Below are 576,716 nucleotides of genomic sequence, written 5' to 3'. Positions count from 1 at the left end.
GGTGGTAAATTCAACCACAACATAACTTGGGGAATCTGGACTGGAGGCTTTATCTCTGTTTTCCTCCATGAAACATTCTAAATGAACAAATTTTATCTGTCAAGGCTGGTTCATTTTACATTAATATCTATGGTTAGTGGGTTTTGTTATTTTGCATGTAACTGAGCAGTATTTTAGGTCTAAAACATAAAACCAAATCTGCTACAATGACAATTTAATATTCCCTGCCAAATCTAATTTGGAGCTTGGTTTGCAGATTCACGGTGTTCATTGTGATCCCCAATCTTGGAACTAGGAAGCTATAAAACACCATGAAGATTACCTCCAGAAAACCCCTAATAACATGTTTAGGAGACAGATGGAGACGTTTGTTTATTTACAGCATTAAAATGATTTTTAAATCTTAATTGTACTAGTCATACCTTGAGTTTTACTTCCTATTATTCAGAGTCTAAAACTGCTTCAGACACTGCCTAGAAGGCACTAAAATAAAGGCAAAGCTTTAACTAGATTTGTTATTTTCATCTCTGCGTTAGAATTCGGTCACTCAGTGGCTAATTAATATCAATAATGAAAATGAACAACATTTATCAAAAGCTTACCATGTATGTAGTAGTGTTATTCTAAGTGTTTAGCTTATTGTGATGGGCCAGGTACTATGTTTTCTCTAGTAGGTTACAGAGAAAGTGTGAGCAAGGAGGTTAGTTAATTTGTTTACCACCCTTGTGCTGGCCATCCCAGCCAGGGTCTGAATGCAGACTGATGGCCTGGAGACCCAGAAGGTTATAGATTATGGCATCATAGGTTTGGGGAGCTGCCTCTGAAAAGTTCAATGAGGGCTGAACACTCTTTTCTCAAATTGATTGTTGTGGTCAGATGCAGATCTTGCAAAAGTTTCCTTTTCACTCCATAAATCAATTATGCATTACATTTGTGATTTAAGTATATCTGAGGTTAAAATTAATTCATGAATTTAATAATATTTTTTGGCCAAGTATAGAATGACAAACTGACTCCCAACACTGAAGTGCTTATCTTGATGTCCTCATATATTTGCAGCCGGACTCAAATAATTTATTCATTTATGTATTAGTGTTAGGTGCTGGGGCTGTGACATAAACAGTTGCAAGTCATGAAGCATGTGGTTTAGGGGGATTTTTGGTGAGCAGATATGGAACCACCCGTCTATCCAGTAAGTGTTAAGACTTTGAGAAGCAGAGGTATAACCAAAACCAAGGTTTGACTGCCTGTCACCACAAAATCCAAACTCATGAGACAGGTGCTGGTGAAAAAGGAAAGAGGTTTATTCAAGTTTCAGAAGATGGAGACTCTTGTCACAAAGCTCATTTCAACATCTCAGTGCAGGCAGAGGTTTTCATAAGGAGGGAGAAGGAAAGCAGAACAAAGAGATCAAGGGGAGGGGGTTGAAAAGTTTCCTATGTGCAGCCAGCACAGTCCTTCCAAAAAGGATTGAAACTGGTCACGTGATGGTCTGGTGTGCAGCATCCTGGTTCTACGTTGAAGGTCAGCAAATCTCCCGGAACTGGGATGGCTGAAGGTCGGAGTCTGCATCTTCTGAAGTTAGTTCCTAGGATTCTTATACAAACATGCTCTTTATCTACAAGCTACATAACAGTCAGTTAGCCTTTATAGAAACAGTGTCAAAAGAATGGTGAGGTGGGTTACGGAGGGTTCCTAGGGCAGAAACACATTGGAGAACCTCCCACCCTATGTGTAGGGGAGCCATCATAGGGGGTGATGTTTAAGCTTCTGTGAAATACACAGGGATGGGTGTAGGATGTGGTCATCATGGTCTTGGTGGGGAGGAGGACTGGAGAAGACAAAGTAAGTTAGAAAAAAGTTCATGAGACATGAAGAAGAATTTTGAATTTAGCTTAAGGATACATTCTTTACAGTTTTAAGGATTAAAGGGCTATGGTCAAAATGAAATCACTTTAATGAGGCGGTTACAACATGAATATAAAAACTTAAAGAGAACAGGATTATGTTCTGTTGACATTTAACCTTTTCTACCTTTAAACATCTTCCCACAGTCCCTCGGAAAAATGCATTAAATGGTGTTATAAATGCATGTTGGTTAGTTGTGGGGTCATACAAGATGTGCCCAATGACAAGTCATCTGTTTCTAGTGTAACATAATGTCCCACCCACAGTCTGTGTCATTTTCAAAGAAAAAAATAACAATATTAAGAAAAATGCAAGTTTATTCTGACTTCAAAAGCAATGTGGAGGCTAATGCATAAGCTATAATGTTTTTTCCTAAACAAATTTGTGTGTTATATTTTTGGTGGGCATACAAATTGGTTTACATGTTTGATTTGAATTTTTTAATTCATAGAATATTTGAATATTTTTCTGTGTTTTTATTAAGACTAATTTACACAGTAAAACCCACCCTTTTCACTTGCAGTTCTGAGAGTTTTGACAAAGTTATATAGTTCAGCCACCACAATCAAGATATAGAATAGATTTAACTCCCCAAATTCCCACATGCCTCTATGGTAAACCTTCCTTCCATGCCCAGCCTCTAAACACCATCTCTTTGTAGCCTCATAGTTCTGTCTTCTCTAGAATATCACAGAAATGGAATCTGACAGCATGCAGTCTTTTGTGTCTGTTTTCTTTCATTTCACATAATGCACTCAAGATTTATTTACATATTTATGCATTCATTGGTTGATTCCTGCACGTGCCCTGACTAGGGATCAAACCTGCAACCTTGGTACATCCGGACAACCCTCTAACCAACAGAGCTACTTGGCCAGAACCTGTGTTCGTTCCTTTTAATTGCTCAATAATATTGTTTTTCAACAATAACAAATACAACCACTATAAACACTCACATACAGGTTCTGTTTGAATATAGGTTTTCCTTACTTTGGGGTGGGTACTGAGGAGTGTTTGCTGGGCCCTTGTTAAGGGTGTATAATCTATGTTATTAGTTATTACCTCACTGAGATGACACACTCAGGAAAGTTAGGTACTATGATATTGTTTCGCCAGGTGCCAGAGTATTAATATGCACTCTTCAATTTCAGAAAGGGCCTCACTGAGTTTGGGGGTGAAGAGAGATGAACTTAGCTGATGGAAATGGTTGGATGGGAAAGGAGGAAGGATGTATCCTTTGGGATCGATTCCTTCCCAGCCAATGAGGCAAACTCCTGTGTGTTTTTAGGAGTAGAAAGGAGATTCTAATGTCTCCTTCTGAGCAGCGTTTGAATGATTATGAGCAGGAAAAGGAAAGCTATTTCGGAGATGTCATGAAAAGAAAACCTGAAGAGAAGATAAGCCAAGCAGCTTCTGGAGAGAGGGAGAGAAAAGTTGTTCTGGAGGCACAACCTAGAGAAAGAATGAAGGGAAAAGCAAGTGAGTTATTTAGTAAGTGTGAGGTGGCAGGTGTGACTCTACACATACAGTGATAATGAGAGGAGATGAAAATAGCCAGGTGTGAGAGACCTTTCTGTGGAACCCTTGGTCAAGGGCAGCTAGTTAATTTCTAAATGACTGTTAGTGAGTCTCTGCCTCCGACTTGTATTAATACCGTGCTTTTCAGATGCTCATTGTGGCCGCTATGTTATCATTCTGGAAAAGTCCCCAAATTCCAGGCGTGGCACTGCAGACTGCCCTTCCCGCTGTTCTGAGAACGGGGCTTGTTACGTGGTGAATGAGCCAAAGATGGATTCCCTCTGCTGGCCTCCAGGTTTCTGTGCCTTCTCAGCAGGCTCATGCCTGTTAGCTCGAAAGTCTGAATGCTCTAAAGCCAATTTTTTACACATTTAATGATTTTCAAACTAGTCCAGTCAAGCAGGTTTTTGGCTATTCAGTGCCTGCCCGCTTTGCATATCCTGTAAAACTACACCTGGCATCTGGGGGCCATTGATGAACTAATGTGGTTTTAGGACCCAAAGCCTGCTGTCTGTTGCCCTCCAGAGCTCTCTGGCCAGGGACTCCCCACTGTGCTGGCCTCTGACCTCCTGGTCCAGGAATCCCCTTGCCTTCCACCCTCCTCTCACTCTGGATGGTGGCCCCTTGCCATCAGCCTCTGTACAGTCACATGCTATGAGGAGTGTCCCCTTTCATGGCACCCTGATCAAGTCCCACCCGCCAGCTCTTGTGTGTCGCTGTCTCCCTAGGTCATGTCTTTTCCCTTGATCAGCTGAAGGGCAGGAGTGACTCCCTGTGCCTCCTGGGCTTGGCTGAGCTGCTAACAAGCCTCCCAGTTAGGACAGATTTTCAAGATTTTCTTTACTTAAAAAATTTAATGAGAAAAGTTTCTTGGAGTAACTGGTAGACTAAGACCCACGAACGTTTCCTCTCCGGGCTGCTTGGTGAAAGTAAGCCCCCTCTTTTTTTAAACTGCTGTGGGTAAGACGGATGCTGGAGTGTGAGACAGTCTGCAGAAAGCCTCTGGCCGTGATGACAGATACGCAGGGCGACGCCCGGGCTGCCTGGTTCTCGCCCTGTCACATTGCCCTCCATCAGAATAATTCATAATGATTTCTAGAAGCGTTTAAGCCATCTACCCAACAGTAACCTCCGTGGATAGAAAAGGGTCTCTACAAAGCATTTCAATGAGTGCCAAAGACGTTCGCTGATAGTCCCACGTCTAACTCCAGACTGGGGAGCTGTGCTCTGTTTTGGGGTTCACGGTTAGCTGTTGCGCTAAAAGACAAATTCCTTGCACATACTCACCTGGCTGATCATGTCAATGAAGAGAACACAAAGAACCTTTGGATTTTAAACCTCCATTTCCTGCCTATTTAGAAGCAATTTGGAGTCAGAAACAGCTCGCAGAACAACGCAGAAGAAGATGTGCGTTAGATGGCGGGCGCGCAGGGCGCAGGCGGCCGCGAGCTCGGAGCATCTGACACCCGGGTCATTAGCTGCCTCGCGGGCTGTCTTCGGGCAGCCTGCACCGAACACCCTGGCTATTTTCTGCACCCTCCTCGGCAGCTGAGGATAATTTTAGCACCCGATGGGCCTAAAACACTCTCTTCCTCTTCTTGCTGCGTAAGAAAGCTGCCCTCCCTTTGTCCCATGCACTCAGCACTTAGGTAGGAAAGGCCCAGGATCACAAGGACGAATGACTCAGCTAATTAGGTGACATGTCACCAGGGCCCTGGGCTGTGCTTTTCCATTAAGAACGCTTCCTTTTTCTCACATGGCTTTACTTTTCTCCAGATCCGCACGGTGCAGGAGCAAACAATACGCTAACGACAAGAGTTGCAACTTATTTTGTGTGGATGGTATGCAGGACGTATATTCTCTCTATGGGTGGGATAGCATTTTATAGACTCAAATACACTTTTATGTATTAAGAGTCTGAAATTAATAAAAGACACGTGGATGAAACATATGACATCAAAGTACGCATCTGGACATCATCGATCTCAGTAACCCGTCATTGGCAGCTTGTATTAATAAGAGTACATAGAGAAACGTTGGGATCCTGAAAATATAGGCACCTTCATTTATGCAGTCAAACCTCGGTTCTCAAATGTCTCCCATCCCAAGCAATTTGCTTCTCAATTCGACAGCCCCTTCACACTGATGCCTGGAAGATCAGTCACGCATCTCTCAGGCTGCTTTCATTGCATGGTGTGTTTTTTTAATTTTTTTTTTTTAATATATATATCTTTATTGATTTCAGAGAGAGGGCAGCAGAAGGAGAGAGAGAGAGATAGAAACACCCATGATGAGAGAGTCACTGGGGATCGAGCCCGCAACCCGGGCATGTGCCCTGACCGGGAATCGAACCTCGATCTCCTGGATCCCAGGTCGACCCTCAACCGCTGAGCCACGCCGGCCGGGCTCATTGCATGGTTAACCTGCTCTCGGGGTACAGCCCAGGGGCAGGAGAGGGGGCAATGCGCCTGTTGTTAACAAAACGGCTTCCCACTCAGAAAACCTAATCCATACATTCAGGATAAATTAATTAAGATGCCTATTAAAAACCCACACATAACCGTTTATATATGAGTTTATTGGATAGTGTTGAATAAAGTCAGAATTTCAATACTTTTATGTTCAAGATTGTATTTTATCATGTTTCCCCAGGTGTTAAATATTTCCTAATAATAGATTTTTTTTTTATTAACTTCTCTTGAAAATGATACTGTTCGTGTCTTTAAGAAGTACATTCTGATAATAAAATCAAATTTAATATTGCATTTCTTTAATTCTTTCACATCATATCTGTGTATACACATCCATTTTTAATAACTTATTTCACTCAATTTTAAATCAAGGCATCCATTTTGAGTTAAAACAATACATTATAAATCAAGTCTTGATGTTTCTCCAGAGACACTACAGAAAATGTGAAGGTCCTTAGCCAAAGGTATTATCTAATTCACTGCAATTCCCATAACACATGCATTTTAATGGGTCATCATTTAAAATTTCCTACCCCAGAGTTTATAAATGTAGAGATTGTTCATGGGAATAATTTGATAACCAAAAAACTGTGGCCATGCTGTTTTACTGTATTTATTCTTTTATTGTATTTAAATATTAAAGTGTAAACTAATAGTTTACTTAGTGTTTTGCTTTAAACCAGTAATTTGGTTATTTGTTGAACAAACTCCTCTTCGCCTCAAGAGAGCATTAAGCTGCAATCAGCTTTAATTTTGGTTTTTATGTATAAAGAGTCCGTGAAGTTGCATTTGAGGAGACACTATTACTCCTGGTATAATGTAGATGACAAGACAATGTATTTAATTTTAGCCACCAATTCTTCAGTTATTAGACATAATATCTTACGTATGTCATAGAAAGGCGATGGACAGAGAGGGAAAGGAGACGAGAGGAAGCAACTGTTCATTAACCTCTTGGGTTATATTAGGCAAAAGGTGACATGCTTATTTCGGTGGATTCTACAGAGTGGGAAGTGCCGGGAAAGAAACGGGGAACAAAGTTACCCCAAAGGCGGGCTCCTGGGCGGTCACGCGCCAGGAGGCTGCACTCGCTCCCTTGTCTGAGCAGTTTGCTAGTGCGGTTTACACCTGCTGGCGGAGGGGCGAGGGGTGGCAGGGAGGGTTTGGGGTCCCCCGTCCCCGCCCACTGACCGCAGCCCGCGGCGAGGGGGCCGGCAGGACTCACACACCGGAGTGCTTCTCATGCCAAGGCTCTGCAAGAGGGAGGGCTGTGCGCTGGAGTGCCCTTAGTGGAAAGGCCTGCGGCTCTGCTGGTGGCTGCCGGGGCGGAGCCGGTCGCGCAGGGACACTCTCTGTCTTTTAAGACGCGCAGGAGAGAGTTAAGCCAAGTCTCCGGCCAGTGCCTGACGCGGCTGAGAAGCATCCTCAGCGGGTGTCCTGGTGACAGAGGCGTCAGTGCGAGTGGAGGTGAGGTGGTCACCCAAACTTTATCAGAACAGGGATCTCCTGTCCTTTCCCCCAAGTAAAACACCCCTATTTTAGGAGAGAAAAAAGAAAAGTGATGCTAACTTGGAACAACAGCCCTAAAGCATGGTGACTGTCCTGGCCTTACAGGGCCGCTGCATTTCCTCCCCCGGGGAAGGGACGGTGAGCTTCCTGGGAGTCTGAGCTCCGTGCTCGGAAGGCCTTCGAGGAGCAGGCAGAGCAACCAGCAGCAGCGCAAACGGGGCGGCCAGCGCGGGCCCAGGCAGGGTCGGCGCCCGGGAGCGGCCGCAGGAAACACCATCTGGTCCCTTCGCCGCTGAGCGGCCGCGGCAACTACCCTCTGCGGCGGCGCCTGGCTCGGGACCCAGTCGGAGAGAGAGGAGGAGATCGGGCGGGGGCAAGGAGGCCGAGCTGAGTCAAGGTTCCTTTCCAGGAAATCCACCTTTCACTCAACTCTATATAACCCGCTAAGATGTATTAGGCAGGGAATTCCTGAGAGTAAGCATGGCCTTTCCAAAAATTTGAGGAGAAAGCGAAATATGTATAAAACTTCCCACTACAAAAAACAGAAAAGGAAACAAACGCACATTCATTCGTCATTTAAATAGTGCACACGTCAGAAACAATACAGCCTGCCCCAGCCTGCAACTGCCTGTGAGGATTTTCGGCTGAATAACCGAGGGCATTAGGGAGTTTTCGGGCTCTTTGTGGGCTGCGTCTTCGAAGGACTGGCATGCGGTTAGCGTTTCAGAAGTTTAGAAAAGGAATTATATACCCCAAATGGTGAGGTGTGAGATAAATTGGTTGATTCCAGATGAATTGGGAAAATCCTGTCTGATTTCTTTATTACAGTGATAGACTAAGCACAGGGGTGAAAGTGTGGTCGGCAGTTAGACAGACTGAGCAGAGCAGGGACAATGGGTCAGGGACAGGGGGCCATCAGGGTGGGAAGGCCTGCGTGCCTAGCAGAGGCCCTCGGCCCCAGGGCAACTTTCCTCCCCTAGTACCTCGCTGGTCATGCAGTTTGGACACCTTGCACGTTCCTCCCTAAAGACAACATCTAGGCCTCAGTTGCATTTCAGCGCCAGGCCCAGAAAAGCAATAAAATCAGATGAGCAAGGGACTGCCGCCCTCAGGACCAGCTGCATTGACCAAGTAAGGGGAGTGCAGGAGGGAGCCAATCGACGTTTCTCTCTCTCTCCCTCTCCATTCCTCTTTCTCTGGAATCGGTAAAAATACTTTTGTAAAAGAGAAGTGGGACATCTATACAAAAGAATGAAATCTTGCCAATTGTGACAACATGGATGGGCCAAGAGGGTAGGTATTATGCTTAGTGAAATTAGTGAGACAGAGAAAGACAAATCCCAGATGATTCCACTCATGTTTGGAATCTAAAGAACAAAATAAAGGAACAAACAAAACAGAAACGGGCTCGTGGATGCAGAGAGCAGACGGATGGGTGCCCCAGGGAGGGGGATGGGAGGCCGGGTGACAAGTGTGGCGGGATTAAGGCGTACAAATTGGTATTTCCTAAGTAGCCAGGGGGCCGTGAGGACAGCGCAGGAGCCGCAGGCGCCAAGTCAATAATGTTGTAATAACTATGCGTGGAGCCAGGCGGCCACTTCAGTTACCGAGGGGATCCCTTTGTAAGTTATATAAATGTCTAAGCACTTTCTGTACACCTGGAACTAATGTAAAATAATATTGAATGTCAACTGTAATAAAAAAATGAAATTTTAAGAAGCAGAATGATTTTAAAAATTCACATCGTCAGTAAGCGATGAGTCCAGAATTTACTGAGATGTCTCCTTGCTGAGTTTCGAAGGTCTCTGAGTTCATGCCGCTGCTGGGGAACCAGGGGGCTTCCCACGCGTGCATCTCTAACAAAACTCAGTTGTACAATCTCTATGTAATCCTTTAAATTAATCTCCAAATCCTTAAATGCGCAATCCCGCACCTCTTCCGCTCCTTCGTAGACCTGATTTCTCTGCTTTCCTTACATCGAGCAAGTCCAAGTGGATTACTGTCCACCTTAGTCGAAAGCTCTCTGCACCTTTCTTTCTCTGGTGTTTGCTCTCACAGGGCGTCAGCGTATCTACTACTCGCTTCCCAACCCGTTTCCAACAGCAGCTTCTCCGGGAGATCCTTGCTTCTGATGGCACCTTCGTCCTCGACTTACTATTATTCATTCATGATTCTTTTTCTCGGTGACAGACTCACTCTTACAGATTCTGCCTCTGAACAGGTCCCTCATCCTCAGGAGTGACCCTTCAAGCTGCGATGTCATTAAAACCTGCTCCTTTCCTGGGGCCTTGACTTGTCATAGCACAAACCCAGTGTCTTCCCTGCAAGTGTGTGCCACTCATTCCATTCACCTGTGTCGGGAGGTGACACTCCTTCCCCCTGGGTGACTCCTTCCCACCGGGGAGCAGATTTGCTCAGCGTTGGATTACTTGGAGGGTCAAGCGCTGTACCCGAACCAAGTGAATTATGAATAAAACTTCTTGACGTAAATTTCCCATTTTGAGTTGATTTAATTATTTTGACGTTAAGCTTCAAAACATATTTTGGAGCATTGTACACAATATTTTAAAGGGAGTTCATAATAGGAGAAAACCTAGCCTGTGGAGCCTCAAGTTCATCCCCATCTCTAAGTACATATATAAAATTCCATTTTTCTGTGTGTGTGTGTGCGTGTGGCTGTCTCACTGTTTTGTTCTAGCTAGAAGTACAAGAATCGCCCATCCTTTAAACCTGTGACTTTGCAAACATGTTCCTAAGCGCTCTGCATGTTACAGAGTGCACCGGAGCTGCTGCAGCGTGCGATGGGCTGAGAATATTAATCGCCGCGTGGTCACTCTCAGCACAAAGCTGGAGCTCAGTGGAGTGGCTGGTATCACTGTTTTGGAAATAAGTTATGAATAAAGGAGATGAGAGGAGAATGTAGGTGGTGCTGATTGATGGCTCACTTCTTCAGTTATTAGAACAGCATTATATTTGGGGAAAAGAAATTCATAAACCCAGAACACAGAGCTGACATTCATCCACTATTTTCTCGATTTCTGATGAAATCTTATGGATCTGGGATACTGCTTCCATGACTCCCATTTTTATACATATTTGATTGCTTTATATTGTAATTTACAACTCAGATGTGCACAATTCAACAGCAGTAGCTGAGTTAAGATTGAGCAGGTTTATAGTTTTGTTTGGCCCTTGGCACATGTAATAAAATCCCAGATTTAAGTACCACTGGGGTTTATAGAATGAAGACATCTGCATTTTTATATTAAAACATTCCTCCGTGCAATAAATATAACTGACAGCAGTGCATGACGTTCGTTATGAAAAACATGTTGATAGCGGTTTAGTCTTAAATCCTGAAGAAACTGCCGATTAAAATTTTATGTGCCTAGTTACCATCTAAATGCTCAGCAGATGTCCACACGAACAGTTTACTGCCTGGTACGCCTAATAAAAGTGTTAGTTAAGATTATCATTAGAATGCCAATGAAAACACTGAATTAACCTGTCACTGATTTTAATAGTTGTTTCCTCTGTATTATTCTAATGTGTTCTTTGAGGTAGTGTGGGTGTTGGAATGGCTACAGCTTTGACAGGGTCTGTATGGCAATAGTCTAGGGCCTCTGGGGTTCAGTGTCATCTGAATAGTGCTGAAAGTTTATTCCTAATCTGTGCGAGCGTTTAGAAGAATTACAGACACACACTCAGACACTCAGCTCCGCACCCTAATATCAGGGGGACCAGTTGTCGGATTTGCCTGGGTCTCGTGGTCTTCCTGGCATTGGACACTATTTGGCTAAAAAACTGGGCACATCCCAGGGAACCAGAGTGTCTGTGTCCCTAGAGGTGGGGACACTGTGATAGATGAAGGCAGCGACCAACAGGAGCACCGTTTTCAACTAATATTTTGTTCACCAAGAGCTTCTCCAATCAATCTTACACAGGATCCACCTTCCCAAACTGGGCAGAACAGTGTGGAATTTCTACCACTGACCCTGCCCTGAAGGGTGAAAGTGATGCGAAGTTATAAATTGGTGCCGGCATCTCACTACCTGTCCTCAGCCACGGAAACATTAATAACCTACCAGATAAAAGGTACCATACCTGTAATTCGTTAATATTGGGCATTCGAAAGCGGTCCTTTGAATAATCACAGAGACATGGAAATAATCGGTGGTTATCACAAGCTTTTGCCATGGACTGTATATCATCATTACCAGCAGGAAGTTATTTGCCCACATTGCTATTATTACACAGTGCCCATTATTTACATTTTAAGTATATTGCTTTTGTTTTTCATCAAAAGCACTAGCAATATTGCTACCCACAAATCTTTTTTTTTTTAAATGACTGAGAGGTGTAGCATCTATCTTGAGGCCATTAAAATAAATGTTTGTACTTTTGATGGTGGTGATGTGATGACCATGATAAACTGTAATCAGACCTCAGAAGGAGGAGTCCATGCCATGACCATGGAAATCACAGTCTCTGTCAACAGAATTTTCAGGTCATTGGTGTCAAAGTAACATTTTTTTATTAATATAAAATTTTGAAAAAAGAAACAAAGTGAGTTACTAAACAGATAGCAAGGTTTAACTCATAATTAGAAGAAATAAACCCTTATAGATGTTTCTTCTATATTTAAATTCATTGAAAGAAAATGAAGGTATGTGTAATTAGTATCTCAGGACTGTTCCTCTATGATTAAAAAATGCAAGTCAAATCCATTTGCCTCTTATCTCAAAAATAGGAAACACAGTTTATCCAAGTGTAGTAATATTAATCACTTACTTGACATCAACAATCACTGACATAAGAAACAGAACATAAGACTTAAAAATTTTCTTACATTAGGTAATAAAAAGACTACAAATAGGTAATTCAAGCAGATAGTAAAAAGTCTTTGACCACTTTTTATTTAATCGTTCATAAAAGAATAAAATTAACCTTCCAAACCGTCCTTCCTCTGTGTTTTTAATGGTAGAAAGACCAAAGGCAATGGCCAGAAATCCACCAAACTGTGGCCGAAAATGATGGCTCTGATTCTCCATCTCATTACACAGGCTCCTCCATTAGCTCAAGAACCCAGTCACTCCTCAGGCTCCCGGCTCTTTTATTGGAGTTGGGCTAGTCAGCCCTCTACTAGTCACTTCTTAAAGCATTTTTCCTGGTCACTGGGACAAGGCGCTGCCTCTGGTCTCATCGGGTGTCGTCCAGTAACGCGCCATGTGGCCTTCCTGTCGCTTGGAGCGGGCCATGTGGGTGCTGCCAGAGCAGCAAACAGCAGCCCAGAACCCCCCCCCCCCCCCCCCGTGAGACAGGCTCTTACGCCACCTGTCGTCCTGAGATTCGCACCACTCAGGCTGGACGGGATCCCCGGATTTGCGCAAGAGGGGCCTAAATGATTCGCTCAACCCTATCAGCCTCGGGAGTGACTTTGATTTTAAAATCAAGTCAAACGCTTTTTTAACAAATATGTATTTATTGATTTTTAGAGAAAGGAAGGGAGATGGAGAAAGAGAATCATTGATCGACTGCCTCCTGCTCGCCCCCTACTGGGGATGGAGCCTGAAACCCTGGCGTGTGCCCCGACCGGGAATCCAACAGGTGACCGCTTGGTGCCTGGGTCAGCACCCAGCCAACTGAGCCACACTGGCCAGGGCTCAAGTCAAAGCTTTCACGCTGGAATCCAAAACCCTCGGAGGCCCAGGCACAGCTGTCCTTGGGATAGGACAGCGGCACCCGCTCACGGTTGTTGGCATTTTTCCTTGTGTAAGGGAGAGAAAGGTCCATGACTGACACGCTGCTCAGCTTCCCTGCGGCGTGTGTGTCCACGCATTAGACAGAGCCCTGGCTCCCAGGTCCTGATCCCAACCCGGCCTTCGAGAGATCACCCGGGTTCTCGCAAACATGCAAATTCTCATTTTCCGACCTAAGGAGCCACAACTAACACCTACATCCCCTCCTTTCTCTCTACCAACGCGCCGGCCTCCCGAAACACTCTTTACAGCCCAAACCAAAGTTCACTTGTGCGATGTGAGGAAACATACTTAAGAAACGACAAAGCACTGGGGTATTAATTACAGGTTACAGAGAAAATTGATGCCGTACCAGGTCTAAATATATCCTAATTACCTATCAAATGGATGATTAACTTCCCATCCCAGAGGTCACTCCAGCATCATTTTTCTCGTACTAATTGCAGATCCGGTACATTTTCCATCAACTTTAGAAACAGACTATCAATATGGTTCAATGACAACTCAGCGCCATGTTCTTTTTCAGACAGAAAGGTATCCGTCTAGCCATTCACGGCTGCCACCACTGGAACAAGGGCACAGGGACCCCGGCCCCTGGGGGGCAGGTGGGCACCACGTGGAGCGCGCTCCGGGCCGTTACCTGGTGTCCAGGCCCCAGCTCAGCCCCTGCTTCCCGGTGCAGAGTGTTGGTCTCTCCTGGCTCTTTCTCTTCATCGGTGGGGATCTGATCACACTCCTGCCACCAGTTCACCACAGGGTCGAAGGGTAGCCTGTGGAAAGTACCCAGATCAACGCCTTGTAGTTATTTAGCACTAGGCGAGTATTAAAATCAGGGCAACTGGCTAGATTTTCTAACTCCATTGATTCCAAAAACACATTTGTAAAGTACTTCAAAAGTTTACTTCAGAAACTAAAACTCATTTGTAGACAAGTTTTGTATCTCACAGACATCTGTACATGACCGTCCTAAAATATTCAAAGACTCTCAGGCCCTCATTTCATAAAGCTTTAGGAAAAAAGTGTATTGTGCCTCAAATTATGTTAACAAGTATAAAACAAATATTTAAGTTTTTAAGACTACGAGAGTTCTTTTGTGAGTCAAACCCGATTTCTGGTGTAGAAGTTACATGTATGCAAAGCATTAATATGTGAACACTACTTGTTGATCTCATCTAAAGAAAATCTTTGTCTTTTTGAGGTTGACTTTCTTATATTGGGTAATTGAAAATCATGTGACTGTCTTGATAAAGGCAAACGAAGGCACTTTTGCTGAGCCTGCTGGTAGAGCTGGGGCTGAAGCTGTAGCTGAAGTTTAACTTGGTGGCCACCCTGTTTATCTCTAGAGAGATGAATGTCACTGCCTATCACTCATGAGGACATGGGACAGGTCGGTTAGCAGCTGGGTCTTCCCATGGCTTTGCTGACACAACACATAAGCCGAATATATTAGGGAGTTTATTTCTGTCAGACACGTCCATGAGATGGTATAATGCTTGGCAGCTACCAGATCAACACGGATAACGCTCTCATTCACTTTTACGTCTCAACTACAGTAAACCCTCGATTTTTCACACCTCAATTTAATGGACTTCAGATTTAACAGACAAGATTTCTGGTCTCTATGTCATATGTTAGTTTTAAAATACTTTTAACCAAGATTTGCTTAAAATTGAATTAATAGGCTATTTTTTTGTTATTAATTTACTGTTATTTTTAACAAATTTTAACTAATAGACCATATGTTGGAAGAAACACTGTAATAATTTCTTTGACATAAATAAATATTACATATCTACAACTATAGTCTACATATTTAAATCCAAGAGTCACCAATGGTAAACAATGGTCCAGGAATGATTAGCAGGAGATCACATGCCAGGGTGACTCAGTCTCCAGGACAGCCTGGTGCCTTTGGCATTTGTTTCTTCGAAATGACTAAGCTTATGTGACTCAGTGGGTTTGGGGAGGAAAGAGAGTGTCCTGGAAGACATAAAATATGGGCAAGTTCCTAGGAGCCCTACAGGTGTCTCCTCGTGAGTGTCCTTCTCTGATTTCAAGACACGTTCCTGCAGGAAGCAATCCGTTGGAGCAGATGTTGTTGGTAGAAGTCCCGGTGGGTTCACCCTGATTCCTTCGCAAGGTGGTCTTCTTCCTTGCAAGCCAAGCACTCCAGACACAGGCCTGTAATTGCTGAGCTTAGAACAGAGCCCTGGGCTTTCTCTCTCCTTTGCCTCTGTTCACAGTGTTTTCTTCATCAGGAAACCCCCTGTGAGGTCAAATCTCTTCTTGTTGAGGCCACTCCCATCACTTCTCGTTGACAGCGACTGCCTTTGGTCCTCTTACCCATCCACTCTCTGGCTTTCAAATGGTGGTCTTATTTCCCTCTCTGGCATTACTTTTGGTTTCAGTATTTTTAATTTTAATATTTATGAGTATTTTTTCCTCCCCACATAGACTCTCAGTCTCTTGGATGCAGAAAGCACACAACATATTGATATGACACCACCACCACCTTCCGAATCCATCCCTCACTCCTGGTGTGGCTCCTCGTGTGTCCTGGGTGTCAATGCAAAGCACACACACAAATGCAGAGCAAGGGCAGAAGGCACACACGCACCTGCCGGGGAAGCCCTGAAACGGACAGAGCTGAGCTTAGTAACAGGCGCACTCATCCCCGGCACCCACTGGTCCTGGGACTAGTCAGAGTCCTAACGAGCAGGACATTGGATTCTGGGAGAGGAACCCCAACTCTTGGGCTGTGGGAATTTAAACCTCATGGATAGAGAAGCATGAATCCCTCACTGAGTGTGATCAGGCTTTGGGAGGCAATAGGGCTATAAAGTGGCACAGCCTCTGGGCCGCCCTCACCTGCTGGATCAGGCTTTGGGCACCCCAGACTCTTGCTCGCTGCGGTCAGGGACTGAGCTGTACTAACCCTCTCATCCTGGCTCAGTGTTGGTCTGTGCGGGCGATACAAGGTTGAGCGTTGGGGGCCAGCATCAGTGTGGATCATGACCGTTTACCTAAAACCCTAGGTTTGGGCCCTGGCTGGTGTGTCTCAGTTGGTTGAACGGCCCTTGTCCAGTGCACCAGAAGGTTGCAGGTTCAATTCCCTGTCAGGGCACATACCTAGGTTGGGGGTTCGATCCCTTGTTGGGGCATGTATGGGAAGCAACTGATCTATTTATCTCTCACATCAATGTCAACCTCTCTCTCTCTCCTTCCCTCTCTAAAATATATATAAATAAATAAAACACTAGGTTTTGGTCAATTTCTAGGGGCATTTCCAGATGTAAGCTCCTTTTCTCAGATGCCTACGTGCATATATAAAATCAATCCATTAGAAAATGGAGCTTCTCTTACAGTTATTATGTTAACCACAGGAAATTGCTAATGGTTGACTCTCTTTTTGACCTATAAAATTCAATGTTATAACATTAGACTTAATACATATAGGAAATTTGCACATTTATATATGCAGTGACAAATACCAGAAAGTTATATAATATAATAGGAAAATACCTGAAAAATAACTTAGTGAGTTATTTCAGATTTGAAACATAGTCTTTGGTGTACTTGGGACATTTCAAATACATTTTTCTGGACATCCCTGTCTTTTGATTAATTTTAACTTTAACATAATCTCTTTGAAGGTGTTTCCTTTGAATATGGAGGCTCCCTGAAATGTCCTCAGTTTCATCCTGAAGGACACAGACACGAGATTCCGGGAAATGCGGGGTCAGGCGCGGACTCCTCTTCTGTTTGCATGCCTAGAAAACCCACAGTCATTCCTTAATAAAATGCTGGTATTTGCTGTCTGTGCCTGAGCATTTCCCAACCAAGGTACATTAAAAACCACAGCTCTAGCTCTAAGCTAAGACACCTCGGAGACCGCCACTCAGGCGGGGTCCCGCTGCAGAGCTTGCTTTCAGCCCGGCAGCCCTTTGTATCCTTTGCTTAAAGGACACCCAGTCTTGAGGTGAGTTTTTTAAGGGACAATACTGAATAACTTACTGTTTCTCTGCCTACCCTTTTTCCAATTAGATTTGATTTCTAATAGTGAGGACTGGGGTTTCCCTTAAAGCCTTTAACATCTGAGGTTGAATGTGACATGCAAGGCTGGGGGTGAGGCAGCTGCTAATAAATATTGATCGCCCGAGTAAGTTTGGTATCTTGATTTTTGTGGCTCAGTGCATGGGCCTTGCACTATATAATTTGCTAAATATCGACTGGCCGAGATGTTTCCCATAACCAAATCTAAGGCTAGACGCAAAACCCAACACATTACACAAAACAATTGTAATTAGCCTTCTGACATAGTCAAACCAGGCTTTTTTGTGCCTATATGAACCATTCTGTATATTTACAGAACATGTTATGTAATTTCCATCAGTGTTTCTCCGAGCCCCGGGAATTCCCAGGTCCCCAAGTCCCCTGATCCCCGACTCTCAAGCATGTTTCTTAATAGCCGCACAAAAATTGCCTCCTTTATAGATACTATGACAATTTGAGTCACTGCAATTTTTCTCTTTTATAAGTAATGTGGTGATAAACTTAACTTGTGCAAAACCTTTTAATTTCTCAGAAAAAAAATCACATTCCTGTAAGCTGAATGATCAGGTTAAATGATATGGGCATAACATTAATTTATGTACAAAATGTACTTGGCCACAATGAAACTTCTAAAAAATAGAGATCTTTAAAGCCACATTCTGTAACCACAATGATACAAAATTAAAAATTAACAATAATAGCACAAGTAAAATTTTCTTAGTCATTTTTGAATTTAAGATGAAATCTAAAAAGATTGGAAACTAGAGGACACATGAGAGCACATTATGTAATGCCTATAAAATGGGATCTCAGCTATTTTATAATTTAGTAAATAATTTTATTACATAAAATATTTACAATAAGTCAAAGGTTTCATTTAAGAATTAGAAAAAATGAAAATATTAAGCTAATAAAGGAGGTAATTGATAACAATCACAACTAAAATCAATAAATTTAAAATTAAAAGTGGACTTGCTAAGTAAAACTAAAGGCTGGCTCTTTGAAAATAAAGTAGTGCTGGCTTTGGCGATGACTTTTAGATGCCAAAGTCATGATCCATGAAAGAATAATCGAGAAGCTGGATGTCATTGAAATAAGAAAATTCTGCACTGCAAGAGACACTGGCAATCCAATGAAAGGCAAGCCACGGCTGGGAGAAAATGTTTGCAAGGAGCATATCTAACAAAGGACGATTTTCCAAAATGAACTTTTAAAACTCACTGGTAGCAAGATAAAAAATTTGATTAAAAATGGGACAAAGACCCTAACAGACACCTGATCAAAGAAGAAAACAGATGGCAAGTAAGCACATGAAAAGATGCTCCGCATCAGGTGCCAGCAGGGAAATGCAGATTAAAGCAACAATGAGATGCCACGCACACCTGCTAGAATGGCCCAAATCCAGAACACTGACCGCGTCACATCACGCAGAGGGTGTGGAGCCACAGGAACCGTCCTTCACCCTGGTGGGATGCAAAGTGCTAGAGTGTGTCCGTTTCTTACAAAACTAAACACACCCTCACCATTCAATCTGCCACTGCTGCTTGTTGGGACGTATCCAAAGGAGTTGAAAATTTACGTTCATGCAAATACCTGCACACAGATGTTTCTAGTAGCTTCACTCGTAAAGCAACTGGGAAGCAACCAAGATGTCCTTCGGTGGTGAATGGATAAGTGGACCTCGGTACATTTTGCACAGTGCAATATCATTCAGGGCTGAAGAGAACTGTCAAGCCACAGAGAGACATGCAGGGACCTGAAATGCACACCGCTAAGTGAAAGAAGTCAGCCTGGAAAGGCTCCTACGGTGTGATTCCAGCTAATGACATTCTGCAAAAGGCAAAAAAAAATCGCGACAGTAAAAAGATCAGAGGTTACCAGGGGGTCGCGAATGGGGGTAAGAGATGGACAGATGGCACACAGAGGATTTTTGGGGTGTAAAGCTGTTCTGTGCTACCCATTTGTCTAAATGATAGAACAGACAAGAATAATGTAAACAGAATCGAGAACTTTCTCTTAAATTTTACTAAATAATAATGTGATCATTAATTTTATTCCTCAGCTGTTTGGATAGGACAATTTTATCTTCTGTTTATTTCCTTTTGTGTTGTCTGTGAAACCTCTCCATCAAATTTGCCGCAGGTGTTCTCAGAGTCACCCACAAGGACATTTTTGAAAAATAGCACATCATTATATTTTCATTTTATGCAGGCAAATGTCAGATACACCAAAATACAGTAATTAAAAATGTTCATTAAATAAAATTGAACACGAACACTCAGTGTCCTAATTTCTCACTGTTTCTGAGGTGGACTCAGGCTGAATAGTTTGCATAGCCTTAAAGGGCCTGATGGTTGTTCTCGCTATTTCTGGTTCGAAGCCTGTCTTGATTGTATAAATTCAGATAAGTTACAATTCTGCCATCCTTGAACCCAGTGGCTTTTCATTCTAAGAGCTCAACTAATGCTGACGATTCATATTTGTGGGCACAGAGTGGGAGACAGTGGAGATTTATTTGTATAAGCTGTTGAAAAGATATTTCTCGTATCCCATTACATGGTTCCTATTACATTTTTCTACCCTTTTCAGCCTGAAGTTCAATTTTATTCTGGCTTAGCCCCCAGGTCCATATTACCAGCTGAGGTGGACTCGGCCACAGGTGGTTTCCATTATCTTGAGGTGCCTAACCTCTGGTCCAGCCATCTCTGGTACAAAGACTTGGGGACAGTTCATTCAGGAGAGGGGTGCACTACCCTGGGACACTCAGGCCTCCGTGAGTCTCCCTTTCTCACCCAGGCTTTCCTCCCTACTCAAGGAGGCCTGGTGCTAAGTGATAACGCCGGAGATCCCCCAACGCAGGAACTCCCCAGGCCCACCTCACCCCCTTCTTCGGTTTGCCTCGGGAAAGACCGAGAATTAGAATGGTTATCACACAGGATGCGGTGACTAGCCGTGGCCAAGGAGTTCTGTGCATTATTTTATGGTACTTTATAACGATAGATACATACTTTATCACATAATGCAACTTTGGGGCTACTTAGTTATTTCTATAAATTAGTTAGAAACTTAGGAATACTTTTAACATGTTGTAAATGTAGCAAAAATAAGTATCTTGTTGATAAACATTTTGCTCCTCTCATAGGTTCTATGAGTTCCTTTAGGAGATCTTAGGTAATACAAAATATTCCTTTTCAAAACACAAGGGTATATTTCTTCAATATATATTGGAACCACTTCATTTAGTATCACATCCAATAGCTACAGTGTTGAAGTAGAAACACATGAGGACAAAGTCGATATAAAGGTTTGTTCCTTTTGATTTGACAGACGGTAAACCACAGGACACGAGGGCACAGCCAAAGAACAATTTAACTTCGTTACCTTCTTTCTTTTTTTACTTAATTGACTAAACTGATCTCTTTAACTCTGGACTTTATATTTTCTGGTGTCTGCCAAGTATTGAGATCACAGTATCCGTGTCACTCACTTTCCCTTACCTTGGTCACACGTGTGGTTGTGGCAATGAGATGGCCTTCGTCCCTGTGGCGGTTTCATAGCGTTACCGACCAAGTGACTTGGCTTGAGAGCAGTCTCTCTGGAGGTCAACCCTGTGTGATTAGAGTTTTCTCCTAGGGATGCTGTCAGTCATTATTACCAAGTAATTTGCCTGCCATGTAATATTAAATATTCTACAAATCAACTCCACGATTTCATGTTTAGGACTTAAGATAAAATCATAAAACTCAGGAGAGGTTGAAGAACACACTCACAGCCCTAATTTAAACTCTCTCGTGAGGGTCTTATTTTCAAGCCTAGACTCAGTTTTGCATCTGTTACAAAAGAAAACATGTGCTGTTCTTTATGAACAATATTTAAGTCCTAGGAGAGCCATTTGTAAAATCTAATAAATTCCAGTAAAATACTTGTAAATTAGCATAAACTTGACATCACTCCAAAAGACTGATATGACTTTATATAAGTTGAGGGATATTTAAATGAAGCCCTGCACATGATTTTGCATATAACTTCTATCTACATTTGCTACGGACATGTGATATTCAAATTACTAATGAACAGTAAGAAATTCATCTTTCCAGAATGTAGGAATATGAATTGCCTGTTTATTTACTATTAAAGCATTTATCCAGTATATCAGTTAAAGGAAAATCATCCTAATTCATGTTTTTGTCTTTTAATCATAAGTAATTAAACAAGTAATATTTGTGGTTTTATCGATCATTTTGTAATACAAGGCCGATATTTACTGTCAACTCAGAAATTTTGTTTCTGTAAGACTGCGTAATAATATTTTTAATGCTACCAGATTATCATAAATGGCAACTTATAAGGCATTCTCATGATATGATTAAATTCCTCCCAGTAGAGCAGACCTCTAGGGGATCCCTGACGGTGCCAAACCACAGGAGTTCTCAGCCTAATGTTGATGCCCTTTCATTAGTTTTAACTCCCTGTTAGGGCTTTGTGTGATGTCAAAGAGCAAGAGAGACTTCTTTAACTGAACATGCAAACAAACAGACTTAGCCTGAACAAACAAAATAATGTTACCATAAGCAAGTTATTTATTGGTCCAATTACAACATATTAGTAACTTGTGTTACTAATGTGAGCCCAGCCCACTCAGTCCTTCAAATGGCCCCATTTCCTCTCTTCTTCTTCAAAATCAGAGAGAAAGGGTGACACCTACCCAGCCCCCAGAGGACCAAAGTGGAGCCACTGACGCTTTGCCCAAAGAAAGGTCACAGGAGCCCAGTATTAAGGTCATGACAAGACCTTTTCTCTGTTTCAGTCATTCCAGGGGAGGGGGGGAAGCCTCCCATCTCCCACTAGCCCTTTAAAATAACCTCTTGGTCGAGGGAGAAACTAATTAAATTAAAATTTTATATAACTAGTTTTGCTATTTACTATAGTCATTAACTACGTTTGAAGGGGAAGGAGAAATCAGGAGTAAGGCCTTTGACGGCAGGATGGATGGACGTGATGCCTTTTGCTGGCAGGAGATTCAATCTTGGTGTCATTAGGGACAGTGGAGGAGCCACAGCCTGGAAGTGACAATGACAAACAAAGAGGCCCAGTGGTAGAAACGCTGTTTCAGGGAAAGAAATAACCAACAACTTCTACATAAAACTGTGGATGGAGAAGTGTATTCTCACGGGAGATACAGATATTGGCTCAGCAGGAACCTGCGGGAATGCTCCTATAAACAGAATCACACCATCTGCGGTCCTTTGTGACCGACTTTGTCACTCAGCACAGTGATTTCAAGGTCTGTCTACATCGTATGTATCAGCACTTACGTGTATCTGCCCATCAGGTGATGGACTTTGGGTTGTTTCTACATGTTGGCTATCAGGAGTAAGGCTGCTATGAACATGTGTGTACAAGCTATTGTATGGACATGTATGGTTGGGTTTTCCTGGGATATGTACTTAGAATTGAAAATGCTAAGTCCTAATGTAACTCTACGTTGATCATTTTAGGGAATTCTAAACTGTTTTCTGTAGTCACTGTGGCATTTTATATTCCCACCAGCAAAGTATGGGGAACACAGTTTCTCAAAATCTTGACAAACACATTTGTGATCGTCTGTATTTTAGGGTCTTCATATCTGTCCTGTGTCTGTTGTAGTGTGTAGGCAACTGATGGCATTTGTAGGCTCTGGTTTCAATATGAGCAGGGAGGTGGAGGGTCCTGTCATTGTCTGGACTTGCAGGATGGTGGCAGCAATCCCACTAATTCGCTTAGGTGGTCACCATATGTCCGACTGCAGAGGCGCACTTTCTCTCTGGTGACATGTTTACTGGTGAAATGAACATTTTATAATTGAAATTTCTGAACGGGGAAATCTGTTAGAGTTCTAGTTGCAGTTGGCAGATGAGTTACCTGGTGGATTCATCAGCACTGAATGAAACTAAAGAACTTGTGACTTTTTCCAAATATTACAATTATGAAGATTCTTTATGTTAGATTAGCTTGTTAGGGTAAAAATGTGAACATATATAACAGTATCGAAATGTTAGAAAAATAAATAATTTGAGGGCAGATGAGTCTTGCTCTCTCCCTTGCCTCTCCCATCACAGGCGACTAAGCCAGGTGGACGCCCGTCGGGGCAGAGCTCCGCGGAAGGCCGGCGGCGAAGCGCAGGGAGCTGATGGGCCCCGGCTTCCCGCCTCCCTTCCCGCCCCGGCAGAATCAGTTATGCCCTTGTCAGCTTAGCATCCAGCTGCGCTCCTGGAAATCAATACTGGCTGACGGCATTAATGAGGTGAGCTATTGATAGATATGCAACGGACCCGCAATGGCTGTCACTTTTCATCCCAACCTAGTACTTCATTAGCGCTATTATTTCCCAGCTATTGATTCGCTCCTCCATAAGTCTGTTTTTGGCAGAATCACTGTATATGATTTCGATTTTGAGTACTACTAGATATTCAATACGGCTGAGACCGCATAACACAGAGCCCGTTTCTCAGAGCCACCCTGGATTTAAGCAAAGTGGGAGATTCCAAAGTGTTCCCATTAGTTAGAGGGGCCGGATAGCCGCTGAAGGTTTTAGTATTATCTCCACAATGAATTACAGCTCGGAGTAATGAGTGATCATCCAGCAGAGCACATTTCGGGAGTGCCTACTGCATTCCAGGCATCCGCCTATGTCAACTCAACTGGACCTCCTAGCAGCCTCTGAGCTTGGAAGTTCTAGAAGGTTTAACCCTTGAAGAAACTTGCCCTAACTCATAGATAGTGGGTGGTGGAGTTGGAACTGAAGTTAAGTCTGTTTCCAAAGCACTTGACTCTAACACAGAAACTCTCCACTGCACATACCAAGCCTCCGATCCAATCGAATGTCCCCCCTAACATCTATTCTTCATCATCGCCACCACCACCATCATCATCACTTCTGTCGAGTGTACAGTCTATTTTAGCATTCTGCACACGATGCTTTGCATAGACTATCCATTTGCACAGTTACGCAAGGCTGTGCGTATGCTATTTTAATTTTCTGCACAATTCCAGAGGGAAACTTTTATTCAAAAAAACAAAAAAATAAAACAAAGCTATGTTTTAGGAGATGCCATTTTCTACCTTGTGGCAACCCAGCCCCAATAACAATATAGTGCAGTAAATATGACTCTCTCCATTTTAAAGCAAGGCTAACAGAGACACAGAACGTTTAAGTAATCATCTGAGGTTCACATACCTAGTAAACGGTAAACCTGAATTTTGAGCTCTACATTTTTAACCTGAAGGCCTTTTGGAGATAACTGTTTTGTATCAGCTTCCTTTCGCTGTTGTAACAAATTAGTACAAATACAGTGGCGCAATCCAAGACAAATTTATTATCTTAAATCCTGGAGTTTAGAAGTGTAACTTCTGGGAGGGCTGGGCTTCATTACTTCTGGCATCCTAAGGGAGAACCCGTGTTCTTGCCTTTTCCAGCTCCCAGCAGCTGCCCACGTCCCTTGTCTCCTGCCCCAGAGCATTTCCCCCGCACACCTCACCTCCCTCCCTGACTCGGATCCTCCTGCCTTCCTTTCCACTTATAAGATTCCCTGTGATCGGTGGGCCCACCTGGCAATCGGGTTAATCTCTCCATTTCAAGCTCACCTGATTAGTAACCATAATTTTATCTGCAACCTTAATTTCTCTTTGCCATAGAACATAAAATTTTCACAAGTTATGGAGATTAGGATGTGGAAATCCTCAATGGGGAGCATTGTTCTGCCTCCCAGTTTCCTAGTTACACTGAGATGTGCTTCATTTCATGATTAATTTACAATCGATGGGGCCGGACTGCCTAGGGTTGAATCCCAGCCCTACCTTTTAGTAGCTGTGCATCCCTGGACATATTTGCAAACCTCTCTGTGCCTCAGTCCCTCTCCTGTAAAACTGAGATGATAACAGCATCTTTCTCTTAGACTGAGGATTTGTAAAACATTGAAAACAATATCTGGTGCCTAGTAAGTATAACATAATTCTTAATCATAAAAATAAGAATATTTTCTCTATTGATGAGACATAAATGAAAGGCATCAGTATTCCATAAGCCTCATAAATATTTGATGGCGTTGCTCTAACACCAACACATGCCGATGAGACTTAGGTAATGATGAGACTGTGTATGACTCCTCAGTTCCCAATTTTAACCTGACAATAAAAAGGCAACACCTCCCCGTAAGTAGGAACTACTGTTTTCCAATTTAGGAAGGTGCACAAGCTGTCGGGAGACCAGCAGGCGTGGGAGGAATAGCAAGCTTTCCGCCCGAAGCAAGGCTTCTGTCCCCAGACCGGGAGCCGTCCCCCAGAGCAGAACGCAGCTCGGGCGATGACTCACTGGCTTCCGCTCCCCTTAACCAGCGAGCGACACCCCCACCCTCTCAGGGCCCAGCCCACGCCCCATTCACCTAGAAGGGTGGGGTTGGAGGGTGTGCGGATGGGAGCCGCGTGCCACTTTCAACATTGGTCCTAGCTACACACACACTCACACACTCACACACTCACATACACTCACACACACACGCTCACACACGCTCACACACGCTCACACACACTCACTCACACACACTCACACACTCACACACACACTCACACACTCACACACTCACACTCACACACTCACACTCACACACACACTCACACACACACGCTCACACACGCTCACACACGCTCACACACACTCACACACACACACACACTCACTCACACACACTCACACACACACTCACACACTCACACACTCACACTCACACACTCACACTCACACACACTCACACACACTCACACACACTTCATGGGTGCTGGAAGGAGGACACAGGCACCTGGCGAGGGAGCCAGCACTCCCGAGGCGACTCCGCGCTTCCCCAAGCTCCCGGCTCTGGAAGGAGGGAGGCAGCCTGCCTGGCGCGTAGAGAGCCGGGGTCCTGCCCTGCCCCGGTTCGGGCGCCCCAGGGGCCCAGTCCCCAAGCTCGGTCTGCGGCAGGTCAGCGGTGGATATAAGATTACGCGGGGCTGCTCCTCCCGCAGGCCTGCTCCCGCACACCTGCCGAGCGCCGCAGCAGTGAGGGGCCTTCCTTTGTCGTCTTGAACTTGAAACACATGGCGCGGGGGACAAGGAGAGACACGGGGTCAGCACGAGCCTGGCCACGAACCTGACTCTCGGTGTTGGGGTAACAGGGCGCCTGAGCGGGACGCGTGGGTCCAAATCCGTGAGCCCACGTTTCCTCTCTGTCCACAGGAGAAAACGACACCGAGGTGCAGGTTCATGATGGGGTTGGGGTTCCCCTAAAGGGAGCGCCTGCCACAGAGCATGCTGACAACCCCGCAACTGTGTCACCTACTTTTACAAGAGCGGAGAAGAAATTCTCAAGTTGAAGGTAGTCAATGGCCACTATTTTATTTTATTTTTTTAATATATCTTTATTGATTTCAGAGGGAGGAAGGGAGAGAGAGAGAGAAATAGAAGCGTCAATGATGAGAGTCATTGATTGGCTGGTCAATGGCCACTTTTTAACAATTATAACTGGAATAAGAGTGTGAGTGTGTGTATGTGTGTGTGTGTGTGTGTGCATAATTCTGTACATATATGTTGTCAGTCTAATAAATAGAAAATTTTTAATAGGCAGGTTCTGAGATTCTTGGAAGTGATATACAATCTATACAGAAAGTCTGAGGTACTTTGTCTTGATTTTTTTGTTTTCATAACTCCCTATATCTGTAGGAAACCCTAAAACTGTTATGCAAGGTTCTGTATGTATATGAATTTTCTGGGAAAGCATCTATAGCTTTTAGCAAATTCTTAATGATGTCTTTGGCTTGCTTACCAACTGCTAAGAACACTGGCCTAGGGCATTTTATATAACAAATAGAGTGACCTGATATCTTAAAAATAGGGGTGGGGGAACGTTCAGACCTAAATCTCGTGTTGAGTCAAAATTAGCCTTAGAATAAAATTCCAGAATCTCCCGGCCAGTGTGGCTCAGCAGTTGAGCATCGACCTATGATCCAGGAGATTGCGGTTGATTCCTTGTCAGGGTACAGGTCCGGGTTTTGGGCTTAATTCTCAGCAGGGGGTGTGCAGGAGGCAGGCTGTCCATGACTCTCTCATCATTGATGTTTCTATCTCTCTCTCCCTCTCCCTCCCTCTTTCTGAAATCAATAAAAATAAAATTCCAGAATCACACAACATCAGAGTTAAAAGGAACCATCAAGGGAGCAAATATCTTTAATGTACAGAGTGAACTGAAGTCTGTTGAACAGTGACTGATGTAAGTGGACAGCTAGCTCTGAGATCAGCCACCACCAGAATTTAGGTCTTCAAAACCCTGGCCCCAAAGTCTTCCCTCTGTGACTTCTTGTGTGTGTATATCTCCAAAGAGGGACCGAGATACCTGTGAAAAATGACTGTGGTCTCTAAAAACCATGTTAATTTGTTCTTAAAACAGGGCCTAAGGAAACAGCTACTATCGTACAGCAAACATAAGGAAAATTGTGACTGTCTAGCAAATTAACACTTGACAATTCAAAGTGCCAACAAGTGCTAATTTCATTTACTGTAGTATGGAAATGATGCAGGTATTGGCAGGCTCTGACTTAATACCATCTGGCCTGAGAAATTTGTGACTCATTTACACAACTAGACTGAAAAGTTGTATTTTGGTTTTGGTTAGAGAATGCAGTTGGCTGCTGGTTTGACGGACAGTCACTTGAGGCTTTTCAAATTAAGTCATGACACTTTTATATCCAGCAACTGGGTTTTCCTCTGGGAATATCTGTGAATATCATAGTTTTTAATGAGCATTGATATTTGCAACAGGGACAAATTATGCAATATTAATTTTTTGTCTTCTAGTTTTCCTTTCCTATATCACGTTTTCATTCAGCCCTCCACCCTGGGTCACAGAGAATGAGAGAATTATTCTATCCTCACCAGTGATTCTACTTATGGCCCCTAATTCTTAATGTTCAGTAGGCTTTTCAATAAGAGAATAATTCTGAAAGCCAGACTCTTTGGGCAAAAAGGAATTGCTCAAATATGAAGCTGTCCTTTTACTGATAGATCTGAAGGGTTAGATTACAGAGTGTGAGGTTAAGTCTTACTAGTCCTGAAAATTTAGGATGAAAAATACAGAAAGTGGGAAGTGACACATTTCAGCTGAAACCGAATTGGGTGGAACTAAAGAACCAAAAAGTGTGGAGCAAAGGCTCCCTTCCATGAGATCACCTAAGTTCTTACCCAGATGCCTTATTGGAAGGGAGCACCTACCTGAGAGGTGGCTCAAGGCTTAGGCATGTATGTAAGATAAATAAATAAATACCTAAACATAAATATATATTCTTCAATACTTCAAATAATTGGATAGGAACAAGATTACTGGGTTAGGCTAAATATAAATAGACAGAGGTAGGTATAGATAGACAATACATAGATTTGCCTTTCACTGTAACGAGATAAAAAATAACAAAAAATTAAATTTTAGAAAGAAAAATAAAGTTCATTTTTTTAGATACCTAGAGTAATGATAATAAATATTACAAAATAGCTATCATTTATTGAGAATTTATTGGGAAGCATGCTTTGAATTAGGTATCTTATATGCATTATTTTCTTTGAGCTCCACAATAACTTAGTGAAACTAATATTATCCTATATTAAAACAAAGTTGACTTCAAATATTTTTTAAAAAATTCCCAGGAGCAGTTATGTAGAATGTGTCCTCAGTAAAGAAGTGGCCTTTGTCTCTGCCGGTCTTCCCCTTGTGACATCACAAGTCCTTGACTTTGACCTCACTGCTCCAGGCAAGCAAGTAGTATCCTCCGATTACCCACAAGTGCCGGGTGACATCCTCCCTATTTTTCTGGCTGACATTAAATGCTTCTCTCTTCAATCACTTGCCTGGGAAAAGCTTTACTTAGTTTGAAAGATAAGTTTTTAAAAAATACTACTTATACCACATAATAAGTGTATTTTATTGCAATTTCTTTGAGTGATTCATTCAAAGAGAATTGGACGCAATGGTGGGGATTTCAGGCATTATGTCAGCATAGGAAGAAATGTTTGTACAAAGGGGATTTTCTCGCCCACTTGAAAACACTTCAGCTCAATCTCATCTGTCTGACTGCTTGCATTTTAACCCAAGACCAGTTCATGTTACACAGAGCAAGAGATAAGCTTCATTATTTAATGGATAAGACAACTTTATTGCTAGGAAATTGCTTAGACAAGGGCTCTATGAAGTGCTCATTGCAAATTATCTACTTATCTGTCATTCTAGGTCTGCTCAATTATTTTTAGAACAGAGCATTTCTCCTCAATCTCTTATCATTTAATCCATCAGGAAACCATTCTTAAGATCATCATCCGGTCCATTTGGCTGGAGCACATGTGTGTGACCATGCTGGTCCCCGTTAAGGGACCATCACGATTTTCCCAGGGAAGGAATCACTTAGGAAGTGCCATTCCAAATTAAGAGCAAAAGAGGGCATCATAAATTAATAAAAAATAATAAAAAAGTTCTAAATTTTGATCTTTAGTTAAAAGAAAGAATACGTACATAAGAACAGGCCGTAAACTATAAATTTACAAGCATATATGGACATGCGTATGTTCGGTTGGTGAAGGAGAGATTCCTGCCCTAGGGTGATAGGATGTACAGACACATGACAATGACCTTGGGCAGATGAGCCCAACAGCAGTTCATTGGTCACACATGTTCACAGCCAGGAGAAGTGGACACTCTGTGGCATGGGGGGTGGAACTACATCACATGAGACATGCATTCAGGAACAGGGTGATCAAGCTGAGGCCAAGGGAGGCAGGCTTGTTAGATCAAGAGGGTGAGGTGGCCTCTGAGGATGTGGCTGGCTTGTCTGAAGAACTGTCTGGGCTGTCGGGGAATTGAACCCCCCTTAGGGATACGTAGGCACTGTGATGGGTCTCCATGAGAGGGACTGGCTCGGGGGCCTCAGCCATGAGAGCGGAGGGGCAGTGGGAGCTGTGGCCAGCTACGCGAGGGCCCCTCAGGACTTCCCAGATGTCAGGGCACATGTGATGTCGGGCCTCGCGCCCGTGCCTCGTGGCCCCGCGCAGCACAGGGGCCCACAGACACATGCAGGCCTTGCTGCCCAGTCTCATAATCCTGTTTCCTCCTCTCTCCACCTCTGGCTACCAAAAATCACACCGAATTTTGTTAAACCTGGTTGCAAAAGAATTCATTAGCCTAGCTACTGCTAAAGCCTAGGAAGACCTTATTTTCACACTATTCTAACACTGGACGTTTAGTGACATCTCACTCTTTCAGCGATGACTTCCACCACCACGGCATGAAGTGCCAGGGAAAATAATTTGATTTTAAAATTTCATTACTTGACACATTTTTACAGTAAAATTTTGATCTGAGGGAATGTCTCAGGGAGGTTATAACTAGATCCCATGGTTTGTATGTAACATTCTTCTAGTCTCAAGAAACCTCTTTTGGAGGATATGTCTAAACGCTGATCCCACAGTTAGCCCCTGGTATACGTCAAAGGTAATGAACCCCATTTTCTAGCAGAGGGCCTGGCTGCAGGGCCAGTGCAGATCCAGGTCCAGATGTGCAAAGCCAGAGATTTTCAACACTGAGCCTTGAAAAAGACACGAGGTCCAACCAGCCACTTGGCTACTTCTAAAAGGTGTCAGGAGCAGGGTGGAGGGGGCACCTGGCTTCCAGAATCCAAAGCCACTCCCACTCACCGAAGTCCCCGCAGCGTGCGCAGGGTTAAATAAATGTCTCAGAAAGAATGTAAAACCATGCCGAAGCCTGACACATGGGAGTGTGGCGACAGGAAGGTTAGAGCAAGTACCCGGAGGGATTTTCTCAGCTACGGCTGCGAGGAAGCCTAAAATATTCCATCCGTCTCCAGCCTACAGGCAGCTGCAAGGGGAAAACCTCATCATCATTATAGAGAAGGTGAAGACTTTTTGTTTGTTTGTTTGTTTGTTTGTTTAAGAAGCGGAATGCAGTCCTTCCCTCTAGCTGTAGGCCTGCCGTGGAGACTCAGATCCTGGGGGTGACATCGGAGTGACTGTGTAACTGCAGTCCTAATTAATGACCGTCCTGTTCAATTCACCCTACAGCTCCAAGGCACAAACCTGATTAAAAAGAGCACCCCGAAGGCTCTGGGCTGGTTCGCTGTGGGACCAGGGAAGTACATTTCCAAAGCACAACTCCAGCTGGAAATTTGTGGAAACTTTGCTAGCTGCTCATGATTGAAATATGGAAATTGACCTCAAGGGGACAGGGCACTGCCTGACGACTGAGTGCAGCGGTTTTTCAATGAGAGAGCACCCATAGAATCTTCTAGACCAGAGGTGCCCTGGTGCCACCCCACCCCCCGGCCTTGCAGAACAATCTCCTTTCGAACCGACCTGATCCTAAGAGACCCTCAGGTAGGTGAGGAGAGTGACGATTCCTCTGAAACCCAGGCGGGTCCTGGCTCGTCAGGGTGTCATCTGCTCCTGACTAGCTAACTACCTGTGGAAGGCGGAGCGCTTGAGCACTAAGTAGAATATAAACGGGAAGAGGGGAGGAAATTAAGGCAGGTGTTTTATAGGCGCTGGCAGTGGGACAGCCAAGGCCCGCTGGATGGCTTCGGGTAGACATGGCACCAGAGCAGATGCTCGGAAAGCAACAAGGTGGGTTTTCATCCCTTCGTGGCTTTTTTCGATGGTGCCTTCTTAAGCCCTTGCTACAGCAATAACTTGCTGCTCTACAAGAGCGGGGGGGCTCCCGCCCACGGGCCGGATGCGGCCGTGAAATCATTTGGCCCGGCCCTGCCGAGCCCTCACCAAAGAGAAGCAGCTCCAGCCGTCACCCTCGGGGCGAGTTAATTAAATGTTTGACCAAATAGAGCAGGCTGATTTTTAGGTTGATAATTTTGTATGGCCTGAGAATGATGTTATAAAGATCCACATGGCCTTTGGCAGAAAAAAGTTTCCCGACCCCTGCAAGACATCTTTACACTAAAAATTTGATGGACACATTTCTTGACTGTGGTGAGGGTATCGTGGGTGTATGCACATGTCCAAACTTACCGCATTGTTTATGATAAATGTGTGCAGTTTTTATAGCACCTATACCTCAGTAAAACTATAAGAAAAGATTCCATGTATTTTGAAAAAGGAATGGTTTATTCTAGAATAATTATTCTGTTTTCTTTTCTGACTCACCGAGAGGGACACTTAGGTTAAGACTCTTAAATTTTGTATTTTGAAATTCAGGCTGAAAGAAAACTATAAACCTGTGTGTGGGCAGGTGAAGGACTGACAGACTCACATTTGCTAAAAGACTGATTCTCTAGAACAACAATGACCATGCCTTTCGATAACTAAGTTGCTGCTTCTATATAAAAATAATAACTGCTCTTCTGCTCACCTTAGGAGAGGTGGTGATGAGGCTTTCGAGGGGATGATTTATGTTAAAACAGTTCTGAAAATTAAAAATGCTAATATACACAAAATATTATAGTTAAAATTAGAAAGATGGAGTTCTTTAGATCTTACCTAAGCGTCTATTTCACTGACTATGGTTCCCACTGCTTTTCAGTCTCGCCTCTGAAACCACCACAAAGTTATATCAGAAAGAAAAGCAAGGCACTGGTCATAGAGAAAATGAAGCAGAGATAAAAGAGTGGAAGGAAAAGACGAGAAGGATCCGGAGCAGCCCATTCTGCTGCTGAGGGCACTGTGCCAGGATCGTTTCTGTTTTGGGGGAATCGCTTATAAAACTGCTGCTATAAATCCTTTGAAGGTGAAGGCAGCAATAGTGAGAGCAATTAGTATGCATGCAAGACCATGTTGTATTTTATTTCAGGAGACTAGTGATACATACAGAGCTGCCAACCACAGTATATTCAGAAGATGTTCATGCGCCTGAAACCCATTTTTAACATTCAGGTTTTGGAGGTCACTCTGCCCTTCGTTACTTGCAACCCCAGTGTTGGAAGCAGATGAAACACAGTATTTAATCTTGCTCCCAAAGTGAGGCAGGGGCTCCCCCTTCTCTGCATCGCCCAGTTCCTTCTTCGTTGGAGTGAGTTTTACAAGTTCTTTTAAGCGCCTGGCGTCTAAATGTCACGTCTTCATTCTCATTCCATTCCCTTTGCCGCCGAAAAAGCATCGCTGCAATCTATGGGTCCTCCCCAAAGAGTGTCCCTCTGCACATGGGGGGCAACAGCAACGAACAAAACTTCCCCATGTTCACTATGCGTGTTAGAGTGCGGACTGACCAAGGGAAAGGCTGATGTTGCCTGTGACTCCTGGGACTAATAACTCAAGTTTTAAAAATCATCATTCATCCACTCGCTTGCTCACGGATTCAGGACAGACATGAAATCCTCCCGTGAGCTGAGCACAAGGGATGAAGCCCGTGCTCTGGTGGCATCGACATTCCTCGTGGGAGAAGATGGGAAATAAACCCGCAGGCGAATCCAAGACCATGTGCCACCCTCAGTGACAGACCAAGGAAAGGGAGGCAGAGAAACGTAATAGACGGCGAGAGTGCAGAGGCCGGGACGGCTGTTTGAGTAAGGAGCCTGTGAGAGCCCTTCTGGAAGGACCCAGGCGATGCACACTGGCAAGCCACCTAAAGGGAATCACGCTTCCCCTGGCATGAGCGAGGACACTGCCACCGCCCTGCAGAAGCCACGCGGTCAGAAAGCCGCGGCCTTTGTCACGGGCGGTGCCTGCGCGATCTTCCTGCGGCTCCATTCTCGACCTGAGCCTGCGGAAGAGGATCTGCTTGGCAGACCTTAATTTTTATTGGGAAACCTGAATGTGAGGAAGTCTTGACAAATTGGTTTGTAGCTTCTAAGTCTCCTTAGTTCAGAAGAACATATTGAAAGGACTGCAGGAGATGCGAGGCAAGGCCACCCACAACGGGCAGGCGCTGAGCGATGCCTTTGATCACTGCGCACCTCAGCACACTTTCTTCGATTGAGTTTTGGAGAGAGTGGGAGGGAAAGAGGGGGGAGAGAGGGAGAGGGAGAGAGAAACATCTATTTGAGAGACACACTGATTGTTGCCTCCTGCATGTGCCCCACCTGGGGCCCAGGATCGAACCTGCAGCCCAGGTACGTGCCCTTGACCGGGACGCAGGCCCACAGCACTTCACGCGTGGGGCCCATGCCCTAAGCACCGGGCCACGCGGGCCGAGGGGAGCGGCGCCTCTTAGGCTGTTCCATAGAAGCTGCCTGCTCGACACCTGGGGACATAATGGGCCGCCGGCGGGAGGTAGGGCGCCTTGGACTCAGGGACGGGATCACCACCCAGGTATGAAAGTCGGCGTCATCAGCATGCCGTGGTTTGGAGAACTGTCACTCACCGAGCGCTGCCGGGGAAAGGACACGGGCAGGAAAGGGGCCGGGGGAGTGTCAGCCGGAGGGGAGCTGGGAGGAGGGGAGCGGGAGCGGAGGAAACCAAGAGAAGACGGCAGCCTGCAGACGGCAAGCACCTCAGGGAGGGGCCGTGACCACTCATGCCAGGGGACAGCAGCTGAAAGCCGAACGAGCCGACACCGGACCCTAAGAGGTGGCGAGAGCAGCAGTGTTTTGTTGGAATAGCAGGGACAGAAGTCTGGGGAGGTCGGTTAAGTAAAGAGGGGGGCGGGGACATGGGTGGACATAGTGGGTGCAAACAGCGCCCCAGGGGAACCTCACTACCTGCATCTGAGGGTGGGACATGGGACCAAAGGGACAACTTAAGAAAACCCGCAACCACAGTGTTGCACCATGTTCCGCTGCTGGCGCGAGTGCGGGCTCGGACCCTTGAGGTGCGGGTCATCTCCTCCCTGCTCAGTGTGCCTGCCTGAGCGCAACGTGCTAGGTTATTCTGCGCCGTGTCTCTCGATGCCTAGGGTCAATATAGGCCACGCTCATAAAAATAACTCATTTTTAAACATATGTGTTTCCAACACTATTTTATTGTTTATGCAGTTAATGAACTTCAACTACATAATGAAATTCGTTCTTTGTTTTGAAGAGCAGTTTTCCTAACCCGAGTTATGGCATTTCCATTGATGAAGCAAGGCTGTTTCTCTGAGCAAGAGAGATTCAAAAACTTTGGGAAGAAAATTATCATTAAAAGTGGAACAAACTATAGGTATTATCTCATTACAATGGCTATTTACTAGATTTTGTTGGTATGAAAGTATTTATTACAGGGTAAAAAAAAAATCACATTATAGGGAATATAATAAAGTCTAGTTATACTTTTTTCTACATAATTTGCTTTTTTTTTTAAGAAGTCACTGAGAACTTTATTTCTAGATGAACTTGCCAATGACTCAGGATTCCTTTGTCATCAAGCCCAATCATGGTCAACCCTTTAAGTTTTATTTCAAATCTGGCCTTGAATCTGCTAAGGACTAGTATAAGGACTTTACCCTCCCTAAGCTTTGACTTCCTGTTTTGTTAAATAGTAACATTTCCTCTCTGGCAGGGGGTTGGTGTAGATGGAATTAAAATATTAGAGTACCAAGGCCTGGTACAACAGAGCTGTAAATTCAATCTCGAGATTGCTGACCTCACCGCAGGTGGCGTGACCCGGCGCCGCTCATGCCTTACTCATGTTTAAGCCGAGTGACTTTTAAATATGAAGACAGTGGAAAAGTAACTTGAAATGATTGGTCATTTAAATCTAAGGCCATTTAATGTTTTCTATTTTGCTATGATTTTGCTGCTCAAAGGCAGATATGGAATGACAGTCATGCAGTGTAATTGTTATCAATTAATTCCAAGCAGGCGATCCTTCATACTTATAGGTGAGCCTATATAACCGGGTGATACACGCAGGCTGTTGCTTAATTTACCTGATAAAGGGTGCTCAACATTCTCCTCACTGAGGCTGTTTGAAGAATTGGATTCAAAATTAATTATATAGTTAAATACCCAGAGAAACTCAAAATAAAATGCAAATTGGCACAGTGATATTCCAGTTAGATCTAGCCACGGGAGATCAGATAAAAGAAACTGGTAAGCTCGGGTTTAGCAACATCATCGGTGCTTAATCATTTTAATCCCCCGATCTGCATGTGTGTAAGGCATCCCGAGATGGAGAAATGTAATTTGAACCATTAGAGGAGTATTAGAGTGTTGGTGTGCAGGGAAAATGGAAGCGCTGGTAAGGGGCAGCAGTGAGTTTCTTGACTTTGTTCCTTCCCTCGCATCTAACGTTTCCTTGGTGGTTTTTATGGCACAACCATTCCTGACAACCTACCTTTAAGTAAAGAGTAAACAGGAATAGCAAAGACGTGGATGGGATACTTTTCTGAAAGGTTTGCTAATAGTACAGGGTTATTCTGGGGTCTACAGACTTGAAGAAAGATATAGAGACTTATTTAAGCAAATAGTGGTTATTTTAAATCCTCACCCGAGGATATTTTTCATTGATTTTAGGGTGAGAGAGGGGGAGAGGGACAGAGAGAGAAACATCGATCGGTTGCCTCCTGCACGCACCCCGACCGGGGATGGAAGCCGCACCCTGAGTCTGTGCCCCGACTGGGAATCGAACCCGAGGCCTTTCCGTACACTGGGCAACGCTCCAGCCAACTGAGCCACACCGGCCAGCGCGCAGCAAATATTCTGATTTTCTGGCAACCGAGAGACAGGTAAGGGGATCGGAGCATTCTTTGCAATTATCGAAATAAAGGCCCCATTGAACATAGTAAAAATGGAGCATGTCTTATTTTATACTTTATACTTACTTATTTTAAATTTCCTTGTAACGTAAACCAGTTCATTTGCAACTACAGATACCATAGACCACAGAAGAATAGAACTAATCCATTATCTTTACCAAAAAAGGAACATTTAAGCCAATAGGAAGTTGAAGTTTTTCCCTCCTGTACATTTTGATCAACTTTGAGGCTGTGACTCTAGGGCTTTTCTCCTTGGAATCAAGTAGCGCTGTGTGGGCGGCACAGTGTTTGGGGCCATCACGGGTCGTAGGACATTATCATTACAATTTCTCAGGTGCCGCCACTAATCATGGCAAAGACAAAAGAGCTTCATGCAAGAAAAGCTGGGGGGAAAAGTAAAACGTATGGTATTAATGACTATTGTATTTCTAGACGAGATCGCGAGGCCACGGTGCGTGTGGACTGCAGGTTTGTTTAACATGGAACATACACCGCTCCCAGGCGGGGAGCCGTTTAGCACTCACATATCGTGTCCTCAATATTAATGTGTCATGGTTCGAGGTTTCCTGGGGAAAAAGCTGCATAAACCTTTTTTTGGATGTTTATAATATTGAGGAATTGAAGAGCAAGGAAGTATGATTAAAGAGTTATATTTTATGTTCCCACAGAAGCTCATAAAACCCTCTCAGCTAACCCTGACTGATCGCAGACCTTGACTGTTTGTTTTAGAGCCAATTATTCCTGGCTGGGCTCTGCCAGCTTTTATACAGGTGCCTTTGTCTCCTAGGTGTTCCTATAATAATGCTTTGAGTTAAGACAAATAATACAGGGGTGGGCAAAAGTAGGTTACAGTTGTGAGCACGCAAAACAAGTTTATTCTTGTATTATTAATATTTATTAATTATTGTATTATTTATTTGAATTACAACTGTAAACCTACTTTTGCCCACCCCTGTATCCAATGTTGTTCAATAAAAGATTTACATTTGGCTCAGGAGTTTATTGGCAAGAAGGCAAAAAGGGAAATTGGACATGGCCCATGGTCCTTATTATTCGTAAGGAAGATATAAACCCACTTTTTTTGGGGGGGGGTGTTAAGTTTTCTTGGCATGACTACACTGAATTGTTAGCTCTTTCTTTCCCCCTTGTGTATAAATATTTGTTTCTATAGCTCCATTTTTTTCTGGCTCATGATGGACTTAAACATAGTATTTGAATTTGTACCTTATATTATTTGTTTATCAGTTGCAAATTGCTATGCTAAATGGTAATGGCCAACAGAAGATTGATCAGGTTTTTCTGCTAATTTTTAAATTGAATTTATTGGGGTGGCATTGGTTAATGAAACCACACAGGTTTGAAGTGTACGACTCAATGAAACATCATCTGCACACGGCATCGTGTGCTCCTCGCCCAAAGTCGAGCCTCTTTTCCGCACCATTTCCCCCCCGTGGCTTCCTCCACCCACCCACCCCCCGCCCCCTGGCGAGGGCCACTCTATTGTCCGCACCTCTGTGTGTTTGTTTCTTCTCAGTCCTTCCTTCACCATTTTCACTCAGTCCCCCAATTCCCTCTGGCAGCTTTTTTTAAAACTTTGAGTTCTAAAACAATGAAAAAAGGGTAAACATAATTTTTCCTTTTTAATTTTGAGAATAAAATCCCCTGCCAAGCCTACCGTCCCTTTAAAATGTTTCCTCACCTGTCCCTGGCCATTACTTCTATTTTTATGAATGAATCCTTTGCTATACATCCCAAAGAGCGATGTTGCAGCAGTTTATGAATCTCTTTTCTCCAGCTTTGGAGTAGATAGATTCTGAATTTTTTTTTAGGTATAAAATAATTTGTACCAATGCACCCTAAAGGTAATCACTCATACCTTTTGTGAAATGTAACCTATTGTGAAATTTAACAGCAAATGTGTCAAGGTTTAAGTTGAGAATGTCACGTAAGTATGGGTGGGGCAAAAGTAATGTTACAGCTGTTTGTATGGAAAAAAGTACAATAATTAATAAATAATAATACAAGAATAAACTCTGTGTTTCACATTCTCAGATCGGTAACCCTACTTTTGCCCCACCCTGTATTACATATATTATCCCAATAACGGGTGTGTTTGGGAGCACTTGATTCCATTAGCTTGGAGCCATCTTTTTATATTATTATGGAGGGATAATTGACATAGAACATTAAGCTTGGTGCCATCTTAAAGGCCTAATCTTAATGGTATTTTTCGGCATATAATTCTTTCTTAGGAAATATTCATACATCATATTTGTTTAGGCAGAACACCGGTTAAATAAAAATTTTAAGGCTAAGAAATAAAAAAAAAAAGACATCCAATTTTGGAAAATAAATTTTCAAGTGAAGTTATAATGCTAATTACTTTATTTGGATGAAACCTTTCTGAAGGAAATGACAAGAAATGCTACCCACAAACCCCTGCTTCCCAGCAAATTATAGGAACAAATTCACTGGAAAAGCTACTATGTCAGAGAAATATGGTACAGATGTAAAGTACACGGTGCCTGTTGCTAACTCATTAACCTCACTTGTCTCTCCCTTCCACTGCCCAGCCTGCTGTAATTTAATTTAGAACATCTCAGAATTTTTTCCCTGTCACATTGTATGAATTCATTAAACTCCCATTTACCATTGGCTTTTATTATTTTAGTTCTTTGAGAATTTCAAGATTTATTTTTTTAAAAACTGAATTTGTTGGGGTGACACTGGTTAATAAGATTATATAAGTTTCACGTGTAGAACACCACAATACATCATCTGTATATTGTATTGTGTTTTCACCACCCCAAATCAAGTCTCCTGTTACTGTTGCAATTAGCTAGTTGTTAATATTAATAACAGGAAGAAAGCTAAAGGAATGCCAGGCATTATAAGCATGGTCGTCTGGGCAGCTTCACCAGGAAGCTGCAGTTTCACACTCCCCAGGGAACCATGGGTCCACTTTCTGCAAGTCACTGGGGGAAGGGGTCGAACAAAGGGGAAGATGGATCCATGTACAGTAAAGCGGGGGGGATGCAGGGAAGGTAGTTGCCTGTCAGTCTAACCTGGAAACAAAGATAATTGGCCAGAAGGTGTGGAACCACTGAAGCTTGCAAAATCTTAGAAGGTGAAAATCCCCCCAACAAAGGAGTTCCCTCCCTCTTGTTCCTCTTACATCGCTCCTCCTTCCCTGCACTTGCCCACGTTCCCTCCATAGCCGTGTGGCCCTAGAAGCCACCTGGTCCATGGCCATTCAGACCCCAGGGGCAATGGACTGCAGCTGGGAACACAAGCCAAGCCAGCCAGATGCTGGACCGGATTGTGCACATTGGAGCAGAAATTCTGGACCCTGGATTTAATCCTAGCTCTGCTGAAGATGAAATAGGATTTTTCCTTAACGGGATGGAGGGAGATGGGACCTTGGGAACTCAGGGGTTTAATTCCATGCAAATAAATGCCACTCATTCTCTGTGCGAGTCTCAGAAAATTCCTTTTCTCATGACACTGCGAGAGGCCCACTTCCACCATCAACTGGTTGGTGACACAGAAAGCAGCCCACTGATGATAACACTTCCATCTCCATTTATCCCTCCTTTACCTCTCAGGCCCCTTCCCTCTGGCCATCGCCATGCTGTTGTCTGTGTCCACGAGTTATTTTTATTTCTGCTGAATACTTTCACCTTTTTCCCTGGCCCCCCACCCCCTTCCCCTCTGACAGCTGTCCGTCTGTTCTCTGTATCCATGAGTCTGTTTCTATATTGTTAGCTTACTTTCTTCATGAGATTTCACATGTAAGTGAGATCATATGGTACTTGTCATATGGTACCACTGGCTTTTAGTTTTTTTTTGAAAAAAATTCTCATTTGTACTATTCTGGTAACTAACAATAACACCCATTTAGAAATGATGAAAACAGAATCTATTTTTCTATTTCTTTTGATAAACACTAACGTCTCCCCGAACGCATTCTTACTAACTGTTGCTGAGGTGGCCTCATTCAGTTTATCGACTCACAGCCTTTTTCGGTTCTGAGAAATCTTTTGTATTCCTGAAAAGTGCCCGCTAAAAAATTACCTGCGCTAAGATACACGCCAGATGCAGAGGGCACCTTGGGCTGAACGCATCGCAGACAAGGATCCGCCGCCGCCCGACGGCCCCTTTCTTCTGCTCAGCTGCCCACGCGGCCCGCACCGGGGGCACCTGCCCGCGCCAGCGAGCGGCTTGGGGGACGTCCAAGATGAAAGCCGCTGTTAGGTATTTCCCTTTCATAGAAGCCTTTTGATCCCCCCCCCCCCCACGATTACAGGCTGGATCCTAATCTCATTCCCTCCACTGCTTCTCCAGTATTCCTTAAAAAGTCTCCTGCAGGCTCGGAAGAGGGGACCAAGTGGAGCAGCGTGAACACCCGCTTCCCTCAGAGGATCCGCGTGGCCGTGGCATCGCCGCGCTCTCCGCCTGCAGCCCGGCCACTTGCCTGCGAGCACCCTGAAGCACTGTGCCAAGCACTGGCTGGGCTTGCCAGCACCTCCCCCCAGGCAAGGGGAACTGCAAGAAGGGCCGGGCCGGGTCCTGCTGAGGGCAAGCCTTTCTGGGGAGAGTGTCTCGGGAACACGAGGGCAGTTTACCGAGCCTTTGCTCAGTGTTTTCGCATGGAGTATTTGCTGTAAAGAATTCATCATCCACCCGAACGCACGCCCCAGTCCTACCTGGCGGAGTCCGGCGGAGTAGCAGGGCAGCGGGTACGGTCGCTGTCCTCGCAGGACGCTCAGCGGGCAGCCCGGCTCCCGAACGTCAGGCGGCACCCCCAGGGGAGCCTGTTACCTGTTACGGGCCGGCAGCTGGGTCTCCCTCGCAGCTTTTCTCACTTGGTGGGCTGGGAACTGGGTCCTGGGTTCGAGCTTCAGCTGATGCATAGGAAATGGGATCTCCTGGGGCGATTTAACATTTGAGTGCGTGGCCAAATAAAACGCAGATGTTGCTGTAAGGAGGGAAGGATGGGAATAAATATGAGCACATGAGCTCACATTAGAGCATGTTAAATTTATGGAGTGGCTTGGAAAATGGACAACCAGTGTGGAAACCCATCAGTTCACTAGGCCAACAACGTTCAAGAGGAGGAAAAGGCAGGGGATGGTGAAGTCACGCCGGGGCAGCCAGCTGTCAGGCTGCATGGAAGGCCAAGAGAAAAGTTGATTGAATAATGTAGGGCAATTTACAGGTATTATTGGCATTTAAAATTTAATTTAAGACCTACTAAATCTACAAATACTTGTTTTGACTCTGGGCTGACAAAGAAGGGCAGAGATGCAAACAGAGATCCGTATTTCACAATTTTGCCTTGGCCTAGTCTTTCGCTGAACACATGATTGCTACTTATCTTGCAAAATTTAATTACCTTTACAGTTGCATATTTCTCTTAAACAAGGATTTACTGAGAGGTGCTATGGTAAATGTTCAACAACTGGCACAGTTTGGGGGTGAAGAGGGGCTCTCTTTTATAGCATTTGCTCATAGGCAGCTTTAAGCTATCACTGTATTAAAATTCAGCTGTCACAAAATTCTTGAAAATTTAGCACTTAGCTCTCGTGACCCAACAGAAGCTGGCTCCAGATCAATTACTCTAAAAAATCAGGTTATTTACAGCAGCTTAGGTTTAGATATTTGAAAGCCTAGATGTGTTTATTGTAATCTTGTTGTTTTAATTTAATATTTAAAGAATATCTCTTCAATTATTAAAAATTTTAATAATTAAAATGTCACAAGCAAAGACATATGTGAAATTCGTGGTGGTTAGAATATTTTAAAGTATTCCCCTCAAAGGCATGCAAAATTATCTTAACTGAGTCTAATAATATTTCCATCTTATAGTTTTAGAACTTTATTTTTTTAATGTATTCATTGAACTGCAGAGGAAGAAAAATTATTTCACCTCTACCCTCCTAGGTTCTTGGCTGAGAACGAAGCCTCTGTAATAAAAGACAGATTAATGAGAGGAAAGCAAACAGAAGTTTAATAACATGTCTACGTCTGGTATACATGGGAGAGACCCAGGAAAACTAACTCCCTGAAAAGGTCCAAGCCACCGCCTTAAATACCATCTCCAGCTAAAGACAAAAGATATTAAGTTGGCAGGAGTCAGGCCAATTATTGACTTAAGCATAATGATGGACATTGAAGTACATATAAGGCTTTAGAAGATCACAGGAAAGAAGACACCTATTGGCAGGCGTAAGTCGCCATGGGCATAAGCAAGCTCACTGGCTGGGCGGACCTGTCGCTTGGGCTCCGTGGGCTGAGCTGTGACTGCCACCTGCTAGTCGTCAGCCTCTGGGGATGTTCCTGCTCAAGAAACTGCTCTTGGAATTTCAGTTACTCGGAGCCAGCGGATTATGGATCGAATCTTTCTTATTTCGTTTAACCACAGAATGTGAACACTTACCATTCTATTCCCACATATAGTTATACGTGTTCTTAATGTGGTTTGAAACAAAACTGAACAACGCAGAAAAGGAGGCGGAAACTCTGCATCCATTCGTCTCCTCCTCGAGCCCTGTATTTCAATCCCTTGGGGTGAAATGAATAAAGAACATGTAGCCAACGCTGAGTTCCCTTCTCTGCCCCTGCTCGAATCTAGGCCCGGCGGAACTGGGCAAATCCACACGGATTTCACTGAGGCTGCCATTACTTTCATTTATTTATTTACTTAACCCAGCCTCTTTCTCAACGGTGATTTATAAAACAGTCACCCATTTACATTTTTAAAAATGTAATGAAACAGACCAGCATCTTAAAGGAAAATAGATTGGACGGAGGGTCAAGAAATCTGTCATTTTTCACACTTTTGTTATCTTTATTACTTATTATTTTAGCTTTGAAGCACTTTCAGCTTTTAATAGGCTCCCTAATTTCAGGCACTTTTTCTAGAAAATAGGAGATTAAACAGATCCAAGTTTTAATTATGGAAAAATATTATTTTTAACAGGATGCCAATATAAATGTTTACCATGCCACTTAAAAGCCATTCAAAATTTTTATTTTTATAAAAGCTATATCTTCTTTCGACAGCTCCAGTAATGACACAAGATTTGTAAAAATTATTTCATTGTTGTAATGAAAAGGTTAAGTAAACAGAAGTAAGGAATAGTTAGCTCTTTTTTCTTAGCTTTCACCAGTGGTCACAAGAATATTATTTTTTTTATGTACAAAAGGAATGTCCACTAAACGCAAAATAAGTGAATTTACATATTCACTTATTTTAATTAAATTAAATTATGTAAATTCACTTATTTTGATTAAATTTTCTTTTCTTTCAGATTAGATAAGAAAAACAAATACTTCATACATAATCTCACAGTGAGTAACTGTTCTACCTAAGTAATTATGTCCAAGTTCCCAAATATTTATGTATTATTTTGAAATGAATGAGAAGCATTCAATTATATCTTTAAAAGCTGACCAACCCACAAGCAGACGCATTCCCCATAGAACTCAGACAGAATGAGCTGCTCCTTTATCTTCTCAGTCTGAAGTTTACAAAGGATTCTCATATTCTGAATTTGCATTTTAACAGAAATGCTTTTAAAATTCAGTATATTTATACATATATCATTATCTAGTTTGCTTTTCAAGTAATGGGGGAGTATGGCGGTATGGCTTATTTAAACAAAAGAAAAATGCTCCATCACTCAAGCAATAATTGTCACCACCTACATTATAGATTATAGGCTTTTTTTTTTTTTTACCTAGTGATTACTTATACATTTGGCCTAGCAGAAAACATGTTTTAAATTGCTGTCATTTTTCAGCTTAAATGTAATAACTTTTTAGCAAACACTATAGATTCAATGCTTTATTTAACTGTCGTAAGAATATATCTATAGCGTCTACATTTAAAATATAAGCAATATGTAAATTATACAAATAAAAAAAAATATTTCTGGTCCTAGTATTATTGTAAGTGTTTTTGTACTCTAATCAAGTACATAATTGTGATTTCTTTAATTCTGCCAAAAATTATTACAAATCCGTGTTTGATAGCTTTTGCTCTACTTTTCATTTCCTCTTAATGATGGCCAGCAGTCACTTGATTTATGGACACATACATGGTGAAAGCCTAGTGTATGTTTTAACAATGACTTTGCATAACACATGGATATAACTGCAGTAAAATAAAAGTTGTTAAAATTAGAAATCAATTTATAATAATTATTAAATCATGGACTAGATTAGCAATAAATGCCAAATGAATTTTTTCCTCTTGTGATATTTCAAAATAGATGTCATAGTACTTGTCTGGATATACATTTATTTTTCTAAGAAGTTGAGGCTGAACCAGAAAATTTTGTTAAGGCTATTTTTATTATCTTTACTTTTTTTAAAAGGACCATTTTTAACACCATCAAGATATTAAAACTAGTTCAAATTATTTTTCAACTCTGGAGAAAGCTGCTTGTTAGCTTTTATTATTGCCAGTTTATTAAATTCTGCACATTTAAAACTTGAATGTCCCCTTGATTTTGAAGTCTGCCTGCAGTTCTGTTTCCTGTGGAATCCACACGATTTTGTCAACATGTACTAGAGCCGTTCTTTGAAAACCCTGTGGATGTACACCTGGCGAACCATGCTCAGGTCTCTCGTCTGCTTGGTTTACGTGGCTCCTCTCAGTGCCCCACGGAGGTGCGGTAAGTTGTCCCACAGTTGGAGTCTGGTCACAGAGCTGCACCAAGCACACAGGCACGTTTTCACCCACGTCTCCATCTCAGATCAGAGTCAATGACTCATGCTGCTGTGTTGTCCCTAAGTCCATAGTCATTCACAAGGAAGTTATGTCAGGCAACCCCAAAAATGTACAAAACACCCATTAGTGATTATGAATGGAAGTGGATATACACCAACTATTTTAAACTTAAGGACAGCATTTAAAAATTTTTTAAAGACTTTTTTTTATTTTTTATCTTGACATTGTTTTAAGAGTTTTAAAAGAGATGACATGGGAGTTAAAAGACTTTAAAAATCCTGTAATGAACTGATAAAGTTGGTTGCTAAGTTACATTTAATAAAAACCTCAAGAGTCCACTGGAAACCATTTCTTACCTCTAACTCCATCTAAAAAAGGACGTTAAATTATAAGAGTCTGTTTCAATAAAGTTATAGTGGCAGGGGTGTTTCTCTTTGCCAATGCGAAGCCTGGTACTGACAACGTAAAACAGCTTAACTCAGTGATGTGCTGGTCAGTATTGCACAACCAGCTCTTGGAGGAGAGACGGAGCCCTGATGTGGAGCATTTGCTGATTCCCGTGGTGTAAATACTGCTGCTATGGCTGATTTTAAGGCACTGACTGTGGAAGATGCACAGCAGCGCACCATCGTACAGTATTTCTACCTTCAGATGACAGAGGCAAGCAACTTTGAGAGTAGAGTGAATAGTAAAATCTGGTAAAAATATTAAAAAGTGATGATTTTTTTTGCATAGCGCCTTTGTTTAGTATAATTTATTTAGCTGTAAATTTACCCAGTTTTCATAGCCTTTATGTTTGATAACTGGCACAGAAAATTCCTGCAAGTTCACCATCAGCCCTCATGACTGGTAGAAACCACCAACATCTCCACTAGCCATGGAGCTGCTCCTGGCACACACTTAGCGGGGGAGTTTAGTAAACCGAGGGTCTGTAAGGAACTGACGCCCCGATGTGCTTGGTGGACGCTCGGAGGGGTGTCCCTCTCATCCTCGGTGACCGTACACCTGCGGGGAGGCATGTGTGGAAACCGTCCGGGGCCCTCTAACGCAAGCAGCCCAGCTCCTGGAAGAACCCCATTCGGAACTCTCCAGAGCATGTCTTTCAGAGACGCCCACTTCTTCCTGCCTTTAACGTTTAGGAAACTGTCCTTCTGGGCTTGTTTTTGTCGGTTTTATGTCAAACTGCTTCCCCCACCTTCTGTGTTCTGGCCGCTCCCCTGCGCTCCCCCCGCCTGGGCCTGGCTGGCTGACTGCCTTTCCTCTGAAGGTTCTGCGCCGAGGCCAGTTATGAGTTTCTGTCCCAGCGGGTCACATGATGAAGTTGAAGCGCTGTCATCCTGAGCCCTGGAAGAGCGTCCGTCGGGGAACACAGAGTGCCACGGATTATTGATGGAGTCGTAGCTGCAGTGCTGCTGACAAATCTGATGTCTCCTTTGCTAGCTCTCCAATATTAAGAAATATTTCTGGTAGTGTGTCATCCCAAGGAGTCATTTGCAGTGAAGGCGGGGACTTAGATTTCTAGTCCTTTATTCTGATGATTCTGATCACATGCACAGGGACCAAATGACATAGGAAAAGCCAAGAATTAAACAGAAAGGTGGGTCCATATTAAATCTACAGAAAATCACAGTAGCAAAGACCCAGTGGGGCCAAAATCAACATTAATCATTCAGTGGATTAATCACTCAATGGAAAGGATTTTCTAGCTAAAATATTCCTCCTCTAACTAATCCTCAAAAGTTAACGATCATTTCCTAAGGACCTGAGGCAGAAATCAAAAGACGAGTAGTTAAAAGATTATATTGTTTTGTTTGGCTGACAAGTAGATTGATAGCTCAGAACACCTAAGTGGCGTAGTTACTATGCAAAAGTGTTTTCTAGCTTGGCATACATTTTTAATTTGCTTTTTAATGCCACTCTATGGCAAACTTACTGTGAAAAACACTCCTTTTGACATTATAAAATGCTATTGCAAAGACCTGGTCCTGACAGCTCTGGGCAAACTCTGAAAAATCATTCCATTTAGAACTTCCTGGTGTTGCATTTTCACTCACTCTTTATATTGCCATCATTATATCTTACTATAGATTAGAAATTACTGTGCTGTCACAGAGAAAAAAATCAAACCAAGCACAGGACGCAAGATAAATATGACGGTAGGAGTATGGCCAAGACTTTTGGCTAAGGGTTTTAACAAGGGGGTAGTTAATCATGTTTGTAATTTAGTAATAGCAGGCTTTCGTCACTCACGCCAACTGACTGAAGGGAAGACAAGACAGACAGACAGACAGACTGTTGAGCTTCCTGCCAACCCAGACGTCCTCCTACTTCGGTGTGTCAGCATGTGGCTCGGTGTCCCCCGGGAAAGGCGCACGGGGCCCGTGGTCAGCTGGGTGGGCGCCGCTAGGCCGCACCGCGCGTCCAGTTCCTGCCCCAGGGTCGCAGGCCACCAGAGCCTCAAGGGCAGTGTGACAGGGTCGGGGCGCAGACACAGAATTAGGGGAGAGAGTCTGCCTCGTCCCGCTCGGCCCCGGGACTGCAGGATGCCCTGAAGGGAACGGAACAGAGGAGACGATTTTCCAAACTGTGTCAGCTTGGGTCAAATGAGCATGAAAGGAAAGGAGAAGGGCCCATGCCAGCTCTGAGGGCGGCAGGAGGACTGAAAGGCCGATTGCTCGGAGTTTTATTTCTTCAGTTCTCTTTTTTTTCTGTGCTAATATAAAAATTAAAATCAATGCTTAAACCATTGTCTTTGACAAACAGTTTTAAAGTTTTTCAGTATCTTGGAAAAATAATAATGGAAATGGTGGGATCAAAGTTTGACATGTATTTTATTTTTGACTTAGAAATTCTTTGGTCAACTCTGCAATTTTGTCCTCAGGCGTCTTAAAGTAAGCATTAAGAATGTGTTAAGCTGTGCGAATCAGATTAATTTTTATATCCTATCATGCTACATAATCAAAGTGGAAAAGTAATCAGATTCCTACGCTTCTTCATGACCCTTCTATCTACCACCAAACACTGAATGGCAGAAGAAAAATAGAGAAAATGTTCCTTACTTGTAATTTTATGAGTAGATTTTTAAAGCATTATTTAACAGAGCTGTGAATACATAACTCATACGCATATGTGGGACGGTGTTTTAAATACCTTGGATCTATATTTTGTAAACTCAAATTACATATCGCAAATCCACCTAGCTCCTGAAGGTTTCTGAGAAGTCAAGGAAAACAGGTTTGTCTCGAGTTGATGGGAATTAATGGATTTACCTGTACGAATGATAGGTATCCCCAAGGTCTGTTTCTTGGTAGAGACTAGTTGTCCCCAAGGTCTATTTCTTGGTAGAGACTATAAATCTTTCCTTATGGGATTTGATTTGTAGGCCGTTCTTGACAAATAAGACATTCTTGACAATTTCATCATCCAAAATAAAAAAATATATGTAAAATACAATGTACAGAACAGGGCACACCCATGCGTGCTTCACACATGTATACATATAACCATACAGATATAAATTTAATTGAAACATTTTTAAATCAATGCTTTTCATTTGCATTGCCTATCAATTCCCCATTAAATCATGTGGGATTTTTTTCCCCATTTCTTTCTTAGCACCTTATATTTCTTCCCCTCTGCGTCTTTTTCACGTTCCCAGGCTTTCTCTACTGTAATACAGCCGACCATCAAGAGAGCAAGATCAGTGCGTTCGCAGCTCCTTCCCGCTGCCCAGGGTGCTGTAAACGGGCAAACTGGATGCCGCCGAGGCCCGCGTGCTCGCTCACCCTCTGCCGCGCCGGCGGAGCGCAAGCAGCTGCTAACGTGCGCTCTGTTGAAACTCCTAACTCGGGGGCTGAGAATTAGCTTGCGGTAGTAATTTGGTAAGCACCTGGGAAAATTGCAAGCTCCATTTCTTGCAACGCGGACTATGATTAAAAAGAGAATATATTATTATCATGGGCACCATTAAAAAATGTGTAGACAGCATTCTATGGTGTTAAAATGGAAATTGGAAGTTGTGCTCAAATGCTGAAGACGCTGCATGTTAATTACTGTCTACCGCAGTGCACTCCAAGTACATTTCAATTATTTGCTTTTCAAGCGATATTTTGATTAACCTGAAATTTAATTTTGTGCATTCTGTGTTTTTCATATTATGACTAAACAGTAGAGGGGCGCACCGCCCTGCCAAGAGCTCTCTGGAAGCCCCAGAAATGCTTTCGCTGCCACAGGAACCCGCATTGAAATCTAGATATAACACGTTTCTCAAATTTCGGCAATTTCTTTTTAAATATCAGACAGGGAGATTTTTTAAAAAAACCATTCTGCCCTGTAGCATTATTTCAGGTGCTTAGAATAACATTTGTTCCTCCCAGCAAATTTGGAATTGGTGGCGTGAGCCTACCTTGGTCACGTTTGATTAGGAGGGACCACGGCTGAGAGAGGACGGATGGGCTCAAGGTCACCGGTTCTTCGTGATGTCGAACTTTAGGCTGACGATTACCTTTGTCCCACATTTAAATTCTAGGAGAAACTAGCTCCCTGGGTTTTAAATCTTATTTGCTAAGTGGGATGTTAGAGGCAGGGTCTGACCACCTCCTGATTTTATTGTTTTACAGTATTTCCCCACCATTTAGGACAATGTAAGTAACGTATTGCAAAAGCACCGCTCATCTGCAGTTTGGGACTCACACCTGGATAATCATTTTAATGGTTAGTGAACAAATTACCTTTTCTTTGCTGAACCTTCAGTTTTATTTAAAGTCAGCAGCTACATCTGACAAAACAGTTGACTGCTTGGCTTCCGCTCCAGATCGGCTGCCAGGCCACTCTAGGGATCCGTCCTGCTTGGTCTGGTCAGTCGGTGCTGCCGGGGGAAGTGACGCAGCCACAGGCTTTCCAGCGTCGCCAGGATGAGGGGCCGAAGCCACTCACCCTCCCTTCGCCCTCTCAAGGAGACTCGTCCTGAGCACCCGCCAGTTCTCCCTCCGACGGCTGGCCGTGAGGGTAAGGCGATGACCCTGATTCTTTTTAAAAGTCAGTTCAGCTGCGTAAACCGACACAAAGTGGCCCGTCACGTAGAAATAGTATTAATGACACAAGATAGGACTGAACGAGACGCTCATTGACCACAGAGGCATCCCAGGCTTCGAGGGAGAGAGGGAGAGAGAGGGTGAGGGGGAAGGAGAGAGGGGGAAGGAGAGGGAGGGAGAGAGGGAGAGAGGGGAAGAGGGAGGGAGGGAGGGAGGGAGGGAGGGGGAGAGGGGGAGAGGGAGGGAGGGAGGGAGGGAGGGAGGGAGGGAGGGAGGGAGGGAGGGAGGGAGAGAGGGGGAGAGGGAAGGGAGGGAGGGAGGGAGGGAGGGGGAAGGAGAGGGAGGGAGGGAGGGAGAGAGGGGGAGAGGGAAGGGAGGGAGGGAGGGAGGGAGGGAGGGAGGGAGGGAGGGAGGGAGGGAGAGAGGGAGAGAGGGAGAGAGGGAGAGAGGGAGAGAGAGAGAGAAATCTGGTCTGCAGACTCCCACCGAATACGCGGCTCACGCAGACACAGGTGCGCACACACGGCGTCAGGAGGCTCTGCCTTGCTGCTCTCACCTGCCTCTGCCCGGCTGTGGGCCCGTCACAAAGCCAGGGCGTGTGCCTGAGACGCGGGCTCCTGTGAGCTTGTGTGCGCACGTTTACTTAAAGTCATGGGTGGTACTGATTCTTTAAAAGCTAAGCCTAGCCCGGCAGGTGTGGTCCAGTGGTTGAGCACCGACCCATGATCCAGGAGATCAGGGTTCAATTCCCGGTCAGGGCACATGCAGGGGTTGCGGGCTTGAACCTCAGTTAAACCTAATAAAATTGAATAAAACATAATATTTTAATTCTGGATTTTTAAAAACAGGATCCTTGGTATAGGATTCGTTTAAGATAAAAGAAATCTAGAATCTATCATTTTCTCCAATAGTGAAATCCAAATTGTCAAGGCTTTGGAGCAAAAGCATAATATTTTTTAAAAACCAAACAGGTATGGATTGGCTTAATTGAAAATTAACCAAGAAATGGATCAACTCTATTTTATTTGATGCAACTTTGATCCTAGTGTACTAATTTTATTAATGTAAAAGTATTTAGAGTAATGTAAACAACTAAAATTTCACTTATAGTGTAGGGATATCTATCTAATTTTTATTTATCTATCATACTCCTATTTCTGCCATTTTCTGATTTCCCCCAAATTATAATTATTCTGTTATTAAAAATATATTTGTATCTATTATTTTGAATTTATCATTAAAGTTTATTAATCAATCCAAGGGTAAAATTGAATAAGACTATCTAATAAATATTCTTCAGATGTCAAATAGTAAGTAATAATTATAGATTTCATAAAAATGCCAAAATGTTTTTCATTGATATAGTAATTTGGCATTAATGTGTTACAGTGCTTAGTCTAATAATCACAAACTTATCAACATCATACTTTGTAGATGCTCTGGTTTAATGGAAAACTGTTGTTTGCTCTGTTTTATTGAACAGTTAAATACTACCTTTTATTAAGAGTCTTTTTTCTTAAAGAAAAAGTAAGCTTTTAAATGTAGGATCTATATCCTGATATTAGTCCATTTTCTAGCATATAACATATATAATATTATAATATAATATATATGAGATATACAATGCCTATTGCTATATAATGGGCATTCAAATTAAACTAAATTGCAAATAATATTTTTATTTATATATATTTAAAGAGTGAACCAGAGATAATTATTAGAAAGTATTTTAACATATACATATTTACATGGATGTGTCAAAAATTCTGAGAATTCACCAGATCCAAATACATTATTATGAATATAATAGTAAAGTTATATCTCAAACACTACTCAAAAGAAGCTGAAGAGTGGTCCATCCCATCGCACTCTCTGCTTTATTCAATGAATCCTCCGTCTCTATGGATATGAACAATCTGACCTGTAGGACTGACCTGGATGCACCGTCTCAGCATGTTTGCCCTCTTTCTCATTAACTTTGCTGTCTGTTGAGCTCATAATGACCCCAGGTTGGGAGTGGTAATTAAGTGATTTGATTTTTAATAAAAGACTTTCCCTTTAGCTCTTGCTAACCAACTCTAGCTGAACAGCTCTCATAGGCTCATAAAATGTAAGAAATGATCCCACATTTGCAATGGAAATAAATTAAATCATTTCCCATGGTTACTCCTTCTAACTTCATTAATCCAAAGTGTATAATTAACACACTTATTATTATTTATTTATTAATTCATGTATTTATTCACAAGTATTGTGTCTCAGAGAGCTGGGAGGGTGGGGCCACCTTAATCAAAGACTGCTCAGGGGTGAGGGTGACGGGACCTTCTGGAGCCCAGAGGCAGAGGCTGATGGGGGCTTCATGGGCTCATCCGGCAGATTAAGCGAAGATACTTGTCAGGCCCTGAATCGGATGGAATTGCCCCGCTTGGTTTCAGACTTATGTTGGGTGTGTGACCCTTTTACTCCTGCACCTCTTCTCTTTTGCATTGAGAGTTTCCGTCCTATGCTTGCCCCACTGTTGTGTGTTGCAAGGAGATAAACTGTTCTCTAGCTTCACGGAGCCACAGGTGGAGAACCATGTTTGCTTAGGGTGGGCCATATCCAGAGTCTCTCCAATGCTTGATGTTAAATGACTGAGATGATAAGACTTGGGCACTCTGATCTGTTACTTAGATGTGTATTTTAGACTTCGACTTAATTCGGAATGGATTATGTGTTTTGGGAATATTGGGATGGACGTCAATTTTGAGGAGCCAGAGGCCACCCTCTGCTGCGCTGAATGGTACTCAAGTCCATGTCCGCTTGGGACCTCAGAACATGACCTTCTTTAGAAACAGGCTCTTTGCAGAGGCAAAAGGTACAGTGATACTGGATTGCAGGGCCCTGATTCCAATGGCAGTTGTCCTTACAGAAGGACACGTGAAGCACAGAGCACCACGTGATGATGGAGAGATAGTCCTACAAGCCCAGGAAAGCCAAGGATTACCTGAAACCTTCCAGGAGCTGGGAGAAAGGGCTGGAACAGCCTCCCTCCCAGCTCTCTGAAGGAGACATCTCAGTTTCAGACGTCTGGTTTTCAGAGTGTGAGTCAATTCCTGCTGTTCTAAAACCACCTAGTCTGTGGTAGTTTCTAACAGCAGCTCTGAAAAACAAGCCCACCAGCTTCCTACAGCCCAGAGCTCGGAGGACAGAGCCAGCAAGGTGCTCCCAGGTGGACAGTGGCAGTGACTCCAGGGTCCCGCTGCCTCCACATCCATTCGATTTGGACAAGCAGCCTGAGGGGCCTTCTCCTGCCAGGGGCCCTCACACAAGCGCAGGCCCCAGACAACAGCCTGCAGAGCACAAGCAAATATAAGCTCCCGATATGACTTCCCAACAGCCCTCTGGTCAGCAGTCTCTCCTGCCTCCCGGCGCCTTCCCCCAGTGCTCCCTTAGACAGGACCTTTGTGGGATTGACCCAAACCCTGCTCTTTTTGGCTCGAATTGACCAACCCAACTTTAGCCTGGGGACCCCAAAGCATCCTCCCATGGACTCTAATGAAAGCATGTGCCCCAGGTCCCCCCTCTCTCCCTGCCTGCACCCTGGCTTTACCTGCTCTTGTGGCCCCTCTACTCAAGACTGTATGTGTCTCCAGGGCTTGTGAGTAATAAACTTCCCTATTTTTGTTTCTTTTGTGATGTTTTATTGAACCATGTCTGAGCATCTGGCACCCTGGGCTCCACTTAACAAACTCTAACACAGTCCTGACATCACTGAACGATGACTTCTGAACTCCTAGATTAGGACTGGACCCCAGGTTCCCCCATGTCACTCCACCATTCAGATCCCCTGAAGGCTGTGTCCCTCTCTCTAATGTGTGGTCTCACCCTGGTCAATCAATGAACATTTTCCTAGAAAACACGAGTACCGGGGCCCTTTTCTTGAGAAGTGCTCTCCAGTGGGCTCGGTGTGGATACTCTCTTTCCTTTGCCATGTTTAGCTTGACAATAGATCCCAGGAATTAGAATATATATATATATATATAATTCCCTCATATCTTATGACTTCCCAATGTGCATAATTTTGTCTTTATTTGTCCTCTTATTTCAGCTAACAAACAATGTGACACCAATAAAAAACCCATTATTAAAACTGTTAGTTTTGGTAAATCATATGCCCTTGGTTAGGAAAGTGAAATAAATAAATAACCTCAAATGCCAATATGTATATATTCCCTAATTGTATGTTACCCCGTGCTATTTTTTCTAGTAAGTATTGTAGTGGATATTTTCCCCTCTGAGTTCCCTAATTATTTGTATGGCATGCCTTTGCCATTGCTGGTGAGGACATATCTACGACTTTGAGCACACACAGCAAAAATATTTTGCTGATTCTCTTGATTTTCCTCCTTGAGATAGCTTGGTCTATTTTTAGTACTTTTACTAGTTCTAGCTAGAAGATTTCCCCCCCGCAAGGACATACACATATTATGAAGCCATGAGGTTTTATTTGAGGGACATTTTTTATTTCCGAAACTACATCAGGGCTTCAGTCACTCAAAATTCTTGGTCTTGGGGAGATGGTGCCGAAGTCAGTGCGTCAGGCAAGAAGCTGGACGTGCAGGAATAGTTTGGGGATTCTTTTCACCATAAAAAAATGAAGTGACTACTTTTAATTGGATAAAGTTTGATATAATTTCCCGTTTCATGAATCAAATTAAAAATATTCATCATGCTTATATGTTCCACTCTCCACAGCCCTGCGCCGACGCGGCTTAGATCTTACGCTTTGATTTCAGGTTCCTAATGATAATGTGCATGTCTTATTTAAAGCCGCGCAGAAGTCGATACTTGGCTTTGAATTGGATAGGAGCTTCTCTCTTAGATCTGGCCCGTTGGGACCGGTGCAGCACGAGACCTATTCCCAGTAAATCTCCATTTCTTCTGCCATACCGTTTTCAAGCAGCTACTTGAAGTCTGGGCCCAACATAATCAAGAAAGCCGAGGCAGTATTCTTAGATGGAATTTGCATAGGATAAATAATATCACCATAATTACATCTCAATGCGTGAACCTTACATATTAGCTCATTTATAGAAAAGCTGTCCTGCGATAGGAAGTGGCAGATTTAGTAGCATTTATTAATGGAATTAGGAGCAGTGGGAGATATAGAGACACACCGGAACGTAGTGTAGTGCTTTTAATCTTTGTTTGTTCTGTTGGAAACAAAGGAAAGGCCATGAGAGTAAATGATAAAGATGGTGGGACACCTTTGTCATCTAAAAAGATCGCTCCTCTTTTGCGCTTTGCAGGCAGCTCAAGTTGAGCCAATGCTGAGGCTGGGGTGACACTTGGGTCCCAACACGTTGATCCGACTTAGGGAGTCGCCCTGGCTGCCCCGCCAGCGGCACCCAGTGAGACAGTCCGTCCTGTGGCTGTGAAGGAGAGGCCTGGCTCTGGTTTCAGGGGACACTCTCTGCCTTTCCACGCTCGCTCTCTCTGTTCCTGGCATCCCGCCCCCTTCAGCATTTCCTGCCTCTGCCTGTATCCACATGTCCCTTTAAGCTCAGCTCATTTGATTTCTGGTCAATATATTCAGACTCACTTTTACAGGCTATTGACCATATTAAGGGAACATAAAGGGAATTCTCCCTTCCTGCTGTAAGAAGATGCACCAACCATGTACCTGTTTTCTATGGGTGGGTAACAAACTCGGTGGCTTAAAACAGCACGAACCCATTATTTTTGGCCTTTAGTTTTTGAGCTCATTTATAAACTTTAACTTTTGACCTTCAATTTGGAAACGGAAGCCAATATAGTCTAGAATGAGAGGTACGGGATGATGACAAGGGTAGATGGTTCTGCCTAACTCATTACTAAATAGGATCCTACCATGTAGGATAGGTGGAAAGCTTTGCAGTGCATTAAATCAGGAAAGGCCAGGGCTATTATTTTTGTGTGAAATACAGATGAAATTCTGAAGATTATTTTTCAAGATTACATAAGATAAAATTGTACTTTCAAATCTTGCTTTGAACACATGTTAGCACAGTGTCAGTATGCAATGAGTAAAAATGAAATCAAAGATCAGATTATGAAAATAAAATGAACACTGAATGATTTATACCACAGATAACACATCTCAGTCTGCTCTATTAGAAGATGTAAATAGAAGTGACATCATCAACATGGCAGAATGAGTTTTCTACCAGCTTCTCCCAAAGAATACCAATTTAGATAATGACCCCCAGACGAGCGAGTCCAGGGGAGAAGTTCCAGCAAACCACGAGACAAACAAGGGATCTGATATTGGAAACATTGAAGAAAGTAAGGGAACTGTTCCATCTGACCCCCATCACCTCTTCCCCAAGGTGACAGCTCAGTGCCAGGAGAAATCTGGTGGCCCAAGAGTTTTCCCACAGGGGACAATGAGAGCAAGTGACTAAGTGCCTGGTTTCTCTGGGTCAGATGCCTCCAAAGAGACCCACTTCTTTCTCTCACTGCCCAGAAAACTGAAGAGTATGCAGACGGGGGTGTGTGTGTGTGCAGTGAGCGGCTGAGAGGACAGCACCAGGGCCCCTGGAGAGCATCCAAGGAGCAAGGACCCTACTGACCACCCCTGCACACTGTCTCAGGAAGCCTGCCCACGAGCACTGGGGACACCTTGTCTGTGGGTTCCCCACCGGAGCCACGGCCATCCCCAGTGCTCTGTGCACCCTCACACGCATGCCTCCCCCGGCTGTGGCCATGTCCCCGTGCACACTGCCGACAGGATAAGAGTTCGGCAGCGTGCTAGAGGGCACGTGCAGACATCCGACCCGGCTCTGCAGCCCTGGGAGGAAGCACGCGCATCTGCGCACTCAGCGCGCTCAGCGCCAGCGCGGGCAAAGCGAACAGGAGCCTGCCTGCGCCCGGCCTGGCCCTGCAGGGCTGAGGGAAGGCATGCGATCTTAAGGGCCCACCCAAGGAGGAGCGAGGAGCGGGGGGCGGACGTATCCACAGGAGGCCTGACATCGCCTCCGAGCCGCTAACAGGGTGGGCAGAAGGTATTTCTATCCTGAAGTTCATCAGTAGAGACTGGGGGGGGTGACTCTTCTTCAAGTGCAAGGGCAGGGATGCAAGGCCTCAGGGAACACGAAAAATCAACGAGACGTGACAACCCCAAAGGAACAGAACACTCTCCAGGAACCAGCCCCCGAAAATGGAGGGCTGTAAGAAAAACATCCAAAATAGCCGTTTCAGAAACACTCAGTGAGCTACGAAGAAAACACTGAAAGACAATTTAATAAGATCAGAAAAACAAAACACAAACAAATTGAGAAGTTTAACAGAGATGCAGAAATCATTTTACAAAAGAAAAGAGAAATTCTGGAGCTGAAGCGTACCATCAATGAAATGAAAAAATGCAATAGAAGCCCGGCCGGCGTGGCTCAGCCGTTGAGCGTCGACCTGGGATCCAGGTGATGAGGGTTCGATTCCCGGTCAGGGCACAGGCCCGGGCTGCGGGCTGCAGCTGATCAGTGATTCTCTCATCATTGGTGTTTCTGTCTCTCTCTCTCCCTCGCCCTTCCTCTCTCTGAAATCAATAAAGATATATTTTTTTAAAAAAATGCAATAGAAGTCACCGGTAACAGACTGGATCAATGAGCACAAAGAATCTGTGAGGTGGAAGACAGTCTCTTGAAGTTTCCAGGTCAAAGGAAAACACAGAGAAACAGGGAAAATTACTGAGGAAAGCCCCTGTGAACTCTGGGGAGCCACCTAAAGCAACGGCCCAGGTATTGGGATGGCAGAGGAGAAAAGGGGGAGAAAGCGGCACAAAGCTATTCAAAGATCCAGTGCCTGACAGCTCCCCAAGTGTTGGGAGAGCTTTGGATACCCAAGTTCACAAGGCTGATAGGTCTCCAAGCCATTTTCACCTCGAAAGATCTTCTCCAAGATTCATTGTAATAAAACTGTCTAAAATCAAAGCCAAAGAGAGAGAAAAATAATTCCCCCCATACAATGGGACCCCCAGAAGGCTACGAGCGAAATCCTCAGTGAAACCGAGAGGCCGTGATGATTTATTTCACGGACAATCTGCTCCGCAGTCCCGCTTTCACAGAGGCTGCGTGGGCGCATCGCGTGGGCTTCCCATCTCCAGAGTCAGTGTGGGCACCGCCAGGCCGAGGGCCACGCCGCCCACCGGAGGGACAGGCCAGAGGTCGGCGGGTGACTGCCCGACTCGCTCCATCGTGGGGACCCCGTGGTTCCTTCCCAGTGGAATGGACACTTACTCTGGAGTGGATTGAACTTCTCTCTCCACCACGAGCATGTTTTATTAGGCAATTAATTAGCCTATTGCCTTTTAAAGGAAGCCTACATCGAACATTAGTTTCCTATTGGCAAGGTCATGTACTTTGCAATCCACTCGACTCCTAGTGTCCACCCCAGCTCTTGGCCCATTAGTAGAAGATCAATAAATATTTGTTGAAGCAATAGATACATAAAATGCATTAAGCTGTCCTAGAATAGAAGTAGGTGGGAAAGAGAAGAGGAATACAAAGTTAGGGACTCATAAAATGGATCCCGAAATGAGGTTAATACAAAAATCAATTCCTTAAAACCGTCCACATTGGCTGCGACGGGCCGCAAGGGTGGCTTTCAGCTCCCAGCAAGACGGAGGAGGAAGTGGCGTCCATTACGCCGGTCGCTGTGTCCGTAACTCAGGCTCCGTAGCGATTCCTGATTTGGAAACATCTGGTTTTACAGCATCCCCTCATCGAGGCCTATTTCCATCCTAAGGCGAGACAGCATTTCTCTAAGGACCCTCATAAATTATACAATGTTCAGTGAGATTAAACATCTGTTTTTAGAACATCTCTCCACATAGGCTGTGGAATAAGTTCAGGGATACGGGTGAAGGGGACGTGTCAACATTTCCCAGTCATCACCTGCAACATTCTGGGGGGGATCCTTCAATTATCTCTGGCACAGTTCAAGGAGTAAGTAAAGCACACATATTTTAAACAATCTTCCTAATTATTGCCATCTCAGCTGAGTTACCGAGAGCTAATTGGCATCCGTGGGGCTGAGATGTTTACTATCTTTCAAGTTCTTGGGGTTTAGCTCTGAGATCCAAATTAAGTGTGAAAATACAATGAATAATAGTCATACCCATTTTTTGAAATACTTATAAATGCTGGGTACTGTGATGAATATTGTACATATATTGTTGGTTCCTTCACAACCGCTCTGTAGGATTAATTCTATGTTTTCAATTTCTGGCTGGAAAAACTGGTTCTCATACATATTATATTGACAGAGGTCATATGTCCAGAAAATGTAGGGTTAGAATGAAAGCCAGGCCTGTTTGACTCCAAACCTATGCTCTTCATGTGCACCCAGTTTTCTACAGGACGGTGAAACTGGTTACAAGAATAATCACCCCTGATGAAAATTAAGATGTAAGAATAAATCTGTAAGCCTGGCTAGAATTCTCTTTAGAAAATAATTCTGATCATCCTCATTTACAGATAATGGACTGTTGAGGCCCTAAACTTTTACAATTAAATGTTGACAGTGATCTTGGTATGGAAGCTAAAGTGCTTTTTGTTGAGCGTTTTAAAATTAAAGTTTTTTTAAACAATACAAACAGATATACACAATGACACGTTATTCAACTCTAGCGCCTCACCAGTGACTCAATTCCGAGGCACTAGAATTGCTTGTTCAGACGTTCAGAGTTTACAGACACACACACACACACACACACACACACACTACCTGTGACCTCGAGCCTCCTCTAGTTTGACTTTATTCTAAATACCATTGTATTGACGTCCATCATTTATTACTCAGTGTTCTGTTGATAGACGTCTAGTAGATTTGCTAATTGCTTTGATCACAAACAACGTCAAAAGCATACCTTGCATTTACAGTTTTGCACCATTGTATGAGTGCATCTTTAGACTAGATTTCTGGAAATAGAACCTGTTCATTGGGAATGTGTCACTGCAGTAATGTAGACACTGACATTGTCTTCAGGGAAGTTGTGCATCCTCAAGTCACCGAGGGCGAGAGTGCCTCTGCCCTCCTCCGAGGGTTACACACATTTTGATCCATGAAAACTTAAGCTGTGAAAAATGCCATGCGACTCTTTGGCTTTCCATTTATTAGTATAATTGGGCATCTTTTCACATGTGTATAAACCACTTTAGTATTTTTTTGCGGGGGTGAATGTCATTTTTACAACAATAGATTGGGTCTTTTACATATTGATTTATAAGAACTCTATATACTTAAAATAAATTTGTCATCAAATGTCTTGTGAATTTTATTTTACTTTTTTGGAGCTCATTTCTCCAGTTCGTAAGAAGCATTTTACAGTTCTCACGGTCCAGGTCGGTCTGTTTCATCTCACTTTATTCCTAGGTATTGCATCTTTTTCATCGCTGCTATAAACAGGAACTTCATGCTCTAACATCATCTAACCTTCTGTTTATGCTTCTTGATAAAGTTATTGATTTTATATATATTAAATTTGTAACCAGGCGTTGTACTGAAGTTTCAGTTCCAAATAGTTTTTAAGAGCTTTTCACAGATTTTTCCAGAAATAAAATCACTAATTTTCAATGTATACTTTGTAACTTTAAAGAAAGATTTGTCTTAATCCATAGTCTGTACATGAACACTTTACTGTAGTCACAGCTAAAACGTGAGAGACGAGCCTCGGGCAGAAGTCCCAGTACCGTGTCCTAGAGAAAATCGGTGCCTCCCCCGAGTATCTCCTAGTGTCTTCTCTGCTCTCAAAAACATGGATGCAACTCCGACGTACATCATTTGCTGTATGGAAACAACTAATAACATCACGTCGCCATTCTGCCCGATTGTCTTCCTGGCTCTGCGTGTGACGGGACCCAATTTAATTACATAAATACATGATTTAAAATGCCGCTTAGCACCCATACTTTGAGCGTGCTGCTTTTTACTAAATTTATTAATTTGCCAGGTTCCCACGGGTGGCTTTAGGTTGCTTTAACCTCGACGTTATAAACAACCTCAAGCGGTCATCTCGTGACATGCGTGTGATTCTAGTCCCCGCTCCACCGATCGAGACGAGACAAATATCCTTGGTTTGGGTGCCGGTTTACAATTTGAAGACCGACTGCCAGGTCGTCTTCTGGAACAGCTGGCTGCACGCAGAAAGCAGGGCGGCCTTCGTCACTCTCGGTGACACTTCCCGGTGGAAGATGGGCTCGTCCCCCCTGGGCTGGGGGTGCCGCTGCTGACGCCGTGAGGTGGCGGTTCAGGGACAGCCCAGCAAGTGAGAGCCGCGCCTGGAGGCTCCTGGCGGTAGAGACAGCCGCGGCGGCGAGGGACGGACGCGGCATTCTGCTCGGCGGGCCGAGTCCCCGCGCGGGCCACCGCTCAGCCGGCTCTCGGGCCTCCGATGAGCCTCAGTGAGACTAACCGGGTTCGGGCTCTGGGCTCGGTGCCCAAGGGCTCCCCTGCGGGACCACTGGCCCGTGACAAGGGCGAAAGGCGACGCCGGGACAGGAAGGGGCCGGCACCAAGCCCGGGAGACTCACCCGGCCTGGCTGAGTCTGTGTCACCGGCCGTACAAAACAGTGACTCTCCGTTTGTTCTTCACAAACGCTCACCGCGGGCGTCTCAGCGGGGCGCTTGCTGTCGGTGGGCTCCCTGGGCGCAGGAGCCGGAGGCGGGGACACTGTCAGGGGCCACACAGCAGAAGGGGCGCCGGGGGCCACAGGGGAAGGAGGGGAGGGCGGTGGGAAGGAAGGCGCCGGGCTCCCCAGGGCGTGCGGGGCCCTGAGGCCTCCCGAGGAGCACGGTGAAGACACTGTCACAATTCGCGACTCTGTCCAGGCGAAACCACCCGGCGGGATTTCAAAACGCGGAGTCAGGGCTGTAAGAGCGGCATGAAATTTGTTAGAAGCCTCCCGCAAGCACCCGGCATTTAGAGACCGATTCGAGCGCTCCCGCAGCTGTGCGGGCCTGAGCTCCTCGGCGGATGTGTCTCCTGTGTGGACCAGGCGGCCGCAGCGAGTCCGCTCAAAACTGGGCCACGTCACACGGGGATCCAGCGCCCGGCCGGGAGCCAGATGGGGCTCCTGGAAGGCACGACATGATTTACACTGTTACCTGCGATGCTCTTCGGTACCAGGTGAGCTTACTGTTCAGTGTAATGTAAAATAAGAATTTCTTCTAAGACGTGAAATAAGTTGGTAGCGAATCTCCTTTTAAAAAGCTGCCGTGAAATTAAATGAATATACTCCTGAATATCTTCTTGAATTATTTTATAAAAAGTTATAGACATTTCTAAATTCACGCCTTCTGTTTCATACAGGTGGATTTTATTAATTAAAATCTAGGAAGATTTACATGCCCACCTTGAATAATTTGATCACATTTATCGTCAAAACAAGATAAATATTAAATATCCAAGGAAGTAAAGTAGTTTAAAAAATTATGTTCCTTGGAATGGAGAATGGGAGAAATGTGGGAATCTGGGGAGCCGCACATGTTTCTGTGTCCGCACCCTCCTGCGGGGTGGTGCGGGGGCGTGTGGCCTGATCCCTGCCACAGGCACGCAAACCCGAACTGACGAGGCCCTGGCAGAACAGCACCCGGGCTCGCCGGCGCTGGGAAAGCTGCCCCCGAGCGCTCAGCCCGCTCCGGGGGCGGGTGACAGGCAGCTGCCCCTCGGCTCCGGGCAACGACACCCTCTCGGCACCCCCGGACCGGGTGGCGCGCAGAAGTCAGGCCTGGGTGACAGTGACTCCGTCCTCCAGGTGTGTCACACATGTTATTAATGCTCCCCAGGAAAGCCTGTGATTTCTGCACACTTTGGAACTGTAAAGATAAGCCGCCTAAAAGAACACACATCTCAGGTAAGAGCAATCAAGTCATTTATCTGCTTCCCGAGTCTGGAAAAAAAATCACCTTGCCCCTCGCAACCTATAAATTCTTAGTTGAAGTTCATTTTTATTGTTGAAAGATATTCTTTGTGAGCTACTTTCCTCATAAACTATTATGGGATATTTCAATTTCCTTAAAATATTCAATGAATCCATGACATATTATTAATATCCTAGGTTTACAGTATAATGCTGTTTTAGGATGATTTAATATATTTAGTGTTAAATACAAAGTGCTTAAATAAATAGAAAAGTTCCGTCTTTAATTCTTTCAATATGTTGTGGGTTTTCATACTTAAAATTATTATCATCTTTCTATCCAATTGTCTGTCTATCATCTATCTATCTATCTATATCTATCTATCTATCTATATCTATCTATCTATCTATCTATCATCTATCTATCTATCTATCTATCTATCTATCTATCTATCTATCATCTATCTATATCATCTATCTATCTATCTATCTATCTATCTATCTATCTATCTATCTATCATCTATCTATATCTATCTATCTATCTATCTATCTATCTATCTATCTATCTATCTATCTATCTATCTATCTATCATCTATCTATCTACCTATCTATCTATCATCTATCATCTATCTATCATCTATCTATCTATCTATCTATCTATCTATCTATCTATCTATCTATCTACTATCTATCATCTATCTATATCTATCTATCTATCTATCATCTATCTATATCTATCTATCTATCTATCATCTATCTATCATCTATCTATCTATCTATCTATCTATCTATCTATCTATCTATCTATCTATCATCATCTATCATCTATCTTCTATCTATCATCTATCTATCTATCTATCTATCTATCTATCTATCTATCTATCTATCATCTATCTATCTATCTATCTATCTATATATCTATCTATATATCTATCTATCTCTATCTATCTCTATCTATCTATCTATCTATCTATCTATCTATCTATCTATCTATCTATCTATCTATCTATCTATCATCTATCTATCTACTATCTATCTCTATCTATCTATCTATCTATCTATCTATCTATCTATCTATCTATCTATCTATCTATCTATCTATCATCTATCTATCTACTATCTATCTCTATCTATCTATCTATCTATCTATCTATCTATCTATCTATCTATCTATCTATCTATCATCTATCTATCTATCTATCTATCATCTATCTATCATCTATCTATATCTATCTATCTACCATCTATCTATCTACCATCTATCATTTATCTATCTATCTATCTATCTATCTATCTATCTATCTATCTATCTATCATCTATCTATCTATCTATCTATCTATCTATCTATCTATCATCTATCTATCTACTATCATCTATCTATCATCTATCTATCATCTATCATCTATCTCTCTGTCTACTATCTATCTATGTCTCTATGTCTCTATGTATCTATCTATCATCTGCTGTTTGTCACGTATTCGCGCACCTCTCAGTTACCTGTCTAATCCGCAGGTTGTCCTCTGGGACCCGGAGCCCAGCCGACATCGATACACCGCGTCATCTCCGAGTCTTGCCCAGCCTGGTTTTCTGCCCCTTTCCACGTGGATGGGGGCTTTCTTGTGTTTGTTCCGACAAGTAACATAAGCTCCCTCCATCTCAATTTCCCATATGTACATTTTCAAACATAAAGAAATGTTGAAAGAACACTACCATGTAGATGATAGAAAATTGTCAACATTTGGCCACATCTGCCCTTTCTCCGTCGCACACGCACGGTGCGCATTTGAAAGCTCCGTGTGCAAATCGTGCCACTTCACGTCCAAATGCACGGCATTCATCTGGGGCAGGGTGAGGACAACTGCCACCTTTTAGCAGCAGTTTCTGGAAGGAATTAGCACACGCAGAGCTGCAAAAGGTGGGGTTCTCACCACTCCTTCTACATTCATTAGAAAGCAGTTTTTTTGAGAGAAAATCTTTACTTTTTCCCCATTTTATTCTTTATCTCATGTAATGCTACAGATTCTTGAATTTTTAATAGCAATCAATAGCAGTACATTTATCAAGCTTAAAAACAGGAATTTTAATGTTGTCTACAAATTTACACGATTTCTATAAGAATACTTTTATGATTTTAAAAATTCAAATTAGGATCCAATCTAGTTTCAGCCTTTGTAACTGATTGCTCTATTTCATTAACTTATTTTTGTCTAGAGGAAGCCCAGACTTTGTTTATGATGTTGACTTTTTACAGAGTCTCATAGACAGTTTTTTGCTAGATTATTTCTTGCTCCGACTTTGTCTGTCTGATTTCTCAGGATGCTTCATTTCATTCTTTATTCCTGCATTTTCTAGAAACTGAGAAGAAGTCTGGAGTCTTGATTATATTTCCATTAAAATACTGGGCATTTTATAGATAACTTAGTGTGTGGCCTACTGCACCCCAACAGGGGGCTATGCTAGCAGATTTCCCACTATTAATAATGTTTAGTTTGATCAATTGGCTAAGGTGGTAATAAGGTGAATAAGTCATGCCAAGAAGTAACAAAACAAGAAACACTCATTAAAAATGTACACTAAGCCTATTTAATTAGAAATAAAACGCACTACCTACCCTGAGCTTCAAACACAATTATTTCTGCCTAAGCTGTCATCTGTCCATAGCATGGGTTTACCTAAAACCCCATGATCCATTCAGTGAAGAGCTGACTTATTCTAAAAACTGAAAACACATTAAAAAAAACACAGGGTCAGGAAGTTTTGTTACTTTAAATAGTTAATTTACTAATCTATGAGTCTCTCCAGAAAACAGAGAGGGAGTTAGGGTGACCTCTTGGGGGCCCAGCAGGGGACACTTATGCTGTGTGCCTAACTGTTAAGGAGGAACCCATATGTCCTAAGAGACAACCTAAGGAGGGATTAACAAAGAAGTAAAAATTATGGGGTAGATTTGTAAATGAAATAGAAAGATTTACGATAATTACTTTAGATAAAGAGAAGACAACCAGCAGATCTACAGAGTAGATATCCTTAAAGGCAAATGCCCTATGAAGGTAATTATAAAAGGCAATGCTTGTAAACGCATCATTAACTTTGTTCTTTTGTCAATTGGGTCTTTGATTGGTAATTACCACTCTTGTGGAAAAAGTGTAAATTATTTACAGTGTTCAGTAAACATACTCAATTTGCCACGTTTTAACTTTGCTGTTGTTTTTGTTGTTTGGCTTTATAGTTTCCTTAGATGTTAAAAATAGACCTAACTGACTTTGGCACATGGAAAATAGGCTTCAACGTATAAAAATCAGAATGTAATGGAAAAGAACTCTCTTGCTTACTCCAACTAACCCTGTCTCATAAAGAAATTATAAAGCAATGAATTTAAAATGGGTCAGATGAAAGCCATTTAAACTGTGATATACATAATCAATTCAAGTAAGTTAGTGCTACAGGCTTATTGAGACAAATCCTTTATCAAGATATAATGCCCTAATAAGAAGAGAATCTGCAGTTCTGCAGATACCGCCTTGAAGACAATGCGATTTTGCTTTATGACATTACCATAGTTAACACTTCCCCCGGTGCCCACTGGGCACCCGCCACTGCAGTAAAGAGCCCTTGGGAGGGAGGGAAGATCTCTCCTAAGTGTGGATACAACTTCCAAGGATTTGTAGTCTAGGGAGATGCAAATCATTTCCTTGAAATAAGAAGTGGCTTTCCATATGAATTAGGCTTCTCAATTTAATGAGGCGCCTGCAGCTTTCTCCTTTACAGATGAGACAATGGCTGTGGAGAGGGCTCTCCGGTCTGATCGTATGTTTTTTATTTGTTTCAAACATAGATACTAATATGAGAAATTCTAACATATGGTCTGTTTCATGCCTTAACATGTCATGAAATGGGACTGAATTGAAGATCTTAGGTGGAACAATGCACAGAAAGGAAACCTACAGCAGCCTGCTTTGGTTGAGTTTTGAACAACCCATGACAAGGCTGGGAAAACCCATCGTATAGAACAGTGAGGCGGAGGTGATGTGCAATGCAGTGTCAAAAGATTTGAGTACTGGTTTTTCTAGAAGCGTACGTAAAATAAATCCTTATTAATTTAACTGAAAAGAGAGTGTGCTCTGGACATGTAAACTACATGGGGCTTTGTAGCAAGGACCTGAATATCAGCGTGAACTATTATAATACCTTTTCTGTGATGGAAAATAGGACCCTCATGGTACTTGTAACTGCTGTAAGGGAAGCACACTAAGGGCGGCATTTGGCTTCTCACTTCAATTCAGAGGTTAAATTTTATCTCAATCTGTGATACGTGAAACATGAACTCAAAATATTTCCTGAGCCCAAAAATAACAGGCACTTTTCAGATCTTGGGATAGATCACTGAACCGAGTGGGAAAACGACTCCCGCTCTTTGAAGTAATATTCTAGCAGGTACACGGATCAATGTAACGTATGCCTAATAAATACATCTGTTATATGGTGTCTTGGCTCATTGTATCTGTTAGGGAATAATGATTGAGTAGAGTAGGCTAAGGAGGGCCAGAAACACCGGGGAGAGTAAAAGCAGTTGTATTATGTAACTTGCTTGGGGTGAGCTCAGTGAGAAAATGATATTTGACCAAAAAACTGAAAATGAGGATGTCTAGGGAAGGCTGTTTCAGACAGAGGGACACGTCGGCGCGGCCCATCCAGAAGGGGAGGGCGGTCTGTGTTTGAGGGGCGGCGGTGCGGGTGTGTCCAAAGAGAATGAGGGGGTCGTGGAAGGAGGTGGGATCAGACAGGTTCGGGGCTGGGCCTTGCAGGACTTATCAGGCCAGGCGGAGGGCCTGGGCGCTCTCTCAATTACAAAGGGAGGCTGGGAAGGTTGGGAAAGAGGAGCGCCTGGCTGAGCTGTGCTTTGGAAGGCGCCCCTGGCTCTGGGAGGAGCTGGCTGCAGGGGGAGAGGGGGAGCAGGGAGGGGGTGATTGAAGTAACCCCGGATAGAAGGCCGTGCGTCTCGGCGCAAAGCCAGGCCGCCACTGGAGCTAAAGGAGAGGGGAGTAAGATGAGGATGTGGGGCTCTGCTGACGACGCCCTTGGCCTGCAAGGTGCACGCTGCCAGGGGACGGAGGGATGGAGCAAGGTGCAGAACAGAGGTGCCCCGTGCCTAGCGGTGGTGATGGACCAGCCATGGCTCTGCAGTGAGCCTGGTCACTTAACCACATCAGCGCTTGTCTGTTTTCTGAGCCAGATTCTCCCTCCATGCCCTTCCCTCAGGATCACTCAATATCCTGAAATAACAAGATGGAAAGACGGCTAATAACATTATCCCGTGGCAGAGAAGAAGGCTTTCGTCGGCAAGGGCTTGGGAGGACTCACTGGGATCACTCTTTCCTCTCCCAGTGCACTGCCATCTTCCCTCACTCTGCTCCTGCCTGAAGGTGACCTTGAAGGACTGTACCAACAGGCCCCTTGGTCTTCGAGCTCTGGTTGCATTGCGCACACGGCAGAGGCACTGGCAGAAGCTTGGGCCTCAGCTGAGCGGGCTGTCCCCGTGCTCCTCCCTGCCGGCCTGCAGGATGCCACTGACCGTATTGCCCTACCAAGGGCACAGTTCTTGTCCGAGGGCCTCTCCTTTACCTGAAGCTGCCTCCTCCTCTGGCCCCAGGGGTGGTGATCTGTTTCCTAGGACACAAACGGCAGAAAACAATAGAGATTTATTCCCCCACGGTTCTGTGGAAAGTGAGAAACCATGTCAGCAAGAGTTGTTCCTTCTAGAGCGCTCTGAGGAGGAGGCTGTCCCACGCCTTTCTCTTGGCTTCTGCTGCGGCCAGCAGTCCTTGGTGCTCCTTGGTTTACAGACTCACCGCCCCAACTTTGCCTCTGTCATCACACAGCGTTCTGCCTTGGGTCTCTGTCTATGCGTCTCTTCTCCTCTTCTTAAAAGGACAGGAGCCACCTCCTGCAGTATGACTTCATCTTCACTAATTACATCCGCCGTGGCCCAATTTCCAAATAAATTCAGATTCCGAGCTTCTGGGAAAGGCATGGACTGGGGGAGGTCCCTATCTGACTCAGTACAGGTAATAACAGCTTTCCTGCTCTTGCTAGACTTGGGATGGAATGATTAATCCTGCTCGCAACTTATTAAATACTCCCATAATTAAACTTTCCTCTTTTGTCCCTTTTGAACATTACCTTTTCTGTTGGGTGGAGATGCCATATTTAACCAGAAGTAGGCAACTGAGGAAAGAAAGAATGAAACCCTCAAAGTCTGGAATTCCCAGTTCATGAATTAGACCAAAACCAAGGGCTTTTCTGTAACCATTGAAATGATTTCTTATCTCTTCCAGCTCTGTGGCAAAGTTACTTAAAAAACAAACTCAAATATTGATTTTGCAGGTGGCTGAGATGCAATATCAGTACAATCCACTGTCTGGCAAGGTCTCTTGTAAAAATTTAGTGCATTGATGATGAACACGTTGGAGCCTGAAGATTGAAAATGGTGAAATATAGGAGGGTAAGAGGGCTGGGAGAAATGAAACTCAGGACAATACGAGGCCTGCTGTGCTAGGACTTACATCAATGAGCAAAGAACATAATTCTAGAAAGGGGCTGAATTTTTTAGTGCAAGTACACTTCCTACAGATTCTAGATTCCATGTGGTAAGTGAAGTTATGAGGAGGGTTCTAATTATTTCCATGCTACTCAAAATTCCTGTTATGATGAAAAGGACCCAAGGACTCTGGGACTGGGACACTGGAATGGATTTATGATGTGCAATCAAAGCTTCACCACTAAGACCATTCCTTTTTTACATCTTTTACAAATATACTGATGCAGAATTTTTCAAGAAATCACTGCTGTGGCTGATCTCTCTAGGCTGGTAGCACACTCTGCATTCAAAAGGCCCCCTGAATTCATTGAGAATGGATGGGTCCTGGGTGGGACCACCAGAGACAAGACATGCGAATTTTTATATCTACCAAGACTGCTCGAATGGTGATCATAGTGATTTCACTCACCAGGCTTTGAGGTTATGGTTCGCTGCTGATTGGCTCACTGGAATAATAATTGTTTGGCAACCCACTAAAGTGCTATTACACTTACATAATTACTGAAAACCCTAGGTCTGGGAAATACATTAGGTCCACTGAAATAGAGACTATGTCTTCTGATTATTTTCACAATTCTGAGTTGAATGAAAAATGCTGAGCTCTTTGAATGAATGCTAGAGTTTAGAAACCTTGAGGCTGGATCTGGCAATGAGATTGTTGGGAATATTAATGGGGGACCTAATAAATGGCACCCAGTGTTTGCCAAAATTTGGAGCAACTGGAGGTTAGTTACGGAGCATAGGAGATGGGCAAAGGAAGTACCACTTTTATCCCTGAAAAAGGCATGGATTTTATCTGTGAGCAGTTGAGCTTTCTAATGCTGAGCTTCATAACTGGAGAGACTGCTTGCAAAGACATAGCCTTCCACCGTGCACGGATGTCAGTAGAGTCTTCACGTACAAACATATGACATGGATTTTCAGAAGAGAATGCTGCTTTATGCTTCCTGCTGGCAGCTCCAACACTGAAAGAAGGGGGGCGGAACCCCTACTACCATGATCAATTTATTCTTCTCAACTAAACATGCAGATACGTTCTGTATGATACTATAACGATGGATACATGTTAGTATACGTTGGTCAAAGCCATGGACTGTAAGTGAACCCTAATGCCAGCTATGGGCTCTGAGCAATAATGTGCCACGTGGTCCATCCGTTGTAACAAATGTACCATCTGGGGTGGGATGTCCATGGTGGGGGACACCATGCCTGAGGCAGGGGGCGTATGGGAGCTCTGTCCCATAACTTTGCTGTGAGCCTCTAACTTTGCTGTGAACCTCTAACTCCTCTGAAAAATAAGCCTAAAAAGAAAGGAAGAGGGGAGGGAGGGAGGGAGGGAGGGAGGGAGGGAGGGAGGGAGGGAGGAAGAAAGGGAGTTGCTATGGTGTCACAGCTTCCCATCAGGGTGCTGTGTGGTCCTACTGTGTGCCACACTCACCTTGCCAAATGCAGCCTCTGACACCAGGATCACCACGGGGCCCTCATGACAGCGTAGCTCTCCGAAGCTGCCTGAGGTTTATGTAAGAAATCCTCTTTCCTTTTTCCTTCTGTTCTCTTGGAGAGCTCCAGGAGAGTCATAAATGTAATATTATTAATGTTTTACAGAATTTAATTAAACACGTCAATTCCAGCTATCACCCTCCCTCTCTCTAAGGACTCAGATGCGCTTGCTCAGGAAGACGGTGCTTCTACTCTCCTGGATGGTGAGCTGAGCTCATGGACCTCAGTGTGTCTCCTGCCACTGTTTCTGGAAGCTTCTGACTTATGTGAGCACTCGTCTCGCCTAGAGGCTCCAACGGCGGGCATCAGACTTGGCCTTGTATTTGGCACGTTACTGACTCGCTTCATATTCCCCGGGTCACGGCGATGAATGCGGGGTGAGGCCCGGGAGCCTCCCAGGCCTGCAGACTGCCGTGACTGCCGCAGGCTGCGGTTCTTCCCCCGGAGCCGGCGCCTGGAAGGCGTGAGGTGGTGACGCCTCAGTGATCCTGTCACCACACGGGATCAGAAACACCGACGCCGTCCCAGGAGCTCGTGCACGCGGGAGCCAGCGAGTTAATTCCGTCCAAGCTACCGGCTTATTCCTCATAGCAGTTCCTCAGTGACGATTTCTAAGGTCACTTCTGATCTAAGTTATTTCATTCATACAGGTATCGAAATATTACATTTTCTGTGGGGCAAAATAACTTGAGGTTGAGGCACATTTGTTTCTCTCTCTCTAGGTAAAATAACTTCTATTTTATATTGAAAAGTGTCAGAAAACCAATTTTAAAATTATTGAATGTAAAAACCCTACTCATCGAAGATGTAAAAATACAGTAGATTTAAATATAAAAGTGTGAACCTCCAAAATTCTAGTTTTTGATGGCTTAGAACAGCAATTTTCAACCTTTTCATCTCATGGAACACATAAAATAAATTCCTAAAACTAATTACCAAAATTCTGCAGCACAACAAAAATATATTTTTTGCTGACTTGACCAAAAAATAGGTATAATTTTGATTCATTCTCAGAGGATGGCTGTTGCCGTGTTGCCTGTTGTCATTTTTGTATTTGACACTCTAAGGGGAAATAGGTCAGTGGCCCTGACTAAATAGTCGGATATCGCATGTTGTAAAAATTCCTGTGCACACGGGCTGGAAATTGCCGGTTTAGAACAATCTAATGTGTACAGCAGCTACTTTTGTTATCAGTTATGATTCAAGGATTTTTGCCAAACTAACCATCTGGAAATCAATGTGATATTTTTAGCAAAATGCATCCAAGCTTTCAATTAAGTCAGTGGTATTTTAAAATAATCTATCATTTTAAAGCTAATAAGCAATTCCTGTGTGTCCCATTCTGAGATTTTATACACCTTTATCTTAGAAATGGTTTTACAAATGTAGCTAGCACAGCTACAGTTTATAGTCTATAGAGTTTTATTTTTGAGAAATGGGGTTTCTGACTGTCCTAATAAACACTATTTATTAATCAAACTTACTCTTGAAAATGGGGAGGTACTTTTGGTTACTCATCTTAATTTTATACTTTATTTCTCCCCCATGAACCAACTTACTTGTTTACAAAGTCCCTTGAAGAGATTAATTTTGTTTAGCTTTGGGTTTACAGAAGCCTTGTAAATTCTGCGTATCAACTGTTTTTTTAATTAAAATCATGACTTTAATATTAAGGAAAATGCATTGGGTTCTCTTTGTTTTCTAGGGCTTTGCTATCCTCGGCACCTTGTTCTGGAAAAAGAGGCATTTTAGCACCTCCTGGGCAATTTAAAATTTATTTCTATATAATTGGTACAGTATAACTTTGTAACTCCAAGGAAAATCTAACAGTCTTGTAATTATGATTTTAAAAGGGCTCTTAAAAACCAAATCAGCCCGGCGGGTGTGGTTCGGTGGTTAAGCATCGACCTAGGATCCGGGAGATCGGGGTTCGATTCCTGGTCAGGGCACATGCCCCAGTTGCGGGCTCGATCCCCAGCTGGAGGTGTGCAGGAGGCAGCCGATCAGTGACTCTCTCTCATCATTGATGTTTCTATCTCTCTCTCTCCCTCTCCTTTCCTTTCTGAAATCAATAAAGATATATTTAAAAAACAACCAAATCAGACTTCTCTAAAATATTTCATATGAGTGAAGTAGAGACTGCAAAGAGTAATAGAGTTTTAATTTCTTCAAAGTAAAGATAAATAATAACAATTAAGTAGAAGTGCAGGTTTCTGAAAACCTTTGTAATATTTTTGAAGATCTGAAGTTATACTACCTAATACGGTAGCTACTAGGACCATGCGGCTGTTTAAATTTAAATTCTAAGTCATTAAGTCAAAATGAAATTAAAGTGAGCTCTCCTGCCTTATGGGCGACGTCTCGCGTGCTCGGTGGCCCCGAGGAGCCGATGGCCCCTGACACACGGGTCAGGTTCTGCGCGCTGCACCACCGCCGGAGGTGTCGCCGGACAGCGATAATCTAAAGTGGGATTTATTCAAATTTTTCCAAAAGTAGTTATGAGAAGTCATACTTAAGAAAGCATGCCATCAATGTTTTCCTGACAATTTATGTAAAAATCCTGAGCGAGTTCAGTAGAGCCCCCTGAGGGCCCCAGTAACTGTCTTCTAAAGAAGGGACGGCGGTGCCTCTGCGGGCGCTGAGGGCGCTGAGTGTCCCCGTGCCCAGCCCTGGCCCCGAGGCTGAGCAGCTTCGGGTCCCCTCTGCAGCCTGGGCCTGAGGGGTCGCAGTTAGGGCGTCTCTGGGCACCGCAACGGTCTCCTCGGGTTTCCTGGTGCGTTAATGAAATGCGGATGGCGACACACGTTTCATTCATAATTCTGCTTAACTCTTACCCAGGTGACGGGCCTAAATTAGGATCTCGGGGGAGCCCCTGTGAAATGACAGCTGCTGGGTGTGAACTGACGGTGACACGTGGAGCCCGGGGCTCCCCCGCTGCCTGGAGACGAAAGAGCCTGTAAGAGAAACGGAAGGAGAGGCGACCACGGTCTTCCCGTTAGACGGAGCTGGAGTGAAAGGCACGTCTGCTGGTGACGACGGCAACCGCGTGGAATCCAGTGAGGTGACCGGAGGAAGGCCGCGGGGTGAGGGGTGAAGGCAAAGACGCCTCGGCGAGGGAAGAGCTAACGCCAAGGCCCTGAGGCCGCCGAGTGCGCTCTGCTGCAGGCCGGGGCCGGGGGCGCGGAGAGGGCCCTGAGGTGCCACGGGGGGCGCGGGACGGAGCCGGGCCCTGGCTGGCGGCAGATACAGCGCAGTCAGTGTTGTAATGGGCGAGTGGGCCAATGAACACGGGCTCCTCTCTCTAAGCAGAGGCCTTCTACCGCCTTTATCTCTATTTTACACCCACATCTGCCTCTATATTTACATCATCTGCGTATGCCTGAACGTCCCTAAAATTCCAGATATTTAGCATCTAAACACCTATTTAACAGCAGCAGATGAACTCCTAATAGACATCTCAGATACTTAAAGAACAAATCAGTTTTAAATAATTGCCATTGCCCAATAGTCTCCCGTTCAAAATACGCCACTAAAATACTTGTATCTAATTCGAGGCATTATGCGTGATTTCTCCCTTTCTCTCAGACGTTTGCATCTAATCCATGAGCAAGTCATGTCACATCTACGATGGAAATATATTTCAGATTTATAATTTTCTACCCTCTCTCCTCTATGCTCTAGCCCAGGCCACTCTGATTCTCGCCCGTGAAACTGCCCCCGCCCCGTCCAGTGCCAGCCTCTCTGGCCTGTGCCGCGCTGGAGCAGACTTGTAGCTGGGGTCCCTGCTCGCGCCAGTCCCGCCTCTCACCCTTTCCCCCCACAGCAGCCTCCTGATTAAACTGGCCTGTGTCACTCTCCTGCTCTTGTGGGTCTTGGGCAAGGGAGTTTGGCAAATCCCTGAACTGGGACATAACTTGGCAGCTACTTATCCAGACGGTGGGGGAATTCCCAAATGTGGTGCAAAGCTCAGCCCGCTACACGAGAGAGTGAGTGCCTGGGGGAGAAGGGGGCGCGTCTCCCACCACAGCGGGCACGCGATGCCGGTGTGCACTCGCGCCGGGAGAGGGGCCCGGGGAGGCCAGGCCTGCCAGGACGCCTGCCTGCTCTCTCCTGCACCCCGACACCTCAGGGACAGGCGAGGCTTTCGGCAGCACCCACAGAAGGTCATACGAAGCTCAGTGGCTCTTCAGCAGGCATTGCGCATTGAATGCTTCCTTCAAATCCTTCCCGTGAGCGGGGCCACCCCAGACATCCTGACTCACTGCATTTGTGTGGGATTAAGTAGGGGGGTGTTTACACTCTCAGTAATTACGATGCTCACACCTAGGCTGGAAATAACTAACTTAGATGATCTTGCTTTTAATTATATCATCAGATATAATGATCTCACATTCCCACTTCACTTGCATCATTACCTGTATATGATATCGGATGGTGACACACTCCTTTACATAATCTAATCGTAATTAGCTGAAAATGAGCTGCCAGACATTCTTATTAGCTGTGTTTTTCAGATCTTTCCCTAAAAAAAAAAAAAACCCAATAAGCTTTAAGTGTGACATCTGAAGTCACCTAAGCTTTCAGGGTTAGCATGAGAATTCCAATCCAGGTGTGGCCTCTGCATACAGTGGTTAGTCAGCCTTAGAAAGGAAGAAAATTGTGACAGATGCTACAGCACAGAAGAATCTTGAGGACATGGTGCCGGGTGCAATGCGCCAGTCACACGAAAAACAAATACTGTATGATTCTTCTTATAGGAGGTTGTTAGAACAGTCCAATTCATAGAGACCAAAAGTGGAAGGGTGGTTGTCAGGGGAGAGGGGACAGAGGACCAGGGAGCTAGTGCTAATGGGTACGAAGTTCAGTTGGGGAATACAGAAAAGTCCCACAGGTGGATGGTGGTCCCGGGTGCACAACAACGCGAATGTACTTATTGTCACTGAATTGTACACTTAACAATGGTCAAAAAGGTAACGTTTATTTTACGTATATTTTACAACAATAAAAAAATGTTTTAAAAGGTCATTTTCACTCTGCCCCTTAAAATATCTGAATGCAATCATAATATCCCGCTATAGCTTATTAAATATCTATTGTATAAACTTAGTACTGTATTAATGGGTCAAAAAAGAATCAGGTTAGGTGTTTAGGTTGTCACTGTCGGAAGCTCTCTGATGTTAACGGACTGCAGCACATTCCTAATTAATTTTCAGAGTCTCACATTCTAGCTGCTGAAGGCGGCAAAGGGGAGGAGAGGGAAGGGCAGCTACAGCTGTCTGGACGCCTGATGCAATGAGAAGCCAACTCGGAGCGCAGAGATGGAGGGGAGGGAAAATTCTAAATTACTGCATTTCTGAGAGAAGCACGAGTGTGGGAAATAGGTATTCAAGGATTGAAACTTCTATAATGCTATCAAAAAAGATAAACGGCAAGTCCTTCCTTAATTACTCATACCAGGATACAGCGTCAAGACAAAACATGAAGATCGAGGTAATAAATTGTCAACACTTCTGAGTCTCAGGAACCGGGTTTGAATGAACGTGCATCGATTAAATGTTTGAAGACCTGGCAGAAACCACTCAACCTTCTCTTACCTTGAATACATATATGGTCAAGCATCATAAAGAGTATAATTGCGATGAATGCGGATTGTCTTAGTTTTTAAAAATATTTTTCTGATATTCAGGTTCCTTAACACAACAACTGAAAGTCTGATGTACTTAACCATCTGTGGCACTCATCGCTTCCTTTCATCCAAACTGTTCTTTACTGAGTGCTTTTCTCTCTGTGACCAGTGCTTTTAGTTGACACCGTTATCATTGCTTATCTGGAACACAGAGAGGCAATTTTTTTTTTTTTAATTCCTGATAAATCTCCATCTCTCATTTACTGTCCTCATTGGAACTAAAGTTGCCATTCTAAAAGAGAGATCTTAACCAATCTAAGGAAAAACTGCAATAGCATCCCATAAATACTAGGTAGAACCAATACACTTTAACCTGCTGAAAATATGCCCACTTTATGGTCTCATGTACTGAAACGTCCTTAATTTTACCCCATATTCTGGCCACATTAGGCTAACTGAGCTTATCATGAATTGCATGTCATGACTTTCGACTTGCTACGTTTTCATTCTTTATATGTTGTCTGCTTAGTCACTCTCTATTCAAGCATTAAGAGACTTAATATTCATCACAATATAATCTAACCACAGGAATACCTTTTGCTTTCATTAAGCCGTGATCCTTTATGCAACGAGTTTGTATGTCTGTATCTCATTGTCTCACATGATATTCAAATTATGGAAAGTGATAGTAAGTTATTTTTAATGCATCACTGCATGCCTAATTTAGCCATAGAGTTGACTCATTCACGATGGAACAGAATATTGAGGTTGCTCAGTAGAATATAACCCAAGCACATGCAGTAGACTTAACCCACAGGGGTGTTTGGTGGAATTCCAAAATACCAACTTAAGAATGTACATTCATCGCCGTGCTAGTTGGTTGCCGTTCTTCCTGGATTCCTAAAAACAAGTTTAAAGCTGTTCACTGATTCATTCATTAGACAAATATTTACTCACCAATTACTATGTTTTAAGTACATTTGATGACGCCGAGTTAAGAATGCCTTGCTCAACACAGAGGCTACTGCTTCCCACATGGAGGTTACAGTCTTAGACTAAGTACAACTGTAAGTCCTGAGATAGTGTAAGAGGAAATTAATTGTTAGAATGAAGGAGATGGAAACTGAAAAAAAATAAGAAAGAGATAAGAAGGTGAGATGCTTGAAATGCAAGTGTTGGGGGTACGTGATTATTTGTAAGAACTAGAGTTCTGCCTGAACAAGGAGATGTCAGAGAGCAGAAAGTAAGTGGGTAAAATAATTAAGGGGTCAGGATGTTCAATCCACAGTCTATATTCATGTGGGAATGACTATAAAGTGGTGCTGGAGGAGCAAAGAGTAGACCTGATTGAGGCCAAGATGACAGATTCGGAGGCAGAGCCATGGCTATGCCCTAGAAGAGCCATGTTTACCTCCGTTCTCTGAGTAACGTAACCACGGGGTCAGGCCTGTCCCGGGAGCATAACTGATGCACCACGCGAGGCTCCTAATTTTGCTGAATGTAGACTCTCTATATAATTCTGAAATGGATGCAATTAAAATTTTATTTGAAAGAAAAACTCTAATAACTTAATTAAATACAGGAAAACTAATGTTTAATCAGAAATTAAAACTTTGGATCATAATTTGGCTATTCCCTAGGTCTGGGAAATGGATGGGTAGCAGGCTTGTTCTCCTCACTAACCTGTCCTCTGTTGCAAAATATAAATGTTAGGGCATTAGCACACCAGGTGCCCAAGCAGAAATTAGGTATGCACACCCGGGACAGTCATTTCTAAAGTGATAATGAGCTCCCACGACTTCTTCGGAATAGCCACGCTTATTACCAGCACTGCCCATCTCCTGGCATTTCTCTCGTCTGTTTGCTCTCCGGCCATCTGAAGCTGCTCTCTCTATTTCTCTGCTCTTTATAATTTAAACACTCTGAGTTACCTGTTTTGTCCATACTTCATATTCGTTTTCATATTCTTTTGTCTCCGCCCGCTGTTTTCACATCTTGGAATAAGATTACTCTCCTTGCCTGTGTAGGTAATTAATCCTTTATCATACTTTATCATACATACCAAAGTGTTATTTTTCATTAGAACGTTTTTTTATTAAACTCTGAGATTTTTAAGACAGAGATTATGCTTCATCTATAGTTTAGCTCTAGAAACTAGTACAGTGCCTGATACGTAGTCATGGGAATCAAATAATAAAATAACCCATACATGAATGAATAATACTATTTTCGTAAAATAGTATTTAAATAATTTTCAAATACTATATTATGAAAAATAGTATTATTCATTCATGGATAATACTATTATACTATTATCTGTATAATACTATTATCCATGAATGAATACTTTTCTGGGATAATTTTTTTATACTAAAGTAATATCATTCAAACATTTGAAGAGCAGTTAGCAAAGCGTTTGCTATTTATAATGACAAGAACAGGAGGAAAAAGACAAGTAATAAAACACGAGTATGTGGAAGGACTTCATGTTTCCCAGGAAACAGAGTAATCATTCAGACTGGGTGCTACAAGCACTTCACTGCACCCCTTGATTATATTTCATCTCATTAAAAGCTTTTGAAAGGCAATTTATTATTTACTTGCTAACAGATGATAAAAAATTCATTTTCTTGCTAATGGCACAATCAGATTACATTTTATTGCTTAATTTTATTGGTCTTGATAAGAGGACAGTAGATTAATTACATATCTATTTCACCATCTCAGAAACAGAGAAAATTATACTTGTCGAAGTAGGACTTATACTAAGATCAAACATATTTTGCTGTATTTCAATGAAATTATTTCTAAGGCTGAAAAGCAGTGATGCAGCAACTCTAGTGCTTTATAATTCCCCTTGAATATCGTATTCCACTAGGCAATTCATATGGAAAACATAATTACGGCATCCTCAACACATGCAGTGGAACTGAAATACTCTTACTGTTAGAACAGTCAGTACACTAGATGCCGCTGGCAAAGCACTAGGGTGCTGACGGCCTTAGTGCATAAATGCAGACTCTTCAAAGGGTGGGCCCCGAAGGAAATGGGGACAAGCAACAGAAAGGGAGTTTCCTCGCATCTTCTGACGTTTGTTTCCCGAGAATGGCCCACGCATCACCCACACTGTGTCTACAACGCACTCAGGGAAAGCCTCGCTACTGGAATGCTCCAGCAAGCACTGGACACACTAGCCCTCCACTAATTCTCCTTAGTACCAAAGAAACCCAGCCAGAACCTATAAGGACATAGTTACTCAACAAAGAGATGCAAAGGATGCGGACTGTAACTAGCTCAGGTCTACATGTTTCACTGGACTGTCTCTTTGCCTATACCATAGAGGCCTTTGGGTAGCCAAAACCACCGTGGTAAGGAAAATCATCACCTCCAAAAGCATCTGCACCCAGGCCCCCATATTACATCTGGGAATGTGTGATATAGAATTAATTGCGTTCCCCCAAAAGATGATGAAGTCCTAACTCTCAGGACCCTGACTGTGGCCTCATTTGGAAATAGGTTCTTTGGAGATTATCTGTTTCCATGAGGACATTAGGTAGCTCCTCACTCAATATGACCAGTGTCCTTATTACAAGGGCACTTAGACTGAGACATAAGAGGCAAGGCGATGGCAGACACTAGAACACCACCTACAAGCTACATCGGAAGCTGGAGAAAGGCATGAAACATATTATCCTTCACGAGGAGTCTACCAGCTGACTCCTTGTTCTTGGACTTCTAGCCTCCAGAACTGTGAGACGAAAACATTTCCGTTGATGAATCTACCACATTTGTGGTACTTTGTTATGGCGATTTTAATAAACTCATACAATATGTTTCTGTTACATCACAATGGCAGATGCTGTTACTGACACAGTTAAGTTTGGTAATTAGCTTGCCTTAAAATAGGAAGATTATTCTGGATGATTTGGTTGAAGCAACCTAATCACGGGAGTTGCTAAAAATGGAAGAAAGTGAATGAAAGGCAGGTCAGAGAGACACAGAGATGGACCGGACCCTCCCTTTCTGGCCTTCAAGTGGAGCAAAGAAGGCCACAGACCACAGAATTCGGGCACCGATTTCAAATACTAGTGATAAAAATGATCCTTTCAACCTCACACATAACTCTCTCCAACAGCTAAATTTCTCCTAAATGCCAGGTATATTTTGGATAAAGTGCTAGACATACACCTTATTTTAATATGTGAACATATTGAATTGTAAACATGTAGACACATGTCATACACTTCATAAAAAGCATTTCCAACCTGATTTTCTCAAATATGATGCTTTTCACTCAAAATTACTTTTCTCATCTTGCATAGCTTGGATATGTGACAAAACAAGTGTGGTTTCAGTCCGTTTGGGGTGCAAAAGAACCCGCTATGGATGGTGTGGCTTAAACAGCAAGAAATTATTTTCTCACAGTTCCGAAGGCTGGCAGCTGAGATGGGGGTGTCGGCATGGCTGGGCTCAGGAGAGGGCTCTCCTCCTTGCTGCAGGGGCCGTCTTCCTACTGTGTGCTCGCCTGACCCTTCCTCCTTGGGCAGAGAGAAAGTGAACTCTCTCTTAGGTCTTCACTAACAAGGACAGTAATCCTATCGGGTCAGGGCCACAAATTTAAGAGTTCACTTAACGTTAATGACCTTCCCAAGGGCCCTACCATCAAATACAGTCACACTGAGGGGTAGGGCTTCAACACACAAATTTAGAAGGGGGACACAACAATTCGGTCCACAACAATTATTGAAGTTAATAGATAATTAAACAATTCTACATAATATATAAGCACAAAAGAAAGGCAGAGGAAAGGAAGGAAGGAAGGAAGCTCTTTAAAAATTTACACTGATTTTTGATTAGAAAACAGATATATTTAAGTTGTAAAATTTTGCTTAAATATGTCAAAATTACGTTAAAATGTGTATGGCCGTCCCAAGAGCTCTATGGGTAGATGTTACAGGGAAGGCGCATTTCCTCAGAGGAGACAGTGTCCTGGGGAGGTGGAGCTGGCCCGTTGTTACCTCTGAGCCCTACAGAAGGGGGGGTGGGAGCCCCACTCAGCTCCCCGGGGAACAGCAGAATCTGCGTTTGGGGCCAAGTCGTCAATGGACGATCCTCAGTAAGCAAACAAACTCCTGGCTCTGCGGCTGAGTGAGCGATTCGGTTCTGCACAGAAAAGGGCGTCGAGTGGACGGAACACGTGCTGCGAACTGGGTCTGATTCTGCGGAATCCGGCCCTTGGCTCCCCTCCGGGGGGCGATCGCCGGTCCCGGGAGCGAGGGCGGGACTTACGGCAAGGTTGGGGCAAGTCATGTCGAAGGGGGACAGAGGAAAACAAAAGTTTCAATCCACATTTCCTTTTAAAACCCTACTTCTAAACTCAATAAAATGTACTCATTGTTTTTTAATACATTTTCTCATTTTAAATTTCATAGAGGCTCACGAACATGCTCTATAAAATGTGGGTCAAGAGCTATTAAATATCCATCTTACAAATGGGTAATAAACAGGCATCCAGTGCTTTTCCTCCGGGGCCCAGGCTATAAATCCCTCACATTATTTTAGCTCATTCTCTCCGTGGTTACAATGCTGTCCCCTTACCGGGGCGGGACGTTACGGGACGCGCTCCACCGCGCACGCAACGAGCCAGGCGCAGTCTGCCAAAGGTGACAGGGGCAGGCGCCACCTGCCAGAGCACCACAGAAAACGTGCCAACGGCCCTGACCGCTTTCCCCTGGAGGGCGGACACGAGAAAGGGGGGCCTGCTTTTGTGGGTAACAATAGGCGCACGCTATCAAGTCTCCAAGGCTTGTTCAGTTGCCCTCCTGCGGGTACGGCCACAGCTCGGCGGTTCCTTTCAGCCGCCCGGACAGAAGTCACTCAGGGCATCACTTCAGCTAAAAGCAGGAGTGGTACCAGGCGTCTCCCCCCGGAGCCACAGAAACGCTTAAACAGCTTCAGGAATCTGAGCAACCCAAGTGTTGAGTGCCATCACTTTATTCTACGTTTTTCCTAAGATAAGAAAAAAAGGGCAGTCTATTTTTTAAATTAAACTATGCTGATATAATTGTAGATTTGCACGCCAATAAGAAATATTATGTGCATTTAACAGGGAGGAGCGAGGGGGAAGGCGGCCAATCTATTTTGTCCAGGCTGGAACTCCGTGCAATTTTATGAAGTTCTTCTGTTAAGGCCTTGCTGCAACATAATCACACATTGTACAGTGAAGAGCCAGTCTTAGCGTGTTTCCAGAAGGGATCTGTTTCCCCGTGAACTATCACAGACAGATCACTATGATTCTAAAATACAGTCATGAACCGAAAACTTCGGAGTCGATGCCAGGGAAGGTTTTGGAGTACATGCAAATGTTCGTTTTGCATTTGTGAAAATTATGTTTATTAACACATGTTCTTATATAACCGTTCTTTCAATTTTTACCACGTTGGATGATTCATCATTGTGACATATCACAGCACAGCTGGTTGCCAGCAGTGACATTATAGCAAAGATTTATATAAAATACCTAAAAGTTGTGTAGCTGTAATGCCTCCACTCCATAGGTAGCACCATCAATACACATTTTTAGGATAATGGCTCCGGAAGAAAAAAGTTCCACAATAAAACCCTCGTAATGAATCTACTCGTCTCCGACATTCTGGCCAATGGAACAGGGCTATAAAATTTGTGGCATAAAATATGCAGCACCCACGAGGAGTCAACATTTAAAAGTTGAAAGTCGATTATTCGTAAAAGTAGGTCTTATTTGGAAGCATAGAAAGTATATAAATTTTTTAGTAGCTTAGTAAATAAACTTTATTTTTAAATAGATTTAGATATAAAATGCAAAGATCGTATTTGTTAGTAATTTAAACTCTTAGGTTGTTGCAGTTTGTTCTGATAAAAATTATTTGTTTTGCATTGTGTTTCCAACTTGGTTGATGACTACAAATGATGAAATCTGTGCTGCCAATGGATATAATTAATCAATCTCGCATTTAGAATTATTGCAGAAATGAGTCAACATGGATTTTTCTTCCCATTATCTGCAAGTAAAATTTTGATCAGAAGGTTTTTTAAAAAGTACGATTGTATATATGCATAGTTACTCCCTGGTGTGTCCAAAGCCTACATAGTAAACCAGAAAGACTCAATAGATTTCTAGCTTTTAAGATTTTTCCTTTATGTTTCCCTAGTGAATAATATGTAAGATCTTATCAGAGAGAATTTTAGTCCAGAAATTCCATAAGAGTCTAAAGAAAAGCCGGCTGTTTGTATCTCTCGCGCCAACATACGAGAATCGAAAACCAAGTGGACAGTCGGAGTAAGGCACACATTATTTAGACAAAAAAATAGAACAAAATGTTAGTTCTGACTTTTTCGTATTGTTTATCATGCTAATAACTTGTGGTCTCTAACCTTTACTCTGAGGCGTCTTCAAATTAAACTATTCATCGTTAGATGGCTTTGATTTAGAAGAATTCTGTACTCACCGAATTAGCAGAGGGTATAGGAGGAAACCAAAACCAAAACAGATGAGCAAGTCGTTAGGTCGGGGGAAATGCACGTAATCAAAAGCAACACAAATGTATACTTAGATGTAAAACTGCACGCGAAGAGCAGAAGAGCCTGTCCCTAAATCTGAGAAGGAGACTCTGAGAAACTGTAAGGAGCATAGTATTTAATATATCACCTAATGGTGACACATTGAAAACCGTCTCCCTGAGACTGGGAACAACACAGACACTGACGTTTCTCATTTTTCGTTAACACCCTGCTAGCATGGCAGTGAGGCCAGAAAAAGACACAAAAGAGACAAAGAGTTGGAAAGAAAATAGAAAAGATCGTTATTTGCAGATGTTGTGCTTGTAGAAATCCAAAGGGATCTATGAAGAATTCCAAATAATAAGTGAATTCAGGAAGCTCATGAACACACGGTTAATTTAGAATTAAATGTTTCATACAACTTCCTCAGACATAAGGAAAATGAAAAGATTCAAGGGAGGCAATCTGCAGCAACGCTGAAAGTTACTGGCGGCCTTCAGCTCAGTTTCACACGTAGACGCTGCAGCAACCAGAGGGGCCACCGCAACAGTGACAGGAACTCTGACCACTTACACAATAACTCTTCCAGCCTGTCGGGGCCCTGAGATTCCCAGGCAAACAGGTGGACTGAATTTAGACAGGCCCTCCCCCCAAGAGAATGCTGGCAGTTTCCTCTTCGTCAGAGCACAGAGGTAGAGGTGACCGCTTTATGGGGGGTCAAGGCCACTAACATTTTAACGAATGGTCATTGGCCTTCTGTGGGCCCTGGTGCCAGCTTCAGGCTCCAGACACATGGGAAGTTCGCCATCACCTGCACGCTCTTTCCCAAGGGCCTCTGCCGGGGGCATGAGCAGTCCAGGGCCGGGCAGGTGACAGGGTGACCCACATTATTGGTGCCGGGGCCACAAGATTTCACCCTCTTTCCAGCCCTTCTCTCAGGACAAGCGCAGCCCACAGCCTGTGTGATGGGCAGGACACACCTTCCCTCAGGCTCAGGCAGACACCCCCAGCTTCTGGGGTTCGGGTGAAAGGAAGAGACGTCTGCCCCCGCGGGAGGGTCAGCCACCCCGGGTCCACACAGGTCTTCCATCCAGAAAAATACAATAGCGTCTTTGCAGGCAGATGTACCCCACCCGTGGGGACAGCAGAAACAAGGCCTCTTTAGCTGCAGAAGCTACAGGCAAGTTGCTCAGGTTCCATCCGGCCAGAAAGCAAAGCTTGGACGTGCAAACACCTACATCCATCCAAAAAGAGGCGGTCACGCCCCACTTTCTTAGACAAACGTGACCCCAGGAATTACTTGTCTTTCGTCGCCATGAAGTGAGCAAGCTGATGATTCGCCTTTCAGGAAATTTCTGAGAAGAATGATTCCCCTTTTATGAAAATTAGCAGGCTCTCCCCTGGGAAGGTGCGGCACTGGGGCTTCAGCAACACACACGGATGTGCCACGCCTCCATCATATCCTTTGGCGGGTTGAATTAAACGGGAGTTTCTTTGGTGAAAGATTGATTTTCAAACTCCCGAATGCATTTAGAAACTTGATACAAGCAATCGGGCCTTTTCCCCGACTTGGGCAGCCTGAGCTCTTCCGCAGGTGCAGCCGTCGATTTCCAGTGTGTCCCATGGAAATGGGGGGGGCTAACGGCGACACAGCTGTCCCAGGGCGCCGGGAGCTCTGCGCGTCCGAAGAATCAATGCGACCCCAGAACAGAGGTTGTCACGATCTACCTTTTCCTGGGGTCAGAGCCACTGGTGAGGAAATGGAGTAGGCTCTGCTCTCTAAATACAGGTAATAAGCCAAACAGAACTGAATGGGACTCTGGGACAGAGGCCAGCGAGGGAACAGCCACTGCTGTTAGGTCACAGTCTGCAGACTGTCCTCAGGTGTCTGCAAGTAAGACACTCGTGCTACATGTTTTATTCTAAAATTTAGTTTTCAGAAAAAAATTCCTTTTCCAATCTTACCTTACATTTGATCGGGGGTTTGTAAATTGTAGGATTTTTACATAACTTATCCAGTATCTCTCTGTTTTCATAGCTATGCTGGGAGGTGATCTGCACTAACAATGCAAACGTGAGTTGCCCGGATACAAATGATTAGTGTCACCTCACATGGTTCGTCAGTGGTGACGGTAGGGCCGGGGAAAACATATATCTAATACTTCTGAGGTTTGAACGGACCTGCAATGGGAGAAAACTGAGCAGCTGATTTGTGTCAGTTACGTGCCGTAAGGAAACCTCCCCGCCTTCCTGTCCTAGCGAACGTGACCCACCAACACAATTACTTTACCTCCTGATGGACTTGGGGTCTGGTTACCTAGGGCTAAACATGCGCACTTGTGTTCATGAAGACACGTGAGGATAACCCTTTGCCAGAACTTTGGCTGCCAAGACCCATCCGGTTCGCACTCTAGGCCAGGCCACCTTTCAGATACCATTTCCTACTAATGCATCCCCCCCATCGTTACACAAACAAAACCACATCAAGCGTGCAGCAATAAACAGACTTTCATCGAGGATCTGAATATCTCATGTTTGCAAAAAAAATGGGAGGACTTTCATGATTGTAGTCGGTGACAACCTCAGCTCTATAAAATGCTCTGCAGTATTTGCAGCTATGCTCCCCATGGGTTCAGGATAGCCAAGATTCACTTTCTCCTGGGTGGAAAATAAAAAAGTATGACATGTCTGTATTTTAACAACATTTTGTATCTTTAATACTAAGTATAAATATTCTCAAAGAATTTTTCTTGGCCCCATATTTGCTTGTTGCCCTTGACTATAGAGAATTGTTTTCTGGATTGGTGCTTACCAAGCCCGGGACTTGTGACTCACGTGGCCCCTTCCTTTGCCCTGAATGCTAATGAGTTTCTCTGGCAGGTCCAGAGCTGGAATATAATGTGCTTGTGTCCACCGGGTGGTAGTCGACTACTGGGACCCTGGGCCATGCTGGGCTGCTCTGGGCTCCGCTGGGTACCTAGCCTTAGGCAGCCCCTGACCACGTTGCCTCGGTGGTTTCCTGTTGTGTCAAGTGAGCTAAACTGGCACTTTCCCTCCAAATTTCCTCTCCTTTATGGCTCCAGCTTAGGTTTGAAATTAGCAGAAATCTGCACGAGACTCAGAAAACAGAAGTGCAGCTGCAGCCAGGGCTCTGAAGGCTGACCGAGGCTCCGGGGCTCTGCAGCCCAGCCACCCACCTGCGGGCTCTGCGTGTGGTGTGGGCTTGGGCAGCAGCAATGGCCTTGTGGCTCCTCCGATCCCCGTGCCTCATCTCCTTTGTTTCCCCAGTAACCTTGAAGCTGTTTTATTGCTCATTTTGAAGTGGAGTTTGTTTCCCTGAGCTTTTATTAGGTTCAGAATAGCTGTTTTTTTTTATGTAGTGTTGAAAGAGAAGTGGCTTCCTTTCCAAGGTTTCATGACTGTTCCTCTCCCCGACTTGCTCTCCCCTTCCTCTGACTGGCCCAAAATGCAAGATCAATTCTAACGTACGTTAATTGCCTCTTTTTAAAATGGGAGAGCAGGTTTGGTGCTAAATATTTTTAAGAAATTCGGAGTTAGACTTTTCATAACTTATTATTTGCTAATCTGTGTGGTTACTCTCCAAGACTGGTCTATGTCATATGATTTTTCTCAAAATTATGTGATCAAGTAACTCTTTTCCCACCAAATATCATTACAAAATAATGCTTTTATAAAAAACTTTTGGAAGTATTGATTTTCTAATCTAAAATATATAAATTTAATAAGTCTTTCAAGTAAAAAAGTAAATATCATATGACTTACTGTTGGTTATAATTAAGCAATAAATCAGGATCCATATTCAGTGATTCTTTACTTATATTTTTAATGCTTTGATGTCAGATATTTCAAGACTATTCTGGAATGATTAGGATGGAAATTAGGCAGATAGTCCGGTGACAATTTCAGGTTTTATGATTTACTATTCACTGTATTTCAGGATGGTTCCTTGTGTATTTCTGAAACCAGTAAAAACGTTGTCTATTTTCAGTCACTTGCCACCTCTTCAATGTCTTTTTTTTTTTTTTTGAAAAAAATTGATAGCTGGTAGGAATAGCAAGGAAAGAAAAACCTTCCTTTAGGTCCTTGGATTACCTCATGAAAGATGGCAGGCGAGTTCAGAAGATGTAAATTGCCAGCCTTAGTGTCACCTTGCGAGGCTGTAACACTTAATTATATGGTCTTCGATTCTTCATAACCAGGATCAGCTCAGTGGTTACATATATACATATGAGTATAAATATATTTATGCACAAGCATTTTATTTATCAGGAAATTCCCGTAAACAAACGTGTTGCATGTATGTAGGTTTTTGGGGGAAAGAAAACATTTTAAATTATCCAAAAATAATTGACCTCCTGCATGGTCCCAGTACAGAAATTAATGATGTTAGTGTCTGCTACCATCTGCTCTATAGATGCCCTAGTGATCCAGTTATAAAGAAACAGAAACACTCCTTGCCACTGCAAAATTACGATTTTAAAGTGGATGTTAAGAAATAATGTTCTGATTATTTTCTTCCCCAACGTCAAAAAGCCTAGGCTTACATCAGAAAAAGAACAGCAAAGAAAATAAAAAGCAGAACAAATACCCCAGCAAATGCTTTATGACATAAGCAGCACACTCTGCTTGATCCTATGACCTCTCAAGGACTAAAAATAAAACTTACATGGATAATTTACCTTTTGTGATCATTTTCTGTGAAATTGCAAATCACATGTGGATTGTTTTAAAAGTTATGTTTGTAAAATATACACCTGCGTGATGTTTTGTTAAGCAGCTAAAGTTCATGCTTAGAAGCACAGCCAATAGCTACAAAAGAAAAATAAGGTAATTAAGGGGCACCTCTCTCTTAACTAGGTCATTAAGAAAAAAAGAACGACAAATGAAAAACAAAAACAACCCTTTTTCCATTATATGGATAGATTTCAATAATTTATTTCAGCATTTCTTACCCATCAATACTCTGCTGCAGTTAAAGCAATGCATTTGGTACTCAGATGAATCAAAAATGGCTCATTAATTTCCTTGCTTAAAAGAGTTCCAGCTACTTTAGAGATTGTTTAGGTACAAAATTTTCCAGTAAGAGGATTAAAGCCTATTCACTGCTCTTTTGACATTGAGCCAATTAAATGGACACTAGTTTATACCAACAATGATCCTGTAATTATTCTCTGGTGCGAGCCTCAGTCGACTGAACATTGTGTGGCATGTGTAGAAGCTAAAGGAAATGTAGAGAGTCAAACTCTTCTTTCTTGCATATGATCCTTCACGACCTCATAATAATTACCTACTCTTTTTAGACAGAGCCTCCCGATACGTCCCCTTTGAGCTCCTCCCGTCTCAGCATCCACTCCGGGCTCTGGGCACCAGGCACGAGCCGGATCCTGTCCACTCCTCCTCTGCACCCTTGCTCACTTTGGACATAATGGCCCGTCTTTCTGGAATGTTTTCTGCGCATTCATCTACCCGCCGTAAAACCAGCATCTGTGTTAGGCCTTTCCTGATGATCCCAACTCATAGGATTTCTCTCTCCGCTGACCTCCTCGATTTGCTCGGATTGGTGATATTTATAATGTTATGGGTCAGGTTTATTAGTAGCTTGTCTACACAAGAGGAAGCAGGACTGTGCCTAGTTCATCTTTGTATTTCCTGTAACAATGAATGTGGCTCATTGAGTTTCTAGAAGGAGGTCCTTAGCTTTTAAGTACACACACTCCACACACAGATCTCAACAGTAGGCGTTTAAATTGCTGCCTGAAGCATCATCTGTTCTGTCAGGGGTACGGACGGGAAGCGTCTCTTACGAGAATATAATAAATGCGAAGCCGTCAGCGACGCGCTTGCTTCTGTTTAAGGGTCAGGGAGCGTGATTGCCCTCGCAGCCAGTGCTTTGAGTCCGCTCACTGTACTGGATTGGACCCTGGTGTCCTGGAAGAGTGTCATTTCTGAAAGAAAGAAGCTAATTATTATGGGCTTTGACATGTAATAAATAACCGATAAATGTAAAGTTTCTCAAATGGGTCAAAATCTGAAAGAGAAAACTCATGAAATAAACAACTAGCTCATTCTGTCATTTACCCGCAATGAACGTGTACACTTGGTCTCAATTCCTGCCCGTCTTTTCCTGAGCTGCAATGATGTAGAGGATGATGTCTGAGCACCTACCCCGACAACTAATATTTTAAATCTGGAATCAGGCTGCCCCAGGTCCCAAACTTGTGATATCCAGAAACTTAATCTCTTTTCCTTGACTTTGTGTGCATGTGTTTTAATCTACAAAATGGACCGTAATACCAATAACTATATGGCTCCAATTTCATAAAATACCCACTTCAGGCAAATCTATGGAGACAGAAAAATAATCTATGATTTTTAGGGTTGGATGTGATGGCAAATTGGGGTCGGGAGATAGATAAAGTTTATGTGATTTATTTTTGAGGTAGTAAATTTAGTCTAAAACTGACTGGGGTAATAGTACAGATATATGTGAACATAGCGAAAACATTGTGTTGACCACTTTACGTGATTTATTGAGATATAATGCATGTGCATTATATCTCAATAAATCCGTTAAAAATCTAACGTATTTGTGTGTTTCTTTTATTGTCCCTTTTATATCACTTTCTTTATAGGAAATACATTTGAGTGATATGTTAAGTTAGATGGAAATAATAGTTAAATGAGAAAAGATGATGCTAGAATACGTTAAGCTCAAAGAAACATGGTTTTAAAGGTGGTTAGGAGAATATTGACCAGGTGCTGTTTCTATAGATGTGCCACCTTGGTTCTAAATTGTCTTGTGCACCAGTAGCTATGGGGTCAATGGGGCTTCTTGTCCCTTCTCCAGAGATTACGGCAGCTTTGAGTCTGCTACATATGTAATCTTCAGATATTCAATTATAATTATTGTACTTTAATATATGAAAACAAAAAACTTAAAATGCATAAAATGATTCCTAAATTTTATTTTTGCTTGGTTTTCCAAGACTTCCTTTTAGAAAGGAAAATTCTAGAAGAGATTTTTTTTAACCACTGAAAAACATCCTCTTACCTACATTGTTTCCTGTTTAAGTATTTGTGATTTGGAATCAGTTGTGAAAACGCTGTTACACCAGAGCTGGGACTCCACCCTTCCATCCTTTATGACCTACCCAGCTCATACCTCACTCCTTGGGCCCTAGCGCGATGTCATCATCTTTGGCTCTCTGACATTCTGCTCCAGTCTGTGTTTCCTCCCCACCTCTGCCGTCATCCATCCCACCACACACGCCACCAGGGCTAAGCTTGATCACCAGGACTGGGTCTGACTAATGTTTCAATCTCGGCCTAGAAAAACTCAAGTCTTTATATTAATATTTTTTTTAAAAAAGAAAGAAAAAGAAAAACACATTTTGACATCACAGTATAGAGTTTTCCTAATCATTCTTTTTTGTTATTGTTAATCCTTACCTGAGGATATTTTTCCCATTGATTTTAGAGAGAGTGGAAAGGAGGGAGAGAGGAGGGGAGAGAGAGAGAGAAACATGGATGTGAGACACACACTGACCCGCTGCCTCCTGCACATGTCCCGACGGGCCGGGGATCAAACCTACTACCCTTGCCTGGGAATCAAACCCTCGGCCCTTTGGTGCTCAGGCCGACACTCTAACCACTGAGCCACACAAGCCAGGGCTGAATCATCCTTAAAATGAATGTGCATAATATTAAATCATTTCACTAAACTCTTAATAACAGTGGACTGGTGACTGGAACAATTGCTTTAGAAAATCAGATGCCACTGGAGATTTTAGAACATTATTTTACAAGAACATTTAAAGCTATTTTCTTCACAAATTGTACCTGCTATTACTATAAACATCATCTCTACTATATACGTACATATAAAACCATGTTTGCTAGCTCCTTGAGAGTGCGATCTTTCATCTATTATGTGATGAAAAACACAGGATTTTGTATTTACATTTTATACAGATTTATATTTTCTACGTTTAGAGATTTACACTCTATATGTAGGTATTACCTGCTCAAATATCCTTTCGCTTTAAGATCCAGTTCTCTCACAGGTATTTTTGGAGCTTTTTTTTTAGTATTAGGTGGAAACATTTATTTCACATGTGTAGCAGATCTGCCCTCCACATGTGAGATAAACATGAAACGTATGTATTCATTTCATTTTGGGAAGGGCCACGGCTCCTGCCCTGTTTAACTAACTGTAATGTGGCTTTAGAAACAGGATTTTCTTGCATCCATTCGTCTGTCAGTCTTGCTGTGCATTCAGCTAGCTCTTATCACCATGGCAACCGTGCATCTCCGGAGTGTGAATGACAACACACAGCTTCTCGTCAACTTTCTTCCCATTGCTTTACTCCTGCCAGTGTGCAGAAAGTTGGATATTTTAAAAATATGCTTCTTATACCTCTTGTTTGAATCACAGGGGAAAATTTGTGATGAGATAGTAATGTTAGCTGATAATAATGTTATACAAGAGACGTTTGTGTGAGCAAAATAATGCCTAACTCTTTCAACGCTGCCATGGTTTGAAATATCAACGTTCAGTAACTTGTCAATTCCTGAACATGCACCATTTCTTAAAACGGAAGAGCATTTGACATTTTACCCAACGTTCTCTCGAAGGGCAGACAGAGGCACACATTCTATTTCTCAGAAAGGAATCAATAGTTTTCTTTTAAACATCAAGGCTCCGGCTATGGGGGAATTTAATGTCAGCACTTACAGATCTGTAGATGTACCCTCGCCATCCTTAGAAAAGGGGGCCACAGGATCGCCCTTTGAGATGTCAACAGTAAATTTAGACAAAAGGTGATATCCAAGAGCTGCAACCCATCGCCTTCAAGGAGGGAGCCCAGGAGCAACAGGAACGCCAACCTGTTTTATCTTGCCAGCAAGATGTGAGGGTTACCCCACAGACTACAATCAACGCCTCTAGAACACGGACGCACCGGTCACCGGGTGGTGCTTGGTGATCTATGGAACTGTCCAGAAGGCGAGTCAAAGGGGCAACGCTGGCCATGGCCATGCGCAAAAGTTCAGGGTCCAAGGAATGCCCATCGGCCCTGTGCGTTTTGATCTTTTCCAGAAGAATGAAGGAATGTCTGTCTCAAGCCTGCTGACATTAGACATTTATCGTCTGCAAAGACATGTCATTGTTTCTCACCTGTCCTCCCTGAGATACCGTCACATCCTGGGGTGTTTCGGGGAGCGTTTGTGTCAGGAGTGCGCGGATCCCCTGGCTTTCGGAAGCCGCCCTGAGGGATTTCTCCTGGACCTGTGTCACGGACAAGGGTCACGCCGGGCGCAGAATCTTTAGCTGAAAAATGTGAAGTTTGGATGTGGGTGAACTCAGCCAGGGAAGTAAAACGCTGAGGGGACCAGCAGTCTGAGTTTCTTCTCTTTCTTTTTTCTAATTCCTCAGGCTCCTGCAGACGTAACGCTGGACAAATGGACATGGGCATTTGCGTCGGGTGGATTAGGAGGCCCAGGGCCTACGCTCCAGGGCGGTGAGCTCGGGGGGGACCCACAGCCCCCCACGGCCCCTCCCTGGGTCCCTGGCTCCATCTCCGGTGCGACCAGCTCACTCTGAGTCCGCACCCTGAGCGGCCCGGCGACACGCGTGTTCGTTGAGCATGGACACCGTGGGCTTTCCCCTGCTGCCTGCTGGCTGGTGCGAGGATGACCTGGCCGCACAGGGAACAGAAACCCCCAGGACACAGCTCCTCCCAGCCGCGGCGAAGGGAATGTCTACTCCGGAAAAAAGCAACTCCCACTAGGCTCCCTTCTCTGCGGCTGGTAAAACTTCTTCTAGGGGGAGCTAGTGTCGATATATAAGGCCCAGGGCTGGGCTGCCACACGCTTTTCTCTCCAGTGGAAAACTGTTTTCTGTACATCCAGGGCCAATACTGGACAACTGCGCTGTGGTTTTGCGCTGAAGTGTTCTCGCGTCTCCAGGGTGGGAGGTGGCTTCACAACCTGGGGGAAGGGCCCTCTCTGCCCTGGCCTCCCGAGAGGGGAGGACAGTTGTGACACCATCGGGGGGTCCTTAGGAAGATCTACATGCAAAGGAGAAGAGAAATGATTCGCAAGAGCAAGTTGTCTAAAGTAAATGTTCTAAGGCAAGGAGAGGACGGACGCCTGCGGGCAGGGCCCGTGGATTCCCTAAGGACCAGCGAGAGGAGGAGCGGGCCCGGGGCGGGAAGAGCCCGTCCGAGGCTTAGTCAAGCTGAGGGTGCCGGGAAGGCTATTTGCTCCATAAAAACACACGGGGGGTCTTCCTTTAAACGTCAAAGGGTAAATCCATGTGTCTGCTCCTGCCTCCCCGGCTCCCATGGTCAGACATTCGCGCTCACCAGCCTTGGGAAACATCGGGGCAATTCTCTGCTCGCCGAGGTGCCCCCGCCCTAGTCGAGGTTCTCCTGTGTGTTTAAAATGAACCACTACCCCACCCGGGGCAGAAGTGCAGTTTCCTGGAGTTTCCGTAGCCACAGCAATTAATGGCCTCAAAAACCTTTACTCGACGCCAGTTTTGTGCCTGCCGCCCGGGCCTGGGCCGCCCTGTGCACCCACCTCAGGGAGGGCCCTCTGCTCTGCTCCCTCCACCGGGCAAATGCCAGTCTCATCCTCAACCCCCGCCCCGGCGCCCTCAGAATAGCGTCTGAACGAGAATTTAGGCTCCACGTGGCCCGTCCAGCAACCCCATAAAATCAACCATCACAGCAGGGTCAGCTCTGTTTTCCAGCTGCAGAAACCGATTCCCAGCAAGTAACCCAGCTGAGCCAGAAAGTGGGCCCTGTTGGTCTGTTCCCAGGGTACACACTTTTAATTCCTGTGCCCTGGTCCTTCTCATAGAATCTCCTGGAGATTAATCTTGAAAACAAACGTTGCAAAATAGGTCTCTTCAGAAGAAAGAAAATAGGAATTGAATTTCAGTGGTCATCATGCACAGAGTCCCTTTATGTCGATGGACATCTGGAAAAATTAAGCTTCTGTGTCAAACCTGACCTGAATCTCAGGTGGTATTTCCCAGTGAGGCACCAGGGAGACGGGGGCACAGACATTGAAGATGAAACCACTACTATCAAGCTCACCCCGCACCTCCAGCAAGGGCTGGGGTCGGCAGAAAGGGCAGGAAGAAATGCCCCCAAACGGACCTTAATTAATGAAACAGCAACACCAAAAATAACTAGAAGAAAATTCCTCGTATTTGCCTAAAATGTTACCGTTCAAACTCTCACGGTAAGTTTCACTGAAACAGAAGCTAAACAGGACATTTCTACTGTTAAAAAATTTGCAATAACCCACTCTATTTTTAGCATGCATTCAAATTATTATTACACTAGACATCTTAGAAGAGGCTGAATGTTCTATATAATATACTGTTCTTACGACAATGAAACAATAACAGATTGTTTCAATGAGCATTCTATTCTGGGTTGTTTTCATATTGGAAAAGATGAAGGTCTAATATATATGATTTATAAAAGATCCTAGTTAAAACTAGAATAACTGTGTTGCCTGGGAGAAAAATTGTTTTCAGCAATGGGAGAGGAAAAGAAAAAAAAAAATCATCTACAAAATGCCACCCTCCCCAGGTGACACAGCTGGCAACAATGTTATATCTTCGAATATATCATATATATTTGATATATACAGTCTCTATCTTTTTGGCTTATGCAAGTGTTGATTTTCTTATGTATTACCTGCAGCTAAATGTATAAAATCAGAGTGCTTTGCTTATTAAATTTAGCTTCTCCTCATCATGTTCCATTTAATAGGAACTATAATAATATGTCAGTTCATATATAAATTTAGACAAACACTGAGCTTAAATGAATACGGGATATTAGCTTTCATTGCAGCCCGTTTCATTTCATTTCATTTATTCCATGATGATTTACACACATTTGGGTCTCTTTATTGAAAATATTGCGAGTTTACTTTTGTTTGGATGATTATTAGTTTGCTGCTCTTCTACTTTTAATGACTCTCTGCTTCTGCATGCGTGTCTGTGAGCCTCCAAACGGAAAATAAAGTAAAATATAAGCAGGCGATCGCCTGGGCCTCCCAGGACTGCTGCACACGGTGCCGTTGCCCAGAGCGCGCCTTCCGCGATCGCCGTCTCGCGCTTTTAAATAAACACATTTGATACGATCTCAAAAGTAGCAATGCCCTGACCCACAGCGTTGGCAAGATATTCGTTTAACGAGGCTGAGGATGCCGAGGGGCACGGAGAAGGGCCCTGGTCAAGGCCACTGAGAGGTGGGACACTGGGGACAGGGAGGGGGGGAGGTGATGCCCAGGCAGCCCCGCCCGTCAGCTCCTCAGCTGAAGGAGGAAGCCTGTCCCAGCCCCAGTGAGTGGGCATCGGTGTCACCGTCTCTGCTGTGGCTGTGGAGTCCACGGGGAGCCCCAGGGCCGCCCTGCTCAGCCCGCCCGCCCGCCCGCCCTCGCTCGCCAGGGTGCTAAAGCCATGGGGGCAGGTGGCCGCTTCCTTCTCCGCAGCCTCGGGTGGGGGCCGCCGGGGCCCAGGAAAACAGGGAGATGCGGCCCCGAGGCCCCGACTCCGGAGGGCTGCGGGGAGGAGGCGGCCTGAAGGGCCAGGGGCAGCAACAGCCGCGGGCAGAGCGTCCCCGCTCGGCACGGACGGCCTCCCGCGCCCACTTCATCACGCTGCTCTTGACACCTGGTTCTGTTGACACTTTCAGCAAATCTCAAGGTTACAAAACAGTCATCGAACCCGATGGGTTTGGGTGGGGTTTCCAAATCGGGTGGCACACGGGAGCAAGGCGTTGTATGTATTTCTGATTTGTCTTTATTACATTTGAAAAAGTTGCCAAAGAAAAACTGTGATTCTTATTTGAACATGAAGCATATGCTAACCATGAAAATAGGATCTGACTGATTCCCATCAATGACCTAGTTTCTACCAATAAAAATCACATCGCACGCCTTCTCTCTCTAAATGCTCACGGATGCCTGCAGCACCCTCACAAGACCCCAGTCCAGCCCGTGAACTGCGAGCAGCTACGAGGCCTGGGTTGGAACAGAGTCTGGATTTCCTGTACCCCTCTCATCACTGTGTCTAGCGTCCTGCTCCCCACAGAAAGCCACTTGTTAGGGACTCTGTCACAGACTCTCCTCACTGCCCACGTGCTTCGGTCCTGGTCTGGGGCGCGGCTGCTTCCTTCGCATACATCACGTCCTCTCAGCCTCAGAAAGGCCTTCCAACCAACTCGCCGAGGTCAGCCAAGCCCGCAACACAGGCCCTATGGCTCATCGCCCAGCTTGATTTTTACAGGACTCACCATTATCCGACTTACAATACGGATATTTTTGCTTATGCATTTACTGTCCTTTTCTCCCTCCTCACTGTAAGTACCACAGTGGCAATGCTTTGTGTCCCATGATCGCTGCAGCTGTAAGGGCATCCAGAACAGTTCTTGTTGTGGGAAAACCATAAATATGCATTAAGATCGATGCAGGAAATCAATGGATGTGTAACTCTCAGCATCCACACACATACCCAGGTATTAGGTATCGTGATAGGTGCTGCCAACAAATGCTCCAGATCCACTCCCTCCTTCCTTTCTTAAGTAATCAGTGAGGGTGGTCATAATCCTAAATAGGTAATGCTAATTTCCCAGAGGCCTTTAGTTAGGGGTGGTCATGTTCTAAAGTTCTGAGCAATGAGATACGAGTGGAAACTGTACAACTCCTTGGTTGCTCATCATGTGTGTGGTAACCGGGAAACGTCATTTCATGATAAAGGGCCGCCCATCTCTCACTGTTGATTTCTTTGATATCCTCTTATCTGATCCGTGCCTACGGGGTTGAATGATCTGATTAGCATAACATCTGTATAACTTCTCCCCTATGCTCACTGGCCGAGCGAGACCTAGAATCTGTCGCCGGCCTCCGATTTCACAGCTCAATGTGTGAACATATACATCTGGATTCAATATCACCACTTGGGATTTTCTCGGTTAACTATACTTGAATGAGATAAATCTGTCTAAAAATTGGAGTGGCATATTCTGCAGAGCAGGTAACAGAAGCCATTCAAAACCTTCCCCCTCACCTGGTAACAGTTGAGAAACAGTGTGAGTGCTGGATGCTTCACAGCATAATGCTCGGTTTTAACTTTCAGGCCTTTATACCAACCCCGGTGCATATGTTGGGAAGGCAAAAAGAAACAAATACTTTCAAAGGTGTTTAAATATAAAGGGAAGTAGAAGTAAAGCTCTGAGATTGCACAAATGCTAAAAACTGGATATCCACAGATGGCATCTAGTATTTATTTAGAAGACAAAGCAATTACTGAGCGGCTCCTAAATGTATATATGTTTATGTTTGCTGGCTGTCTCCAGAGATGGCCACTATCTATTTCTTCCCTTTTTGCCTAGGATGCAGCTACACATAGCAAGAGGTGGAGTCCACATCTCTTCCCCTTGAACTTGGACTGGCCTTCTGAGTTGCCTCCATCAACACAGTGCATTGGACATTAGGATCTGTGAGGTCTGGGTCCATCTGTTCAGAGGCCTAACTGCTTCCATCTGAAGAAAAGACAGCGAGGATGTGAAAAATCCAGATACCTGGAGACCGCCATGCTGTGAGGAAGCCCAAGTCATCCATGTGGAGGGATCATACATGGAGATAAACAGAAATCCAATTGATAGCCCAAACCAAGTCCTCAGAAATAAGACCCCAATTAAGCTCTCAGTTAGCTCCCAGCCATTTGAATCATCCAGCTGAGGCCCACGGTACACTGGAGCTAAGAGAACCAGGCCCTGTACAAACTGCTGACCCAAAGAACTGTCAGAAAATAAAATGGCTATTCTTTTAAGTCACTGAGCTTGAGGTAGCTTGTTAACGCAATAAGTAATTGTAACACCAGTGATCAGTTCTGTTTTAGTTTATCCATTGTTTCCTTTATATAAATAAAATCCGAGTGACAATCTGAGTGTTGATATTTCACCTCCTGGAGTCTAGTCTTAGCTTCCCTCATAGCCTTCGATAGTGTATCCAAGCCCTTGTGTATTATTTTAAATACATATTTATTCAGATACTTGAACCTCAAGTAAAAGTCACAAATCCCCTCTGCAAAACAAGTCTAGCAGGTTCTCATGATGTTACCTCGGCTGACATATTCTTCAGGGACAACACATTGCACTCATTCTAATTCATTGAGCATTTCTTGGTAACTGACTACAAGCTTGCTCTGGGCAAAGAAAGAATAAGCTATGATCCATACTTTTACTGAGCTCACAGTTTGTCAGGGGAAATACCTTATTTAAATGTAATGCACTAAGACCATAACAGCAACACTAACGAGGTGCAATGGAAATTTTCAATGCATTTGTTCCAAACAAGCTTTTTTAAAAGTTCAACTCCAACCATGTGGTTAAACATGTGTTGAGATCCACACCAACCGGTCAAAGCTTTTTTGACCAGTGTAGACACCTGACCCAGGTCTCATCGCCCAGATTCTCACTCTTGCAAAAATCGGTATTGGGACGCAGGACTTTTGCGAGTCTATAATGATCTCATAAATTAGAAGGTTGTAAATATCTGGGGAGGCTGCGTTTGGTCATGTGCTCAGAGGCCTACAGAAAACTTATTTTCAGAAAGGAAAAAACACACCCCAAATGACACAGTACCGTTCTTACAGACAGATACCATATGGATCCTGAGAAAGGTAGAGGGAGAGAGGGGAGCTAAAGATGTTTGCCATCCCGCTTCCAGGTCCCCTTGAGATGGGGCAAGAAATCCAGCTGCCAGCTTCCCAGGCCCTCTCCCTCTCTGACTTACAGCACCTAAGAGAAGTGCCCTTTTTGTACCCAAACTTGATGCAGAAAACACACACACACAGGTAAGAAAGAAAAGAAGTCTCTTCCTTTTGAATAGTAAGAATTAGGATAAACTTAACAAAGCCACTGGGGCCGTATTAGCCTAAGACGATGGAGACAACACTGCTGAATGAAGAAACGTGGGGGTAACCTTAACCCTGGCCCCCGAGAGTGTGCGTCCTTTGGGAAAAGCACTGGTTCTCAATAATTGGTTGCATCTGGGCGCAGAGAGACGGGAGGTGGGGGTGTAGAGGGAAACTGCGATAGATTTCTAAAGAGATTATATATCTCATCCTAATAAATTCAGCAAACCCTGCTTGGACTCGAGAAGTCAGGGAAGGCGTTAAAGGAATAAAATAGCAATGCATTTTCTATTTTCTGGTGAGTATAAAGTAAAGGCAGCTTCGTGTTTTTGTCACTCTAATTGGAAGATAGAACAGCACATGATATGATTATGCGTATATGTGCTTCTTGATGGCATTTTCATTCTGGGCACAGAATGGCTGATTTAGGATATAAATATTATGCAATTTCTCATGCAATATGTATAAGCAAGTAATATTGCATTTTCTACTCAAAGGCATGGTAGAAGGTCTTGTTTATTTGTCAAATGAGTAAAGGGAATGAAGGCCAGTCGCATCTCTGAGGAAGTCACTTGCGGTGCCAATATGCTGGCCTTCTCGAGACATGCCGATGGTTCCCGATGGTGCTTATATTCTGAACGCCTGTCATTTTTTTTCTCTTTTTTGAGAAGAAAGAAATAAAGAAGACCTGCAGTTTCCAGGACACCCCACCCGCCCCGATAATAATATGCAGGGAGGAGGGGGTTTGGCTGAAGCACTTATTCCCGATGGGTTAGAAGTTACCTGTCATGTCCTACAGCCAGGCACCGAGTCAGGGGCCTGCTTTCGCGTGGGGCCCACTACGCGCGACGGGAACCTTGTCGCGGAGGCAAGCCCGGCTAAAAGCCCCATCTGGCGTGCTCACCATAAAATGGCATTACCTCTTTCCCTCTTCCAGTTTCTAGCTTTGTAAAAGGAACAGCAACGTTTTTGGTAACTCTCAACATGAACCTCGACAGAATGTGTTCATTACGGGTGGAAAAAAAGGCGGCCTGGCCGAGTTCTTGCGTCAAACCCATAATCTAGGATTATGGACAATATTTCTTATATTCTGGCCAGAGCTTGACTCCTTTTCAACTCCGTACTCAGGTCAGCAAAACATCAGCAGAAGTAGACACATCAGAAAGTCAGATTTCTCTTAGGCCAATACAATATGATTATGATTAAGATCTATTTACACACAGAGAGAAAACTTTCGGCCCCTAAGATACCACAAAGCCATACTTGGTTCACAGAACCATTGAAAAAAGAAATGAAGTCCAATTTAGTGTTTCTTTTAACTTTGTTCTATGTTGTTTTGTCTCTTGGCTTTCTTATTGCTTACTTTACCCAATCTTAAAAATTCATGTTTTTTGTAGTTGAGTTTTTCTATAGTTCCGCATATTTTTCTTGTACAACGTAAAAGTAAACTCAGTGATGATTAACCCGTCTGTCCTCATTGATAAGAGGTTAGGACTATGGAAATAACATGCATTTTAAAACTTATGCAAATAAAAATTAGTTTCCATTTGTATGTGAGCGCAGAAGTATTTTGTCTCTTCTCAGAATTTTGCGATAATCACAGGCCCATATTTCTCACAGAGAAATTACGGTCTTTCCGCATTTATCTAGCACGATTTTAATGGGGGCATATTGTTGCTATCCCTTTAATAATATTATAATATATGATAAATGATATTTACTATAAGACTTTGAACTACAGGAAAATGTTAATACTAAGATTCAAAGTAGTATGCCTTTCTAAAGCTTGAAGATCACATTTTTTATGATGCTGTTTTGCATAATTATTTCAATCACATCTTTTTTCTACCACATCGATAATGCAAAAAGTTATCAGCCTTGATCGGATCTCTAGCTGATTAGGGCAAATTAGAAACTGTCTACAGAGGGGTGAGATAATATTAACATAAAAGCACTGTGCATAAAAACAGCAATAGTAAATCAAATTCGCAATATGCCTGAAAGTCTGAAGTCCAGTAAGTGAGAATCTATCCACACGCTCCCTTCCCCGACCTCTCAAGGGGCACAGTAAACACCCAGCAAAGCAAATCTAATACAATCCTTAGGACTTATTAAAATTCTCATTGAAATTCACTGATTATCTACAAAAGAATATATGCTATGAGGAAAGAGAGTGTGTTGTAGTTAAACATTATTTGTAAAATAATGCAGGCTCTGCTTTTAGCAGGGACGGCCAAGGAGCCCTGGGTATTTTAATTTCAGTGAAGAGAAAATGTGTTATTACTGAAGATATTTGAAACTCTAGTTATGTAAGTTTATTGCTCTGCCTTATATAACAATAATGCTGTGGCCGACACTGAGAAATATTACAATAATGCAAGAGGTTATTATAATATCACATTAATAAATGATAGCAATGGGTTGGGCAGTGCACAAAACAGAATTTATAAGCATGTTTTCTGATGAAGGAGTCTCTACCCTACCCCCAAACAGCTAAATATAGCCTGCACGGTCCTCTTCGATGCTTTACATGCTTTGCCTCGTTTGCTTCTCACAGCAACTCGTGTTACCTACGCAGAGTCCAGGGCTGAGATTAGGGTTCTGCCTTGAATTACAAGCCTAATAAGTGGCCTATAGCAGATGCCATCCCGGGTCAGTCTGGATTCATCCTAATTAGACAAAGAGGATGATTCTGCAGATGCTCAAAGGAAAGAAGAAAAGACAAAACAGTGTAAAACCAATAAGAATTTTATTTGATATCTGTTTTATTATCAATCAAATGTAAAGATTCTAAGTGTCTTAATGGAAAATACACCTGGGGAGCACCGAAGGAAAGAGCTCACTAGGTGAGAAGCTGATGTACATGTGCTGGGGGGACACTCTTGGGGACACAGACTAAAATGTGCTTATGGAGAGACAGATTCTAATCAGATGGGATAGAGGGTTTTAAAGAAAAAATAATCTTTAATAACATTTTTTTTTGGAATATTATAATGCTGCAATGAGCGTGGGGAGCGGATATCTCTTCAAGGCCCTGATTTTTAATTCCTTTGGCTATAGACACAGAAGCAGGATTGCTGGATCCCGTGTGGTTCTATATTTAACCTTCTGAGGAGCCTCCACGCTGTTTTCCATAGAGGCCGCACCAGCTGACGTTCCCACCAGCAGTGCACCAGGGCTCCCTTCTCTCCACATCCTCGCCAACACTGGTTATCTTTTGTCTCTTAGATAACAGCTATTCTGACAGATGTGAGGTGATAGCTCCTTGTGCTTTTGATTTGCATTTCCCTGATGGCTAGTGAAGTTGGGCATCTTTTCATATACCTGTTGTTGGCCAGGAACTGAATAGACATTTCTCCAAAATAGATATACCGTGGCCAACAAGTACATGAAAAGATCAATATCTTGTCTTTTTGAGTTCTACAGAACCTCACATAAATGAGTTCATGCCATTTCCTGCAGCTCCATATCCAGAGCTAAATCTGGTGCAAAATATCCTATTTCCTCCCCTCTTTTTCCATAAGTGCCACACCAGGAGCCTTCTCCAGAAAGGTCTCCCCATGCAAATTGTCTTACATCCATGCCTGTCTCCAACATGTCATTACACACGTCTGGACTGTCTGATCTTCAATTAGAACCTACTAACCAATGGCTTGCATATCTAAAGAGCTCTATTTGTTTTCCTTGTTTCTTTTTTTTTGCCTTTGGCTGCTCTGTTTTGTAGTTAAGAGCTCTATCGCCTGCTGTCTACTGTTAGCAGAGGGGACAAATCCCTCCTTGAGTAGCCTGACGTATACTGTACTTCTACTTGAGATATATTGCTTCACATCAAGATGTTTTCACTGGTGAAGTGAATATATACACATGATGCGTTATTGCTAATTAATACCTTAATGTAGTTTAGTTTATTGAGATTTTTGGGTCACCTGCCATAACAGATGCATTTTTATAGAATGTAGAAGAGGCAGATCTGTTATAAAATGTTCGCTTCCACTTATAGAACGTGGGCCAGCCCAGGGCGCTCTGCTGGACAGTCCTCCCCAGCCAAAGGCTCAGATTCACAGGACTTGGTCCTGCACATGGGAGGGCTGGTGACATCTGGGCCTTTTCCTGAATAAATTTTGGAAAAAAAAAAAAGTCATCATAGGTCTCCCTTTGAAATACTTTTTCATTTTATGTTGGTTGATAACTCTCAATTCATTCCATTTTGCTTTGAATAATGGCATTCAGAGAGCCTCACAATTCTAAAATGAAACACATCTGAGGGTGCCTAGTTTGGGGGTGAAACATAAAAAGGCCCCTGAAACTTTTGAAATGGAAAACGGAAAAAAATATGGGCAGATCAAAATGCATTTCATGTTCATAATTTTCCAAAGATACAGACTTCCTGAAACTACTTTTCATGAGTTAGTTTTCGGCTTCACTTGCTGGTATAGGATAATAGAATCCAACAACACAGTGTTGATCGCGGGTTTCAAACAGACACACGACTCTTTTCCAGGTAGTTTTAGAGACTGAAAATGTCTTTAATTTACCACAGCTCTGTTGTCTTGTATTTAATGTAAAAGTGCATTTTATTATTCATTGATTGGAAGTTAGCACTCATTGATTTGCCTTTTAAACAACTCTAGACACAAAGGTGACTAGTGATGCAAGTAGTAAAGTGAAGTGAAATGCTGAAACTCTGACACTGCACTATTGTCCTGGGTAATTTCATGTGTCCACTTGTCTGGGCCCTGATACCATGATGCCCAGATATGGTCAAACACTCCCATGGGTGCTTCTCTGAAGTTGCTTTTGGACAGATTAACATTTAAATGGGTGACCTTTAAGTAAAGCGGATGGACTAACTTAATGTAGGTGGGCCTCATTAAATCAGTGGAAGGTCTGAGTAGAACAGAAACCTGACTTTCCATGAGCAACACTGAATTATGCAAGCAGACCCACCCTTCAGACTGTAACAGGAGATTTTTGGATTTTGGGCTCCCCAGTCTCCATAACTGCATGAGCCAGTTCCTTAAAATAAATCGGGGTGTGTGTGTGTGTGTATTTTATTGGTTCCTTTTATCTGCAGAACCCTGACTAATAGTTATGTAGGTGGTTTTCATCTGTACAAGCAAAAGAGGAGTAATATTTATACTGACATTACTTCCCATGTAAATCAGAACTTAGTTGAACTCACTAGTATTTAAAGATACTTGAACTAAAATAACATGTTATATTTTGAATTACTGAATTTCTATGTTTCATAAGTATATAGGTCATGTATTCTTCTGGAGGGAATATAAGTTGATAAGACTTTTCCGGTGAGTTGCTTAGTAATATGTATCCATATACTCTATTAAAAAGTAAACCACTACACAGCTATTAAAATGTCCAAAATCCAAAACTGACACCACCAAGTGCTGGAGAGGATGCGGAGAGACAGAAACTCTCCTACTGCTGGAGGGAAGACAGAATGGTGCGGCCACTTTGGGAAAGCGTATGGCAGTTTCATACAAAACTAAACATGTTCTGACCATACGATCCAGCGATCATGCTCTTTGGTATTTACCCAAAGGAGCTGAAAGCTCATGTCCTCACAAAAACCTGCCCATGGATGTTTATAGCAGCTTTACTCACAATTGCCCAAACTTGGAAGCAACCAAGATATCCTTCAGCAGGTGATTAATAAGTAAACTATGGTTTACAAGTCTCACCATTTTCTCTTTCTTAAAACCTCACTTTGTTTGTCTTCTTTGGAGGCTGCTGTTCTGCACACTTCGTTCCATGTTTTCTACATGTTCTATCTCCCCTGTGCAGACCAGACCATAAGCACTAAAGATGCTAAGGTCCCCATTAGAGACACCTCTCCTTTCCTTCTGACTTCATTCTGTGTGATTGCATCTGTTCTCATATTTAAAACATGCCATTTAAACTCTGGGAGGTTCTCTCGGTGTAACTTCTCTGAGTTCCAGACTAGCATCCTCCATCGTCTCCTCCACTTTTACCCTGTGGGTTTGGTAAGTGTTGCAAATATAACACCCCCAATGCATCTGTTTTCAGTTCTCTCATCTCCAATGTGCCCCAGCTCAATAAAAGCCAATAAATATTGCTGATTTTACTTTTTAATTTAGTGTTTAAGTAAAAAACCTGAAAGTCATTCTTGATTTCATCTCTCTAAGCATACCCAAATGTATTGCTAGGCCTTGCCAAGTTCACTTTATAAATATTTATAAAAGTTTTCTGCTCTATTGCTGTTAACATCAGTTAGTGTCAAAATACCTGCTGTTATCGTGTAGTTTGTTAAGATAAACTATATCTTTCTTTTATCTCTTGCGACATTACTACCATGCTCCACGTCATGGTTCTTTAAAATTTTCCAACATTTACTGTTTCTAAATAAAATATATATATATGTGTGTGTATATATATATATGTGTGTATATGTGTGTGTGTGTCTGTACACACACACACACAACCAAATGAGTCAGAGAACCAAAAATTATAGAAAAAAAGTTAAGGTTCACATTTGGACTTTGATGATTTATGTGGTCATAAGGCCGACATCCCCCCTTAATAAATAAGACATATGGCAAGTTGTAAACATGCTGGAGATTTAATAGGAGAAGTTGTGTCCTAGGCGGGTTGTACAGCGCATGCTTTCCAGTGCGTCTCTAACGCGTGCAGCCGTGATACAAGGCCTGGGCCCTCGTTACCACGCGCTGGGACTCCGAGCAGGCGTGGCGCGGGGCAGAGCCGCCCATTCTTCCCAGTTTGCTCACGGCCCATCCCGCCTTGTGTTTCTCAGCCTCCGTCACACCTAGGCAGGGCCATTTCATAGCTAGGGACCAGTGCCAGGCAAGCGGAAACGCTGTGGCATCTCCTGGAAGGCCACAGGCCTGCCCGTCGCTTCCCATGTCTCCCCGCCCGGGGCGCGGGAAGTGGGGAGGGGGTCTCCGGCGGCCTGGCGGGGTGTCAGCGCGGGTGCCCCGCCTGCCCCTGAAGGCTCATCTCTGCTATTTACCGGGGTCCAGTCCTCATGATATCCAGAGGCGCGTGTGCACGGCTTGTGTAAGTCCAAATTCCTCCCCGAAAGCTCAAACTACTGCTCAACGTCAGACAAAGTAATGACTGCTTAATTTGGTTTCTAAATACAAATCCACCAGTGTACTGATTGATTTATAGTGTGAAGTATGAATGTTCAGTGCAAAGATGTTAGAAGTTTTTTGTTTTTTTTAAATTGAGGCTTTTAGAAAAGAATACGTGACATATTTTTATATGGACAGAAATATTTTTTTCCAGTTTTCTAACCACCTTATGCAATTTCTCTCCGATCCATAAGATTTGTTTCTTCAACACGTCATAAAAAAAGTATCCACCGAGAAGCTACTTAAATGATTTCGTGAATTCAGATTCTGTTTTAGTTTCACTCATGTATTCCCTGAAGAAATAACATTTCATCATATCCTTACACTCACAGAGAATCTTCGTGAATACACAAACAGAATAATAGATTTAGAAACATAGGTCATATATTCATGTAATATATTAAAAGTATCTAGTTTCTGTGCATTTTATGCCCTTAAATGTGTATAATACCCATTTATTGAATAGTTCCTTCAATCGTAGCCACTATGCTATTCTTAAGATTGATAATAATTAAAGAGATATGGATTCTTATATGGATCCTGAAAGTCTGGAACTGCAACTTCATGCTTTGTTGTTTGTATTTTTAGTTTATTGTACCACTCAAATGGATTTTATTCACTCATTTTTTTTCTCCCAAGAATGCTCCTTCTTTAAAGTAAAAGATACAGCTGGAGAAGTAACCGGTACCAACAAATTTAAGGGCCTCTATGTTAAAAATCCCAGTGGTCATTCTAAATTAACTGAGAAGATACAGTAAAATGTACTCTGATAAAGGGCCTGGTCAGATTTGTGCTGAAAGAGAAACTTACACTCACTGTCACATGGAGATAGAATTTGGAAATGGCAAAAAGGGGGTGCGGTCTGACCAAAACTATTACACTAACTGAGACAGGGATGGAGGGAGCTGAAAACCAGTGGTGAAGACACAGAAAATGATTAGATTGCGATACACCTAGGAGTGAAATCTGTGGGCATTAGGGCAATGGCATATGAGAGCCAAAGAGTCAGCTCTCCTGAGGACTCCGTTTCTTGCTCTTGCACTCAGATACCTGCCCCTGTCACGGGTTAAAATAGGGGCACCTCTCCAATGGAGGCACCAATGACCCCTTTAGTTTTAGGCAGGTTGAGTCTGAATTGCCTGTGAGATTTCTAAGGAAAGATCTGAATTAAGAGCTGAAAATAGGAATGTGAGAAGACAAGAAGTCACAGTTGAAGATATAAATGCAGGTGTCGTCAGCACAACCCTGTGTGACAAGCATTGCCTGGAGAGAAGGGGCAGGGGGAGAAAAGAGGTGAGTTAGAGCCTTGGAGTCCACTATAAAAATCAGCGAATGGCTCAGAAGGAAGAGCCTCCAGGGAAACCAAGGGAAGTTCCTTCGTGAAAGAAGGAGACCAAGAGAGCGCCCAATGCTGCGAAGAAGCCCGGGCGGGGGTCTCAGGGGAGAGCCCTGCTGAGGACTGAATATCGCTGGGGTAGCAAATCTCACAGAGGTCGTTAACGATCGTATGAAAAATATTTTGTTGAAATGATGTGCTTAATAGGTGGGAAACGATTGAGGAACAAATGGGAACTAACTCTGGGAGCTTAATCACCTCTCTTTGGAAATTTGCTTATTAACAGTATGAAAGAGATAGGACAGAAGAATGTAAGATACAGAATGAAGTAAGAATTTATTTTCCCGAGATGGGCAAGATTTAAACATATCTAAATGCCAAAGGGAAGGAGTGAGATGACAGGGTGAGGCTGCATCTAAATACTCACTCATTTATTCAATAATTACCGAACATCTACTATATTCCAAGCACTGTTCTAGCTCTTGGGATGCATCAGTAAACAAAACCCGGGAGGGGAAAAAAGCAGTAAAATAGATAATCACTAATGACACGGGAATAGAACATGAATCCTTAGAGGCAAAGTGGGTAGACAGCCAACAGAGATGCTGTTGGGCATCTGCCATCGGATTAAGATAAGAATGGAGGAGACGGAGGGCGGTCGCCTTCTTGGGAAGACACGATCTTTTGCTCAGTTCATGAATCTGAGCCAGTGTGGAGCCTTCTCACTGAAGAGTTGGCTCTGTCCTCGAAAGAAAGGACCTTGTAAAATCCAAGTATATACTGCAGAGGCTCCCTAATAGTTTCTGCAGAGAGTACGCTGTTTCATGGGAGAGTGTCAGGCTGCTTAGGCTCGAGGGTGGACACCCATCTGTAAGCGTACAGTTTAAACGTGGAACACACTAGGTCCCATGTGTACTCGGAACTGGCCAGGAAACCTTCACCAAAGGTTTGCCATGTGGGGTGGGCCTTAAGGAATAATTATGAGTTTCCTCTCTAAATATGAGGTGTGGTGAGATCTCTAGAGATACTGTGTGGGTGACATTTTGAATTTACGAATGGCTTCTGGAGAGGATTCTTTTTAGGAAATATTATTTGAGTTTTGCAGTAGGGCTCAAAATACATTTCGAATAAGGAAAGTGTAGTATACTTTGTGAACACAAAAACTTTATAAGATTTCTGGTCCTGGTCTCGGTTCTATTACCCTTTCATATACGAGGTAGCTCTCAGGCACGCTTCTTTTTCAAAAGCAGCTGTTTGTTCTCACTCAAGGGTATTGATGAAAAGTGCTCTTTATGTATAAAGGGAAGAGAGAGCGTCATATGAAATACATTTTCCATGAACTACAGAAGGTAAAGCAGAGTAAGCAGTTTAACCATTTGAAACTGAAGTGTTTCTTCCTTCTACCATTGAGTTATAGGATAAACTACTGTGCAAGTTCTGCTTAGGAGGAAGAAATTATATTACTGTGCAGTGTTGTTAATACATCATCAAAGATGCTGTTCTACATGTTTATCTACTGTCATCACAACCTCAGTAAAACTAGGCCCCATGGCATTTTCCCTGATAATGCCCAATGCATTTCCAAAGATAGTTTGCTAAGATCATAAATTTGAATTCTACCTTTAACAAAAATTTTTGAATCTTCAATAACCAAAAGCACCATTATCAATTATTTCCTCTTTGGTGGGTAATAGGGACTTTGCAGTAACATGTAAAATATTCTCCAATTCTATTAAGGAATCACTTAAAACAAAACTAAAACAACATATGTGAAAAAAACAACTGTTACACTTAACATAGAAAACAAACTGAGACTAACTATAAAAATTTCACTAAAACAAAATGTAGTAACATTTTATTGATGTTTTAATTTAAATTTCTACTTTGTGTATTTCTATTTATTCCATATTTCTAATTTTAGTTATAATTTATATCATACCTACCACTAACAGGGCTAGAATGCATATGAATAATGCATATATTCTGTGTGGAGGCTTCGATGTTAAAAAAACCCAGCTCAATGACAACAATACAAAAAGTAATCAATTGGATGACCAGAACGATTTCTAATATGATTTATTTGCCTCCTTGATGTCAATATCAAAGAGGAATGACCCTAGGTTATATAGATTTCATTGAAAGATATTCCATGTCCTGATGAAAAACAAACTTTACTTTCGGCAATAAATTCCAGAAAGGATTTATTACACATGTCCTTATAAAAAGGAAACTATGGCTACCCCATATTAAAGTCCCCATTTTGTAGGTATTGTAAACTCTTTTGTAGATATCGACCACCCGATTCTAAAATGTACATGGAAAGGCAAAGCCCCAGAATAGCCAATGCAGCTCTTCCGGTAAGCAAAGGTGGAGGCCCCAGGCTACCTGGTCTCAGGAGTCATTATAAAGCCGCAGCAGCGACACAGCGTGGTGTTGCTGAAGAATGGCCTGCAGATCAATGAGACAGCGCAGAGCCCAGAAATACAGCCACACAGAGGCAGTCAGCCGACTCTTAACAAAGGGCAGCCAATGGAGACAGGATCTTTCCAGCAAATAGCGCTGGAACCGTTCCACGTCCAAACGCAAGCAAATGAACCTACATGCAGACCTTGCACCCTCCACAAAAGGTGACCTGAAACAGGTCAGTATCGAAATGTGATATGCAAGGTGATAGCACTCTGAGGACAAAACACAGGAGAAAATCTACGTGACTTTGGGATGGGTGATGTTCTCAGATACAATACAAAAACATGGTATGTAAAAGAAAAAAATACTTAATTGGAAGGTATTAAAGTTTAAAACCTCTATTCTCTTAGAAATCCACTAAAGAAAATAAAAAGACAAGGCACAGACTGAGCGAGTACCATCAAAACACGTACCTGATAAAGTACTTGCACCAGAAATATACAAATAACACCTAAAGCTCAGCGATAAAACACAAATGGCCCGATTGAAAAATGTGCCGAAGACCTAGCCAGAGAAGATACAGAGATTACGGAGAGCACATATGTGAAAAGATGTTCAGTGTCACTTCTCATTAGGGGAAGGCAGGTGCCAACAGCGACATACCACCACACACCTACCCGAATGGCCCAAATCCAAAACCTGGGAACCCCAATGGCTGGTGAGATGCACAGACAGGAACGAAGGATCGGTCATCACCGGTGGGATGAGAATGGTTCAGCAACCTGGGAAGTGGTTTGGGGGGTTCAGTCTTAGCATCTTATCCAGGAGTCACTTCTCCTAAGTACTTAGGTAGCAGATGTGAAAACTCAGGTCCACACCCAAGCCTAGGTGCAAATGTTCACAGTAGTTTTACTCATAACTGACAAAAACTGGAAGCAACCAAGAGGCCCCTCCACAGGCGAATGGATAAACAGACTCGAGTGTGCCCATCATATGCAACCCTGGTCAGCAATAAGGAGGCAGGGGCTGCTGAGCCGTGTCCAGCCGCGGGCGATCTTAAATGCATAGTTAGGTGAAAGACGCCAGTCTGAAAAGGCCAAACCACAGACATGGTAAACAGGTCAGTGGGTAAGTGTCACAGATTCAGGGGTGGGGAGGGAAGTGCAGAGCAGGTAAAATTTGGAATTTTTATAGGGCAATGAAAGGAGTCTGGGATGATATATACATACACTGTGTGTGTGTGTCAAAACCCACAGAACTTTCTAAAAAAAAAATGAATGAACCTTAACACATACAAATAATAATATTAAAAATGCATTCAGGAGGTGAGAGGATCCCATGACAGAATGCAGAAAGTCTCAAAATGTATGAAACAACCTTACTGAAGGGAGCGGGAACAAAAGCTGCTCGCCTAAGTTCGTCAATGAGTGGAATCCGTAAGACTCAATGCAGAAGAAACCTCTCCACCACCATCCTACAGGCTGGAAAGTTGTTTCCCACAGGGCCCAGGGGACAGTTCTGGTACCTCTGTACTTGTTCACTGGGACCGAATGAAGCAGTAAGAGTGGGGCAGAGGGCCGGAGTCAGTGCTCTTACTGTTAGCGGGAGAGGTAAGCAAGGGGAGGCCTGTGTTTCGTTGTTAGCTACAAAGATTTTACAGCTTTCAAGGCTTAATTGAAAGGAGCAGTAGGATGAGGCTCTGTGGCCCACAAAACAAAAATTATTTATTATCTGGCCTTTAGCAGAACATGTTAGCAGACCCCTGACCTGAAAACTTGCTTTCACTTTCCTTATGTTATTAAATTGTGACAACTCTGCCTACGAAGAGAGGATTGTCATTTCAAGGAAATTAAAAATAAAACTGGGTATAACTGAAGGTGATAAATTAATGAGGAAAATACCTTAGAAAACCGCATGTTAAACGTACTAACAATGAAAAAGTCTTGTTTACAATGGGAGGGGGGTTACACTTGAGGCTTGGAAATTGTAAATTCATTAGACATCTAAAGAACCGTTTAAGGACATATTAAACATTAAGGAGTTATTTCCCTGAAATGTCCTAGAGGCATAAAGAGATTTTAAAACATCCTGCTTGCATTCAGGTAAAAGCCTTAGAATGAGTCATGAAACAATTTTTCTGGGAACTTTCCAGACGTTAGGTAGTCCCTCTTCTTTCCTCTCTGTGGGGGTTCCCTCACTGTTGTTAAGTTTCCTGTCATGGAAAAGCTTTCATCCCCAGAGGACAGCAGGGAAGGGCCAGAGAAAGGCAGAGCAGGGGAGAAAATTAATTTACCCCAACCCTCCTAGGTTCTTGGCTGAGACTCCCTGCATTAAAAGGCAGATTAATAGGAGAAAACAAACAGAAGTTTAATAACATGTCTACCTCTAGTATATATGGGAGAGAACCAGGAAAACAGTAACTCCCTGAAAATGGCCCAAGCTACCACCTTAAGTACTATCTCCAGCTAAAGACAAAAAGATTGGGGGGGGGGGGCAGTTATGGGAGGAGACCGGGAAAAGCACAGTAACCGAGGGTAAGGTTGCCTTGCAGGTTTAAGTCCCTGCCCTCTCCACTGATAAGAGTTTCTAGAGGTTTAGACAATCTCTTCTTACAGGAACACAGAGAGAGACAACTTTACAAAGAGAGATTTACCTTATAAATGCTCAGATCTCTTACGAAAGATTAATTTCTACTCATTTTTCTGAACTTTGGTGTCGCCTGTTTATTAAAAATAGTAAGTCTAGAATAATCCCACGCCAAAGAGGCAGATTTTGGGGTGGCAAATTCTGCTCCCCTTCAGACGGTTTTAGTAAACGGTATTTAAATGTGTAAACTTTGAAAAGAGCTGTAGTAATTTAAAACATTGTCAAGCACCCCAGATGAACTTGAAAATGATATTGTTAACACATTCTGAAGGTTTCATGTGTAAAACTGAGCTGAAAAATCTCAAGTGTTCTCTTGGTGCCGTTTTGAAATATATTTTACAAGGAAAGCCATTAAAAACATACCATACATTCTGAGGTAGTGCCAATTATCTAAGGCCGTGGGATGACCTATGACTAATACAAAGGAAAGAATGACAGTAATCAAATATTAGTTATGTCTCTCTGCCTGGCCATTGTCTTGTTTGGCTCAGGTTTGGAGCCTCTTGGACATCCCTGAGCTGGAGAGGAAATGATTTTTGCATGTTTCAGACACACTTGAGTAATGTACATTCCAGACCTAGAAATGAGCTTCAACTCCCAGGGGTCTGAGTTCCATTTACAGTTGGCAAAAAATGTATCTTTCAGAAAAAAGGCAGTGTGAGAAAAGCAAATTCCTACTACCTGAGCTGTTGAAAAATGTGATAACTGTTCTTTTGAAAGATCTTGAGCCTCCATAAACCACCTTTTATGCAGCCCTGAGAAATAGGGGGAAAGCAACATAGAGGATCGGAGGAGAGCTGAAAGCTTAAAACTCTCTGCAAATTGAAATCTGGATAAGAAGGAAGGAAGACAGTAGGCGAGATAAAACATTTTGCTTTTATAAGATCCAATCCCCAGTCCCAAATTACCTCATAATTTATTTAAGAGTTCCAAATCATCCTCTCAGTTTATTAGAAAACTTAGGTAGGAGACACAGTTTCTGAGCCACATAATAGACTTGTGAATATAGATATTAAAAGCTGGAGAAAGAAAAAATTGAATTTATTCAGCTTTCAAAAATGATCGCTTATTCTGGAACAAAGAGCCAGACACAATGGTGGATGTATCCTGACAACTTGGGACTTCGAAGATGAGCTCCTGAGGGGACAGCACTTCTGGGGGCTACTTGGCCAACGTGAGAGCGAAAAGTCATTGATTAAAGCACAGAAGAGAAACGCGTTAGGAACTCGTGTTCATGGTTCTGGGTGACTCGTGCTCATGATTCTGTGTGACCCATGTTCATGATTCTGGGTGACTCGTGCTCATGGTTCTGGGTACTCGTGTTCATGATTCTGTGTGACCCATGTTCATGGTTCTGGGTGACTCGTGCTCATGGTTCTGGGTACTCGTGTTCATGGTTCTGGGTACTCGTGTTCATGATTCTGGGTGACCCGTGTTCATGGTTCTGGGTGACTCGTGTTCATGGTTCTGGGTACTCGTGTTCATGGTTCTGGGTGACCCGTGTTCATGGTTCTGGGTGACGCCCCTTGGTCTGAGCTGGCCTGCGACGGGTCCTGCCGTGTGGCCTGCCGCCCGCTGCTGCCCACGGCCTGCTCTTCGCTGCCCGGCCTCACACTGTCCCAGCTGCTAACGATTCCAAGTGTGGCCTCTGCTCACTGGGACGTCCAGTACCACAGTCCAGATTAGAAATCCCTCGGCCGGCAAACATCTTACTTAAGAACGTAGGTTATAATCACTGAGGAATCCCTGTAATACTTTCCACCGACGCTTACATTTAGGTAACTGATGAACTGTTTCTAGAAAAAAAGTAACTCCCTGGCTCCTCTTATGTCCCTTCACTTGCTACCTGAGTACGTGTAAATGTAAAACAAGGTACCAACACTGCTCTTAAAACTTCCACTCAAAACCTGCTAAATGATATTTCACGGCACTTCCCACCTCCCCCTGCAGACGTGTCCCTGTCCCTGTAGTCCCGAGCCACAGGTGACGGTGTGCAGAAAGCTGCCCTTGCTGGCAAGAAACTTGGTGTGTTTTCCAGAGGCCATAGAAACGGAAACAGAGCAGCTTAGAAGGCTTTTGTTTGTTTGTTTGTTGTTTATTTTCTCCTTTGGAGAGAATGTTCACAGTGGGGGGGGTGAAAAGAAAACATGCAACGGGCGTGTCCCCAGAGCGCTGGAGACTCCTACTTAGCATTCTGGAAGCGCTCCAAGCAGAATGACTCCAAAATAAAAAGGTTTTATCTCGGAAAATGAGACCAAACACGGGGAATCACAGCCTTAGGAAAAAAAACTCTCCCCCTCGTGAACTGCAGGGGCCACCAGGGCCTCGAGCTGACCAAGGCGTCATTTACACCCCGAGATTTTTATATCAGTGCTCCCAGAAACCTCACTGGTGATAATCCCAAACTGGAAACAGCCCAAATGTCCATCCCTGTGAACGGAGAGAGTGTGGTGCACACACAGTGAGCTACTACTCGGCAACAAACAAGGAGCTAACTGCTCATTCCCACAGCGCTGCGGATTTCAAAATAATTATGATTTTCCATCAGCGTGAACTATGGCTGCCTTTGTTTTAGTGCCGTACCACAGGATGGCGGGTTGTCATTGTGTCATTCTTTCCTCCGCGGTCAAACCTACAGCCTCACTCCCGTGGTCCTGCTGTGAGGCTGTCGCCTGGCCACCGAATGCAGCTCTGTTGCCTTCCGCTGTGTCACCAGCGTGACACAGAAGCGCGGGTTCCCACGCGGTCGCGGGCACGGTGCGAAGGCGGGGGGCGCTAGATTCGCGCGTCAGCCGCGAGGCGCCGGGTGCGCGTCTCAGTCAGCCTTAGAGTCCAAACGAGACCTCCTCGGTGCATCTTACACTGACACACAGGCCTGTGTCCGTTATAACCCAACACAGCTGGAAAAAATGAGAGCGTAAAAACAGAATCTCAGTGAGAACCCTGAGCAACAGGAAGGCCGTTCTTAGGACCCAGTTTACGCTCAGGATTGCAGAGGAAGGAATGGGTCTGTGGTCAGAGACGCACGGCTCTCAGTCCAAGCTGCACAGCCAAGGGGCACCGCGGCCTTGGCCGGAGCGGCGACACGCTTCGAGAAGGATTGCCCGGTCTGTCAGTGAGCATGGGCTCCTGTGTGGATTATGCTACATAGCTGGCCCTGTCTGGGTTCAAGTACTCTCACAGTATGAAAACTGACAGTGAGCTATAGTTTCTTTTGTAAAATTATATATTTGTTTTAATAACAGGTTATAGTTTGAGGGACCTATAATGTGGCACTCTGGTTCGCCGAACACCGTGGCTTTTTTTGCTGGTTCCTTTTCTCCTATTTTATATTTAAGAAATAATGGAGAAATGAGCTGTAAACTTCAAAATCAGAAATAAGGATAGGTTGAATGAATTTTGGTCCTCTGTATGAAACAAGTTAACTTTTCCTTGGTTTGGGGCATTAGTGATATTCTTCAGTGTCAAATATATGTTTTACATTTTTTCTAATTTGATGTTACACAGTATATGCTTTTAATCTAGAAAGTACGGGTATTTTATTGAATATAATGGTAGTTGTTGTTTTTTGAAATTTGCATGAATAAACCTTTGTGTTTTTTCAAACACAAAGAAAGTGCATCCCTCTCTTGCGGGGATGGAAAACTGCTTAAAACAGGACAGGCGCACTGTAGAGAAAGGCAGCTTGTTTCCAGAAAATGGACTCGCTTCTGTCATTTGTTCCGTGGAGTTTCGTCCGTGAATGGTGGATCCGACTTTGACGTGGATATTGAACGTCAGAGGTCAGGGGGTTCGGTGGAGTTAGCGTCCCAGTGCTGCTTAGGCGGAGGAGGCACGTTGAATGAATTTATATTTACGATGCTTTGCCTTTTGGTGTTACTGCTCTTGGCAGTCCAATGTTTAATTGTTTGCTTAATAATATTGACTTATAAGACACTATGAAAATGTCCATTGGATAATTTTATCAATGAGGAAATATTACTTTTAATCATTATGCATTGAAATAAAACAGTCTTTATGATACTAAGCATATTCAAAGTATTAAGGAAAAAGAAGGTCCTATTACTTAGGATCTGTGTCAGGCAGAATGGAGGCCCCAACACAGGCTCCATGACTCTGTCCATCACTTTCCTTTGGGCAACGTCACCTTAATAACTTGGTGGTAGGGATGCTAGAAAGAACCTTTAAGGCTACAACGACACGGGGAGCTTTCTTCTCAGAGGTCATATGGACACCACCCGGCTTAAGGACACAATTTACCTTCTGCCCAGATCTGAAATAAAATGAAGGGTCAACTGCTATAGTTAGTCCTGGATTATCTCTATAACCACGAATACCTGGAAAATCTAGTCAGCCTCCCCTGGCTTTTTTTTCTTCTTGCATATGGGAAATGAAATGATCTCTAAAATAGCTTGTAGATCCAAACATTCTAAACTGCACTATACCAATTTTCATGAAGTTATTCAAAATGATAAATGCATCAGTCCAGGTCTTCCAGAAAGCATACTCCAAGATGGAATTAAACGTGCAAGATATTTTTTTGGGTATACACCCAGAGGTGAGGTGGCGGGGACTGGAAGGGACTGGAAGGGACTGGGAGAGCTGTCAGACTGTGATGTGGGTCAGGCCCATGTGCCAGAGGGAGGGGCTGCAAACTGCAGCGTGGTTCCGGCACAATCTTGCAAGGCCAAGGGACAGTCCTTGCGTCACAGGTCCCTGTCAGGGAGCCTACATGTACTAATGAAGGTAGAAAGAAGCAGAATAGATGCCATATGGATATTACCCTATAGCCGCTGTAAATCAGTCTTCTGTCGCTTACTAAAGTTGCTCATAAAGGCGATACTGGCCAGCACAGAGCTGCTCCTTTCACTAGCGCTCATTCAAGCGGAGAGGCAGGCAAGGCTGTGTGCTAATGGCAAATGCAGGCAACTGCAAACTCGGCCATTCATACTCAGGAAACACTGAGTGAACGGATAAGGCAGTTTTCTGAGAAATGTCCTCAGGTCATGAATTTCTAGTTAGATGCTTGTATATTTTACTAGGAAGGTACAGCGTCCTTGTCTTAATATACAAAGGTTTCCCCTCATGCCACTCTGTTTCATTGGGCGATTGCTAGGAAATCCTTGGGCATTTTTCAAGAAACTGCCAGCACGATTTACTTTGGCAAATATGTGATGTTGCATTTCCCTAAATAACTTGCTCAAATGATTTCAGTAAAAATGAGTTTAATTATCAGGATGAGACGATTTTCTTAAGTGAAGTCATAACTAGAACTTAATGCAATGCCATTTGTATTAACTTGACAAGTTTCCTAAATGCTATTTTATTGGCTTGCAACTACTGCTCCCAGACCTTCCAAGACATTTTGTTTTATTTTGCTCATTAAGCAGCTACCAAAAACTGTAATTAGACCTAGGTCAGACAGTCGCGGGACGGTGTCTTCATTTAGACGGATCCCCTTTGGAATAGCCACAGCCATAATAAAACGCAGGGGTTTTGTTTGTTTCGTTTTTACCACATTCTTCCAGAAAAATTGCTGTTTCTCAGAATACTCCAACAATGACAGGCGCCTCTCAAATCCTGTAACGTAGAATTAATTTCTGATCGTAGGCTTATATGACCAGGTAGACTAAGGTTGCTGAGGGTTTTGTCTTGTAGGTCATTGCAGAGTGGGCGCATATAAAATTAATTATGGAGCTTTTCCTTCCCTTCTTTTTTTATTTTTAGACAAGACGGCCTCTATTGATTATCCATCACACAAAAGAATATTCGCAGATTTTGAAGTTGGGAAGCTGGGAGGTGGCAGGAACAGAGGCGTGTCAGCCAGGGGCGGCCAGCGCCGCAAGCAGGTGACCAACAGCTACTTGCTGTCCCGGCTTCTCGTGGCCTTTTCCAAATGCAGGTCTGGTTAAGGCAAAGATCCCCCGTAATTCTCATGGCTGTTGGACTGAAGATCTAACTGGTCATGTGGCTGGAATGGCTGCCAGGTGTCCCTCCCTCCCGGGCCTCTCAGGCCACGTCCGCTCTACTCTCTGGGCCTCACCGGGCATTTTCTGGTGCTTGAGTTCCCTGCATTTCTCTTTCCCTGAAACAATTCACCTTCTCTTTTCCTAGTTACGTCCCACTCCTCTTTCCACTGGCCATCACTTTCTCAAAGAAATCTCCCCCCACCCCGCAAAAAAATCCTTTCTTACTTTTATTTCAAGTTATCGAATTACACCCTCTTACGACAGCTAACAGCCTGGAATCGTGCCTTCCCAGCTTACATTTTATAATTATCTGTAGCCTCCTCTGGCTCGTAGTCTTCTCCACTGACCTATGTTTCATAACTAAAGAGGCCACATGCATCTGTTTCTCTCTTCCGTTGAATCCCACATGGCGGTTTCACCACTGCCTAGGATAGGACTAGACTTCAGGAAATGTTTTGAATGAACAAATAACTAAGAATCTCAATGTACAGAATAAAAACTGACACAGGATAGTTGACATTTCCTGAAAAAAATCCTAAGAACAAATATCTTTCTCATCACTATTTATTCCAACCAACAACTAAAGTATACTTGATGGGACTTTGCTAAATTTTTCATATGCCATGAAGCACAATAATATCAAGATATAAATGTGCTACCTATTAAGCCAGCAAGCTCCAGTCATCCCAGCTGTGGGTGCAGAGCAGGATAAGCAATATATTTTGATTTCCTCTCTTTCAGAGTCAATGTATCCAGCTAAGAATTTTAATTGAAGCTGGTAGTTGGTCAAACAACATAAACAAAATAAGTGTTCCTTTCCTTTGACTTCTGAAAGAAAACATCAGACCACAGAGGTGATTTTTAATGAAACTATTATAAAGAGTCGGGTACTGTCATTGATTTTTCTGAGCAAAATACCAATATGCGAGCTGGTATAATTTGAAGCAGTTGTGCTGTATTGTATTCCCCATAAGAGCTTTTTCTCTGTCTAAATAGAAATTGAGTTTCAACAAGAAAATAATCTTTGAACAAATCATATTTGGAAAAAAATTCAAAAGAATAAAATTGATAATATTTTGGACTTAATACAGTTCATCTTGCTTTCAAGTACTCTTTTCTGTGCCTTTCCATATTTATAGCTGTATTTTCTTCCCCCAAATTGGCATTTAACTCACTTGAAATAACAATAGCTTGAAAAATAAACCCTTTTTAAAGAGTGTATTTCCTTCAGACAACTCTAAACATTTGGAAAAATTCATGACTACCCTCTGAAATAAATACAATAAAGAATAAACGCATTAACTATATTTCATGTGGTTAAAGAGTATGTGTTTGGAATTTCTATGAAGCCTCAGCTAGCCTCAGAATCACAAACTGACTAGTTAGGAGAGGCATTTCTTAACATCTTGCATTCACTTTCTTACTTAGCAGATTCATGAACATTTTAGAAATATTTTATTCTATATGAAATAGAATGATCCAATATTTTCAAAGTTCAGAGCCATTTTTTGAAATCAGTCACTTTATAGAAATACATTCTTTTGTGGAGTAGGGCATTAACACTCTGAATAGTATAAGAATTGAGGATAAATGTGATTATTTCTAATATCTTGTACTATTTAAAACCGGGGTTATGTAAGATATTCTTTCTCATTTTGTCTATCTTCTACATTTTGTTACAATCAGAAGCCAGTGTACTGCCTTAGTCTCATCTACTTTTTATTAAAAATATTATATTTAGGAACTAGAGAAAATCAGAAATACGATTTTTTTGCGATATGGATATGAAGATCGGTGCTGTTGGAAAGAGCACTGAGTGGCTCTGGTAACATGACCTTTCATTCTACGGGGAGCAGGCTCATCACTAATTTCAGGAATATGTGTATGGAAACATGGTAAGTACATGTCTGAGCACCTAGTAGCAGAATAGATTCTTGTATTGATCTAAAGGCGGATCTAAAGAGTGAAGCCTTAAATGATGTTTATCCTGCCATCTTTTCTATTGTTTCAAAATGCAAGCATGGTTTTATATTTTGGAAATCTTTATATAAAGCTATAATTTTAGCACACTTTTACTAATGGAAGTGTTTTTCAGAATACGCGCTCATTGCTGGCTTCTGTGCCTGTTTTCCTTGCCATGCGCAGTCCTCCAGGTACCCGATGCTCTTCCTGCTGGGTCACTGAGTGCGAGGCGGGCTCAGAGCGCATGCGTACAGGTGATCTTCCTCCGGCTCGGATGAGGGGCTTGTGCAGGGTGAGGCCAAGGGTTCGAGGGGGGGCACTCTCAGCTAGGCCTGTGCATGCCATCACATGATGGGGAAGGTGAGAACACGCACTTTCGCGGTGTCTGGCCAGGAGCAAGTACCTGCTTCCCTCCTGGGTGGGACTCGAGCAAGTGGAAATAGCTAAGAAAAGCAGGGCCCTCACCTGTAAACTGAAGATGATAATTCATCCCTCAGTGGACTGTTAGCGATCACATAAGAATGAAAAGAAACACGTAGAATATTGTCTGCCACAGAAAAATGGCCAAATGTGCGATTTTGAATTTGAAAAGAAGCCTCTCTAAGTGCCACCAAAATGAATTCTTGAGACACGTGCTCGCTCTATTGACTGGGCCCCAGGAGACCACAAGGAATGACGTCGTTAATGGAGGAACAAAACGGACTCCTCAGACCTTCAGATGCAAGTAGGAGTCGGGCGAGAACACACGAAGGCCTATGAAATATAAAGATGGACCTGCATATGGCATACATTTATATTCCATTAGTCTTTATAAATACATGTGTATTTCCCAGGCCACTGTTACGCACATACATGTGTAAATATTTGATTTACACATCTACAAATATCAATGTTTCCTGTTTTTATATTTAATATAGATAGGAGTATCTATTTCGCATTTAACATATAAATAAATATAAACACATATGCGTGTGTTTTTGTGCATTTATTAGGATGGTACAAGGACCACTAACATGGTCCATTCCCTCAGACCCGCATTTCAGGCGGCCTTCTGGTGATTTCCAAATTGCTGTTAGCAGTTTGTACCCAGTACTCGGACGTACAAGGACATTTGCGACAAGAAAATCACATCTCCCTCCCTGATGGAGCAGACGGCTTAGGCGAACTCATTTCCCAGTGTCAGAGGAGAGGTCACACTCCAGGTTCCCAGGCCTCTCACCCGTCAGCGACATTCATTGCTGTCCTAGGATGCTGACGGGTTGAGCAGAGGGATGCGGAGTTTGCTTCTCAACTCTCCTATTTTAGACGCCTCACTAACCACCGGCGGTCATTTTGCTCAGGCCCCGACCTCCTGGAGTCCCTGTCCCACCCCCAGGCACTGTCCCCTGCACTGGCTTCTGCAGCAGCCCAGGAATCGCTCCGCCCCAGGCCTCATCCCTGCTTCCCTGCTGCCTCCCGCAGGTCCGCGCGCCTTTACTCAGTGAAAACTGAGTAACGATTTTCCTCCATGGGCCTAACGCACACTATAGTCCATGCATTTACTTTTTATTTTATTATTGCGTCTCCTTCCAACCGTAATAAGATGGAGGCGGGGGTTTGTGTCCTTTGCTAACTGCTGCTTCCCCCAGACCTGGCGCCCTTGACTGATCGCTCGCAGGTGACAGGTAACGGGCCCCAGATAAATGCGTTCGTCCGGCAGGAGTAAGACAAATGATCGGGCACCTACTTAACAAGAGCAATCTAGTTAAAATAGGAGGACGGATGGCGAGTGCTGTGGATCACACTGACCCAGGGCCGCGGAATGAATGTAAAGCGGGGGAGAGGGTGTGAAACCCAGCAGGGCTCGTCCTGAACCCACGCGACAGATCTGCTGGGCCAGAACTGCCCTCCAAAGTGCCGTCGAAAGTGCCCTCAGTCCCTTACTCGCGCGCCTGACTCTGCCCACTTTTCCTCCCTGTCCCCCTCCTTCCCTGGCTTAAGGGTCGCCAGAAAGATTTCCCGTTAGAAATGAGCGATCCTCGCGGAACGTGAGCGATGCCGGCCCTCACCCGTGTCCCGTCCCGCGAGGATTCTGGCGCCTACCTTCCCGTCGCTAAAGCTCCCCGATCGCCTCTCTCATGTTTCACCTGAAGGGCTGCAATAAATGTCTTACTATCTATCGATAAGACACGGTTCAGCATATTCAATACTGAATATATTCTTCAAAACTGTTAATATATTAATATTGCTATATCGATATATTTCCTAATACTTAAGCATGGTTGAGGAATGACTGGCTTTGTTATTTTATTATTTTAATATAGTTCATGATGGTTTACTATATACAAAGTCATTAGACACCTGGCTAGCTCCTTATTAAAAATTGCATAAGAAAATATTACCCCTTTCAAAATATTCAACATAACAAAATTCATACAAAAAGTCAATCTAACATTTATCAGGAATAGGTACAGATAGTATGTCTATAATTTTTGGTTGGAGTATATTTAATAAGCACAATGACAAAGTGAGAATAACCTGACGGCCGTAACACTAATTCGCTATCATTAAGCAGTTCTACATGCCAAAACACATCACACGTTTTGAAAGTGAAGCTGAAAAATGGGGCAAGAGGAGTTCTAACACTGTCGCAGGCAAGGCAGTCATTCTTTTCAAAATTAGATAGGCAGAGAGCTGTGGGTAGAGATGTAGCTTAACGATCACACACACAAAAGTACACTAGAAGGGATGTCAGAATGACAAGAACAGGAATGCAAATTCCACTCTGCGTATGCAAGATTGTTCAAAATCTGTCAAGTCACTAGATGCAACTAAAAAGGAGATTTCCTTTACGATATCAGAAAACAAAAAAATTGGAATAGAATGCTGTTTACTGTTGGTTGGAATGCAAACCAGTACACGTGTTCTAGAGTCGTTTTCTCCCATGATTTACCTTAATATATGTTTTTAGTCTTTTTTTCAGTAAATCATCCCAAACTTGCTCTAAGATTTGGCTAAACATCTCTATTACTACGTTTTAGAGTAAACATTTACTACTTCTCAATTATAGCTCTAAGAACTTTACATGATTAACTAATTTAATTCCCAGAAGAAACCTAAGAACTGGGTTTTATTATTACTTTATTAAAAAGAAGCTATGGCTCAGAGAACTTATTTTCCCAAATTCTACTGCTAACAGGCAGAAGGCTGGTGATTCAAATCCCACGAGGCTGAATTAGAGTGGGTTCCACTATGAATTTGGGAAACAGGTTAAATCTTGATAATAGGATAATATCTTCACAAACATTTGTCTGATCACAGTTTTATGTAACTATTGTTTTGCATAAGAATATTTAGTAACCCAAGTAATATTTAAATAAATACTATTTAAATTCCATTACATTTACTGACTTCACTTATATTTAACTGAATTTAACTAAAATTATGTATGGATTATAAGACTAATTATTATTATTATATATTTTTTCATCTATTTTTGCTTTACTCTCTAATGTACAATGCCATAATTGGGGGAAATATTTATTTATTAAAGCCAGAACAAATTAATTGAAGTTTTTTTCTGGGTTGTATATTTATATTTTTCCTCTTTTTAAAAATATTTCATAAGTCACAGGTTGAGTTTGGAATTATAACTGACATCTCGCAAATAGACTAGTAAATGTGGTAATGATTGTTACAAATAGAAATGATCGAAACTCTGAAATCATTATTAATTTTGCCTATAATGTTGATTAATATATCTTTAGAAATCTCAAATTGAACTGAAATACTAAAACATTTCTATTTGTTTTTTAAAGAATCATGTGATAAAAATAATTATTGGGGGGAAAGTTTCCTATCTAACACACTGTGAGGAGAAATAAGGAATTTCAAAATAAAATTGGAAAGTTATCTGAAGTACTTACAGAGCTTCATTTAGACTAACATGATGCCTTCTACGTGGGAACGCATTTGGCATGCAAATCATTTTTGTTTAAACTCTATGACAATGGGTAAAATCACGCTGGGAATTTCAAACATCGCTTGTTCTGATTAAACCATAATCCTGATGAGCACAGAGAATGGGCCCACCGTACACTGGCAATATCGAAGTCACTCCTTTCACTTAAAAATGTGGGTTTTTTGCCAGCAATTAATGCACAGGGCTGACCGATGAGGGCACTGAAAATAATTGTCATGACTCACAGGATCACTTTAGAGATGTTTTTAGGGTTGAAAACCCAGTATTTAAATTTTTGTTTATCAAATAAGTTAAAACTGGAACAATGCACAGGAACATAATCATTTTGCTTGACTTGGTATTTCATAGTTTCTATTTATAGCAGGGCTTTTTATTTAAAAGTAAATAAGCAGGATTTATTATAAAATAAACATTTTTAATTACTACTTGGCAATATTTTATTTACATTCGCATTTGAATTTGAAAATGTAGAGAAATATTGTGTTTCACTTTTATAAATCTATATCTATTCTCAAAGCCCTGGGAAGAAAGAACCAAAAAAAATCCTCATAGGCAGACAATAGCCTGGTGATGGCCAGAGAGGAAGGCGGGGGGCAGGTAGAAGAGTGAAAGGGGCATAAACGGTGACTGAAGGAGACTTGACTTGGGGTGGCGAACGCCTAATACAATATACAGATGATGTACTATACAATTATATTTTTAAAACCAATATAATTTGCCCAGCTGACATGGCTCGGCGGTTGAGCATCGGCCTAGGATCCAGGAGATCGCAGTTCGATTCCCGTCAGGGCACAGGCCCGGGTTGCGGGCTCGATGCCCAGCAGGGGGCGCGCAGGAGGCAGCCGGTCAGTGACTCTCATCATTGATGTTTCTCTCTCTCCCTCTCCCTTCCTCTCTCTGAAGTCAATAAAATATATTTAAAAAATAAATAAAACCAATATAACTTTATTAACCAATGTCAGCCCGATAAATTCAATAAGATGAATAAATAAAGAATAACCACAGGAAAAGCGAGGCTTGATTTCCGGCTCCTCCTGAGCGTTACTGACGCTGGGCGTGCAGTGCGGGTGCACGGCGCTGCGGGGCCTCCTCCCGCCCTTTCTCCCGGCCCCTCGCTGGCTGTGCCTAGTGTGCTATTGGATTTTGTTGCAGTTTACGGCTGCTTTCTGGAGAGTGATTCTCATGACTCCCAGTTCTCTCATCCTCTCATTTTTGCAGACCTCTCACTTTAAAATGATCCTATCCACACCAAAAACGTTCAACAAATTCTCCATTTCCAAGTGTTCATAGAGAAAGGACTGGGGGCTCCCTCCTCATGCAGATCCTGGATACGGCTCTTCAATATTCAAGCTAATAGCGGCCTGTCTGAGGGACTAGCCCGCCATGCGACAAAGGAGGCGCCCTGATGGCAGGTAAATGATTTTAGTGTCACTATGGTTTTCTATGACCTGCAGAGTTTCCGCACTAAAATCTTTTATTACAAGTTATAAAGTGAGATGATCCAAAGAATATTCTAATGTACTGATTCTGTACCATTTATTCACATTTGCACGAGACATCACTTCAGGACAAGGGGGCGCACAGTTTTACACGCGTAGATTGTCACTTCAAAGTGCTTTGTTACCAAATAGTTAAATCACATGCCTTACTATGGTACGTTTATTGCTTAAACAATTTCGGCATTAAAAAAAATTATTCAATTAAAAAATTAGAGGAGATTTTAAATAACCCACCCTCTAGCTAATATGAATTTTAGCAAAGATGTTAATAATATTAGTAGCATCTACCAGTTATTAAATATTTACTAGATTTTAGCTTAGAGTCATTATTTTATTCCCAAATGAGATCACTGTCCAGAAAAACTATCATCTCTGTTTTTATGATTAAAAAAAAAGAAATTATACTAAGGAAAGCAGCATTTAGATAAAGTGGTATGGGAAATCTGACCTCGATAACCTCAAGGTCTAAGAATGCCCTCTAAATGCCTTGACCCGCTTCCATTCTTCCTCCAGTTATAAGCCAGTTTGGAAGTTCTGGGACAATTGATCAGAGTCTTCAGGGACATGCCCTTAACCCAGCCCTTCGTTTCCCTCTGCCCCAGGCCTCCCTTCAGGGCCACGCTGGACGCCCTGGGGCTCCACCTCCACCAGTGGGCCCTTCGGACTTGCCGGGGGACTGGGAATTTCTCTCCAGAAGAATTCAGGCCACGGAGCGAGCAATGAAATGAGAACAGAACATATTTCACATCTTGGGTCTTTTCCCTTCGTACACATCAAAAAGCTATCCCTTCCCATAGCCATGAAAGAGGTTAGTTCAACTCAGTTTCAAAATGTTTTCTTTCCTTTTGAAAGCGACTACTAATATCCCCGGCTCTTCGGGGACCCCAGATGAAAACTGTAATCTGTCCTTTCTTTGAGAATAGCACTTCGGGGGAGGGGAGAGCGTTCCCACTGACAGCTTACAAATGGTGATTGTTTCTCTTCACGTCTGTAGGTCCTCAGAAGGAACCCTGGAAACGGTAGCTTTACAGATTCAGAAAATAATGGGTAAGGGACCAAGAGAAGAGTCCCCTGGCTGATGTTAGCTCCTTCCAATGGTGACATTTGAGGGCAGTTTTTGTTAGCATGAGGTTCCCCTGGCAACTGTTTTATTGGAAAACTGGAAATGGCAAAAAAGCACAGAAATATGCATTTTTATTTTAATAAAACTGGTCATGTTTGTTTTTTTTGGTTTTTTTTTGCTCTTTTCTAATGCGATAAAATCATTTAATGGGATAGATCATTACTCTAATATTAATTTGTGCAAAGCACAGCTATATATATCTATATATGTATATGTATATATATATATATATTACTGTTCAAAATATTACAGATATCCCCTTTTTTCCCTCACTGACCCTTTCATATTTTTAAGGAGTGAAGGGTCCAGGAAGTGACTTGGCCTCCACAAATTTACTCTAATGTATATGACTCTCCTTTAGGGTCTGAGATGCCAGGATAAAGATGGGAGAATGTCGTATGGTGCTCGCTTCCAAGTACCTATTTGGATCATAGTACAGATTTCTTTTTTTCAATGACTGCATGCGTCTTGTAAAAAGTAACTAAGAGTTCACAGGTGTTATGAAGAACCCGATCTTTTCTTTGAACAGTGGACCACGCTGATGAATTAGTTTTTATGTTAGGAAGCAAAAAGTGAAAATGATTAATGAGCAATGAAAGCAATGTTTCATCATAAAAGCTTAGTCAAATTTTTAATGCTGGTATTAAGTGCATATTTAATGAGACTGCAAACCATAGTATAATAGAATATTTCTTAATTATAGTCTGTTTCAATTACCTGCTTGTTTTTCTTCAGTCTCTTTGTACAACGTGTTTATCGATGCCAAGGAAGGCAGACTTCTAATGGCAAGTGGGTGACTCCCTAGGAAGAGTCTGTACTCCTGAATGTGACACTTGAGTGACATGCTTGTAAGATTCAGCTGTGCTTGTTCAAAACCTGATTATGTCAGCTGACTTTCTTATTGCTACTATTAAATCAAGTTAAATATTTTATAAACTTATTAACTATGAATGCAAGAAGAGATCATTGTTTCCATGTAAACTAAGTAGAATGTATTGGGAAAAATCAGTTAATGTGAATTTCTCAAAATGAGATGCTCTTCTCAAACTGGACGCTGAAGGCAGAGCTTTGGTACAATTTTGGGTGAAACTACAGGATGATGCAACAGCTGGAAACCACCACAGGGACCTGTGCTGGGTAGAAAACCTGAACTGTCACTGATAAGTAGGTGCCGGCTCACCGTGAACAAGTGACTGTGGACAGTTGTCTGTGGACCCCAGTCACAGGGAGGCTCCCACCATATTTTGAGATTTACCTCCAAGACCTTGAGCAAATTCCAGTAGTTATCAGAGTAAAATCCCTTTGGGATTCTGTCGGGGGGGAAGAAAATATACCGCTTTGAAATAAAGCAGAGCACTCTCTTCTCAACAATGCCCTCACCTGGGAAAACTAGCCAACCAGAGCCTAACCTGGCAGGGGCGCTGCAAGATCCTAACTAACCTAGAGAAGAAAAAATACTGACTCCAGCTGACTCTGGCCATCCTGTCCCACCTGAGGAACACTACGAGGCTCACAGGCCAGAGGCACAGGCCTACTGAAAGACTAATCCTAGGACTACAGGATGCTTCCCTTCACCCCACACCTCACCCGCATCACCAAAGGCCCATTTACCGCAGTTCTTTTACCCGGTTCATGGTATCCAGCATCAATAAACACTATAGGACATACCAAAAGGCAAATGCATAATTTGAAGAGACAGAGCAAGAATCAGAACCTGGCATGGCAGGGGCGTTGGAATTATCAGAGAATTGATAACAACTATGATTCATGTGCAAATGGCTCTCATGGATACAGGCACGCAAGAACCGATGGGCAATGAAAGAAGAGATGGATGTTCCAATGAACCCAAAAGAAATGCTCCAGATCTACATCACGGTAACAGAAGTGATGTCGTCGAAGAGCTTATTAGTAGGCGGGCATGGCCGAGCAGAGAATCTCTGAGCTAGAGGATATATCTATAGTATCCTCAAAATCTAAAGACCAAAGAGAACACACTGAAAAATAAACAGAATACTCAAGGACTGTGGAAAAATATCAATAAAAGTGTACCATAGGCATAGCATGAAAACCAAAAAGAGAGAAAAGAGGAAAGAAGCAGAAGTAATGTTTGAAGCAATAATTGAGAATTTCTCCAACTTAATGTCAGACACCAAACCACAGATCCAGGAAGCTGAGAGAACAGCAAGCAGGGTAAGTGACAAACTACACCTAGGTGTGTCATTTCAAATCACAGGGAACCAGACAGAGAGAACAAATCTTGAGAGAAGCCAGAGGGAAGAAACACCTTCCTTAGAAAGGAACAAAGACAAGAATTACATCCAAGTTCTGCTCAGAAACCACGAAAATGCATCCTTCTGATGAGTGATGTTGGAATGGGGGAGGCTGCGCATGTGTGAGCACAGCGAACATATGGAAAATCTCTGTACCTTCCTCTCAATTTTGTTGTAAACCTTAAATTGCTATAAAAAATGAACTCTTTAAAAATGTATTGTGATGCACACAGAGCCTGTTTCTCTTGTTCTGATTTATAATAATTTTTAAACTTCATTGAGATACAATTAAGATACAATACGCTGTATATATTTAAGGTCTACGATTAGATCAGTTGTCACACACACGCACATTTACCAATGAAAGTATGAGCATAATCATGCAAATGGAAACCTTTGTCATCATGTATGTGTCCTCACGACCCTGTATGTAGTCCCTCCCTTTCCTCTCTCTCCACCTGTCTCAACAAATAAATCTGTATCAATAGATTACCTTCCATCTTAAAGGTGTTAATTGAATGGAGTCATAGACCTCTCACTCTTTTTGTCTTTCTTCTTTCATGGGACATCATTTCTTCGAGATTAATTCATGCTGGGCGTGACAAACATCCCTTCATTTTCAATTCTAGGTAGCATCTTGTCATATAGGCCTGCCACCATCTGTTTGCTCACTGACTCGGTGGTTATTTAGGCTGCTCCCAGGGCTTGGTTTTCACAAATAAAACTACACTGACGTTAGTGCACAGGTCTTTGTGTGGCAGATGCTTCCCTGGGTACATAGGAGTGGGGTGGTCGGATCATGGTAGGTGTGGGTTTAACTTCTTAAGAAAATGCCAAACCTTTCCAAAGAGGTCCTCACATTTCCCGTTGTTACTGGACGCCTGAGTGTCAGCTCCTCCACCCCCGCGGGGACGCCTGGAGTGGTCGGTCTTCAGTGCAGACGCGCGGCTAGCTCATTGCTTAATGATTAACGCCATTGAGAAATGTTTCATGTACTTATTTTCCATCCTGATGTAGTTGATAAGATATCCGTTCAACTTTCTTACTCATTTTTTTAATTGGATTGTTTGCTTTCTTCTTACTGAATTTTATACATCATGGATATAGGTGGTTGTTTTTTTAATCATATATATGGTTTGTAAATATGTCTTCCCATCTCTGGCAGGTGTTTTCATTTTGTTAATAGTGTCCTTTGAACAGCACAGATTTTTAGTTTTGAAGTCCAGTTTCCATTAACATCTTTTCCATTAAAGATCAGGTGTCTTACCTAAAATATATTTGCATAACCCAAGGTCCTATGTTTACTTTTTAAAATATTACTGTTTTAGGTTTTGCATTTGGGATTATGATTCTCTTTGGGTTAATTTCTGTAGGTATGATATATAGAGCAGTGTTCATTTTTTATGCATGCAGATGTCTAGTTTTTCAGCAACATCTGTTGTCTGAAGACAATGAAACCGTCTCTGTCCTGAAAGAGGCATCTGGATGGACATATGGTGGTGGCCACAAAGTGTAAATATCTTTGTATCTCCTGGTGAAGCCCACTAGAGAGCATCCAGGTGAAAGAGGTTGACAGAAATACGGCCCAGTCCATGTCATCACCCACCCTGGGACTTTTATTATGGCCTCAGGGAGGCAGAAATCACATCGGCAGTTATGGGACATACAGATGGGCCAACAACTTGTGTTCCCACTTACCGAGATTGATGAGTTACTGCCACAGGTGAATGTCCATATTGCCAGTAATTTAGTCCAGGGCTAAGCCCTGTGTGACACATTCCACGGGGAAGCCGCACTGCCACCTGGTGTCAAGTTCATAACATCAGGCCCCTTTCACCCTGGGAGGGACAATATTCACCGTGACGTGCATTTGAAACATGTTCCAGATGTGAACTTGCACTTTCCGCCGTCAGGGCCTCAGCCAGCGTGGCTGCGATGACTTACATGCGTCTGATCTGCTGATGTAGACTCCGGTACGCCATCGCCTTTGACCGTTGCCCCCACTGATAGCCCAGCAGGGGAATCAGCTCTCTCAGAAAAGACACCACAGAGAGACGGCAGCTTCTTACAGGAAAAAGGCAACCTTTAAAGCTGAAGCTGAGGCATCCGCTCGGAGAGAAACACCTGCCGTGAAGGATGCCCCGCGGGGAGGTGGTACACAGTGACCTTCGTCAGGGCTGCCATCAATTGCTCCATGAGAGCAACTGGCAAATTCAACAAGGCAAGCTTGCCAGCTGCCCATGGCAGAGGCGGCCGTGCCACCTGGCGCACTGAGGCTGCTCAAAGCCTTTTTTGTGATCTTAATGAAAGTGTTTATGTCAGTCTCTTTCTCAGACTCACTCACTTTGGGTAGACTCAAAGTGGGACTCCGCACAAAATTATATACCCTTAATTAAAGGGGAGCACTAGAAGGTGGGTAAGTCAACCCTTTTGTCCGTTAGTTACAGGATTAAATAAATGTTCGGTGGGTTGTTTCACATCGTGAACACATAGGTTTCAGTGGCTTACTGTACTATGTATGGATCATGATTTTCTTTTCTACCACTGTTTGAAGAATCTGATAAAGAACACCTAGCAAGAATTGGTTCTCTTATTGATTTTTAAATGCCCTTTGATTTTGGACAGATTCTGACTATCGGTCAAGTAATGTCAATATGACTTAGGTTCTCAGCTAATAATGCTTTTGGAAATTAAGCTTTTACTACCATCAAGAATCAATGAAAACAGGCCTGCTTTCTTGCCTACACAGATAGAGACAGCAATAGATAAAATAAATATTTGAAAGCATGTTATATATGGTTCCAAATTTGTACATTAAAGATTTAAATACCCTTTAGATGGGTTGGACATCTTTCCTTATAAAAGACAGATAAAATTTCCTTTTTCGAACTAATACCATCAATTTATTACGTTAAAGCCAGAATTGCAGCAAAAAAAAAAAAAAAAAAAAATGTCATTCTCAGTATTTATTTAAAAAGGCCAAAGATAAAAATAAAACTACCTGATATGACATACATAATTCAGAGCTTAACTGACGATAAGGTTTAATGGCACTCAGTTAATTAGTGTCGTCATGATACCTTTTCCAGCTACTTCCCTTGGCCAACAAACGGGAGGCCACGTGGCTGGAACAAGCCACAGGCGCACTGCTGTGCTGGCCCAGGCTGCAGTGTTACTGCCGACACCTGCTTGACGTGTTTCCAGGCCCAAGTCCTCTCTCCCTGCTATACTTTGGAGCGCTGGGGACTCAATCAAGTGTTTGTACAGGAACTGTTGCAGCTCAGGCAGCTACTGAGCTCAGGCCCTGCTGTGCCTGGAACCCCATGGCTACCCCCTCCCCACCGTGGAGATGGGCAGTCTTTCCATTTGGGAAGGAAAAAATAGTCACACTCCTCAAAATATTGTCATTCTCACCAACTATCTATTTGATTTCCCAAAGGTGAAAAATCTGTATTTATCAGTAAAATACCAGGAGATTATGTTCTTATCAGAAAAGCATTCAATCGTTAACTCTAAAGATACTGTTTTAAAATAAATCATTCAAAACAGAATGAGGCCCTGGTTTTTATATCTTACAATCAAAAAAGTCCTAAGCTATGAAGAATTTCATGATAAAAATCTATTCTACAAATAATCTACATTTTCTTGCACAGTGCCTACTATTCAAAATAAAATAAATGAGAATTTCACTTCAAGAAACAGTTGACCCAAAAGATGTCAGATATTCCCTGAAGAAGTGAAATGTCTTTTCCACGCATCTCCTTTGCTCCCACTTAGTCAACTGGATTCTTTCGGATAAGCAATAATTGAGGATCGTTGCCAGTTAATTAATCTTCCACCCAAATGATGAATAAAACAAAATGTTGAAGCTTTTAACCAAAAACCTCCAATGACCTAGGTTGAGCTCTTTTTAGAAACTGCAACTACAATTTTAAAAGAAATTTTTTCATTTAAAACAATTACTCAGAAAATGATGTGTTGTTAAAAAACACAGCTGAACTTCGCACATATGCACAAGTACAACGCCCTTTGGCTCTGAGCGTCAGTTCTATGCCTGCCTTACCCTTGATAAGGAGCAGGGGTAAAATAATGGTTTTAATTTGCATTGTTTCGCTGCTGGCACCTTGAGCTCTAAATATGCTCTCAGTCTCTGCTTTCAGTATTTTATAATGAATTATTTGCGCATATGTGCATTGGATAAAATGTTAGCTTTTTTCCAGGAAAATAATGTAGAAGTTAGGAGTATGCCCATCGTTAAGAGACCTGAAGGAGTGCTCTGGAAACCATGTGGCCCACGATGATAAATGGACCAGAGACACTATCAGCTCTTTTCCTTGCTCTTCTCAAGTGATCATTAACATAAAAGAAAGCATCAGAATTAGCATTTTATTGCCACCCCCCTGCTAGGCAAGCTTTGCCATTGGTAAAATTGTATATTGCCAGTCACATTTTTAAAAAGTTGGGTAATTTTTTAAACAGATTTAAAACCAAAGACTTAGGACTATAATTATATTTTTATATTAAAAAAGATATTTGATTTCTTATCTTTTCCCCTTATTAGCAATTTGGTTCTGAAGAGCCTGTTAACCTCTTCAAATCCGTTTCTTTGCCTGTGAAACAGTGAAAATAACAACTGATTCTTCCCTTTCAATAAATATGTGTTTAACATTCCCTGTGGGCCACTTTGTTAGCCACCAAATATCATGGAACAACCAAGGGCATCTCCCCGAGACCCCGAGGCTCAAAATCCGGGCATTTTGGTCATTAATACAGGGGTGGGCAAACGTAGGTTACAGTTGTAATACAACTAAGTAAAACAATAATTAACAAATAATAATAGAATAAACTATGTTTCATGTACTGACAACCGTAAACATATTTTGCCCGCCCCGTACATTAGGTAAGGGCAGGGAACATGCACAGAATGGAAGTTAACGTGACGGATACCTACGCTGAGCGACTCCGCGAACAGATAAGGCTGGAGTAGCCACTATGTGCTGGCGGTACATCTATAAACAAAACAAAAGCTACTGCCCTGTGGCTTACATCCTAGCAGAGAAAGGTAGATAGTAATCTAGCTCAATGGCATTTAAAAAATTTTTTATTATCTTTTTTTTATTGATTTCAGAGAGAGGAAGGGAGAGGGAGAGAGAGAGAGAAGCATCAATGATGAGAGTCATTGATCGGCTGCCTCCTACACGCCCCCCCTGGGGATCGAGCCCACAACCCGGGCATGTGCCTTGACCGGGAATCGAACTGAGATCTCCTGGACCACAGGTCTACGCTCAACCGCTGAGCCAGGCCTGCTGGGCAATAACAGTAGTATTTAAATAAATGATGCATTGTGCTGGAATGTGATGGATGTTATGGTTAAAGAAAAGGTAGAAACGGGAAGAAGAATTGGGCTGGCAGCTGATGGTGTTAAATAAAACGGGCAGGAAACAGTATCACTGAGAAGGGGGTATCTGAACAGAATGCTGGAAGGAGGTGAGGGAGTTGGAAGGAGGTTGCTGCAGGAAGGGGAGAGCCTGCAACAAACCCTCAGGCAAGAATCTTCCTGCTGTGTCCTGGGGACAAGCTGGGGGCCACTTAGCAAAGTTTTGAGCCATGGAGGCTGAGATGCAGAGAGGCAGAGCCAGATGACGCAGGGCCCGTAGGGCATGGCCAAGTCTTCCACTTCTCTCTGAACGCAAGTGGGGACCCAGTGCGGGAATTTGCACCGAGGAATAGGTCTGCCTTCCGTCTGGGGGCCTCTGCCTTCTGTACTGAGAATAGACTATAACAGGGCCCCAGGAGAAGCATGAACCACTTTACTAATCCATCTGCATTTGTTTGTTTATAGCCCACTGGCTTCCAAGAGGAGCTTGCGAAGGTCAGACCACTCACGCCACATCGGGCATCTAGGTTAGGGTCTCTGGAGAGGAAGTCAAAGGGACTTTTCTTGAATAACGACTTTTTTTAGGTTAGCTCCACTCAAATTATATCTTTTTAAAAACTGAATTTATTGGGGTGACATTGGTTAATAAAATTATATAGGTTTCAGGTGTACAATTCTATAATGCATCAGCTGTATATTATATTGTGTGTTCACCACCCTTTGTTAATAGGAAAAAATGATTAAAGTGGTAAATAATGTAAAATTATTTGGGAAGAGAGGAGAAAATTCACAAAAATGGAAAGTTTTAGATGAATGGGAAATTGTTCTAAACATGCACTTTATATATAATGTCAAAAACGAAAACTTACTAGTATGATTTAGGTACTGACTTTGATAAAAGTTTAGGGACACTTTCAATAGCTATCCTTTTAAGAAGCTAAAATACAGCACATTGAACAAACTAAGATACACGATGTGGATTCAATAAAGTTTATCTAAAAGTTACTTAAAACATATCTTGAAAATCAGTTAGATTCAAAGAGCACCCACCAAGTGCCCAGAGATGACTCACAGGATCGCAGGGGCATTTGGCCTCCAGGCCAACGCTAATGTTTGCAGGAGGTCTTTACAGAGCTGTAACTTACTCCAGCGCTTAGAGTCTTATATTTTCAATTTCCACGCTGCTTCTCCAAGGAGTCTTGCTTTCTAAGTAATTTTAAACAAAAAAATTAAGCTTTCACTTCAGGAAGGATGTATATTTTGTAGGAAAGAGACGATATTAAGCACCGTTTAGGCTGCTTTTCTGAGCACAAGAGCAAACTTCCCTGTGTTCCGTCTTGGAAGACATGGAATATTGGGATGGGGTAGCGACAGCGAGGCATTTTCTCTCGCTCTCTGGGGTTCCCGACACCCTAACGTTAATTCACCATTAAGGAAATGAATCCACGCAGACGTGTTTGTAGCCTTGAAAGCATGAGTAGAGCCAACTGTAATATTCGGAAAGGGCTCAGGACAATTTTAAGGGAAGAATCAGCTGAGAGTTACTTGTGAATCTGTTCGCTGGAAGCCAGTTAAAAACACAGGACAATCAAAAGGAAGACAATGCGGCAACTGGCTTCGGCCCGAGCGGCCTGCTCGTGCGGGAGGGAGCGGGAGCTTCTGGGTGACCCCCTGGGACGGGCACCTTCCTGCGTCCACCGCGTTCACAAAACGCCTCTGCTCCTTTGCTTCCCTTACCCAGCCTGAGGTCCTGGTACTTGCCCGCCTCCCACACTCCTGTCTCTTTTCTTTCTCTCTCTTGTTTAAACGTCCTTGTTAATAGTGTCCCGTCCGGTTTTCCTTTAGCTCAGGGCAGGAGGAAGGAGAGGGGCAGAGAAACTGAGTAACTGAGAGGGAAGACCAGCTGACTGATAAATCGAGAGTAGAAATTAAATATAATATTTCCTATTTCTACCATTTTCTTGAACGTTACAGTGTTACTGTCAAAATCTCTGGGAATCAGTATATCCTTGAAAACCACTTTGGTGTATTCGGACTGATCCGAAGAAAATTAGGCGTTGCTGTCTGGTGGGCACGCGTGGGGAGTGCGGGCCGGTCGGCGACCACCTGAGCTTCGGGGTGCGCTCCTGACCTGACAGTCTCCCCTCAGGCCTGCCTGCTTCAGGCCGTGAGGAAGCTGAAGGTGGGCTTTCCACAAGCAGCCCGAAAGCGCGGGGCATTGACCAGAAAGTGTCGGAGGCGCTCCCGCTCCGCCCGGGGCTCTGCAGCGTCACCGCGCTCCCTCCGAGCCCGCGTAGCCTGAGCGCCGAGGATGCAGCAGCCTTAAGAGAAGGCCGATGGGAACCCTGCGCAACACGGACAACGAAGGCCTAAGGGGAAGAAACGTCTGCACTTAGCCAGTCTCGAAATCGACCGTAATTTATGTTTGGAAAGAATTTTTAGGTGACAATCTTTTTTGTAATAACTATATCCCTAAATTCTATTGAGTAAAGCACTAAATAAATTAATCAGCATCTATTTAGAGGGAATAATTACTATATCTAATCATTCTGCAAAATGAAATAAAATCATTACTGTTCAAAATATTCTATATTGGAACTGACGATTGACAAAAAAATAATATTTTGACCAATAATTTACTTTCTTTCAAATTCACAGAGATTGTGGATTTTTAATTATTTTAAATTAGAATAAAAGTTTTAGAAAATTTTATTATGGAATGTAATACTCTGATAGCATAGTTTTTTCCACATGTTGCCTCGTTGCCTTTTTATTATAAATGAAAAAAAGTTATCTAAATAATATTCTTGATGTCTCATAAAATATACTTTTTTCTCCATGTAATTACTAAGGGGTATTGAAAGGTTTATAATAGCAGTAATATGTGGTGCATTATTACAATAAAGTTTCACTTATTTACATCTATTTATCAAAAAGAGGAAATGAAGTTTTTTAATATTCAATTAACTTTAAATTTCATTGGCGAAATTGAAGAAATCTAGAAATCAAAAATTTGACCAAAAGATATATCATATAATTTTAAAATACAGGAAAATACATTGAATAAGTATCCTAGGTTTATATATCTAGCTCAAAGTTACTTACAGTTTTAGAGACTAGACTGAAAAATGAGGTACACTTTATATTTACACAATAGGATCATCTACTTTACTTGTTAAACAGCTTTATTAAGATCTAATTACTGTGCCATGCAATGCACCATTGTTAAGTGTGAAAGTCAGTGGTTTTGCACCTAGTAGGTGCTCAATAAACGTGCAATGGATAATATAAATGCAAATACTACGTAGAAACAAAGTAAAACAACCACCAAAACTTAAAATTCACACTTGCTTTGTTTAAGTGCGCATATGTCTAGACCACATATTGCCAAAAATATCTTTGACATGTGGCTCGATTATTTCTTTCTTCCTTTGCACTGTTATCAATTAATTTAAAAAAAAAAACAAAAAACAGGGAAACAAAGATGGTAGGCTAGTGTTGAGTAACCAGCAAAGCCACATCGTGTTTTTTTCTTTTTAAAGAAAAAGATTTGTAAACCTTTGGTATAAGTCTGTCCCCTCCCTGTTGTGTGAACACAAGCCCTGCGCACTCTGTAAATAGGTCATTTCCTGCAATGTTACAGAAGTGTGTGTGTGTGTGTGTGCGCGCGCATGCGCCTGGTTTTAAGTGCTGGCATTACTGTAATTTTACAAAGGTTTCGGAGAAGGAGCCGGCCGTTTACAGCTCTGGGAAGGCCTCCTGATTTACTGCCGGGGCTGCAGAGGGCCCCGCGCTCCCATCGACGCGCGATCTGACAGCCTGCCCAGAAATGCCGTCACGGGCAGCCGCCCGCCCAGCTCCGGAGCTTTATCGGGCAGATCCCCACAGAGCCATTTTCTAAATTGTCTGAGAAGGGAGAGGGGGAATTACTGAAAGAAGACTAAATGCTGCTCTTACCCTGTGGTTGGCAAGAAGAAAGCACCCGGCGGTCAGGAGACGGGTCCGGGAGAGGAAAGAGAAGCCGCCTTCATCTATAACCTGCATTTTCCTAGGTGCCCTCAGAGGACTGACTGCACATTTGCCTTTTTCCAGATTTTCAAAGCACCTCATTTCTCTGTTCTCAGAGCTCTTGTTAGAGCTGGAATTATTATTTTTTAAGAGCAAAGACGCTTTTTTTTATATGTTTTGTTTTGTTAAAGCTTGAGACCTTACGCAATGTGAGATCTTGGTGTTGCTGATGGCTGTCAATGAAAGCTCAGGAAATACAGGTTCCTAGAAATAAAGGTTCATGGAAACCCTCATTCCGCGAGCTCTTCAAGACCCTGGTTCCATTTCCTGTACATATGTGCACAGAGGAGAGACCGCGGGATCACACTTAGCTCTGTTTTAACTTTCTGAGGCCCCTCCACACCGCTTCCCACAGAGGCTGCGCCAATTTACGCCCCACCAGCGGCGCACAGGCCTCCCTTCCCTCCGACCTGGCCGGCGCGCGCCTGGTTGGCGACAGGCGTCCTAACGGGCGTGGGCCGCATCTCCCGGCTGCGATCTGCATCTCCCCGCTGACTATGGTTTACTCTGCCGAGGCGCCCCCAGCCTCCTCCCGGAACCCTGGCGGCTTCAGGCATCTCCTTCCCCCAGACTGTCCATGTCCTCCTGCCTTTCAGGCCCCCCGAGGGCCCCGGGCAGCCGGCGCTCCCAGGACTGTCTCCACATGCAACTGCTTTAACTGACTCGCAACACATCTCTGAACAACACGTAAGGGATTATGTCCATTGTGGGGGAAATAAAACCAAAACCACCTAAATTAAAAGACTCTTTCACTAGAAAGTGCCAGCGTCTGAGAATGAAACCATATTCACTGTTCAGAGTCTTAAGCACCGCCCAAAAGAGACTCTTGGCTTTGTTTGATTAATTTTTTTTTTCAATCCTTACCTGAGGATATTTTTTCCATTGCTTTGCAGAGAGAGTGGAAGGGACAGAGAGAGAGAGAGAAACATCGATGTGAGAGAGACACATAGGCTGGTTGCCTTCTGCAAGCACCCCAGCCAGGGCTGGGGATTGAACCCGCAACCTGAGATCGAACCCAGGACCCTTCAGTCTGCAGGCTGACACTAACCACTGAGCCAAACTAGCTCATGCTCGATTAACTTCTTAGTAATGTATTTTAAAACATTATCTTAATGGATTTGAAGTTAAAATGAGAATTTAATTCCCTATTATCACAAGGTCAAATCGTTCATTTTTCTGAAAATAGTTCCGTTTTCTGATTTCCTTTCCCTCTGCGTGGACACACGGAGGCCCCCGGCCCACCCTGTCGCACGGGGTCTGCTTGCGGGCAGCCCTGGGGACAGCCCCCCGCCCCAGAAGGGGCTCGCAGCGGCCAGAGGCAGGCCTTGCGGAGGGGCTGGGCCCTCCCCCGCCTGTCCCTCTGCGCTCCGCTCATCAATCACGGGCGGCTGCCACTCCCGCCCCGCACCGCTAACCGCATTACCGGCTGGGAAACTTTCCCAAAGTTGGAAATGTGATAAACGTAATCAAATTGCTCTAGTCAGGTTCTAACAGCGCGGAATAGATGACACTAATTACCTTCCCTTATTATGCCACAAACGTGGTTTGCCCCATGTTTATTCATGAGGAAGTACCCACCGAGGGCCGCGGCCGAGCTCATAGCAGCTTATTTGTTTTCTCGCCTTTACTTCTCTCTTTCACCAGCTTCCCAGAGATGGAATTTTAAGCTGCACTATGTTTATAGGCAGCGCTTTTTTTTGCCCACTTTGGAAGATAATTGTTACTCACTGACAATATTCACAATTCTACGTAAATAAGTGCTTTCCAAGCGCCAGTAAAAGGATATATATATATATATATATATATATATATATTTATATATATTTTTTTTTTTCTCCCTGTGGTTCTTGAAGCTTGTTTTTGTTTTGGAGAGAGATTGTTTCAAAGCCGTTACCACCAAAAACAAATGCAGCAGATGCAAGGAAAATGCATCGAGATGGGAGAAATTGTACCAGTCTTTCCAGGAAAAAATGTAAATATTCCACTTTTCATAACATAGTCTACAGTTCTGCATGGGGAAACTTCTCAGTAATTCACCTTGAAAATCGTTTACAGGAAATAACTAGCCGAACTTGCTTACCTGTTCAGTAGCTTAAATAATTCACAAACCACCCAACCTGTGTGGCTCAGCGGTTGAGCGTGGACCTAGGATCCAGGAGATCTCGGTTCGATTCCCCGTCAGGGCACCTGCCCGGGTTGCTGCTCGATGCCCAGTGGGGGGCGTGCAGGAGGCCGCCAATCGATGACTCTCTCATCACTGATGTTTCTCTCTCTCTCTCCCCCTCTCCGTTCCTCTCTCTGAAATCAATAAACACATATCAAAAATAATTCACATACCTATTCCCAGTGGTCACAATAGAGGCAGTTTCCCAGGCCTGTCACCCAAGGATCACAGACTCAGTGTCCACCCCAGGCGTGGGACAGAGGAGACTTATCTGCACAAGCCAGCTTCTCTGTTTGTCAGACAGCCAACCTCAGCTATGTTTTTATTCTCCAAGGTGAAACCAACCTCAGTATTTCCTCTTGAGTCTCTAAAACTTACTTTAGGATATTCAAACAATAAACATAACAACAGGAAGACAAGAGAGTATTAATTAATAGGAGAATCCTGATATTTTTCACATGCCAATGAGAAGTTTATCTGAAGTTCCCTAAGAAGCTTGAAATACGAAGAGAAACTTGGACGTTATTAACACACATGTGGAAATTAAATTGGTGAGTAGTTTGGGATTCTGGCAGACATAATTCAGAGAGGGCTACGAGATGAGAGCCAAAAAGGAAATCAAGCTTATGAAGTAACTTGCAGAGCAGGGAAGCCTAAGCCCACGATGCTCAAGGTGATCTAGTTTTATGCCTGTTGTTCCAGCTTATCAACAACAATTCCTTTCAGTTTTAAAAGTGACTAGGTCCAGATGTTAAATTAGGCAGGGACGCTCTATTTATAGGCAATTATAATGGAATTATATTATATTCTCAAAGCAACCAAGCCTTAGTAGTGTTTTTAACAGGGGAGTTACTTCATGCAGTTCACACTGTGAAAGCACTTGACGTTGAGTGGATTAGTGACGGATGGGGCCAAACAACAGAGTGAGGGCAAGAGTGGCTGGGACATAGGGGACCAGAGGGACAGTGCTGTGGGACTATGTCAGGCCCAGGTTTTGTAATCCTTCACAAATGAGAAGTTTGCAATATTTCCCCCCGCTGTGTGATGGGAAGCTTTGCAAAGCATTAAGTCATTTAATTATAACATCAAATTTATATTTCTTTAAAGAATCATGTTGGCTATTGTACGGAGATGAACTGTGGTGCTACAATTGTGGACGCCAGGTCAGCAGTTGGAACGAACTGTGACACTCTAACCAAGGGGCACCGGACCTTAGATTGAGGCGGTAACAACGGAGAGACACGGGTGTGTTGGATACATGTTGGGGACAGAGAGCGCAGGAGGTGACACGCAGACCTGTGGGGAGAGTGGTGGCAGGGATGAATCCCGGATTTACTGGTTAGGCAATGAGATGGGTGTTGCTTGGGGGAGAGGTGTCAGTGTACAGGGTTTCGAGAGAAAAATGTTCCTGGTTGTGACGGGGGCGCTTATAATGTCCAAAGACTGAGCATGTGAATTAATCTGAAATATAATCATATTACTTATAAATTGTAGAACACATGTACTTATGTGAGCAGGAGTTTAAGTTTCTCTTTCCTTAAGTTTCTTTCTCCTAGGCCTTGGGGCCCGTACGCTCCCCTTGATCCTGGATGAAGCAGTTAAGGCGGTGACGCAGCTGTGGACAAAGTATCACTGAACAGGCCTGGTCAGGCCGACCCGGCCAGGAGTCAAGATATTACCTTATCGGGACATGGCCAGATGACCAAGATGCATGGTCAGGCCGACCCAACCCGGAGTCAAGACATCATCTTATGGAGACATCGCCAGCAGATCAAGAACAACAGCTGATGCCTGCGGACCCCTGGGGCTGCACACAGCTGCATTCCGTTCCCAGCCTCAGTTTACCCCATTTTCCTATATAACCCTATCCCTCAGGCCATTCCTTAAGACAGGTTTTGGATGCTCAGATCCTCCCTGTCTTTTTGGTTGGCCGGCCTTCTCAATAAACGCCTTATATGATTCAACTCTTCCTCTATTGAATTGGACACAGTGACAGGCAGCCCGAACCCCACCGGGGTTTCAGGGTAACAGTTGTAAATATTAAGTTTGGTCAGTCTCTGCTCAGACAGAGAGTAGGGATCTCCTGGAACCCACTCAAAAAAATTCACTGACAAGCTTAGAGTCTCAAAACTAATTTTCTTCAATCTTAATAAATAATAACAATAGGAAAGGTTGAAGCCTAGGCTTTCAACAACATGATTTTTTAAATGTCTTCAGCTTCTATTTAACATATTAAGGGTCGGTCTTGGCAAGAGGGTAGAAGGAGTTGGGAGAGAAAAGTACAGGGAAGTCACCAAGGAGAATGCTAGACAGAGAAGCCCGTGGTCCCTCCTAGCTCAGCACCTGGCAAGAGTCCTGCTGGGCACGGTTCTTGTGGGACTGCAAAGCTGGAAGACAGACAGACAGAGCCCTGGGCCAGGCTGAACACGCTGCTGTGGGGCTGGGGAGGCGAGGCAGTTATTCAGCCTGCTTCACATCACCCCAACCAGACAGACCTGGCAGAAGAGAAAAGCAAATATTGTGAGGACCCATGGACCCCAACGCTTTTCTGCCCAGGCCACCTGTAGGCGAGACGTGATGTTACCGTGAAGGAGCAAGGAGGAGGCACTCTAAAGAAACAAACCACCAAGCAGCATCACACGTGCAAAGCAAAATTCTGCTGCGGATATGTGGCTGTCTGCTCAGCCTGGAAAACTTAATCATGTCCCAAGATGAGTCCACTCTTTCCTCATGTCCCAAGATGAGTCCACTCTTTCATCTTCTCCACACCATACCAACAGCAAACATTTCCCCCCTCTTATATTTCCCAGATGCCATTTTCATTCACTTTGTAATACAACAAAGAAAAGAATTATCACAGACCAGTGACCCTCCCAATTGGGTTGGTCTCAAGTCCTTTATGGGTGGTCTCCTTGTCACCATCCCTACCTACAGCCAGCGCCTGGCCACCAGCTCATCAGCTCTTGAGTAAATGATTGCCAGTGAACCTTGAGAAGACTCTTTCATGTCATAACAAAGCCCTCTCTTGACAGCATTTGGAGTCACGTGAGACAGTTCTGCGCTACCAGTGAGCTGCATTGAGTCTCACAAGAATAGCCCATCACGGCTCCGAATGACAAAATAAGAAATATTCATCCTGTCTCTCTCAGTTCCAGGTTCTTCCATCCAAGCATACAAAGAAAAGCATAAAGAGAACAGAGGAAAATATTTGGCAAAAATGTGAAACTTTCAGTGAGTAATAAAGACTAAATATTGAGTTGCCTATATGCAATTTCATTTTGATAGAGAAGATGGTGGAGAGTTCTATATTATGCAATCACATGCTTATTGAGCAAATATACCTTGCTCCACTTTACAGTCTTTATAGAAAAAATATGGAAATATAAACAAAATAAATATGCCCTCTTCATGGACAATGAAGTTAATAAACAGAGTCATCTGGACCAAAAGAAAATTAGGTTTGCAAATACCATAAAAGCAACCACACTTTAAAAAACGCCAGTCTGCAAGAATTTAAATACTCTTCTGAACTTAGCCACAAATATTTAAAAGTTTCTCAACATATGAAGGTATTAACTTATCATTAATTCTGCTTTATTGAAAAAACAATTATGTTCTTATGAAAATGAGGAAAAAAGACTCTTGATTTTGAGTCTGAGACACAGTTCCTCCTATGAGTTTCTTTTATAACAACATCTGGCCTTGAGTAGGTGGGGGGGAGAGAAACCCATACGGGAGCCAAGTCTACTTTAATCAACTGTGACTACTTCTCAAGGCCATCTTTAAACACTTGTATTTCATTGCGAGACAGAGAAACAGTAATTAATAAAAGAGTCTCTCTAGAAAAGAAATCGGTCAGGAAGAATTCTCTGTTAAAATTGCTGGCAGTGATGATATCCCGCGTGACAGGTGTTGGCTGCCTCCATCTGCTGTGAGACTCACTCTCTGCCCCAGGACACTGCTCTGACTACTCCTTCCGTTCAAGTACATCAGCATAACAATGCCACAGGGTAAGTGGGCGCGTGCGTAGCATTAGGTAGGCATGAAGAAATGGGTAGTAAGGACCCTTCTTTGCACCTGCTCTTTTTCCCCTTTTTTTATATTTTGAGAATTTCCGTCTAAGGCTTAAAGGCAGTGCATTCACCAGTGACTGCTACATTGGATTGCAATTGCTCTTTCTATCTCATTAGAAGTGGGAAAATGTGTTCACACTTAATGACTATCTAATTCATTCATTTAGTTGGCTGTGACAGTGAAATCCTGTTCACTTTATTAATGAATTATTGCTTATCAGGAGTGGTAACATTTAAAGTCACATCAAATGTAATTTGCCTTGAGGTCCAAGAACAATGTGAGGTATAATGGTTCCGTGTGTCCTGAATTGGTTTTAAGTCTATTTCTATTGAAGAGTAGTTGGTCCTTCTAAAGTGGGCTTTAGGCTCTTCCTTTCTCCCTAAAACTATACTCTATTCAAGTGCTCTTTCAACATGTCTCACATACAAAAGAAAGGAAAAACACTAGATATGGCCCATGGATAAATTCAGTCCAAAAAGAATTTGAAGCATTTCAAAAAATGTAGAAGCCTTCAGAGACCTTACCATAAAAAATCTCCAAAGACACTGATGAGCTATAAGAAGGAAAGAAAGCATGCCAACCAGAGGTTTATATTTTATTTAAAAACCTCTCGAGGAAATCAATATGAAAATTAGGGTTCTGAAAAGCGATGAGCTTCAAATTTCAACATGGACCTTGACCCTCTGGGGTGGCCGCATGGTCAAGGGAAACGGCACTCACGGTGCAAAGCCATGAAATTATCCACAGAACAAGCAAGTTACCCAGCACCTAGCACTGTGTTGCCAGCCTCACATTCCACCTGGGCGTGACCTGACCCCCTCATGAGGGGTCTAGGATGGCTGAGGGAGAAGTGAGAAATCAGTGCGATGCTGGTCTGCAGGGAAGAAAGGGCTGGAGACAGGCCGTGCTGGTGTTTCCACACGCCGGCTGCAGGAGAGGCCGGTGGAGTCAAGTGCTGGTGCGCGTGCTTTGTGACTAATGTACAAGGACTTGCTTAACAGGCGAGCTCATGGGACCTGGAGGGTAAGAAAACCTAGAATGTTCAGTGGTAGGAGGTGGTCAAGTAACAGAGGCCCCTAATCGGACGGGTCATTCATATTGATAGTCACGTCACTAAGGGTCATTTACTAATGAATCGATTTGTGTGTTGCTGTTCTTTCTACTTTTTGAACATTTTAAACTGTTTTCTTGAGTGGGGAGTGAATATACCACTCCTTCCCTTTTCTCCCCCCACCGACTCTGACCTATTGGCTCAAATACTACATCGCTGGGGAAGCTCTCCTGACTGCCCCTAAGGGAGGGCCCTGGGCCTATTCCCTGCCCCTCGCCTTGGCTTGCTCTGTGGGCTCATTTCCACCATCCTCGGCGTCTACCATGGAAGATCACGAAGTCGGAGGCCTTGTTTTTCTTAATGGTGCTCCAAATTAGTAGTATTCAGCAGAGGGGCAAGCACTCATTTAGTGCCCAAAATTATTGATTTCATAAAAGAAAAAAAACCCAAACCCTATTAATCAAGAACAAATAGCAACATATTAGCTTTGTAATACATGCAAAGAATAAAGTTAAATTAGAAGAAAATGCTCAAGGATATATAGAAAACCCAAGCAGATCAAGATACGTGAAAAAAGTAGAACTCTTTCAAATAGATTTTCCGCAGAGACTCTCAATCAGATAGTTTTTTAGGTGAATTAGTGCAAACTTGGAGTAGATAACTCTGGTACTATTTCTACTTCTCAGGAGCATTCAAGAAAGGGATAGCTTCTCAATATGCTGACAAAAAGTGCTATGCTGACAAGGATGGCTCATGGAAACATTTTACTTATAAATATGGATTCTAAGCCATAAATAAAACATCAACACATAGAATCAAATAAAACATCATATGAATAATATACTCAAATAGAATCTATTTTGGCAAGGTAGGAGTAATTCAGAAGTAGGAAATTAACTAAATGTACTTCACATTGTTAACTGGTCAAAATAAGAAAAGTCTAAAGATATTTACTGATGCTGAGAAGGCATCCCTGAGGACGGTCCACTACAACGCGAGTAGAAGGAACGTTTTCTCAGCATGATGACAGGTGTAGACTGAAATGTAGAATGCTGAAAGGGGAGACATCAGGAGTGTGCTAATGAGGAAACAGGACAATGAAGCTTTCCTTATTTTTTAAAAAATTAACGGTGTTCTGAAATATGTAAACAATTCAAGCAGACAAAAAATGAGATAAAAGTATATATGTGAAAATGGTGAAAAATCAATACAATATTATAAAAGCATGAAAGAATTCAGCAAGTATTCTATTTATAAAATAATCTAGATCAATAGCTTTCTCATCTATTGTAAAATAGGTCAATGGGGATAATTCTATTTGCAATAATCTGCACAATATGAATGAAAGTAAACTTAGCACAATGTATACTCAATATACAGTCACGTAAAAATGAGCAAAGGGGTGAAAAAATTGCATAAATGGGTAAAAATATTTTTCTTTGCATGATGCAACATCTTAAGTGAAAATGTAAAAGGTGTAAATGGATAAATGATAACATCCAATAATAATCAAAATGTGGTTTAAAAGACTACAGTAAAAATGTAAATTAGCCTGAGTATTTTGTAGGAATGGACTGTTGGCAATCCACAAGTACATATTAAAAAACTGAAAATCTAGTTTATCTTTTAACCAATAAATATCTACTTTCCCAAAAGGAAATAATGATGCATGTATAAAAATTACAAAAAAATAATTTTATTAGAGAAAAGTATACCATTGTAGTAAATTAGTTTTCAACTTGCACAGTCAAAAATAAGGTTAAATTTTCTTATTTACCCATGAAATGAGGTTCATTGAGCTAATTAAAAATGATATAGTGGGAGAGTTTATGTATATATTAAAAGTACAGATATTTTAGAGAGACTTATTTTTGACATGTTTCCCTCCTAGTATTATTCATTCTAATATATCTCATCAGGATATGCTAGGAGAAAACACACTCCACGATACGTAGGTATATAGGTTCCGCCAACAGCTGCATGATTCTCAAAGACAAAGAGAGGCCTAATAACTAAAGTAGCTAAAATATACCTGCAATGATAGAGCATAACCACGGTATCGCTATTGCCTAATTTGCAAATTCAACCTAAATTGCTGCCAAAGGCAATTGGGTTGGTTGGGTCAGAGCTAGCGTTGGTTTCCGTCATTTTTTGTCACTTGCTTTTTTTACTGCCAGTTGGTTGACTCTTTGGTGAGACTGTTGCGTATTTCAAGGGAAAGAAACACGCTCAGGGGGCTCTGAGCCATGTTCCATCGCAGCGACCCCTGGGGAAGAAACGAGAAGCACTCCTGACTCTGCAGCTGCTGAACGTTTATATGGACACAACAGTAATTAAAATCGCCCTGGTGACCCAAACGCAGTCCCAACAACTGTGCTCCTGGAGCCCAGCCCATTGCCTCTTGAAGCGGAAGTTTGCGGCACTCAGGTTATTCCCGCAACAAGCGTGGCTGCCCTCCTCGGTCCCTGTCTGTCACACTCTTAAGCTCTCACTCTGTGGCACTTAGTCCCGCCTCTCCTACCCGCATTGTCTTCCCGCCTCACATCGGGCTGCTCTGCAGGGCGTGCTTAGTTCAACGACAGCCTCTTGCACAACGGGGGCATCAAATGCAGTCGCAAAGTGTGACGACATGTGCCAGGAGCCCCATTCAGTGATTTGCTAAGTGAGCTCTGACATACTGGTATAAAGACGAAGAGGGAGAGCCCGGCCCGGCGGGGCTCAGCGGTTGAGCATCAGCCTAGGATTCGGGAGATCCAGGTTCGATTCCCGGTCGGGGCACAGGCCCGGGTTGCCGGCACCATCCCCAGCGGGGGGCGCGCAGGAGGCAGCCGAGCAGACTCTCTCCTCATGGATGTTTCTCTCTCGCTCCCCCTCTCCCTTCCTCTCGTGGAAATGACATATTTTAAATAAATAAATAAACAATAAATATGAAGAGAGAAATAAGGAGCATCTCAGAAGATAATGGCACTGTTCATGTAGATACACCTATCAAGGACCCGATTAATTAATGAATCGAACTCTTGTTCAAGTTTCTATTTTGAAGGTGGCAATTATGTATGACTAATTGTGTGATTTTTTTCAAACTGAAAAACATATTTTACATCTCAAGGATATATTTCCTAAGTTAGAGTCTAAGTCAATATGCCATGAGAAATTTGAAAATAGACCAAGTGATCAAATCCTTCTGTTTTGAAATAGATCCTTTGTTGAACAATCGATGAAAAAGAGAGAGAGGGGCTTTTAGGAGACATCGTGAGGGTATCATAACCCGTGGGGAAGGGGCTCGGAGTCAGTGGATGTGGGGACTGACACGGAGGCAAGAGCACAGCTCTCCTCTCAGTCCCGGCAGGGACGCGCTTAGGGAGCCCTTGAGTGGCCACATGGACCAAATCACCTGGGTCCTCTCTCTTTTCTTTCTTTCTTTCTTTCTTTCTTTCTTTCTTTCTTTCTTTCTTTCTTTCTTTCTTTCTTTCTTTCTTTCTTTCTTTCTTTCTTTCTTTCTTTCTTTCTTTCTTTCTTTCTTTCTTCTCTCTCTCTCTCTCTCTCTCTCTCTCTCTCTCTCTCTCCCTCCCTCCCTCCCTCCCCTCCCCTCCCCTCCCCTCCCTCCCCCTCCCTTTCTTTCATGGACTCTAGAGACGGAGCGCCTCCCTCGGCAACCCTACGGGCCAGCATCAACGGGAGCCAAGGAGCCACCGGGAGAAGGCACTTGCAGGGCCTGTGTGAACACGGTGGCGCCCACACGCCAGGTGCCCTCCCGTGGGTCCCTCATCCTGTGTGGACGCCCTGTGTTCCTGCGAACCCCCGAATACACTGTGGAGATCGAGGGAGACCAACCACATGAGAAAAGAGTGTTTATTCTGAGCTGCCCGGAGCAGGGGAGTGAGCCGCAGGTGCCTGCGACCCGCAGGCCGGCAGAAGGCGGGAGGGCTTCCTAGCGGAGCAGGGAGACGCCGAGGCTGCGGGCCCGGGAAGCTTCCACCAGGCCCAGGAGGGCATGTGTCCCCCAAGCCCCACACCGAGATTCTCGTGATTCAGAAGCCTCCTCACCGGGGAGCATCCAACGCAAGCCTGATCCCTCGAATCACTCCAATCAGAGAAAGCTAAATGAAAATTAATTAATCCGAAAGAGTAAACGATTATTTTCTCACTGCCTTTTCTTTGTCCGTTAATGCCTGTGACCTCATCGGAACGCATGCTTTGCTTCATTTCCCAGAAGTTCAAGTACAGCCCATCACTGAGAGGGGGAGACCATCCTTGGGTGTGTCTAATCGATTTGAAACTCGGCAGGGTATTTGGTGGAGTTTGGACCTGGAATGGTAGTGAAATAAAGGACTTACTGAAAAGTATCTACGGCTGAATTTGGGGTATTGAGCGAGCCGCACAGGCAGGGAACCACAAAGTTTCCTTTCTCTCAGCCCGGCTTTGCGGGGCACCGTATTTTGCACATTCCGTTTCTTTTTATTTAAGGTCAGAGAGCTCCCGTGCATTGCTCCTTTCATTTTTTAGCACCTGACTCCGTTTTTCCTTCCTCTGTCCCTGCCTCCCTTTGCTGCGTTTGCGGGATTCTGGGTCGGAAAGCTTGAACAGCGCTGCAGGTGGAGGCAGAGCAGGAAGAAGGGCTGGGATCGCCCCTCTCCTCGCAGAAATCCCGGGGGCCTGGGCCCGGGCCGGCGCAGAGGGGCCGCTGGGAGCCCGGGGTTACTGCACAGCCAGGGGGCGAGGCCCCCTCCTGTCCCAACGCCCTGCGCTCCAGGGCGCGCGGTGGGGTCCGCCTTGAGGGCAACTTTGCAGTTGGAGAGCTCACCCCGCAGACACCACTCTAAAGGGAAATCCTGGGCAACGGCTTATCTGGAACATATTAATCACGTAATTCACTAAATAACATACTTTTTTTCCCCTTCCCTCTTCTTTCTATGTATTTTTATGCCTCTGGGTTAACAAACCGTAAAGCAAACGGACACAACCTTCTTTCCTATTCAGTGCGGCTGCTTCCCCTGAAAGAACTTTTCCTAAGTTCTAGGAATAGGCTACATCTAGCAGATGTTTGTCATTTCTTGTGATTTCACTTGTGATAATATGTGCTTTTGTTCTGTTCATTGTTTCAAAATCAAATAATCCATCAATATCTTATGTTTCAAAACTAAGCTGAAAGACATGTATTTAACCGTATATTAAGCCGGTACATAGCACAGAAAAGCGAGTTACTCTCGAGTTACTTTACAATATGGTATTTTTGTTGCAATTCCCTGTGGGGTTCTGAATACAAAGGAAAACAAAGAAAAAAATATGCTTTAAAGCTGGCTCAATAGATTTATTATTACTTTGAAATTATTGTTATATATGCAGTATAAAACAAATAAGTATGTTACTTATAACAGCACCAAGATTTCCTCTCTCTAAAAAAAAACTCACTAGTATAAGGTCAAGGAAGTTAAAAAGATACAATCTTAAACTTCAAATGGAAGATTGAATTTATAAACTCATGAAATATGTAATCCTTATTTTTTTTCCCTTTGGGAGCTGATTTTTATCTCAGTGCATGATTAACATAATAATTATAAAAGGAAAGAAAAAATCATCATTGAAACTAGTAAATAAACAGATCTTCTGAAAAAAATAATAAACAAAATAATAAAATAATCTCATATTAAAAGAAAAAATGTTAAGAGAGGGACAAAGAAAATATAAATACAAAAAATAAGAACTGGTAAGGGGGAAATAATCATAAAGAGACATTAAACAGTATATTGAATGAGGGTATATAAATACATATGAATAGCTAGATGAAATGGGACTAAGCTGTAATCTATCTACCTATCTATCTGTCTGTCTACTACTATAAACCCCAATAGGAAGTGAAAGTTTGAACAAAAATTTGATATAGAAATACCTACTGGCCCAGCCAGGCATGGCTCAGCGGTTGAGCGCCGACCTAGGATCCAGGCGATCGGGGTTCAATTCCCGGTCAGGGCACATGCCCAGCTTGCGGGCTCGATCAATGGCTCTCTCATCATTGATGTTTCTATCTCTCTCTCTCCCTCTCCTGTCCTCTCTCTGAAATCAATAAAGATATATTAAAAAAAGAAAAAAAAGAAATACCTACTGATTTTCTTGTCTCATAACCCAATAATTATCAAGGACACAATAATAAAATCCTATCATAAGAAAGAATAATGGGAGAGGGAGGACAGGACACTTAAGTGAAGGGCAGCATAGTGAAATTAATAAATTAGAAAATGAAAGAAGGAATAGTGGAGAGAGGAAAAATATATAATGAGGCAAATGGCAGCTGAGAGTTTCATTTGAAGGAAGCAGGTAATGCGCTGTGAGGAAATTCCCCGCAGTGAATGCAGTCTTTCCCTGCTAGATGCTCCAGTGCACAAATGAGTCGGTTCATTTTCACTTTACCAGTCTCTTTAACGACATTGGTAAATATTAACTCCTTGTAATTTCTTCTCAGACCCCATATTTTGAAAATAATGCTACTAACCTGAAATGTTAGCAACGAGAGCTGTTTACGTTTAAAAAGCTAAAAATGTAAGTATTCTTCAGTCAGAAGTATTCTTACAGTTTATTTTCTTCCAGTTTTTCATTTTCTTGTAATTAAGGAAATTAGACATTTAGCCTCTTCAATGGAGAGATTAGGAGGAAAGACTTATTAAATAGTGATGTTCAAATTTACATCTAGTACATTTTAACACACTTGGAATTTGCACCTTAAATAGGCCGACATGTGGCAAATTAAATTTAATGTTGACAAATGTAGAGTAATGCAAATTAGCCTCAGATATAATAAGCAACGGATAAAAAATTTTAGATAATTAAAGTGATATATGAAGACCTTGAAAAAGACCTTCCATTGTTTACAAACTTTCAGGAACCTTCTCAACTGAAAAGAAACTCTCTGGTCTTCCCGAAATGTCAGAGATTAAATGCAAAAGTCGAAATACCTCCGGCTACATACTAATTGGGCCACATGGTTCCAAACAGAAAAGAGTTCCATTCTTTTTCTAGCCAAGTCTACTGAGACAAGTAACATCCCTCTGTGATGCTTTCTAAAGTATTTCAGCATAGAGTAGAGGCATTTCTCTTACTGTCTATTAGCATCTGGAGAGCAATCGTAGGGGCCAAGACCAGAAAACATTACAAGGGTGCTCTGGCTAAGAAACCCAGCCCAGGCGGGCCCGTGAGGAAGGAACGGGCGCGTGGCGTTGCTTCGTCACGCTCCTAGGCTCAGCCAAGCTGCTGAGGCCTCTTGCTGTTTCAGCAGGTGAGGACCCGAGGGCCTTTTTCATTTCCGCTCACTGCCCCGGCCATAAACACGAGAATAATATCTGCTGTAACTCCTTTTAGGTGGTAAGATTCTTGAAGGAGCATTCAAAACCCACTGACCCACCATGAAAGAGCCGACCCGACATTGAAACATCAAATGCTTTCTCTCTTTTTTCCCCAGTTTCTTTAATCCTCAAAAACCTGGCAAGGGAGAGGCTATTTCTTTTCTTTTAGTTGTCTCTGGCCCTTAAGCTCAAAAACTTGGTCTGAAACTCTGTTCACAGAATATAGGTGTCACGATATAAGTGAATTAGAATTCCCTATTGATTTTTTTAAATTCTAAAATTAAACAAAATTGTGCACCCATATATATTTTCTGGATACGTGCACCTAACATATCGTGTGACCATCCACGTGCTAGACGCATTTCGTTGCTCCTAGGCACACGCAATTTAAAATGTTACACATACCCTCAAGCGCGTTGACTTCTTTGCCGCACTCTCGTATGTCCATAAAAGAAGGGGTTTGACAACAGACATGAATAAGCCTGCTGGTTTCCTGAGTCATAAGCAGTCTACAGAAGGAGAAGAAATTAAACTTAACGGTATAAGATTTTAAATGACTTTGGAAAGGAATTTAGATGAGAGAGTATTTAATGTCTTCAATCAATCCAACCATGACTGTGGAAGTCATAAGCCTGTGGTGGTCATCGGCTGTCCTACCGGTGTCGCCTCCATGGCACTTGGTACCCGGCTGTGCACATGAGCACACCTGAATGCCTTTGCTGAAGCTGGCCTGCTTTCCGGCAAAACTACAGTGTGTCGACAGAAACAAACATGGTAATCAGATATTTTAAGATTTTAGATTTTGTAATGCACGCACGCAGATATCTCACTCAGTCCTCATAGAACACATGGCAAAATTGAATATTTCTATTCTGTTTGTAGGACATAGCATGTGAGCATGAAGTATCTTCCATTTCAATCCAACTACAGTGACAATTTTATAATTAAACATATAACTCCCTCTGGGGGCTTCAAAAGAAGAGCCATTCATAATTCTTCATGAATCACGCATGTGTAAATAAATACGCGCCAGTGTTTACACTCATTCGAACTGAGAAATAAACACAAATAATATCAGGATGTATACAGATATTTTTGTCATTGTGACTGTAACTAAATTCTATTAGTAATTGAATAATTAAAATCATAACTGATATTTCAATCTTTTTCCCACATTATGAAAGCTGGAGGCGCTGATGAATATTCTATATCTGCTAATATACCTGAGAAAGCCACTCCCATATTGTATGCAGAAAGTTTAGTGCAAAACCTGCTTTATTTATTTATTTATTTATTTATTTATTTATTTATTTATTTATTTAATTTATTTAAAATACGTTTTTATCGATTTCAGAGAGAGGAAGGGAGAGGGAGAGAGGAAGATAGAAACATCAATGATGAGAGAGTCATTGATCAGCCGCCCCCTGCACGCCCCCAACTGGGGACTGAGCCCAGAACCCGGGGCATGTGCCCTGACCAGGCATCGAACCTCCATCTCCTCGGATCCTAGGCTGATGCTCAACCTCTGACCCACACCCGGCCCGGCTGCTTTTTCCTTTTAAAGCATTCATTTTATGTCCATTTACAGAATAAGGATCTTCCCACCAGAGCCCGACAGAGGGGTGCTAATTTTTGTTCATAACACTAATACTTTTGTTCAAAGGACACATCTGCTAACGGCTAAAATGACTGAGCAGGGGGACTGCCACTTTGTTTAGCTGGCTACCGACGGCTATTATAAAAGATTATGCACTTTTGGGTCACCGATAAAGGTCGTGCTACGGCAGGTAAAACACCTATACAACGCTTTCAGAGCTGGCTCTGCAATGGTGGCCAGGAGGGAAGCTCAACTATAAATAAACACACGCCACTGCTGCTCCGCAAGGGAAACGGTTCAAGTCTTATGCGAGTTCAGGCGTGATGGTTTTAGGGCAGTGAGCCAGCCTTTCCCAGTCTAGAGAGCTTTATTTTATTAGTAAAGCTTCTAATCATTTTCCTGCCTTCACTTCATGATGCTTTATTCTGAAAGACGTGGTCCCACCTCCTCGCAGGAATGCCGCAGGGGACCTGAGGAGCCACTGGCCGTCGGATGAGGCCTGTGTGTGAGCGAGGGGGGGAAGTGTCCTACTCACTTACTGTTCGTGACACGTTATATAAATTGTTTAGGTTTGGGTTTTTAGTCCATTGTTTATGAGTCTTGTGGCTGGCGTGATAGAACGTCTCCTTATGTCTTCACCCAAATATGTGAACAACTAACTCTCCCCTCCACATAATGTTTGTTTTGATTTTGGCCTTAGAAATTGGGGTTCTGTCATTAGCTATTAATTCGTGCATAATAACCTGAAGGATAGCAATATAAAATCGAGGTTTTCTTCTTTCTAGTATCTAATTCAAGTTTCACAGTGAAGTTATGAAAAGGCTTGGTTTATCAGTAAGTACAAATGCAAAAACCTAGCTCAAAGTCATATGTACTTGCTGGATTATCAACTGTTCATATATTTCCTTTATAACAGTTAATAAACAATATGCATTATTTTTGTCAAAACAAGGCAAACTGTGAAATGACATAGGGCGAGCAGGAATGGGTCCTCTGTGGCCTGCTCTCATGGTGTGGTTTCCGCTCATCTTTCTGTGAGTTGAAGGTGAACATGCCACCTCTTCACTCACACTTGCTCTCTCGGTTTTGAGGAATAACCACTTGTTTCTACAGACTGAACTTGTTTCGTAAGAACATGTCATCTTGAGTCATGGTGATGAAATTTCATCCCATTGTTTTTTTACGTCTAATTCAGGCTTCGATGAGATGTAAATGGGGAACCCCATCTATTCACTGATAACAAACTATCTTAGCTTCAGCTGAACTATTAAATTTTTTAAAATCCTGTTATATCCAGACCAAGAAAAGTGTGTGGAGGTTGAGATCACCATTAAATTATTTAACCCTTTTTTTTGTACTTTTGAAAAAAAAATAGTAATTCTCAGATGAATATTTTTAGAGCAGAGAAAAGAGGGCTAGAGGAAGGGGGAAAGGGAAAAGTGGAAGGAGGTGGGGAAGGAGGGAGCGAGGGAGGGGACTGGGAGCCTGCAGGGGAGGAGGCACCTTGCAGTGACTTTCCTTCCATTCACAAGAAAGAAAAGTTGGACACAGACTAAGCATACACACCATGTAATGCTCCTGGAACTGTGCTTTGTGATTTATAAAGCCTAAAAAAATACGACCACCTTACTGAGTATGAGATGCCAAAAAAATCCACTGGTGATTTGTATACTGGGACACTGCAAAGTGAATGACTCGGAAATCCTTCCACTGAAATAAGTGGCAGTTACGACGAGACATCTTATCTCATTTAGATGAGACCACGCTTTAGAACTTGACATGACTAACGGTGTGGGAGAGAGAGAGCAGAGAAAACTTAATTACTTTTACATTCTCACTCCTGTATGTCCCAGTTGAAAATGTCAGCCTTACAAGTCACCATTTCTTCCTGGGCTCTCACAAAGGGATAATCGCTCTAACTTTTATATACAGCAGTATCCCCCTGTCTGGAAACAATAGCTATTTATTCATATGCAACAATTTACCGAGCTTCCACCTTTCTAGGCACAGAGGGCCTAGCGGCCAATGGAATGAACAAAAACACCCATTCTCTTGGAATGTATGTTCCAATAGATATGCAATAAACAAATAATTTTAAAACTAAATTGGATGCTGCTAAGTGATAGGATAAAAATAAAGTCTAGAGGGTGATGGGAATTTTGAATGTGGATTGAGATTTTAGTCCATGATCATCAGGAGGACCTCGCTGAATGGGTAATATCTGAGCAAAGAGTGGCTCCCATGAGGTGTGGAGTCCTGGAACTACCCCATAGAAGATGAATTGAGCAGATGTATTAAACACAAAGCTTTGAAATGGGGAAATGTTGATTGAAGGCATAACCGGGATGCGTGGGGTGGCCAGAGCCCAGTGAGTGGAGGGGGTAGCAGAAGCGAGAGAGGTAGGGATTTGGGGGCCGATCGTGTAGGAACTCAGGGAGCATTGCATGGATTGTGACTTTGCTCCGAGTGAAAGTAGGAGGATTTGCAGGCATGACCTGATCTGGGCGGGGTGTGTGGGAGAATGAAAGGAGCCCAGGATGACCACAGGAGCTGTAGCTTGAGCAATGGACAGCGGGGATCACCCGTGAATGAGAAGGGGCACTATGGGCAATACCGGCGACACTGAATGGTCAAGTGAAAGGCTGAGTTGGATACATGAGTTGAGTTCCAGCTAGAGACCAAATTGGATGTGATGGACAAGGTCAATTTTTAAAGATATGTAATATCCATGGAAACATCTATGGCGTATTTCCATGACTCCACACCTCAAGTGAGCCACTCATGTCTTATTTACAAACATGTATTTTACCAGACACGTCATCTAATTTTCTCATTTCATTCCAATGCCATGCTGCTTCTAAAAACTAGAATTTTTAAATCTTTCATTTAAATAGTGAAGTGGATGCATTTGTTGCTGGAAGGGAACTTTAGGCATCAGTGACTATTTTCTCTCATATAGTAGGTTCCTTAGGAGCAGTGGAAATATAAAGCAACACATATTTAGAATCCTCTCTCCACTCACAAAATATGTTTGGGTGAGCACGACACTAAGGAAACACAACAGCTATTTTAACATAGTGCCCATGTCAAATCTCCATAGTTCTGCCTGTGAACCTTCCTGTTCCTATGAAAATGTAAACACTTTTAATGAGATATTTTAATAATTTTCACAAAGTTCCAGGTAATATTTTAACATTCAAAAATCTATTTCCTTTATATAGCAATCATAAAATATTATGTTTCATTCTCATATATTATCATTGCTAATGGTTTTTGAGTTTTGAGTAGTCACCATGACCCAGAGATGAGTCTAACTGCCTTATAACCTTTCTTACTGATTCTTTGATTACACCATAATGTTAGTACTAATTTACCAATGGGAAACCTGGCGTAGATAGTTTAGATAACTTGGTAGCTGGCCAACAATGAGCAACTGTTGAAGACCAATTTTAAACTAAGAAAGTAAGAATTCAGAGTATGTCCACTCAGCTTGAATCAATCTAGAACTTATATGAGGGGAAAGGGCCCTAAAATAAAGATTGCAGAAGGGCAACAAAGAGAAAGCACTTATTCACTGTGAGGAGCAGAAATAGTCTGAAAGGTAGCAGAGATTTTATATATTACACTCAAATTGGTCAGAAATAAAAAATGGAACAAAGAAATAGGATTGTGATGTAGGAAGGAGAGAAAATGTTTCATTATCAGTTCTTACGCGTGGACGACCTGAGGATAAGTAAGTCCAGAAAGTACTTTCTATTTGAATTTCACAAGAAAAAGGGAAAGTTTAAGCAAATCTGGAGCAGCACATCCATGGTTTCTGGTTTCAGGTTCAGAAAAAAAGGACAATAGACACAACTCTTAGTATAGAAGATGAAAAAAAAGTGAATCCTTTACCTGTATTATTCAGTTTGTTGCTATTCGATGATTAGCAAGGACAGTAAATACATTTGGCTTCCATTTGTATCTATGTCTAATTACTCAAGTCGTATGCAACAGCTGTGTGTGTTACGTGCTGTTGAGTCAGCTGTCTCCTGGTGACCCCATGTAGAGTGACATCCACCATGTGCCGTCCTCAGAATCTCTGCTCAGCTCCTGTAGCCTCACGACTGCAGCTTCCTTTATGGAGTCAATCCATCTTATACATGGTCTTCCTCTTTTCCTGCTGCTTTCTATTTTCCCCAACATTATTGTCTTTTTCCAAAGAACTCTGCCTTCTCAGGATGTGCCCAAATTAGGTCAGCTTCCATTCTGTCATTTTTGCCTCCAGGTTTGCTTCAGACTTGATTTTCTGAAGGGCCCACTTGTTTGTCTTTCTGGCAGTTCTAGGTATTCGTAGAGCTCTCCTCTGGCACCATATTTCAAATAAATAATTTTTTCACTATCAGCCTTCTCCGCTGTCCAACTTTCTCATCTGTGCTTAGTGCAGCTGACCCTTGAACAGTGGAGGTTAGTGGTGCTGAATCCTGCACAGTCGAAAGTCCAGGTATAACTTTTGACTCTACCTTCAGTCCTTCTCATTCATGGATTCAACTGACTGCAGACTGAAAGCAGTACTTTCGAGCCACAGTTGGGAATTGGAAAAACAGGGCTGGGAATGTGAAAATACTGTCTTCAATCTGTGGTTGGTTGAATCTATGGATCTAAAACCCACAGAAACAAAAGTCGGAGTATTTATTTCTTTTAAAATCCATGTATAAGTGGGCCCAGGCAGTTCAAGGGTCAACTGTAATTAGGGATAGGAGGGTGTGTATGATTGTAGCCTTGGTCTCTAATGACACATCTCTGCTCTTGGTGATCTTTCCTAATTCTCCCATTGCCACCCTTCTCAGTCTCAGCCTTTTCTTGATTTCTTGGCTGCAGTCTCCACTTGAATTGATGACTGAACCAAGATAAGCAAAACCTTTAACAATTTCAACGTCTTTATTGTGTGTGTTGAAGTCGTGTCTGCCCTGTGAACTCATGGTTTCTGTCCTCTTGATGTTCAAATGCCTCTCCTGCTTTGACACTTTCTTCTCTCACTTTCATCTGAAGTCATTTCAAATCATGGCTTTGATTTGAAAGCCAGGAAGATGGTGTCATCTGCAGATCTCAAGTTGCTGATATTTCTTTCACTAGTTTTTACTCCTCCGTCCTCTGAGTTTACCCCAGACCTTTGTATAATATGTTCTGCATACAGATTAAACAAATCAGGAGATAAAATGCACCCCTGTCTGACACGTTGCCTCTTGGAAACTTTTGCCTCTCCTGATAGTCGCTTCCTGCCCACAGTATGGGCTATACATCAGGCCATGTCTGTTTCTCCCAGAGTAACCCATAGCTTTCCATGATTCATGCAGTCAAAGGCTTTAGTCTATAAAACACAGACTATCCTTCGGAAGTTCTTTGGAGCCCTCCAGTACCCAGCTAGTGTTCAGAATTCACCTAGAGTCTTCTACCTCTTCTGAATCCAATTTGAACATCAGGCATTTCTTGCTCCATATAAAGTAGAAGACTTAGCAGCAGCTGAGCATGCAATAGTCATGGAAACTATATTGGAAGCTTTTAAAACATCTTGCCTCAGATGGTGAAATATCATTTTAGTTAAGGATATCCAGCTCTGGAGTAAGTTAATAACACTGTCAAACTAACCTCTTACATATAAGAGCAATATCTCCAAGTCCCTAAGACAGGATTTGACACAATATTGAGCAAAGACAAGATACTATTGATTTCATCTAGTTATCAATTTCAATTACCAATTTCAATATCCTTCTGTGTGTCAGTTTAATTCACTATCTCAAGGAAATTTGTTGAAATTTTATATAGAAAGTTTACTCTTTAATAAATAATGTTTTAAATTTTTTAGTAGTAATGACATATTTTATTCAAATCCTACAATAAGCATGCACTGATTACCTATTATTAAAAAATTAATTTTAGCCACTGTGTGGCACACTGGGATTAATTAGAAATATAAGCAGGAACGCAAATTGAGAAGCACAGAGTTTGTTTATGTTGACTAAGAGTAAATCCTGTTTTATCTATCACACAGCATAGACCCATAAACTCCATTTAGTCTGTGTAAACTTTTGAAGGTAAAAAACATCATTAATAGTGATTAGAAGAGATGAGTGAACATAAAAGGCACAGTTAAAATTTGTGGTCATAATTTGAGAGTTGGATCTTGTAATTTAACTTGATTGATCTCACTGACCACTGGTGGCCACACATTCAAACCATGAGCATGAATTCAAGATTGTCGCCTACCTACACTGAGCTTTGATATGGGCTACAGGGAAATTTAAGTCACCGTAGACACAACACTTTGCTAAGTAATAAGAAAATGTTTTCAGAAGAAGGAAGAAAAAGCCCTTCTTTAGGGCAGTGCTTTTCTGTAGCTTCTGGTAGATTCTATGTGGTGAATATTTTTAACACAGCCAGAGCTAGGTTCCACTTCTCATTTCTTGGAAGACAAGATTAAAATTCAAGTGAGATAAAGCATGAAGAGGGAAGTTTAGAGAAAGCCTGAATTAGGCTTTCCAGGAAAAGTGGCTTTCTTTGTGCATGCCTCTCTTAAGACTGGAGGGAGAAGACACAGGCATCCCACAGAGCCAAGAGGCTTCCCCACTGTTTTTCTTCAAAAGTGCAGGATAATTAGGCTGTAGAACAGATGCCTGATACTAAAATACTATGACAAATCTCTTGCCAAGTAAATTTATTCTGCATCTGAGACACACAAAAACAAACAAACAAACGAAAAACCCACATTATTAAGGTGTTATATCAAGAAGCTAATTTTTAAAAAATTGGGTCACCTTTATGCTGCTAAACTCTACCACAGGATTTCATGAAGGTGTAGACTCCTCCTATAATATGAAAAAGCATGACCCAAATTGCCCCATTTTTCTTTATACTTGATGCTGAAGTCTGTAGAAGAACATAAGCATGTCGTATTCCCTGTTACTGTATTTCATGGGTTACTCTTCACCCTCTGCCTTTATAATTGAGGGACATCTTGAACCTGCATTGCCATTTGGGGGCCACACTTTTCCTAGTAACTCTGAGCATTTTGCACCATTCTATCTGGCACTGAGGCTTGAGGTAGATAATTTTGAGGCCGCTTCCTACAATCCTCCCTCAGTTCATGATTTGTATTTGAACATCTGCTGAGGTTTATCATTTAAAGCAGTTGTTCCAACGGTCAGAGCCCAGGGCACGCCACCCCAAATATCAGAAAAAATGGTGCCCTGTTGTAAAGTTTCCTACTTGAGCTCGTTGGGTTTTCATTCATCTTCAGATTGGATTTGGTTTGCTGTCCACTTAGTTAAAGACCCCCCAGAAAAATAATTTGTTTGATTACTGAAATTCTACCATCGCTTTTTAATTGTGTGCTTCCCATTTTCAAGAGACTCTTCATTTCTTGCAATTATATTAAGGCAGGTAGCCCATGATACTATTTTGCAGTCCTTGACATCTTTTCAGCAACTTTCACTATTTTTTTTAACCCTCACTGGAGGATATTTTTTCCATTGCTTTTTAGAGAAAGTGGGAGAGAGAGAAATATCAATGTGAGAGAGACACATCCAATGGCTGCCTCCCGCACACACCCACCAGGGCCGGGGATCGCGTTTGCAACCAAGGTATGTGTTCTTGGCTGGAACTGAACCCAGGACCCTTCAGTAAGAGGGCTGATGCTCTAGCCACTGAGCAAAAAACCGGCCAGGGCTACTTTCACTTTATTTATCTTAGGTTTTCTTTCCCTAGACTCTTAGGTCAATTTAATAAAGCTGTGTGAGAGTTTTTTGTTTTTTTTTACAATACCTATCCCTTGACTTACATTTATTTATGTGTTTCTGTGCTTATGTTTCTTTTAGAACAATTATGATGAAAGAAATATCTTTAGAGATCTAGAGTCTCAACTTTATATAGAGAAATAAAGATTAGTTTCTATTTTGGAAAATTTAGAGTAAAACTATGATACTTGGGAAAATAACACATAAACACATGACATATTTAGAACTAAATATGATCAATAACTCAATAAGAAATGGCTTAAATACCCTAATTTATAGGCAGAGGTCATTCTATTAGGAAATAAAGCAACACTCAATAATATGCTGTCTATAAAAATGAAGTTTAAATATAAAATCCACGTAGATGAATGTTGTATTTATTTTCCTGTCTGGAAATCATCAAATATTAATGGTTTTAATATTATCATCGATTTTATGTAAAATTTAAGAATGACTGTTAATAATGTGGATATTATTGAATTTCGTATCAGGGGATAAAATAATATCATTAATTAAACAATTTAAAAATACGAAACAGCAAGGTTATTAATAGACGTTTTCTCTGGCCACTGAGATTTAGGAAAATCTATTTTTCTCTTTTGTTTATTGATTTTTTTTTAAATGTCTACAATTAGCCTATACAGTTTTTATAACCAAAAATAATGTTAAAGTTACTACACATAAATCATATGCATGCACGCGTATGTAGATCTAGACGGGGCCCGCACCCTGTTCGGGTGTCAGGCGCGGCGAGGGAGTTGAAAACATGACCCTTTACCCCTGCTCTTGGGCAGCTTAGAATTTAGTAGAATTTAGGAAACAGGCTCATCCTGGTTGATTATTGAATTTAATGACTAATAAGAGCCACAGATAAATATGCTTGGGGTTCATCTGAACCCCACGGGACATGGAACATTTGGTAGGACAGGCTCTGAGAGGCTTTGCGGAGGTGACAGTATCTGGTGGGAATCTCAGAGATTCCCTAAAATCCAGATGTGCAGTCCCGGGGTAAGAGCGTCCCCAGCAGCTGGAAGACGGGGACCAGGAACCGCATTAAAGGGGCCCTGGGGCGGGGCCATGTTCCCGGGGAAGCAGCAGGCCCTAAAGTGTTATTCAAAATCCGTGGGTGGCATTTTGTGGCTGACCTTAATTGCCAGAAAGGGAAAACTGTACTTACTTTGGTAGGAGATGGAGAGAGTTTAAATGCATTAGAACGGGCCAAAAGGAGTCGGCCGTTTGGGTCCCTGTCGTGTGTGTGTGTGTGTGTGTGTGTGTGTGTGTGTGTTCATTTGGGTTTCCCTGGAGGCAGAGGCTGAGACAGGGCCGGGGACAGGGCCGGGTGAATTGGGGAGGAGGCCTGGGGGAAGAGAGCCTGGGGGGGAGACGGGGGGGGGGCACCAGGAGGGTGGGGCATCGGCAGCTCGCCCTTAGGTGCTCCGACACCGTAGGCTGGTGGCATTCGCCCACCCACACTTTCCCACGAACGTGCCTGTGCGCAGTGCGCTCAGGGAGGGGCCTTTCCCTGGGGAGGGCGCACGGGGTGCCTGCAGGTCCTGCGTGGCTCTGAGGACCCGGGCCCTGCCCATCACCGCTGTGGGGAGAACGGAGGGGGCTGAGGGGTGGGTCTATGCTTCAGGCCTTAGGGAGCCCTACAACGACCTTGTGAAGAAAATATTATTATAGCTTTCCCAGTAAAATATATACGATTTCGATGGATATTATCTTCCCCTTAGCACTGAAAATGGCCTGGACAAAGTACACATTAAGTAAATGGCAAGTGGCAAAAATGACAAGAAGCTAGAGTCTAAGTGTGTGCCCAGTGATTGGGGTTTTGTTGGGGAATTAAGAGCCATATGTGTGTCCTTTTAGTGTCTTAAAAGCTCTGAAAAATATGTTATTTTCCTTAGAAAACTATCTGCAGGTTTTGCTTAACACAGGCTATACTTTCTCTTAGAAATAATAAAAAAAAAAGCCCCCTCAATTGTTGCATCGAATAATAAATTAGGGTGGCTAAGCCCGGTGGAGTTCCTGCACCGTAACAAACAAGCCTGAACGCGAGGCTTGCGCTTCCCTGGAAGAGCTGGAGTCAGCAGGAAAGCTATTCCCAGATGGTTTGTCCAGGGTGTTTCTCCACCAGTCGCATCAATTATTTTACAAGCTGAGAAAACAGAGAGACAACTGGCTCTCCCGAGCAGGCTGCACCATCTGAGGGAAACGGTCTGCTCTATGGGAGGGGACAGGGCTGGTGGCACACCCCAAATCCCAGCTCTGAGCGTGGGGAGAAGGCCGCGCGCTAAACTGTAAAAATGATTCATCGACGTGCCCTGTACCGTGTGGAAAGTGAACGTAGCTGTGTTTTCAGGAATGTCGGTGTTTGTATTTACGTTAGAAACAAATGGCTGAAGGTTGGTCTGCAACTCATCCCATCACGCAGAGCATTTTCACAACTGCTTGGCTAATGTAGGAATTATACCACTTTCCTGTGGGCTCTGTACTGCTTCCTAGAGCTGCCGTAACGAATTACCAAAAACTGGGCGGCTTAAAAGGACAGAAATGAATTCTCTCATAACTCTAGAGGTGGGAGTCCAAACTCCAGGTGTCACAGGGCGGAACCCCTTCCCGGGGGTCTCGGGGGCTCCTTTACTCTTCTTTTCCCAGCAGCTGAGCTCTGCTTCTATTTAGAACACGTTGATTTACTTAAAATGAAAAACATGAAATGGTCATCTCTTGTGCCCCCTTTTTTAGGTGTCAGATATAGTTTCATTTTCTGATTTTCCCCTTTAATGCAGAGATACATTTTAAAGGCCATATCATCAAGGTGGGCGTCATCGTGGTAGGGTCACTACATGTTCAAGGCTGTCCCCAGTGTCTGCGAGGGGGCGGAAAACGGGGTTGTGTCTCCCCGCAGTGTGTGCTCAGCGGGGGAATTTGAACACTGGTCTCTGTTTTAACACACATAGTAAGGTGTCTACTAGGAACAGCTGTCCCTTCTATTTATAGAATTGGAAGTTTCCAGCTATTCTTGAATTGCTCCAAAGATTTTCCATAAGCAAACGCCATAGGATATGGCCCTGTCTGTCGGAAGACTCAAAAAACACATTTTTCAGCTGGAAAACAAGCATGATGCCATTGCTGGGTATGTCGTAAGAAGGCTGTAATTGTAGATAGATTTGTTCTCCAAAATTAGAGACTTTCCCAGGTAGTTCTCTGCAGTGTGACTAATTAGTACAGATTAGTCAACGTCGTGGCTACCTAAGAGTGTGGCAGTTAAAATAGAACAAGCCTTCAGACTGAGTATAACTGAATATTCATAAAGGTGACACACAGGTGCTATTATATGCAAATAACCTGGAAAACACAGTGTAAGATTTTGTCATTTTCTAACTGCTGAACACTTTCCTGGTATCATTTCTGTGCAATTAAACATCTTCGTGGCTGAAGAGCCTCATTTAATTCATTTTCTGTCTTACATATGCTACATCTGAGGTCTGAGAATGCTATTTACTTGTTTCAGTATCTCTTTTGAAATAATTTTAAATGAAATAATTTTAAAGCAAGTATATTCTGAGTCCTATTGAGAATCTATTATCAATTGTTCAATCATTGGTAACAAAGTTAGTGTGTTGGCCATAATTTTAAACATATGAAGAGTTACAGAGTTAATGACACACTCAAGAGAACGCTGGCACATAAGACAGGGCGAAATAAAGGGAATCGTCGTATTACTTTTTGTTACCTGGACTCACTTCGAGATAGCATCTGATGTTTTGTGCAGTGTTGTCAAATCCAAACCTTCTAGAAACACTAATTTATTTCTAATTCCTGCGTCTAATATCCTTTTCTATAAAGATTAATTTCAAATAAATAAAATTTTAGTATTTAGTTAATGGGTCTACTCAGTGAATTAACTATATCTGACGCCTCACTTCATCGACCATTTTATCCACTGGCTGACAGGATTTGCAAATCATAAATGACTTATTTGACCTGGAAGGAAACGTAATATAACCGTGTGCAGCTTGGGCTCCATGCAGCGTCTCCAAGCCTTCACGTCCCTAGGAAGAGGCAGCCTGGAAATGACCAGGGGGCCGAGGTCGGAGGGCAGGTCTGAGGCTCCTACAGTTCTGACGCCCCCCACTTCTGCAGGATTAAGTGCTGGGCATGGCCCAGTGACCTCCAGCCAGCCCGCCCAGGCTCCCCACGCTCCTTAGGAGGATCCCTAACGGTACCGAGGCAGTGCCGGCCTGCCAGCCAGGAGGATTCCTTCCAAATGCGTCACTGTGTTCTGTGAGCCACCCCCGGCCAGCCCCGGTCACAGGCCGCCCGCAGCGTAGAGGGCGCTCAGGGGACACCGGGCATTCCCGCTGGGTTCCCCCGAGCCAGGTGAGGACTGTGGCGTGGAAATTAACCCGGAGAACCTTGGGGTCTGGGAAATGCCCCTTTAACATTAGAACGGGAATGATTCTCAAAGCTTCGCATATAAAACGACTTCCCCCCCGAAGAAGAAAACAAAAGAATAAAAAAGAATTTCCCCAGACCCTCAGAACTCATAACGGAAGCGCCCCATAACCGCTGGGCATGAGACTCAGCTCGGGGCTCTGCTCCGGGCCTCGTGGGGGGACAACCAAGAGAGGCAGACATTCCCGCGCCCTCTGTCTCCCGATTTGCGCATTTCCCTGGTCCCCATTTTACGATGCTCTCTTTTGGGGTGTATCACGTTTAACTTCAGGGCTGAAGGTGGGGAGCAGTAGGTAAGTCCTCCAAGTTTCATTATTTCCTCTGTTTCGCCGGTAGATTACACGTTTCTCCAAGGGAGCCCGGACTCGCCGCGGTCCGGGGTGAGACGCCAGCGCAGCGTGTCCCAGCACCCCGACAGCCTCCCCCAGGTGTGGCCCTCCCTGGGGTGCCCCTCCGGGAGGCGGCGAGGGGGACGCGCAGCAGGGAGGCTCAGCCGGGGGGGCTCTCGGGTGCTTTTCAGGAGAGTCCATCACCAACAGCCCGTCGGATGACCTGTTTCTTACATGACTCTCAAGGTCGAGAGTCAGCCCCCCCCCCCGACACCGCGTGTCACACAGAAGCCAAATGGTCAGGAGGGTCCCAAATCACCCATTGGGGCCTGAGAGCGAAAGCGCTCCTTCTTTTGAATACCCACAACTCTTCTAATAGGTGACACTGGATTTAATTTTAAATAATTATGGTTATCATTTGACCTCATGAGCCGTCGATGCCTGCGGATCCGGGGTATCAGGGAACTGCCCCGTGTTCACAGTTCAGGATTGGGGTTCCCGCGCCTCGTCTTTGACACCCAGCTGATCCGACGGGCCCTGAGTCTGGGCTCACGTTAAATTTTCCGTCTGCATTCGTGTTAAAAGGAGGGTTCAGTAACATTCGTCCTATGGTCCGTAAGTTGTTCACATGTAACACCCCGCTTTTCCTTCCTTCACATTTGATTTACGGGCGCTTTCGTCAGCCCTCCCTGGGGCGCAGAGCTGAGAGGTAAGGACTCTGCGAGCCCCCTGTCGCCGGATGGCCGCTACCCCAGCGACTAGCTCACCTTTCCGAGCCCCTGAGACCCTCCACCCCACACCACGGTGGAAGAGGTGCTAGGAGCACCCCGGGGTGCATGCCCGCGGGTACCCGGGGCGTGCTTTCCGCGGGAACATAGCTCCGCACCTGGCGCATCGCCCGGAGAAACCTGCCTGAGCGACAGCCAGAAAGATTTAATCAGGACATTTTAACAAACAGCTGAAAGTTTCTTTTAGTTTTTTTGGAACCAGCTTTGAGTAAAGAGACTGGATAATTTATTTAATAAAACAGGGAACAGCATTTCCACTGACAGGTCTGATCAGGAGACAGTGACCGTCCCGCGAGAGGCGGCCACACGCACGTGCCGATTCCTTAGTGTCCTTCCTCACGGGGCACACGCGAAGCTGTTTCTCCCGAGGTGGCAGAGCTGTGGAGCTGTGCCCACTGTCCCCACGGCAGGACGCGGGAGCCCAGGCCAGTATCCGCCCGCAGAGAGGCTCCGGAGGGGAAAGAAGTGTCACTCCCCTGACACGCTCCATCCCGAGCAGCATGTGCCGCTTTCAGGAGCCCGAGCGATAACTCTATCTAACTGTATTCTAATGCAGATCTTCAAAAATAAAATACAACTGGAGAAAAAAATATACGTATAAACTCCGAATGAACCGCGGGCTGTGCCAGGAGGCTCCCTGGGGCTATTTTAAATTGCAGGAGTCCTCGCCAGGAACGGCTCGGCCCAGGCGGCAGCAGGCGGGGGCGCATCTTGAGGCCTAATAAACACCAGGTTCCAAATGCTGACGTCAAAACCCGCGTCGCGTTTGAAGCAGCAAGAGATGGAGATGTCGCGTGCGAGATGCCCCCTCTTTTCTCTCCGAAGGTTAGAAATTGGATATGCTTCATAATCTCTCAGAAAAGACTTTGTGCCGACGGGGCGTATTCTAATATTCTCCTTAACGCGGCGCAGGGAGCTGTAACGTGAAGGGGCAGAGCCTGAGCCTTCTCGGGAATGCCGGCCTTCCCAGAAACGTCTCCGTGCGTTTAAAACTCCTAATATGACACGCGAGAACGCGAGTTTGTCAAATTTTATAAATGTGATATGCTTATCTAGTATGAGCCCCTTTTCTCTATTATCCTGAATGCATTTATTTTGAAAAGAATTTGGAGACAAATTCATGAGACGATTAAACGTAGCTGCCACCAGCCGAGTGAGAGGAAGGGCTGTTTCCGAGCCTGTGATGACACAAATCCACTGACAGACAGAGCCTGCTGCTTGGTAGGAGCCGGGAATGTATCCCGGCGGCGGGTCAGCGTTGCAGGCTCGTCACTAACACTTGCAGAGGAATCTAAAGGAGCGCCCGTCCTTCTCAACCGCAACAGTCACCGTTTTCAGGGAAACGTCAGGCAAATAGAAACGCCCATTTTATAACGTGCGGCCACTGGATTCAAAGGCTGCCGCTCAGGTGGCGTCTGCGGACCTCGCCGGCCTCATCTGTGAAATGGGCTGATGGAGAAGGTACCACAGGCATGACCAGTTACTGCGTCAGACCCACCCAGCCGCAAAGGCGTTTAGCACAGCGGGGGACGGTCATCACAAGCTCCGTGCAGGGGGGAGGCCGGGGACAGCCACCCTGGCTGTGCGCGGAGTCCCTCACGCCCTGAGCGGGGGACCGTGCCTCCCGGGTGTCATTAAACCCCTAAGGCAGCTCCGGGACATCAGGGCATCGGAGCAGAGAGCGCAGGCTCGCTCAGCAGGCACGCCCACTGCCCCTGCCCGCCGTGCCCAGGGCAGGCCACAGCCTTGCCTCCCTGCCTCGGGGGCAGCGTTTGACCAGGCATCCCTCGAGTCTTCCTTTCACAGAGCAGCCCAGGGCAGCTCATTGAGGAGAAGTGACAGCGGTCACCCTAGCCCCCCGGGGGGCCTGCGCAGGATCCGCAGAGAGACCGCCCCCCAGCTGAGCGGGGACCGGAGGGCCCATTACGAGGAAGCGGGAGCACAGCGCCTCTGAGATGCGAACAGGGCCAAAAACGCCTTAGTCACGTTCCGGAGCCAGAATTCATTCACTCGGTAAGGATTTTACTGAAATATTTTTAGAACAGAGGACTACAGTAACGCGATCCAAAAATACGCTTTCCGAGGAAATGGCTGTGATTAACATGCGCAGAGAAAGAGAAAGGAGAGTTAAACCAGGGCTTTTCTTCATATTGGACTCCTCCCTCCCTCCTTCCGTTCCTCCCTCCCCCCTTCCCTCCCCCTCCCTCTCTCCCTCGCCCCTCCCTCTCTCCTTCTCTCCCTCCCTTTTTAATGTTTTTATTGATTTCCGAGAGAGGAAGGGAGAGGGAGAGAGAGAAACATCAATGGTGAGAGAGTCACTGACCGGCTGCCTCGGGCATGTCCCCTGCTGGGGATCGGGCCCCCAGTCCGGGCATGTGCCCCGGCCGGGACTCGAACCCTGACCTCCAGTTCACGGGTCGATGCTCAACCACTGAGCCAAGCCAGCTGGGCTGGCCTCCTTCGAAAGCAGGTTTTATAACCCGTGACTACGTGGGGTTTCTAGTCTCTCAATTCCAACGCCGGTGCCCATGTTTAAACGTTTGTAACTTCCTTTCAGTCATGTCCTTTCTTATGGTTCCAAGTGTTAGGATGCGGATAGATTCCTGAGTATACACATTTATTTCTACAAGTGTCCACTTGTATGACTGTAATTACCATTGCGTCCCCTGATGAAGTATTAAAAAGCAGGCCACGGGAGGCACCAGAGTCTTTTCTGCGCTACACGGGGACAGAGGCCTGAAGTGAAACTCCATGAGGCAGGAGAATCCAGGCCCCAGCCGTCTGTGGGGCAAGTCGGACACGGCTAAAAATAATAGAAGGTGGTGCATTTTTTTAAAATGTTTTTGTTGATTTTAGAGAGAGAGGATAAGAGAGGGAGAGAGAGAGAGGAGGCAGAGAGAGAAAGGTCGCTGTGTGAACGACTGATCAGCTGCCTCCTGCATACGCCCCAAGCAGAGACTGAACCTGCACCCGGGCTTGTGCCCTGACTGGGAACTAACCGGCGACACGCAGGATGACACTCAGCCAACCGAGCCACACAGGCCAGGGCAGGAGGTGCATTTTGACAGCAAAGAAAGGACGCAGGGAGGTGACAGGTGAAATTGGCAGTTAATAGGATAAAGCGCGAGCATCAAGGGCGAGGACCACGGAATAACAGTCGGCGGTGACAGGGCCTGATCACAGCCTCTTTGAGATGCCCCAGGAGGAAACGGTACCTCCTGTCATCTGTGGACTCTATATCCTGCCTTGCGCTTGGCCTTCCAGGGTCCAGCGTGAGCACTGCCCACCGACGCCTCTGCCAGCAGATCTGCCGGGTTTCAGAGCCCACGTGCCCGCGTGCTCGCGTGAAGGGCGGGCGGGGATCTCCTACGGCCAGCGCGCGGTGTTCAGCTCATCTTAAATCAGCGGGTCCGACCAGAGGGAGCGGCTGGTTTTGATCAGAGGAGAGGACTGTGGGATGCCAGCGTCTGCCCTCGCCTACTGTTCTGCAAGGGGACTGCCAGAGCTCTCGCAGGAGGAAACAGAGGAAAAATCAAGCTGTTCCAATTTAAAATATAAGTATATATATGGTATCGAGAGCACAAAGAAACACTGATTTAGTGCCTGAGCCACATAGCGTGTAACAAGAGCAGATGGAACACACTTTGTCTACCCGTCGACTCTTTTGAAATATGTTGGAATATGGACTGCACAGGAATAGTGCACTTATTTATTTTTAAAATATGTTTTTTACTGATTTTTAGAGAGAGAAGAAGAGAGAGAGAGAGAGAGAAACATCGATGAGAGAGAAACATCATCGATCGGCTGCCTCCTGCACACCCCCAAATTGCAACTGAGCCTGCAACCCGGACATGTGCCCTGACCAGGAATCGAACTGGTGACCTCCCTGGGCATGGGTCCACGCTCAACCACGGAGCCACACCGACCGGGCAGTAATAGTGCATTTAATAAACAGCCTTGCAGGAGCTGGGGACACCCTGACTCGAATAATTAGCCAAACTAGTTTCCCTATGAAGCAGGAAAAGTCTACGTAAAACAGTCTATATCAGAATGTCACAGCAAAGCTAAGTGAGAGAGAGATAGAGACACGGGGGCCACTATGCAGCCAGGGGTGTTACGTTCACACGTCGAGATCTGAAGGGGACTGAGATGGTGGGATGCTTCTGGACTATGCAGGAGGTAACAAAAGGGAATTTACTGAATTCACTGGAGGAAGTCTTTGGGGAAAGAAGGGATGTAGTGAGAATTCCTCTAATGAGAAACAAAGCCAAAATTATGGGTTATTTCCCTTTCATTGTGAGATTATTTCACCTGCTGCCTGGTGCATACTCTGAGGCCACAAATTACACTTAAAACAATTCAGTCCCCAGAAGTCTAGTTACTTGAGCAGCATTATGTTTTGCACGTTTACTTGTAACTTCTGTTAGGAAATTATCCAAATGGGAACTCAGCCCAGGACACAGAGCATCTGGAGAGACACAGGGTCACTTTCTAATAACTGATGATCACGTGCAGTCGGTGACCAGGAGCAGGAACTGAGATGCCAAGTGCAAATCGGATAAGCAAAAGGAGACGTTTTGCTTCAGATCAGTATCTGCCCCGGTGTCCTTCGAATCTCTCCTGATTATAATTAGGGGCAGTCTTCAGTCAGGACGTCAGGCTGAGAACACACATTCGACCTTAGTTTTAAGAGACTGAACACAAGCACTGAATTCTAGGCTGAGGTTGACCAGCTAGAAAACTAACCCTGCAGTAGATGTTCTAGTAACCCTTTTCTGATGGAAATTAAAATACATAAGTGGTAGAACGTTAAAGACATTAAAAAAAAAAAAAGCCCAGCTAGTGTGGCTCAGTTGAGCATGGACCCATAAACCAGGAGGTCAGGGTTCGATTCCCAGTCAGGGCACATGCCCAGGTTGGGGGCTCGATGCCCAGTAGGGGGCGTGCAGGAGGCAGCCAATCAATCACTCTCTTATCATGGATGTTTCTCTCTCTCTCCCCCCTCCCTTCCTCTCTCTGAAATCAATAAAAATATATTTTTTTTAAAAAGAAATTTTTTCTGTGCACCAAATGGCAGTCTACTTTCTTATATTCATTTTATCCATCTATTTTTGGCAAATTTTTATTATTTGATTATTGCAAATATGTAGAGAATCCCCAATGTGTGTAGTTTGTAATTATTTTTAACAAAATGAGCACATATGTTTAACTATCATGAGAAATATAGAAAAAGGAAAATTACTTAATAACCTCCATCATGCCCTTTCCTTTACTACAGCATTTAAGTTTACTGTTATTCTAACTCTCTCTGCGTAGCTAAGTTTTCTTTTCCAAAACTGATATAAATGGAATCACATAGTGTGTATAATTTTGCATCTTGTTTCTTTCTTTGATACTAAAATTATTCCATGATTTTTCATGTGGCAAAACAAATTATCTGTTACCGAACAAACATATTACTGCCCATATTTAGTGGTTTAAATCAACTGTACTCACTTAAAATCTCCCATAGTTTTTGTGAAGGTGGGTCAGCAAAGCACCTCCTTTCTGTTCTACTCAGCACTGGCTTGTAGGCTGAGGGCTGGGATCAGATGAAAACTTACTAAGTCACATACTGATGCTCAAAGTGAAAACGTGTCTGGCACAGTTGGTCTTGGACATTGGTCTGTCTCTATGTCAGGGATTAGTAGAGTGGATTAAAAAATCTACGACTCAACCACATGCTGTCTAGAAGGGACTCACTTCAAATACAACATGGAGACTGTCAGAAAAAAAGGGAAGAAAATGAAATATCATGCATTCATCTATTTAAAAAAACAATAAAACTGGACTGACTATATGAAAAGCCAATTTTCCTGGAACAAGGAAAATTCCCAGAGATAAAGAGGGGCATTGACTATTGACAACATAATGGCCCTAAGTGTGCATGTGTCAAACAGCTGGGCTTCATAATAGAGAGGCAAACACTGAAAGAGCAAAGGGAGAAACAGACACGTCCACAGTTACAAATGCTGGGGCTTCTCCAACCCTCTTGGAAATCGGAAAGGAGACAGAGCACTTGAGTGGCACAGTCAACCAACAGAACCCAACTGACGTGCACATATAGTTAAGAGCTGTCAGCATGTATGACAGAGACCTTGGCTTAGGAATCAGGAGGGTCTGTGGGAGGGGCCCCCAACCCTGTGTCCCTGGGAGAGCCTGGGCTTCCCATTTCCTGTGTCAGCGTGAGCCTGTGGCTCACCCTGGCCGCACGTACCAGACGACAGTCCTTTCTTTCTGCCAAATAAATCATTGTTTTGGTGACAAAATACGTACTTGACTTTTGTTTACTGTTGACAGAGCAAAGACTTGTTTCCTAAGTACTAAAAACCACATACAGCCTATGTGATTACAACAGTCACCCCAAATAGCTATTGTATTTTTAGATTACAACTCAAAATTGTATGAATGATGCTTGCATTTTTGCAAGTGTGGAGTAAAATTGGTGCTGGCGATGTTTTTATTTTAACAAGTGCATTATAATTATCTCATCCATGAACTAAAATCTGCTAAGCCAGCACGTTTAAGGGTTCATTTAGATAACAGGACTAACTGAAATCATTCCCGCACATCCCACGCGATTTCAGTTTGTTCTTTCAAAACGCATGCTCTTGCTGATCCCACTGCTCGGTATTTGTCTCTCTCCCAGTGACCATGTGGCGTCCGTTCTATCATTTCCTAACTCTGTGCACTCTAACTGCACAGCAGTTCACTGCATTTCCAGAGGAAGGCCCGAATATACAGCTCTATGTGTTTATCACGCATTCCCTATAGAGATTCTTTACTGTGCCATCATGATGTTAATACAGAACATAAAATTGGCTTCCCAAACCTGACTGATACATAGAACTCTATTGTTCTTTGGAAGATCAATTGCTTATATAGTTGTACAGAACTGAGACATAGCTTCTCAGTTTGTAAAAAGAGCAACCCTGAATCAATAGCTGATGTGATAGACACGTCAGATTCCAATAAAAACACTGTAACTTGACAAGAGGGTGTGATTAGATGTTTAAATTCTTCTGTTTCTTCTCATCTCTGTTTCTTATGCTACTTTAACACTATCTACATACATATATATACACGTATATACACACAGATACACTCACACACACATACTTGCACACATACATACAAGAGATGAATCCTTAAGATTTTCCTCAGCATAAAATGCAATTTTGTAATTCCAAATGGTATCCATTCTTATTTTTAAGTACTTCTGACCTTCAAGAGGGCAATGATGTTAACCATTTCTGTGCCTACCTCAATGTTCAAGGACAGGATGAAGCCAATTCCATGAAATATAGCAGACATAGAAAATCAACAACTAATATTTTAAGACAACTGCTCGACATTTCAATAAACCTGTAATATTTCAAAAAATATGTTGAATGTTAAAAATTCAGAAAACAACATATTCAGTTGATGATTATGGAGTAGTCACTTTAATTTGTATAATAAATACATTATAAAATATCTATAATGAATAATATAAAACAACAAAGCTCATGGTCATCATAATTTTCTTGAAGGTGTTAAAACATTCATATTAAAATAACATTCTGATAAGATTGAGGCATTTTTACAAAAATGCTGCTTATAAACCTCAATGAGAGTCAGTGAGCCCGTCAATGGCAACCTCATAGCTGAAGTCAATAAACCAAAAATCTAAAAGCAAAAGGCACAGTCCTAGCGTCAACTGTAAATACCTTATAATTTATAGCACTCATGCTATAGGTCCAGCCCTTTAAATAGTTTTTGATAGTGATTTCTACAAATAAAAAACACATGCTGAATGTGCTATTTAAAACCACAATAAAATGATTGCACGTTAGCGTCAAACCGCTCAGTGTTTCTCCACAAGAAGCAAACATGCTCTCCCTCCACGCCCAGTAACACGTGTTTTCTGTAGGCAGGATGTCAGAAAACATGCAGGCAAAATTTTGCATTTAAATTTTTATAGCTATTTTCATAGCCCAGAATGACCAACAGTGATGTTCTAGCGATGAGACGCACAGTCCTTCCTTGTGCCTGGCGCCGTGCTCACTGCCCAAGTGTGACCTGAGAGCGAGGTTGTCCCCCCGCCTCACCCTCCTTGCAGCAAACCCCAGACCTGCTCCTGAGCATTTTCTGCATTTTCTGCAGGAGCTGCAGTGGAGCTGCCGTCCAGGCTCAGGCTCCTGGCCTTCCGCTAGGAAGTGCCATCCAAGCACCTAAAGGACAGTCTAGAGAATGAAAATATTTAATCCACCACACCGTTTCCATGACATTATTTCAACAAAATAAATCTTCTTCTATTCTCTTTGGGGGAGAAAAAAAAAAGAATATGTTCTCCATTTAATTTAAGTGGAACTGAAAATGCAATCGCCGCATTTAGGGTGCGCTCTGCCACAGGCGGGCTGGTGATGAATCTGAGCGCTGGCTAATGAGACTCTCAGGCCGCCCTGCCTCCTGCGACGTGGCGCAGGACACTCACCGGACACACGCTGGCAAATTCCGAGGAGCAAAGCAGGGGCCCGCCGCGCCGTCCTCTGCGGGGCTGCCCCAGGACACGACGTGAGGGGACACAGCGCCCCGCTTGCGTGGGCTGAGGCTGGAGCTCCAGGGTGTCTGAGCCATGACCTGAGTGTGTCCCCCCGAGAGAGTGGACATATTCCCACGGCCACTGTGCTTGAAATGCTTCGGGATAACAAGGAGGCAAAGATTTGTCACCCTCTGCCTGTGGGGAGCAGGACCTATACTAACCGCCCAGGGAAAGCCCGACTGTCCCAACAGGCCACCCGAATTCCCTATGTGACGCCACTTCCCGGGGCAGGGCAGGGATTACAACCCTGCCCCCCACCGCCAGGAGGATGGCGAGGGAGAAGTGTAAATAGATTTACCCGAATGCTCAAACGGACAGGCTTCAAGCTTTCATATGTATGTGCTCGTATGTGTAATGAGTGTATTACATTTATTACGTGACTATTATACATACAGTTGGCAGCGCATTCGTACCTCAGAAAGCCATCTGAGCTCCTAAAGGCAAATTCGCTGAGTGACTTTAATTCATAAGTGACTGACATGCTCGGTTTGGTTTCTACAAAAGCGAAATTCAGTTGTGTGCAGACATACTTTTTTAATTTTTGGATCCAGGACTCAACCGCCCAGCTTTATTCCAGCATTTCGCTTTCCTGGCATCTCCCTGCCTGATAAACCTAAAACAAGATTGGCTGCAGCGCCATTCATCTTTCTCTGGCAAACCCATTTTATCTGTCACGGTGTCTCCGGGGACAGCAGGGGGGAGGCCCGGGGCCAGCGTGAGTCTCACCCGCCCCCTCAGCGCCTCTGCTCCCCGGGCCTCTGGATCTTACATCCCTGTTATCGGTTATGCTCCCGAGCAGGTGAAAAACGCCCCGACTCGTCCTAGCTCACAACCCACGGAACAGTCAGACGCACCGGCTCATTGTTTGTGACTCAAAGGCAAGGAAAGGAAGAGCTGGAAGCGCTCAAAGGGCAAGGAAAGGAAGCGCAGGAAGCGCTGCGGCCCAGGCACTTGGCGCGGGAGAGCGGCGCCGTCCTGCCCCAGGATTCCGGCACCGTTTACCCTTAAAGCTTTTACTTGCTCTCATTTTTTCCTGTGAACTTGTGTAGCTGCCCATTTCCCCTTCTCATCCCCCCACATCTTGCTGCTCTTAGAAACACCAAAGCTTTTCTTAAATTACTGTGCACGTGAGCCTAGGCCAACTGGGCATCTCCATTCCCTAAACAGAACAACTAATAATCTGATGTGCTCAAAAAGAGGAAATTTACTCCCTAAAAATCGCTGATACTCTGCTTTTCCACCCCTGGTTCATGTATGATCGTGACTCTGTCAAGATCATGAGAAGGAACATGCAGAAGCTCACATCCCCGCCAGGGAAGCCAGGAGCATCGTGCCACGTCTGAGGAACCCGTCATAAGGGCAGAGCGTGGACTCAGTGGCAGCCAGGGCCGGGGTCCTACCCGGTCCCTCCTGTACACCTGCCTCCTCCCCCACCCCCACCCCTGTGCTCCAGCCACACTCACCTCTGTCACCTCCTCAGTGAGGCCGCGCTCTTATCGCTCAGGCTTTTACAGTCCCTCCCCTCCCCAGTTGTCCTCCTCCTGGATTTGTCTTTCCAGTTTCAGACCCAGAATGCAGACGTTTTCAATAACTGCAATGATCTGCTGCTTGTGCAGGACAATGGAATAAGAGTACCACCCCAAAAGGTTGTCATCAGCATTAAATGATGCCTTAGAAGCTTATTAAAATGCCTTATCAAAACTAAACGCTAAATAAATTTTAATGAAGACGACTGCTAGTACTAGTGGTTTTCATTGTCTGCAATACTGAAAGAGCTTGCCACTTTTTTATACATAGAGGTTGACTTTTCCGTGTCCCAGATCTATTGTTTCAAAAAGCAGGAAATTACGTCTGGAAAGCCAGTGGAGTGCAGTGGAAAGCTTCATAGCTGATGGTTTATTCCTAGCTCTGCCGAAAGCTTCCAGGGAAACCCCTTCCTGCGCAGGTTTCATGCTTCTCCAGTGTGGAAGGAAGTCTTTAGCTTAGACGCAGTAGCTGCACAGTACCGTCAACAGTACATGGAGCCCGGCTGGCGTGGCTCAGCGGTTGAACATCAGCCTAGGACCCAGGAGATCGAGTTCGATTCCTGGTCAGGGCACAGGCCCGGGTTGTGGGCTCCATCCCCAATGGGGGTGTGCAGGAGGCAGCCGATCAATGATGTTTCTATCTTTCTCCCCCTCTCCCTTCCTCTCTCTGAAATCAATAAGGATGTAGTTTTTAAAAAGTAGTACATGTACATTTCTATTTTGCTTTGATATTTTTTTTTAAGGGCAGGATTTTTATCAATGATTATTTACTGATCTAGAAATACTAGGGGTGGAAAACCAAGAGAACTGGAAGCATTTCCCAGTCACCATGATTGAATACCGTTGGTGTGAATTTGGGCTGAAACTAGGGATGAATCCAACTCCAGGTGGAGATGTCATCCTGAAGCTCCAAGAATTATGACTTGGAAGGAGGCCTGGTTTGGGGAAGTTCTCTACCTGAGCTAAAACTCCGGACGTTTGTGCGCAGTGTCCTGGCCAGTTGCTCCCGAGCTGTGATTCCACGGCGTGGAGATGGGTTTGGGGCCCTCCATAAATCTGAATTATTCCCACTCTGACAGCCTAATTGGAGTTTTGTTGCAGCTGCTGTTCCTATTTGTTATTACACCCAGCAGTTAATTATAAATGATGTTAAAACATTCAGGCATTCTGATTGCTAATTTGGCTAAATATTACCTGTCTTATAAATCTAAGTAATAGGTGTCATGTGGACTCACATGGGCCCTAAAACAGATGGTTACACTAAAGCACACCTAGACATCCTGCAGCAGAAGGGCAGGAGAGAAAATGAGCGTTGTACTAAAATGCTTACCTTTCTCTTAGCAGTGGCAAATGAATCGAACCATTTTTTTAAATTTTTTTTAGATTTTCTCTTTTACTTGGCCCTGGATTACATGGATCTAAATTAACACCATTCACTTCTTATAAAATCTACACAAGCTATAGTTATAAACAACTTACTCTTATTTTGAAACTACAGGAAGGTAATTATTAAACAATAAAAAACCCACATTTGATTAAAATAGAAGGTAGATAGTCAAGATCATTCGCCAAATATATGGCAGTGAAATCTGGATTAATTTGAGCGAAGATTTTCAGTGTGGATACACCTCCCTCTGGGTCTTGGGCTCCATGCATCGTCTGAAGAGGTGTCTGAAAGGTTTCTGAAGAACCTGCCCAGTTAGGGATTTTCACCCCGGAACACAACCGAGTACACGGGGAGGCCAAGGAATAACAGCCAGACTATCTAAGGTCCATTTAGACGACACATAGCAGCCCTAGGCCCTAAGAACCTCCTCATGGAGGCCAAGTCTACTACATTTTCTATGGAATTTAGGCTTAGAAATTAATCCCTGGAAACGTGCAGCCACCTGGATCTGAAGACAGGGACACACAAAGCGCAAGGCAGGGCTAAGCAGAAGAAGGAAGGAGTCACGAAGGAGCAGAAAGGGAATTACTTGCGCGGCGACACACCCCGTCCCTAACCGCCACTGGGCGTGTTTTCATATGAAATTACAGATTTTCCTTATGCAGTTGTCCAGTTTCAGACAGGTGTATGCTTACTTGCAGATAAACTTCTAGTTGGTACAAATTGATATGCTCTCTCTTTTCACCAAGAAATAATATATTCGTTTTAGGGGGAAAAAACAATTATTTTATCCAGCCGCCTCTAAAAGTTAAATTTAACAAAATGTTGGACGTATTCTTGATTTCCCTCAGAAGTACTTCTGTCTCTATGTCAGTGTAACGTTACAATTAATTAAAATAAAATGAGGGGAAAGTAAGATATATTCCCTCCATTGCCCAAACTTATTTATACAATTTCTGTTTACCTGGAAAGCGTCCTAACGCTCGCCCTTGTTACCGCCTTTGGGCTTCCACGTGGCAGCTGCAGAGCGGGCGGAGCTGCCGGCTTCACCCAGCGCTTTCCTGGGAGCAGCGGCCGGGCCTAAGCGAGGGCCGCCGGGCGGTCAGAGGGCCGCGACTTAACCGGAGTCACAGTCGCAGCGCCTTCTTTCCTGCACGGTGACAAGCCGCTCTTCCTTTCGATATTTTCTTCTCGGACCAGTACAGTGAGACACTGCCAGTTGAAAAATGCCTCTCTCTCTCTTTCTTTCTATCTCTCTCTCTTTCTGTCTCTCTTTCTCTCTCTCTCTTCTGTTACACAGCTGATGTCTACTCTTATATAGGAAGCAACTACTTCTGTATCTCCTCAGCCCCATATTATGATTAATAAACACACACACATATATATATATGCATGTGTGTGTGTATGTGTGTGTGTGTATATATATATATAATGTCCTAATATCATTTAATTATGAAGCCAGAGCTGAGAGTCTCAGTGCTAGGCTTGTAAACTTAGACTTTAAAATTACCAAAAACTCGCCCAGCCGGTCGGGGTTCGATTCCCGGTCAGGGCACATGCCCGGGTTGTGGGCTCGACCAATGACTCTCTCATCATTGATGTTTCTTTATCTCTCCCTCTCCTTCCCTCTCTCTGAAATCAGTAAAGATATATATATATAAGCTTAAAAAATAAATAAAATTACCAAAAACTTAAACATTCTTCAAGTGGCAGCATCAGTTTGAGTTTTAAGTCTCATCTGAGGCTCTTAGGATTTCCCTTTCTTAGTAGTTAATTGGCAGCTTCAGCGGCAGAAATCTGTTTTCAAGCCCTTTGCATTTCTTAAGTAAAAGTAAATGACAGAGATGATGAGGGCATTATGTCCTTAGCTTACTCAGATTGCCGTGGGATCAGCTCAGGACACGGGCGAGCACAAGCTCCAACTCTGACTCCGCCTTGCCTCCGTCTCGTGCTGCGACCTGGGATGAGATATTTAACTTCCCTTTGCCCCAATTTCCTCATTGGCAAGTGGGGGTCCAAATGAAAATGAACCTCAAGGTATTACGCTGCATGAGAGAGTCGTGGAAAACAGGCCACTCCTTCTCCAATGTTAAACCTTTTTTGACCTCTGGGTGATACCCCCCACTGCAGACTGGTCAACATGTTTCGGCTCATAAGGAGAATATGTATTTGCAAAGCCACAGTGAGTTCCTGGCAAAAGGCTGACCCATTGGCCAGGACTATTTAGAAGGGAGTCTAAGGAGAATTTTGTGGAAAACAACTGATTATAACCTTATAGGTCTATGGGTTTTTGTGTGTGTGTTTTCCTTTCTTTTAATCACAGCAAGAACACTTAACGTGAGATATACCCTCTTAATATGTTTAAGCACACAATACAGTATTATCAGTTATAAGCACTATGTTATATGGTAGGTTTCTAGAACTTACTTAGTTTATACGTGTTGAACAGCAGCTTCCCAGCCCCGACCCCTTCTCCCCAGCTTCTGGGGACTATCACTCTATTCTCTGCACACGTCTTCACTGGTGTTTCTAAGGTATTTTGGTATATATTCCATTACCTAGAATATTGAGAGCTGGGAAATGAGTTGTTCCTAACTTGACTTAAAAAAAACTAGATAAACTACAAGATAATAACTTGTCTTGAACCCATCAGAGCACTGAGGCTGCAACACTACCAATCAGTTGGACATATCAAGAAAGACAGGCCTGCTTCATGGAGAGATGGGGCATGGACGCTGGGTCACCCGTGGCGGAGCAGCTGAGGCGCTGTGAAGTGCCAATCCCAACACCGCACCCCCTGCTCCTAGCAGGACGCAGTGCTCCAGCCACTGGGGACGGTCAGTGAGCCTGTCATCCCCGGGCGGAGGGGAGGCCCCAGCAGGCTGGGAGAAAAGAGTAGAAGAACAGCATCTACCACCAGAGGAAAGACAGGGGATACTGAGTCCACACTAGGGCGACGACCATGGGGGGCGGGGCAGGGCATGTTGTCCCACACGGGGTTCACCGAATGGACATGACAGAGCTTGGTCCTCATGGGGACAAAGAACAGAAGGGCCAAACAAGCCACGCCATATCGTACCGGGCACCCCTGAGCCCACATAACATTGACATTAGACTAGAACCACGGAGAGTAACCTTGCCTCTCCCACCAAATTTGCAAACACGGGGCAGTGAGCAATGCAGTTTGTCACACAGGGGGATAAAAGAGTGTGTGTGTGTGTGTGTGTGGGAACCACATCTGGGAATGGTACACGGGGAAGGTAGGAGCAGGAATATACCAAAAAATATCTTTTCCACATCCATGTCTGTTCCAAGTATAAGATAAAACTGGAGGAATTTGAACCCAGACCCACAACAAACATAGAAAGGACTTCATAAATATGATCGAAAGAAATGATTGCAAAATATCTGAAAGTATTTTCCAAGAATTCCCTATTGTTGCAAAGTTTCAGAAATAAAATGAGCTATAACAAATCATTAAAATACTAAAATCAGTTTTACTATGAAACGTTCAAAAGGTAATATAATTTTTTCACTGAAAACCATGAGCTTTGCACCGGACAATAAAATATATGCTTTCTTTTTATTAAAAATGAGGCTATACAACCCGTTATTTCCATTTTATTGCCTTCGACTACCATGGAGTTCAAGTTACATATTCTCATTTGCAATAATTATCTTTAGCCTGGGTTTTTAAAAATAATTGTACAGTTCTTATCATATTTTAATGTTTTAATAACATTATGGAATTGGTATTTTTAATTAAAAAGCCTCCCATAGTGTCTTTGTAAGTATACACTTAACCACAGTTCTGTGATATAGAGAGATACTATTATGTACTTAATACCTTACAGGCCACGAGATTTAGTGTTGACTTTCAGAGCATTTCTATGGAAATGCTCCAAGAGATCAAAGATCACACCAGGGCAGAAATGTATGCATATCTCCGCCTAGGGCAAACGCAGGGCTGTTACAATGCATGGCTGCCTACGAATCCCACAGTTGCATTGCCATTGATGGTTTTCAAGATTAATTGAAAACAAAAACAGAATAAAGTGCGAAAGTCCTCTCTCAAATGTTTTCCGGACTCCGGAGTTTAACTTGTTTGTTACTCTCTGAAGCAGAACAGGTTAGATGTCTACAGGCGCGGCATGGCTGTTTGGATGGTTCAGTCAGCTTTTATTTTCATGCCCATAAAAGAAAAGGTAAATTATTATTTTAATATATATATTTTAATCCTCACCTGAGGATATTTTTTCCATTGCTATTCCGAGAGAGTGGAAGAGAGAGAGGGAGAGGGAGAGGAACATCGATGTGAGAGAGATACATCCATTGGTTGCCTCCCACACATGCCCCACCGGAGCCAGGGATGGAGCCTGCAACCCAGGTATGTGCCCTTGGCTGCCATCCAACCTGGGGCCCTTCAGTCCCTGGGCCGACGCTCTAACCACTGAGCAAAACTGACCAGGGCAAGGTGAATTATTTTTGACAAATGAACACCTTAAGGTATCTTTTGACCTAATCTGATCCCAAAGAAACACATATATAACCATAGAGTCAAACAAACTAGTTCAAACATACAGTTGCCATGAATTTACACAAATGCCTCTGGCTACACTATGATTGAATTTTTAATCCAACAGAAAAGAGAAAAATCTTTTTCTCTCCAGTGCTTCTCAGGTATTTCAATGAAGGCCTTGACCAATACTTTTATAATCAAGATTTTATTGTTCAGCGATTTTTGTTCTCGTTTTACTATGTTTTAAAAAATTTTGCATTACTAGGTAGTTAGTTCTCAGCACTGGTGTATTAGTTTTATTTTGCTGCATAACAGTCCCAAACTTTGTGGCCTGAACGACGCACATTTATTATCTCAGAGATTCTGCAGGTCACGGCTTAGCCGGGTCCTACGTTCAAGATGTCAGGAGACTTTACGTGAGCATATGTCCCCGAGTTCCTTCCTGCAGCTCTAGGCTCTCTTCCAAGCTCCCAGTGACAGTGGCAGAATTCAGATCCTTGCCTTTGTAGAACTGCGGTCCTCCTCTTATTGCTGGCAGTTAACTGGGGTATTTTCTACAATTCCTGCAGGCCACCCCCAGTTCCCTGCCATGTGGCCCCCTCAAGTATGATAGTCATGGTAGCAGCAAACCATTCCCTTTGCATGAAACGTAATCTAATCAAGCAAGTGACTTGCTATCATTTTTGTGCTAAAACTCAGTCTAATCGGGGTCCTGGCTGCCCGTCATCTTTGCCTTACACTAGTGATTACAACCGCAGGCGTGACTTGCTGGAGGTCGCCATGGTGCGTGTAAACTCTAGGACCGACTATTCTCGGCCTGGACTTTCCCCTATAAGAACTCTTAACTTTTCTTTCTCCTGTGGAGCTCTTCTAGGGTCCTTCCCATTGCTAGCAGTGGTAAGAGAAGCATTTTGGGGACCCGTGAATGGGAGGCTGAGATGCAGCGGTAGGGCTTACTGGACAGGAATGAAAGACCGCCCCAGGTTCCCGGTGGCTCGCCTCCACCTGTCCCCTGTGGAAGAAGTCCAGCCTGTCTTCCAGGCCACAGCAAGGACCGGCGTCCGGAGGCTCTGTGCCACCAGGGGAGTCCATGCCCGGGCTCAGCGCAGGTCACTCTGCCCCCGGCTGGCTGGCACAGCCCCTGCTCCCGGCTGCCCTGCAGCGGTGCTGTTTCCGTCCTGGGTCCCCAGGCTCATGCCTGGAGCCCGCCTGGAGCTGGCGCCCCCACCTGGCCTGCACCGGCGCCTGCGTGGCAGCTGGTCCCTCGTGGCAGCTTCACACACACGCGTGAACCTGCGTCCCAGGGCCAGCGGCCTTGTTAGGCTGCGGTTATAGTGCCTGGGACCTGGGAGGGAGCCCAGCAGAGGACTTTCTCCTTGCTGTGTTCTCTCCCTTGATAAGCCCAGATAGTGGCCCACCAGGGTCCCTCCTGTCCACTCCCTGGGTGAAGGGCAGCCCGAGGTCAGGGGACGCTGCACCTTCCTAGCGAAGCAGCTTCTTGTCTCCTGCAGCCTCCACGTGGATTAGGCTTGATAAAGTCTCACTCGCTTTGCTCCCTTCTCTCTTATTAATATCTAGCTACCTACACGAACACCTTTACCGAGCTGTGCTCCAAGTTTGCAAACTCCAAGACTCTTGAATAAATAGCATTTATTTGTAGCCAAAGCCTTAGAATCTTTTGGAGTTCATTTGACAACTGAAATGCACGATATATATATATATATATATATATATATTTTAAAACCACTGGCAACTGATTATGTTTACCTGGGGAAAAAATATCTTCAGATGGAACGAGCTGCATGGTAATAGTCCCCTAGAACCTTGGTCTGAAGGGCAAAACAGGAAGACGCAAGTCATAAGTTAACATGAAAAGAAATTAAAAGTAGGCAATCCAGAATAAGATTGGTCATCAGTTGTTGTGCCTGGGTGGGTGAAAATAGAAATGATCTTTGGTGGATGTTGCACAATCTTCTCAAATCAGGTTGAGGAGCCGTGTGTGTGTGAGTTTCAAAACTCTGCATATTCATATACAAAGTGTCACTGAGACATATTTTGAGTCAAGTCAAATCCTGGGAGATGTGGCTTAAACGGGAAAGAAAAAGGTGAATCCACTGCTTACAGGTGGTGCAAAATGGGAGTGAAAGGGCAGAAATGAGAGGAAGAAAAGAGAAAAAAATAGGAGCAGCGGTGGTGGGAGAAGGTGGACAATCATGGGCTGGAGAAAGTTGGAAAGAACTGTAGACACAAAGAGGAGGCACGAGAGGAAAGCAAAAGGATCCACAGTGGACACATTTCTCTTTGTCCCTGAATCTCCACCTGGAGGAAGAGGAAGGAGACAAGCAGAACAACTGTCTTAGCGTCGTGAAAAGGCAGCCGCCACATTGCAGAAAAGCACCCCCAAGGCGGCCAAAAGGGCTCCAGGAGAAAGGGTGGGACACAGGGATACAGAGTCCACAGCAACGTGCAGCCCACGGGGTGCAAACGAAGCACTGCTTCTTAGGAGCTGGGCTCTTTGGCAGCCAGATGGAGATCACCTAGTAGTTTGTTTAAATATTTGGAATTTTATGCCCAGCTCCAGACCCACTGAATCAGTTTTTGCATTTTAACAAGATCTCCACTTGATTTGTATGCACGCTGAAGTGTGAGAAATATTGCACTATTCTCTATGGATCCCTGGGGCAACATTAACATTGGTTTACATTCAAATAAATGAAGAGCTGGCCACAGGGGTGCTTTAAAAGCGACCTGATATCTAAGTCAAGTGACATTCCAGGGAAGGTGGTAATTCTTGAGAATCCCCTAAGAAATGTCGGTCTCTCATACTATACATACCCATGGGGTTACATTGCCTAGGAAAATAAATGCTTGTTTTTGGAAGTGGTAGTGAGAGTCTATCAGCAATGGTAATGATTGCATTATTTTTTTTTCGTATATACACTGCAATCTTAATATGGTTTTATTAACAAGCTACTTTTTCAATTGATTCACCTTTGTGTACCAAGAAAATATTTTCAAGAGAGCTGAATGAATATTAGAACATCAGTCTGTGACTAAGGACAAAAGTATAGTGCTATTGACCTTATATATGGCATGTTACCTTCCCATTTGTCTGATGATTAAATGAGAAGGAAACTGCCCTAGAGTATAGTATGTTATTAGTGCAATCAGATTTACACACCAGAAGCTAAGACCTGTCATCAAACAACACAATGATCACTTATACATATTTTATATTTTATTGTATATTACATATAATATACAATAAAATTAATAAATTCAAGCCTTCATTTTACTAAGCAATTCGTATAATAATAAATTCACAAACACAGGACTGCATGTTTACCTGCATATAGATCATAGTAACCCAATTATTTGATGATGCTCCTCTATTCTCTAACTTGAATGGGAGCAGAATAGGTTATATGCCTCTTTGCCATAAGGATTATTGTGAGCTGACTGTTTTTAAGAAACTGCAAACACTGCAGAAACGGAAAACCTACTAGAAACTAGCCTTTTGTAAGAGACATCTCCACTCATTAGGGAAATCTCCATTTGTAAGGGTGTCTTTCTCTCTGTGCCAAGAAGAAGATGATAACTAAGCCTCTAGAAACTCCAATCAATGTGTTACTGTAGTAATTAGCTAGTTATCAATATCAATAATAGAAAGAAAGCAAAGGGGAAGCCAGACATTAAGAGCATGGCCCTCTGGGCAGCTTCACCTGGAAGCTGCAGTTTCACACTCCCCAGGGAGCCACTGGTCCATTCCCTGGAGATCCCTGGGGGAAGGGACTGGACAGAGGGGAAGATGGACACCTGCACAGTGAAGTCAGGGTGACAGAGGGAAGATTCTTGCCTGTCAGTCTAACCTGGGAAAATGATAGTTGGCTAAAGGGGGCAGAGCAACTGCAAACACAAAATTCTGAAGGATTCATTGGATAAGCTCCTAGTCAAAATCCCCCCAAAAGCAGGAATTCTCTCTCTTGTTCCGCTTGCTTGCTCTTACACTTCTGTTTCTCACTTGCTCCGGAACCCACACTCATCCCATCCCATGTGGCCCTAGAACCCGCATGGCCCATGGCCATGTGGATCCCACATGCAATGGACTACAGCTAGGAACACAAGCTAACCTAGCCAGACGCTGGACCTCACTGTGCAAATATGGAGCGGGAACTCTGGGCAGTGGCTTTAATCCTAACTCTGCTGAAGATAGAATAGGACTTTTTCCTTGACAGGATGGAGGGAGAAAACCCAGGTGTTTAATTCTACAGACTTAAAGCTTTCCAGAATGCCTCATCCCCCCGGGGGCCTCAGGAAATTCTTGTTTCTGCGGCACCCAAGAATCCCACTTCCACCAGCAACATGCGGGTATGCAGAGGACGCCCCACTGGTGACCAATGGAGAAGTCAGGGACTTAAATCTGCATAACGACCTTACCCTTATTTACTGTGCTTTTCTTCATCACCTCCCATAACTGGCCCCACCAGGCCCAACATTTTTGTTTTTCCTTTAGCTGTAGGTAGTGTTTAAGGTGGTGGCTCCGGCCATTTCGGGCAGTTACTCAGTTTTCCTGGGTGTCTCCCATGTGTACAGAGGGCAGACATGTTATTAAACTGTTTGCTTTCCTCCTGTTAATCTGTGTTTAATTACAGTGGAACCTCAGCCACACAATTAGAAAGGTAGAGGGAAATTATTTTTTTATCTCTTATAGGATACTCATTTAAATTTCACTTAATGCCATTTTCTATTTATTTATATATTTTTTAACTAGACAACTTAGGTGAGTGGGTTATACGTGAAGGATCACAGAGACTATTTCTAAATTTTTGAAGCAACTTATAAAAATTTGAAATAAATACCAATGGATTTTTTTTCATAATAAAGATTTCTATCTCCATGACTTGAAACAAAGGTATTGTAGGTCATATTTTTAGGTATCCATCTGGATTTAAAATATTAATTATCACTTAACAATAAGGGTGGCAAAGGAAAATTTCATTCTGAGGTAACAATTTTCACCTGCTGACTGGAGACTGAACATTTTATGTCATGTGCTAGAAAATAAAATCAGAATGTGGCAAATTATTACCTGACAAAAATTTTTACACTTACTCATCTGTTTTCCTAATTTTTTTGTTTCTTTTTTGGTTCAGACAGTAGTATTTTTAATAAACATCCTTTTTTTTTTTTTTTCAACTGAAGCAGCCATTCTTCACATGGAACATTATTTGTACTTGAAAGAAAGACTGACAGGCAATCCGGGGTCCGTCAGAGTTGGGTGCGTGCTGGGCCTCTTATAAAAAATGAATGGAGTGAGTGGGTCACTTCACGGTAAACAACCCACAGTACTTTTTGCCAATGATAAAATCTATGCTTCCAAGGAGAACAGCATTTTGGAAAACTTGTGTCCACCATCAAGAACTTGACAACTCCTCAATACTTACAAACTTTTCTGATGGATCCATAGTAACAATAACAAATGTGACCATATGTGAAACCAGTTCATCCTAACACCAAATGTCTTGAAACTATGTTATCAGCCAAAAGATGGGACTATAATGTGAAAAGTTCTTTCCCACTGTGGGTATCGATAGTTCTTTCACCATCGAATATTTATTGGACACCTACTCTGTATTAGGTTCTGGGTTAGAGTAGTGGTAACACATAGACGAGATCCCAGACACTGTCTTAAGAGTTTTCATATATTGATGAAATGCTCGTAATAATGTTATGAGAAAAGTAGTATAATAACCTCATTTTACAGTTGAGAAAATTGAGCCACAGGGAGACTGAGTAACTTGATTAGGTGGAAAGCTTGTAAGTAATGAAACCAAGCCCTTATTAAGTCCATCCATCATGGTTCACGGGGCAGGGACAATATGATATAGTTGAATCTCCTCAGATACACTTTAAATTACCTTCTTTCTCCAGAACAATAAGGATATCTGACATTTAGAGCATCCTTACTCAGGGCCAGGCACCCTCCAAAGAGCAACATGGAAATGAATCCTCACACTGATCCTCTGAGGTAGGTAGAGATAACGTGCCCTTTTTACAGATGAGGACACCGAGGTGCAAGTATTTTATGTTATTTGTCAGTGTCAGATGTTTAAGAAGAGTCTAGGGGTCAAGCTCAGGCCTTCTGCACCTTGAGATCTTTTTCTTAACTTTTGGGCCGTAATTTCTCACAAATCACAAATGTGCCTGACTTCACCTTCTCAAGGAAAGAAATAAACTAATCACTAGGCATTAAGATTCGAGAAGCTCGATGTGAAAACAGAGGAATCAGCTCCACAGGAAAGCAAAAAACTCCTTTTCTTCAAGTGACTTTTCTTTTTATTGAAATATATAAATTGCCTAAGTCATGTAAAAATCATGCCACATTTCAGTTTCCCTCATATTTGTGCTAAGACTTTATTACACATTTTCTGTTTTTCCCTGGAGTTTCTATTTGCTTTTGCTGTTTTCTAAAAAACAACAAAAAATGTATACTTTGCCACATCCCTGAATTTTAACAAGCTTCTTAAACAAATGATATTTCATAGAATCCACTTTGTTTTTTCTTTAACTACTTTAGTTCAAAACTCAAATAATCCCTTAAGTGCTTCTGTATACCACAGAAGTAACTTCTGCATATTTCCCATTTTGCCTTACAGAATATTTAAAAAAAAAAAAAAATCATTCTCTTAAGAGTCAAGGTTTACTAAGATTGATGTTTGTTACTGCTTTAAAAAAGATATCCTTTTTAAAATTGATTTTTAGAAAGAGAGGAAGAGCTAAGGAAAGAGAGAAGGCGAGAAAGAGAAACATGGATGTGAGAGTGAACCATCAACTAGCTGCCTCCTGCTCAGCCCGTCCCGGGACGGAGGCTGGGCCTGCACCTGTGCCCCGGCCGGGACCTGAACCAGCCCCCTTCGGGTGCACGGGGCGATGCCCAGCCCGCTCAGGGCAGGAAGAGCATTCGTGAGTGAGGGTGTGAGAATGAAGAACCCAGTGCCGTCTGCCACGCTGCAGGTTTGGAGCCATCATCTTGACGTGTGTGAGGGTCCCAGCAGTTCTGCCCGTCATTGCTTCTGTAGAAAGTGCTAATGGTAACACAGCGAAAAGAGGAATAACCTCTCAATGTTACTATGAAATCCTTTGGACCTTGGGGAAGCTCTGAAAGGGTCTTAGAGAAGCCCAGTGACCGTGGAGCACCCTCTGAGAACCACTGAACTATAGAAACACTCGGCAGGAAAACCGGCAGCCTCTGCTCTTAATGAATGAAGGGGTGAAAGGTATACCAGCGTCCAGGATAACTTCGTTTTCCATTGTGGGGCAGGGGGACTAGCAAAGGAGTCAGTTTGGGGTTGAAAATGTTATTTTCGTCTGGAGGCACAAAGTAGCTGGAAGGGATTCTACCTGGGTTCATCTCAGGATGTCTTGGGCAATTGTTCAATCCAGAGAGATTTATAGAGCACCCGCCGTGTAGCGGGGCACAATAAGAGTGTCTTATTCCAAACTTTTTTTCATGCAGAAGTCGTTTTCTGGGGGAAACTGTAAGCTTCTTTACAAGGTAACCTAAATACTATATTTAGAAGGAAAGTTTTTATGCACCTAGGACAGTGCAAGGCCATGGCAAGATCCCCAGTTTACCAGAGATGGCATCTCCTTCCTGCCTCCCCACAATGACACACAGTTTTCTTCCAGCTTTTATCCCTGGTCAGATTAATAGACACACACATTCTAACCTTCATCGTAGTAAATCAGGGAAATGCAAACATTGCAGCGAAATGTTGAATACTCAATAGACTGGTGAAAATTAAAATGTTAGACAAGACCAAGGGTTGAATATAGGGTGCGTTATCAAGAGTGCCTGTCATCTGCCAGTTGGGAGAGTACATCGGTATTGCCATTTGGGAAACAATTTCATGCTATTTTGCGTTAATTGAATATTACATTCCCTACAATTCAGAAAATTCACTTGTAGGGATATACTCTGCCAAAAATCTAGCACTGGCATACCAAAATAACTGCAAGAAAATAGATAGTAGTGCATGTTAAAAAATAATACATAAATATGCTTTTTTTCAATTATCCTGCCATATACTGTATCTAGTACTTACCTACGTTTCATGTTTAGTTTTGTGGAAACAAAGAGAACAGAGACTATTCAGAGCTTGCTATAGTCCCTTATTACAGACTGAATGTTTGTGTATCCCTTCCCCAAATTCATGTTAAAACCTAATTCCAATGTAATGATATTTGGAGGTGGGGTCTTTGGGAGGTGATCAGGTCATGAGGGTGAAGCCCTCATGAATGAGGTCAGTGCCCTTATATGAGTCTACAACCACTAACTGTTTGTCACCTTCATTAGATAATGTCACAGCTTTTTATTTTTATATGTGTAGCTCAAAGTAGGCCGTAGTGTAGCGGCCAATGAATGTTTTTCAATGACTGCGTAGACAAATAACTGAGAAAACCAGGAATCCTTTCCTTCCCCAGTCTTTATTTTGACTGTCCACAAACTTCCAAAAGCAAACCACCAATCCTACTGATATAGAACTTTAGTCGCCTAGCTGGGCGTGGCTCAGTGGTTGAGCATCGACCTAGGACCCAGGAGATTGGGGTTCGATTCCCGGTCAGGGCACAGGCCCAGGATGCAGGCTGCAGCCAATCAATGGCTCTCCTCATTGATGTTTCTATCTCTCTCCCTCCCTCTCTCTGAAGTCAATAAAAATATATTTTAAAAAAGAACTTTCGTCTTTCTTTTTAAACTTCCTAGTAACTGATTCTTTTCAACAACAAAATTGATTCCTTTATTTTGATCTTTTAAATATGTCTACAGTTCTCTCAGGCAAGGCAATAGCAAAACCTGGGATAAAAAGGAATTAAAAAGGAAACGGGAAAGATAAAGGATGGGCATATCGTTAACGAAACCATCAATGTTTGCTCAAGAGGGAATTTACTTACACTCCTGAAAATGTTATGAAGATTTATCAATTTCTTACCTCCCTCAAAATGAGATTTTTTAAACAAAATATATCTTTATTGATTTCAGAGAGAGGAAGGGAGAGGGAGAGAGAGAGATGGAAACATCAATGATGAGAGTCATTGATCCGCTGCCTCCTGCGCGCCCCCCGCTGAGGATCGAGCCCCAACCCGGGCCTGTGCCCCAAGCGGGACTCGAACCGCGATCTCCCGGATCCTTTGTCGATGCTCAACCGCTGAGCCACGCCAGGCCGGCTCAAAATGAGATTTTTAAATTGTAAACTAAATTGGATATGCTTTGTACCTGTGAATTTATTTTGATGAAGCCATGAGTTTTAGATGGCAAAATCAATTTTTCTTTCCAGTTGTTTATATAACATTTTATCAATATTCGGGCATTCTTTTTTTTCTAATTTTGCGACTTTCTGAATTTTTTTGACACAGTCATTGATAAATATGAAATGGATAATGAGGAAAGATGAAAGTGCAACAGCTCTCGGCACACCTTTCCCTGCCTGGCTCTGCTCCCGCACCCGGCCGACAGGGAGCGGTGTGCCAGGAGTGTCACACGAGCACGCACTCCACTCCCTGCAAGAGCAGCCCCGCCAGCCAGCATCTGTCACTGAGTGTCATTAAATGGCATCTAGTCACTGACTGTAATTTGATAATAAACTGCTCAGGAGTTAACAGCAGCTTAATAGTTTGGTTTCCTTATTGCATAAAAGTTCTAAACTTACATGATTAAATATAAAATATCTTTCAAAGTACAGACACACCTCTCTTTGATTCAAACCAATTGAAATACATTTTTTTGTTTAATTTTTAATGCTTTGTTTTCTTCTCATTTTGAAAAAGGGTAAAGTTAAGTTGAAAATTTAAATAAATTAACTATGTACTTGAAACAATAATTTTCTTTATAATTCTAAGGGATCCTATAGTATCCTACTCTATCTATTTATTCACCTATCCATCTACCTATCTGTCTATACTAAAAGAGGTTTAATATTAGATATTTCATTGGCCTCACAAGACATAGAGTAGAACTCTTGCTAACGTCCCATTAAGAGACAACATCTTTATTTAAATTAATTCCATTTAAAAACATCTGGACCTTCAGGCAAATTTCACATATGGCATTGAACGTATGACTAATCTTTCATTTCTAAAATACCACTGTTTTATCAAGACCATATGATTCAAGAAAGTGAAATAAATGGACTTCTTATGAAAACATTTAATTCAGTTTATGCTCAGACTTTGCAGTGGAGCTGTACTTTTCAAATCTACAAACTCTGTGATATGAAAGACATGAAGAAAGATGGGTGTGGTTTTATCAGTCCTGACATAACCAATCCCTACGAATATAAATGAGAGATGAAAATTACACATGTGAAGACCTTACGATTGTCTCCCACTTCCCTAGAAGGTAGCATTCCTAGTTTCTGATGTGCCAACTGATGATGACAAGGGCTGTTTTTGAGATGACATAGTATTTGGTGAAAACCATTCATCCGAATGTTAACGCCTTGAGCCGGGCACGGGATGGCTAAACCTCAGTGGCCTTACGGACGCACTGCTGGGGCTACTTTCCATGTGACATGACACCTGCAGCTTTGGTGGGTCTGTAACCCCGCTGACCAGTCCACGGTTGGGAGGCCTGGTCGGAGCCTGGAGAGTCACGCCCAAACCAATGCAACCGAGGCGTGACCGGAGAAGGGACTTGGAGGTTTGTCTGCGGCGCTGAGCACCCTTCCTCCGTTCCTCTCGGTGCCCCTCTCTGGCTCTTCCTCGCCCGGGACACTCGAAGCAGAGCAGCAGTTTAGGGGACAGGAAAGCTGTCTCCAGATAAATAATACACCAAAACTTTTATGACCCATTTTATGCCACAACTTAAATATTCACTGAAAGAGGGCCGTGCTTCATCTTGATGGCAGGAGAGTTTGACATTTTCTCTCTCTTTTTATTGATTTCCTTCTACAGCGTCCGGAAAGAGTGCGGCTGGGATGTTTGTGTGCACTTGATAACAAGAGAGACGGTTTCCTGTTTTTGTGCATTCAATGAGAAATAATGGAAATGCGCCTTTGAAGTAGAAAATCCATTTCGGAAAATAATTCCAAGTCTTTATAGTCCCTAAATCACCCCATTTTATAACACTAAACAGTCAATTTCCTTACCCAGCAGATTACAGTTAACATGGAAAAATAGGGAAGCAAAATAAACCATGATCAACTGAGTTAACAAAAATGAATGCTCCTAGGCAGGCCTCAGTGCAGTTGGCCACTGCTGGTTCTCATCCGGCTTTCCCCCCAAATCGCAGTTGGTACCATTTGTTATCATCTGGTCTGTTGCTTAGCTGGGACCCAGGAGCAGTTTTCAGTATCTGCAAACCACGTGATGAGAATCTCCCAGGATGCCTCTTTAAAAATGCACCAATTAAATAAAGATATACCTAGAAAGTCAATTTTAATTTTTTCTAAATGCAGAGAGCTATAGAAACAGATTGCAAATTTCCATGTTTCTGTGTCAGATATTATAACTTAACACTTGGAAGGATTTTATTCCCTGGACACAGCATGGTGCACGTAACAGAGTTTGAAATGCAGTGTAAACACGCACAACTGGGCACCCATGCAGAAGAATCCATCACAGCAGAACTGTTCCGTAGACGCTTCCTATGGTAATTCCTACATCATCGCCCACAATATCCGTACGTACAAGGATAAGTGCTATTAGTAGGTGTATATTTGACCAGTTTTTTAACCTGCCCGAGCACCAGGGGCACTTATAGGAGATAATATGTCATAATCATGAATTAATTAGTGTCCCAAATGTCAAGGAAAAATGAGAGAGTGGCAACAAATGCAAAATATAGAACAGTAACTATATGATAAGTGGGCCATTCAATGTTTTTATTAAATTAGATACACTCATGACAAAATCTAACACTGCAATATTGACTGAAGAATTTAATCTTGTCATTTTATGGAGTGGGTTGCAAAATAATAAATTGTTCAAGCTGAGTAAGCTATTGAAGACTTTTAGCCTCAGGAGAGTTGTGGGTTTAAAACAGACTCCTGCTTCCTCATTGCTCAGAGCTGACAGATATTAGAGCATTTATAATAAACCTGCCATTAGGTTGTTGATTTTTTTATTTCACTGACAGAAATATATCCATTTAGGGCTGAAATATTATCTTTCAAGAGGCCTAATTTATGAGTAACAAAATAACTCATCCTAAAAGGTCTCCTTAGACTTTATTTATTGGGAAATATTAAGACTTTGATGACATTCCTTAAATCCTGCTAACTAACCTAATGATTCTGACTAAATGGTAAATAATTCAACACTGATTGTCGAAGGGCCGAGTAAAGAGAGTATAGTTCAATGATCATAAGTATCCAGCTAGGAGTAAGGTTTAAAACAATGTTTTGTTTAGCTAAGCTGGTGGTTCAGTGTCATCTATTAGCAATCAAACTTTTGTTGTTTTCTTCAAAGAAAGAAAACACAACCTTGAATCATCTGGGGCAGGAATGAGGCCTGAAACATGACCATCAGCAGAGAGTAAAAACAAACCTATAACTATAATTTCCACTGTTTAATATGCTCCCTTCCACCCTCCCGAACATCGCAACATATGCGAGCACTGAAAATAGGTGGGCAACGTTCAGGGAGCCAAAATGCTGGACTCTCTAGCTGTTCATTTTATTCCTTCATGAGAAATGTTTTCTCTCTTAGAGGTGAGATTAGAGCGGAGGAAAGGTTATATAAATAGAAATATGCATTAGGTCCTATGGGGGACCTGGCTTCTCTCACTGAAGCCAAATGCACTTAGGACTCTTTCAAGTTGTTCTGTGAATCTGTACGTCACGCGTTTCAATTCCGAGCATTATTTCACTGCACGGATGCACCACAGTTTGTTCATCCACTCACCTGCCGACAGACATCTGGATTAGGTCCAGATTTTGGTAATTACAGAGTTGCAATAAACATTCTCATGAGTCTTTGTGGAAAAATATATTTTCCACACATTTGGGTAGATACCTAGAAGTGAGATTGCGGGTTCATTGGTAAGTGCATTAACTCTGTGCAACTGGTCCTCACACTTCTGTAGCGTCTGCCTTCCTACCAGTACCATATAAAAGTTCCAGATGCTCTATAATATTGTCAGCATTTTGCATTGGCAGATTTTTTTTTAAACCACTATCTTCGGTGTCTACTGATACCTCACTGTGGTTTCCATGTGCATTTAGCTAATGTTTATTGATGCTGTACATCATCTCATATGTTTGTATGATATATGCGTATGTTTTTTAATGAAGAGTCTGTCATAATATGTGATTGACTTCTGTATATTGACCTTGTATCCCACCTACGTATTCTCTCAAGCAGTGAGAGAAAACTACTAGAATCTTTAAGTAGAAATTATGTATTTGTCAGTGCTCCTTTCAGATGTACCAGTTTTGCCTTACGTATTTTGAGCTCTGTTGCTAGGTGCATACACATCCAATGGCATATGCCTTCATGGAAAACGATCCCTCTATTATTATATAATATTGCTTTTATTCCTGATAATACTCTTGGTTCTGAAGTCTAACTTGTCTGAACTTTATATGTCTACAGTGATTTTCTTTAGTGTTTACATGATATATCTCCCTCTATTCCTATAGTTTCATCCTGTGTTTTTGTTTACGTGAGTTTTTTGGGGACAGAAATATAGTTGTCCTTACAGTTTATAAGACTGAAAATCTCCTTTAAATGTTGTCTTGAGAACAATTACATTTAATGCGACTATTGACACGGTTGGAACGCCTTTCTCATTTTGCCAGCTGCCTTCCCTCTGTTCTTTATCTTCTGTATGTTTCTTCTTCCATATCGTTAACTAAGTAGTTTTAGGGCTCACATGTATCTCCTCTACTATCGATTGTTTATATCATTTTAAAACATGCTATTTCCCTATGGTTAAAGTGTATATTGTTAATCATTTGGAGTCTATAGTCAAATACGATCATACTACTTCACAGTAGAACATGACCTCACAAGAGTGTGTTTCCATTTCCTCCCTCCATCCTTTTGTATTATTGTGACATAGTTCAGTATGACATATGCTATATGTATATATAAATATATATATAAAATAGATGGTTCGGGGTTTTTTATTTAGACGGTAATAAAGTAATTTTTAAAAATGAATTTCATGTCCCTTCGCATTTTCCATTTCCCACGTCGTCGTGGTTTCTGCATCCCCCTTTCCGGTGGACGTGACGTCCCATCTGCCGCGGGCCCGGCGTTGCCGACGAGGCCTCGGCTCCGCGCGGCTCTGAGCAGCCACTTCCCCTCGGCCTGGAAGGCGCGGCCGCTGTGCCAGAATCCTGGCCGGCAGCTTGTTTCGTTTTGCTTGTTTCCTCCAGAGGATGCGGGTTTCTACCCATGTCCTCGGGTGTCACATTTGGTCCTGTTCCCCCTGAGAGTTAAATACTTGCTGCCACTGGGGCGATGGGCAGTGGTTCCGATGGAGCCCAGGTGCCTGTGTCCCTCGAGCTGTACAGAACCATTAAAAAGAGGCTTCAGGATTCTCTCCCATCTTCCTGCGGGCGCGTGGTGCGGGTGGGGGGCCCCCAAGCACACAGAGGCCCTCAGCCCCCCATGTGTGACCCCCAGGAGTCTTCCTCTCTTGAGCCCCCCACGGAGCCTTCAGCAATTCCTTTCAAACGCTCGGCTTGATCTTTTCCCTGGCTGATCAGCACCTGCCGGCCCCCTGCCTTCATGGCCTCAGGACCGAAAAGTCACTGGAGCCCCTTCCTGACCTTGGGACCTGAGCGGTCACTGGAGCCAATTCCTGACCTTGGGACCTGAGCGGTCCCTGGAGCCCCTTCCTGACCTTGGGACCTGAGCGGTCACTGGAGCCCCTTCTTGACCTTGGGACCTGAGCGGTCCCTGGAGCCCCTTCCTGACCTTGGGACCTGAGCGGTCCCTGGAGCCCCTTCCTGACCTTGGGACCTGAGCGGTCCCTGGAGCCCCTGTTTAGAGAGGCCCGGGCCTGGTTTCATTGTCTGCAGGCGCTGCCCTGAAATTCTCAATACTTCGCACACAAAGGTCCTGCATTTTCATTTTGCCCGGCCCGGGAAGTCGGATCCACATCTAATGTTGCTGTAGGTTAGTCCGCACAGGTGCCCTCTCTCCCCGGTTTCAGGCGTCTTCACGGCCTGCATTCGCAGGTCTCCCAGGGGCTTCAGGAAGCTGTTACCTTGCCATTTGTTCAGAATCTTTCTGTCTGCATATAAATGGAAGGAGCAAAACTCTTCCCAGCTTTCTACATTTTTAACCTGAGAGTCCAAATACTCTTTAATCCCCTGAACACTTAGAATATTGCTTTGACTTGTAACACATGCCCTGAGCTACTTCAGTAGTTTTTATTCATTTTACTCATTAGATAGCTGTTAAAACACAAGCTTGAAGAAATCACTTGACTAAACAGGTCACATTTTATTTTATCACAGGAACCAAATTTTAACTAATACAATGAAGTAGCTTTCAGTGAAAATAAAATAAACCTTGTCAGTCATTTTGGCCTTTCATTTAAAACAGGTCTCATCGATGGAGGCTCTTCTTTTTGTGTTTTGGAAGACAGTGTCTTAGCTCAGGTTGCTAAAAGTCAATGCCACAGACTGGGTGGCTTAAACAGCAGACATGGTTCTGGAGGCTGGAAGTTCAAGATCAAGGTGCTGAAGGTTTGGTTCTTGGTGAGAGAGCTCTTTCTGGCTTGTGGATGGCCTCCATTTCACTGCGTCCTCATAGGATCTTTCCTTTATGCACATATGAGATGTGTGTGTGTGTGTGTGAGAGAAAGAGAGAGAGTGGGAGAGGGAGAGGGAGAGAGAGATCACAGGTGGCCACTCTGGTCTCTTCCTTTTCTCATTAAGTACACTAATCTCATCATGGGACCCCACTCCTCATGACCTCATCAGAACATAATCACCTCCCAAATATCCCACCTGCTAATACCATCACACTGGGGTTAGGTCATCAACAGATAAATTTGGGGGCACACAAACACTCAGTATATGGCAGATGCATTTCTGTACATGTTCATACACATTCAAGTTGACTATTTAAAGGACTCAATACACTGACTTAAACTGAAAGAGTGAATCAGCCCCTGTGAGTAGCCTCAGGACACAGGCAGAACAAACTCTAATGAGCAAAGTTATATAACATTACACTCCTCCAGGAAATCAAGGACTAAAGTACATAACCAACTAATAAAATTGCACCTATAAATAATATATATTGGTAAACAATGGATGCATATAAATTGCTATCTTTATAAACAGTCCTCTAACTCATGGTTTTATTATCAACATGATACTAAACACAAAAAAACACAATGTTTTAACTATCTCCAGTCCTATAATTCTCTCTGTGCTACTTTGAGCACCTCAGAAGCTGATTCCAAGCTGGAAGTTGGTTATCTACTCAAGTATCATTATTGAGAGCTAACCCAATTCTCATCATTTCCATCTTTGCTGTTTCTTCTCATAGGGTTGTTGGATTTGGTTAAAATATTATTAAAATTGTTCTTACTATAGCAAATTTTATATTAGTTAAATCAACAAGTCAAATCACATGGGAATGGGTGAAGGATAATCCAAGGTGTTCGTAGCATCAACACGGGGTCTCCAGTTGATACGGTTCCCTTATTTCCAATGGCCCTCCCAAGTTAGTTCCCAGGGAGGCTTGCAAAGATCTATTTTTATGCTTCCATTAAGAAAAGCGTCCAGTGAAATAAAAGTAATCACCCTGGTTTTTACATGTGGATTATACTGATCCATTCAATGTAATCAGTTTTTAGACCTTAAATTAAGTATGGCATACGCTTGGAAAAATGCACAAATATGAATGAACTTTCACAAACTATGACTCCCTCCTCTGGGTTCAAAGGCTGGGCTCCACTTGAATCCATTCCCCAAACAACAGCAGGCAGAAAAGAGCAAGTCACAGAAACATTTCTGCTCAGATCCCAAGGGACAAAATTGGTGATTTGGCCACATCTAACCTCAAAGGAGGCTAGAAATGGTGGTTTCTAACTGGGCATCCATGTGCACCCATGAAACCTGGGTTAGATCAGGAGAGAATGGACACTGGGACATCAGGTAGCAGTGAGTGTCTCAGCGTCCACCAGTGTGACTGCATGTTGTCTATGAGCGTGATTCCTGCAGAAATGGCCAATTAAAATCTCAAGCTCATAGGACCGCTTGAGTGTTAAACAAGAGGAAATCTGTTTATAGCTCAGCAGAGTGGAATATTTTTATTCAGCAGTACTTACTGTTATTTTATTAATAAAATAAAATCTATGAATAGTAAGATAAAATATTAATAAATTTAATTATATTTGATCATTTAAGGAATTGGTTCATTATATTATTTAATAAAGATCTATGTGATATTTTATTTTATTTAAAATATTTAAAAGTTATTTTAAGAATAATATAATATTGGTTCTAAAATAAAGTAAAATCATGTTGTTAATAGGTATTTTGGTTAATAAAGTACTTTATTTTTCAGTATGCTGAGTTCACTAGTACCGGCCAGTGATGTATTTGAGTTTTCTTATTTGTGGCACCTGAAGCCCTGTCCACCCCCCACCACAGCTGTCACCCCAGGGATTGCTGATAAGTGCCACACAGTCTGATTGTCCACTGGCTGTCAGTATTGCCCTGGGTCCTGGAAGCTTTATAAGCCTGCTTTCAATCACATCCTAAATCTCCATTTTCCTGTATTGCTGGAGGAATACAGAAAATATGCTTAAAATAAATAGTTTTATAAGTGATCTGCAATGTTTTACTTTTATGGGAAAATACTGCTTTCTCACTGAGAGATACAGAACATAAAGATTCAACATTTATGAAACGTGGGTGCGAGATGAGAAAGTGTTGTAAACTCTCTGACATAAAATCAGCAACACAAATTCTCACGCGTGTCTGGGATCGCCGGGCAGCCGCCGCGGGCGAATCCCTGCTCTGCAGAAGGCAGCCTGGGCTCCATCACACAAGGTGGGTCTCAAAGGAGCCTGGAAGGGGAGGCCCCCCTGGGGCGATGCGCTGGTGGGGAGAAGAGGAAGGTACATAAACTGTACCTTAATGGGAAGGTGCACTTTATGATAATACTTAATGTAACTGAAAGTTATATAAAGCAATTGTAAAATCATTTAGGAGTAAATGAGTAATAGTATTAAATCGAGGACTGTGGCAAGGTATTAGGATGGTGAGCTCAGTTGCTTTTCGGTCTGATATATACTAAGTTGAGATGGATTTTAATTTTAATGTAGCCTAGTCATTTTCTGGAATACTACAGCATTCTTTCCTATGGAACAAATGAACACAGCACATGCAGGCACAAGAAGCCAAAGAGAAGCGATTACATGAGTGGGTATAAGGCTGGACGGCTTATTCTGACCGAGAGAGAAGGTTCTGAAAAGCCTCAAGCTCTCAGTTCACCAGCACTCTCTCAAGTCACTGGGTGCTCACAAAGTATTTAGAGTTTTCAGAAGTATGGACAGTTCCTAAAGGCAGGGCAATACATCAAACTGCCTTTCATAATAACCCTTTCCTTTTAAAGACAAAGTTGTTTAAAATAAACAAACAAACAAAGAAGAAACAGTGTATCCAGCCAGGTAGAAAATATAGGCAGACTCATGATCCTGAGTCAGAATAGAATCAGTGTTATATTTTGGTCCCTCATATAATCCCTAAATGATTTAAATCCTTAGACAGATTAATAAACAAACAACTAAGGAAATTAGACAGTGGGAACACTGGATAGAAAAAGAGCTTTAATTCAGCTTTTCAATTATTTAGTTGCATTCCGTTGATAAAAATATACAAATTAGGTACCCAAATAAGATTTCCTGATGAAGACTATTAGACTTCTAAACGCTTTTCACAATAAGATGCGAGATATAAATTTTTAGTTTAATTATATACATTGAATCATATCAGACAAGGTAAGACAATTTAGATTTGGGGTGTTTTTCCTATATTTTGAAATTTTAAAATATTAAAATTTATATGTAATTCTGTCAAATAGTAAATATTTATGATACATATTTAATGTTTCCCAAAGGATGCGCCTTTCCTTAATAAATCTAATGTTACTTAAACTAGTATCTGAATTAAAAAAAAATTGCAAGGGCTTGTCGAATTTACATGGTTTCATTGATGTTGTAGGTTAACAGACAAGATAGTTCTGTTTTCTAGAATGTTACACACACACCTAGCTAGCACTCTAACTATGTAGTACTAAGGGGTCCTGAGTGGGAGAGTGACAAAGTCATACAAAGGCTTCTGGACAAGTCACACGGCTATAGTCTAATGCACAGTATCTTGAAATCCTGGAGAAAACGAAATGAATTATGAACTTGGTCATTGTAAGGCTGGGGCCAGGACATCATGGAAGCTGGTGTTGGGAGACAGTCCTCCACGGCCCCTTGCACTCCCCCAGACCTCGCTGGGCAAGCCAAGGACTCCAGAATGTGACTTCCTTCGTTTAGGCTATTGCCCAAAGCTCTTTTCAGAGACCACCCTCAGGGGATGCGGCCTCCCCCACCGCAGGGCAGGCCTGCAGGATCCAGTGAGGCTCCCGCGCTCGCCTGCTGCAATGCCGCCCCTATTGCCCGGGGGTCACTGGGGCACTGGAAACTCACGTGCCCCCCTGCCCCCCGGCGACTGCTCCTCCTGTAACTGTCTTGCATCTCTAGCCCAGAAGCCGCCTGTCTTCTCCCCGCATCTATAAAACCACCGCAGCCTTGTTAGCACGCAGCAAGGTGGAATCTTGGACCCTTCATAGTTCTTAACTGGAAACAGATGTAGAACAATATCTATCGCTGCAGTGAATTCTGCAAATATGATCCATTAGTGAGACGCTGAGTGAGAGGCAGAGGGGATCTGCCAAGGTTTAAGAGCGGAAATACAGGGATTAATGGAAACACTTATGTCAGGAGGAGCCTGTCTGAAAAATGAACAGCTTTAGAAGTATACAAGTTATGGCTTCAGAATGCAAGGATTCACAATTCATTTCAATCATGTCCTATATGACAACTCGGTGACTATCAATGAGCAGCAAAAGGCTCAAAATTGTGAAAACTATATAAAATTCACTGACGGCAAGCATGCGATGAGAGCCCGCCCATGTTCTAGTTCATCTGCCTGGACAGCCCGTCATTGATGACGCATCTATGATTTTCCTTGTCATGTGTTGAGAGAGGTTGAAATGTACCGTGAACTGACATTTTTTCCCCTATGACCTCATCTGGTGAGCGATGTTTTTATCTGTATTTCCTCCCTTTGACCATCATTTAATTTCTCAATATGCAGAAATGAATCGTCTGCATTAGACTCCATTGCCGTCATTTAGCTGACAGAAAACCCCCTTGGCCACTGTCAGGTGCTGAGTGCACACCCCGGAGTTTGTTCTCTTGGGTGTAGAAGAAAATGGACCGTGAGTAGCTTCCCCGGTCTCTACCTGGAGAGGAAAATTCTGAGTAATTTATGTGCCTTGGAGATCAGTGTTCCATGTGCTGATGCCTGAATCTTGATGAAATCTGGCAGGGGACCTATGTCACTGATGACCAGTTAACCGGGGGCCTTGAGCAGCCCCGGAAGGAGAGAGAGCTGGAGTATGTGATGTCATTAGGCTGAAATGTAATTCCCAAACTTTATTAAATTGCTCTCGTCTTTTCCACCAGCCTCTGGTATGTGTGGTTTTAATTAACACCCAGCATGTGTTTAGGACACCAAACAGGGTTGAAAAATGCAGTCTATCCCAGGCGGCGGCAGGCAGCGGAGCTACTGAAAATTCCGCTTGTGTCTTTCTTGTCAATTTAAAACTAGAGTGACTAAAATTCTAAAATAAGTCACTAAAACTAGTGATGTCACAGGATAGATGGTGATGGCCTAATTGGTATTTTCTACCCCAAATTTCAAGTACAAATGCTCAGCATTTCCGCGCAGGCTAATCACGGCGCACCCGTCGGGAGCGTCCTCCGGCCTTTCAGTGGGAGCCACTCTGAGCACATACGAAGCTGCCTCTCTCGTGGGGGGCTGCAGGTCTGTGGGTGACCGTGACTCCACAGTCCTCCGAAGGCAAAGTCTCTGACTCTAATATTTAACTCGGCGGCTTAGCCCCACAGCAGTGCTGATAGGAGGCCCTAGGAGGGGCGCGTGGACCAGGTCGGAAAGGCCAAGCGTTTTCGTTTGTGTATCGACTCAGTACACAGAGAAAATGGGGGGACACAGTGGGAAGGAACTGAAGGCATTACTGATAGCCCTCGATGAACGTGATTTAGGTTTCCTTTCCAGGTGTATTTATGTGACTTGAGGTTCAAAGAGAGAGAAAACGAGAAAGGATGTTTATGGTTCAAATACAGTCTTTTGAAGCGTCTGGACATTTCCTACATAAGTGATAGAGTTAAATAGAATCGTGAAGGTTATACTTGCTTTAAGCACTCATGAGTAGCAGCCAATCCTTTTTTGAAGGAGAATTAACTCGTGTTATTGACCGTGTCAACTATATTCTTTCTAAAGCTCTGTCACAAATATAATAACAGCACATAATTAAAGTGGCCCAAAGGAAGACACGGAATGTCGATCTGTTTGTGTTACTCTTCAAATTTTAACTTTACGGGGAGACTCCAAGCGAGTATTCTGCTGGCTGAGAGCTTTGTGAGCTTCAGGAAACGTTAAATATTCTCACAAACTTTCTGGGAAGTCGGCTTTGGCGAGAAGGCCGACCTGTTCTCCTCCAGCTCCATGGGGGCTGAGTAGGGAAAAGAATTGTACTAAACTGGGGGACGGATTCAAATGCACCCTTAAGTATGTTCAGCAGGTATTTGCTATAGGTGGTGACTGCATTTGCTCTTTTCTTGAACTTAAACCTCTGTAGCCTTGGTTCTCTTTGGTTTTTCGGCTCTGTGGTGGTGGGAAGTTGAAGGCACACGTCAGTTTTTCATGGAATCAGGACTGAAAATATGCTCCCACCTTGGAATAACACTATGATAATTCATAAGTAACAATAAAGTCACAAAACAAGATTGATGCTTGAAAGTATTACACTGTTGTACATCCTTCGAGATGCAGATGCCAAGACACAACGGGACATGGAAGATTTGTGTGTGTGTGTGTGTGTGTGTGTGTGTGTGTGGTGAACGTGCGGGAGGGAAAGAAAAGAGGTGGGCCCGGGATATAAGGAGGAAAGTCTTCAGACCACAGTGGCATCTGAGCCCCGAGAAGGAGGGTGGGAAAGAAGGAAAGTTGCTTTGATGAAACAGCAGGATGTCAGTTCCAGGAGACTTCTCGTCAACCCAGCACCCTGTGATGGGGCCTAACTCGCCCGTCACAGGGGTCCCTCGTACTGCAGGAGGGAGCCCCCTTAGAACCGCTGCCCCGAGTCACCTGAGCAGCCTGGGCGCCCACAGGGCGGCAGGCCCCCGGAAAGCACTTGGAGCTGTCTCTCAACCATGCTGCATGGAGCAGGTCCGAGTGGTGCATTTCCCACAGTACCAACGCCCCCCTCCTCCTACATGTAACATACCTGCTTCTCACAGGTTCAGGGAGCAGCGCCCCCTGGCGGGCACTTAGAAGAGGGAGGTTAGAGGCACATGCTTAGTATAGTCACCACCTTGGAGTTGACCTTGGGGCCACAACTGGTTGTCATCTTCTCTTTCCTCCACTATTTATTCACAGTGTCCCCTTACCCTCAGCTATTGACTGGTGACACTAACTTCCACCCTCCCAGCTAGAATATAATATTTGCTGTTCCTTTACTACCTTGACCTGAGTGCAATTTCAGAGCTCCCTCACACTGATGGGTCTTACCCACAGGACAAGAAACCAAAATGGTCTTATTGCAACTGCTAAATACACCATCCCAAATATACGCTTGGGCACCAGAGCAATGGCCAGTGAGTAGCTCTGTGCACACGCGGAACCACTGAGCCACAGTCTAGTGAGGACTCCACCTGCACCCACTGAAATGGGGTGGCCACGGTGACACTTTGTGTCTCCATCAACCAATGCCAATGCTTTAGCATCGGGGCCACAGTTCTTCATTTTCCTCAGTTACACGAAAGACCATTTTAAGAACCAAATTGTAATACGTTTAAACGCATTGATTCTTTCCATGTAAAATTCGCATCACAGTGAAAATGTCACGCTCTCTCACGTCAAGACCGCTTACTATAATCCATGTTTCAATCTGATACGATCCACTCTGCTTTAAAGTTCTTTGACTGTTTTAAAGCAGCGGTGTCTCGAATTTGGTGATGGCGGTAGCCATGGCAACCACAGACCTCAAAGGCCACCTCGGTGGAAAGTCCAGCTGCTAGAGCCTGGAGGCCTCCGCTCCCATGTCACCACCCGCGCCTGCCGCAGAGAGAAGGACATCGGATGCGGCCTCCAGCGGAGGGGAGACTGGAGGCCCTGCCTGGGCTCCTGCAGACACGGGGGCCCAGGAACTTTGCTCGAGACACAAGCCCAGCATCGAGCAGATTATTTTTATTTTACGGTCAATGGAAAGAGCCAAACCTAAGTTACAGGTAAGAAAAGCATAATGAAGATGGGAAACTTCTAAGAATGAGACAATTAATGAAACAATTCCAAAACACTTTTCCTGACTCAGGAAAGTGAACTTAATGATTTTCTGAATGTCTGTAAGAGTATGGTTCTACATTTCTCTATAGTAAAATTTTAACTCAGTTTTAATGAGATTAAATTTACAAACAGTAAAATTAACTCATTTGAATGTGAAGCTTGAGGAGTTTTGAAAAATATAAGAAAGATCACCACCACCACGACTGAGATACAGAGCATTTCTACAAGTCCAGAAACATCACTCCTGCCTCTCAGTCACCCCCACACCCCAGGCTCTGGCAACTACCGGTCTGTTTCCTGCAGCTCCAGTTTTGCCTTTTCCAGAATGTTTTATAAATGACATGGCTTCTTTCACAAACAAAATATCCTTTGGATTAATCCATTTTGTCTCATATATCAGTCCATTCCATTTTACAGCTCAGCACATATCCCTTTAATATCATATGTGCCAATTTCTTTATCCCTTCAGAAATCAGTGGATATTTGTTTCTAGTTTTGCTTATTATGAAAAAAGCTGTAGTAAACATTCATTTACAGGCTTCTGTATGGACATATTTTACATTTTTCTTGGATTAATATCCAAGTATCTTCAGAGTGAGTGCACCATTGCATCCCATCAACAATGTGTGAGTTCCAGTTGCTCTGCATGCTGTGAAGCACTTGGAATTGTCAATTTTTGTTTGATTGATTTTAGTCATGTTAGTAGCTATGTAGTGGCATCTTATGGTGATTTTAATATGAATTTTCCTAATGGACACTGATGGAGAGCATCTTGCTTGTTTGAATTCTTTTGATTATTCATCTGTTCAAATATTTTAATGTTTTTTAGTTCTTTACATATTATTAACACAAAACTTTCATCAGGTGTGTGTTTACAAGCATCTTCTCACACTCTCTGGATTGTCTTAAGAAACTGAAAATAAAATAAAGTTTTAATGCTGATGAAGTCTAATTACCCAATTTTTAGGGGCTCTGCTTTTTATGTAAACTCTTTGCCTGTCCTAAGTTCACAATTTTCTATCTATATTTTCTTATAAAATATCACATTAGGTTTTAATTTTCTTCTATGACCCATTGCAAGTTGATTTTTAATAATATAAAGTATAAATGTAGTTTTATTTATTTGCACATGACAGCCTATCTGTTCTAGTATATGTTGTCAAAAATATATTTTTAACGTTGAAGCGCATTTTTTGAAAACAAATTAATTCCATTCATGTAGGTCTGTTTTCTGTTTATTTTCTATTTATCAATATGACTAACCTTATCCAAATACCAACAATAGTGATTTCTATAACTTCACTCTACTCTTAAAACTAAGTAGTGATTGTCTTAAGAATATCAAGTCTTGAAATCTTGAACACAGTATACCTCTCCATGTATTTAGGTCATGGAGTTATTTTATTATATTTTTTAAAATTTTAAGAGTACATGTATTTTACATATTTTGTAGATTTATCCCTAAGTATTTCATATTTTTGTTCTGACTGTAAATGGCACTCCCTTTGTAAATTTCAACTGTCAACTGTGTTACTTGTATACAGAAATTCAAAATTCTCATACGGCTGATATATACTGAAACATTGCTCAGCTCACGCGTCATCTGTATTAGCTTTGCTGTAGATTAATGGCCATTTTCTACCTACACCTACATGTCGGCTACAAAGAAGAACAATCTTTACTATTTAAACGTTTCAACAGGCATGCCGCTTATTTTTTAATCCCCTGTCATGTTTAACTGGCTCCTTCCTTCACCATGGTGTTAACAGAAATGACGGGAGCTGGCATCTTTAGCTTGTTACTCATCTTAGGGAGGAAACATTCAGACTCTCACTGTTAAATAGAACATTAGCTGCAGGCCCTTCTCTGCGGGTCTGTGCGACGGGACGGAGGCGGGCCCTGTGTCGCTTGCTAACACGTGTCCCTGAAACTGTGAGTGGACCATCTGTACGTATCGCGAACAAATTACCTTCATCTGCGTTGTGTATGGACACTGCTCCCCCACCGCTTTACTCATTTCACTTATTCCTCCGCATTTTCCGTGACTAAGTTGAGTTTTGCCTCTCTTACTGCGTTTTTCTGTTTTTTGAATTACTAATGGAATAAGGTTATTTAGGAACTTGCTTGATTTCTTTAGGTTTGTAACCTTTCTTTTTATGTCATCTTGCAATGGGAATAATGCATTTTTTTATGCCTCAATTTACTGAGACCATGTTGTTTTACAGCGTAAAGAATTTATGGCACACTTCCTGTTCTTTAACTTGTTTCAGGGCAGGGAATTAAAATGCAAGCTCGTTTTTATTATTCTGATGCTAAAATTGCAGCTAGCTACTGAATGTTGCATTAAAATTGTACATTGGGAACAAAAAGTGGATATTTAGAGATATTTAGATATTTGCAGTCAGAGAGATTGAATAAGTGCCAGACATGACTGGAAATGAAGATGTCAGGTAACAAAAGTTTTTTGTACAAGCACCTGTGTCCCTATTTTTATGAAGCTTCTTTACATGGTTTTTATGTAAGTTCTATTTTTCTGTTTCACACATTTTTCTATACTGTGTTTATATTTTAAAATGTGTATAGAATCAAAAAATATGTATTTCTTTTCTTGTGTTACTTTGGCACATAAAGAACTTTATTTTCTTCTTTAATCCTGCTTTTTCCTATTCATAAGAACTATATTTTCATGAAGAAAATATCTCTTAATGAATAGAAAATATTCTTAAAAGAATTGATTTACTACTCCTTCATAATGAGAAAAAACGAATGCGTCCTTCCAGCCCTCACTTATCTTTACTCACCACGGAATCTCCACCACAGCCGAGCTTACCAGGCTTAATTGGTATAAATACACCATGAAAACAATTTGGAAGACTTTGGGGGCCACTTACTTGTATTTTCTAAATTAATTTTCTCCTAACTAGAGCCGAGCAAAGAGAAAAGTGAAACGTACAATAAAAATAAAAATGATTTTTAAAAAGATCTTCATAAAACCTTAAAATTGTTCCCTGGAGTCCTGTTTAAGATTGCAAAGTATGGTTTTAAGGCAGAAATTTTCTTTTCAACAAAATTTTAATTTAAAAAGTTCAGGCAACCACCCACAGGCAGATAAGCAGGGAAGCCCGGGGGGACGCTGCGCGGTTACGCGGCCTGAGCGGCTCCCTCGCCGGGCCCGGGCCCAGGGTGCCCGGAGTGTCCCCCGCACCTGCCCGCCCAGGTAGGCGTCCCTGTGACGCGACTCTCCCCGCGTCTCTTTCGCACGCAACCCCAGCCCGCTGTCAGAAACATCTTGTTTCTGATGTGCTGTCCGCTGCCAGCCAACACCCCCAGCACCGGCAAGAGCGGTGTCGAGATCCCGAGAAACCTCGGCGCCCTGCCCCAAGCTCTCCTTGCCTTCCTGCCAGCTGCTTTTCTTTTCAAGTGACGAACGTGGAAATCTTGTCTTTTCTCTGCTCTCTCCTGTGCCCTCTCTTTTCTTTGCTCCTCCTGCAATTGCAAACTCCACCTCACGCACGTTACACAAATATAGGTGAAGATTGTGGCTGTGCAATGAAGACGCAGTGAGATGAAGCCGTTAGCATCTCCCAGTGACTCACTGAAGACACACAGCAACTTCTAAAGTTGTGCTGAAAAGTCGCCTGAACACCCTCCCTCGTGGGTCGGCGGATCGGCTCTTCCAGCAGATGCAGGGGCGTTGTGAACCCAGCGTGAAGCGTTTTCTCAATCTTGAACAGAGGAAAAGCTGTCGGTAGTCAATGCAAACACGTTCATCATTCTGGTTATAATCGCATTTTCATTCTGCTCTAAAGGACTGTTGTTCTATCCACCCCAGCTCCACAGGTGAGATAGGCGGGAAAGAGCTGGGCCCCCGCGAGTTACTGACCCGCAGGAAACCTGTGATCACGGAGCCACGAGCGAGGGATACAGAGGGTGGAAAGAGGCCCGAGGCAGGAGAATCAAGAGAGTCTCGTGTGGACTTAACAAGCATTAGCCGCTCTGCCATCAATTTATCACATATTTTAACGAGGGTCTCTATTTAAAACCTTATTTTAAAACTGTTAATTACTTATTATTTAAAAATGTTTTTATTGATTTTTTAGAGAGAGAGAGAGAGAGGAAGGGCAAGGGGGAGAAAGAGAAACATTGAAGAGAGAGAAACATGGATCAGCGCCTCCTGCAGGCGCCCTACAGGCACTGAGCCTGCAGCCGGGGCGTGGGCCCGGCCTGGGGGTAGAAGCAGCAGCCTCTCGGTGCCCGGAGCCACACTCAACCGACTGGGCCTTGGGGGCCGGGTCAGTTACTTCTTAATGCAGCTATATTCTGAGAGTGAATTCCCTAGAAATAACAAATTGTTCAGCCTAGATTTCTCATCCTAAATAAAAAAGTCATTGCTTTTCCGGATCAAAAGGAGGTTTATCGAAAGGACGCACAGATAAGACAAGATACACTGACATGAAACTAAGACATGAAGTAATTACATCTATACTTTCATTTGTTGTCTCCATTAGCCCTTGGACTTTGGAAGGACAGCCTATAATTGCTAATGTCTTTGAACTTATTGAGTAAAGCTTGAGAGTAAGAGAGGTCCCTGATTCATATCACATTAATCTGACCTGATGTGCTCCTTCAGAAACATGTATTTTCTTGGTTTCTTACTCATTGGCGTATAGGCATTAATTCACACACGATCTTATTGTACCTTGTTCTGAATATGTAAATTAATACATTAAAATATTGCTAACATTATTAAGCATCTTAAATTTTCCTGTTTCATGGGTGTTTGACAGAATGTTGCTTATCAACATTATAGAAATATCGATCTCCATCACTTGCATTATGTGTGTCTTCTCTCACACAAAGTTGTTGGGGAGAGAAATGGGCGTAGAGGCTAACGATGCTGAACATCCTTTCATGGGTTTACTTGCCATCTGCATGTCCTCTCTGATGAAATGTCTCATGTCTTTGGCTCATTTGCTAATCTGACTGCGTTTTTGCTGTTGAGTTTTGAGAGTTCTTTGTATTTTCTAGATACTAGTAGGTTGTTGGCTTTGTGGGTTCAAATAGCTATTCTGAAGCTTTTCTTTTCATCTTCTTATAAAGGTTTTGTGCTGAGCAATTAAAAAAAAATGTTTAATGATGTCAATACATCAGTTGTTTCTTGTATAAATCATGCTTTTAGTGTCAAGTCTAAGAACTTCTGGCCTAGACCTAAATTCCAAGGTTGTCTCCCTTTTTCCTAAAGATTTTACATTTTTATATTTAGCTCCGTGATCCATTTGTGTTAATTTTTGTACAAGATGCACAACTTAGGTCGAAGTTTATTATTTTGGCTATGGATATTCAATTTTCCAGTACCATTGGTTAAAAAGGCTATCTTTTCTACATTAAATTGCTTTTTCAACTTTGTAAAAAATCAATTGGGCATATTTTTGTGGTTCTATTTCTGAGTTCTCTATTCTGCTGCATTGATCTATGTGTCTATCCCTTCTGGAAATTCTTTCAATTACTTTGGCTATAAAATAAGGTTTGAAATCAGGTAGACTGATTCCTCCCACTTAATAACTTTTTTTCTTCAAGGTTGCTTTAGCTGCTCTAGTTACTTTGACACTACATATAAATTTTAGAATAATCTTTTACATCTTGATAGAAAAAATTCTTTGTGGATGACTAGGTTTCTTAATAAACTTTTAAAGAATATTCTTTGTTTTAAAGAAAAATTCTAAAGCTAGTAGAGGATTCCCATGCACCCAACACCCAATCCCCTTATTATTAATATGTTACAGCAGTATGGTACATTTGTCACAAAAAATGAATAAATATTAATATATTGCCATCTCCTAAGGTCCATGCTTTATCCAGATTTCCCTACTTTTTCACATATGGACCTTTTTCTGCTCCAGGAGCTCCTGCAGAAACTCATCACATTGAGTTGTCATGTCTACCTAGGCCCCTCTTGCTTCAACAGTTTTACCGATTTTCTTTATTTTTGATGAACTTGACAGTTTTGAAGAGAACTGGTCAAGTATTGAGTAGGATGCCCTTCAGTTGGGATTTTCCAGATGATTTTTCTTAATTAGGCAGGGGATATGGGTTTTGGGGAGAAGGACCACAGAGGTTGTCATTGTCATCACTTCATGTCAAAACTACATCCAATCAACATGAATTATCATGGCATATTGTTCTGGTTGGATCAGACAGATGAGTATTTTATCCTCAATGCCAGAATTTATAAGCTATTGTGATCTTGATTAATTTATTTAACCCTAGATTTGGTTTTCACATCTGAAAAATGGGGAGAAACAGTATCTACCTCAGGCAGTTATTATGAAGATTAGTAATGATATTTTAGTTTTGTGCATGACTACTATAATATTGAATGATAATTAGGCCAAATAATTTGTTCTAAACTTCCTACTTGTGTCAGGATTCAATACCAAGCTCTGACAATGGGCCCATTTATTACAAATATTGAACAAAGAATCTCACTTTTCTTTTGTTCCTCCTGCAGATATTGACTGGATGACAGACTAACACTGTAAAACAGTCAAAGGAAATGAAATCACCCTCTATTTTTAGATACTTATATTTGGACGGAGAGTTTAAATGACATGCGGATGTGACATTATTACAGAATCTGGACTACATTTCAGGGTGTCCAGCTCTGCTTCACAAGTGTTTCTTTCCGCTGAATGATTTTTGGAATATCTGTATTAATCATCTCCGTGAAAATCTCACACTGACCTTCCAGTTGTGATGTCATTAAATTTGGCATCTGTAGAATCATGCTTACCAGATTTAGGATTCACTTATCTGTTTTTAGTGAAATAAAGATATCCCACTGGGTTCTTTGTTCCAGTTTTTTGCCAACCTGTCAACCAGTGTTTCACAATTTACTCACACAAAATTAGTCAGGAGGGCCCCTTTGTGTTTCCCTTGAACTCAGAGTGACCGTGTGGGTGCCTGGAAGCAGGGGGACAGGGTTCAGCATGTATGTGCTGTGTATCGACAGACGAGAAGGGCCTCAGGATGGCTTCCTTGGCGTTTACTGTTTGAAGGCACACTCACATTCACGCTGACAGCTTCTTTCCAAACTTAATGCACTCAAGTGGGTGCCAGCAAAATAAATGCCCTGAAAGCTGCCATAAATCTTATAATAGTCGATAAGATTTTTGGCAATGTGTGCATCCAAATAAAGGGCTTTGTTTTATGTTAAAGGTGTTGTTTATTGGTTGATAAATGGCATGTGTATCAAAACCCATTTTTGTGTCACTCTTATGCAAAATTAGCTTTTAGCAAAGAAGGAGATGGCGTGTTGTTGCCAAGTTTTAAATAAGAATCAAAATTTATGCTCATAGGTTTTTTCCTGCTTAGAAATAGGGTGGAAATCTCTCCCTGCCCTTCGTATTGACAAGGGTAGCAAAGCAACACACATGAGGTAGAGGTTCAATACATACATGGTGAATGAGCGACTGATTAAATAAATGAATGGTGATCAACTCTACCTAAATATTATGGCCCAAACATGATATTTCTACCAATGCTCAGATATTAAACCTGTCAGCAGTGCAGTGAATGTCACTGTAGGAGGAATATCTTCCTAGTAGAAAGGAGTCACAGCTAACATTTCAGTTAGTTCTGAAGCAGAATTGAACTCTGGGTCAATGTGAATTCAGCTGCCATCTCCCACAAAAGTCCTTTTTCATTTTTCTGGGTAGATCTAATCCGTTATTGACATACTCTCAGGGTGGCTGGGGTTCTAACCACCTTCCCCAGTTCATGCAACGATCCCCTGAGCAGGTAACCCAGTTTATAGTTCTGCTCACATCATCTCCCAAAGCTAAACCTGAGGGTGACAACTGCTGCCATTTAAAACATCTGACAGTTCTCTCACATCCCAATTTTCTGGTTATACACACTAACTTTGTTTTTGCTAGATTTTTGTAGATGTGGTCATTTAAGTTGGTCCACAAGAGATCCATGTTACCTTCAAGGCATATTTCAGATTCATGACAATAATGTGAGATTAGTTAACACAGTTTTCATTTTTTTCCAACAAAGCTCAACTGCACAAGTGCAAACCAACATAAGCTGAGAGTTGTTTAACCCCAATTATAGTTAACCAAGCGAAGATTTAAAGTTCTCTTCAAGGGAGTAAGTAAAACAAAGAATCATGAAATGTCTATTCAGAGGTAAAGATATCAAATGCATGAAGCCAGTAAAAATGAGATAAAACCAATGGAAAGTGGGTCTTGGTATGGTCCAAGTATTGTAACAGATGGAACTATATCAGGAGGAGAGAGAGTAGGATATTGGAAATGGAAATATGGAGGCATTACTATCATAGGGAACAAACTGTTCTATTACAGGACAATGAGAATTACTGGCTGAGCTATACTGTAATCAGAAGATAATTTAGAATAGAAATTAGAGAGATAAATAAAAGAGAAATCTGAGGACCTGAGAGGTTGGCTATTGCAAAGATCATCAGTAAAGATATTGATATCACACAAAAAGTTGACACAAGAGTGTTAGTCATTAATTTACAATGATCAGGAATACAGAAGAGTGCCCTGAGAGCAGCAAGAGAGGAGGGAATGGAAGAGTTCATCGGCTGGCTGGTTAACCTGGGTCCCCTGACAATCAGGTGTCGGGGTGCAATTGAGCATGCAAGGATGGTATTTGGGGTTGAGTGCTCTCAGATGGCCACTCCAGTCTGACCCCAAGTGCCAGAAAGAAGGGGGGAATCTCATGTGGAAACGCCGTGCATCACAGTGTAGTCTAAGATATAGGGAAGTGTGGGAGCCGAAGTCCCCCATTAGAGGAACAGGCGCATCTTCCAAGACTGGGTCCCCTTTAGTCCACTGACAAATGACCCTCGGTTATGAGCTGGAAGCAGCGCCCACGGAAAGACTGGGGCTGGCGAACATGCAGCGTTGCTTTTCAGCGGGCAGTCACTGAGGCCTCCGGTCAGTCACGCCCGATTTCAGAGGTCTCTGAGACCCATCCGCATGGCCACTACCAATCAACTTAATCCCCCAGGTTAAGGAAACGGATCTTATATGGTCCCCATGGCCCTTCCTTGCTTGAGGGGACATTCAGCACAAAAGTTAGTCTGAACTGTAGAAGCACGGTTCCCAGGGACCTTGGAGCCAGTTCCCATTCTCCCCTTCCTCAGTGTCCCCCTAAAATGCCCCTGTCCTTGGCTGTCAGCTCAGCAGGCCTGGGGGGTTACCTGGGATCCTGACCAAACCCTTTTCTAGGGAGGGATCTTAACCCTGATGGCCTTGCTGTTTGTAGCCTGCTGTTGGGTGTGGGACTGTTCGCTCTCAGGATGGGGCAAGGACCACGAGCTCTCAGCCCCATGGAGGCCGAGTTCTGTGTCTATCCCTCCCTGCTGCTACAGCCCAAACAACACTCCTAACATCGGGTCGGGGTCGGTTACCCCGATCGGTGTGGTCAGTCCTGGTTTTGGCCTGCTGGCCTCAGGGAACAGGGAGTCAACAGCCTCCTGGAAGTAGATGTAATCTTTAGTTTAATGGGATCCTTACAGTGGCCACCAGCAAAAATGTGCCCCTTTGGGAGCAGGACCTCAAACCCTGCAGAGCCCACTGTGTGGCAGTTCTAGAAGTAACCCTCTGACTCCTGTGTCCACTCCCAGAGGCCCAGTTTGAAGGATCACTGCTCACACACAAGGGAAAATGCCTCCTGGGGACATGAATGCTGACAAGCAAACTGTTAGCCACCGGCCCAAGTTGTATCTGTCTCTATATTGAATCATTTTTCATGATGCTCTCAGAAATGAAATTATTGAAAATAATTATGATTAGTAACTATAATAACTATCTCTTGAAGAATGATTTTCTCATTTTTGTGTGTGTGGTTTTTTTTTTTTACCTTGAGGAAAAGCAAATCTCTTGTCTTTAATTTTCTATAAAGCTCATAGACACTATGCTGAAATGCTGTGCAGAGTAACATAAGCTGGCCAGTTAAAGTGATAATATATTAACAAGACGAATTCACAAAATTGAGAGTTTGTTTACTATATCCTGCAGAATCATTTTTCTAAATTGCTTTCAGGATATTAATGCTTTCTTAACAAGTACGGATGATAAATACGTTCATTTAAAACAGTCTGTTTAATGAAACAAGACCAAATTAATTCTTAATTCCAAGAATTAATATGTATATTGAAAGAAATAATGAATAAAAATAACTGGAAAAGAGGGGAAGAAGAGTTCGCTTACAACAAGCTCTAAATACATATTACTTAAGTGTTGATTTCTTTTATTTTTGAGAATTCTGAAAACTTGTTTTATATCAGATTGAATCTCAAAATTACAAACTTTGACAATTTCTCATTTAAAACTTGCAAGTTATTAAAATAAAACAGGAAATAATATTTTACTCAATTATAAGGATACAAATTTGCCAAGTGATCAATCTATCATAACTACTATAGAGTTATATCAAAGTTACTGTCTTGGGTTAGTCATCAATACATGGAAATGTATCATTAAATTTCTGCAGCTAAATGAAAATTAAGTATGCCAAGAAAATAGGGCACATAATAGGATATTATTGCAAAATGATTATTAATTATTAGCTAACATAACACATCATTTTAACATCACTTTGAATGTATCTAGTGCTCACTACTCAAAGCCTGGATCACACCCCCTGGGGTCCCTCCTTTAAGCCCAGTAACACAGAGTTATCACCCGCTGGGAGCCAGATGAGAGCACATCTGCGTGGAAGGGATGGCCTGGCTTGTGATGCGGGATGGAGAAGGCGGGGGCCCAGGTAAGCTGCCTCGTGTTGGGATCAGAGCCTGAGCCCTGAGGGTGCGGGGCTCGCGTGTAAGGGTGCGGCCAAAGCTGGCAGAGAGGACTGGAGTGAGGGGTCGGCCAACGGGGGCGAGCTTTCCTGCAGGCGCAGAGCTGGGCAGGTGAACGGGGCATTTTTAAGGGTGTTTAGAATTAAGTGGCAAATGTGTCCATCTGTGTGGACTGGGGAGGGCTTCTGACACAGGGGAACGTACAAGTCCACGCCCCCCACACAAGGTGTCGCGAGAGGAATTTGAAGCCTTTGACATGCTGATGTACCCAAAGCAGTGAGGAACCTCCAGGACAACGCAAGTCCTTCTGCATGAACGCAAACCCCTGTTCCAAAGAGGCGAAGCGGGCACGTACATTCGCCAGCGTATGAAACACTACCTCCGGGTATCTCTCTCCAAAGACATCTGCTTTCCGCCAAAGATGACGAGGCATGCGAAAATAAAAGGAAAAATAGAAAGAGACAAAGCAGGTTTCAGGACCAGACTCAGATACGACACGAACGTTGCCTCAATGATCGAATAGGAAATTTAAATAGCGATCGCTTACACGTCAGAAGTTCAGATGGAAAGGGTATGCTGCATGCATGATAATCTCTACAATAAACTAAAGAATCAAAAGTCAGTGACACAAACAAACCGCACACATGCACACACACATACAAATACACACGCACAAACAAGATGAATGAACTTTTAAATTTGTAACATAAGTAAAAATAAAATATATGACAACAATAGAACAAAAGACAGAAAAGAGACACTGGGAATGGGGTCTATTATAGATTTTTTTTTAGTTTAGCTCAAATAACGTAATAGTATTTAGAGATAGACTGGCATTAATTAAAAATGTATATTGTAAGCCAGATATAACTGAATTTAAAAGTCTAGAATGCTAAGGCATCTGCGATGTCACCACACCTGTAGGCCAGTAAGTTGGCGGGCACAGTGTCAGGGGCCTGGAAGAGGGCAGAGGCAAAGGACAAGTTATGACTCAGGGAGTCCGTAACACACAGAGTCCGCTCTTCTCCCCCAGTCTGCAAGCTGGGAAGTGCAAGGTCAAGGCGCTGGCTTAGCAGGTGTGTGGAGAGCGCCTGCCTGGCTCACGGACGGTCAGCCACCCCCGCACTGTGTCCCCACACGGTGGAGAGAGCGCTCCGGTATCTCCTGTTACGGGGACACTAATCGCATCAGAAGGGCTCTGCCCCCATGACTTTATTACCTACCAAGGGCGCCATCTGCAAAGGCCAGCACCCTGGGGGTTAGCGCCGCGACACGTAGATTCGGGGGGAGGCACACACTGTGCTGGGGAAGGAAGCATCTGTGTTGTCCCAGAGAGTGTGCCACGGGGGGACACTCACACTCGTCCTTCTAAACTAGTCCCGCACAGACGTGTTGGCGAGGGCAGCTTCACGCGCTTGGCTCATAAGAGATCCAGGAAAGCAAGAGGCACAGGGAGAATGTTCTCGTCACGACAAACAACAAAATGCTCAATCAACCATGAGAAATAGACAAAAAAAGAAAGTAGAAACGAAGAACAATTCGAAAAATATAAAATAACTAACGACGCCGTAAATTTGAAAGTGCTATCTCTAAGAAACGCGCTTCAAAGATGAGGAGGGACTGAAAGTAAATGGAGGCAGAAAGGTGTAACCCAAACTCTAACCCAAGGAAAGCTGAGGTGTCTACATTAATGTCGGATGAAAAAGACCCGGGGACAAGCAATATTATTAGTGAGAAAGGCCCGTGATGTCCCATGAGAAGCTGGCAGTTCTCAAAGGAGACCTAGCAGCCCTCACTGTGCATGCATCCAACAGAGACTTAAAGAAAAAAACAAATGCCGGCGGAAAGGAGAAATCGGAAAATCCACAATTGCAGTCCTAGTTTACAATATGCTACTTTCAACAACTGGTAGAGCTGTTAGCCCCAAAATGTGTAAGTATGTGGTGACCTAAATATGCTATCAGCCAACTTGACATCACTCCCAGTGACAGGCTGAGCCGACCAACAACAGAGAACACACATGCTGTTCGAGTACCGCTGAATATCTACCAAGATAAAACATAGTTCTGGCCAACAAAAAAGAGAGACAAACTTAAGAGAAGAGAAAGCATGCAAGTTTGTTGTCAGAGCATAATGAAATTTAACTAAAAATTACTCACAGTGAGATAACTAAAAAAGCTCCAAATATATGGAAATTAAATTACATACTTTTAAAAAATGTATGTCTTTATTGATTTCAGCGAGAAGAAGGGAGGGAGAGAGAGAGAGAAACATCAATGATGAGAGAGTCATTGATCGGCTGCCTCCTGCACGCCCCCGACTGGGGATCGAGCCTGTAACCTGGGCCTGGGCCCTGACCAGGAATTGAACCACCATCTCCTGGATCCCAGGTCGATGCTCAACCGCTGAGCCACACAGGCCGGGCTAAATTACACACTTTTAAATAACTCAGAGATCAAAGAAGAAGTTTAAAGCCAGGTTATGAAAACATTTTGCGTGAATGAAAATGAAGCATAACGTTGAGGGATTTCACGCCTAGTTCTTTTTCCAGGAAGATGAAAGCAAGTCATGTACTAGGCAACCTGGATGCCACACAAAAGCCCCTCAATGTGTGAGTGGTAATAAGTACACTATGTTGCGTCTGTACATTCATTACTACTTAAAAAGAATGAAGTATTTGTCAGGCTGAAACATAAATGAAAGTAAATATGGTTAGAGAAAGAAACCAGGCAAATAGATTCCGCTGCATAATATTAATTTTATAAAATTATAGGAAATATAATGTGTTGACTCAGGCAGTAAGCAGATCAATTCCACATTTTCTCCATTGATTCTTGACCATTTTTGTATATATATACATACACAAATACATATCTACTCTTCAATGATCATTTAAATTATACTTATTTAATAATTTTATGACATGCTAAATTCTCTCTGTGAAGTAATTGCTGTGGTTTCTGTTTTTTTCCCAGGACCCGGATTTATATCATATTTTAATTAGTGTCATATTTTTGTTCTTGCTTTGAACACAAAATTATGTATCTTCAATTAATAGCAACTCAAGTTTCATGAAATAGAGTACTTAACATAGTAATATTAATTCTATTTTGCACAGTCAATTGCTGACAGGAGGGCTATTTTAAAATGATATTGGAACACATTTATTTAGAACTATTTTGGCAGGGATGTGATTATATAGCTATTTAAATAGGAAAACATGAAAGGCAAAAGGAGATACATCTAAATTTTAAATTGAGAAATTATTTAATTTTTTTCAATGTGTGACTTTTTGAATTTTTTTAACAAAAGCTAAAAATATAACACAGATTTTTTCATTGAAATTGGCCAGAAATGAAACAAAAACCCTTGAAGTTATATAAATTATTGATTAACTATTATTATTTATATTTAAGGAACAAAATTTTCATAATTTCACTTGCAATCATACTTCTGTTTGGTATAATTGCTTCAGCAATGAGAAAAACACCGAGGAAATGGTCTATGTAGAAGAGTTTATATCTACTGAAGACTTATTTTATAAATGAGATTTAGTAGTAGGCAGTTGTTCTCTGTGATGCAAATATTCCTCAGTATTGGTTTGTGTTAAATTCAGTATTAAATTAATTGTTAGAGAATGCACAGGTCTCTAAGCAGGCCCACTGCCCATCTCCGCCACCTACGTATAAATTTTACCTGGTGGAATGAAAAGTGCTCCCGTAATCAATAGCACAAGCCCGAAATCTGCTTTTCTTAATGAAATATAACATAAAAAATGGCCATGCCTTAGGAAAAGCAAACCTTTGTTAATAGCATTGTGTGTATTTAAATTACAAATTTATCTTGAATGGCCTGTTAATAGATTATTCATTGAAAATTAAAACATCAGCCATGAAGATCATAAAGTAAGTGGCTGTTCTCACAGGAACAGATGCGAATAACTTAAAGGGGCATTTTTGCTCTACTTTTTTTCAACGCTGCGCTGGCCCGTGCCCAGCGGCCCGAGCGCCGCGCTGAGCGCTGTGGCATCGCCCGTTACGCCCGAGCGGCGACTGCGGGGACCGCCACCGAGCAGTTGATTTGCAGGGACCTCGGCTTCTCTAATGCAGCTTGTTAATGGAGCCGAATCCCGTTCGGGAACGTTGCTCAGTGTCACACGGCTTTGTATTATGCTAAATTATTGTCACACATAAAACAGGCAACAGCTTCTACTGGGTCTTAAATTAATCGAAACTATGTTGCAAACTTTTTGATTTGAGATTCAATACACTTTGGAGAAAATAAAATTGAGAGCGACACGACGTAATGTATGGACATCTGTATAAGCTGGCAAGCGCGCTGACGGATTGCAGTCCACAGGAAATTAAAATATGCAAATCGGAAAACATCTTCATCTCGCACAGCACTTTAAATATTTTAAAATAAAATTAAATGGCTTGTTTTGTGAAGGTTCTTTTCCGAAGATTTTCTCAAATCTAATGCATTTAACAGGACAGAGTTGACTCACCTCTTTCATATTCCCTTTCAAACAGATATTTATTTTATTTTAATACTTAACAAAAGCGGCATCTATACATAAGAACATTATTGGAGATGTCCAAACCCTTGAGCATAAAATGCACCGTGGGTTATTTTTCAATATTGTTTGGGTCGATGCTTTTTTTTTCTTTCTATTAGGCCTTATATTCTTGCTCATATTCTCATTTTCAGTTCTCTATTGAAGAACGCCACTTTTTTGTCTACCATGGATTTCATTTTAGGGTTTCCACGTCAGCTCCCTTCCATTTTAAAACCTTTGATTTTAATGCTCGTGGTTATCTTAAGGCTTCCAATCAATTATTCAAAGGTTTGTTTTTATTAAATTGAAACATATATGCAGAAAGCGGCCCATATCATAAGCATACAACTCAGTGGTTCATCATAAACTGAACACACCTGTATAACCTTAAATTCAGTAAATAAATAGGAAATGACAATGACAACAAAGGCCCTGTTCGGAACACCCCAGGTGCCACCGCTTTCGTTCACCTCAAAGGCGACAGTGACCCATCCGCGGGGGATAGATTTGCTAGGCCCCCTGCATTCGTTTCTATTGCTGCCAGGACAGACTAACACAGGTTTAGCGGCTTCAGACAGCACAGATGTATAACCTAGAGTTCTGTGAATCACGAGACTGGGGCAGTTCCACTGGGCTAAAAGGACGGAGCTGTCTGGCCACGTTCCTTCCCGGAGGTCCCAGGAGACCATCTGTTTCCTCGACTTCTCCAGACCCTCGAAGCTGCCCCAGTCCTTGGCTCCTGGCCTGGCAGGCATTGGGGTTCTCCAGAGAAAGGGAACCGATGGGACATATGCCTCCGGATGCCGCTCACCCCTGGTGACCTGGAAGGCTGTGGGCGTGCCGAAGGCTGCCTCCTCGGAGAAGGGACCAGAGAGAGGACCTCCCGGGTGCCGGTGCCCGGCTGAAGGCGGGTAAACTGCGAAACTCTGACCTGTGAACACAGCCCCCCCTTTCCACACATCCAGTGTGAGAGTGAAAATCGAGCTGGCCGAGGCGGCCTAACCATTTCCCCCGACCCAGAGGGACTTCTGTTCACCCAGGAAGGATGTCTAAGCAGCCAGGATAGAAGATGAAAGTATGGAAACACCTCTGAGCGGAGACTTCAGAAAGTACAAGCTGTAAGGCAAGCAGATTCCACAGACAACTGACTAGACAAGAAGTCAGCTGACCAAATGAGCAGAACAGACAAGAACAGGACCCAGAACTGAGCAGAGTGCACCTGATGATGCAGAAATTTGAATGTTGGATGGAGCTTCAGAGCTTGACAATACCCAGTCCCTGCTCAGGGGCTGACCTCGGGGTCAGGCTCAGGAACATGCATGTCCAGGTGCTGCTGAAACAACAGGTCATGGGGATGACAGTCCCTGGAAGCTAACAGCTGGTGTGATGCCAGTGGACTCAGACCCTCAGAAGCTCATGGCAGGGACCAGAGAAAAGACCTTCAGAGAGTGCAGCTGAAGCCACCGTCACCCTAAAGGTCCTGAAGACTGCGCATTCCTGCGCTGCGTCCTCTGAGGACAGAGCTCTGGTCCCTGCATCTCTGCCTGACTCAGGGCAACTCATCCACTCTCTGAACTGAAAAGGTCTCAGGCCGCACAGAGATCTGATGCTACAGGCAGAACCTTCTGGCGAAGGGGACTTCAGCACAATGGATGGCCCACCCCTAAGTGTTCCCAGGGTGTCCCAGGGGTGTAACTGGATCAAGGGCATCAGAGATGGTGCTGGACTTGTCCAATCACTAAAGCAAACAAACAGAATCACTGAAGTCAAAGACAGAAATAGTTTGTAAGTTAAAGGAAAAAACTGATCTACTATATAAGCGGCCACCATGAGAGCCGGGGAGTGGTTATGCTAATACCACACTAAACAGACTTTAAGACAAAAGCTGTCCTTACACATAAAGTCACACTTGCCACCTCTGCCCCGAGGCCTCCTGTCTGACCTCGGACCCTGACCTCCCTGTTTTCAATGTTTCCTTCTCAGTTCCCACCACTGGGTGGTTTTCCTTCATCCCACTCCACACATCATCTCACGGAAACACGCAGTTGCCAATCCCACTTTTTCAGGAAGTCTGTTTGTAATACATTTAAACACCCTCCTGGGTTGGACTCGTGGAAAGAATTTTTATCTAATTTTATGCTCTCAGAAAGCTTAAGATTCTTCTCTGAGCTGTAGACCCGGCCTTTGCAAAAGTCGTGTTGAAATACTACAAAGACTTAGCATAACTTCTGGAACAATAGGATGCATTTAAAAGCGTCAAAATAAAATGCATCCGACCCACCTAGTTGAGTCCCACTCTGTGCCCGTCAACACCTTACGTGCGGCCACGGTGCGGCGGCGAGGAGATGGCCTGATAGGCACATTGTCGCTGCAAAGGTCACGGAGCCGTCGGATAAGCGCGAGGATCCAGAGATACGTTAGAGCCCCGCCGCCCGCAGCGTCTGAGGCCGCGGGCGGGACAAAGGGAAAACCCAGGGGACCGAGTATGATAAAAGCAGGGATGTGTCAACTGGCATTTGTATGTTTCTTCAAAATTCAGTGTCGGATTTTTCTTCGTCAAATCGTAAACAAGGGTCTTTCATATCTGTGTGCCCCTTGAGGGGAGGGGGAACTGAGGCAGCATCCGGTTCACGGACAAACATCCAACACACTACAGGGCAGCTGATGCCCTGGGCGGTTTCCCCTGGACCGAGAGCACCGTATTCTAAGAATCATATTAGTCCAGAGTAGTCGAAAATAGTAAATTCTCAGAACATTGTATTAAAATAGGATCATGCCCATCAGAATTGGTAGAAATAGATTTATGGGGAAAATTTCCTTAAATGATTAAAGAAAAATGCCCGGCCGGGTGTGGCTCAGCGGTTGAGCATCAACCTGGGATCCAGGCGATCAGGGTTCGATTCCCGGTCAGGGCACATGCCCGGTTGTGGGCTTGATAATGACTCTCTCATCATTGATGTTTCTGTCTCTCTCTCCCTCTCCTTTTCTCTCTCTGAAATCAATAAAAATGTATTTTTAAAAAAAGAAATAAAAGAAACAAAGCCTCAGACCTGGTTTTCTGCTGCCCCCCCAGGTTGCATAGAAAATAAATAGATGACATCACTCAAGTGAAAGGAAAAAATCACTTTCAACCAGAAATGAAGAAGAGAAACAGGATTGTTTCCTATGCTGATGAAGTAACCTGGCGATTTTGTTTGAAAGTATTGCTCAATCAGCCATCATCTTTTACCCTGAAATAGCTGATTATATATAACACAGGTATTTCTAAATAACTAAAGTTAAATCTGGATAAAGAAACACCAGACGTTCAATTAATGACATTTTCAAATATTATTTCATTCCAGGTAGGATGTAAATATTTAAGGACAGACTGCACCTATAAATGACATTGTTTTTACTGACTCATAAAGATAGTTTCATGTCAATAGAAATATTTAAACTGGACCAAATTTTCTCTCCTCCCTGAAATCTTCAGTTTATACCCGCCCATTTGAAACACATTTTTAAACAGCACTCACTTGTAGTATTTGGGTTTTTTGTCACGTATATACCTTATCTCTGTAAATTTATGACGATTTTTTGGAATATAAATTTCATCAGTTATATATTTTTAGATCCCCCCTCAGGAGTTGATACAAATGACTTGCTTACAAGCTTCTGTCTAAATTACCTGCCCCAGATGCAGGGCTGCTGTAGGCTGGGAGCCAGCTGTCACAGCCGAATCCCCAGGTCCCCAAGCCTGTCTTTTCTCCCCGGGAAGCTGCGTTCAATCTCTCCTCTGGTGCGAGAGAGTGAAATTCTCCCGTCTAACTGCATTCACCGCAACCCGCGGTGTACAACATCTATCCAGTGGTAGGTATGCGGGGGCTCAGATACAGGCACACGGCACTCAGGTAACGGCAGGAGCAGCGTCTTGGACAGGGGCCCTCGGTGGCTGTCGGGTGGCTGGTGGCACAGCTGTCACTCAGCATCACGTGGTCGGAACAAGATGCACAAGTTCCTTAAACTTCTGGCTCCTCACACAGAAGTCAGGCTTGTCACTGACTTTCTGTTAGCATGGCCTAGAGCACAGGCTCAGGGTGGAACGCTCTGCTCAATATTCTGAATGTGACTCATTCCCCAAAACAGGATTCACTTTTCCAGGCTTAACTGAATAATTGATTTTATTTTTTTCTATTATGAAATATGGTCATTCTTCTAAATATATCATGCTTCATGCCTAACTACAGACCTTTAAAAGCGTGATTTAATGCTATGGAGTCCCTCAATTAGTAAGCAAATTTTTAGTTCAATTTTCATTGAAATAGAGATACAGATGTTAACATTCATTTTATTTTATGTTAAGTAAATATGTGTCGCCCTGAAATTTATAATGTTTTTGAATTTAATTTTATTCTTATTATAATTAAATTTATTGGGGTGACATTGGTTAATAACATTATATACACACACACATATATATAGGTTTCAGGCATATAATTCTGTAATACATCATCTGCATATTGCTTTTTGTGCTCACTACCTAAAGTCTGGCCTCCTTTAATCACCATTTATTTGACCCCTTTACCCTCTTAATCAATCCCTTTTCTGCTGTACTCATGAAAATTTTGAAAACACTTATTCATAAAGATATAGTAGCTCTAGGATCATTGCAGCATCATTCATAGTAGCCAAAATAGCCACAGCATGGAAAAAACCTGTGTCTTTCAACTGATGATTCGATAAAGAAGATGTGAATATATATATAATTTATAACTTTTGATGCGATCAGCATAGCAATCAAATATGTCAATACCTAGGAGAGTTAAAGAAACAATCCAATTTTTATTGGTAGGCTTGTCCAAATTTAGAAACTACTGAGTCATGAAAATCCCAAGTTCAATCTTGAGAATAAAACTGTAGGACATTGTTACATAGATATCTCTCTCTCTCTCTCTCTCTCTCTCTCACACACACACACACACACACACACACACACACACACGATTTACTAATATCATTTTGGGGGTAAAAAGCAAATTAAAACTCTCCCATAAATTAAGACATCTTTCCAAGAAGGTTATGTGTTGACTGGGGAAAATAACTTCTGAGATAAGTGATTTGTTTGTTTCTCAAAGGCCACTTGTCTGACGGCAGATGACAAGGTAAGCAGAAATAATTTTTTTCTGCATTGAGAACTTCACTATTTAAACGAATAATTTTTATAAATAGTCTCCATCATTATACTAGTGTCACTCTGATATACAGGAAATATCTCGCATGTGAGCATCACAGGATCTAATTTTATAATTGCTAACATGGTAGTTATTTGCTAGAATAGTTGATTGACTAACTTTGTACAACAAGAAATTATCAAAAAAGCCTTAAAGGTAGGATAAAGGAGTTTCTTTGACCAGCTTCTGTATTTATAGATGCAGTGACTTGCTTACCAATCAGGCACTTGTTATCAAACTAATGTAACGTTTTAAAGCCTTTTATTTGAAGAGAGATTCAGCTCTTGTGTTAAGAGAAGTGATACAGAGGCTAGTTTCCAGCCTTAATAGTTGAAGCCAGAGTTTTAATCAATAGCTTAACTGCAACCTCTTCAGCATTTAGTGTCTAAGTGAGAGCTGGCATTTGGCTAATTTAATCTGCCCAGAACATTTAGATCTATGGAGTCAGAACCATTACATTTATTAGAAGACAGGGCACAGAGCTAGAACAAGAGACACATTCGTCACTCAGAACCACCCATCACCCTGCAGACTGAAATTTTACAATCGAGTTATAACCTGCCTTATCATACTTAAGGTTAAATAAATAAAAATTGTAAACTAGAGTGAATTTTGTCTGTCAAATATACCCGATGTGTCACAGGTTTAATTCAAAAACCATGTGAATTGTCAGAATTTCTTCTGGAATGCAGATGAGATATAAAAATAACCTAAAGCTATGCTAAAATTTACAGGCATAATTTCTAACTACCACAAGTCTTAGGTTCCAACATATTCTTTGCTGTGAACTATTGTTAATTTAAAGAAACACTGAAGATACTATCTGAGGTTTTTATAAACAATTAAACATAGTCACATTTATCAATAATGCTTTTCCTATGCTGTTTAGTCTGCATGGAAGTTACATGAAACCAGCATTTACATATTTGAACTTATTTGAAATTACTTTATGATAGTGATTTTGGAAATGTTGAGCTTTCTTAAATTAACTCTCTGATTTTTCTCCTGACTTTTAGAAAAAATAAAGTAAAAGAAGACTTGCTGTTTGGGAAGTAGTCACTGTTAGCAGAGAAAACTATGGATTACTGGGAGAATTTTTATGAATGGATCCTTACACTCTTATTTGGTTGAGTGGTCGTGATGTGAAATAGAGTAAATAGAGGTATTGCTGGTATCTTATACGTAGCACGGATTAGTTCACATAACTTGGTCCTAACTGGAAAATAGTCCCCCACTTTAAAGTAACCAGCCTCCATATAGGGTGGAGCGACACGGCGGCTTAGGGAACGGGCCACGGGTGGCATTTGTCGCCTCTCGCTGCTCAGTCCCCTCTACTTGCTCCTTGCCTCACGCTTTGTTTCTGGCACACGTGGGATACCCTCCCGTTCTGTGCTTGGCCCACCCAGGGGAAGTGAACCCGGGTCTCAGCTGTCCAGGAGGCCCCAGTGGACTTTACTTCATTCCGCTGGAAGACTTTCAAGATCAATCCAATTTAGCATCTAAAGTGATACTAAAGTGTCCTGCCTACCCTGATGTTGTGCATCTTGGGCGAAGTCTCCACCACTTTCTAAGCCTCTCTTCATAGGGTCAAACAATATAAATAAAACGTATTTCCAGAGCAGCATCTACACACCACCCACAGGTCCTGTACCGGACACTCTGCAGCTAGAGAGTATAGGGTCCAATGTACCACGTTTTCATCCCGGGGCAGCGGAAGGATGGACAGCACCGTCTCTGCTACTCGCCGGTTTCATGTGGTTAGAGACTCTCGCGTGATTTGCATTTTTATTAATTCACTTATTTATTTTTGCTACAGAAAACTTGCTACTTCATTTCAGTATATCTCTTGACATGGAATCTAAACTTTCAAGATATTGAAAGAGGTAAAATAAAATTTCCACCAACGACTTTTGAGCAGGACATTTAAGTGAAATGCTTAGAGTTTTAAATGCTAACAAAAACCTGGTAGACAAAATACGGTGCTGTAACTTGCTGCCCTGTGTTGGGATCTAATGTGGGATTCTTTCTTTCTTTCTTCATTACGCCAGTCCTTTGCTTCACTGTCGGGGTCTTTCACTCAACTTCAAAAACCCCATCCTCTTGGCATTTGCCGCCAGTCCATTTTGGACTGCCATCTGGATTTTTAAAGTTAAAGGACCCCCTGCCACGCTGACAAGCACCGGGATGCCTTCCTTGCCTGGGCCAGTAATCGCTCCATCATCTCTGCTTCATTCAAGAAGTTCTCTGGCTCTTCGGGGTATATCCTGGATTCTATCCTACCTTGTCCTGTCCTATCCTATCCTATCCTATCCTATCCTATCCTATCCTATCCTATCCTATCCTATCCTATCCTATCCTATCCTATCCTATCCTACTCTACTCCTAGCCTATTCCATTCTTCCATCTCTTCTGAAAATTAGCATTCCAGGTATTCGAACTAGTATTTTCTGGTTTATTTTCTAAGCACATTGTTAAAAGTAAGCAGAAAAGCGCCCGAGGATCTGACCCTGCTGTTAGTGGCTACCTTTAAAAGTGACCGTCGAGAAACTCCCAGGCTGGGCTGGAAGAGATAACAGGCGGGTGTGGGTCTGGCTTCCCCACTTTTGCAGACCGTTGGTCTTAGCTTCCTATCTTGTTAAAAGATTGGACCAGATGAATTCTAAGGTGACTCAGATGAAGGGGAAAATCTGATTATTGAGGCCCTAAAAGTGTACAAGGAATTTAAAAAAAGAATGAGAAGGGTTTCAATAGGAAAACCAAACCAAACAAAGCGAGAGCTGCGGCCGGGGCTCGGGGTGCCAAGCGCCTGGGCCTTTACTCGCATCGTGCCGAAGGCCGCCGCTATCTGTGACCCGACGGCTTATTTCTGCCTGGAGAGCTGTTGATTTTGCGTTTCGGGCAGCGTTTCTCCCAGAGGCAGAGTTCAATTGCACCTTATTTTCCTCAGTGATTTTCTAACTCACCTCCTCACGGGTAATTACCATTGTTCCCCTGGCCGCGGCCACATAAGGACGCATTTCCAACACGGCGCTGAACACACTGCTCTTTAACTGGCCCTTTGGGGGGGGCTGGGAAATTCTTGTGCCTGTTTTCTTGGCCCTTTCTTTAGAAGAGTAAATCGCATAAGCTAGAACAGCTTTCACTGAGAGTTTTATAATATCAAAAGGACTCGAGGCATTTAGTTCAAGCAGTTCCAAGGCAAACAGTCTGTTTTATTTACCCATGACTATTTATTTTCTAATTAAACTATTTTACTGAAAGAAAATAAAACATCCATATTTATGTGCAAGAAAACTCTTACGACTAACAATTATTTTACTTTAATTACTCCTTTAACGGAGTGAATGTTATTTGTTTCACTTTTCGTGTCAATCCCTTTTGTTTTTAAAGTTCAAAGGATAACTGTTAATAACATTTTATCCTCAAGACGAGGCTTCGGTAAGAGAATGAACAACTGTGGCCCTGGACCAGAAGCTGAGGCCTCACGCAGGCCTCCGACGGGCAGAAGTGACTTACTATGAAGCGTTCACTCTGAAGTCGTCACACACGGTCACGGGAGGCCCACGCTGGAAAAATGTGGAGCCTCTCGGGGACCAACGCTGGAGAAGCTGACGAAAGGTAGGAAAGGGCCGGCTTAGCCTGGAGAAGAAAACCCCCAAAACCCCCCGAGGACGCTGCCGCCAACGAGCAAGGCCAGGAGAGGGGTCGGGGCCAGAACGGTCGGTGCCAGGAAAGGAAGAAAGTGGCCCAGCGTCAGAAGCTGTCGCTACACAGGGAAACTGTCCCCAAAGCTGTCACTACACAGGGAAACTGTCCCCAAAGCTGTCACTACACAGGGAAACTGTCCCCAAAGCTGTCACTACACAGGGAAACTGTCCCCAAAGCTGTCACTACACAGGGAAACTGTCCCCAAAGCTGTCACTACACAGGGAAACTGTCCCCAAAGCCTTGGCGCAGCTCCCCATTTGGGACGGGGGCCCAGCAAGGGCCACTGCCTCAGGCCGGGAAGGCGGGTGCAGAGAAGAGTTTCGGGGAAAGAGACTCACAGCCCCGGCTGCTGGCAGTAAACAGGACAGAAAGCACCGACCTGAGAAAACTCGCCTCTCACACGGACAGACACATCCTCCCTGCCCGTCGCGGACGGATGGGCGGCCAGCTGCCCGCGGCCCTCCCCGGGGCGCGGCCTTTCACAGCTTCCAGGGGCGCTAGGGAATACCCGGGGGACGCTGGCAACGAAGCCAGCCCACTTCCGCTCTTCAGCGACACGGTGGGAAGCCTCACCTTTTGCAGGCTGTCTGCTTCCTCCCTTCAGAACTGGGTTTTTCACTAGTTCGTGGTGAAAGAGTGTAAGCTGTTCCAACTGACTATTCCCAAGCGGATCACTAACAAAAGTTAGGTTTCATTATCACGGGATAAAAAGGTACAGAATTACCGGGAGAAGAAAACCTGTGGGGATCCAACGCCACATCAAACGCTTCATAAACTTTCAAAAAATAAAAAGAAATAATCTAAACATTTAAAACTTAATCCCCTAAGGATCCACTATTTTTTGTATTTCTTTAGAAACTTTTGTACACCTTTATATTTCCCATAGAGAAATGACTGTTAAGTTTCTTAAGTAAAGTTACTTAGTTACTTTATTTTTAATCCTCTCCTGATGATATGGTTATTGATTTTCGGGGGAGGGGAGGAGAGAAAGAGGGAGAGGGGATCGATTGGTTGCCTTCCCCATGTGACCTGACCAGGAATCGAACCCACAACCTTTTGGTGTTTTGGTGCACAGGACAATGCCCAATTGACTGAGCCATACCGGCCAGGGCAAAGTTAGTTACTTTTAATGAATTCATATAAAGATTATAAATTCTGTGTGTGGGGGTGTGTGTGTGCATGTGAGTGTGAGTGTGTGTGCGTGTGAATGTGTGTGCATGTGAATGTGAGTGTGTATGTGGCGGGAGGCCCTGGCTGTTTCCCTGGATAGAATTAACATTCCTTGAGGATACAGACTTTGTCACAATGATCTATGTGTAAGTCAGATTTGCCTCACCCTGGTTTTGCCAAACTATCTGCTGTCCAGAAAGTCAACATTTGATGAATTATTGTTACAAAGTGATTTTGAACCACAAGAGCGGGAACTGTGCTCCTCCATTTGTTGATTTTAACAATTTGTAGCTGGATGCTGGGGGACACATGTCCTTTATAGACACTGGATGTGAGTTTGATTTTTCCTCTATTCAAAAAAACATCCAGTGCGAATTCTGCCAAACAAATCAAAACTGCCTATTGATGACGGATGAGATATGTACGCCTCCTCTTATACCAAAATGCATTGATTTGATAAAAGGCTCTCTCTCCATGGAGTAACTTTATAGGCACCAGGAGTTAAAATGATCACCCCTCTGCTGACACCTTTTGAAATATTAGGATATATGTCATATGTATATGAATGATAGGTATGGATATATATTCCTTAAGATGGTCTCCTATGAGGATTTTACCCCAAAGCCCCTCAATTCTCTGACCATTGGTGTGCTTCGCAGTCTCTGTCTGCAGAATTCCCTCTGTCTTTCCATGGAAACTCCAGACTTTATCGTAGAATCGCTTTCTTGAGAGTCTCTCCTGTCCCCCCTCCAGCTTTATCAGCACGACCACTAATAGCAAGGCCCTCGCCGAGTGGTACTGACGGGCACACTTATGCCCATATGCTCCCGTTTAATCAGCCGGCTCCCGACGGCGCTAACATTAGGCAGGGGGGTGATATTATTATAATGCATTATCCGATCTCTTTCTGTCCTTCAACTTACACGTCCTTTACGCCATTAGAAGCAGACCTTAAAGCTGAAGATCAAGATCACTGCTCCCGAGAAAAGAGGGAATAGAGATTAGAACGGCGGTGCTAAGCAGAAAAGTCGCCTAAAAGTCAGATTCCTGGAGCTCCCATGTGTGAAGAGTTTCAAAGGCATCACTCCTGTAATGACAGTAAGAAAAAGCCAGATGAACTGCAAATCAGTAACTTCGCCTGGACCCGGCAGAGAGCTGAGTTTGAATCCCGCGGCCGGCAAGGGAGGGCGCCCGCAGGCTGGCGGTTCTACTTGTCCCGACGTGGGCACGAAGGGAGGGAGGGGGCCGGGGGCTCAACATCTCCCAGCAGCCAAGCTTCAGGCGGCGCAAGGAGGCCTTTCATTCCACTGCGAGGCCCTTGCAAGTGTGGAAAGAAATTAATCGTGGAAAGAAAGTGGAAGGAGGGAGGGAGGGAGGGAGGGAGGGAGGGAGGGAGGGAGGGAGGGAGGGAGGGAGGGAGGGAAACATTAAGTTTAAGTTATTATCTCACATAATTGGCTTCTTCCTCCTGCCTTTTCTTTGTCTCTCAGTCCCACGGCCCTTACTTTTCAGCCCTGGCTCTCCACTCTGCTGCAAATAAAAAATGATGTTCTGAGCAATGAATCATCTTTAAGTTGCTCTCAGTTTTCGCCAGCTTAGGGGGGATTTTCAGGTTTACTTAGCGCAGCCTTTCATCACAGCCCTCGAGGTGAGTGTGCGGCTGGGGTGGGGGGAGGGACCGGTGAATGACAGTTTCTATAGCTGGTGCACGGAAACTCATAAGCCAGGAAGGCATTATTTGCCAGCGCCTGGCCAGAGACTCAAGCGTTGCTTTTTTTTTTTATTTCGCTAAACCTAGTGCCCTTTGGGTAATGCCTGCGTTGGATAAAAGGAAATGCTCTGAGCTACGCCACTGCAAAACAATTCATCAATCATCTTTTAATAGATCTCCTATGGTATTTTCAACTGCATGCATTTTGATAAATGCATTTTGAGGAAATGCAAAACACTGGTAACAGAAGGAAACAGCTCTTTTTTGTTTCCAACCTTGGCATGAAGGTTGTATTGTATTAAAGTTTTCATCTCCTGTGCCTATGGAGACTCAAGCTCACTTGATGGGTTTCTGAGTATGTGTACAGAGGGGTAAAGGGAGACAGGGTTTTAAGAATTATATAGAGAGGGGAGAATTTAAATGGATTTTTATGAACAGACCCCCTGTCCCAAGGGACGGCTGAGTGGATCGATACGTAGGTTGGATAGTGGTCATGTTTCAAGGAGACTACTAGTTGTATTACTCCCTTACCCACTCTTAGAGGGCGCTGGGTGTTGACTTACTTATTTATGTGAGAGGGGCGGCCTAATTGCACTGAATCCGCTTGGTGGTTCCTGTTGCTTCCACCCAGAATCTCATTCTGTCTGGTATTTCAGCATGTGAAACAGAAACTGCATTTCTGTCATTTGTGAGATGAGCAGTTCATTGTTTTATATGCTGATGTGATGGAAAAGAATGGACTTGGGAGACATGAGGCACACTGTATGCCTAGGAGATATTTTCAATGTATTGGAAATTTATTAAAATCATTTCTTACGCCTGAGGGAGCTTGTGGACTTTGAACCTAATTTTTGTTTTAATTGCAGTGTGTTATAAGTAACCTCAAACTTGTTCTAATTGCAATGTGTTATTAATAACCTCAAACTCCCTTTTCCCCCCCGTTTCTATTGATGTATTTTTTGCATAGTACCCAAAAGTAAGGGGGGAAATGAGGAAATGAGAAGCTCCACAAGTAGGGATGTAGAGCATGTTCTCCCTTCTGATGTCCTTGGTGACCTTCAACCTAAGAAAATAATTACTGCACACACAAGCCTTAATGAGAACAGAAAAATAAAGGCCTCCCTGTTTAGACGTGAAGGGGAGCAGAGCTTGTCACCGAAATTATGGCTCTTTGGGATATTGATTATTTTAAGCTGGTGATTTTTAAGAAACAAAAGACACAGTAAGAAACTGTGACTTTCCCTCTACCTGCCTAAAAGAATTTAGGTAGAGAACCTGCTCCAGGAAGGCAGCTATCGTCATAGATCACTACAGTTTAATGTACTGGAAACTAGGAGGATTTGGCCAGTGCTCTCAGTGTCCCTGGGTTAATGATGGTCCAGCAAACATTTATTTACCAAACCTTTGCTTTTCCATCCCTCTGTGAATTCCCTTCCTCCCTTTTGAAGTCCCAAACCACAGCCCCCACCCTGTGGTTAGATCAAGATAAGCCTAAACTGTCTGATTTTCCCTGGGGCCCCACATTTTCATGGAACCCTCGTATGTACATATAGAATTAAATTATGGTTTCCTTTAATCTGCCCCACCCCCAGACCAGTACACAAAGCGAAATAAGACAAAAATCCCTCATTTTTGGGTCTCTTAGGCTACATTCTATTCAGTGCCTGTTAACCTGAAGGGGAAAACTGAGCAAGGAATCCTGACTCTTCACCACCCTGTGTTCCCATCTCGAGTATTATTAGTCATCCACTGTAATCCCCTCAAAACCAATTCGATTACTGGAGTCTTAAAAGTCAAAGAGCTTGCCGACAGACAAGAGAGTGAAAAATACACTGGGTCCTGGAAAATGATTGGATATGATTGATTAAAAAAAAAAATTACTTGATTTTAGAATTTATTTTGGCACACAATATTTCTTTTTATATAGATCCTGCACACATATTATCTTAAGTCCTAATAGGAAAGTAATTCAATTCCTTATATCTAAGATTTTATATATATATATATATATATATATATATACACATACACACACACACACATATATATAAAATTTAATTTTTAATATTTACAAAGATGTTTTAGAGTTGTGTACATTCAAAGTATTCACTTTTTGTTCTGAAAATCACTGAAGTTTTAAGTAACCAGATGTGCACTATGCTTATTTATTAAAACCGAACAGCAGTTAAATATTTTTATATGCATTAAGATAGTGCTCACGGTCTCGTGAGTCCACTAACTGGCTCAAATGCTGCCAGTCTGCCCTTAAAGGCCCTTACCTTACTGTGCAGTATAGGTTTCTGTTTATAAAACACTGGATTGAAGCATATGCCACTCACACAAGTGAAGGCCTATTATTTTCATGTTAATAATATTAGTGTTCTGAAAGTGTTCAGAAACCTAATTCCTAGGTTCCCTGAGACAAGGAATTCAGCGTTTGATCTCTGTGAGGAGAGCGGAAGGGGCGTCTCAAGCCACATACAACGCCAAAGGCTGGGAAGCAACGACCAGCGCCGACATGTCGACATGCTCGGGTACAAGGCCTCCCACCACTCGAAGCTTCCTTGTCGTCCCTCACTCGACCAGCGCTGGCTAGGAGCCGGCCGGGTGAGAGCTCGGCCACGCAGCGGGGAATAAAATGATGCACAATCCCAAGGCTGCCCTCCGAGGGATGGCATCTGGGCAAGGGCAGGGACACCCACAGAGCGGCGGGGAGACAGGCTGTGACGTGTGACACACGGAGGCAGAAAGTGATGAGAGAGCGAGAAGCGCCCATCAGCGCACCCTGCAGGGCGCTGGCTGACAGATGCAGATGCAGATGCAGATCCAGGCCTCCGCACGTACTGATCAGCTGGGCGGGGCCCGCTGTCGCCTCAGCTGGGAGGTGGCAGGAGCAAGGGCTGTTCTCCCGCCTGTGGCCTGCTCCCCTTTCCTTTTGCTCTCTGCGGACGTTGGTGTGCCCATAACCCCATGCCCCATTTTCATGCCCACTTGATTTTTTTCTCACTTATTTGCATAATTTATATTAATATTGCATTCATTTTATTGTGCACGTAACAGAAAACGCCTTGATAGCGACTTTGCTGCTGTCAATAACCAACTCGCCAAGGCACCAGCTTAAAAAATCCTCGTTGTCAAATATGCATGTTTAATATTAACTACTAGGGTCAAAGAAAACCCACCTGGAACTGGATGCTCAACCACATGTGGTATTTTATTTTAATTTCAGATAAACCGTCCCCAAAAATAGACATTCAACGTTTATATTTCTACATTTATCATGTTTCCATCCTACCATTTCTGTACTTCGCTTTAGAAAACAGAAATAACATTTTCATAACGTCGAGAAATGTCAGATCATTAATCACGCCCCTCTGGTTTGATTTTCTCTAGGAAACATGCTCTGTCTGGGTATTTCACCCTCTCTCCAAGCATTCACACTAGGACGTGTCCTCCTTGGTTGGCCCTAATCTACAGCAGATCTCATGAAGCCCACGGCGGGGGATGTCCTCTCCACTGTGAGACGTTTAGCATCGATCCTGGCTGCCACCCACTAAATGTCAGTAGCAACACCTCTGTGTGACAGTCAAATATGTCTCCATACATTTCTGAATGTGCCCTGGGGATAAGCTTGTGCCCAGCTGAGAACCACCGGTCCAGAGAGATTACTTAATTATGCATCAGATTGTCTGTCATTTGATATACTGGCTTGAAAATACACTGGCTACTTGATTTTCTTCAACTATGAAAAATCTTATCACTGAATTTCCTAGCTTCTATGAGAAGGTAGTTAATGTTAATGTTATTTCAATCAAGGTTGTCCTACTGAATTTTTTGAAAAAAGAGTGCAAACATCAAACCAAAAGAAGAGCTTTGCTTTTCTGTTGTTTTACTTGTTTTTACCGTTCCAGGGTCATGCCTATTTTAAAGTTACAAAAGCAAACAAAACTCTAGGTAGTGGAAAATAATAAAGAAGTTGTCTTTTAAATTTGAAAAGGAGTTAAATTATTAAATTTACCTAATTGATTTATTAATAAATTATATGTTCTGACTCCATATGCTTTTTACTGCACCTGCTTTGAGACTGCAGATTTTAAGAAATACAACACCTTATTTTTTCCCAGTTTCTTTTAATTTGGTTAGACAATTTAATTGGAAATGGAAACACTAAAACATAAATTATGGAAATGTTATTAAAGAGAAGCGCCAGTTAGTTATTTAAGTGGATAAACACGGCTCATTTGGCATCAGCTCTCGCGCTCGGCTGATACCAGGCGGGCCCGTTTAGAATTTCATATCCCTAAGCAGAGGCTACGGGAGCGCTAATTCGGCCCATCAATCACCCCGATGAACACAGCCCAGTGTCAGCACTGAATCAGGCCATCAATTTATTGCTTTGTAAAAGCAATCAGCAAGCTATCAAGCAATAAAGTGTATGAGGTAAGTGCTTCTTCTAGACGGGCTGCCCTGACAGTGATGTACTGACGGCAGGGCCCTCCCGCCGGCGGGCACGCCTGTTACTCCCTAAAAGCCCTGGACCGCGCAACGGATGTGAAATATGCTTCGGTTGCTACGGGCCAAGCTAGTTCCTTAGGCGCTCTGGGTGCCCTCGGACTCGCTGCTAGGCACCGAGGTTACACGTGAGCTCCTTGGTTGCCGCGGGCCTGTCTGCAGATAAGTGTCTCAGGGAACAGGGAGGGGACCCGCTCCCTCTCTTACAAGGTCCTATCACACCAAGACCAACGTGTCTGGGACAAATGTGAGGCTCGCAAAGCAGTGTCGCTTCTGCCTCAAAGAGCAACTATTTTAGGTCAAGCGACCCAGGCGTGATGGGTCGTTCACACGCGGAGCAGGCGCCGGCTGCTTTCCCCAGGGCGGTCTTGTCCGCGGGTGATGAAGGGAGAGATGGCACAGCGCAGAGTCTGTCCCCTGGCCTGCGCCTGTCCCAGGCGGACTGGATTCCGTGGTGCAGTGAGCTCGCTGACCCTTATCTGCCATTTTCAGAAGCGCTGAAGCTAACAATCTTTTCAGATCACTTTTGCGCTGGAAAAGCGGGAGCCTTAGGGAGTGATAAGCTGCCATCAACACAGCATCACAAACACAGCTTTTTCTTTATTTAAAAGGACCAAAGTATCTTTTCAAAGGTCAGTGTCTCTTTCTTTCTAAGGACACATAATCCGTAGCGTTGGACACTGATAAGATCGATACAGTTCATTTTTACCACCTCATGTCATCAATAGATAGGTGACTTTTGTGCGTTTAAATTTCACTTTTATAGTTTTATTTCGAGTCCACAGAATAATATTTCAATGATACTTCTTACTTGCAGAGAAAAACTTAGCTATATGTTTGTGAATGTCCTATGGGAAGTATTTATTATTAGAGGATTTGCTATCGTAGACAGAGAGTGCACATTTGAATTAGCACGTGTCAGGTTAGTTATCAGTGCTATTATCATCCTTACTAATAACTTTATTATCGTTTTGATGTTTTCCTCAGCTTCTTCAAAACTGAAAACTCCGAGTTTACGGAACTCAAGGACCACCAGCTCCTGTTACGGTGTGGCTTCGTGCGTAAGTATAATTGCTGCGCACGGTAGAAGAACCACCCTTTCAAGAAGCAATTTGGTTGAAGAGAGGAGAGCGGCTCTAAATCAATGGCTTATGCAGAATGGTACTGATTGAATTTTAATCCATACACCAAGAAAGGGGGTATATACTAGACCTGCTACAGCAAAATATTTATGCAATATTTTTGAAACAATACATCCATGAAATACCTGATATATTAGTCACAATAGGCTGGGTTGTTCTGATATAACAGACAATTCCAAGATCTTGGTGGTTTAAAATAGGCGTGCATGCCATGTTTTGTCAATATAGATGCAAAGAAGTTGAATAAATTTAATATCAGTTCTTACTAAAAATTTTAAGGAAGTTAGAAATAGAAGGAATCTTCCTCAACCTGACAAAGGGCAGCCTCCAAACTCCTACAGGTAAGTCGTAGCTGATGGCTGAGGATTGCTGTTCATGGAAGTCAGGAACGAGGCTGGGTGTCCAGTCATCACTGCCATTCAGTGTAGTGCCAAACAATAAAACAGACACCTACCTCAAGGAGGAGAGAGTTTTTTGTTTACTGACAACCTGTGTATAAAAATAAAAAATGATAGGATTTACAATAAACCTACTATTCCTGATAAGTAAATTTAGCAAGATGGCAGTGAATATAGGACAGTAATCGGCTTTCTGTATATTAGCCAGAATCAACCCAAAATTGAAATTTCAGGATAGCATCAAAAATATGAAAATAGAGATAAATTTCACAAATTACTGAGAGATCTGTATGAGTTGTTGAGAGAAATTAAAGAACTAATAGGGTTTGGAAGACTCACTACATTACAAAGATGTCATTTTCCCCCCCACATTGATCTATACTTTCAATGTAATAAAAATCCTGTAGGCTCTTTTTTGTAGATGTTAACTAATTGATTATATAACCCATATGGAAATGTAAAGGACCAAGGTTAGCCAAAATAAGTTTTTGATTTAAAACAAAAAAGAAGTTTAAATATAAGTAAACAATGGAAGAGCGATGCCACCTGATTTCAAGACTTGGAACTCTGCAGTAATCAAGACAGTAAGAAACGAGTATTGAGATAAATGAACAGATCAATAGAACAAAATAGAAAATTCAGATGTAACTAACACTTTTTGGATCATTGATTTTGACTAAAGTTCAGTGGAGAAAGGGTATCTTGAACGATGCTGCTGGGACAACTGAGTATCCATGTGCATTAAAAAAAACAAAACAAAAAACCAGACCACCCATGACTTTAAACTTTGGCCCACGTCTTAACCATGTGGGCCACTATAACAAAATACCACAGACTGGGTGGCTTATAAACAGCAGAAATGTATTTCTCACAGTTCTAGAGGCTGAACCAGGGTTCCAGGATGTTCTGGTCAGGTGCACACCCTCTATGGTCATGGGCTACCTGGCAGAAGGGGCTGGGGAACCATGTGAGATCTCTTTTCTCAGAGCACTAAACCCATCCATGAGGGCTCCCCTCACATGACCTACTCACCTCCTGAAGACCCCCACTCTTACAACCGATGGACATTAGGGTTTCGGCACATGTATCTAGGAGGCGCACAAACAGTCACACTCCATCAGCCCATACACACATGTTCATTTGAAATGGATCACACACTTAAGAACTAAAACTGTACAACTTTAATTAGGAAAGTTGTATTTCTCAGCTCCCCAGTATCAGCTAAGGCCATGCGATTTCCTTCGACCTAGGAAATTCAAAGGGAGATAGATGCCAATTCTAGGAGGAAGCCTGAGTGTTTCTCCTCCCTTCCTCTCCAATTGCAAAAGCCATGTTGACTGTACCTACCGCATCCTACAGCCTGGGTTTTCCCACGTGTGCCTAGGGTTGTCCCACGTGTGCCCTGGGTTGTCCCACGTGTGCCCTGGGTTGTCCCACGTGTGGCCTGGGTTTTCCCACGTGTGCCCTGGGTTGTCCCACGTGTGGCCTGGGTTGTCCCACGTGTGCCCTGGGTTGTCCCACGTGTGGCCTGGGTTGTCCCATGTGTGCCCTTTGCCTGGAAGCGCCTCCCCTTGCTGTCTGTCTGGCTCTTCTGGTGGAACGTCATTCCCAGAGCTTCCATTTGGGGAGGCCATTCCTGGCGGCTCTTTTTCAAACACCTGCTGCCTCGCCCTATATCCGTCCCCTCAACACGACACCTTATGTCCACTCTGGTTTTCTTTCCCCTGCAGCACTGGCAGGAGGGGTCACACTCCCCATGTCAACGTTTTGCCCGTTTTCTCCTCTCCTGTTTGGACACAGGGGCTGTTTGTGCGTTTTGTTGACTCAGGGCCCACACTCGGGGTCCTCGGGGAGCCTTGTCAGCCCAGGCCCCAGAGAGAGGCCGCTCGTCCGTGGGCCCAGGCCCCCCACCCGGCCTGTCTCTACGCAAGGTCGCCTGTCTGCCTTTCACTGCTTCGGGGACGGACGTCTGAAACCACTCCTGCCTCATCAACGTGGCCGCCTTCTCCTTGTCATCAGTGTGGTTCCTTCCCGCGGGCCGAGTTACACGTCGGGGGGCCCTTCCTCTGAAGCGCACGCACTGTGCGGCGCCTGGAGGGGAAGCCTCAGACCTGTGATTGTCGGTCATGTGGGTCATGTGTGGAAGGTCCCCAACTATGTCGAGTCCAAGGGTGACTCCTGTGTAGCTCCGCACCCAGCACTGCGGAGGGCGACAGGCACCGTTGCGGGCGGTGCCCGAAGTTTCTTCGTCACTGAACGCAGGCAGCGCGGCCCCTCCACGCCCGCACCGATGATACCACGCGGGGGTCCAATCCCGGCCCGACCGTCGGTGGGGAGCGAACTCCAGGGGGAGGGACTGCCCGGCCGGGAGGCAGCCTCCTTCGCCCCCCTCCCCAGCCCCCGTCTAGCATCCTGGCGGCACACGGCCTGCTCGCAGGTCCTTTCCTGTCAAGCCAAAGCTCGGCTGCAGCCAGGGCTATATATTGAACTCGGTGTTGAACTTCCAAGAAGAGTGTTCATCACTTGTTTTCAATCTGCCTCTCAGGTCAAGGGATCAGTGAAATTAACTCCGGGCTCCTTTTAAAACAGGAATCCAGAGCTGGGTGATCCCAGCTCAGCCAGGAAATCGTCTGACAAAAAGGCTTTGGAATAAGTGCAAAGTTTTAACCATAAGATAGTCAATTTACATGTAAGACACCTGTTCGTTGAATCTCTGTGTTGTGCCTCAACGCGTGGGCCTCGAATGGTCTTTTGCATTAATTCAGAAAAAAAACAAAAGTCTCTCTGAATATATATCAACCAGCCCTTTAAAAAGCAAACATTTTTATCAAATGCTTAAGAATTTCATGTCTTGTAAACTATTTGCAAACAGCTTTACATCCAGAGTTCAAGGATTCAAGAACTGGTGTGTAGGGTAGGTGATCATGGTGACTCATTTTCCCAAAAGCAATAGGTTAGCCCAGGACAGTCCCAATCTTATGTCTTGGATATGGTGAAACTACTAAATAACGCTCCCACCGAATCCCGGGTGAAGGTCCGTCGAGTCCAGTGAAGAGCACGCACCCTGCGTTCCAGGGAGAGACGCGCCCCTGAAAGAGCGGACACGCTTCCTCCCTCCGTAAGGAGCTTGCTTCGGGGGCAGGTACAGGCCTGGGGCCACGAGTAGAACATGACAATGAAAAGATGAGCGGATGTCAGGGGGTCGGACGTGGTGGGAAAAGAACAGTTCCACAAAAACGGGGTCCTGGGTGGCGAAATGAGTAACAGGAGAGCTGGGACAAACTTTTCACCTGAGAGGGAACAAGAGAGTCCTGGAAAGAAGATGCCACCTGGGCGGGACAGGAACTTCACCAGAGTCCCCGAGGAGCACTCTGCCGCCTGCGGTGGGGACGAGCGCCCGGTGCCTCCGTCCTGCCAACTCAGCTCCCCGCGGCCTTGCCACGGTCACTCCTTTCTTCCAGGAGGCTTTTTCTCAATGCTTTTTTCTTTCATATGTTATCACATCATGACAGTCACGTCGTCTGTGCCAAAGACAGTCTTATTTCTTCCTTCCCAATCTTCACAGCTTTACTTCCTTTCATTTTCTTAGTGTCACTTCCAGCATGACGCCAAAAAGGAGTGGTGAGAAGGGACACCCCCGCCTGGTTCCTGAGCTCAGAGGGAAAGCTCAGACTTTCTCACAATTAAGTATGATTTTAACTGGTGTGTGTGTGTGTTTTTTTTTAATAGATGTCCTTTATCAAGTTAAGGATGACCCTGTGTTCCTGGTTAGTTGCTAGTTTTTACTGTGCATCGCTGTTGGAGTTTGTCCAGCGCTTTCTCAGCACCTGTAATTATGGTCATGTTGATGGGATAAATTATATTAATTGGTTTTCAAATGTTGAACTAGTCTTGCCTAAGTAGGACAGATCCCACTTGGTCACGGTGTATTTTTCTTAGTATAGACTGTTGGGTTTCATTTGCTGATATTTTGATAGGAACTTGAACTATTTTATAAAGGAAATTGAAGTATAACACGTGGACTAGTGCTTTAAGATTTCCTTTTTCTCAGGATGTTGGTGCTTATGTCTCCATTTCTTGAAGAAAGGATACTGCTGTGTAGGGCTCTGGTTGGCATCCCCACACTGCTCTCATTTCCTTCAGGTTTATTTCCTTTCCTTTCTTTTATCTTTTTTGAAAACAGGTAACATACAATCATGGAAATAAAGAATATGATAAGAGAAACTGCTGATAAGATACATTTACAGATATATCTCAAGGTCCTTTTAACATTTAAAATTGTGTTTCCTTATATTTGTAGTTTATCATTATAAAGTTAACGAATGTCTAGGTTTAATCATTTGCTTGAAATTTTTTCTGTAACAGAATATTGATATGCTGACTCAGAATATTATACTAGAAAACAAATTCTATCATTTAATTTTTGTGGAATTTTTTCTTTCAGGCACGTTATATTTTACTGTATTATATGCTACCCCCAATAGCTATTAATTTCTATCAGCTTTCAACTTTTTAATGATTTTATTCATTGTTAGTACCTGCTAATAAATGTCAAAGTTTATCTTTTAATTGGCCTATTAAGTGCCTTGATCCGTCTAAGATCTTGATTGCATACCTATTTCTTTCTTGCTTCTCAAGATGTATCATTATCGGAGCTTATGATATGCTGTCAGCCGCCTGGTCCTTGACGCTCACTTCCCTGCCGTTGTGTTGACGCTGATTTATTACAGTGAGTGAGTCATTCCGGGAAGGGTTTCCTTTATTTTGCGATGAAACACGGCCACTGCGCCTCATACCTGTTTGTTCGTCGTATCTGTTGCTGAACATCTATGCCATCTTCTTCTCTTCATGGGTTACGTTCTTAATATGACTTTAGGAAAAGTTTCCCAAGACTTTTCTACCCTTATATCACTCTTGGTTTCCCGCTCCATTTATCTGGGAATATCTTTTAACCTTTCTTTTAATGCTTTGTCTGAAGGCCTCTGCTGTCGGATAGTCTCCTGGCCGTGAATGGAAGGTGCGTACAAGATGTGGCTTCCTGGCCTCGACCGCCTTCCTATGGATTTAAAAAGCATCTTCCGTCAAGCAGGCCTCCTGTTCAAGGAACACGTGTTTGCTTCTTTGTTTTGTGTTCTTCCCATTCAGGCTCCATTTTTGTTTCCACGTGTCATGTCATTTTAAAAATGTTTTTATTGATTCATTTTTAATTTTTTTTTTACAGGAAAGGAGAGGGAGAGAGAAACATGGATTGGCTGCCCCCCACAAGCACCCCAACTGGGGACCGAGCCCGCCACCTGGGCATGTGCCCTGACCGGGAATGGAACCGGCGACCAGCCTCAGCGCACAGGACAGCACTCAGCCAACCGAGCGCAACGGCCAGGGCCCAACCCCGTATTTACAGACGGTCATCCCCAACATTCGGCCACACAGTGGGAGATGTCACATCCTCTGGAACACGTCAAAGGGTGGAAAGACGTAAATTACGCAAATACTTGGCCACGTTGTTACTAGTTCTAAATGTAAAAGGGCAGAAATACAACTGGAATGTGCTGGAAAATCTCCCCCACGGAGAGTTAGCGCCTGCGGAGGGTTTCATCTTATTTATTATCCCTCTATCTGCACCCCAGTTAATCTCTATTTAAGTCCAAAGAGAATTAGCTCTTCGTAATTATGTTTATCTGATCTTCCCTTTCATGCTTTATTTCCAGCTGAGAAAAAAATAGAACAAAAATGAAATACTAAATTCAGTGGAATTTCCCTGTTTCAATTGTGGCTTAATTATAGAGTCAAGTCCTTCTTTAAGCGGGTTTTTAAGTCTTGTTCTGCCACGTTCGGGGAGGAATGAGGGCCAGTTATTAGTGCAATTTTACCTCGGTACACCCCACTCCTTCCACCATAACATTCGATAATTTGAAACAGCAAAAGAAACTATTTTTCCCTCTTGATCCCACATCACTTCTCAGAGTTTGGGGTGTAGCAGTGTGCTCTCCCTTCCTCTGATAGGTACTGGAATATATTTTTATTGGTTTTTTTGGTTATATCATTCATTACGTGTGAGGGAGAAAAATCTGGAGCTGCCACAACACGGCCATTTTACAGTCGCAGTCTCCTTCAGTTGATTTTAAAAAAAATAAGTTTCTAGCAAATATTTCTACCTAAAGTAATTCTGAAGTTGATTTGTACAAAAAAGGGCTACAAAAATCCTAGTGTGAGTTAAACCTTTGGAAACTGCATTAGCTACATTAAGCCATTAGGGTATAGTGATTAAATAACAAATGAAAAGCCTGAGAAATTATGAAGGTTTAAATTAAACCCTAAATTTAATTAACTTAAGCTAAGTATTTTCATAGGCATTAAATAGTTTGATTATCTATTAATCATTTTGTAATAGATTGTTCGGTGCATAAGGAAACAGTAGACTTGGCGATCAGTGGCCAACGCACCCTTTGTGAAGACTTGGGTTTGGGGCAGTTCCCTGTTCCTTTGGTCCTCACACAGAGCAGGGGTGCAGGGGAGGGCCTGCCTTTGGGGGGGGAACCTCTGATTACTGACAGTTTTAAGGACCGCTACGTAATAGACAATGTTTAGCAGGAAAATGCTTGCGACAAGGGGATTTAGCAGGTTTCATTGATTTTAGTTTTATAGAATTGAGCGCCTCTAAAGTTTTAGGGTAATTGGACATCATGAAATAGAAATGATTAATAAGGTCAGTAAAGTGACTTTCATGCTCAGCCATAAGCGTGCAGCTAATGAAATTTAGTAAGTGGGAGCCTCTTTCCTTGGGCTTCAAGAGCCAGGGCAGGAGAGCGAAGGGCTGAGGCCGGCACGGAGGCCGCCTTCCCCCATCCCGTCCTCCCTCCCGCCTCCGGTACATGAGCATTTAAAATAAGTGCCCACACCAAGGCCCGTCTAAGGGGCGCATGAGAAGAGTGAGTCCGGCATCGCACCTCTGCAAGTGGGTCTTCGAGCTTAATACAGTGGCAGGCGGCTGAAGAGAAATGGAAAGACCGTGGCCTTTCCCCGCAGTGACGTGGCCCCAGTCCCCAGTGCTGGGCTCATGCTTGCTCCTGTGTGTGCGAGTCGCTGCCTGGTCCCCTCCTTTCAGCCTGAACAACTTCTTTTATTATTTCTTATAAGACAGGTCTGCTAGCAGTGATTTCTCTCAGTTTTATTTTTCTTGGAAGGTCTTTATTCCAACTTCTTTTCTGAAAGATAGCCTTGCTGGCGCTAACTGCCACTGTCCTCGCCGGCTTCCGATGAGAAGGCGGCCATTCATCTTAGCGGGCTTTCCTTCTACGTGGAGCGTGATTTTTCTCTTATTGCCTTCGATGTTCCTTCTTTGCCTCTGGCTCTGAACAGTTTTACTCTGATGAAGCTGGTGGTGAATCTCTATCCTCCTTGGAGTTGGTTGAGTTACTCAGATATGTAGATTAGTGTATTTTATCAAATGCAGCCCCAGGAAAGGAGGCAGCGTTGCCGACAGGCCTGATGGGAAGGACAAATCCTAGCGTCCGCAGGAAGAGCACCGGGTAGCAGGTGGCTTGTGCCTGGGAGCAATGACCGGACCGTGGGCAGCAGGCAACGCCCCGAGGCAGCGTGATGAGAGCCCCGGCAGTCGGCCACGGAGCACTTAGTCAAAGCCAGTCAGTCCAGGAGACACCGGGCAGAGCGGTGGCTCTCCCCCCCCACATCACCTCCCCACTGGCTTCCTACCACCGCCCCTCGCGCTGGGGCCATCACACATCGAAAGGAGAGGGCAACGGATACAAACAACTCAGTTATTTACCAGAGACACATGGACTTATCCAAAAGCATGTAGACAGGGGAGTGGGTAGGCAGGTAGACAGGTAAATAGGTAGAGATAAAGATAAGCTTATATAAACGAAGTACATACGATGATATGATATATTCATCATCAAAGGCGATGATTTTAAAGAGAAAATATGGTGGGCAACTGAGGCTCTCTCAGTGCAGGGAGCGTGAGCTGATGAGCAAGGGTCAGTCACCAGAAGGTAGGCGGCTGTATTTCCTCTGCAGATCTGAATGGTAAAGTGTAACTACTGATGGTCACAAATGTGCACGTGCTAGTGAGGGACTCTGTAAAGGTGTATTGAGGAAGACAATGAAAAAGGGAAAAATGATAGAAACACTTTGTAACGTCCATACGCTAAAATACTCAAACTTTAGAGAAATTAATTCTTCCCCAAACAATTTATAAAGACCTTTCAAGCCTGACTTAAATTTCAATACAGTGGCTTTACATTTAACCTGAAAAATAAACAGTTCATCATTGTTAAGAATATATTGAAAAACTGTACAGAGAGCAAAAAAGGAATATTTGAAAATAAATTATATTGCATTTTAACATTTGAACATAACTTATAAATAAATTATAAATTAATTTCAAGCTTGACGTGGAGATTGGAAAGTAAATTATAATATGTAAGAAATCAAAAGTAGGCAACAAACCAGAGGTCCAAACTCCTGTGATCCCATCGCTAACAGTCCCAGCCCACAGCGACCCTTCTACAGCTCTTACAGGTCTCTGGAGATCTACATACTAGCTTGGAATCTGAGGTACTCCTAGGTTTTCCCTATACTCTTAGGTATTCTGTCCTTAAATTGCATTTTTTTAATTTTGTTCTGTTTTTTCAGATTTCATCTCCCTTCCCCCTCCACAGAATGCTAGGCACCCCCAAAGGACTTATTTACTAGTCCATTATATGATTTGCAAATTGCTATTATACCAATGAGCAATGACTTAAAGATATTATAGAGCAATCTTAATATTTTAAAAGATGTTTGACGTTTTTAAAGGGCTGGGGAAATGAACGGAAGCGTCCCCACGTGCCATGCTTGCCCCTGTGGCATCGTCAGCAGTGCAGGGGAGAGCACTTCCCTTCCCGCTTCCACGGAAGCATCAGGCTGCACCCGCGGGCCACGGACGTCACCGGGCCTCCTAAGACACTGAACTAGCATCAGGGGCTGACTCCGGCAACTTACCACGTGGCACCTTCAGTGGAACTAAACCAGGCGTGGGCGCTGAGGCCATCGCTGCGAGAGGAAAGCTTTCTGAGGCTCCCACGGAAGACATGGGTAACGCTTAACTCGCCAGCGCCACGCCCTGCACTTACCCAGCGGGGGGAACAAGGAGCCCCGCCTAATTTTCTCCCTTCCTGGCTCAGTAGCCAACTCTACAAACCGATGCCCTCACAACAATGCAGCTTTACATTGGGGGGATTTTAATTGATTTTAATATTGCAAGTGCCTTACGCGGTTGAGGGCTCCCCGGGGCCCCGCAGAGGTACCTCTCGGCGAGCGCTGCGAGATCAGATCGGTATATCAGCGTGCCCGCCTTGAGAGGCCAGGGCCTGGGAGAGCCTCTGAATCGGAAGGGAGGGAAGGGCTGCTGTTTTCTAGTCCCTAAACCAAGCACATTAGTGAGAAACCATCCGAGAAGCTCTCCTTGGTGCTGAGGAGCAGATAAAGCAAAAGTGCCGAGCATGATGAATATTCCCTCCCGAGTATTGATATCAAGCAGGAAAATGCTTTCTTGGGGCAGAAAAATCAAAGGGTTACATCAACATAATGCATAAGCTGTGCGGATTAAAAAAAAAAGGCAGTGACCTTGTTTATGACAGTCATTTCCTCTGGAATGGAAAAGTACCTGGAGTGTCCACCTCCCCGCAGGGATACGGCAGCTCCTGCCCGTGACCAGCTAAGGCTCCAGCCTGGTGCGTGGCCAAGCCTGTGGGCCTCTGCATGTCCTCCTGCAAGTCAGAGGTGCTGGCTGGGGAACCGCGCCCCAAAGACAATTTATTCATGACAGTGTTAAGTATGATACATGCTGCATTGCACTATCTTGAATATCAGGGTTTTTACTGGAAAATGTTTATTGAAAAAAAAAAAAGGAAAGATGACTATATAAAATAACACGAGCTATTAATTGCTCTCCACCTGCTGTGACTTGATAACGGCAGCGATAAGAGATTTAATGTCGGTTCCCAGAGCCGACGGAACGTCTTGGGCATTTCCCCCGACAATGTTCACTCGTATTGTTATGATTTCTACTCATGGCTGAGAAAATTACAGAACAATTAATTAACATGCTCAGCGACAAAGGGGTGGGGCTGTGTCCCTGTCCAGAGCCTCACTTTATTATGTTTTTTTTCTGTGCAAACGAGGGGACTGGCCTCTCTCCACAGGGTCAATTCTGCTGACAGAAAATGAGGTTCCAGAGGAATTAAGAAAGTGTTCCCATGGAAAAGACATATTTCTAAGGGTTTCCTTTTACCGCGGCTTACGGGATCCTACTGGGAAGGAGGAATTATTAAAATAGGGTGAGTATAAAGAAAACATAGCAAAGCATACCCAGGACTGGGTCAAGATCCCACGCCCGAGGAAGCTAAGGGTGTGACTATTGTCTCATCAGGGGGAAATGCACAGAGGCGGGAGAAGCAATGCTTATGGGGGAAAAACAAAATGAAATTTTAAAAATACAACAAATAAATAAAAATAACAAACTGGATGAGACCCCAGGTCAACACCGACAGTGGATCAAAAGGGGAGTGGCCTGAGGAAGTTCGGGACGTTCCTGTCACCTGCAGTGGAAGGAACCTTGGTTAGGCTGGACTGGCTGTCACTGAGCCTCTCGGGGGCACATTTAACGTGTCTCAGCACTTTATGTTTATTAGAGATTCTACTCTAAGCCTGAAAACGATATATCTGGGCAATGGCATGGGAAAGGGGAGTGATGGGAAACCCGTTGGTTACCCGATATCCTGTCACCAAGGCTGTTTTGTGCTCTATTTTAAAGATAACCTCCCACTAGACAGCTGATGACATGAGCGACGGATAACAAACCTGTGTTTAATTTTTCCAATGGAGGCAGGAGCCCTTTATGACTCAATTAAAAACAAGAGGAAGTATTCTCACTGTATATCCTCGAATAGGCTGGACAGGTTTTCACAGTAACGACAAAGAGGAAGCTACTTTCTTTTACTCTTACGTACGTGTGGTCTCGGACCTGGCAGGGGGCCACCCCTGCACTGTTCGTTCACTTTGAGAAGCTTGGTTTCAAGGGCTTTGTTTTAACACGTCTCTATTCCGACACTCAGGTGAAAATAAGAAAACACCTTTTTTCCCCTGTCTGCATATCTTTTCAGGGACACCAAGTTGTCCCCCTGTGAGTCTGTGACACCCTACGGGTGTAACCAAGCTTCCTTTTTGTGCCCTCAGTTAAATCCAGCAACAAAACACAACAGAGTCACTCATGGAAACAGAAGGGCCACTAGTGAAGGGACAGACTTTCTCCATTTTTAAGGTGGCCATAGGGGCCTGTGCTGGCAGAACTGACACATATTATTAGATTGATGGTTTTTAAAGAAAGGCGACACCTTCATGCCTCCATGTGGAGTGACTCGCTGTCACAGGAAAGAAATTCTCCTTTAAAACATGAAAATTAAGGACAGGTGTTGACGACGATGGGTCACTGAGAAATTAAAAGCATCACATGTTTGAAACCTGTGATTAATATCATATTTCATTGCAAAGCTCAGTTAACAAGGCCCCTTGGAAGAAGCTCTGCATCTTATATTGGGCTTGAGAAAAAGCTGGTTGAAACTTGCATAGCACTCGGATTATACTCTCAGTTAGGGTCAGGGATGTGCTATTGATTAGTCGGCCTCTCAGACCTTAAGTCAGGGATAGCGTTTCCCCAAAGGGAGGAATTTTAGACACTTACAGAAATAAGCCTGGGGTAATTTTCACCAACTTTGGTGAAGAGGCCTTTTTTTTCCCAATTCTGTCCTATAAAAGTGATAATATATTTTAGGGGCCAATGTCTGTATAATTGAGAGTTGAAGTTAAAAAACGGGATAAAAATCGGGCTTAAAATTTTGAAACCTGTATTTTCTAAGCTCTAAGGCAAGGGATTTATTCTTTCTGAGCCCCAGGTGCTTGACGTGTGATGTGTAAATAATAATAATAAAAATCCTACGGTATTATCTTGAAAATCAAAAAAAGTTACACGTGTAAAACTTCTATAAATAAAGCTCAGCATAAATCTTACTAATATCCAGAATGTGTTGTCCTGACTGCAGACTGATGAAGGAGCATTACTGGGTATAATTATGGAATTATATCTGCTTATAGGCATCAGACTCCGGCTTCTTGTTTGCAGAATGGTTACAGCTTTGTTGTTGAATGTTGTTAACTTTCCCTATTTCCTTAAGACGCCGAAATGCATTCTAATCAAAAAGGCATTAATTTTACTTATTTAGAAAAAGGATATTTGAGGAAAGATCCTCTCCTTTCTAATGGATTTCATGTTGACCTGGGAGGAAGATATTACAGGTTAATTGTCTGGCAAAGAAGGGGGGGGCAGCGGCAATTGATTTTGTCACAGGAGGAAAGTCACCCACGAGGAGCCCCTGGACAAGACTGCTAGTTTCTGGTGCTCATAGAAGGAGCTCCATGTCACCACTCTGTCCAGACAACAAGCAAAAAGCTGAACAGATGGACCAATGAGCAACTCTTTTGAATCCATAAGTGAAGGGGAAACAGGGCAAACAGCTGTTTAGAGAGTTTAGACAGACAGCAGGCAAATACCCAGAGCTGCGGATCCCGGGCAGAGCCCCCGACCTGACTCTGCCCAGGGCCCCAACACCAGGTGGGGAAACCAGAACCACCACTGACAAGTCACTGGAGGCTCAGCGTGGACAAGTCTGAGTCAACAACTCCAGGGGGACCTATTTTGATTTTCAAAATAATACTGGAAGGTTTTAATTATTATTATTTATAAAATATATTATTGTGAGATCTACCTCCCAGAGTTTGACCATGTTGTCACAGTGAACATCTGGGGACGGGAAAGGAAGGACTGAAATACACCGGAGGCCTCTGCTCTCAACACGTTTGCCCTCGGGAGACCATCAGCCAGGCTCTGCCCTGCTGCCATCGAATCGGAGCCCAGCTGACCTGGGGAAGGGGGTGCCCAGCTCCAGCCAGACCAGCTTCCCTGCCGCACCCGCGGGGAGAGGAAACACGGAGAAGCCCTTGCTAAGTGTCCTGTCCAGTGGCTCAGGCTCGCTGAAGACAGACCCCCCACAGGACCAGGACGAGAGAAGCCATCCCCACCCCGCCACCAGTGGCGGAAGGCCTACCAAGGGAAGGGCCCCTGCCCAGCACGTCGTATCCGGCTATCAAGAAAATGCCCAAGGCACGCAGGAGGCACAAAACACAATCTGAAGACACAGAAGGAGCAGCAGAGCCTGACGTGGCAGGGGCCTTGGAATTACGAGCCCGGGAATTTGAAACCACTGTGATGAACGTAATGGGGCCCACGGATGAAGTAAACAGCACGTAGGAACAGGGCTGATGTGAGCGGAGGGATGGCAATGCCAAGAAGGCCCCAGAAAGAAACGCTAGAGATGAAAGTCACTAACACGTGAGGAACGGCTCCTACAGACTTAGCAGCCTGGACGCGGCCGGGAAAGAGTCCCTGGACCAGAGGACACACCAGCAGAATCCCTGAAAACGCAAAGGGGAGGATGAACAGAACAGAATATTTGAGGACCGTGTGGCAACTACAAAAGCTGTTAAGTGGGCAGAATGGGATTTGCAAGTAATAATTTAAATGTATTCTTAGTTCTTGAAGTCTCTATTGCTCGCTATAGAATTCCAGGGTGATGATTAGCTTTGATTGTTCTGTGACTGTCAGTATTTACTCCATTGTCTTGTTTGCTTCGTTTCTGATAAGATATCTATCCTAATTCATAGCTGATTTTACACACGAAATTTTCCTGTTATTCGAAAATTGTGATTTCCTCTGATTTTATTTTTGCTGCTTGTCACCAATCGAATTAAATCACAATAATTTAACCAACGTATTTATATACCATCCAAAAATTAAAAATCTAATCATAAAGGTTAATATCAATACTCATTTAAATTATTTATTTCAACTGAAACATGGAGGGTATATTTAAATTCTAAAATTTAATACAAATTTAAAATTTATTTACTATTTTATTTAATATTTAATCTACGCTTTAATTAGCAACATCAATTTTTCTCTTTAATATGCTCTAACTGCTCATATCAGGACACTATTAGCTTTGTATACCTTTTTAGTCAAAGGCTGATAACGTAAGAAACATTATGAATGGAAGCTGTATTAGTTCACCTCTTCAGTCCTGTTCTGATAAAGGACTGTTCCCTTCGGGGTATCTTAAGTGTTCAGTTCACTCAGGGTTTAAATGATTCAGAGCACAAAATCTACATCTACTCCCTCAAGAACTCATTCTACTGTCTAATAAATTTCATAGTTAAAAGAACTGTGTCCAGCACTTAATCCATTTTTACAACTGAATTCATTGCATCTTTATTTTTCTACTTGTACACCTTTCTACCAACTTCTTTAGTTTTTAAACATCAGTGGGTTAACTATCTTTTCTTTCTCCCTTTTAATTATTGAGTAATTTGCTTTCAGACCTTAATAATTTATGTTACTTTTAGGAAGTCTTCCCCCAGTTTATGCCACAAAACTGGGCCATTTTATATGCATTGGTTTGATATTCCTTCAGTTCAATTTTTTAAAAAAATCCATCTTTACAAAACAATATAAGAAATATTTAGAAAGAAATATTGTCACAGCCTTGTAATTTTACACCAATTTTCAAAGAATTTTGAAAGTTGACAGTGTAGTCCTGAGACCACTCATAATTAGACTATTCACGGCTGAGTCTACCTTCCATGAGGCTCTTTGGTCAACTCACGCATCTCTTCAATAAGAATTAATTGAACAACTGCTGTATTATAACTATTGTTTTAGAAATTGAAGTTATTGTACTCAACAGGATGCTGGAGCATTTCAGCTTGAATCACTTACAGGGGCAGAAAACAAATCGCTAAATCAACGTGTGAACAACTGCATTTCAGAAGGTGAGAGGCTGAACAACCCCTGTGCCGCTGTGCGGGGCCTCCGCTCCCCTGGCCTGTCCCTGGCACGGGCCTGGACCCAGTCATCTGGGCTGTGCGGGGCTGCTTTTCTGTGGGATCTTCCACGCGGCCCTGAAATCCATTTCCCGTTTTCACCTCACGCGTGTCTCGGGGGCATTAGGTTTTCCGATCCAGCTTCCAATCTCGGTGCATTACGTGCGGCTCTTTGCTACTGATCATCATTATTTATTTAAAATATATTTCTATGGGAAATCTATAGGCTAATCTATGAAATCACAACCAACCGCAGGAGGTCAACATGCCAAACAAGCTTGGGCAGGAGCCTAGTCGGGGAGGGGGTGTGGCGTGACTGCCACGCTGCGGGGTCCGTGATGAGCTCAGTCCCCCTCGGTGTATATTTAAGACACGTCGTCACGGCTCTCACCCCTCTACGCAGCATCTACAGAACATTCCTCTCTCAGCTCAGGCACCCGCAAGATGACTTCCTAAGGTGAAGGCTTCGGGGGTGAATTTCTGTAACTCTCGGCTCCCATAGAGAACATTTGGGGTACCAAGTATCTTTCCCACGACCAGAGGAAGGCAGTTCTTCTCACAGGACAGGATTCCTGAAGGGATATTTTTTTCACGTGAGCATTTAGAAATAATCATAGCTGGATCTTGGGGAAGATCCCCCCAAGAATCTTGGTCAGCACCTACTCCAGCTTACCCGGCACCTCGGGATATTATCAGTGAGGCCCCTGTCCAGAGAACTTGAGACTAACAAGTGGGAAAGACGGTGCCCCCGTCTTCATTCTACAAACTTATTCACTGATGGCTTATTTTGGATAAAGTGTCCTGCAGTTTAACAACAAATAGTCCATGAAATTTTAACTCTACTATTTAGAAAACTTGGACTCAGATTAATTTTAAGCCAGTTTTTCTACCGCAAGTTCCTCCCCAGTATAAATGGGGAGAGACTCCACCTTAAATATTCATTTCTTAAACAGGTATTTACAGCCCACCTTAGAAAATAGCTGCTCGCTCGGCACTGGGGATAAAGCAGAGCATAAAGCACACAAAGTTAGCACTACGAAGAAAAATGCATTCTAGGGCAGAGAAGCAGGCAATTTTAGGAGCAATTAAAATAGAGGTTGTTTAACATATTTTAGCTTTGGCGGAATGTTTCAGTAACAACAATAGCAAGCAAAAACAACCAATAAAAAGAAGCTGAAGAAGAAATCTCAGTGGCTGGCGGTAATAAAACGCTATTTCTGTGCTCACACGCAGCTGCAGCGAGCCGGGGTGGTCCGCTTGGAGGGGAGACCTGTGCAGACGTGATGCTGACTATTGAAGGGACGGGCCCCGCTGAGCAGCTTGGAGCAGGGGCCTGACGACAGGACGGAGGGGACAGAGGGGACAGAGGGGAAGGCCACAGGGGCAGCCACTGAGGAGCCGGGGCCAGCTGCGCGAGGCCCAGTGACGGCCGTGATGGCGAGAAGACGGGTCAAGCCCGCGTCAGAGCGCAGCTGTGCGGCAGGGAGGGGCCCCGACATTCGTTTTAAGGAATCACAAGCGCGTTTTGTTCTTTCAGTCACTTTGGCTGCTTGGTGCGCGCAGTGTCATCATCAAGCTCAGGAGAGGACCGTGGGAGGTTATTTTTAAAAGCTAGGAAAGCGAGGATATTGGGCCGAGGCAGGGAGCTCCCGTGGCCAGGTTCGGGGTCCGATCCGAAGGCGGAGCGGACAAGCCCTGCTGCTGGCCGCAGGGCTGCAAGGCGGGGGCCCGGGGAACGGGACTGGGCAGGTGCCACGCGACGGGCCCAGCTGTGCGGGTCTGCAGCTCCCAGGGGGGGTCTGGGCCGCGAGGTAAATTTGGGGACAGCAATTTGCATAATTTGTAAATATAATTCTATTTCATTGTTGTCCCCTCTTAACGGTTATGAGAAATGTGACCAGGGTGATTATACCTTCAAATAATAAATATCTCCTTCAAAGAAGATACCTGACTCAAGCTGAATTCTATTAAAATGATTTTCAAAGGAAACTCGTCCTTTCAGAGAATCCTAACCACCAGCAAAATGCGTCTTCATGACCTTCCTGGGCAAAGAGGCAGAACCCCGTTACAGCCCCCGACAGACGCGTGGAGCGACGGGTCTGATTCCAGACCGTGGGCCACAGGGACAGGCACCCGTGCCAAACCACGAGGCCGCCAAACCCCTCGTGGGCCCTGGCCAGTGTGCTCAGTGGTTAGAGCCTCGGCCCAAGTTCCATTCTGGCCGAGGGCGCTTACCTCAGTTGCAGGACCGAAGCAACCGCTGTGTCTCACATCCATGTTTCTCTCTCTCCCCCCCCACTCTCTCTGGAAAGCAATGGAAAAATATCCTTGGATGAAGATTAAAAAAAAGTTAAAATCCCTCATGGTACAATCTCTCTCGCGCTCAGATGTTCTGGTGAAAAATAAAAAAATCAGGGAATCTAAGGAACAAAAAACCACGAAATGAAACCATCCGTCAGAGGGAAAAGAAGCCCACTGGTCATCCTCCTTGACACTGACGCAAAGAAAACAGACCTAAGATTTGTGGGTTTGTTTGGTAAGAACCAAGTGGTACATGCCCTGAGTAATAAGCCTTTTATATTACATTTTACTCTGAGTAGTTTATATATATATATTATATATACATATAATATATATTAATATACACACACACATTTCAGAAACAATCAAAATAATTGTTAAGTTTAAATTAATTTGCTTTGGGTAAAAAAATAGTTCTGATGTTACCTTTTCTTTCAACTTCCAAAAATAAAATCCATAGCAAGGTATGATAACTTGGAAACATAAAATAGGAAGAGCAAGAGAGACAAAAACCAAAATAACAGATTTCCTGGGAAGAAATTTGTTTATATTTGTGCAAATTGATGAATGTGGGACTAGAGCTCTGAATCCCACGCAGTGTAGCATTCATTGTAACTGATCTATTTGTGATGTGTACTTTATAATTTTCTTTCGGGTATGTAATTTTCCTTAAGCACAGATTTATGGATTCTTGAGTTACTAACATTGGAAGAGAGCTCTGACAGCCCAAAGATGCCCTCCTCTCTCCTGTCATTTTTGATAGTAAAGTGAAATGATTTCCAGTTTCCAGAGAATTCACTACTCTCTTAATTGCCCCCCGAGGAGCAAAGTGTCAGCAAGGATTCCTACCAAATCCTGCGTAATGATTAAAAATGGAGAAACCAAGGCAGCTAAAGAAAAGGTCACTGTATAATCTCCTCTCATCGAAACAAATAGACTTAATGGAAGTGCTCCATCTTTCGCGCATCTCAGGGAAGAACTGATTCCTTCCAATGTCATTACGCCGAATTAACTGGGATGTTTATGAGCTTTCTCTTGCCAACAGTAATGAGGTGAACGTCTCTAATTTTACTTTTCTAATCTCATGAAAATTAACTTTTAAATAAGGTTTAATTGCACTTTTTGTTGTCAAGGGCGAGAGAAATACGCATTTCTAGAGTAATGAGCATTTCCCCCCCTTTATTTGTTAGGATTTAAGGATAAAGCCTTCCCCGCTTCTGGAAAATAGCAGCTCACATTCTACTGTTAAGGATGTTAAATATCTGTACAAATGCTCTCTACTGCAAGAAATATAATTAACATGGAATTAAATTTTAGATAGTTTCATGTAAGAAAAGATGCACATTTCACAAAGGTATCAGTTTCGTCTGGAGGAAACGATTTCTCTCTGATTTTGTGCGGTTTGGGGGAACATTCGTTCCATTCGTCCGTCCACTATGAACCACAGGGACACAGGTCCTTCCTCTCCTCAGTTTCTGGGGCCCACAGGTGTGCCCCGCTCATGCTCCCTCCCAGGACTCTGCAGTTGGGACAAGTGCCTCCAGGACAGGGTGATTCAGGCCCGAGTCCCAGCCATGGCTCCGGCCCCAGCCTCCATGCCCTGGTCAGATAACCGCTGTCGCATTAATATTCACGCGCATCAAGGATCTCAACCAGCTTGTGCGCCCCTAGCCCCTGGGTGCATATGGCAATCTAGTTTATGGGAACAGTGCAGATTGTTAACACTATTAATTCCTGAAATGCTATAAAATATAATATTACTCAGTGCCCATTACACGCGATTTTGCCCACCAGCCACTCTGCACACATTACTCCGTAAGTCCAGTGCACACGCTGGAAGGAGTGTCTTCTCCCCAGGGCACACTTGCTTAACTCGGATCTCTGGATCCAGAGCTCCAGCTCTTAACCGCTTACTCTACTGTCGGCCACTTACAGTTTTTCTGTTATTTTCAACTCATCTAGTGGCTCTCCAGGGCTTCATTTCTATCAGACACGGAACCACGGCGTGGACTCACGGGGCTCACCCCGCCTCAGTTGCAGTTGAGTAAGGAGAAGCCAACATTTAAGCAGCCGAGTGACATCGAACATGTGAGAATCGTGATAGAATGTCGGGGGGGGGGGGCATTATTGAAAGACAAGCTCAGTCTCCATGGGTCGGGGCCAGGAAAGGACTTGCAGGGAAGTGACCTGCTAACACTGAGAAATGCAGGAGGTATTTTCTAGGCTGCAGAATAAGGGAGTGGTTGGAAGAAGAGTAGCACCTCGACATAATGTTTATAGCAAAGAAGCAAACTGACATATGTTGGATATGGAATTATATGATCAGGGATATAGGTCAGAAGCACAGAGAGCAAATACACTCACAGATACAGAAAACAGAGTGGTGGGTACCGGGGGGAAGGGGCGGGGAGAGGGGGAAGGGGGAGGGGGAAGGGGGGAAGAGGGTCAAGGACAGGGGGATAGGATGAGAGCAGCCTTCGGGCGGTGAGCACACAATGAAATTTATGTAATGTTATTAACCGATGCTACCCAAATAAATTTAATTTTAATAAAAGGTAGATGGACCTGCTTCGATAAGCAACCTAAAGTTAAAAAGAGGTTTTTTCTTTGTCGATTCATTTATTACAGATTTTATTTAATTTAGATGTGTTGTCATAGCTGTTTGTATTTTGACTTGCTCTACATAGGCCAAAGTTGTGCATATTTACAAAGAATCAATGTTATAAGAAAATCATCTGGACTCAAGCCTTGAATTAACTGCTCCAAATTTGCCAAAACATAAGACCCAACCATCCTCCTTTACATTTGAAGTTTTATTATCAGAAATATTTGGTTTAGAAAATAATCCACATTTGCAACTCCATTAGGTTGAAAACAAGATTTTGCTCTGCGCACGATTCCATGATACTGAGATCTCGAAAGCTAGGATCGCTTCTTGCATCAGTTTTAATTTTGTGTTAATGGGTTTTTCCTTTTAAAAAATGATTATTGTCTTGTGTTCTGCTAAGAAAGAGGAAGTTTTTTCAAGAGCAAGTCTGGGTCTAAACGATTGTTTTGTCCTTGACACTAGCAATGAATGGTGCGTAACAGGTGCCTTATTAATATTTTGTGGTTGAATAATACAGCCTTTACTTTCATTTACGTATGTATTCCAGAAATTCATTAAAAGCTCAAAAGCATTTTTTTCTAATGAGTGCATAAGACCATTACTTTAATTATTTGTATAACAAACTAAATCACCTTTAAAACCATTTCAATTATGTATCCATTAAAAATATGTGACATGTTTTAAATGACTGCTTATAATTCCACACATTATTAATTTAGTATATAGCAGGAGACTCCTTATATTGCTTTTTATTAACATTCATTTATTATCTGAAATGTAATAAATATTTATAAGCACAGTTCTCACTGATAGAAAAATACTGATAAATATTTGTAAGACTTTACTTTATTCAGTCTGTCATATTCAAGATTCAAATAACTTTTGTTCCAAGTATTTTGTTTCAAGACATACCTGCAAATAAAGTGTTCTTATCTGATCTTTATTTAGCTGCATTTCTTAGGATTCAGAATTGGAATATTCTGAGATTTCCTGTCTGAGCCACCGCTATTCTCTACCCTCTACCCTGACTCCCCTCAGAATTTACCTGGTCATAGACTTAATTCCCCTTTTCATATCCCCATCATTTCATTGCTCTGGTAGACTGACAGATTCACTTTATCCAGAAATATGTGAGTCTGGTGAATTGTAGCAACTGGACGGATCCGGGCTGATGGACTCGGCCATCAGGTAACCCCTAGGCCCAGGGCAGAACCCAACCCCATCAGCATTCAGTGTCGTGATTCATCCAGAGGTTGGCCATAAATGGGTGCAAATCAAAAGATGACAACACTTTTAACAATATTTCAAAGAAAAGAGTTGCTACCGGGAAGCACTGAAATCAGCGTCAGGAAGAGCCCAAGAGAAGATGCATCGGCGCGAAGCACGAGGAAAGCGCGTGGAGCTCCCGCGGCCTCGGGGACTCGCCACACTCCCAGTCCCTCCGCGTGTTCACCCACCTGGGTGCCCCCTGAACCCCACACTTCTGAGATTTTATGGAGTCTCCATCACATAGGCCTGGTTGACATGAACTCCATTCCCAGCACTTCTCTCGTCTCAAGAGAATGGGTGGCAGGGCTGAAAATTCCAATTTTCTCATCACAATTTGGTTTTTCCTCTGAGCAGCCCCCACCCAGGAGCCATCCAGAGCCCACGCAGAGCTGCCTCATTAGAACAGAAGACACTCCAGGAAACCACAAGGGTTTCAGGAGCTTTGTGTCAGGAGCTGGGGTCAAAGACCAACTGTTAGAACAAAAGCCAAGTAATTCAGATAGGAGAGCAAAACAATTTGCCCTTAGAAAACTGAGTTTCATTGTCGCCAAACTGAAAATGGAAGTGCAATCATATTTTAACCATCTGAGGAATTTTGTTTGTTGTAGTGTCTGATTAATGAGTAGTATCTATCTCATCTCATTGGTTGACTATACATTTAAAATGTAAACATTGCTGTTAATTTCCTTTGAAATTTGTAGAGTTTTATATTTATTTAAAAGAATAATTATTATGAAAGTGAAGATTTTGTGTCAAGAAATTTACCTTTGTGCTCATTTAATTTTAAAATTTATCTATTTATTTCCTTTTTCTAACGGTGTCTTGCTCGGGGCTTCACACACAGTGTTGCCTTTGCCTCGAACCGTTTCTCCAGACACACGCCCACCGCACCTGGCCCGCACGCTCCTCCTTCATGTTGCAGCTCCCGGGAGGTTCCTGACAAACCTGCCGGGCCCCCATGGAACTAACGCTCCCTGTACTTCTCTATATTGTAACCAAGCATTTGCTTTTACATTTTTATTTAATATAGTTCCCCTACTTGTATAAATTCCAAGAGAGCACTGTGTATTCAATTCTCACCACAGTGCCTGGAATTTCTTGTTATTTGTCAAATCCAATAATTAAAAGGCCACATATTAAAATATAAAAATATGACTTCTCTTTAAGAACTTAATTTTAAACCATTTTATAAAATTGAATGATGCATATTTGCAGGCTATAGGAATACACACTGAGTGACCACTTGACGCTTTCTACATATTCTTATTTACTATGCCGTGCGTGTGTCAACACTAATTATTATACTGTTTTCCATATGGTGCTACTCACGGCTGCAACTTATTTGACTTCAAACTTGGCTTGGTGAAATAAAATAGCATCTGATAAGATGACAAAATGATTATGTTTTTAATACTTGTATCCCATTATTGCAAAGTATTAGAGGGGAACTTCATCCTCAAATAAATACTTAGCTCTCTGAAAAATAAGGGTGGATGACAGAAATCTACCTACGGATGGTAGGGACCCACAATTAAACCTGCTGAATCTCCAGTGATCGTTAATTATACACCTGACATTCCTGAGGTCAATACAGATGGCTGACCATTGAACCATACTTGACAATCCATTTAGGTGGAGACGACAACACTTAAATTAAAATCTATACTTGAAATACCATATGACAAAGCCTCACTGGTAAGTGATGTAGCAGGTCTTTCCAGGTGACCAGAGACTCCTGGGCAGCACTGTATAAAAGAGCACCAGCCATCATCCGGAGACACTGCCGGCGATGGGTGGCCCCTGTGGAAAGTCATTAGCGTTGCTGGGTTCCCATTTCTTATGCATGAAAAGAAAATAAATTAACAGTTCTTACCACCTAGGCTGATTATGAGGCGTAAATTAGTTGTTGTTTATAAAGTCCTTAGAACCATGTTAAGTGCTTAGTGAGTATATGTTACACTAAATAATATGTACCGTATGTATCCTTTCAGGAGTAAGATGCTGAGATATTTCTAGACCAGGGTGAACCCATCAAAACAGAGGAATGATATACTAGTCAGAGGTTACCGGCCTCTCTGGACAACTTCATTTAGCTCATTCACATGGGAAACTGAGAAGTATTGGGGGGTCCTTTGCATAGGGCTCAGATCGAGTGTGGAAAGAGCCTGTATTTCCAGAGGTTATCATTTCCCATTTTCTCTCTCCCACCTCCCTAGAATACTCTTACTTTGCAGCCACGAGGTTGATTTTCGGACGGACATTAAGCATACCTGGAGGAATCCTGAAATGGCTAGAGGAGGCTCTCCAGGTGATTCGATTTAAGTTAAAGGAATATGCAGAAATGGAATGAGAGAGAAGGGGGATTGAAATACTCTTTAAATAATAATAGAATCCTTGTCCACCGAACCCCGTATGTTGTAAGTTAAAGCCAGAGCTCCACAGGGCACCGTGCATGGCAAGAGGAGCAGCGAGAGGTCGTCTTCCATTGGAAGCGATTCAGCGAGTGTCCTGCCAAAAGCCGGCTCCCATCTGAAGGAGGGGACCGAGATAATGTGATGAGGCACTAAATTCCTTATGTAATCACGTCTGACATGAAGAAAGTGATTTGGCCAGCTGCCTTTTGCAGTGCTAATTTCCTGAAAGAGGATTCCGATCATTTATATTTTATTTGGGCAAATACCTGCTTGAAACTGCCTCAGTGGGAAAGGGTTTACAAGCTGTGTTAAGTCTTAGAGACAATGTTCTTTGGGGCTCACGGGAGAGTATGTTTTAAAACTGCCTCTAACAAACCACACAAGTCATTGTAGCCAAAAGTACAAATCGATAGTCCAGAAATTGGCACTAAGGTTGTAGAGGGAAGAGATCAACTTTAAATTGAAAAGTAATCATAGCAGCCGGTCTGGGGAAGGCAGGGAGAATTAAGGAAGAGAAAGATGCTTGACATGTACTTGTTTCTACCAGGACAAGCAGTCAATGACCTTCAGCAACAGCAACAATGGCAGTAACAATGACATTTATCATTTATCTTTAATTAAAGATGAGAAAGCAGGGGCTCTGAGCAGTGACTATTACTTTATTAAGTAGCAGCACCAAGACGCAAACCCGTGCGAACTCCACAGCTTTCAAGCAATAATGCCCTCAAAAAGCAGGGGGAGCCCTGGCCGGTGCTGCTCAGTGGTTAGAGTGTCGGCCTGCACACCGAAGAGTCTCGGGTTCGATTCCCGGTCAAGGGTATGTACCCGGATTGTAGGTTCTGTCCCCGGTCCTGGTCGGGGCTCGAGCAGGAGGCAACCCATCGATGTGTCTCTCTCACATTGATGTTTCTCTCTCTCTCCCCCCTTCTCTCCCTCCCTCCCTTCAACTCTATATAAAATTAATGGAAAAATATCCTTGTGTGAGGATTAACACACACACACACACACAAAGCAGGTGGGGAGGCTCCCCACAGACGTGGGTCACCCAGGGGACAGGAGAGCTGTGGGCAGGAACAGACACTGTGCTGGGAAACTTCATGTGGGGCAGTGCAAGTTCCGAGGTTGACCTGTCAATGTGCCTGTTTCTAGTTTTCCCAATTCATCTGCTGAGAGTGAGGATGAGTGGAAACTCTGAGTCCGTAGTTGATAGATGCAGCCCACGTACATGATTTTTCTCAGCAGCACCTTGAAACCTTGTGGACATGGAAAGAGCAGACACTTGGACTTAATGTAGATGAGTCTTTGATCTCAGCAGCACGATCGAAGCGAAACGGAGAGGCAATTTGACAGAATCTGATTCCATGTTAGGCTAAAAAATGAAATCGCACGGCCAGGTGCAATAAAGAAAGAAGTGACTAATACGGAGAGAAATTAAAGTGCTCACTGGACTAGAAGTGTCAGTTTGTTTAGAGAACAGGTATCATGAGACTAGTAATCAAAGGGGACTGTGAAAATAAAGATATCGACAGAGACTAGGCATTGAGAACACTCCAGATGTTATGAGACCTACAAATTCCCAAGTGTGGCCCTGGCTCTGTGGATATGTTTGAGGTCAGGCACAGGACACAGGAGGCAAGGATGCCAAGAGATTGAGAGGCTAAACCTTTGTGTCAGGGCATGAATGCTAAATCTCCTGGAATAAAATAAAAAAAGAAAAACAACTGGGTAGAAAGAAAAATGAAGACATTGGCATTAACAGTATTTGTCAATGAGTGACAGGGAGAGACCTCAGGTTTGAGATATGACATTAAATTGGATAAGTAGACACTAGATTTCAATAAAGTGACAAAGAGAGGTGCAGGCAGTGGAGTTTGGGAGTTCATTAACTTTCACTGGATATACACAGAAGTAAGAGTCACAAAGTATTAGCAGTGTTTGAAAGCAGAACCGTTAAGACTTGGTAATCTCATATGAGGTATTAGGAGAGCAGAGTGCGACTCAGAGAGGAAAAGGAATGACGATTGTGTCAGAATAATTGAGCTCTCTGTATTTGTTTCTCCTCTGGGGCCATGGGAAAGGATTTGCCTACATATTAATAGCAAATGCGAGGCTGTCAAAACTGGGTTGAACATTTCTGAGTCAGGAATTCCTGGCTGCGGGGCTGTCACAGGCAGTCCCTGGCCTCAGATCTGAATAATTATCGGGTCTTCCCCAGCGGCCTTGCTAGCTCGTGAATAACAGATTTGGCGGTTTTCCTTCTTTCTTCTTTAAACAATAAACCCCGGCGCCTTGTTTGGCAAGGGGAGGGTTAAGTGATTTCTTTTAATTTTTGTTTTTGTTTTAGAGAGTCGAGAAAGGGGAGGGAGAGAGAGAGAAACATCGATGGTTGAAACATTGATGGGCTGCCTCCTGCAGGCCCTCACCTGGGGATCAGGCCGGAAACCCGGGCATGTGGCCTGGCCGGGGACCTCTCAGTGCACGGGAGGAGCTCAGCCCACTGAGCCACACTGGCCAGGGCTTAAGGAAATGTTCTGAGGAGTGAACAGGACGAGGCGAGTGAGTGGACGAATGAATGAACCAGGAGCTTGTGTTCCGTGCTCCCCCCATTTCATCAGTGGTGAGAAGGGAAGTGGTGACTGGATAAGCAAGTTTCCTTCAGTATGATATAAATTAAATTAAATAGTTAAATGTTTTATATCTAGTTCTTGTGGCCAAAATATTGACTTCAAATGAATTATTAGCACCACGCATATTGGGGGACGTCCATATAGCTCTTCTCCCGGCTTTTCAGAGAAGGGCCCTGCCCCGTGCCTGTGCCTTAGAGACAGGAGACCTCGCAGGGGGCACGGGGCCTGCCCTTGAAGTCAGCCCCAGATGGGCTCATTCTGTGCCCGGGCTTCTCAAAGCCTTTCTAGCCGCTAGAAACATATAAAAAACAACAAGAAAACACTGAAAAAGACAGAACTCTAATTTGTTATCAGTGTTAAGTACTTTGATATATCACCTTCCAATGAGATTTCCTTTTTAAGGCAGAGAAGTCAGAGGAAAATCAAACAGGCACCTTCTGCGAGGGGTTATTACGGAAAAACATAAAAGGGGGCGAGCTGCAGTTTACCAAGCCCGCTGCAGGGCGCCCCATCTGCATTCCCGCGGACTCCCCAAAGCAGCCTTTGCTAGCGGATGACTGACACAGATTTGCATTTAATTTCCTTGGAGGCAGAGAAAGTCCTCCACCATCAGTCATTCCGGGGCGCGGTGATTGATCAATTAATAGCTGAATTCACAAGGACAAGACATAATCTTAGTTCACTGGAATACCTGACAAACAGTCAAAATGTTTTTTTTTCCCCAGCTGATTTTTAAATGTTATTGTCAATTATCCCACTAGCGCGGGGCTAAAGGGCACTGGAGAGGATATTTCAGCGAGCAGTTGGCTGCCGGGGTGTGACAGCGGGAGCAACGATAATTCTCTCTTGACGAAAAGACACTGTGACATAAAGACATATTCTATATTAGCCGGGAAAGTGATGAGTTAACATAAGGACGCTGATGAACAGTAACTGGGGACGGCTGCGCGCAGGGACCTGGGGACCTCCGTTCTGTGCGCAGAGCTCTTCATCACCCTGGAGCACAAAGGGCGGGACCCTGGAGCCACGCCTCCCGCGCCTGGCAGCCTCTGGGCGAAGGGATCGATGGACGTCATTCCTGGGGGATGTTTACCGAGGGGGCCACTGCACAGCGCACAATCTCTTTTGGGCCATTTTTTCCCATTAGTTGCGTTCATTTCTATCTACATTCTATTCCTGTCTCCTCTTGTTTGGAATTATCTTTCCTTTTTGCTTTTCTCATTGTTTCTTAAAACATCTCAGAATTAAGTGGTAGCCTTTATTCCCCCTGTGACATTCAAGAATTCAACAGCTGCCTTTCTGACCAATTCCAACACTAAAGTGAAATCTGCAGGTTAGCGAAGGCGTTGTGTTGGAAGCAAGAAACCTGCCTAAACAGGGAACGTAGCGACATTTTGTAAGAGTTCTTCTGCGCTCAATGAGGCCTTCCCACCACCACCATCACCGCCATCACTGTCACCACAACCGTCACCATCACCGTCACCACCACCATCACCATCACCACCACCGTCACCATCACCACCATCACCACCACCATCACCACCACCACCATACCATCACCACCACCATCACCACCACCATCACCACCACCACCATCACCACCACCACCATACCATCACCACCACCACCATCACCACCACCACCATACCATCACCACCACCATCACCACCACCATAATGAATGGGTCATCTTCAAACTGTTCTACATGCCAGAGCTTGGCTGAGTGTACGAATGCTTTAACCTGATGTATGCTCTGAGGTTCAGTACATATTCGCTAAGCCACTTTTAAAAAACTGTGTAGAGCTGGACAGAAAACAAGAGTCACAGGTCCTCATTGAGCTTGCTTGCAGTGTGAGAGAGTGGCAAAAACCACATGATCAGAAGCGCAAAAATAAAGGCACATGTGATTCGCCATGAATGATTTCTTTAAAGGCCCAATAAACAACAGCAGAGGCTGCCGAGGCCTGCTCTGGGAGTTATAAAAACTCCACTCGGGAAAAAAATGGCATCAAAGCCAAGCTTTACCCTCTGATATTATGAATGTTTATGTCTAGAGCAGGATTTTTTTGAAAACCATCCAAGATCTAAATTACACAGTTTATAAGACGCTCTAGTAATCATCCGTGCCTCTGAGAAGACGGAATTTTTTTATGCTACTTTAACTTCATTATTAGAGCAAAAGAACTTGCAGTTGGGAATCACCTAATTAAGGTGCATATTTTTTATAACCATTCCTTCAATGAGTTACAGACTAACTTGCAGTGACAGAGAATTTATAATATACAACCTATCAAACCATTCAAGTGTAAATGAAAACATAATTTATAGCCCAGTATGCTGATGGACACTCATTTGGTATCACGCTACACTAAGATTTCTGTCAGGCCAGAGCCACCGATTTTTATGAATTCTTGTTTTTTTAATGGTTTCTTAAGGCTAGAAGAAAAAAAATTACAGGATGACATGAGAAATACCTATTTTTGAAGAAAGGCACAGATGCAAGTCTCCGATGTACATTATGAAAAATGTACATATAAAATTATTGCACAGAATGGTTATTTTGGAGACAGTTATTCCAATGCTGAAATAAAATGACGCGACGGAAGAAGGGGAAAATCCATCAGAGCGCCCCTCGGAGGACTTGAGGCCCAGGGAAAACCAAGCGGCCTGTCGCTCCCTTTCACCCGCAGGCGGGCCGGGGAGTGTCGCGGGTGGGCCGGGCGCCAGGCGAAAGCTGCGCGCTGGGGCCCTGCGCTCACCTCGCCTCCGAGACACGCGCAGCAAACGGGGGGCCTCGCCCCAGGCTGCACCCTCGCCGAGGTCCCCAGGCAAGACACGGAGGGCCACTCAAGGGCTGTCCTGCCCCTTGCAGCACCGGGAGGGCAATGAGACAAATGTCTCATTTCATTTACTGTTTTCCAAATTAATGTTCACTTATAAGTTGTGTATGAAAATAACCGTAATTTACTGAGCGGTCGTTTGCCGAGCACAGAGCTAAGGGCTTGTCGTATTTTCACTCATTTAATCTCCCACAGAACCCTGTGAGGTATTGGCACTTCCATCTCTTTCATGAGTGTGGAATTATGAATGTTTTAAATGAAGCCATGTGTTAGTTCCTTGACAAATCCTACAGGAGGCTGTGCGGTCGGGAGAGGAAAGTGCTGGATACATCAGTCTCCATACATTCAATCTTTAAACTGGATGAACTTTATACTTAAATACGGCCATGGAAATAATTTTCTCTCATTTACATTTCACTCCAAGTTCAGATTTGGGGTGTTCTGTTACAAATCCATGCTGCCCCAATATGGAATGATAAGAAATGAGCTTTTTTTTTTGGTTATGATTCTGTTCGATGGATCAGTGCATTCAAAAGGGGGGAAATGGAGATTATCAAAGTGAAAAACTGGACCACTCCTAATTTACTTTCTGTCTGGCATACTTTTAATTTAAGCAGCCTTATTCCTTAAATATCTGTGTTTTTAAAATGCCAATATGTTATAAGAAAATCAATTTTAAAATCTACGTCTAAATTACTTTCACCCTCTTTTTTTCCCCTCTTTGTTTAAATTCTGAAATTTGAGGAACTGTGTAGCTTTTCTTGTACAGAAAAACCCTCAGTCGTTTCCTGAGCAAATTGCCCTGATTTGCAAGTACAATTCTACCCACCTAATAGTCACTGATCAGATATGGAAGTGTACTTATAGGATATTTTCTGGCTGGTGCCAGATGAAATTTGCAAATTAGAAAACTAAGCACCTTTATTATTCTAGTGGTCATTGGAAAAGTAATGTTGGTGTGATTTCCCCAAAGAAAATAAAGGATAGAAATTAGAAAGGAAGGAAGGGAAACGGGAAAGAAGGGAAAAGAAATAATTTAAAAGTATACCAAGAAGAGTTTACTACTATCTGCTCAAGTTGTCTTCAAGAACACAATGCACAATTAATTCTAGTAGCCACATGGTATCTGCCTAATGCTAGGCTGCTCAGGAAAGCAAAAGCTAGAGTTACCAAAAGCAATCTGGAAACCAGTGTCTTACCGTTGAATGCTTTGTCATCTAGAGAGAATATATTGTCTGGCCATATAGAGAGTATATCCAGAGTGATGGTGATTAAAACTATCCCACACTCAGAAAATAACATCCTTTGAGAGATAAAAGGAAGATGCTCTATATCTGTAAGCAACCAATGCTTATGCAGAAGGAAAGCAAAGATTTTTATTTTATTACTGTGCAAAGACATAAGCTCAAGGCCCTTTTGAAGTCCTGGAGTTCTTTATTTTTAATCAATATCTAATCCAACAAAATAAAACACACCAGTTATCTAAAACATAAAATTGATGGATTAAGTCTACTTGCCTAATAACAAAGTGTACTGGACACATTATTTGACACTGCAATCAGAGCACGATATTGAGCTCACATTTGTGGATTATTATAAAATGTAATTATTTCTGCAGGTAAATGAACAATTCTCCCACTCAGTGACCTCACATGTAAAGAGGCAAAATGTTCGAGTAAACCGAGTCACGGTGCAGAATCAATCAAGTCACATGAGTCATAACTTGGTCATGTTGCGTATCCAATTCCCATTACCAATTCTTTTTTATCAAGTACACAGAAAATGATCTGGAAAAAAACCACATGACTAAAACTAAAACAGAAACACACGTGAAAGTTCACAAGGAAATGATTAGCTACCGTGCTAAATGGAAGTTTTTCTCAGTCTTTATCTTCCAAGGAACCACCAGACAGGTAAAGTCATGATTCTCTGGAAACTAGGCCGGCCGCACCAGCTCTGCTCCACGTCACCTCTCCAGGTTGGATACCAGGGAATTGTGTGTTGTTTTCCAAGACTACTGCTGTGGTTAACAGAATTCAGCTCATTTCTTAACTAAACCCTCTCAGGTTGTGACATACCTTCAATTAATTTTCAGAGTCTTCAAAAAGCTGATTCTGAAAAGTTTTGCCATTTATCGCTGCTTTTGTGGAGGGGTGAGTTTTCAGAGGTTCTTACTCCGCCTTTTTTCCTGGCATCACCCAAGTTGCTATGGTTGAAGTTATTAAAGTGGTATTTTGGCTAGGCCTTCTGTGGCTTCACCTTCACTCTGAGCTTTCAGTGAACCAGAACGTGTTTGTTAAATCTCTGCACCTCTGACGTTCTCCCACAGGGGTATCACGGCAACTTTCCATCTGACTTGGCCTACATTTTGTTTAAGTGGTGTATCATGTTTATTGATTTGCGGATATTGTACTAACATTGCATCCCCAGAATAAATCCCAGTTGATCATGGTGTTGATCTTTTTAATGCATTGCTGGATCCAGTTTGCAAATATTTTGTTGAGGATTTTAGTATTTATGTTCATCAGGGATATTGGCCTACAATTTTCTTTCTTTGTTGTGTCTTTATCTGGTTTTGAGATTAGGATAATGCTAGCCTGGTACAATGAGCTTGGGAGTCTTCCCTTCTCTTGATTTAAAAAAAAAAATAGTTTGAGAAGGGTAGGTGTTGGTTCTTCTTTGGATGTTTGGTAAAATTCACCTGTGAAGCCATCTGGTCCAGGAATTTTATTTGCTGGGAGTTTTTTGATGACTGTTTCAATTTCTCTAGCTGTAGTCTGTCTATTCAGGTTCTCTGATTCTTCCTGATTCAGTTTTGGAAGATGGTATGTTTCTAGGAATTTATCCATTTCTTCCATATTGTCCAAGTTTTTGGCATATAGTTGTTTGTAATATTTTCTTACAATCCTTTGTATTTCTTTTGTGTTGGTTGTTCCTTCTCTTCTTTCATTTCTTATTTATTTGGTTGCTGTTTTTTTCTTGATGAGTCTGGTTAAAGGCTTGTCAATCTTGTTTATCTTTTCAAAGAACCAGCTCTTGGTTTCATTGATCTTTTGTATTGTTGTTTTTAGACTATTTCATTTACTTCTGCTCTGATCTTTATTATTTCCTTCCTTTTACTCACTTTGGGCTTTGCTTGTTGTTCTTTTCCAAGTTCCTATATGTGTAAAGTTCGATTGTTTATTTTGTAGGGGACAGTAGCAAAATGTCTGGTATTTTCCATTGGTTATAGGCTTCTTAGTGACATCAGAAGGACGTGTAAATATTATTAACTTAAAATGTAGGTCATGTGTAAATAAACCTAACTGTGTTGAACACTGAATGAACCCTGATATCTTCTGACTTTTTCTGTCAAAGAAAATATTGGATTTTGTGAAAAGGAACAGAAATTAATGTTGTGTGTTGGGATAAAAGATAAAGACTTAGTCACTCCATTGATTTCCTCATTAGTTTCTTGTAACAATTGACTTATTTACCCATGTTTGAACCAGTGTAAATGATGCTATTTATAACCTCTGAGCTCAGAGCAATTCTAACTATAAAATGTTTTGAACTCATGGAAATAAAGGTATCATATAATTTTAAAGCATGATGTATTTATCACACAACAGAAAATAGCCATTCCACTCAAATTTTTGCTTATTTCTAACTTTTCTGCAACCACAGCAAAGTTTTAAATATAATTTTATATGTAATTCAGGTAGTTCACAATAGAAAATCACATCCCTCAATTGTGATAATATATACTTATTTATGTTTATATGTATAGAACCTTAATTTCTGAAAAACACAGTAAGTAGCAAACACATATTATTTTCCTCTGGTCAGCATTCATCTTTGAAATAATATTTTGAAAATTATACCAATGAATTATTAATGCACATGAAGAAAGAGATAATGTCTATTTGCAAAAATCAACTCTGCAGAGTGGGTTATGAGCTCATAATCAATAAAGAAAGGAGGTCTGAGAAAGAATCCTTAAAGTCTGCAGATAGAGGGTATCGATGGGGCATAAATGGTACAGTATCAACAGCAAACAGAAGGATCTTTCCTGGTGAACAAAAATCATCTTCTGGAAATAGCATCTGAGAGAAACTTCTCTGATTCCTTATTGAATCATAGGAATTACTTACTGGTGTGGCTTCTTTCCAAACCATAATAAAATAGCACAGGATGAACAACTTTTAATAACTCTCCCAGAGAGATGCAGAGTACATGCTGTTCTTCTACAGCCAAACCTGAGGTACTAAAGTGCAAAATAACATTCGAATCTATAAATGTATTTATGCAATGAGCAGGAAGTCTCTCTTTTCAGATTTTTCTTTCAATAAAATAATGTGAAATTAAAATTGGCTTCCACACAAGGCAATTTTAATTGTTAGCTTTATTTTTCAAGTATTTGATAATAAAAAATAATAGTCTATTAGAAATCTCCCTAGGTATTTTCTCTTCCTGCCTGTCCATACATCTCTCTCCGTGGATCCATATCATTTAACTTTCTCATTTACAAACATATACCGTTGTGTCCTGCCCCTGCCCTGCATGGTCTTCTCTTTCTCCCTCCTGAATCACATCTATCCTTCTATTAATACTTTTGTCCTGTCTGCTCCATGAAATGGCTTCATTCTGTCACACATTGCCCCTCCACCATCTGAACTTCTATACATGCTCATTATTTTCTAGGAGTCAACAGGGATCTCCAGGTCTCTCACTGACTAAAGCGAGAGTGTGTCCCTCTCCTCAAACACCAACCCCTCCTTTTCACCCATGTCATCTGTAGGTATCAAATCCTCTACTTAGCAAGGCAGTGGAAGCGTCCATAGACATTTAATTATGTGAGTCACCTCTTAGAACATAATTGCATATCACACACATCCTCAACTCCTTCAGTTGGTCTCAGAAAGTACTATTCTATGCAGTTCCAAACAAACAATCTGGAATCTTAATGCTAAGCCACTTACACAAGTAAATCAGCCGGCCACCATATTTAAGCTTTCATGACTCCAAACAAATTCTTCCAAGCCCAGCTTCCCTTCATCACCAATCTATTTCTCTCCTCTCCTTTAGTCCATATCTCTTGAAAGTGTTCTCTGTATTTACCAAATTCTCTTTGTAGACTATTTTTTACTCTACATCAATACAATTTTTTTTCCCAGTCAGAGCCCAACCATTATTACAAAGGCCACCATTGACATTTCAGATCTAATTCTAATCTATGCAGTGAATAGAACAGTATTAGGAAATTGTTTTTTGCTATATAACCAATGGTAAACAAATCAGAAATGTTTCCTCCAGCAATTTGGAAAGAGCAACTAATGAATTTGTTGATTGGCCTATGGATATCTCCTGGCAAAATGTAGAAAGTGTTGTTCACTTAGAGTGGTTCTATATTATAAGGTAAAAGAAGAGAGACATCAATTCAAAATGAACTGTTCCAGCCCTAGCTGGTTTGGCTTAGTGGTTAGAGCATTGGCCTGAGGTCTGAAGGGTCCTGGGCTCAACTCCGGTCAAGGTCATGTACCTCGGTTGTAGGCTCCTTCCCTTGCCCCGGTCAGGGTGCATGAGGGAGGCAACCAATCCGTGTGCGTTTCTCACATAGATGTCTCTCTCTCTCTTTTTCTCTCTCTCCTCGCCTCCCCTTCCCCTCTCTCTGAAAAGCAATGGGGGGAAAAATATCCTTGGGTGAAGATTTAAAAATAATAATAATAAAATAAACTGCTCCATTTGCAAACCAAATATAATGAAAACACAAAACTAATGAGATTTGTTCAGTTCCGGGATGAAACACTTTTCTCATCCTGTCTTTATACCAGCAAAAAATCATCAAAGTAAAGTACAACCTGGACATATCAATCAAATAAAATGTGTGATATGAGGCTCAAAGATTTTCTCTAAGATTCTTGAAACATTTAAGCAGAACCTGGTTGACCTTCTCAGCTAGGCAAAAGAACTGCTCAGGTTCTTCGGGGCCTTAGCTACAGACACCAGACATGACTACAGTGGTTATTACAGACCTACCGACCTTGAAAAGAATTATGAATGTGTGTTTGGGGGCATGAGTTGTGAATCAAATTAAACATGGGTTCATGCAATGCAGGAAAAGGATTTATGTTTGCTCTGCTGGCAAACAGACCACCACACTGAGCTAAGAAACTGAGAGACTCGAAATTTTAAATCTATGTTTTCAGGGTCCCCAAGATTTTCACGGGCATTGAGGAAGCTGAATTATTTATTCAGGTGTGAGCACTGATAATCATTTAGTATGTAATAAGATAGACCAGAGGTCTATGCCCTCTGAGATCTGTGCTCTAAGATCTCAGAGAGCAGAGCAAAGATCCGAGGAGGTGAGTGGCCACTTTTTGTAAAAAAGAATTATTTTGTACTTTTAAAAAGTTATAAAAACAGAGAAACATAAACTGTATGCAGTCCACACACATCCTGAAGACTCTGCCAAAAACTATTAGAACTAATAAATGAACCCAGTAAAGTTGTAGGATACAAAATCAATATACACAAATCTGTTGCATTTTTGTTCATCAATACCGAATAATCCAAAATCAATTAAGAAAGCAACCCTATTTATAATTGCATGTAAAAAATAAAATACCTAGGAATAAATTTAACCAAAAAGGTAAAAGTCATACTCAGAAAATTATGAGACATAGAAAAAAGAAAATGAAGAGAATACAAATAAATGTACCATGCTCATGGATTGGAAGGATTACTATTGTTAAAATGCCTTTACTACATAAAGCAATATATAGGTTCAATAAAATCCATATTAAAAGAACAATGGCATTCTTCTTAGAACTAGAACAAGTAATCCTAAAGTTTATATGGAAGCATAAAATACCTTGAGTAGCCAAAGAAAACCTTGAGAAAGAACAAAGTGGAAGGAATCATGACCCCCAATTTCAAACTTAGATCAATGAAATAGAATAGAAAGCCCAAAAATAAATCTCTGCTTATATAGTCAATTAATCTATGACAAAGGAGGCAAGCGTATATAATGAGGTAAAGACAGACTCTTCAATAAGTGGTGTTGAAAAAACTGGATAGGTACATGCAAAAATTGAAATTAGACCTTTTCCTTATACCACATGCAAAACAAACCTCATAATGAAAAAACTTAAATGTAAGGCCACATATTATAAAACTCCTAGAAGAAAACATATGCATTAAAGTCTTTGACATCACTCTTAACAATATATTTTTAATATTCTTCCTTGAGTAATGGCAACAACAAAAAATAAATAAATGCGACTAATCAAACTAAAAATGTTTTGCAAAGTAAAGGAGGCCATCAACAAAACAAAACAAAAAATCAACCTAATGAATGGAAGAATATATGTGCCAGTGACACATCAAATAAGGAGGTAAACACACATGAAACATACAGATGATGTGTTATAGAATTGTACACTTGAAATCTATAAAATTTTATTAACCAATGTCACCTCAATAGATTTAATAAAAATGGTTTTAAAGATAGCCAAATATATAAGGAACTCATATAACATAACACCAAGCAAACAAACAATCCAATCAAAAAATGGACAGAGGACAGGAATAGACATTTCTCCGAAGAGGACATCCAGATGCCAACAGACATGGAGAGATGTTCCACATCAGTAATCATCAGGGACATGCAAATCAAAACCACAATAAGGTACCATTGCACACCTGTCAGAATGACTATCATTAAAAAAATCAACCAATAATGGATGATGGTGAAAAAGGAACCTTCTGACAACGTTGGTGGGATTGCAAACTGGTACCACCACTATGGAGACAGTATGGAGATTCCTCAAAAAATTAAAAAGGAGCTGCCATACAATCCAGAAATTCCATTTCTGGGTATTTATCTTAACAAACCCAAAAACACTAATTCCAAGAAAATACCAATGCAGCCCTATATTTATTGCAGCATTATTTACAATAGCCAAGATATGGAAGCAACGTAGGTGTTTATCAATAGATGAATGGACAAAAAAGAGGTGATTTATATTACACAGCCATAAAAAAGAATGAAACTTTCCATTTGTGACAACATGAGTGAACGTAGAGGGTATTCTGCTAAATACAAGAAGTTAGACATAGAAAAATATTGAATAATATCACTTATATATGGAATCTAAAGAAACAACAAAACCAAACCGAGAGAAACCCATCGAGAAAGGGGAGGGGGTGGAGGATGGGTGATATTTTTAAAAAGCCTAAAGTATTTATTATCTGGACGTTTACAGAAAATGTTTGTAGAATCCTGACCTTGGATGCCATAATCATGCAGAAATAAATAACATCACGTTGGATTTACTCCCACAGAGAAGAATCATGCCCCTTAATAGAGACATGGCTCACATGGAAAATAAAACAATAATTAATAAATAATAACACAAGAATAAACTGTTTCATGTACTTACAACTGTAAACTTACTTTTGCCCCACCCTATACAAATACAACATACAAATTTCAAGTAAAAAACTTCCCCTGAAATTCTAAGTATTGTATGCCATTTACAAATTTCATGTACTTGTCCCGCTGTGTTTTAACTTACTTCTCAAGGCCATGAAAAGATTCAAAGAATGCTTGTCTTACATTTTACTTAATCTTGGTAGCAATCAAAAGCAGAATGTATTTAATGAAAATAAGAATTAAAATGAATAAAAATATAGGAGCAATGGGGGACGCTTTCCTCTGGGTCTTTATCTGCCACAGAGTGGACACAACTAAGTTTCAGGGCGCTCAGTGCTGTTTCCATCAAGGAGGCTGTAGGACACACTTTGTTTGGCCAATGAGATGTAGCATAAACGTGCTCTGAAGGTTTCTATGAAACGTTTTGCTTTTCAGATGTAAAGAGACTTGTCTTTATGGTCCCTCTGTTTCCTGCCGAGAAAGGACACAGAAGCCTGGAGATGCAGGGACCTACCTGCCACCCTAACGGTAAACACGAGGAGAAAGGCCAGCTCGGTAAGCCTGACAAAGCGCGGGAAGGACAGGCCCGTGTCCTAACGGCCCCCCAGCAGCTGAACCAGCCCCGAACCCCCGACCCTGGGCATTGAGATGCGGGGGAAAGAGACACCCACGCGTTCATTCTCCTTCTAGGCAGGTCCTTTTCTTAATAACTTGCAGTTAAACACATTTCTTACTTATACATATATTTAGAGAGAAAAATCATTGAGTATTGATTCTTTTTTCTATTCTTCAACCCAATGAAAGCGATGATTGCCTTGGGGAAAATATACAGCAGAAGCAACAGTCTTTCAGCCCTCGCTCCTTCTTCCTTATTTGCTTATTTATACCCCACAAATACAGGGCTGCACTGGATTAGCTTATTAATCGAGGCCCTCTGTCCTTGGTCAGCTCTCTTAATTTAAGTCTTCCCTCTGCTGAGACCCCGTGCTGCCCAAGTCAATAAATATCACTACGATTTGCCCCCCTTAAATCTTCTGCAGAACCTTAATTCACGTCACTGGTTTTCCTCCCCACGCCTGACCCCAGCACACGGCCCTGTGCCTGGCTGTTCAGGACACGCCGCCTGCGCCCGGCCCACCCATCGCCCCCGCTCCGTGACCGACCCGGGCGACTTTCGCTCCGTCTCTACCCGTTACTCGGGCGCGGGCGCTGAAGAGGACGATCCTTCAACAACACGAGTTGGGGAGCAGCCTGCTCTGGCCTTCGTGTGGCTTCCCCTGGGCACGGAGGCAGGCGGGGAAAAGGGGGGACACGGGGGGGCATGCCCCCAACGGGCACCTTCCTGTGGAACATGACGCCGAAGGAAAGGAGATCCCAAGACAAACCAGAGGGCTTTCAGGGTCATTGGTGCGGTAAATAGCACATTTTGTCTCATGACATGAGGCCCAGGAATAAAAGCTGTAAAATTTTAGAGTTAAAAGTGACTACCAACCGCATTAAACATGATAGCTCCAGGAAGTCTAGCCCTACCTGTTAAAATGTTTGTTAAACAGACTTTATTTTTAGAGCAGTTTATGTTTACAGGGAATTGAGCAGATAAAATGATGCTCCCATAAGCCCCTCTCTCCCCGGTCGCTGTTTCTCCTATTATTAAAATCTTGCATTAGTGTGGACATTTGTTATAATCGATGAACCGATACTGATGCCATATTATTAACTGAAGTCTGTAGTTGCAGCAGGATTCACTCTGTGCATCGCACAGTTCTACTGGTTTTGAGAAACGAATGATGTTATGATGTCAAGCCCCTAAAATCTCCCAGTTCCCCACCTACTCATCAGTTCTTCACCAGTTGTACCATGAGTCTGTTGTAAAATATTTAATGATTTCTCACATTTCACCCTCTGGCTCTTATACCCCAGGAGAGGAAGCATCACTTCACTTTGTGTTCAAGGGGCTAGTTGCATTCCTATCGCATGTTGGGTGCTCAGAAATATTAGATGACTCACAATCAGTAATTAACTGAGATGGCACTGTGAAAAGAAAGTCTAACCATACACTGTTTGCTTGGAGTTAATTCTCTTTAGGAGATAGAAATGCTCTACTTGCATAAATCCTGGTTTAAAAACCTTTAGGCATATGCAATTCTTTGCTCTCTGAATTCTCACAAAATCTACCGAAAAATTAGTGTAAGAATGGCTCTCAAAACCATAATGGTGTTGAGGAGTTAAATGTTCATCCTGCGCATGGTGGATTAAAACGTAATAGTGTTTTGGAATATAGAAATAAACTTATTAGATTAAGGCAGGGAAAAAGGATCATGGATGATCTTATTTTAATTATATAACGCTATTGAAAGTCTTCAGGAAGGCATTTCCCAAATATTAATTGAGGGATTGTTAATTAACTTACTTTACTTTCTTTGGCAGTAAAAAGATGAGCGAATTTTATCTTTACCTATTTATATTCTGGTTTATATTAAATGTATGCTTCGGGAAGTGATATTCTGAACCTCCAGGCCTGTCTACCATCAAGCACTGACTGCAGTGTTTTGTTATTGTTGCCACTGTTACAGATGTGCCCGTTTCTCCCCTGCCCCCGCGCCCTCTCCCTCCGGGCATCGCCACGCTGCTGCTGTGCCCATGGGTTGCGCGTGCGTGTCCGTGGCTGCCCCGCACCTTCTTTCAGCCAGTCCCCCGCCCCCTTCCTTCCGGCACCTGTCAGTCTGTTCCATGTAGCCAGGCCTCTGTTTCCATTGTGTTCATCAGTTTATTTTGTTCGTTAGATACCGCATGACTGCAGCATTTTAATTTAAAAATACCACAGAAATGATTGAATAAATTTAACGGTGAAATGCTAGGTTTAAGATTTGGGATCTACGTAAATAACAGTTTTGTTTCATTCACTTTTAAGGCTATCCTGGAGTTAATGCCAGAAGAAAAATCAGCAATTTTAATAAGCATGGGGATGTTCTTGACATGTCTGCACAGGCAATCATTAACACTGAGGTATGCTGTTTTTTAAATACTTTTTTAAAATTTATCTTTATTGTTGAAAGATAGCCTCTTTCCCCCCCCATTGATTTTAAGATTCTTGATTGGTAAAAGAATATGGAAAGCACTTTGTCATTTTAAGTTGTACTTTTTAACCTAACTTTGTTTTATATATTGGTAGTTATGAAGTTTATACTTCTTTTTGACCTATTTACAAAACTACTACCAATTAATTCTTCACACAGTGAAATGGGAACTTGGCTTCAGCCCTTAGCCTGAGGTGTGGTTATGTACTCAGCTGTCCCTAAAGCTACAGTTTTCAGCTCCCAAAAGGAAAGCTAGGGCTCCTTGTCCTATTTACCGGTGAGAAAAATATAAATTTATATATGGAATTGTCAATAGCACATTTGAGATACATTAACTTTAAAATATTACCTTTAGGGCTTTGCATTAAAAAAAAAAAAGTGCGAACAAAAGATATGTGTATGTTTATAAGTGGACACAAGGTGTGATTTTCTTCATAATTATTTTAGTATAAGATACAAAAAATAAAATTTAATTGATAAACATTAGTCAAAAGTATACTTTTCTGTCTCAAATACTGTGGTCAAAATGTACCTGGATATGTTGATGCCACATTCAGTGAACCCAGCTGCTCAAATCTGCTCATAATCCAGCATTTGTTAAAACTTCCTGGAATTCTTTACATTAGCAAATGATCATCTTTGTCTTTTTAATTTGTATTTTAATTCATGTATGAATTTACTGCCTCCTGAACAACCTATATATTAAATATGACATGATACCTAGAAGAAAGATGCATAAAACTAAAAAATGAACCAAATCTTCCTGGTGATAACTTTCCTTGCAAATAGTTGCCCTATCAAATAAAAGATGCTCAGTCTGGTAATGTAATGAAGCCCCTATTCAATAAATAGACTATGTAAGGATCATGATCAGAGTATAAAAATTGTACTCAAATAGAATGTTTTCCCCTCCATTTTACATATTAGTGATTCCATCATATCTCTAGCTCTACATTTTAATTTTCAGACAACTTGATATTAGAGTCATAACAAGTGATGTAATTAAACATTCTTTTATCTAACTTCCAATAACAACTTGTAAGGATGTTGGTTAATAGTAGAGTTTTTTAAATGTAATCAAATTTAAAATATTTTCTAAAAAGTAGAAGTAAACCAATATTATATAATACGAATAAGTAATGCATTTAAGATACAGTCCCTGGGTCTTTCCACAGACCCATACTGTTTGCCTTACAGGTGAAAACTTAGCTATGGTACAAATGAAATTTTTTCTTTTCGTTTCCCTTAAATGTCTAATATAGATCATAGAAGGTGGTTGTAAAATTGTAAAATTTGTAAAACTGTTATTATATAAGCCATTAGGTACAAAATTTTAAGAAGTATTGCTGATATATATATATTTTAACATTAGGCCAATGGGTCATCTTACTGCTGCAGCAGCCAAAGTGTAGACTTTGATTGACAAGCTGCAGGGAGAGAATTCTGAAAAGAATAATTGGAATTTCCGTGACATTGTCCTCTATGAACTCTTAGCTGTGTTGCATTTTCTTAGCTTGACATTTTGCAAAATCCTACTGTCTTCATTTGCAGGAAAGAACTGAAAGTTGGTGGGGAGTTGGGAAACTTTTCTATGAAATCTGCCAATTAAATAAACAATTGAGAAAGAAATTAGTGTGGTTTATGACACATTAAATAGAAAAAAATAGGAACAGAAGCATGAGCAGTTCTCCATCAGCTCCCAGAAAGCAAAGTATTCTGGGAATTTGGAATTTCCTTGGTGTGACCTCTATATTAAGGTTTTGCACTGAGTTCTATTTTTTTATACAATAAACTCCCTTCTATGGTCTGGTTGTATGATGTCACCAACTGTGAAATATAAATAAGGCCAGTGTATTATCAATGTGTTCAACAACCAACACTTTTAATTTCATATAAATCTGACTTCCACACTGTCCTTTCTTTGCGATTTAATTTAAAACCCAAGCCTGAAAAACACATTTATGCTGATTGGTGGAAATAAAAAGACCGCTATGACAGAAGACTTATCTCAAAATATCTCACATCTACTTGTGATGAAAGAGCTTTACAGTAAATACGCTGTGTGGTAAGTTCCACCTAGATTAAATGTTTGACTATCATGTCAGTACACACGTGGTAACTCCATTCTCATTCTGCCAAGGCCTACAATTGAAAAAGTTGTTTCCTTTGGTTCAGCTGATAGGATTCATGTAAAAATCCTGCATGGGAAGGGAAAAAAACACACACATAAGGCAAAGTCTAAGGAAAAGTGAATGAACCGGACCTTGGTTAATAATAAAATACCAATATGTTCCACTAGTTATAACACGTTTACCATGCTGACTTAAGATGTAGATAATAGAGGAAACAGTGTAAGATATACAGTAAATTTCCGTATTATTTTCCAATTTTTTCTGTAAAGCTAGAATTCCCTAAAATATAAAATTTATTATAAAAATGACTACATCATAAAGCCCTTCTTACTAATATCAGTAATGTATGTATTACCTATAAGTAAATATAACACGCACATATGTATATAGTATATCAGTAGTCTAAGAACAGCCTGATCTTCAAACCAGTAACAGCGGCCACCTATCCCTCTGGCTTTCCCCCACCGGAGTCTCAGTAAAGCTCAAAACACAGGATGGTATAATAACACTTAAGCAGGGAAAGGAGATTTGGGGGGATTGCCAACTCCAGTATTTGGGGATTGTCTGGCAGCCCAAGATATGATGATAGTTAAGGGCTTACTAAAGCTCGCCAATGTGAACATTACCAGGTAATAACAAACATAACAAGCTTAAAGTATTGTTCTTCAAATAACACATGTATATGTTGTGTTCAGAGCATACATTTAACACATTGGCATGCCATTCTCCAGAATCTTCAATACAAATGATCGCTGCACCCCGAAATTCCCTTCATGCTCACTCAAAATGTGGGCTCTACCTGATCATCGTCCCCCCCCATCAGAAGCTAGCACTGGATCACCCAGCTTGCCCTCTTTTTCCTGGCAACGATCTGGCGATTCCCCGCAATCACCTCCACTGCAGAGGGCCAAGTTTGCAAAGGCAAATGGTTTATACCGTTTTGCTTTGGCGGGGAACACACACTATGTTTTGAATGTAGGAGCAATTTCATATGCCTGGGTCAAAGTTCAGTGCAAAAATAGTCACTATGAACATCTGCAATCAGAAGGCTTGTGATGGGCGGTGTTCAGAGCTCAGGGTGGACCTCGCTTCAACGCAGTGCAGGGAGAACTGATAGTCAAAGGAAATAATATTACAGCTAGAACTAACATTTTTACTCTAATTCTGTCAAGTCTTGATTTTTTAGCATGAAGCCCGATGAGTCCTATCAGTATTTTTAGCATGTAATAAATTATAGAAACTCTCTTTCTTATGAAATTGCATTGACAGGAGCAGAACTATACAGCAGGACACAAGGTCAGCTGTGACCACCAACAAATATGACATTCATGGCCATTTGTAGTGTGTCACTATAGGATCAGATATAAGTGGGATCAAAACTGCTTCCTGGAACCTATCCTGTCCGTATTTAACAAAGTTCTTTTCTTTCAACACTGGTAATTTTGAACCTAAGGTGGTAAGCTTATTTCACTGCGGTCTGGTTTTATTTGAATGTCCCTGTTTACGATCTGCCAAGGTTGAATCTTACAGGCAGCCTCCTGATCCCAAGGTCAGTCTTCCTGGACTATCTGGAGCCTCTGCAAGAAGAGCTGGTCTATTCATGATCTCACTGTCACACTCAGAACGACTCCAGGGTCTCCCTAAAAGGCACACAGGAGGCTTCCGGTAAATGTTTATTTAGCTTATGTACCCATTTAGCTCTTTCTTTGTGGTTCTCAGCTCTGTCCTTTCCTCTATCTAGGAAAGGAAACACATCAAATAGAAATGACTGTACGACCAGGTGGTCCAGGGCTCACTGGTGGGCCACCTCTTTCTAAAACTGATGGCCAGCCAGTCTTTCCACCGGTGCCATAGGAGCCTCCATCACCTGGGTGATTATCAGAATTGTTATTTGTCCAGTCTTTGAGGGTTTTGATGAAATGGAGACACTAAGAACCCAATACGTAAACAGTGGTGATCTCTATAGAATACTGATCTATTTTCAGCACGAGCTTTGGAAATCGGGTTCCTTTGGGTGGCCCATCTGGAATAGAGCTTATTTTACTTGAATTACCGTAAGACCCACTAGGAAAATTGCATTTATTTTCACTCCCTGCTGTTCTGACCTCACAGAATTCCGGCCCTGCCTGCAGCACTACTGAACTCTGCCTCCCTGTGTCTCGCCTTCCAATTCAGCCAAATCAGGGGGGACAAATCAGAGGAACGACTTTAAGTTTCCTCTAATTTTCTGGAACCTGATAAACTAAAGTCTGTAGGACTATAGGAAACCACAATCATCCTATACTTAGAGAGCATGGTCACCTAACCCCTTTTAACGGGGGCGGGACACTGCAGTGTTTATTTAAGCGCAACTCCTCTGGTCTACTCTTCCCCGGAGATCCAAAAGGAAGGACCTTGTGGAGGCCTAGGGCACGGGTGGCTTGTGTTCTGGGGAGGACCTGAGAATAAGAGTTTTGTGCAGCAATCTCAGATTTTCTTTGCCTACAGTACACACCCTATTTGTTAAAATACCCGAAAAAGAAAAGGACCCATGTAACTTGAATGACCATCTCCTACCTTTCAGCCACAGTGTTTGTTTTTTCCATGTTGAGTCTCATTTAGCGCGCCCCTTTCCCCTACGTGTTAGAAATCATCATTTTGTCTTTCTTACGAGAAAAATTGAGGTTTAGAAAGGCTCTATAATTTGCTTAAGGTCACAGAGAGTAAGTATGGTCAATTGGGAATTTATATCTAAGTTTTTAAAATTATAAAACACATGTTATTTCTAATACCTCATCCCGCCTCTGATCTTCTCAAATGAGTAAAATTAAAATTATGCTAACATGTTAAATTTCTATAAAACTTAGTAAAATAAGAGAGGAATTGATTCATCTTGATCATTAGATAACAGAAATCAAGAGTTGGACATTCTTTTCTCAGATATTTGCTACTTATTAATCAGAGAAGAATTTCAACTTTTCAAGTCATTACAACACAGATAGTTGAAATATGTAAGGTCGCTCGTCTGTATTTGCTGAATAAAGCAGAGCTCTACCATAAATACCCCAAGTAGGGAGATGATGTAAAGAGACAGTGCCACAAAATAGATCAAGAGAATTTCAATTATGAACAAAAGGCTTAAGAAAAGGTAACTGCACCATGTCCTTTGCCTCTAGAGGACTGACTACCTGGAGAGTTGCACGTTAGAAGAATGAACTTGGTTGTCAGGAGCCTTGGCTAAGATATTGGTGAAAGAAGGAATAACAATGGTCCTAAGGCGGGTGAGATAGTGGAGACATGGAGACCACGCATTTTTCAGAGAAAGTGGGGATAAGTGGAAATGGCTCCCTGTTCATATTGGGATTTTCACACAGAAATCTCAGTTCGGAATTTCTGGAACCACGTGGCTCAGGCGTCTCAGTGGCAGTTGGAGATGGCGGTAGATCTTTGTGGTGGCAGCTCTGTCTTATTTTTATTTCTCTTCTTCACTGGGGAAGTCATGAAAATTGAAGAAATAACCAGGGTGGATTCATTTGTTTCTTTCCAACTCACCCAAATTTAGTAATCCTTGAAGTGTTCGCAAGTATTTCAGCTTTCTTCCTTTACCCCACATTCTGTCCTTGAGGTCCGGTGAGGCCACGGTGACCTTGGTCAATGAAATATGAGCAGAGTGGCAGGTGTCACAGGTAGGTGGAGGCCTTAAAGGGCCAACACAGACTCACCATCCCCTTCCCCTCGTAAATATGAAAGCTTTTGTAATACTGATTCATCATCGCCAGCACCTCGTAGACACGGAAGCTTCTGTGAAGATGGGAACCTCCAGTCCGGCCTGTGTGCCTCAGGGTGAGCATCTACCTGTGACCCAGGAGGCATGCCCGGGTCTCAGGCTCGATCCCAGTAGGGGGCGTGCAGGAGGGAGCTGGTCAGTGACTCTCATCATTGATCTTTATGTCCCTTCCTCTCTCTGAAATCAATAAAAATTTAATTTTTTTTTTTTAAAAAGATGGAAACCTCCACAGCTTAGTTCTCTGTGTCAAAAAAAAGAATACATGTGTGCATTAAACTACTGGGATTTTGGCACTATTTGGCTTTGTAGCACAGAGTAAACTATCTGCTTAATACAGTAATGCAATCAATACATGAAGACATCAAAGTAACAATGAAAGGAATGGTAACGCTTCGCATTGCATTTTTTCTTTTTTGATCATAAAGAAGAAATAAAAGAAAGAGAAATGGCCATCGTGTTAAAACTGCTATATTTTTCACTAATTATTTGTCTATCTATCTATATAAGGTATTTGCAAATTAAAATTGTGTTCAACTGGCCCCCCTTAAAACTCCTAAGTTCTAACAGTGTGAGACACGTAAGACGAGAGACAGACAGGTTTCCACCTGGCGATGGGTGCTGCTCACATCCGAGCGTGTTCCCAGAATAATAAAGCCGGCGTCTGGGGCTCCGGTTTATCATGCCAGGTGGATCTGATGTTCCTTTGTAGCGCATTTGTCTAATGTTTTCTAGTTATTTGAGCCTGTAAGTCTCTGGGAAAAGGGAATACTTTTAAAACTGTTTTCCCGTAAGGATTTCATCCTAAAAACTGTGAGCTTTAATCAAATCATGTGTGTAACAGAGTTATCCCATCACGCACAATCCACAATTCTATTATCTCTGATTTTCAGCCTCCAAACATTACTTACAAACCATGCCCTCAACATTCAAACTCGGGGCGAATGTTTGCTTTTAGCTTATCGCCTTCCCGAGGACAGTGAGTGAATGAAGCTCCAATGACCATTTTCCACAGGCCTTTCCCGGGGCATGTCCCGGGGAGCACAGGCTCGGGGGCCTCGGCCCGAGCGCCCAGGCGGACCCAGCACCAAGCCCATCGCCGGCTGAATGAAGCGCAAAATGAGCGGAGCTCTTGAGCCTGTTGCGGGACCAGCGTCCTAAGACCGCGGGCCCAGGAACAGCGGCCCCGGCCCAGCTCCGGCTCCGTGGGCGACAGGGAGGGAAACAAACAGAAGGGAAGGGCGCTGCCCTCACTGATTCACGCAAACGCCAAACCCGCCAGAGGGTGCGCACGGCCCCCAGGACGGCGCGGGGGCCCCGGGCCGCTGCCGCCCATCTCACCTGAGAAAGGGCGGAGAGCCCAGTGCGCAGGGAGAGGGCAGGTCAGAGAGGAAAGAGGAAGCCTAGTCGGCACCCGGAGGGGACGCTGACGGCGGCATTTCGGTGGGCAGAGAGGCTGTGCATAAATCTTTTGGGTGCCACAGTAGCGAGGGGAACGCCCCTGGAGGGTGACTGTATTCCTCAACCAGGGGAGGCCTGGGGAGGGCTTGGCGGTGGGACCGATGGCATCGGGATGGGACAAACCTCAAAGCACGGCCGCCCTCTTGGTCACGGAATGCTGGCAATGGCTTGCAGGTATTTCATTCAGTCTTGGGGTGGCCACCACACGCGTGGGTTCGCCTCCCTGAACACCCCCAGCTTCTCGCTGCCAAGCGCCAAGAATAACCTCATGGCTCTCACTGGGGGGTCTATCCCTAGGGGCGTGATGGAGAGCCAGGCGTCTCTGACCAAGATGTGTTTCACCCTTAGCAAACCAGACGAGGAAAAGCAACTGAGCCCTAAGGAAAGCACACAAAAATAATAAAAATTACAGTGGAATCAGTGTGCCTGAGAAAGTAGTAAAAAAGCCACCAAACCCAAGGCTTTTTCCTGAAAAGCTCAATGACACTGGTAGGCCTCGTCCAGGCTCACCAAGAAAAAGTAGAAAACAGGCAGAAATTACTACTATCAGGAATGAGAGAGGGGCCATTGCCACTGTTCTCAAGGACACTAAAAGGAAATAAAACAAAACAAAACCCCCAAACTATGAACCCTATGCTCACAATCTCGATAAATTCATGTTTAGCTCAGGACAGGTGTAAGCGGTTCCGCAGAAACACTTCAGTAGGCGAGTGTGGACGCGTCAGCACACAGCCCCTTACGGGGCAACAGCCCGGGGGCAACAGCCCGGGGGCAACGAGCTCACCTCACCCTCTCCAAGGAGAGGCCCGGCTCCGGGGAAAATGCTGATTCTAGGGCCTGGGCCGGGACTTAGGGGAAAAGCCTGGAACATGTGGTAGCGCCAGAAAGTGAGGAACTTCTGACACACACGCACACACAGGGGGCTATGTTACAGGGCCACAGACACTAAAAGGGCTTCCAGTGGCTAAATCGGGATGGACTGGAGCAACACGTTAAATAAAATAGCACTGGGTTATAACCCAAAGCATAAAGGGAATATTCCTATGAACATAGGGATTTAATACTGTCTAGTATATATTCTGAATTTATAATAAAATATTTAAAAAGAAAAAAGGTAATAGTTGACTCCTATAAGTATATAAAAAAAAAGTAATTATAAAGAGTGTAAGAGAATTTTTAATTCATCCCTTGGCTTGTAAGGGTACACAGGTTTTTGTTTGGTTTTTGTTTTTGTTTTTGTAATAAACACATTTGCCATTCAAATCCAAAAGGAAATTTATTTGAGCACAGTGTCCTAAAACTATGACTTGGAGGTCACATGCTTACCAGTTGAAAAAAACAACCACCTTGAACTATTAAAGGGACAGTGGGCAATAGACATTTGGGCAATGGGATTGCCAAAGTCAGATGTCTTCACGAAAATTTTCACTGAAATCAAGGCTGGGTTAAAGAACACAGCAGTTAAGAAGTGAACATTAAAGTTTAAGTTCTGCATCCATTTTAATAGGAAAAAAAATACATCCTGGAATAAAATATACAGCAATCAAGTTTCTGATATAGGTGATTCAACCTCTGTCACATGTTTTGGCATTGGCACTTGAAACACCATAAATTCTCACATGTTGTGCTTTGGAAGTGTAAAAAAAATGAAGAATTATCACAAAATAATTCTTTAATTTGGGGTTCACAGAGCAGGGGTCTAAATTTCATTTCAAACAGAGATTTTACCCCAATAGATTATACATCTATTTCCTATAAAATGTACTAGAAGATCTGCAAATTCCCCATTGACTCACACATGTTTATTACTCAGTGACTGTATTTCTGAAGCGTTTGGGAAATGAAAATAGGACAATTTATTAGAGTATTTCAAGCCAACGTCTTGCCAGGAAAACATAATGTATCGACTTGATTTGGAGTCAACAGAGCAAAGATGAATTAGTTTGAAAGTGTTGCTTCATTGCACAGAACAATTTATTTGTGGTACAAAGAACTATTTAAATGAATGAGTTTTTTAAATGACATTTGAATAACTATAATTTTAATAGTTTTTAAATGACAGTAAAATCATCCAGGGACCTACATATCTCATAATCCTCAGTAAAACTCCCCAAATAATACATGGGAAATGAATCTACTACACATTTCACTTACTTGTCACACATATTAAACTCATTTCACTTATTCCCAAAGCACCACACATTAATTCCTTAATAGAATACACATTAGTAATGGTCTGTACCCATGAAATTGCCTTTTTAAAGACCATCAAAATGTAAAAAACCTTTTTGAGTAAAATTTCCTTAAAAATAAAGTATATTTATTTATATACACATTTTCTTAGAGCAATGCAAAGCATTTTTCAAAAGCCATATTACTATTTTCCATTAAAGAATGAGTGCATATTTTGATAATTTTAGATGGTAAGATTTAGGAAGAATATGTGGTTTTATAAATTACAAATTATCTTCAAATTCATAATATTTCAATAATTCTGTGGAGTGATTTATAACCTCCATGTATATTCAAAAGGAGACCCAATTGGGAAGCGATATTTTGAAAAAGATTTCTAGTGTTTTTCCATTCCTGTCAGAAAAAGGAACCCAGATGAGCACAGAGGGTAGACCGCAGAGATTTTATGTTTGTATCAGACCATAAGTCATGCACCTGATTAAAAAGTAAGACATTATGTCCAAAGACAGGCTCGGGAAGGCAAACCCAGCCCCTCCATGTGGTCCTCTCAGTGGTCAGGAGAATGCAAGCGCAGGTGTGAAAGGGACACTTGATCAGCACCACAGCGGGACATTCTGAGCGTCTGTCTACTAACCTGGTCATTCCAGGGAGCCTCACAGGGCTCTGGTAACAGACAGATGCCCAGACAGGACCATCTCCAATTGTGATGCCAACTGCCATAGATTATCATCAGTATTAATTTCTTCTAAAAGGCAAAATTGATATTTTTGCAATGTGAGCATTTTTAGAAAAAACATTTCAGATAGGTAAGAGCAGAGATCCTAACGTGAGTTTGTGTCCACTGCAATATGCCTGTTGCACAAAATAATGTCCCCTTCTCTTTAAATACAGCTGCTGACGCTGCACCCAATGCCCCTTTCACCTCTCAGGGCCCCGTAACAGGAGAGCACGACATAAAGAGGGGGGAGGGCGACCGCATTCTCAGTTCACGCTAACTCGTTCAGGTTGGGTGGGAACGAGGAGAGACAAGACCAGAGTCTAGATCTCTAACGAATACACTAAAATAGATATTAGACCCTTTGAATTAGGGAAACTGTACTACCACCGAGTTATATTTGGGACTAAATTGGGCTTAATCAATATCAGCATATAGAAGATTTTACCTTAAAAAAGTGGCTCTGGGGAACTCCCCATTCAAAAAGAGTGGTGGATCTTCCAATTACTCATACTCTTGCAATTATTTCAATCTTCTTCTCAAAACTTGTCTAAATAATGACACATCGGCCTCGCTGACTTTGACATTGCTGGGCGTCCATGGATTCTCTTGCTTTCATTTCCATTGTGGAAACAGACAAAGACCACCCCACTGAGAAGCGGGGCTACGTACTCAACCTCCCGTGACAAGGGAGCCAGTGCCATCGCGGGCACGGGGCAGAGGCCCAACGCCCCATGGTGCAGTGGGAGAGCTCTAGGGTGGAGATCCAAGGGGAGGCTTCAGGAGTGCCCTGGGGAACCCAGAAATCGGAGCAGCGCTGCTTGTGCGCACGGGGAGCAGATCCTGAGACGGAGGGGACTGAGGCTCTGCACCCCACTGTCAGCCGGTCACCTGGGGCGCTGTGGGGGCGGCTGCTCCCCTTTGCTGAAGAGCCCACCGGGAGATGAGAGCTGTGATGTTATGAGTCCAGGAAAATAGAAAATAACTATACAAGAAGACTTGGACAAAACTGTGAAACGCATGTGCCCATTTGTGTTTTTATTTTACTTTTGTTTGTAAATATTTTTTTATTGATTTCAGAGAGAGGAAGGGAGAGAGGGAGACAGTAGAAACATCAATGATGAGAGTCATGGATGGGCTGCCTCCTGCACGCCCCCTACTGGGGATCGAGCCCACAACCCGGGCATGGGCCCTGACTACCAACTGAACCTTGACCTCCTGGTTCCTAGGTCAGCACTCAACCACTGAACCACACTGGCCGGGCCTCATTTGCGTTTTTATGATTTTACTGTTCAAAATGTTTTCCTGTTTAACGGTTTGCCTAAACCCTCTTACATACCTCTGAATTTACCAACATTTCATTCTTAAGATTTCAGAGGCAGAACCCATGAGAGATTAGATTATAAACTTCAGGAAAAACAAGGAGTGTATCACTTATGCTCAGTTCCTGGGACAGAGCAGGTGTCAATAAATATTTAAATTAATGAATCTATTTATCTGGGTGTAGAAAGTGCTTTCTCTCTAGGTAAATGTGGCACTTAATTTCTTCATCATTAATAAATATGCTGTTTGATGCTTCTAAACTTACTCTGCTGGAAAATTCTTTTTAATCTTGAATATGTAAATGAAAATGAATGTAAATTTTGATTGAATGAATTTCACAAGAACATGCCGTATGTACTTGAAGGAGGGTTCAGAATAAAAAATCATGAATAGGGTGGATGTTTTACTGATTGTTTTTTGTGAGCATTTCAAGGAGAAAAGATCTGAAACTGACAGGGAGCCATATGCCCGTCTTTGTTGAATGTAGACGGAGCTTTTCCGTTTGCTAGTCATGCGTGAGAGGAGAAACAAAAACGATACTTTAATATAATATTTTCAAAAACCTGCCACGGAAAAAACTACCAGTTAGTAGAATAATTTTTCTGTGGTGAAAATCTGATCATACAATAAAATGATTCTCTGTCTCTCAGCATCCCAATAAAAACTGCATTTTCATGCATTATATTCTACTTGGCAAGCTCGAAATTATATTGTTTAAGAACTCCTATAAGAGTATCCCACATGCTAATTTTTGCCACAGTAACCTGAGATTGCATGCCACTGTACTGTGAAAACTGCTCGGATACAAATTTCCAGCAAAATCAAAGTAGCAAAACTAACCCCCTGGAAATCACCTTGAGCAAAATTACTCCAAATTCTGTTCAGAAGGTTCACTTTATTCCAAACGTATAATGAACCTACAAATGGGACTCATCCTGTGTGTGTGTGCGTGTGATGGTGAGTGTGAGTGCGTGTGTGTGTGTGTGTGTGCGTGTGATGGTGAGTGTGAGTGCATGTGTGTGAGTGTGTGTGTGTGTGTGATGGTTCCCTTTCTCTGGAATTCCCCTCTGCACTCGAGTCTCTTGCATTTACCCCATTCCTAGATTAGAACGGAAAGGCAATACTCTGGGAAGGGAAGGAGCTTTAATAAATTATTATCTTACTAGTTAAATGTGCAATAAAATCACGGTTGTTTGGAGATGCTGCTGAGCCCTGGCCGCTCTGGCTCGGGGGTGGGAGTGTCGCTGGGCTGAAGGGCTCTGTCCCGGCCAAGAGCAGGGGCCTCAGCTACAGGACAACAGCCCATGTGTCCCCCTCCATCCATCTCCCTCTCCCTCGCCCTCCGCTCTCCCTGGAAAGCAATGGGAAAATATCCTCGGGTGAGAATTAAAAAGGAAACGACGCTGCAGAGAAAATAGCAGAGCGAGGCAGGCCGGAGGTGCGGGCGAGCATAGGGGCGCCCGCCCCGAGCATCTCCAGGGGCCTCCCCCCCCCCCCCCGCAGGGCTGCGTGTCGGCCCCGGCCAGACCCCGGAGGAACAGGCCGGACGCCGCACCCGCAGCAGGGCGGGCAAAGCAGGCAGGAAACCATGCACCTGGTATGCGGTGTGCAAGCCGTGTGCACTCTTGCTGGGCACACGCGCCCTGCTTGCAGAGGAAGAGCCGGCCGGAGGGCAGGCCCCCTGGACACATCCTGAGTGACTTTCCGCTGGGTGTCGAATCCCCGGGCCACTCGCAGCGTCTCATCTGGTGCCCGGGGATTCTCACCCGTGGATCGGTCAAATTTTATATGAACAGACTTAAAAAAACACACAAAAAGCTATCCTTTTCATACCGAGTTGCTTTATAAATATTACCAACTGTATACACGCAAGTAAAACTATAATCGATGCAATTTCCACTTCTGAGGAAAAACTTGACTACGGAATGAACCCCAAAATAAAGTAACTCATAACAGAACTGGGAGGGCCTCGGGAGACTGGTCCATCCACCGATTTGCCGGTGGCTTAGAATAGCTTATACTCATTTCCTTATTTCAACTCACACATAATAAAAGCACAAGGCTAGTGGTGAAGGTTCATTGAAGCACCCAGTGCCCTTTTCTGTTTTTCAAATCCCAACATCATTTAACATGGGCATTTGGGTAATGAATTCCCACTTTTGCTTAATTGTATAAATGATCACATCATCAAAAATGTGTGCAGGTTCAATAAAAACAATTGTAGAGTTAGGGTGCACAAGATTGATAATATAATATTTTCAAATACATCTGCCTCCCTTTCCATCAAGTCTCTTTTCTTCTCTTGCTGTGATATCCTCATGATGCCCTCAGCTTTCTAGTGAATTCACCGCAAGTGCCAGGGATGAGGTATGTGGAATATACGGTGAGACCTCTCTGGAGCTCTAGCATGTTACTTCTACTTCCAATATACTCAAGAACAAATCATGTGAAACTGTTTTCCATTTTAGCTCTGTGACTAGCTTAAGACAAGGGAATCATTCATCAATCGATGTAGCACAATTTACCTGTAATTTCTTAAAGAAATTGCTTTATAAAAAATACCTTTTTTTTTGGTCATTTTTTTGTCTAATGACTCATAGGAAAATGTGTGATATTCAGACATTTATTTGGAGTTTGGATTTTATCTTCTGATCTAATTCTGATTCTAACTGAAATTTAATTGCCGTGATATGTCTGTGTGTGGTATTTTTCTGTGTATTTTTATGGAGAATTATATAAAAAGAGAAAATAAAAGACAACTCAGAATATCACTGAATGGTCACTTGAACCCCAATAGGGAGAAATCGTTGACTAGGAGGTTTTCATCATGTTGGTTACTGGATCTGTGGCAAACAAGTGTCAAAACAAACATTTCCACTCTCAGAAAGCAGCGTCTGAAATAGCCCAGTCTTCTTGAAAATGAGCATTTCCCATGGTGACTTACTTTTTTCTTAGTGACCAATCTGCGTATTAAAAATCTCCTGTATCCATGTTCCCTTTTTATCCCTTATTTTTTGTGCCCTGGTGCTACGTTGAATGTTAGAACTGTGTCTACTCTGTCTCGATATGAGGACCTTCACTTCTGTTCCAGACTCAGCTCAACCTGAGTGGTTTATAATTTCTTTTAAAATATGTTTTTTATGACTTTTTTTAGAGAGAGTGGAAGGGAGAGGGAGAGAGAGAAACATTGGTTGGTTGCCTCTCGAATGTATAACAACCAGGGACTGAACCCGAAACCTGGACATGTGCCCTGACCTGGAATCCACCTGGTGACCTTTTGGTGCAAGGACCGATGCTCAGCCAACTGAGCCACACTGGCCAGGGCCAGGGCCTGAGTGGTTTCTATTGGCTCTGTGTCTCTCCAGCCTCACGAGGAACCAAGACTCATTTAATCTCTCAACGTAATGACTTGCTGTTCTCTTCGGGGGAACCCCGAGAGCCTGAGTCCTCTCCCGACCCCCACCCCTCGCCCGTGGACTTGGTCCTGGCCACCAGCTCCGTCTCGGGCGGAGAGTCTCAGTCAGGCATTTCTGACTGAGGGATGTGGCTCCAAATCCTGTGTCCTCGGAAGTCTCCAGGCCTAGAGTGTTCCTTCGCCCCTAAAACTTCTTAATTTCCTAAGACTTCAATCGCAGAAGCAGCCCCGCCCTGAAGCCTGGAGCCATCAGCAGTGAGTCCCGGCCCTGCTCCTCTGATGTTCCCTTTCCAGTCCCTCTCCTTCAATGTCAGGCTCGGCTGACCTCTGAAAGCCTAGAGCTGCTCACTGAATGGCTTCCTCTTTTTCCCTCCCACATGTAAGGATAAAACTGTCACCTCTGCTTTCATTTGTTTTCTGACACATCCTTCCAAAATTGAGCCTGGTGAAACTCCTGATGAACATTAATATTTATGATTCTGATAAAATGAATTAATTTTTTCCAAATAGGCTTTATTAAGGGCCCTTATTTAAGTAAGGTAATCTCTTCTATTGGTCTGTTACTGCATCCCGGCTCTCTTGTATGTCTCTCTATGGTTTTCCAAACAATTCTCCATTTCTCAGACAGGACACCCACTGGATGTCTGTAATTCAGTTAGATGACAACACTAATACGCAGAGTTAGTGCACATGAGTAGAACAGGGCTCGGTACTACAAGGCTGCCCTCTCTTCAGACGCCGGCTACAAATGGGGTTCTCAGGCTACCATACTTCTATCTGGATAACTATAAATTTGAAGGTTCCCATGACTCTCTCCTCAGGTTTAATTATTTGCTAGACTGACTCACAGAAGTCAGGAAACTCTAGATGCATCACTAGCAGAGGAGCCCTCTGTCCCCTGGGCATTGCAATGTGTCACCCACCTGGCTCATGGATGTGTTTTCCAACCCAGAAGCTTCCTTAGACTCACTGTCTCAGATGCTGTATCTAAGTTTTATTACACAGACATGATTAATGAAAGCATTGGTCCATGGCGACTGAGCTCAAACTCCAACCCCCAGAGGTTGGGGGTAGAGATGGAAGTTACAACCCACTACTCACAAGGTTGATTTCTCTAGTGACCAGCCCCCATCTTGAAGTCATCTAGGGCCCACCAAGGCTCAGTTCATTAGAATATACTCAGGGATGGTCAGAAGGGGCTCATTATGAATAATAAAATAAAAGACATTCCTATCAATCACAAAACTCCAAGAGTTTTAGAAGACCAAACCTACTTTTGTTGTTGTTACACAACAGTTCTTTACTTTTCCCACACATTTCCTGGGATAGACTACTCTATAATTTGGGGGTAACATGTCTTGATTCTGGAGGAAAAGTGATCAGATAAGGAGCCCTTGAGTTCTCTCCTCATGAAAGGATTAAATTAAAAAAAAAATACTGCATACATAAAACTCATCAATAAAGGCAACTAAGCTTTCAAATTTGGTAAATTATTCTATGGGGAAACATAAAAAATGAAACAAGCAGTATGCCTTTCTATCCCTTTCAGCATGAATAAAATTGCAGTCAATAATTTGATGCCCCAAAATAATGTATGTATGGCAAGAAGCACTTGTTAGAAAAAATACTGTAACAAGTCAGTTCTTCATGAATCCCCAAATATTAACATCTGCCTGCTCTGTTTCAGCTCTTCAGGCCTAACTAGCTCAGCTCGATAGGTAGGTTAGCTTATACAGGTGAGCCACCAACAGCAGCATTTTTTAAACCATAATCACTCCTTACATTTTGATGCTGTTACCCATATACAAGTTCTTTCTCAGCGCTGGCTTCTTGCCACCCTCCCTGATTATTCAGATGTATTTCTGGTAGCGGTTAAGTCCCTAAAGCCAACTGCTGTTTTGCTGCTGGGGTTCTGTTTGTGCAGATGTGCGGGATGGAGCATGGTCTAACCGATTCCTGAAGTGGCTCTAGGTTTCATTTACATCTCGGTTCTAACAACTTCCAATTCGCTCATTTGAGAAACTCCTCAGTGAATAAAATCCCAGTGGCCTAGCCAGGACATGAGTCTTCCTTCAATGAAGTCATAGGCATAAATCACCCAAAAACAGCATTTACATTAAATTGTGCTTATTTATTAATATAATTATTTTTTTTTTTTGCCATCAGCTAGAATCTCCTTGAAGTGACGGTCATATTGGGGTCATGTGAATCCACCGATCTCAGCACAGAGTGAGGTGCACGGTTGTTGGATAAACCAAAAGATGAACAAGTGTGGAGATTTCAAATGGGAGGCAGCACTACTGGGATACGCTGTTTATCTTCCGGTGAAGGAACAAACTGAAAGCTTCCTGGGCTGGAAAAAATACTCAGACTTCATTGTGGACAAGAAGACGATGATAGGTAAAGTCGAGAGAAATGAAATATATTAGCCTAGAAAATATTCATGCTGCTTGGGATCAAAAACAGGGTTACTAATAGATTTGAGTTTTCTGTTACCTAGGAGCATGTCCTTTTTTTGGTTTGGGGTTTTCTTTGTTGTTGTTAATCTTCACTCAAGGATATTTTTTTCCATTGATTTGTTAAAGAAAGTGGAAGGGAGGGAAGGAGGGAGAAAAAGAGAGAAACATTGATGTGAGAGAGACACATCGATTGGTTGCCTCCTGCACACACCCTGACCAAGGCCAGGGAACAAACCTGCAACTGAGGTACGTGCCCTTGACTGGGAATCGAACCCAAGACCCTTCAGTGCACGGGATGAGCCTCTAGCCACTTAGCCACACCAGCCTGAGCTAGGAGAAGGTTCTTTTAACCAGTGAAAGTGAACCTGAGGAATGAATAATATATTTTTTATAACGCAAATGCAAAGGTTAAAGATAGAAGTTACACACTCTCTCTCCAATTATCAGTTAAGTGAGTGAATCACTAAAAATTATAGCATACCACACGTTACTCGGAATTGTGAAGCATGATGATTCTTATTTTGGAGTAAATTTTAGGTTTGTCAGTATGAACTTAAAATCAATCTTCCTCTTTCCCTCTTTATATTGACTTTCAAATCATATTGCATTATCAGAAATAATTTCCATCGAAGGTAAAATTAATCTTTACTTTCCAGTTTAAAGTATTGCTGTAGATAAGTTATATCCCTTTAGATTAACTGCTAATTAGTTCACAAATAAAATTCAAGTTGTTACTGTCTGTGGACATACCATATAAATTAAATTATTCATTGCTTCTGAAAAACCGAAGTTATTAATGTGCTCATCTCAGCGTACTTGTTTATTTCCCTTCATTAGAAATGATTTATGCAATTCATTAGACTGGGGTAATTATCACTTAAGACTCGTAGGCGCGTAGATGTGCGAGCTCTGCTGGTGTTGATGAAGCGCACACTGATCTTCAAGACAGCTCTGAAAAGCCGTATATACAGGATACGGAAAGCACTCAGATTATCCTTAAAAGATAGCTAGGTGCAATGTATTTTACTGCTGGGGAGATCATTACAGGAAAAGATTTATAAAACAATTATTGTGGCTCAGCAGTTGAGCAGCTACCCATGAACCGGGAGATCTCGGTTTGATTCCCGGTCAGGGCACAGGCCTGGGTTGCGGGCTCCATCCCCAGCAGGGGGCGTGCAGGAGGCAGCCGATCAATGCCTCTCATCATTGATGTTTCTATCTCTCTCTCTCCCTCTCCCTTCCTCTCTCTGAAATCGATAAAAAACATTAAAAAAATAAAACAATCATTGTGTACTGGGTATACTGGGAAGCTAGAGAAACGGAGAAAGCCTGTGTCAGTCCAGGTAGGGAGGGTTTCCCAAACACAGAGCCTAAGTCACCTGAAATGACCCCTGCGGGCTGGATTTTCAAGGGCTGCGGCTACCTAATGAAAGCCTATTTCACACATAGGCTGAAAACCTCAGGCAGTTATAATACATAGATTTTTAAATAAGTCCTAAAAGGTAACATTATCTTTTCAATTCAACATTGAAAGTATTTTTCCTTTTGCTTTCAAATATATCCCTTTGTTTTTCCAGAGGTCACCTAGATGGCCAAGTAGAAGACCCAGCCTTTGTCCCCACAAAGAACAACAACTGGGCAGCTATCGGGGAACAAAAGCAGCTCAGGGGTTCATGTAAGAAAGATCACAACACAGCAGAACAAAAGCCCTGAGAACCACCATGTAAGCCGGGGGGAGGAAATGCTTCATTTCGCTGCACGGTCCATGTCCCAGGCCGGCGCTGCTCAGAGCACCTAGGGGGGCCACCCCAGCCAGAAAGGGGTCCCCTCCCAGGGAAAGGGAGAGCAGGTGAGGGGCCAGAGCCGGGTGAAGCTGAGGCACACAGAGATGGCTGGGAACAAGGAGGGGCTACCGAAAGCTGCACGGCCAGAGTGACCGCTGTCCCAGTGGCCTGCTGTGCAGAAAACCCCAGAAGCTTTTGCCACTGAAGGCACCAGGACTGCCACAGACCCCTGCAGCTTGCAGGTGTTTTTGCCTCCCAGGTACAAATGTTTGCCGATGCCAGTTACCGAGTGGCTCCCTGCTCTCTTCACCCTCTGCCCCCCAGCCAATGCCTAGGATCCGCACTAACAGCCCCCCAGGCCTCTGCAGCTACCCCCGTGCAAGGTGCCAGCCTGCACAGCCTGGGCTGACAGCCAGCCCCGTGCACCTGCTTGGGGCTCGCTCCCCCTGGGCGTGCACCTGACTCCAGCACCGTGATCATCCAGCCACAACGGTGCCGACTGACAGCCGCGGGTCACAGCTGCTGGGGGGCCTGGAGTCAGCCCCGTGTGCAGTAACTGGCCTGCATCTCAGGTTCACCTTCAGCCAGCCCCTCTGTGCACCCGAAGCCCCCACCCCCAGCCCACTGCCTGGACCGCCTCCATGCTGTGATCCATGGGGGTGCGCAGCGATGCACAGGGCTCCAGGGCTCCTTTGGGCCCAGCTCTGTCCTGCCTGCAGTCACTGGCTTGTACCATTGGGCTCACCTGCAAGTAGCCCCTCCAGCTATGCACCTGCACGCACCAGGCCCGACTCCTGTCGCTGGCTTCCCTGCTGTGCGCTTTAAATTAAGACCATTTCAAACCAGCTTCTGGCTATCGCATTTCAAATCTTGTTTCTGTTATCTGCCTGGGTACTGCCCTGCCTAGAGCTGGAAGGCAGCTAGTACATTAGCAGTGAGATGACAAAGTACCGCAGACGGGGGGCTTTCATACGAAGGCTTCCTGCAGCTCACACACACCTTACTAAGAAAAAGAGCCAACTAACTCAGTCCCCAAAAATGCATCCACGAATTATTCTCTTGCCATTGAAAGCATTTTGTGTTACTACAAATCACATTAAATTGTTTGGATAAAAATATTTGTATCCCTCTATCGCTCTGTCTACAAAGACACAGTCTATGTTAATGATTTGCTCTAACTCTCCTAAATTGAAAACCTATCACCCTTGATACTCTATGAAATATATTTAAAAACTACATTAAAAAAGATGTGCTTTAGATATATTACTATGTAACAAAATTCTAAATTATTATAAATAAAAAATAGCATGTGCGGATAAAACAGAATGTCCCTAGGCTAAATGACCAGTTCTAATATTTGGAAACTGTGTCACTGGAAGAATAGCTAGAATTGCATGCTCAGATTCCAACATATGAGTTTTTATTCCCCTGCAAAAATGCTCAGGATGCTGAGGAAAATGAGAGCCGAGTCCTAATTTGGCACTTAGAATGGTGAACGCGCTGTCATGAGAACTGTCAGAGCGAGCAATTAGAGACAAAAAAGCAAAAGAACCCCGTTTTAATGAATTTTTTTAAGGGATGAGCTTTACCATGAAAAGAAATCAATTCTGATTTTCTTTTATTTCACTCTTCTAAAATCTTAATACCCAGTTAAAAATAGAAAACAGGTTTTTAAGAACATATATGAATCCTAAGTTTCCATTCAATCAATGCCGATTAGATTACAGTTTAACTGCAGTTTTTATAGATTTTACTGGATCATTTTTTTCCTTCTATTTTGTTTCTGGGCAAATCTATTCCGTAGCAATTGTTTTAATCTCATTTTCTGACAGCCCGGGTGCTCTTGTGCAATTTAATTTTTCTCTCTCAAATACCAATATTTTTTATCTTCTTCAGATATGGCAAAAATCTAAGATTAGAACTAAATGGCACTAATTCTCAAGCATGGGTGTCTGGTAGGGAGTTTCCTTGTTTTACTCTCGTATTTGTCAGCTTCTGGACCGCCACACTTCCCTGTCTAACTGGATGTAGGGGACGAAATCGAGCCGTTCTGTGAACTTCAGACTCTGCATGTAGGCCTTTGCCTCGTCAACAGGCTCCGACAAGACTATTGGCCTTAGCTCCACAGATAAGTCAGATGCCATCAATCAGAAGGTCCTTTGCAGCAGTGCAGGGACAAGGTGGGAACTAAGGCCGAGTGCCACTCTGTAACACCCATGCCACAGGTCACAGGGGGTGACTTACCTGGCGTTTATAACCCTGCAGGTCTCGCTAAGGGAATCGGCCGTGTCCACGGTCTTCCAGGAGGTGTTTCTGAGAAATGGCTCACTATGGGAGTTGCTCACACACCTTGATTCTGGATATAAGATATATATCATACTTGCCTAAATACCAGTGCACAGCCTTAAAATGTACATTTAGATGCCTAAACCAGGGATAAAAAGGGCAAATACTTATTGTTTGGGGCAGGTCTCAATTTGCAAACAGGAGGACTATATACACATATTTTACTCTTTCCTAGTTTTATATTATTTTCCATCTTTCCCACTCTTTCCTTTGTTTACAATTCTTTTCTCCCTGGAAGACTATGATATCCCTGAAAGGAAAGCAACTGGTGTCTACTGACGTTTTCCCACAAGCCTTCAAACGTGCACCACACTCTCTGAACCCAAGAGTAAATTATTTTCTATTTTCCTCTGGGACACCGGTATGAGTATCCTGAGTCACACACAGACACTGTGTCAGGCAGCTTTAACTATTAGAGCTCTTAGTAACACACAGAATGGGGCCCATACCTACAAAACTGTATCCTGCAATATTTCTGCTTCAGGTCAGCAGCCTGGCCCGGGTGGGGAAATAGGAGTCAGCGCAGGGTGTGGGGTCCGCTCTCAAATGGCAATGTGTGCAGGCCACAGGGAATTTAAAACCACATCTTGGGGAAAAGTGGGCTCAGAGATCCTGAAAGGAAAAGACGGTCGCAGGCAAACTCTGAGCTCAAAGGGAGGCAGGCACAGAGAACAAACGGAAATGCCGAGTGTGCACAGCTGGGCGGAGCAAGAGGCGCTGGAGGCTGTGGGAACAAGGCGAGGGCTGCGCAGTCCCCTGAGCTGCAGGGACACAAGTGTGCCTACCCGCTCCGACGGAAGAGGCGACAAAGCGGGAGCTAGCTCGAGTAAAAATAATTCAGATAATACCAAAAATGGTACCAGCAAGAAACGAGTGTCTTACAAGTCTTCACAAATCAGTAACTTTTGAGTGAAAATATACCAAGCTGCAAGAGTATGACAAATGTCACAGGTATCATGAGCCACAGTGTCACAGAAGTTAGATGCTTATTCTGAGAACTTATTTACTGAGAGTTGTTAAGGGGAAATGCTGCCCTATTTCTACATGCACAGTTGTTTGTTTATCCCAAGCAGAGAGCTTTCACGTGAATTAATGCATTTCGTGCGGAGTAAATAAGTGGGATTCCTTTAGGTTTCAGAAAAATTTGTGTCCTCACAAAGAGAAAGTTGAAAATATTTGTTCTTACTGTTCAACCCATTTTATTTTTTCCAATATGAGACTCAGAACAACATGCTATGAAATGTATATCTACGGTATTCTTAATGTAGGCATTTTATTTTCAGTGACGATAGCTGCTTTTATGGGACAAAGAGTGCAGTGGAGAGAACTGACGTGAGCTGTGTTCAAGTCAGCGATGCTTCCTAACCATACATAACAATAATTCCTATGACTATTCCCTGGTTTTCTGACTTGAGGATGTGCACCGTAGTTTTTAAACTCTCATTTCCCTACCATCAGCCATTTTCCATTTTCCCAATCTCCAGGCTTTTTGTGTAGGTGTCTGGTTAGAAGAGACCCAGTGTAATTCCTGGCACATAAAAGAGTTTTTAAAAAGCTTTTAATTCTCCATTTATTACATAAAGTGCGTATTTTTATTACAAAAGTAAAATAATTGAGCATTAGTTTGACCTTAAATACAAGGCTTCCTAGTAATATAATCACTTTTAAAATGGTTTAAAAGTTTGCTAACATTATATCCTGAAAGGGATCATGCTGAAAGAAGCACAGTATTACAGGCTCCCTGTATGAGATCAGATCGTGTGCACATCCCACGCACACGCTCACTCAGGTGTCTATAGGTTGCCTGCACCTGCAGTAAGCTAAGCAGGAGTTCGCGCTGATGTTTCCAACCCCCGGGCATCACCACGGCCCTTCTGGCCTCGCCCCCTTGCTCATCAATCGCCAGCAGTGAGACACCTGCTCCCACTACTGCCCCCCGATGACTTAATTGGGGCAGGATTCACATCTAGCATTAGCCGGGTCTCCCGGGGGGGCTGTGCTGTCCACTGGAGTACGGGGCTTACGCACAGTGTATTTCCTCGTTCGCTTTCACACACACCACTCCTCCAAAGTACCTTAGGTCAGCACCTTACTCCCATCCCTGCCAGGGAGGTCTTTTTTTTTTTTTAATAGTTATTCATTTGTTACAAAGATAGATTTTTATATTTCACCCTCTACATCAATGTTCTGTGACCATCTAAATAAGTTTTAACTGCACATGTTAAGGTTCACTCTTTGTGCTGTGAAATTTGAATGTTGACAGGTTTTGGCAAACAGATAGTGTCATGGATTCACAAATAGGGTACCTCTTTTTAAAAAAAAAATACGTTTTTTTTATTGATTTCACAGAGAGGAAGGGAGAGGGAGAGAGAGAGAGAAACATCAATGATGAGAGAGTCATGGATCGGCTGCCTCCTGCACGCCCCTCACTGGGGATCAAGCCCGAAACCCAGGCACGTGCCCTTACCAGGAATCTAACCGTGACCTCCTGGATCCCAGGTCGATGCTCAACCACTGAGCCATGCTGGCTGGGCACAAATAGATATCTTATAGAATAGTTTCAGCACCCTAAATGTCTCCTTTTGAATCTTTGCCCCCAAGCTATATGGAAATATGAGTATTTTATTTTATTTATGGCAAGCATTTTAGTTTCAGATTCAGCCAGCAGAAAAATTTAGTTTTTAATTTTATATTTACATTAATATTTTCTTTATTCTTCATTCAGTCATAAATTTAGTAAAATATAATTATATTAAAGTTTTAAGGGGAGGCTTTTTAAATAATTTTGTTGGAAAAATGAAGATATAACACTGAATTGCAACAGACTATGATTTTATCTAGCCAGGATGTATAATAGATTTATTTCTGATAAAAATTATTACTTTGCTCAAAGAGTTAATGGAAATTGTTAACATGTAGATTATATATGTGAGCAGAATGTTTCTTTGACCAATTTTATTACTTTATTTCATTATTTTAATAAATAACAAATTATTTTATTATTTTAAAAGTAAATTTACTAGACTTTTCTGTACAAAATTTATAAATGCCATATAAGGGGATGGAGATAGTATTTTTTTTCTTTATTCATGTAAATCAGTGCATCTTTTGAACATTAATTTTTTTCCAAGTACTGTCTCAGGTGTTAAAGATCAAACAGAAAAGAGAACAATATTCCTTACCTTATAAAGTTACAAAAATAAAGAGTTTCTATAAGATTATTTCATTGGTGGTGAGAACCATAAAATTAAGACTGAGGCATACAGAGTGGGCAGCGGGCAAGGGCTCAGCTTGGCTGCACAGGGCAGATCTCTCTAAGGGTCGTCCCTCTTGATCTCCGACGACTCAATGGCACATGTAGCAAAACGAATCTGGGAGGAAGCAAATCTGGGCAAAGAAAAATCTGAAAAGACATGAGCCAAAGTTTGTGCGTTTGTGCTCGCACTTCACTCATGGCCACTGACACACGAACGGCTTTCTCCTCCCCGGGATTCTCAGGGTGTCACTGCACGTTTTGCTCGGGTGTTTTGAATAAGATTTTTTGAAAAGAAAAAACCTTTTGTGCATAGTTCATAATTGTAACAAAATGCATAAGCTTCTGTGAGCCTCCCCTCCACGGTGTCCAGGTGGAGCACCTGAGGTCCTGGCTCTGGGTGGCCCTTGCTGGGCTCCGCCCTGGGGCCCATGCGGAGGCAGGGAGAGGGTTTCTGCGCAGTTTTACTCTAGTAGAGGCAGAAGGCCCGTCAGGCCACAGATGACAAGTGCGTCGCAGGTCCCAGCCTGAGCAGGCGAGAGCGGCTGGCTCCTTGCTCATAAGGCAGCACTGCACTTGCACTGACTGCCCGGGGCTGTGTGTACATCACAGCAGCAGATTGGTGGGGAATTTAAAAATAGTTTAATTATTGGATAATTATTTTATTGCTAGCAACAGTCTTTATCTCCCCAACTACCTTACATAGTGCTTGCTCCTTAAAGAAAAAGGAAAGAATGGAATGTAAATTTATATTTTGGTCTATTTTGTTTAAGAAATAAAACAAACTTTGATGTATAGTTAATTATGTTTTCATTTTTATTTAAAAACATATCACGATAAAACATATCGATGTATTAGCTTTTTAAAATATAGATCTCAGGAAATGCCCCAGACCTACACAAACAACCTCCAGATGTGGTACTTTCTGAAAACTAACATTCTTTAAAGAAAAAAAAAAGTTTTTATTGATTTCAGACAGAGGAAGGGAGAGGGAGAGAGATAAATAGAAACATCAACAGACAGTCACTGATCGGCTGCCTCCTGCAAGCCCCCTACTGGGGATTGACCCAGCACCCCGGGCCTGTGCCCTGACCGGAATGGAACCGCAGTCTCCTGGATCCTAGGTCGATGCTCCACCAACCACTGAGCCACACCAGCTGGGCAAAAACTAACCTCCTCCCGGGTCTCCTAAGTGCTCCTAGCAGAAATGTCTTCAACCTGTATGTTCATACCCTTCCAGGTAAAAAGTCCACATGATCTACTAAGATATTGTTCATTAAACAACAAAATTATAATTAACCCTAAAGATGTGCAGTGTTTGAATGTAGGAAAGGCACGAACATGGTATTTCACTCAGGATTCCCTCTCCGCGCCTTCGTTCTGACACACGCTCAGTGAGGTACGTGAACAAGTGAACATGGGATTGTTTCTCCAGCAAAGGCGTTGGTCAAATGAATTGGTTTGTGATTTTTTTTTTAATGCTGAACCCAAAAGTATATAACTAAGGGGAGCTTTCCTAGCCAATGGGAACCACAAAAGATGCACGATTCTTTACATCTTTATTTCATCAATCATCGAGTTATAAGAATGCTGTAATTCAGAGCATTTCATTGTGATGTTGAGAAGGGTTGTTTAAATTTACACCTTTACCAAATATGCTACGAGGAGTGATATGTCGGAGTAGTTAACACGATGTACTGGGGAGCTGCTCTGTGAAGTGTTTGCCCTGCTGTCCTCCAGCCATGTGACAGAAGGCACAAGTCCCGATGTCCCACAGAGCACCCTGTTTGCCCCACGCAAACTGTGCGCAATGACAACCGTCACGCTGTAGAGGAAAATCAAGCTTAGGCATGTCTCCCATTAGCAATAACTAATAAATATTAGCCTCTAACATAATGATTAGAATGTATAAATTGATTGGAAAATGTAATCATGTACAGGATGGGGCAAATGTCGGTTTGCAGTTGTTCCTATGGAAATAATACAACCGTTAATAACTAATAACGCAAGAATAAACTCTGTTTCACACACACACAGCTGTAAACCTCTTTTGCCCCACCCTGTATGCTATGGAGAGACCTTGGTGTGATACTGTATACTACAGAAAAGATATGAGAATTTATTATTTAGCTAAAGGAAATGTACTACTGTGATATGTGTGTTGTGGGAAAAGGCCAGAAATTTTCATTTAAAAAAAAAAAAAAAGGAAACTGGAATTCAAGAATATAAGGATATAAAAATCTCAGAATATATGGTGAAAAAATTAAAACAATACCTTTGTAATTCCGTGGCTGGAAATAAGAAATAAGCTAATAATAGTGAGGGAAGAGTAGTTAAATTAATGATGAGCTCTGAGGACTAGAATTTAAAATAGTAATAACCACAGGAGAATTAAATAGTCTCTATATACAAAAATTTTTAATAAATATTTATATTTATGATACGATGATTAAAGACGTGCAAAAATCATTGCCTGGGTGATATTAAATCTCCCTCTTCCTGTGCCAACTACATAGTGTTACTATTAACTGCACTGGATTTATGTCAAACACCGGCGTATGGAAAGCCGATGGACAGATATGAAAGAGCAAATTGTCATTTTTTCCGACAATGTAATTCTTCATTTCATGAGGTCTGATTGAGACAAATGCCTAAAACCTCCCACTGCATTCGGAATAAAATACAAGTGATACTTCAGTCATTTAAAATTCACCGAAGCTTATTATTCCACCACCACACGATCTGTCTCGGTGACTATTCCAGGTGTACTTGAAAAGCAGGCATGTCCCGGTTTTCCTGGGTGTAGTTTTCCCCGGCTGTTGGTGCCATTTGTATTTTCTGTAACCTTATTCCAGCGTTTCCTGAGAGGACAGGTTAAAATATTTGACCGTGATTGTGGGTTTAACTCTTTTTCTCTAATTCCTCCAGGTGTTTGCTTCATGGATTTGGTGCCATGAGTCTGGTGTCCTCTGTTACCTGTATGTCCAATAGTGTTATTTATCCAGAGGGTATCGCTAACTTCGTTGTCACACAAGCCCCATTTTTCTCTTATAATGCCCTCTGTGGTGCAGCGGGCTTCGTCCAAGGTCATGACCACCACTCGGGCCTCCGCAGGGTCGCTGTGTGCCTCGGGCTCCTTCTCTCCCCGGTTCTTGGGAAACGTATTCACACCCCTCCGACGGGCGAGTCCGGCTCGGCTGTGCCCCCGCAGGGGCTGGGCAGCCGCCTCCTGGCTTGGGCGCCCGCCAGCTCAGGCTCGGCTGGCACCGACTGGGCCGCGCGGCTCTGTTTTCTACCTTTCTTGCGGGTCTCTGTCCCCCCCGCGCCTGCTGTCTTGCCCTCTCCTGGGTTCATTAAATAGTTCCGGTGCCCAGCTCTGTTTTCTCTGCGGCTTTGTCATCTATACCTCGCCTTCCAGCCACAGTGCTTGAGGCTGACAATGTGGGTCACTTGTTTACCAGCCTCTATTTTGAGAGATTTTTGTGTCTTGTCAGATTTCACATTAAATACTGTGAAATTCTTCCCCTTCACTCTTCGTCATGGGCATTTCTTATTTCCTACCTGAAAATTCCTAATTCTCTCTTGAACATTCCCACTTTCTAAGCATGATAACCTTAGTAAGATATAGATCTATTTATCTGCCCTCTTATATTTTGTAATGTTTTTTCATATTCTTTCCATCTACATATGCTATACATCTTATCTCACAATTTTATCATTTTTTTCACTGAACAAACTTTTACCTTTCTTGCAAATTTTAAAAAAAGAGCACACACGGACTTGAACAGATGCCCATCTGCTTCTTAACTCCTTTTGCAGGCCTGAGCGCTAGGCGCCTTCTCTCATCCCTGAGGACCAGTGATCCGCACCCCACGCGGGGGGCCCTGCGGTGGCCAGAGGCCTCGGGGCCCTCCCAGCGTAAGCAACACTCTCACGCACAGGCCTCCAGGTCACCGCTCATCTGCATTCGGTCCTTTTTGGCCAGGACACTCCTCCATCCCCCAGCTCCTGCTGCTCAGATTTACGCCTATTCATCTGCCTTTCAAGTCCGCTGCCTTTTTTCCTGGGCTGTGCACTCAGAGAAATTTAGTTTGAAGATTTTTAATTCATTTTGAGAGAGAGGGAAAGAGAGAGAGAAGTCACTGGGCGGCCTCCTGCCCGCCCCCATGGGGATGGAGCCCGGTCCTGGGCACGCGCCCCCGGGGAGCGAACCGCGGGGCAGCCTTGGGGTGCACAGGACGGTGCCCAACCAGCTGAGCCACAGCCGCAGGGCCACCCCCGGAAATTTTTATTTCAATCACTTCGCGCCCTAGTTCTAGGATTTCCATTTGATTTCCCTTTTCATTTTATTTTTATATTTATCTGGTTTCCCTATCTGTTCATTTATTAAAATCATTTCATTTTATTGATTTTTAAATAAATTTATAAAATTTTCAGTCCTTTAATATCTGAAGCGGGTGTGATTTCGGCTGCCCACGGAATTCGGATGAATTGCAGTTTTTAAATCTACATGCCTAATGATGCCAGATTAGATGCTGAGCCTTTTAGATGATGCTTTAAAAGTATTGCATGTTGTGTTCCGCCCTCAAAGAGAGATGCTTTCTGCTTTCCCGGAGCTCAGCTACAGTCTGAACAATGGGAGAGGTGCGTGGACGTGCGGGGTAGGCCGGGGAAGCCCTGAGCCCTCCCAAGCAGCTCGGCATGTCCCCTGCAGGTCCCGGGGGGCTGGGGGCCGCTTTGTTGGGGGGTAGAGTTGGTCTAATTTAGTGCAGCCATTCTCAAGAGGGGAACAGCATTTGGGGACTGAGCTTGAAGCTGAACCACTTTTTTTCCCACGGAACATTGTTATAACTTAAAGTGACTGAAAGACAAATTATATTTATTCAGACGGGTATTTCGCAGAGTTTCTCAGAAATGAACAAAGTGAGCCTGCGCTGTCACTCCAAAGGAAATAACTGACAGTGTTTGTTTTCACTGATACTATGGGAGACATTTGAAGCAAAAAAAGTAAGGACGGAGAAAGAGAATTTTGCTAAACTTTTGTCTTCAACCAGAAGTTTGACAACTTCCCAAAACTTATGTTTCTCATGAAAGCCGTAGAGATATTAGGAGTGTGAGTTTTTTACACCGTGTAACATTTGAAACATCTCCGTAACTCACTGAGCCAATATTTTGCTAACGGGCAATGCTTGCTTAGTGTCACAAAACTGTGTATGAGGAAAACAGTGATTTATGGACATGGTCCCAATTCCCCTTTACAGCTAGTCTCTAAGAAACAAGCACTTTTTATTTTAATTGGTGATGTAGAACCAAAAATGAATGTTCAAAATTATCAGAAAATTATAATATTCCTCCCCTCTAAAACCACACATCCGGGCGGAGCCGTGTTTTTCTTGCATATTTCTACCAAACATTATCTCAAATCACACTAAAGGAAGAAGGCCGATGTCAGAGCTCGGCTGGCTTCTCTTTCGTCATTCATTGAAGTCATGCACCAAAATGTAAAACAGTACCCTCTTCCCGTTACTCTTAGTTTTGTTTTGGAAAATAGAATTATTTTCCTAAAATTAAATCATTTCCATTTCTACGTAGTGTGCCATTTTAAATAGATTCTTAAGTCACCGTTCTTGAAATGCTTCGGTTTTAATTCTGAATAATGCAGCTCTTTATGTCTGGGGTGCATGCTGACGGTGTGTGAAGGCGTCTCCCTGGATGAAAGACATAAAACCAACACCCCCGACCTGGCGCTTCACGGCTCTGGGCAGTTCCAAGCGCCCCCCTCAAGCCTGTCTCAGGGGCTGCCAAGCCCTAGGGCGCCGAGCCTGCTCGTGCAGAACCCGCCTGTGCCCAGGGACACAGGGGCAGTCATCTCCCAGCCAGCGGCCCGTCTACACAGCTGACCCCTCTCGGCACCCACCGCCCAGGCTCCGAGCCCCGCCTGCTCCGCTCAGCAAGGCTCCTATGCTGGGCCCGCGTTCAGGTTTCCTGTTCTCTCCTCCCCTGGGCAGGACATTTCTCTGAAGCAGAGAACTGAGTGAAATCCGTCCAGCTATTACTGATATGTGTTAATAGCAGCCACCAGCTAAAGCCCATTTATTCATCTATTTCGCCCAGTGTTATAGTTGATTTTGCTGAGGAGAATCGCCTGATACCTCCAGCACCCTCTTCATGTAAAGGTGCCCAGGCTCTTTCTTGACACTTTATATTTTCAGAATCTATTATCAAATAATGCATGTCTATGCACAGAAACACAGAGCTAAACAGACAACAAGGAGCCCATAGTTATTAATGAGATGGTCTCCCCTGGTCTTTCTCTAACAACAAAGGAGCAATTGGAAGGGGATTGTCAAAGATGCTTTGCTGTGATTTATAGTTCTTAATTGAGGTAATAATTTAAATACTGTAAAATGCATTTTTTTAATGTCTAGTTGCCCAGGTTGTAAAAACCCATAGAGCCAGGTAACCTCCAAGGGTGAAGACACGGACCTCTTTCATAGCCCCACGGCCTCTTTCATAGCCCCACGGCCTCTTTCATAGCCCCACGGCCTCTTTCATAATCCCACGGCCTCTTTCATAATCCCTTTGCAGTCTTTGCCTCCTTCTGTCCCCCCATCCTGGCAAACGCTCATCTAGTTTCTGTCCACACAGATCCAGCTTTTCCAAAACGTGATGTGAGTGGCATCATGCACCTGTGGTCACTTTAATCTGTCACTTCTACTTAGCATATTCCATCGGGTGTTTACACTGTGTCAGCAGCTTGACCGTTTAATGGGTGAGTAGTATCCCACTGCAAAGATTAAGTTAACTTATCCACTCACAAGTGAAAGGACACTTGGGTTGCTTAAATTTGGGGGAGATTGCACATGGAGAATAAAAAAATAAATAAAAGTACAGCTGTTTGGGTGAGCATATGTTTTCACCCCTCCTTCAGGAACTACCCAGGAGTGAGGTTGCTGACTCACAGGGCCAGTGTATATTTAAATACTGAAGAAACTCCCAAACTGTGTTTCCCATTGGCTGTATCATCTGCATTCCCAGCAGCTTACTTTAAGGCCTCATTTACCCCATGGACTCTTCAGCACGTTTACTGTAAAACATTTCATTTTAGGCATTCAATTATTGTGAAGTGGTCTCTGGTTTGGGTATTAATTTGCATTGCCCTCATGGTTAATGATGTTGAAGATATTTTTTAAATAAACTATTTTAGTTGGGTTGATTTTTGTAGTTTTCCTGTTCCCCAGACTTCATTTCCTTCTGTTCTGATCTTTTTTATTTCTTACCTTCTGCAAACGTTGGGCCTCGCTGGTTCTTTCTCTGCTTCCTAGAAGTGTAAGGCTGGGTTGTTTGTTTGCAATCTTCCTTTGTCCCGCAGGCGCTTATCTCCACAACCTTCCCTCTTAGTTAAGGTCGCTTACGCTGCATCTCATAAGTTTGGGTTTGCTGTGTTTTCTTTTGCTGCCTAAGATATGTTCTAATTCCCCTTTTTGGTTGTTCCAGAGTGTGCCGCTTACTTTCTGCATTTTCCAATGTTTCTTATCTTACTGATTCCCAGTTTCATTCCACTGTGGTCAGAAAAGATATTTTATATGTTGTTAATCTTCTTAAAATTTGTTAAGGCTCGTTGAGTGGCCTACCGTGTGATTTATCTCAGAGAGTTCACCATGCACACTTGAGGAGACTGTGTGTTCCCTGCTCTTTGGTCGTGCGAGATGACTATGAAAAATTATACACTAAAAATTGGACAACCTAGAAGAAATGAACTAATTCCTAGAAACATGCAACCTACCAGCAGTGAATAATAAAGAAATAGAGAAAGCTGAACAAATAACAAATAAGGAGATTGACTCAGTAATCAAAATCCTCCAACAACAACAAAAACTAGAACCAAATGGTTTCACTGGTGAGCTCTAGCAAACATTTAAAAAGAGGAATTAACACCGATACTTCATTTATCTGATACCCCTGACTTGGGAGAGCATTTTGTGCCCTTTTCATGAAAGCCTTTGAATAATGTTGGCATAATATCTTGTTCCAGAATGGTATTCAGCACTTCTAAATAGTGAAAGTATTTATTAAACATTTTTAAATCCCCAACCACAGTGGGTCTTCTTTTGTGCCTTGGGAGTAACAGGAGTTGCTTCCCCTCTCCTTCCCTTTTCCAAAGGTTCAAGCCCTTCCTTCCCCAAAGAAGATGTGGAAGGACTCCGAGGTCTTCCAGCCTTGGCTGATGGTCTCCTTCGGGCTCCTGTCACTGAGGGAGGATTTCAGCCTCCTGCCCTCCCCCATTTCTCCTGGGAGTGCATCCCGCTAAGGTGGGGAAGACCATGGCTGTGTGCAAACTCCCGTCTGCTGATTCCAGAGTCTCCGTGTTCAAAACACACCACACTTAATCTTTAGCGATTTGTTTAAAAATTCGCTATAGAAATAGATTTTGAAAGGGCATGTGAAAGTTTTTAAATAGAATTAAGGACTGAAAAATTAAAAAATGCAGTATGTTCATGGATTAGGAAGTCTTGATGTCATTAGGATGCCTTTATTCGTACTATAGAATCAATACCATCCTTTTCAACTGCCAGCAGATTTATACATACAATTTGGAAAAAAAAAAGACTCTAAAATATATTTGGAAGTGTAACAGCTATGTAATAGAATCCCTTTTGAAATGGATGAGTCAAGTTGGAGGAAGTATCGTATAAAATTTCAAAACTTATTGAAACAGATCCAAACATTTATTGTTCTTTGGTTTTCAGAAAGAGGGCCCATGGATTACATTGGAAATTGAATATCATTTTAAAATATGGTGCAAAGACAAAGTTGTATCTATATGGGAGAAAAAAAAATGAACCTTTATTCGCACCTTAAGAAAAAAAATCAATTGGAGAAGATCCACAGACCTAAATGTAAAAACTGAAACTCCACGACTTAGAGGGGAAAATACAGAATATTTTAAATATCTTCAAATAATCCAATATTTCTTCCGACACAAAGCCACTAGTAAAAAAATAAGAGGAGGAATTTTATCAAGATGTATACTTAGGATTTGTGCCAGAACATGTACACAACCTTTACAAATCAGTAACTAACACACAAACAATGTAGTTTGGGGGAAAAAAAGAGCTAGAAACTTGAACAGGAATCTCAGCTATGAGCCTACCCAAAGGTATTTACATATGAAAATATGTTGAAGACCATTAATTATAAGGGAAATGTCAGTTAGAACTTCAAGTTCACCACAGCCACCAGAATGGTTAGAACTGCAAGTGCTGGAGGGGGGAGAAGCTACGGTCCTCCCGGGGGCTGGAGGAAGGCCAGCGGCAACCGTGCAGACCCGCTCAGCAGCTGGGAGCCCCGCAGACCGGTGCCTCCCCGCGTTTCACTCCTCCTAAGCACTATAAACAAGAGGAATTCTTTCCAAACGATTGTACGCAATATTCACAGCAGCTAAAAGCTAGAAAAAGTCCATAAATAAATATTTTATATATTCATAAAATGATCTAAAATGTTTTATAGTTAAATTTTAGGAAAGTGCAGATGAATGCATATCTTTGCTATAAAACTGTTGTAAAGTAGTGGGTTTGATACAAAGCATGAACAACAGGGATACAAATACACCCCTGAGCTATAAAGATGGGAAGCTTTTCCATGTGGAGAAGTCGTGCTCCTGGACCGTGAGCATTTGTTATGGTTGGTCGGGCAAAAGTAGAACCATTTGGGCTTAGTGGAGGAGACACAATTCTCTATTTACTGGACAAATGCAAAGGATGTAGCAAACGGATTCAGACTCGCCAGTTCAGGAAAACAAATCTGAGTTCATTTTATCCAAAGCTGATATAAGCAATATGCAAAGAGTGAGATTAAAGAACATCGAGCCTTATGTGGTTGTGAGAGTATGAAGTCGCTTTGTTTATAAATGGGACTCATTGGAATTAGCCCTGGGACTCGAAAGATAACAAGTATTGAAGGGTATTCACTTTAAATAATTCCTGTATCTTTTTATTTCATTAAATAGCTATCATGCTCATACCTGTGAAAGGTCTACTGTATTTTGAACTACAAGTCAGCTTTCTCTCTCCCTGACATAGGAATGACAGGACACTGCTGGAATGCACTGAAGCAATCTATATGGTAATTTATGATTTCCTGACATCCCAAGGAAAACCACCGGTAGTGTCCTATCATTACAAGGGAGCGACTACAACTTCATCACTAATCGAGGGAGAGGTTCAATGGAGCATCCACTCCCTTTATCAGCTGGCTAGAGGCATACATATAGCAAGGCCTTCGGACACTGTAAAGAAAACTTGCTACTCAAGTACCTGAATATTTAGAAGGTGCTCTTGCCAAAACCCTGACAGAATTGAGCCAGGATTTCATTTCTATTCACCAGGTTTTTAATTCCATCCTATAAGCACTTTGTCTTTGTGGTTTATCTTTCTCTAGGCTTCTGCAGGGTTTTTTTTTCTTTTTTGATTGTATGTCTTCTGCTTGTCTATCACAATGTTGCTCCCCCCCCCCCCCCATGTCTCATCTCATTTTCTCATATTTTCTCCATTCATTTTGGAATCGGTGCAACGTTATCCATGGGTCAATGTCAAACTGAAAAATGAAAAAGTGAGTTGACTGATTAATGGACACACACAGTATTTTTTTTTTTTTAAATCTACAAGAAAGACAAACATTGCCCGGCCAGCATGGCTCAGCGGTTGAGCATCGACCTAGGATCCAGGAGATCGCCGTTCGATTCCTGGTCAGGGCACAGGCCCGGGGTGCAGGCCCCTCAATTCCCAGCAGGGGGCGTTCGGGAGGCGGCCAATCAATGACTCTCATCACTGATGTTTCTATCTATCTCCCTCTCTTTTCCTCTCTCTGATATCAATAAAGACATATTAACAAAACAAAACAAAAAAAAGACAAATATTACTCTCGGAGAAAACTGGCCTTTTCAACCCTCTACTCTGACGCAAACAATACTATAGGGTAAAGGGTGGGCAGCAACGAAGAGGGAAGGGGAGAAGCAGAGCAGCCGGTGGTGAGTTTTCCGGTTTTCTAAACGACCGTGACTGTGGATTACCAATCACTTTCTTCATCCACAGTAACCCTTCCACTCCATGGAATACCAAGTCCCTCAAGAGTTAGCAGCTGTGGAAAAAATATAAATAAGTAAACTATCTTGGTAATAAATGAGATGACTGAGATGACGGTAAACGCTGTCAAGAAAGGCAAATACAGAGCTAGGGTCAGGGGCTTAGGGAAGGCTGTGGACTGGTCTCAATGGCAAGGCTGAAGAAGTCAGGATAGGTGTCCCTGAGGTGACAAGGGGACGTCCCCTGAAATATTTAGGGAGGAGCAAGTCAGGAAGAGGGGATGTTCCAAGCAAACAGAAAGGACACACCATTGTTATTCATCCTGGCCTATTTAGTAGCTAAAGGGATATAACTCCTTTAGCATTTATAAGACCAGATACCTTATGGTTTAGCAGGAATTTGGGGCGAGAAGAATTCTAAGATGACCCTTCAATTTGCGACCCTGCTGAGTGCTCCTGGTATAAGCACCTCTATGTGAGTAGAACTCTGCTGTCAAGAGGTTGGTCATAGGTTGGACGTGAAGGGATATTTTTAGATGTAGTGAGTGATCCAAATCAGTGGATTGTGAGTTAATCACAGGGAGATGATCCTGAGTGGGCCTGACTTAATTAGGTGAAATCTTTAAAACAGGAGCTGGGCCCTTCCTGAGTAAAGAGACTCTCTTTCTGACCTTGGAGAAGCTAAAGGTCCTAATGAAAAGTGGGGTGAATCGTAGGAGCTAAGGGTCAGCAAAGACCTGAGCTGTGCCTGAGGCAAGATTTCTCTCAGAATTTCTAATAAATGGCAACCATTTCATTAAAAGATGTAAATGGATATGTGCATATAAAAACACTAGAAAAACAGGAGGTGGCATCAAGGACAGGACCTTTAAGGGACAGAAATGTAGCCTGGAATTGGCCATTCTAAGTGTATCGGCCAGTTGTTTGCTTCCTCACTTTTTATTAATAGTCCAGTTTGCATCTCTCATTTAGGCTAATCAGGCTTAAACTCACATGCACATCGATACTCTTCATATATCTACTTATGCTTGGACTTTAAGCAATTTATCTGATTGTGATTCTTAGAGTAAAAATTAATCTTATGGCACACTGTTGTAATTTTTTAAAGACTGAAGCACACCATCTGATCCTGAACTTGCAAGGCCTGTGGTCTTAATTAACAGCGCGTCTGGGGGGAATTGAATATCTAGTTCAATGAATTGTACAGAGGTTGTAAGGAGTGAGCTAAACAAACATTTGAGCACATTGCAGTTTTAGTTTGACCCACCAACTGTTAAACTGCAGCTTCTCACTCGCTGACCCTCCACGGGACACTCCACCACGTCTCCAAACATTGCTCTCCTTAATATTTTAAGCTGCATGATTTAATTAATTTACACTATCTGAGTTCATAAAACCTTTCTAAGATAAAAGCATTGTGCCTTACTCTTGAAATAACTCATGCAGTTGGGTAGTATCACCATAGAAAAATAATTTCAAGATTGTTTTCCCTAATAAACTATACGTGATTATTTAGCATAAAGACTGAAACCCATTTCATTCCATTAGTATAAAATATATTGATTTATTTCTACATTTTATTTTTCAGAAAATTTGAGTCAGTCAAGCCACTGTTAAAACTGTGTACATGTCAGTAGTGTACCTGTTTATAAAAATACTGGATTTTTGTTCCTTCAGTAAGATATCAATGTGTAACGCAACTTCAGCAAGATGTCAGTAGGAAATCTGTCCTCTAAGAGCTTAGATTTCCTGATAACACTGAGAGGGATGAGCCCAATCCCAGAAGATAACTGCTGGGTAAACGAATGCGTGTAAAATGCTGGACACAACTCCTGTCACACAGCGAGCACGGGAGCATTCTCACCTTCCTCCTGCCCTGCTCTCTCCCTCTGCCCCCCCTTCCGTTCCCCTGGTGTCCCCGTCCGAAGAACAGGAGAACCGGTGGGCAGGTGCAAAGCCCGGCCCTGGGCCAAGCCCGGTGCTTCATGGTGATTCACTGTGTCAAATGTCAGCAATTTTGTAAAATTCCATAGAAAAGCTGCCCTACATTTCCAAAGGTTAATATTAAATCACCAGAGCTACAAAAATAATTTTATAATAAAGGTTATAACATCTGACTAGTAATTGAGGAAAAGTATATTATTATGCAAATTGTTACAAAACAGTGGCTGTCCCCTCATTGACTGTTTAGCAGCCTAAGTTGACCCAAGCTCAACAAGAAGACTGCATTGGTTTTATACATCAGTAGAGAGTCTGCTAGAAGGCTACACATTAATTTTGCAATCCCTCCACATTAATTCCTTGGGGCAGTGACCAGAGCTTTAGGTGGCAACATCCTGGCCCCTCTCTACTGCTTGAACCAGACTCCAGTCCTCCCAGTACAGCCCCACTCCGATCCCCGCAATGGGCCTATGTCCCCCTGGCTCATGGAGAGAGGCGTGGGCAGGGATCCTTGACTGAGCCCTGGAGAGCACAGAGAGAACCAACACACTGAGCCGGGACCTAAATTCCTTCTTTTAAGTCACATTTTAATGCAACCATCACACTCTTGAAAACTGTTGGCTCCCCAAGAAGAGCAGCAGAGAAACAGGAGCTCACCGGTCAAGAGAAGAAAGAAAGGAACAAGACAGCCATAGACCCATGGGTGGCCCTCCTTTTAAGAAAGCCACTGAGAATGTCCGGCCGGGCGTGGCTCAGTGGTTGAGCATTGACCTAGGATCCAGGCGATCGGGGTTCAAGTCCTGGTCAGGGCACATGCCCAGGTTGTGGGCTCGATCAATGACTCTCTCATCATTGATGTTTCTGTCTCTCTCTCTCCCTCTCCTTTCCTCTCTCTGAAATCAATAAAGATATATTTTTTAAAATAAAATTTAAAAAATAAATAAAAAGAAGAAAGCCACTGAGTGAGTCAGTGCACAGGGACAGGTGTCCTGAACTTGAGTTCGGAGGGAAGTAATGGGATGAGCTGAAACGCTATGGAAAAGAAAAGGGCAGGAATGTTTGTAGTGTGGCTCTGAGGAAATAATCACACCTTGGGCTGCCTCCAGGGTTTATAGGGCCAGTGATGTCTCAGACTCAGGCTTAGTTAATGCCTTTGTCTGTCCATCGCTGTTGCCCAGTCCCATGGGGACATGAGAAGGAGTTCAAGTTCAACATTGGAGGTGGCCTGAGGCAGGGCCTGGCGGGGGCTCCCATGACAGGTGAGACAGGAGGACACTAAGGACCAAGGTGAGGACAGAAGTCCCAGCCAGAATCACCCTTGAGAGCACAGGCCTCCTTGAGTGTGGAGGGATTATGAGAACGTGAGTCAGGAGGCTTGGGCTGGGTACATGTTTGAAGTACTTACTGTAGTGATTATAGACTATAAGACAGAGGTCCTTTGTATTGAACTCTTGGTAGCACTGTTTAAGCATCTTTTTAGTAGCAAGTTCACAAAGCACTTACTGAAGTTGCTCTTATGACAAAATCATTTACATTTAATATTTAATCAAAAAACTTGCTTGGCACAATTCCTGAAGGCTACTTTCAGGCCGATCAGTAAATAATGCCTTTTTAACTGCATACTGTGGTGGAAAGAATGTTGACAGACTTGCCTGTAAATAGGTCAGAGAATAATAAAAGATTAAATCTGTCAAAAGAAGTAATTATTCTTATTAGCTTACATTAGGATAAACTAATCTTGAACTTTTTACACTATACATTGTAAATTCTGGAATTGTTTTAAAGCAATTTTTCATGTTATTCAGAAATACATCCCTATATTATATTGTAATTCTAATCGCATTATATTACACTACGTTTCCAAACCCCAAACACATTTCAGTTCATGGAAGAGTAATGTGTATGTAACCTAAGGATTTTATTTTGTGATCATCCATATTACCATACAATACTCTAAAGTTTTTTTCCTTTTATTTTCAATTTTTTCCTCGACTTTTTTTTTTAAATATATATCTGTATTGATTTCAGAAAGAGGAAGGGAGAGAGAGAGAAACATCAATGATGAGAGTCACTGATCGGCTGCCTCCTGCACGCCCCCTGCTGGGGATCGAGGAGCCCGCAACCTGGGCCTGTGCCCTGACCGGGAATCGAGCCGCGATCTCCTGGGTCCCAGGTGGGTGCTCAGCTGCTGAGCCACGCCAGCCGGGCACAACTTTCATGTTTTGATACAATGAAGCTGTTCGATTTCTACAAATCCGATGGCCAGTTAAAGGATTCTTCTAATCTAATTATATAATAAATAGAGTATTTTGATTCCTTTCCGACTCGCCGTGAGCACACCCGAGGCCGACTCATTCACGGGGAGAACAGCTCTCACCGCGTGGCAGTGGGACCCCTTGTTGGGAGATATATTCGGTTATTAAGCTGAAATGATCCATCTCACGTTTGTGCATCGTCAATAGTTTTAACGGGAAGTCACCAGGGAGTTGATTTGTGGGTGATCTACGGCGGTTTGCTGTACTGTCCCTGGTCTCTATTGACATTAATCCTGCCAATTATATCAGAAAGTACGGAATGCAGGAGAGCTGGATTTTCAGAACTGTTAAATGAACGCAAGGATGTTTAAGGAGCAATTACAGGTGACATTTTGCGGTTTTTACTCCAAGGAAGTTTGCAGGATATGACCAGGGAGACAAATAAATTTTAAATGAAAAGAAGGAAGACAGTTTTTCAAGAACCATCAAAGAGACAGCATCTAGAAGCATTGTTAGGCAGTTTTAATAGTTTCTGTAAAAGGTCAAGCACCTTTTTTTAAAAACATAAAATGTGGTTCAGAGAGGATAACTAATTGATAGAAAAATAGACCATAGTAATAGGAGCTCTTATTTTAGAAATAAATATGCCACAATAGTTTGAAACGTTATCTTTTGAGAGCGCATAGCCAACTGTGTTAATTTGATGAACAGAAAATAAATCAACGTTTTGATATATGAGTATATAAATTATTGGATGTTACGTATTTTACCATGAAAAAAGATAAAGAGAAACATTGATTGCCTACTTTTTAATGAAGTGCTGATTTGGTCATATATTATGAATTCTTAGATTAAAAGACACTGTTGCAGAGTTAGATATTTGCATAGCCGTGGTTGGTCCACTTTATCTCAACTTGTATTAATAGGAGTGACACCTTAATCAAATAGCTGAGCAGGCCCCACGTGACTGTCCCACGGGGCTGCCTTGTCCAGCCACCGCTGCAGGGAAAAGAAGGAACCTGGTTTCAGTCTTGTCAGAAGGGTTTCTTGTGAGATTTATAAAATATGAAAAGTCTGACATTTCTCCCATGCATTTTGGCAAGGACACAAAATATTTCTTGAAAGCGACATTATCTTTTGTTCCTAAAGCATATACCCCCCCCCCCAAAAAAAGGAAGAGCAATTAGAAGGAGGGAAAAAGGTTTTGAAAAATAAATAAATACCAAATTTATTTGGTAACCTTGCTTCTGGTAACCTCGCTTGAAGGAAGCCACTGTTCAATTTATTCAAATTGTGATTTTAGGAAATGCTAAAATAAGACATATTTCCAATAACTGGAGGGTGCGAAGAGTAACGGGACAATGTTGATCCCTCCACCACACTAGAGAACAGGAGGCTCCCTCACACTAGTTCGCTGGGCAGCATTTTACAGTCTCACGCTCCCCCCGCCCAGGAGGATTCAGTATTTGTATTCCCTGTTTTGTATTCTCTTGCATTTCCCGATAGTTCGGACTTTGTGTGCTTCTTTATGCAGCCTGACTCTGCTCAGCTTTATGCTTTTTAACTTGAAGGGACTGTTACAGATCTTCTTCTTGATTTGCCTTTATCTCATATCAAGCAGGCTCTCATCAATATGTTTGAAAAGTTAACACAAACTGATTACACTTGCCCATATTTAGTAGGATCTGTACTGTGTTGGTTAATGAAAATGAACACCTGTTCAAATCTGCACTTGGTTTTTAAAACATTAGTTCCTTTTTATTCATTTTTTTGTTTGTGGGGGGTACTTCAGTGTCCCCCAAGAAGCTGATGTGGACTCTCCCCTCTTACATAAAGATGTTGGATTATTAAGATTTTGACATTGATATGCCTTGAAAACAGCTTTTTCAGCATCTTGGAAGAGTATTTTCATTAACAGAATTTCTTATTCTTAATGCAGTGAAAACTATCAAGCTTTTCATTTTCTTTTCTGTTTTGTGAGCTTGGTTTAACCTCTGTCTTCTTAAAATGGTAAAGGCCCACTCCCAGCTCTGCTCACCCACCTGCAGCTGGCTCCTGTGTAGGCCGGCAAGGAGCCCAAGTGTGGTGCTAGCAGCAGAAGTGAGGGCAGAGGTGTGCATGTGACAAGGTATAATCGGGTCATTCCACATGGGACTCATAGGACACAGGGACCAGGGTGAGTTCTGCCAGGTGTCCTAGGAGCCAGGGCACTGGGACCCTTGAGGACATGGCCTCCATCATAAAATCAATATGGTGCCAGGGTGTCATCTTTCTGGTGCCTGCAAGGGTGTGACTTCTGTCTCCTCTAGAGGGTCATCAGTGGCACCAAATAATACAAATAAACCACCGATTGATAAACCTGATCTGCTAAGTTATGATCAAACACGTGGAGCCCACAGACCCATTAGAGATTAAGGAACGAACCAGATTCCGGATCTAACATCATATATATATTTTTCGAAATGTGCTCTGTTCGAAATAGCTTACCCTTGGTACTTTAACTCACAAGTCTTAAGCGTGTTGGTATATTAGAGCTGGATTTGATGATAACACAACTGTTGGCTTTCCATAATGGAAATTTATATGTTTTTTGTACTCCTCAAAATAATATACTTGAAAAATGTTCTAAAGAATTCTGCTTGTTCAGTGAAGGCCCCCTCATCGCCACGTACAAATGATCTGCATCTTAATTCCTGCCCAATATTTTTGTCTCGCTAAGCCTCTCTCCAACTGTGCAGCACAACACCACTTCTTTTATAATTAAGTATTCTCCTGGAAACATCAGCTGAAGGGCATTAATATTTAATCACTTCATGCCCTATATTTTGTATGTTACAAAAGCACGACAGGAGTCCAAGAAGTTATTTTTCCTTTCCTGGAATCTGGACTGAACTTCCGAAGCTTCCTCTTTTTCTTGAAGCTTGGGCTAGCCAACTTCTTTCTGTTAAAACCCCTTATTTTGACATTTCCTTGTAAATCAGAACTAAATTTCACATCATAGATAAGCTCTTTATCAAGGGCCAACAAACTGTTCCACTTTCCTCATTTTTTACTCAACCCACCTGGTGACCTCACTTGTCTTCTTCAAACCAAATGATACCCTGGCCAGTGTGGCTCAGTGGTTAGAACGTTGGCCTGTGGGCTGAAGGGTCTCGGGTTTGATTCCAGTCAAGGACACATGCCCAGCTTGCGGACTCTACCCTGGCCCGGCCGGGCCCATGCAGGAGGCGACCAATCGCTGTCCCTCCCACACGGATGATATTCTCCCTCCCTCTCTCTCTCTCTCTTCCTTCCCCTCCCCTTCCACTCTCTCTGAAAAGCAACATCAAAAATATCCTCAGGTGAGGGTTAAAAACAAACAAACAAAACTGATTCCCCCCGATTAGTGCAATGACCAGGCCCGGCCCAAGTCCCGCCCGTGCCCTTGCGGCCGAGAGCGTCGCTCGGCGCCGGGGAGTGAGGCCCGCGCTGCTCTGGGATCACAGCCTGCACCCCGCGGAGCGCCTCAGAGCCCCTTCGATAGACTTCATTCAGCACGTGATGGCTGGGCGGCCACCGTGGGCGCAGCAAGTATCTTTTATGTCTCACTCGTGCCCACTTCTGGTGTTTGTGGCCCCAGGGGCACATCCAGCTGACTGCGTCTAATATCTCTGTAGCCCAGAGTGAGGGACAGGGGGACGCCTGCCAACCCCCCAGGTGCTGAGAGGGCCGTACCTGAGTATTAATTTAGGTAATTATAGTATCAAGAAGGGGAGGCCCCTCAACTTTCACTGCACAGGGAAAGCTGTACCAAAGGAAAATACAGTTGTAATGATACTTTCAAATTGAAAAGATAGAATTTTGTTAGTTAATATCAATTAGAATTGTCTCTTATTGATTTTTAAATAGTTTGGTGTATTTTTCCTGTTTATTTTTTTCTGAGGCTCAGTTTAATGGATTAAAAAAGGTTTTCAATATATTTTGTTGCTAAGGTATTTTATGTAAAGCTAAAATCAATTCAATTACTAATAAATTGTGACACAATTCAACTGGGTGTTTTAATTACTTTAAAGAATAATTTAGATTATTTTATCCACTATGTGCTGGATCTACATTGATTAGTGGGAACAGAGGTAGAAATATAATTTAGGAGAGAGGTAATCTTTCTGGTTATTATATATTGGAATAAAGAGCATATATTTGTTCAGAAATAACTCTAAATAAGAGATAAGAGCAAATTCACATTCAATAAAATCTGTTCATTAGTAACCTTGATTACTTATGAAAAGCTCCAACCGGAGTCATGGAGACTCAGTCAGAGGGTGAATGTCAGCAAGAAAAGACAATCACTGGGCCTCTCAAGCTAAGCATCCAAATCCATTTCTGGAAGAGCTGGCGGGACACCTCAGCCAAGCCCCCAAACTGAAGCCATGGTCTTGCTGAGATGGAAGACGTTCCTGGGCCTGCGCTGGGCACCACCTATGGTCGTGAACTAGACGATCACGCTCGGCTGATGGATAGAAAGTACAGTTTTTTACAGCATGCAGAACGCTTTCAGAAAACCACTAAGTGCCTTGGCGTTCTCACTGTGGGAAATGCTGTGGCCGCAGGCGTGTCTGGGCTGAGGGAGATGCCGATACAGTAACACACGGCCACCCCGTGGGTGCATTAGGTGCTTCGCCTTGACCCACAAGGATGCTACTCCCTGAGGACTCAGCTGTCCTCGTCTTCTCTCAGATAAAGACTTCATTATTTCAAAAACAAAGAAAAGGCCAAGTTGAAACCATGGAACTGTACAGTAAACCAGGCTCTGAAAGATAAGTGAAAAATTTACTGGACAAAATGTCAGAATCGTCAGACTCAAATTATGCCGTGTGCTCGAAGATCTTGGTGAAAGTGGCAACACGTCAGCATCAGACATAGAATATTTCTGTAAGACAAGGCAGAGCTGGGGTGTTGGCAGAGGTAGCAGGAGGGGCCTTGGTGGCGGGACCTATCCCCACGGGCAAGGGGGGGACCACGTAGCCATTTGTAAAAAATCCATTCATCTATGGGTGGGCTGAAAATTTCCCCAAGCTTTAAGTTCTGCTTCTTTTTTTTCATTACAATTCCATCTTTAAGTAATTTCTCTCTTCTTACATTTTACTGTAAGTAAGCAGGAGGAACCAAGCCTCACCTTCAACACTTTTCTAAAATTCCCTTTCGCTGTAAATATCCAATCCCATCACTCACAAGTTCTACCTTCTACAAAACATTAAGAGCATGAACATAGTTGAGCCCAGTTCCTTGCCATTTTGTTACAGGGAGCGCCTTCTCCCCGGTTTTAATAAGATGCTCCTCATTTCCACCTGAGAGCTCACCAGAAAGGCCTTCATCACCAGTAATTCTGCCAATATTCTGTGTATGATTCCTCAGGCGTTCCTTAAGAAGGGGAGGCTTGCTCTAGTGTTCCTCTTTTCTTTCTGATCTCTCACCAGAATCACCCTTAATATGCCAATTTCCACAATTTAGACTTCTAGCAAGTACCTCAAAACTCATCTTTCTTCTACCCGTTGCCCAGTTCTAAAGCCAATTTCACGTACTTGGGCATTTGTTACAGAGCCATCTCACTCAGAGCAATTTCTGTCACCAATTTCCGCCCATCTGGGCCGCTGTAACAACCTCCCGGAGGCTGGGTCTCAAACAGGAAACACCTAGTTTTACATTTCTGGAGGCCGGGGAGCCCGAGATCTGACTCGGTGTCTGGTCAGAGCCCACTTGCCGTTCACAGACACTGTCTTCTCACTGTGTCCTCACATGGCAGAGGGATGAGCGAGCTCTCTGGGGCCCCTTTTATAAGGTTATAAGGGCACGAACCCCTTTCATGAAGGTTTTATCCTCATGACCTAATCACCTTCCAGAGGGTTCTCTACCAGAAAACACCCCACTACGCGTTAGGACTTCAACATACGAAGTGCTGGGGGAGAAAAGTATTTAGTCTACAGCAATACCTCTTATCAGGTTGAGAAAGTTCCCAAGGAACTAAATCTAAAACTCATGTATAGGAATATTCTAGGCTCTCTGCTTGATACCAAAGGAACGCGTTACCACAAGACGGGGCTACGACAGACACTGCGTTTAAAGTACGTTGATCCTAAAAATACTCCATGTTTTACTGCTGCACTGATTACAGATTTGCACGCCTTTCAGAGTTGCCACCTATTCATCCCTCTCCATCGCCATCCACCCTCCAGTTTATTGAGTCTTACCCGTGGTAAAGGAAGGGCTCATAAGTAGTATTTTTCTGAACATTGCGCATGGAATAAAAGACAGGCTTCTAAATGCAGCAAGCCTGCGGACAGAAGGAAAAAAGAGACACTCGTGTGGGTCTGTAGTGAGCCCTCTCTTGATGTTCGCACTTAAACTGTTGAATTGCAAATGAAATTCCAGGCAAGATGTGATACCTCCATTTTTATTTAACAAGATTTCTTTAGTACTCATGAGATTCATAAGAGATTGGATGCTATTCGAACAGCAAGGATTTGTAATAATGGCCCAGGTATTATGAGGATTAGAAAAATCGGAATGAACAATCCCTGAGCTCATAAAGAAAATGAGAAAGGATCACAGGTAGCACTAAGAGCTCAGCGACAGGGGTGTTCACTGTACCTACAGCTGCCTCAAATTAAAAGCCACTCACTTGATTCGTGAGCTAAGTAAAATCGTTTTTGATTCTGTACCTACATAAACAATTTCCCGAGTCTCTAAGGGCCTATGTATCATAATAAAGTTTCTAATGTGCTGATAATTATCACTGAAAAATACTATTTAATATATTTTCTTGTTACTGCTCATTCTGTTTTAAAGAATTTCCCTTGAAACTCGGATGTGTGTTTATCTGGGAAAATGAAATCAAATGGGCCAGTTTTATTTGTGGGAATGTACTGGACAGGATTACTCTCCACTGTCAATGAAATAATGAGCACTTTGAGTAGCTCATCTTAAACGTTGTTAAATGTGTCAACTGTCCTTTTTAATATGTTTTTGTTAATTTCAGAGAGAGGAAGGGAGAGGGAGAGAGACAGAAACGTCAATGATGAGAGAGAAATATCCACCAGCTGCCTCCTGCATGCCCCTTACTGGGCATCGAGCCCGCAACCATGTGCCCTGACCAGGAATGGAACCAGAGACCTCCTGGTTCATGGGTCGAGGCTCAACCACTGAGCCGCCCCAGCCGGTCTGTCAACTGTCCTTTTAGGGAAATAGAGTTTCTGAATGGTAACCTAAGTTACCCAACATCCATGTACTTTGACCAATTCTTCTCTCTCCATTTGACACAGTAAAAAATTGTGGCCCATGCCGTGAATGTCTTCTCAAAGTCAAACCCTATTAAACGGCAGAGCAGGCTCATAGAGCAAGCGGAGGAATGGGCTATGGGCCGGCGCAGTCACCATGCCACGGCTGCCTCAAAGGCAATTACAGACAATTCTTCCATGCACGGATTCTCTGGGCCTACTTCATCCCAGTTTCACTGCAACAACAAGGAAAAGCAAGGTTCAGGAGAAATCAGAAAAAAAATGGTGTTTTCTTATACATTTTTAAGTTCTATCTTAGGTCTCACAACATATGTGAAGCAAACATTTAACTCTACTCTTACGTTCCATAACTTCACATTGTCCCAATAATTATTCATGTTGAAAATTCTCATTCATCCATTTAGAATTGGTTGAGGTTTAGGCTAAGTATCATTGGGTTTTTAGAATGCATTCACTCTACCCATTTAACTCAGATTCTAGGCTTCTATTTAAATTCCCAATTTTCAAGGTAATAGAATAAGAGATTAGAAATTCTAATGTACTCTGAAATGGTTTCCATCGCAGGAAGATCGAATCTGAAAGAAATTGTTCTTAATTTATTTTCCAAACCTATTTAGTGTAGGTAATAAAACTAGGAGCTAGTTTGCTAGATATCAGACGTCTGGAAAAGATGTTGAATGGTAGTACAGAATCCCAATTAAGATATGAAGAAGATAATAATTAACTACAAAACCACTCAGGAAGAAAGTATTCCCAGCAGTATCAAAGTGCTACCTAGGAACTGCGGCCCGTCGGGGGCCCAACAGGAGTCATGAGCATATATTAAAGAGAAATGTTTTCCCCTGTGTTCTTCTTAGCTTAATATCAGTTCATAAAGATTAAAAAAAATAGCTAAGTGCAGAAAAGCTACATTCTGCCCGAGACTGTGCATTTTCCTGTCTGTGAACATCTGAGCGTGTAATGAACCCGGGGATGGAGAAGCCGTAGCAGTGACACAGCGAGGCCAGCACCAGGCAAACACCTCCTCGGCTGAGCCAGGCAACGGCTGCTAGTTCACCCGAGGCCGCCCGAGGCCGGGGAGGCGCAGGCGCCCGGGCCCAGCACTGCGCAGCACGGCGACACTATGACAGTTCTTCCGACGGCCCGCGGTGCTCCCCACTCTCATGGACTGAGCTGACCGGTACTGGGGGGAGGCTCTTGGAAACGCAAGGAGGGAAAAATGTATTCATCTGGATTTATCAAATACATTATCTTTGCTGTGAGATCTCTCATTGATCCAGAGAAGGCCCTTCTAGAACCTCAACCAGGGAGGATTCCTGCGGGCGCTGTTCGTTGGCGAAATGATGGAAACCAAAAAGGCAGCTTACAGGGAACAAATCCTCTAGCAACTCCCGTTTTCCCTCCATTAGGACGTCTTCTTCAGCGATGCACTGGATAGAGTTTAAACAAGCTGTGGGATGCTGTCCACATCTTTCCTAATTCACAATCAAATAATAATATACAGGGCCTCAGGGTTCAGCGAGTCTGAAAACAACCCAGACCCACAGGAGGCCATGGCACTAACCACAGAAACGTGACAGCCTTTTTACAAACGCCCTCCACTCCGAAAGCTAAGCGTGCGGTAAATACACGCCAAGAACTTGGCTTTTAACCGCTGCGCGGCCATGAGATCGCTGAAGCAACCTGGCCTTCGGAAGAAAGTCCCGAGGGCCTGCTCCTCAGGCACTGTGACTGTGACTCTGCTCGGGCACGTTCACTTTAGGGGCTCGGCGCTCGCTTAACCTCGTGTGGGGTGCTGCCCAGTGGCTCTGAGGGGTCACAGCAGCACGGTGAGGCCTCTGTGCAGTGACATCAAGGTGACATCTGGCACTCTTCTCACCCATCCCAAGAAAGAAAAGTAACAGTAACGACGGAAATTAGTCTTTTTAAAAAGTTATTAATTCTGCTGACTGACATTCATGTAGCTGAAATGTGCAAGAAAACTGATCACGGAGCAATTATTCAAGGAAAGATTTGTTTCCATTTACTTTTAAAATAATTTAGTATATTTTTATCATGGTAAAATATATACCATGAATATAAAATTTACACTTAACTCATTTTTAAGTGTAGAATTCAGTGACATTAATTACATTCACAATTTAAGGGAGTCCAATATGGAATAGATATGAAAAACTTGTTAAAACAGAGTAAAAAAGAGACATCTGATACAAAAAATCATGCACAATATTAGACACTCTAAAAGCACACAAACACATGCATGATTCACTCATAATCAAGGCCAAATTACATTCAGAAAAAATATTTTATAGGATAGATTGTATGATTCATAATTCCTCATATGCCTGTCATTTTCACAAAGTAAGGAAATTATCAAAATTAAATTAATTTGGGATTTGAAGACAAAACTCCATGATATGGTGAAATAAGTCAGAGAGAGAAAGACAAATACCGTATGGTTTTTCTTACATGTGGACTCTAAAGAACAAAATAAATAAACAATAGAAACAGGCTCACAGACACAGAGAACAGACTGGCAGCTGCAAGAGGGGAGAGGACTGGGGCTGGGTGAAAAAGGGGAAGGGACTGAGAAGTGCAAATTGGCAGTCACAGAGATGTAAATTACAGCATAGGGGTGTAATCAGTAAGCGCCTAATAACTGCATATGGGGCCACGTGGGTGCTGGAAATATCGGGCGGACCCTCTATAAAGCACGTGACTGTCTATCCACTATGCTGTCCACCTGAAACTAATACAGAGTAATATTGAATGTAAACTGTAATTTAAAAATATAATAAAATAAAACAAGACACCTCTTAAAGGAAACAACTCAAGGCTATGGTAGGGGCTTACACCCCCATGATCACGGCTCACCAAAGAGGTGAGAGATCCAGGACTGTTCCTTCAACAGGACCACAGCGCAGATTTACAAGCTCCTCGGAAAATCTCCATTTTAGACCCTCTCAAATATACATATGTACACACAAAAATAGAATATCTATAAGTCTTTACATTTGTAAAATCTTTAGCCTTTGCTTCCAGGGTAATTTCACTGTAGATGACTGTCCCCTGTGACCACTCCAGCCATGGGGAGGGCTCCGTCTGGATCCGCTGTGCAGAAAACCACCCAGTCCCCGGCGCGCGGGGCCGGAGGCAATTCCCCGCCGCTTGACTGAACGTGTCCTTCAGGAGGCAGAGCTGATTAAATACATCATGTTTCCTGATGCTAGAAATGGCATCCTACCCAGCGGGCTGTGTAGGAGGGAAAAAATACCCAACCCTATTTCATACAAAGTCTTGATCTAAATAAGTGTCAAAAACGCAATAAAATCTTCCCCACCGCAAGACACGGGGGCTATAAATAGGGATTTCTTTTCTTTCTTTTCGGGTCAGGTCGATATTGAAACTGGCGAAAATAAAATATGGTGATTTTTCTCTGCCACGGGAGCTTTGCGGTTTGATGATATTGAAATTGGACCTTGCACTGTACGCAGCTGCCTTAGAAAATCTGTGTGAACCCTACACGCTCAACTCTCATCTGCAGAGCGTTGTCTTTTCATTTGAATTTTCTCACATCAGAAAATGCCACTGCTAACCCAGAAATGAGAGGAAAGTGTCCTCGATCTTCTGCTCTGATTAGTTTCTATATTCTCTTTTTAGGGAGTTGATTCTAACTTATGACTCCAGCAGTCACTGGATTCGAAATCAATGTTAACAGCCGTAATTTAGCTCATAAATTCATTTTCACCTGGGCTGCCTGGGACGATTCAGAGGCAACAACTCAAAGAACCATGCACGCTCCTTATCTTAATCCTCATTTTTCCCTGACTTCATGTGTTTGTACACTATTGTTTTCCATCAATGTTTCATAATCTTCGTTGGCAATATACAAATAGGCACAAATTCAGCCAACATTGCCTTATATATAAGCAAGAGATTCAAAATAGATGATTTTTGAAGCATCCCCTAATTCAAATGTATGACTCCTTGTCACTACTCTGAAATCATTTTCATCTCTCTCCCTATCCACTTATTTAGCCAAGGCTGGAGTCTTATCAATTGTTCTGTTATAAATACTCTATACTTCCTTCCCTACTCACTGATGCATTGATCACCCTGTGCTTATAATTTATCCATGTTATATCATAAAAACAATCTTCAAATAGCTTCACAGATTTCTATAGGACCGCTTTCAAAAATATATTCTGTGTCTCCATTTCCCATTCCCTGAGGATGCCCATATATAACCACATGCGTCCTCTAGAAGCAAGCTTGTCTCTGTGCATAACCTAAGATCCCACATCAGTCCTAATGCTTCCTCTGGCTTCTTCTCCCCAAAATGTTCTCCCGTGTAACTTTCCATTTCTCCTCTGCAAGACAACGCCTTTGGAATTTTATAGTATGAATTATATGACCCATTATTTTGGTGGTTACTCAGGTATCTTTTCACATAAAACTGTAGACTCCTTGGTATTAAAAACTATGTTTTTATAGCTCCAACAGTGTCTGAGACTGTGAGAGCTGTAAGTAATTAGCATGAACAGTTTGATAACTGAACATCTACTTAACTAGTTGATGTCTGTGTATCTAATCTACATGGTCAATAGTGACTAAAACCAAACACACCTGGAGAGGAAAAAGGCTGCCCTACTTTTTCTATAAAGTAAAATCATTCCTCTTTATATGAGAGTCGTTGTTGATTCTTAAAGTAGGCTTCCTGGCTGGCATGGGACATGCTTCCGTGGGAAGGCTTTCAGAATACTAAAAATAACACATTCATAATGTCCCTTCACGAATATCCTTGCCGTCTCAACAGACATTTCCGAGCCTCTTATTACATCTTCACACATGAAAGATTCACAAGCTGAGTGGAAACGCACCTGAAAATCTCCTGATATTAATGGTACTGCTCAGTATAGACTTTGGTGATCTAGTAAGAGCTGTATTATATTAGCTTAATGCAATAATAAGAAAATACAATGCTAATACAACTTGATGAATGGACAGGAAACTTCCCGTATTGCATTAACTGAGTATTAAGGACACAATAAAACAATAATTATGCAATGTGATGGATGAGGTCCAAGTTATGATTCACACAAACGTGTATAAAAAGGAAGGGCCTCCATGGATTTTACACTGTTGAATCTATTACACGTTGTCACCAAACCAAAATGCATCCGTAGTTGGTTTCCCTCCATACACTCAATACTTAGCAGGAAGCTACTGTAAAGGAACCTGCATTACCTGCTTCTTTTTTAGGATAGCATGGCCCTACTGCATGCCACAAAGATGTCCCTCTGAGACAGATTTTAGGGAGCACTTCAATCACAGGATTGCTTTCTTCCACTGTTGAGAACTCTCTGTCATTCTGATGTCTGGACTTAAGTGGTAAGAAGGTTCTTTGTAACCTTGAAGTCTCAAAGTCTGGGACAGTAAGTTCTAAGAGAAAACTTTCTTAGTAAATTCTGTTTTAGTCAGAATAAATGAAAATAAACATGGAGGAACCATTGATCTGTCCACCTCCAAATCAACTACTCCTTCTGACTTTCTATGAAAGTTGACAATATCCTCAGACACTTAATTTCAAAAGGCTCATGTCAATCTTTTGTTTAGTCCCTTTGCACATCTCCCATACCTAATCCATTGCTTTTATCCAGAATGTAAACTTGTAGTACTTCTCACATTTATTTCCCCCTTCTGGCCTCATTCCAAACCACTGTACTTATTTTTAGTCTGCCTTTATGTCCTTGAAAATGCATTTCTTACCTCCATTTCGTATCCAATCATTCATTCTTTCACCATATTAATATTGTTAAACAGCTTTACTGAGGTATAATTGATATAAAAAGAATTGTCAAGATCAAGGTCTAAAAGGACTCCCCCTGTGTTTTCTTCTAGTAGTGTTACACTTTCAGCATTCTCAATGGTAAAAAATTGAAACCCTTTCTGTTAGATCAGGAACAAGACAAGGATGCCCATTTAGGACACTTCTATTCAACATAGTACTGGAAGCCATACCCAGAAGAATTAGACAAGCAAAGAAAATAAAACATACAAATCAGGAAGGAAGAAGTGAAATCATCTCTGCAGCAGACATGACCCTATATGTAGAAAAGCCTAAAGACTCCACAAAAAGACTGTTAGAATAAACAAACTCAGAAATGTTGCAGGATATATAATAAACATACAAAAGTCTGTTGTGTTTCTACATTCCATATTCCACGTTGAATGTGTGTTTGTGCTCCAGTCATATTACTGCTCAAATACTTGGTGAATTCATTGGATCACCAAGTCACATACAAACTTCAGGTTCCAAGACTCAAACGCCCTCCATGAGACAGGGTAGCACCCCACCCTGTATTGCTCTGATGACTATTCAAGATTTGGTTCTTTTTACTCTCTTAATGCATTATTTAATTCTAAAAGCCTGTTTGCATATTTTACCTATTTTTCACAATATCTGGTATCTCCTGCCTTTTCAAAGACTTTCCCTAACAATTTTCACCTATGGGAATTCTACTTACACTTCATGTCATATTCAAATAATTCTAACAGAGTCTCCTTACTCGAAGCAGAGAAAACAACAACCACAACAAAATTTGGGTGGAAAGGGAGTCTCTTCTGAAATACCAGGTACCCGAAAGAGGGAATGTACCTTAAAATGGTATGGGGTGGCCCCAAGCCGATTTTGCTCAGTGGTTAGAGCATTGGTCTGTGGACTGAAGGGTACCCTGTTTAATTCCGGCCATGGGCAAATACCTCAGTTTCAGGCTCCATCCCCGGCCCCAGTCAGGGCGCATGTGGGAGGCAAGGAATTGATGTGTTTCTCTCACATGGATGTTTCTCTCTCTCTCTCCCTTCCACTCTCTCTGAAAAGCAATGGAAAAAATATCCTCAGGGGGATTTAAGAAAAGGTAAAAAAAAAGGTATAGGGTGCAGAATTATATCCCTTCCTGAGTTGACCCTGGAATAGTGGAGATGAAGAGATACAAAGATGAGGCTAGAAAGAATTCTAATTCATGATCATACCCATGACAATCAGGACCAATATATTCCTGTTTAACAGTTTCCATGGAAGATAAGGGGCAATAGCGTAAAAATGCATCAACCAGTTGCATGGAATGACGGAGGGATGCACCTAGCAAGTAAAATGCACACCCCTAATGCTAAAGACATGCCCAGCGCACAAGGCATTTCAGAAATAAGACAGCTTTTATATTTGACACAAGATTTTGGTCAAAATCAGACTATCCGAAAATATAACTTGATGATGAACAACGTAAGGAGTCAAGGGCTCCTTTACTCCTCACTGGGCAAAGTCAGGTTTAAAGTGAGGCTACAGTTTCATGTGAAAATCTGAAAGAAACCCCGCTGGAAAGGCAGGAGGGATGCAGGGTCTGGTCACTAAGAAAGAGGCTGGGAGGTGGTGCGGACGGAGAGCACTTACAGTAATGGCCCGAGGAGAATGGCCGCTCTCTGTCCAGGTGAGTGTCAGTCTCCCCTGGGATAGAGAATGAGCCTTTCAAAGACTGGTGAGTATCACAGGTCCGCCCACAGACGTATCAGAAAGTCACCCAGAAACAGTAAGAAAGCGCTTCAGTACGTGATGGGAAGCCCCCTTTTAATTTAAGCCCATTATATGTTGCAGTTTTCAATCTTTTTGGCAATTACCACAGTATGTATTTTGTAATGTTTTTATTGATTTCAGAGAGAGGAAGGGAGAGGGAGAGAGAGAGAAACATCAATGATGAGAGTCATTGATCGGCTGCCTCCTGCACGCCCCCTGCTGGGGATTGAACCTGCAGCCCTGGCACCTGCCCTGGCCGGGAATCAAACCACGATCTCCTGGTTCAGAGGTCAACACTCAACCCTGAGCCATGCTGGCCGGGCCACAGAATGTATTTTTATGGGCATTTCTATGTTGCCTAATTTCCACACTAGACTGTACCTTCTATGAGACTAGAAAATTTATTTCCTGTGTAACAAAAGGGACCTGTCAGGTCCTTAAAGAACCTCATTAAAAATGTGCAAATTTCCACATTCCTTCCTCCGGAAGGAGGGGAATCACATTCTATTTTTTATAGAACTTGTTCATAAAAAATAAAAATGATGGTCAGGATCAGGGTCCAGAGGAATATTTTATCTGACGATTGTCTGATTTTTTTCTAGTTTGGAAAAAGCTAAATGTTGCAAACATGGATTAATTAAAGTATCACCAAAATCCTAATGAAAAGGAAAAGCAGAGGACATTACTGAGTGAACCAGGGTGGCATCTAGCCAGCATAGTGTAATATAAAAATGAAAAATTTAGAGAGCATGGAGCTCCAGGAAAAAAGCAGAAATGTCTAAAATCAATAAGTACTTGCCACATTGTAACAAGGATATTGTATTGATTTTTCAAACTTTAGTCTTTGTTCATTTGGAAACTTGCTGTGCCAAATATATCTATAGACCCCTGTTAATGTATATGATATATAACATTCAACTGTCCAGCTGTTCATCTAAATGATCTGAATGTGTAATGATCAGATATATGTCAAACTTGTACTACAAGTAACAATGTTTTCTCAGCAAATTGCTATAAAATCTTCATATTACGATGTATTTTTTTACCAATAGAAACACACACACTAAAATTCTACTCAGAATTTTTAAATGATCCATTTTGTTTTCAGGGAAACTGACATAAGCATAGATCTTCATAAAATATCCCAGTTAAGAATCACTTAATACACTACTTGCTGTCCTGACTCCCTGTTCATGTTGAAGAGAGAATTTTGATAACTGAATGGCTCTGCTTACAGCTATCTAGAATTCAATAGCTTTAACACTCACATTTATTTTCCTTTTAATCTGATGTCATGTATTTATACTATAACAATCTGAAAAAAAATTAGAATAATGCCTTACATAAACCTTAGCTGAAGTCTTACAACCTAGAAATAGCACTATTAAGTCAATATGTTAATAGATATTTTTCTAGATATATGCACACATACATAAATTCATGTAAGTTAATGATAAAAATATGATTTTTGAGAATCAATTTATCTCTATATCACAGATGAGAAAGGACCTATAAACTGCTACTGCACAAACTGCCAAGGGAAATGTACTTCGATTTCACGCCTAGTCATTGCGTTCTCGCTAAAAGAACGTGGGTAATTCTTGTTAAAAGACCAGAAAAACATTAATAAAATTATCTGGCATCATTTATTATTGGCTTTTCCAATAATTATTTATCATTTACATTGTGGTGTATTTCAGCTAGCAGAACTACTCAAACTAATTTTAAGTCTTACTCATTCTGGACCCTTCAAGAATTGTATGACTCTCCCCATAAATTCCTTACTTGGACTAACCACTCAGAAGTCTGCAGCTACATCTTCAAGCTTAATGTTTAGTAAGCTTTGCTATCTGAGCACATCTGAGCTCAGTGAATAATAATAATTATTATAAATAATTATTATAAATATATTATATTTGGAAAGTTCCAGAGAAGCATTTTCCCTTATTTCCATTTTCCCCCAAATTGCACACCGTGGACTTGTCCCGTGCCTTCATCCTGCCCCGTGGCTGCTTCCAGAGGCCCGTCCGCCTGCTCTCTGCTCGCCTGCCTGGGACGCTGCCACTCTCTGAAGTCCGTGCCCCAAAGGGAAGCTTCTTTCTGTGTCCTTTCATCAGTTACCGTGCTTTATGTCTCGTCTGCAGAAGCAGGTACTAGTGGGGAGGCCCTAACGCTGTGACAGGAGAGTTGTCGCCTACATTAAGCAGCGTGAGTTCACACTGTGCCACATATCTAGCCCGCACCACGGTACCATCCTAACCCCTATTTCCCTCCACCTGCCGTAACCTCCCTCAGTGACAGTGAGACCCCCTGACTCTCGTCTCTGTCACCCACCTACCGGCTTTCCAGTTGCAGGAAATGAGCAAGGATCCCGAATAAAGGCGCGTTCCTACGGGAGCAACACTGCCTCTGGAGGACTGGGCTTCTGCTCTTCCCATCTCGCCTTGAATCTTACAAAACCCGCTCGTTTCCAGTGACTTAGGTCAGCAACTTCCCCGCCCCTACAGTAAGGTGCTTAATATATCTGTGAGGTAGCTTACGCTCTCACACTCCACACTGGTCTATGATCCCCCCAGGCTCCTAAACAGTCGTATGTGCATATTGTTAGATTTGCCCGGCCTGCTATAAACTTTTGTGCATTGTGAAATATTTCCCTATCTATTGGGAAATAATAACAAAAGTGAATCTGAAGTTTTAACTCTATTATCCAAACCATTGCTATATGAGGAAGATAAAACCACACAAATTATTTGCCTCGATATAACTATTCACCCAGAAACCCTGCTATGCATTTTATATCATAAGTATCGTAAAATAGAACCATAAAAATTAATTTTTACAAAGTTGTACAAGTGACATAAAATGTGTGCTCATTGAGAAAAAAATTCTAAAAAACCTTGGTTGACTGTGTTTTCTCTTGAGTCTGAAAAATAAAGGACTTTTAAGAAGTTGAGTGAGATACCCTAGCACTAAGTTTGCATGAATTGCCATGTTCCAGGTAAGTGAAAAATCCATATTTGAATTGATATCAGCTTTATAGACACATCTTGGTAATTATCTCAAGAGAAGCACCTTGTAGGGGAATGATGTTGTTTCTTCTAAAATATCCCAGATACAATAAAGTATTATATTTGTTAAAATAAATGTATATTTATAAATAAAAGTGATCATTTCACACTGTTCTATTTGTTCGAATAATTTTTCCGAAGTGAAACCGATCTTGGCATTTACATTCAGAGGAATCGGCATGTGTCAGGCATAATGCTGCCTTAGAAGATGGATCGGACACCGTTTTTCTGCCGTGCTTATTGATTACCCTTCAGCATATAAAGAGCTTGTAAGGTTAAAAAGCGTTTAAAGATTTATTACCAGTATTGATCGACTTTTTTGTGTGGTTTTGAAAGCAAACATAAATCCAGTTCCAGCAAAATATACAGTAAACACCACTGTTTAAAATACCAGAATTTAGCAGTTTAAGGAATATCTTCATGATGTAAGAAAATGTCCTTTTTGCTACTTGTCAGAAGCATAGATCCTTATTTCACTATCAAGATGCGCCTCTTTTTCTGGTGTTTAATGTATTATTGATTTAGCAAAAACTAAACCAACCTCACTGTCAGCCCATGGAAAGCATCCTTGATTACGGATGTGTTATTCTTAATTCAGCTCAACTCCCTCAAAACATGATCTGGAGAGTCTTTGAGAAAAAGTACGGATACTCTCCCTGTCTCATCTGTATCTGTGCCTTTCTCTGTGTTTCTGCTCTTCTCCCTCTCTTATCTGAATCTCTATTAATAACTGTACATGATTACTCAGTTAAAGTGCAGTATTAGATTATATGCATATCACATTTATTTATCATATTTTATTCTGCTTGTACTTGGATGTATATATATTACCTACATATATGTATTATATTTGAAATGTTTCCTGTATAACGCATGATGTCACATAATCGGCTGAAGTGCTATAAATTTTTAACAATACGGTGTTTTAAATATATCTTTATATTTTTAGGTGAACTTTATTAATTTTTTAAATTAATTGAATTTATTGAGGTGACATTGCTTAATAAAGTTACAGGTTTCAGGTGTACAATCCTATGGTATATCATCTGTATATTGTATTGTGTGTTCATCACCCCAAGGCAAGTCTCCCTCGTCACCATTTACCCCGTTCGCCCTTTTCTTCCTCCCCCACCCCCTTTCCCTCTGGTCATCGCCACACTGTTGTCTGTGTTCATAAGTCTGTCTCTTTTTTTTTTTTTTGCTTAATCCCTTCACCTCCTTTTTTACTAAGCCCCCTAACTCCCTCCTCTCTATCAGCTGTCAGTCTCTTTTCTGTATCTATGAATCTGTTTCTATTTTGGTTTTTTTGTTTATTTTATTCATTAGATTCCACATATGAGTGAGATCATGTGATGTTTGTCTTCCTCTGCCTGGCTTATTTCACTCAGCATAATTTTCTCCAGGGCCCTCCATGCAGTCCCAAAGGGTACGAGATCCTTCTTTACAGCTGCGTAGTATCCATGGTGTGAATGTCCCACAGCCTTTTACCCACTCATCTCCTGATGGGCACCTGGGCTGTTTCCAGATCTTAGCTGTTGTAAACTGCGCTGCTATGAACATAGGGGTGCATATATCCTTTCTGATGAGTGTTTCAGGATTCTCAGGCTATATTCCCAGAAGCGGGATCACTGGGTTAAAAGGCAGCTCCATTTTTAATTTTTTGAGGAATTTCCGTACTGTTTTCCATGGTGGCTGCGCCCGTCTGCATTCCCACCCAGACTGAACATTAAATGAGACCACAATCATAGCTTGAAATTAGCTGAGCTAAGAGAACCGACAGACAATTGCCCTGTTAACTCTCGGTAAAAGGCAAGTGAAAGACTGGCCTAGTCTGTCTATCACATCCGTGCATTTAAGGCAATGGGTACTCATCGAGCCTTTAGTTTCTCTTCTATTTTGAATATATACAGGTGTCAGCAAAAGTAGGTTTACAGTTGTAATACAAAAATAGTAAAATAATAAATAAATAATACAAGAATAAACTGTGATTCATATACTCGCAGCTGTAAACCCACATTTGCCCACCCTGTACAGCTCTTATACTGTATGTATGAAACAGGCCAGGCGCAGTGTTCTAATCAGGGAACAAAACATATTCACTAGATAATTTATAGTTGCTATTGTGTTATATATTCCGTAAGAAAACTTGTATAAGGACAAAAGCACACCTGTACCGACACAACTGGCAATTGTCCCACACACTGTAATATCTAATCTACTAGGTGTTAATAGTCTTCTATAAAATGCTTCCATATCTCTATTTAAGATGGTAATACAATTATGGATAAATAATGTTTACTATGCATTCACATAACTAATATTTAAAAAATAAATACAAAGAGCAAAAATGTTCAAAATTATATAAACTCACTAACTAAAAGGAACTGAGAAAATATTTCTGATTTCTTTATGTAAAGTTATACCCAATGGGAAAACTGGAATATTGCTAAAGAAATCAAGCAGACACCCATCTCGTCAGGAATTGACATGTGTGGAAAAGACAGACCAGTATCCTGCGATCATTTTTTAAGACGCCCTGCCTGATTAGAACGCTGCTTCTTCAACTCCGCAAACAGACCTCCCACCCCTGACATTTTTTATATTCTTTTAAAGGTCGAATAAATGCCATTTCGTGTTTCAGACTAAGTGCGGATACTAGTTGCACGGGCCATAAGATGTCACCGCTTTCCATCTGCCCAGCGCACCGTCCTCGGGCCCCTCACAGTCCCTCGCAGTCACAGGGTGGCCTGTGGGCCGCCCCCTGCGCCTCCAGTCCCCCACTTCCCCCCCCCGACGGCCCGGGCCACCTGGCACAGTGGGCAGGCCGCCCCCTCCGGCTTCTCCAGGCCTCCAGGGCAGGCGGGCGCCCAGGGCACCTGCCACGGTTTCACTGGCTCACCTCTCTGCCCTGTCTGAAGGGGAAGAAAAAGGGGGGAAGAAAATTGCATGTCACACTCACACTCACACACACGCACACACACAGGCACACGCGCGCCACTCCGATGCTCAGACGAGCTCCTGGGCGAGCGTTTCAGCCCCTCAGATGCTCCAAGCGGTCATCACTCCTCCCCTCTCTCACTTTGGTGGCTCCCTCTTTACTGGCTCCCTCCTTTGCGAATTCTCCTGGCTTCCCTCCAACACTGAAACGATAAAAACAAGTCTCACCCAAAGCTCAGGCGACCCCCTTCCCCGCTACCCTCAGGGCCTCACGGCCGCTTTGACTTCACTCTGCGGCTCTGGGCCAGTCTCCTGCTCACCACGTGGGTGTCACCAGGGTGGTCACTGCAAACTCAGATGCTTGCCGGCAGTCCTTTCATTGTAGCTTTTTTTCAACATGGAAAAACATTGGCTACTTCTTCCACCAAACAAGCCTCTTCCTTAGTGTTTGGGACATTAGACTCTGGGTTTTCTTAATGCATTTTTTAAAGATTTTTTTAAACTAATAACTTTTTCCCCTTCTCTTCCCATTCTTTCTCTCTAAGTGCAAATGCATCAAAAAGATCCATCTGTCTCTGCTGTTCAGAAGTCTCTAGCAATTTCCTCCTGATAAACCCCAGGATCACGTGCTTTAGAAGAAGCCAGGGGGTCCCATGCACCGGCAGGTCTCCCAGCTCTGACCCACGTCCACCAGATCAGAAGATCGGGGGCCAGAACCCAGATCCTCAGGTCCTAGCAAGCACTCCAACAATCACTCTTAGTAACTGAGAATTACTGCTGTGTACATCCATCATCCCCTTGGAAATGTCATTTAATTCCATAGTTTATTATGTCAGCTCTATGAGGATCTCTCTCAAATTTTATCCACAACTCTGACCTTATTTCTAAACTCTCGCTCTATATTTTCAGCTTCCCACTAGATATCATCACATATAGCACCTGCCAATAACCCCACAATATTATATATACTCGAATAAATTTCACCATTGGAGATTACTGTACAATCAATATAAATTTTATTTGTGATCAATGTAGAAATATTTCTAACAAACGTGGCTGAGACAGTTTGACAACTAGGCAGGAACTGTCCAGGTTAATTTGCTGTAATCTTGTCCTCAACATGAATCAAGGTTTTGGCTTTATGATCATAATCTCTTCCCATCTGCTTTAGTAGAATGTATCTACTTTTAATCTTTAAAATATATGATACTGGACGTCTCCAAATTTATTTCATATTCCAAGAACTAATGGAACCTCCAAAAGTCCTTGAGTGCCTATGGCATCTGCTTGTGTGTATATCAGTGCACATGAGATTTCCATTGGATTTATGGGATTGCACACTTTCTATGCTCATAAAATGGTTAACATATTTTGAAACAGTGAGTTATTCAGTTAAGCCCTTGATGACTTAAAGAAAAAATATCTTTACATGTTTCCGTGTTTAAATTTTCTAAATATAATACTCAAGCAACACAACAATTATTGTATATTAAACAAGCAACTCATCTCAGGGTGCACAGTGGTGGGTTCAAATATCCTCACATACTTTCACTAGATTTGCAGCGAAGTCAACATTTTTATAAACCTTCACTGTATACAACAAATGGCTTGATAGATAAAAAGTAATTTTAAATTACCATAACTGAAGATAGAGATACTTTGAACTTCACTATCCAAATTTGATAAAAAGATGTGACATTCATCTGCCCATTGTATTACAAAGAGAAGTTTAAATTTAAGGAAAGTTTGCATCTAAAATTATAACCTAAAAATGTGTATGATAAAAAATAACTTTAAATTTTTTTCATGATCTCGAAGACAAATTGTAATGTTCTATTACAAGGTCATTACACGGAAAATGCCTTAGAATTCAAAGGACAATGAATACACCTTTCCCTCCCAGGGTGCCAAACCTGATGAGAAAGCTTCAAAATTAATAAGAAGGGAGAGATTTGTATCTCATGTCCCTGTCCTTCAAGTCATTCAATGACAACTTATAAAGTAGGGAATTTATGCACCATTTCCATGAATAGACAAATTGTGCACAAACAATGGAGCTGTTATTTGTGCTGCAGTAAAATTACATATAATAAAAATGTGATCGATATGACACCATACCCTCTAGAGGAAAAGTTATATTTGAAGTTGTATGTCTCCCCAATGTACATACAGCCATTCTACAGTCCTTGTTACCTAAAGAATGTCTGTTCTCTATATGCATTAAGTTCAAATTACAATCCATTTGATTAAAGTGTTGCTACGTTCCACTGAAGAGTAATATAACTATTATTACAAAATGCCTATCCTGCATGCTATGTTGTCATACTGAGTGCAATAGCTTCATAAGTATTAGTGCGCTTTAATTAATTACATCAATTTAAACAGAGACACCTGCCAGACATAATCCAATATATCTACCTAAGAGGATATGTGCATAGTCTCTTCATTTCTGATGTACATAGGAAAATAGATCTGATAAAATTAGCACCTGAATGAAAGTGAGAAAAAGATTCCCTTTCCCTGGAGTTCCTAGGAGGAATGAATAAAAATAAATATGCCATTTAAAACCAAATACTATTGAGAAGTAATTTCATAAGATTGCAAATAACCATCTTTTGATGGCTCCTACATTATCAATCTGATGGTTTTGAATCCTAAATATATCAGAAAATTCATTTCTGTGTACCTGTGTGCAAACATAGGAATTTGAAGAAATTGTAGCAAGACCAGTAATTGATAAATGAATTGGCATCCCAACATCATCAAACACTAAACATAACAAAGCAGCAGCATCTCTCTGGTCCATTTTTTCTCTTCAAAAAAGAACCCTTGTCCACCAGTGGGAGACCATGTGGGCTAGACGACGCCTCCTTGGAAAGACGTCTGTCTGAGTCCCTGCAATGCGCTGCCTTCCATGGGCAAAGGGATCCTGTTCGAGAGATTATCCTGGATGGCTAGTCACCCAAAGTAATCACAGGGTGTTGTAAGAAGGAGGGTCTAGGATCATGAACTCAGAGGTCATGGTCAGCGAGACTGGTATTTGAAGATGCTACCCTGTCGGCCTGAAGGTGGAGGAAGATGCCAGGAGTCAAGGATGCGGGAGGTCTTCTCGGCCTTGGAAAGGGCAAGGAAGGAGGTTCCCCCAAGAGGAATGCAGCCCTGCTGAAACTTTGAGCTTAGCTCAGAGACTCCCTGTCAGAAATTTAGCCTCCAGAACTATAAGAGCATAACTTTCTGCTGTTGCAGCTACTGAATTTGTGGTAATTTGTTACAGCAACCATGGGAAACACATACAGAATTTCTCTCAGAAGACCATCACCTAAAAATTAAATTTGGTGTACAAAAAAGTAGCTCAGCTTCTTTTTAAATTTAATTCATATCAAACATACAGTCACTGAAGCCCTGGCCAGGTAGCTCAGTTGGTTAGAGCATCACCCCCACACACCAAGTTTGCTGGTTTAATTCCCAGTCAGGGCACATCCAAGGATCAACCAATAAATGTATAAATAAGTGGAACAACAAATCTCTCTCTCTTTCTCTCTCTCTGTCTCTGTCTCTTTCCCTTCCCCTTCCCCTCTAAAATCAATCAATCAATCAATCAATCAATCAATCAATAAAAACATGAGATGACCAAGTTACAAGGTACAGATGGAATCATGTCTTGATAAATGGGTAATCATCCCTGAGTTGGTAATTCACACTTCTTTCCATCATCAATGCTCATTTGTTCTCAGAGACACTAGTACCATCACTCTGCCAATGTCCCAGTGGCAACAATTTAGGGGAAGAAGGACCAGACTGACAGGCAATTAGCATTAAATTTTTAAAAATTTCCTTCAAACTTTAAGGAAAAAAATAAAACTATAATTCTATTTGATTGCTCTGAAAACATGTACATATATTTTGGAAATAGAAACTTTCAGGCCATATTAGTAAGAAATAATAGCAAGAAACAGTATTTTATCTTTTATAAAATTTTGTCATTACATTCAAAACTTATTTAATGATATATTTTTATATATTTAAAATAATTTTACTATGTGTTATAAAAGTGCTAGAAGGTTATGGCAGAGAAATTGGGTAATACAGAAACAGTATTATATGATCATATCTCCCAAAATTAATTTTCTTATTGTATATTTATTCCTTTGATGTTTTAATTCAAAACTGACTTCTGTATTTGAACTGAAAATTTTTAATCTGTAGAGTGCATTTTATTTTAAAAGGCATAGCCTATTATAACAATACATATATTTTTAGAGTTTTGAACATATGTATGCATGCATTGTGACTTCTCCAAACAATATAAAAGTATCAACATTTAATATTCTCAATATGGTCCATATTTAATCAAAGAATTACTCTCAAGAACTCTCAATAATATTATAAAATATAATTTTGAAAATCATATATTCTGAAAGTGATTTATTTATAATATTTATAAATAGGGTGCTTGGGAAGAGACTGAATCAAATGACTTGTCAAGACATTAACTGTTATTTTGAGCAAAGGTGTTGCTTCAGAAATGAAGATTAGAAAAAGAAGAAAACCCAGCATTTCCCTCTGCACAAGTCATCCCTCCAAACAAAGGGGAACTTCTTAAAAACCTATAACAAGAGGGATGAATATGTTTCCATTTTCTCTTAAATAAAAATAGAAAAATTTCTATATAAAGAATGTAGGAAAATTATTTTTTGTCTTTTTTAATCACACTTCTCTTAGGTTTCCATGAAACTCAGAGAGAATGAGAAAGTACAATTTTGTAAATTATACATTTGACTTTTTTTATCCTTAAAAGAACACACTTAAAATACCATTTATTGCTCATTAATAATATTCAGAAGTGACAGCTAAAGTGTGCATATATTCTCCAAAAGGATTTTGCCCTTTTGTGGTAAAGGTTCTAAGATGAATATTAGTGCAACGAAACTCCACAGGGCATCGTATTCTTTGGGAGAAAAGGACACTATGCTCGTGTAGCCATCATTTTTCAGAATGAATCCTGGTACATTTAACATTTTAATAAAGCTCAGCATTCTGTATCACGCTATCACAAAATTTTTATTCTATTACTCTAAAAATTCATTCACATCAGATATTTACTCTTGACACACTTAGTCCATGTACAGATGTAAATGTATTTATGGTTTACATGTAAGTATGAACACAGGTACTTGGCTTTTGACATGTATGTAAATGTGTATGTGAATGATTACAGATGTCGGGGCCCCTTCATTTCCCATGGACCTAGCAGCATGTCCCACAGACTTCCCACTGTCAGTCTCCATGTTTCTGTGACCATCATAAACACCACTGTGCCCAGGAGTGCGGGGGCCCAAATGCCAGAGGACTGACACATGCTGGGGACTATCCTCAAACAATAACTCTGCCAGACTCATCAAGAAACAAAAAGCGAGGATACGAATAAATAAAATCAGAAACAAAAGAGGTGAAGTAACAACTGACACCACAGAACTACAAAGGATTGTAAGAAAATATTACAAACAACTACATGCCAACAAATTAGACAACCCGGGTGAAACGGACAAATTCCTAGAAACATACAATCTTCCAAAACGGAATCAGGAAGAATCAGAACACTTGAATAGACCAATAACAAGTAATGAAATTGAAGTAGTAATAAAAAACTCAGAGCAAACAACAGTCCTGGACCGGACAGCTTCACAGGCAAACATTCAAGGAAGAACTAACACCTACCCTCTTCAAACTATTTCAAAATATTCAGGAGGAAGGAAAACTCCCAAGCTCTTTCTACGAGGTCAAACAGTAATTCTAGCACATTGGTGAGTCTGTTCCTCAGCCTCCTTGCCCCTTGAGTGAAATAATTCAGGCATCGTTTTTAGGCACATCTCAGAATCCCCCACAGCGAGTAAGTTCCAAACATCCCCATTGGTAACTGGCTTCAGAAACATCATTTAACATGTCATTCCCTGTGTCACTACCTACACCTCTGTCCGTGTCCCTGTCCCTCTCAGAGGAACTCCTTGATGGCTCAGTGTCAGCTGCTGGTGATGAAAATTAGCACCACATAATGTCGTTTTATTATGCTTCACAAATAAAAGGCACTCCCTAAATATAGGTAAATAACAATATACATATTGTTTCTATGTTAATCACAAGATATTTTATATGATATATAAATATATTTTTTTCTCTAGACTTCTAATTTAATGGCGTATTTCTCATTTATTTCCCATCTCCAAAGGTTGTCTCTCTAGCTGCCTGTGTTCTTTCCTTCCTTTCCTCACCCAGAGGAAAAGTTATATGTAATACCCCCGCATGTGGTATTCATTACTCGTAATGTGTGTGTATATGTGTGTGTGTGTGTGTGTGTATAATTTACAAATCTACATGAGTTGCAATATATACAAGTGTATATGTGTACATATCAGTATCTATTTATATTTAAATAGGTGAAAACAATCTATAGTCATCATGATGGGTCATGTAAGCTTTTAATGTTTTTAGATTTTTTTGTGTGTTTTTAATCCTCACATGAGGATATGTTTATTAATTTTTTTTAGAGAAAGAGAGAGAGAGAAACATGGATACATTGCCTCCCATACACAGCCCAGCCAGGGACTGAACCCGAAACCTAGGAATGTGGCCTGACTGGGAATTGAACCCGCCACCGTTAGTTGTGTGGGATGATGCCCACCTGGCCAGGCCTTAACGCTACCTTTCATGTCGTTCAAGCCTCAGGAAACGATCGTGAATTTCTTGTTTGAGCTCATGCTTGCTGAGGTACCCTGGTTACTCACAAAGCTCTGGGAAATAAGTTATAAAAACAGAAACGTCACAGCTCACCTGCCTCAAAGGAGATAATAGTTGATACAGCATGAAACCACCCATGGCTTATAAATAACTCTATCAGAGTGTTAATGTTAAACATAAAGGATCAGGTTTTTTCATCAGCAGCGTTATGGTCTTAGCTACACATACATTCCCTGGCATTCAAATATTCTCCAAAGAAAATGCATATTCTTATTTCTTTTGATAAATTAGTATGCTATACAACACCTTCACAGTTTCTGAAAGTGTATGCTTATTTTTAATTTTATAATTAACATGATTCATTATATAATGAAATCATTTCATCTTTATTTTCCCAGTATTCAAACATGAGCTTCTTTATACGTAAGTTAAATAAGAAAAAATAACCTGGGACTGAAAGACGTTCACTGGTTATAGCCAAACACTTGTTGGCTCTTTCTCAGGAACATGCTCTTTATATAGAGTTAACATGAGGTATTATTTAAACACTGACTTTATTTTTTGTTCTTTTAAATGGTGAAATGAATTCACACATAAAAGGCAGAGAGTTTGGCATACTGGGTAACTTACTGTCCCGGAACCTAGCAATTGTAAGATTTTAGGAAGCAGGAAGACTCGTGAGTGAATGTGACAGTTTTTATAAACTGCAGGGAGCGTCCATGTGTATAGCAGGTTTCATCTTTTATGACGATGTATCTTTACCATGTGCATTTCCCGGAAACGCGGTAATTGACATTCTCCTGTCCACTACCCATCATGGAGCTTCTTAAATTCTCTTGTTCGAAAGCAAACAGAAATAGATCAGCCCTAAAACGCCCCCGGATTATGAGGATGTGTGACAGGCGTGAGGAACGGGCGGCCAGGGGGCCCTGCCAGCCCCCTTCGCGACACGGGGAGGGTCAGCCCAGGACACGCTCGCTCCGTTTCTCAAACAGAAATTGCGGGGGACGCTGGGCTGTGCGGGGACGCCTGGGGGATCATATATCTCTGTCTCCGGAATCACATTCTCCCGGTTTAATATCATTTCACGTCATGCAAAATAATCTGAAAATGTTGAAAAATTGCTGGTTGGAAATGTTTCCTTGCCAGCTTTTTAAGCCCTTGGAAGTCCGTATATAAGCAGCTTCCAAATTTTGCAGGTTTCTTTAGATTAAGCACACTGCGAAGATCTGACACAAAAACAGGAAATGCGCATTCAAAGAAAATGAATCACTCTTTTCTAAACCTAGAGGAAATAGGCTATTTTGTGTTCCCTGGGGTTTAAAATGAGTACTGTCAATCTCAAATTATTTTAGCACATGATCGCCAACTCTGGCTTTATAAAATTATTAGGAAATGGTCAAAGGCAGTGATTTTCAACCGGTGTGCTGTAAGAATTTTTAAAACATGCTAACCCCGACTATTTAGTCAGGGGCGCTGACCTCTTTCCCTTAGATTGGCAAATAAGAAAATGACAACAGCCAGCACAACAATAGCTGTTTGGTGTGAATGAATCAAAATTATACCTATTTTTTGTCAGATCGGCAAAAAACGTATTTTTGCTGTGCTGCTGAATTTTAGTAGTTTATGTGCCATGAGATGGGAAAGGTTGAAAATCGCTGGTCTAAGGCAATTTATGTTCATTCAGAGTGTTGGTGATGGTTGGTGAGGTTGGCAAAGGTATTTTTCACCAAAAGCTGACTGAATGTGTTATTTTGCCTATCTCTAGAAAACATATGTCAATACCACATGGCTTTTAGTCAATGAGAATTGCAAGGGAGTCAACACGAGGGGAGTGAGATCTGTGGCTATCTGATCTCTCCCCTAGCCCTCTAGGGGTCGATTCTGACAGCCACTGTTCTACTGAAAGCCAGCTGGTGGCCCTGTCCCCACTGCAGCTCCCCATGAGTCCCCTGTATCCCCCGCCCTCGCCCCTCTGCCCAAGGCATGGCCAGGGCCTTCTTCTGTTGTTATTCCCCGAGTCCTTAGCTGAACTTCAATGCTTTCCTTACCCTTCTGCAAACTCTTAAAATAATCTCTTTTTAAAACTCTCTTCAGTTACTCCTTTAAGAAATTATCCACTCATCTCCTGCCAAGCACATCATAATACACATTACGTTCCAGGATTCGATTTACGGCGCCCGCCGCGGAAAATCACGTAAGCCTAGAAAATAAAAGAACCCTCTAGGCCAGGAATACTGGGTCCTTAATAAAATTCACATATATTTAATGGAACTAAAAGTCACCAATGATGTTAAACACTCAAACTCAGAATGTTGATTGACAAAGGCACAATTCAGTCATCTAACAACCATCCAATACCTTTCCAGTGCACTAGATGCAAAGAAAAGTAAAAAATAAAAGGTGGGAATATAAAAGGATATTTTCTAAAAAATACAGTGTTCATTTCTTGTAATATAACTTGAGATTTTGGAGTTGGGTGTCTTGATCTTCGGCTACCTACCCAAAGGACTGTTACTTTTACTGCTTCGGCTTTAAGAAAGTGTTATTGTTCTGTTTCTGTTGGATGTGGTCAGGCAGGGCTGCAGGTCAGTGCCCGGCACACACAGCAACACATTAGGAACCCGAGCTTCACCGCGAGGCCAACAGTGGCCGCCGCTAAACCAAACGTCCCAACAGGCACTTCGTTCATCGGCGCTGTCCCTGGCTGCCACACCACCATTCTGCCTGAAAAGCGTAAAGCTAAAGTCGAACAACAACTATGCAATGGACAGCGTCCACAAAATACTTGCTGAAAACTTAAATAATAAATTGTATCACAGTTCTTCCCCAGGGTATATCTTTCATAGTATTTTGCTCAACAGAATACAGGTACTAATTAGAATTTCAAGATTATGAGCAATAAAAGTCTGATTTTTTACGTGCTGATTAAACACACATATTTTGTTATTGAATTTTACAACTAAATTGGAATTAAACAGATGATATATAATTTTTATTGAAAACAAAGACTCATGAGATTCCTCTGAATTTATAGCTGAAATATTTAGCTAGAAATTTCAAATACATTTTAATGATCCTATCATGTTTCTGCCAGTACAGAGTGTGTATATAATTAAAGGTAATGTGATTGTCTTAATAAATTAATTGATTTGTTAGAGCACATGACAAATATATCTATTAATCAATCAAACAAATTGTTGGCATTGTGTAGAGGCAGTTTAATTTGCCTAGTCCAGGTAATCTAAGTGGAAAAATATAAAAATTACTGTGGGAATTCAATGCAAAGCCCACACTGGCCAATTGCTTAAAATTCTGGTACAATATGCCCATGTGTATGTCACTTTGTTCTGTTTTTAAGAGACAACCTTCCACAGGGGTTTAACAGTAGTTTAAATACATATTTTAGAAAATGTTTATAATAATTTCTTTATGTTATTTCATTCTGTTCACTATTTTTCCTATAGTTATTATAAATTAAAATGTCAGCTAATACTGAATCAGAAATGCTTGAACCTGGGAGACTCAAACGGCCATCTAGAGCTATCGACTTCAACTATTCTATTCTCTTAACCTTTAGTTTTATGAAAAATTATGTAAAGTCTCCAATATTTATATTAAAAACCTAAATATTTCATTCAAATAGGTGATATTATATCATTGCTGAATATAATAAATTTAAATAAAATAATGCAACATTCCTCTAATTATATCATTATATCATTGCTGAATATAATAAATTTAAATAAAATAAAATAATGCAACATTCCTCTAATTTTATCTAACTGGATTTTTCATATCCAGTAGCAACCTGATCACCACCACCATTCATATAGAGTCTCACACACACACATGTGTGAGGTTAAAGCTCAGACTACTACATGAATTCCTCTTCTGTTTCAACTTCTACTTGCCATTAGTGTTCCCCTCCAATATAGATTACAAATTTGAATAATTATGAAGCATAAAAGAGGAATTTTATTTGAAATGCATTTTTCAATGAGACAGATATGGTGTTTTTTGGCCTCAATTTGTTTATTACTGTGAGAATGAGATAAGTCTTGGCACCAATTATACCTCTAGTTTTGTATATTGGTTAGAATGTTGAGAAACATTATTAACATGAATAAGTATATCTAAATAGAAAGATTATTGTATAGCAATATAACTTTACTTTTAAATTCTTTTTTGTTTATATGACAAAATTGCCTTGTGTTACTGCACTGATGTTGAATTACTTAGATACTTCTTCAAATTATTGAAAGCAAAGTATATTAAAGCGTTAAATCTCCAACAAGATTTGCTATGTAGTCATTAGAATATTTTTCTTCAGATTCTGGGAAATATACCCAATAGATTTTACACAGAACTATCAAATTATTACTTATTTTACTTAGAAACACTCATTTATTCCAATATACTCAGAACTGACAAAGAAAATAGAAATATTGTTCATTTTCCATGATTGGTAAAATGTTTATATCCTTTCATGAGCTTTAAATACATTTTCTGTAAAACTTGGAGATTGAAGATTTTCCTCATTTAGTTTATGAATTAGTGGAGACTTTTAAGAGGATAGTATCTCCAGTTGTCCTCTGAGTCCCCGGAGGTTTTTAAACCCTAGGTGAATATACCATAATATGAGCCAGGATGCCTCATTCGAAGGGGGAGAAGATGCAGACAAAGGGGGAGAAGATATGGAGGGGCCTGGAAAAGCAGATGAAGCACAATGCCTGTGATGACAAGTCTATTCCCAGGCAGGGCAGTTTTTTAAGAAACTGTGCTAGCCGAACATGCTCATGGACCCTTGGAGAGTATCTGTGGAGAGCCAGAATTATGCACGGCCCAGTTTAAACTCTAAAATCCACTCCTTGTACAAATAAGCAGGAGCTAATTCACCGAATCTTCCTCAGCCGCCATGTACACAGTTGGCCTCCAGATTACAACATCCTAATCCTGCTCCTGCCCCATACCAACCGGGCATGCCAGTCATCACTGCTCATCCAGAATGAAGGAGCAGGCACACGGCTTGGATCTCTACCCAGCAGGATTTCCCCTCAGGGCTGGCTTTCAGGGGCGCCTCTGCGTGAGGCTGCGTTCCAATGGCAATTGTTGGTGTTGACTAACACATCGGGACAACGTCTCTGTGAACCATTACACTGGAACTTCTGTGAGATCGCTGGGTGTGTGTCCATTGTGAGACAGACTTGGGGACTCCATTTATCACTGAATCCTCATTTGCCTCTATTCATTTCGCCCCCAGTTGGGTGCGATGACTACTCTGTGTCTCTAGACATCAATGTCATCTCATGTCTTGCACACCAGCCCTCAAATATGTATTTTACCTTCCCCAGCATAGAGTTATATAGTCAAAATAAACTGATGAACCAAAGAGATCCAGAGACATAGAAGCATGGAACAGACTGAGGGATCTCAGGGCGGGGGTGGGGGGGAGGTTCACCCAAAGAATTTATATGCTTATATATGTAACCCATAGACATAGACGACAGTGTGGTGAAGGCCTGAGGTGGCGGGGGGGTGCAGGATAGCAGTGGTCAATGGGGAAAAAAGGGGACATCTGTAATAATTTCAACAATAAAGATAAATTTAAGAAAAAAAAGCAAAGTTCTCTCTCAGAAAAAAAAAAATATCATAGAGCTTGTTGGAGGAAGACTGGGGTCATCACTGCCACGCAAACTTGCTGTGTTGCGGTGAATCCACTTACGTCTCTCCACCCCCACCTGCTCTACTCACTATCAGATTTCTTCCCAACCCAGTAAATCCCTCCAAGCCCTTGCCCTGCCTCTTCTCCACTCTATCCCCCCATTTAGAAACTCATCTAAAACTCTGAATCATAAAATCTCCCACTGGCTTTCCATTACTCTGAAAAAATACTCAAGTTTCCTGGCACGCTAGAGCCTCGTGGCCATCTTTCTGGTGCATTGATCCTGACTCTGTTTACCCTCTGCTCTCCACATGGATTACATTTCTTCTGAGTTCCTAGCATATCGGGACTTTGAGTGTTGGCCGGTGCTCCTTCTACTCGAATTTCTCTTTTTCCACCTTTTTGGTTAATTCAGGGTTGGAAATCGTCTCGATAGCATACTATATACATAATCGCATAGTCGGATAATTTTTCTGTCCCTCATCTTATGCTGCAATTTGCATTTTGTTAATGTTCAAAGCAATGAGTCTACTCAGCAGTGGCCATTACTTAATTTCAGATTTGAAACTGTGAATCTATTCATCAGTATAATCATTTGTATTAGTCGTACGGCAGGGGAATTTCTCAGGTAGTTTTAGTTTTCACATCCATGACCCATGTGCATTTTTTCTTCTCGAAATTATTTACCATTTCTGTCTTACTTTTCAGCGACATAGTAATTCTGCTCTACAACTGGGAGGGAAACTACTCCAAATTACTTCCTTTAAGCGCACCCTAAAGTATTTACAGCTCTAAGCCATTTTAGCCATTTTAGCTCTAGCTTTCTAAGAATGTAGTTTATACTGCTACTCCGAGTATTTTTCCCCTGGAAAAACAGAAAATGGGAAATACAAAACATATGTTTCCCTTGGCTATAAACAAAAGATCATTTTCGGTAAACTTTTTGCCTTCTTTTACAATATTTTTCTATACATTTGTCAGGGTTCAATATTTTATAGCACCTTTGTACTTGAGAGACTGAGTAATAATAAATCATGGATTTTTTATGACTATAAATAAAGGAATGATTCAATGGACCGAGTACTCTAATAATTTTTTTTTTAATTTTCTCCATTTTACTCTAAATGTCACTAGATGCCAAAATAATTAGCACAACAAAACTGCAAAATATCCTTTGACTCTAATTTAGAAGAATAGTCAAATCCTGGTCCTAAAAATTACATCTTGGTGGTAATTGCTCAGCAGTAAATTGCTATTATTTACAGTAAAATGTATTTCACTTTATCATTTTCAAAGACTTTTAAATTCTACATGGTGGGTAATTTTGTTTATGTTTGGTCTTACCAGTTTACAGAGTTAGTAGATGACAAAATCTGGGGCGTAGCCAAGAGGGCATGGCAGATGCGATTCCCTTCAGACCCTGGGAAGGGGATTATCCGGGGAGGCACAAGCCAATCAGAGGGTCACTGTTAAAGGGAGACCAAGGGCCAGAGCCAGAATCTGATGTGCTGATGGGAGCAGAGCCGCAGTGATGCGGGTAGGGGCAGGAAGCAGGGCAGAGGCCGTCCTTAGAAGCTGAAGAGGGTGGGGAAGGAGATCGTTGCCCCTGAGACTCTAGGAGGTACCAGCCCTCAAACACCTTGGCTCATTCCATAAACCCATTTTCAACTTCTGACCAGCAGAACTCTAAGATAAATTTCTATCTTTAAAACCACCAAGGTTGTAGCAATTTGATATACAAGATATAGGAAACTAATACAGCGCTCGGGAAAGTTTGCAGAGTTGATTTCAACTTGACTCTACCCTTCCCTGACGCTCCCCGGCCCCTCTTCTGACAATAACCGTGTGTCCTAAGAAGATGGTCCTAAGATGATCATGTTAGAGTAATTTCCAACAGGAACCCAAACCACAAAACCAATGAAAACGAAGTATAGACAGTGTTTCTATGTGGAGTAAGACTCGGAAATCCTTTGGAGGCAGAGTCTGGCAATGACCTATGAATCTATAAATACTGAGCTATCAAAATCCTGAAAAGTTATGAATCTGTGACAGCTTAATGTTTATTTACTTTGCATTTTCCTGGGGAAAAAAATAAGTTCACTAAGGCGAATGTTCTGGAAGAAATCAAATGAGTCTCAAAGGTGAGTCACGAATCCATGGGAGGAAATGTCTATAAAATTTACTATCTATCACTTACCTACCTGTGTCTTCTAACCTCTGCAGAACTATTCAATCTCCTGCTACCCACATACAATCTCCATAGTACCTGGATGGCAATAAATACTGCTGGCAAATCTCTCTTCTCACCAACTCATTGAGCCCCTTTCTTGATTTATGTTCAACCTGGAGCCCACCAAGGAACGACTATAATAAAAATCTAGCCCAGAGTAATAGAGTTGCCGGGCCAGAGCTGCCTTCACTCTCCTTCCTGCGTGAAAAATACAAGGCTTGCTGGGGAAAATCTAGAATGGGATTTGTCTCTGAGTCTGCCCATTCCTCCAACCTTGACAGCTATGGAGCGACTCGGAGGATAACTCTCCCGGGAGATTCTTTTCCCAAAGCCATGGATCGGTTAATGATTTGGTAAATAGTATTTAAAGATGGTAATGGCACAATCTAAGGCTCTGCATGCTTCTGGGGCGGACCTGACACCTTGGAGCCACATTCCTGAGAGGCTCCTTAGTCCCGACACATTCACGGAGACCGCACATAACTATTACATTTTTACTGAAATGAGAACAAAAAGTGTCGCTTTAAATACATCCGGACCGGCGTGTGCTCCTTTTCCTGTGCAAACTCACACTTAATACAAATGTTCCCCAATTCCCTCCATTGCGCCGCCTTATTCTGATTTCTCCTGGCTGGGAGCATGGCCAGGCAAGGTAATTGCCGCAGATTCCGACACTGTCGCCTCCTCATGGGCCGCAGTTAACGCGAGGAGGGCGGGGAGGCCTCAGGGAAACGCTCAGGGCCTCCCCGTCTCACCCAGTGGGAAAGTCAAGGCAGCCTCTGTTAGGCCGAAACACGTGCAGGGAAACGCCCCGAGGTCCCCACAGGCCGATTTACAGGCTCTGCACACACAGCAAACCTTAAAGAGCTGAGCGCTTTACCAGTATAATTAGTTTTCGCCACTAGGGATGGGCGGTGGGCCCCACAGCCCGGCCTTCCATTTGGTATCTCACATGAGCTAAAGGAAAGCTTTGTATATCAATCAGCCCAGCGCGCTAAGCATCAGAAGATTTAGAAGGCCCGCGTCCACCACGTACGCTGTGGCGCGTCGCGCCTCACTGCTTGGAAACAGCCTCCGATGTCGAGCCTCCGAGACGGGTGTGCGTGCAGCTCCTCCAGTAGCCTGTCTGCGGCAGGCCCTTTGGGACTCTTCTGCACAGGAGATCTGCCCATTCCCCGCGTACTTACACGTTCAGTCATTGACCTATATCAGTGTGGACTCAAGGCCACTTACTGCAGACTCTGGGTTGTCTCCCAGCCTTTACTTTGTTGCTCAGATGACTCCAGCTTGGCCCACGGGAGATCTTTAGCTCTGGTATCCTTTTGACATTCCCCCATCATGAATCAGCCTTCATTTTAACAGCTTCTCAATTTGCATTAAAACTTTAAGTGTAAGAAAATGCCATTACTTCTTGTTTGTTTGATTTTGGTTTGTTTTACTTTTCTTATATTTAAAGGAAATTAATATCATGTGGTATAAAGAATACATCATTAAATTATATGCCCAAATGTGCACGATGGATTCATTCTAACCAAACTGTTATTTAATTTCAATGTTGGTAAAAAGTTTCCTTTGTAAAACATCTAAATTTTTATATAAAAACCAGCTAACAATAACCACTTTTTAAAAATATGCACTATAAAGACTTATAGAGATCAAACTGTGACACATACACTTTATAACCATGTAGCTTAATTTTTCTGATAGTCTAGTTTTATTGACATTTCAAGAAGTTTTTCTGATTCATCAATTTGACTGAAATTAAAGCAACAGGATGAGTGATGTTAAGGAAAAGCCTAATAAAGAAAAAGATATGCTTCTATATGGTAGGAAATTCCCAAATATCTCATTTTAAGTCAGTATCGGTGATTTATTCAAGGTGAAACCTACCCCAATTCAACATGAATCGGTACATTAATGAACTACTATGAATATATTTTTAATAAGAAGGCAAGGAAGTGCTTTATAAGCATAATTGAAATGATATATATGCTTCTTATTCCTGTTTAGAATCAGCAAGCATTCAGGAAAGGAAATAATAAGCCCATGCATAAATACCGTCTTCTCCAGGATATGTAATATAGTCTTGTAAACTCAAAGTAAACGCAAATTATCAGTTTACTGTAATTTGCATTAACTGTAAGGCGACCTCATTTTTTACCGTCTGTCTTATTACTATGATATTTGATGTTTATATTTGTAATTTTAATATACATTTATTTTATATATTACAAAGTTCCTTGCATTCGGAATTTAATTGCACAGAGGTTTCGTGACCTAACCACCACAGTGGTGGCTATTAGCTTGTTGGGGAAATTCCAGGGCTGATTCATTTATACTTTTCCAGGGGAAGGAGCCTCCTGCTGAGCAGAGAGGCATCGGATGGCTCACCATCCCTGCTGGAAGCTTCTGTCTTCCCTTAGCCTTGACTTTCATGACCTCAAAAAAAAAGTGCCAATATTTTACAACTAATAACACAAGAAAAGGGAAAGACTGGAAATGGAATCTCTGACTAAGGGGTTCATTTGAAAGCATAATTTCTTAATTCATTCAACTCTTTAGAATGGAGAGGTCAGTTTGGTGAACCACTGACAACGGAAAAGCTGGGCTCCTGTTATAGGATTATTGAGCTTAACATTAGTGATAATGTTTTAACGAAGGAAAATTCAATGTTGAGGAACCTTTAAATGTTAACTATGCCTTTTGCTTCAGGCTTTTATTACAGAGAATATGCATACAGCTTTATTTCAGTGAAGCCTAAGATTTGCAGTTATATTATTTATAATCAAGTGAAACATTGAAAAAATAGATTTCTAACAACTAAGGGAACATATTTCTATGCAATGCTTCCTTCATTGGCTATTGGAAATGTATTTTCTATTTCTATATTAATCATTTTAACTATATTATTTTTGTCTGCCTCCTTTGCAGACTGAGAGAGGAAGAGTAAAATAAGGAACTTCAAAGCCCAGACAAGAAGGAAAATATCACAAGTAACTATATAGACATAAATGTGTTGGTTAATTGATTATAATAAAATATCCAACTCATATATCTTAAATATTTTATTAAGGGACTTAAATATTTTCCCATTAAATAAAATGTTAACTGAGGAATTTATAGAGAGAGTATACATATTCCTAACAAAGAAATAATTCTGAAAATGGGACAAGGTACTTATTTTGGTCTCTGAATTTCCGGAACAGGGGTTCAGACTTGCTGGCCATTTATTAGCGTGTTAATTAAAGCAATAATTCCCACGCATTAGGCCTGCATCCTATTAGAAGACCTGGAATGCACTGACGCACTTACTAACTGTCCTGTTGGGTCCTCCGACCTCTTTAAAGACATGTATTCGATGCCCCTGAACCTTCTTTCCATGGCCCGCTGACTGTGCCCCCGGGAGACCCGCGGCTGGCACGCAGGAGGGTCGGCAAACGATGGCGTGGTTTCCCCTTTATTTCAACTGTTCGGAGTCAGGGGTAATAAATCAATCTAATACATATGTCAGGAAAAATCATTGAGAAGAAATATTAAATTACAATTTACAATGACTTTAAGTTGAAGGAAAGAGACGAAAAGACAAGAAAATGAAGGGAAGAAAGAATGGTTTTCTAGAGACAAAACTGACACCGATTTTGTCAGTGATGGGGGAAGGTGGGCTATTTAGGCTCTTACTTTCTTCCCAGTGCCATCTAATTACTCTAACTGACTCAAACTTATTAGTTTTCTCTTTTTGATTTGTTTAAGGCATGTTCTTTTTATTACGGAATGAATTTTAATATAACTACTAAATACTAATGTTTTTCTTTTCTACCTGATAACATTCCCAAGCTAATTCAAAAATCACTACTGAGGTTTTATTGGATTTCTGCTAAATTATTTCCTTTTCATAATTGCATTGTTTTGTCTGTCATAACTTGAATTTCCCCTGACTATATAACTTCATACCCTTCTCCTACATTTTGATATTTTCTCATTTTTGGAAGATTATTGACTGATACAGAGAGGAAATAAAGATAGATCTTGTGTCAGGCTGAACAAGAATGACTACTAGTACCTGGGTTACCTGCATGTTGAGGTTTCTTTGGGAAGGATTTGTAATATATTGATTTAAATAAGGTAATAGGCTTGAAGGACAAAGCCACTTTATTAAAATATTTAGTGTATCAGGTAAAACTAAATGCATATTAGCGAAATTCAATAAGTCCCCTGCAATAAGAAGCACCGCAACATTAGACACTGATCCTGGTGCTGCTGTATCTCTGGGAACCACTGGTTTAGCTTCCCGTCGGAACCTCGCTTCTAGCACAGGCCCCGGAAATACCAGAATTAAGCAATCAAGGAACTTTTCACCTAAGCAAGTACTGTTGTTACCCTGATATTTAGTAAACCTTATTTTATGACCAATTGTGTTGAAATATAGTAAAAACTCTTCTTTGAAGTATCAGCCTGCTTGAGGAGACACACACAGAGACAAGAGAAAAATAATAATAAAAGCGACGGTGAGTACCGGCCACCACGGGGATCCTAAGTGACGGTGCGTTAGAAATGAGATCTGCGCTGAGTCTGGATGTCGGGGGGGAACTTAAAAGGGGATCCAGGACTGAGACGAGGCTCTGGTGGTAGTTCTCACACAGATAAACGGATAAGGCTACTGAAGATAGTTGGTATCACGCAATCAACAGAGGGAAGAAATATTTTCTAACGATAATGAATGCACCAAGATGAATAGGTTGGTTGGTGGAAATACTGAATGCAATTCAACATGGGTTGTTCATGTTGAGCTAAGACAGTTGAACTTCGACTTGTGGTTAATAACCCAGGCATTTAGATCACGGGTTGTGGGGGATATATGTTCCATGATAGTCTTAGAATTGGAGTCTGTCAATATGGTCAAGAGCATGAGTAAAGGGAACAGAGGGTAAGGCGACCTACAATGAAGTTAATTCAATATCAAAATGTCACGTAAACTCTACAAAGGAAGGACATGTTTCACGTTCAGCCTCATATCCCTGGAACCAATAAAACTTTCTAGTGCTAAGTAAGTTTATGTTGAATAAATATTGTGTGTAAAAATAATGGAGGTTTACATTTCAGTTGTGTCACTCAGTGGCATGACCATTTTGACATGTTATTAATGTGTGTTTTGCCTTATGGGATAAAACACAAAACAGTTATATGGGTAATAAAATATCATATAAATTTAGTAACTCTGTTTATTATAATTATCATTTCCACATAGGTAAAGAACTGGCTTCCTGACACACTTTGATTGTAAAATAAAGCATCTCGGCCCAAATGTCCAGGAAGAAGCTAAACATATAAGAATATATAAGATGTGCCGATGAGAATGGAGATGAAGATTGGAAATCATCTTCATAAGAGCAAAAGTAGAAAGTACGGGAGTGATTGACATTTTCATTTCTGAGAAGTGTCAGCGAGACCAAGAAAATGGAGCCCTGCCTGTGATTCACGATTCCTATGCCCATCACCAGCTCCGCGGGCAGCTCACTTCCCCTAACTGGTGTCCCAGCCAAGAAAACTGACTGTGTTACATTAGGCCCCTGATAATGAATTACTGTAAAATTGTTTCTAGGATATTTGATGAATGCAAAACCTGTTTTAAATATCCCTGGGCGTGATTCAAGTCAATGGAAGTAAGCGATTATTGTGAAACACTGCGTTAGTGTATTTTCTTTCTAAAGAGCTATTAATTGGGTGCAGTGAATAAAGACAAAAAGATAGAAATGAGATTTGTTTTCCTTTTAATATACCACTTTTTGCCCCAGGGGAGAAAATACTTGTGATCCAAGCTTTCTTCTTCCCACAGACTGTGGTTGCTAACCAATGTGCTGTTCATCGTTTTGGATCAAGACTCAGATAAAGGTGCCGAAACACTAGGGGTTGATCGATTTGTTTTTATATGATTGCATATTTAGGGTTGGAACATTACCTACACCAGGGACCAGTGCATCTCAGCCCCGGGTCCCAGCCCTCTCATCACCACCATCTCCAGCTGCCCCATCTCACTGAAACTGCCTTCCTTTTGGTCCTTACCGCCCAAAGCCTTTAGGTCAAAAGAGATGAGAGGTTGCATGATTTTTCTTTTACTAGGCAATTGACCTTGTATAGTTGGGCATTTAGCAATACTGATAACATCACTGGATATTACAGAACCACCTTAAAACTGTGTATATTTTAAACCAACATATATTTAGTATCTGAATATTGCCATGGTCTGTGCTTTTTTTCCCCAATAAAATGAAGGGCGCCACACCTGCATGCACTATAGAAATGACCAGAAACACAAACCATTGCTACAGTTTTCCTTTTTTTCTGAGTCCAAGTGTTTGATAATGGCAGAGTCGTTTTAAAATATACTTTACATGGTTAATATCAGTGTGTTACTACTGTTTTCCTTGAAAGCATTATTTATTTCGCATACTTGAATTCAGTAAATTCACCATGTGAATTAGCCATCTGTGTGTTTATCATTGTGTCTGTGTGTCTGAGTGTCCGAATGTTCCCTACATTAAGTAGTGTCCTTAAGAGGGTGGTGACACGGGGAATATAGGTGGGGGCACTGTTCTCACCAACTTTAGCCACATGCATGGATGAACCAGGGTTTTAAGCTCTATTGTAAATGTTTCATATGGTCCCACAGTGAAGAAATATTTCCATTTGATCCTATGAATGATAAAAGTGTCTGGTTTTCCTGAAAGTTTAGGTGAAATCTAAGAATGTTTGCCAAGATGTGCCTTGTAAATAAACCAGTTCTTTGTACAATGCAAGCTCTTTAGACAGATGGTCATTTAGAATTTAGCGTTTCACTGGGAAAAGGAAAGGGCAATAGAGGGAGAGGAGAGTAAAATGACATGTTGGTGCATATTTTAAACCACAGGAAACTCGCTGTGAAAACACAGCCAGTCAGAACCTACAGTGGGATGGGAAACACACATCTCTTCTGTATGCGTAACTGGAAATATGAATGAATTTGCACTTAACATATTCAAACTAAAACTCATCTTTGTAATGTCGCACAATTACTCTGTGTTTATTGTAATATTTTACTACTGATAGAAAATGTCTCTAGAGAAAGCATATAGATAATTTGGGACATCCATTGAAATAAAGCGAGTCCACATTCATTAATTATCCAGCTTAACACAAATGTTTAATTCATTTTTAGGCTAATTTCATTTGTATGTGCTTGTATATACATGTATGATCGCTAACCAAAAATATTGTCGAATGACTTAGAAATTCTAGAGAGGTTTTAATTCTTGTGAAATTAAAATTTTTTAAGACTTACTTATTTTGGTGCAGTTTTAGGTTCATTGCAAAATCGAGGGGAAGGTGCAGAGGTTTCCATTATATCTCCTGGCCGTATATATGCACAGTCTCCCGGAATATAAACACCCCCCACCAGTCGGGACATCTGTTATTACTTATGAACCTGCGCAGACGCATCACCATCTCCCAGAGTCTACAGCTTTCCTTCGGGTTCCCTCCTGGTGTCGTACATTCCATGGCCTTGGACAATTGCATAATGCTGATCATCCATCATTAGGGTATCATCAGAGAATTTTTCCTACCCTAAAAGTCCTCTGTCCTGCTCATTTACTGTCCCAGCGTTCTGCCTTGTCGAGAGCGTCGTATTGTTGGACTCAGCGCGAGGAGCTGCCTCAGGCTGGCTCCTTCGCGTGGCGCTGTGCATCCAAACTCCTGCGTGTCTTTTCATGGGTTGGTAGCTTTCTTTTCAGCGCTGAACAATATTCCATGGTCTAGAGGTAGCAACGTTTATCCACTCACCTCCTGGAGGACTTTTTTGTTTCTTCCAAGTCTTGGCCATTAGGAACAGAGCTGCTATAAATATCAGGGTGCAGCTTTTTGTGTGGATATAACTTCTCAGCTCCTTTGGGTACACACCAAGGAGCATGACTGCGAGGTCTTACGGAGAGAGTGCGTTTAATTGTGTATGAAACTGCCTTCCAAGGGGGCTGCGCCACTTTGCAATCCCACCAGCAATGAGTGAAACGTTCTGCTTCTTTACAACCTCACTATCGTTTGGCGTTGTTAGTGCTCAGAGATGGGGTGTTCCAGTAGGAGTGCGGCGGTGTCTCATTGCGGCTATAATGAAATTCAATACTGAGATGAAGTAACTTTTCAACTGCCTATTTTCGGGGCATTTTCATGAACAGTTAGTTTATTTAATCACCACATATGTGAGATGCAGACAATCATGGAAATCTGTTTCAGAGAGAAGGGTATTGAGACTCCAGGAGAACAGAGTCCTGCGCGGCCACGCACCTAGTGAGGGACGCGCTGCGCTGGGCCGCAGGCCTGCGTTTCTTTCAAGCTCATTCTCTGAGCGGCTCCTTCTGCAACGCTGTGAACGTAAGTGGTGCATTATGCTGGGGACCTGAAAGAGCCAAACGAATGGACTCATAACTTAGATATATAATGTCACATAAATATAATTATGTGCGGAGGGTTTTGAACTGCAAATTCAACCATAACTTTCCTGGAATTGTGAAGGGAAAATTATTAATCCTCGCTGCTTCAAGCTCTATCCTTCTGACACCAGTTAAAACATAATCAATTATGAAATACGATGTAGAGATGTCTGATGCATAAGCTCGGATCTCTCTCCTGTTTTCTTGCTCCCTTCTTTACTTCTCAGATTTCCCCTCAACGCCCACAGTCTCAGCAAATTCAAACCTTGACTGAAAAATGTTGTTTTCTGTTATTTTTATTAATATAACTTCCTCAATACTGAAAGTCATACGGAGGAATTTCCAGAGAAATTGAGAATTAGTCTTAGTCCTAAACTATTAGCTTTATGGGATGAACCAGGGGATTTTTAACTGTGATGTTAGTGAGGGCGTGTGCTAATCTCTTTTCAGTCTGAATATGTTATCGGTGGACAGGTCAGCGGAGGTCATTGTGTCCCAACTCAGAAAAATAAAGATGAGTCCCTTTTATTTCTATAAAACCCAGGCAAATGACTTTGAATCCTGAACGAAAAATATGCTTTGTTTTCATTTTTTTAAACAACATTTTCTTAATTTAATAGACCCAAATTTCTTTGCACATTTCCTCATTACGCATGCTCAAATTATCACCCACACCGTCTTCCTACCGAATTGAAGTCTTCGGCCAGGGAAGGAACTAAAATTATTATTGCAACCACAGCTTTGGTGGCGTTTGCCAAAATACGCATCTTTTCATTGTTAATGAGGGAGAGAAGTTTCATTATTTTTTAAAACTCACTTGGTTAATCCGTTTCTTTTGTCAGCCGCACAGGCACACCTGGATGCACTCACGAGTTGTCAGCCACCCAAATGGGGAATTATAACCTCAATTTCACACCAGCTTCCCAGCCTCAGGTTCTTGGTACCACTCTAAATTTTATACCCAAATCATGAGCTTTGCTAAAGTGGTCGAGAGTCACAGGTCGTTGCTGTTGTTACAACAGGGATTTTATTACAGCATTTGTCTGACGTCCTAGAATCTGTGTCTTCCCCCTGCCCGGCACTGACACTGTCGCCGCAGACACCCTGTTGTAAAGAAGCTCAGTGTCCCACCGGACTATTTAGGTGTCGTCATCCTCCAATCATTAGTTTTTCTAAAAATAAGGCAGATGCTATGCTCTCAAGAAAACAGTGGATTCTGCATGCCCAGGCATCCCGACTAGAGAATGGGGACAAGTGGAGGGGGTGCTATTCATTTTAAATTCCACTTCTGAGGCTTAATTGTCTGATAAGGACGGGAAGGGGGAGAGCAGTGGACATGGCAGGTGCTCACCTGGAAATGTTCTCAATCAAGAGGACCAACCGCTTTATGAAATGCATGGAAATGAAAGTCACCGTGGACTCCCATCTCTGGACTGCGCATCTGATAGACTGAGAGGACATTTATTCACTTAACTGCGCGTGAAATATGTATTTGTGGCTACAGAGGCCATTTACTCCTGATCCGATTACTGTGTTCTGTGATTCCAGTTTTCTTGCGGGTTTGTTATAAAATCTGAATGTTTTAATATATGTAGTTTTTCATGCATCAAGACACTTTGAAGGTAGAGCAGTATGTAATAATGTCAGATTCTCCTGATCCATTTCACAAGAGGGGAGAAAAACTTCTTATTACAAAGTGCAGTAGGCAGACGAACACCCAGCACTGCCGCTCAAAGAAAGCCCAGCCCCAATCCCGATCCCGGGAAACGGTAAATGTGTTATACTGTCTACAAAAGTATACAAAAGAGGCTCTGCAGACACGGTTAAGGTTAAGCCACTGAGGTTAGCCTGGCCTATCGCAGGGGGGCCAATTTCATTGAATTTAAAGAACCAATTCCTTCTGAGGACAAGTCACAGGGAAATGTTACTGGAAGAACTCAGAAAAATTCAATTGAGTGAATGAAGGCACCTGAGTGAAGGAGTGTCAGACCCTCGAGAAGCTGGAAAAGTCAAGGAAACAGACCTTCCCCTGGAGACTCCAGGAGGGAACCGGCCTGACAACCAACCCAGGCTAACTCCTGACCGATGGAACTTACGACGGTGCGGACAGACCTGGACGATATTGGGCTAAGTAAATAAGCGTGTCAGAGAAAGACAAGTGCTACATGATCTCACTTGTGTGTGGAATCTAATGAATGCAGTAAACTAAGACACAGAGTGGAGACAGTCTCATGGACACAGAGAACAGACTGACAGCTGTCAGAGGGGAGGGGGTCGGGGCTAAATGAGAAGGGCGAAGGGATTAAGCAAAAACAAACAGACAAACAAAACAGAAAGACTCCTTGACACGGACAGGAGTCTGATGACAGCCAGAGGGAAAGGTGGGGAGGGTAAAGAGGGGTACATGGTGATAGAAGGAGATTTGACTTGGGGTGGTGAGCACACAATACAATACACACATGATGTGTTGTAGAATTGTACACCTGAAACCGGTATAATTTTATTAACCAATGTCACCCCAATAAATTCAATAAAAAGGGGAAAAGGGATATAGTCATTTAAACATTGGGACATGTGCAGGTGGGGGTGGCAACCTTGCTTTGATCTGGCACCACACTCCCCTGTTCTTGCAGTAGCAAGGGACGAGTGTAGGTTGACACAAATAGGACTAGAACTTGACCAAGCTAGTAAAATTTGGGCCTTGGGTTTCCCCATTTTTCCCGTGTCAGCTTCTTCCCTTAACCAGAGTTCTTGAAGCTCTCTTATATTGGATGCCAAGTTAACATTTTTGCTGTTGTCTATTTGGTTTTAGTTTTGGTTTTGCTTGTACACTGTCAGGGCAATTAGGTATGTGATAGGCATAGATCGTTGCTCATGTGAATGTAGCTTAGTAAGGCCTTTAGACTCAAGTAATACATATATTTTTAATAACAATTCCCATCACAAAGAATTGAATTTGAAATGAGTGCAAGGAAATGAAGGTGACATAGTTCAGTACAAAACAGCGGCGCTGTATAAATCTCCATAAAGCAGGGAAACATGAAAACAGTCGGCCATCAAAAGGATGTGATTACCCCTCTTACCCTATGAAGGGTCAAAATTAGAAACGACAAATGGTCTCTGGTTATATTGCAAATTCTATGGATTCTGTTATGATCTCATGAAATACAAATAAGATGCTCATGGGCTTTTAAAAAGAGAACTAGATTATTACCTAGGACATTATTAATTCTTATTCTTGGCTTTTTCATTGATGTAAATTATATAATGTTCGTTGATAGGAATTTAGAAAGGACCAATCATAAATTTATCTACATCTTGTTCCAGTCAAATGTACTCTCTTTAATGTTTCAGTGACTGGATATTTTTGAAATTTTTTAATAAAAAGGAAAACCAGTCACAAAAGCAAAGAGTAACAGCTACCCTCCTCGAGGTTATACCATTCTCCCAGGGACTCCCGGGGTTCGGGTCCATTCATCAACCGTGAGGGAGAGAAGACAGCTACCAGGGCAGCCGACCCATCTTTCTTCAGTGTCACTGGGGAGCTGTTCATCAAAAATAAATATTTTGAAAAAAGTCTACAATCAGCCTTGACTTAAGAGGATTTGATAAATGCAGGCTCAGTTAAGGATATTTAGAACTGTTTATAAGCTCATATATATACTTTCCCATATGTTGAAAGTAGGGAGAAATTCTACCATGGAATAATTACAAAGCCATTTAATTTAATGGGTTAATTCTCCATGCCTGGTATGGAAAGTTGAAAATGTTATATTTTTGAATTTTTAAAAACAAATTTGTATAACAATATGTGTATTATGCATCTATTTCTGTAAAATATATGTGCATATGTGTGTATATGTTATAAGTCTGGAAAGACTTGTATGTCTATTAACAGGGTTTATGCCTGGATTTTGTAACTGTACATACTTTATATTGTTCCAATTTTTTTTACAACAAATTTAAGCCATTTGTAAAATAAGTAAACAATGTAATTCAAAACAAAACTTTACTTTTATTTAAAATTTATATCTATATAACAATAAATTTTTTCTTCCCTCAACATTTAGGTAAGATGAGGAACACATGTAGTATTTATCAATCATTAAATCCCCTATCATGCTTCCTACGCATCATGTTTAGACTCCCTGAGAAAAGAGCAGTTTTTACGGCAATAGCAGGAGAATTCTCCGAGGGTAATGGTTTTGTCTAGGTCAGAAGGATGCAATCCTTGGAGACAGGAGAATAAACTACTCACGATACTGAAAGGAAATATTAGTTAATTAAATTCATCAGAATATATGGTCAGCATGGCAGAGCACAGGCAGAAGTAATTTACTATCAAATAATCCTAAAATGTTGAGAAATACTTACGTTTACACAGAGCTGGTCCCCCCATCGTGCTGGAGATCAAATTCCGCCGCCGAGGCAGGGCAAGGGCAGAGCAGAGAGGGGTCACGAGCAAGGCCCAGGAGAGAAGCAAATGTTCATTTAAACAGAATTTAACTGGCTGCGCCTTTAAATCGGAAAGAGCCGCAGGACAGGACAGTGTGCCTGGCCATGTGTCGCTGGAGACCACGCAGCAGGAAGGGCCCCGGTTGCTTTGGCGCCTGCTTTTCGCCCGCCTCCGGGAGGGAGCGGCCCGGCGCGGCCTCACCTCGGCCCAGCGAGCCGGGCGCGGCCTTTACCCCCTAAGCGGCGGGCCCCTCGGCTCCTCTGCAGCCCCCGGGGCCGAGGAATAGCCGCGAGCGTGCAGGGCGAAGGCAAGGCCACGACCCGGAGGGGAAACACCGCAAACTCTGCAACAAGAACCCCTAGAGCGCCCGCGAGCCTGCGGAATCGTGCCGAACCCGGGACCTCGAAGAAACAACGGGGGAAGCCTTTTGCCATGTGCTTTAAGACTGAAAGTTTCGTTTAAGATGCTACGCCCCCACTTAGCTCACAAATACACTTTCTCACCGTTTTTCTGTCCCGCTTGGAGCCCCGGTCCTCGCCTTCTGATCCTGAGGCATTGCCAACCCCGCGCTCAGCGGGCAGCAGGCAGGGAACCCCCGGCCCGCTGACCTTCTGCACGTCCCTACGGACTTACGGTGCCGAACAGGGTGTGCGCTCCATTTCCAACCCTTATGCTTCCTCCCCGAGCTCTGCTCAGTCCTTCCGTCTGTCTGTCTGCTGTACTCGCGTCAGTGCTACTCTTGGGACTATGGGCTGGTAACGTATCTCACCACTTGTCAGAGCAAATTTTCCCCCTTTATACTTATTTGTCAAAAGTGCTGACAGGTGCAGCGGCCCCTGGGGAGAGGGTGCCGGCTGAGCAGACAATGTAATAAGAAAGGGGGCGGCTGGATCTTCAAGAGCATCCCCCCTTTCCTGAGTGTCTGATCAATTCCCTAACCGAGGCTTTCGGGACCATAGGTTTCATATTATCCCTCATAGGGGCCAGAAAGTAACAGCAAATATGATTTCCTAGTGGTTTATAAATGTCAAAGGGAATTTTTTTAAACAAGAAGTAAAAAGTGGATTTTATGCACCACACACATTCAGCCTTTCACATCATGTATAATGTTAACTGTAGAATTTTCCTTAGGCACGACTTAGTCCACTGATAAAGTTCTCCTTTGTAGAGTTTTAATCCAAATAAAGCGTTCACTTTTTCAAATGCCTTTTCTGCACCAGTGATATAATAATGTGATTTTTCTCTCCGTAAGCTTGTTCATATGGCGTAGTACATGGATTTACCGTCAAATATTGAACCGGCCTTGCACTCTAATGACGCACCCCAATTAGCCCTGATGCATGATTATACTTATATATTGCTGAATTCTATTTACAAGCATCCTGCTAAGGGTTTCTGCATCTAGTCTCATGAAGCTCATTGGTCTCTGTAGTTTCATTATCTGCACTGTCCGTGCCAAGGCACATTTGTACACCGGCTATACTATACAATTACACACTGCACATGTCTCCTCACCTTCTCACTTCCCTCTGACCCCCAGCCCGCAGGTCTTGTCCCACAGGAAGCCTTCTCCTTTCTGGCCTTCCTCCCTAGCCTCCGACAATGTATTCATCGTGTTCCGTATCCTTCCTATCTCCTAAGCATGCTTCACAATTTCATCTTACACACAGATGGCTTTTCCTCTAAGAAACCTCTCCAACTAAATGTATTTCAAGAGAAAGCCCGATGTCTGCTGTCATGGCATCTTCAAAATTGTATTTTTGTCCTAATTTGTACTTTTACCCAGTTAATTATAAATGGATTAGTGATGCATACATATGAAAATATTTCAAATGTACCAAAGGGTGCACAAGTGACAATAAGAACTCCCTTCCCTCCCCATGTAACAGGTTTTCCTCCAAAAATTAAATACTTTCAAATTACCTATACCTACAGATCATTAGGCAGTTTCTATAGATATAAAACCTTGTGCTACAAATGACAGCATGTTCAACATTATGTTTTGATTAATGTATATTTCTCTATATTCACTCTAAGCTCATAAATGCTAAAAGTTTAATAACTACTTTTCCTCCCCAGTTTTAGCTTCACTGCCCATCACGGCAGCTGGCCCTTGGCAGACTATCAATGTTTGTTAAATAAACGACTAAAAAATTTGGAGCATATTTATGAGACTGTCCATGTGGACAGAATTCTATAAATGGGTATTCAACTATCATTCCATATATTATGAAGCACAGTGAACAGAATAGGGTTTAATAAAGCTAAGATTTTTTTTTTAAATAACTCATTTTTTCTCTACACATCACTTTGATTTATAAAACTATGGAGCTTCCCCTCGCCGATTTGTCCCATGTACTAACAAGTGAGGCTTAGAAAGCGCTGCGGCTGGCGGGTACTATTGCCCTAACAGTCATTTTCCATTACGGGGTTTTGAACAATAACAGAGAGAAAAATCTTTGCCCCATTTCTCCTTCCTCCAGGACCGTGCTGAGCACCGGGAGACTGCCAACCCTCTTGTTTTATTTAAAGCACGAAGCCACACAGACACACTGGTGCAGCACTAACTGCGAATTTTCATGACAGGAAATAGTCAAGAATTTCAGAAACTGCAGGGATTAAAAGAGACGGATAAATATTTATAAATGTGAACTCAAAAAAACCGCAGTCAACAGAATTCTCAAGAAGAATTTCTGCCCAGTGTGTTCTTCTCTGTGTGGTGAGGCTGCTCCTTGAACTTCTAGATCTAAGAATGAAAATTGCTTTCACTCCGCACACCTCCTAGTTCACCTGTGCTTTCTGGGAACAGACATTAAAATACTGCCAAATTGGAGTTCCAGTTGTCTTTTCCTTACTCGATGAGAGGCTCTTTCTTTCAAGTTCTAGTCTGTTTATATTTCCAGGCTTAGGTAATAAGTTCAAAGATTAAAAGTATAAATTGGCTTTCATTTAAGTGTTTATATCAGTGTGTCTGATAGAAGAGGCAATATACTAACGTTTCCTCATTTGAATCATAGTGTATGTATTTTCAATGACATATGCAACGTCCTGCATTGGCCACACGCCTCCCATTTCATGCTTTATAGTATTAACGAGCGTCCCCAACTAAAGTGCCGGTGTGTTTCAGACTCCGGGTGGATGCACCCAGCGACGTCGTTCTACCGGCTATCTGGACGGCTCAGCCCAGCCAAGCTGACACTCACAATTTACCATCACAATGGATAAGTCTTGCCACGTTTTCCCAGCGGGATCTCAGATTTGCCCCAGACCAGTGGCTGCTGTGTGCCTCCCACTTTTCATCTGTTGTCACGTCAGGGGATTATGTCAGTTGTCCTGTCCGTGTGACTGCTATATGTTGAGTGCACAGCAGACAGGGCTGCTCCTAACTGCATGACAGAGACTAAAAGGGCTTCATGTATTATACGCATACAAATATAAATGCATATATGATAGGCACACAGAGGTAAGTGTGTATATTATAGGCACACAGCACACAGATGTAAGTGTGTATATTATAGGCACACAGATGTAAACGTGTATATTATAGGCACACAGATGTAAATATGTATATTATAGGCACACAGATGTAAATAAAACTGAGAAATATCCATCAGGGCTAACTGGAGTGACCTCTCCCGTGGCTCTGTCTGCCTTCTAGACGGAGGCAACACAGCGCCACTGTGTTGTCTCCTCTGGGGGTCTAATATGTCACAACAGCGCTTTCCTCCTCTAGAGCCCTAGTTCGTTTTCCAAACAGCCTCAGGAAAGCGAAGCATCGTGTGCCTTAAGGACCCTAAGGGTGGAATGGGAACACAATCAATGAAGCCAAATTAGATTTCTGTTTGCAAACCACTTTCCTGGAGGAGAACCCTACCTTAGTTAACTGGGCGGCGGTCCTGCTGCCACTCGCGCTGTGTTCAAGTGTCTCTGAGCAAGGTCCGTATTTCACAACAGGCCTTCCCAGGACCTTTTCGCATAACAGTAAACCCTGATTAAACACTCTGTCATTAGCCAATGGTTTTTACCACAGACACTGGGAACACCCTTACTCCACTCGCATAGCTGTTCCGATGTCCTCCCCACCGCACCTGGGCCACGGAGGAGCTAACCGGCCTTCTGACGGTTCCGTGCTCTCTCCGTTTCTAAAAGGCCCCGTTTCCAGGCCCTCGCTTCATATTAGATGATGCTATTTCCCATCTAAGCAACTAATTAAGTTCTACCACTTTTACTGGCCCATTGATGTGCCTCAGGTGCTACAAAAACAATCACAACAACTAACCATGAAAACTTCCATGCTCCCACTGACTCAGCAAATAGAAGATTTGCTTATATTGTGCAATGACATAGTTTTACCTACCTAGGGTCATTGTCGTTTTACAAAACAACACTGCTTCAGTTCTGTGACTGTTAACAGACTTTCTTAGGGTCACATTTTACTAGAATTTTGTGATGAAGAAAATACTAGTCTCAGCAGACAAGCGTGCTGTGACCTAGATTTTGAAGAGCCTGCTTCCACCCTCAGATACTCCGATTCTGTTGGAATAGTCAGAATCTCTTCCTCAAGAATACCCACCCTTCACGAGACATACCTTCCCCTTCACCGTCAGACACTCCGAATGGAAAAACATGTATATTTTCTAATAAAATAGTGGAAAATAAATAGCATTAAAAATATTTAAATGTAATTATTTTACAAAATACTATAGGCATACAAAGTAAATAAACATATAGGAATCATAAATGACTTGAATATGTTGGATGATCACCATATTTCATATAACAAATGAATTCAATTACAGTGGATTCTCAGGTACATTCATTACAAGTGCATTTTCTTTGCCTGTATTAAATGCAAAACACTTTATCAACAACATGTAATATGCAAGATTAAATGAGCGCAAATCTGCCCCTCAGGGGGTTAGAGAGTAGAACAATCATGTCCGTAAACAAACACATCACACGGGAGAAAGTGGTTAATAAACATATGCATTTTGCCTAGAGACACAGAGATCCAGGTGTTTGTTCAGTAAATAATGTCATATATATATAATGTTATAATATAAATAAAGCTATATGTACAGGGTGGGGCAAAAGTAGACTTACAGTTGTGAGTACGTGAAACACAGAGTTTGTTGTTGTGTTATAGTTTATTAGTTAATGTATTATTTTCCTTATGAACAACTGTAAACCTACTTCTGTCCCATCCTGTATATATATGTGTGTGTATAAAAGAATCACAGTTCCCTCCATGCTGTCCCAAAGGGTACGAGATCCTTCTTTACAGCCGCGTAGTATCCATGGTGTGAATGTCCCACAGCTTTTTATCCACTCACCTACTGATGGGCACCTGGGCTGTTTCCAGATCTTAGCTGTTGTAAACTGTGCTGCTATGATCACAGGGGTGCAGATATCCCTTCTCATTAGTGTTTCAGGATTCTTAGGATATATTCCCAGAAGCGGGATCACTGGGTCAAATGGCAGCTCCGTTTCTTCGCACACAGGGGGTCCAAAGCAGCGGGGTTAGAGAAGGCAGAGCACTGGGTTCTCGTTTGGAATAAGTCACGGAGGCCCCTCAGTTGACCACCTTCATCCCTTTAGCAGCATTTCTTCCCAGCATCTGATCAGGAAAATATTATCTGCCGTTATGATTAATAGAAACAGTCTGCCAAGTCTTTGCCGTTGAAACGGGAAAACCATGAGCAGCACTGGGAAGGGAAACACTCCGGATAAACACGAGCTCTGCGACGTCCCAATTCATCCCGAGCCCGTGTCACCAGGGCAGGCAAACGGTCAGGAAAGGGCAATGAAAGCCATCGACAAACCCCCTCAGCTGAGAACTCTGCTGGCCCTAAAGCTAACCTCACTGAATGCCGCAGGCCCCCGGCCAGGGCCCCCAACAGTGAGGAAGACTAGGAAGCGGCGGTTGTGGACGGGGAAGAATTAGCTGCCGAGGAGTGCAGGTGGGGTTCGTGGTTCGTTCTGTCCTGTCTTACACTCGGGGGGGCGTCCCGTCACCTCTCTATTCTCCATCTTTTCCGCATCCTCGTGTGTGGTTACTCCGTACACACACCAGCCCACATCGATCCTTTGGGATTACGGTCCCTTATGCCGAAACGCCCTCCACACAAATCTCTGCGCGGACCGTTGTCTCACTTCAACCTTGTATGTGGTCAAGCACCCAGGTTATCTGCAAATGTCCAGTCCACGTGGTTAAAGTGGGACTGCTCTTCTCTAAACCTGCTCCATCAGAAGCCTTTCTCATGTCCTCAGATTTCCTCTGTTTTTCTCACACACTGTATACGTGCTTCAGGAAATCCTGTTAGCATTATTTTCAGAATATTTATCCAGGATTTAACTCCTTTCCCACTTGCACAGCTACCAGGCTAATATCAGTCACCATCCCTTTGTGTCTGCATTACTGCAATTATCTGCTAATACTTGTCCTTTTTTAAATTCTCACTCACTTATAGTCTACGTTAGAGAAATAGCTAAGGAATTCCTCAAAATAAATGTCAATCGTGTCCCTTTTCACCTCCAAACTCTGCAATGCCTCCCATTTTATGCAAAGTAAAAGCCAACATATCCCAATGTCCTGCGATGCCCATATGATCTGAAAACACGCACACACACCATAAAACACTGTCTTTCTAAATCACTGAGCTCTAGCTACACTGGCCTTCCTGATCTTTACTGTTTACACCTGTCACTCTCTTATATTATAAACTCCCACCAGCTATTGTGTTTATCTTCTTGGAAAGCTCATCTTCTCAATGCCCACACAGTAGATGCTTCAAGTCCGCTACTCAAATGTTCCCTTCTTAGTGAGGCTTACATGTGACTTTTATGAAATATTCTACAAACAGCTATATCTTTTTTTTAAAGATTTTGTTATTGATTTTCAGAGAGAGAGGAAAGGAGAGGGAGAGAGAGGTGAGAGAAACATCGATGTGAGGGTAAAACACTGATCAACCGGCTGCCTCCTGCACACCCTCCACGGGGGGTTGAGCTGGCAACCCAGGCATGTGCCCCAACAGGGAACCCAACTAGCAACCTCTAGGTGCATGGGATGACACCCAGCCAACTGAGCCATACGGGCAAATTCCTATTTTTTGTGCATTCACAAAAATCTCATGCACAATAATTCCCTCTCCTGTTCCTCATACTTAGGCAAACATAGTGAACTCAAAGGTCACACTTCCCAACCAAGAAAACAGAAGTAAAGACCTTTGCTTCTAAGATGTAAGAAAGGATCACCGTTTGCTGGCGTCAGTTCCACAAGCTGCCATGCACATTAGGGTGATGAAATGTTTTTAACTGAACCTCAGTGTTACCCATTGGCCGTGCAAGGGCTGTCATCATTTGGTGGGTTTTTTAAATGAGAAACAGAGTCTAAGTGACAGAACACGATGAACGTAAGCAAAGCTCAGACTGACCTGATGTTGCAAAAGAAGACCTATGTCCACTTCTGTTTTCCACTCTCCATAACATGCCCAGTGTTTGGTGCGTTTGATCAGAGTTGAAGGAGGCTTACAGGGAATACTGTCCAGGTACTTGACCAGGCCACTGTTCATAATTATCCACACTGCTGTGTTCTCATGAAATGATCCAGCTAGTTAGCATGGAATAATACCTTTAATTTGGGAATATTTATTGAATTATCTATAACCTCACAGAATGCTCACGCTAAACATTTTGTGGGTAATATTGTCATGATCATAACAGAAAGAAACTCAATTTTAAACAAACAGTGATTGTGAGACTAATTAATTATCTTGCCAATTGAAAGTAGCAGAGCTGAGATTTGAGCTCGGTTCTTGGGTGTCCAAGGTGAGTAGTATTAACCGCTGCAGTGCAGTGCCTTTTATAACCAAACCTCTTATTTACGGGGTGATGAAATTGGCTCAGAGCGCCTTGATGTTTAACAGCAGAACCTAAAGAGAGGCAACACATAAACATGGCCTCTCTCACCTCACTAGTATGATTCTTGCATTAGAGCCTCAGAGTTAAAGTAACCCATACTGTGAGGATAAACAAATAAACAAAACGTAAAATACCTATAACTTAATAGGAAGGCCATTTCTCCTCCAATAAGACTCCTCTTCCGAGATAAAATGGTTTCTGTAAGGAGACGACAGCCTTGCTCCAAGAAAATTGAGCTGTAAGTATGGATTTTCCATTTGGGAAATTTATATACCAATTAAAACCTGACTATTTTCATGTATTAAGCTTGGACACTAGCGTATCATTGTGATTTTCCAAACATCTGCATTATATATAAATGTCCTCGGGAAGAGATAAACTATTCGAGTTTTTGAACTGTAGCCATCTGTGGGATCATTAGTCTAACTGCCAAAAGAATTCTGCTGCCAATTTAAGGTTTTTATACACCATTTGGTACATTTATTTCACGTGAATGTAAGTATGACGTGCCACATTAAATTGAAATTGTCAGTTTGAAAGGGAATCTTCAATATAATTTATATCTTAAATATTTTAACAGATGGGTATTTGATTTGTACAGATATTAAAGTCACTCAATTGTTGTATATGTAGGAAAATATATAGTAACACACACACACACAGCTTTTGAAATTGTCCTGAGTCTACTTCTACTGTTTTAATACATCTTGTATGAAAAAAATAAGAACTGCAAAACAATTTGATAATGAGAATTAATAATTAAGTCGTTATCTATCTTTGTTTAGATACGAAGTAGAGCCAAGTCAAGCCTTACAAATGATTTACGTTAATTTCCCCACTTTATGAGAGTAGAAGAATCTCTAAGAATTATTCTCCTGCTTCCATGTGTCCTTGAAGCAGCCTAATAAAGAAGCAGTAATCTCCCAAAACTTGTATTAAATAGAAATAAATTATCGAGATCATTGAGTTATTTGGAGTATACCTAATTCTGACCTTCAAATAATGCTTTCTGAAAGAAATAATATAAAATGCAATCAGAAAATATATATTATACATCTTTCACTTTCTAGGATGGCAATTTCTCTTTATATAGACCACAAAAAAGAATTGTTTAAAAAATACTTACTGGTTATCACTGCACTCATGATTCCCCATCTCTAGTTTTAACTAGAAGAAAGCTAATAATTTCAAAAATGCCACAGTGTCATATAAACTAATCATTACTTTCTTTTAGTTTAAATCAAAGACAATATAAAATACAGTCTTGAATATATGAAATGCACATGTTAACACATGTGCATTAATATGATTGCATTTTACACACTTCATTTTCAGGCATTTTCATTATTGTGGTAAGGGCAATACTTCAAATTAAACGCTACTAAATGATAGCTCTTGTAACCCAAACCAGGCCCAACATAACTTAAGTTTCTGCTCTTTCTAGAAATATGATTTCCTGAGAATTTTTCCATCACAGAAAAGTTAATAATGCATATATTATTTTGCAATTGCAGGTTTAATAAAACAACGTTTATTTTACTTTAGCTTATAAATTTTGACAGACTAGGAAATTAATCCTGACATTATTTTCCACTGATCATGTATAGAAACCTAGACTTGGGATCCATCTTAGAGTATATTTTTAGGTAGTTACACCATCGTTGTCATACAAGGAGGAATTTGTCCATCCTGGTGACTGTCCCTTCAGGGAAGTTCTAACTAGCTCATGTCTCGGGAGAGACAGCGTGGTCTTTGTCTCACAAGCCTTCTCCATGTATTTTATCTTTCGGTCCACTGCAGTCTTTTACATGTGTGTTCCCTGGCTGAGACCTTCACGGGGATGTCTATGTGGAGATGTGGAGATGCTGTCTCAAGAGCCGTTAAAAAAAAAAAGAAGTCTGCAAAAGAAACACACACCCTAACTTCTTAAGAATACTCTGAGAAGACACAACATACAAAATGAGCTGAGAGCAGCCCGACCATGTAAGGATGTGTCAGATTTTAAGGGAACTTTTGCTGGGGATATATGGGAAAGATAAAGCATGGATTTTAAAATGTGAGTGTAAATTATCTATCTTTTTTTTTTTTTTAATTGGACTCCACTAAATTTACCTCATTGTCATCTCTCCCATCAGTTTTTTAAAAATCTATATTATTATGAAAACAATATTATATTTTTAAAAGTTCAGTTTAGACTTTTTTCTCATGTTATTCTGATAAATGTATTAATATACTGATTACATGATTGCATGATTCAAGCTGAGGCCAGAGAACTAAAAGTTGCAGGTGGTGCCCTGGCCGGTGTGGCTCAGTGGGTTGCCCATTGTCCTGTGCACCAGGGGGCGGCCAGTCCTGCTCCTGGTCAGGACACACACAGAAGAACGTCTCGGGTTCGATTCCGGCCAAGGGCACGCACCGCAGTTGCACACTCGATCCCCTGGCCTAGTCGGGGTGCGTGTGGGAGGCAACCAGTCGATGTGTCTCTCTCCCTTCCACTCTCTCTGAAAAGCAATGGAAAAAGATCCTCGGGTGAAGATTAAAAAATATATTTCTATATACCTACCATGATTGGGACAGAGGCATTATATTCATTCTGCTTGAATCTATTAGCTTTAGGTCGAGAGAATTTTAAATGCATATTTCTCTTCAAAACAGATTCAGATGCATGTGTGTTTAATGACTAAAATGTATTATGTATGATGACCCGGGTTTATTTTCTTTCCCTCTCTCTCCTCTGTTGCTTTGTACCGATGGCAACGCCAGCGGAGCCCCCTTCCCCTTCTCAGTGCCCCTTGGGACAAATGCTACGCTCTGCTGCGAAAACAAGGTGAGGTTCCAGAAAAAAAAGAATCGCATTAAGGACTACGTGGCATCCAGGTGGAGAACCGTGTCATTCCCAATGAGCCCCTGAAGTGGAGTTCAATCAGGAACCCCAAGGAAACAAACCAATAAACAGAGACCCCTTAAAGAGCCCGCAGGGGAGAGTCGGCTGCAAAGGGAACAGATCACTACGTGGGGCAGAGCGTTCAGAAGTCTCCTGGAGACAGACACATTCAGATGCGAAGACTGTGATGAAACCATATCTTGAGAGGGGGAAATATCATTCTTAAAAAATAGTTTTGGGGGGCATATATGAAAAGGCATAAATTAGTTCTGCATTATACATAGGAAAGGGAAAAAAACCTTTCCAGTAAATTTTAAAAACATTACAAACAGTAATGTTTATACAGTGACTTAAAGTCATGGAATGGAGATGATTACGGGGGTCTGAACACTATCTTCCTCTGCAGCCACCCTTATCTCTCATCTTGTCCCCTACAGCCACAGGACGAGCCCACGACTATCAAGGACAGACTGAGCCTAGAGCCTTGATTACCAGCTTCATGAGCACAGACTTTGACATTTTACTCAGAGCCCAGTGTGGGAGGAGAGCTTTCCAGGAAAATATCATCAGAGGAATGACAGGCATACGACTCTGGCCTGAACATAATTCCAACAAATTATGAATACGTCTATAATTTTAACATATTGCAGCAGAAAGTATTAATACCCACAATGAGAGATTTATTAAATTTCTGTCTTCCACTTATTTCTCCTAAGTCTCATATGTCCCCTCTACAGAGTGAACTTGATCCTCTGTAGATTTCTTGTTTTCAAGTCAACAAAAGAACCTCAGCAAATGCAAAACAGCAGAGAGAAAGGGAAAGTGTGAGAAGAGGGAGGAGAGGGGCTTCAGGAAAGAAAGGGGCACCTGGGAGCATCAGTCAGAAGAGCCCGGAGGGGAGGCTGTGGGTAAAAAGCGCTGCTGCAATAAATCATGACTTCTTCACTGGGCGGTCACGGTGGGGGCCCGCCCGGGCCTGCCACCTCTTCAGCGACAGGTTTGAAGCCAGCCCTGCCCGCTGTCTCTGTGCACCTGGCTTAACGCTCCTCTGAAGCAGCAGCAGGAGTGCCCCCGGGAGGCGTGACGACCCTCAAGAGAGCACGTCACCTTGACAACTATCCTGCCGAGCAATCCCCGCCTCACCTTCTCCCACCTCCAGCCACCTTCCTCACGTTTGCTCCTTAAGTTCAAATGCGTAAAAGAAACTGCAAAGCTGTTCTTCTGGGGGGGGGGAGTTCTTGAGATATTGCTCCCCAACATATGTAGTCAGTTTGGCTCAAATAAACTCTTATATAGAAATTCTCTACAGGTTTGGATGTTCCTTCCATTACCAAGGCTACAGAAAAGAGAGGCAGCTAAACCAGAGGTATAATTATTTACTTCCCATCAGCAAGGCGGGTGCTACCAGCCGAGCTTTGGCGAAGCAAGCTCTGGGAGGAATGATTACGTGCAGGCCTTTACAAAGCATGGAAAACCCTTTCCCCACTCCCATCATCGGGAGCAAAACAGAACAGACTTCCACCTACGAAGAGTTGGAAGCTACGTGGCTGAAAGGACAGAACTGGTCACCGTGACCTCCGCGTTTTCAAAACTTAATCAGACGTTCATATTTTGAAATAAAGAGGTGCAATAAGTCATTAGCCTGGAAGTAATAAAATGCAGGTATAAAAGCCAATTCAAATATTTCTTGAAACACTCTTATAAGCCAGGCACTGTTACAGGTGGGTGTGGGGACACAGCAGGAAACAAATCGATACGCCCTCCTTCGGACGGCGATCACACACCCGCGGAGGTACCCTACACGTATTAATGATAGAAATAATAAATGAACGGGAGGCAAAGCAGGAAGGGAGTGTAAACTACAGAGCTCCCTGAGAGAGGGGCTCGCAGAGACTGCTCTCCGTCTCACCGGGTGAAAACCTGTCCCCCTGACAGTCACTTAATGCCTCTATCCCGCCAAGAAGAGCTGTCCCGCTGCGAGATGGAGAAACTAAAAAAAATGTATTCCTGTAACAGTAGGATTAGGTGCATTAATTCATACTAAAAGGTCAGTAGATTACCTGATGTTCCGTCTTCGCAGGCGGGCGCTGGACTGTCCGTCTTTAACTTACCGGTCTGCCTTCAAAGGTGCACCGGACATACACAGTCATGAAAACATTTACAACAGACTCAGAACTCACCACCTACAACAGACTCGGCGCTTCCGTTAGTCCTGTCCCAGCCTTTATCCTACTGTTCTCACGTTTTATTTTCATGTGCGATAACGCCTCTACTACATTATTAACATTATTTTTTATTAAACAGTTAATTACGTTTAAAAAATTTAAATAATGAGAGCACGTAGTTCTATCTATGCATCGTTACTCATGGAAGGAGACTGAGGGCCGCCCAGTGAAACCTGGGCCCTGGTCACAGTGAGATTCCTCCGGGTGACCTGGCTGGGACCAGGGTAATGACAAGGTCCTCAGGAGAGAGGGTAAGGGCGACGCAGTGAGGGACTCGACCCCTGCGGCCGACTGTGAAGGTGGAAACCAGGGAGCACAAGCCAAGGATGTGGGAAGCTTCTAGTAGCTGCAAAAGGCAAGACACAAAACTCCTGTGTGTCCTCCAGGAAAACTGCTTCAGCTGACAGCTTGATTACAGCTCATTAAGGCCCATTTTGGCCTCTAACACCTCAGACAGTAACATAAGAAATTCGAGTTGTTTTAAGCCATTAATTCTGTGGTGACATGTTGTTGCTGCAGAAGCACAGCTATCCCTGAAAAGCAGAAAATGAATGCACCCTCTACCCAAACAAGGGGGTCCCTCTCAGGCCTGGGCTCCTCTGCCTCCTGCATCTCAGTGTAACGGTCCTTTGTGGCCTGATGTGCAGGGTAAATGGTGTTTCATTTACTTTCTACACTGTTTTTTTATTGCTTTAGGTTGTTCAAGCAGGAAAGTAAACCCAATCTCTGCTCCTTCATCTTGGCCAGAAGCAAAATTCACCAATATGTTTCTTAATGATAAAAAATATTAGTGAACTCAAAGCTGTTTGCTTTCTAGTGGAGCAATTAATTTATGAGATTAATCAAGTTAGGCGACCTCATTTCATTTTAATTACTCCCCCCCAATGATATGGGCTGCGGAGGCGTAGGTAATTTTAGCTGAACAACTTCTTTGGAAGAAATATTTGTTTCACGAGTGCCCCTCAGCCGTTAGTTCTTGAATGAAGACGAAGAAGAGGAGAGTCCTATCCTGGTGCCAGCGATTCCTCGGAGAGGCGAGGCCGAGCGAGGGCTGTCCCCGGGCCGCAGCGAGGCCCCTGCCGCGTCAGGCGTCAGTCACTGGGAGCTGCAGCGGCCTGGCCTCGGGCCCAGAGGCCTGGAACTGAGTCAGCCTCCACTGCGCGGCTCCCGCCTCCCACCCGGAGTCACAGCCAAGGCTCGGACACCCACTGGTGTCTCCCCAGGGACACCTCTCCCACTTACAGAGATAAGCAGGCCACACAGCAAGCCAGTCAGACTTATTCCAGCACATTCTCTCCATGACGCCTGCATGTGCAGACAAATGATCCGAGTTCTCTTTGGTGACTTTAGACGCGGAATGGGAGCAGGGGTCCTTCAAATATTTACAGGCATCAGGCTAAAGTACCCAAATGTATTTGCCTCCAAGAAAGATAAATTTATCTCTGCAACCAGACAGATCCCATCCGTATCCGTAAACACTGCCTCTGAGTGCGGCCAAGGTTGGCTGCTGTGAATTTTATTTTTCCTATAATTTGTTTTCAGAAAAAGTACCTCTTTGCATTTTTTCATCAGATATGGTAGTGTTTTCAATTAAATCTCAGCTAGATTCTCTGAGCTTATATTATGTCTTTTGAAGTTGGCTTTGAAATGTGTGTGTGTGTGTGTGAATGTGTCTGTGTGTGTGTGTGTGTGTGTGTGTGATTTTTCCCTTTAGGGATCAGGTGCACTGGCTGGTTATGTATCCATCCCTACCTTCATGTCCCCAGGAAGCAGGGTGTGGCCACTTCCAGTCATTTTATGTCTATAGCATGTCACCTGCACAGATGTTCTGACATATTTTAACGATGGGCTACCTAGTAAAATGAAGCTCTGTGTGCCCTCACTCCACTCTAAAAGGTTCAGTGATAGTGGTTCCTCTACATGTGTCCTGAAGTACGGGGGTGGGATACGCATGTCCCTGGCTGACATTTAAATGCAGCCTTTTACTCCAGAGTCTGTCATTTGCTCTTTGAACAAACCTTTGAAGGCATCCCTCCTTCTCCCTGGGGTGTAGGAAACGAAAATTGGATTCCACGTGGAAAGTTATTATTTTGTTTGTTGGAAACACTTTTCCTTTAGCGAGATATAAATATTTCTTAAGGACAATAAAATCTTGATAAGTCAGGGGAAAATTTCATTATAAACCTATTTATCATTTCCAGAATCACGTGTTGAGATGAGAGAGGCTGATGTGATGACGGTGTCGCGTGGGAAACATGGAGGGAGATTAAACATGCGTTGGCTGTTGTAGCGGGAACAGAAGCCATCGCAGGAGCTCAGCGAACCGTTCATGCCAAAGATGAAAATGCCGTTCCCAGTGTCCCTATTGAGGGGCGTCCCTCAAGCTTTTACTTAAGTCTTCTCTATCAGTCCGGCCCCAGGTCGGTGGGGCTCCACGCCCCACAGGAAACGTTCCCGAGTGTGTGTCTCATCGCACTGCCTGTCTGTCCCTCGTGGGGGCAGGCACACTGCCAGTGCCAGTTACCGGATGCTCAGCAGGTGCCACCTCATGTCTCTCCGTCTCTTCATGAAGACGCCCTAACCCATAACTCCACTGGGAAGTAGCTGAGCTCAGGCGCCAGTGCCTGTTTTCTTCTGTCGGATGCAGAGTGTGACCTTGAACGTGGTAGACGGCGCGGCATGAAGAAACAAGAGCAAGCGCTTTGCATCGGGCCAATCTGGACTTGGATTCCAACTCTGCCACTTCGGTTGTATGAACTTGAAAAAAATTATTTCATCACCCTGGTCTAGCGTCTCTCTCTACCTACATCACCAGGAAAGGATAGGATAGAAGATAAAATAGGTAAACCACTGCGTTCATGATCAATACATTATATCTCCTTTTTATAGCTGGAAACATACTACAGAACAGAGGTGGAAAAACTCTTAAAAAGCAGATTTGACCCAAGAGCAAAACCATGGTATTTTCAGGCTCCTGTGTGCTGTGTTTCATAACAAAACTTTTCTCACAGAAATCAATAGCTGGGAATACGTTGTACTGGATTCTACTAACTGTTTAGCAATACAGCATAAAAGTGTTGCATTCATAACGTTTTTAACATCAGCCTGCTACAAAAGTAGATGCTATTCATTCATATATTTGTGCAAATTACTTCTTTGCCTTAGAGCATCTAATTGCGAAGAAAGGGGGCAGGAGCCTTTCGGATTCTCAGCGTAGCCTTTCCTGCTTCAGAGTCTCTGGGAAGACACGGTCTTGCCTGCAGAAGGTGTGGTTTTAACGCTGCTTTGATGCCATATGTCAGATCTCGTCCCGGGCTGCGAGGGTGACATTTCTCCTGAGAGCCGGGGCAGTGGCAGAGGAGTCGCTGGTGAGCATCTCCCAGGATTCACGCGGATCCCGAGGCAGCCGGGCCAGCGTGGGGCCGGTGGCGCCTCCCCGCCTGGGAAGGATGGCCTCTGTTCCCAGGTGGGCGGGGACGTTTCCTCAGCAGCGCACTCACGGTGGGATGGCTGCTTTAACACCTGGCCACGTGTTCATTCCCTTTCCGTTTGCCTATTCTGCATATTTTTGCAAAGTGCTGTGTATGTGTATAAGATAACAGAACATATAAAGCTTAAACGATATTTCAGAAATTCAAACGTCCTAATTATACCTTGTTTCTGATACCAAAATATGCATTTCCCACATTTTAACTCATAAATTCTTTGGAAATCTCAGGCAATTAAAGTGAGATTAGTTTAAAATTCTATCTAGTTCAAAGCTCCACCTTTCATGGGTGATACAGAGAAAAATATTTGAGAAATATATTCTTTTTTTAGGTCTCTCAGGCAACTCTGCCAAAGCCCCCTGGAAGGCGGTTCAAGAGTTAGGTACTTTTTCCGCTTTTGCTGCCAAACGGGGTGGGACCCGAAATCCAGGGAATATTGTAGGAATCTGAGTCCCTAGGCAAGGACTTTTCTCCCGAATGCCCTTTTGGAAATTTGCTCAGAACAGCTGACTGCTGCGTGATTGAGCTGCATTTCTCTGTTTACACACAGAGTGCAGTTGTTTGGCATTAAGAACTCACCATACACGACAGGCCACCTTTTAATCCCTAAAGTGATCATGGGGGACCCCGGATCTTACTGGGGTTCTGAGCAGTTAGACACAATGCCAGGAGAGGAGGTCACAGAAAGTCAGTCGCTTGTGAGGATCAGGAAAACATATTGTCCCGGGCGTCAGATGTATATGAGGCAGCGGGTCGTTCATTCAGCACACATTTTGCTCCAAGATTTCCAACGTTTCATTATAAAACCCTGGAAATGCAAAGAAATGGCAGGAAGTGTGCAATGCTGGGGAGGATGGGCACCGCCCCACGTCCACGACGGTCGCTTCCCGCCGTTCGGTTTGCCGCCTGCCCGTCTCACCAGCCCTCCGCGCGTCCAGCAGCGCTTCTTGCTCCTAAGGCAGTCGCACCCGACGGCCTCCTGCCTGACCGCATGGTATAAACGCCGGTCCACTGTGTCTTACGCCCTGGCAACAGTTCATGAAGTTAGAATTCCTTGGGAAGGCTGAAACTTTAACGTGTTTTCATATAATTACAGTTCTTATATTAACAGCGACACAAAAATCATAAAGAGAATTATATATAGCAAATCGCATGCGACCATGTTCTCCTTTTTGAAGAACTCTACCGCTGGCTGAACACACTGCATCTCAGGTCGGTAAGGGTGGGGCGATACCAGGGAAACCAAGGGAGAGGTGGGAGCCATTGGTTTAGCTCCCCAGCCACAGAGATGGTCAACCATTTCTAGGCACCTTTGGAAATACACTAACAATAAGCCAAATATGATTCCATCTGACAAACGAGTGACACATTGGGGATATTTTTCCCCTCGGCCTCCTGGCTTCAGAGAAAAGCAAGATTCTGGGCGCTCTCTCCCCAGTCTCTGACGTGGGGAGGATGCCTTCCTCTCTTCTCCGTGAAAGGCCAGGGAAAATCGTGCAAACCCTGTGGATGAACATTCAGGGGGGAGGAGGAGTGACAGAGTCTTTCACCCTGTCCCAACCTTTCACCTCACCTATGATGCAAACTAGACCAAAATCTCAGGCCAATTTTTCTGCCAGAAACTTTTTTATAAATCGAGGCTGCCTGCCCCTGCATCCCTGCACTGCCCACGCCCCTCCCTACGTGGCCTTCCCCAACACACAGCCGTCCAAGCGCAAAGGAAACCTCTTCCCCTAAATCGATAAACGGGCAGCCATCGCGCCTCTGCCTGCTGCCCCCCCACCGTTCTTAGAACACCCTGCGGCTCTCCTTGTGGCCGCTCCTTCCCAGAGGCCAGTTTTCCTTCCCTGCCACACTTCAGCCAGCATTGATCATTAATCCATGGCCAGACCCCTCCTCAATGATTATCACCAGGTTTTGTGCTCAGCTTGGGCTATTGCTTCGTACAGTAGACAGTCAAGCTTTTAACAATCACCCAGCAGGAACCAAGAGCAAAGCACAGGCTGGCATTTCTAGCAGGTGAAGGACACCTGACTGGGCTGTGCCCCAGGCAGAACCCAGAGGAAGGGGGACAGCGCCCAGTCACCCCGCTCAACCCTGATGAATGAGCGAGCCATCAATAATTCAGACTGGCCTTCTCTACCAGCAGTATCCCTTTTGAGACAACGCTTTCTTTGCCTTCTTTGAAAACTATTCCTGGCATCCCTCTGAAAGGGAGGCGCACACCCGCCAACTACACGCACGAAAGCCAACAAACAGCCCCTGCGAAATGACAGATAAAGGCGAGCGCTCTTCTCATGAAGCACAAAAGAAATAGAAACACTGAAAAAGTTTCACCTTGCCATTTCAATTAAATCAGACATAAAACAAGAAAAAAACATCTCGTGGACACTGTGAAATACAGACTTTTTACTACGAAAAGCCAGCATAATTTTCACTTATCTTTTATGCATGCTTCAGGCCATAAATTGCACGGTTTTATCCATGATTTAAAAAATTCACGACTCGATTCTGAAGAAATTGAATAGCACGTATCTATCAAATGATACTTACTTACCCCTGTTCTAAGATATTTTTATCACACTTTGATATCAAAAAGTCTTCATCCTTAATTTCATAATTTTGGATGTCTCTGAAAAATGGATATTTATTCCTCTGTCAAAATCTTATGAAAATATATCTAAATGATTCTCAAAACAGTATGGAAGTCGTGCCGTGGCGTGTACAAGTCTAAATGGCATATGTATGGCAAGTGTGCACCATTAGAAAGTGTGAATGATAATTAGGCGAAGGCACGTGAGGCCGACTGGCTCCTCTCAGTCATGTCACAGGGCGGGGCCGTCAGCAAAACGGCACCAGCTCACCGACGGGTGTCTCTTCCTGCCATGCTGTGGCCGCATTTGTCCTGGTTGAGTCCCTACGCATGTGAGGCTCCTTCTGGAGCCCCTACCCTCGGTTCTTTCCCCTCTAACCTACATCGATGCCACGCTCTCTTAATCGCCGCGGGTTCACTGCAACTTTTGATCCTAAAAACAAGAGTCTTCCACTTCCTCTCTATGTCCTGTCCAAAGGTGGGTCCTTTCATGGCACGTAAATCCTATGTTCTACTTAGGAGAAAATAACCCTGTGGGATCTGTATTGGGTATTTGGTGTAACACTAAGTCTCTAGAGTGTTTTTTGGTTAAGAATCAATTGTTTAAAACATAGAGTCCTCCTACCAAGAATGTAATATATTCCTGTATTTATTTGTCTTTTTCTCCCTACACAATTGACTACTTTTCTGTGCAGAAGTCTCATACATATTTTATGGGTTAATTCCTAGAAATATGATTTTTGATGGTGCTGTAAATGGTACAATTTATCTCTAGTTAATAATACTATATGGGGTTGTTGCGGTCTTAGTCGTGTCATTCATTATTTCTTTTGGTTTTCAATTGCATTATGTGTGTGTATGTGTGTGTGTGTGTGACATACATGCATATATGCATGTGTGCATATATCATAAATTGTGTTAGACATAGATTCAGAAGCATAAATAGATACCAGAAATAAGAACAAAAATTTAAACATGATTTACAGTGACGGATGATACTATTTTTTCTCCATAGAGGATTTACATTTCCTCTGTGGGTTGCTGGGAGCTCTAGAAGATTCACTTGCTTTATCCAGTAATAGGAAAGGGGGTGACATTCAGCAGAGATTCCAACATCCGTCCCATACAAACAACAGACAATTTACAGTGCACGCTTGCCCTGGTTGTAAGGCTTAGGAGTTGCAATCCAAAGCTTGTATAAGACAATACCAGGTATTCAACCCTGCAAAAGACTCAAAATTCTCTGTCCCACTGAAATTTCTGCTCAGCTGTTCAACCGTCCCAGCCTCTTCTTGAATAGATACCCATGGAGGAAATGAAGGAACCATAGAAACCCAAACCCCCAAACATAAAGTTCTGCTTTCCCTTTGTCCCTTATATTTTACTTCTGCGATTTCTTCCTGCCTTGTTAGCTCTTAGAAGTTGTATGTGTTGTGTGTTATATATATTTATATTTTATATTTACACTTAAAAGCATCTCTAGTTGTCACTAGTGAGGGGGTTGCTCCAGGTTACTTCATATACCGTTAACAGGAGTGAAGTTCCAACACGTTCTACTGATATGAATTCTTGAGCGAATGGGTGACGTCACCGAATCCTGCAGTTATCCTCAAATTTCCTCACTATTATTAAAATCCATATTGGTTGATTTCTCTAAAGGATTTCTTGGTCAATTCAAAGTAACTCACAAGACAGTATATCCACTGGCCCCTGATAGTTCAGATTTCTCCTGTGTGTTTTTTTCTTTCTCCTACTATTCTTTCAAACTGCAGGTCAAATGCTCACACTTGTGTATCGATGCATCTACCTTAGTTTCTCCTTAAATGTTCTCTGAGAAGCTTGCAAAGGAAATGCCTGTCCTCCATTGTCATGGTTTGTGTTTGTTGGTTTGTTGCCTTTAGGAAAACCTTGATTTTCTGATTTTTCTCCCTAGGGTTCCTGATGGAAGCACGATTCTGCATTTGTTGGACTCCTTGCTGATCCACTGCACTGGTGTCACTGACAGTCCCAGGACTGCTCTGGAAACTGCTGCAGCTGAGACAGCAGACAGACAGTGGGGGGCCTGGCGGAGTCTAAAAGCTGTTTCCTAAAAATGAATTAAAAGTAGCTACTAAAGGCCAAAGGCGATTTTTCATTATAGAAAAATCCCAACTTCCTATCAAAATTAACTAAAATATTACAATTAGTTTATATCAGTGAAAAGTATCCTGTCACTAAATAAGATCTGTCATATGTTTAAATGCATACCTGCAATGCTGATATATTATCTTGTGGTAAGAATTCTAGCAAAAAAAAAAAACAAAAAATACACAGCCATGCATTTTTGACTTCGTGGAACTGTCCTTACACACTCAAATATTTTCTCTACTTCTATCAGGGCTTGGGTCTAGCAGTATCCACTGTGAAATATTCCAAACCAAAGGAACAATCCCCCAAGAGTATCGTGAATATGGTCTGGTCTTTGGTAGTTTAACTCCCTGTTGCAATTTTTTTTTTAAGTATACAAATTGACTACTTTAACCTTCCATTTAAAACTGAGTTCCTGTGTGTGTGTGTGTGTGTGTGTGTGTACTTTCAGCTGACTGCTGAGAAATTATTTTCAGACCATTAAGGCAAAGTCAACATTCTAAACTCCAGCCACTATTCCATATAAATTAACTCGATTCCCATTGTTCGAAATGCATTTCCCAATAACCCTTTTTTTTTATTTTTGTTATATATCAGTGTCTGAGAAGTTGCTGAACTTGCAAGAGCTGTAGCTTTTCTGCCTCAAAATCAATTCCGTTCAATTCAATTCGATATTTACTGAGTGCTTACTTGAGATCAGCTCATGTCATCTCTCTGTTCAAAACACGTCGATATTTCTCATTTCGCTCAGAGTAAAAACCAAAACCGCAATATGGGCTGTGAGGCCCTGAGTCGCTTGCTGCCTCTTCTGTCCCTGTGCCCTGTCACTAACTGGATCCAGGGCCACCAGAGTCCTTGGTATCATCCCAACACACATTCGCACCTAACGTGTGGGGTTTGCTTCCCACGGCCTCTGCTCAGATCTGCGCGACCAGCCCTGTTACTTCTCTCGAGTAACCTGCGGAATGTCACCTCCCAGGGAGGCTGCCCGAGCCTCGTGCCTGTGTCACTGTGCAGACTCCTCCGGGGCATTTACAGCACGCGAAGGAATAAAATAGTGAGGCCACCGCTTCCTGAGAACTCAGAGGGGGGGCGGCGATCGGGCAGACAACAAAGGGTGGACATCGCAAACGACATTGCACCGAACGTTAGAAAGGGAATATGCAACGGAGGGGACACGCAGCAGGAGGAGGTAAAGTCTTCATTTGGTCCAATAAATTTTAACTTAGTCTGAATTCAGATGCCAGAGACACAATTACTGTATTATTGCTGCTTCCTGTGGGTTTTACTTCTACTTCTACAGGCTCACTGATTTTTTCTTTTTAACTTGTGTTCTTGTAGATTAGAAATCACTTCTTTGGTTTTCATACTCGCGGCACGTTTCCGTTTGGTTTTGCCTGTCAATTCTGTATAAAGTGTTTGGCTTTGGAAAGATAATTTGTGTCTTTTCTGCTCTTCTCTTTAATCCTTGCTTTGGATGAAAATCATGTCGGTGGCTCCTGTCGTCCCACGGGGCACACGGCTTGGCATCAGCCCTCCTGAAAGAAGCACGGGGCCCGCCGGCCTGTTATCCGCGCATCGGGCACGTCGTAGGAGTTCAGCGGCCACTCGTGGGCACCAGGCCCCTGGAATGTTTCCCAGGCACAGCGGGGGCTTCGTAAGTGCTGGCCCTGCTCTGAGGCCGTCAGGGGCGCAGCCACGGGTCCCCCTCAGGATGGGCCGCGGCATCCTCTCCAGGAAGATGGGGACTGAGCACTTGCCACGCGACACTGCTGTTCCTTGGTGTTTGTCTGATCCTGCAGATCATCCTTGCTGATTGAAAAAGATTCTATTTTCCGATAGTTATTAAGAAGAAAATGAAGATCACCTGAAGCTTGACCATACTGAATGGATGGCGCCCTTTTCACAGATAGTATATATGCACATATGTGAGTGTGGACACACAACATAGATGACAGATACATACATACATAGATGATAGACAGAGAGACAGAAAATGTCCTTTCCACGTTCTATTTTTACCAGGCTCTGGGTTTATCTACCAGAGACCTTCGGGGCAGCTGAGGGTCAGTGACAATGTCTCTCCTCTGGTCTCATCGGTCCCCAGCTCTCCCCAACACGTCAGGCTCACCCGGCCCCTCTCTCAAGACCCAACACCTGACAATCACTGACCACGTGCCCCATGTACCCTCCCGGGTCCTTAAGTTCCCTCTGGGCAGAGGGGCCAGCTCTCAGGGCTGGTGACAGACGGGCACCACAGTGAGCATGGCCACGAGACCCTTACAGCGGGCGCGCCATCACGGGCCAGCGGTCCCTGGCGGTCCCTCGACTGGGTGCTTCACGGAAGCGGCCTCCGGCCTCCGAGGAGGCCCGAGGGAAGGGCAGCAGGCGCACCGTGGGTGCTGGCCAGCCTCCCGAGGCTGCCGAAGGGACCCGGAGGGTGCCTGCCCTATCAAAGCCCCTCCGCCACGGAGGAGAGGTCTGGGTGATTAAATCTACGTCTGGGTGATTAACACCAGACACAGTGTTAATATTAAGTGAATGTGGATCCAACCACTGTTCCGAGACAGCCCGGGCTGCAGTCACACGGTCTTCTCATCCATGTGAGGAATACAGCGCAGAGCTGTAGCTTGGCAAGAGTTTGGGCTTTTACGTTTCACCATGTATTTGCTTAAGGAATGATTTCTGCAGCTAAATGGACACTGCTAGTCCCTGCTTGTGAATAAGACTGGTAATGAACCTATTAAATAAATAAAAGTCACATCAAGAGTCAAACTGCTCAAATGCAATTGTTAATAAGATGAGAGAACCTTCACTGCTCTTAAGAAAAATGGTTTTCATAACTAATACCAACCAATTGGCTGTTCAATCATAAAAATAAAATGAGTACAGTTTCGCCTATCACACTGTAGTTCAATACGGGAATTATTTAATTAGGGACATTTGCCTCAAACAAATATCCAAACAAACAATTTTTTTTTAATCTATAAATAATTTAGAGATTATTATAATGATCTGATGAATAACTTGCACTGACATATTACTTGATAAGCAGTTTGTCGTAGTTTTTGTTTAATAAAAAGATTATATTTAATTTTGGCATATTTACATAAATTTACAGTCCTTACTTGTTTTTATATTTTGAATATCATCACTAGACATATCATCATTTATTCAGCTACTCCTCTATAATGGGAATTATTTTGACTTTATCTGCTACTGTACATAATGTTCTGAAAAACAGACCTTTAAGTACATACACAGATATGTATATGGAATAGGTTTCCCGGAATGGAATTGCTGGGTTGAAACAAAGACACTTTTAGTTGTAAAGTGTATTATTGAAGAGCTGTTTACAAAGGGTAACACTTTGCATCTCCAAGATAAGAATTCGAGTGCTACAATGCTGACATCCCTCTTGGCAATATTTTCAATTTTAAATCATTTCTAGTCAGGTAAGTGGGGAATAGTGTCTCATTATTTCCATTTATATATTCCTGACCACTTGGGAGTTCAAATATTATTCCAGTAATCCAAAGGGAGAGAATCTTTAGGAAGCTAAGAGGTCATGAGATAAATATGCCCAAACCAATAGCTTTCTTATGTGTACTTAATATTATTTAGAAAACGTCAAGGAATCAAGCGGCTTACTCACAAATTACCATATTAGATGTTCAGTTCTTAAAGTAGGCTGTAAATGTACTCAGCTTTAAAAATACCTATCAAAACGCTTCTGAAGTTCATTCATAAACCTCATTGGAAAATGTGTGTGAAAAAAAAAAAAAAGATCCAGCTCAGGCTCAGCCCTCCCTGCATCTCTGCAGCACCATCGATTTCCTATGGGGCTCCCTAGAATGAAGCTCCTCCCGGGATCCTTGGCCGGTTCTTTCCCACCTCTGTCGATGGGTAGCATTCCCCACCAACCCTGCAGCCACCAACCCCCGAGCCGGTCCTCTTACTCAGCTCAACCTTCCAGAAACCATCCAGGAAGAGCGTCGCCATGTGACGGTGCAACTCCCTTCACCTTCACCTCTCTCTCCTTCCCCCCCTCCAATTGCCTTATGGTGCCCAGTTCACAGTCCCCTGAAGATGTCTTTAAAATACAATATTTGGGAAACACTAAGTTTCCTATTTTTGAATTTTGAAGTTTATTGGAAAGCTGGGGTGGAAGAAACCAAAGGTGCATGATTTTCACAAGTGGCAGAACCTCTTAATTTCTACACATCAGCTACGCTTTAAAAGGAAAATATTCGTATGAAATCCTAGAGAAGCGACAATGCTACTGTACCTTTTATAGCCTAAGGCAGAGGTTAGGTATTAGGGACCATCAAGATCCAATCTTTTCCACTCTGGAAATTCTGCATAGTGCACTGTGACAGTGACAGATATGTAAAGAATAAATTGCTTGCATCTAGAATCCTGGCCATGTGACAAGTGCAGCGCCTCCCCCGGCCTGGCTCCGGGGAAGCAGCATCGCCGGTTCTTTCTCCCCGGGCACGCTCTACGGAGGTATCCCCGCTGCTCTCTTAGCCTCTCCAAATTCTTCAGTGAAGAGGCAGCTATGAACCCATTATCAGGAATAATTAATGCAGATAGGAGGTTATTTAGCTGCTTACAGGGGAAAACGCGTTCAGGCAAAGCTCATGATCTGGGCAATTTAGAAAGTTATCTTGGAGAAGATATAGCTGACTGCTCTGGTTTCTATCGGCATAGAAAGAGGTTAATTGCAAGTTTAAACTGTTACTGAACTGCTTCTGTTGAAGGATTTAATATTGATTTAGCCTGAAGTACCTGCTATTCTGAACAATATTTTATTGAAACAGAATGCTTTCTCTGTCAGACTCAATAATTTTAATAAAAACTGTTAGTCTCCCTAATCAGATGTGTGTGTACGCATGTATTTGAAGACTGGCCGTTCTGTCAAATACAATGGAGACCATCCTAGGAAACTCCCTCTGGTCAGAATAACATAAATAGGAGACATTAACATTAATAAAATATTATGTAAAACGTATTTTTTAAACAATTCATTTTACAACAAATGAGATTTTTTTCAAGTTAAATTAGATGATGGAATATTTTACTCTAAGAATCTTACAGAAATAACTGTTTTTCTATATTACAAAAAGAAAATAATTAAGTGGAATTAAGAACTATGGGGAGATATCTAGAAATGAAATATTATGACTTAATGAGCTGATGATTCTATATATTATTTATCCATATTATAATATGTCAAAGAATCAAGAAATAATAAAACTGGCAAGTGGGGCTTAAATGGTTGACATTAAAAAACATACGTGCAGGCGGTCCTAAATGAGCAGTAGTTTCTAGTTCAAAAAATCCTTCAATTGTTTATTAGTCACACTTTCTTCCAGAAATATTTTTTTACAAATGATAAACACATTCCCAGGCCAGCCAACTTAACCTATAAACCTATATATATATATATATATATATATATATATATATATATATATTTAATTTAATTTATTGATTTGAGAGAGAGAGAAAAAAAAATTGACTTGTTCCACTTAGTTGCTCATTCGTTGGTTGCTTCTTGTATGAGCCCCGACCTGGGCTTAAACCTGCAACCCTGGCGTATGGAGACAACACTCTAATCAACTGAGCTACCCAGCCGGGGCCTAGAATGTCGTTTTGGGTGTGAATTGTATTAGTCCGACTTTGCCCTGGAACAGGAGGCATATACAAGAGGGCAGTCCAGGCAGAAACAAGAGTATTAGAGCAGCTTCCTTTCTGACTTAACTTGATGTTTCCTTTCTATTCATAGTGCTGGCCCAAGGTCACACTTTGAAATCCACGCTTCCTTGGCCTCCTTTGTGTAAGTGTCACCTTCAACAGCACCTTTCGGCAACATGCTCAGGTGTGCCTCACCTTTCCACTGCACCCATCTGCCGAGCTGACGATCGCACCTACTGGGACCTCAAGGCATCAGGAAGGAGGGGACACTCGCTGAACACCTGACAGGTACGTGGGGAGTGTGCGTGCTTGTGTGTAGCTTCACAACAGTCCTTGAACACAGGTAATGTTGGTGTAGGTTTACTGAGCCTGTGTTCAAATTTAATAAGTTCTCTGCAAGGAGAGAATGTGATGGAAACTAGAAACAAAGAGACTTTATGACTATCGAGTCCCTGCTCCTTTAAGTATAAATATATCGTTGTAAATGTATATAAACATATGTACGTATATACATTTAAAACACTAACACATGTGCATGTGACATGGGTCCCAGTTACTAAAAGCAAAGGGGAGAGAAGACAAAGGCCACTGTGTCTACGGGGCAGCTTTCGTCACATCCTGCCTTCGGAAAGCATGAAGTCCCAGGCCTGCATCCCACATGATTCACAGCAGCAAACATGCGGATCAGGGTGACGAAGCTCATTATAAAAGCCCAGGCCAGTGGCCATCTCCTGAAAGCTCCCCTTCCCGGAGCTGCTCTCAGCAAAGCTGGACAACGTGTCCCTCGGCTTGTCTCAAACAATAAACACTAAGGCCTGTCACTGGGGTAGGTGGCCTCCGTGAGCTCCAAAACTTATTAGCACATTTTATTCACGCCCCATCAGAGTGCACCAAGTGGCAGTAAAAGCCTGGGGCACCCTTAGCAAGGGCTGTGCTTTTTGTTGAAAGCGGCTTCATTTCCAGAGAATTCCACGGGGCCATGGGCCGCGGCATCGAACCGGCTCCAGGCCCTCTGCTCCTGTGCCGTGTGCTCACCCCCCTTCTCCCGCACATAGTGCAGGAAGGGTGGACATTGGGGAGCCAGGAGCGTCCCTGCCTCCCTGCATACCCAGCAGAGTCTGGGGAGACAGTTTTCTTCATGTTCTGCACCTGACATGAGTAGGAAGCTCTTCAGGCCTTGAGTAAAACAGAGGCAAGCGTCGTCTGGGAGCCGCAGCAGAAAATCAGGGGGGGGGTACATTGTTCTGTGAGGAGCTGGTTCATTGGGACTCTGCCGAGCTAGTTTTTCAGGCTGCCATTCTGTTTCCACCACCTCATCTGTGACCTGCTGGACTCTTCCCCCATGTGACACTGTCAGCTGGGGGAGGAAGACCTCAACCCTCCCTGGAGCAAATGATTCACTGCAGGTGCATCTGGCAGCTCTTCCTGCAAATGCACCACCTCCCGCATGGACTCTATTCAACCCTCCGTGTGCAGAACATCCCAAGGCAAGTGTGGGAGAAAGTGAATGTCGGCCTCCTTCCCATCTGGGCGCTAAGATCCCAAACTCCTAGCTGAGATTTCAGCTGTCCAGAGGATTTTGTTTGTTTTTTTGCATCTATCAGCACATAACCTAAGCATTGTTTTATGTCTTGATTTTTGACTCCAGGAATATATCATGGCTGTCTCACTGAGCCTGACTGATAACTTTACCTTACTCTTTTGAATGTGGTATTTCATTATACTGATTTATTATAGGACCTAAGCATCTACCTGCCAAGCTACTGTGAGAATTTTACATTGTCTCCAGGCTTTTACTATGCCCACACTATCGGGACTGAGCTGTACATCCATATATACCTCAGTTGGAGAAATGCCCACCAACAGAATTTCTGGATCAGAATTTAAGTGCATTTCCAGTATTCTCTACAAACTATGTCAATTACAACCTATGATCCGTTTTCTCAATAGGACGAGATGTGTCGTGTTGGTGGTAACCACAGTCACAGCTGGTGAATGAAGGCGGCATAGGGTTGTTTAGTAACACTGGCTCCAGTTTCAGAATAACTTTACTTAAAATGCCACATATGCAATGTGATAGTTGATTAATTTGGAGTAAAATTTTTAAATTCCCTTGCCTTGGTCAAGATTTGTTAAATAGATGCTGGTAACAGTGTCTGTCTGATGTATTCTTTTACGTGTTTAATGAGATAGTCTTCACTGAAAATGTTCAGAATACTGTCTATTACAGGATGAGTGCTCAATAAATGTTAACAACTACCACTATCACCACCATCACCATCACCACCATCGCCTTTATCACCAACATCACAATCATCACCATCACCATCATTACCACCACCATCACCATCATCACTATCATCATCATCACCATCACCACTGCCTTTATCACCAACATCACAATCATCACCATCACCATCATTACCACCACCACCATCATCATCATCACCATCATCACCTCCATATAACATCATCACCATCACCACCATCACCGTCATCACCATCATCATAGCCTTCATCATGGCCATCATCATCACCATCACCATCATCACCCAGTTTTCATCTATACCCATACTTCAACTCTGTCTGCATAACAGCTTCATTGGGGTGATGAGACTACCCTTATCTTATTAAATAATATTTTTCATTTAGAGCCTGGGTTTTGAGCAGATTTTAAGTTGGGTATCCATGGTATGAAAACCATGAGAGCATATGGCTCCTAATTAGGCTCGATCATGATGAAGGATGACTGTTTAAGAGGTCAGCTAGCACCCCTCTAGAGGTCACACTCCCTCATAAAAAGAGCAAAAGCCTAACTCCCTATGACACTGCAATAGACGAAGCTCCATGTAGGAGGCACATCACTATTATAGTATTTAGGGTGCCGATGCTGCTACTTTGCTACAGTTGTAGAATTGCCACAAAGATTCCATCACTGACAACAGAGTGAAATATTGATACCATAATTAGTTTCTGCACCATATGTTCAGCTTTTTGCATATAGTTATTATGCAGCTCAGATTCCTGGGAAGGCTATTAGGAGAGCAGGAGTACCAGCAAGAAGTGAGGATTCTGCTGCATAGAACAATAGCTTTCCCCAACATGACCCGAGGAGCAGCAAGTTGCTTTCCCACTGCACCAGCCATCTTCAATTAGTAGAATAGACATTCAAAGACTGCCTGGACCTGGCAGGAAGGAAGCAAATGGGACAACCCTTTCTCTCCTTTTGCTTTCTTTCCTTCAACTCTGCCCTCCTTCTGAGCCACGTTGACAGCTGTTTTGTGACTGATAGTGGATAAAAGTGATCTACAACAAGGAAACCCATAGGTCACTTCTGTGGGTGTTTTACAGCAATGATTCTGGTGTTTATCAATGTTGGAAGACACAATTATGGAAAAGGTTGTTAGATATCTTGAATTACAAAGGGGTTGCTTTTAAAATGCCCTTCACCTGGAGCTCTTGGCTGACTGGCAGGCCACTGGGAACCAGACCATCCCGCTCACCCACCCTGAGTCTATGGGATGATAAAGAAACTGGACCAAGGAATCCAGTGGCAGCTCAGCACAGCAGGGGATATGGCATTTGAGGAAAGGGGCGGAAAACACTTTTTTTTTGCTTTCTCAAGAATCTCATATACTAAAACTTGCTATATAAATCAGTGTTAGGGACCCATTTAAAGCTTTATAATTTTTTGTTGAAAAGTACATGACAGAGTATAGTCTCTGAAGCTTGACTCTTTTCTCATTTTCTGAGAAATGTCAAATCACAAAGAGGCATCTCAAAACTGCAGTGTCAATGGCATTTCATTTATGGCATAAAGTCACCAGCGGCCTCCCCTCTTTCAGAGGTCAAGTTCAAAACACAGATCATAAGTTTATAACTACATGTTTGGGTTATTGTGTTTTCTAGATATTTACACTATAAAATGTTTATGCACTGTCATTATTACTAAGTAATTGTTCCTAAGCATCTACTGTCTCTTTAGAGGACAGACAGGAGCAGTTCCGGCCTCACAGCTGACCACCATGCTCAGGATCCTCTGGGGACTCAGGTTTTGCCCGGTTATGTCTTTCCCCAGAGGTCGGACAAGCATTTCTGTGACTTCTTCTCAGGAAGAACATATCTATGCAACTATAAATATTAGACAATTGCCACCCACTACAGTGAATGAAAGAATACGCCAACATACCACCCGGAAAGAGCAGCTTTCTGTCACTTGGAGACGATCAGAATTAAAGAGAAACAATTATTGTGACACAGGGTAAAAACGTTAGCCTGGGGTTGGGTGGAGATTTTTCTCTCTCTCTTTTTAAATCAACTTAGTAATTGTTTTCTTGTGTCTGCCGTCTAGCTGTATGGTGTTTCTTCTACTGAGAACGGGTATAATGAAATGTGTATGGACTCATCTTATATTGCTGTGTAAACATCACTACAAACTTAGCAGCTCAGAACAACCCACATTTCTTTTCTACAGGTTTCCATGGGTCAGGAATGGGGGCATGGCTTGGCTGGGTCCTCACCAGCTGCATCCAGGTGGCAGCTGGGCTGTGACTTGATAAGAGGCTCAACCGGGGAAGGGTTCCCATCCAAGTCCCTACAGGCTGTTGGCAGAAATCCGTTCCACCTGGCGGTAAGACTTGTGGCAGCTCGCTTCTTTAAAACCAGCCAGGGAGAGAAAGTGGGTCTGCTCACCACAGTCTCACACACATCCCATCACCTGTGCGCTATTCTAGCGATGAGAAGGGAGTCACAGTTTCTGCCACGCTGGAGAGGCGAGCATGGGCACCAAGAGGCATCCTGAGGGCAGCATGCAGGCCTGGCCTCCCACAGAGTGACCCATAAGCCCACCGGGATTGTGATGGGGATCTGGTAAGATGTTATGTTTGAAATAATGGTATAGTACAAAACTCTAAGCAGAGACTATGGGCACAGGGGGAAAAGATGGACTCAATCCTCTGTCTGGGGAGAGAAGAATTAGACTATGAACGCCATCGATATATAATTCAGAGCAGCCGAAGAAGTGAAATGACTGGGTTAGCTGACATTTGGTCCTGTCCAAATGTCCATGGAGACATTTGGTCCACACCTAGAGGTTCTGGATGATATACTATGACCAGCCAGGCTACTGAGGCAAGAAAGGTTAGTATTAACTTTAATACAGCCACAACACGATTATTGGACCAATAAAAAATAATAGTATTTTTATGTATTAATCCTGTAAACCAAAAGTATAAACACACATTAGGGGCTACTTACATTCGGGGACATTTTCTAAGCAGGGATGTTTTGGACAGGACCAAATATCAAGAACCTTTTGGTGTGGACCAAGTGTCTCTGCAGAGTGTTTGGACAGGACCTAATGCCCTACAAGCGATGGACTGACGTAGAAAATGTTAACAGCTTAATACAGGTCAAACATTTGTGTCTTCCTTCCCCATTCATATGTTATGTTGAAAGATATAACCGGGCAAAACCTGAGTCCCCAGTGGATCCTGAGCGTGGGGTCAGCTATGAGGCTGGAACTGCTTCTGTCTCTCCTCTAAAGAGATAGCAGATGCTTAGGAACAACTGCTTAGTAATAATGACAGTACATAAACATTTTATGGTTTAAATATCTAGAAAACACAATATATGTAATGTGGGGTTAGGGCCTTCGGGAAGTAATTAGGTTCAGATGAGGTCATGAGGGTGGGGACCCCAGGATGGGATTAGTGTCCTTGGAAGAGGGAGAGAGACCAGATCTCTCTGCATCTCTACTATGTGGGGACACATTAAGAAAGTTTTCTTCTCTGAGCCAGAAGGAGAATTCTCACTAGGAACCTAATCTACCAGCACCTTGATCTGGGACTTTCCAGCCTCCATAACTTTGCAAAATACATGTCAATTTTTTAAGTCACCCAGCCCTCCATATTTTGTTATGGCAGCTGAGCTAAGACACACCCTATGAGTTTTCTTGTATGTTAGTCAAATTTGCGATAATATGCCTTCACTGTTTAGACACACATTGCTGAACTAAATTTCAGCTATCACATAATAGAAAACAGTAGATTTAAACAATGAATCATTTTCCCCAAAACTTTTTAAAATTAAAAAAAATAACATGTTTTATAGGTCAGTTTTTTCAATGAATTTTACTCTGCACATATCAAGAATGTGACTATAAATGAGTGGGTTTAATTTCCCTCCCGAAAGCTGTGTGGAGTGCAATCTTGACAAGGCATGTGTGTGCCAAGTGTGACAACGTCTCATCTGCACAGTCCTGTCAGCTACAGCTTTAAAGAACAAAGAAGGTGCTGAGCAGGGCATGAGCCACTGGATTCCCAGAAAGAAGCAAGGCAGGGAGCCCACTGGACAGGAGCTAAAGCGCATTTCAGACAAGCACTCGGAGCATCTCATTTATTTTCAGGACATTTAACTCACGTGGAGTCAATACTTATTTAGGAAAACAGCTAGCTTTAAGGGATGGTTTATGTATGCAAGTGTAAAACAACAAGTGATTTATACTGCTACTGAGTAGGCTCAAGTCTGTGTGTGTCACCATTTATTAATTTTCTCTACTTACATTAAATGAATGCCCACTGCACTCAAGCTGCGCAAAGCGTTTAGAAGGGGGTATGGAAATGTGGCTCACTTTATGGTATCAAGGTGCTAAGACCTGTTATCTGTCCAACATTCATATGCAGGGTTATTGTTAACTCGATTTCTGGTAGAAAATGAGAGAGACTATCCACAACCGACAAACAGGGAGAGCGTTTGGATATTTCTGTGCATAGACCATCTTTTGCTTTCTTGATTATTTCAAGCCATCTGGGGAGATTAGTGGGCATGTGCTCTCATTTGTTCACTTGGAAGATTACCTGCTATAATTGGGAGTCTTGGCTGCATGAGGACTCAGGGTCCCAGAGGATAGCCAGAGGAGCCTAATAAAAGGTCCACTAAGGGAACACACACACGCACACACACATAGACTCATGTATACACACTCATGTATACACACATATACACACATACGCACACATATATACACATATACACATATGCACATATACATGCACACACATATACACGTGCGCATATACATACATACACAGATGTATGCACATACATGTACGCTCATACATATATATGCACATTCGCATGGATGAACATATGCACGTGTGTGTGTAAGTACCACACTCATATTCATACATTCATATATGTGTGTACACACATGCACATGCATGCACACATAACACATGCTTGTATAAACATAAACGTGCACACATATACACGTGTGCATGCTTATATGCACATGCATGTCTATGTACATGCACACACCTATGCACATGCTCATATACACATACATGCACACACACACATATAAACACACACTCTCTCAACACATGATATTTGTTTTGCCCGCCTTTGCCCAGCAACACCTTTTCCTTTCATGACACGTAGCACAAGCTTGCAAAGTTGCCTAAGGAAGACAGATAGTCGCTGCATCTCAGGAAAATAATATTCCCTCACTGGAGAGAAATTACCTTTCACCACCTCGGAGGCGGTGTGGTGAATGGGGGCCCTGGGCCAACCAGAGGCTGTGCTCCAAAGTCCTGCCTCTGCCTTTTACCAATTAAGGGGCTTTGTCTGGATCAGCTGTTCTTAAGTTTACTGGGTCAGAGTGCTTTGAGAATTTGATAAAAATATAGAAATTGTACTCAAAAGAGCCTAAGTGTAAATAATGGCTCATGCGTCTCAGACCGTACAGGCACCCTGGTCATCCATCCACAGAATACCAGAGGAGCCAGACGGTGAGGGTAAGAACGCAGGTGCCCTCGGGGCTGCAGCGCTCCTTCCTCTTGCAGCCCCGGCTGCCGAGCCCCTGCCCCGAAACACAGGGCAACCGGAAACAACTGGAACACAGAGACTCACACCCGTGTCTTGGCCACCGCTTGGCACTCAGGTGAAAATATTTCTGAAGCTGGTGAGTTTGGGGCAGCTTCATTCTCCCCAGGAGAAGCCCCAAGGTACGACCCATCCAGGACAAGGTGCAGTTAGAAAAACAGGGCCAGTGAAATGCCACTGTGGCAACTCTCCCTGGAAACTAAGAGGCAGTTGACAATGATGGTGTTTCCATGGTATAAAGCAGGGCAAAGAAAGAGCTTCAGGCTAAGTTTTCATTGAATAATAATTCGAATAAAAAGGGAAGTCATTTAAACTTTATACTAGATATATAAATTCTCAGAACAATCAATGACCTAAATGCCTAGACTCTTACTGGTTTGGTTTAAATTTAGAAAATACAAATAATGACTTTTCTTTTTAATCTAGAAAGTCTTAGTGTTCGGTGTCTTCAAATTTCCTGGATCCAAACCAAAATAGTTACTATGCTGAATGTTTAATACATCACCCCAAAGTGGGTGTAAATTAGAGTGAGATCTATAAGTGAAAAATAATGCATACTTTACAATGGCCACCTTATTTCATAGCTGATAGTTTTCTTAATCAAATACTCTTTTTCTAATGTTTCCTTAATCAGGTACATTTTCTCTGACATACTTTCAATAAATGTATGACATTTTCTAGGTATGCCATTATTTCTATATATATAACTCCAAGAAAAATAAATTGACTCCTATAATTTTCATAGGCATTTTAGCAGAAATGAAATCTCTAGATGCCAAATGACATCAGTTGATGCCCAAGCATCTTTGAGAATCTTCCACATCAGTGTTCCCCAGGATCGCAAGACAGCTGTCACCAATGCGTTAAACATGAAAGGACATCTCAACCCTTTCAGACACTGTGTCTGTAGTGAGTCACACTCTACAGATATTATAACAACGGAAGGAAAAACATGGGAAGATCAGAAAACTGGAATCCTCTCAAACCCCAGGCAATTATTAAGCCCCTTAATGCATTAAAGTTTTAGATCTCTTTAAAAATGGACCTGTCCTTTATAGTCATTCCAATCAATTATAATTATGTTTTTAAAATATAATGGCCTAGTGTATAAAACTAAATTTTGCCAGTTTTATGTTACTGGATGTAAAATACCAGGAGATGTTGAGATTTTTTTCTAATATAATAAGATTGTATTTTATAATTATGGAGAAAAGTCCTCCAGTTGCAACATGGATGAGACAATTAGAAGATGTTGTACTTTCTCAGGAGAGTGTAAACTAGGGGTAGGGTCAGCTATAAATTAGCTACATGTTGATAGGCTAGTCTTACTTCTGAGTAGAGAGAGGCCACCGAATTCTTTCCTTCCTGATGAGAACCTGGCAGATGCTGCTGACTGTCTACAGATGCCCATCCCCATCTTACCAACAGAGCCCTGGCTGGTTTGTTTGGGGGGAGAGGCAGCACTATCCCTAGAATAAAATGCTTCCAGGGTCACTCGCACCTGGAAGTGGATTATTACAGTTCTGGCTGCTAGGGAATCCCTAGCAGTCACTAGAAGGGCTTCTAGAGAAATATACCAACAAGTTTTTGTTTCTGGGTTTTTTTCTTGAATTCTTGCCTTTCCCCCTGGAAGTGCAGAACCGTCTTGAGACAGAGGGTGAAAGTCGCATGGCAATGACAGAAGAGGGAAAACACAGGAGGGTCCTGGGACAGTGGTAACAGCAGGCTGCTTGGGCTGACAGGCGCCCGTGGGAGAGACTGAGCTACTGTGCGCGGGCTTCTGTGACCTGCTGTTTCCTGGCAGATGCCACAGCGCCACCTAGAGCTTCCCCTGGCACTGGTTCACCGTCGCTGTGTCGGCGGCTTTGTGTGTCACCCCTCGATCCAGGCAGCCTCAGCCCCTCGCTGCTGACTGAGCATCGGCCAGAACGTGGGGACATGGGCAGAGTCTCCCTCCTGTCACTCACTGACGCGCCCATCTCCAAGTGTGCCCACAAGATTGCTCATGTCCTAGTCAGCCAGCCAGGCGGACACAGACTGCCACTGTCCCCCGGGGAGGTCCTGCCAAGAGCTAGGACAAAGCCCTGGACAGAAAGGGGGACCACAACCTCCACTCCCCGTGACCTGTCTTCTGCCCCAGGTGTGTTGTCCCCCTGGCCCACAACCTCGCAACACACATTTGAAACACTAGCGCTTCTGTTTTCAGAGGTTAACTAGACCCTGAGCGGCTCGACCAAGGTCTGCACGGGAGCAGTGTGTCTGTCTGCCTCCCGGGAACATCCACGAAGCCACAGAGCCCGAATCCCAAACAAAACTCCCGCAGGGCTTTACCGTACATGAGAACACGGGCAAGGGCCGGACTCCAGGCCGGGGAGTTACATCATCTCCACCTTCCGTATAAGATTCATCATGTCCCAGAAAAAAGAATTCACTTTGCAACCTCATAAAAGATTAATTCAACTGCCAGTAAACTTTTACTCTGCCTTCACTATGACATTTAAGAATTATAAATGTTTCATATTACGATTTTTGAAACCCTTGATATGCCCATAAAGATGAGAGGTTGTTTGTTTTGTTTTTAAAAACATAGAGTATATATAGATATGTACACAGCATACATATCTTCTATATGATTCTGTTTAATTTTCCAAATTATAAAATGTATAGGTGCCAATAAGGGGAAAGTGTTCCTCAGGGAATCCAGGTCATGGATTAAAGCCAGATCTATATGTATACATATGTATACATGTATATATACACACACACATAATTATATGAACTGTCCCTAAGAAAAGATATTAACAAATTGGTTTTCATACTATATACAGTTTAATTGTTGCTATGAAAATATACCTGATGAAGCTGGAAAACATGAACGCTGAGTAGAAATTCATTTTTTCTATAGCGTCAGCTAACAGAATTGTTTCAGACATAAGTGTTCTCTATATATTATTTACCTAATAAAAGAGGGCACAGGTTCCAGTGCAGGTGTGTCATTATGTCACATTCATTTCCTCAATTTCTCTGATCACTTTGCCTTTTTAAAAATAGCTATTGCCCATAATTAGAGTTATGCGTGATGCATATGTCTGGAAAGATACGCAGCACATCACTGGCATATTTCTTTCCTGTTTTTCATAAGGTGTGAGAGTCTTTAGAATACTGCTTATCAAAATACCAATAATAAACCACAGCATATTATGAGTTGGGGTTAATAATGATTTAAAAAAACAACACTGTAAAACCATGGGGTTACATAATGGAAACGTGGCTTACCTGCTGAATCCAATGTATGTGCTAGGAAAGGAGAATTTAAAATCTACACCTTAAATGCCACCCAGTATAAAATGCATTTTCCCAGGTAACTGAAGGACGCAGGACCAAGGAAAGTCCTGAGTTTGCAACCCAGGCTTCATGAGAATGTCTCCTTACGTTCAAATAATAAGTAGGAAAAAGTACCGGTGGGAGGATTTTTAAAAATACGCACTGTTAATATAACTGCTTAAAATAGCCTGTGCCCCAGTTGCTCTACCATCTCTGATATCAGAAATGGGTGTCACAGTGTTAATTAAGCCGGTAAGTGGTGGAGCCCACGGTGACACTGGGGAATGATTAAGCGTTGTCTCTGTAGCTTCATCTGTCAGCAGCAAAGCAGGGATGTGCTCATCCTGAAATCTGTGGCCTGAGGAGCTCCTTCTATACGAAGCTCACCAGGCCGTCAGTCTTTACAAACTGGGCATGGTGCACACCAAGCTTTCCATGATACAAATGCTTTTTCCTGAGTCACAACTTCATCTATCACAAAAGTCATCGTTTCCATGCAAAATAGACAGATAGCTCTTCAAACAGCAAACACAAACTTTGATTAAACAAGCGTTCTCAAAGGGAAAATTTGAGAACTTAAAATCTTTATAAAAACCCAAAATGTATCACTTCTTAAAGAACATACCACTATATAGTCTCTGTATAAATAAGAATTTATTCATGGGGGATCCCTTACCTAAAGCAAAAATTCATATTCTTTTGTTGTGAAAATAGGTGTTTATCAAGTTCTGTGTCTCAAAATTACTCTGTACATAGACCACTGCATCACCTAGACTTAAATGTCTGTCACAGACACCTGGGATGTAAACATATCAGGAAGGCTTTATTGGAAATAAATAAAAGCACGTCCATATATGCTCTTTGATGTTACCGCAGACGCCTCAGAATGAAATGTATCCGTTTGGATAAATTAGTGCTGCTTTCTGAAATTTTCCTGTTATATATAAAACTAGAATAGAAACTAATTATAAAGGAGTCACTTAGTGAAATCTGCATGTGACTCATGATGTCAGAATATGGACACCAAGGCAGGATGCAATCTACAGGCCAGGGAATTAGGGACTTGGCACCGGCACAAAGCAGGAGGTTTACATATGTTCACAGTGTCACCGTTGTTCCCTCCATCAACTCCTACAGCATCTCTCACCTTCTCCCCAAAGCAAAGACACACACACACACACACACACACACACCTTCATTCTCAAATGCACAGGATACTTTCCCCCTTTCACCATGTAACTGTTGCTGGTGACACCACAGCGTCAATACATTAGTCACTTGTCAGTGCTCTGCAGTCTCAAGGGAGTGGATTCCCTCCTCGCAGACGCAGCAGCTTAGTGTAATGAGTTTATCATACAGGCCGACTCTACGTTTAAACCAAATGTCTCCAATAAGAGCCTGGTTTTACAGAACAGAAACACAGCCTCTGTGAGAAACTCCCCCAGCACAGGTACTGAAAGTCTCCATCACTTCAGGGGCAGACCATGTATTAATTTACGCGCTTAACCCGTCTGGGCCGGCCGGCCCGCCACACGCCCAGGGTAGGAAAAGCTCCTGGAAGGCCCCGCTCCCCCCGCTCCCAGCAGGAAGGGGGCGCGGTGAGGGAGGCACGGCCGCTGCTCTGGGACCTGGGCTTTCTGCAGACTCCTCTGGGCACTCACAGAGGTGAAGGAAATTAAATGCTCCACATGTAGTAAGGATCTTACTTGCCATGGAAGTTTTCCGAGAAATGCATAAAAGAATAGATTAGCACAATTCCTGTTACACATTTAGTAATTTAGTGCTCCACGGTCTGAATTACAGCTAGAAACGCTCATTTTCCCTGCAGCCCCCCGCCCGAGACCACATCCCTGGGCCAGTGAGATTTGCACCCGAGGGCCAGGGTGCGTGTTTCTTTTCAGACTCCCAGAGCGTGGGCCTATTAAATGCAGAGGCCCAGAGGCTTTATCGCTAAAATTAATTACAGAATAGAGAATGAAACTAAGAATGTGCATATTGTGAATTATAAACGGTGTAATAAATTACACCAGAGCTGGTTAGAAACAAAAGAGGGCCCCTCTGTCAGTAGCGTCTATGGGAGAGAAGTCACACGTAGGTTCCTATCAACACATCAACAAACAGAAGGCAATGACCAACCGATCATGATGACGGGATTGTCACGGACTCGACTAACCCAAAAGAAAGCAAACAAGCAAAAATTAAAATTGATAGTAATGATTTTCTATGAACCATAATAGTGCTAATCACAGCCACGAGCACATGTACAAAGCTCGCCACGGGACTGCTACGTCCACATGCTCCCTCCCCAGAAAGACCTATGCAGCAGGTTCTATTTAACTTCCACTTTGACTACGACAGGCGGGGGTGAAGAGATGAAGCCCACTGCCCAGCATCACACTGTCCACGTGGAAACTGTAGCATTTCTGTCCTGGTGTCACAGGTCCCAAAGCCTCCACTGTATTCTGTTATAAATGGAAACACTAAAAGATTGAGCAAATGTCCAAGATCACATGGGTAATAAGTTGGTGGAAGTCGAACTTACAGAAATATAAAAATAAGGCGATTCCCAGGTTACCATGCTGAGCAGGAAAAGGTAATATGTGGTTAAATGTTTCTGCTCAAAGAATGGTATGTGGTTAAGTGTGTGAATTAGAGGTGATAAAGGTGCCCAACCTCTATGACCCACACTGCACTTCACCACCACAGGTAGGTCTGAAACGCCTGGAAATATCACGAGAAATACATAACCTCGGTGGTAATGAGTGAGTTAGCGTAAGATGCCGTGTTTCAATGTACTTAACACATGTACACACGCGAATACAAATTGTGTTTGCTTCACAAAAAGTTTTATGTTTTTTTTTTAGAGACAGGCTATTGCAGCAAAGACATGGGAAATTGGGTTCAGACAAGACGCTACAGACAGCTCCCCCTCTATATTCATGCTGCTAAATGCAACTACGCTCCCTAAAAATAACAGCCGAGGCCTCCAAGGAGGACCCCAAGAGGCTGGAAGAAGAATGCAAGTTGGTTTCGGACCCCAGGCCTGAGGAGACAACACAGTGGCAGGAGTCTCAGCACCCCGCCAATAGGAGACCAGACTGGAAGCCTGTGTCCAAAGCAGCCACAGCAGGCGGCCCACATAGGCCTGCTCCTCCTGGGTTAAATGAGAGTCTCTATGACAACCTCAGGACAGCGTGACACTACTGACAAAAAGATCAACAGGGAACTCACACCTCTCTCAAGTGGCCACAGGGCCTGAGACTCCCGGTGCCCACGCTGAGTCCCTGGCGCGGGCAGACTCAGCCACAACAAGCAGCCTGGCAAGACACGTGCCCATGCAGGACAGAAAATGTAGAATTAACCCCAAAGTTATGAACTGTCTACAACATGATATCTGCTAAAGGTGCATTTAAAATACACTTTAAGCCGGGCATGGCTCAGCGGTTGAGCGTCGACCTAAAATATACTTTAAAAATGCAAACTAATAGAGAAACTGACTATCCACCCTCCCATGCTCTGCACATTTTCATTCATATTTTATCTAGTCACATGGGCAGATATGGAAAGTTACAATATTTCAAAATTACTATTATTAATATTCACTAATTATAGCAATACAAATTCTAATAGCATGAGCTAGATAGATGATAACTAGATAAACAGATACTTGCTTCTTTACACCGAAGGAAAACACAAAGCCCACGTATGTGGATATAAACAATATATTTTATTCTTGGCATTATGTGAATGTAACATTTAGATAAATTAACAGCGAAAGAAGGATTATATGTACTGAAAATTATCAAGGGTGACTTGAGAAGACGATTTTTAATGTCAAACTGTCTTTACAATAACGGAAACAGTGAACTGGAAATCTAAATATCTAATGAAAACTTATTTCAGGTTTATTATTTCAACTTATTTCATGTGACTCAACTGTATATAGTCACTGCTACGATGAAAAGCCATCCATCCACCTTGTTTATCTTGGTCCCGTAAGGTGTATCTTCATATCACTAGATTAATTGCATAATTCTACAACTTAATTTATAATTAGATTTCTATGTCTCCAAACCCAAACAGATGTTATTCAATGGTGACCGTATATTCTGCATATTTTACTGGTTTTTAGATGTCTTATTGGTCTGAATGTATTTTTAACTATTCCTCTATCTAACATTTAGGCTTAAAGTGCTTATTTATGCTGTGGGACTAATAGCTGCCGTATTTCCAACCATTGTCCCTATGTTACACCTATTCTTTGTCACTTTATATTTCTTACCCTCTCCTTCTGGCTTCTTTAGTTTTAACTGAGCATCTTATGTAATTCATTTTTCCTGTTGTTCTTAGCATATCAATTATCCTTAAAAAACAAAACAAAGAAACAACAACAGTTTAACCACTACACTTAAATGACTGGAGAAGTGACAGACACATGTAATAAAGGATATTCTATGATTCATGGATATTATTTATCACCATCCAATTATTTCCCTGTGGTGTCACAGGGCATGGCATTGAATGCAGAAAAAATAATGCCTATAACTTTCCTTTACAAGAAATGATAAATCCCTTGAGCTTTCTGGATGCTGATTATGAAGACTATTCTGGTGTATAATTATGCATTTTATTATTTTAAATGAACCTTACAAGTGTTCAAATATACTTACAAATGTAAATATTTTACAGTTTATTTTGACTAATGGAAAAAGCGTAGCTCAACGTATTTAGTCAAAATACCCATAAATAAATACATAGTCTGCTAGTGAAAGGACTACGTTTTTGTCTTTTACTTTAAATCCCCTATTTCTTCCAGTCACTGAAACTCACACACTTCCACGAAAAGTAGACATGTAAGTACATGATTCGCCCAGCTTCCTAAACCAACGGGTAACCACAGGAGATTACAGGCCTAACTACCTAAGCAATCTTAGCCCTGGAGGAGATAAGCTTGACCAAGATGCCAGAGCAGGGCCGATGTTCACTGTAGGGTACAGGAAACTTTCAAATATAATTTAAGAAACAGACAGTAGGATGAACAAAGTCCCCACTTTCAATCTACCTGCGAACCTTGCGATGATAAACATGTTTCCTTACGAAAATCCTTCACTGGTGAAGATTTTAACTTTATCAAAAGAGAGAAATACTACCTCATGCTACAGATGAGGCGATTAAATTAGAACACGTATAGAAAATACCACGTGTGGCCATGATAAATGAGGGCAGGTAAAGGAGTGAAAATGGATGTAACCCTGAACAGCTCATCACACTGAGCCACAATTTCCACCTCGGACGAGGGTCTTGAGTGAAACATATGAACATCAGAAAATGGCAAAACCTGAATTACTGAGAGTTTGGGCACAAAAAACACTGAGGAGGGGGGTGTGCTAGTCCCTAAGAGAGCTGGGGTCAAAACCAGAAGCAACGTCACCCACAATAATCATAGTAGTTTTTAGACAGAAGTTAGGTCTGTATATACAGAGATATATATATGTGAATGAAGACATAAGATGACAATGTCTTTTTTCTTATGCTATAGATACAGTGACTTCCAATTTAAAAACACAACATTTTTAAAGACTATTCATGATTCATTTTTACTTTCATATTCTTATACTCACTACACTACGTTGCTATGAGTTTTTTGGTTTTGGACGATACTGTTTTTTTAGCACACAGAGTAGAGATTTACGCCTGTGATGAAAATTCCAAAATAAAGAAAAGGCCTTTAAATCATCTAGTCTCGCCTTCCCAGGTGCACCCCCAGCCCCCCCGCCAATGTCCGTGCCATCTTTCCTCGCAAACAACTTTTATCTGCAAAAAGCATCAAACTGTGAGTCATGCTTTTAATCTTGGATTTTCAAAAAGCACTTAACTTCCTGTCGTTTCAATCCCAGCCAGGACTTTACAGTGAAAATACTCTCTGCTATCATGGCCAGGACAAAAACAACCAAAATCTCAAAAAACAAAAATAAAAAATATACGGAACCCCAAATCTCCAAAGGGAACCATTTTCAGAGAGCTGTCCAACCAATGGGCATCGGGAAGGGTCAAGACGCGGAGAAACGGCATCATGGAAAGAGGGGGCGCACAGCATAAATTTTTGGTAAAAAGGTATTTAACTAGAAATAAGAGATGACAAGGACATTAAGCCATTTGTAAGAAATAGCTTAGAATTTTATAATTTGTTAAAATGTGGCACAGAAAGATGCTTGCTGGTAAATCGGGGACAGGTACATGTCGTTCAGGAGAGGAGACAGCCCCCCTCAGCATCAATCCTTCTGACTAATATCCGGGGGTTACTTTCATTTCCTGTGACCCGTATAGTTGCAAACTGATAAATCCTGAAGTTAGAGCTTCTACTGGTACTACATCGTGAGTTAGGCAGAGCTTTCCTTAGCTTCTCCTGAGCTGCTTTCTAGATTCCTCTGCTCCCCTACCCTGCGCGGTTCCGTGAAATACTGTGGTTTACCTGGTCACGCTCATTCTCACTTTTCTAGATCGAATGGCCCAATATTTGGTGGGTCTCTAAGTGTCCCCTGCTCCATCCCAGGGCAGCGGCACAGCCCAGGATTGGCCCGGATCTGCCACGCTGCTAAGTGACTCCCCAGCCGACAGGAAGGGTTAAACACGAGCCCCGTTCACCGCCCGCAGGGAGCACAGGCCACCGCAGGGAGCACAGGCCACCGCAGGGAGCACAGGCCACCGCGTGGCCAGTGCGGAGACTCGCTGTCCAGCCGTGGCGGTCGTGAGGTCGCTCTGACCGAAAGGAAAGTGCCCCGGACAGGGCCCAGGACAACGGCCCCGTGCGCCTGACCCTTCGGTGCCTGACGAATGTGAGCTGGGGGTCGGGGGGTGTGCTGGGCTAAACCGCGTCCCCCACACACTGCGCAGACTGAAGTCCTGACACCAGAGTCTCGGGGTGGGACTGCGTTTGGAGAGCCGGTCTTCACAGGCGGAATCAAGTTAAGTTGGGAGCTTTAATCCTGCGCGACTGGTGTCACAGAGGAGAAAATTTGGACCCAGACATCTGTAGACGGAAAGCAAAGCGAAGGGAGAGAGCACAGGGGCACCCATGAGGCATGAGCGCGGCCTGCCCCACGCCCCGGGGGACGGGCCTGCCTCTGGGCCGCGTGGCCACGGAGGGAGCCGGGGGGGGGCACCAGGGGACGGGCAGAGCCAGGGGCACGGAGGCAGCCTTGGCCCGGGCTTGAAGCTGCAGCACCTCGCCCTGAGGCCCGCCCTCCAGCCGGCCACGGGTCCCCAGGCTGGACGGCCGGCGAGTGGCCGCCCCAGGCGCCCCCACTTTACTGCGCCCGCAAAGCCGCTGGTACGCTGACGACAGGCCCAGGGTGCTTCGCCTTTGACAGGTCGGCGGCAGCGCGTTGGTAGATTAAAATAAAAAATACGGAACGAAGGACTGTCCTTTGAAAACCTGTGTGCATGTTTTTGATTTATGCTCCTTTCAACAGACTTTTCTCCGGTGACTAAATATTCCAATAGCGGATGCGCTCCCGAGACAGACCTCAGGCGGGGGTGCGACGGTCACCTGGCATCAAACAAAGGCCTCCGAGGGGAGAACAAACGGGTTTTTATTGTGTGAGAGGCGGTCCCCGAGCGAGCGCACCGACGACGGAACCAAGCCATTCCCATCGCTGCTCATTCCATAGAGGAGCGCGCAGCCCGGGAGGGGGAAGAAGCCCGCCCTCCAAGGTGTGGCCTTAATTCAATGACAAATGTCACGCCATTGTCTCTGTGGGTTGCCGTAACCTGGGTTACTCCATTGGCATTCTGCTATTCAATAGTCCTTAGCATTTGCTGGCCTGAATGTTATCCTGGTAAATCAATGCTATTGATGATTTTTACCTTTAAGTGTCCAGTCATGTTTGCTGACGGGCACTGTCAACAATGCAGCTTTCATTTGAGTCAAGGTCCTTTGCCAGGGGAAGTGTCAGATCTGGAGTTGTCACATCTGGGTTCTATGAGTCCGGCTACTAACACGTGCAAATGTGGTGAGAGAACCTCCTCGCTTCTTGGTTTGAGCAAGTGAACAGAGTTTTACCTCATGCAAGCACGGAAATATTAATGTCATCCCATAAATAAAGGTGCTTCAAATCTTCACTGTGTGGTATCATTACAGTCACTTAAGGGTACACAGAATGGCTGAAAAGTTGCGTATACACCTTGATAAACTGGAATCAAAGAATATGGGGCCAGACTGATGGGGAGCTGCTGACATCGAATGACTGGGGACCATCCCTCTCTAACAGGTCTCTCCAGCTGGCACTGCCCAGGTGATGGTCAGCCTTTTCTGTTAATCACTTGTACAAAGATTATTAGGCTTCATTTAGAAGGCGAACACTGAGGGACGTGACCTATAATTATCATAAAGCAGGCCTAAATTAGTTTGACTCTATGATCAGACTTGTAGGGCTTGAAAAGATAGAATTCTGGAAGGAAGAGACACTCCAAAGAGTAAGTTATAGTAATACCTGATTGTCACCGCTACCATCATCAGGACTAGGAAGGCGGAGGAAGGACTGGGGGTGGAGGAGAGAAAGGAGGTAAGGAGCCTGGGTCATTGAATGACTGAAGGCAGCAGAGCCCCCCTCAACTACAACATCCACTCTGCACCGTTATTTGAAAGAATCCACTCTGCGCTGTTGTTTGAGAGAATGCACCTATTTTGTGTTCAGACAGTCACACTGTTGAGATGGTTTATTTGAGCAGTTTTCTCAACTGTACAGCAGTTAATGCTCAATGAATAATTATTTTGTTTCAGGTGCTATGTTAAAACCTTAATACGCACGATCCCATTCCATTCTCATTACAAAATTATGTGTTTGGTGCTATTAAAATGCCCGTTTTACAGATGCACATCAGAGAGCTGGAATGTTGTTCCACGGTCGCATAGTTGTGGAAACTGAGCTGGGGATAGTGAACCTCCTAAGGCCAGGTAACTGTAGGACTACGTCCCATGCCGCCTGCCCCAGGCCAGCCCCGAAGCTAACTCACTGAGGGGAGAGACGCGCATCAGGACTGAGCTCTCTGAGGCAGAATTTCTGAAAAGGAACCTGAGGATCTACACAGTAAGGGTGCTTGGGTGCTGAAGACAGACTCTGCCTCCTACCCTTGGCGCCAGGGCTGCTTCTTAATCGTACTCTCTACCCAGATGTTTGCTCAAATACCCTTCAGCCTAATCAGAAATACTTGTCAACAAAGAGTGTTAATTACGTTTATTACAATTTACTTACCGGATGAAGTCTTCTAATGCCTGAAGGAGAGCTTCACGGGAAATCCAATGGGAACAATGAAAGTGAAATGACCCTTTTGAAGAATAATCACTTATCATAACTCAGTTTAACAAAATAGGCTCTATCAGCAAACATTTCCCTGGTAATGTTACTGATTGTTTGTCTTCTCTCAAATGCTTGTCTCATTATAATAGTGTATGAAATAGTCAGATATATGGACTGAATTTAAAGATTAGCAGTTAGATGTCTGACCTAGAAAATTATAGGTTATAAAATGTTCAAATTGTATTTTAATTTAGATAAAAAATGAAGTATTTGAGCTGCTTCTAAAGCCAGTCGTTTCTCACACACAATCTTAATATTCCAAAAAAGAATATAAATAAGTCTTTAATGAAAATGACATTCTCAGTCCTTAATATTCATAGGTATATATTACATATATAACAATTTATAGTAAATCAAATAAATTGTCTTGGTCCCTTAACTGGATGACACTAATAGCAAGGCATAAGGTATTAAAGGGAATGCCCTCAGAGAAAAAACATAGTAGAATAGGTATTGAAAATATTAGAGAAATTTATTTTCAGTTACAGGATACATCTTAAATGTGTCTTCTCATTTATGTGTACAATGGATCTTTTTTGTTGACTATGAAAATAAATGACTTTCTATTAAATAATATTTCATCACCTAGCAAATATAATTTTCTGTTTCCAATGTGCAATTATCATAATGCTCAAATACATAATGTAAACGAGATGACAGCCAAAAGTAAGATTTTCTAAATCCTTAAAATAGTATGAAAATAATCTTAAATGAAATGACATTTAACAGGGTCAAATACAAAGTCCTCATCGTCTCCTTCCTCACAATTTGTTCTAAAATTCTGCAATATCACACACCCTATGGCATTATCCCGACAGTGTTGCATGTACCAGGTGAATTTTGCCTCCTGTCATAGCTGATCATACCAATAATGGAATGAGGAGCCATAAAGAACCCACCAGAAGCTAAACCAACGTTTACAGACACCCATGTGATTAGTTGGTGGTGAGTGTTGGATCTGAAATCACAGCAGGGCTTTGGGTCAGTTTTGGTCATTTGCTTTGGATACCGCAGGCTCGCCAAGTATGGCAAGCATGTGAGTGTACAGAGAAAAGCTGACAAGGTTGCCCGACTCAAAATAATAAGCAGAGGAGTGATCATCAGGAGTAACTGTCTAGAAACTCACCAGTTCCTACGACACACCTCTCAACATCACTTACCTTTTAGATTCAAGCACTCAGGGTAGGTTTCTATTATTCCAACAAACTTCAAACGATTTAAGAAATTATTATTTAAAGACAGCAAAAAACCCACAAGTAAGAAATTAAATTTCATAGCATTCAAGGTGAACAAACTCTGAAAAATCCATGTAATACGTTTTGTGAGAAAACGTTTAAAATTTTAGAGCTAAGCTACCAGAGCATAAAGTAATTTAATATAAGTATAGATAATGAATATATAGTCCACCTCCAGAAGACAAGGCTAAGTCAATAATATATTTTATAGTCACTTAGAAATGGTAAATGTATTCATATATATGAAATTGGTATATTGGAAAATAGGAAAATAAAAAAATATCAATAGCAAGAAACACAAAGACATACAATACAAGAAACATAAAATCAGAACCAATAATATAACACTATTAATAATATGGACAATGTAGTCATATAATCTCGATGATTATTAAAATAATTTTAAAAACAGAGAGCACATATTTTTCAACAACATATGTAACTTTTTCCACAGTTGGCAATAGGTTGGTAAATAAAGCAAGTCTCAGTAAATTACAAGTGATTAATATCATTTGATGTACGCTTTCCAACATTCTTGAGAAAGGAGACGCACCAATTTTTAAAAAGCTCAGGCGAGGGGACATTAACAACTTGGAAATGAAGCAAATTATTTCTAAATAACCAATAGACCAAAATTGAAAAGCAGACGCAAATGAAATTAGAAAGTATTTTAACCTGAATGTTAATAAAATTGTGCTATATTGAAACTCACCGCATGCATCTAAAGAGTTGCTTAGAGGGAAATTTATAGCCTTAACATTAGAAAGTTTTAAAGTGATAACCTAAAATTTCATTTCAGGAAGCTTGAAAAAGAATAGGAAAGCAATATCCAAGCAACGAAGCAAAATAATAAAGAGCAGACATCAATAAAATTAAAATCATGAAATAGAAAACAAATTCTCGTCAAGAATCACTTTTATAAATATTCATTAATTTCAGAAAACCCAACTAATGCTGTTCAAATATGAAACAGAAAGAAAACCAAGGGTACTCAGCTCAATCAAAAAAGCACAAGACTCTTAAAATAGAAAAAACAATCTCCAAGAGACAGCATCACTAAAGATACTAAGAAAATAGTATAATCAACTTTAATTAACAAGTTTGAAGGTAAAAATGAAATAAATAAATGCCTTGAAAACCATAAGGTATAACTTGGCAAAAGAATAAATAAAATTCTAAATAATTTAGTATCTTGATAAAATTAAATTGGTTAAAGCCTCTTTACAGTGACAATTTCAAATCAGAACAACAACTCTAGCGAGTTCTACTACATATTTTAAAAAGCAAAAACACCTCTAATGTACAAATATTTGAACATGGGAGAGAAAGAGCGAAACATTTTCCAACTCACTTATATCACAGTTTTCACCTTAATAACAAACCCTGACAAAGACACTACGACACTAACAGCACAACCCAGATCCATCCTTGCTATAAATGCACATGGTAAAACCTTGACCAAAACCTAGCAACTCAAATCCAGTAAAGCAGAAAATCAAAATCCACCACAAGAAATTAGAATGTATTGCAGGCATGAAAAGGCACTTTAACATCTGAAAATCAATTGATATAATCCACTGCATAACCAGGAAAAAAGAAAAAACATTTAAAGCTTTACCTTAAGGAGTACCGCTGATAGTAGTCAGTGCGGGAAACTCACTTAACAGACAGGCATCTAAAAAAGAAAATAAAACATGGAGTCAGTGACTGTACATAATGAAGGACTGTTGAAACCCTTCTTTTAGGGAAAAAACAATGCGCACTATTAATATTTCTGTTCAGCATTTTATTGGATATCCTGGCAGTGAAATAATGTAAGAAAAAAAGAAATAGAAGAATAAACATAGGAAAGAAATACAGTTTTGTCATCCCTTAACTGAATACAGAGAGAATTTTAAAACTTATACAACAAAATAATAGTCATAATTAAAGAATTAACAAGATCTCAATGTATTAAATATGAGCCCGGCCGGGCGTGGCTCAGTGGTTGAGCATAGACCTAGGATCCAGGAGATCGGGGTTCGATTCCTGGTCAGGGCACATGCCCGGGTTGCGGGCTGCAGCCGATCAATGACTCTCTCATCATTGATGTTTCTCTCTTTCTCCCCCTCCTTTCCTCTCTCTGAAATCAATAAAGATATGTTTTAAAATATATCTATATATTAAATATGAATTATAAATGAATTCTCAAGTGCAGACAGTTTGTATGCAAATTTCATAACACACAAAAAAGATGAAGATAAAAGAATCAAACAATATCAATGAAAAGTAATAAAAGTATATCAAAAAAATAACCAAATCTGCTACATAAATGTCCCTCCAAATCGTATGTTGAATCTAACAGGCCCATAGACAAATGAGTGGGTATAGAAAATGTTATATATATTTATGTGTGTTCTTAAATGTTCTTGTTATTATTGTGATAATAATATACATATATATATAGTATATATGTAAGGAGTATAATATATAGACATGTGTGTATATATAGGAAGGAGGTCCCTGCTGTTTGCAACAACATGATGAACCTGGAAGACATTCTAATAAAGGAAATAAGCCAGACACAGAGGACAAATACCACATGACACCAGGTACGTGAGGGCTGTAAAATAGTCCAACTCACAGAAACAGAGTTACCGTGAAATTCGCATACAAGCTCTGTGCGTAAGAATTCATTCATAATTCATATTTCACATACCAAGGCCTTGTTAGTTCACTAATTATCACTATTATTTTGAAGTGCCCATAGTTAACAATGTATTGCACCCCTAACAATGTGCCAAAAACATATCTTAGGTTAAGTGTTCTTATCCCAAACTAACAATGATAATAACATTAGTGAAGGGGGGAGCAACAGGTGGAGGGCGGGGAAGCGGCTGGAGATGCGGCGCTTCAGGCCCCGCGTGGGAAACCCGGAGGCCGCTGAGCGAGGGAGTCGGTGGCCCTGAGAACGCGCCCACAGGGCAGGTGGCCCGTGCGGGGAGGGGGCCCGGCAGGGTCCGCAGGCAGGGACGGCAGCCCCGGTGACGAGGCGCCGGCCCGGGAAGGCGGCCTCTGCTGCGCGTGCAGCTTCGGACCCACGGGGGTCAATTCCGCCCCAGGCAGGCCGGGCCACGGAAGCCCGCACTGCGCTCCCCTGCGCGCCCTGTCCCGCTGGGGGGGGTCCCCGGGGAGGTTGGCGTGTCCTTCACCTGACCGAAGACAAGCGGAAGACCCTGGTTTCCTATTGTTATTTCCATCCCAGGTCTACCGAGGCACGGCTCACAGGGAAGCGGTGTGTCCGGAAGGCGTGGGACACAGGCTCTGTCACAGGCACAGGTGGGGGGCTCAGGCCAATCCACCTGCCCAGGGCCTCACGCGTCATTTATATTTGTCATTTATATTTGCTCTCCCGGCACTTTTCTACCACGCAACACATTTCATCAGCGACGGCCACCCCGCCGTACACGACAGACACCTCCAGGGTTTAGCCAACCTGTAAAGGGACGCTTGTGCCCTTCGCCCAGGGCGTCCCGTTTCCACCCCGCCCGACCTCTGGCCACCACGTCCCGCTCTGCCGCCGCCTTGGGCCTTGGGGCCCGCACACAGGCGCTCGTGCGGCGCCCGCCTCGCTGCCCCGCTTATTGCCCTCTGCCTGGTGTCCCCCCTGCTCACTCATGTTGGCACAAGGGCCGGAATCCCTCTCCCCCGGGAACAGCAGACTGTGCTGGCCCTGCCCCGGCCTCTGGGCTTTACCGTCCCCTACAAGCGGTTCTGTCGAGTCGGGTTTGCAGCCCCACGGAAACCGCCCCCGGCCAAACAGGCCACCAAGAGGCAAAGCAACCAGGACAAAGCTCCCCCCGCAGGGCCCTGCGGTGCCCCCCACGGCGGTCAGCCCGGAGGCCTGTCGGCCAGTGCCAGGGGCCAGGCACGGAAGTGGCATTTATTTCCTGCCCCTGGGGATGCCTGTGTTAGGGCCAGGGAGGCACTGAGTGACTGGGGGTGACTCCAGGGGTCCAGCTCTCAGCAGGAGAGTGAACCCCCATTTTCTGCTCTTTGGCATGCTCTTGGTGACCTTCGATAACAACTCTCCTTTCTTTTTTGCTCCCTCAGCTTTCCAACACATTTGAAACCAAGTCATATCTAAAAATTCCCTGGGTTAGAAATATCTAGATTAGTTTTCTTGCCCTGACTGGACTCCAATTGCCAGAAGAACCAGAGTGACATTGATTCCAATCTGGTATCGGGAACTCAGACACTGGACTAAAGTAGAATATGTGCATCTCATATGTGATACACATTCAATAAATATTATTACTGTTATTAGGGGTCCTTAGCCCTTTCAGCTAAGTTACAGAAAATAGTTTAAAATGACCATGTTTTAACTCAGAATTTTCTCAGTTTCTTTCTTCTACTTTCATTTTTATTAATAACTAATACTGTTGTACTTTTTTCAGATGATGTGTTCCTAAAGAGACTGCTTTCTGAAGACTTTTATAAGTTATAGATTTCTGAATACAGAGGTTTCCTAGAGCAGTGAAGAGATGAAAGAACTTTAATCTGAATCTTTCCTTAGATTTTCCCCAGCAGAAGTGGAAAGCAGAGCCTAGGTATTTCCTTATATGTTTACCTGAAACAATTTAAAAGTTCTCTGTAGTCAAAAATTTACATATCCAAGCATTAGCTCCTTCCTTCCAAGAAATATCAAGGGAAAGAACATGATTTATTGTTTTCCATGAATGTAAGAGAAATGTTTAAATTTCTGGAATGCCCCTAAAAATAATTAGCTTGAATTGACCAGTTATTTTCATATTTTTATAGACATAGATACAGAAAAAGGTACAGATATGTACTCTGATATAGTTTAAGTGATAAAACCTCAAATTTGCTAGGTTCCCTGGACAACAGAAATAATCAAGACGAAGTATGCTGAAGAAAACTCAGGCTGTTCATGAAAACAGTAATTAAATAACAAAGCTGGCACACTTCTCAAGGTACCACAAAATCAGGCTTTTATTCTATAGCCCAGACAGTATTCTTAAAATATATATATATATCCCTCTCACAGTTCAGACAATGATATTTGCTTCTGTAATATATGTTCAGACAAATGCTAAAATCGAGCCCAGTTCTCTTAAAAGTATTCCTTGTGCATTTTTTAACGGGCTGTCTCCAGGGCCCAGGCTCCTAGGAGGCATATCTGAGAGGGCAGCATTGTCAGAGCTGGGTTTTAACGAGAATGTTCAGGTGTCCAAAGAAAGAGAAGTTAAAACTATTGTTCCAGGTGGCAGGTTATGGTGAATGCCTGTTCCTCTCATAAAATACACGAGGCTGGAAGGCTGGAAAGCTAATAAAAATGGCCAGATGAACCTTCATAAATCTAAACACACATTTCTCTTGCTAGGATTTTTTTTTAGGGCAGGAGTAGCACAAATGAAACCCATTAAAACCTGGGGAACATTAACACCAGACCCCACACGCTGACGACAGGGCACAGAACGCGTGAGAAAGTCCTTCCACCCGTCTAACTGCCTCTCACGCCTGTGTAAACGTAGTATTACTGAGAATCACCCAACGTGGACATTTATTACCGCGAACGTAACGAATGGACTAGAAAATGCACTTACGGACAACTCGCTTAGTTCTCAAACCTAAGACATTTTAGGTTTCAAAAAAAAAATGAAGCGGACGCCAAGTGCAAATGCTGTGGAAGCCTTGGCAGAGGCAGTGAAGTTTATGGAGGGTGAAATAAGAGCTACTAAATGGCGCAACAAAGGCTTTCGGCGCCTAAATGAAATGCAAAGGGGCTCGGCGGGAACTCGAGAGTGAAAAAGTGCGGGGGCCAAAGGCTTTGGGGAGCGCGAGGCGAGGCGATGGTCTCAGTAATGTTTATCCAAGCCCGGCCGGTGTGGCTCAGCGGTGGAGCGTCGACCTAGGATCCAGGAGGTCTCCGTTCGATGCCCGGTCAGGGCACAGGCCCAGGTTGTGGGATCCATCCCCACGAGGGGCCGTGCAGGAGGCAGCTGATCAATGACTCTCATCACTGATGTTTCTGTCCCTCTCTCCCTCTCCTTTCCTCTCTCTGAAATCAATAAAGATATATTTAAAAATAATAACAGTAATGTTTATCCAAGTAGGTCAGGGCAGCCCATGAATCAAAATAAACTGATTCATCCCCTTTTCCATTTCAGTAAAGTGAAAGTAAGCGTTGGAACAAGATCCTGGACTCTCTATATGCTATACTCACAACATCAGCGTGGGAAGCTTTCTTGCTACACTATCTAAATCGAGCGTCACCCAGCTTCCTCATAGAATTTCCTTGATCAGCTCAGAGAGTTATCTGGCTCCATTTCTAAAACCAGGAGAATTTAAAGAGTTATAGGGGATATTCAAAGTACTGCTAAATGTATATATTTATATCAAATGATATAAAGTCTTTCTATTTACTGGAGTCAACGCTTTGTTTCCAGGTCTCCATCTGCTCTGTGGTCTTAAGACCTGCACCTACTGGCCGGCACCCGAATTGCTGAGCTGCTTCCACCAAGAAAGAGGCTCACCTCCCACAGGTGCCTCCCACCGAGAGCAGCACGTCTTCTTGCCCAAACGCCCTCCACGGTATAAATGATGCACCATTATTTCCATTCCCTTTACCCACTTTTCTATTATATCCATTTAGTTCCAGAAGCAGAACCTGTTTTTTTATTCTATAGCCTGACAATCACTCTCGATTTGGGCACTAACCTTGTTTGATTAGAATATTAACTGTAACAGACAAAATTATAATTTAAAAAATTGTTGGGCATGGAAATAAAGTAAAATTAATCTACGTATTTTGGCATAAAAGGAAAATATTTACTTTCAATTGGCTCCTCATAAAGCCTATACAAATAGGTTGGGGTTTAGAATTAACACTTATTTTATTACGGTATAATTTCATTTTCCTCAGTTTGATCTGCCAAATCAGATTTCCTTAGAAAGTACCTTTTCAGGGTAATGAGGAGTAGTAAGGATAGAGTCTCAGTTTGGAAAGATGGGAAAGTCCAGGAGGTGGACTGTGACGTGGCTGCCAAACAATGTTGGGACACTAACTGTCACTGCGCTGTGTGCACAGAGAAAGTTACAGTGGTAAGATTGTGTCACCACAGTGGTAATTATGTCATATATATATAATTACATTTATATATCGTTACTTTTTTTAAAAAAACAGGGAAATGTGCAACGTTTTACTAAAAAGAGTCTATCATAAAGCTCACCAATTTCTGAATGAATATTCTGCTCATATAAGTAGCTCTTCAACATCAAGGCCTCCTTCATTGAACACTAATGCTATCAAGACCTCTCATGTATTGCCTCAAGTTAGCTGTGAAGTGAGGATAATAGTTGTGTTTGCCTCACAGGGTTATTATGAAATTAAATAAGATAACCCATATAAATGTCTCATTGTCAGGCACAAATTTACAGTCAACAAAGATTAGCTGTGATTTTCTATATTAATAGCATTATTCAATACAGAATAGAATATCTATCAGTTTCCAGCAAGGACAGAATCATTAAACTTAATTTCCAGCCGAACTACAACACAAGAAAAATCAGCAGAAAATTTTGTGACACAGACATTCTCATTTTAGGTAAAGATATCTTTCAACAGTAATTACTGTTCAAGAGTATAAAGATTTAGAAAGAAACTAATAGCTAGAATTAGGCAGGTAAGGTTTCAAAGCAAATTACCATGCGCCAATCCAAATGCCTAGGACACGAGCAAAGTTACTTCCTAGAAAAGTCATTACAGAGAAATAAAAAAATCAAAAAGAAGATGAATTATTTCAGGATATTTTTGTCAATAAGATAGGAATATATAGGATAAACAGTGATTTGATTAATGAATTCATACCTAATTATACAGACATACCCTACAGATGAAGATTAATGAATTAATATTAACGACAGGAGCACGGCTAATGACTTGAGTCATCAGTCCATCCGTCTGTGTTTTTTCAACCCCGAGGTTAGTCACATCCTGCCATGTTATCTGTGCTGTTGTTGTTTTTTAAATCTGTGGGCTGTTTGATAATAAGCCATGGTTATTAAATTATTTAACTATACACAAAAGAAAACTCTAAAACCTGAAAGTAAATGATGATTTGCAGCTATGGAGCTCACCTAGCAAGATGATGTAGCTCGCAATGCAAATTGCTGGACCTGTGTCCACGTATTCAGAGGACATTGGAGGGTCCTGGGGAGGGAAAAATTCTTCTCCCATAGCCATTTCCATCCCTGTTGCTGCAACTGGAACCAGTAACCATTCCCTGCACTGGGCTATCTTGTGGAATAAACCAGATATTGTCTGTAAAACACTTCGGGAGGTGTATAGACAATATTAAGGAATTGTTCAATCTTTTAAACAGCAGAATGTGGACGGAAAGAGAGGATTGTTTTTAGTCATGTACAGGCTTAATGAAAGCCAACAATACAGACGAGCACCGCAAATAAATGTTCTTCTTTTAACTTCCCAAGTCACAAGGAGTGAGGTGACGGAGGGACAGTGTCTTCCATTAGCGCTCAGCCTACTCTGAGGGGCCCTGTTCTGAGGACAGGATTGAAAAATCGACAGGGATTTAGGAAAACATAATCAAAATGGTGATAAGTTGGAACCCCACGAATAAAGTAAAAGTTCAAAGATGCAAAGAACAAAGTTTGGAGAAGATAATATTTCCAAATAGAAGTATGATTTTTTAATACTTCTCTATGAAAAGTTTATTCATAGTCAGTAAGCTGTGTTTCATGTGTTTTTTCTAAATAAGTAACCAAATTAACTGTAGAAAATGTAGATAATAGTCTGGGACAGGTAACTTTTTAAACAGATAACAGTTGCTTCATTGACCTTATTTACAATGAGGTCAGTATCTTATCATGATCTAAAGTGTAGGAATGACTCAGCGCACTTGGGAGACACAGAGCCCACTGAGATACAGTGGAAGCTATGAAACTTTCCAAATCATGAAAAAGATAAATCCCTTAATCCAACATACAGATCGGGCAGTATATTCCACCCCCTAAAACTCTACAGCCTTCACAGAATCCAATTTAAGGATCTTTGAGCTAGGTGATCGTTAATGTTTTATTAATTCTAATTTTTTTAAAAAATTCCAATATGACCAAAGCATCATGCTGTGCAAATACCATTTTGTTTTGATTCCGAGTTTGAATCTGTTGCTGATTTTTCCATAAGATAAATCTAAGATCATAATAATGATGTACTATACTCCCAAATGTCTCCCAAATTCTGTATCTAGTGTAAATAGAAAAATATATCTGAGATCACAAAGTTTTCGTACACAGTCTGAAGAGACTGCTTGAAGACTGAAAAATTAATTTGAGACAGAGCAGGATACTGGAGCCAAGGAGTAAGTGGTACTAAGCTATTAGTATTAATAAAAAGAATACTCTCTTGGGCAACAGCTGTGCAGTGTAGCTGTATCTCCAAATCAGACATTTCTAATAAAACCAGTTAAAACAGTATGGCGGTTCCTCAAAAAATTAAAAATGGAGCTGCCTTTTGACCCAGTGAGCCCACTTCTAGGACTATATCCTGAGAATCCTGAAACACTCATCAGAAAGAATATATGCGCCCCTATGTTCATAGCAGCGCAATTTACAATAGCTAAGATCTGGAAGCAGCCCAGGTGCCCATCAGTAGCTGAGTGGATAAAAAGCTGTGGGAATTCACACACATGGAATACTATGCAGCTGTGAAGAGGAAGGATCTCGTACCCTTTGGGACAGTATAGAAGGACCTGGAGAATATTACGCTGAGTGAACTAAGCCAGGCAGAGAAAGACAAACAGCACATGATCTCACTTATATGTGGAATCTTAAGAACACAATAAACTGAACAAAATAGATTCAGTGACATGGAAGCATGGATCAGACTGATGAATCTCAGAGGGAAGGTGGGTGTGGGTGGGCGGGCAGAGATTAAACAAAGAACTGATATGCGTATCTGCGTAACCCATGGACACAGACAATAGTGTGGTGAAGGCCTGGGGTGGGGAGTGGGTGCAGGGTGGAGGGGTCAGTGGGGAAGGAAGGGGACCTCTGTAATACTTTCAACAATAAAGATTAATTTTTTAAAAAGTTAGGTTAGCATAAGCATGTTTTAACAATATGTATAAACTTTTTTGCCAAAAATAATTTATCAATTAAGAGGATATCAGAAACTCTATAAAAATTATTTCCTATTATTAAGTGAGTTAAAATAGTGGTTGGTTTGTAGCAAGAAGTGAAGAATTTAAATAAAAATAAATTTCACTCTTATGTAATTACTCTGCCAGGTGATGTTCTGGGATAACTTACCTAGATCCAAATAGAAACACCTGTTCTTTTAAAGTTTCACTCATTTATATATTTGTCAGCTCATTTCAATTAGCATCTGGTGACTCCTGCTGGCCTGTGGGTGTGCGCATGTGCAGTGGGGGGGTGGCAGTCACCACTTTTCCCTGTGTGCTCATGTAACAGTTTAAAAGACCAGTTCAGGACATGACCGCGTCTTACTCCCCAAAGGTCAGAAATTATCAGAAAGGCAAATTGTGCTGATTCGCGTGCTTATCTCCACCGTCTAAAACATACCAGGTGAAGCAGAAGGCACTAAGCAACGTGTGTGTCTATGGCTGACAACCGGAGTGATGACAGTGACAACCTCTTTCTGCCCGCTTCCAGCTCTAGCGCCTCTGCTGCCATATCAGCTAACGGAACCATACTCTGGGAGTTTGGATTTCAGTGTTTTCTTTTCCAATTCAGCTTTAAAAGGGGCTCACAGTGATTTGGGATTAAAATGTAGAAGCTGAACCAAATCATGATATTGTACACATGAAACTAATATAATGTTAATTGTCAATTATATCTCAATTTAATGGGGGAAAAGGGAACATCTGCAATATTCTGAACTTAAAAAATTAAATTTATAAGTTGAAATAGCATTGGTTATTTGCCTTATTTAGAAATACAAAGCTTATAAAAAGATGCAATGCCTTCAAATATCTGTTTCTTGTACCTGTGAGTGCATACATACCTATACCTTTATGTTAAAAAAGTATTTTTCCAGATCTTTCTAGCCATAAAAAAGTTTAGATAAAATTTTCTTCAGAACTCATTACTTTATTCCATTCAATCCATTTTTTTAAATTATATGTCTGAAATCTTGCATGGCCTCATCTCCAAATTCAAACCTATATTTTCGACTCGAGCACGGGGATTCTGGCAATTCCAGCAGAGAGCCTCTATTACCAGGACTTATCATTTACACTTTGACTTATAATGATGGTGTGCCAGCGCGAGCTGAAATCTTAATAGCCAACAGAAAGTCTTTGATTCAGGGAAAAAACAAAAGAATATAATTACATGGTCTGTATTCCAAGAAAACTAGATATTTTTAAACATAAGAAGCAAAATTAGCTTAAATAATTATATGTCATGATACAGAGCTTCCTAAAATTTTTGTTTTGCCTTTGGCTTCCGATTTCTCCGTCAGCATGTGATAGAATTTCTCTTAAATGCAAAACGCAGTAACGCCACCTGTTGACATTTCCCCCTTGGACGTATCTGCATTTCCCGTGAAACGGGTTTAAACGATCACAGGCAATATATTAAAAGTTGGTTTATTTTCAACTCCCCTTTCACAGGATTTTATATCGATACTTTCACTGATTCCACAGACACTGTGCCTGTTGATTCTGTCGCCAACCGAACGGCTGCTGGTAGAAGGGCCCTGTGCACCAGGCACCCTGACAGAGGGACGCGGGTGTCCTCTGGGGACCAATGCCTGTGCAGCCCAGGAAACACAGCGTCGCGGTGACACCTAAGGACCCCGTCACCTTTCGTCCAAGCTCATTTTTTCATTCCCAGCTTCCGTATCAATAACAGGAAATCAACATCAAACTCTCTGGGTGTTAAATCCATGAACCTCTCCGGAGACCGACCGACCGACACGCATGAGCCGCGCGATGGCCCCGGGCCCCGCTCCAGTTCCTTCCCGCCACCTGCCCCGCGCCGCCCCCCCTTTGCTCTGCTTGCCGAAGAGAGCGAAAAGCGGAAGATTTTTTTAAAAATATGTATTTTCGAGAAAAACAGAAGGTTATCAGAACTAAATGACCACGCGGCATCCTAGCGAATGCCTACTTTCCAAAAGCCTACGCCTAGAGGGTCCTCTCCCTGAGCACCGTCCGTAGAGCTGCGGCCTCTCCTTTCCCTCCTCCGCCCGCCTCTCCAGTTGTTTATCGTCATGGTTACCACTGAAACCATCGCCGCCACCAGATGAGCCACTGTCAGGAATGTTCTGAAGAGGTCTACGAGCCAAACTGTGTCCACGTGTCATTTTTCTGACAATTTTTTTTTTTTTTTTTTTTTTACCCAGATGACCATTTTTCCTGATTGGTTCCAGGTTTTTTAAGGACGTGTATACTTTTCTCGTAGGCCCTCACTGTAATTTATGAACTGTCAAGCGAATCCTTTCGCACTTTTTAAAAAGCGGTTGCCTTTTCTGGTTGTTTTATTGCAAAGGCAGCAAATTCAATCTTGCAGAAACGAAATAATTTCCATCTGTCTGACAAAAACTCAGCTATCTTCTTAGGTTTCACCAGGAGGTTTTCTGTACCTGCCTTTGCCCCTATACACAGGGATTTTTAAAAAACACATATCCTAAGTGGAAGATATATGCCTTATACATCACACACAGGTAGATGCTTTGATTTAGATATTGGGGATAAAAAGAAATACGGGCCCGGATGGCGTGGCTCAGGGGTTGAGCGTCGACCTGTGAACCAGGAGGTCAGGGTTCGATTCCCGGTCAGGGCACATGCCTGGGTTTCGGGCTCGGTCCCCAGTCGGGGGCGTGCAGGAGGCAGCCGATCAATGACTCTCATCAGTGTTTCTATCTCTCCCCCGCCCTCTCCCTTCCTCTCTCTGAAATCAATAAAGGCATATTTAAAAAAGAAAAAGAGAAGAAACGCGGTATACATTTTACACAAGTCTGTGTGTGCAATGTGTCCACATCAGTAAATACAAAATGTGTTCTCCATGCTCTCTCCCTGAATGACTGGAATATTAACAATGATTGTCTGGTTGTCTCTGCATTGTGAAGTAAGGAATTTTAATTTCTCCATTAAGCTTGTTACTGTGCTTTTGAGCCTTTTGACAACACATGTGCATTCCTTACATATTAATAAAATAGTATGTGCTAAACTAGTGGTATAACTGCATATTCTATACATTATTAATTAAAAATGAAGAATTTTTCTCAAAAGTAAAATGTCATAAGAACATATTTGCACATAAAGATTATGAAACATTAAATACATTATTGAGTTTTCACATCACAACAATTATTTCATTTTCGTGTTATATTTAACATGCATTGCAGTTTTACTTTCAAAGACTGCCACTGAGAAAGTTAATATTATTGAAATGTCTAGATTACCTAAAGCAATGTACAGATTCAATGATAGCCTCCTAAAATTCTCAGTGACGTTTCCTATATAGGTAAAAAAAAAAAAATCCTGAAATTCACATGGACCCACAAAGGATGTGCTTCTCGAAATTCTCAGTCCTAGGAAATGTGAAGTTTTAAGTATCAGACATGAACCACTGCACCCCATTTGTTTCCACCTCAAAAGTGCAATAATCAAAGTGAGCTGAGATCAGTGATCTCAACACCACTGAAAACAGGAGACAATGAAGACTCGCCTCTCATCTGGGTGAATTAAGTCCGAGAGAAAAGAAACTGACACAATCTATTTAAGAATATCAAAATAATATGAACTGTAATCCCATTAAAATGCTATAGCCTTGCTACGCTCTCCCCTCTTCTCTTTTTATGCATGAACCTATCATTTCCATTTCAGCGATAAATATGAGTGCGAGGAGTAAATTGAACATCTCGCTTTTGTTAGAGCATCTTTGTCACTGGGAAGGAAAATCAAGCGGGTCCTCATTCAAATCTACCGTGTCTCTGAAGCGAGGTCTAGTCACGCGCTCAAGGGAGGTTCAAACAGCATTAGGCCCGGAATTTCTTACATGTTAAACGCCGATAGTTTCCTTTCAATATGTTTATTGGCATAACGGTTCTGCAATAATAAAATCCAATAAAGTTTTATAATGCTTCATTCATACCAACGGCTCCCGCAGCACAGGCCTGCAAACGGGGGCATAAAACTCATACAGAGAAGGCGTGTGGGGGCGGCCCAGGCAGGACGCGCGGCTGGAGACAGGAGGCAACAGGGGCGACGCCCCATTCCTTTGGCGCAGCTGTAGTCCCAGGGCGTTAAGTGTAGCTGTGAAAAAACGAATTTTCAATCATTTGGAACCAGCCACGTGCTTGGTGAAACGCCAGTCTGGAGGAGAGAAAACGATAAACAGCCCAAACCAAGAACTCGAACTTCCCTTCCACGGAGAACAGAGAGAAGTTGCTTGAAGGCGCCGACGTGGCCCCCGCCTGTGTGCGCAGTGGGCTGGGGCTCGTCCTGCGCACCAAGAGGCTGCCTGTGGATTCCGGCTCAGGGCACACGCCTGGGTTTCGGGGCTCGGTCCCCAGTAGGGGACGTGCAGGAGGCAGCCGATCGATGTCTCTCCTCTCTCCCTTCCTCTCTAAAAATCATTAAAAATATGAAATACATGAGATGATTTGAAGGCCTGTCTTCCCAAATGCAAGTCCCTGAAGCGCGTACCCAAAAGTGAATTCCTACAGGCCTGGGCGGCTTTGGGGAATTTCAAGATCTCAAAGAGAGATTGAGCGGAGCTGATGGTCAATCAGAGAAGAGGAACGAATCCATAACGGGGTGAAGGCAAAGCCATTCCAGAGGGGCACACGCAGGGGGTGCCTGGGTGCGTCGTCGGCAGAGGCATCCACACCGGGACAAGGGGGGAGGCGGAGAGAGACGCTCGTCATGGGGGCGTGTCAGGGCTACGCTGGGCTCCAGGGCTTTGGAGTGACAGAGCTGCAGCTGTAACTACCAAACAACAACGTGTTTTGAAAAGCTCAACGTCCACTTTCTCCATCAGTAGTTCTATCACTGTGCTGTAACAGACTCTTCTTGCACAATTAACAGACCCACGGTTGCGCTGGTACCGTATGGCCCCTGGCCTGTCCCGAGGAAACACTATACACCAGACCCGATAATTGGCAAACCTTCTATTTTCAGATTTCCAGAGGGAACCGGGCTTTTCAAAAGCTTGAATATTTTCAGTCGCGAATAAGAAGTGTCGAATTCAATAACACTGTGGGAGGGGTGTTATTTTTACTGGGTTCCAGGAGCATCTGAATTCTCACACTCAGACCCCCGGTTCCTCTTCCCGAGCTTGTTTATCTGATGTAGAGTTTACGGCAGTTCGTTTGGAAAGAATAAAAAAAACAGTTACCGTGAAGCAGCCCAATGGCCCCCCGAGTCTACGCAGAGAAAAAGAGAAACACAATTTGCTAAACTGATCACCGCGTGATTTACCAGTCAATTAAAGAACGCTCGCCTGCCATGCAAGGGGATTCAAACACAGATGAACGCACCGAGGCTGTTTCCTTTATTTGCATTGCAGAAGGCAGGCAGATCGCCGTTTTACACAAAGACCTTCATAATTTCGTAATTTCCCACAGCCTGAAATTTTATTTGACACAAAGGCCACGCTCCTGGGAAGACAGCCGCTGGGGCGCGTGCCCAGGGGCCGCCGAGAAGCCGAGGTGAGGGTGAGACGCGGCAGACGCTGCCGTGGACGGAGCTTGCAAGAGCCGCTCTCGAGCTCCACTGTGAACACCTGTTAGGCGACATGTTGGAAATGAAATACTATGGAGACGTTTTAGCTCTGTAAGTGTGGCTTCTGATGTATGAGAACTCACAGCTACTGCACAGGGGAGCTCGCCACGGCAAACCCAAGGCGGTCGCTTCTGGATACTCCCTGAGTGCAGAGGGAGACTCCTGAGTTCCCGGTAACGTCGGATGGGTGATGGAACAGGTCCTTAGTCAAGCCCTTGTGTTGCATTTCTGCTCCAGAAATTAGATGCATGAGGATTTGGTTAGACATAATCCTTTAAAAAATATTTAATTTTAATATTGGAATATTTTAGTGTTTAATCCAAATCTCAAAAGGAGCAAGGACATTGGGATCTCCTACCAGTAACGTGCCATGTCACCTATGTGGGGGGAAATCTAGCTTGAGAAAAACTTGCAAAATCATAATTGTGTCATAAATTCTAACCTAAATGGAATGGTATGACTGTGTTATAAAACTATACACTTGTCTAATAATAGGAGAAAATGTATATTGTTAGTAAATATTTTAATAGCTGGCTATTATACTCTGTTTAGTATTTTAGAGAACAAAGAAAAATCTCCAATTTGAATAAAGTTTTATACCTATTTTTGAAGTATTTCTAGCATTGTACAACTTGCTCGCACCCATAGGTAATGTTAAGATGAAATGAATGAGGGCTGTAGGTCTCTGCGATGTATGAATGTACTAAAAGCCAAGGGGTATATTTTATTTTAAAATCTGTGTACTGGCTTTCATATGTCAACCCCTTGATAAATATTTTTAACAACCTAATGAAAAAGGGGGAAAAATAGTATGGAATTTTCTAACAAGGATCTACTATGAACACTATTCAGAGGCAACATAAGGTCTTTGAAGAAGCATGCAATATAGATTCAAAGAAAAATGTGAATTTTTCTATGCTGCCTAGAAGCCACTTTCATACCTAACGTTCACTGTCTCAAATACAAAAGCAACACCAAATTGGGAGTTCTTGCGATGACTAATGAGAAAATGGAATGAAGCTGGTCACAACAGGTTTTTCACAAATGCCTGCCATTCTCACGTGGATTCGTGGGAAACAGAACCCAGGTGCGTCCTAGGACGGCCCCTGGGCCACGACTCCGCTGCCTTCTCTTTGACCTTGGCTCCCAACGTGAGCCAGTGATTAGGGGACCTCATCATGTCCTCCTCCTCGACACCTCAACTTATTCCCCAAGGAGGATCATTCTATAACCAGATACGCTCAACGCCACGAAGGAGGAATCTTTGGCTCTTCTCTAACGAGGTGGCCAAGGGCTCCCAAGGCCATTTTGTTCGCACCAGGCTAACCTAAGTGCTGTAAGTTAAGAACCCGCAAGACTGGAGCCATTTCTTTCCCTGATGTCCCGGTTCAGAGCAGAGGCTCACAGTCTACACGGACAGCAATGTGCGTAATAAATAAATCTTTGTCTTGCTCTGTCACTGAGATTTTGTTTCTGTCGTTACAGAGATCAGCACTAAGTACTCCGGCTGATAGAGCTTTTAAGCTGTTCATTCATGCAGGACTAACATGAGATGAATTTTGCACAGGCAAAAATAACTCATTTCATTGTGATGACCATATTTGAGGTTCTTGTTCGGAAAACATCGCTGTGCTTTTAGACGCTGAAGTTGGAGAAACTCCATAGTTAATTGTAACTATTGTAAGAATGAAAACAAAAGTGATAACCACAAAGCTGCCAAGGTCAAGTATCGAAAAGATAGCTGTGAAGAGTGTACTTTTAATGAAGGTATTATCTGAATAAATTGACTTTTTCAAAGTGGGGGAAGAAAAAAAAAGCTTAAAATATAAATGTGTTGACATTTGTGTGGCTAAAAATCCAAAATACCAGATTCTGTGAACAAACAAACTTACCCACAAATTGCAAAGTAGGGAGAGAAGACACTAATTGCAGTAAGGACTCTTTAAACAACGGTGCGGGGACAGATCCGAGATGAGCCGTCAAAGACACTGCATTTAAGGTTTTTCACAAAAACAAAACGGGAAATGAAAAGCTCTTCTGAGGAAGATGTTGACTCGCCTAATTATTTTCAGGGTCCTGGCGGGTTATGGAAAGAAATGTGTTTATTTGTCTGGGAAACAGGTTAGGTTTGAACTACTTCAATGCTCACAGTTTAGTTTTTCTAACTCTAAAATTTCACACAAACGGGAATTTAAAGACAAGAATGACTGCAATTTGAGTTTCAAATGAGGACTCCTGGAAGTCGAGGGAACACCCAGAGCCGGCTCAGTCTCCCCACCGCACAGCCCCATCATTTCTCCATTTCAGAGGCATCCCGGCGGGCGCAGGGGAAACACGGGCCACAAGTAATTGACGCCTGCATGAAAGAAGAGTGACTAAGAGTGTCATTCAGGGCAGAGATTTTTAAGAATGGTGACAGAGTTACAAATGGGAAATGCCTTCCAATCCTGCAATGTGTGTCTAATTAAGAGCATGAGATGCGATATAGAAAAATCGCTAGATGCTGGGAAGTCTGCATTTTTCAGACTTTGATTTTACAGTGAAAACAACATACAGCTCTGCTTTCGATTAAGGTATGGAAGCCACAGGAGGCCGCATGCCCACCCCGAGGACAGGAATGAAAAGAGTAAGTTACAGAATCACGCAAGCTTCTTCTGCCCATTACAGAGCTGACGGTCTATATGCATCTAAAACGAAATTCCAGACAGTGTGAGGCTTTGCAGGAGAGAAGAGACCACACCTGCCTTCTTTGCTGCTAAAATGACAGGGGTGGGAAGGTAATCACAACACACAGAGGCAGCACTAAAGTAACATACATTTTAATAAACGACAATAGCCAGGTGTAGGCTGACCTGAGAGAACAGAGGCCCCAGGGGCCACGACAAAGACTGTGTCTGCACAACCCACCGCTTCCCAGATGGGGCCTCCATGAACCCACAACACAACCCTCCAAAGGCTGGGGCCGGGCAGAGAAACCTTCCCCTCCTCCCTGCCCCCGGTGCTCAGGCCTTTACTGAGGGTACATAAAGCAGAGGGAAATGGTGTCCCCAGTGCTCGGAGCCCATGACCTGACGAAAGGAAGTCCTGGAATCTTCAGGAAGACCAGGAATCAATTCAGTTGCACGTTAGAATGACGCCCCCCCACACTAAGGTTTTCAAGAATGTCCTCAGTAAAACTTAGATGCATGAGACACAGGAAGGAGCAGAAAAAGATGACCCACATTCAAAAGATGCATGTGTTTGTGGCAGATACATGAGTTGTACATTTCTCCCTCTTCTGGTCCCTCTTATGTCTAAATTTTATTCAGGACATTCTATGTAAAATATATGTGTGTTTTATACACACACATAAATACGTATATGGATTACTGGTGTTTAAAGCAAAAGAAGAGAATATATCATGAGGTTCCTTATATATGTAGAGGTAAAATATATGATCTTTAAAGTTAAATTAAAATAGAGTATTTTCAGATTTGATGAATAAATATTAGAAGTCTCCTCTCTGTTCAATTTTAGAGTTTGAATACATAATCAAATATAATATTCTATTTGAAAAGATGGTATTTATTTCATGGAAAATTTTTTGAAAAGCTCTTTTTTGATATTTAAAGGCAAAAGAGCCTCACTCATATCTTGTGCATTCACTTACACTTTAAAAATAACAAAGTCATTTGATTTAACTATTATCAGGCAGCCTTATTTTATGTAATTCCAAATGTTGCTCTAAAGCTTTATTATAACAATATATTTTATCTAATAACAGAGAGAACTGTCTGCATAAATGATACTTTGAGTACTGCATATATATGATCCCTTTATTCTTGTAAAAGCAGACACATATACCAGCATATATATTTTTTAAGCATTATATCAAAATTTAATTTTCCCTGAATACAATGCTAATATCAGACAAATGTGAGGGGAGATGCTCTGATTTAAGCAAAGATTCCTTAGCTAAGACATGAAAAGCCTGCAACATAACTATTGATAAACTGTACTTCATCGGTTTCAACTTCTACCATTCAAAAGACAACGTGATGAAAATAAAAAGCCACAGACCGAGAATAGTTGCAGCTCTGTGCCTGATGAAAGCCTTGTATTCAGAAGACAGAAGCAACTCCCCCAACATTTTTTGAAAGGACATTCACCAAAGAAGAGCTATGAGTAGCAAATACACATGAAAAAATGCCCACCATTATTGCTCACTAAGGAAAGAAAATTAAAACTGAGATATTAGATACTAGTGCGCATTTATTAGAATGGCTAGCTTTAATATAACCGGACAATGCCGAGCATGGACAACTCAAGCTCTCATATCATTGCCGTGGGGACTGAAAAATGGTACAGCCAGTTTAGAAAACAATTTGACAGTTTATTTTACAAGGAAACAAAAAATGGGATATGACTTCATGATCCAACACCTAGATATTTCCCCACCAGAAACACTAACTTATGTATACACCAAGACCTATGTGTGAATATTTATAGTACCCTATAGATAACAGCTGAAGACAGAAAACAACACACATGCTGCTAGTGAATGAACAACAACATTGTGGTACAGCTATGAAACGAGATGCTAAGTAGTAACCAATAGAAACGAACTACCAAGAGATACAGAAACACAGATTATTTTTAAAGGCATTATGGTAAGTGAAAGGAATCAGAAATAAAAAGTTACATAGTCTATGATCCCCATATTATAATCATCTGGGGAGAAAAAACTTTAGAGCCAGGAACTGGACCAGGGAAGGATACTCATATACAACACATATCATACGGTTGAGCTGAATAAATGGGGTGGGTTGCGTAGGTTGTTCAGTGTGATTTTGCTGATATGAAACTCATACCTCACACTGCTTTATTTACTCAGAAATGTCATGTTTGGGTAAATAGGTTTAATCCAGAAAACTTTCCATGGATTCTGGTATAATTCAAAATTGACTTCTGTTTAGATAGTAAGAGAAAGAAAAAAATTATTTTGCTTTAATTCAAGGAGGAAAAACATCACAAACCATTAACGTTACTATTTTGGTTAATGAGGAATGTGTGCATATTTGATATATCCGTTTAATAATGAATTTTCATCATAAATAAAAGATTAAGTGTACATTGATAGGCACGAGCAAAATCAGTTTGATTTTTAAATAAATTAAAAACAAATACTTTTTATGCCAATAATCTCTAGTGTTTGAAGGCATTTCCTTACCAGAAGACATGAAAAATAGATAAATTAAAGGATCAGATTCACTTTAGCACTTAAAAATCCATGACTTATTAGTGTGTTTTAAACAAAGAGTGGAATACTAGCTAATTATTAAAGCACCAGTGGTATCTATTAAGGGCATATACATTGAGGAGCATGCCGTACACTCTACAAGAACTCCTAAATGCCACATCATGTTCTTGCAGAATGCCGGGCCAGACTTTTAATAGCCCGGTGGTGACAGTGCATATGCGTCTAAGGGCAGAGCACATGCAGAAGAAGCTAATTAACATCAAACACTAATTAATCCCCCAGTATTTAGCAATGAAGCATCAGCAGCTGTCTTAGATGCCATATGCTAATTAGCATTAATAAACTTCAGAAATAATTGTCTCCATTGTTCTGTGTCATAATCCTCCCTCTAATTGTGCTTTGGAGAGCATTGCCTATAAATGGTAGCAAGCATTCCATAGCATTGCTGGAAGTTTAATGAGCAATTTACTGTGACTTGTGGCATTAGACTAGAATACATGCAGGAAAGAGGAGAGATTAATGCCAATTTTCTAAATCCATAATTAAGTTGTTGGCTGGAACTTGTGTCTCCAGCTATTCAAATATTCAGACAGGGGAGGTTGGTACTTTGGCTCCAGCTTGTCTTCAGGGAAATAAAATGTGAAGTTTAATAGAGATGAGCTGAGTCCCTGCCTCAGCCAGCACACCACCTCTGTTGTCAATGTCCAGTTCAGTCTTTCACTGGAAACTGTCTGCACCATCATATTTGAGATGCTTGAAATGCTTGGAGGGAGAAAGAGCATCTTTCTTTGGAGAGGAAACAGCTCCCATTGTCCTAATGTCAACAAAATCAGCAGGATTTATCTTTGATAGTATAATCTGAAGTAAATATAGGAGATAGCCATCAATTATCGTGGAAAAGGTTTAGCATTCCGAAAAGTTTCACTGTTTATTGTTCCCTGAAGGGCACAGCAAATTAAAATGGCATAAAGAGTGGAGTGGGTGCCTACAAATATGTTGATACCAAAGACTGGGGTAGGCTTCTTGACCTTAGAAAGTCTGCTGTGCAATTAGAGGACCTTACAGATGTGCAGAGATGCTCTATACAATTAGTCAACATAAAAGAATGCAGTTTGTGGCAGAAGCACACTTAAAACCAAGTCATCACAAAGCCCTGTACAGGGCAAGCCAACAATTAAGTCACAGCAGAACAATGGGGCCAGGACAACTCAGCCAAATCACTTTGTCCTTTCTACACAGGTAAGCCCAGCAAAAAGAACCAGCAGAAATAAGTATCCAAGATTCCAAGATGGTGGTGGATTGAGTGGAAGCTACACTAACACACTCCCAGGACCAAACTGGAATTACAACTAAAATATAGAAAAACAATTCTGAATAATCAACTGAAGACTAGCTGGGGAACACCCTCATAACCAAGGAGGGAAAGTGGAGATCACCTAGAGACTGGGAGGAAGTGTGGATGTGTGAGAGGGCTGGCTGGGCTCCCACAGGCAGCAGCTGAAGTTCCTGAGGGATATCTCAGTTGTGGGGGTTCCCACTGAGAACCTTGGGGCCTAAACCCCAAGCTGGGCTTCTCAGGCCAGAGCACCAGAACTGAGAAAGGTGCCCATATAACATCTGGCTGTGAAAAGCAGTGGGGATTTTGTCTGCCAGGGAGAGACTGCTGAAAATGCAGGCACCTTCTTAAAAGGCCAACACACAAAGTCTCGTGTGCAGCTACTCACCTTGGGCTCTGACAGAGGGAAGGTGGAGTGGACTGGAGCTGTGTGAGGAAAATCCAGGGATGCTGGCTCAGGGGATGGAGCTCAGAGGGCAGCCATCTAGACCCCAGGACTGAGTCATTCTCCCATAGGGCAGAGGGTATATTTATCAGGCAGACATTTACTGTCCAAGCAGCCTTTGCCTGGGGGAAGCAATTGCCTCACACTCTTGGAAAACCTCTTGCCCCACTCTGTGGAGTTTCTAACGCCTGAGGCTCATTAAGAGACTGAATAACAATCAGGCCCTGGGTGCTGTGAGTCTTTGCCTAATTTTCTTCTGGACCCAGGGCTTGAAAAAGCAGACCTTAGTGCACATCTTAGTCATTTCCAAATGCACTTGGCCCCAGCAGAGGGAACCACAAGCTGTGGAGCATGGAAAGCTTCAAACAGCATACTCAAGGCCAGTCTGACATTGGCCTGTACCCGAGACCATCCAAAAGGCTGGGAGTCCTAGAAGATCTACCTAATACATAGAAACAAATCCAAACAGGCAGCCAAAATGGGGAGACCAAAAAACAAGCCCCAAATGAAAGAACAAAAGAATTCTCCAGAAGAACAGCTAAATGAAATGTAGATAAGCAACCTATCAGATATAGAGTTCAGAATACTGATCATAAGGATGCTCAACAGCATGAGAAAAGATGTGGAAACTATGAAGGAAATTAAGAATGACATAGTAGAAATAAAAAATACATTGGAAGGAATAAACAGCAGATTAGGGGAAGCTGAGGATTGGATCAGCTAATTAGAAGATGGTAGAAAAAAATCAAAGAAACAAAATGGAAAAAAAAAATTAAAAAACAAGAGAGTTTAAGGGAGCTGTGGGACAACATGAAGAGTAACAACATTCACATCATAGAAATGCCAGAAATATAGAAAGTAAGCAAAGGTTAAAGAAACTGTTTGAAGAAATAATGACAGAAAACTTCCCTAACCTGGTCAAGGAAAAAGTCACACAAGTTCAGGAGGCACAGAGAGCCCCAAGCATAAGAGCCCAAAGAGCCCCATGCCCGGACACATCATAATTAAAATGCCAAAAATTTAAGACAAATAGAGAATCTTAAAGGTAGCAAGAGAAAAGCAACCTGTTACCTACAAGGAAACTCCCATAAGGCTGTCAGCTGATTTCTCACTAGAAACTCTATAGGCCGAAGGGAATACATGAAGTATTCAAGGTAATGCAAAACAAGGATCTGAAACCAAGACTACTCTACCCAGCAAGACTATCATTCAAAATAGACGGTGAAATAAAGAGCTTCCCAGACAAAAAAAAAAAAAAAAAGGCTAAAGGAGTTTATCACCATCAAACCAGCATTGCAGGAAATGTTAAAGGAACTGCTGTAAAAAGAAATTGAAATAGAAAGAGAAACACAGGCACAAAGAAATAAAACAGCAATAGATGAGTACCTATCAATAATAACCTTAAATATAAATGGGTTAAATGCTCCAATCAAAAGATATAGAGTAGCTGAATGGATAAGAAAATATGACCCAAATATATGCTGCCTACAAGAGACCCACCTCAGAGCAAAAGACTCACACAGGCTAGAAAAAAATTTTGGAGGACTTTAAGGGAGAGATGGACAGCAATACAGTCACAGTAGGGAATTTAACACCCCACTGACTTTACTGGATAGATCTTCCAGACAAAAAATCAACAAGGAAACAGTGATTCTAAATGATAGACTAGATCAGATGCATTTAATTGACGCTTACAGAACATTTCATCCCAAAGCTTCAGAATATACATTCTCCTCAGGTGCACGTGGGCCATTCTCAAAGACAGACCACATATTTGACACAAAACAAGTCTCTACAAGTTCAAGAAGATTGAAATCATATCAAGCATCTTCTCGGACATTTACACCACGGGATATTATGCAGCTGTAAAAACGAGGGATCCCTTACCCTTTGAGACAGCCTGGTGGGACCTGGAGAGTATTATGCTGAGCAAAATAAGCCAGTCAGAGAAAGACAAGTGTCACATGATCTTACTCATATGTGGAATCTAATGAACAAAATAACCTGATGAACAAAATAGATCTGGAGACATAGAAGCATGGAACAGACTGAGGGATCTCAGAGGGAAGGTGAAGGTGGATGGGTGGAGAGAGATTAACATAAGAATTTATATGCATAACCCATGGACACAGACTGTAGTGGAGTGAAGGCCTGGGGGGGGGGGGGGTTGCAGGATGAAGGGGATCAATGGGGGGGGAGTGGTCATTTGTAATACTTTCAATGGTAAAAGTAAATTTAAAAAATTTTTTAAAGCAGTTTGTAAATTGTAAAAACTACATATACCTGAAAAATTTTTATTAATTAATAAAACAATATAGTGTTATCAGTGGGGTACCCTCTGCATCCATATCTGCTACTAGTGGAAGTTGAGCTTTGCAATGTTGCAAGGAAAGGAATTTCCTGAGTTCCTGAGACTCATATGGGAGGGTGAATGATCCTTATTTCCATGGAATTAAACCCCTGGGTTTTCAATGTCCCATTTCCCTCCATTCCGCCATGAAAAAAGTCCAATCTTGTCTTCAACAGGACTAGAATTAAGGCCACTGCCCAGAATTTCTGCTCTATATGAAATCCCAGTCCAGACCAGCATCTGAATAGCTTAGCTTGTGTTCCCAGCTGCAGCCCACTGGGTGTGGGGTCCGCATGGCCACCAATGTCCTCAAGGCTGTGCAAATAGCATTAGCGTGGGCTCAGGATGAATTCAGAGAGCAGATTCATTAATCTCACTTGCAAACAACTTTCTATAAACTTACTTTGTCTCTTTTACTCTAATATTTCAGATAAGTATACATAGTGTATAAAATCCAGTCAGTCTGCAATGTCTGTCAACTACTTATTCTATCCTCTTACCCTAACTTGATTCAAGAATTAGCCAAAGTTAACTTCAGTTATAATGTAGTTATTAGGGCCTGTTCAATGAAAAACCCCTTCATATGTGTGTGTGTGTGTGTGTGTGTACACACACAGATGCTTTCACATAAATAATACATGCTAGGCTGTATCAATCTTCATTAGTAGTTGTTCTACATGGTTAGAAGTTACTATTAGGAAGCTTGTTGATATTTCTGCCCCAAAGTGCTTTATACTATTATCCACAAATTCATTTAAATGTATATATAAATGTACGGTAATTAATAAATACCAATAGCATTGAGAGTCCCCTTGTTGATTAAGTCTGAAAGAATGCAAACTAGCAGAAGTAGCAGCTGCCTGTCACTGTGAACTATAAAATTGCTTCCACCAGTTACCATCAGCTTCTCTCAAAATTAGTAAGGTTTGAGGGCATGGCTGTACCCTTCCTTTTTCATAAAATAAAAACTGGTGACTCAGAAGTGTGGACTCCAACGACCTCAGATCTTTCTGGGTAAACAGTGCTTATGACAGGAGGTTAATATTACATGTCAGTTTAACCCCATCCCACTCCATTTCCTGCACTATCTGCAGGCTGCTTCCGGGCAGGACCTGGGTTAGTTCAATCATTTTTAGCTCGGGGCTCAGCAGTCACCATCTCAGGGGACTCACAACATAATTGGGCCCTGAACTTAAAAGTGCCAAGTAGTAGAAAACATATAGTACCTCTTACTTAAGAAAACATACTTAGTTCCTTGAGAGAATACGCTGAAATTCCCAAGCACCAAGAAGTGCAATGACTACCAACACTCGTGGGGAGTTTATTTGGTAGAAGGAGCTTCTCAGTGGTGAAATGCTTAATCTCACGTAAGTAATGGAGGTCCTTTGAGTTTTATATGAATGTGGTCAAAAGGATTTTGGACCAGAATCTACTCGTTTTCTTAGAAATAATGATTTAAATCACATAAAAAATGAAGCAGTCAAGGGATTTTTTTCTTTACAAGAAGAACATTTTGTATTTAATAGTGGGAAATAACATTTTATTATACCTCACAAGAAAGCAAAATGTACAAATCATTTTCCCCAAAATACATCATTGATTCTCTCCAAATACCCTACTCTTCTAGCACCTAAATAAGAGCAGAGGTTTTCCAGGTTATTTATGCAGTTATTATTTATTTTATTTAAGAAAATGAAATAAAAGTGCGCTTGTTTGTAACTGCTACCATATACCCAGAGGTTCTCAGTAGATCGTTTAAATGCCAATTATTACGTTTTTTACACTGTTTAACTGAAGACTATTTTTCTTATTTGTATGTGTATGGATTTTAAATATATTATCAATCATGGATTTTAAATATATTATCAATTATGCAATGCTTTGCTTGATTTGAAACAAATAAAATAGAAGCAAATAAAGCTGTACATTTTCTGAACAGCCAGCATGTTAAATGCCAAAATAAACAAGCATCAACAGGGCTATTCTTTCGTAATATACCAGATCCACATTTATTATTTTCCCAGGCTTTTCCTTTTCCTGATATTAATAATTAGAATTAACAACTAGAAGTTCAAAAAATAAATATTTCATAGCCAAATAAACAACCTCAAGTTTTTTGGATTTCTTAGAGACTTTTTACATCGTGTTGTTATTGTTTTTACAGTGTATCTGTTATAAGTGTGGAGGAAGGCTGTGATGGTCGTCAGTGGTCAACACAATCATTTACACAAGACTGAGTTTCCCTTCATCATTTGCTCCCCTCGTGTCCTCTTGTTCCCTGAATCAGGTTTCAGGTGACCTCCAGTGTTCAGGAGTGTATCTGTTGGACTGATGCCTTCTTCCATTTTCTTTCTTTGTTTTCTGTTTTTTTGGCACTCGATTGGCAGCAACAAGAGTGGTTTGGAGTAGACAGAGGCCATTTCAAAATGTCATGGGCAAAGAGGCTGAATGGAGTGGAATTCTTTAGTGACAGAGTTAGGGGCTAAACTGTGACCCCCGCCCCCGATGTATATGCCGGAAGCTCAGAATGTGATGGTACCTGGAGAGGATCTTTAAAGTGGTCAGTTAAGTTGACCTCATTAGGATGCTCTCTAATCCAATATAACTGATGTCTTCAGAAGGGGAGGAAATTAGGGCCCAGGCAGGTGCAGGGGGAAACCATGTGAAGGCAGGAAGATCGGCATCTGCAGGCCAAGGGGAGAGGCCTCGCAGGAACCAACCCAGCCAAAGCTCAGTGCCGGGCTTCCCAACTACGGACTGAGAAAACAGGCTTCTGTCGTCGAGGCCGCCCAGCCTGCGGCCCTTTGTTACCGCGCTCTGGCAGACGAACACACGGACACCCTGCTAAATATTAGCCTTGGATCTTACTGCCACCTGACCCACAGGCTTCTGACTGGTGACTACAACTGTCCCAATCGGCCAATCAGATGCAAGAGTTACAGCCGCACGCTACCCCCATGGCCACCCAAAGGACCAATGTCAACACTGGCTGAGGCCTCTTGGTCCCAGCCGCGGTCTCTTTGTCACCCATTTATATCAAGATGCAGACTGGGAGATATAAATCATCATGGCAACAGCGGCAGCCAGAGCCCCTGCCTGAAACTGGCCAATGACTGTGTATTTAAAAAACACGTTTGCAGGGCTGTCTTCCATTCTTAATGAGCACTGGGAGTTTTCCAGAAGATAAAGTGTCCTCTGCACGTTAACGGAGCCACAGGTGCTGAGGATTCCGGGGAGCAAAGCTTGGGCCTAATTTTGAACCACGCCCGGGGCAGGAAGCACGGGCCTGCATGTAGGACCCGGGCCCACGGCGTGGGAATCGGGACACAAGGGGCCACCTGGGGGGGAAAAACGTAGGAAACGGTAATATTCTGACACTGGCGATTATTTCCACTGCCCTCCTGAGGGGTGTTATTTTTTATCTTCTTAATTAAAAGCTGCTTCTCAGGCGGCATTCCAATTCTTGGGAGAAATCAAGCGCTGTTCTACTGAAAAGGCACCGAAGCCTTTTACTTGCACGACTTGTATTTGGGGACGCAAACCTCGCTGTCCTTCCCAAGTCCTCCTGATGGTCTTCGGGATGGACGCCTGCCTGCCTGCAAGACGTGCTGGCCTTTTCTTTCCCTTTAGATTGTCTGCTCCTCGCAACAAGAGTTAGAAGTTAATAAACCCTGAACCCTAATGTTAAAGTTTGTATTGTCAGCCAACAAGACCCGGGCCTCCAGTCTCCCTACATTTCCTAGATGGCTGTTTTTCTGATGAAAGCCTCAAAAGAGAAGCCTCGGTTTCCAGAAAAGTAGTGACCTGTGTGCTACTTTCTATCATGGAGCATAATAAACAGTTTACAAGACAACACTGGCTCATTAATTGTTCGATGCAAATAAACATGTTCCAAAAGGCCTCGCAATCAGATCCTTGAGAAGCAGGAGGAAAATGAAGACGTTTTCTGTGACTTTAAAATCCCTACCCACTTCCAGCCTGGTTAAGGATCTGAAGGTAACGGAGCACCTGTGGCCAAGGTGTTCTCACCCACTCCACACTCTCCGTGCGCGTATCGCTTGGCAAAGGGTAGACTCCCGAGTGGAAGTGGTCCCCACGGTCACGCCTTCCAGACCCAAGCTTGAGTCAGCACCCGATCCAGAGAGGCCAGGCCTTCCCTGGGTCCTGGCCACGTGCGGATACCCTTCCCGAGGCAGCCGGGTCCCAAAGGTGCCCCAGCACGCAGCCCACGTTCTTTATCGCTTTGGCTTCCAATCCCATTTGCTGATTTTTCTGACACAACTAAATTGGCTGATATTAGTAAAGAGGTGGCCACCTGCCCATAAAAGAGCAAGTGAGATTCTATTCTGCCTTGGTCATCAATCAATTTGTCATTTCCATCCTGATGACGGATCCCTCAACCGACATAAGGCTGTAATGTGGGGAAAGGTTCCTTGTGTGACGGTGACATAGAGAAAGAGTCCCTCTGAGAGTCACAGGGCTTAAACTTGGTTCCTTGTCAAGGCAGGAAAGTTGCTGTAAATGCAAAGTGCCCACCTTAGGATATAAATGAAATCCGTCTAATAATGATTTCCTAGATGATAATTCCCTCTTTCCTCTGCCTGTTCCATCTCTGTGTGTGATACAGGAGCCAGTTCTTGCTAATCATTACCCTAATGATAAACATGATTTGAAGGCAGTGTAAATAGCCCCAGACACCAGATAATAATAGAGGTAAAGGTGAGAAAGGCACAGCTGCTTCCCTAACTCACACTAAATGAAAAAATACTGCACTTTCAACGTATATACACTGAGCGTCTCTAACATGCCAATATTAGTGTAAGTAAACATAGCGGCATTAAGAGGAAATGTGGGTTTAACCAGAGGCTAACAAATACTGGTTTCATTTGTTGACATTTTGAAGATCGAGTGTTTTAAGATAGAATGTACCCCGTTTGATCCCCAAAGTTGGTAAACCCAGCCGGCTTCCATCTTTAAGTAGATGGGGGCGTTTTTCAATTACACCATATGGAACATGCTAAGTTCAATTTAAGGAGAAGAAGCCAACCATGTAATAACTGCAGCAAAAATAACTACATATAAAGAAATAAAAATTAAAAATAAATCAGTAAAACAAAAAGATAACTATCACTAATATATAGGTTGAGATATTTCATGTATGTTTTTACTCTCATACACAATGCATGCACTTATCACACCTTGTACACACATTGTACAGTGCATGTCTGCCACATGCAAAGAATTGAATATTTTAGTAGGGAGACCAGAGCTACCAAAACTAAAGCAAGGTTCATTTGCAGTATGTCAAGAAAACAAAACAACTTAGTGTTCGGAGACAAGGTGACCTACAAATCAAGTCATACTCCAGTACTGCTGCGTTTCTTTAAGAAACATAATATGATTAAACTATTCCCTTAATTAAAAAATAACCAACCCAACATAAAGGATTTGAGGGTTGTACACACAATATATAACCTACACACACACACACGCACACGCCAATCGATTGCTCTTTTACCTAGAAGGATAATCTAATGTAATCAAGCTCCAATTTTTTTTTTCCTACCAGTGGGTTTTGGAATAGATGGTTGTTCTTGGTCTCAGACTGAATTCTGAAATTAAACAGCATTCTGCCTTGATTCCAGACTCCTGATCCAATCAAGATAAATAATAAATGATGAATTCATTGCCATATGAATATAACTGATTAGCTTACTTGCCGGCTGTAGGAATTTAGAAATACATTGAGATATTTTCAACCACCATTGAGCTAACACACGGGAACCTCTAATGTAAAGTAAAGGCTAGGAAAACATTGTGTTTGTTTGTTCTTTGAAAAAGATGTGCATGATTTGAGAATTTAAAGCTAGTCATCTCACTCTGTGAATTGATTGTAGTTTGTCATTTCCTTGAGATACAAAATGTAAAGAAGCGAGGGGTAGGGAGGAATGTTATTCCACAGGCAATGATAGACAGTCCCAATCCGGTTACCTGCTCCAATGAACTCACATGTTTTACATATATTATCTGAATTAATTTCCTCAAAAAACTTATTTTTATCTCCGATTTAAAAATAACCCACCAAGGTTCCCATGCTAGCTGGCCAAGGATCTACTAGTGAGTGGAGAGTCCGGAGTAATTTTTAACAGGCCTTTCAATGAACATTGTTTTTCTGCCCAACACTTTTGGCTCATCCCGTGAAACACGCTTCTATGGCTCTAGCCAGGCAATTCTACTCTGTGTCACACGTTCTGACATGATTCCTCACCAACAGGTCAGAAGTTATTTTCCCGAACTCGTTGCCATTCATGGAGCCATTCAAGCCATCTATCAAATTCCCGTTTTTTTATTTTTACTTTTATTTATTTATTTTTTTAGCCTAATGGATGTTGGCTAGGTTTCTGTCACTTGTGGTCAAACCATTTGTCTCATCCAGTACTTCACTGCACTGCCTTCCAACCATTCTTTGGGATGCTTTTTAGTTTACAAGAGATTTTACACTATTTTATTTAATGATCAGAGAAATAGTTGCATGTCATATACTTTGTCCACATGCTAGAGAGAAAGACACTGAAATCTGAAGATTCAATCCCCCCTTTCATTGCCCGTGCTACAGACAGGTAGGTAGGTAGATAGATAGGTATTGCTGAGAGTCGATATTATTTCTCAGTAGATTAACTGCAGGAGGACAGGGAGCATGTCATCATATCCTCTGCTATAAGCCCAGCAACTAATACTGACAATGGTCATACTGGTTTTGCAGGGCTGCCGTAATGAAGTACTAGAAACGGGGTGGCTTATGACAACAGAAATGGGCTCTTCCACAGTGTGAAGGCCGGAAGTCTGGCATCAAGTTGTCACAGGGCCACCTCCCTCTGAAACCTGGAGGGGACAGCTCTTCCTTGCCTGCTCCTAGGTCCTGGTGGTTGTCAGCAATCCCTGGAGAACCTTCACTGGCAGCTGACCCGCCCGCCCCACCCCCTACCTGCTCCAATCTCCACCTCTGAGGTCACATGGTTGACTCCTGGTGGGTCTATGTCTTTCTTCTTCTCAGGACACCAATCGTATTGAATTAAGGGCCCAGCCTAGTCAAGTATGACCTCATCTCAGTTTCACAAATTACATCCGCAATGACCCTATTGCCAGATCAGATCACATTCTGAGGTTCTGGGGGTTCGGACTTCAACATTATCTTCTGGGAGGATTCAATTAAACCCATCACGGATACGTAAATAATTAATACTTGCATAAATGATGCACGATATGTAAGGGCCTGTTTAAAATATTTAGGACAACAATACATGTAGACACAAGAAGTCTGCCATCTCCATTTTGAGCTCCTGAAAGGCAGATCCAGCCTATGCTATTTGTCAGGAGGAAGAGACCTTTACAAATAAAGACACACAACGCAGAGACAGTGGGGGTGTTGCATTAAAAAGTAAAGAGCTGAGATGTGTTGCCCCCTGGACTCCCCTGCTCTTCAGGTGGTATTGCAGAGACAATATCCTCAGCCCCAGGCTGTGGAGCGATCAGCTCGCCGAGGGCAGCAGCCGGTCCTGGGCTCTCCTTGGGGTCCGAGGCCAAGCCAGCTGCTGACTGCGCCATGCCTTCCTGGCTTGCTAATAAGCGAGGAGCAATTATATACAGAGGCAGGTTTCCTGGAAGTTAATGAAGATTAAGCTTCGGGGCCTTTCCAATTGCATGGGCTCCTTCCAGGGCCTTGTACCTAATTTAGTTTTAGTAATGTTGGGTGCGTTTTTAAGAGATTGTGCCCAGCTTGTATCAGCTTCAGGCCTCACGCAACCTGGATCTGCCTTGGAACAAATTCTAGGGATAGCCAATTAATTATCTCCCGTCTTGATTGGCAGACTTTTATTCCTCCAGAAATGGTAAAAACCGTTCAACAGAAACGGAAATGAGAGAAGCACACGTTTTGAGCTGGCGTAATCAGAACGCATTGTTCTGGATGGCGCACCCCAGCAGCGGGACAGGACACTAGCCGCTAAACTGTTTGTCCCTTTACTGTTGTTGGTGTGTGGCCAGGATTGTTACTTTCAGCGAACACGTAAAGAGGAAGGGGAGAGCGAGAGTTAAACAAAGAAACGTGGACCATGGGCAACTTCACCCCGTCAAAGAGCAGGTCAGGAGCGCCTGAGAGTTACTCTTGGGCCACAAGAGACACATATTGTTAAATGCTGTGTGTAAGGGAGCACAGGTGAGGAAACAGTTAACTAGTTAGCCTGGGGAGCTCATTAAATTTTTTTTTTAAATCTAAATCTTTTAGAAAGCAAAACAGCCCGGCCGGGTGTGGCTCAGCGGTTGAGCATCGACCTAGGATCCAGGCGATTGGGATTCGATTCCCGGTCAGGGCACATGCCCGGGTTGCGGGCTCAATCAATGACTCTCTCATCATTGATGTTTCTATCTCTCTCTCCCTCTCCTTTCCTCTCTCTGAAGATATATTAAAAATAAATAAATAAAAGAATCTTGATACCATTAAAAAAAAAAAAAAAAAAGAAAGCAAAACATTCAATGTTACACGGTCACACAAGAATCTGCTGCTTAGGGAAAAGGCGCTGTCGCCAGGAGAATGGGATGGGTGCTCCTTAGACCACAACCCACAGCGAGGTCAGACCTGCCACAGCCCTGGAGCTGAGAGCTTGCTCGTCCCATCGGAGCATCCATCCCACACCCTCCAGCTCCGACCTTCCCATTGCTTCTCTGGCATGTCCTCTCCTTCCTGCCGAAACGTCGACCCTGACCATTTATTTCTGGGTTGGTATTGTTTAAAATTCCGTTGGCATGTGTCCTCATTTGCACCAGGTCTTTGCTCCGATTCCAACTTCTTGCTGAGGTTCCTCGAGCCATAGTCTTTAATGCAGCTCATTTACCCCGGATCTATCTGCTCTTGAAAATGCCCTGTTCTCTGCTTAATATCCAAACTTCCTAACCCGCTGGAATGCCAGGAGAGCAGGTGGTTTGTTTAGCAACACGGAAAAGCAAAGCAAAAAAATAGAACTGGCTTACTTATCTGCCCTGTTTTTCTTTCAAACTTTAATGCCTTCTGGAGAATCTTTATTTTATGTGTTAAATAACTCCCATAAACCGTTGATGTTTTCCCAGCGGATAGCCATTTCACGAAAGACCCAGAGTAGAAACTGCTTATTCCAATAGGGACCGATATTCACAGCGCTGCTTAATTCAGCTTCCATGGGATGCAGAATTATACTTTGCAATGCAGTCTGCTCATTAGTAATTACATGAATTAAACTGCCGACCTAGCATCAGTATTATTACCTAGGAAACACAACTTTTACACTCACTTCTTTTCAGACAGCATCAACTACTTAAACGCGCCCCTTAGTTTTCATTCTGCTAAATATATTTTTGGAATCAATAATACTCACTTGGGCTCACTTCACCATTCACACCACATGTCCATATTGATACTGGGTAATAAAGTTTTTTAAAAACAAATTGCTAGTTTATAGTTGAACACTACCAAAACATATTTCTAATGGAAATGATTTCCTAAACCGCGCTTTTCATTTTGAACCTGCAATCTAATAAACTAGATGTAGTCACTTTTATATCGCCAGGTGCCACCAACACTGATAAAGCATTTTTCATCATGACTAGGTGACATTTTGGCCTCTGTGTTAGGAATACCAGGAGCATTACCTTGTCAGGTATATGAAATTTTATTTTGACTACTGTCTTTTAAATGTACAGAAAATTGGGAGTGATGACTATAAGGAAAACTCTGCATTTCTCTCTAAAATTACAGCCTGAGTGTTTGAGTTTCCTAAGCTGCATGGGGAAGACAATTTGTGTATGTTTTTTCCTAGATTCCAAAACAATGCCTGGTACATGGTAGGTGCTCAATGAATTTGCTGAATGACTGAAAATGAAAAGCGACTCCAAACAATTAGTGACACAAATGTTTCCAGAGAGAAGGCCTTTCGTTCCATCCTCAAAGGACCTGGTTGCCCAAGGACCCCATGTCCACCTTCAGTAGCAGCATTCTCGTACCAGGTGTCAACCCCACGTCCGCACTGTACCACATGTGGACACTATACATCTTTGCATTTCTGCAGATCAGGGGTGAACCACTGTCAGAAGGGAATTCTTCAAAAGGCTCCAAGAAAAGAGAACGATGTTCTGCTTACCAGGGTCCATGATATCAGTACTAAGGGATCAGCGCCAACCTCAAATATTTCCATCCGCTTCTTCCTATAGGGGGTGGTGTACTTCAGGGGAAGTAAAGTCTTGGAGTATTCCAGCTCATACAGACGCGCTGAGATTGAAAACACAGTTATGTAAAATCTAGACTATCTGTGGCACTGAGTACCCATGTGGCAGTGAAGTTATTTTCTACAAAATCAGGCAGGCCCCAAAGGGCTACACAGCAGAAAGCTACGGGGTTATGTGAAGCCGTAACTCCCCAAACAATGTTAGAATCAATTAGAGATTTCATTTCCAACAAAAACACTTGCCTTCTAAAAAAAAAGCCTACGGAAAATTGAAGTCTGCTCATTGAGATTCTTGAGTAACTTGGTGGTTTTTCTATGTTAATATAATTCAGCCTGAGTAGTTCTATGCTTTAAACTGGGGCACATGCCTCTTTACTTTGAGAGTAAAGTACAGGTGAAAGAGCAGTTGGGACAGGATGGGCTCTTCCCAACAGGTCGGGTGCTTTTGATGTCATCAGATTACAGAGAGGTGCTTCCAGGGAACGGAGCCTTGAAGAGTCCAGCAAGTGTAACCCGGGACCATGATGGCAGAATCCCTTGCGTCCCCCACTGGACAAAGACTAACACATTTGGAACCCCAACTCTACCTCGCTCCACAGCCTCAGAATGCAAATTCAAGGCATTGTCTTCCTTTTTGCTTTCCCTGAGATGAAAAAATATCAAAAAGATGGGAGCCGTCAGCTTATGCGTGAAGTTCCACTTGCAAACACCCAAGGGGGCATCACACTTGCACGTGCGTATGTGGTGACAGTGGACTTCCTACCAAAACAGAGCCTATGCAACAAGGTAAGTGTGTCTTCGGAATAGGGTTGTTCTGGTCCTTGAAGGGCCTGGGGTTAGTGCATTCAGTGTGACTTGGGAAAGTAATGCAAATTTCAGTCTCCTTTTGAAACAGGGAAGCTATGCTTCCAGCATCGTCAATGTCAACACACTATACAAATCCTTAGACTTGCTGCATGTGCTATTCATGTGTTTTTAAAATTAAAAGTAAAATCATTTTTGCTTAAGTATTTACTTAGACTACTCGTTTTTCATTCTCAGACCTCTCTTAGGACTCCTTTTCCTAGGACCACCAAAAGGGAATGTTCATAACACCTAATCCGACCTCATGCCAACTGCGCAAACCAGAAAACTGACAGGTGGTATCGGCCTACTTGACTGCTGTGAAATAAAAACCCACTCTGGAAAACACATACCCTCCTTCAGCCTGAAGCGTCTATTACCAATGCTGCCTCAGCATTAATCACCATTTCACTAGACCTATTTTCTCCCGCTTAATTCATCCTAAAATGGCCCATTTCTATCAGACATACGTCTTGATATGCCAACCTTGTTACACTATTTCCATAACTCTTTTATAAGGCCGCTCCTCAGAACAGTGTTCTTCCATTAATTACATAATATATAATATTATACACATAGACACACACAAGATTACTCTGTCTAAATTGTAAGTCAAGTGGCTATGACAAATATTTCTCAAATTCCATCAGTATGGAAGAATTACTTCATTATATAGACGGACAGAAGGACACCAGAATGAGTCAGAGAAATCATTTTTCCAGTAATACACTTACATCTTTTTTTGATAACTCAATGTATCGCAATAACAAGTGAGTGGAAAGAATGGGTTATAACCATTTTTAAGAAGCATAATCGATACAACTTGGCGTTTAATTTATACGGGAGGGTGCAGTGCGCTGGAGCCATGTGCTTGTTAATAGAAAGTGAATTTAAATGGAAATAAAAAGCGGATGAGAAGCTCAGGAGCGCACCCTCTGGAGGTTACAGCGGCAGGTGAGTCTGAGTTACACAGAAGGGCGTGGATCTCAGCAGACACATCTTGCTGTATTGATTGAGTTACCATTAGCCTGAAGTTGAGAGTTAAAATCTTAAGGATGATACTACCTAGGAAGAGGGGCTAGAAATTGAAAAGGCCTAGAGTAACATCCATTCACAGCAACCCTTATTTATAGCTTTCTCATTAAATAGTAAACATCAATTTCCTATCAGAAACCTATTCTTCCAAACACTGAGCCCATAACATTAGGTCAGACAGACCCCGCCCCATTCAGAAGTGGACTTTGATTGGTCTAAACCAGAAGCTCGCCAGCCGGGTGGGCATGGCTCTGTGGCTGAGAATCGACCTGGGATCCACACGATCGGGGTTCGATTCCCGGTCAGGGCACATGCCCGGGTTGTGGGCTCGATCAATGACTCTCTCATCATTGATGTTTCTCTCTCTCTGTCTCCCTCCCTCTCCTTTCCTCTCTCTGAAATCAATAAAGACATATTTTGAAAAATAAATAAACCAACCAGAAGCTCTCCATTCTGAGCAGCCGTCCTACTGATCCACTGGAGATCACTGGCAATGCGTGGAGTTGTTTAGAGGAGAGGATGCTGCTGGTATTTACTTCCCTAGGGTACAGGATGCCAAACACCCTGGACATTTCTGCAACGCCTGGACATTTCTGCACAAAGAACTGTCCTACTCAAAATGCACATTGCCAGTCGCTGACTTACGCTAGTCGACATACTCCGCTCATTGTCATGGTCTCCTGGGTAGAAATTGGAACCTTTAGAGATGACATGTCGCTCAGTATTTACACCGGGTCTTCACAGATAGTGACGGGTAAGTTTTCCCTTAGGTCTGCATTTGGAAGCTCACGGTTTGGCTCCGTCCCTGCCTGTTTTGCTAGCACGTTTTTCTGGAAACAAAGCCTACCCGTGGAGGGAGAGAGCAGAGTTGCACTGGGACAGGGAGCCCAACTGGACCTCGGTGACGTAGGCTGAGCCCCCACGGTGAGGCCCAGCCTGCACCTGTTACTTGAGCCAGCACCTTTTCTTTCCGCACCATCCAAAAGCTCTTTGCAGTGAAAGAAAATCTATCTGAAAAAGAGCCATGAATAAAGAATCCTGGGAAATGTAAGAGTGTAAAGTCCAGTCAGAATAGTAAGACAGAGACGGGGAGAGACCCAGGAACGGCCAGTAGGACGGAACCACCGGGACAGAGCGATTTTACAGAGCTCCGTGGAGAACCATTTTTAAAGAGGAATGGTCAACGGCGGCGACCGCTGAAGGACAGTGAAACTGCCGAAAAGCTTTACGTGTGGCAATAGAGAAACCCACGTCCAGGTCGGCCAGCTTCACTTCAGGTGCAGGAGCCAGATGGCAGCTTTACTACAATGGCCTTTTGGACCCATCCGGTTAGGCACCTATTTTATAAAAGACGTGACATGTTACATACATAAACCATGTTACTATTACTCACATTATAGTTCTCTGGAGGGTTAATGACGAACTATCCTTGTTAGGAAATTAATGGAGCCCTCAGTGGAGTCACCCTGGGAAAGGCCCTGACCTGCAGGGAGAACCTCCTCGTCTCTTTGTCAAACTCGGTCTCATTTATGGCTCCCCCGGGCGTCCCCGCCCCGCTGTGCGGCGTGGTGATCAGCGTCTAGTGGTCCCTTTCTTATACAACCTTGCCCTAAAGAAGGACTCGCTGCTGCCATATTCTGAAAGATGCAGAAAGAGTCAATCCTAGGAATCGGCTGAAGAAAAAAACGTTTCCATAGGAGGCTGGACGGATCCTTTGCTAGTGTTCAAGGGAGACTGGGAGACACCGGGTGCGGGGAAGAAAGGGCTCAGGGAAACAGGACGAAGACGGTGGGACTCTAAGTGATAAGAAATCTCTTCCTTCCCCCGCGACTGCCCTGAGCGCGAGCCGAGGTCTCTGAGCAAGCGCGTCCTGCCAGCCAACCGCTGAGGCAGCCGGCGGCGCTGCGGACGGATGCGGGCCAGGTCCCCAGGAGGCGGCAGGCGCGGGCAGGGGGGAGGGAAAGCAGGGCGCGGACAGGCCCCGCTCTTCATACCAAGCAACCGCAAACTGGGCCAAACCCCACAAGCCGGGAGCTCTGTAATAACAGGAGAAATATGCCGAATCTGCACACCGACCAGGGAGCGGGTGATGAATTATGTTAATTAAACGTATTAATATAATCCTGGGGTGTCTTCTTGGAAATTCGGTACCTGGAGGCAGTCGCGCAGGAACGCAGGGTCACTGCTGGAGCCCGACGCGACGCTCGGACACCCCAGCCGCGCTCCACGTGGCGCTCCACTGCGGTCAGTCACACTCCGGGCCCCTAAGCGAGCTCCTCCTCAGCGACAGGCTCGGGTGGCCCTCCTTCCCGCCAACGCTGTTGAAGCCGGGAACGCTGACCTTCCTTTCCACTGTCTGACCTGAGAAGTGTCCCTGTTGCACTTGCTTGTGAATCGTCCGGTTGGCGCAGTATTTCTACCCTGTGTCACGGTGGAGAGTATTGTGTGCACTCCCCAGGCTTTTGCTGACAAAGGATAACTTCTGACAAGTTTGTTACTTTGAAAAAATCAACAGAACACAAAGTCCCTGAAGTCTCTGATTATTTCCTGTGCTGCCCCATTTTCACTGGTCTCCTCACTGACGCCCACAGCGGAAAGATCTGTGTCACGCAGTTGGCTTGTTTCAGGCCCACGGCCGCTGTCCTGCCCAAGCTTCCCCGCACTACACCTGAGGATATTTTACCACGCCTCCCGAGCCCCTTTCCACAGCAGAAGTTTATTTTATTATAAAGTCTGTGGTATAGATGTTTACAGGACCCTTCCTTTGAACTGTGCACGCTCACATACACACATACACGCGCACACACAAACGTGGGTTAAATCTTTAATGAATAAAGTCTCCTCGATTGACCCCCATGTGTGTCCCCAGCAAAAATTTTGTTGACATTGGCATAGTAACAAGCACTGAAATAAACCATGAACAATGAAAATAAATAAGCGTTTATGGAAGTTAAAGGGGATTTTTCTTCCTTTTTGATTGTTAGTTAAATATCCAGAAACTCTGTCCCCTGTCATACCTGCCGCCCTGTTCCCAGAATGAACATAGTCCGTGATAACTAAGAGATCGCTCTCCTGAGCAGGCTCATGATATAGATTTTTGCCTGAATCCCATCGGCCGCGTGTTGAACCAGCAACACGTAAACCAGTGTGATCTGAACTCGGCTGTGCGCAGGGCGCCCCACCTTCATCTTCAGGCCGCGCTCACCGGCCAGGGGCAGTGATATTCATGCAAAGAAAGCCCTTTCCTAGCGAACTCTCAGATCTCACCTCCCCGCGTCCAATCCCCTTCGGATGCTTAAAATATTGTAAGAGTTGAAGAGTGGCTTTTAAGAATGGGAAAAGGGTTTGTGCTTTAACCTTGATCTGTCTAAACTAAGAACAATGATTTTTTTATAGTAACCCAAAAAATGCTACATGTTGAATAAATAAAACATTCCATCTTTATTTCCACTCCAGAAAGATTACACTCTACAAACAATAAGGAGTGATGGGCACCTGGGAGTGGCACACGGTCGCAGCAACAACTCCGGTGATCTATTTTGACGATTGCTCCTTATGTCTTCACAAAATGCTTTGCTCAAAATCTTAATAAGCGGTCGTTCAGATACGAAATTCATTTCCTCTCTCAGTGTAACTGGCAGCCACTTCTGATAGGGACGGCATTTTCGTTGCAAATACAAAGTTTAATCTCCTTTATTTTCTTTTTTTATCTTTATCTATGCCATGATCAGGTCATTCTGTCAATGTCCTAATGTGTTTATAAACATTTCAAATTATGTATATTCAAGTGTTGATTAAGTGGCTTGTCCGTGAACATCTTTTGTGATTAATTTTCTAAAAGAGCCCATTCTCCTAGTGAAAAAGCAGTAGACTGGCAAAAACGTTTCTGAGGGTTGTGTTGATAGATTTCACCCTCAGTCATGTCCGTGAAGGTAATTCAATATTTACCTGCTTCCCTACAGTTCTTACTCATCTATAAAGAATAAAAATGTTCTATAAACTAGCCTTGAGTACTTTATGAGAATTCATGTTGCAGGTATCTGAAGTACTTCAGAATAAATTCTATGGTTATCTGAAGCTAGATATAAGTCAAGTACAATGATTGAGAAAGTTTTTTATGTCATTAAGGGTTTCTTACATGATGTTTTTATGTGTTACTTTTGGTTCAGCTTTCTCTTTAATTTTCTGTGCCAATAAATATATTTTATATAAAGTAACATAATTCTCTGCTAAAATATAAAATTTCTAATAATGTCACAAATCAACGGAAGTAAATAAATAATGGAAGGTAAGGTCAGAATAATTAACCTTTAAGGAGTTTTACCACCTGGAAGGTATATGCTAGTAGAGTGGCCCAATGCTGACTTGTGACTGTATGTAAAGAGAGTACGTCCACTGAGCATATGTGAAACTTTGGGAAATTGCACAAGGTCTCTGGGCTTTAAATTTTTTATCTTCCAAGTCTAAACTTCTACAGTCTGCATCACAATCACATAAACAAGGGAATATTCAGAGTCAAGCATTTTCTACTCATATCAAAATGTATATAATCGCTGAGAGACTGGGGCACATCTGATATAAGATTCTGTAATAGTCATAGTAACACTATTATCACCAACTAAATATTATTTGGCCCAAACCTAAGAAATTTAAAAATAAACAGAAGCCAGAAGGAGACGGTCAGCCTCACTTTGAAATGCATTCTCTCATTGTACCAGAGCGGCAACCAGCCCTGGCACGGAAGGCAGGCAGGCGACCCAGCAGAGTGTCTTTCTACAAATCCTAATGATAGGCCGCCGGGGCCTTGAGTCAATGGTATTTACTTGTTGGGGAGCCCATACTGTAGGAACACGTGTAATAGGATATACCTAGTTTGTATTGGTTGCCGACAGTAATGAAATCTGGAAATTATGGATTTATTGGGGATGGCTCCCTGAAAAATGTTAGGTAAGCTATATAACTGCCTAAGTCAAAAAAGGTGTTGATTTATGATAAAATGCTTCCATTCAGTGTACCTGAAGTAACTACATACATTACCTGCAGACTTGAAACATGGATACGCTTATTAACCTCGTATGTTAACTATGAGGATTTAAGACAGGAGTGGCCGGGTGGGGTGGCCACAGTGCTGGTGGGTCTGGGCCTCGTCTGCTTTGGTGGGTCCCTGGTGGTCACCTGTGTGTATGAAATTATCAGGAAAGCCAATGCTCATTGGGACACCTGACTCCTGTGAGCCTTATTTGACAGCCTGGTCTTTCCTGGCATTTCAGGATGCCAACATAAAGGGAGTTTTCTATCTAAAATGCCTCATGCATTTTCTAAATTATTTTTTTATTGCTGCAAGGTATCAATCAAGACTGTTTTTGTTTCTTTCAGACATAAAAGCAGTTCGCAAATAAATAGGGATATGTCTGGAAAATAGTTTTCCTAATTAACAGTTCCATTAATAGTCATAGTTAAAAAATATTTTCCTGATTAATAGTTATTTATTTAAAAACTAATCCAGTGTAAGACTGAACACAGAAAAAATCGAATCTCAGAAAAGTGTGTCATTCATACTAACATTTGAACTAGAAAGTGTACATATTTTTCCCGAGCGATACAGAGGACAGCAACTCCGCAATCATGCAAATCATGGTGACCTTTGTCTTCTGGTCCATTTTACTATCCGCGTGATTCGGACAATGAGATCCTCAGCCATTGAAATGCATTTGTGAAAGGATGCCGGTGACGCTTCTTGTTTCCAACAGCTACATATTAAGTTGTTACTAATGATGGAATCAATTCGCACTCGACGATACCGTGGGGAGAGAGTTAAAGGGAGCAGGGCCCCCTCGGCTACAGGACTGACACCAGCCAGGACAGACTGGACCAAGTCCATTAGGACGGCCTCTGCCCAAGGAGGAAACGGGGAACGACAGGCTAAGAATGCCGCAAGGAGGACGCGACGCGAGGCGAAGCTTTAGGCACAGCAAATAAAATGCAAGTATTACTTCTGGAACTCTGCTACTTTAGACATTCACGGGTGGGAAAATCCAACTTTGTATGACAATGAACCAATCACAAGGTTTTATTTTATATTTATCTAGGCTCATCCACACAACCCATAAAGATTAGTTCTCATGTCTTTACCTCTTAGCTCTTAAAACAGTCATTTTAATCACAAGGGTGTTTATTATTTTTAGAAAATAAAAATATATGTCACTCTTGCAAATCTCATCCAAGTTCTTTACTCAGCACCAGCTTCAGTCACTCTATATAGAGGCTGGCTGGTTTTCTGCATCTGACAGGGCGATGATCTGATGAATGCCCATCTAGACAAACGTTTCATCATCTCGCTACAGTCATAGTTTGGAACCTTGAAAAATAACACGTGATATGGCCTTGAAAGTTATAGGTGTTTTATAAATTGTTATTTTATTCAGACACATGTCTTCTAACAGTTATATAAGGGGAGGCCCTAAAACATATATATATGTTTAGCATGTATGTTATAACATATATGTCATATATTTACATGCAAGTATATTTATACATTTTATAAGTATGTAATATAATTATATACATATAAATATACTTGTATATATATTTTATAAATTATCTCTTTTCTTCTCTGAAGGAAAAATATCCATTGCTCAGTTCAATGATTCCTTTATTCTCATTGCCACCGCAGTCCAAGTTGTCTTTTGTTAATAATAAAAATAAAAACTAAAATGCATTTACTTTTATTATTCACTAATTGCCCTTTATGTCCCTGAACTTGTAAGTGGGTTCAACACACTGAAGTCATAACATGATCATGGAGCCGAAAGCAAACCAAACGACAGAAAGATCTGGTCTAAGAAGCCTTGGTCCGGTTTTCTCCTGAGTGTCAGTAATTCTCAAGGATCCCTTTACACTCTTAAAAATGATGAAGACTCCTACGGGCACTTTTTTGTGGTGTATATGTATCAATATTTACTGTATTAAAATTAAAACAGGTATTTAAAATATTTATTAATGATTCTGAAATAACAATAAAAAGCCAGCGTGTTAACCAAAGTAATGTTTTATGGAAAACAGCCACATTTTCCAGAAATATACATTGAAGACTGTGTCACTATTTCACATTTTGGTATATCCCTTCAATATCACTTATATATTCACGTCAGCTTCTGCAACTGCTTTGTTGCAATATCACTCCTCATGTACTTTCTGCAAAATTTAATTACATACTCACAAGCGAGACAGAGAAAGCCAAATGTTTTATTATTATTATATGGAAAATAATGTTGATTTCCATGATACCCTAAAAGGATCTCAAGGACCCCAGTGTTCTCCAAATTTTACTTCGAGAACATTCTGTACTCTAACTGCACTTTAGCCCGAATCATGACCATTGGGGAATGGCTACTTCAAAGCCTCATCAATGTAAGAGCACCAGGGATGTTCCTTTACTGTCACGTCATCAGGGACGGGGGCATCTCCATAAGCCTGGTTCACACGAGCCCCCAGGGGCCCACTGGCCACGGACAAGTTCAGCGCCTTAAGGCAGGTTTGTGGACCCAAAGCAGACCAGGGAACCGAGCCCCGATCAGAAGTTCGTATGAGAAGCCAGGTTTCAGTGAGGTGACTGGTGAGATGTTCACACACTCACACTCACACTCACCCCTGGCCCGTGCGGGGGTGCATCATGCCTCGCCGCTGCTGATGGCCCCCCGAAAGCATGCTGAGCCCACCTAAGCGGCTGCACTGGAAACGGGTGAGCTTCCCGAGGCCCACTTGGCCGGACGACTGACAGCTCCTGGGAACACTGGCCTCGTGCCCCCCGCAGCCCACACTCTCCACGTGGGACGCCGGCCCCCAGAGCACGGACATCGTGAGAAGACCGGGGGGCCCGGGGCAGGACCGGGGGCGGAGGAGCTCTCCTCTCCCAGGAGACCGGGGTGGGCGTCACAGGCCCCGGGCGGCCACTCCAAAGGCCGAGCTGCCAACCCGCTCAGTGCGGTCTCCCGCGTGCGGCCAGTGTGCTCCTGGCAAATAAAATAGTCCTTTAAGGAGAGCTCGCTAGCGGTCCCGCGACAGAAACAGCAGCCACAGTGACTCCTTAGAATCACACAGGTATTCCTCAGGATGCTGTCAAGAAACTCGGCAACCTTGAGCTGAAGGGACACAGTCAATGACTTCCAAGCCCTCTCCTTTCAGGTGATACAGGACGCGCGGCGAAGGGACACGGTGTGGCCCTCGACACGGGGCTTGGGAACGCGCCGGGGCTGACCCCTCCTCGAATGCTCTGGCAGCAGACCAGCTGCCTGTGGGCAACCAGACCACCCTGCAGGGCCCGCGGGCGTCAGAAAGGCCTGCAACACGGTAAGTAAAAATTATGTTGGCATCTTTATCTAATCATTACAAAGACAGAGAGGATCTCCAACTCCCCCCCGAACACGATAAAGCTAGGACACAAAGTAGTGGAGGGTGGGAGTGGAGAGACAGAGACAGAGGGAGACAGAGAGAGACAGAGAGAGAGAGGGAGAGAGAGAGACAGAGGGAGACAGAGAGACAGAGAGAAACAGAGAGAGACAGAGGGAGACAGAGAGAGGGGGGGAGACAAAGAGACAGAGGGAGACAGAGGGAGAGAGAGACCGAGGGAGACAGAGAGACAGAGGGAGACAGAGGGAGACAGAGAGAGACAGAGAGAGAGAGGGAGAGAGAGAGACAGAGGGAGACAGAGAGAGACAGAGGGAGACAGAGAGACAGAGGGAGACAGAGGGAGAGAGAGGGAGACAGAGGGAGACAGAGAGAGAGAGAGGGAGACAGAGAGACAGAGGGAGACAGAGGGAGACAGAGGGAGAGAGAGGGAGACAGAGGGAGACAGAGAGAGAGAGAGGGAGACAAAGGGAGACAGAGAGAGAGAGAGGGAGAGAGAGAGACAGAGGGAGACGGGGGGGAGACAAAGAGACAGAGGGAGACAGAGAGACAGAGAGAGACAGAGGGAGACAGAGAGAAACAGAGAGAGACAGAGGGAGACAGAGAGACAGAGGGAGACAGAGGGAGACAGAGGGAGAGAGAGGGAGACAGAGGGAGACAGAGAGAGAGAGAGGGAGACAGAGAGACAGAGGGAGACAGAGGGAGACAGAGGGAAACAGAGGGAGACAGAGGGAGACAGAGAGAGAGAGAGGGAGACAGAGGGAGACAGAGAGAGAGAGAGGGAGACAGAGGGAGAGAGAGGGAGACAGAGAGACGGAGGGAGACAGAGGGAGAGAGAGAGACAGAGGGAGGCAGAGGGAGACAGAGGGAGAGATGAAGAGAGATGGAGAAAGAGGAAGGGACACAGAGAGAGAGACAGAGGGAGATGGAAGGAGACAGAGCCAGAGGGAGAAAGGAAGAGAGAGAGGAGTCAACTGAAAACTACTTGGTAAATAAATAAACTTTAAAATTATTAATCTCAAACAAAGCAAGTACTTCTGGGTTGCTTACATTTTACCAAAGAGTGACGAAAATTGTATCTCTTATTTCTTCAGATATTTCAAAAATGTGTTCATGTAAGTTAAAACAAAAAGGACACATGAGCATAAATGCGAAGGAAAAACATTTAAAATAGAAGAAAAAAATCTTACACTGTGAGAAAGTTGGCAAGTTTGCCAATATAGCAGAAGTTCCTCATCAGTGCAGAACACCTGGGTTCCGAAGGCGAGTCGTGCCAGTTACATAACTACTCCTAAAACCATCGTCTAGGTTCTATCTCAGGCCAAGTACACAAGGCTCAGAGCCTGGCGTCGCAACAGCGTAACGCTCGCAGTCCCGCAACCGCCGCGGCCTTTCAGAGTAGGGCGCATTCCCCGTTCTCGAAAACGCTTAACCGCAGGGCTGTGTCAGAAGAGAACAGGCATCTCTTCAGAGAACACGGTCATCTCATTGTTGCAAACAGGAAAATCATATTCGAAGATATAATTTTATTGAATATGTAAATAAAGACCACAGTACATTAATCAAAAGAAATAATTACCTGTGGGAACAACCCCAGGGTATGTTAGTGGACAATTTGCCTCATTTGTCGATAGAAAAACTCAGACTTATAATTGCACTTAACTTTGCTAAAATCCTCGATTGAATTAGTGGTAGAGCCATATACGAAATTCTAACCTACCAAGAGCCAGTCAAACCCAATTATATTTTGTAATGCCATCACTTGTTAGTTCCCGTATTTCGCCCTCAGTATTTTCTAAATATATGTTTAATGCCAATGCAAAAATTTCCAAAATGCATGTGTTACATATATTACAAATACACAGTTTTCAAAATGCAACTTCTATGCTAAAATGGATCCTGCATCCCACAGGACTATGGATCCGTGGAGAGCGGAAACACACAGGAGCACCTGTGCACACGGGAGAACCGTGGGTGCAGCTCCGCCTCCCTAAAAGTAAAAATCATTCTTAAAAATATCTTGCCCTGCAAACATATTTTTCCAACAGCTGAGCATTTTGTCACAGTGGATTTACAAACAACCATATGGATAAAAAAAAAAAAAAAATTTAAAAAAAGTGGAGCTGTCAAAATAAAATAAAGACTGATTTTTTATGCCCATAATGCATTCACTGGAGAGAATGGCGTGTGTGTGACACCTCAGTCCTCGCTAGCTTTCTCCACTGACAACCAGCGTGTTCCAGAAACAGAAAGCCGTACCGTACGTATCCCAGGAAAGTATTTTATTGCTGGCGGCAGTGTAGTTAAAAGTTTTGAAACTCTGCTCATTATGGGAAGAGAGATCTTAACAAGCCTGCATGAAATACTGTATCTCCTCTAACTAGCTCCTCTTTCTGGATTTGCCAAGTTTAATGAATCATTTAACAAAAACAGCCTAACTACCCTGGCATGGAGAGTCAGGTTCATTCGCCACCAGGGCGCCCTGACAGACGGCGGTGCCCGGCCGTCTCCGGCTGGAAGGGGAACGCGCCCGGCTCCGGGCCAAGCGGGGTTAGGGGTTACATAAGAAACGTCTCCCTGGTCCTTTCGTTTCCAGCCCCTTTTCTTCCAGTCTTCGTTTCATTTCAGAATAAAATCTTGTCATTTGGTGGCACATCTCCCTGAAACGGAGGGTGTCGCGTGACTAACTCCTAGCTGGGCTGGCAACGCTGGCACGGCCCAGCGAGAGTCAGGGCTCCACAGACCCATTCGAACGAGTGACTCAAGGCAGGGGTAGGAAACGGGGGCGTCAGCTCGAACGGGAGCTGGTTTCAAACGCTCGGAATCCCCCCGCCGCCGAGGGGACCTCAGGTGACACTGTTTATGAGTGGAGCTGTTCCCACGTTCCTCCCGTGACCAGCATCCTGCACCCACAGGCGTCGCTTGGTTTAGCTGAACTCCTCTGAGTGGAAGGGCAGAGAGCAAATCTTTCCTCTGAGGGCCCTTGGAGGCGTAACTGCAATGGGATGGAAACCCCTAGAAGGGCCTCGTGCATTTACACGGGAAAGGGCAGGTCAGAGAGGTCAAGCTTTCCCCCACCAGCGCTCATCTCGTAAAAGGCAAAGCCAAACAAGACAGGACTGGCCTTCCTTTCGCTCACGCGAGGCGTCGGAAAAGCTGAGCTGTCGCCCTACCCCGCCCCTGGCCTCCAGGAAACCCACGAAAAGGCGCTGAGTCTCTTCGGGCTTCAGTTCCTTTGTCTCTAAAATTGGGATATTAATCCTGACATCTAAGGGGTTGTTTGAGAATGAAATGAAATTTTATTTCCAAAATGGACTTGAAATCACTCACGTGCTATACAAATCTAAGTTAGTAAACTCTTTAAGATGTGAGAGGAGCTGGAACTGACAGCGGAAGGAGGTAGAAATAGGCATTGAATGTTTATGTTAGAGCCGGAGTTTCTGCAGCCAGAGGAGCAAGTCAGGTATCGTCCAGTTTGCTCATTCGTCAGGGTCTGAGGCTGCTCAAGGTGACACGTGTGTGGGACGGGACAGAGAACCCACCCCGCGACTCCCCAGGAAAGGGCCACCCTGGCCCCACCTCTAGGACATGACTGAAGGGTCAAAGAGGTAAAAGCATGGCAGAGACACAGCAACGACTGCACCCCTTCCGTTTCTCTCCCTAACTCACACAGGGTCTATAGCTGAGTCATTCGCCCCTTTTAGTCCATGAAAGTGACTGAACTTAGGCCCAGTCGGAGTTTCCCAACCCCCAGTTCATGCCCCCCCCCGCCTGTGCCCTCCCCACTAACAATCGCCGTCTTTCTACACAAAGACAAGTAGTTTGAAAAAAAGAAAACCTGGGGAAAGTGATTAGGGTTGAAGAGCAGAAACTTGGAGATTAGTGGAAACACAATCTGTTCAGTGCTCAGCATCCATGAGTAAGAAAATAAACCCGGGGTAGAAACAAACCGAGCTCTGGGAGCAGACACGCAGGTGAGCGGCTTGGTAAACGCACAACGTGAATAGAGACCTTCTGTCCTTCCTTCCTTCTGTCCCTCCTCTTGTCACTCTTTCCTTCCACTTTGAGATCCCGGATTGAGCCCGGGTCCCTCTCCAAGGCACCATGGGAGCTCCGTGAAATTATTAGTTATATGTTACATAAAATCCTCATACAGAGAAGTTGGGGTCCATCAGGTTAGGAGATAGCGTAACTCATATCTGGAATTTGAAAAATAAATAGAGGGAGATAATTGATGAAAGTCGTTGGAGAAAATACATCCCAGAGAACTCACAGAAAGGGCTGTGAATCGGAGAAGCCGAGGAATCAGAAAATGTTGGGTAGCAAGTTTCTATATTGGAGGGAGAAAGAAAAAATGTGTCTAAGAGTATACACCACTTCTCCAAAAAAATGAGTAACAACTAGACAAAGGCCACCCTGGGCAAGAATTGGAATATTCTTTTTTCAAGAAATAATGCTTAGGGAGAAATAGGCAAACATTTTCTACATGAGTAGACACCTGTAAACAGGCCTTTCTCCAGATCTTCACCCCAAAGGAAAGCCCGTAAGTCAGTGAGCCTGACATGGGTACTGAACCCACAGCCAACCTCACATTGCTTGGTTCTTAAATACGAGCGGGAAGAGCAGGATCTTGGGCCACTTGAGGGAAGCCTATCGCAGGAAAGAAACATGTGCCTTTTACCTCCAAAAACTGAGATTAAAAACTCAAAGGAAACACTAATGATCATGATTCAAGGAAAATAAGTTTAATAAAAAAACTAACACAAACAACAAAAATATCTAATTAGTATCTCAGAGAAGCTTAATGTATTATATCATGAGACAGGAGGCTGTGGGAAAAAGAAGCTCTTGGATATTAAAAATATAATTGCCATCATAAACTAAGAAGACACAGTTCCTGGGAACTGAAAATGTGACTGCTAAATAAAGAATTAAATTTAAGAGTAGGAAAAATGAAATCACAACGGTACCTCAGAAATGGGAATATAAAGGGGTATTGGGAAAATAAAACTAATAATCCCAAGAGGAAAACCAACTGTGCCTGGAGGGAAAGGTAACTGCCATGTAGTAGGTAGATGCACAATAAATGCTGTGCACCAGCAAGGTTCCTCCTCTTTATTGTGTGTCAACAGTTAAAACCCTGGACAAAGTACAAAAAAATAAATGAGATTTATGACATTGACATATCAACATTAAAAGAAATAAACTTACCAAGGAAAAAAATACATGAAAAGCAAAATTAAGACAAGAACTATCTAGGAAAAAGATACAGATATATAGATATAAATAAATTGGTAATTAACTATAGTGTGAAGTCAATAAGACAAAGACAGCTCATTAGGAAACAACATATAAAAGATCCGAAGAAGGAAATCACAGATGAGAAATTCCAAAGCTCAATAACAGACGGGAATGTCTCACTGCAGTGTAAGAGGTTGTGAGAGAAACCAGAGAATGTCTGGGTGCCTGTCGGATGACCAGCTCCTTCCAATGGGAAGGCCCAAGAAAAGAAGTCTAAGGCATCGGCAAGGTGCCCGGGCGGCAGCAGGAGTCAAGTACGTGCACGTGTGTCCTGCTCCTGTCCACCCTGACAGCCTCCATCCCTGCTGATCTTAGAAAAGGCGCCACAAATGTGCTCGCAGCTATGACAGGCGGACACATTTCAACAGGAAAAGGGGTGCGTGGAAATTAGGCCCAAATAGTGCCGTATCTAGGTTGCCATGAGGTCCTAATGAATATAAGTTGGAAAACATAATGACACGCTCGTTTTCTCAACCTAATGCTGTAGTTGCACGAACACAATTAAAGATAACTTCCTAGTCTCAACGAGGCTCCATGAAGGCACCAACTTAATACACAGAAAATACGATGAAGCAGGTGCTCGGACCACATGCGTCAGTCACAGAAATGATTTGTATGCACTTTTTACCAAGTTTCTAAATCCCTGGTAGTTACCCACAGATGTCCTTGGCAGTCTGCTCAGTTGTACAATAGGTGGCTACTTAGTCACTTTGCAACATGGTCTAGGTAAAACCAAGAAATTATGGAATCCTGAATTCTTAATCATTAGTCAGATAATCTTGTGCACATTAATTAACTCATCTGAACACCAGTTTTCTCCTCTGTAAAATGCTGCCTACTCATCTGGTTGTTTATATGTTTCTTCAATGTGAATTAGCATTTAAATTTAAATGCCTCGGGTACATTCTCAATTATTATTGTTATACTGGGTCACCATTTGCTAATGACAAATTCAGGAGTTTATCTACTATTGTTTCATGCTAGACATTCGATTATTAATTCAGAAAAAAATTTTAAAAAATAGGAATGTTTGGGGGGGTCATTTGAAGAAAATCAATATGCTGGATCTCAATGAGCAAAAGCTTAAATCAGTAACTGCTGAGGTTAGAGAAGTGTCCAGACCATGAGCAAAGGTAAAGTATTGAATTTAACGAGGTGGCGAACCACGGTGGGATTTTGAACAAGACATGACTGAGCTAACCCACATTTCCACAGGACTTCCCCAGCCACTTTATGGAGATTAAATTCTGGCCAGTTAGGAACAGTCCAAATAAGAAATGAGGGAGAGATGGATTTAAAGATAAAGGTGGGTGCATGAATTTTGAGGGCGCAGATGACGAGGTTCGCTCAGGTGTTGGACTTAGGCGGCAAGAGAACAACAAAGTCAAACGCCACGTCGAGATCACTGTTGTGTACAAAGGGAACACTGGATTCCCGTCAGCTGTGGTGGGGAAATCTGAGGACAGTGCCTTGTGGTGGCAATCAGGAGTTCACTTCGGGACCTGTGTCTTTGAAAGGTGCTTACAGATGGAGCAAAAGAAACTTCACTGACCCTTGTGTTATCTTTTACTCAACTCTGTCTCCCATGGCTTTTGCTAAATCCAGTTGACCGATCATGGCTCTCAGCGATGTCCCCCAGCCTTGCTGGCCCCCAAGCCTGTCCCATGACTAACAAATGCAGTGTCCCAAGCACAGAGCAGTTCTCAGAATGAAACTGAATATGGCCCTTTCCCACACTCTACAACATGAGACCTGCAAGTCTCTTCTCAGGCCGCCATGGATTTATTGAAGTTCGGAGCTAACGGCTTCAACTGCTCTGTCCCCTTCTTGGGTGATCTGGATTAAGTAAGCCCAGCGTCCCCAGCAACCGGTTAGGCCAGGATGCGTCAGTGAGGACAGAGCCTGGAAACAACACCACTCTTTCCCCTCTTGGGGACGTGCGCGGTCAGAGGAGCAGGAGAGTTCCCACTCTCCCTGGAAGTCCGGCCTTCGCGCTGGAGTGCCTCCTACACCCTGATAGTATGATTCCTGTCGCGGATGGGAGTGACTTGGATGTGTGAGACAGGGATGCATCAGTGGCTGTAATGGGGGTGGGTGGCTCTCGTATTGCTGATCCGCACTGCTGGAATGTTACAGGCAACAAAGCCAGCGGCCCCCTGACTACCGACCATTTGTATTGAACAACACTAACCGCTGGATACTGCGTGAATCTCACTGTACTAGCCTCCTAGGGGCCCCATAATGAAATTCCACAGCCGGGTTGCTTACACAACAGAAATGATTTTCTCACTGTTCCGGAGGCTGGGAAACCCAAGGTCGAGGTGCCAGCAGGTTAGGTTCCATTCTGCAGCCTCTTCTCGGCTTGCTGGCGGCCACCACCTCACAGCGCGCTCACTGCCTTCCTTGTGCATGAACTGGTTGGGAGCGAGAGCTAGAAAGGTCTCTGCTGTCTCTTCTTATAAAAACACAATTTTACAGATCAGGGCCCCACCCTTGGGACCTCATTTAACCTGATTCCTTCCTTGGAGGCCCCATATCCAAATACAGTCAGAGTGGGGTGAAGGTTTCAACATAAGAATTTTGGAAGGACACAGACATTCAGCTCATAACACTTCTCAAGGACAACTTAAAATTACAATGATCCTTTTAAAGAATTTTTGACACACACACACACAAAAAAGATTGTTCATTGAGAGGCGTACAAGAGAAAAGCCCTCATAAGGAGATTTTCTTTCCTGTCTAAAAGAGAGATCACCTTATTTCACCAGCTCTAACAAACCGTGTCAACCCCACATTTGTTTGTCTGAGTGTGTGTTTGTAGGTGTGAAAATAGGTTTCCTGCATCTGATCTCTCTCTCCTCCCTGCAGAGGGAATATAATTAGATTTTTCCAATGATAATTTAATATTTGTCTGAAGTCAGCTCCCACTTACTTCTGTTACTGACTGTTTTTCTCCATCTACCACTCTTTTCTGCTCTTAGGAAACTCTGGAGACCTCCTGATCAAATTTGTGTTTTCTGTCATTATGTTTAGACTCTAAGAATATCAAGCTCAGATAAGCAATCCCAGTTTCAAAAAAGTAAAGAAAAAAAAAACCAATAAACTGCAATTCCTTTGCTTAAAAAAATATGAGCTATGTAAAAACAAAACAAACTGCAACTGAGCAATGCAACCTAGTTATAACCTTGCTTACTGCTTACAAGAAGCTCTATAATCAAATAAACAGGAAAACATTTCTAAGGATAAATTTAAGTCATTAAAATCTATTTTATGAATTCATAGGTTTATAAATTGAATTGGAATATCATATGAATTCAGGTAATATTCCTGAAAAAAAATGCATGACTCCTTGGAGTAATGAGAATGAAAAAGTGAAGCTATTAAAGTATCTGGATTTCCAGCAAATAATAGAATGATTCACTCCTTTCCCTTAAAACTGGAAGGGTAATAAAAATAGAAATAGTTTGTTGGCATTCTCCAAATTTTTTTATCTATTTTTTAATCCTCCCACCCAAGGATATGTTTTTGTTGATTTTTAGAGACAGAAGAAGGGAGGAAAGGAGAGGGAGAGGGAGGGAGAGAAACACTGATGTGAGAGAAACATCGATCAGTTCCCTCACGGGGACTGAACCCGCCATCTGAGTGTGCGCCCTGGCCCTAAATCAAACCCACCACATTTTTGGTGTATGCGATGACATTCCAACAAACTGAGCCACCCAGTCAGGGCTCTCCAATTTTTAACTAATCCATAACTATCGTGACAACTCTTTGAATATCAAACCTAACAATGGGAAAAAGCCACCTGCCGAATCGAGAAATTTAGTTTTCATAGTTTCACTACATGTAAATAAAATATATTTGAATAAATGACTTCAGTGATTGTTTCTGTAAGTTATCTCTCAACTTAACCAAAAATACTCATGCCCAAGCACAAGGCTGGTACATAACTCTACCTATTAATACTTGTTCCTGGATTTCAACGCACATCTCTATCGGGACCATCAGTGGGAAGCAGAGTGCTCCCTGATACAAATCCAAAGGCCTTGGAGATTTATCAGTGTCTCACTGTTTACAAGGTGTTTTTATTTCTAATCATGAATGGCAACCTCATCAATCAATTCCGGGCCGCTACCCCATAGGGGAGGATTTCTCTCTTCCATTTTGCTAATGGTAATACCTTAGTTCACCAGCCAGAATGTTCAAAGAAAAGTTGGCTGCAAGCTTAAATCCACATCAGCAATTTTACTCAAAATTGTTGAGGATGTTTCTAGCATTTATTCTACCTGCCAAACTAATAACCCTAGCAAAACTGTAACGGAGGAAGATAGGCAGGAGTAAAATCCTCAGTGTACTCTGGAACATTTGGAGATGAATTTTATGGAGTGGTCACATTCAAATGTCCATAAATATCTTCTCACTACTCTCTGTTTCCTGGACAGCTAATAACTTTTCCTTGTTGAAAAACAGCTGCCTAATATTTCTTTAGACTATATATCTCCAACTTGGGACATAGTTTTAGAAACTGTAATTAAAGAATTTCGCAAGACACTGCTTATCACCCTCTATCATCAATGGAAATTAAGAGAACAAATATTACCCCAGAATTAAAGTTGGCATAATTAGCTGAGAGTTTGCATAATTTACTGTAGAGGTTTTTATGCAGTGTACCCAAGTCTATAATCAACAGCTGTAGTCAGCTTCTGCCCAGATGACTGGTTTGCTGAAAATAACACCAACGTCAGTGCTCTTGGATCCATCAAAGGAGACTTCCCCATGCACTCTTTTTTGTTCAACTTTATTTTTCAATCATAGTTGACGTTCAGTATTATTTTATATTAGTTCATGTGTACAGCTTAGTGGTTAGGCAATTATGTAATTTACAAAGTGATCCCCCCAGTATTTCAAGTACCATCTGACTTCATCATGATGACTACAATTATGAAAATTGCCAGGAATTGATCTTTATGTCCTGTCTCAGATAAAAGACATTATCCTTCCATTTCTTACACCTCCTTACTAATGGGCGATAGAAAACGGAATCGACAGGAGTCTTTAGAAGCAGACAAATCAGAAAGGAGACAGTTTTCCAAAGAACCGTGATGAAGCAACATGTGGAGTTTCTGCCCCAGGTTCCTGCCTAAGGCCCCTGGAGGCCTCTCACCACCACTCCTTCCCGGTCTCACTCCTGTGTTCTTATTCTAGTTCTCTTATCCCCCTGTTTAGGATAAAATTCTAGATTAGTACTTAGGAAGGATTAAAACCTTTAAAATGTCTCCTTTTCATCCCAATGCTTTCATTCGTCAGGGGCAATCTTGGCTAGTTTGAAGATGTCTCACTGAGAGGACACAGAATGGGACACGAGAGAGGAACCTTGACAACCGGGACCATCTACCACTTTCTGAGTCGCCTGCGCCGGGGAATCGGGTAGAGGCTGGGATGCATTTCTATGATCAGCACCAGGTGAAACAGCCGGACCAATGGACAGCCTTTCCCAGCCAAGGAGAGATTCTCTCCCTTGTGTTCCAAGGGTTCACACCCCACGTTGCACATACTGAGCCTGAGATGCTGCTTCTCAGCCATCCCTCGGACCGATGGCTACAGGGGTCAAAGAAACCCTAAATCACACGAAGAGCTGCTAAAGACGCTCACTCAAGATTCAGCAAACTCCGAAGGTCACCGGTGGCACTAATGGAAATCTCAGACAGGGGTGACGACCTGGACTTTGACAATTTGCCTGAGCACTTTTTCCCGTAAGCTAATGCTGGCCAAAAGGTAGAGCTAAAGAACTTAATGTGCTGCGCTGACCTTCCCAACACCTCAGCCTCAACTGCTCCTTTCCACACCTTTTGCTAAATCCACATTGGACCAAACAATAGCTGCTAAACTAGGGCTCCCATTGGCTGGCTCGGCCCCTTATCCCTGAAATGACACAACCCCTGTTTCCTCAGAGTTTCCAAGAATTTAAACAGTGAATTATTCTTGGAATAAAACTAAACCATGGCTAAATTCCCTCTATCCTATCTTATAAATCCTTTAATAGTCCTGCTCCCTCAAAACAGGCAACTTTACCTGTTCTCATGTTGCACTGTTCTGGTAATGGCTTCTACTTGGTCTTCTTGTACATTTAATTTGAGATACCTGACTGTTAAGTATTTCCCAGTAGAGGGGATATATGAGGTTCAAAGATTTGTTTTCAGCTGCCCCTAAGCTAGTGACAGTTCAATTACAGTGGCCACAGTTGTAAGACCTTCTACTACATGTTCAGTGAAGATGCAGACAAAAGCCTCTGGTCAGCCGCAAGGACAAAAGAGGCCAAAACTTCAGGGTAGGATCTGAGGAACGCATGAGTCCCCCCCACACACACAGAACTCAGAAGCTCATTTCCTGGGAGCCTGCAGCAGGGCTCTGCCCTCTTGCCCCTCTGACACCTCCTGCGAACTGATCTCTGTGGAGGGGCCAGTCTCACTGAGGCCACCCCGCCCCCAGCGGGATCTGCACCCAACAACATGATGACAGACTCCCAGGACCCAGACCGAGACCAGTCTTCTGTGCCCGTCGTTCTTGGCCTTCATTACCAATCTTGGTTACTATCCATAAAACTCATAAAAATGTCTGGAGTCTGTAACAGGGTCTTGGTGAGGGATCCAACTCTAAACAGCTTCTCTAGGTACCAATGGTCGTTTGGGAGATTTGGTCACAGCTCTTGCTTCATGCCACATCTCTGACATCCTCCCCACGCCCATCCATATATACTGGACTATGAAAAATAATAAATAATAATGAACTACCATGTATTTTAAGCAATTAACACTTTGGAGAGGTTTGGAAACAATGCCAATCTTGTAAAAGGGTCAGTGCCCCTAGCTGGCCTTATAATTCACCAGTCTCTGTGATTGTTAGATATCACAGAGACCCACTAATCGATATAAATCTGTACCGATAATACGAACAGCACTGTTGACGGCAGAGAGCCTCCCTAGTTGTGCAGCAGTAGAGTCCTGGGGAAAGCTGGCTGTCAGGGCTTGTCTCAATTTTTAATGTTTACAGAGGAAAAAAACAGATTTAACTGAAACCATATTTTGAATTCACTAAGATAAATGACCCAATTTTTCCCCCAAAATCAAATTAGGCAAATTTGCAACATCTGTCATATGTGTATGTTTTGCATATCATGTTGTGAAAATAAAGAGGCACTGGAAGATGCTGGTCTGCAATGGGATGGGCCAATAATGAAATCTGGGACTTATAAAAGATGCATAAATTTCAACAGGCAAACAAAATAATGCAGAAAAAGACAAAGTGGTGTCTCTACGATGACAACGTGCACTTAGTGCTTGAATAACTGAAGAGAAAAATCCAAGTTCACAAACATGAGGCATCTTGATAAGGAACCAGAAAAATTAACACGTTTTACAAAGGACATACGTAGCAGGAAAATAAAAATAAATGTTACCAAGAGGACTAATACAATATGAGTGGCTGAGGGCAGCGTTTATATTTTCCATTGGTCGTAGACAATAGAAATAGAGGCACCAGAGGAAAAAGTAAGAGCTGACTCGTGCCACAATAAATGTCCACGGATAGCCTGTAAGAGTAATAATCCTAATAACAGCGAAGAGGGTTGTATCAATGTTTGCTTTCAGAATTGAGTTCCTGAGGATGGCCAAGTCCCCTTAATAAACGTTTATTCTTTCTTTTTAAAATTCCAACAAGACTCAATAAATTGTAGCAATATCAGAGACAGAATTAAAATTGACATCACTCAGGTTAGTCACCACTTGTCCAAATGTGCACGTGTACACAGTCATGTTTCATTAAATCATGCTTAATATGAGTGTGAGATGCCAAATTTCAAAACCGTACCAGGTGCTAAGGATGGACTCCGAAAATGAACTATTAATAAACGCTTTCCTACAAATTGTGAAACTCCTTAACAGCTTAAATATGACTTGCTAGGTATATATTTATAATTATTTCCAGATTATTTTTTTCAAATTAAGGTAGAAACAAAAAAATTTCAAAATCATGTATTAGTGACTTAACTGCTTTATTAATGTATACTTGACATACAATAACCTGCACAAATTTAAAGTGTGTACGTGGATTTTGATATATGTATACAAACTAATTCATCAGTGCGATCAGATAAGAAAGATATAAATCAATCCCAAAATCTCCTAAACTCTTCTGGATCCCTCTTTCTGATCCTTTGTCACAGCCCCACACTACCCCTCTGTTGTTGATGACCTGCCATCTCATTACGGATGAGTTTTCATTTTCTAGAATTTTATGTAAATGGAATAAACTATATACTTATTTTTATCTAACTTTTTCACTCAGCATAATTATTTTGAGATTGATCCACGTTGCAGCATTTATCAATAGTTCATTCCACTTTGTGGCTGCCTCAGAGTCTATGATGGGGCTGTAACAGAGTTTATTAATTCACCCGCTAATGGGCACTGGGTGTTTCCAGCTTTTGTCTATTTCCTATAAAGCTCCTGTGAACATCTGTGCGTAGTAACTTATGTAGCAACAGCCATTGATTATGGGGGGGGGGGGGGTGACTGAAAATCCTTATTGTTACCTCATACCCCTGGTCCTGCGAACCCAGGACAGCACAAATCTCAAGACCGGTATTTGGCAGCCACTGACCGAGGGCAAACGGTTAATATGAATGAAGGGGTTTAACAAATATTTGTTGAATCATTAAGGAAAATTGTTCAACAATGGAAGAGAAAAAAGATACTATTTATTAATAATTAAAACAAAAACTAAGGCAGAAAAGACCAATAATGTGACTTCTCTTGCAAGATGGCTATTGTATTTTTATATTGGGTCAGTTATGCTACTAATTTAGAACATTCTCCGTCCCCTCCTCCACCGTAGCAAAAGTTGGCATCGACCGCAAGAGCCTGATGAGGACCCAGCGGACCGAACGGCAGCGAGGAAGCCGAAGCGAGCTGCGCAAACCCGGGCCGGTGACGCCACACGTCGGCCGAGACAGGAAACCAACTTGTTCAGATATTTGAATGTGACTTTTGATTCCACAGAGAATCGCTCATTTTCACTGCACAGGAATCCACAGAGTAAATCATTTTTATTATAAAAAACTGGATAATATTTTATATCCAAATTAAAATGTAAAGTCAAATGTCAAATAATGCCTAATGAGTGAAATAATCTGACAAGAAACAACCTTTAATCAGTTCATTGCGATAAATTCTTATATTTCATGATGGCAAAGCTATATATGTATTTAACACATAAAGCTGTAAACTTAGTATTTATGGAATTTATCAATAGGAGAGGTTAAGAAAAAGACACGACAAAAGTTGTAGCCTCGAAGGAATAGGCTAGGTGTTGCTAGGACGTTACAGTTCTTGACACATGGTAGGTATTTAATAATAAATATTTTATGAATAAAGGACTGGGTGTAGTGAATGAAAAAGGATAAATTAAATACCGATAATACCATCCTACTTGTTGAAATTATAAATTAGGACTCTGCATTTATTGAACATTTATCTCATTATTGCTAAGAGTTTTAGGCAGAAGTGCAAAGTTTCATAAAGTTAAATCTAATTTCTCTCTCTAAATTAAATTTTGACTCCCACAGTCAGAAGGATTAAATGGCAGAGTAAGTCACCGGGGAGGTGACGGGACCTGCAAGGCTGGAACAGCGAGCGCTGCCGGGCCCCTCCAGGGGAGCGCAGGCCTGTCCGGAGGTGGGAGGGTGGTCTCGGGGCCTCTGGCCTCCAGGGTTATATTAGTTTGCAGGCGGAGAGCACTGCCGGGGCGCGTTAACTTTCCAACATCACAGCTCTCGTTTTATTAGTCCACAGCTTGTCCGTCATGTGGATGTGCAATGATAAACATTCATTTTAATTAGGAAAAGATTACACATTGCCACAAGGATAAGAGGGGAAGTTTCCTGACTCTCCTTACTCATACCTCTCCCTGCCACACAGAAATGTGTCCCCAAAATACATATATGTCTCAATATTATGTCTAAATAAACAAAATATTACTGGTTCTATGTCTCCGGAGAACCCTGACCCATTCCGGTGATGTTTTGTCTGTTTTTTAACCCTTACCCAAAGATATGTTTTTACTGATTTTGAGAGAGAGAGGAAGGCGGGAGAAAGAGAATGTGTGTAACATGGATGGGAAAACATCACTCAGGTGCGTCCTGTACCCACCCCACCAGGTATCAAACCCACAACCTAGGCATGTGCTCCGACCTGGACTAGAACCCGCAGCCCTTTGGTGCAGGGGAAGATGCTCCAGCCAACTGAGCCACCCGGCCAGGGCAGGGGATGTTTAACTATAGCAATAGAAAACCATTTTCATGAAAATTCTCAAAAGATTCAGAGCAATGATTCCAGTGATTTTGCAAACTTCTTGAATTAAAGGCCTTGGCTTGACAATCTTTTTAAAACATCCGCAGTAGCTATATTGTTAAACACAATGAGATATTTTAAAAGCTTATCAACTATTTGAATTTGGCATGTGTTTGAATATTATCGCAGATGTGAAGAAGTATTTTATGGAAGAAACCACACACCTATCACTTAAAAATGGTTAATGTAACTTTTCTAAGTCAGCAATTTCACTTTTTTGACATGGTATCTTTTTGTGATAAGTGTGTGTTTTCTGCCATAATCCACTATGCTTTGAATCATGCTAAAGTAAAATATTTTGCTTATCTAAGCAACATATTTCATACAATTATCTCTGTTACCCCTTTACAATCTTAGTTTACAAATTGGTAAAATGAAGACACTAATATCAAATAAGTAACAAAATATTTTGAAAATTACTAAAATATATTTAACTATAGAATGGTTGCAAGAATTGAGATTCAGATAATTTCTAAAGAATAATTCATGTTCACTGGCAGTATCAGGTGATTTCTATTTTTGCCCATTTAGGTCCAACGTTTGAAAATTTTAAACTGTTCAATAATAACCCTTGAAATGTTTAATCTACTTTACACATCTTCCAAACCACTAGACATAATTTGGATTGGTCCATCCAAATGCAACACTAAGGAAAACAGTCCTAGCAGACTCTGTTGGAGACACACCTCAGAGCTGAGCCAATGTCAATAAAAAAAAATGCATCCCGTTGTACTACATACCAGTATCAATCTCAGAAAGCACCTTATTAAACCTGGAATTTGGAAGTGCCCGTGATTGTAAAATTACTCTCTCAACTTAATCTTATGAAACAAATTGACTCTGTGAATAGATTTTTTTTCCTTCTTTTACTCCCCTGGAAGTGTTATAATTAAGCTCATTCAATATTTAACTAGTAGTCTTTAACCTGAATTTTCAGGAGGGAAATACATTATAAGTCAAAAGACCTAATTATATTCAAGCTCTGCCAATACCTAAATATGTCCATGCAGAGAAGTTGCTGGACTTCCCTGGACCTGGGCTTCCTCTCATGTAACAGCAGATTCTGAAGGTTCTTCAGAGTAACAACCCCACTCTAAAAATCTGTGACTCTGTAGGACAGAGCTTCTAGGACAGCAACACTTCAGGACACTGGCTAACAACCCCATTTTCAATTAAAGGGTGGCCCTGGAGAGGTGAGTGGTAGGAAAGGAGAGAATTAGGGAGGTAGACTGAAAAAAGGCAGAGGGGTGGGTGGGTGGGTGAGTGGGTGGGTAGATAGATGCATAAATGGATGGATGGATGACAGACAGATAGATGGAGAAACAGGTTAGTGAGGGAGGGAGAGGGGGGAGGGAGAGATTACAATGTGTTAAGATCACATTTTGCAATAGGTTTAGTTTTCAATTCTTACTTTCAATGTGATGCAGATTTATTATTTTTCCTCCCTGAGTCTTAATTTTCTATTCTATAAAATGGAGGTAATATATCCCATGGAGTTAGTCTGAAAATTAAAGGTAATATATCTAAAGCAACCAACGTGATTCCTGGCAGCATATGTGTATTATTTTCACATAAATCAAGCCTTCTCTATTTTTCAGCTCTTCTGTGTTGTTTTTTTTTTCATTTGCATCAAAATAAAAATTCAGAATGAATTAACATTTAAGGCAAATATTTAAAAGCCAATTAATGCTTGATGCAATATATTCTTGATCGGCCAATTAACTGCTACATGAAATAAAGCAGCAAACGCTGAGCCGCTGGAAGGGAGCTCTCGTCTGGACGGCCGCCGCAGCTGGGATTCCGCAGCGAGAATCCAGCTCCAGCGCAATTAGCTGACATAAATTATCGATGCGAGCGGGACGGAGTTTAGGAAATGCGTGTCCTAATGAAGCACGGAGCACCATCCTAGTGAGCAGAGCAGGGTTATTCATATTTAAACACTGTGCTGTTGATTTTTTAATCAAGAAAACACTTGTCTTGAGCTTCATAAGTCATATTGTTGTTGTTTTCTAGGTGTCTCCTTGCTAGGAATTTTCATGAGCCCCTCCAGGAGCTGTAACCGTGAAGCCTCATTTCATTTATTTTACTGCTTTTCAGTCTGTGATCTGTGTGCCACCTGCCCCAGAATCTTTCAGGGCTCATGTTAAAAATGCCTTTTCATGGGCCACATCCAGACACTGAGTCAGACGTTCAGGGACGTATGATCTGAAAACTTGGAATTGTCAATAGCCCCTCAACGGGAATGTCATTCATAACCATGTGAAGTGGTGCTGACCTCACGGAGTCAGTACAACAGAAAGGGCAGAACACCAGACCCACAGGCAGAGCCCCAAATTTCACTTGCAGGTCTGTGCCCTGTGATTCTGCAAACAGCACCAGGCCTCTATTAGCAAGGTGAGCACGCTATGTCGTGCCCACTGGGACCCTCTAGATGTGAGTAATTAAGCTGCTTCAAAAGCCACCAACAGAAACTCTTCCAGGTACAACAAACATGGGCTGGTTAAGTTTGAATCTATTTTCTCACCTGTAAGGAAAGGCAGCCTCAGTGAACTCCAAGGTCATTTTCTGTACTGATATTCAATGGTTCTAGCACATTAATATAGTTAACTTGTGAATATCCACCGCCTTTCTATGACTAAAACAATTCAAATTACTGACAGCCAAGGGAGCGAGCTCCGACTCTGATGCAAAACCGTTCAACTCAACATCAAAAACGTGAGGCGGGCGCATCCATTCGGAGGCACGGCCCCCACGCCCACGCGAGGGGAATCGCTTCACGTGCGTGGCTCCCCAGTTGCCCACTGCAACGTGAGTTTGAGGTGGACAGTCCCCCCCAGGCCTTCCAGTGCTGAGAGTCTTTGGGGAAGGTGAGCAGGCATTTGGCTGACATTCTTGCCACGCTGATCTGTGCCGGCGAACAGTGAGGGCCTGTTTACCACGGACGACAACCCCACGGGCCTGATCCCCGGAAGAGAACACGCTCTGGGACCCCCGTGGCTGGGAGCACGGCAACGCGCGCTGCCCTGGAGAAGCGTACTCCGCTCCGGGTGGGGACGCTATCCTGGCGACCTCCCCCTCCTCTGTGCTCTCAGCCAGGTGAAGAGTGGCACAATCCCTGGGGAGGTGCTGTGTGGGGTTTCCCCCATTACATCCTCCTGTAGGATGCTGGGCCCCACAATCTAGCAGGGTAACCGAGAACAGACGCTGGAGTCGAGGCCGCCTGTAACCCTGGCCTCTTCTCAGGACGCGGGATGGTTTGTTAAATGGCTTTGTGAAGAAAATGCAGAGGATGTTTTAAAATAAACTATTACAGGGGGAACTTAGCTGTGATATGTCAGAGAAATAAAACAAAAAATAAGCATACTAACCCAGACTTTTTATCGTGCGACAGTCTACATGAGGAGCCAGGCAGCTCCGTGCGCTGCCGCTGACCTGCTCGCGCGCCGTTGGCGTGGGCAGCACCCGGGCCACGGCGCGGCCCACTCCCACTCCATCTCGCCACTGAGATTCTGAATCCTGGGCTGGGGAGGACACAGTTCCGTGGAGAGAGTCCCCGTATCGCTTATCAAATGGAAGTCAAATAATCGAGATGCAGCTCTGCACATCCTAAAGGCACAAGTCAGTTACATGAGCAAAGGGTTCAAATTGCCATGACCCCTGCCCCCGCTACCATCCGCCGGCGGACACCCTACGAACAGCTCACAGAAGAAAACCGCGCGTGCCGGCTTCACAGACGGCTCCACGTGCTCTGCGGACGGGGCCTGGGAGTGGGCAGCTCCTACAGCCCCGCTCCGGGCAGGGCTCGCGACAGGCGCGTGTGTGCAAAACACTTCCCTGGGGACACACCTTGAGCAGCGCCCCGGTCTTCATGCGCCTGCAGGAGGCGAGGTCAAAGGAGCCGCCTGTACGAATGCGTGGGGCTGGCTAACGGTTGGCAATGGATGGAAGGAGAGAGGGAATCGCTATTAGAGAATGAACGACCAGAAGGCCCAGGGAAGGCGGAGGGGCCCAGAGCTCCGGATCGGAAGAGACTGTGGATTCGGCTGGGTCCCTGTGCAAATGCTCACCAAAGAGAAGCCTTAGCCGAGAAGCAGGTAATAATCAGATGGGCCGGTGGACCCATTTTTATGCCATTTTTGTCCCTAGCAACCCCTATCTTTGCCTAATAGAGTGGTGACGAAAGTGGCCCTTGTGATAGGCGTAGAGGTTACGCGTGGACTCAGGCACGTGGACTTCCGCTCACGCAGCCTGTTGAGAGCCTAACTAGCCAGTAACAGTGATCAACTGTGAGCCATTTTTTAAACGTATCTGTATTGTTGGAAGTATTACAGATGTCACTCATTTTTCCCCATTGCCCCCACCACCCTGCTCCCGCCCCCCAGGACTTTTCTGAGGAAGATAATTACCATGCTTCTCAGCTGCATGAGAGACAGTGGCATCACCTTAGGTAGGAGTATGATTTTGTTTTTGCGTTTATTTGGAAATTACATAAGAGCTGTGCAGGATGCAAGCTACGAAGGTGGTTTTGTGCCCACAGTTTTGCAGCTGAAACTGCCTGCGCCAGAATCTCCTCCCTGTGCAATTTCAGACTGGGGTTGGTTCTAAGACAAGTATGTGCATTATTTTGAAGGCAAACTGAAGAAGAAGCCCTTTTCCTGCCCCAAATCCAGGGTAGGGGACTGGATCCCGGGACAGCCCAGACACACTTCTGCTGATCTGCTAGCTCACCTTGTCTGTAGGGGCGTCACCTAAGCCTGCAGCTCTTCCATCCCCCACAAAGTATTTTTTCACTTAGTGTCCTGAGCCAGGCACGTGTCACCCACATCACCCAGGTTGGAGATGGTGAGAAACAAATGTAGGTTCCAGTTTGTTTTTATAGGTTCCAATTTGCCTGTTTCAGCCCCACTACATATCCCAGCTCCCCACCTGGTTTACTGCAAGCAGCTCCAGGCCTTACATCAGATGCAAAGTCAAGAACTTTGAGTAGGCATGTTCCCCAGCCTACCATTGCTAAAGGTTTTATTTCTATGACAAATTGCTTATAGTGCATCGTTCATGAAATAATACCTCCCTGCCCAAAGCCTTAGAAAACTTACAATTTGTGTGTATATATAATTGAAATATATTTGTTCACTTTTCTAAATCAAATTAATTCTGATTGCAAGGCTCTGTTTTAGTGAAAAAAGCAGTCTCATTTATGTTTGAGCACTAAATCTACTCTAGATCTAAGGAAATGGGTCACTGTGGCTCGGGAGCTGGAGGAAGGACTTCCTCTCTTCAGCACATGGTGGGCTCTGTACAAGGTGTCCATCCCCCGGCCCCATGTGGTCCCGTACACAGAGGCGCTCCTGGGACTCCTCGGGCATGACTCCCAGGGCCGTGGCTGCTAAGGCCAAGAGTCCTTATGAGCTGGAGCTCTACTCTTACAAACCAAGCGATGGTGGGCTCACCAGCTCCCAGAGAAAATAAAAAAAAAAGCACCAATAGTTTTGGCTACTTATAAACCATATCCTGTCTTAATGTGAAGGTGACCTAGCCTCTTTATCTCCTCTAACAAAACTATATCACTTTTCTCTAAGACAAAATCCTCTTAATTGCTGCCTTAGGGACAAAGGATGGTCTGGCCCCAAAGCCATGCTTGGTAATTAGACAACAGAAGTCTGGAAAGCCATGTCTCACTATTTAGGATTATTCTACAACATGGAATGAGTCAAATCCCAATATACTATTCTGGACAGATAGATATGTAGCTGGGTTTTCTACTCTCGGGGATCTTACAGTCTCCATCTGCTTCCTCCATTTCTTTTACTGGAGAGTGAGAAAATGTCATTTTTTGTTCTGTCTTTAATTGGTGAGTGTCACTTGCTTCCAACTCTGCTTGAGTGGTGTTGGAATGTTCACTTGTTTTCCTAGAAAGATGCAAAAATGATGCAAACACTCCACCATCACAAATAAAGGGAATGATGGCAACTATTTGCTTTGGGGTGATGGAGATGAATATAGTAAAAAGCTACAATGGAATAAATTTCTTCACATACTTAGACTGTTTTATCTTTAAAGAAAAGCTACTAGCTATTGTAGAGATTTCAGAGGGGCAACCTCGGGGCAATGGTGCTGCTTACACTGAAGTTGGACTTTACAAGAAGAAATGTGTCTGAGAGTCTAAATTCCTGCCATATGCTCAAATACATCTATGTATTCTAAATCTTACAGAACTTTTACCCTTGGGTCGCTGCAATTAATATATATTAGAGAGCAGCTACACATAAAAATGCATGCTTGAATTGCTATAATTAAGAGCATAAACAGCAAGTCATTTAAACAGTTCAAGGAAGGTACACTATTCTCTACAGCCACACATGCTGGTAAGAAAACAGTCAAATGAATAAAGATTTAGAGAACATCCTCATAAGTGTTGATTAAGATGCTCCTAAATATAAAGTGTGTTTCAATCTCTGCCTATAAACTTACATCTCAATTTCAACTCTTCTTAGTTGCACAGCTCTTGAGCATATTGGATGCAGAAACCCCACATTTAAAATGTATTTTTAAAATCGCCAGACCCACCCCTCTTGTTTCATAACTAAGCAGCCACACCCATGACTCTGAACTTCCCATCACCTGTTCTGCACTGTCATTAATAAGACAAATAAAGCGAACAGCGAACGATAAAAACGACAACCCGCGCCCTGCTGGCGGTACCAGCATCCCCCCCGTCAGGCAGAACCCCTTCCCTGCACCCGCCAAGCCTGCCCGGCGCCTGGCACCGCCCCGTGCCTCGGGCCTGGACCAAGATTAACAGGAGGGTCTGCATGGAGCAACCTTCCTTGCCCTACCACAGCTGGGTTCACAGGGAGAGCAAAGCTCAGTGCATTACCTGTGTCCAATGAAGTATATTATCCACATGTGTGGAGGGTGTAGGAAAATCCCAAAACACACTAAAACAAGAAAGAAGTGCGTGCTTTCTGCTGTCCTGCTGGTGGCACGGGTGTACCGTAAAGTTCTTTGGGGGTAGAGGCGACAGAGAAGAAAGGAGGCGGAGACGTGAGGGAGGGAGACCCGAGCTGGCCCTGTCTGCTCTCAGATATCAGGTGTGGGCGGAAGATCGTGGGCAGGAATCCCTTCTGACAGAACTAGTTATTTTCAGACTATTCTGACAGGGCCTCCAAAAACAACGACAACAAAATGCTCGAAGTAAGGTTCTGTTACCATCTCTCATAACCAATGCTCATAACTGACTTAGAAGAACCAACTTATTTTTATCGAAAGAATGAAAAAAATTAAATTTATTTCAGCCAATCACTGGCTTTCTTCATGGATAGCAAATTTTGAAGATTTTTTTAAAGTACAGATTTTAAAAAAAACACACACAAAAAAAAACCACCTCTCTTTGAAAAATAACAGAACTAAGACTATCTACCTTTCTAAGATTCAGAAATAATTCCAGCTCTCAAGGTCACCTAAGAGCAGGAACATATTGACGTTTAATATGGTAGTCATTCCAAGCTCTCCAGTGATCCAATATCGAGAATTCAAATTTGAATTTAAATACCAGAATGTTAACATCAGTTGCATTCAAGGGCAAGCTCTGAAGTCAGGATTTGACACAGTGTCACAATTGTGCCTTTTGTGCTAACTGGCTGGGCTTTGGTTTGGGGTGAAACAGCCCTTCCCATCACTCACAGAACTGATCCATTCAATCAAACAATTCGTTTCATTCAAAGGCAGAAAGATAATGGACCTCTTTGGGGGGGGGGGGCAGAAGGTACTTTCATTAATTTTGATTTATCTTGCATATTATTTCAGAGAAGATTTCAGATACAATACAAAAGTATGTAAGCTATGATAGGTCGTGTAGGTTAAAAGTGTGATTAATAAAAAATAAAACAAAACAGAATGCAGAATTGGGACTATGGCTATCAATCCGTACCATAATGATCTATGCCCCTAACACAAGCAGGCAACTGTTTGGTGCCATAGTTACTTGACAGCCAATGGAAAAGTCCATGAAACAGAAATAAGCGAATAAGTTACACCTAGACTCAATGAACTTTCTCCATGATGCAGGGGAGGGGCACAAGAGCAATGTGGTGTGTTCTCAAGGTCACAGTGGAGGGTTTCTCACATAATCAGGGGATAAGAGATGTGGTCAAAGAGACAAGGTGGCCTACATGGTTACCCTTCCACTCTAAAGAGGACAAGAGGAATGATTTCCAAATAAGAAATGAGTTGTATGGAAATTAATTTTCAATAGTGGAACTCATCCCTACAACCAGAGAAATACCTCCATTAATAGAGTTTCTCTACACAATAAACTCAAAAAACAAAGTCACTGGTCCCAATAATATCACCTAAGAGTATAGAGTTGATCCAGTGAGAGTCCAGGACCCATCACTGCCCAGTATTCTATGTTGTTGCTCTCTAGCAAAAGATGATACAGAGATCACGACCAGAGATTAAGCAGGTCCCCTCTATCCTTGCCCATCTCTCTGCAATGCATTCCTGAATTGTTTAGTTAATACTGTACACGACTGCTTAATACCCCACTGATGGCCACTATCAGTCAATTCCCTACTCACCTTGATTAGACATGGAAGCTGGCCGCAACCAAACTGAGAGCAGTGCCAAAGTATGAGCTGAACTTGCACCAAAGAGAGGTGAACTAACCCTGTTACTCAGCAGAGGGTAAGGAGGTTAATTTAAGGTTATTTGTTGAAGTACAGCTACAACATCCCTTTTGTTCTACCACATGCCTCACTTCTTATAAAATTCGATTTGCACAATGACATTTCATCCACAGGGTGAGGTCTGATGACTTATCTGGAGAAATCATCCCCATAAGTGACCTCTATGAGATCTTCTCTCAAGTTCATAGAACGCATGATTTAGCAAAATCCAATGGCTTTGTTTTAGAGACCAGGCATTCTGAGACCCACCCAAAGTTTTAAGTCAAGAAAGAGCTGAGGGGTGAAATGTTAAACAACCCTCTCCTCAGAGGAGAGTTTTGAGAGGCATGCAGTGCGCTTCCTCTCTCCCCTTCCTCACCCTTCCTTCCTTTCACACATGCCCACCGTTTGTGTAAGTACCACACAGCAGCAGTCAGCTAAGCCCTCCTTTTCTGTTGCTACTACTGTCCCTCACGCTAGATGGGTGTTGAGTTCTGCCACACTGCAAATATGCAATGGTGGTTCTTTCACATGACACATTGGATGCAGGCTTCAGGCATTTAGCTGGTACCTCTCCAAAAGTTTTGTTGGGGGAGGTACAACTTGGTCACCCATCATCCTAACCCATGTCACTAGAGCTGGCACGTTGATCAGATTTGAGACATCTTAGAGTGACCATCCCACCCCTACTGCATTTATTTTCCTGGAGTCCAGTCCATACATGGCTGCTTTGCCTGCCTAGGAGTCACTGAAAAGAGCACTATTTGCCTGTCCTACCCACCACACCCGCTCTCAAGACCCCAGAGCTCTTTCCTCTTGAACTGATGGCTTCCATGCAGGGCTACAGGTATTGATGGTCAGCAAATGAAGATGCTGGACATTGCTTCCAGCAGACAACACAAGCTGTGCAGGAGATGGAGATTACTATCCCCTCCCTTCCCATCTAGGTGGGGTGGGAGAAATGGGTAAGGTCGTATTATTTTACAAATACTTTCTCCAATTTCGATCCCCATATGACCTCCTCTCTCTAGGTCCCTTTCTATCCCTTTCATGTGGCAAAGTCTACCGAGCCACTTAGGCATCACTGAAACTACTTGTCTATTGCGATCTTTTCCTCTAGGAAATGCTAGATGGCAAAAAAAAAAAAAAAAATCACAAGTCTGTAACACAACTACACAAAATCTGAGAATTACATTTTTTCCCCCTTAAAAATCATGTCCTTCTGAAACAAGTGGAAAATCTGCCTCTTTGTGGGGAAACGGGAGGGACCACATATCATTGTGGGCTTTTCTTTCTTCCAGATCTGCCCCTGGTGGGGAATAGGCTCATTAGTGTGGTACCAACCACCACTGTATGGAGCTGGCACCTCAGCAATGGCCACAGAAGCACAGTTTCTAGAAACGTCCTCAGATCACAACACTTCATCCAGCATCAGTGTCTCTGCCTTTTATACAAAGCAAATGGGCTTTCACTTTTCTTCAAAGACGTCATCACAGAGGGGCATGCCAGGTGGCATCATGCAAGCATAGAAAAACTGTCCATCCAGGAGGCTACTTGTGCCACCACAGTGAGAAATGCGAGATTCCAAAATAGAACCACGGCACAACAGAGATGTTTACAAGGTGGAATTAACAAAGCTTGGTGACCCCGATATGGGTTCACAGAGAGGGAGCCATTAAAGATGATTCTGAGATTCCTGGATTTTATTTTAGTGTGGTTATAAGAGACACAGACCAAGACCAATAAGAATGCAGTGGGTACAAGTCTAAAGGGATCAAGAAATGACGAGTTTGTTTGCGGATATGCTGAGTTTGGGGCCCTGTGGCATGTGAGGGGGGTGCCCAGCGGGCAGGTTAAATACGGTTCTGGGGTTCTCCCGACAGGTGCATTAGAGCTCATGACTGACAGCTGGCACCATCCTTGGGATGACTGAGAAAGGACAGAGTGGAGGCCCTTCCGCCCGAAAGCCAACATTTCGGGCAAGAGGAGAGAGGAAACACGAAATTGGTCTTGCCTAACGTGGCTTAATAATTAACATTTTGTAAATGTCTAACCCTACCGCTTGAATTATTAAAAACAGAAGTGAAATAAGGGTGAGAATGTACACGTCTCAGTAGTGGCAACGTTAGGCTTTAAATTGCTGGCTATGATAGGACGAAACCACCCGCAACCATTGAGCACCGTGGAGAAAGCAAGCAGAGCAGGACGACTCGTTAATGGCCCACTCGCGAAAACACAGCTGCCGCCCCCCCCCCCCCCCCCCGCGAAGAATTCACGAGTCGTGTGCAAATTACAGGAGAAACCAATGGGAATGAGCGCAGTGATATTTCTGGGGCAGTTCAGAGAAATGTTTCAAATTATTTTATGCTAGTTGCTGTCTCACTGTTTTTTAATGCGCTCCATAAAGAAAATGGTGAGATTACAGTCAGTCTCTTTATGTCTCTTGATGATACTGCTAGAAAATCTGATTAAAAACAGTAATCAAGGCAGATGTTTTAGGTCATTGTGGGCTTAACTTAATAGGGCCACACTGATTTTTTTTTTTTTAACTGGTCAAATTGTTTATATAAACTCTTTCAAAGATGCACATAGAAATAGCATATCATGGATTTTAACATACTAGGAAGAACCATAAATAAGTAAATGTTAACTACACTTAAAACCATAAGCAGGTATTTTAGGAAAAACACATTGTTTTTCATGATTATAATCTCGGAGTATGTGAATACCTTTAGTCTGCCATAGTATTTCATGAAATAGGTCCCTATGGTTAAGGATCTCAGCTCTTTATATAGCTTCTTTAGGTCCACACTTACCTCCATGTCGAGTAAAAAATTAAATTAGTAACTATACATCAAGCGCCTGATCATTCGCTTGAAATACATCTTATGAACTATTGTCACCTAACACTAATGGAAGCATTTCTTTAAGTTTCCTGGCCTGGTGAAACTTTGCATTATTTTAGTTTATTTCCTCACAACAGTTTTCTATCAGGAATCTGGAAAAGGTTAAGTCATATGTCACTAGCTTTTTACTACCGTAAATCATGAATTCTTCATGATGCTCTCAGATATCATGCTTTATGAACCTCCCTCAAAAATATTAAACAACATCCTTTTAGAACCTTAAGCTTTTGCCAAAAAAATAAAAGACTAACAATTTTTGTTTTTGTCTTTTATGTTCCTGAAATACATTGGCACTGCAAAATATCATTCCTTGTGCTGCCAAGAAGAAACCCCATACATAACTGTGAGATATCGCAATTTCCACGGGCCCCGAGCTCTCTCTGGAAGGAAGATCCTATGAAATAGACTAAAAGGTTTTAGGAAAGGGAGACTTCATTTAGTGAAACTGATGTTTCTTGAAAACAGAGCGGTGGGCACACGAAGTCCTGTTCACTGATCACTCTACCCCTGGGCCGCAGGAGGGGAACACGGCCCCGGGCCCCGCAGGCATCCTCCCGGCTCCGCCACAGGGGCAGGGCCGCCTTTCGGGCGGAGCTGAGTGAAGGGGCCGAGGGTGCTCCGGTCAATCCCGGCTGCTCCTCCTTTTTAAGGAGCTGGCTGCCTGCGTGGGGCACTCGCTCCGCTTCCTTAGTTTTCAGCAATGTCAGTGGCTAAGAGGCTGATGCGTTATTGTGGTTCCACACCCAAAACAAAGTCACCGAAATCATAAGGCCACCAACTTATCAATAATCAAGTTGATGTTTTGATAAGTGTTTATTGAGTATGTGATTATTTATGAACAAAACAGGAAATCATAGATCTAATAATGAATACATATTTTCCTCTAACTCACACAAGGTGATTTTAGAATGCTCACATGGGTGACAAACCTTTTCAATTTTAGTTACATAAAAGGAAACCATTAAAAGTAAATATCATTACCAATGGGACCATTTTTCCTCTTAATGTCTAGGAAACCTTGACTATATAAACTTTGCAGAGGAGCATGGATTCACGTAATTAATAATTAAATGTGTTGTTATACTTAAAATATAGGTACACGAAAATAAAATTATATAATAATTAGGTTGTGTTCCTTTCTCCCTGTGTCTGCAGTTTAGAAAGGGAGTGTGCATCTTTAGGATCTTTTCTGTTTAATAGCAAGCTATCAGGCAAATTCTAGAGATTAACGTTGGCTAAACAAATGATTATCATTTTAAATGAAACACTATATACCAATAATGCCACTCGGCATTATTTTTAAAATTACCTTTTATCTATTTCATTGTTTTAAGCTGTTATTAAAAGCAGTTTTTACAGCATAAGATGAAAACTGACATATTCCAAAGCAGGTAAATATGAGTCATAGGATTATTTAAATTTATTTTTAAGTATACTACCTGAAACTACGGAGAAAATCTAAATTTGAGGCACTAACTAGAGCTAGCCATATAGCCAGATAGGTGAAAGATTCAGATATAGGGTACTTTAAGCCCTATACACATCCAGCATTTATTATTATATTAACACATTTCAAATAAAAAAAAAATAGAGAGCATTTTACTCAGTGAGATGTCTAATGAGAATACATTGGCTATTTCAGAGCAAATTAGGGCATATAAACATGAGAACGGTTTGCTTTATTTGCATTTCTGTAAAGAATTTCCAGAAAAGTCGATGATCTGTTTCTGGCTGCAGTGGTGCCCTCGCCTTATTTACAATAAGCGTGCCCTGTCCATGCAGCAGACGTATCGACAGGCTGCACTGGTCCTATGAACAATGAACTGAGCATCACCGCGTGTCATCCATCACAGCAAGCCCCACATTTTCCAACTTTCACTGCATTCACAGGTGGAAGAAATTCAGCATCCTGCTCCAATAACTCTTTTCTGAATCTCCTTCAGCATCACTGCTTTTTTTTAAAGATTTTTTTTTTTATTGATTTTAGAGAGAGAGGAAGGGAGAGAAACATCAGTGTCAGAGTGAAATATAGATCAGCTGCCTCCTGCACACCCCCGACTGAGGATCTAGCCCGAAACCTGGGCTTGTGCCCTGACCAGCGACCTTTCAGTGCACAGGACCATGCCCAGCCTACTGAGCCACACCAGCCAGGGCCAGCATCGCTGCTTTTTATCCATCCGAGCTGGGCTGCATGGAGGGGACTTGACAAAGCCCTTCATGAAGGAGCCCCCTGAGCCAGGTACACCCCCTTTTCCAGCATGCAGCGTCCTGCTAGGTGTTTGCAGCAGCCCCATCATCTTTTACCCCGTTTTTATGAACCACCTGATCAGTTCTACCCGGCAGTTACTCCTCACGTTACGGGGTCTCCTCTTGGGGAAGGGCTCAGAGATTTTGCTCATCAGGGAAGCTTATATACGGCGGTTGTAAAAACAAGTAGGTTACAGTTTACGGCTTTCTGTCCCCCGAGCAGAAAGCTCAATGAAGTTCGCAAGCACCAAGGACTCCTGGTAGCGGGCGGGCTACGTGTTTCGGATCAGAGGCTCATCACCCGGGTTCCCGCCCACGCTCACCCCCCAGCAGAGTGGGGGCGCTCTCCTTTCGGGGGGAGCCGCCCGCGCTGTCCCCTGTCCTGACGCCCCAGGCCTTGCCCGCCATGCCCGCCCCCACTCCAAAAGGGGCAAGTTGCTTTAAGAAAAGCACCCCCGAGGATAAACAGGCACTGCTGCCCAGTGCTGCCCAGTGCTGCCCAGCGCTGCCCAGCGCTCAGTTCAGCCGTGGCTGCCCAGTTTTACAGCCCCGGTGGGTCGGCGGGAGAAGCGCACCGCCAGAGAGCACGGGAAGGGGAGCTTCCTCATCTTTAATATTCCTCGGCAAACGAATTAACATGCGCTTACAGTTTCATAACTTTTCACTTTCACTAAAAGTTACCTGAAATCCTCTAGTTTTTAAACTTTTTAAAATATCCTACCTTTTAGTTATTTTAATGCGTTCTATTTCAAAAATGCCCTCTAGAAATGATTGAGACGGATAAATTATATTTACACAAATACCTCTGAAATAATACACAATATTTAGAAGACTTTTCTAACTTGCCAGGAGAGACTTTCCTTCCTGAAATGCTTGCCCGAAACCCATTTTTCTGTGGATGATTCAGGACAAGTGGAACGCACAAGGCGGGGTGAGGGGTTGAACGACGGCTGTCGAGAACCAGGTCCCCGTGTGCAAAGCGGGTTTGAGCGGCTTCGTAGCCGCGAAATGTTCTGACTTAAAGAAATGCAGGCTGCGCTACACACGATAAAACACTTCCGAGTCGGAAGGCAACTGACTCAGTCGCATGCTCCTCACACTAAAAGTATAAAAAAAATCTAAGTGACAAAACGTATCCTTCGAGCTTTATAATTTTGGTCCTAAAAAATATCCTGCCAGAACGCAGGGCATCCTGAACTATCTTAAAGCAAAGTAACAACAGCATTGAAATCTTACATAAACTGTTTTTATTATTATTTCATGATGTGGTTAAGCTGATGAGGGCACACCAGTGAGCAAGGAAAAAAAAAAAACACAAAAAACAACCACCACAGGGCAGTTTTAAACTTGAGCACTGAGGCAGAACCAAGGGGAGGTCATGAGGCAGTGTCTGGAGATCGAACATCACTTCACGCCCTGAACCCTGTCCCTCCCTACAGCGTAAGGGCAGGTTTTGTTTCTGTTTCGAAGCGAAATTCTCTGAAATGAAGGGAGAATACAGGCTAGTGTTCTAACTGCAAAGAGCTGATCAGTTTAGACTATGAGGACATTTGGACCCTGCAGACGTGCTGGGGGAAGCTACAGAGGAACTAGCTTTCTTTTCCAAACTGGTTCCATAGTCTGAACACAGAATTTGTCTGACATAAAAAAATGAGGGGAGGGGGGAGGAAAGAGATGATATAGAACCAGAAGAATGTGTTTTTATTGAGCATGTTTATTCATAAGGCGAAGGGTGCACGGATGCCCTTGGTGACGTTAGGCCCTTTCAGATCTCTGCCTCTGGGAAGGGGATTCCTGGCCCAGCAGACTCTCGCCCCTGCCTCTGGCCCCTGCTGGTCCACCGCTCCCTTCCTTGGTGACAGACTCTTTTTTCTAATTCACTCCTTAGCACCCTGTAAGTACGCTTCAGGGTTTAATTGTGCCTTCACCCCCCCAAAATCATATGTTGGCATCTTTAAGTCAATACGTAATTTGCAATTAGAATATAAAAACTATGATTACCTTACAGTAAGTCAATATTGACTTAGAGGTGAGACCCTGAACATTTGTGGGAAGACAGTTAAACCATAAGTTAATGTATTAGAAAACTGTGTTCCAACACCATCTGCCTTCATTTATTTTTTATTACAGGTGAGCATTTTCTACAGAGTTAAGACACTTTCTATATCATTATCTTAGTCTGATTTTAAAATATATAGAGGTCATTCTCAATAGAGAGCTTTGACTTCTAAACGGGTGACACCAAATACTTGAGCGACTGCAGACATTTGCGAAAATTGTATATTATTTGTTTCTCTGAAATCACACCCTTGTTCCCCTGACACAATATTTCTAGGATGGCCCATTCATTTGCCTAATAATCCATCCACAAAACCTCAGAATGTTTGTTTCTTCTGTAAATTCAGCTAACTAGAAATTCCCACTTATTTTTCCTTTAGAACCTTCCTATACAATGTACCCCAAACCCTTCTTTTTAATCCCCCCAAAGGAGGAATTGCCTTGATTTCTTATGAATCTTTTAAACTCTTTTTTAAATGTATTACCTGCTCCCAGTCTTCTCAGAACACCGATTCTTTATTTTCTACCCAATTAAACTTCCTAAAACCAACCTTTGTCCATTTTCTCCTACTCAACAGTTTTCAGTAATTCCCTTAAATTTTCAGTATAAAATTTAAAAATCATGCCTTTGAATTTTAAGATTAATCACAAGTCTCCCAAATTACTATGATGGTTTCATTTCCTAAGAAGGAGCTATTTCAAAGAATCCAGCTCATCTACTCAGTGTTCCAAAAATAAGCATTACATTTCTAGCCTCTATAAAAATATGCCTAGCATCACCTAAAATACCCTTGGAAATTTCTATCAGTTCATTGCTTAAAATGAAAAATATGAGAGCAGGATAAATATTAACTAAAATGGAAAACATTAGAAAGTAAACCTACAACAGAGATTGGCTCATAGATGTAGTTTTATATATTTTTTTGTTAAAGAAATCTGTAAGAAAATAAATAAAACATGACACATCAGCAATTGCTAATTGATTCTGAACATACATGGTTATAGAATTAAGGATATTGGTAAACATTTATGAAAATGGCACATTATGATTAAATAAGAAAAAATAACAGAAAAATATATTATGTAGCTTTTAAGCTAAGTAATATTAAGAACAAAACTTGCCAATATATTAAAAGTTGTTTCTGTAGGAGGTAAAAAAATGAAAAATATAAAATTTATTTTAAAATATTTGTAAGTAAAATAAATTACTCTTATAATTTACAGGAAAACATTATTTAAATAATATTGTTGGCACTAACAAAGTATATTTCAGTTTATATTTCACAATGTATTCTAAATGTTACATAATTTATTAAAGGTAATAAAATAATTTTAGCACAGGCTGTAGAATTTAAAATCAATGCTAATTGTCTTTAAAACGTAAATGTCGTGCAGACTGCTGTGTTTTACAGAACATAGGGCTCACCAGCCTGTCCTGTGATTCCATTAGAAAAGGGTCTGTGGCAAAATAAATGAGATAATCCTGAACGTCTCATCCTAGTTTGGAGTTCCCTAGACATACTGGGTTAGGAGTTGTCTAGTGTGAGTAGCATGTTAGTGACTATAAAACTGAGGTGGTTCCCAATCAGAAAACCTTTGATGAGTCTGTATAATATCTGAACTAGACTAACAGGGAAATAATGAAATAGCTAATGTATGACTGCAGACATGGAAAACTGAAAGGATCATATCCTCCTATTGTCTAAGATCAAAAAAAATGTAGATACATTAAACTCGATGCCAAAGCAAGCTGTGTCCTATGTACACTGAAGAGTAATTTTAATATATATTCTCTCTTTCCCAGTTTCCATAGTTGCAAAACAAGGGCTGGTGCAAAAAAATCATGTTCAAAACACTTATTAGGACTTAAGTTTTGTCTAATTTGCATGATTATAAAATTCTATGGAAAAATCTGTCGGAATCTATTGAAAGGCTACTCAAAGATACAGAGCTGGGAATTTGTATGTAGAGAACTTTGAATCGTACGGCACCTATCTTTTCAATATTCGCTCTGTTTCAGCACTGACCCGATCAGAATCTTCAGTTATTCTCGTTTATCCATTTTTAGTCATCTGAGGAAGGAACGCTTCTGCGTGGTTGAGGATCATGCCTTTGGATAATTTATTGTGTTACTGAAGTGATGGCTATCAGACCAAAAAAAGGTTGTGGAACATTTTCAAAAAACAGAAAGTTCTGAAAATTAGCTCCATTCTTGATGATTTTATTTTGATAATTATTTCAGTATTCATGGTGATTATCAGAACATGGTACTATTATGTATTATTTGACTCACTCGGCTCTGTAAAGGCTATTTCCAGAAAATTATATTGTAGAATACGATAATCTACACAACAGACACAAATACCAAACTAGTTATTCAAGCTGCCTGATTCCTTCAGTGCAGTGGCCTAAAAAGGAAATACATACGCATAACATAAAATACACATAATATTATGTACACATACTATGGGAGATACAGAACTGAACTGGAGCAATGATTCTTAGGAAAGTAAATGCCCAATAATTTTCAAGAGGAATTATAAAGAAAGGAGAAAAAGAAATTGCTTCACCGCTTAAAGAACAGCACATAAGGAAATCCCAGCGTCAGGAGTAAATGTCTTACATTTATCAGCAGATCCTTATGGAGAGTATGTACCAATGAAATTTTAAAAATAAAAGGACAACTCCATTTAAAAAGCAAATGAAAAGGGAGAGGAAATTGGCTTCACACATTACGAAGCTATAAAGCAGTGTAGAAACGCGTGACCCAGGCTGAAGAGCCCAAGTCAGGCCACGTAAGGAAAGGCTGGCAAAATTCCAGGGCAAGGCCTCGGCCGCGTCACTGGAAAGCCATCGTGGACGTCCTGTCCAATGATGTCGGCTCCTAATATTAAGGTTCTGTCTCCTAACAACAGGTGCTAACAAGTGGGGCCCTGTGCTTCAACCGAAATGCCCAGCTTCGCTCCCCACAAGCCAGAGCCACGAGAGGGACGTGGCTGAGAGGCTGCAACACTGACTGCTCCCCGAACCGTGGCTCCGCCGCAGGGGCCGGTGCTTAAAAACGGGACATCAGCTGGGAAGGACAGAAAGAGAGGGGCTTGGGACAGGGCTGAGGCTTCACCCCCTCTCACGTGAAGGTTCTCCTCCGTGGACATCTCCTCTTTTGTCTTGTGCTACCTTTTATTTGCTGAATTTAGCTTGAGTGTGGGACAGAAAATGTGGCCACTGTGATTCCACAAGATGCACGAAAATCTGACTCGTGGACCGACGGTCCAGGGAGAGTGACCCTCTCTTAGGAAAATTGCATGCTATCGCTTTGCTCTAAGAGTCCAGCTTCAACGGAAGCTTTGTGCTTCTTTTTGTAGTTTAAGGAATGACTTGATTTTAAGATGCTACACGACATCCCGCTACGGTTCTCTTCCCGCCCTGAGTTCCAAAACTCGGCAAGGGTGACTGACTCAGCCGCCTCGCTGCCCACGACGGGGCCGACGGCATCCTCGCTGGGAGCGAAGAGTTTTCACCCAACCCCGGGGGAGGCGATATTTTGCTGCCTGTCACCTTCAATGTACTATATCCTGATACCAGCGTCCAGATCCGTGTTTCAGCTAATAGACGCCCAGTTAAACAAGCACCAACCAAGTGTTTAAGTTGACTGGCATCCACAGGCAGGGAGTCCAGAGGCAATTAAGCTGGACTCCTCCTCTTGTTTCCCAAATTTTAATCTCAGTAAAGAGTTCTGACTGGAGAAGTCTACAAAATGAGTTATGGTCAAGTGTCCACGTCATGAAAGACAAGGGAAGATGGGATTGGCCATGTTCTGGAGGAGACGGGAGAGAAGTAATTATATGCAATAGGGCATCTTCCATGGGCTTGTCAGACAGAAAGAACAAAATTGGGAAACAGTGAAATTAGAATGAAGTTATATTAAAGTTAATGAAAATGTACCAATGTTAAGCTTCTTTTCTTGATCATTGTACTACAGTTATGTTAAATAATATCATTGGGGGAGTAAGAGAAGGGATACACAGCAGCTTTCCATATTGTTTCTGTAACTTTTCTGTAAGTCTAACATCCGTTTCATAAGGTTTCTCTTTAGTTATGTGTCTACACACATGCACATTCATGTCAATCAGTTGCTTTTTTTTTTTAAATTGATTTGAGAGAGAAACATCTATTTGTAGTTCCACTTACTGATGCCATCACTGGCTGATTCTTGTATGTGCCCCGACCAGGGAGTGAACCCACAACCCTGGGGTATTGAGACAATGCTCTAACTGAGCTACCCGGCCGGGCCTCAGTCATATTTTTTTTCTCTCCTATAGTCTCTAGGCAGGGTTTGCAAGCTCCTGCAGAAGGAGAGGCCTCCTGGTCGCTATTTCCTGAATTACAACCACCACCCATGACAACCTCATACTATGCCTAATGACATAAGACTGCAGCATCATTTTACTCAGCAGCCTAATAAAAATACGTCTCACTTAGCGCAGTGGGACGAAGACCTCACGGCCGTACGTAGTGAAACAGCTTTTCCGCTGGACCAGCCCAGTCAGCAACGTGTCCCAGCTACAGCAGGCCTCCTCCCGCCATGGCTTTTTGGGTCACTGACACAGTTCTGAAAACTCGAAGGCTCTCAATTTTTATCTAGAAGGCTGACCAAGAAGGGAGCATATCGCCTACAAGCAACACGGTGTTTTAAAAGTACTTTACGTTGTGCTTTGTTATAGCGACATGTTGATACAGGCGTACCTGAGCAGATGCAGGTACGAGGCTAAACAGCGGCCTCTGCGTAACAGAAGACGAGAGACCGTCTGCAGGATCGCACTGGGTGACATTTGAAATCCCCCGTCCAGGACACCGCCCCTCCGCACATCTGCGTAACACTCTGCGGGGGCTTCAGCTCCTGGGTTTGGAGCGAGCTGTGTAATTTTAGGGCAGAAAACAGCAGCCTTACTCTGCGGAGGACAACGGGACCACCACACTCCTATGGCCTGAGTCACGCTTGCGCGAGCCTCCTATGTGACTGTTCTTACTCAGCCACAAACCAGTCCCAGTCGATTAAATCGGGAACCAAATGGCACGATTACATTGACTGATTATTTGACTGCCTTACAATCCTGATCTAATCAAATGAATTACACACTAATATGCTTTTTAAAAAACACATTTTAATATTATTTTGGGTACTCTAGAAGTAAATCTTCCCACAGATGCATTCATGGTCCCCAAAACTCAGTTCCTTTAGGTGTCGTTAGACACCCTCGTGATGTCCACGATTAAAGCCATAGTTTAGCCTTAGGGGTAAAATGACTCTGATTTTCCTTAAAACACTCTCTGAGAAGCAGCAGTGGGGAGAAGGGTGCTGATCACTGTTCAGTCTCCTCGACGGAGCAGCTCGAGGGTCTCGCACCTCTGCTCACTGCCTTGCCCCCGCTTTATCTGACGCCAGCCCTCATCTCACACTGAGGTCGCCACACGGCTCGAGGTGCCCCGGACAGAGGTTTGCCTCCGAGCTCCTTTGCAGCGGCTGCTCCCTCTGTCCGTTAGGAAGCAGCCCACTCAGGGAAATTCGCTCCGAGCTGCTCTTCCCTGGCAACTTCCAGGCCTTTGGACGCAGCCGCCCTGTGTGTCTCCAGAGCAGATCTCCCCAGGGCCGACCACGTTACGTGCAGATCCTGTTGGACGCCGGCTCCAGGCCGACAGGGTCAGAGCGCACCTGCGTCACCTTTCCCACGAGCGTCAAAGGCGGGATCCCGGGGCATTCGTTCCCATGCTCACCTGCGCCCAGGCTGCGCACCTGTCCCTCGGGCTGTCACAGCTCTGCTCCGGGGACCCCACTCGGTGGCCCCGACTGCGGGGGCAGTGACCACCTGGACAGCGCGCTCTTTAGGTCAGGAGCTTCCGAAAACATGAGTGGACATCCAGGCGCCCACGGAGTCCTGAAAAAGGGCACAGTGCCGTTTGTGCCCACATTTCATTGAACAGGGGCAGTCACAGGGCCAAGCTCGAAAAGCAACAGAGAAGACTAGGGCATCCGTCCCGTGGAGCTGCGGGGGGGGCCCGGGAGGGGCGTTTGCGTACAATTCATGATCTGTCACAGCCAACGTTGGGGATGATCTCTGGCTCATAGTTGGTGCTTTTCTGTGCTTAATTGTCCTTAACAAAATATCTCAGTGGTTTTCCGTGTTTATAAGCAGGTGACAAGCAGAGTGAGCTCCACGCAGTCGCCAGGTCTCCGTCGTGCTGCCTGCGAGGCCTTCGCCGGTTTATCCGTCTCCTTCACTCCCCCGTGACCCCCCGATGTCCTGCCTCATTAGTGTCCTCACCTCCCTAATGGGCTTGACGTCTGGGAGGTGAGCACTCACTGGATAAAGAACAGAGGAACAGGAGTTAGAAAGAAAAACACACGACCCAGAGGGATCAAGGCGGAGCTGCGAACAAACGAAGGGAGCTCCGGACGCGCCGAGAGCACCTCCTCCCTCCCGGGCTCTAATTGGGGCTGCAGCACTTGCTGAAATATTTGTTCTTTCCTTTGAAGGGATAGTCAAAACTTTTGCTGCAACTGGTTATTATTATAAATATAATTTACCAGAAGGCAAGCCTCTAAATTTGCTTTTGCTGGCTAATTGACCAGTCATGGGATATATGATAAAAATGCACACGAGCAAGATTAATTTAGGTTTAAAGTTCCTAGAATCGAAGAATAAAGACTCAGGAAATATTTACAGCTCAGTGAGCCCTGGACGTCATGGATCCTGCTCCTGGAATTAGGATACGAAAGAGCAAGTAGAAAATAACATTAAGAACTGAGACTTGATGCTGGAATTGCCCACCTGCCGATGACGGTGAGGGGTCCTGGGTCCTCTGTTTCGTTCCAGTGTTGTCTGCATTGCCCTCTGCCTCCCTGAGATGTTCAATTAATCTCACTACAAACGTATTATGATTATTAACATATTCGTATAATGTACAAAGGCTGACCTCCTTTACATGCAAGTCACAATTAGGACCTCGTACGTATGAAGAGAGTTATGCCAGGTCATGGATAGGCCCCACAAACCTAAAAGTGAGCAAAAGCAGCCAAAAAGAGAATGAAGACGTAACACACGGTTGCATTTACATGCGGCGGAAACGTAGGAGAATCACCGACGGGGCCAGAGGTCCAGGCCTGGCTCCTTTCGCTGAAGGGACGTGACCGGGAGGGACAGAGCTGGGCGGGGTAGAGGAGCCTTGGTGACGCTGGTCCTTTACGGCGCCTTCCTCTGGGTGGCTTTCGCCTGGCCCCGCCCTCTGCGTGGCCTGTTTTGCTGCGGCCTTGGCACTGCTGTCCCTCCCTGAACACGCCCAGAGTCCTTTCCAACATGACAGTGCTGCTCTTCCACCGCCCTCTTGGTGCGCGGGCCGACGCTCAACCCCTGGGCTGCACCGGCTGGGCACACAGCCAGCACTTTGGGACGCCGCGCTTGGTGGGGCCACCCGCTCCCACGCCCGAGGTCAGGCTCCACAGAGAGTTCCACCCCGTCTGGACCAGCGCTGGCTGCGCAGGGCTCCACCCGGCTCGCTTCCCTGGGTCTCGAGGGCATCAGTTCCTGCTGGGCTTGAACTGCGTGAAATACGTGGGGCCGAGTTCTGGGGATTCAGAACGGAATACAGTGCCTTCCGTATTTAATTTTCATCAATCATTGATGAAATGTACTCTTCTTATTGGCTGTGTAATTTATATCAATGAAAAACCGAACTCTGGTCTAAAATTCTAAGAATGCTGAAAGCACACAGCCTGTACTTAATGTACTTTACAGAGCTGTACCTCTTAGCTCCCAGACATATCGTGCCCCACACTGCTGGACTCTGCGGATATTCGAAGGTGCTTCAGACCTCTGCCAAACCCGGGGTGCCCAGGGATGCCGGAGGGCGCTGTCCCTCAGCACCTCAGCAGGAGAAGCGATAACTGCAAAGAGATTCCGGGTGTATGGCTTATATTTAATGCAGTAAAATCCAGTGTTGTTTTTTTTTTAACCCGCAGGCAAAGATATGTTCTTTTTTTTAATTACTGATTTTTAGAGAGAGAGGAAGAGAGCCGGAGAGAGAAAAACATTGATGTGAGAGTGAAACAGCAACTGCCCCCCCTCCCCGCACATCCTGACCAGGGACGGACGGGACCCACCACCTTTTAGTGTACGAGGACAACCCTTCCAACCGGCCGAGCCACGCCAGCCAGGGCAGCTCCTGAGGACCTGGTTTTAGCAAAGGCATCGCCACCGTGGGCTGAAAAGGGCAGAGACTGCAAACGGAAGAGAGGCCGCTGGCACCCTTGGCTCTGCGGGCAGGAGGCAGTGGGAACAGTGTTCAGCTGCAAATCCGTGTCCCCTCCCAGGACAGCAAGGAAGACCCCGAGGTTAGAACCCAGAGTCAGGTCCTCTGGGGAGACGAGCAGCCTAGATGGCAGACAATTCCTGAAATTATCCAATTACAGAGATGAGCGCCTGGCAGAAAGACGTCTGAACCCTCCTGAGATTCTCGGAAACACTCACAGCCCAGGGGGAAGAGCCGGAGGACGCTGGGTGGACTCTCTCACCAGCCGGGGCCAGAGCCAGGACGCAGCGTACCCGTCGGCAGGTTCCACGAAAGCACCTCATAGCAAACCCTCACGGTGCTCTGGGGTTTGAACCAAACAGGTCGTTTATCGCTGCTCGGTCACCTGTGGGTGGCTGGGGCCCGGCTGAGCTCACGGGCCATGGTGGGCAGCCCTCCTTCAAGTTCCCGTTGGCGAGGCTGGGCCCTTCCCAGCAGGCGCACCTAGGTCCGGGTCCGCGCCCATTTCCATTCTCCTAATCACAAGTATCCCAAAGGGTTCTCCCACAGGTCTGCTCCACTAAGTTCTTCCAAAAGAGCATCCGGGAAATGCACCTACAATAGCAGCTATTTTATCTACTTGCGAACAGTTATATACGCGCATGGGTGCAATGATAGTGCTCATTAGATATTGCAGATATCGATTCACACTTGTGTCACCCACTCATTACGGCATTCTGACCCTCTTTCTAAGTAAAACCTAGCTGGGGTAAGCACCCTCGAGTTCATCGCCTTAATTTCTAATGGGTACTCCCCAAGGCTGTCCCTCCGAGCGCTGTGACCTGCATGGTTTATTCCAGGTGTTCATTCCAGGGCCCAGGACACGGAGGAGAAGCTCCTTTCATCGCTCGGCAGACTCACAGGAGGACGGGCTGACACGCAAGGATGCGTCAGGCCTCCGCTCACGTTATATCTACTGCGTCGGCCAGAGCGGGTCTCACGGCCAAGCTCAACATTCCTGGAGCAGCAGGTCGGGCAAGGGAGGAATGTGGCCAGCGCGTTTCAATCTGCCAAGCCAGGGAATCTGACTGAGAGTATTTCCAGGTATCTGTATGGACTAGGATTTGCACACACGCCTAGTGTGGAGTGGGCCTAAAAAAAAAAAAAATAGACGGTTCTGATGCATACAATGTATTTTGCCAGAACAGAGAGACAGTCCTTGACCTCTGTTTCCGGACTTACAGTGTTATATGATTCAATACCCCTAGAAAGAAACAAATCTTAGAAGAGCTTAAAGGCGTGTCAACCATGCAGATCACAGAACCACGAAGGGCAGCCCTGGGAGTGTCCGCTAAAAATTAAGGCAATAAAATGGAAGGGACTCCCTCAGCTAAATTTTACTTTAAACAGAGCACAGGTAATGCAATAATGTGTGGACTATGTACAAGTATGAATCAAGATCTGTGGCTATCTCATGAGCACAATCGTCATATCCACGCATAGGTAGTTATGTTTGCAAGCAGATAAACACAGTTGCTGCCCTAAGTGCACTTCCAGGGTCTACTTCTCGAAAAACTCCAGGGGAGCATGTGAAAGGGGGACAGAAGTAAAATAGGAAACAGGGGGTAGGCGCTTGGGTAAAATATTCTTAGGAGTTTAATTGACAGTAATTATTATTGAAAATATTTGGAGACTTCTGTAAGAACAATAAAAAAAATTTAATTGCTGAAAAGAAGAACTTTTTAATAGGGTATTTTCATTACAAAGCAGCTTATATTTGCAAAAAAGATGTCACAGTTCCCACACTCCTTTGATGAAAACATTACAAATGTTGTCAAACTACTTACATTTCCCAGTACCTAACGTGTTTTACATCCAGAGAATGTTTAATTAATTTATGGATTAATTTTTTTAATGCTCTTGCTATTTAGCAGCTGTTTTGACATAAATGTCTTCCTCATTATAGAAATTCTACTTGCGAAGGGAAGCCAACCGTGGCAAATGGACTTATTGAATTATCCACCTCACCAATTATACAGTATAAAATTATTCATCCTCATATAATTTGATCAGGAAAAATCATTTATCTTTAGCAACTGTGTAAAATTAGATATTATGCTGGGGAAGGGCGGCAATTTAAAAGTGTCTGCAGTTAGAAAACTTTTAAAATGTATCTGAACACTGAGTTATTGCCTATTTTCGCAAACCGCTTCATTCTAAAGAAAGGTTAGTACCTAAGCGATTGCCCCTCTGAGCCCACTTCTCTCCCCACTTAAAAAGCATCACTTCGCTGTTGAAATGCACAATGTCGATGGGTTATTATGATCGGCTGGGCACTTACACCTCAGTGTGTATAAATTAATGAATTCAGCATCAAGTCATTTCCTAATAAAACCAACATAATTTAATTGGGAACCCTGTGTGTCACCATCATCAGGGCCGTGCGTGAGAAGCAGGGTAGCTCAGCGTTTGTAAAGGTCGAGCTGACACTTACCATTTGTTACTCGTGGTGCTACGCTCAGCATTAATAGTGCTTCCCATGCTATCTGTAGGTCTTCGCATCTTATCTTATTTAAAGACCACGGTTGATGCATCGGAAGATTACTTTTCAGCCACAGCTAACCGAGCGGATCTAAAGAGGCTTATCAACGGAAATGAACACGCCAATGAACTAGAATAAGCACAGCTATCATCTCAGGCTATGCAGATTATTTATCTGTCTATTTGGTCAGTCTTTCTAGAGAACTTCCAAGTAATATGTTACTCGGCTCAAAGTCAAGAAGAGTATCTAGCTTTACCTAGAATTCTTCTGTCTACATTTTGCTGTCTTTGTAACAACCAATATATTTATATTATCCATAATATATCGATAGATAATTTAGGGGCAAATATATTGACACATATCCCTGTACCACCTGCAATTTGGGGGGGTATTTGAAAATATAATGACAAAATATCGAAGAAAAAAATTCTCACAGCGATAATAACCAATGGACTGGGGCACCATAAAGGGAGTCACACGTAGCATGGTGTGCTTAGCTTTAATTCTGTTCTCTGGTTAGGAGTCACATGAATGGTTCTTTTTTGTCCCAGAAGAATGGCCATGTAATTTCCTAAAAATGGCCAGATGGGCGAAGTCATCTAATGTAAAATATGGGATTATACTATATAAAATATGCAAAAATGCTCTCAATAAAATATTTGGCTGTTTAGCAGCCCGCTCATCCCAAGAATTCTACAAAAATTTGTAAAAAATCATACATATTCAATCAACTAGTGACTCCAATATTATTTTAGTGCTCCCATGAATACTTGGTTCCTAATGAAAAGCTTCATTTATAAAAGATCTGTACATTTTGGCTATAAAAGATATTGTCAAATCATTATAGATATCAGTAATTTTCATAAAATTATTATATAATAATTATCATATTATTCTCTTTACAAATCCATTTCAAACAGTAAAAAACACCTGAAAGTTTAAAAAAATATACAAAATTAACTAAATATGTTACAGCTTTTGTAAAAACATAAAAAATTTGCTTTAAGAGTATTATATGCTATCTAACAAATAATATACCACTCAAATAACAATGATATAAAAATGTATTTTAAAAATTTAGTTACTTTCCCTTAAATTCATTATATATTAAAATTATGTTTTAAATATGACGTGTTGATTCACTGTTGGAGTGTTGCCCTCCCAGAAACGTATTTGATAAAATAAAGTCGACGTTATTTCTGTTCCAGGGTAGCACAAAAGCAGCAAAACACTCTGTTTACAGCGCAGTAAACACAGCTTATGAAACCTTTAAAATTTTCCTGTTTGATCACTGATGTACCTTCTCTTTAAAAAATAAACAGTGAGAGGCTTCCGTGTCAATTTATACGGGATAATTGATAGCCCCCCCCACCACCAAACCTTTCTACAGGTAAGTCAGCTTGATGACGTATGATAGGCTGACCTCATACGCAAATCAGGAAAACACGAAGGGAGGCGAGCAGGAGAAAGCAAGACAACCGGGCTGGGCCTGAACCTACTCCGCTGGGTGCCCCACGCCAGCGGGCGGGGCTGGGACAGTCTCAGGCCCGGGTCTCAGGAATGGGAGAGGGCACCTTGAGTTAGCACCTGGCCAGGTGTTGGAACCGAAGTTCATACATAAAGTAGGACGCTGAAAACCGGCCTCAAGTTTAGCAACAATAAAAAAAAACTTAAATAACAAGTTACAGAAAAGTGGTCGCCTTGTGCAAGCCTTGGACTCGGGCAGGGGCCAGACGCGCCTGCATTTTGGGAAGTTCCCACAACGCCGCTGCTCCAAGACGCTCTCGGGTAGGCCCTTCGCTCGTGGAAGCGCAGGCGCCAAAGCTCAGGGCCACATGAAAAATCAACAAGTGAGAACAGGGAGACAATCCCGTCCGCAAAGAGAAACGAATCCATGCGTCGTGACTACATCTCTGTGATACGATGGTTTAGAAGCACACACAGGAAGGAAAAACATCAAGTCCAGGGCCGTGTCCAGCTGTGTGGACAGTCGGGAGGGGCTGAGGGTAAGGGGGCAGAGGAAGGGCTTCAGCCGTAGCGGTGACGCTTCACCAGCTGGTGAAGTCGCCCGAGGGCCGGTTACCAGTGTTGGTCATACATTTCTGCACTTCCAAAAAAAGGAAATAGTAAATTAAAAAGAACAGTGCCACGTTATGAAACCAGTATAGTGTGATTAAGTGTGAATATATGATTTTGAGAAGCTTCTCCCAACTTGTACATGTCTTGGCTTAAGCAGAAGGAGATTCTATATGCGGCGCCCAGGAAGGCACCGGAGACGTGGCTCGCCGTCGACGCTCAGGCTGCCCAGGCGCAGCGACGAGCGGGGGACCTGCATCTCAGCTCCCGCTGCAACCCACCCGCCCTCCTCTGCTGGAAAGACGCTCTGACCTAGGAAACTGGCCGCCCTAACGGCTCCTACTGGAGCCGGTCACTACATCCAGAGACCGATGTTTGCACTGCAGACTTAGATATCTGATGGTAAACGCATCCGAGGACGCGGGTGACCTTGTGGACATAGAGGCAGTGACCGAAGTCACCAAGACTATCAGGGGAAAGTCAACACACCAATCGTCTTATCAGTTTCCAGATAAAGAGCTATTAAACATGATACACGCATGCCTTCCAATCAGCGCAGCCTCCGCCCGTGAGAAAATGTAGAAAGGAACCTAAATTATAATGAATTCTCTGAGAAGCATGAATCGGGGCATGCTGAGATGCTTGAAAAACGCCGTGGTCAAGAACGTTTCCTTTGCTAGCCTGACGGTCACAGTCAGGCTCTGGCTTCATTTGTCTCCCTGAGAAACCCTTTTCTTTGCTCCCAGTGCCAAGCAGACTCTCTCCTGATGGAATGAAACCCAGTAAGAAGCTGTGGGCGGACCCTCCCTCTGGGCCAAGCTCTCAAGGCTGCAGCACTAATGATTTTAAGGAAGAAAGAGCTGCTGTTTCTCCTTCCAAAAGTGACAAGAGAGGTTTCCAGTTTAATCTAAGAAAGCAACTGTTTTGTTGATAATTTCGTGGTATCAATGCCTCAGCTCTCTGTCCTTAAAAATAATAGGTATTGCCCAGCTGGGAGTGGCTCAGTGGTTGAGCATCGACGTAGGATCCAGGTGATCGGGGTTCGATTCCCGGTCAGGGCACAGGCCCGGGTTGCAGGCTCCATGCCCAGTCGGGGGCGTGCAGGAGGCAGCCAACCAATGACTCTCTCATCATTGATGTTTCTCTCTCTCTCTCCCTCTCCCTTCCTCTCTCTGAAATCAATAAAGATATATTTAAAATAATAATAATAATAATAATAGGTTTAATATAACTAATTGGGTTGACACATAGTGAATAGGTAACCCATAGTAACAACTGCAGGTTTTCCCACTACACTTAACAACACAGCTGCAGTTTGCTTTATTGGACAGTCCTAGCTGTGAATGTTATACCAAATAGTGTAATTAAATTATCTGTTACACACTATTATTCTAAAGGTGATCTAGTTTTCAAGAATAATATCTGATTTTACTTTTTGAGTCATTAAGAAATTTAAATGAGACATACACCCTCATCAAATGGCATTATACTTATATATCCACAATTATGTTTCATGCAATATTCAGTAGTTTCTTACAAAGAGCAATTACTACAATGATTATTCAGACATGTTATTTCTACCTGCTGCTAGAAAAACCCATGTAATATTATTAAGCATTCTGTAAACTCTAAGTTAATATAATTAATTTCTAGAAGGTGATAGTGCTGTGTGAAATAAACATTTTTCAGGAGCCGGGTGTCATAAAAACAGGTGACACTATTGGCCAAATCCAGCATGAGGGACGAGCTACAGAATAAATAACCAGATTTTTCCAATAACTCATTGGCATTGAAAAAAATCTTGTTATAGTAAGAAAGAGACTTAAAAGATATAACAACCAAATACAATGTGAGGACTCTGGATTCTGGTGAGGAGAGTGGGCACTTTGAAAAATAGGATAAACTTAAGTATGAGCTGGCTATTTGATACTTAAAGATCTTATGAGCAATTTTAGAATTCTGGGGTGCAAAAATGACATAGAGCTTATTTTTTAAGGACCTTACAACTTAGAGACACTTACAATGAAGTGGTTCGATGATGTGTTGTCTGGGATTTGTTTCAAAATACTACCAAATAAGATGAACATGCACAGATAAAATTTTATCAAAACATCAATATTTGGTGCAGCTGTGCGCTGGGTACATGGGAGTTCATTACAGAATTATCTCTAATTTTGCACATGTTTGAAAATTTTCATAATCAGACGTTAAAGATGTTATAATGACTGTGATTGTGTTCCTGGTTTTGAATATCTGCGGGTATTTATTTTGCATAAATTCCTAGAAATTGGACTGTGGATCAACAGGAAACTATTTCTTAAGGTCATTACATTTATGTTGCAATTAATCGGCTACACGTAGAAATGCCCATACTCCTTGGTATAGGCCTATCAGTCTTCACTGAACTTCTGAGTAAAACACAGCACACCGCTACCAGCTTAACCTATATTTCTTTACTTGCTCGTGGGATTTACTTTTCAAAAACATATGCTTATTGGCCTTTTGAATCTCATGTAAATAAATGGCCTGTTAAATTTCTAATCTCTATTACTCTTTACAAATCTACCTCTTTTGATTTGTAAAAGTGCTTCACTTATTAAGAACATTAACTTTGTGTATGCCCTTTAAATTACTAAAAAAAATGTTACATTCACATTAACATTTAGACTTTGTCCATACATTCTTCCCTGCAGATATTAGAAATATTTATGCAGTGGCCTTTATCTATGCTCTCCATGATAGCACCTGCCACCAGGATTGCAAGTCAAAGAGAGACACAGGGAGGCGCCTGGGTATGCAGGGCCTTGCCCGGTGCCATCAACGAGGCCTTGGTAGTTTCCGCTCATACTCCAACCAAAGGATCTAGTGTTTCACGATACAAAGGTAAGGTTTAATTGTCATTAAATCGTAATAAAAGAGCATTGCTTCGTGATTCTGTACCAGCCATGCAAAGATTCCTTTCTAAATGTGGGCATGAGGCCTTTTTACAGGGTGAGAACAACAACTGTGTGGCTGCAGGCATTTTCCAGAAGTGAGAAGACTTCAGTATCTAAGGGGGTGTGTGGAGGGGTGGGCGAGGCCCAGAGCTGGGATTTGCCCCAAACACCTGCCTTTCCCTCTGGGGTGCGCAGGGAGCAAGGCTGAGCCTGAGGCAGAGTCTAAGGCTTCTCTGCTGTGCCTCACTGACCCCCATAAACACTGCCGAACTTGTCAATAAATGACCTTTAAGCTCTGCCCAAGGTGTCTGGCCCCTAACCTTCCTCTCTGGAAGTTTTTCTCAGAGAAGAAGCTGTTTCATCCCCTGGCTTGCCTTAGGGCTCCTGCCAGCAGCTTTGGTTGTTGGTTTAGCCTTTAGAGAAACATTTTAGTTCTTTCACTGCTGGTACTATTCTGTAATTTATTGTATTGTAGCCATAATGTCTCATTTTCATTATATTTTACTAGACATGAAGGAGCATTTCTCTGGTGGTCCAGAATACAAACAAACACTCATCAAGTACTCTTTGGGGGGGTGAGGTTAGCTCTGAAAATACCAATTTATCTTTCCCATATGGGTCCCACACCTCACCTCAGGGTCTTTTCTTGACCTAAATGTCTATGCTCTAAGGAAGGTTCATAAACACACACCTTTTAGCCCTGCAGTTTCTAGAAAGACACTTCCGATGTTAGCAAATGGTCATTCATCGTGAGGCTGAAACTGAAAAATTCTGGAGTTTTTCTCAGTTGTTTGCTCCCTCAAGCATCCTGTCCTGACCCAATTCCTCTACCAAAAATCAAAGACACAACCTCCAAATCCCTACGGGAGAAGTCTCCAGGGGCCGCCCTTACTCCTAGCCGTGTGGACCACAGAGAGAACCTCATAGCTCATCTACTCATGTGTATCCACCATGCAATGGAAACAAGCTACAGCTGCTCTCTCTGCAGGTCCCCCATGGACATCTAACATCTCAATTAAGATTTGCAAGTACTACTTGGAAGCTAGGTCTCAACCAAATATGTAACAGGGAAAATACCAATTTAGTATCACTCATTTACCTAATCCTATGTGTCTCTGTTATTATGTGTCTGTGTGCTTGTGTATATATGTATGTATATGTATGTATGGGTGCACAAACATATATGTATATATGGATGTGTGTATACATATATATACAAACATACACTAGTGTATACATGCATATTTTAAAATGGTGACTTAAATGCAAATTCCTTAGAAATTCCATTAAATTAATTTTTTATTGTTTAAAACAAATTCGGTCTGATGTACCTGCTCTCTTTCTAAAATCATTGAAAACTGATTATTTAAATGAAATAATAGATCAATTCTTGCCTAAAAACTCAGAATTTTAAGTATTCCTATAATTTTAGCAAGAATAAAAAAAGTAAAATATTTTTAGGCTTGGAATTTATGATAATAATTAAGCCATATGTTTTGGGAGAATAAGAATGTTTTCTAAGAGAACACATCTTCAAGTGTTGATAGGCAGATGGGATAAGACCCATTGAAGCTGGACCATTCCACTGTTTCCTCCATGGGAGGCTCGTTGATCTATTTTGGCAACGAGACACATAATGATGTTGAGAAAGACTCAGAACTCAGGGCTTTGAAGCCTATGCAGCTGCATATTAATGACCGCATCTGCTATGTTCTGCCCAGGCTTTCCTATGTGTAGAAATCGCAGAGTCACTGTCGGGAGACTTAAAAGGCTTTCCTTGATTTGCAGTGGCAGCAATTAGCGGAGATGATGCTAAGCCCTGCTGGGTTTCAAGCTGTCAGGGTCTGGTCATTTATATGTGTGTTTTTGTTTTTGTTTTGTAAACTGGCATTATCATTTGATTAAATACATTTATATATGTGAAAAAAAATTTTGGTAAATATTTTTGAGATGCCTAAGAATATTTATAAACAGTATCTGAAGTCCCAGAATTGAACCTATGTGGTATATAATGACTCTGTAAAGCCAGGAAAAAGGGAATGTCCAATCACACCTTACAGGTATTTAAGAGGTAGAAAGAAAATACATTATGATTAACATCACTGAGGCCATGACATAGGAAGCCACTGTGTTAGAAAAATCCTGCAATGACATCACGGTGTGAACAGCAAGCAAAGCTGTGGTTGTCAGGAGGTCAGGGTTAGAGCCACTGTTCCATCAGAAAACGCATTACAAAAGGCAAGTCCCGTTGCCTACGGTCATCTAGTTTTCATCTGACACGTTTTTAAGTTGCATTAGAAATACTTTCACATAAGAGTGACACCCGCCATTAGATACAGTAAGAAACCCTGGGCCTTCCTTACTCCCCAAAACACAAGAACTCCCCAAAAATTCAAAGACAAATTCCCTCTGTGAAAAATCTGGAATCTCACTGAAAAGCTTCTGCATGTTGGAAATACACAAAGCAGACTCCCTGAGGCTGGCAGGAGGTTCAGGACCCCCTCTCCCTAGAGGCCCCGGCCCAGCAAAGGAAGAGATCCCCTAGCTGTGAGCTTTTCCCAGGGTGCAGGGGGAGAGGACTTGATCTGCACATCCAGGGCCCAACTTCTCTAAAGGAATGAGCTCGTGTCTCACCAGTTCTGGCCACGTCATATGTCTGGCACCATCTAGCCACCCAGGGGAAAGAGCACAGGAGCTCAGGCTGGAAGACACAGTGGCCCACCCCCATGCTCAACACAGAGCAAGAGGATTTTAAAAATCACAAAAATCTTTCCATATGTTTTCCCTACCTGCCACGCTTAAGTACTGAGAAAGGGTATTCAGAGTACAGGGTGTCAGGATGGCAGCAGGAGAGCTGCAAATAACTAAAATGCTAACACAGAGTAAGTAGAACACAGAGGTTCATGCTTCTCAGGTAACAGGACCCGGCGTCGGCTCAGTCTCTGAAGAGGAGCAGTGTCCAAGCCAGAGCCTAGGTCTTTAAATTCTCCCGCGGCAGCACCACCGAGAAGAAATAAATAAAAGACGGGGCTGGAGTCAGGAAAGCAAGGGCTTTCCCAGTAACCTCCAGACGGGATCACGGTCATTCACGGTGACAATGAAGACATTACTCTAAGATTTCAGTCATCTATAATCTGGCAATCAATCTAGTATAATCTGGCAAATGAGTTAAAAAGTGCGCCAATGCGCCCAGCCGGGTGTGGCTCAGTGGTTGAGCATCGACTTAGGACCCAGGAGATTGGGGTTCGATTCCTGGTCAGGGCACATGCCCGGGTTATGGGCTTGGCAGCCGATCAATGACTCTCATCATTGATGGTTCTGTCTCCCTCTCTCCCTCTCCCTTCCTCTCTCTGAAATCAATAAAGACATAATTTTTTAAAAAAAGAAAAAACTGTGTCAATGAGCTGCTCGTATCTGCTACAGTGGACGGTCTACGTCCGGCTGGTAGAGATGAAAATTAATTTACCGGAAGCACAGTGATATGTTTCAGTTCTGAAAGTACTGTTTAGGCAGCTCGAGGTCTACCAGATGTCCTGGATTTCTGTCTCCCACATTCCTACTTGTACTTCCTACAATAAACTTTCATTATTTGAAAAAAGTCAAGAAAATCTCTTACTTGAGTCCATAAAACCTTACTCATCAATGAGGAGTTCCAAGTTGAACTATTTTGTGCAAGAGGAAGGCACATATGGAGTCAGCATTAATGGGGATTTTGTTGATCGGATGAGTTTGCCCCCCCCCCCCGTCCTCCAGTTTATGTTCACTGCCTGTCGCCTCACAATAGAATGTAAGCATCCTGAGGAGAGAGGTTTCATCAGATTTGTTTGCCCCTGAATTTACAGAACCTAGAACAACAGTATTTGGCAAGTGTTTAGTACCCAATAAATAAATAATTTTTGAATGGATGAGTAGTAAGCCTCAATAAATGTTAGCTCATATTATCGTCACCACTACTTACTCAGACTAAATAAGAAACTAGTGGTTTCCCTGCACACCCTTCCTTTTATACCTGGAGATTGTATCTCATGTCACCTCAGATCTATACGACACTGCCCTGCCTGCTCACAATGGTGACGCAAGTGACTGCGGGCAGTGAAATCCTTTCAGAAAGTACATGGACTCTCTCTATAGGACAACCAAGCCACCACTGGGGCTTCTCCAGGACAATCATGTCTGAGCCCACTCTGCACATCGGAAGCGTCGTACGCTAGCAAACTGGAGCAGAGAGAAGGCTATAAGGCCACAGTCTAGAAGCACAACCGTCTGAGGCCTCAGCCCTCGACCCCTGTGGCCTTCTCTGCAGTACAAGGATTAACACCCACAATGATACACCTGAGCTAAAGTTCTGCTCACTAAGACCCTGTGAGATACTTTGGGAAGCTGGAGATTGTATTTTATGTCATCTCGGCTCTGGAACTTCTGCCTTCTCATTGACAAATAAGGTTTTATGGTCTTGAGTAAGAGATTTTCTTGACTTTTCTCAAATAATGGTGGTTTATTGTAAAAATATAGGTAGGAATGTGGGAGACAAAAATGAGGGACATCTGGTAGACCTAGAGCTGCGTAAACAGTACTTTCAGAACTGGAACATATCACTATGCTTCTGGTAAATTAATTTTCATCTCTACCAGCCAGACGTAGGCCCTTCATTGTGGCAAATACAAGCAGCTCATTGAAGCAGTTTTTAACTCCTTCTCATTTGCCAGATTATACTATAGATGATTGAAATCATAAAGAGTAAAGTTTATATCAAGCATAACCGGAGTAAGATACTGTTTGAAATTATGGCTCTGTTGCTGGGCATATCCACTTGTATATATCAAATTACTGCACACACACAACCTCAATTTCAGGATGCTGCTCTATATGAAGCTCAAGCTGGCATGGACTATTGCTGGATATGAAGTGAATTGTTTTATAATATAAATTTTGTTGACATCTGAACAGAAAATTGATCATGGCATCAAAGTATTTGTTCAGTTGGTCTCACATATGGAAAATCTAATTGTAGAGCTCTTGGACACAAAAACATGTCTTCACAGCAATGGTAATCAGGAGTTGATTTCATCCACTAAGATTACGTGGAGCATCTGTTATTCAGTATTCAGGGGATGCTTCCAGCAGGCCCAGATGGATAAACAAAGCACTTTTAAAAATTGCATCATTCTAATGAAGTGTATTTAATGTAGTGTGGCACTTTTCAAAACTCACGAAAACATTCATACCAGAAGAGTATTTGGTCAGCTTTTCTAAATGCTCTATCCAGGTTCTCCGTGTTTTTTAAAAATAGGAAAATCATTGCCTTCAGTAAATTATAGCTTACTCCTAACATCAGCAGAGAAGCTATCCACATTCCCACAGCTTATTCCTTCCCTGAGCTCCCCCCACTGCCTTCCCTCCTCCTAAGCAGCCATATTCAGAAGGAGACACGAACCTATGCACAGGGGATGTATCTGAGCTGTGTGTAGAAAACTGACTGAATGCAACGGGATCTTGCTATTTATTCATGAGATACCCCTGCAGACAGGAGAGCACTATTCTAGATTAATACTTTACTCTGCAGAAATAGTCATTCCCTTCCAGCTTTTCTACCTATTAACGTATCTATAAATGGATGTCAACTAGCCAGAAAGCATACTAACACCTGCTACAATTATTGCCCCCATTTATTTTCTATTCACACATTAAATTTCCACTTACTTTCCATTAAATTACTATTTTGATAATTATGCCACCTTGATCAAGACTGTTTCATGGGCAGACATGTTTTGTGCAATTTTTCCTTTGTAATAAAGATTCATATCTATATTGAAATAGAAAAAAGTAAATCTATGTTCCTCATCAAATCATTTATGTATTGTAAGACCACCAATGTTTAAGAGCATTTTCTTAATTTTTATGTATTGGTCCATTTTATTAATTTTCTACATATGAGCATTATCTGCTATGCATTAGTAATCACCACAACCTCCAAGACAGACATGCCATTAAGAATTTCACAAAATTGTATTCATTTCAATAAAAACTAAAGCAGTAACCACGAGAAAAAATACACGGTTTTCCCCGAAGGATACAGAAAGTAAATAAAATGCAGAAATATCGCTATGCTTCACCTATTACAGTGGGAAAAATATTTCATTGCGTGTCATGCTCTGATATTAGGACTATGTGTGCTACACATATATACACACAGATGATTGGTAGATATATAGATACAGATAGATGACAGAACATAGCTTAAAGAAGAGTAATGTCACAATAAATAATTTCAAACATGTTATAGATTTTAAAAGGAATGACAAAGAAAAATATCCAACTTGTACTCATTCGGGGATTGATTATAGTTGTCAGGTAAACGTCTTAGCCTTGTGCATTTCTTTTCTATTTTTATTGAATGAACCATATAGTTTACATGTTCCCTTTAGGAACCAATAGAGGAATCTTCAACACGTAACCATAAAATGGTATATTTTCCAACTTCGTCGATCTCTGACTCATGCTGCAGTCTTTGGTCTCATTTAGTTTATCTGCCCTTTCATTATCTAAAAACAAAACTGTGATATGGGACAATAAGTAGTTTCTCATATTTAAAATAGTTCCCTTATTGCCAGGCCGGGTGTGGCTCAGCGGTTGAGCGTCAACCTAGGATCCAGGCGATAGGGGTTCGATTCCCGGTCAGGGCACATGCCCGGGTTGCAGGCTCGATCAGTGACTCTCTATCATTGATGTTTCTATCTCTCTCCCTCTCCTTTCCTCTCTCTGAAATCAATAAAGATATATTAAAAAATAATAATAAAAAATAAAATATTTCCCTTATTTTTCAAACCATAGACAACAAACTAAAAGTACTTATGTATCAATTAATTCTATAAATAGAGTCTTCCTGTGGCCTGCCTGCCTCTGATGATACAACAAAGAGCAAACGTCAGCCCTTCCCTAACGCACGCAGCCTGCAATGCGGGGGGGAGGCCCAGGAATGTGACACGTGCGCCTGACACAGACGAGCACGCACGAGGATTACGAGGCTGTGCCTCTTCCTTTGCTACTGAAATACATCTTGTCACCTAGAAAAGGGCCAAAGGCACCAACTCGCTCGATTTACTGTGTCCCTGAGCCTCTGTGGTGAGCCAAGCACGCGTGAGAACATAAAAACGGATGCGGACTTCACGGGGACCTCCTGCGGCTGACAGTCCAGCAGGATGTCACCTCTATTGCAAAGAAGATTCCTTTCAATAATGGAACGACTTGTTGGGGACACATCATAACCATTCCTGTGTTGAAAATAATATGTATGAATATATATATTTTACGTAGGTCATACATCTCTTTCACAAGGATATGTAATAACGCTTTGCAGCGGCTGTGCCTATTTTGACAAATTGTTCGTAGGCCAACGTTGCTTTGTTTTAGAAACGGTGCCACTCCAGGTCAGACTGCTCATCCCTCCTCTCCTCCGTCCCTGCACCAACTCGCTCCTCAAGGGCCTGGCGAGCCCTGACGATCAGACCGCTCTCCTCAGAACCACCCCTATTTCCCTTTCAACCTTTTTTGTCTCCCTGCTCAGCAAAATACACCTGCCGAGGGCTCCATTCCCACAGAAGCATGAGGTGACAATATAATTAATCAGAGTCAATAAAGGGATGATTGGGTGACATATCACCATGGCAACAATCCCAACACTTCAATCAGAAAGGACCGTATTAAAATTCTAGCTCTCTCCTATTAACAATCAAAAATTTATTTAATGTCCTGAGTCTAAATGCACACATTTATACACTAGAGATGACACAGTCAGAATCACAGCATCGTGGATGAAACTCAATTAATAGGACAGACGACGTATCCAGTACAGCGCCTTACCCATGGTGGATTAGTGAGCTAATTTCTTTAGAAACCAGAAGGAACTTTAGCCAACGATTTCACTCCCTGAAGCTTGAGAAGATGGCAGATAGCCTCGGAACCTCCGCAACCAGAAGGTCATTTCCGAGTGAACTTGTCAGCGTATCATCAAAATGATCCCTTATATAATATTTACTCTGATCTTTACCTCTAAGCCTCTAAAGTGGAAAGCGGATCATTAGATGAGGCGGTGTGGGTAAAACTCGATAGCTGGTTTGTCACTCGGTAAATGGCCAGTCGTACGATTTGTCATCATAACTGTAAGATGAAGCCTTAAGTGGGTTTATGGTTTACATTTAATTGTGTTTAGTTTTCATTGAAAAATACAGTCATATACATCTTCTTCCACAGAGCCTGCAAGATTAAAAAAATTAATGTGGCCTCCGTATGATTTATGCCCCAATAGACAACGTTTCCTAAAAATCTCAATTAAGCTTCCTCCGGGTCTGGCGATCTTGAAAAAAAAAATACTGTCACCGTCCCTTGCCGCCTGTACTAGAAATCGTCCTAAAGTTAGCCGTCGCTTTTCCTTTGTAGTGCCATATAGGAATACAGAAGGGCCCAGATCTTGAGATGTGTCAGATTACTTGGGGAAATAATGACTTGTTGCCACGGCAACCGAGAACCTAACGAATCTATCACAAGATCTCAGCCCAGGTATGAAATGAACTGCGCCGCAGATTTTAAAATAGTGACTCAGTTGACTGAATCAGAAATGAGTTTCCTATTCCCTCTGCCCTCAAGTGCCGGGTAAGAGAGAGGCATGTCCCAAAGGAGCCCGGGAGCGGGACGGGATTATTTAATTCTCCCCCTCACCGTTCGGAACGCCTATGCGCAGAACGGATGCTAAAAATGGGGTGTTTGTAACACCTTCTAGGTAATCGCTATACACATGTCCTTTCTTATTGTATTATTTCTGACGTCTGCCATCAGGAGTTTCTTGCTCATATGCAGGTGAAGCGCAGCTGTGTTATCATGCTGGTGCCATTTTTAATTTCTTTTTAGATCGTGTTATGAACATTAATCAGGAGACACAACAGAGAATCGGGTGCACAGAGCGACATGTTGTTACATTTAGGTACCGGCACTGGGGCCTATCCTGCTGGCCGGGGGAAATCACTGACGACGTGTGCCTGTTGTGCGATATGATGGGGCCTCCAGATAAATCAGGCATTGGCAATTTATGTTGGAGAAAGCCACCGAGGATGGAAAAATGATATGTCCCCACTGAGGCACACTGAGAGGGATACCTTCGGCTGCTGCCTCCCCAGGACCCGACTCCGTGGGTTATTTCCTCTCCTCTCTACATGGACTCTCATCAACCTCGTTGGCAAAGCATCGTGCCGTGGCAGGAAAAGATTTAACAATCCAAAATCACTTCTGGGACTGAAGTCTAAATAGGTTATTCAAGTTTCTTTAATGACAACGTGTGAGGCTGAGACGAAAATGAAATGTGAAATCTTTTAAGAATAAATAATACAACAAGAACTCTGCTCCCAGAAAGGCTGTCAAATGTGTGTGTGTGGCGTGGTGGCCAGTGAATAAACTCTGACCCCGTGGCTCCCAGGAGACAGTTGTCAGGAGGGATCAGCCAGCACCCAGGTCAGCATCATCGGTGTGAAGCGCTGAGGCCGGTGTCCTGGGTGGGACTGGAGCTGGAGCCACGCGGCCGAGCGTGGGGCCCGCCTTCCACTGGTCTGAGGCAGTCAGAGCGGCTGCATCCAGCTCTGGGCTAGAAATGTGGGGGCGCTCGGCTGGAGGGACTCAGTAGTTGAACTGACCCATGAGCATGGAGGTCACGGTTTGATTCCCCATCAGGGCACATATCAGGGTTGCCAGCTTGATCCCCAGTAGGGGGTGCGCAGGAGGCAGCCGATTGATGATTCTCTCTCATCACTGATGTTTCTCTCTCTCTCCCTCTCCCTTCCTCTCTCTGAAATCAATACAAACATATTTAAAAAAAAAAAAGAAATATGGAAGCAAAAAAAAAATTAAGTTCCTTTGCCCAGATATGCCATTCTCTCTCTATTGCAATCTATAAACATTAAAAAAGTTGAAACTAAAAGAGCCCCAGATGAAAACCACTAAGCCCAGTGACTGCACTTTCATGAAGTCTAGTGAAAACAGCCTGTCATATTCTTTGGGGTAATAATGTCGGGACTCAGGAGAAACAATTGTCTCCATCTCTTTCTATCCATTCCAACTTCATGTTAAAAGAAAATAATCTGTTCAGATGCTGGAGATACAAACGTCACAGCTGCTTGACTGGAAGGGACGCACGGTCAGGAAAGGGACCAAGGTGCAGATGTTTTGAGCAGTGTGGCCTTGTGGTGACAGCGGGACAGATCTGGTGTCCTGATGGCTCTGGAGCAGCACTCACCTCAGCAGTGGAGCTTTGCAAAGTATTCCTGGAAGGAGATGAATCAGAAGAATGCTGGAGATTGACTGGGAGCCACCTAAGGACTTATTAGGAAGGAAATTTCTACTTTCAAAGGGTTAGGGTGTGGTAAGCAAGGGACGTAATACCAGTAAAGCTCAGGGGTGTTGGGCAGATGGCATGAAAAGACTGGCGTTTGTGGAAGGAAAAAAAAAGCTTAATATTTTAAGACTAGAGGATGGCAGATTTGAAATTTATGCAAGTGACAGAGAAAGAGGGAAAAAGCCCTTAACTGGAGCAATAATAATATGGGGTGTGGGTCAAAGATAAGCATTTTGAGGCATCTGATGGATGACTGTGTGTGGAGCAGCAGATGCACCCCGGAGTCCAGGGATATTCCAGGTTGCGTATCTGGAGAGACCAGTAACTGAGACATGGAAGATTTTAAGAAGAGATGCGGGGGACACAAGGAGCCCTGTTTTGAAACATAATGCACCTGTCGTGTTTTTGGAACATCCAAAAGGAGGGAAAGAACAGCCAGTCCGAGTACCGGAGAAGAAGACAAGAGAAAGATGTGAGAGGCACGAGGACCTGTGGCAACCAAGCCCATGTGTAGAAGGGCAGGATGCCTTAGCTTTGACGTATAAAGTCAGATCTAAGTTCCAGTTTTAGCCTGAAGCCACAGAGCACTACAAACATGCCCGTCACTCATGTAACAACAAAAAAGAGAAGCCAAAGCAAAATCCACCCATTTTCTTGACTGTGTGATAGACCTGAGGATACGGAGAACTGGTTATCCTGTAACATGAAGAGAGACCCGCACCACAGTGTGATCAGATCCTGCGCACGTATCAACGGAAACGCGCTAACCACGCAGAAGACGTGGGCAGGAGGGACTGGATGTTTTCGCTGCGTGTGAAGTGGCACACAAGGTTACAAAGGGGCTCTCGGATTAAAAATATAAATGCAAAAAGAGGTATAGAGAATAAATCAGCAGGAGAAATTACATGGAACCATTTGAAACCTCATTTAATAAGAGGGCAGCAGGAGAGGAGACAGGGTGCGATGGGTAGGAGTGGCTAGCAAGGTTTTAAGCCAACTTTATCAATAATCATTTTAAATAGAAGTGTTCTAAGCAAACAAGCTAAAACACAGAGATGCTGAGATCAGATACAAAAGCAAGACCCATCTATATTCTGTGTATAAGAAACCCACCGCGTATAGAAGGCTTTAGATGATTAGAAATAAATGAATGGAAACATAGACGCCAACACTAACCAGTGCCCACACCTTGCTCGCTAAGGCCATTCTCCAATACAGGGAATCCGAGCTCCTAGAAGAAACTAGGATCCCGGGGCTGGGGCGGGGAATGTACACCAGAGTCCAGGAAGATCTTGCAGTATCAGAAAGTCACGAGATCCTCAGACAGTGAAAAGATGGGGCTTTTTCAAAGTACACAGGAGCCAAGCCAAGGGAACCTCCATTGTATGTCACAGTTCCCTTGTCTTATTTTTGTGAACTTCCATAAAATATTTCATTTACAAATAGCCAAGCCCCGCATTGACGGAAACACACACACTGGCATTGAATTTGGGGAACGCTACCTATCGGGGATATGTTTGGGAGGAGGGGGAGATGGTGGGCGAAACCCAATTCATCCCATACATTTGTTTAAGTGAATGTCAGTGTTTTCAAGGAAACATCTGGAAAGAGAAAAGTAATTTGACATTACGGAAGCAACTGCAATGTGAAACCCAGGCCCTCCCATTCTGGAAAACGCCTTCTGATATCTTATCACCAAATAAACCCAGCCTAAGGGAGGACCCTCTATATGCCCTCACTTTGGCAGTCAGCACCGTGGAAAGCAGTTGACTCTCATGCACAAGAGGAGCGTTGACTGTCTCACTTTAAGGACTTACTTATTTAGGGACTAAAAAGAAAAAAGGGACATTTTGCTTTTTATGTCCACCCAGATCCCTTGAGGGCAGGGCATTTTTTTGTTTCTCCCCCAGCAGCTGTAATGGGCCTGGAAACCGTCTGACAGGCAGTAAGTACTCAGGGAGTAAATATGTCAATTTCTATCCTGTTTTCTCATCTAGATCATTCAAAGCAGGTCTATGACACCAGTGACATTTTGAGAAACACTGTCCCCAGGGTGGTAGCAATGTTGTCGGACGCATGGGCTTAACTTGATGGAAAAATCGCGGTGAGTGCAAACTACACCTAATTGGTTGAAGCGAATGTGCTTTCTTCAGTACCAGCCTCAACATGCAGATCTATAACCCCACACAGGTCTCTGGAACTCCCTTAATCACACCCAAACAAAGCAGGCACTACTCATCGTTTCCTGATCAATCAATAAAACTCCTCAATTTAACAAGCACTATTCAATCATTTGGCATTAATTGTTTCACTAAATGATCCAGTACCATGATATCCCCATTCGTGGCAAAGAAACATGAATTAAAGAGAATTTAAAATATATTTCAGCCTGGCCGGCATGGCTCAGCGGTTGAGCATCGACCTAGGATCCAGGAGATAGCGGTTCGATTCCTGGTCAGGGCACATGCCCGGGTTGCGGGCTCAATCCCCAGTGGGGGGCGTGCGGGAGGCAACTGATCAATGACTCTCTCTCATCACTGATGTTTCTACCTCTCTCTCCCTCTCCCTTCCTCTCTGTAAAATCAATAAAAATTCATATATATATATATATATATATATATATATATATATATATTTCAGAGAGTCAAGTCAAAAAACTTTAGACTTTTGGTTGACACTTTGTTGATCGAGACACACTGCATCTTGGGGTGGGGTGGGGAGAATGGCTTTGTAACTGGGGAAACCATTTTTTAAATTGCACAAAATTCATTAGAGTGGGACTCTAAACACCCACACAGTATATACTGTGCATATTAATGCTGGGACCAGACATTTATTCCTCCCATACCTGTGTTCTCTGAACTCTCCATGTACTAGTCACATTTGAGGGACCTGATTGAAATGGGGACTTTCAGAGTTGGCACAGACCACTTTGTTAATTGAATTTATTGGGGTGACCTTGCTTGATAAAACCATACAGGTTTCCAATATGCAACGCAATAAAACATCTTCTGCACCCTGCATCGCGCGCTCACCGCCCACGGTCAAGTCTCTTTCTACCCTCATTTAAGGAGACGTCCGGCAAAGTGCGTTTGCCCTGAAAAGTAAGGCTCCTGGCTCCTGTGTTCTTTTTATTTTAGCTAAAGCACATTTGTGTTTTTTTCTTTGACAGTTAAATAGTCATATTTAAAAATAAAACACTCAGACAGGTGTTAATGTGAAGAGAAAAACAATGCTATGTGAGGTGAGAAATATTTTCACTAATTTAATGCTTCTTCTCAAAACAAGGGGCCTTGAATGTTACATTTTGTGTTTATAATTCTCACTTTCAAAATGCTGATCTTATATAACTGAAAGAAAATTCATGGCCATAGCCTCTATTTTTTTTTAAATATTCATGTTTAGCTCTTTATTTTCCCTACCCTTTTTTCTCTCTACATGTGATCCAACATATACTTCTGACTCCCACCTTATACCTCTCTAATTACATTTTTTCTAGTAGATCTTCAGATGGAGTTCTTTGAGTCGGGGTCACTTAAAAAGAAACCCTGGCAATAGTTTTAATTAGGCAAGTCTGCAGTTTGCCTAGGAGCACAGCGGGTAGTGTTCATGGGTGTATTAATTAACAGGTTTCGTGCGCCCGGTCAAGGCACTTCCAACCTCGATTTGTGCAAATTTTAAAATGACATCTATTTCTCAAGACACTTATTTTTTCCCTCATAACACTGTCACAATATTGGGGCTCTGCTCTAACAAGATATGTTGTTGTCCTTTGTCTGAGTATGTGACAGACACACGAGTCTATTGGTGTGAAGACTCCCCCCTGGGTGGTGCATTTCAGGTGGGTCCCGAAATGTTGTCTTCCGATCTGCTGCTCACAATTCCACTTCCTAAACGACTTTAATCCAATCACTGGGTTTTCAATTATGCCAGTGTCTGGGTTTTTTCCAAGTCTATAAATTTAAGTAAACTCTAACATCTATTTTGTGTACCTTGGAATCTTGTGGTTATTTCTGTTTCTCTTCTTTCAGTGTGTTGAGCATACTTACCTTGTTGTCTCTTGTATTTATTACTTTTATTTTACAGATGCACTGTTCTTATGCAAGTACAATGTGCCGGGCCCCGTCCAGAATGTTTTTCAAATAACAACTCAGTGTCTGCGATGAACATCACCTGGCCACTCAGTCCCCGAGAGTGAAAGTCTCTGAGCGCGACTGACGGCCAAGACCGGACCGTCCATATGAGGCAGGCGGAGAGTGAGCCAGACAAAGTCCCTTCCCAAAAGGATCGGCCTCATTGCCTGTCCCCTACATCCCTCAAATTTGATTCTCTACATCTTAAAAGCCTTCTGCATTGAAAACAGAGATTGACCTTCTCATACAAAAGTCAAATTTCTGTTGGAAAAACAGAACCTTTCTTCTACAAATTCTATTGATTCTGTGACATTCTGACTGTTTATTTGAGGAATTAAAAATTATGTAAGAAATCATTTCTTCCCTCAAGGAACTTAGAAATTTTTTTCCATATTATACATTCTATGTCCCATAAAATGGTAACTTTATTACAATTTTAAAAGATAAATACACTTTAAAAATACTGCCTGTACATTAATTTTGCAGAGGCATGGTCTGCCAATCCTAAAACTGCCTCCCTGCGGATCCTGAGATTAAGCACGTAAGTAAATGTATTGTTCACACTGGGAGCAAGGTTCCCCCTCACTATCAGAAAGGGGAGTTACCAATATGGATGTGTGGATTCCATAATTAACTTCATTATCTTTGATTGGCATTAGAGATATCAGTATGAATTCATAGTTTTCAGTATCTATCAATATAATATTGTGATTGTATGAACAGATAAATACACAGTTAAATGTACATTTCTGTGTATGAATAAACATATCTATTTTCTGGATTTGCCAGCTTTTTAAAGGGCTTAGAAGCAGTTACACCCAAGTGGAAATGATCTACCCAGAGCCCAGGTTTTGGTTTCTTAATTCCATTCTCCACCGAAAGAACCTGAAGAAATGACCAATTTCAGCTGGGATGGGGAAATACACGGTGACTCGAGGACGCCTTGTGACAAACAGTACAGAGGTAACAGATTAATGGACACGCGTCCAATAGAGCAAGAGCCAGACTGAACGTGCTGCTACGAGCCACGTCTGAGACAGAGCATCACAAAAATGAGGACCCATTATTCCGCACACAATTAGTGACTTAATTTACTTAATAGGCAAGGGGCTGTCGTTTGAAGTACAGGGAATAGAAGCCTCTTCATTACAGTAAAAAAGCAACTAATAAATATGGAAGAAATAATATAACCAGAAAACCACAATCTGTCAGTCATCCCAAAAGCAATTAAAGTGAAAATCCTCAATGGATGGTAAAAAGACAGAGGAAAGTTTGAGGAGTGAAAGGACATATTAAATCACCCCCCAATTTACTTAGGATTTACAAAAGAAAAAACATGAACTTGTCAATGGGCACACCTGGGTCAAAGCTGACATCACCGGTGCAATGGAACATGTTGACCTCACATCTCATGAAATAATTCACTGAAGGGCACACAGTATCCCTTTTGCGTATTCTTGCCAAAAATGCAATTAAATTAAAAGGTTTTCTACAAATAGATAGTCATTATTCATAATATTTACAAGGACTGAAGAACTGTTTCTGATTTTAAAAGACAAGAAGGGCCTGAAGATTGAAGGCAAGAATGATCTGGAACTTTGCGAGGAAGGACACTCTTGGGACAGTTGGTGGAACCTGTGTGAGGTCCATAGATCAGCTAACGGTATTAAATACACAGCAATGTCCTGATTGATCAATATGCAGTGGATATTCTAAAAAAAATATTCTCATTTGTAGGAACATTCAGGTCTGTAAGGGTAATAATTCCTTGCAGATTCTACAACGCCTCCTCCAACAATGAGAAAATATATTCACATGGACTCGCGCGTGTGTGTGTGTGTGTGTCTATAGAAATACCTTCTGGGCTACACATCATAGTCATGTAATCCTTTAAATATTTTTATTGTTTTATTGTTTTGTTTTGAGTGAACAGGTTGTAATTTCATCATTGGAAAAATCAGGAGTGTCATTTACAATGAAAAAAGTACTATGACCAATATTAACTCGCCCCATCACCTTACTATCATTCCCCAAGTTCACTGCCCAGTGGAACAGGGGGACACACACAGCCAGTCACTACATGGCCAGGCACCAGGGTACAGCCCCTGGAGACAGCACCCTTCAGTCACCCACCTTGCAGGCTTCTCTCCTTCTGGCCAAGTAATTCATTTGTTTTAAGCAGAGGCTGAATTTAATTAATCTTTAAAGATTTCCACTCAACTGTTTGAACTTTGCATGACAGGGTTTTAGTATATTAATAATGCTCACACTTCAGGATTTTTAAAATTAAATATGTTGTGTGTGGTTGGTACCTACCAGGAGGAAAAAAAAATTGACTCAAAGAAATTAGGTAGAATAATTCATTAAATCACAGAAGTAAAGCCGCGTTTAATGCAAGTTGTGCTTTCTGGAAAGGGAAGCATTGAACAGAAAACTCTATCCTGTACACGAGATGGCATTGGTTGTGAGGTGCACTGTTAGTTTATGCCCTCAAAAAAAAAAAACCTCAAAAGTGACTTCTTGTCACACTTACTGTAATATACATCCTAACATCAGAGGTATTAAATACAAAAAAAATTAAGCCTACCCAGTTTTAGAAGAATGAATCACCAGATTTCCATAGAGGCTCTGTTTCTTAACGCTGTATTATGGATGTCACTACATCGCGTCCTACGAGATGCATTGAAATGAGAATTTCTTCTTGTTTTAATTATTGGCCATCAACACAAGCTGCATAAAATCGAATCAGTGTACAAGATGAGAAAGGTTAAGCCTCTAAGCAAAGTGTATCCCAGCGAGCCCCATCCATAATTAAAACGTGAAGGCCTCATAAAAAGTTGAAGCACAGTGGGCTTTGGGTTGGTTGGGGTTTTTTTTCCCCTTCCTGGATGAAGGCTAATAAAACAATAATCTCTGCACAAATATTTTTCTTTCCCCTTCCACATAAATCAGTGCTTAATGGACAGTCGATACCCTTATTATGGAAATTGATCTCAATCAATAGCACGCAGTGGTTGATGGTGCCAGGCAGTTGCTCAGATGCATTTAGGGACAGATAGCCTCCCTGTGGTCCTAGCGACTGGGAGCCCAGCCCTGGGAGCCCCCTGGGGATGCACAGAAGCCAGCCTCACACTCCATTCAATCACCTCCTGCTTGTGACCACTTGGCAGCTTGGGGGACGTTCTCCCCGGATCCCACTCTCTGAAGCCGGAGCTATTAGAGCGCTAATTAAAGAAAGCACATGGAAGACACGGGCTCTAGGAGCCTGGGGTAATTGGCAACAAAAAAGGCCAGGCTGAGCCACGTCACTCACTCTGCTTCCCCTGATTAGGCCCTAATTCGATACCGATATTTCACCGCACGCCGCGCGCTCGGGGACAGGCGGCCGCCTCTCTCCCGGTTGAATGGATGGCTCTTGTGTGAAAAGGGAAAAATCGCAATTTTACTTTATACTTAATCCTCTGACAGCCTGGGGACCCACAGGGGAGTCCACAGACCCTTGCCTGTGCATCTTGATGGGATTTATGAAGGATGCAGAGAAAAGAGGAAGGGAAAATACCTCTTTCTGATGAAACAGGCCGCTCTGCGCGCCGGGCGTTGGCGAGCAAGGCCCTGCGCGGGGGTCCTCGCCGGGGAGCAGGGCGTGTGCGCATCCAGGTCTCCTCTGCTTCCAGTCTCTTCAAAAACGACAGCCCCTGGGCGGAGGGCAAAGTGGGGGAGAGAGGAGACTGGGGGAGGCAGTGTGTGTGCAGAAGTTTCCAAGCACGAACCACGTTCTAGGCACTTCCCTGCGCGCCACTTATTTCATCCAAATAATCAATAACCCCGGGGAGATGTTGCCTGTCCTTCTTCATGGATGGAGCACTGGAGGGAAATTAGGTTCTGAATCCACCTAAGACTTTTAAACAGGAGGGAACCGAGGAGAAGGGAAGGAGGCATCTTGGCTAAGAGCGCACACAAGTCCATTTGGAGCCACACTGAGCCCAGAGAGCCTCACTGCCGAGTATCTATAAACTGCTCAAATTTGCACCTTGATTGCTATAAAATATAAGTAAATATGATACTATTAGATGGTGCAAATCCAGCTCTTCGTAATGCTTATTCTGTTTCCCCATCATATTTCAGTCACTTCAAACACAGCCCACAGTCCACGTTCCAGGGATGTGGAAATAACGACATCATCTCCACACAGGACATATTTGCTCAACCCCTTTCGGACCTGCAACCTTTTAAATACTAGCAAGTTCCTGCGTCAGAACTTTGGAAGAAAGCTGATTATAAGTTAATATTCAAAGCTGAAAATGTACCTCTGCATGTAGCTTATTTACCAGAATTTGTTGCCTTTGAGATAATTTCTTAATTTCAGCTCGCAATGAAGGATGTGTTTGTGAAAGCTGGGTTTCGAGCTAGCACACAGGCTTCGGGAGAGAGGGGGTGCTATTCTGCAAACAGGCACGAAGAACCGTTAACATTCTAGAGGGACTTCCTGGAGGAAGGGGCTAGAAAGCATCCATCCAGACTCATTGATAAGTAACATCATGTAAGTTTCAGGTGTACAACGTTATAATTCAGTATCTGTATACACTAGACTGTGCTCACCACCGAAAGTCTAGTTTCTATCCATCACCATGAATTTTACCCCCCTTACCCATTTATTATTATTTGCATCACCTACATGATGTCAAAGGCCTTCATAAATCATTTTTCAGGTTCAAAACCCTTTATATTTACTTACTAAGAACAAAACCCTGAGTGAGGAGACTGAGACAAGAAGGGAAACTGAGTTCTAGTGTATGCAAGGACCTGCAGTATCACAAAGCGATATACTGGCCAGAACCACCAGGTAGAACATAAGCGTCCCTCTCTAGCGTGTTCCCTCGATACTGGAGTGTTCCTTCGGGGCGGGGTAGAGTCGGTGAACAGATCTGAATTCTGATACCATCTCTGGAAGTCAGAATAGGCTATGGCTTAACCAGATGCTATTATAGGATGAGCAAAGCATTAAAATGCAGCGTGTACCTTACAAACAGGACTAAAAGTACATGGGCTTTAGAGAAACATTAAGAAGCATATCTGAAAATGATGTTCTAGATTAAGACTACTTTCAGAAGAGACGATGCAAAAGTGAAATTGTAAAAACAGTTTAACTAAAGAGAGAGAAAGAGAGGCAAGGTTACCAATGAGCCTAATTTAATCCAGCACCTCAGCACCGACTTGACCCATCCTAGAGTGTGTCCAACACAAGGGGCACCAGACATTTTTGCCAGGAAGAAAGAATCCAGGGGAAGTCAGTGTGACAGCTCGACTGCATCTGTGAAGATACTATGGACACCGCCCCGTTAGAAAGAGCACAGCCTCTACCGGTTGCTCCTGAGATGCTCTTCCTGTCCTTCAGCGTCTGTGCAGAATCCTCAGCTCTGCTGCACTAATACCTCCCCGGTCCTACCGAGGCAGCTCCAGCTTGCTTCCTTCTGAAACCCCTGAAGTTGTAAATATGCAAATATAAAACCACTCTATTTTCTAAGGAAAAGCGAAAACACTATTTTTGCAATTAAATGAGTCAAATTTATGTCAGGGATGATACTTAAAGGCCATGAGGTCATCTTTATTAGCTTAAGGGACTCGGTCTGAATAGAAGAGTTAATTAGCTGTTTGTGCCAGAAAAGAAGGCTCGTGGAAGAGCTAGTCGAAGAATTCATTCCTTGTGTGTGTGTCTCTATCTTGAAACTGTCGTCTGAAACCCTAGAAATAATTGGGCAAAACATGTCATCATAACTTTTGCCTACATCTCTGTAATTTTTAAAGCTGAAAAGCGTATCCCTAGTGGAAAGTGAAGGAAAGCATGCATTGAAAGTTAAGATAAAATGCCTTAAATGCTGCTGCTGCCTACAGAGCACTCGTATCCCCAAACAATTCCCAAAGGAAAATACCATATCTTGCTGCCTAAATGCTGAACCCAAGCATTTTAAAATCCTCTTAAATACATAGTGGGACCAAATCTATATGAGCACAAATAAAGGACAGGTTCTAATTATGTCTGTGAGGCACCCTTTCTTATGTACTTTTCAGATTTAAGGAAAACCGTATGTATTGTGTATTTTTTAGGAAACATCCAAAAAGAATTGATGTTTTCACCTTTTTCTTAACACTGAAAAGTGCAGTCTAATGTGGCTTAGTTATTATTTCAGTTGAGAGGTAAGGGGGAGGGGGAGGCCGACTGCATCTCGATACCCGCCAGGTATGAATGAATTCTTCCAATAGCTCTTTAGATATATCACTAGGCACTTCCCTCCATCACTGCTTAAAATGAAAGAAGCTTGTTCCTGAAAACCAAGTACTATTACTTAACACCATTTACAAGACCAAGTTTTTACTGTTTTTCTACAATTCAACCTTTCTCTAGAGATCCTGGTAAGAAAGGACAATCTACTTTCACGTCTTTTGTTTTCTACCCAGAAATTAAAAACCACACACGACAATGTTTTGGTCTAATGTGTTCCAGAGGCCTCACCTCTTTCGGTATCAGCTGCTAAGATAAAATCTGCAGGAGTGGAGAACAGGTGGTAACCTTCAGGATAACAGGTCGAGATGCTCTGAAGGACCAGAGAGAGGCCTGTTTTGGATAAATGGGCTACTGTTTGATATCTCTGGACCTGGATATAAAGAAATCACTGCAGCCCAGCCAGCGTGGCTCAGTGGTTGAGCGTTGACCCATGAACCAGGAGGTCACAGTTCGATTCCCAGTCAGGGCACATGCCTGGGTGGCGGGCTCGATCCCCAGCCAGGAGAGTGCAGGAGGCAGCCGATCAGTGACTCTCTCATCACTGATGTTTCTCTCTCTCTCTCCCTCTCCCTTCCTCTCTCTGAAATCAATAGAAACATATTTTTATAAAAGAAATCGCTGCAAACATTTTTGGTAAATGGAGTCATGAAAAACCATGATGTGCCCTTTACTCCTAGAGGTAACACTGGGATTTCCTTTACCCATCAGTGACGACCAACCCTCCTGAATGTCACTCGTCCTCTGTTCTTATTTAGGAGGCCTGCTCCAAGCTTCTGTGAGAAATTTCTGGAAAGGAATTTAGGACTCGCTTGGCTGTTCTCACCTATCATGACACCTACTGCACTCTCTAAGGTGTTCTTTCACCAGGCACACAAGTCACACTCTCCTGAACGGCATTTGGTTCAAAAAGACATTTTTTTCCATTGTTAACAGAAGCTGAATTTCATGCCAGACTCGTGATATTAACGGCAGAAATACCGTGTCCTCTATCACGAGCAGCATCGGCAGCGTGTTCAGGCCGCCGCGGACATTTTCAGGCTTCCCACGCTCCGCACAGCCGTTCACGGCACTCCCCGGAGAGGGCGGGGGCAGAGAAAGCGGGCTGTCCATTCTGTTAATGCCTTCGGAAGAAAACATACTAAATATGGACATCATGTAATCTGTTAATATACTAAGAGTCAGAAATAGGGAGTAGCCAGGATTCATGTGAAATATGAGCCAAAATTTGAAAGATATAATGTTCCTAAGATGCTTACAGCTTATTATAATATTGAAACTCTGAATAAAAATTACAATTAGGGGTGAACCCATCCATCCAAAATGCATTTTACTTTTCCTAGAAAACTCCTGGAAGGTCTCTGTATTCAAGAGAATGTCACGAACACTGTTGATGGTACATCTAACAAGTTCATGTGTCAACTTTGTTCAGCCAAGTGCTCTTTGAATAACTAGCATTTCTGTTCAAAGTATGGTCACATCAGTATTGGATTTGATTTTTTCCAGTGCAATTCCAAATGAGCAAATTCAATATGGTCACATTTCTCCCACTCCATGGGTTAAACTGATGGGTCATATTTTTCAAATATCAAAAAGTGAGAAAAATATTTTAAAAAGCAGGACTTAATATTTATTTCTAAGTTTCCATATATTTATGTACTGAATAGTGGTGAATGTATGCAAATAATTGCATATAGTCATTTGAATTTGCATTTAAAGTGGTTTCATATACTAAAGCTATAAGGCCATCCAATCAAATGATAGCAATTTATATTGAAAATAACAAAAGAATTTATACTTGCAATCTTTTGTGTGCAATTGTTTAAAGGAGTTTTAGGTTTTAATTAAAAACTTCCTTTGTAGAGAGCTATGACAGTTTCATAATTTAGTTTACTATGATAATTTGAAGAAAGGAGAAAAATATTACTAATTAACTTTAAAACTATTTCTATTGGTGTCTTTATTTATAGCCCCCTTTAGCTTAGAATTCAGAAATTATTTTTTCTAAGTTAGAGAAGAATTGGACAGAAAAAATAAAAAAAACCTGTTTGTTTTTTAATAAAACATATCCTACCCGATTCAATAGAACTCTATTATTTTAGGGAAACAGAAAATGTGACCCTGACTTATTAGATGTCTAAATGTTCATTTTCTTTGCATTGACCTAATCTTTGGAATTCAGTTCAACACCATGGGAGATTCCCCAGCAAAAACTGTAAATCATAAATTATAGGACTCAGTAAAGCTCTGTTAGTATTCTTGGTGGTGTAAACTACTTGCAAACTATTAAAATATCACTTAATATCCAAATCTGTCAGTTTAGATCAATTCCAGTGAAGTAACTTCATTCCACATCTGATAATTAAAATAAAAATTATAGATAAATCGAAAGTACATAACACCCAATGGCATAAGGTTCTTACTTTTAGAGTGGGTAAGTGAAATGTGTGTTTCAAAATATACAACATGAAAGTCCCAAGGGACCCATATTTTTAGTTCTAAAACCTTAATTATAAGTGTTATACTTTGGTAATTAAGTAGACATCTATTTCACTACAGTGAGCAAGTTAAACGCCCGACCTAAGAATACATAAATAGTTGTTTTAGAAAGAAAGATTGTTTTCCAATAGACCGCATATACAAAGAGCTGTAATTCAGTAACACTTAATCTAACTGACAGTCAAATTAAGTTGGAGGTAAAGTTGCATTTTAAAAATATGCATGTGCATACACTTTATATACATATATACATTTAAGTTGGAAGGTTCAATTAAATTACAAATGAAGACAAACACAGTATGAAGTGATAAGACTATATCAATAACCAGGGTTAAAAACACACTATTATTTCAAAAACAAGTACAGTATTTGGTTCATTAGGCCCTTTTTATGTTGGAAGCTCTATGAATATGTACAGATAGGACCCCAGTGCATCGTGCATTATTAGAGAGTCACTTTCTTTGCTATGTCTGTTTGGTAATTGTTAGAATTCTCAGTATGCAAGCACAGAAAGCAGCTCTGGCTAACCTGAGTGACAGCAAGTACACACTGAAGAATCCTCAGAGTGGGAAAATATAAGTGCTATTCTCTAGGAGTAAGGCCTGTTTACAGAGCCCCCTGCAAACCCTCAGGGTGATCAACAGCAGCAATAACACAGGGAATCAAAGTGGGAGGTGGGGAGGGTCCTGAGAAGGTGTTCGAGGAGCACCAGGTTATTTATTAGGTTTTCAACAAATAAAAAATAAATTTAAAAAAAAAAAAAAAAAAGAAGCTAAAAGAATTCAGGGAAAGCAGAGAAGCCTCACATCAGGACAGACTGGAAGCCGAGCGCCACAATGATCTAGGAACCGGGAACGCGTTCAGCTTATTCACGGCGCCCCTAAACTTCGGTGTCCCCATCATGATGCCAAAGATTTCTATTCCAGGGAGAAAGCAGAATGGACTTAGTGACCTGAGGAGCGTCTGCTGTCTGACAAAGATCTTCTTCCCGAGCTCACGGCTGCATTTCTCGGCTTCCTCTACCCGCCACGCGTGGCCGCCTGTGAGACCCTCCTGCAGGGGGAGCGACAGGGACCAACCCCCAGCCCGTCTTGCCCCCTAGGTGCCCGCTCCCGCCCCCCTCTCTCTAGCTGGACACAAGTGTGCCTGAAACTCCGATTTTTCCAGCTGACAAGGACAAGGCCCTGCCCACGGTGGGTAAACCAGAGGCAAATGCCCTGGGTCTCAGAGCAGCTTGGATTCTCATGTGGGGGAGGAATAAGCCTTTATGTTTTCAAACAGTTGAGTCATTGCAGGTCTAGCCTGATAGCCTAGCAGCTCTTCCTAGCTTGGGTCACATGCCCACAGCCTGGGGCATCAAATGGAAAGTATTTGTGTTGATCAGCCCACCAAGACCGCACACAATGCCGGGCCGGATGGGCGACGTCCCTGAGCGACACTGCCCTGAGGCGGACAGGACGGCAGCCGCCCCGAGGACTAGTGGAGGGCGGAGGGGTCCTGCCGAAGGGGCCCCTCTGCTCCCGGCCTTCCACAGGCCCAGGAGCTCAGCCCTGACACAGCATAAAGCGATGTGACCGCGTCGCACCTAAAGGCACAGAAGACAGTGCAAACAAGAGCCAAAGCCCGTATATCTCCTTCTCCCGGAAAGGAAAGCCTTGGTTTCTCTCTCTGGTCGTTTCAGTAACCCGAGCCCCCATGCGGCACACGCCAGGCTAGAACTGGTGCTGAGCTTGGCTTCTGTCCTTCCGTGGAACGTGTTTACGCTGCTGCTGTGTGTATGAGCCCCAAACGAGACCACAGGGTGTTACAGTTCTGGAGCGTTTCATGGTGTCTTGCTAAGAGGGTCATTCTGCAGTTTGCTCTACTTGTGTTTATAATGTTTTAAACTTTATCCATATTGATAAATGCGGTCACATAGCTCCTATGAATAATAAATTATAAATAATAGAAATAGAAACAGAAACAGAAATAGAAATAGAAATAAATAGAATAAGTGTAAATATAAATATAAGTATAAATATAAATATAAGTATAAATATAAATCCATTTCTCTCTAGTATGTTCATTTTAGGAACATAACACAGGTAATGCGTCATTTTCTTTTGAAGGGCATTTAATACAGGCACATGAATAGGTATATATGTACACATATATATGTGAATGTGCATATGTACACACATATATATACATAAATATGCACATGTGCACATAAATATAGATTCGTGTATGTGTATATGTACATTTTGTACATGTAAGCACAGCTATGTGCATTTTGGCCTCTCGTACATAATTTTTGTGCACATCTTTGAGGGTTTCATTTGTGGAGTGTTTAAAAATTGAGTACTAGTCACAGCTCTCATCACTCCTAGCAAATCTTCATGCGGGAGCTCTGCGAATCACACTGCCCTGTCTGCAAAGCTCCTAAGTGTGTGTTCATCTTTTAATCTTGTTTTTCCGTTTATTGTGTCTTTGCCTGTCCTCCTGTTCACCAATTTGCTTGTCTGCTGTGTGCACTGTCTAATCTGCTGGTTAATCCAGCCACTGCACTGGAAAGAATGTACCTTCCAAAGATTATAAATATACATAATTAATAACTGTACAATTATGTTAGATAATTCTTAATATGTAATTATAATGATATAATTAGTTTAGATAATTGTTACATAATAATTACATTTTATACACTCATTTATTTTTATTTTTAAAACACCCTGTTTGTTTTTGATCTGGTCTATCCCCGTGTGCTCAGTTCCATTTTGATTTTTTGATAATTTAATCACATGAACTAAATCTGTAGGTACTAATTCAACCACTGAGAACGTGGGGTGTTTTGCCATTTGTGTTTTGCTGGCCCTCCCCCGGCGCTTCCTTCCGGTGATTTGAATGAGACTGCGGAAGCATCTTAGGTTTGCTTCTCTGCATAATTTTACATTTGTTTTGCAAGGTGTCCTAGGATTATTTTAAACCCAGCGTCACGCATATTCATTTTTTAGCTTGAAGCTTCCTGCAACATACAGAAACTGCGTATTTCAACCTTAAATTGAAAGCAGGCCTGTTGTTACCAATTCTAAGGTGTGATTTTTCTCCTGTTCAGCAGAAAAGATTTCATACTGTCCAACCTTGACAGCGACCAGAATTATTTCCAAGTTGTTTTTTTGTTTTTTTCACTGAAGCTGTAGCCCGTCAATAGGACTGGCTGTGTGAGAGGATTTCGGTCCAACCTTGATGCTTTGCACAAGCTCTCAGCCTGTCCCTTGCCCCCCCACCCCATGAAGGTCACAGAGGCCCCTGTGATGCTGACACTGGGGGGCGCCAGGAGAGGGCAAGTCACAGAGATCTCCCATCCCAGCTTCCCAGCCCATCCCCGCTGCCGGCCCTGAGGAATCCTCCTGCTTTTCTGCTAGTTCATTTATATCTTTCAAATCATGTTTATCTTATATCATCCAGCATTTTTTATAAGTTGTATAGACTGAGTTTCCCCATGGTAGCACTTTAAGGGCTTTCTACTTTGAAATGTAGTTGAACACATGAGGATGGGAAAAAATAGTCATTAAAATCTATTTAATTTCTTATAGCATCATATACTAATTTTGATTTTTTAACTTTTTCAAAACAAACACATATTATGAACTAGTATTTTTTAAATCATTTTAGTTGTGAGTTGCCATAATTACAATAATCACATGACAGTGAAAATTAAAGAAAAATTTGTTACAATACTGAGACATTTACAAAATATTACTGACATTCTTGGCAATTAAATGAATATATGAAGAAAGGAATTTTGATTTAATGGGGGTGTGGGAGTAAGGTAATGAGATTCTATGCAAATAAAGAAAACTTGCAAAGAGTTTCTGAAGAACATATGAAAAACAAATCATTACCCAAAGCTAAATACTGTTTATTAAAGGTCCTGACTCCTAAATGCTATACCCAGAAGGACAGAAAGTAAATGATGGAATGATGAAGCATGGAAAAGCCAAATAATAAAGACAAACAAAAACTTGGTTCCAATGACTTTATCACCAAGTTGTAAACAACCCTGGAGCAAGTTACTAAATCATTTGGATAATCAGATTCCTTAACTGTCATATCCCATCTTAAATGCAAGGGCAACGTGTTATATACTTTCCTATGACAGCAAAGGAAGACATTGTCATGAACTAGACCTACGAGCAGGGGAAGAGTAGCAATTCCACGGGAGGGAGTGAGAGTATCACCCCACGTAAACATCAGATCACTGTCTCTGTAAACAACGTTTTAATTTAACATCACATGACTCTGTATTAATTTATAACTGCTAACTACTTAGAGTAATTTATCATTATTGACTTTCAAAGACATGCAAGTCAACATATTCTTAAATGATAAAGGTTAGATCTTCACTTATTTGTATAATGGTTACGACTCAGATTTTATCTGAAACCCCAACAGATCATCTCAAATTTGCGAGAAGGTGCAATGGGAATTGGATTCTGCTTCCCCGGGTACTCTGAACATAGCATTTACCTCAATTACACACTCTGTCCGCGTGCAGAGTAGATCAGTAGTTGACAGCCATAATAATGCTACCCGACCCGCCACGGACATGCAGCCACATGACACTCGGCAATAATTGCTCGTTGCTTCCTGGCCCGGGTGAAGGAATGGAAGCTGGACAGAGCTGTTCTCATTGTCTGCACTTGAGACAGGGCCAGCTCAGCTCTGCTCCGAATGTTTCTCGGCTACCTGGCATGTTCATAACAAAGACACGGGCGCCCATGTAAGCAAAGCCAGTTATACACACAAATGCTTTTTGAGAATGCTCTTGCAAAATTGAAGACTTGAGGTGATGGGGCTGAGAGTCCAGGGAGACCAAGAGGGCTCGAGGCTGCAGGCAGGGCAGCTTCCAGAGAGCTAGGAGAGAAGGCTAAGGACTCCCTGAGAATCCCTTCGAGGATTCGGCAAAGTAAGGGCCAGTGTGCGTATGAGGTCAGAGCTAGAACCGAGTGAGAGGATCAGGGTGACAGTGCTCAGTGCCCATGCAGAGACTGGAATAATGCCTGTTCCCACCAACCTTGTAGGAAATTGACCAGTCACAAGACATTTGGTACAGTACTAAGATAAGCCTTGCTTCAAGACTGGGGAATAATCAGTCCTAGGCTAAACACGTCTTAAAAACCAGACCCCCACAACCCAAACTGCTTCCAAGTCATTTAACTGTGTCTCAGAATAAATCTCAGGATCTTTATATGAATACAAACTTTCCAGCATCCAACAATACAAAATTCACAGTGTTTGGCATCCAGGCAAATATTACCAGACATGTAAAGAAGTAATAAAATATAAATCAAGGTGAGGAGGGAAACGCGATCAATCAAAACAGACCAAGAATGACCCAGGTGGTAGAATTAGCAAGTAAGATGTTAAAACGCTGACTGTATTTCAGATGTTTAACAAATTAGGTAGAGACATGAAAGACCTAAAATGACCCAAAATGGACTTCTAGAGATAAAAACTATAATATGTGAGATGAAAAACACACTGGATGGGTTTAAGGGCAAATCAGGCACGTAGAAGAAAAAATATATTGAACTTGAAGATATAGCAAAAAAAAAAAATCCGAATAAAACATAACAAAAATAGCTAGATGCTTTATAAAATGTTCTCTATAAGCTGTGGTAAGTGCGCTAAGTAATAAATTAATAATAAATTAATAATAATAATTAGACACACTTGCTGGCTGTCTCGTACCTTTGCTATTTTCATACGCATTGCCCTTAATGGCATCTTAGAGAAGAGCCGCCATAAAACAACTGTCATCGCCTCAGTTCCTGGTTACAGAGATCCAACAGGAGACTCACTATTCATATGAAGGTGAACTGAGGTCTGCGTGTGCGTGTTCGGCATCAGCCATCAAGTTGATCTAAGAATGTATTCCCTAACACTGCCCTCATTCACGTAATCTTTGGAAAATTTCAATCTACCCTCAGAGCTACAGGCACCTAAATTTCAAAAAATCTCTTTTTAAAAATCTGTCCATATCCTAAAATAACAATATCCGATATACAAAGAATTCCCGAGTATGAACAAATTCAATGGATTGACAGCATAGTATCGCTATTCTGTTTCGCACGTTGCACTATTCTAGCTGCCCTACGCTGTCCCATCCCCTGGAGGTGTCCACGTTAGCACCTCTTACCCAAACGCTCTGTTATGTTTGCATGAATTCTTGCACGACATCATTACTAGCAGATCTTTCAAGACGATTTGGGGGGAAACAGTCAAAGCAGTCAGTAACATAAATCTGTTGTGTGTGTGTTTTCTCAAGGTCAAAGTCCAGCATGTGAAAATGGTATTGTATTAATTCTCAAGGTCACGACTGGAGCATAAAGCCTGTGGGAAACAGCAACATTTGCATTCAGATGGAGTGTGACCCATGACAGGTGCATCTGTTCCATGGCTCACAATACTGGCAAGGACTGCTGAAGAGCTGCTACCCATTTGATCAAAATATATATAGATAGATAGATATAGATATTTACTGAAATGGAATATACAGTCATCCCATATCATCTTGCTAAACTAGGCGAGTGGCGACCATAAGTAAATAAACCCTCCAGGGAGAAGAGACAACATTTTAACACAGTTAATAGGGCGATAAGATCCCAGAGAAACCTGAAACCTGGTAAGGAACCTGGTGGCCAGGTCTCATTCTGGGGACCATGCTATCTATGGGGGTGATTTGAGGCCGCTTCCCAGAGTCGCACAGCTAGTCGGGGGCACAGCTCAAAAAAGATGCTCAGCCTTTCGAATTCTAATTCACTGTTCTTTCCACAAGGCTAATATTTGTTAGAAACTTGATTCTGAGGGTAAAGTGTGAAACCAAAACAAGAATAAAATCCTCCCACTCCCGGCCTTTGAGGTGAGGTCCTTGGTTGAATCCAAAGGGGGGGAAATCATTAGCCCGAGTTGGAAGAAGATAACCCTCCCCTTCCTGCTAACATTTCTTCGAATTTTGCTTTTGATCATTGCTAACAGACCTCATTTGTACTGTCTCCTTTAATGTTCCTCCGCCTCGCCCCATCTCTCCCCTAACGAAGGAAGGTTTTCGGGTTTGAAAATCAAGCCTTGAGCTAGTGAGGGCCACGGAGATCGAGAACCAAGCAGGAGGCCTTATTAGCACAGACGGAAAACATGAAACAAGCCGGCACCATCCCCGCCAAGATTTCAGGGTTCATTTCTTCTGCTAGTTAGAAAGTTACCTCTTACTTTGTGGCCGAAATTGCTCTCTTGCCAGCTGAAGGATCTGCTCATTAGCATGAAGCTATAAAATATTAACAGAGGAATTATTCTGTCTTTGGAACGAGACACCTTGAACAATTTGCTCGATATATTTCCGATTTATACTTCCTGGTTCATTGAAGAAACTGTCTGTCCAAAGAGCATTTGAAAGAAGGTGGGGACTCAGCCATGGCAACATGAAATAGCCCATCACCTATTGAAGAATAGGCTGTGTTTCATCGTGACACAGATTTTTAATCACGGCCTTCATTATGAACTAACGTGGGCACAGCTATTCCCAAAGCATTTGAAAGACTGCTGAAATGTTTACCAGGGTCACACAACAGTAACAAGTCTTGACAGATGTTTATTTTCTTCCTTCAATTGAGTTGTCCAAATATGTATTTGCATGTATAAATTATCACCAGCATTACAGGAATAAATAATATATATCACATCATTTGAAAGTATGACAGTGTTATCTACCAAAAAATGTCAAATTTATGAGGAAATGTTTTATGTATAACTAGACATGGGGTTTTTTTGTTCCCCCAATTTTTTGCAGCTCCTGACTTAAAACACGGTCAGGATGTGATGTTGGTCTCGGTGGATATAAAATGTACAAAACAGAATTTAAAATCCAGATCGAAGTTCACTGAAATATTCATTTGAATGTTCAAGCTCATCAGATTTCTAAAATGTTAACCAAATGTTCTGCTAAGGGGGCATCAATTATGGAAAAATAGACTCTTTAACCTTACATTTTTAACATGAAACCGAAGTCTATTCAGCCATGTATACAAAAGGCCAGCACTGCAGCCTCCTATGGGAAGATAGTATATACACCAAGGAGGTCACCAAGTGTGTTTTGGCAACAGACTGTATTTGAGACTCCGATATAATACATCAGGTTAGAAATTTTAATGAACATTTTCAGAAATTCAGGGTCTTTCATTTGTTTGGGTTTTTTTTAAAGAACTTTTATTGATTTTTGGAGAGAGAGAGAGGAAGGGAGAGGGAGAGAGAGAAACATTGATGTAAGAACAACAGATGATTGGCTGCCTCCTGTATTCCCCCTACCAGGGTTTGAGCCCACACCCCGGGCACATGCCCTGACCAGGAATCAAACTGGCAAACCAACTAAGCCACACCAGCCAGAGCTCATTTCTGTTTTAAATGTTTATGGTATTGCTATCAGAAAGTGCTAACCAGGTTTGTAAACATAGTTGGAGATGATCCTTCTTGAAAACCATAGGTGATCCTTCTATGAAAAGCTGGGCACATAAATTTGCGAGAGTATTTCACACTCTCATGACTGACACACACTCTGGTGATGAAAATGCACCCATCATTTATCGAGGCAGGTTAAATCCTCTCAATTTCAAGAAGATCACCACAGCTGCTGTGTACTAGTCCTGAGAGCCACTGCTGGACTTGGAACAGCCAAGGGAAGCAGCTAATCTAACAGTCGTTGTGCACGAAGACCACAACCATGACCAACACTTACTTGCGCTGCTTTCAACCCCAACAGAGCAAGACTTAATTCTTCCAAGTCCATTCATTGTAGTAAAATTAATTAAGCCATCATAACTCCTACAGGCCTCCACAAATTCCTTTCTTAAAGAACTAGTAGATGTGAAATAAATCATAATTATCTAACTTACCACATCGCTTTCAGGGATGACACCTGATGCCAAGGGCCACCACCTGCCATAGAGAGTCATCAGGTCCAGTTGAGAAGTCAGAATTCCGAAACACAAAACTTTTCACCTACAAAAACAAGTTCAAAGCATTTACAATTATTTCATATATATCGGGAATTGCTCTACAAATAATGGAAACGGAATGAAATTTAGTAACTGAACATTTTTATTAAATGTCTGGGCTTTCTTACACTATCCCAGTTGCCACAAAATGCATTAAAGCTTACTTTATCTAAGGAAAGAGACTGTTGTTTGAAATGCACTACTTAGGAATTTTTTGAGAACTCCATATGAGAGTATTCCCAAAATGAGACATTTTAAGAAAAACAAATAACATCGTTTAATGCTGCCTTCATGAGTAAGCACTCGGCTGCTCCCAGGGCACTGATTTCAAAGGATGGTAATGAAATTTGATAGAACAGGTCATGACTTTGGTGGTTCTCTTTTCAGTCCAGATTCAAAGCTTAGGAATCATCCTAACAAGGGGGGAGGGCCAAATACACCGTCATTTTATGTCAAGAGAGAACTCAAGTGGGCAGAGAACACACACACACATACAGGACAGGAAGAAATACTGGGAGAGAGAGAGCTGAAGGTAGGGGAACAGGCACATGTTCCCACATTTAAGGAGTTAAAACAAGTGACCAGCCCATTACTCAGCGTGTCAGACAGGAGTCAAGCCCCATGTGAAGTGAGCTTGGAGCAGTTCCAGTGACTGAGAACTCAGTAATAACTGGACTCAAGTGTAAGATACTCGATCGCAGCCTAGACCACCACAGGACGAGTCACAGAGGATCACACACCTGGCTAATTCTCAAAGTCGAAGGCTTCTGATTTAAATTAAAACAGACAGTCAACCACTGACAAAGTATTAGCCCAGCTTCTCAGCGAAGATCAAAGAGAAGTAGATATAGGAAGCTGATGACTGATGACAGTTAAGCCTATATTAACTGCAAACTAAATTTTGAGGAAAAAGTGCATTTCAGTGAGTTCAATTCTGTATAGAGTAAATCACTTTATCCTTAGAATGAGTTTTAAAATACTTCGCTCTCCCTTCCACATGGTATATCCACGACCACATGCTATTTCAGACTAGATTTTGCTGCTTACAATGTCCAACGAAAATAGGGATTTCTTTCATGGGACATCTATCTTATGGATGTCACACCCAGCTAGGTATATTAGGAGTCCCATTATTAAAGCCTGAGTATGTGAATTTGTTGGGGTGGCACCTTCTTGAAAGTGGGTGGTAAGGCTCACCCCACATTCTGGGAGTGCTGGCAGGGGATGTTGGCTGTGTGGGCTGCCCCCTCAGAAGTAGCTCAGCAGAGGCCACAAAGGACTCCATCTGCCTCCTCTGCCCTTGAGCTTGTTTATCCTGGATCTATGATTGAGGATAATCCCATTCTACAAAGCCTAGTTTTCACATTAGTGGTATTAAATATCTTTGCAGCAAGAGCAATGTCATCAATACCACTGAATTTTAAATGAGAAACCTACAAACCTTCATTCTCTCTGCCTCTACTTCTCTCTGTCATTCTCTAGCCTGATACCACTGACCTTATGCCTTAAGCAGAGGTTAATAACAAGGCCATAGTGCTGGCTGGTGTGGCTCAGTGGTTGAGCATCGACCCATGAACCAAGAGGTCACCGGTTCAATTCCCAGTCAGGGCACATGCGCAGGTTGTGGCTTGATCCCCAATACGAGGCATGTAGGAGGCAGCCAGTGGATGTTTCGATTTCTCTCTCTCACTACTGATGTATCTACCACTCTATCCCTCCCCTTTCTGCTCTCTCTAAAATCAAAACATAAACTTATATATGAAAAGAACAAGGCCATGGAGTCAGCCACGCCCTCTTCACACCCTCCACCACCAACTATCGGTGCAGCCTTGGTCCTTCATTTCAACCCTAAAAACCTGTCCCTTCTTTTCCTCAAACAAGCTCAGATTCTTACCTCATGGATTCGTTGCAAAGTTTAAATGCAAAACCCACATACTAAGCACAAACCCTTTCCTCAGTAAGGCGGCCTATTACTCCTCAAGTGACCAGAATAACCTGTGAGTCCGTAATTCTCCAACTTGATGCAAATTACACAACTTCCATAGCCTGGAAAAATCCCACGAAGGTGTGCAACTGTGAATAAAGATGCTGGGAGAATCCAGCACTTAGGTGTCCCCAGGAAGACATGAGAAGCCACAGTGGGGATCCATCCAAGCTCTGCTCTTTGGTCCTGTGTGCATCCAGGGACTTCAGTGTAGCCCTACTTTAGCTCATATGAGTCTAGATACAGCCACAGGGGCAACCTGCCCTCACCTCAAAGATGAAGAAACTTGGAACAGATTTTATTTTATTTATTTATTTATTTTAAATATATCTTTACTGATTTCATAGAGAGGGAGAGAGAGGGAGAGAGAGAGTTGAAACATCAATGATGAGAGTCTTTGATCAGCGGCCTCCTGCACGCCCCCAACTGGGGATCGAGCCTGCAACCCGGGCATGTGCCCTGATTGGGAATCGAACCTCGATTGCCTGGATCCTAGGTCGATGCTCAACTGCTTGAGCATCCTAGGACTTGGAGCATCCTAGGTCGATGCTCCACGCCCAGCCAGGCTTGGAACAGATTTTAAAAAGCATCTCAGGTCATTTGAAACTGAATTATTTTCTCCATTTGCTTAATAAAACGTACTCTCTTTTTAAATAAATCCATTGTCCTAAGACAGTTTTACAATTTGAGGGGAAATCTCCAAGATAAATATTCCAGTAGTGTGTATCCGCTGTATATCAAGAAGGATTATCTCCCTCGGCGACTGTGGAGATGAATGGTATTGTATTTCTTTTAGGCACTCTTTTTGCATTTATTAATGCTTAATAAAATATTAATCACAAGAAAAATAGAGGTTTGGGTCTGAAGTTTTGGTGCACCATACTGAGCAGACTGGGCTAACGATGCCAACAATTTGACTTCCCATTAATGAAGGCGCTACTGTTGTGAGCTGAATTCTTGTTTGAATGAACTAAGCAAGGGCTTAGTTCCAAAGAAATTTTGACTCTGGCGAGCCTATTTAAGCCCAGAGAAATCTGTTTCCATTAATGTTAGCAACATCTTTCAAAGTGCACACTATTGCCAATTATATGTACCCTTTATTTTAAGGCTAGAATTTTAAGAGTAAGCCCAATAGCAATATTTCTTCTTAATCATTAAGCCTGTTCAGATAGTTGGCATAAGGTCATGCGTTTTGATGTTATAGACTTTGTGAAGTGTGGATAATTGAAATAGCTCATTTAGTGTTTTCATTTGTATTTGCAATTTAGCCAGAGGCAGTTGCCTTGATGCAACCCTGGCTCTTCAGTGTATAAGTTATGTGACCTAGGACAAGATGCTTATCACTTTTCTACACTGATTATAGCTATAGATAAGGGTGATAATAGATTAGTATATAATTCTATTTTGAGGCTAAATATATGTTAAGTACATAGAACAGAACCTAGTACATAATGACCACTATGTGTGTTGTTATTATTATTCAGAATATTTATTGAGGACTACCTTTCTGCCAGGAATTTTTCCAGGTTGGATAAAGCATTAAACAGAATATGCATAATCTCCTGTCCCTGTGGAGTTCATATTTTAATAGGGCAGGTAAACAATAAACACAGAAAATATATAGTACTTAAAAGAGAACCACTAAAGGGAATAAAGCAGGACAGGAACTAGGAAATGATGGGATGTATTGCAATTTTAGAAGGGATGGCTGTATCCAGTATTAAGCGCCCTGTCTCCGTTTCCACCTCCCCTCATGCAGGGCACTTGATAATGCTGGGGCTGAACTTTGCAAACCACACTTCTGTGTAGCAGGCTCCTGGCCAGACCCTGCCAGTAGGGGGCGGTAGAAGGAAACTGAGGTAGGCGGAGGAAGAGGGGACTTGTACTTCCTGTCCATTCCTGCCTGCTTTCTGATTCCACCAGTGTCCTTCAGCCTCACTTTAATCCCCCAGACGTGCAGCATTCTAGCTGAACCCGGTTTTTCTTTTTTTCTCAACCCTTGGGGACACAATCTTATCATGTCCACAGAGAAGAACTTGAACCAAGGGGCTGGTGGCTCCTCCTCAGAGGTGCCCTAGCCCTTGCTCCATGGATCCCTTCCTCCAAGCTCGGGGACACCACCAGTTCAACAGCACCCTCCCCTTTACCATTTGGGACCAAGCTCCAGAAGGCCCATTTTCTAGTTTCTGCATTTTGACAAGCCCATCCCTTTATTTTCCAACCCCAGGGGAGGTAGACATTGCCTGCGGCTGCCACTTCTGTGATACTTTAATGTCACTGCACCTTTCTCAGTTACCTAGTTAACAAACTGTTATACGTCACCATTTTTCTATTAATTTTCTCACTAAAAGAGTTTCCTCTACTGAATAGTGTGACTGCGCAATGGACAACAAAGGCTCCACTGAGCAGAGACCTGAGGGGGTGACGGGCGAGCCATGCAAACAGAGAGGGAAGAGCATTCGGCACAGAGGAAGCTGCAAGTGCAAAGGCCCAGAGGCGGCTTGGTCCTGACCTGTGTGAGGAGTAGCAAGAAAGCCTGAGCTTCTGAAAAGGAATCAGCAAGGGTGGAGTAGTGGAGGCCGAGATCTGAGAGAGAGCCGGGGCCAGGGGATAAAAAGCTTACTGTGTCAATAGGACACGTCAGAACAGGGGTGGGAAACATCTGGCCCGAGGGCCGTACACAGCCCTAAAAATCATTTGGTCTGGCCCTGCCAAGGCAACCACAGGATGGACTCAAAATTCAATAAATCTAGGAGCTTTGTACATAGATCATTTTTAAGTGGATAATTTTGTATGGCCCGAGAATGATGTTATAAATATCCAAGTGGCCCTTGGCAGAGAAATGGTTCCCCACCCCTGCTTTAGAGAATGCAAGGAGTACTACTAACAATTATGCTGAAATAATGGGCATTAACAGGAATGCCTGGGACATACTGATTCGAATGGTCTTTCCATGCCTAAGTAATTGTCAGGACTTTGATTTTTACTTGAAATGAGAAACAAAGCTATTTGAGGGTACTGTGCAGAGAGATGACTTGCTCTAACTTACATTTTAACGGCTCCCAACAGGAGAGCAGATATGTATTTTCTATAAAATGCAATGTTTCTTAACTCAACATGAATTATTTAATTACAATCTATAATAAATGTGGTAAAACAGACATGGATCTTTGAAGCTGGTAGTAAAAGAAATGCACAGGCAAATCAGTATAGTCACGAAGAAATACAGCTATTATCAATAATTATTTAAGTATACATTGCCTTTTTAAAGAAAAATCCTTGAGATATATCAAACTTTGAAGTTTAATAAGTTAAAAATCAGTAGGCTTAGACTGTCCTAGATCTTTCCTTCTGTGTTTGACATAGTGTAAAGAATGAATTAGCCTACCTTCATTTCAGGCTAATGTTCGTCACAGGGAAAAGTAAAGGTTGGAAGGACAATCATAGCTAAGAATTAACAGATGGGGATTTGAGTCCTTGCCCGTCTGCAAAGTCAGGACTTGGTGCATCTCACCAGGCTACCTGTATTAAACATCTTTCTATTTTAAATGTTAAACACTAAATGCAAAGAAAGATGCATGCTATTTTGAACTGTTTTGCTAAAAAAATGAAACTTTTTTAAATGAGAAAAAGAATTCCTTGGAAAGTGAAAATTCAATCGTCCTAATTCTGTGACTCTGCCCAAGATTGCCTGTCTGTACTCACTACCCGTTCTTTAGTCTAACACCCCCTATGTGGAAGTCTGGCAGCTGCGTTACCAGGCTCCATGGCCAGTAGGGTTCCAATTTAGAGTCTGCCCCTGAGATGCACTCTCACAGCTGGTCCACTGCATGTGAATATCAGTTCTGTGCATTCTAGAGAAATAGTCACCCATTTTCTGGGTCATTCTCAGGCTTGAACGAACCTCAACTCTATAATGTTCTCTATATCACATGTATGGGGCGAAAGAGAGTTTTAACCTATCTACAGTAATAAAACAGAGAGAGTTCAATTCCTCTCTCATTTTATTCTTGGTGACTGTAAAAAATCAATTTCAAAGAAAAAAAATTCTTCAACTTCAGTCTAGGTTTTAAACAGTGGCCTTGAGTATCTCCCAGAAACAAGATCGGTGACAATAATACTGAGATAAGAAATAAGAAAATGAAGACTGAAAATAAAAATCGCCAGCTAGAATTTGGCTTCTGTGCTGATATATTCTACTGAGACATAGTTTAGGAATTAAATTTCATTTCTGTTCTCTAAATTATATATTATTTCTTTTGTAAAAGCCACATATTCTATTATATGGAACAAATACCTGTGCTAATTGAAAGAGCAAAAGAATAGTTGAATTTGGGGGAAGGGCTGCTTTCTGTTTTGTTATGTTTTTCCTTTTTACTGAATTTATTGGGCTACTTTCTTATTTTGAGGCAAGGTTTTAATAGTGAAGCCATTTTTCCCCCTAAAATCTATATAGAATTTAATGAAAACTATCTCTCTGAAAGACCTGGGAGTTGATATTTGTGTTGATAGTAGATGTAACGAGCAAATCAGGATCAGGTTCCAATCGTCCTCTTCATGATGAACATGTTGGCTGTCTCTCCACAGAGTTCTAACATCTCATGCGGTCACGCAGGGTCCTCCCACCGTGAGATCCAAACTCCTTGCCATCGCTCACTGTTCATCAATGTGAACACGTCTCTGTAACCGGAGTAGACTTCTTGCTGTTTTCTGCAGAGGTCCTCACACTCTGCATGTTTTATCAGGTTGATTTCTCCGTAGAGAACACGCTCCATTCTCTCCTGTTCTGGGACTATGGCCAGGAGCTCAGGCTCCACCAGTGACCAGAAGCATGAAAAGCTATTCCTCAAACAGAAAGTTACTCTGTCCCATGAAGGGTCTGGCTTTGCTTCAGCTCTCTCTCCCTCTCTCTCTCTGTCCCACTAAAACTTGAAGGCATCCACTAATCCAACAAAAGAACCACGGAAGTACTCTTTTTTTGCAGAGAAAGAGACTTTATATTAGCAGGCATTAATAGCGAAGTCATTGTTTCCTAAAATCTACATAGAATCATGCATCACACATGAGCCAATCCTTCGCATGTACAACCCAAGCCAAGCTGTAGTCAGATAAATCAGCAGAGTGAAATCTACTATTGTACACAAGGCAGAAATGGGATCACCCTGAACTTCAAACAGAAGACTACACATCACTTTACAAAAAAAGGAAATAAAAACAGCACCTGTTCTTGTATTTTAAGAAAGTGTCACCTCTTCATTGGCAGAGCGTCTAGAATATCAAAGGATCTGTCCAATTAGCTTTGTAATGCCTCAGTGTTTAAATGCTCATTCCCTGCCCTATGCTTTTTTTTAAAAGTGTGATTTAAGAGTTTCAGATTTCCATCTTTTGGGATACTTTTGTTTAAGATTTTCTTTCTCTAATATTTTTAATTTCTTAAACATGTCGGCTTAACATGTAGCCAGTCTTCATCATTTATAAGCAGTAAGACCAAAAACTTTCCCTTCTTGGGGTTGAAATCTGAGTCAAGGATGTCAAATGATAGTGAAGCCAATGCCCGTTTAGAAAAGCACTCACCATCTCAGACAGTTCTGCTTTGGTGAATGTTACCATTTTAACCAGTTAGCAAAATATTTAAGTTAACTGGCAAAACAAATGACGCCACTCTGATAGCTCCTCTGGATAAACTTCACACTTGATCAGGCCAATTTGAAAGACAGTTTGCAATAAAAACCCCTCCTGCTCAACACCAATGTAGGCTCAGGAAGATGAACATGGACCCCTGCACCTGCTGTGACATGGAACATAGATCGGGACTCAGGAAAGAGGCACAGAAAGAGCTACAGATGTGGGAAGTGGGATGTGAGAACGCGAGGAGGGGACAGGCTGGGATCACAGCAGGGTGAACAGGGAACACCAGCTGGGAAGGTCCGACTCCCAAACCCGAAGATGCCAACCAACCACCTACCTCTGTCTCAGCCGCAGGAGTCTGGACATGCAGAAAATGTCTCTTTCCCTTAGAGGGGGATGTCCCAGCATGACTGAGACCCTATCATGTTTACTATGAATTTTATTGGCATGGCCTTCTCCAGAAAGTTCATGGACTTTATCTCCCACTTCCTGGTACACATGGGATTTGATGGAACATTTAGGCTACTAGCAAGGTCCTGATTACCAGGTCTAATTAGCACAATGTCACCAGTGGAGTGGACCAGCATGACATTCTTTCGAATGTCGAGATTAGTGAGGTCCCTGTGTGCTACTATGAAAGACAGCGGGGGAAGCAGAACCCTGGGGCAAGACGGCGACTCCTGCTCTTGCCCTTCAGAGGCCAACTGTTCTCACCCCTCCCTGCTGAGGGTTGTAGAGACGAAGGCAGTTGCCACATAAAAGGCCACATACCAAGCGCCCCAGGCTGTGTTGATACATTCTGTTAAAAATATCACATCTGACACGGCATCTGTGATGGGACGACCTCGATACTGAGAGGGCAACCTGCCATTGGACCCCAGTGTCCCTGCTGGTCCCTGCTGGGAGTGCCAAGAGGACTAGGTCCTGACATCTCTCTACCTGTGCCAATTCTCAGGGCGAGATTTCAGTGAACCACCTGAGCCATGAGCTACTGTCTTCCTCTGGGCGTTATGTGCCCCCATCTCCGAGTTTCTCGGCTGTGATGCAAATTCACTGCTACAGAGCATAGTCAGTGATGCTTCCTCAGGCTGCTGTTAGTATCTCCACAGTAACCTAAGTAACAGCTTGAGTCCCCTTACCCCTTCTGTAACACCATGAGAAGGAAGTTCTGGCTTTTTTTTTAACCCTCACCAGAGGATATTTTTTCCATTGCTTTTCAGAGAGTGGAAGGGAGTGAGAGAGAGAGAAAGAGAGAGACAGAGAGAGAAAGAGAGAGAGAGACATTGGTGTGAGAGAGACACATCAATTGGTTGCCTCCTGCACACTCCCCGATAGGGGCCGCAGATCGAGCCTGCAACCAAGGTATGTGCCCTTGGCCAGAATCAAACCCAAGACTCCTCAATCTGAGGGCTGACACTCCAACCACTGAGCAAAACTGACTGGGACAGTCCTGGCATTTTTACTTTGTTTACTAAAGGCATCGTTCTGTCCAGATTTCAGGGGTTATCCCAGAACACCATTAGGATGGGTTCCAAGTGTCCTTGAGAAACATTGAATCTAAATCATGGGTCAGTATCCACGTGTTAACAATTCTCCCGTTGTGGTAAAAGGAATCAAGGTTCCCCATAGTTGCCCATGTCCTAACCCCTGAAGACTGTGAACATGTCGCCTTACATGGAAGAGGGCCTTTGCAGGCGTGATTAAGTGTAGAAGTGTGCGATGGGGTGCTTACTCAGGCGGGCCCGACGGTATCGGGGGGTCCTTTAAGCGGGAGACAGGAGAGGCTGGTGGGACACCAGGAAGGAGCTGCAGGCCCAGCGAAGTGGACAGCCTCTGGCTGGAGCGCCAACTCAGTGGGCTCTTCCCTTGAGCCTCGGGACGCACAGAGCCCTGCTGAGCACTGCAGACTGCGGGCCCTCAGAGTGGTAAGGTAACAAGTGTGTGCTATGTGAAGGCACTCTATTGTGGTTATTTGTTATAGCAGCAATAGTAAACTTACACACCTATTTAGCCTCATATTTATCTTTCCTCTTCTCGGCCCAAATGCCCCAACATCCATTCTCCCCCAAGATCTACTCCCCCAGTTCCTGCCAGTGACTGTCGGCCAGATCTGCATGCCCTTTCCATGTAAGGCCAGAGCTTCCCTGAGACCAGAGGCAATGAGGACAGGTGAGATGGTCCTCGAGGAAAACAGGCGTCATCTTGTAGCCACTGCTTCAGGTGGGGTCATTACCCAGCTCCAGGGAAGGGCTAGGAGCTACTTTTGCCATCAAGAAGAACCTGAAAGTATTTGGGGGGTAAATATTTGGGGTTAATCTACCCGAATATCCAACCCTAAGTCTTGGAGTCCCATTTTCCCTTTCCAAACCCCTGACTTTGACCCAGGAAACATGGAAAGTTTCTAATGGAGCCCTTTTGTAACCGAACCACCAGTGTAATACAACCTGGACTTGTTTCTAAGCGCAAGAAATAAGAATATCCATTTAAGTTGCCACAGAGGTTCCCAGTTTTCAAATAAATCTGAAGTTGTCAATTACCTGCTATGAACTTACACATCTGAGAGATTTTCAGGAAATCATTTTTTGGGTTTTTTTTAAATATGTTTTTATTGATTTGAGAGGGAGAGATAGAAACATCAATGATGAGAAAGAAATATCTATCGGCTGCCTCCTGCACATTCCCTCCTGGGGATGGAGCCGACAACCCGGGCACGTGCCCTCACCAGGAATAGAACCACGATCTCCTGGATCCTAGATTGACCTTCAACCACTGAGCCACACCGACCTTGCAGGATATAATTTTTATTTCAATGTCTTGTCTTTATGCTATAATCCCTACCACCGGTGGCTAATTAGATCAAAGTTATACTTGGACTGTCAATGAAAATGATAAAACATTACAGGCGAAGGTCAAGTATGAGCTGTGGGTTCTGTCGGTTACCAGCAGGCCAAGCACACATCTCACAGAGCTGAGTACTGACCAGGTATCTGACCACTCGAGGGCACCCAAGAAAGACAACTCCTAGGGCTCCTAAGGGGACTTTTTGTTCTGCTGTCCCATCCTCAGCCACTCTAGCGAGTCTTTCGATTTGAGTCTGTCAATTTTATAGTTTTTGTGTCACTGGAAGATTGCCAATTAAATTGTCCTAAATTTCTCACGTTCCACTCCAAATACATGTTGTAATCGTTCTTCTGATGATTAGCAACTAAGAAGGGTGTGGCGATGAAGCTAGGGTTGTGGCCACAAAGGTATTTTTGTCTAGAATCTTCCTTATTGTTAGTTGTTAGATTTTTTTTCAGGGCCAGCATTAGAAGGGTGATTGCCAGGCGAGCTAGGAAGCCAGGCGCTTTCTTGGGAAAGAAAGTTTAATGACTTCAGTAGACGTCAGGGGCTAGTAAGTCACCTGATGTCCTCAAGGTTGCCAGGTGCTCAAATGGCACATCTGTGAAACTTACTAAAAAGCATCTCCACCTCCACATACTTTACTTCCAATGTAGGAAAACTTTCGTGATGTATTGATTTTTTTATGACAGTTTACTGTCATGTTCCGGGGGGGAAAAAAATGTGATAAGAAATACACACACCTACAACGTGTACAGGTGAATGGCCCACATAGAACTCTGCATGGAGGTCAGAGATTTCACTTCCCCACAAAGTAGTAACTCTTGGCCATATATAGGGTGTCTCAAAAAATTACACACCCTGAATAATTGTTAATTCCAATGGGTTAAATATAAAAAGAAAGAAACATCAGTTGAGGCATTAGAAAAAAAGTGTGTATGCATTTTGGGGGACACCCTATATATTCTCTTGTAAAAGCCTCATCTTAGCACTGGTCTTAGGGGTTATGCTTTCAATGATATAAGACCAAGCAGATTAGGGGTAGGATTTTAACTGAAAAGTTCACACAGTTTTCAGCTACTAAGATGTAAGAGGCAAACCTAAGGATCAGTAAAATCCCTCTTCTTTTCTATAAGGTCGATTTCTGGCATACTCACAATAGAGAGGTGATTGATGAATCGCTAATAGGAACTGGAGATGATCAATACTGTCCTTACCGGCTTCCACCCTTCCTCTGTAAGTCTGTCTCCAGCTCCTGTGGGGGGCGTGAGTGCTCCTAACCAGTTCCAGTTCATCCCTCACTGATTCCAATGGATTTGTGCTCAAATAAACTCAATATGCCTCAGTTTATCATCTCACATGTTAAATATTTTAAATGAAATTAATAGCCATAAAAATTATAAATAATTACAAAACAGTAAAGCTCTAGAAATTCTTAACCTGGAGAAATGTTCTCAGAATTTCTCTCTACAATTTCATCTTGAGCACTCGCTTTTATAGCTATAAACACTGTGCACACACACACACCATCTACCATTAATAGTCACAATCACCAGGGTTTTATTTAGAAAACCCCTAATGAAAAGTGTGAAGACTGAGGAGCAACCTTTCCTCCAGCAACTACAGTTAAAGGTCCCCTGGTATTAATTAACGGCATAAGGGAGGAGCGGGGAATTTTACAAAGTAAAATAAGAGTCATCACTGAATAATGAGTGATCATTAGATAGCTGGGGCCACGAGAAGCACCCAAACAGAACAAGCCAACACAGACTGTCAAGAAGAGATGCCGACCATGATCTGAATTAAAATAACTGGCACCGAGTGTCCTGTGAAAGCCCAGGGGGGTCATTTAGGTCTGAGGGGTTGAGCGCGTTTTTATGTCAGATTCGCACATACGGCCAAGTCTTTCATTAGACAGAAGGTAGTCAGGTATTCAATGGAATGTATTACACTTCTTTTTTATTTCATATATTTTTACTGATTTGAGAGAGAGAAGGGAGAGAGGGATAGAGAGATACAAACACCAATGAGAGGGAGAAACATTGATCGGCTGCCTCCTGCGCGCCCCCTCCCAGGGTTGGAGCCCACAACCCGGGCATGTGCCCTGACTGGGAATCAAACCCACCTCTTGGTTCATGGGTTGGCGCTCACCACTGGGCCACACCGGCTGGGCTTAAACTACTTGATATCTGGGAGCCACTCATCTATTTACCACGCTGAAGTTTCACCCATACACTTAAACTCTTAAGTTAGAAAGAGTTTAATCATCTTGGGAAATGGCCACTTTATGCCCTTTGCTGAGAAACAACAAAATAAATGAAGGGGAGCAATTGGTATAAAAATGACTACAAAGACCCACACATAAGAAGTATTTTGAAGTTTCCTCAAAAGATTAAAAATGGACCTGCCCTTTGACCCAGTGATCCCACTTCTAGGAATATATCCTAAGGAACCCCAAACACCAGTCACAAAGAAGTTATGTACCCCTATGTTCATAGCAGCGCAGTTTACAACAGCTAAGATCTGGAAGCAGCCCAAGTGCCCATCAGGAGATGAGTGGATAAAAAGCTGTGGGACATTCACACAACATGGAATACTACGCAGCTATCAAGAGGAAGGATCTTTTTTCCTTTGGCACAGCGTGGAGGGAACTAGAAAGTATTACGCTGAGTGAAATGAGCCAGTCAGAAAAAGACAAGGACCGCATGTTCTCAATTATATGTGGAATATAATGAACAACATAAACTGATGAACAAAGTGGATCCAGAGACATAGAAGCATGGAACAGACTGAGGGATCTCAGAGGGAAGGCGGGGAGATGGGAGAGATTAACCAAAGACCTTAGATGTTTATAAGCATAACCCATGAACACAGACATTGGTATGGGGCTGGCCTAAAGGTGGGATAGATGTGGGTAGAGGAGATCAGTGGGGATAAAAAGGGGACATCTGTAATATTCTCAGCAATAAAGATAAATTAAAGAAAAAAAAAAAAGTATTTTGAGAGGTGCAAGGAAAACAGGGAGGGATGGAGTGTTCCCCAGAGATGCCGCGGAGGTAGCAAGGTCACCCGCCTGCTCACGCTGCGCCTCCAGTGAGTAGAAGATAGGATTCCCTGTAGGGCGGGTAATGCCAATTTTTTTAAAACACACTTTTGAAAACAGTCGGGAAAAGCAGCTCAGTCCAAACCACTTCTGGAGCCATCGTCCCACAAATCGCACCCGCCAAAGGGAGCCCCTGGGCTGTCGGACGGAGGTCATGAGGCTCTGGGGGCCACCGGCTGGCTCAGGTTTGGACTCCTGACCAGGGAGACGCCCGTCCATGCTCAAGAAGGGATTTACCGGTTTCTGGTTCTAGATTAGCTTGACTCAAAGGCCCAGGAGGCCACAGACAGACGGTGGAGGGAGAGGGGAGGAGTGGGGAACCTGATCTAAAAGCTCTTCCCACCGGGGCTGGGGCTGCCACGAGCAGACAGTGGCTATGACAGAGCGCAGCAGCCCAGGCTCCGCAGGCCCGGGGCAGGGCAGGGAGGTACCTGAGGTCAACGCGTTCTCCTAACTTCCCGAGCCTACTGCAGCCCAGCGGGATGGACTGTACTCTGCTATACTGTTAAAAGGTAAACTGAGGCATGTCAAAAAATCATAAGCGTTTGAGGAAAAAGTCATCCGGATTGGGCAGCGCCCAACAGGATGCGGTTAGGAGCTCAGGAGGGACTTTTACAGGGAAGGGGCAAAGCAAAGCATGGGCACTACTCCCTGGCTGTAGCTCAGCGCCTCGTGGTGATTGGCTCTCTCCGGGTTTAAATTCTGTAACCTTGAGACATTTACAGGCTTACGTTTTGGTTTGCTACACAGGCTGCCAGCATTAGAGCCCCCTGACGCTAACAGCCTCTTTTAATTATTTTAACACTCTTAGGACAGAACTTTCTATGCTTTCAATTTTATTCATTTTACAAAGAAATATCGAGCTCTGACATCATGTCATGGGTTATTCTATATGCTGGAAATAAAGCAATGAACAAATAAAATCTGTGCTATCAGAGCTTATATTTGAATGGGGAGGAGAGGGGTGACAAATAAACAAATGAACAAGAAAACATGTACATATACATGTATGTGTGTGTGTGTGTGTGTGCGTGCGCGCGTGCACGTTAAATGCCAGGTAGTCAGTGGGACGACAGGAATAGAGAGAGCTAGCAGATGGATTTGATTGTAGTTTTATAAACAATGATCAGAGAAAGACTCACCAATATGAGGAATTTAGAAGTCACCAGCAGAGGTATTTAACAGACTGGATGAGATAACCCAAGGAGTCACGAGTATAGATAAAGAAACATTTGTAAAGTTCTTTTTTATGCCCTAATTTTGAAGGGCTTTGCTCCTTGCAACCACACAAGTTTGAAATTAAGGGAGAAATTGTTACCGGAAGCAGCTAAACAGCTCTGAGGCCCTTTGTCCTGGGCCTGGATTTTGGAATGCCCAGCTATGTTCTGCCTCCCTCCTTTCGTTAACTTTACAGGAATTACATGAATTAGCTTGACTGAGCTCATGTTGCTTTCAAACAAACACCCTTTATGAAAGAAACTTAATAATAAGCTTGGCATCAAACTCAAAACTCCACTTTTTCGGTCTTAAAAACTGTGTCCCCAGGCACAACCAGGGCTCACTCACATCCTGCCATTTGGCCAGGCCCCTAAAACCAGTTTTGCAAGAATTTAATTTTAATCTTCTTTTAAAAAGATTAAGGCACAGATGACAATAAATCACTCATTATAAATCGATTATTTCCTTAAGCAGTAAAAGGCATGTAATGTCTACTTTCCGTCTAAGAATGATTTGAAAGCATTCGGGGTACCTGCCGTAGGTTCCTGCACTGGCTCACAGAAGAGCTAGCTCTCTCTGGAGACAGCCTGTCAACTGTAGGGAAGAAACGGCCCTTAAACATGGTTGCCCGCTGCAGCTGGAGGCTTCTGATACGGTTTTCTAGCACTTTGTAGAACCAGAGAGCTTTCTGTGTCAATCCAAATGGTTCTTTCTTCATTAAAAATGTTAGCTCTGCTCGATGCTGAAAACTAACAAAATAACACTCCTTCCTTTACTGAAACTGCATCATGAGTAAGACACAACTGGGATATACTTTCTCTGATGTTTTCTCACCAATTACATATTTTTAATTTGTTCCACACGAGAATGTTGATGTTATTTTGACTCAGTAAAAATCTGCTGAATTTCAGGTTAATTATCAATTGTAAATTCTATGGACTCGCCACTTGAAAAAGATCACTATTCTGGGCGGGGGACCAATATGACAGAGGCTGTGCCTTAGGTAAGTTAAAAGCTAACAGTAGATAACACTGAAGTCCAGATTTGTATAACATTGACGGTGAGAGTGCAGGGCAGGGAGAGAGCCCTGTGGCCCGGAGAATTCATGGGAAAGCTTCTTAAAGAAGAGAAGACTGATGCAGGCTTTTTCAGAGGTCATTAAAACCACAACGTTGCTCGGGTTACCTTTAACATTCCACTCAACAACATTTTTGAGTATCTACCCTGCAGAAAGCATTTTGCAATGTCCCTCGAAGGCACAGGCTTCACAAACACATCAACTCTGACCCCAGGAGACAGCAAGACCCACCCTGTGAGCAGGAACCACTGCTTAGACTCGGAATAGGAGCCAGTGAGCGGAGGAGCCTGGGGCGTGATGTCCGAGGGGGGTAGTCCCAGGTTTCCCTCCCGGAACATTTGTCATCACAGGAAGACTCCTTTACAAGCTGGCCTAGTGATGCTGTGGGTGAGAAAAGTATATGAAATTTAAAGGAGGCCTACAGGAGGGGCCACATTTTAAGCCCGTTCCCCCCCACCCCACACTGGAAATAAACCTAACTGGCCAAATATAGAGAAAATGTTAAATGAATTATAATGCAGACATACAATGGAAATATCAGGCTTTCTTTTTTATTGTACTATGTTCATGCTACAGCAAGGTCACAACGTCACGTGGTATCAAGGATGGGATCGTGAGACCGAAAAGGAACACTAGATAAAAGCTAAAGCGATCAGAATAAATGACAGAGTGTAGTAAAATAGCTGTGCCGTATTAATGTGAGATGTTAATAAGGGGAACGCCTGGGTGTGGAATACATGGAAATCTCTGCACTATCTTCTCAACCCTCCTATGAAATTTAAACATTTTAAAAACTAATAGAAAACATGTAGGCTTATTGATTTACATGAAAAACACATATAGTGAAAAAAAGTAGATCCAGTGGAGTAGTGGAACTACAGGGAATTTTTTAAACGTTTGTGTTTGCACTTTCGCTAACAAAAAGGAAGGAAATAGTTGCCAATGAGAGCCCATCATGCTAAGAGAGCTGTATCATTTGTTAAAAGCCTTTTTTCAGTCTCTTGGTTCTCATTTTCATAACTCCTCTAGAATTTTTACATTTTTAGAAATCAAAAAAACAAAATATTGGGAGAATTCTGCCGACTTTGTGTTTACTTTTAGAGACTCTGTCATTTAAATGGAACTTGTCTCTTTCTAATGATCTGATAAAACTGTCCCTGGGGCACCTTTCCAGCAGCAAGTCCATCCTTCAGGTGGTTATGGTAACTAAAAAGCACTGAGAAGCATTTTGGCCTGTCATAACCATACATCTCATTTAAATGGTACAAGATGAAAATAAAAATATAAAATGTTTGATTTTCAGCATCAGTTGTATGTTTAGGTAAAAGAAGGTAAAAGTAAGAACTGTAGCTACTACCTGGCATGCACTGCCATGCGTTTCTAAGAGACACCCAGACATTCAGAGCTGCTCAGATGGTTCTGTGAAACCTTCATTTGATATTCTACTGATGACGAATGTTTTTTAAAGTCTCGGGTTTATATAATCTATCCTTTAGCTTTCTGTTTAATCCATTTCCTAAGAGTTTAAGTCTAGTGAGCAAGTTCAACTATATTTAACTCCCAGTGTAAAAGGACATCCTCTAACTTGAAAGTATTTGCAATGCTTGTGTCCAAGCTGGAAATCAAATGTAATTTAATCATTTATTTTCAGATTGATTAGTAGTCACTTGGAACGGTTCACAAAAGATGGCTGATTGTGGAAGATTGAGATAGAAAGGGTGCTATTTACACATAAATAGTGTTTCCAAAACTGGAAATCCAGGGAAAATCACATGGTACAGGAGAAAGGAGTGAGCAGGATAAGTCATGTCTGAGGCTTCACTGTGAGAATTTACACTGATTTTTAAAAAAAAGTGTTGTCTCTCCGGTGGGGCCAGTACTAGGCCCAGGTGAACTCCCCCAGCATAGTGATTACTCGACTCGACTCGACTCAGCCTCCTGGATGTTTGAGGGCGGGAGGCAGAGACTTGAAAATGAACCCTGTTTGGGATCAAAACACAGCAAAGAGAATCTGGATTTCAGGATAATCCCGGGGGAATCCAGAGGAGGAATTTCAGAAAAGAGATAAAGTCTGATAAGAAAAAAGAAATCAAGCAAGAGGGCCAAGGGCTGGTTGGGGAAGCTGGCCCTGGCCAGGCAGGTGGTTGAAGGGAGCTTAACCCTCGGCCCGCCAGGCGGGAAAGGGCTGGACTCTGACAGACGGTGGAATGGGCCTGAAGGAAAGCTCTAGTTCCCTAGGCGCTGCGATTCCGTGTCTAGAGAAACCTGCCCTAACGGTGAGCAACGTTTGCTGTCGGCTTTGACAAAGCAAGACACTGCGCCCCGCAGGGCTGCTGCAACACCCACAACACACTGCAGAGCTCCGGCTCCATCAGGAATCACGCTGAGACCCATGCAGAGCAGATTGTCACCTGCCTGCGAGCCACTCGGAGCATGTCGGTGGCAGGACCACAGGACCCTGGCTGACCTACCTCTCTGCTGAGGGCCAGAAGTGTCCCCGGTGCCACTGCCCACTATGACTCTCTGAAACAGGAATGACATCCTTGTGGGAGCTCCTACCGCATTTATCTCCAAACGAGCTGCCACAAAGTGCTCATCTTAATTCTCCGAAGCCACAGGCACAGACATGGAGTTTCCCATTGCAGTTTCACTGACTTTGGGTCATTTTTCGCTTCATCCCTAACTAATTAGAGGATCCGAAGCATTGGCCAGTCCAGACTGACTCCAAGGCGTAACGAAAGGCAAAATTATATAAGGAAAGTTTGAAACAAATGGTGAAAGTGCAGAACTCTCCACGTTGTGCTGGCCATTGATTCTTGACACCTGTGCGCAGAGAGCTTCATGGAAAGCTTCACACGGCCAGTTTTGTTCTATATAATACTCTACTGGGACTGTCTGTGGTGTTGAAAATAATCGACAACGTGGCCCTTCGGCACTTGAAATGTGGCTACTGAGGCTAAGGCAGGCAGTTTTTAGTTTATTTAACATAAATTTAAATAGCCACATGTGGCTACTGGCTATCGCATTAGATAATACAGGTCTACCAGGTGGTAGAAAGAAAGCGGTCATTTTATTTACTTATGCGTTTTAAGAATCTCATTTTTGTCTGTGGTGTAAAACATCTTTCCCACTGAGCTACCAGTGAGAGGCTTGCTTATACCTCCAGCAACTTTCCTAAGTGTTATTAAATGGAAAGTTCCCTGCTCGATGCTGGGATCTGCTTCCTTTGTCTCTCCTTTCCTACTGGGAACTGGGCAATGCGTGGAAAACATCAGCTTCTCAAAATTGTGAATTGGCTAAGTCGCAATCTAAGACTCCCCCCAAAATAAGCAAGGTTACTTTAGTCCTTTGGAAACAATGTACTGAATATCCACCAGGGGAGACGTTTTTATCAGATACTAGAAAGGATGGAGAGAGACAGATGACAATGGATTTTTTGTTCTTTCCCTGAATTTTACCTTTTGCTCACATGACTTATCACTATTTGCCTTTTTTTCCTGTTCTCCATCAAATGCTGAGAGAGACAGAAATACCAATAATATTAATATTCTATTGTGATAAGCAATTTTCTTCTCCACGACAGCTAATGATGACCACGTTAGAACTATGACCCTACATTTTGAATTTATGTTTGCTTTGCTCTTTGAAGAATTCTAAATGCAATTTCTGGGGTTAGCATGGGGACCCTCCCTGGTGGGTGTAAATGGTGGCTAATAGAAGGTGACTCAGAGGCCAGAGGGGGAGTCTATGTCAGTCTCCTGACTTAGGGCATATTTCCCCACCTGAGTCAACAAGAAGAAAAGACAACACTTAAGATATTATCGATGGCAGCTTGCCATTTACTACATGGATAAAAATAGATCGAGAGTGGATTCATGCCTGAGTCATACTTTGATGATCCCATATTCCTGGCCTCCTCTTGGTAGGCATAGGTAAGAATTCATAATACAATTCAAGATTTTGTCAAGTTCAGTTGATAAAGAACAGATTGAAAGAGAGTAAGACTAACTTAAAAATATACTTGTATGCCTTATCCAGACTTCACCCTATATTGCTTGATTTGGAAAAAGCGTTCTTACCTATGTCATCTAGAGTACACAAGAATTACTGGCCCAGCCAGGCATGGCTCAGCGGTTATCGACCTAGGATCCAGGAGATCGGGGTTCGATTCCCTATCAGGGCACATGCCCAGGTTTCGGGCTGCAGCCGATCAATGACTCTCTCATCATTGATGTTTCCATCTCTCTCTCTCCCTCTCTCTTCCTCTCTCTGAAATCAATAAAGATATATTAAAAAAAAAAAAAGAGTTACTGGACTCCTGCAGGTAAGATGCTAAAGAGCTTCCTCCCTCTCTATGTAGCAAAAAATGCATTGGTTAAAAATCTAGGATAAACCACACTGACTTGCCTTTTCCCTTCTACACTTCTCATGTCTGTAATAGGTTGTATTAACATGAAAACTTTTGAAAAGACCCTGGATGATGTCTGAATGAAATCATCTATATGCCAGTCCCCAGCCATTCTATTTAGTTGCACTTAAGCCTGCATCTTACGACTATTTAAAAATTTTTTTTTTTATGCTGATACTTTCTACTGATATAAAATGGAAATAACTTTTCTGAGAGTACATTTCCAATATATGTATATTTAGAAATAATATTGGTGAGCACTAAAATGTAAGATTCTTATCAAATCTGTTTTCCTCTTCAATGGTAAGTTATGTCACTGGGTACTTTCGAAAGCACTCTCGCCTTTCTAGAAACTCTACGATGTGAGGCTAATATGTGCCCCATTGCTATAGACTGAAATGTGTCTCCCAAAATTCATATGTTGAATCCCTATCTCCCAATGTGACTATATTTGGAGATGGGGCTTTTAGGAAGTTATTAAGGGCGCCTTCACCAGAGCCAACCATGCTGGCACCCTGATCTCAGGTTCCCAATCCCCAGAGCTCTATCAACCAGTGCAATATCTTGTAAAATAAAGCTGCACATTCCTCATAAGACTAAGATAAAAACATGTCATATCTCCTTAGTATGCATGTATATGAGTGAATAAAGTCATATATATGTGTGTGTATAGTTATATAGCACTATTACATAGTATTATATAGAAGTACTGTATAATATTAATGGCAAGCCCAGATGGGGTTATCCTTTTACAACCAGATTGGCAAAATGCATTAAAAGTAAAGGCAGGGTTATCAACAGAAATAGATTCTATAAATATCAGTTTCTTGCATTAAAAAATGAACAAATTGAGTATATGTAACACCAGCATCCAATAGAATACAAAAATAGGGACTCAACATTGAGTGTAAAAATTAGTCACTCCATCTCATTAGCATATGTAAAAGTGAAATTTGTAAATCTATCTATAATGCTTATATATCCAAACATCAAGAAAACTCAAAACATTCACCTGGCAAGAGGATAACCTAAGTGTTTTATTTTACCACATTTCACTTGGAAATTTAACAGCACCATCACTTACTTGGAAGATAAATATAAACAAGTGATTTTTAATCTCCATATTTCATAGCTTATAAAATCCTGATTACTAAATCTTAATGATTTTTAAAGAAATTCCTTTTGCTGGCTTCCAGTAGCATTATTTGTCAGTAGAGTTCATATTGTAAATCTTATCCTCAATCACTATTCCAAGCAGATAAAACACATAAGAAACATCTGTGTGACCTAAGGGAGGTCAGGTTCCAGATGTAGAGCCTGGCTGACACAGGGTCCCGTGAGCAGGCTCCTCTCCCGCACTCTGCTCTGGTGGCCACAGGCTTCTAACCTCCCTGTGTCTCTTCTCACGGCCATCTCTCTACCTATGACCATGACATCGAGACTCCATGGGCATCACTGGGTCTCTTCCTCCTCTTAGGATCCAGGCCCTCATGCTTACAAAATGCAGCGTTTCATAGATATATCCAAACTGTCCCACATCAAATTTGCTAACCTCTTCTAGCCCTGAAACAGCCTTCAGCTCTTTCCAATACAGAAGACCTGGTTACCAAACCAGACAGATGACTCTGCGGACATCATCTTTGGTGCATCACCGACAACCAAATTCTGAACACTCCTTCCTTTTCAATTCCCTCCTTCTATAGCTGAGAATACCTGACCAACTTCAAGCTTTTATCTTCGCATCGGTAAATCTTCCTCCTTGTGACCAATTTTCCTGTTAAAAAGGCATTTTCCGAGTTTTTGCAATAGTATCCTCCCACTTTGAAATACTCGATGCCAGAAGCATACGGCTTCTTTGCGTGGAATTTAACAAATTCTACTGTCCAGCATGAGTCCAGGGTTTTAATCGTATCTCCTGTTCCCTCTACTCCATTCCTTCCCCTCACTCCCAATAGGCCTGGCAGTTGCTCACCCCAAATGTGTTTGCTTTGTTCTTTCTCTAAGGAGAGCAGGGCACCCTCTTTGTGGAGCTTTTCTCTACCCTCCACACACAAGTGATCCCACAGCACAAAAGAGCCAGCAGCCGTCCCATTCGGCCTCAGGTTACAGTAGCCGGAATGTGTAGCTGGTTCTCGAACTGGACTGGGAGCTTCTAAGAATTGTTATTTGGTTCCTTCCCCCAATTCCTAATACATAACTTAATGCAAGGAAAATGCTTTTAAAGCCTTAGTTTAATTGTGTTTAATTTAAATGAATATCAAGCAATTTGCACTCTAAATAAGAGGAACAACAAATGCACTTGCATCCAAAATTCTGTATAAATATTTCTGGCTTTATTTTTGCATCTCACTGCCCCAGCCTAATTGTTAAGTGTTCTAAGTTATTCAGGAAGGTTGGCCATGGATATGGGTTACTATGGTAACATGATCCTACCCATATCTAACACTCTTAAAACTTTGAGTTTTCTGGATGTAAGAACCTTGAAATAAGCATAACCTTTTCATTTTGGGTGTAGCTATCTGATTTTGAAAGTTATGACAGAAGGAAAAAATAAAGATAATTTCAGATATCTTAGAAGTACATATTTTCAAAATAATATTCAGATAAGAAGGATAACATTCAGTGTAAGAAAATTAGGGCCCAATATCTGGAATAGACGGTGGTCTGAAGGTTTCCCATTGGAAAGATGCTAAGCAAGGCCAAATTATAACTGATAAGGTCTGATATTTATACACCTGTGTTATATCACATCAAATTATATACTATCAAAAATCATCTCCCATTTAATATTACCTACAGCCCAAGAATTATGCTTGCATATAGCTAATTACTATTAATAATTTTGTGGTTTATCATACTTTTAAACCTCATTTGAGATAAGCAATTGCTAAATAAAAAAATAAAGACTTCCCTAATTTAGGAAATCTAATACTGTAAATTTCGAAGGTTACTTAACATAGTCAGATCTGATTATTTATATTTAAAGTTGTTCATTTTCTAAAATAATTCATGTTTACCAGACTATCTATAAAACAGTTTCAGAGTTACCTGACTTATAAAGCCTTATGACCAAATGAGTACATAGGTTATAGGGAATAAAAAAGTACTTGCATTTTAAAAGAGATACACACATTTAATTGATGAATGATTTCTACATCTCTGTAACTATGCTTTTCATAAGGTAGTGTTATTTACTAAATATAATTCTCAGGAATGCTCTATTTCAAAGCTACTCTTTTTATAAATTCCCAGGTATAAACAAATTCATGTTTCTGTGTAATATCAATGCCTCCCGAAAATAATCAGCAAGCTGTTTAAATATCGTGCTTATGAAAGTATAAGGATATGGATACTCATAAACATGCCAAAATTGGGAGTTTTTTTCTTAAATTTTAGCTTTGCTTAGATATTTTGACATCATGTTAGCAGTAAAAAGAACTCACTTTACCTTAAAAATGAAACAGACTTTTGCCTTAGACAAAAATGACTCATATACCAAGTTATTGAGTGAATTACAATATAAACTCAAAACAAATTTTTCCCTCTCATTCATCCATTCTAACGCGAGCGTGGGAGTCGTGCGCTGCTTTCTGTTTCTCATCACGTTATCAGGTGTTTCAAGAGCAGAAGACAGTAGCAACTGACATCAATCTGCGTCTGACTGCATCACGGCCCATTTTTCCCTAATTAGTTGTTAGAGGAAACGGTGATTCCTGGAAACACATGGCGACTCGTGAAGACAGCCAGGCGGTTGCATCACCTCAGAGGACAGCGGTTTCTGCCGACCAGTCAGAGCAAAGGGAAGTTCACTTCCCGTCCGCATTAAGGCTTACTCAGCTTCTAGCCTAGGAAGTCACGGGATCTGCCTCCAAAGGTTTTTGCTAGAAGTTATACTACTAATTCAAATAAAGTTTCTCACGGCCTTGCTTGAAAAGGGTCAAGAAAACACACTTCATCACAGCAGAAGGTTCAGAACTCTGAATGAGTAGCTTCGCGGAATACCAGAGGCGTGAGGTTTATTTTACACAACCAGGTTTAGGCAAGTCTCACTCTCCCCAAATCTGTCTTTCCCCCTCTAGGGGTCACTAAAGTAATGCCTGACATTCCGGTCTACATGCACTCCATCTAAATCTAGATCATCTATCTACATACACACATGCACATATATTTGAAGATACATAAATATATGGTTTGAAATATATATACATATAAAATCTAAAAATACACTTAATAAACCATGTCAAAAGTTTCTCATGGACAATAGTTTATAGAATACCAGTTCATTATCATAAAGGTTTATAAAATAATAAAAGGAAAGCTTTTAAAAATATTATAAAGTCTTCTTAAATACACATGCATAATTTAATAGTGGACATTAACACTCCATACAACTAGAAATTAAAATCTCTCCAAAGGCCAAGCTGGAAAATAGTCAGAAAGAAACAGTGTTTATTTAATAGCAGCTGCAGCTAACCAGCAAAACCAGTATAAGACTACAATCCAGGGCTGACGTTGTCAAAATTAGAACAGACCAAGAAGAGGAAAGTGACTCCCCGAAATGGCAAGGAGCTACCCTGCAACCCCCCTCAAACCCCTTAGGCTTATTGAGAGTCGACCTGCTGGTAAACCAGCAGTTAAATCTGTCATCTTAGGGCATCTTTCACCTTATTCAATGCATTTCCCTCTGAAGATAAACACCCACTTGCTAACGTCTTCTAGACTTCGTTGAGTCTTTTCATTCGAGTATTTTTTGCATTTTTTTCAGTTGTTTCCTAAAGAATGTTCATTTTATTAGGGTCAGAGACCATGTAACAAATTAATTTTCTGAAGCAGCAATGAAGCCCTTTGGCATGTATTATTAAGTGTTTATCATTAGCTGATGCCAACACAGGAAGATTTTTAAATGGGTTCGACAGGGACCCCTCTGAGCTCCTGGCTTTCTCTTCCAACGTTTCAGAGCTGGTCACCAAACAACAAGCACCAGTGGGGCGCGTCACCGCACCTCACGAACTCAAGCCCAGCTCTGAAAGGGTGTGATGCCAAACATACACTTTGGCTTAGTGTATGTAAATTCATTCATCGACCCTGGAAAAGGCCCGTCCGTATGAAACCATGGTCTCGCTGGCTGACGCGGGTGGGAAACCACCTCATCAGCACATCATGGCCCTCTGAAGGGATCCATAAAGAGAACGCTGCTGCTGCAATTAAGAGCAGATAACGTCAGTGAGATCAATGTTTGGTTTTTGACACAGCAACCTGCTTAAATTTTTCAACACCTAATTAACACGCTTGATCAATGTCATTTTAACATATTGGTTCATCCTTCTGCAAATGTTAATGGTGTATTAAATATGTTTGATTGATGTTAAAGCAGTGGGTTGTAATCTTTTTCAACTAACAATCATGGGAATTCGTTTTTAGTCTCCCTGCTCTGTACCTACTGTTTCGGGGATTGTAGTGTGTTCTTTGCTGGATTCCCCAACTGTCTTTCACAAGCACTGCAACCAAGAACCTTACTCAACAAAGAAGAAAACCACATTATGTCATCAAAAATACGTAAGTTAAAAAATGCCAATCTTTCTACCCTTAAAAATCAATATTAGGAATACAAAGAAAGCAGCGTATCTATAGAGGTGTGACCTGTGACTTCGGAATACTTTGTCTTTCTAAGGGAGAAGACAGTGACACTGAAGGAGGACCATCACTGAGGGGTGGGCAGGTCTGTTTGAATAAGGCCTCTCGGGCCCTTGGGGTGGGGAAGTTTTGAATCCATTATTTTTTTTTTATATATCTTTATTGATTTCAGAGAGAGGAAAGGAGAGGGAGAGAGAGAGATAGAAACATCAGTGATGACAGGGAGTCATTGATCGGCTGCCTCCTGCATGCCCCCTGCTGAGGATCGGGCCCACAACCCGGGCCTGTGCCCTGACCAGGAATCAAACCCTGATCGCCTGGATCCTAGGTCAATGCTCAACCGCTGAGCCACGCCCGGCTGGGCTGAATCCATTATTTCTGAGATTCAAAGAATAGACCTGGTAGCACTAAGGACCTGTGGCTAAGAAGAAATGGAGTTCGCATAACATTCCCATCAGGAGAGAAACGATAGGTCCAAAGAACTGGCCTGCCCTGTAACGAGTCAGCACAGGAAACTAGGAGACTATGGACACGGAAGCCTGTGTCTCCTCTGGAACCCAGCGCCAGGCCTGCGGCTCTGCATTAGGTCTCAGGCTATGAAATCCCCAGGGATCTATACCTAGCATCCATCTGTTGAGAAAACTGGGATTTTCCAGACGTTCTATGTTGCTTCTCCGTCATGGTCACATCCTATAGCATAGGATATGTTGTGTCATCTCCCCCAACTGTCAGGACAGCGTACACTTCAGGCTGTGGAGTCCTTTCCTACTCAGCCTACGGGGTCATCTGGCAAATGGGTCCTGTGGAGTGACAGTGAGCAGCAGTGTGTCTCCTGCCTTAGAGGGATAGATTGACATGCCCCAAACCCCTGGACTCTCCACTCACAGGGCAACACCCTGAAACTTCTCAGGGTTTATTTTGCACTTTCTGGCATGCATTTATCTTTTTAAGGTATCCATGGTACTTTCCACTTCCTGCTCACTGGGCCCAATTAGCTTAATATTATTTTACAAAAATAACATAATGTTCAGCAGGATTTCAAAATAATCGAGCTATCTGTGGACTTGATTATGACTAGGAGCAGGAGGGTCGACACAGCTCTGAGGCTGTTCAGTGAAGCTATACAGCCTTGTCCCTTCAGGAGCAAACTGCCCCCTGCTTCCTTTACTGAAAACAGTGGAAGAAAAGCATTTGCAAGATCGAGAGCTGATCACCAGGTGCCAGAGGCTGTGTGGATTTTCTGGAGTCCAGACAGCACCCCCAGATACCCAGCCACAATGGATAAGACCATCTGACTAAGTTTGCAGTAATTGCCTGTCATTCTCAGTGGTCCATCTGGCTTTTGCTGTGACCAGACAACAGATTTAAAATTAGGACGTGGCAGGAAGTGCCACCTGCATCTCTGAAGGCTTTGACAATGGCACCCATCTCTCCCCCTTCCCCAGGGACGTGGGATTACTTTTTGGCTTATTGTCGATGGAACATGAAAACACGTCCGAGGGAAACTCCTTGTCCTCTATCCTAACGGCCTATATCCCAGGGCTCAGAGAACCATGTGGGTCTCTATCAGGTTCTAAGTATCTTTACACTGGACAGTGCAGGGTCATCTGGCAATACATACTGGCGATATCATTTTTGGTTATCCAAGTGTTCTCTTCTCTGGACAAGGCCTTGTACTAACTGCCTGTGATTCATATGTTGGGATATAATTCTAGTTATGGACCCAGAAGCTGTAACAGTTAGTGGCATTGGTAGTACAGACACTCTCCCACACACACTGAAAGATCATTTACCTAAGTTGATATTACTCATGGATAATACAAATGTCCAGCTTCCTACAGAAAATTACTTTCCTTCTCTATAATTTAAACTTCATGAGGGTAGGGATATGGTCTATTCTATTTATTGTTGTATCTGAGACTACAATAGTGTCTGGAATATAAAAAACACTCAAAACTGATTGATTGATTGATTGATTGATTGATTGATTGAATGAATCATGACTGTTTCACACTGTTTGGAGATATTCTTATGTAACTGTCTTTTGACATCATATAAAGGCAAATGTTCTACCTGTAACTAGATTATGCAATTATGCCACAGACGATGTAAGATATCACAGTCAGGTCTGGACACCTACGAAATACATGACCACGAGTAGAGGGAGTAGAGAACACACCCCGCATACCCACAAAACCACTTCCTCGTTTGTGCTTGAACATTTTTTCGGAGGAAAGAGAATCTTTTTATAATGTGAGAAATCTTACAAAGAAAATTCATGTGAATGAGACAGCACGTTGTCAAATCGCCACTGATGAATTTCCTGCATTTTTCAGAGCAGATTTTGGCACCGAATTTGAAGGAGTGGGATGAATGTGGAACATGAGAGCCACGGCGCCAAAGATGAGAACCCAACCCGGGCTCTTAGGGTGACTGCAGGAGAAGGAGCTCCGGCCTGCAGAGCCCCCACCCCGACATTCAGGCTTCTGTGCAGTTACGATACGGGGCAGGGCAAACGTTGTGTTACAGCTGTTTGCTGGGCAGTAATAGAGTGGCAGGAGGTGAGGTCATGGTCATAGAGAACTGGGGGACCACTGAGGGCCCTGCCCAGGGCATCACTCTGGATGCTGGGTGGGGCAGGGCGTGGGGGGACCCTAAAGAAGCTTGGAGACCGTCAGGAGCCTAACAGAACAGCGCCCGCAGAGCCGCTGGGGCTGGACCAGCCCGGTAGGAGAACGCCACGCCGAGCTCACCGGCACCGATGCTACGGAGAGTTACAAGAGCCTCTAAAAGATTTTATATGAAGATTTTCATAGAAACTCTGGTTGCAAGAGAATATGCATGAATTTGAATATAAGGAGTCCAGTTAGGAAGTTAGGACATACATTTTCCAATTTTCTGTTTCCCTTTCTAAACAATCTTCTAAAGTAAGATGAAAATTCATTCGTATTCCTGACAAGGGGCTACGCCAGATGCATATGCTGGGAAAGAAAGGCACAGGATCTGGCCATGCAACCTGAGGAACGGACAAAGGCTGATGGTAATTCTGAATCCCTGAGGTCTTATATCAGAAAAATATATCTACTGCACCACACTGCAGAACCCACAAACATTAAGAATATTTTTAAAAATCAACCTACTTAAATATAAAAGTTATGTTTAGAGATTTAAAAAAAAGCCACAACTAAGCTCTATAATTTCTAACATACAAATTTCGAGTGTGTTGAAATTACTTGCTGAAATACTAAGTCATGCTTTTTTTTTTCTTTTAATCGTTGCCCAAGGATACTTTTTTCTTTGATTATTTAGAGAGAGTGGAAGAGGGCAGAGAGACAGAGAAACATCAATTGGTTGCCTCCCGCACATGCCCTGACTGGGGCCAGAAATTGAACTTGCAACCCAGGTATATGCCCTTGGCAGGGAACCAAACTCCAGACCCTTCAGTCCACAGGCTGACGTTCTAACCATTGCACGACATGGCCAGGGCCCAAGTCATGCTTTTTTAACCCCTCACAGTCATGAAGCTCCAGTCACCATAACTATTGATGACTGCTGCTTCAGTTACTTTAAAGACCGGACTTAGCTAATGAGCTCTTCTTGGAAGCTGATTCCTGCTTCGTCTTTCCCCAGGCTTCGCCTAGTCTTGCTTTTTATTTGTATTGACCTTTGACATTTCAATTTTCTGCCTGCTCTTTAAACCCGAGCTAATAAGAGAGTTTCAAATTCTTCATGGGAAGGAGGTGCTTGTAGGGAGCATGTAATTAGAATATCTGATGACAGGAGCCCGGAGTTTAGCGCCTCGGGGTTAGGAGATCACCCCTGCAGGCCGCATTTTCCTGCTGGATGCTTTGTGTTTCAGCAATTAACCTCCTGTCCGGCACTTGGCCGTATTCATCTCCCAGCACCCCCAGCGGAGATTATTTCAAAGTCTGCCCTTTTATTGCATCTTATCAGATGTGGCGAACCCTCAGGTCAGAGTGAAAGGCCCACAGAGAACCTGGGTCTCATTGTCCTGCAGAAATGATCACAGTGCCTGTTATTAGAAACGTGTTACTGAAGGACTGCAAACTGCCTGTGCCCTGCATAAAACCGCCACTTACGTTTCATGATAACGTTACAGCCGTCTCCTCAGTGAATTACAGTCCTAGTGGGACGTGTGCACTTGTGCACACACACACACACACACACACACACGCCTGTGCACGCTCCCTCTGGCGTCACAGAAACCCTGGGAATGAGAATTAATATCTGCGTTGGCTATGGGCGAGGACAGGGGTCTAGGAAATCTTTATCACCATGAAACTGCAGCAGGCTGTTTTCATTTCCACTCCATTCTTTGTATTCGTAACTGCGGCCTACTCTGTAACAGGCACTGTCGTTTGCGTTGTGGATACAAATACGGTAGACCATGAGCTGTCCCTGCCTTCAGGAAATACAGAGGAGAGGTGAGAAGCAGGCTGAGTGTTAGCACCATCAGATGTGTGTGACGTCGGGGGCTGCACATAAACGCTTAGTGGTAACAGAGAAGGAACATGGCCCAGGGAGGACTTCAGAGGAGAGGAAACACTGGCCCCGAGGTCTGATGAATC

This window comes from Miniopterus natalensis, chromosome 7 (assembly GCF_054644295.1).
Source record: "Miniopterus natalensis isolate mMinNat1 chromosome 7, mMinNat1.hap1, whole genome shotgun sequence".
Taxonomy (NCBI): Eukaryota; Metazoa; Chordata; class Mammalia; order Chiroptera; family Miniopteridae; genus Miniopterus; species Miniopterus natalensis.
Note: the sequence above shows the minus strand (reverse complement) of the source record.